This window comes from Thalassophryne amazonica, chromosome 9 (genome assembly GCF_902500255.1).
Source record: "Thalassophryne amazonica chromosome 9, fThaAma1.1, whole genome shotgun sequence".
Taxonomy (NCBI): domain Eukaryota; kingdom Metazoa; phylum Chordata; class Actinopteri; order Batrachoidiformes; family Batrachoididae; genus Thalassophryne; species Thalassophryne amazonica.
The window spans coordinates 55,813,466-56,320,973 of NC_047111.1; the positions used below are offsets into that span (position 1 = coordinate 55,813,466).

Consider the following 507,508-nt stretch of genomic DNA (forward strand, 5'->3'; position numbering starts at 1 on the left):
ATCAAACATTGGCCGAGGGAGTTTTTCCTCACCACTATTGCCAATGTGCTTGCTCAGGGGGATGGGTAAGGTTAGACCTTGCCTTTGTGAAGCACCTTGGGGTGATATGTCGTGATTTGGTGCTATATAAATAAATTGAATTGGATTTACCAGTACTACACACACCCAGACACACTTTTTTTTCTGGATATTGTCTTTGCTGTAGTTTTTAGTATGCAGTTTTTGTTGTGGGGGTGCTTTTCAACATTGCATTGCAGGAAAATATAACCATCAAGCACAGTAGAGGGAAATGCAGCTACAAATCAACAGCATGTCCATCAACACCACTTGAAGCGAGAAACTGCTAAAGGTGGATAGTTCATCCTGATAAATGACAAGACATTTGACATTGCACAGCATGTCAATGTCAAAGGCCAAATCTTTCACAATGTCATTGAAATGTAAGGCCTCAGGCTCATATCATGGTCTCACCATGCAGTGTTAGTTGTTCAGACAGTGAGTGATGCAGTGCAATAACTGCATCCCTTAGAGTCCTCTCAACTATGCACTCTTATTAGTTTATGTGAGCTGCTCCCACGCTTTTGGCACTGTTTTAGACACACTGCAAATACCTCATTAGAAATCCTGAAGTTTTTGAATAGCTCTTTACAAAATGTACATCTTTCTGTCATTTCAGAATTTTTATGAGCTGCGCTTCCTCTTCTGTTGATAAGAGCCAGCATTCTCTGAAGTGTGAGTATGTTTCTGAGTAGGGTTGTCATTTTGGATAGTCTGGCTTCCATGCAGCTACAAGTACCTGGAATCCCATAAACTAATGTGACCCATGATGAACATCAGCCATAGCCAAATACCTCCAGACAGCAAGACAGGTGCTGAGAAGCCAGCTCAATGGTAAGAATAAGATCCGAGCCATCAATACATATGCCCTACCAGTCATCAGATACCAAGCTGGGATAATAAGATGGCCACAGGAAGAGACAGATGCCGCTGATGTCAAGACACAAAGATTCCTCACAATGCACAGAGGTTTCCACCCAAATTCCAGCACCCTGAGGCTCTATGAGCAACGGAGAGAGGGAGGGCGGGGATTAGTGAGTGTCAGAGGCACAATCAGGGATGAGATGAGGAGCATCCTTGAATTCATCAGAAAGATATCCCCCCCAAGATCAGCTGCAACAAGAATGTGTCACACAGCTACAGACGGTGATAAGGAACAGGAGGAGGAGATATCACTGAAGAACAAGCCCCTCCATAGGATGTACCATCAACAAATAAAGGAAGTGGCTGACACCAAGAAGATCTCCCAGTAGCTAGAAAAGGCCGGCCTAAAGGACAGCACAGATGCTCTGATCATGGCGGCACAAGAACCAGCACTAAGCACCAGATCCATAGAGGCAGGAGTCTACCATCACTGACACGATCCAAGTTACAGGCTGTCCAGCACAACGTTGCAAGATGCAAGATGCAAGATGGGACAGCAGAGGCACAACCAAGTGTCGAAACAGTGTGCAGGAACATAAAATAAAATAAATCACTTACCAGTTGGAGCTAGATGTGTTCCCCCTTCACTAGTAAGTCTCTTCGGCTGCCCCTTTGTTTTCTCTCTGGTTGCCATAGCAGATTCAAGGTGTATCTGCATGTTGATTTGGCACAAGTTTTACATTGGATGTCCTTTCTGATGCAGCTCCACATTCCATGGAGAAATGTGGTAGGTGCGGGGTTTGAACCGAGAACCTTCCGCACTAAAACCAAGCGCATCATTTTTCCACCACCCTTCACGGGATGAAAAGTGGAAAGTCCCTCACAAAAAAAAAAAATGCCCATGGGGGGGGGTGAGTCAGGCTGACAGGACTGTTCTTTTATGAGTGGTTAGTATTTGAGTGAATCAGTGTGAGCCTGCCAGACAAATGGTGCACTCCGACTGCAGCTTCTATCAGTAGTGCAGCGGATAACTGAAAAAAAAAAATGCTTCAAATGGTGATGCAAGCACCAAATTTGGCACACATACTCCTTAGACATTACTCTTTTAAAAATGCTGGGTACCCACGTGAACTTTCAATAGACGGCCAAGAAGGGGTCAATTGAAGTATTATATTACACAGGGGTCAAAATTTAAATGTTCCAATCATATTGAAAGGTATTCCATATTATTTGTCTGATCATAAAGATTCCAAAAAGGTATAGTTTGGATTATCTGTGAATGAATGGTCTGGAGTTATGAGGTAAAAACAGCAAGAACACTGAGCAAGGTCATTTTCAGTTTGTACAGTGGTCAAAAGATAAAGTTGCTCCAATTTTGGTAAAAAGTGGTGCAAATTACTGGTTGAGCTAATAGGATTAATAAATGGAACAGTTTTGACTGTGTTGCGTGCTTGGTTTGCAAAGTAAAGGTTAAACAATATCAGCATCCATTGGATTCTATGACATGTGACATATGCTACCCTGTAACATGATAATTAAGCATGATACATGATGCAAACTATTCCTTTTTAAAACCATATTCACCCAACTAATAATTTGCATCACTTTTTACCAAAATTGGAGCAACTTTAACTTTTGACCCCTGTACAAATTGAAATTAACCTTTGTCACCATTCTTGCTGTTTTTACCCCATAACTCCAGAACATTCATTCACAGATAGTCCAAACTATACCTTTTTGGAATCTTTATGATCAGACAAATAATATGGAATACCTTTCAATATGATTGGAGCATTTTTAAATTTTGATCCCTGTGTAATACTTCAATTGACCCCTTCTTGGCCGCCTATTGAAAGTTCACGTGGGTACCCGGCATTTTTAAAAGAGTAATGTCTAAGGAGTATGTGTGCCAAATTTGGTGCTTGCATCACCATTTGAAGGATCCCTCAGTAAATATTCACTTATCTGCTGCACCCATGTGACATTCTCCGGGCTGTAGTATTGTCTGTGAATGAAAGATTGTCAAGAGAAGAGAGTTTACAGGTGAGAGTTTAGAGTTTCAGAAAGTGGTGAAATGAAGCCTCCATGACTTTGTATTACAGATCTATTAATGGAAACATAACAAAAACAGAATTGGATGCTATGGGAAGTCCATCAACTCCAGAGGGTAATGACGGGATGTCTTTGGAACTACATTTGTCTGCAATGCATCACTGGGTATCGCTGGAATGCCTTTGTGTGAAACGAGCATTTTTGGTGGATTGAGATGTTGCTACTTTCAATGTGAGGGAATGTCAGTTAGGACTTTTTAATGTGGTGTACGTCTCTTGGCACGATCCATCATGAAGGTGCCTCATTGCTGAGGACTCCAGCAAATGGAGAAGACCAAGCCTACGTGTCACATGGCCATGACAGATGGAGGAAAGTGAGGATGGATCAGTTGTCTACTTGGGTGGTTGCCATCTAGGTGTCAAGGTGGTTCCACAGTGTGATGGATGAGCCAGCGCATGATCCCACATGTGACCTGATCGTGTCAGAAGCATAGAAATCTATGCTACTTCAAATATTGAACAAGGCACATGGAAAAGTCTAATGTTCAGTAGTGTTGAAAAATATACAAATCAGCTATATCACACTGCTTGCAGCAGATGTGCACATTACAGTTCATATCCATCTACTGAGCCAACCAAAGTCTGCATGGAGGAAAAAATACAAACTATCAACAGAAAGGGGAGAAAATATAGAAAATAAAAATGTGAATTTTCTCATGTTCTGTCAGAATGTTAGTGGATGCTTGTTTGTGCAGCTTCTCCTTGAATGCACTGATCTGACTCTGAATCTGCCAACTCTGTCAGCCTCAGGATGTCAGACAGACACCAGAGTCCTTTGTGTGAATGTGCTATGAGTGAATCACGATGTGCCATGAGAGGTTTGCAGACTTATGTTTACAGCCTTTGAATGCCAAGGTGAGCAAATCTTGACTTTAAGATATGTTCACCTATGAGCAGGGGGTTGTTTTGAGCAAGCGGTGCAAAGGGTAAGGGATTCTCTGGTTTTATGACATTTTCAGTTGAATGAGAAAATACTTATACTTGTGTAAGAAGAAGTGATTCTAAATATATACTTTTAGTTCCTTCTAAGGCCTCTGTGTCCCCAGTCTTGTCACGCTATCAAATGTAATTGCATTGAATAAGATTGAGGCTTTGAAAGCCTATCTAGGGTGAGCCGTTGGAAATGCATCCGTATGTGGTGAAATTGTCAGACTGGTGGAGTAGAGGTGACCAATTATCGGCCTGGTTCTGCATTTTTGCGGATATCGGTATCGGGCATTTTTAGCAGCCAATATGACAGTTTATTTTTTGTAGCGCTGGATGTAGCGACTCACTGGTTGCCAAGTTCCACCTTCATGTGTACATTTTTAAAAGAGAGATAGCCAATCAACAATTTTAGTGTTCAGCGCTGTGAATGGCAGCTAAGAGAGCTTATGTCCGCCGCGGCGCACAGGTAAAAGCAGTGTGTCTCTCTCTCTCTCTCTCAAGGTGCAGGAGTCTGTGTTGAGTTTCAAGTCAGAGTTGCAGATAAAAAAAATTCATCCAAATCCTTCATTAAATAATCCAGAGTTCCTCCTGTGTCCATAGATGCTGTTACATTCAGAAATAAATGGTTTGAACAAATTAACGGTTTATTTTACAGATTAAAGGCTTCATGTTTCCAAAAATATCCAGGATTAGAAAAGAGGAAAGTCACTGATCCTGGCTTTGAGCTAAACAGGGGGAGGGAGAAGGATGAGAGCAGGAGAGGAGGAGGAGGGGAGGCTTCACTCATTTTCACATGAACACCATATATATATATATATATATATACACACACACAATCTTTGATGAAATCAAAAAGTTAATTGTTTTCATAGAACTGTTAAAAAACTGTACAACCTGTTTACAAATGATTGCATGATCATTTATGTGAACGTCAGCCTTTAGCACTAAACATTTGCTAAAGCAGATAACGATCATAAATGATCATCTTCAACACACAGCTTCATGTTTATGAAAAATGAAAGTGCGGAAAAACTATGATTGAGAAACTTTTTCATCACAGGTTTTATCTTTAAAAACAGGTCGGAGAATGAAAATCAGTCCAGGTTCAGCTCTTGTTCCAATAACACAATTATTTAAGGCATTGTTTAGTTTACAAAAAACAACCCACTTAAGAATGTTGAAGGAAAAAACTATTTTGAAGAAGTAGCTCTGAAGAAGAAATGCTATGTGCATCCAATATTAATCTGTTTGTAACCTTTTAAGCATTATTTTTGACCTGCACATAACATAAAATATAACAGAAATATACATCATATTTAAGTTAAATTGCCTGAAGGCTCTTTCAGTCAATTACAAAACATTAAAAATCTTAAATTGCTTAATTTATTCCACTAATGGAACTAATTGGCTCCTGACATCAGACACTGGGGGTGCTGTTAGACCATACCACTCTTAAAATATGAATTGTTGCTTTTTTGTTTGTAACAAAGTCCCGCCCACAGCATTACTTAATTGTTAGACATCACAACTTCAGCCTGTCAGTGGTGAAGGCTGCTGTTCCACAGACTGGCAGAGAAGACAATAGCAGTCAGCAAATTGGAGCTGTGTCAGCTGTATTTAATCAACTTCATAATGTTTGGAGCTCTGTGAGCTTTTTGTGTGAAGGTTATGTTGAAAGGATCTGTGAATTAAACATATGCTGCAAAACATTTAAAGAAAGATTTGTGTTAGGAGTGTGTTATACTAAATTTTAACACCCTTTTGACACATTTTACTGCAGACAAATAGCCTGAAATATTGGTATCGGCCTTCAAACCTGGTCAATAATCTGTATCGGCCCTTAAAAATCCCAATGGGTCGACCCCTCTTGGAGAGACATTCATTTGTCTTGTCTAGGCTTTCTCCCCTAGCTGATGACAGGGGTTCTTTTTCCACTGTATAATTATTACTCTGTCTTTAAGGTAGCAATCTATGTCTGTGACTCATCCTGTTCCAGAACAAATGTTTCTTTTTTGGGTGAACATATTTTATTCACCAAATTCCTTTTGGCATCTCCTTACTACTGAGTTCATCCCTAGTTTCTGCTGCATAAAAACAATTCTTTATTCAACTTGGAGAAACAAAAAAACAACAACAAAAAAAAAAACATTCATGATCCTTTTTATGAAAGTATTGCGACAATGAAAGCAAAATAAAGTATGTCCTATATCAGCCCTAACAATGACATAATGAATAAGTATTAGGAGACTCAGATGAGCTGTACTTAGGTTTGATATACATATATATATATATATATATTCTATTTATCACAGTCAGTTAAATAATGTTAATGGAACATTGCTATGGTAAACAATGACAAGACCTAGGATACGATGCATCTGGAAACTATTCACAGCACTTCACTTTTTCCACATTTTGTTCCATAGGTGTCAACCTGAATCCAGAAAGGGCAAAGAGGGTGCAGATTTCTAACCACCTACTCCACCAGGTGTTTTCATTTCTTAACAGCAGATGGGATGAGAGTTCATCAATGAAATCACCTGGTGGAGTTGGTGGTTACAAAGAAACCTGCACCCTCTTTGCCCTTCCTGGAGTCAGGTTGACAACTATGTTGTGATCTTACAGCCAAATTCCAAAATGGATGAAATTATTATTATTATTTATTATTTATTTATTTATTTTATTTTATTTATTTATTTTTGCCTCAAAACACAATACCCCATAATAACAATATGAAAAAGGTTTTTGGGAATTTTTTGCAAATTTATAAAAATAAATAAATAAATAAATAAAAACTAAGAATTCACATGTATATAAGTATTCACAGCCTTTGCAATGAAGCTCAAAATTGAGCTCAGGTGCATCCTGTTTCCAGTGATAATCTTTGAGATGTTTCTACAGCTTAATTGGAGTCCACTTGGGGTAAATTCAGTTGATTGGACATGATTTGGAAAGACACACACCTGTCTACATATAAGGTCCCACAGTTGACTGCATGTTAGAGCACAAACCAAGCATGAAGTCAAAGGAATTGTCTGTAGACCTCAAGGACAGGATTGTCTCAAGGCACAAATCTGTGGATGGGTCCAGAAACATTTCTGCTGCTTTGAAGGTCCCAGTGAGCACAGTGGTCTCCATCATCCATAAATGGAAGAAGTATTGAGCAAAGAGTGTGAGTACTTATATACATGTGATTTCTTAATTTTTTTTATTTCTAATAAATTTTCAAAAATTAAAAAAAATCTTTTGTCATGTTGTCATTATGGGATGTTGTGAGTAGAAGTTTCAGGGGAAGTTTACTCCATTTAAGAATAAGACTGCAACATTACAAATCGTGGAAAACTGAAGCCCTGTGAATACTTTCTGGGTGCACTGTATGTCAGAGGAAAATTTAATTAAAATATGGTAATTAAACCTATTATGATTCAACAGCACTTCACTGTACTTTTGTTCCTAATTATGAAGTGTTTTTCGCTGTTCCTCTGTGCTCGGTGTAGCGTCGCTAAAGTCTGCAAAAATGCCTAAAATCTAGATTTGATTAATGGGACTGACACAGCTAACCTTGGAGCTCAGCTTGGAAAATTAGTCATTTGCTAGATCAGAGATGTTGCTTCACCACAGTGCTGCTGAGCAAGCTGAAGCATGCCTTTAGTGACACAAACACAATTAAACATCGTCCTGCTTGTCCAGCCTACGCAGGGGTGAAATGAATCACGAGTCACAAAATTAAAAACACTTGTGGCAAGCAAAAAGCAAACATGTTCACAGGAAATGGATCTGGGCTGGTATTTAACATCATCTCTTCCTAATCCACGCTGTAACAGAGCGCATTTCGCTGTCAGCAGCACACTGCATCTTGCCAGCCGTTCCTACCTAAATATGACTGGCATCTGACCGGGAATTAATTCCAGTGCCCCAGTTTCAGTGAGACAGACGAGTGCACAGTGTGGTGTTTGAGCTCTGTGTGTTTGTGCATCGTCTTACAAGAGCAAGCATCTTTACTCGTGAACAAACATGAATCTTTGGAGATGTTTAGGGTCAGCAAACCTCTTTGCTTTTCACTGATGCACAGGTGCATCTCCCAAACAAAGGATTAAATGTTAATTTGATAGCCAGAGGCTTAATTATGCGTGGAACTTCATAAACGAAAACTGAATTTCAGACATATATCATATATGACTCTGGAACAAACAGCAGAAACAGTGTTGTAAAGGACAATAATCAGGGAGTTAAACAGCAAACTTCACTTTTCCCCAGAATGACATGAACAGGAAACAATCACAGTTCGCAGCATAAACATAGTAGACACGGAATATTTGGAATATTAGTTTTAGCAAGTTTTCAGGGTCTCATGCATGCAGTCTCTTATAAATGTTATGAAAGACATACAAATTTACATTTGGTAGTATGTTCATTTGCAATTGTCGTCATGTGGATTCTCCATTTTGTTTTGACTGCAGCAGTTCTCTGGCGCACAAGGGATTATGGGATATCTCAATAGGGCGAATAATATGATTCGATGACTACAACATTATATGTTCAGATGACCATATTATTATTCCTCTGGGATCCTCAGTTAATACCCTATTTATTCAATTATTTATTAAAGAACTGAACAGTGCTAAGTATACTGAATAATAAACACAGCATCATGAAACAATGGTTAAAGGGCATAAAATCTACATCAGTATGGACGTCTGTCCGAACATGTGCCGCTACAGATGAGGACAAAATTAGCCCTCAAAATTACAAGTGCTTTTCTACAAAGCAAGGAATTTTCAACAGCATTTCTTAACATCCCAGTTTTATTTTGGATGCTTACATTATTTTACTTTGCAGAAGCAAAATTATTTAACAAAAACCAAGAACTATGGACCAGAACTGTCCTTTTTGTTGAGCCATAGCACAAACCACTGCTGTGCAATGATGTGCTTTAAATTTGTAATAATGAAAGCTTGTAAATTTCACGGTGACGTTCGTGAAATGTATGGTAAATCCTTCCAGAGGTGTTATCAGGCTACATCAATAACAAACAATATTTACATTTTAACAGCGTCTGCAAGAGGGCATGTTTCTATGTATGCAGCACCGGGGCCCCCCAGGGCACCGTCCTCTCACCTTTCCTCTTCACCCTCTACACCTCGGACTTCACCTACAACACGGACAGCTCCCATCTCCAGAATTTCTCTGATGATTCCGCCATTGTGGGTCGTGTGTCTGAGGGGAACGAGCTGGAGTACCGGTCGCTCATCACGGACTTCGTGGACTGGTGTGAGTGCAACCACTTGTGTCTCAACACCAGTAAGACAAAGGAGATGGTAATCGACTTCAGGAGGAAACCACCACCTCACCCATCGGTGAATATATATATATATATATATATATATATATATATATATATATATATATATATATATGTATATATATATATATATATATATATATATATATATATATATATATATATATACTCAACAAAAATATAAACGCAACACTTTTGGTTTTGCTCCCATTTTGTATGAGATGAACTCAAAGATCTAAAACTTTTTCCACATACACAATATCACCATTTCCCTCAAATATTGTTCACAAACCAGTCTAAATCTGTGATAGTGAGCACTTCTCCTTTGCTGAGATAATCCATCCCACCTCACAGGTGTGCCATATCAAGATGCTGATTAGACACCATGATTAGTGCACAGGTGTGCCTTAGACTGCCCACAATAAAAGGCCACTCTGAAAGGTGCAGTTTTATCACACAGCACAATGCCACAGATGTCGCAAGATTTGAGGGAGCGTGCAATTGGCATGCTGACAGCAGGAATGTCAACCAGAGCTGTTGCTCGTGTATTGAATGTTCATTTCTCTACCATAAGCCGTCTCCAAAGGCGTTTCAGAGAATTTGGCAGTACATCCAACCAGCCTCACAACCGCAGACCACGTGTAACCACACCAGTCCAGGACCTCCACATCCAGCATGTTCACCTCCAAGATCGTCTGAGACCAGCCACTCGGACAGCTGCTGAAACAATCGGTTTGCATAACCAAAGAACTTCTGCACAAACTGTCAGAAACCTTCTCAGGGAAGCTCATCTGCATGCTCGTCGTCCTCATCGGGGTCTCGACCTGACTCCAGTTCGTCGTCGTAACCAACTTGAGTGGGCAAATGCTCACATTCGCTGGCGTTTGGCACATTGGAGAGGTGTTCTCTTCACGGATGAATCCCGGTTCACACTGTTCAGGGCAGATGGCAGACAGCGTGTGTGGCGTCGTGTGGGTGAGCGGTTTTCTGATGTCAATGTTGTGGATCGAGTGGCCCATGGTGGCAGTGGAGTTATGGTATGGGCAGGCGTCTGTTATGGATGAAGAACACAGGTGCATTTTATTGATGGCATTTTGAATGCACAGAGATACCGTGACGAGATCCTGAGGCCCATTGTTGTGCCATACATCCAAGAACATCATCTCATGTTGCAGCAGGATAATGCACGGCCCCATGTTGCAAGGATCTGTACACAATTCTTGGAAGCTGAAAATGTCCCACTTCTTGCATGGCCGGCATACTCACCGGACATGTCACCCATTGAGCATGTTTGGGATGCTCTGGACCGGGTTAGGGTTAGGGTTATACAACAGCGTGTACCAGTTCCTGCCAATATCCAGCAATTTCACACAGCCATTGAAGAGGAGTGGACCAACATTCCATAGGCCACAATTGACAACCTGATCAACTCTATGCGAAGGAGATGTGTTGCACTGCATGAGGCAAATAGTGGTCACACTAGATACTGACTGGTATCCCCCCCCCCCCAATAAAACAAAACTGCACCTTTCAGAGTGGCCTTTTATTGTGGACAGTCTAAGGCACACCTGTGCACTAATCATGGTGTCTAATCAGCATCTTGATATGGCACACCTGTGAGGTGGGATGGATTATCTCAGCAAAGGAGAAGTGCTCACTATCACAGATTTAGACTGGTTTGTGAACAATATTTGAGGGAAATGGTGATATTGTGTATGTGGAAAAAGTTTTAGATCTTTGAGTTCATCTCATACAAAATGGGAGCAAAACCAAAAGTGTTTTTTTTTCAAAAACCATATGGATTTGAATCACGTGTGATTGTGTCAGACAAGCTTGAACCCTCGTGCGCATGCGTGAGTTTTTCCACGCCTGTCGGTTACATCATTCGCCTGTGAGCAGGCTTTGAGTGAGGAGTGGTCCAGCCCCCTCGGCGGATTTTCATTGTCAGGAAATGGCGGAATGATTTGGGCTTTTTTTCCATCGGAATTTTTTCAGAAACTGTTAGAGACTGGCAGCTGGAAACCATTAGAAAAATTTATCTGACTTTTGGTGAAAATTTTACGGGCTTCACAGAGAATAAGGACTGTTACTAGAGCTTTAAGGACGGCTTTAAGGACGCTCGGTGCGCCGCACTCCGTGCCGCCATCGAGAGCCACAAACCAACAGATCATTTCTAAACAGATGGCTCTGTGGATCCGAGACCGTCGTGTGCACTTTCTCTGGTTATCACAAGAGCTGGACAACAGCCATTTTCCGGCAGATTTCACTTTTAACAACAGATTTTGTCATGGAAAGCCGAGCGGAGGCTTCGTGCGTCACGACCGATTTGCTGATGGAGTGAGACAAAGGAACACCTCCGTTTTGGTCTCACAGGACGGCTTTGAGATGGCGTTCAGACAGCTGTCAGTGGTTTTTCCATCGAGTGATTATCTGAGAAATTGTGGATGTGCCTGGACATGCCAGAACATGTCCCGTGAGGCTTCATCACGGCATTGCTTTGCGCCATGCGGCACCGCCGCGACGCGCGGAATTCCTCCGCACGTCTGTCTCAATGTGCCGAAAAAGTGCTGATGTCCACGTCTTTTCACAATTCCTGTGCTAGTCAGACGACGTCCCGGATAAAACACAGCGTCCAGTTTGGAAATGAACGGCACATTCCACTGTTACAGGAGTTTTTTTCATGTAAAGAGGAGCGGAGGCTTCGCGCGTTGCGGCCGTGCCGCATGGCACACAGCAACGCCGTGATGAAGCCTCACGGGACATGTTCTGGCATGTCCAGGCACATCCACAATTTCTCGGATAATCACTCGATGGAAAAACCACTGACAGCTGTCTGAACGCCATCTCAAAGCTGCTTTTTCTAATGGTTTCCAGCTGCCTGTCTCTAACAGTTTCTGAAAAAATTCAGATGGAAAAAAAGCCCAAATCATTCCGCCATTTCCTGACAATGAAAATCCGCCGAGGGGGTGGACCACTCCTCACTCAAAGCCTGCTCACAGGCGAATGACGCAACCGACAGGCGTGGAAAAACTCATGCATGCGCATGAGGGTTCAAGCTTGTCTGACGCAATCACACGTGATTCAAATCCATATAGTTTTTGAAAAAATAAAAAGGTCGGTTTCTTTTCTAATAGACCTCGTGTGTGTATATATATATATATATATATATATATATATATATATATATATATATATATATATATATATATATATATATATATACATCCATCCATCCATTTTCTTCCGCTTTATCCGGAGTCGGGTCACGGGTGCAGCAGCTCAAGCAAAGCCGCCCAGACCTCCCGATCCACACACACCTCCCCCAGCTCCTCCGGGGGAACCCCAAGGCGTTCCCAAGCCAGCCGACAGATGTAGTCCCTCCAGTGTTTCCTGGGTCTTCCCCGGGGCCTGCTCCCAGTGGGACGTGCCCGGAACACCTCTCCAGCGAGGCGTCCAGGGGGCATCCGGAAAAGATGCCCGAGCCACCTCAACTGACTCCTTTCGACATGGAAGAGCAGCGGCTCAATTCCGAGCTCCTCCCGAGTGACCGAGCTCCTCACCCTATCTCTAAGGGAGCGCCCAGCCACCCTGCGGAGGAAACTCATCTCGGCTGCTTGTACTCGCGATCTCGTTTTTTCGGTCATGAGCCAAATCTCATGACCATAGGTGAGGATCGGAACGTAGATCGATTGGTAAATCGAGAGCTTTGCCCCCCTACTCAGCTCTCTCTTCACCACGACAGTCCGATACAGCGACCGCATCACTGCAGATGCTGCACCGATCCGTCTATCGATCTCACGCTCCATCCGTCCCTCACTCGTGAACAAGAACCCGAGATACTTAAACTCCTCCACTTGAGGCAAGGACACTCCACCGACCTGAAGAGGGCAAAGCACCTTTTTCCGGTCGAGAACCATGGCCTCAGATTTGGAGGTGCTGATTTTCATCCCGGACGCTTCACACTCGGCTGCAAACCGCCCCAGTGCACGCTGAAGGTCCTGATTTGACGAAGCCAACAGAACCACATCATCCGCAAACAGCAGAGACGAGATTCTGTGGTTCCCAAACCAGACCCCCTCTACACCCTGGCTGCGCCTAGAAATTCTGTCCATAAAAATAATGAACAGAACTGGTGACAAAGGGCAGCCCTGGCGGAGGCCAATGTGCACGGGAAACAGGTTTGACTTACTACCGGCAATGCGAACCAAGCTCCTGCTGCGGTCATACAGGGACCGGATAGCCCTTAGCAAAGGACCCCGGACCCTGTACTCCCTGAGCACTCCCCACAGGGTGCCCCGAGGGACACGGTCGAATGCCTTCTCCAGATCCACAAAACACATGTGGACTGGTTGGGCAAACTCCCATGAACCCTCAAGCACCCGATGGAGCGTGTAGAGCTGGTCCAGTGTGCCGCGACCAGGACGAAAACCACACTGCTCCTCCTGAATCCGAGGTTCGACCATCGGTTGAATTCTCCTCTCCAGTACTCTGGAATAGACCTTACCAGGGAGGCTGAGGAGTGTGATCCCCCTATAGTTGGAACACACCCTCCGGTCCCCCTTCTTAAACAGAGGGATAACCACACCAGTCTGCCAATCCAGAGGCACTGTCCCCGATCACCACGCGATGTTGCAGAGGCGTGTCAGCCAAGACAGCCCCACAACATCCAGAGACTTAAGGTACTCAGGACGGATTTCATCCACCCCAGGAGCCTTTCCACCGAGGACCTTTCTAACCACCTTGGTGACTTCGGCCTGGGTAATGGATGAGTTTGCCTCCGAGTCCCCAGTCTCTGCTTCCTCTTCGGAAGACGTGACGATGGGATTGAGGAGATCCTCGAAGTACTCCTTCCACCGCCCGGCAACATCCCCAGTCAGGGTCAACAGCTCCCCACCCGCACCGTAAACAGTGCTGGTGGAGAGCTGCTTCCTCCTCCTGAGGCGTCGGACGGTTTGCCAGAATCTCTTCGAGGCTGACCGATAGTCCTCCTCCATAGCCTCCCCAAACTCCTCCCAGACCCGAGTTTTTGCCTCTGCAACCACACGGTCTGCGGCACGCTTGGCCTGCCGGTACCTGTCAGCTGCCTCTGGGGTCCCACCTACCAACAAAGATAAGTAGGACTCCTTCTTCAGCTTGACGGCATCCCTTACTTCCGGTGTCCACCACCGGGTTCGGAGATTGCCGCCACGACAGGCACCAGAGACCTTGCGACCACAGCTACAAGCAGCCGCATCGACAATGGAGGTGGAGAACATGGTCCACTCGGACTCCATGTCTCCAACCTGGGAGAAGCTCTCCCGGAGGTGGGAGTTGAAGACCTCGCTGACAGAGGGTTCCGCCAGTCAGTCCCAGCAGACCCTCACAATACGTTTGGGCCTGCCAGGTCTGACCGGCTTCCTACCCTCCCAGCGGATCCAACTCACCACCAGGTGGTGATCAGTCGACAGCTCTGCCCCTCTCTTCACTCAAGTGTCCAAGACACGTGGCCGAAGGTCAGATGATACGACTACAAAGTCAATCATTGACCTCCGGCTCAGGGTGTCCTGGGTCCACGTGCACTTATGGACACCCTTGTGCTCGAACATGGTGTTCGTGATGGACAAACTGTGAGTAGCACAGAAGTCCAACAACTGAACACTGCTCGGGTTCAGATCGGGGAGGCCGTGCTTCCCGATCACCCCCCCCCCAGGTCTCACTGTCGCCGCCCACGTGGGCGTTGAAATCCCCCAGGAGAACAATGGAGTCCCCAGTCGGAGTGCTATCTAGTACCCCTCCCAGGGACTCCAGGAAGGTCGGGTACTCTGCACTGCTGCTCGGCCCGTAGGCCGAGACAACGGTGAGAGACCTGTCCCCGACCCGAAGGCGTAGGGACGCGACCCTCTCATTCACCGGAGTGGACTCCAACACTTGGCGACTGAGCTGGGGAGCAATAAGCAATGCGACCCCAGCTCTCCGCCTCTCCCCGTGGGCGACACCAGAAAAATGAAGCGTCCAGCCCCTCTCCAGGAGTTGGGTACCAGAGCCCAAGCTGTGCGTGGAGGTGAGCCCGACTATCTCTAGTTGGTATCTCTCAACCTCCCGTACAAGCGAGGTGACATTCCACATCCCAACAGCCAGGGGCTGTGAGCATGGACCAGGCCGCCGGGCCACCTGCCCTCGACTGCCACCCAATCCTCTCTGCACCCGACCCCCATGGCCTCCTCTGCAGGTGGTGAACCTACAGGAGGGCGGGCCCACGTCACTCTTTCGGGCTGAGCCCGGCCGGGCCCCATGGGCTAAGGCCCGACCACCAGGCGCTCGCGCACAAGCCCCAACCCCAGGCCTGGCTCCAAGGTGGGACCCCGGCTCCACCATACCGGGCGACGTCACGGTCCTTGATCTTTTACTGGTCATGGAGGTTCTGAATATATATATTCAGAACCTCCATATATATATGGAGGTTCTATATGGAGTATATATATATATAGATAGATAGATAGATAGATAGATAGATAGATAGATAGATAGATAGATAGATAGATAGATAGATAGATAGATAGATAGATAGATAGATAGATAGATAGATAGATAGATAGATAGATAGATAGATGCATACATATTCTATTTCTACCTCATTTTCTTATTTTATTGTACTGTTACAAGTTTTATTATTATAGCTTGTCCTTGCACCGGCTGTATGATGAACCTTTTCCTCTACTTGCACCCATCTTGTGTGTGTTTTTAAGAGCTGACGTAACATGTGAATTTCTCCTCTATGAGATTAATAAAGTAAAGAAGATGCTCCTATCTCCTTTTCAATCCCAATCATGTTTATATATATGCATATGTACATGTGTAGGTATGTATGTGCGTATGTGTGTATATGTATTATGTATGTATATATATGTATATGTGTATATGCATATATATATATATATACACTCAACAAAAATATAAACGCAACACTTTTGGTTTTGCTTCCATTTTGTATGAGATGAACTCAAAGATCTAAAACTTTTTCCACATACACAATATCACCATTTCCCTCAAATATTGTTCACAAACCAGTCTAAATCTGTGATAGTGAGCACTTCTCCTTTGCTGAGATAATCCATCCCACCTCACAGGTGTGCCATGTCAAGATGCTGATTAGACACCATGATTAGTGCACAGGTGTGCCTTAGACTGCCCACAATAAAAGGCCACTCTGAAAGGTGCAGTTTTGTTTTATTGGGGGGGGGGGATACCAGTCAGTATATGGTGTGACCACCATTTGCCTCATGCAGTGCAACACATCTCGTTCGCATAGAGTTGATCAGGTTGTCAATTGTGGCCTGTGGAATGTTGGTCCACTCCTCTTCAATGGCTGTGCGAAGTTGCTGGATATTGGCAGGAATTGGTACACACTGTCGTATACGCCGGTCCAGAGCATCCCAAACATGCTCAATGGGTGACATGTCCGGTGAGTATGTGTTAAGGATTTTATATATATATATATATATATATATATATATATGTTATCACTGTTAAACATTTGTACCTTTGTCTTCTTTCTTATGAAAGCGGTATTGTGCTGTTTTGCACCTAACCCTGGGAATGTACGTGTTATTCAACCTTGTTTTTAGCATGCTGGGGTCAATCTGAACTGGGAATGAAGAGCTGGATGTACTTATTATTATTATACAACTTGTTTTTGTAGCCGCTAACGACTGGGAGTGAAGCATGACGGGGTCAGGCTGAACTGGGAGTAAAAGAACTGAAGGTTGTTTTGACTGTTGTGATGTGATGCTTAGTGTGAAGACCAGGACACTCCAGGCAGATGCACAACAGCTGATAACTGCAACAGACGAACGAGATGTGCTGACCTCCGACGATAAGAGTAAAAGAAAGAAACTGTTTTTCCTTACAGCTGCACTTATTGACGTATGTGTTTATGTTACGGGAAGAAACTTGTCTCGCGTTGTCCCCCCTTAGGACAAGTTTTATGATGTAATGAGGGCTTCTCTAATAAAAAGAGCGGGAGCACAGGCCAGACTTTAGTGTAGCCTTGGTGTACAGCCTGGCCGCACTCCGCGCGTGATTAATTTGACTTTCTGTCTCACTGGTGTTTCTTGACTCTGTTTGTCTTATCAAAGGTTTTAAGAATGTTTGGAGGAGAAAATACTCAACATTGACTGGGGGCTACGTCCGGGATCTCAACAACACCGGAGGTGTCCGGCGGGGGTCGCCAAATCCAGACGTAAATCCTTGGCCAAGGTCCGATCGATTGATCGTGTCTGCAATTGTCGACCACCGTTGGCATCGTCTGGTTGACGAGATTTTCCCGAAGAAGACAGACAGGAGGTCGAGTCAGTGAGTAGAATTTCTTTGTAACAGTACTGAGTGAGTGGTGATCAGATCACATAAAACAGTTAAACTCCGTAAGCGATGGCGTGGAATCGTCTGTTAATGTAAAGCAGTTAAAATCCGCGAGGAGGGCGGACTCCTCTACGGCTGCGAGGGACGCCCGTAGTTAAATTCCGGAAGGAGGGTACGGACTCCTCTGTTTTAATAAGTAAAGGAAATCCCGGGTAGAAATACGTGCACTGTAAAAAAGCAGTTAAATCTGGCAGGGACGGCGGAGTCCCCTAATGCAGGACATTAGTTAAATTTCACGGGAGGGCGAGCTCCCCTGGCCTAAGAATACGCGTACGGTTATTAAAAAGTGTTTTCATGTGTAAATAGCGTTTTGTGTAAGTGTAAATAGAATAACTGTGTGAAAGTGTAATACTTTGGACAACGTTAGTGACAACCGTGCGTGTGGAAGCGAAGGCAAGTGATTCCGCTTCCTACGGGGAGGTGAAAGGAATCAACCACACGACGGCAAATTAATTGTCACGTCCGAAGAAGTGAAAACTTCAGATTTAGAACACCCTAGGTGTGCCCCCGTCTGAAGTCCAAATTATAACAAGGGATAATAAAAATGGGGGGTAAGACGTCTAAAAATAAGGAAAATTTATCAACTGACGACTGGAAATTTATGGAAGCAAAAAATCCAAAAGCAACAAAGAAATTGGAGACCTGGATAAATAAACATGACTTTGACGGACGACTGAACCTGATCAGCATACAGAAGCTAAAGAAGGAGTTAGAACAGGAACATAAAGGTGATGAGAAAAAGATGTAGAAAGTAGGGGCAGATTTAGTGGCATTTTGGGAGGAGGAAGCAGAGAACAGACGGAAGGGAGCAGAGAAGCGACGATTAGAGAAAGCAAGGAAAAAGAAAGCTGTAGGTAAGGCAGAAGAAGATGTGATAATTCAGCACAGAGAACCTGAACAACCTCAGAAACCACCGACGGCTGGACCGCCGGCAACAACGCATTTGTACCCTCCTCTACCAGAGGATGATGATGTGCCGCCACCACAGTATGATTTGGCAGTAAAACCTAAGGTAAAAAGTGAAAAACCAGAAAAACCACAAACACGCAGTCAAGCGAGAGTGCCTACAGCCCCTCCCATGGTGGAACACAGTGATCAGGGAGGTGCCTATCCTATGATAGAAGTACCAAATCCTCGTGCAGGAACAGCAGGACATCGATCAACCATGCTCGTATATCGAACATGGAATGCTGATGATATCAAAGCAGCAGTCGACATGATACCATCGCCACATGTCGATATTGAGGGATTTATGCAGGATATAGAAAACATTAGAAATTCTTACCACCTTAATGGACCTGAAGTCCAACAGGTGTGGATGAAAGCATGTGGCCCTAAATGGAGTCAGATACGCGGAGACTGGAATCCTGCAGACCAGGATGGCGTACCGTTGCCACATGATGATCCAGTCTTGAAAACAAGAGTGGAAGCTATGATTACACGTGCAAAAGGTGTGTTAGGACCAAAGATAAATTATACTGAAATTACCAGGACAACACAGAAAGAAGGAGAACCATGGACAGAGTTTAGATGCAGATTTGAGAGTGTATTTAAGGTCCACAGTGGCATATTGCCAGGAACACCAGTGTATGAAAAACAAATTGAAAAACGTTCACCTGTGAAGCTGACAATGACCGATTTGATTCATGATGGCAACTCAACAGCTGTCATAACAGTAACAGGTGCCACTGAAGATGTTTTAAAATTGAGATTCACAGGTATGCCATTACATGTGTCACTTTGTAAGCCATATTTGACAGAATGGCAAGAATTGGGACTGACAGTCATAACAGCTTTGTCAGCCACTGATTGGAGCAGAGTTGGACCACGAACGGAGTTCAGTCCATCAACTAAATTGTATAAAGTGCCAGTTAATGTCTCATTGGTGCTGACAGCTGGAACACATATTGATGTGTCCACTTCACAATCCTGAGTGTTTCAGTTGAGTCCTGAAGAGGATGATCTTCTCTCTTCTGTACCATCAGGATTGTGGACAACAGGTCCTTCAGACGTAGGACCGATAAAAAATGCACAACCTGTAGTTATAAGACCAAAAACAGAATACAGACCATGTGTAAGACAGTATCCATTGAAACCTGATGCAGTTGAAGGAATTAGGCCAGTAATAGAGGATTTGTTAACAGCAGGAGTAATAGTGCCATGCCCAGATTCACCATGTAACACACCCATATTTCCTGTAAAAAAGGCTCCGCCCTCAGTGGGGTGGAGAATGATTCAAGATCTGCAGGCAGTAAATGCTGCTGTGATTAAAAGAGCACCATGTGTCCCAGATCCACACACCTTGTTAAATTCGCTGAGACCAAATTCTAATAGTTTCTCAGTAATTGACATAAGTAATGCATTTTTCTCTGTGCCAGTACACCCAGATAGTCAATTCTGGTTTGCTTTTACCTTTAAAGGACAATGATATACATTCACCAGATTACCGCAGGGTTACGCAGAGAGCCCAACTATTTATTCTCAAGTCATGTCAGTATGTTTAGCCAATTTCGTTCCACCGGCAGATAGCCAACTATTGGTGTATGTTGATGACATCTTGATTGCCTCTGACACACGAGAAAACTGCATAACTGACACAGTAGCATTATTATGTTTCTTATTTGATAATGGCCACAAAGTGAGTAAAAACAAAGTTCAGTTGTGTAGGGATAAAGTAAAATATTTAGGACATGAGTTATCAGCCACAGGGCGCACGATCCTGTCTGACAGGAAGGAAGCAATTTTGCACGCTCCAAAACCACAGACCAAAAAGCAGATGATGTCATTTCTTGGACTGACTAATTACTGCAGGGCATGGATTCCCTGCTATGCAGAATTGACTAGTCCACTTTCTGATTTGATGTACAAGGATGATATTTCAATGTCAACCGTGTTGGAATGGAACAAAGAAGCTGAGGAAGCTTTTGTAAAAGTAAAACAAACATTAGTGTCATCCACAGTTTTGGCACTACCAGATTATAGTAAACCATTCATTCAAACAGTCGATTGTAAGAATAAGTTCATGACTAGTGTTTTGGTTCAAGAGTATGGCTCAAAATTGAGGCCAGTTGCCTACTACTCATCTAAATTGGATGCAGTGGCAAGTGTTCTACCACCATGCGTACAAGCTGTTATTGCAGCCTCTATGGCTGTTCAAAGTAGCAGTAATGTTGTTCTATTCCATCAGCTGACATTGAAAGTTCCACATGCAGTTTCTGCACTTCTGTTGCAGACAAACATGAGCCTTTTGTCCCCAGCAAGACATCTTTCGTGCATGTCCTTGCTATTATCACAACCACACCTTACGGTAGAGCGATGTACAACATTGAACCCGTCCACATTGATACCTTTACCTGAGGATGGTGAGCCGTACAATTGTCTTGATGTAGCTACGGTCTGTACGAAAGCACGCCCAGACCTCCAGGACACACCCATCCCAAACAGTACAATTGTGTATGTGGATGGTTCTTCCACTAAAAATGCTTATGGACAACCACAATCTGGATATGCTGTTGTCACAAATTCAGAAGTATTGGATTCTGCTTCATTACCATCGTTATTTTCAGCACAAGCAGCTGAATTGGTTGCTTTAACTGCAGCTTGCTATCTGTTTAAAGGTACGGCTGTAACAATTTATACAGACAGCCAGTACGCTTTCAGCACAGTGCATGTGTTTGCAAAACTGTGGGAAGAGCGTGGAATGGTGACATCATCTGGAAAGCCAGTGACTCATGCCACACTCCTAACTGCACTACTGAAAGCTGTGAAATTGCCTAAACAAATTGCTATATGCAAATGTGCGGCTCACACCAAAGGCTCTGACAGTGTTTCAAAAGGAAATGATTTTGCTGACAGAGCAGCAAAAGAGGCAGCAGCGGCTTCTTCTATTTTTGTTGTACAGGACACCCCTCCGGATTTGCATTTAGGTCATACACTGCTTGCTGACATGCAACAGCAGGCAACTGAAAGAGAAAAACAAATGTGGATAAACGTATGAAAATGATTTGTACGTATGACCACAAAAGAAACCCATATTGCCAAAAAATATGTTTAAATGGGCAGCTATTATGAGCCATGGCGTGACGCATGTCTCATCAGGGGGTATGATATCGCAATTGCAATCTATTTTTTGTCTTTATGGGTTCGATGCATATGCAAAACAGCATTGTAGAGCATGCATGACATGTGCAAAACACAATTCACAAGGCAATTTGAGAACCCAAAGAGGCAGATTTCCAACACCACAATATCCCTTTCAAGTGATTCATATGGATTATATACAGCTGAGTAAACATGAAGGGAAGGAATTTTGTTTAGTCATAATTGATGCGTTCTCAAAATGGGTAGAATTGTTCCCTACAAAACATGCAGATGCACTTACAGTGGCTAAGGCATTGTGCAAAGACATCATTCCACGATTTGGAATACCAGAAACAGTCTATTCAGATAATGGAGCGCATTTTGTTAATACAATAGTGCAATACGTAGGAGAAGCGCTACAGGTTAATCTCAAAAATCATTGTGCTTACCACCCACACAGTGCAGGATTAGTGGAAAGGACAAAGGGCACAATAAAAATAAGATTAAGGAAATGTATAGAAGAGACAAAACGAACCTGGATTGAATGTTTGGACCTAGTAAAATTGTATATGAGAATAACACCAACACCATCAGGGTTAACACCATTTGAGATACTTTATGGACGACCATATCGTCTACCAATTTTGACATGGATACTAAAACAGCAGATGAGGAACAAACATTAGCAAATTTTATGAAAAGACATTAACACAGAAAGAGATAACTTAAACACATTTACTGCCGAATAATTTTGATCTTCCACAGGACGGCCTTCCAGTAGTCTAGCCAGGAGACTGGGTGTTCATCAGAGTGATTAAGAGGAAGAACTGGTCCAGTCCTCGTTGGGAAGGTCTATACCAAGTGCTGCTAACAACACCAACTGCAGTAAAGATAGCGGAGAGATCAACGTGGATACATCACTGTAAGATACAGCGTGGGAGTCTGTTTAAGGGAGTCTATTTAATTAGCAATAGATTGTCTCAATGCCAGTGAAGCAGGGAGATCCTTGCACTATTAGGTGAGGTGGTTAACAACACTGTATCCTAGCAATCATGACTGAACTACAGCAGACCCCGGAGCGGCGTGCTCAGCGCCGCCGCTGCCGGACTGTTGGTAGGGCAGCCGGTTGCGTTGTGATCTTAGTGTGTTTCGTGCTCCTCGGATTCCTGGCCTGGTGGTTGACCCAAGAATTGCAGCTCACTGTGGACCGAGCCAGAGAACAACGCAAGCAACGTCAGAAGAGGTTTATTCATAATGTGAATGAGACAGATGGACACCCTCATATATACCATACTCATTTGTGGTACAGAGATGTTCATTTATTGGCTATGGAATTACGTTACTAATTGTTATGTTTGTTCGCAAATACCTATATCCTCAACACACCCAGCTCTGACGGCTAAACCGTACCCTGCTAGGGTGACAGAATGTCTTATCATACGGATGCATAATCAAACTGTATTTCGGGGGCAGCAGTTCTCAGCAAATCTGATAAGATGTAACACCACTTGCCTCAGTGCAATCACTTATATGATAGGGATTTCAACAGAGGACGTACAAGCGTGCCCAAGTGCTGCTCCATTGACTAGACTGAAGGGAAACGCAAAAATATCATCACGTTAAATTGTCATCACAACGGCCATTCCCAATTTGCTTTTACGGGACAGGGAATAAAACTGTAGGTAAAATTAAGAAACGTCTGTGTACCCAAACGTATGTTTTATCAAATAATTTAAGCCTAACCAAAACATAATATGTGGATGGTACTTATCTTCATCACATTGGACGGGGATGTAATTATACAGGCTCCTGTCCATGGGGAACGGTTGAATCATGTGCTTATGTTAGTAAGTTTTTGCTACCACCTGTAAATGGTACTCCGGTGTATGATGACATCTATTGGCTTTGTGGTTCCAGACTGTACATGAGTCTCCCACCAAATTGGGGTGGTGTGTGTGCACCTACCCAGGTGACTGACCATACATATGTGGTAGTGCCAAGGACCTCCACAGAGAAGAATGGCAGCACCAGACGGAGGAGATTGATATACCCAGATGTGTTACCACATGATCACATGTGGGGCTCGGATGTACCAAAGGACCAAAAATTGTGGTCTGTAGGAGATAAAATAGCACATTCATTGTTCCCCTGGATAGGAGTGGGAAAAAAAAAATTCATTAATGATTGAAACACTGAATTATCGATTGGGTCTGTTCATGAATGTAACTGAAAAAAAAAAAAAATAGTAGCAGCTCAAAACACTGAAATAGATGCTTTACGTACCATGATGAACCTCTTAGTGAAAATCTCAAGAAAGAAGTGCTAAGCTAGGTGATAACTACTACTATATGTTTAACAGGCGATAAACAGGTGGGAAATGTTAAGGATTTTATATATATATATATATATATATATATGTTATCACTGTTAAACATTTGTACCTTTGTCTTCTTTCTTATGAAAGCGGTATTGTGCTGTTTTGCACCTAACCCTGGGAATGTACGTGTTATTCAACCTTGTTTTTAGCATGCTGGGGTCAATCTGAACTGGGAATGAAGAGCTGGATGTACTTATTATTATTGTACAACTTGTTTTTGTAGCCGCTAACGACTGGGAGTGAAGCATGACGGGGTCAGGCTGAACTGGGAGTAAAAGAACTGAAGGTTGTTTTGACTGTTGTGATGTGATGCTTAGTGTGAAGACCAGGACACTCCAGGCAGATGCACAACAGCTGATAACTGCAACAGACGAACGAGATGTGCTGACCTCCGACGATAAGAGTAAAAGAAAGAAACTGTTTTTCCTTACAGCTGCACTTATTGACGTATGTGTTTATGTTACGGGAAGAAACTTGTCTCGCGTTGTCCCCCCCCCCCCCCTTAGGACAAGTTTTATGATGTAATGAGGGCTTCTCTAATAAAAAGAGCGGGAGCACAGGCCAGACTTTAGTGTAGCCTTGGTGTACAGCCTGGCCGCACTCCGTGCGTGATTAATTTGACTTTCTGCCTCACTGGTGTTTCTTGACTCTGTTTGTCTTATCAAAGGTTTTAAGAATGTTTGGAGGAGAAAATACCCAACAGTATGCCAGCCATGCAAGAACTGGGACATTTTCAGCTTCCAAGAATTGTGTACAGATCCTTGCAACATGGGGCCGTGCATTATCCTGCTGCAACATGAGGTGATGTTCTTGGATGTATGGCACAACAATGGGCCTCAGGATCTCGTCACGGTATCTCTGTGCATTCAAAATGCCATCAATAAAATGCACCTGTGTTCTTCGTCCATAACAGACGCCTGCCCATACCATAACCCCACTGCCACCATGGGCCACTCGATCCACAACATTGACATCAGAAAACCGCTCACCCACACAACGCCACACACGCTGTCTGCCATCTGCCCTGAACAGTGTGAACCAGGATTCATCCGTGAAGAGAACACCTCTCCAAAGTGCCAAATGCCAGCGAATGTGAGCATTTGCCCACTCAAGTCAGTTACGACGACGAACTGGAGTCAGGTCAAGACCCCGATGAGGATGACGAGCATGCAGATGAGCTTCCCTGAGACGGTTTCTGACAGTTTGTGCAGAAATTCTTTGGTTATGCAAACCGATTGTTTCAGCAGCTGTCCGAGTGGCTGGTCTCAGACGATCTTGGAGGTGAACATGCTGGATGTGGAGGTCCTGGGCTGGTGTGGTTACACGTGGTCTGTGGTTGTGAGGCTGTACTGCCAAATTCTCTGAAACGCCTTTGGAGACGGCTTATGGTAGAGAAATGAACATTCAATGCACGAGCAACAGCTCTGGTTGACATTCCTGCTGTCAGCATGCCAATTGCACGCTCCCTCAAATCTTGCGACATCTGTGGCATTGTGCTGTGTGATAAAACTGCACCTTTCAGAGTGGCCTTTTATTGTGGGCAGTCTAAGGCACACCTGTGCACTAATCATGGTGTCTAATCAGCATCTTGGTATGGCACACCTGTGAGGTGGGATGGATTATCTCAGCAAAGGAGAAGTGCTCACTATCACAGATTTAGACTGGTTTGTGAACAATATTTGAGGGAAATGGTGATATTGTGTATGTGGAAAAAGTTTTAGATCTTTGAGTTCATCTCATACAAAATGGGAGCAAAACCAAAAGTGTTGCATTTATATTTTTGTTGAGTGTATATATATATATATATATATATATATATATATATATATACATATGTGTGTGTGTGTGTGTGTGTGTGTGTGTGTGTGTGTGTGTGTGTGTGTGTGTATTGATTGATTGATTGATTGATTTCCTTTATTTACCCAGGTAAAAACTCATTGAGATTGACATCTCTTTTCCAAGAGTGACCTGGCCAAGACAACAACCAAAACATTGTTACATCAATGACACAAAACAACAATCAAGCACAAGTTCACACAAGGGTAAAAATTAAAACCCTTAAGACCATTAAAAACCACAATAAAATTCAGCATGTACTAGAAACAGACACAATGTCAAATAGTATTAATTTCACATTCCTTTAAAAGAGATTTAAATTCACCCAAAGTCACAGGATCAGTTAATTTCAGATCCTTTTGGAGTTTATTCCAAGAAGCGGGGGCAGCATGTCTGAAAGCAGTTTTTCCCAGGATATATATATTCTATTTCTACCTCATTTCTTATGTCTCGTACTGTGACAAGTATTATTATTATAGCTTATCCTTGCACACGCTGTTTGATAAACATTCTCCTCTACTTGCACCACCTTGTGTGTATTTTAAGAGCTGACGTAACATGTGAATTTCTCCTCTGTGAGATCAGTAAAGTTTATCTTTATCTTTATTTTATCTTAAGCTTTTGACAAGAGCTGAAGTTAGTTTTGAGTTACAGGAAGTTAGCGTGCACGCTGACCTCTGTGAAATGTCTTGTAAATTCTGCCAGAGGTGTTATCAGGTTACAGTGTTTTCAGTTTAAGAAGTGTTTGTTTCTCGCTAGCTTTTGCATAATATATGACAAAGATGTTATATTTAAAACAATGCAAGGTTAGCGATGTGACGTCAACACGCTAACGGCCACGAAATCATACCATAAAAATAGGAATAGAATGTGACTTTTTAACCTCTTAAATTACCTCTTAAAATATGTCAAGGTTAGCCATCTTTGAACTTGTCCAAGGTCTGTGTCCCAAGAATGTTCCCTGTGAATTTGAAGATGGGCATTAATAGGACTGGACTTATGGTGAGCCAGACAGATGGCCATATTTGATGGTCTCGGATAATAAAAGTGCATGCTGATTTATTAATAGTGCACACTGAGGATAGTGTGTTTTCTAGGCCCAAAATAGTGCATATTGTTGTTGTAACATGTTTGCTTTCATGCATATGGAATTTGGGATGTCTACACAAGTGCAAAAAATTATGGGTGTTGAACATGCTAATAGGTGAGGTTTACACATATTTCTATATTTATCAGGTTCTGGCTACATCTGTCAGAATCTTTACTTGTAAACGTCAGTATATGTTGTGCTTGTTTTGCTGATGTTGCTATGCATAAGGACCCCTTCACACATAACATGAAAGATACAGAAACTGGAAGAAAATCCACGAACACGAAATGGGGAACCACGAAACATTCCATGTGGCTTTGCAACGCAACAGTCGTGAGGGCACTAAGACAAATTTCACATCCAGCTCGAAAGTGGTCGTCTGCTCACTATTTTCGTGCTGACAGCGCGAATGGCACCACAGTTTCTAAGTGTCCAGCGAGCCATGTTGGATGTTTGTTTGTGTCACCCGGAATTTGGCTGACACCTGCCAGGAAAGGGATCAAATGGACGCTGCAGGGCACTCTCTGTCTTTCGGCTGTTGGTGTGCATGAAAAATTGTAGCGACAGATGTACGAGGCATTAGAGGTCACTCCGATTTTTCACGAATGGCATGCAATTCCTCCTTCGGCTTCAATCGTGTTATGTGTGAAGGGGCCCTAACAGGTGGACCACAGTTCTGTGTTTTCTGCTTTGAGCACAAAGTATATTAAGTGCAACTTTAAAGTCACTTTCACGTGAAGGCTACATGAATTTCATGAAAAGTGGTCCAATATTTTTTTTCGCTAATGTGAGTCGCTTTATATTTTTGGTGATTCATGGAATGACACAATATGCAAAATTTTGAAGCCAATTTAGCACTCATAAAGTGGGCTTCATTGATAATTGGCAAAGCTTCTGGGGAAAACCTGGTCTTGTTAGGAGAGACGGCATCCATCCCACTTTAGATGGAGCAGCTCTCATTTCTAGAAATCTGGCCAATTTTCTTGGATCCTCCAAACTGTGACTGTCCAGCGTTGGGACCAGGAGGCAGAGCTGTGGTCTTATACACCTCTCTGCAGCTTCTCTCCCCCTGCCATCCCCTCGTTGCCCCATCCCCGTAGAGACGGTGCCTGCTCCCAGACCACCAATAACCAGCAAAAATCTATTTAAGCATAAAAATTCAAAAAGAAAAAATAATATCAATCAATCAATCAATTTTTTTTTATATCAATCAATTTTTTTTTTATATAGCGCCAAATCACAACAAACAGTTGCCCCAAGGCGCTTTATATTGTAAGGCAAGGCCATACAATAATGATGTAAAACCCCAACGGTCAAAACGACCCCCTGTGAGCAAGCACTTGGCTACAGTGGGAAGGAAAACTCCCTTTTAACAGGAAGAAACCTCCAGCAGAACCAGGCTCAGGGAGGGGCAGTCTTCTGCTGGGACTGGTTGGGGCTGAGGGAGAGAACCAGGAAAAAGACATGCTGTGGAGGGGAGCAGAGATCGATCACTAATGATTAAATGCAGAGTGGTGCATACAGAGCAAAAAGAGAAAGAAACAGTGCATCATGGGAACCCCCCAGCAGTCTACGTCTATAGCAGCATAACTAAGGGATGGTTCAGGGTCACCTGATCCAGCCCTAACTATAAGCTTTAGCAAAAAGGAAAGTTTTAAGCCTAATCTTAAAAGTAGAGAGGGTGTCTGTCTCCCTGATCTGAATTGGGAGCTGGTTCCACAGGAGAGGAGCCTGAAAGCTGAAGGCTCTGCCTCCCATTCTACTCTTACAAACCCTAGGAACTACAAGTAAGCCTGCAGTCTGAGAGCGAAGCGCTCTATTGGGGTGATATGGAACTACGAGGTCCCTAAGATAAGATGGGACCTGATTATTCAAAACCTTATAAGTAAGAAGAAGAATTTTAAATTCTATTCTAGAATTAACAGGAAGCCAATGAAGAGAGGCCAATATGGGTGAGATATGCTCTCTCCTTCTAGTCCCCGTCAGCACTCTAGCTGCAGCATTTTGAATTAACTGAAGGCTTTTTAGGGAACTTTTAGGACAACCTGATAATAATGAATTACAATAGTCCAGCCTAGAGGAAATAAATGCATGAATTAGTTTTTCAGCATCACTCTGAGACAAGACCTTTCTGATTTTAGAGATATTGCGTAAATGCAAAAAAGCAGTCCTACATATTTGTTTAATATGCGCTTTGAATGACATATCCTGATCAAAAATGACTCCAAGATTTCTCACAGTATTACTAGAGGTCAGGGTAATGCCATCCAGAGTAAGGATCTGGTTAGACACCATGTTTCTAAGATTTGTGGGGCCAAGTACAATAACTTCAGTTTTATCTGAGTTTAAAAGCAGGAAATTAGAGGTCATCCATGTCTTTATGTCTGTAAGACAATCCTGCAGTTTAGCTAATTGGTGTGTGTCCTCTGGCTTCATGGATAGATAAAGCTGGGTATCATCTGCGTAACAATGAAAATTTAAGCAATACCGTCTAATAATACTGCCTAAGTGAAGCATATATAAAGTGAATAAAATTGGTCCTAGCACAGAACCTTGTGGAACTCCATAATTAACTTTAGTCTGTGAAGAAGATTCCCCATTTACATGAACAAATTGTAATCTATTAGACAAATATGATTCAAACCACCGCAGCGCAGTGCCTTTAATACCTATGGCATGCTCTAATCTCTGTAATAAAATTTTATGGTCAACAGTATCAAAAGCAGCACTGAGGTCTAACAGAACAAGCACAGAGATGAGTCCACTGTCCGAGGCCATAAGAAGATCATTTGTAACCTTCACTAATGCTGTTCAATTGCACCACAGACTAAAACAGTTAAATGTGGTCTATTAAACATTAGGTCTCTCTCTTCTAAGTCCCTGTTGGTAAATGATATAATAATTGATCAACGTATTGATTTATTCTGCCTAACAGAAACCTGGTTACAGCAGGATGAATATGTTAGTTTAAATGAGTCAACACCCCCGAGTCACACTAACTGTCAGAATGCTCGTAGCACGGGCCGTGGCGGAGGATTAGCAGCAATCTTCCATTCCAGCTTATTAATTAATCAAAAACCTAGACAGAGCTTTAATTCATTTGAAAGCTTGTCTCTTAGTCTTGTCCATCCAAATTGGAAGTCCCAAAAACCAGTTTTATTTGTTATTATCTATCGTCCACCTGGTTGTTACTGTGAGTTTCTCTGTGAATTTTCTGACCTTTTGTCTGACTTAGTGCTTAGCTCAGATAAGATAATTATAGTGGGCGATTTTAATATCCACACAGATGTTGAGAATGACAGCCTCAACACTGCATTTAATCTATTATTAGACTCTATCGGCTTTGCTCAAAAAGTAAATGAGTCCACCCACCACTTTAATCATATCTTAGATCTTGTTCTGACTTATGGTATGGAAATAGAAGACTTAACAGTATTCTCTGAAAACTCCCTTCTGTCTGATCATTTTTTAATAACATTTACATTTACCCTGATGGACTACCCTGCAGTGGGGAATAAGTTTCATTACACTAGAAGTCTTTCAGAAAGCGCTGTAACTAGGTTTAAGGATATGATTCCTTCGTTATGTTCTCTAATGTCATATACCAACACAGAGCAGAGTAGCTATCTAAACTCTGTAAGGGAGTTAGAGTATCTCGTCAATAGTTTTACATCCTCTTTGAAGACAACTTTGGATGCTGTAGCTCCTCTGAAAAAGAGAGCTTTAAATCAGAAGTGTCTGACTCCGTGGTATAACTCACAAACTCGTAGCTTAAAGCAGATAACCTGTAAGTTGGAGAGGAAATGGCGTCTCACTAATTTAGAAGATCTTCACTTAGCCTGGAAAAAGAGTTTGTTGCCCTATAAAAAAGCCCTCCGTAAAGCTAGGACATCTTTCTACTCATCACTAATTGAAGAAAATAAGAATAACCTCAGGTTTCTTTTCAGCACTGTAGCTAGGCTGACAAAGAGTCAGAGCTCTATTGAGCTGAGTATTCCATTAACTTTAACTAGTAATGACTTCATGACTTTCTTTGCTAACAAAATTTTGACTATTAGAGAAAAAATTACTCATAACCATCCCAAAGATGTATCGTTATCTTTGGCTGCTTTCAGTGATGCCGGTATTTGGTTAGACTCTTTCTCTCCGGTTGTTCTGTCTGAGTTATTTTCATTGGTTGCTTCGTCCAAACCATCGGCATGTTTATTGGACCCCATTCCTGCCAGGCTGCTCAAGGAAGTCCTACCATTATTTAATGCTTCAATCTTAAATATGATCAATCTATCTTTGTTAGTTGGTTATGTACCACAGGCCTTTAAGGTGGCAGTAATTAAACCATTACTTAAAAAGCCATCACTTGACCCAGCTATCTTAGCTAATTATAGGCCAATTTCCAACCTTCCTTTTCTCTCAAAGATTCTTGAGAGGGTAGTTGTAAAACAGCTAACTGATCACCTGCAGAGGAATGGTCTATTTGAAGAGTTTCAGTCAGGTTTTAGAATTCATCATAGTACAGAAACAGCATTAGTGAAGGTTACAAATGATCTTCTTATGGCTTCGGACAGTGGACTTATCTCTGTGCTTGTTCTGTTGGACCTCAGTGCTGCTTTTGATACTGTTGACCATAAAATTTTATTACAGAGATTAGAGCATGTCATAGGTATTAAAGGCACTGCGCTGCGGTGGTTTGAATCATATTTGTCTAATAGATTACAGTTTGTTCATGTAAATGGGGAATCTTCTTCACAGACTAAAGTTAATTATGGAGTTCCACAAGGTCCTGTGCTAGGACCAATTTTATTCACTTTATACATGCTTCCCTTAGGCAGTATTATTAGACGGTATTGCTTAAATTTTCATTGTTACGCAGATGATACCCAGCTTTATCTATCCATGAAGCCAGAGGATACACACCAATTAGCTAAACTGCAGGATTGTCTTACAGACATAAAGACATGGATGACCTCTAATTTCCTGCTTTTAAACTCAGATAAAACTGAAGTTATTGTACTTGGCCCCACAAATCTTAGAAGCATGGTGTCTAACCAGATCGTTACTCTGGATGGCATTTCCCTGATCTCTAGTAATACTGTGAGAAATCTTGGAGTCATTTTTGATCAGGATATGTCATTCAAAGCGCATATTAAACAAATATGTAGGACTGCCTTTTTGCATTTACGCAATATCTCTAAAATCAGAAAGGTCTTGTCTCAGAGTGATGCTGAAAAACTAATTCATGCATTTATTTCCTCTAGGCTGGACTATTGTAATTCATTATTATCAGGTTGTCCTAAAAGTTCCCTAAAAAGCCTTCAGTTGGTTCAGAATGCTGCAGCTAGAGTACTGACGGGGACTAGCAGGAGAGAGCATATCTCACCCGTGTTGGCCTCTCTTCATTGGCTTCCTGTTAATTCTAGAATAGAATTTAAAATTCTTCTTCTTACTTATAAGGTTTTGAATAATCAGGTCCCATCTTATCTTAGGGACCTCGTAGTACCATATTACCCCATTAGAGCGCTTCGCTCTCAGACTGCGGGCTTACTTGTAGTTCCTAGGGTTTGTAAGAGTAGAATGGGAGGCAGAGCCTTCAGCTTTCAGGTTCCTCTCCTGTGGAACCAGCTCCCAATTCAGATCAGGGAGACAGATACCCTCTCTACTTTTAAGATTAGGCTTAAAACTTTCCTTTTCGCTAAGGCTTATAGTTATGGCTGGATCGGGTGACCCTGGACCATCCCTTGGTTATGCTGCTTTAGACGTAGATTGTGGGGGGGTTCCCATGATGCACTGTTTCTTTCTCTTTTTGCTCCGTATGCATCACTCTGCATTTAATCATTAGTGATCGATCTCTGCCCCCCTTCACGGCATGTCTGTTGTGTGGGCCGCTGAAGAGGAGGTACTGCTGGCCCACCACCACCAGAGGGCGCCCTGCCTGGAGTGCGGGCTCCAGGCACCAGAGGGCGCTGCCGCCGACGAAGGCTGTCAGGATGACAGCTGTCACCCATTACTGGACACAGCTGACTGCACTCAGGACGGAGTATATCAGCAGGACAGCGTCTCCACCTCAGTGCCGAGATATCGCCTTGAGCCTAAGGTAATCTTCTCTGCTGCTTATTTAAGTAAAATATTATAAATACGTGTTAAACCTTTCAGGACAGCTGACTACCGAAAGCCGAGTGATCGGATAAGTACTCACCTTCCTGCTTATTGTGACAAGAGGTGGAGGCGGCTTGCCCCTCTCATCTACTGGGTGCGGTCGCATCCCAACCTGTGTGTTTGTGTTCTTTCCCGCCAGCAGTACCGGATCCGACGAGCGAAGGCAGTGGCCACCTGGGAATTCGGGACTTGGCGGTTCCAGTACTTCTGGGTTTCGGTGGCAGAGGAAATCTGGGTGGTTCCGGTTCGACTAGGACGGACGTCTCCTACCTTCGGGCCTGCCCACAGGACACCAGCAGATTTCGGCTTACACCTCCAAATTGTGCATTATTGTATCAGTTGTGCTGATTTCACAACAGTAAAACTTGTTATTCACCTTTCTCCATTGTCCGTTCATTGCGCCCCCTGTTGTGGGTCCGTGTACCTACACTTTCACAACAATGTCTTTTTCCTGTTTTTTTCCCTCAGCCCCAACCAGTCTCAGCAGAAGACTGCCCCTCTCTGAGCCTGGTTCTGCTGGAGGTTTCTTCCTGTTAAAAGGGAGTTTTTCCTTCCCACTGTTGCCAAGTGCTTGCTCATAGGGGGTCGTTTTGACCGTTGGGGTTTTTCATAATTATTGTATGGCCTTGCCTTACAATATGGAGCGCCTTGGGGCAACTGTTTGTTGTGATTTGGCGCTATATAAGAAAAAAGTTGATTGATTGATTGATAATTTGTGATCTTAGTAAATCACGTGTATACTGTTTCCAGCATTTCAATAACAGCAAATCATTCTATGAAACACATGGTTATTTATTGTTTCCATCCTTTGAAACAAGCAGCCATGGCCTTGGTGGTCTCCAGACATACTGTAGGCTTTTGAAATGAAAGAATCTGGCCAGTTCATTTCAAGCTGCATGAATTTTCAAAACCACATATACAAGGGGCCTGACCCAGAAAAAGTAGGGCATGGTTGTCTAGCTTTTGCATTCTGAGAAACCAACATTTCTTGAGAATGTGTGAAGTTTTGACTCACTGAGTGCAATGTTGAGAAATGTTGGTTTCTCAGAAAGCAAAAATGGAGAACCATGCCCTACTTTGTCTTAATCAGGCTCAAAACCTCTCACTTGAGGGAAACCGAGAGAGAACGAAGAAGTGTCTGCTTCAGAGACCTTTGTACTCCTTTCACACAGTCTTGTGTTATTTCAGGTTTGAAATAAACTACTGTTAAACTGTTACATTTTCTCTTTTGATAAGTATGTGCATGTCCATACAGAAATGATTTGTCTCTCTTTATCTCTTGTTTTGAAATCTTTAATAGAGGGTTGTGAGAAGATTTGACATGTTATTCAAATTCAGGAATATATCCACAGTGAAACAATCGTAACAGTTTATTTGTCAGATTTACTGCATTTCTTTGTGGTCTGTCTGTCTCACTAACAACCACACCTGCTCCTAATCCATCATCCATTGACATACACCAACCATCCAGCAGGTGGCACACATGTCTATGGAGTGTTATATAAGCACAACAAAGGTGTGGTTTGGATTGACCTGGTGCATCAAAGGTTATTCGATTTTAATGACTCTGTCCTCATTATGTCCTTTAATGTGGAATGCAGGAATTGAACCCAAGTGCAGACACAGACACAAGATTTATCAGACTAAAGGTGATTTCATTTGGCAGAGCAGGATTGATGTCAGCTCTCAACCGGTACAAACAAAACACCTAAGAAGACGGCAGCTGACCTTGTGAGCAGAAGCCAAACAGACTTCACTGGTGGAGTAGGATGAATGGATGAAATGTGCAGGGAAGTTGACTAATGGATGGCTTGCAAGTGCGGGCCAAGCAGATGGATACACATGCTGAACAGACCTGAGGATGGCAGCACTGAGCAGCAATTGATCACTGATTAGCAGGAGTTGGAGCAGACGTGCGATAACTGGAGAAACAGCAAGTAGAGAGACTGACAAGTAGGCAGCTACAACAGCAGGGAGAACTCCAATGTGGGAAAATCAGATGCAGGCCAAGTAAAAACAACAGGCACAAACTTGAACATACAGGAAAAGACTAGTAATCAGCAAGTGTAGGAGGAAGAACTGTGGGTAAATTAAAAGAATAATGCATAGTTGTATAGAAGGAATGGAGGGGGTGACACCGAGTAATACAGACTTGTTTGTTTGATTGGACTGTGGGGTTTTGATCAGGATTTGGGTTGTGGGATTTTTTTTTGCTGTCTTTTTTCTCTTGTCGTGTGTTTGAGTGTTTGGTGTTGGGCGTTTCCCTCCACTCCTCCACAAAAGGGCTCTTGGGCAAAGTCCTTAAAGGAGACCTGCATTGAAAAAAATGCAGTCAGATTTTCTGAACAAAAAATGACTTACATTTACACATGAGATCCTTCTGAATGTAGTAAAGTAAATCTGCAAGCCCAGATCTGTCATTCAACGGAGAAATCTTCATTTGAAAATGACAAATTTACAGCTAACATTTAGCCCTCCGCAAATTGTCCCTCTCATCATGGACGCTGCCGAGACGTCATGGACAAGACCCTCTCCCAGCATGCATTGCACCAATTGTAATTTGTGGATTTACGTCAGTTTGCATCTGCACCTTTTTCTTGTCTTATACGGAAGGATCTACTTTTTTTTAAAACTTCATATTGTCTTGCGGCACGTTTGGTGAGTACACATTTCTTTTATTTGTGCTTGAAAATTATTTTGGGGGACTTTTTCATACGCCCGTTTGATTGAGTGGTGTCGCAATGAAAATCTACTGTCTTTCGCCTCCGGTACCATCGTGGGATATGGAGGCGAGACCCGCAAAGAATCCCAGTCATTAAAAATATATAAACCTCTCTCACCGTCCATGGAGCTCTGGGGCTCCGATTGCCGAGACGTGCGGTGTTGTGGATTTTGCCGCAAGAAGTCTGTCCTTGCAGCAACAGGTGTACCGGCCGCTTCGCATTAAAACAGCGAGCGTAGCGGAGGCAGAGAGCGAGAGAGGAAGAACGGTGCCCGCTGTCGATGTCGTTGCTGATCTGAGCACACAGATCTGTATCTCACATTCATTGCAGCTTACTTTTGGATGTTGAAACCAGGACGTGTATAAGTAACATTACTAACAGATAAAATCAATTTCAATGCGGGATCGGCCTGAAGGCGGGAGCGCATCGTCTTGTCCCTGATGTCATGGAAATGATACGGCTGTACAAACTGTTTTCACAGAGGGCTAAATTTTAGCTGCAAATTTGTCATTTTTAAACGAAGATTTCTCTGCTGAATTACAAATTTGGGCTTACAGATTTACTTTACTGCATTCACAAGGGTCTTATAAATACATATCAGCTATTTCTTTCTGAAATCTGACCACATTTACTTCAATGCAGGTCTACTTTAATCCCCTAGTTGCTCCCGGTGTGTAGTGAGCGCCTTGTATGGCAGCACCCTCACATTGAGGTGAATGTGAGGCATTATTTGTAAAGCGCTTTGAGTGTCTGATGCAGACAGAAAAGCGCTATATAAATGCAGTCCATTTACTCCTCCCTAGTGTTTGCAACACCCCCTGTTCTTGATCTTTCCATCACACCTGTCCTGCATTTCCTGCTTATCACTTCCACTTTATAAGTAGCACCTCTCTGCTCACTTCCTTGCGAGATCGTCATGCCTTGTAGCTTCATTTGAGCGTTTCTTCTCTGAGATTTGTCCTTTACCTGCCTTGCTTGCTTTGTTTTTGATCTGCTTGTTTGTGTTTTGGACCCTGTTTTTGCCACATACTTCCGATACTGTTGCTGGTTACTGCCAGCCTTGTTGTGTACCGAGCCCTACCTGAACACTCATTAGACCCTATCGAATTCACAGCTCCAACATGTGAATCCTACAGTTGTAGCCGAGTCTGACACTAAGGGCACAAACGCTTTGGCAAAGATGCAGCACGACATCAAAGGAAAGTGACAGTAAGTCAGCTACTACATACAAGCTGCATGGTGTTCAATTTAAAGTGCAATTCAAGCTGACAAAGGACGAAACAGAAGCGTCATTCCGTGCCAACTAAATTTCAGGTAGTTCCTCACATCATCCGTTCAGATTCTGTTAGAAAAATTCCTAAATGTAGGTCTATATGATATTACTCACCATGCAAAAAAAATACCTTTCAATTCCTCTTGGTTTAGGTAATAGAAGCCTTTGAAATTTGACCCAAAAATGTTGTGTGTGAAAATTTGCCTTTTTCCCTAACTTCAGGGGTTTATAATTTTATAATGGAACCACCTAGGAAGATCATATTACTCATGGTGTTCGGCTGGAGAGTCATCAGACTCTTTCGAGGATGGTTGTGGAGGACAACTCCTGTTTATTGGTACCCTGTTTGTGGATGTAGGCTATCTGAGAATGTAAATTGACTGGGGAAGAAGCTTGACCAATCTACACAAGAACATTCTTGCCATCTGGGAAGATTTTTGGACAACAACTGGAAATGAAGCATAATCACAGTTTTAGTATTGTTATTATTGTTGTTTTTCCTTACCACTGTCACTTGTGTGCTTGCTCAGAGGGGTTGGTAAGGGTAGACCTTACCCTTGTCAAGCGCCTTGGGGCAACTTCTGTTGTGATTTGGCGCTATATTAATAAACTGATATTTACATAATGGTATCCATATTTTCACCACAAAAGAAGATGTTTAATGTTCAAACTGGTAAACTTTATTGTTTTTGTGCAAATATTGGCTCATTTTGAAATGGATGCCTACAACACGTTTCAAAAAAGCTGGGATAGTGGTATGTTTACCACTGTGTTACATCACCTTTCCTTCTAACAACACTCAATAAGCGTTTGGGAGCTGAGGACACTAATTGTTGTAAATATCAACAGTCCGGGGGCTCCATTGTCGTATTTTGTGCTTCATAATGCGCCACACATTTTCAATGGGCAACAGGTCTGGACTGCAGGCAGGCCAGTTTAGTACCCGCACTCTTTTACTACAAAGCCACACTGTTGTAACACGTGCAGAATGTGGCTTGGCATTGTCTTGCTGAAATAAGCACGGACGTCCCTGAAAAAGACATTTCTTGGATGCCAGCATGAGTTGCAAAACCTGGATGTACCTTTCAGCATTGATGGTGCCATCACAGACGTGTAAGTTGCCCATGCCATGGGCACTAACACACCCCCATACCATCACAGATGCTGGCTTTTGAACTTTGCACTGGTAACAATCTGGATGATCGTTGTCCTTTCTTGTTTTGAGGACACGATGTGCATGATTTCCAAAAACAATTTGAAATGTGGACTCATCAGACCACAGCACACTTTTTCACTTTGTGTCTGTCCATTTCAAATGAGCTCGGGCCCAGAGAAGGTGCTGGCGTTTCTGGATGTTGTTGATGTATGGCTTTTGTTTTGCATGGTAGAGTTTTATCTTGCACTTGTAGATGTAGCGATGAACTGTGTTAACTGACAATGGTTTTCTGACATGTTCCTGAGCCCACGCGGTAAGATCCTTTACACAATGATGTCGGTTTTTAATGCAGTGCCGCCTGAGGTATCAAAGGTCACGGACATTCAATGTTGGTTTTCGTCCTTGCTACTTAAGTGTAGAAAGTTCTCCAGATTCTCTGAATCTTCTGATTATATTATGGACTGTAGATGATGGAATCCCTAAATTCTTGCAACTGAATGTTGATAAACATTGTTCTTAAACTGTTGGACAAAGTGATGATCCTCACCCCATCTTTCCTTGTGAACGGCTGAGCCTTTTGGGAATGCTCCTTTTATACCCAATCATCACACTCACAGTTACTGTCCTCAGTTCCCAAATGCTTATTTAGTGTTGTTAGAAGGAAAGGTGATGTAAAATAGTGGTAAACATACCACTGTCCAGCTTTTTTGAAACATGTTGCAGGTATCCATTTCAAAATGAGCAAATATTTGCACAAAAACAATAAAGTTTATCAGTTTGAACATTAAATATCTTGTCTTTGTGGTGTATTCAATTGTAAGTAGGTTGAAGAGGATTTGCAAATCATTGTATTCTTTTTTTTAATTTACATTTCACATAACGTCCCAACTTCATTGGAATTGGGGTTGTACTAGCATGTCATTAAATTTGGGACCTGTTCCTAAATGTTTTAAATCTGCAGTGATTAAACCAATACTTAAGAAATCTAACCTTGATCCTGGTCCACTGAAAAATTATAGGATACAAAGAAACTTTTAATTTTGGTCTCTTTCTCATCTCTTTGAGCCACAGCAGTCTGCATTTAGAACGTACCATTTTACAGAAACAGCTCATACTATAGTAGTAAATAATCTTCTGCTTGCAATGGATTTGAACACCACCAAGGTTATGTTACTGTTACATCTTAGCGCTGCATTCAGTGTGGTGGATCATCGTATCAATAAACTAGAATTACTGGGAATGTCCTTGCATGGGTCCACAGGGGTCTGTCTTAGGCTCCCTGCTTTACTCCCTTTATAAAGCACCCCTTGGGCAGATGCTGTGATGTTATGGGATTACTTTTCACTGCTACACTGATAACACTCAGTTGTACCTGCCAATAACTGCTGGTAATCTCATAAAGATTTTTGAGGATTGCCTTGTTTCAGTGGAAAACTGGATGTCTAGCAATTTCTTACTTTAAAAGTCAGAGAAGACTGAAATGATGGTTGTCAACATCCGTTTGACCAGTTAACTGTTAATTGAAATTGACAAAACATAGAGGAGGAGGAGGAGGAAGGAGAGAGTGCAAGATCCTGGCCAGCAGAAGCTTCTGGCAACAACCATGTGTGGCCTCTGTCAGGCTCCTCTCCTGTGGAACCAGCTCCCAATTCGGATCAGGGAGACAGACACCCTCTCTACTTTTAAGATTAAGCTTAAAACTTTACTTTTTGCTAAAGCTTATAGTTAGGGCTGGATCATCCCTTAGTTATGCTGCTATAGACTTAGACTGCTGGGGGGTTCCCAACAGTCTGTTTCTTTCTCTTTTTGCTCTGTATGCTCCACTCTGCATTTAATCATTAGTGATTGATCTCTGCTCTCTTCCACAGCATGTGTTTTTCCTGGTTCTCTCCCTCAGCCCCAACCAGTCCCAGCAGAAGACTGCCCCTCCCTGAGCCTGGTTCTGTTGAAGGTTTCTTCCTGTTAAAAGGGAGTTTTTCCTTCCCACTGTCGCCAAATGCTTGCTCACAGGGGTCGTTTTGACCGTTGGGGTTTTTTCCGTAATTATTGTATGGCTTTGCCTTACAATATAAAGCGCCTTGGGGCAACTGTTTGTTGTGATTTGGCGCTATATAAATAAAATTGATTTGAGTTGATTTTGTGTCATGTCTGTGATCTGCTTTTTTCTACAAAATTAAACAACTGAATGAACATCCTCCAAAGCCGGTGATTCCATAATTATTGCCAGGTTGTATTTGTTCTGATGATTGGAGTGGTGCAGACAGCAGATTGACTCATAGTTCATGGCATACCTGACTGACAGTCACACCTACTCACTGAGCAGGACCATGAATATAGCACATACCCTGAGTCAGTGTAAAGGAAAAACGTAATGGATTGTCCTATTAGAAGTTCTGCCAAAGTCAGAGAGCACCAAAAACTAAACATCAGCACTACATCATGTGTGGAGACAGAATCATTCCTCAGTGAGCATTCCGGTGGGGGAAGTGCTGTTTCTTTTCTCCTGAAAGCAACGTCCAGCTCATGTCTCTGTCAGCCGCTCCTTCAGACTTCTACAAATATGACTGTCAAAATAATGGGTTAATTTAGATTAAGTAATTGTAGAGGTGATAACTTAAAAACAATTAACTCCATGGCCAGGAAATTCATAATGATTTCAGCACATTGGATGAAAGGTGACAGGTGAAGAATGCAAGAACATTTTTGTTCTGTTGCTCTACTGTGTACAAAGGCAAACACCTATAATTATTTTTTTAGAGAAGTAACTTGCCTTAATCAGCATGGTGGCTTCATGGTTGGCACTGTTGTCTCACAGCAAGAAGGTCATGGGGTCGATTCCCACTTGTGGCCTTTGTGTGGAGTTTACATGTTCTCCCCATGTCCCCATGAGCTGTTGCTGGTTAAAGTGGCCTTGGAGGAGTGGCGCCACTGGTTGGAGGGGGCACAAACACCTTTTCTGGTTTATACTGATCACAAAAATGTACAGTATTTACGATCCGCCAAACGGCTTAATGTTCAGCAAGCTAGGTGGGCAATCTTCTTTAGCAGATTCAATTTCATACTGTCATACTGGCCAGGGACTAAAAACGGTAAACTGGATGATTTGTCTCATCAGGGGGAACCCATCGATGCCTCAGCCGATCCTGAACCGATCCTGTTTTGTCTCGGTTCTCATGTGGGAAATCGAATCAAAAGTCCGGTCAGCTGTTGATGGGGTTCCGGTGCCTCCTGGCTGTCCCGCCGATAAGCTTTTGTTCCTGTCTCACTCAGGGGGGAGGCAATCAGGTGGGGCCATGACAGCCGCTTCGCTTCGTATTAAAAAAACTCAGTCTGTACTGGTTGAAGATGTGACTGAATAAGTTAATGTTTGTCAAACATGTGCTGTGCATCAGAGGCCCAATCACCCACCTGCTGGACTGTTAATGCCGTTGCCTGATCCCACAAATCCATGGTCACACATCTCTATAGATTTTGTAACTGGTCTTCTGCCCTCTAGGGGACACACTGTGATTCTGTCTGTGGTTGATAGATTATCTAAGATGGCTCATTTCATTCCCCTGCCCAAGTGGCCTTCAGCCAAGGAAACCACCAAGGTGATGCTTACTAACATCTTTAAGATCCATGGTTTTCCCCAGGATATTGTGTCTGATCAGGGCCCTCAGTTTGTGTCACATTTCTGGAGGGAATTCTGCCGTCTCCTCTGGATTTCAGCTAGTCTTACATCGGGTTACTATCGGCAAGGCAACAGTCAAACTGAGCAGGTCAACTAGGATTTGGAAAAGGGTCTCTGAATTTTTGCCCCCCAGCAGCCTGCTACCAGGTCCGTCCAACTGCCCTGGGTAGAACTTGCCCTCTGTATCTACTGGTTACTCACCTTTTCTTGTCATTTTTGGTCATCAACCCTCTCTATTTCCTCCCCTAGATCTCGGTTTCCTCGGCACTCCGCCTCATCCTCCGCTGCTGATAAATCTGGGAGCGGACCAAGAGGGTTTTAGTTCTCAAATCCCAGGCCTATACGTTCGCTGCTGACTGCAAGAAGTCCTCTCCTCCTGCCTATGTGCCCAGCCAAAAAGTGTGGCTTTCCACTTGCCATCTTAAATTGAGAGGACTGTCTCGTTAACTGGCTCCCAGGTTCCTTGGTTCATTTCCTGTGTCCAAAATTATTAACCCTGTTTCTGTTCGTCTTCATCTCCCCAGGTCACTTCGCATTCATCCCTCCTTTCACACCAGTCAGATCAAACCTGTTAGGGCCAGTCCTTTGTTGGGCAACAGCACCAGTGGCGGACGTTGTTAACCCGGGCCTCGACCGATCCGGTATGGAAATTCAATTCATAGTCTGCATGGTTGGGTTTGCTTGTTTTACGCTGGATGCCCTTCCTGACGCAACTCTCCTCATCTATCCGATCTTGGGATTGGCACTCAGAGTGTACTGGCTGCACACCCTGTGTGGCTGAGTTTAATATTAAGATTAGAATAACAATGATTAAAACATGACATGCCACTTTTTTCTTTTTTTGTTCTTTTTTTTGCTCAGATGATCTACATGTTGGTGATTACACCACCTCTCAGTGAAGAACTACATGGCATATATAAGTATTCTACTGAAAAAAATTGTACAAATGTGTATGAATTTTTGTACATTTTTACATCAGTTTTCGGTTTGTTTTTTGTGAAAATTGAATAAGAATATATTCTCACGGCATGTTTTGTATTGTATGATATGAGCGAAGCACCGCACAGCTCACTCATGGTACAGGGAGTCCCAAACAGGAAGTGCCAAATTTTGAGGCCACAGTGAAACAGGAAATGTCAAATGTCAAACACTTCCTGGATCCCACAAGCTGAGATCTCATGGGATTTCACGGGAATCCGGTGGCAAGTTGAAACTGAAACAGGAAGTACCAAATTTTGAGTCCACTGTGAAACAGGAAATGTCAAATATCAAACACTTTCTAGCATGGGTGGAGCTAGAGTAGAGGCCAAGGTTACACTGGACTCCCCTGAAATCTGATTGACAGATGATTGACATGTCACAGCACCACACATCTGGTTGAAAAGAGCTGCATTTTGAAATCAGTGAGACATATTGCCTGATAGATCCCTCCTGCACAGTAGCTAGTGCTGTTTACCGCAAACAGTTCTAATCCACCTAAGTAGAAGAAGAAAGATGCTTGACTCATTTGAAACTGAACACGTCTTCTGAACCAAAGACTCCAAATGACACCAAAGTTATATCATGAGTAAACCACTGCATTTTGTGCCAGAAATGAGGTACAGGGTGTTAAAAGCGGCATTTCTCCTTTAATTCAGGTTAACTTATATATACTTGTTTCTCCAGTGATTTTAAACAAGCAGGCAGCTGTTGATTCATGAGATATAATGTGAAGACACTCAAACTGAAAGAAATACAAGTAATTTATTCCTCCTCTGTTCTGTGTAACCTCTTAATTTTGCTCTCTGAAGGACTTGTTTTAAATAACCTCTTAATTTTGCTGTCTGAGCGACGCACCAGTGACACGTTTAGATAAATAAATCTAATGTTATCTTCCTTAAACTCAAACTGAAAGCAAGTCTCTCCAACTTGATATAAGTTAATTAAAAAATATATAATCCAGCTTCCTGATGAAGTGGTGTAGAGGAGGATTGTCTTAAAAAGAAGACCCAATAGTTCCATCCATCCATCCATCCATTTTCTTCTGCTTTATCCGGAGTCGGGTCGCGGGGGCAGCAGCTCAAGCAAAGCCGCCCAGACCTCCCGATCCACACACACCTCCCCCAGCTCCTCCGGGGGAACCCCAAGGTGTTCCCAAGCCAGCCGAGAGATGTAGTCCCTCCAGCGTGTCCTGGGTCTTCCCCGGGGCCTCCTCCCAATGGGACGTGCCCGGAACACCTCTCCAGCGAGGCGTCCAGGGGGCATCCGGAAGAGATGCCCGAGCCACCTCAACTGACTCCTTTCGATGTGGAGGAGCAGCGGCTTGACTCCGAGCTCCTCCCGAGTGACCCAATAGGTTCAGCTACAATTTGCCAGAAAGCACTTCTGAGAGATGCAAGGCCAGATTTAATGTTTTGGTGAAAGAAACATTTATATTTCTTCATAATTGATGTAAAAAAAAGTCCAAGACATATTCAGTGACTTGGAAATGTTCACGTTTCCATCCCCTGGCTTGTCCGAAGAAAACTGGCAATAAAACTGATTACTATTTTCAGGCATTATCAAGTTTTAGAGATTTGCTTTCATTTTGAGTTTGAGGAAGATAATTTAAAAAAATTATTCTTTATATTTTATGTATTTTTTTGTATTTAAAATGGCATCAACAAATTAAAATGTGTGAAATACCTAGTGTTCCAATACTTTTGGAGGGCACAGTATCCTAACCTTATGATGAGTGCAAAATGAGTGGGGTATTACTGTTTGTTTAAGAATGTTTAATTTTTACTGTTGCTGCACTTTGTGTCAAATCATAGTCATTTTGTATATCATATTGATATGACACTATTGAGATACAATAATTTGGCCATATTGTAAAAGACTGACAACTAGCTGAAAAGTTTGAATATTAAGTTACATTTAGAGTTAGCCATAACAAGGAAAAGATCCTTTTTATTTTTGCTCAGATAATCTGCCATCTTGGTGTTGGTGATGTCATTTAGGGGAAGCTGGGGCACAGTGGATCAGAAATGTTGTTTTGTGGCAGCATAAACACATTATGCATAGGTTTAGGTCATTCTGTTGTGGATTTAATACAGCAAGTTATTGTTTAAAAGGCTGTGTTATTTATGTCTCCCCAAGTGTAATTTACAGGTGTTTAAAATCGATTTAGTAATTCATGGGGCACAGTGAATCAATTTAGAATATAATGAAAAAAAAACATGATTGGAAAGATTTCTTCAAAATTACTAAATATATGCTGATGCCTATACAAACTATAATCCACAAAACCAGTTATGTAATGTGTGAGTGTCTTATATCTATATACATAAATTGCTACTTTTGTCTTTCTGTCTGTTCGGAATAGGCTCTAAAACTACAAAAAGTGAACTCCCCAAAGTTACATATTCTGAACCACCATGACATGGGCTACAACCTGGTACTATTTTCAAACAAAAAAAAATTAATATTAAGACAACAATATTAACAATAATCTGATACATACAGTTGAACCCAAAAGTTACATATTCTGAACCACCATGACATGGGCTACAACCTGGTACTATTTTCAAAAAAAAAAAAAATAATATTAAGACAATATTAAAAATAATCTGATACATACAGCTGAACCATATGTACCTTAGTGGCAGTTGTACTCCAGCACAAATCTCTCAGCTTTAATAGCTGGCAGCTGCCCCTATGCATATATGCAGGAGCTCAGTAGCCTGCCTACTGCTATAAACAGAGCCCAGACTCCTGGGCTATCTGCTGCTGGCTGCTGGCTAGCACACATAGCGTGGGTGTGCATGCCAGCTTGGTTGTATAACCAAGCAAATTCAAATATACCCCCTTGATATGAATGCATCCTTTCTCTGCACATGCTGCACGTGGGTGCTACAAACCTGTATGACTCTCCTTGAAAAGATTTGAACAACTCTACAAACTTTAGTGTTTTCAGACCTGTTTATAGCAAAAACAAATGTGAGTATTTTGTAATTTACTGACTAATCATATACTGAACATTTTGATTGTAAGAATATAAATACGCAATTTCTTCCATGTGCTTTGTTATCCCCATACTCCCCTCTACCAATATTACACCCATGATATTTGACACCATGTGTGAATGAGTAGATATGCCATCCTACTTAAAACTAGTCCTTAAATCTGGTTTAATCATTATGGCAATATGCACCCTCAAATTGAGATTTTTCTGTACCTAATGGCCAATACTGCATTATGTTTATCAACTTCAAAATAAATACAGGGTTAACTCTTCATAATGCTGTCCCCAGGAACAAGGATTTAGACCTGCAGATAAGGTGCCAGCTCAGAGATGTAGATGGGTTCTCCCCATGCCAGGCATTGGTGGCTTAGAGGGGGTGGGGGTGGCGGGGGGTCAATCCACATGAATTTTGATAGTTCTCCCCATACCAGGCATTGGTGGCTGAGAAGGGGTGGGGGTGGGGGGTGGGGTGTCAATCCACATGAATTTTGATAAAACTTATACACAATCACTATGATATAATACTTACCAGAATACAGCCTATTCCTTCTTGGAATGAAGGTTTTCACTCTTAGCAGAGAGCTTTCAACCACAGGCTGTAAATTAAACTTTAAAAGTTTACTGGAAGGCTGTAAATTAAACTTTAAAAGTTTACTGGATAAAATATCAAGCTTTGTCTTTTCTTGCAATTTGTACATGTATTTCTAAACATTTGCACATTTTCTAAAAATAAAAGTGTAGAGTGTACATGATGTGTATCACTTGCCTAGTGTTGATCATAATGTATCAGGCAAACACATGTTTTCTGTATCACAATGGCACTCTGCAGATTATTTGAAAAAGTGATGTAGTTCTAACTGCTGATGGGGCAGCACCCTTTCAATCAGCCAGTAAGCGGGCATAGAGCCTGTGTTCTCCAATGGCGCGTTGTATATAGGCTGCTCATTATGATGTAAATATCATAAATTAAATTTTGTTATTTATCAACTCTTCACAACCTGCTGTCCTATTATAATAGTACACTAGCTTTGGGGTTGATCTAATAGTTTTGGTATGTTGATGTTTCATGGCTCAAACTGTTTTTAGTGGTCAAACCTCTTTTTTACAATTGAAAAGTTTGTTCTCTGAATATACCAATGAATGCATAACTTTAAGAAATATGCAGGGCAACATTTACACCATTTAAAGATGGAATGCCTCAAAGTGCAAAAAGAAACCACTACTTTTGCTGATAATGTGGCTGGCCTGAATATGGCAGAACCTGCGATCTTCCACAGTTAGTCAGATGCTCCAGAGTTGGTAACCCCAATCAGCTGTATATCCACTTTCCTGACAGAAGGACAAGGAACATTGTCTACCAAGAGGCTCTTCAGAACTATTGGTCAGTAAAAGCTACATTTAAATATATATTCAACAGCTCAAATCCAAAATTAACATTTGCTTAAAAGCCATTTTATTTTTGTAGCATTCTTATAAACTAGATTTGCAATGTATCAACAATTATAAAGGTCATAACATCAATTCTGATTAATGATTATGAGCATACTTGATCTGCAATATAAAGTCTGATTAACTTCATTGTTGTTTCTTGCATGCAGCAAAATTCAGTTTTCTCCCTTGGTTTGGGGATTCCACCTATTTTGGGTTTTTAGTTCAAACATTTGCCTATTCGGACTACGTATATACTTATAAGATATCTACAGTTATGACAAAATATAAACTTTGGAATATTTTGTAGATTATATCTTAAACAGGTTAACCTGGGCAATGCCGGGTATCCCAGCTAGTAGTGATATAAGTCCTTTAGAAACTATTATAAATACAACTGTCATCATTTCTGTTCAAATGTGAAAACAGTTGTTTATATACACAAATTATAGAAATAATTCATGGAAAAAATAAATGTATAAGCTTCAACAAGTAATATTTGTCATCCACTTGATACTGGGGCTTAGTAAATCACTTTCTAGACTGATTCACTGTGCCCCGATTCACTGTGCCCCAGGTGCATGTGACAAACATGAGTCATGTTATGAAATAGCTGATAGTCTGGAGAAGACATAACACATGCTCATCAGTTGGACGGGGTAGTCTTCTAACTAATAGCAAATTTTTGGCCCACCTTTCCTCTGTTGTGAGAAATAAACACAAAGACACTGACATCCACAAAATTTACTTTTGGTAGGAAAAAAATGACTTCACTTGTCACTTAGTTTTACCCTTAATGTATCCAACAACAAAACACTAATTTATAAGGGGGGTGTCTTTATGCATGAAAATATGGCATAACTGCTGCAAATACATATGTAGTTTTGCAGATATCGTAGCTACTGATTCACTGTGCCCCGTGATTTACCGTGCCCGTTTCCCCTACACCTCCCAGTGGAAAATGCATGGGATTTTGTCATCTTTCTGATGCCTGATTGATTTTTTCTCTCTGTTTGAGGTGTTGCTCCATCCAGACATGGGTGTGGTGTCTGTTTATGAAACCCTCCTCTCCTGTGCACCGGCAACATTTCCTGTACATTTGTTTTGTGAATTATTTTGTAAATTGTGTTGGTAGCATGGCCCAAGCAGAGGGTCACCACTTTGAGTCTGGTCTACTTGAGGTTTCTTCCTCGGGGGGAGTTTTTCATTACCACTGTCACCTGTATGTTTGCTCTGGGGGTTGGTAAGGTTAGACCTTACTTGTGTGAAGTGCCTTGAGGCAACTTTGTTGTGATTTGGCTCTATATAAATGAAAATAAATTGAAAATATGTACAAAATCCACACAAAAATACAAATATGTGCAGATTTTTGTGCAAAACCTTTTCATATGGTTTGCTACAATTTTTTTTAGAACATATAATTACGTTTGAATAAGCAACAAGGATCACATGATAACTTTAATGAAAAGACAAAAAAAAAACATGAGGAAAAGAATAAGAATCTATATTTCTAATTTATGTAACTGAGACCCAATTAGAAATTAAATGTGAAAATTTTAGTTTTAAAAAAAGATCATCTGTTTTTTGTTTGGCTTTTTTTGCATGCTTTGTATTGAACATCTGATCACAGTTACTGATTATGTGTTATTGTTTGTTATGTCATATTGTAGCTTTGCCCCATTCATCCCAAGGAGCAGAGGAGATTGCTTTTTGTGCCAGGACTGTTGACATTAACTTAAAAGTTTGACTGAGAGTTAATGGATTGGACAGTTGGAATTTCCAAAGTAGTTGAGTGAACAGACTTTGATGTTTTGCAGTCCAAATTAAACTGACACTTGATTGTTTTCCTCTGCGAGCTGTTCCCCGCAGTAGACAGCTGATGGATTCATCACGAAACAAGCCTCTCATTAAAACGGTGGCCATTCACGCGAGTCACTGAACACACTGTTAGTGTTGCACATAAAAATCAGCACTGCGTTTCACAGATGAGTCAGTATCACGTCGGCTTTCTTGCTGTCAGTCACAAGGCGCTCATCATTATTGCGTACAAATCTGCCTTCTGGGGTTGCTGGGAAAATAAAATACGTAGACATTTGCATACATGGAATATGAATTTGAGCAGACTAGTGTATAAATAATATAGAATGCAGTATGAAAAGCTGTCAGTGATTTGCAGAGTGCTGTAGGACTGTGTCAGATGTGTGAGAGCTGAAGAGGAGCAGCATTAAGTGGCAGTGACAGACGCACTCGGCACGAGTCACAGCTTGTTTTATTTTCAAGTGAAAACCAACAGAAGCGGGACAAGGGTGCACGCTGATAAATTACACCAGGCAATGCTACATACCAACTAACAACATCACAATATCTCATCAAAGCAGGTCAAACATCTCAAAAAAAAAAGGAAAGGAGTCAACAGTGGCTGCAGAGGACAAAACCTTCCCGAAACATAATATAACTGAAAATAAGACTTTTGGCAGGAGATTGATATGTGTGGCATTTCCCTTTCCATCATATTGGAATGGTGGGCCCAGTTACCATATTTTCCGGAGTGTAAATCCCCGTTTACACATAGACGGTTATGTCGGCGGGTAGTACGTAGACCGAAGTTCGCGGTAGTTCCGGCTGTTTTCGCGGTGGAAAGGGGCGGAGCATTTCGCCGGCATTTTGACCACCGTACTATCCGCAAATACGCGGATAAAACGCCACTAAATCCGCCGAATAAAGCGGCGTTTTGACGGTGTAGCATCCGGCACACGTCAGGCAACGGGGGTTAATACCCAGTTCTATCCTTTACAATCGCAGGTTAAGACGCGCGTGAGAATGGTGGTGTTCTGCTGCCGCCGATAATGCCCTGTGTACCGAGGTTTTTATCCAGGCAAATCCTGCGTTACTCCAGGATCTTTTGCATATAGGCACCACCCCCAGAGTATAATAGGCTGAAGCAGCAGGAATACATGCCTCTGTCACTGCAGGGGGAGGGAGATCATCCTCAGCCTTTTCTTCTCCTTCCTTTCCCCCTCCTCAACGTGTTGCTCCGTCTCCACCACAGGCCTCCCCTCTGCTTCTGAACCAGACCTCTTGGTAAAGTCCTTGCCGCTGCCAATTTTCTTTTAGGAGGCATACTGGAGCTTCTCTGTAAAAATATCTGGAGCTGGCCATGAGTGAGAGGCCTGCATGCAGCGCGCTAGCGTTTTTATACTGACCGCCGCCTATCAGCCGTTAGGAACGTCGTTTTAACCAGGAGGTGGCGTTTAGAACGGCGTACTGTCCGCTAGCGCCGCCATTCTGTCTGCCTCTGTCGCCGGTTAAAACGGCGTTGAGGACGCCGATGTGGGCTCTATCGCCGTTTTACAAGCAGTTGGTTAGGGATACACTCCGGCTGCCAATTACGGTGGTGTAAACTGTAGCACTACAGGAAGGAGCAGGATGAAACAGCGATTAAAAAGTATCAAACGCCGTTGTTCGCGTTGTCTCTGTCGTAACGCGAATTCTCCGGGAGCGGTCCCGGAATTATTTGACATGTTGAATAATTTTTTCAACGATTCCCGGTAAAGCCGGAACTAAGCCACGCCCCCTAGTGCCGGCGTTAACAACTGCGTTTGATCCTTAAGACGGCCAAAAACTCTTCCGGGACGCTTCCGGGAGCTCTTACCGTCTATGTGTAAACGGGGCTTAAGTCGCAGTATTTAATAATATGGGAGTTCCTGCGACTTGTACTCAGGTGCAACAAATATACCAAAAAATCATGAGTTTGTAATTCATGATAATAATTACAGTAACTGTTTATATAGTACTTTCACAGGAATCAAAGTGCTAAACAAAATAAATTCCAAAACTAAAATAATAAATGCCAATTATAAGAAGTACACTTCATCAATACACAAAAATCGCAGTTTAAAGAGCTGGCAACAGAAAAAGGTAAAACTTATACTCCAGTGTGACATATTCTCAAGGTCGGTCATCCGGGCATTTAATCTCGAAGGGCGGGTTTTGTCGGTGAAAACATCACTGAACTCAATACAAATATATGTAATCTGGTCACTTTTCAAAGGGGTCAGACTCGTCAGTAAAGTCAATTTAATGTACAATGGTTCATTTTAGGTCAGCTTGGTGTATAAATCTCATCATTCCAGGCAATGATAGCTGTCAGATGGCCGTTAGAAGCAAGTTAGAGACAATAAAAAAACAGTTGATTTCAATAGAACAACAAACAGACCGAGCGTGTTTTCATTGAGCGGCCAGTCACGGAAGCACAAATTTTTGCTTTCAGATTGGCCACTTTGCCGAACAGACGTAGCGCCGACCTCGAGAATACGAGGTCTGTCCATAAAGTATCGTACCTTTTTATTTTTTTTTTTAACTATATGGATGTGATTCATGTGTTTTCACGTCAGACAAGCTTGAACCCTCGTGCGCATGCGTGAGTTTTTCCATGCCTGTCGGTGACGTCATTCGCCTGTGAGCACGCCTTGTGGAAGGAGTGGTCCCGCCCCATCGTCGGATTTTCATTGTCTGGAAATGGTGGAATGATTTGGGGTTTTTTCCATCTGAATTTTTTCAGAAGCTGTTAGAGACTGGCACCTGGAAACATTTGAAAAATTTATCTGGCTTTCGGTGAAAATTTTACGGGCTTCACAGAGAATAAGGACTGTAACTACAGTAACTCGACTGTAACTCGGCTTTCAATGCTTACTAGTCGAGTGAGTTATAAGAGAAATTGTGGAGAGCTGGGCATGTCCGAACTTGTCCTCTGACACGCCGAAATGGAGGCGTTCTTTGTCTCGCTCGAACAGCGAATCGGTCATGACGCACAAAGCCTCCGCGCGGCTTTCCACGACAAAATCTCGTTAAAAGTGAAATCTGCCGGAAAATGGTTGATGTCCAGCTCTTGTGATAACCAGAGAAAGTGCACACGACGGTCCCAGCTCCACACAGCCATCCGTTTAGAAATAATCCGGTGGTTCCAGCCTGTCGTCACGGCTCGGAGCGCGGCGCGTCGAGTGCCATTGTGGGCCGTCCTTAAAGCTGTACTTACAGTCCTTATTCTCTGTGAAGCCCGTAAAATTTTCACCGAAAGCCAGATAAATTTTTCAAATGGTTTCCAGGTGCCAGTTTCTAACAGCTTCTGAAAAAATTCTGATTGGAAAAAAACCCCAAATCATTCCGCCATTTCCAGACAATGAAAATCCGACGACGGGGCGGGACCACTCCTTCCACAAGGCGTGCTCACAGGTGAATGACGTCACTGACAGGCGTGCAAAAACTCACGCATGCGCACGAGGGTTCAAGCTTGTCTGACGTGAAAACATATGAATCAAATCCATATAGTTTAAAAAAAAAATAAAAAGGTACGATACTTTATGGACAGACCTCGTATAAGGGATTTTCCTGTTCAAGAGGCCTTTCTTAACAGGTGTGACTTATATTCCAATATGGTGGGCTAAATGTTAGCTTTCATAACCACTAATCTATTAACTACAAAGTTAAATGTGATAATGCTAAAGAGATAACTCAGTAAAACATTTAGCTTAAGCTACCACTAACTTTTATTATATGAATTTAGTTTGGCTTTTTGTTGTTGTTTTTGGCTGTAAAACCCTAAAAAAGCAAACAAACAAACAAAAAACTAAAAAGCTGAAATTTGAATACGTTGAAACATAAACATGGATGCTCCCAAAAAGCTTTAGCATGGAGATGTACATAATTAAATGAATAAATGAAATTAAACAGTAGTTTCCATTCAGGACAGAAAGTATGAAACAAATGCATTATATTAATGAATAAAAATACACACGAAACAAGCCTGTGACACATTTTTATGTACAGGCCCAAATCTCATCTAATGAATGCATTTCCTCAGACTTATCCTCCTGCTCCTCCATCTCCTCAAAGTGATGCTTGTTGCCTTTGCGTGATGTGTCAATTTTCTTATTGGATTTGTGTGTCAGGTCCAACAGGCACAAACGTATGATTTTGTGATTCACAACCATGTTTAACCTTTCAACTTTATTTAAAAAATATATATATATTAGGTGATTTAAAGTTTGTGGGACTAAATTTAGTGGAAGCTAATAATAGGTTTGCTATTGGTTTTCAAAGGTAGCCATAAAGCTAATCCAACAATACCTCCATAGGGATCCTCTCTGTGCTGCCAGACACTTCTAGACATTTTTGCCTGTTCAGTGGGAACAAAAAGCGGTTTATTGCTGAGCATTTTTAGCTTGCCCCAGACAATTATATTGTGTAGCTATTTAGGTCATGACAGTGTTTGCATTCTAAACTGGTACTGGAATGATTAAAATCATTTTGGTACCAAGTGAAAAAGATGGATACAAAAACATCTAAAAATGAAGCCCTGATTGAAAAATGCTGTTGTTCCCCTTTAAGATAAGGATTTAAGGCCCACCCACCCTGGCTATACAACCCCCACAGTAACAGTATGATAAGAAAGTTTCTGTAATAAAGGTAGGCACCCTCTCTCATTTATTATCTCGATCTTGAAGAAATCTAGGTTTCATAGGCTGTCCAGCACTTTGAATCACTTGTGAGGACAAATAAATAAATAAATAAATAACGTATGTCTGGCACCAACAGCAACTCTTTCTTTACTAATGAGCAACAGCCAACGCATGGGCATCAGTAATCAGTTTATACCCCATTTACCAGGGATCATTACATATATATTAAATCAGTTATTAAATGTATGCAAAAAAGTAACATATAAATACCAATTTACTGAATATAAACTCACTACACAGCAAAATCACCACTTTAAAATTAACACTGACAATGTTAAATTAACACTGCCAGTGTCTATATCTTCCTCACCCATATAGACACTATCAGTCTTAATTTAACACTGGTGATTTTGCTGTGTACTTACCCTACGTGGATACATTCTCACACTCATCACATCGTTAGATTAAATAAAATATCAAACTAACCCTTAGCTTTCCTTGTATACACAATCATGAAAATTACTAGTAGCATGTAGCATGAAAATTTTCTCCCACTAAGAACCTTTGTTTTAAACCTCTCAAATATTTCTAAAACAGCAGCCGGTACTTTCACACTCAGCTGGAGGTTTAGTTGATAGTGATGGCTACATAAGGCTTCATGAAGCATTTGCTGTTTCTTTGTGAGCCCACTAGATGGCAATCTCTTTAAAAAATGAGTTGAAAGCACATAACACCGCTTTACTCTACCCTCACGGGCTGTGTGGACAAACTTCACAGAGCAAAGCAACATGTACCACATAACGAACTCAATAAAAGAGGAGACACAGCTTCTGAGTAGTTTGTGTTTTTTTCAAAAATGAAAAGAATAAATTGGAGGGGGACCTACTTTTCTCTTGCCTTTTTCAAAAATTGTAAATGTTTTCATTTACAATTGTTTCAGTTGTTCTCATGTTTTAAGCAACTTATTTTGATGCTAAGCAGTTTGAGATGTATTTCTTGTAAGAATGGTGACAAACACACACAAATCAAATTGCAGGAACAGACCTGAAGGGATATAAACACTTCGTCACTCCAGCTGTACCTTTTGGTACAGAAATGACAACCTGTTTTGTCTGTGTGGTGGAGGACATCACCTAAGGCAGAGTGTTTCTCACTGACAAGCTGGTGGAGTTGACAGAGGTTTTTCTACGCAAACAGATGGTGAAGGTTGTAATAATGACAGTATGGCGTTTAAAAAGCTGCAGCTTTGTGATTGAGACGATCACAGATTACTGATAAATCATCGATCTCTGCCATAACAAAGGCACAGAAGTAGGGAAAAAGAGTTGGTCTATCATTATGTAGACCTGGGTTTGATTCCCAGACAACTACCTGTCTGTGTCCTTGCACAAGACACCTCATCTGAATTGTCCCACTCTACCCAGCTTTAAATGGGTATTGGCCTTAGCTGGGGAAGTGACCTGCATCAGACTGACATCTCATCCAGGGGGAGTTGGAGGCTCTTATCTGCTTTATGTTATGGAATTCGGTACCAGTGGTCTTCAGAGCCTATATAGGACATACTTCTTCTACTCAATAAACATATGACAATTGAAAACAAAACGGGGGAGAAAGGCAGAGGGGGAGTCTATAATGATTGTGTACCGTCTGCAGCAGAGACCTTTTAGGAAAAAATATTTAAACAATTGATGCCGACCACAAATAAAAGTTTGAAAAATGCTGTGCCATGCTGTTGGCGTTGTGCAATAGTTTGTGGTGTTGTGTAACATATGCAATGCGGGTTATATGTGCAAAAGTGTCACTTGTAGAGTGTGTGCTGTTTTATTTGTATATTACTAAAGACAAATAAAAAGCCCTCCGTAAAGCTAGGACATCTTTCTACTCATCACTAATTGAAGAAAATAAGAACAACCCCAGGTTTCTTTTCAGCACTGTAGCCAGGCTGACAAAGAGTCAGAGCTCTATTGAGCTGAGTATTCCATTAACTTTAACTAGTAATGACTTCATGACTTTCTTTGCTAACAAAATTTTGACTATTAGAGAAAAAATTACTCATAACCATCCCAAAGATGTATCGTTATCTTTGGCTGCTTTCAGTGATGCCGGTATTTGGTTAGACTCTTTCTCTCCGATTGTTCTGTCTGAGTTATTTTCATTAGTTACTTCATCCAAACCATCAACATGTTTATTAGACCCCATTCTACCAGGCTGCTCAAGGAAGTCCTACCATTATTTAATGCTTCAATCTTAAATATGATCAATCTATCTTGTTAGTTGGTTATGTACCACAGGCCTTTAAGGTGGCAGTAATTAAACCATTACTTAAAAAGCCATCACTTGACCCAGCTATCTTAGCTAATTATAGGCCAATCTCCAACCTTCCTTTTCTCTCAAAGATTCTTGAGAGGGTAGTTGTAAAACAGCTAACTGATCACCTGCAGAGGAATGGTCTATTTGAAGAGTTTCAGTCAGGTTTTAGAATTCATCATAGTACAGAAACAGCATTAGTGAAGGTTACAAATGATCTTCTTATGGCTTCGGACAGTGGACTTATCTCTGTGCTTGTTCTGTTGGACCTCAGTGCTGCTTTTGATACTGTTGACCATAAACTTTTATTACAGAGATTAGAGCATGTCATAGGTATTAAGGGCACTGCGCTGCGGTGGTTTGAATCATATTTGTCTAATAGATTACAGTTTGTTCATGTAAATGGGGAATCTTCTTCACAGACTAAAGTTAATTATGGAGTTCCACAGGTTCTGTGCTAGGACCAATTTTATTCACTTTATACATGCTTCCCTTAGGCAGTATTATTAGACGGTATTGCTTAAATTTTCATTGTTACGCAGATGATACCCAGCTTTATCTATCCATGAAGCCAGAGGATACACACCAATTAGCTAAACTGCAGGATTGTCTTACAGACATAAAGACATGGATGACCTCTAATTTCATGCTTTTAAACTCAGATAAAACTGAAGTTATTGTACTTGGCCCCACAAATCTTAGAAGCATGGTGTCTAACCAGACCGTTACTCTGGATGGCATTTCCCTGATCTCTAGTAATACTGTGAGAAATCTTGGAGTCATTTTTGATCAGGATATGTCATTCAAAGCGCATATTAAACAAATATGTAGGACTGCCTTTTTGCATTTACGCAATATCTCTAAAATCAGAAAGGTCTTGTCTCAGAGTGATGCTGAAAAAACTAATTCATGCATTTATTTCCTCTAGGCTGGACTATTGTAATTCATTATTATCAGGTTGTCCTAAAAGTTCCCTAAAAAGCCTTCAGTTGGTTCAGAATGCTGCAGCTAGAGTACTGACGGGGACTAGCAGGAGAGAGCATATCTCACCCGTGTTGGCCTCTCTTCATTGGCTTCCTGTTAATTCTAGAATAGAATTTAAAATTCTTCTTCTTACTTATAAGGTTTTGAATAATCAGGTCCCATCTTATCTTAGGGACCTCGTAGTACCATATTACCCCATTAGAGCGCTTCGCTCTCAGACTGCGGGCTTACTTGTGGTTCCTAGGGTTTGTAAGAGTAGAATGGGAGGCAGAGCCTTCAGCTTCAGGCTCCTCTCCTGTGGAACCAGCTCCCAATTCAAATCAGGGAGAAAGATTACCCTCTCTACTTTTAAGATTAAGCTTAAAACTTTCCTTTTCGCTAAGGCTTATAGTTAGGGCTGGATCGGGTGACCCTGGACCATCCCTTGGTTATGTTGCTTTAGACGTAGACTGTGGGGGGGTTCCCATGATGCACTGTTTCTTTCTCTTTTTGCTCCGTATGCATCACTCTGCATTTAATCATTAGTGATCGATCTCTGCCCCCCTTCTCGGCATGTCTTTTTCCTGGTTCTTTCCCTCAGCCCCAACCAGTCTCAGCAGAAGACTGCCCTCCCTGAGCCTGGTTCTGCTGGAGGTTTTCTTCCTGTTAAAAGGGAGTTTTTCCTTCCCACTGTGGCCAAGTGCTTGCTCATAGGGGGTCGTTTTGACCGTTGGGGTTTTTCATAATTATTGTATGGCCTTGCCTTACAATATGGAGCGCCTTGGGACAACTGTTTGTTGTGATTTGGCGCTATATAAGAAAAAGTTGATTGATTGATTGATTGACAGCTATTTGTCTGTAGCATTTCAATCCAAGACAAATCTCCCTATGGGGACAATAAAGTATAGTGTACCATATCATATCGTTACCTTCCTAAAATAATGGCCTCAGTCATGTTTTCATGTTTTTGAGAAAACTCAAAGGAAAACACAAGAGTTTCAGTGGCTGAGTAGAGTTCCATTTTCCTGAAGCAGTCGCCATTGTGAAAAGCTTCTAAAATTGCCTAAGTCACATACTCTTTTGACTTAGGCAAAATAATACAGCCTAAGTCGCACTCTTGAGATAGACCACTATACAAATGGGATGGAATTGCATGATCTCCTCAACTGAAGATTTAAGCAATTTTACTACAGGTGGCCAGTATCATAGAGAGATGATTTAGGAAAAAAAAAATCACTTTTGGAAAAAATGACTTTGGCCATTATTTTAGGAAGATGACAATATTGTGTCATATTGTATGATATCATACCGGATTGTATTGTATTGTATTGTATCATATCATTTCGTATTGTATTGAAACAGTGTAAGCCTGCCTGGCCTTACTCCAGTTCCGGTGCATGACATTTATAGGCCGGAGCGATTATGCAGTTGTTCTGTGTCACAAGCAGCTGTTATTGATCTGGGGTTTGAGATTTTTTCCTAGTGCCCAACTCTCTCGTGCACTATACAGGGGCCAAAGAACATCTTCTGAGTGCATGTAGTGACACCAAGCGGCTGTGAAAAGACTGCTATTTAACATTTTGGCAATGAGAATCTTCTGGCAATAACACTGAAATAAAGCATGGTGTTTGATCAATAGTTAGCAATTGAAAGTCAGAGAAAGAGAGAGACCACACAGAAATATACAGTAACTACAGTATAATGTACACAAAAAAATTACCCAAAGGATCTCACAAACATGGAGGGTGAAATTAAGCGTTGTGCGTTTGTACAAAGAGCTGCCTGATAATCACATACAAAACATCTATATGTTACAGTAAAAAAAAAAAAGAAGATTATGACTCAGTAAATAGACACTGAATATCAACAGGGTCATGAAAGAGCTGACAGCAAAGGATAAGTCACAAATTTCCCCAATAAACAAGATAAACCAGAATATGACCAATCATCTTGTGTAATTTTATGTCTGCATGCATGTTTTCCACTCTAGATTATGTGTACATGGATCTCTTTTGCCAACATTGCTAAATATTTGCCTCGATGTTTGTATTTTTATGTCTAAATCTGCTAACGTCGGTGTGTATCTGTGCGATCACGTCCTGCAGTGCCCTTTATCCACTCTGCAGACTCAGTGGCCATCATTGTTGGGCAGTTTAACATTATGCTGCTGCCCACCAGCTACTCCGGGCAGCCAGGGGGAGACAGAGTGCGAAGTGGTTTGCTTGGCCATACTGTAGTGGCTGATCACTGTGTAGAAACGGCCCCTGGAGTTGGCGTCCTGAGCAGCGTAGTAGGCCTCCAACGAAGCAGGGATACACCGCTTGTGCTGTGAAGACCAAAGAGACACAGAACAGTCAGGGTTAGCACGTTTACTAGAAGGGCACCCACCTAAGCCCAAAATACCTTCACCAATGCTGAAACAAATAACATAAATGGCTTCAGTCCATACTGAAAATCCAGGATTAAATTTCATGGCATCTACTGAAAACTCGACCCAACGTTTTACACAATTATTATTATTATTATATTATTATTATTATTATTATTATTATTATTACATTATATCTGCATCAGAAGTAAATCACTGATGAATGTGAGGAACAGGCCAAACTGAATCAGTACTGGCAAAGATAATGCGCAGAATCAAAGAAAGTGGAAAAAATAGTCCAGGGGTCAAGCAGGTGTTGGTACGACTAAAGGCTCAGTATTTTGTATAAATTTTTTTTACCAAAATGGGCGCAACTTTAACTTTTGACCCTGTACAAAGTTAAATTGGCACCAGGTTTTATGTTTTTACCCTATAACTCCCTAACATTCAGCCAAGTTAGTCCAACTATACCTTTATGGAATCCCTGTGATCAGATAAATAATGCAGTGTATTTCTCAATACAGGGCTTGTCACAACATGATGGATCAAGGAAACATATGAGGAACATGAATTTAGGATATCCCTTTGTGTTTGTTTTTGTCCCACAAAAGTCTGTTTCCCATTTGCAAAATGAGTTCCTTGTCAGCTGATGTCCCCCGAGTTCATCAAAATGCTTTGTGCATGCTCAAAACTTTGAGTGGACATCAGGTGAAGAGCTTTCCTGGTAGCTGCACATTTGTTTACTGTTCTGTTTTTTTGTTTTGTTTTGTTTTTAATGATACTCATGCATTTATATCCTGTGGCTGTATGATGCTTCAGACTGGGCTTCAGATTGGCCAAAGCTCCGACATAGGGTGTGAATTCAGCATCAGGGAAAGAGGACAGTTCTCAATGTAGCAACATGCAGCGGAGCTGTTCATTTACCTAAGGTCAGCCTTAACTGCAGCTGCAAAGTAGGTAGATGCTGTCAGCGCACAAATGTATTGAGGAATTATGACGTCATGATCCCTGAGCGAGCCGGATTCTATCCACATTTGCATTCAGACCTCGGTGAATCCCATTCAAATTCGGCTCTCCCAGTGCACATATGTCGTGCAACCGGGGAAAACAGTTCTGCTGAATGCAGCTCTTTGAGTTGCCAGTGGAAATGTGGCATCAAATTAAATTTTCTGCTTAAATTTTCATTGTTACGCAGATGATACCCAGCTTTATCTATCCATGAAGCCAGAGGACACACACCAATTAGCTAAACTGCAGGATTGTCTTACAGACATAAAGACATGGATGACCTCTAATTTTCTGCTTTTAAACTCAGATAAAACTGAAGTTATTGTACTTGGCCCCACAAATCTTAGAAACATGGTGTCTAACCAGATCCTTACTCTGGATGGCATTACCCTGACCTCTAGTAATACTGTGAGAAATCTTGGAGTCATTTTGATCAGGATATGTCATTCAAAGCGCATATTAAACATATATGTAGGACTGCTTTTTGCATTTACGCAATATCTCTAAAATTAGAAAGGTCTTGTCTCAGAGTGATGCTGAAAAACTAATTCATGCATTTATTCCTCTAGGCTGGACTATTGTAATTCATTATTATCAGGTTGTCCTAAAAGTTCCCTGAAAAGCCTTCAGTTAATTCAAAATGCTACAGCTAGAGTACTGACGGGGACTAGAAGGAGAGAGCATATCTCACCCATATTGGCCTCTCTTCATTGGCTTCCTGTTAATTCTAGAATAGAATTTAAAATTCTTCTTCTTACTTATAAGGTTTTGAATAATCAGGTCCCATCTTATCTTAGGGACCTCACAGTACCATATCACCCCCAATAGAGCACTTCGCTCTCAGACTGCAGGCTTACTTGTAGTTCCTAGGGTTTGTAAGAGTAGAATGGGAGGCAGAGCCTTCAGCTTTCAGGCTCCTCTCCTGTGGAACCAGCTCCCAATTCAGATCAGGGAGACAGACACCCTCTCTACTTTTAAGATTAGGCTTAAAACTCCTTTTTGCTAAAGTTTATAGTTAGGGCTGGATCAGGTTACCCTGAACCATCCCTTAGTTATGCTGCTATAGACGTAGACTGCTGGGGGGTTCCCATGATGCACTGAGTGTTTCTTTCTCTTTTTGCTCTGTATGCACCACTCTGCATTTAATCATTAGTGATTGATCTCTGCTCCCTCCACAGCATGTCTTTTTCTGGTTCTCTCCCTCAGCCCCAAACCAGTCCCAGCAGAAGACTGCCCCTCCCTGAGCCTGGTTCTGCTGGAGGTTTCTTCCTGTTAAAAGGGAGTTTTTCCTTCCCACTGTCGCCAAGTGCTTGCTCACAGGGGGTCGTTTTGACCGTTGGGGTTTTTACGTAATTATTGTATGGCCTTGCCTTACAATATAAAGTGCCTTGGGGCAGCTGTTTGTTGTGATTTGGCGCTATATAAATAAAATTGATTGATTGAAATTGATCATCCAGCTATCAGAGCACCAAATACAAGATACATGCTTTGTTAAAAATTTTCTCCTGGCCACACGAAAGGAAAGGATAAAATCCGTAGTTAGACCCATGTTTTGAAGACCATTCTCAGGCTGTGCTGGGCTTCACGAAACACACTATAAAATAAATCAAGTGGTAGACACAGCTAACCCAAAAGTTAGCTTTGATAACCATTAATCCGCTAACTGAAAAGTTAACCTTTTATAAAGCTAAACGATAAACCCCTGAAAAATTTAGTGGAAGATACAGCTAAAAGCTAAACTGATAACTTTTAGTATTGACTTCAGTACACTGTCAGCTACTGACACAACAACAAGCCAGCGCTTCTGTCTCAGATCAGCCTTCTCTCAGCAAAAGAAACCTGGTGACCACAGAGAAAGGAACGGGAAGAAAAAAAAAATCATTTATTTTCACAGCCATGCAGACATATCACAGGAGTCATGCAAAGCAAGACAGTTTTGACTTATGGTTAAAATTTTAAACAAACTAATTCTGGACAAGTTATTGAAATTAACGTCATCTCTGTCATTTTACAAAGTGAAAATATCAGCTATATGTTTTAGTTTTAAAGTAATATACTAATTTTGAAAGTTTAAGTGTTTACAGACACACATGCCGAAATGCATTATGGGAAAAATTTGTTTCCTGTCATCAGTGGTTGGTCGGTATGTGTAAAAACCAACACACAAATTACTGTAAAGTGTGTGTTGGTATTTACAAATAAATCTGTATTTTTAAATATGTCCTTTTTTATTTGTTAAAAAAAGGCAATTTGAAAACTGAAAATTCTGTGCGTTAAGTGATTCAGCACTTAACACACAGCACCATCTACTGTATGGTCATCTACTGCCATCCAGTAGATGGCGGTGTTCATGGCAGTGTGAATACCAATTCCCATACATTTGCTAAAAGTGCTGAATCAGTTAACAAACAGTGCTGCTGGAGCAGCAATCTGTCAAGTGTAATAAATAAATGCCAAGGTTTCATTCATTATCTGTACCCGCTTACTCCAATTAAGGGTCGCTGGGGGGCTGGAGCTTATCCCAGCAGTAACAAGGTTGGGGCAGGCTATACACTGGCCAGGACACTAGAGAGTCACATAGGCAGACAAACACATTCACACCTGCACACACACCTATGGACAATTTAAAGTTTCCAATTCATCCAGCTTACATATCTTTGGATGTGGGACGAAACCGGAGCACACAGCTCCATGCCCCTTCCCCTGACCCCTTTTTTTATTGCCATCTATCCAACCATTCTCTATACATGCTTACTCCACTTAAGGGTCACGGGAGCCTGGAACCTATCCCAGCAGACAGGGCACGAGACGGGGTACACCCTAGACAAGATGCCAGTCTATCGCAGGGCTTTTTTATTGGCATGTCAACACAAAATGATTTCCAACAAAAAGAAACAGATGAGCTATATTTTAAATTCCTATAAATAATAATAACAATAAAAATAATATGATAATATAACAATAATTATTTATTTGTAATTCTGTACTGGCCAGTAGAATACCACACAAACACAGTTATGAATGATAATGCAATATTAAAATGACTATAAAACAAAATTACTCATACTTTAAGTTGCATTTGTCTTAAAGTACAACCCTAATTCCAATGAAGTTGGGACGTTGTGTAAACTGTAAATAAAAACAGAATACAATGATTTGCAAATCCTCTTCAACCTATATTCAATTGAATACACCACAAAGACAAGATATTTAATGTTCAAAATGACAAACTTTATTGTTTTTGTGCAAATATTTGCTCATTTTGAAATGGATGTCTGCAACACATTTTAAAAAAGCTGGGTATGTTTACGACTGTGTTACATCACCTTTCCTTCTAACAACACACAATAAGCATTTGGGAACTGAGGACACTAATTGTTGAAGCTTTGAAGGTGGAATTCTTTCCCATTCGTTTGACGTACGACTTCAGTTGTTCAACAGTCTTCAAAGGTCACGGGCATTCAGTGTTGGTTTTCGGCTTACATGTAGAAAGTTCTCCAGATTCTCTGAAACCTCTGATTATATTATGAACTGTAGATGATGGAATCCCTAAATTCCTTGCAATTAAACATTGAGAAACATTGTTCTTAAACTACTGGACTATTTTTTTTAACCAAGTGGTTATCCTCACCCCATCTTTGCTTGTGAATGGCTGAGCCTTTTGGGGATGCTCCTTTTATACCCAATCATGACACTCGCCTGTTTCCAATTAACCTGTTCACCTGTGGAATGTTCCAAACAGATGTTCTTTGAGCATTCATCAACTTTCCCATTCTTTTGTTGCCCCGTCACAGGTTTTTTGAATGTGTTGCAGGTATCCATTTCAAAATGAGCAAATATTTGCACAAAAACAAAAAAGTCTATCAGTTTGAACATTAAATATCTTGTCTTTGTGGTGTATTCGATTGAATATAGGTTGAAAAGGATTTGGAAATCATTGTATTCTGTTTTTATTTACATTTCACACAATGTCCCAACTTCATTGGAATTGGGGTTGTAGTTTTTGAGGTCCTGCGACTTATTTACCCCCCCCCCAAAAAAACACACACGTAATTAGAACCCAGTTTTCATACAGATCATATTTAAAGTTGAAATTCATCACACATTTAATTTATTTATGAATATTTATCAGGTTTTCATAATTTTTTAACTTTGTGATATATTAAATGTGCCTAAAACATATGTACAGTACCATATTTGCCAGCGCAATGGTGTGGGCAGATGTTTTTACAAATGCAAACCTTAAAAAAATCAGGCGGTGTTTACTTAAAAATGAAATGTGGTACAAGCAGAGAATTTACATCTCGTCTAAATTTAAATAATTTCTGTGCTTGTCATGATTGAAATTTTGTGTGATATATCTAAAATAGCCTTGGCTTTGGAAGTAACCTGCACTGGCGTCCTGTAAGCAACTGGCATCCTGTCCAGTAGGAGTCACAGACTCTCATACGCTGTACAATATTATATCCTGACGAGCCTCAAGCCTGTACTGAAAATGCTTCACTGTTGTCTTACCTTTTGCAGAATTTGCACATCAAACAATGCAACAAATTTATTAACCAAAAACTTTGGGTTTCTTTGACATTTTTCAGAAGTGGTGAAAATATTTTTCTGCACAACATTTATTCATGTCAAGTGAGCTGCAGGCTTGTTGCATGTTTTAAACATCTCTCAGAATGCTGTTTCTCAGTAATAATTACCCAAAATCCCCTCTGCTTTTGAAAAGGTTTTCTTTTTTGCTCAGCCAATGTGCCTCGTGGTGAAAGGTGACTTTACCCGAGGCTTTCTGCTCATTAAACCATCTGCTATTAAACACTCTATTGTTCATGCAAGTGCAGTGAGCTCTTTATTTGGCACTCCAGATGAATATCAATTAAACACACACCTGATAAAAGTGTTAGGACTTTGATGACTGAAACATTAGACCACTTGAAATGTTATTGTTGGCTGGTGGCAAACTGACTATATTTCAGCTAATATGGAATAACAAAGCATTTCTATCAGTGCAAAGGATACAAATAAAACATTAACAGTAAATTAGTCTATGCACTATCTACAGTGTGTGGTTGTGACTCTGCTAATAATAACTCTGCAGACTGCAGTCAAAGCTCCTGCAGAGGTTGTGAGCCTAAAACTCGATTTAGTCCACCTAAAAGGATGGCCAAGGTGACTTCTCAAAAAGCGCCGTGGAACTTTCTTGAAGAGCAGTGCAGCATGACTGTGGAAATCTATGGGCCCTATCTTGACAATCTGTGGCACATGGCCAACAATGCACAGCACAAGTCAATTTGGGGCTTGTCCAACAATTTTTCCTTTTTAAATAATAGATGTGTTTTTGGGGCTTAACATGAAAAAAAAAACAATTGGAGTGTCATCTGTCATCCCCTTCAAGTGCACCAAGGTACAGGAACTATAAGGAACTAGCACACTGTGTACACTGCTATTTACAAAGTGTACTCAGGTGAGAGGCTTTCTAATGATTTTAATGGATCTGCAGCAACCGGCCTGCAGACAGCACCCACCAATGCTCCCTGAGGTGAAGCACAAAGCTGATTCTGCATTTGTCCATGAGTGTTTACTTTTATTTCATGTGGCTGTTTTTTATTCAATTTCTCTGTGTGTACACGCAGAGTGTGCATCATAAAAGTGCCTGCTAGTGATATGCGGGTCTGGGTTTTTTTAACCCACAGTCACCTGACCTGTTATGAGAGCTAATATGCACTGCCCAACCTGTAAAAAAAAAAGCTTTACGGCATAATATATCGTAAGCTGATTAGTTATATAAAAATTCACTGTGTGCAGTTGTCATGACTGGAGAAACTTGCAATAGACAGCAAAACCATTTTTGTACCAGGCTCTAAACATGTTTCCTTCTTCACTAAAGTTGGAGATTTTAAACACAGGATTCTATGGGGAGTGACACACTTTTGGAACCAGCCCCAAACTATGATTCAAGGAACTGCAAGATTTGGCACTTCTGTGTTGGCTTCATTTCTCAGAGCCCAAGATTGCTGCTTGTTTTTTTTTACTAGTCTGTGTCGCAATCGCTTTCTACTTCTGCAAGATGGCAACAAACCAACACTGCACCTGACCACACCTCACTGTTAGACCAACACACCAATGGGTACACGGATGAGTACAAGTGGCCACACAATTTACACAGCGTGGTTGCAAATCTGGGATCTGAATGCCACACCTGCACCATGTGGACACTCCCAATGGCACTTGCATTGTGCTGTGTGCTGCTTTGCACCAGATGAAAGGTAGGACACTGTGAGCTATCTGCTTCAAAAATTACATCTAATGTCCATCAACTCTTAATATTCAGCAGTAACACACGACATTTGGACATCACACTGAGCTTGAGATGGTGACCTCAGCCACATGAGTGGACGTTAAACATCGTAATGTGGTGATTAGTTTAAAACAGGCAGCAATTCTAATTTTACTCTAATAACAGTTGCGATTATTAGCATATGAGAGCCACCTTCAATCGAGTGTCTTTGTTTTGTGTCTCTGTCAAAGAACAAAGAGAATTATGTGTATAACACAATCATTGATAACAGTGATTGATGATTGCTCATCACATTAGTCTCATTATCTTCTTCCTCCAATTTAATCTCATAAACCAACATAGGGCAGCTTTACTATTCCTTTTATTCTCCTGTATATGCAGTTAGTCGGGCAGTCCGACCCTCCTTTAATTCTTTTAAAAACAGACAGTGAAGTATCTTGTGGCTCTGGTGACACGTGCAGAAGGACACATACGTATGTGTCAGGGCTACAAAGTGACAGTACACACTATTTATAGGTGTCACCTTATATATGAAGCCATCGGGGCATGCGTGGTCGTAGGTGAAGGCTTTATAGACCACCAGGAACACGATGCAGGCAAGGAAGGCCAGGGCCAGGATGATCAGAATGGTCACCTGCAGGGAGGACAAACATCAGTGTTACAGCAATAATATAGACCTGTGTTCATGCACGTGTACACATTGTGTGCTTTATACATGTGGCGAAATATTGGGATTATACAATGAAAACGATGGTGGCTTTCAGCGGTACAATGGCACACCTCCCTCATGCTGCGGTTCAAATCACAGCACATTCTTTTCAGGTTTCTTCATACAGGTACAGAACTAAAGACGGACACAAAATCACTGCTGAAGATAACGGTGCCTCTCGAGTTACATGATTTAAAAAAAGGTACACTGTGTAGGATGGATACATGTAATAAAAACATGGCAGCAGTGAATTATTTCTACATCTGAGTTTCTCTGCAGTGAGTCTCATCTGGACTTGTGTTTCACAATAATTACAAGCCCAAAACAGAAAAAGTATGGAAAATATAAAAAAAATTAAATAAAACCAAATAAACCCCTTGCAGTGATCCTTACATTTACTTTGAGTTCTGTTTCATTGCAGACAGTATGAAACCAAGATATTTCATATTTTGTGAGGTCAACTTCCTTACATTTGTTAATATTCATCCGTTCCTACATTTAAGGCCTGCAACACATTCCAAAGACAGATGGGATGGGGGCAACTGATTTTAAATATATGGATTAAATCATCACATTTGCAGTCACTTTTCCTCAGACAACTCAGGGGATGGAAACATGAACATTTACAAGTCACTGAATATGCCTTTAATCATTAACAAATACAAACAGTATGATACTGTACGCTCAATGTGTGTCAAGCAGACTGTAGCGCATGGCCTGGATTCACCCTAATTAAATAAATACATCAATACTGTCTTAACCAAAAACCTGAGTTTTGAACTGAAGACAGAGAGTGTGTTTTCACTCTCAGTTAAGAAATTCCTAAGCCCATCTGGAGATAAGATGGAGACATCCCCCATGGGCCCACACTGTGGCCCACAGAAAAACAGAACTGTAACTCAAAGTTCTTCAAAGGGAGCACTTGCCTTTTTATCGGTTAAATTTCAGTCACTATGAATTACATGACATTATAATGGCTTCATGTCAGAATCTGAAATTTTCCAGGCCCGAAGAACCCACCTTAATGGCCTCAGCCAAGACCAGAACCCCTCAAGACTGCAGGAAGACCCCTTCCATGATAAGATGGCCATAAACTTTGAGTCTGGACAATCAGCTTTTATCGTTAGGTCTAAGCAAAGGAAAAGACCTTTTGTTTAAAATAAAAATAATTGCATCAGTATTCTTATTCATATATAAAACTTCTAATGTTTGTATTGATTAATCAAACAAAATGCTTTGCATATAATCATTCCATTTTATTGACATGTAACTTGTAACTGATGTGTGTTTAAGTGTGATCTTTCTGCATTATCAATATGTTGATGATGAAGTATTCTGTTTATCCAAAGGATGTGTTCAAGTGACTATTAATAATGTGTATCCATTTGAGTGTCTTAGAACAAATTGCCAAAATAGTTAGTGTTTACATAATTGAATCATTCTTGTCTGCCTCTCTGAAACATGAAGTTTTGTGTGAAATTACACACCCTAAATGGGCGGAGTTTGGTGACGTCAGTCCCCCTTTAAAAAGTTAGAACAGAGTTTCTGCTCTCTCTCTTTTCTCTCTTGCTGCTCTTGCAACTCTTCTGCTCACTCTCTCTCTTCCTTTCTTAAACGCTTAAATAATTTTTGGGTCAACAAGGCCCAATGCTAAACTAAGCTAAGCTACCACGTGGCATCCATTTATTGTTTCATTCACTCATTGTTATTCTTTGATAATTTAACAAATTGACGTTTTTAAGGTTCGTCAAGTCTTTCAGATTTTTAAGAGACCTTCCGAGCTGAACCTTTCAAAATAAGAGCAAATTTACAGAAAAGCGACTTTCCTTTTCTGTCGGCTAATTTTCCAATGCTCTTAAAGTTTTATCTTTTTCCTAAATTCACAAAGACTTTTAATGTGGCTCCAACAGACTTTTTAAAAGCTAGCAGAAACCATTTTCAACAAATACCTTCCACCTCTGGGGGTGCAATAAGCTGACGACAGAGCTGATTTCAAACCTGACTGCAAGCAGCCATCCTGTCGCTAAAGCCAGCCGACACAAGCCTTTGGGATCACCCGGGGACACCACTGAGTTAACCCCTGACCCAAGTGAGCTCACGCTGCAAACAGCATCAAAACATCAACAGACAGAGAACCATCTCTTCAATGGATCAGCTAAGTGACCCAGTTAAAGGTTCCAGAAAAAGGGTTTGTTGTCAATGGATACAAAGTGGCTTCTTCTTCTTTTTAAACATATTCATATGTTTGTTTAATAACTTTCTTAAAATCAATTAGCTTCAAATTTCATCACTAAATTCTAATCAGATTTATTTACTTAAAGTCTTTAAGCTTCATCTCTCTTTCTTCTTATTTTGGTGCCCGCGTGTGAGCCGATCTAGAACTGACTAATTTTGTTACATCTTTATGGTGGTCCCATGTGAGACCTGTAAATTCACTACAAGACAGTTGGAAGGAGACTGGTGAGGGAAGCTACCAAGACACCCACAACAACTCTGAAACAGGCTTCTGTGGATGTGAGTGAACAAACCCGGGATGCTGCAACATTTATAATTTTTAATGGTGTAAAATCATCCAAGAAAATCATCATCATCATCATCATCACCATAATAATAAGGATAAATTGTAAAATGATGCTCCTTAATTTCATAGCAAGAATATAAAATAAAATTGTGAAATATGATCTAAATAAGTTAAAAAATTCTATTCAACAAAAATAAAACCCCAAATAATAGAATTTGCACAGTAATAAGTATGAAATACTAACTGTATCTGACCAACTCAAGCTCTAGTGTTTGTTACTTTTTCTGAAGCTCAACAAACCATAAATGAACCAGATGCCAGTGCTTTGAGGCGAGGAAAGGCCACACGCAACATGGGAAGAACAGGACTTTAGACGTGGTACTAGTATGTCCACCATTGAACTTTGAGTATATAAATATATACTTATGCATAATATAAATTTACAATACACTATTGTTTTAAATATTTTTGTGTGTGTGTGTGTGTATATATATATATATATATATATATATATATATATATATATATATATTTTTTTTTTTTTTCAAGGTTATATTACTAATCCCTTTATTTGATAGTAAAAGAAAGAAAAAGAATGAAAGAAATACAAGGTAAAGTGTACTTTGTACTGACACAGTATACTGAGTACCAAAGAGTTTACCTCTTAATGATTTTAATTAAAATTTAAAAGCTTCCTCAGCTAAAATTTCTTGCTCTGGTAGTCTGACTTCTGTCTTGACTCTTGTAGAGAAGAATAACAAATGACAGCAAAAGCTGGAGTTTTAAACCTAAACAAACCCCTCCTACCGAGAGGCAGACTGCTAATGGCTAGTGACTAACAACTGCTCTAATTAGCACCTATTGTGCTCAAGTTAGCACCCTCCTAATGACAGGGCAGCTGTCCCTCCTAACGATGGGACTGACGCCTCTTCTGATGACTCTCCTGACAACTCTCCTGACGATGTGAATGACTCATTACCAAGAAAAAAAGACTGAAACTGCTTTGACCTGAGTACCCCATTGTAGGAGGGGTACTCAGTGGCAGCAGCGATAGCTGAATGAAGGATACAAAGTCACAAATCTTCAAGAAAAGGTCGATGTAAGATCTTGTACTTTTTCCCAAATGGACTGCATTTATGTAGCGCTGTTCCATCTGCATCAAATGTTCAAAGCGCTTAACAAATAATGCCTCACATTCACCCCAATGTCAAGCTGCTGCCCACTACATACTGGGAGCAACTAGGGAATTAAGGACCTTGCCCAAGGGCCCTTAGTGATTTTCTGGTCAGGCTGGGATTTGAACTGAGGATCTTCTGGTCTCAAGCCCACCGCTTTAACCACTAGACTATCACCTCCCATCACCAAAAAGCCTGTGACTCAAGCAAACTCAAACAGAACTTACAACAAAATTTGTTGACAACATCTGCAAAGATTTCAATGAAGGATTGAACAAATGGAACAAAACAAAACTGAAACTAACGAAAGGAAAAAATGACACAAACGTCGACCTCGACGCTTTAAACTGAATCAAAACAAAACATTTACAATGACAAAGCGGGTATAAACCTAGCGCAGCTAGCCTTGTCCTCATTTCTGCAGTACTTGCATTTGCTAGACAAAATTATCTTTCATTCAGATGTCATTGTGTTTGTCAACCTTCGTTCAATACGTCAGACTTGGGAAGTTGAATGAAGTTGGATGAAAATCAAAAGAAATGCTAACATTACAAAAACTAAGCAAATGATAAGAAACTGCCAAGAATGAAAGCAAAATGAAATATGGACGAATTAAGGTTGTCGCCGGTATTTGTTAAAATTTTTCAACAGTTTAAAAATTCTGATGAAGTGGCAGCTGCAGGAATGAAGCGGGACGAAGTTTAAACGATGCCTCCAAAAATCACTGAAAGTCCAGATTTCTTGTTTCATTTGGGCTTCATTGTCCTTTGTTCGTGCCATGTGACTGGGGCTTTAATTTACAAGGAGCAGATCTGGAAATAAAAATAGTCATGATCAAATAAAATAATAATTAAAGGGGTCATATAGAGCAAGACCAGATTTTTTACTTCACTTTTATGCTTTTATGTGCTTGAAATTTAATGTTCTATATTTCAAAATTCCCACAATTTCATTAGTGTTTTCACAGACTTTCTCCTGCTATGAGCAGTATTTAGGCTTGACACAGCTTGTTTTCCCTCTGTGACGTATGTAACAGAAATACCTAACAAATGCGTTTAATTTGACCTCAAATTAGAAACCCCCTCCCCCTCCCACTGGCCGAGGATTGCCACTCTATTCCAATAATATGGACAACAATTTTTACATGCAAATTGAAATCAGCTGCTTCCCAAAGCAACACCACCAGAATTGAGTTTTGAAAAAAAAAAATAAAGTTAAAATACGCTTTGTAGTACAGAAATGAATCTGGCTAAGTGTGTTCATGATGTGCCATTTTTGCAAAGTTCATAGTTCGTAAAATTTATATTCCTCTAATAGTTTTTGTCCCCCTTTGTTGCTTTTACATTTCTGAGTGCTTCACATTTATCTGCTCTATGTGCCTCACAGACTTCTCGGTGAGAAACGTGTCTGAAAAAAAAATTATTGGGAAAAAACTGAAATGTGTAAAATTTACACTACAATAAGGACAGAGAATGAATAAAACATTTATTCCTGCATGTGAGTAAGGACGCCTACAGTATCTCCTCAGTGCAGTTTAAGGTATGAAATATTCATTTTTTCCAGAAGGTTAGACAACATTCTTGTAAAGTAGATTAACGTTCACGACAAAACAATATGTTTCTTGGTACTTTCTTCTTGAAAGCCTGATTGGGTGCTTCTGAACAAGCATGTAATGAGAATTATGCAAATCAAATGCAAAAAGAACTGTATTATCAGTCGAGACATAAACGCTATTGCAGGCGTGTGCATGGTGCATTTATGTACTTATGTCATCCCAGCATGCTTCAAAACTCTGTGCTTAAATAAAAACTCAAAAGGCACCTTCATAGCCGTGATGCAGTTAAACAAAACACAACCTCCTCTAGTTTAGTATTTCAAGTCAGAGACCAATATTAAAGTCATACCTAATTTACTGCCTTCTACATAATTTGTCACAGCACAAAGTCAGAACATTTGCACACGAGTGTGGTCATTAGTCTCCATCAGGGTTATAGGGGTGGACAGGGACATGCAAGCTAAGTGATTGTTTACTTGCTGTCAGCAGAGGGACATGACTCTCAGCCCCAGTCTCTGCTGACAGTCTTACTAAATTACGTCTTCTACACCCAAAAGTGCAAAACGTTAAAGGATGCATTTAAAGTTCCAAAGACCCAGACATCAAAGCGACAGCAGAAGTGGAATAACTTAGTAAGATCCACATACGCTTCCTGTTTGAATGGCGACACAGATGAAACCTCCGTAGAACCGTAGAAGAGGATTACTGTTAAGCTCTTTATATTACGGAAATATCAATGACTGCTTTGTCCATGTGGAGGCTTGGCTTTCCTTCAATACTTTAACATGAAATGAAGGGTGAAGACATCATTTTCAGTGACTAAAAAGTGAATGGTGTCTTCAAAAGGCTATTTCAGTCATTTTTCAACATGCACCCTTATGGTTTAAGATTATGTCTTGTTAAAACAACACACACACACGCACACTTGCCTCACCGTCCGAATTCCACAAAACCAAAAAAGTATTTCACAAACCGTGTACATGGCAAGTACACAAGTCTAAGGTGAACATCTGTGATTTCCGATCCCCCACACGGCACTGCATCAAGAAATGTAAATTCATCAATAGCTGATATAACCACATGGCCTTTTTTAACCTTACATACACATGGTCATACACTGTTTCAAAACAAAAACATACCACCTACCTGAAAAGTAGTATTTAGGGAAGGGGCTATGATTTTGCACTCCTTTAAACCTATAACCCCTTTGAATTTTCAATGATTTAAGGCATAAAAGTCATTTTCGTTTTCACAATATGATTCTGTTCCACAGTATTCAAATAAAGAATTTCCAATCTATGCCACAAATATGCTCTAAATGAATCTTTTCTTGAATTTTTTACTTTTTTATTAGAATTTTAAAGGACATGGGTAAGACTTGTGATAAGATGCCATGACACACTGGGAACGTCCAGCATGCCATTCAAGAAAGAAGGGACACTGCTACACACCTTAGCTTCTTGCAGCTGAGAAAACCTGGAGCTTTAATTGTGAGTCAAAGGAATGGAAACAGACAGAGACAGACACAGGTAATAAGCATAGGCCACCAGAGGTCCTGTTGCAAATAATTCCTGATAAAATCCTGACTTATTTCACATGAAGGTTTTGCTGGATATCTGTTCAACAGGTGAGGTAACACTACAAATATCCTGCGTCAGTTGTCAATACTAATGTTAATTACAGTTGCAGTGTGTTTACTCGGTTTGGCAAAATGAGTCAATGGCAAGATTGTTTTATCATGGCTTAATTAAAGTTATTTTTCTGAGCTGTGAGTCAGAAATTCTACGTTTTCAGTTTCCATCGAATGCAGATGAACACTGAACTTCCATCCTCCACGTCGTCTGTAAAATCTCTTGGAGAAAATAACTGTATTTGTATTCGACCATGGAATCCCCCAAAATAAATATGTACATCTTCAGCAATAAAATAAGATCTATATGGCTGTGATGCTACACATGCTCTGATTGGCTGATTTCCGGTCTTTTCCCATATCAGACCAGTTACCATGACAATCGGTCCAGAATGCGTATCACATTTGTGACTTTGTTGAAGATGAGAAGTTGAGGATGAAGTTTGAAGCCAGGTGGTAGCCCACAGGGCTGACGAGGTGCAGGATCTCTGGAAGTGAGGACTGAGTTTCTTGCAAATAAGAAAAACAAAGAAAAAAAAGAGTTTCTCGCACAGACGGAAGTGTAGAACCGGGGTAGATATATTGCAGGTGATGATGAGTGACAGCTGTGATGATCAGCTCAGAGGCAGGACCCAGCAGGATCCAAGGCAACACACAATATTTCCCTCATTAAACAAGAAATTTAAAAGCAAAATAAAACAAAAAGTGAACAAAGAAATTATAAGTGACCAAGAGGACCAGTCTCCGAGCGAATTTTATTACACTGACGAGTTTGAACTGGAGGAATTAACAGCAAATGAGTTTGAAGTGGCCATGCAAAATGTGGATACAGCTACAAAAACAGCCATATAATAAACTAATTATTAATCTCGGTTGCTCGGTTAATAATCCTTTAATATTTTCATATACCACAGAAATAAATCTACTTCATAATCATTAGATTTTAACACATAGCAAATTTTGTCAATTTAGTGAGAAATCCAACAAGGAACACACCTTTAAAATTTGATTCTGCCATTGTACAAAGCAGATTCTTGGGATTAAAATGCTTCTGGTGTTGAACAGAGGCGGTATGTTAACAATTAATGAAACTTCAATTGTAAATTCAGCACAGGTGCAACAGTTCTAACAAGAACATAACCTGCCCTTTGTAACAGAAATGAAAGAATCAGTATCAGTCTCAGTGCAGCTGCAACTATGTGATTTATAAATCCATTAAAAATCAATCTTGACCTTTGTCTATTATTCATAATCTAGTTGAACTCTGCAGTTGTAAGGATAACTCAACCGCTCAGACATGAAGACTCCCGTCATGCATGGAGTGGACTAATTCTTTATCTTCCCGTACCTACTGAACTGGGGCCTCATGTACAAAGACTTGCGTTGCCTTTCTACGAAAAGTTGGTGTACGCCAAAACCCTGAATCAGGCGTAAGCACAAATATATTCAAATGTATCAAAGTGTGCATAGGCATGAATTCATGCATGTTCTGTTTGTACGTCCCACTGAACGTGGAATTGAGGATGGAACCAATCTCCTCCCTTGCCACGCCCTATTTATATATGCAATTTAATGTAAATAGGATTCCCCACACCGTCACATCAGACAACATGAACACAGAAAAGAAATTATATTACAGATGACTGGAAATTACATGGAGACACGCAGGAGTAGTTTTTTTATTCGGTATGCTGTTAAACAAATTAATCATGAAACTGGAAAAATGTTGTGAGTGTCTGTGTGTGTGAGGCCGACACGCTGTGAGCTGAAAAAGGTGAGGCGCACCTCTGCTGACCGTGTGACATTGTTTATTGACAAATCCTGAGCACAGGAAGCCTGTTAAGAAGCTCTGCAGCTCACCATCAAGCAAAAAATAAAAAAGACATTAATAATAATAATAAATAACATATTTGAATGTGCACATGCACAAATGTGCTCACGCTGGTTTACATTTGGATTAACTACACGAATACACTATTTACACAGCAAGCAGCCGGCCATAGTGCACCATGCCAGCCACCGGCCTGATGCACATTTGCGCATCACATATGATGTGAACATGTGTGTCAATAGCTCCGATCACATGGAAACCGGCTGTCACTGCAAATGGCGCTTTAATGTTGGAATGTGATGTACCTAATGACATTTGGATGACATCTGTGCTCCACACAGCTGTCAGCTCAAGGTTGACTGGCACACTCCTGACTGATTGGCCAGCTCACGCTGGAATTCCCATTTCCAGGAAGTGTAGCGTGGACAGCACTTGTGTGGGCACAGACAACCTCCTGGCTCCTCACCGGATTGCGCTCTGGGACGGCTGCAGCAACTCCAGTAACACTGACCTTGGTCATCAAAATCAGTTTATAAGGAATTATTGTCATTTGCAAGAAAATCCTCGTGTTCCCTGAATACACGCTCACATCTGATTCCACCATTTGCAAGGTACTCTGACAATGCAGCCACTGTTAGTGCCATTTTACGCGTCACTTTGTGCATGGTTTTATATCCAGCCATATAATTGCAAACGCATGGGTTTGTTAAATGTTCATCAGTGTGTCTCCGATGTGCACATCACTCTGATGACGTCTTGTTTTCACACTATTAATGGTTCCCAGCACCAGCTCCATGTGTCGGAGATGGAACAATAGCTGTAGAAACATGCGTACACCAGCCAGGATTTTTGTGTGATACATCACACATTTCCACGGTCATTTCACTTTTGATACATCTGAACGCTGGTGTGGAGACGGACAGACACCAGGTTTTTGTGCATAAGCACGCTTTGTGCATGAGGCAGCATTTTCTTTATGAAAAATTAATATTCCTATTTATCTGATCAAATAGAAGAGGAAAACTTTGCATTCCATGTATAAGTGGAGATCACAGCCAGTGCTGGGAATCGATTTCTCCCAACCATCCTATATTATGTTAAATTCTGTCATCATGCATGTGAGACACTATTGTTCCAGTGTGTGCCACTATTATCACCACCCACACAACCATCATCCTGTTTGCTATGCGGCACAGATAACAGACACGTCTGTGTTCCTTGGATGCAGGTAGAGCAGCAGCAAGTTGATGTAATTTGGAGTGAGGAGTGAGAACAACATGTTTCTTAACAAGGATTGGCTCCAGTGGAAAATATTAGATTGACTCCCCAGCAGGGGCCCCATGTCCACTGGGATTTAACAGAAAGTCATTTCAGTGAATCTGCCCAGGGCCAAAATAGACACCTTGTTTCAATTCAACTGTATTAAAAAGCATTTGATTGTATTTGTATTGTATCTGTGACTGCCCACTGCTCCTAGTGGTTGGACTGTGTGTAACTCAGGCCTGGCGCCAGAAAAAAATATTAAGGGGGCGATGATTTTATCACAGGGGGCGGGGTCGCTCCCCCCCCCCCCCGAAAAAAAGTGCGCACCGGAGGGTACGTGCCTCTGAGCGTGCGTAATGAATTGGGTGCGCTCCTAGAAAGCTTGTGTATTTAGGCTACACCGTTGTAAGAGACTGCCTGACTAAGAGTAAAGAGTGATGACAGTATTTTTTAATTATTATTTGAACGTATAGACCCTCGGTCAAGTGATCTCCTGCATACCACAAAACCAAACAAACAACTGATCTGAGAAACAACACGAGACAGTAGATTAACCCCACATACAGCCCTCCATCACAAGCGCAAACACAGCGCAATTGGGCATGACAGTCACACAACGGGTTAAAGATAAACCTTTCATGTAGATATACAGTGGTCCCTCGTTTATCGCAGGAGTTACGTTCCAAAAATAGCCCGCAATAGGCGAAATCCATGAAGTAGACAGCGTTATTTTTTACAATTATTATAGACGTTTTAAGGCTGTAAAACCCCTCACTACACACTTTATACACTTTTCTCAAACAGGCATTAACATTTTCTCACTTTTCTCTTGTGTGTAAACACTCTCAAAGTTCAAATCTTAGTAGAAAAATAAGATCAACCTGTTTTCAGGCCCAAACATTTGTTTGAGAAATAAAAATAGAACGTTTTCCTATAAATAATTATGATGGCTTTTAGAACTAACGAATTTAATTTTAACAATCAACCTACGAGGTTGGACACATAAGAAATTATTAATATTGACTGACCAGTATTTCACAGTTCCTCTGATCGTGCCTCTTCGTCCTGGCACCGCACCACTGTCACGCCTTTTTCCACTCACACCTCGCTGCAGATGTCTTTTTCCGAGTGAAGAACACAGTTATGGGTAGTTGTTGGCGCTCTTTTTAATTCTGGGCGAGAAGATTCTTATAAACAGACACGCAGAACACAATGCGCGTACTCTCCCTTCGCGGTGCCACAACAGAACACCGGCCTGCTTGATGAGGATGCAGAGCACAATGCGCTGTAAAAAATAAAAAAAAAAAACATGCAAAATTGGACTAAAAAAATTGGCAAAACTGCGAGGCGCTATATTTTCCAGTATTTCTTTTTCTTTCTTTTTTATTTTTATTTTTGATAACATCCAAGGGGGCGAGGTTGATGACGTGAGGGGCGTCGCCCCCAAACGCCCCCTCGTGGCGCCGGGTCCGGTCTAACTCTAATTAGGATGGGTTAAATGTAGAGGACAAATTTCATTATTTGTATGTATGTACAATGACAATTTCACTTTTTTGTTGTTGTTCCACGCTTCATAGAAAATGCTTCAAAATCTTACTTTTGAAGATTCACACTGCTCCAAATGAGAACTGACAAATCACTTGTGGTGTAACGGCCCATAGGTGATCCGTGATCCAAACGGATTATTGCTCATGGGTCGGCACACATTTGAGCCACTGATTAATTGCAAATTTTTCAACCTGATCTGATCAATCATTAAAAAATCTTTCCCATCCGAACAATGTGTTTTATGATCCCTTGCACTCCAACATGTCAAATGCAAAAGCAAAATGAAAATGAAAGTGTGACTAAGCCTGGTTGCCAACTCTGACTCACCCATTTCAGGGTTTTGTGGTTATAACACACATAAGCCATCACTTGACCCAGCTATCTTAGCTAATTATAGGCCAATCTCCAACCTTCTTTTTCTCTCAAAAATTCTTGAAGGGGTAGTTGTAAAACAGCTAACTGATCATCTGCAGAGGAATGGTCTATTTGAAGAGTTTCAGTCAGGTTTTAGAATTCATCATAGTACAGAAATAGCATTAGTGAAGGTTACAAATGATCTTCTTATGGCCTCAGACAGTGGACTCATCTCTGTGCTTGTTCTGTTAGACCTCAGTGCTGCTTTTGATACTGTTGACCATAAAATTTTATTACAGAGATTACAGCATGCCATAGGTATTAAAGGCACTGCACTGCGGTGGTTTGAATCATATTTATCTAATAGATTACAATTTGTTCATGTAAATGGGGAATCTTCTTCACAGTCTAAGGTTAATTATGGAGTTCCACAAGGTTCTGTGCTAGGACCAATTTTATTCACTTTATACATGTTTCCCTTAGGCAGTATTATAAGACGGCATTGCTTAAATTTTCATTGTTACGCAGATGATACCCAGCTTTATCTATCCATGAAGCCAGAGGACACACACCAATTAGCTAAACTGCAGGATTGTCTTACAGACATAAAGACATGGATGACCTCTAATTTCCTGCTTTTAAACTCAGATAAAACTGAAGTTATTGTACTTGGCCCCACAAATCTTAGAAACATGGTGTCTAACCAGATCCTTACTCTGGATGGCATTACCCTGACCTCTAGTAATACTGTGAGAAATCTTGGAGTCATTTTTGATGAGGATATGTAATTCAATGTGCATATTAAACAAATATGTAGGACTGCTTTTTTGCATTTGCACAATATCTCTAAAATTAGAAAGGTCTTGTCTCAGAGTGATGCTGAAAAACTAATTCATGCATTTATTTCCTCTAGGCTGGACTATTGTAATTCATTATTATCAGGTTGTCCTAAAAGTTCCCTGAAAAGCCTTCAGTTAATTCAAAATGCTGCAGTTAGAGTACTGACAGGGACTAGAAGGAGAGAGCATATCTCACCCATATTGGCCTCTCTTCATTGGCTTCCTGTTAATTCTAGAATAGAATTTAAAATTCTTCTTCTTACTTATAAGGTTTTGAATAATCAGGTCCCATCTTATCTTAGGGACCTCATAGTACCATATCACCCCAATAGAGCGCTTCGCTCTCAGACTGCAGGCTTACTTGTAGTTCCTAGGGTTTGTAAGAGTAGAATGGGAGGCAGAGCCTTCAGCTTTCAGGCTCCTCTCCTGTGGAACCAGCTCCCAATTCAGATCAGGGAGACAGACACCCTCTCTACTTTTAAGATTAGGCTTAAAACTTTCCTTTTTGCTAAAGCTTATAGTTAGGGCTGGATCAGGTGACCCTGAACCATCCCTTAGTTATGCTTCTATAGACTTAGACTGCTGGGGGGTTCCCATGATGCACTGAGTGTTTCTTTCTCTTTTTGCTCTGTATGCACCACTCTGCATTTAATCATTAGTGATTGATCTCTGCTCCCCTCCACAGCATGTCTTTTTCCTGGTTCTCTCCCTCAGCCCCATCCAGTCCCAGCAGAAGACTGCCCCTCCCTGAGCCTGGTTCTGCTGGAGGTTTCTTCCTGTTAAAAGGGAGTTTTTCCTTCCCACTGTTGCCAAGTGCTTGCTAACAGGGGGTCGTTTTGACCTTTGGAGTTTTACATAATTATTGTACGGCCTTGCCTTACAATATAAAGCGCCTTGGGGCAACTGTTTGTTGTGATTGGCGCTATATAAATAAAATTGATTTGATTTGATAACACAATAGCAAGGTGATTGCACACCACTGCGCTAATTTGGGTCCTGCTGTGTTCTCCAACCACTGTTTTTCCTCATGTGAATGAGCACTAAGCCAGCATAAAATAACACACCTACAACTAATTAAGTCACCACATACATCCCCTTCACCCTTCACCCCCCTTTCTGGAAAGGGGACTTTGATACACCCCAAATGCACTTTAAACCATGTACCAAAGTTCTGCAAAATAGTGTCCTTGTCAAAACATCTCTTTGATACAACCCCAATTCCAATGAAGTTGGGACGTTGTGTAAAATGTAAACAAAAATAGAATACAATGATTTGTAAATCCTCTTCAACCTATATTCAATTGAATACACCACAAAGACAAGATATTTAATGTTCAAACTGATAGATTTGATTGTTTTTGTGCAAATATTTGCTCATTTTGAAATGGATGCCTGTAGTATGTTTCAAAAAAGCTGGGACAGTGGGATGTTTACCACTGTGTTACATCACCTTTCCTTCTAACAACACTCAATAAGTGTTTGAGAACTGAGGACACTAATTGTTGAAGCTTTGTAGGTGGAATTCTTTCCTATTCTTGCTTGATGTATGACTTCAGTTGTTCAACAGTCCGGGGTCTCTGTTGTCGTATTTTGTGCTTCATAATGCGCCACACATTTTCAATGGGCGACAGGTTTGGACTGCAGGCAGGCCAGTCTAGTATCCGCACTCTTTTACTACGAAGCCACACTGTTGTAACACGTGCAGAATGTGGCTTGGCATTGTCTTGCTGAAATAAGCAGGGACATCCCTGAAAAAGGCGTTGCTTGGATGGCAGCATGTGTTGCTCCAAAAAAACCTGGATGTACCTTTCAGCATTGATGGTGCCATCACAGATGTGTAAGTTGCCCATGCCATTGGCACTAACACAACCCCATACCATCACAGATGCTGGCTTTTGAACTTTGCACTGGTAACAATCTAGATGGTCTTTTTCCTCTTTTGTCCAGAGGACACAACGTCCATGATTTCCAAAAAAATTTTGAAATGTGGACTCATCAGACCACAGCACACTTTTCCACTTTGTGTCTGTCCAAATGAGTTTGGGCCCAGAGAAGGCAGTATCGTTTCTGGATGTTGTTGATGTATGGCTTTCGCTTTGCATGGTAGAGTTTTAAGTTGCACTTGTAGATGTAGCGACAAACTGTGCCGCTACATCTTTTCTGAAGTGTTCCTGAGCCCATGCGGTAAGATCCTTTTCACAATGATGTCGGTTTTTAATGCAGTGCCGCCTGAGGGATCGAAGGTCACGAGCATTCAATGTTGGTTTTCGGCCTTGCCGGTTACGTCTAGAAAATTCTTCAGATTCTCTGAATTTTCTGATTATATTATGGACTGTAGATGATGGAATCCCTAAATTCCTTGCAAATGAACATTGAGAAACATTGTTCTTAAATTGTTGGACTATTTTTTTCATGCAGTTATTCACAAAGTGGTGATCCTCATCCCATCTTTGCTTGTGAACGGCTGAGACATTTGGGGATGCTCCTTTTATAGCCAATCATGAGTGTCCTCAGTTCCCAGTGGTAAACATACCACTGTCCCAACTTTTTTTGAAACGTGTTGCAAACATCCATTTCAAAATGAGCAAATATTTGCACAAAAACAATAAAGTTTATCAGTTTGAACATTAAATATCTTGTCTTTGTGGTGTATTCAATATAGGTTGAAGAGGATTTGCAAATCATTGTATTTTGTTTTTATTTACATTTTACACAATGTCCCAACTTCATTGGAATTGGGGTTGTATTAAGAGTTGCAACCTTTCAGTGAAAATGTGTCTTAATGCACCAATGTTTACAGCAGAGTCTGAGCGGTCAAACAGGTGTCTGCAACAGTTTTGCAACATGGAAACTGGAGGGGCCTTTCATTCACAATCGAATGAAATTCTAAAATATCCAGTTGATTGTTTCGCTGTTTGTTAGCATTCTCATCACTGACTACCAGTGATGCCGGTAACGCGTTATTTAGTAACGCGTTACTCTAATCTGACCACTTTTTTTAGTAACGAGTAATCTAACGCGTTAATCTTTCCAAATCAGTAATCAGATTAAAGTTACTTCTCCATGTCACTGTGCGTTACTATTATTTTTCATTGTGGGTCGACAGCAGCATTAAACTTGGTCTGTGGGCAGGAGGTCGGGGTTCGACTGAACTGCCCACTTTAAGCGAACTGTGAGCTTTTCATCCGCGTTTTTTTTGCAGCTGCTCGACTCGTCCTCACCTCTTAAAGCGCGGTGATCAGCACACCTGCACTGAGCTTTACAAAGACATTTTTATACTTTTTTCCTCCTTTATTTAGAATTCTGAGCTGAGCCGCTCTGTATCTGGTCATTAAAAACAGCTGATCCTCCGCGACGTGTCAACATCTAACACTATTTTCCACTCAAATGCACCTAAACTCTCTTTCTGAGGACCACATTATGTGAAAACGCAATAAAACTTTCTTACCTGTAAATCTGGTCATGTTTTCTGCATAAATAAATGTAATCCATTCTTTCTGCTCAAACGCCAAAGCAGGGGCGAATCCAGATGGAATGGGGGCGTGGGGCAAGGATGTGCCCCCCTCACAACACCCCTAGATTAAAGGTCCAGTTTTGAAGCCGTTTTTTACTACAACTACTAATATTGCTTAAAATAATAATAATTTTGACAAGTAAAATGTTTAGAGAGAATTTAAATGTTACAAAAATGTTAGAATTTAATAGTTACATTTATAAAAAATGTAGGTTCGAAATTGCAAGTTTTACTGTTACAGTGCTGTCAACAGTTAAATATGAGGTCAAGAAAGAGGTCTTTATTTTACTTTTTATAAAACAAGTATTTATTTTCATTGAAGTCAAGAAAAGGTGACTATAAAGTGAATTTTGGCAAAACAGGTATCATTGTCATGTTGAGGTGGCAGAGGGTTGTTGTCGACAGCTGGGAAAAGTAACTAAAAAAGTAACTAGTAATCTAACTTAGTTACTTTTACAATTGAGTAATCAGTAAAGTAACTAAGTTACTTTTTCAAGGAGTAATCAGTAATCAGTAATTGGATTACTTTTTCAAAGTAACTGTGGCAACACTGCTGACTACAGATGAAACATCCGCTGTCTATTCTGCTTATTTTTCTTACACCATTAACACTTTCTTAAATCCTTTAAAAGGTAATTTGTTTTAAAGACAATCCATTCCATGCATTCAAATGCATTCTGCATAAATGTTAAGCAAACCCACAGTCATTCAACATGTGACTCGACTCCTCTTTTTCCTCTTTGTCGCTGGGCGTCAGAGTGGAGTACATTGCCCACTCTTACTGCTGGAACTACACAGGCCATATAGGGGGAGCAGACACCTCCTCCCATGTATTTGAGGAAAAGAGAGAAGGGGAGGTGGTAGTGGTAGATGGGGGGACAGCTAAGGGATATGAGAGAAAAAAATGATGCTGATAAAAACTGATAAAATTGACAGGATGAGCAAAGTGAGAAATAAAAGACGAGATGACAGAGACAACAAGGCACCGAGGCCAGCAGACCGAGGCTGAACCATAGAGAACCAGGGGCATATGGAGAAGCTCAGACACAGACAGAGAAAATGAAAGAAGCATGAAGAATTATTTTTCATATATCTTCTTATTGCCCCGCTAACACCTTTAGCAGGGGCACGAAGATCTCGTTCCCCCAGCTGTATCTAATGAACACTTCTGCTGCACGCACCATAGGTTGCCCCTCCTACATGCGTTAAGACATCATTGGCATTATCAAATAACAACAATTTCATTATTAAGTAGATTTGATCTTAGCTGTAATAACGTTTCAGGACAGTTTGTTGATTTATGATTTTAATGAAAAGTTGAGCGAATGAGTCTGCATTACAAACCCAATCACTGCCAGTAAAATATGAAATACTGAAAATTATACTGAGCCCTGAGCTGCATAAAGCTTGATTTATACAACTTCGCGGCCACACAATCACATCAACATGGGCGTGATGCTTTTGAGGTTCTCTGTCGCATTGGTGGACGCAGCAATGCAATTTACTGCCGGAAAAGTAGGGAGTACGACGTAAAGAACAGCCAGGGACTTTCTTTCCACCTGCACTACCACTCCGGCTAACTCACTGCAGAGTATCTGAGCTGAGCAAGGGGGTGTCAAGGAGAGACTGCCCACAGAGATGTGGGCTCTGGAGGACAGTCTATCTGCTTGAGTGGTGTGGCAGCAAAGAACAGACACCACACTTTGTTGATGTATTTTTATTGAGAATGGCAACAAAAGCAGAAATTCCAACCTGAGGAAAACACATGATTGATGAGCAATTAAAATATGAATGCAACAGCAACTCTTCCTCATATATTTTACAAGAATGCTTCCAGTCACGTTAACACTTAAAATGTCAAATACGCTCAGTGGTACTTATGCAGTGCACATGCTGCTTTGTATTCAGGTTGTCAAACAATACATTCTTAGATGCAACGTGATACAGACATTTGATGATTTTGAAGTGATTCATGAATGTTAAAAATTTAATTTGGAAATGCTAACTGCAGATGTGGGTAGGAAGGTGGGTGCTGGCTACTGTTAATGAGCACTTTTCATGGTCCTTATGGGAGCCTGTATTTCTACTTTTACTCAAGTCATTTTTTGAGCCAGTAAAGTAACTTTTTACTGAATTATATTTGGCATATGGCTTTGTTATAACCACTGTGTTCCAAACGAAGCAGCTGCCAAGAGCTGCGCTGTGTAATAAAACAGAAAAGTCACCTGCTTTTGGAATACCCTAAATGTGACCCACCACAGAACAACAAGCACTGAACAACAAATTCTGGCAACATCTGAACACAGGTTTTACTTCAAATTTTAAAAAACAAAACAGTTACACAATGGATTGCTTGTTGTCCCTCAAGAAAATGTCCTCTTTTAAAAATGTTCACCTTCCATATGCATGTTGAAGGCTCCATTGAAACAAGACTAATAGTCTGTTTCATAAAGTGCTGACAGAACCCAAACACATTATTTGAAGAGTATCATGTCTGTCCCTGTTCAAGTCACTGAATATGACTTGAACTACATTTACATCAATTATTATGAAATACAAAGTGGATGGTAACTATGTGTGCAGTAGGCAGTTCTCAAGAAATCAGAGTGATATTTCACTGGGCTGCAACAGAGTGTGAATGGCATTCGTAAAGAGAATTCGGGAGATGTCACCAAAGTGTGCTAGGGTTTGCATTCACCTCACGTGAGTCGCAGGGTGTCACTCACGTGTCAGATGAATTTTGAACTGTTCAAAAATTGCAAAGCAGCAAATTTTCTCTCTAAATAGTCACAGAGTCCTCGTAGGTGTCCAAAAACCCTTCTGAATTTAGCTTCTGTGAGTCGGAAAGTGTGCAACATATGAGCCAACTTCTGAGACAATGTGTGAGGGGTTGATGACACACTTTTCTTTTTATAGGATCGGAGTAGAACAGTGCTTCTGGAAGCGGCCAAGCGAGTTCAGCAGTGAAGCAGCAGGCAGGGTCAATGGTCTGCAGGATACTTGTCTGGCAGCAATCCAGACTTATCCTGTTTTTTTTTTTTGTTGTTGCTGTTTTTTGATTTTGTTTTTTATTTTTTTGTTTGTTTTGGTTTTTAGGACCACAGTGGAAATATGTTTTGTGCATCGGCCCAGCCATGCACACAGTGGCAGTGGGCTGGATGACACCTGTCCAGAGGCAGAGGAGCCACACAATTTGGATTTATTCTGGGTTTTTAAAATTTTTATTGAGGACAACGATGTACATAACTTAAGTGACTTATTGTGTTATCCTCACCAATTTTACATACTGTAATATTTACTTTACGTACATGTAGTATGTTATTAGCCAGTCTGCTCTGTGTCAGCCTGATCCCGTCAGTTCTCAGAAGCTAAGCAGAGCAGGATCTGGTTAGCACTTGGAAGGGAGACCTCTTTGGAACACCAGCAGCTGTGTGTTTCACCAGGTAAAACTGGAGGTGCATCAGGAACGGCATCCAGCGTAAAACTTGTGCCAATTACCAATGCGGATCTGGCTGTATCCACTGTGGCAACCCCGACCAAAACTGGGAGCAACCGAATGTACTACAACAACATGTAATATGTTATTGCCAAATGAAAAAAATAAAAAGACACACACCCCCGAAGCGCTGCTGGACTTCATGGCGTGACATGTCATGGAGACGTGACTGTTACAACGCGTCGAAGAGCACTTCAAGCAGATCCCAGGGCCCAAGGAGAGGAGGAAAGGAGAGTGGATCTAGCAGGGACAATAATGATGAGACTCAGTAGCCTTTCCGGCAGGGTCACTCTGCTGGGCATCACAGTGCACTGTGTTACGGAGACATGGCTGTTCCAGCGCATCAAGGAGCACTTTGGGTGTATTCCGGAGCCTGAGGACAGAAGGAGAGGAGAGTGGATCAAGCGGGGACATTAATAAAGAGAAGCAGCTGCCTTTCCTTCAGGGTTACTCTTTTGGACATTGTGGCGTGACATGTCATGGAGACGTGGCCATTCCAGCATGTTGAAGAGCGCTTCCAGGATCCTGGAGCCCAGGCAGCAGAGGATCATATAAATGGAGGATCGTATCCTGGTCACTCCCAGGAGAAGAGGACAGTGGATCCCGCAGGAACAATAATATTTTTGAGATGCAGCTCCTGGACATCATTCTGCAAGTTGGTGAGTATCCACATTCTTCTTCCTGTTCTTTTATAGTCCTCCATGGAGCCACGCTAGGCATTTTATTATTATTATTTATTTATTATTATTTTAATATTTATTTTATTTTATTATTACAACCCCAATTCCAGTTAAGTTGGGACGTTGTGTGAAATGTAAATTAAAACAGAATACAATAATTTGCAAATCCTCTTCAACCTATATTCAATTGAATATGCCACAAAGACAAAATATTTAATGTTCAAACTGATAAACTTTATTGTTTTTGTGCAAATATTTGCTAATTTTGAAATGGATGCCTGCAACACATTTCAAAAAAGCTGGGACAGTGGCATGTTTACCACTGTGTTACATCACCTTTCCTTCTAACAACACTCAATAAGCGTTTGGGAACTGAGGACACTAATTGTGAGTGTCATGATTGGGTATAAAAGGAGCATCCCCAAAAGGCTCAGCCATTCACAAGCAAAGATGGGGTGAGGATCATCACTTTGTAAACAACTGCATGAAAAAATAGTCCAACAGTTTAAGAACAATGTTTCGCAACGTTCAACTGCAAGGAATTTAGGGATTCCATCATATACAGTCCATAATATAATCAGAAGATTCATAGAATCTGGAGGACTTTCTACACGTAAGCGGCAAGGCTGAACACCAACAATGAATGCCCATGACCTTTGATCCCTCAGGCGGCACTGCATTAAAAACCGACATCATTGTGTTAAACCATTGTCAGTTAACACAGTTCATCGCTACGTCTACAACTGCAAGTTAAAACTCTACCATGCAAAGTGTGCCCTTCCTGACGCAACTCCAGTTTTACCTGTAGAAACACACGCAGCCGCTGGTGTTCCAAAGAAGTCTCCCTTGCAAGTGCTAACCAGGTCCCGCACTACTTAACTTCTGAGATCTGACGGGTTCAGGCATACACAGAGCTGATCAGCTGCACCATTTAAATGTGAGTAGCTCTCAATATCCATGAGCATGCCAGGCAGCATTCACGTGCACATCCTTGCCCTTGTAAAGGCCGAACGTGTGCTGCTTGACATTCGCGAGAGTGGCGCACGGCATTCAAGTGGTACTCGCCTGCTATATATGCAGACTACTTGTGATTTTTGGCCCTATTTTCGCAGCCAGCCTGCGCAACATTTGGGGGATATGTGCTAACATGTTGTAAGTACCAATTCAGTAAGATTTCAACTGAAAAACTGTCATTCATTTGTGTGTTTTGTCACAAATTTGTATCTCCAGTTACTCCCAAACCATCGCAGCCCAGTGTGATACCACCCTAAATGTCCAAGAAGGTGAAAAGTGAGGGAAGCTACCAAGACACCCATGAGAACTCTGAAGTAGTTCTAGGCTTCTTAGCCTGTGACTGGACTCATTGTTCACAGTGACTGCTGTGCATAGACTGGGACTGTGGACTGCTGGGGAGTGGGGAGGTGATGGGCTAGTGGTTAAGCATTGGAGTTGAGACCAGAGGATCCTCAGTTCAAACCCCATCCTGACTGGAAAATCACTAAGGGCTGTTGGCCAGGTCCTCATTAATCCCCAAGTTGCTCCTGGTGTGTAGTGAGCGCCTTGCATGGCAGCACCCTAACATCAGTGTATGAATGCGTCTGTGTGAATGGGTGAATGCTAGGCATCATTGTAAATTGCTTTGAGCTTCTGATTCAGTTGGAAAAGCACTATATAAATGCAGTCCATTTACCATTTACCATTTTTCTCTGTTGTACCACCAGTCACAGCTTCATGGTAGAGTGGAACAGAGAAAGAGTCATACAAGCAAATGGAATAGATCTAGGCCATGGGTTAAAGCAATAAATTTTCATCTGACTGAAATTTTTCCTGGCAAAAATCAATGCCAGCAATTCCCTAAAATGTGGCGTAGTGGGGGCACACACTGTTTTTCCAAATAAATACAATAAACACATTATACAGCATACAAATCAATTCTAAATAACCTCTAAGGAGAGACAGACAAAGCATAAAAAGAATGCAAAACCTGAACATAAAGGTACATAAAAGGGTGGTGGCGTGGGGTGTAGTCTTGATTCTGGAGGGTCTGGGGGTACTCCCCCAGAGCATTTTTTTAAAGACCAAGTCAAATTTTGTGTATTCTGGTGAATTTTAATGGGTATGAAGCCGACTGAATCAAATAAAACTCACTTCAATCTGTGAAGTAAAAACACAGTATTGATTATGGGGGGTCTGGGGGTTCTTCCCCACAATGTTTTTAAAAGAGCAAGTTAAATTTTGTATATTCTGTTAAATTTTAATGGGTATGAAGCCCTCTGAAACAAAGAAAACTCACTTCAAACTGTTAAGTAAAAACACAGTATTGATTATGGGGGGTCTGGTGGATCTCCCCCAGAATTTTTTTGAAAAAAGCAAGTGAAATTTTGTATATTCTGGTGAATTCTAATGGGTATGAAGCCCTCTGAAACAAAGAAAACTCACTTCAAACTATGGGGGTCTGGGGGATCTCCCACAGAATTTTTTTAAAAAAGCAAGTCAAAATTTGTACATTCTGGTGAATTTTAATGGCTATGAAGTCTTCTGAAACAAAGAAAACGCACTTCAAACTGTCAAGTAAAAATTCTTTGTCTTCTGTAGAATTTTGATTTGTTCTATCCGGTGAATGCACCAAATGGGTGCTGTGTCGCTGTACAGTCAATAAAATACAAAATTAGGGCCTAAAGCAACTGACAACATTGTTCTGCTGTGCACAAAGTAACACTGTCACCAGTTTTGAAAACGCATGCGCATTGAGAAACTCAAAACTGGCTTATTCACATTTAATCTGTAAAATGCTCTCACTCCTAAAACAAACTGGGGCTGCAACTAACGATTATTTTAGTAATCGATTAAACATTTTTTTTGTTGTTTGTTTGTTTTTTACTTACATGTGAGTTTTGCCATTATTTCTTGAAGTGAGTTATTATTAAAAGGCCTTTATCACGCAACATCAACGTTTGACCTTGTAATAAAGTTATGATGTTATATTCTCGTCAGAAACATACCTAGAATAATGTTTTGTTTTATTTTGAGAGATTTCCATCAGGTTTCATCTGATTATGAGCATTTTTAGATGCCTACAGAAACTATCTCAACCACTGACAACATATTACAGCAAGAGTCCACAAAAGTATTTTAAAGGCCTGACTAAAGTGTAATATGTGATCTTTAATAAGTTATTTTCCTGAAAAAGACACAAATGTGCAATTTACTGCATTTTATTTTTTTGTGTAAAAACACAGATGTGGTTTGACCGAAACAAATTGTCATTAAACTTAACCAGTTGTATATAATTCTTGTTTTACATTACTTAGTCCACATTTCATTTTATTTTATTTTACCTTATGTTTATATTAGTTGTGCATATACTCTGAATAATTTACCGTTAAATTTCATGATCTTTCATTTGGCTAAAAATTACTCGCACCACGGAAAGCACCTTTTTGTAGTTGCACTCAAATCTTGTTGTAATGGAAATTGCAATGACAATAAAGGCGATTCTGATTCTGATTCTTCTGATTATTATTATTATTATTAATATCCATCCATCCATCCATCCATCCATCCATTTTCTTCCGCTTTATCCGGAGTCGGGTCGCGGGGGCAGCAGCTCAAGCAAAGCTGCCCAGACCTCCCGGTGGCGGCCGAGGGCGGGTGGCCCGGCGGCCCGGTCCATGCTCACAGCCCCTGGCTGTTGGGACGTGGAACTATTATTAATATATAAATAAAAATAAATAAATTCATAATACATTTGACTCTTTTACGACAACAAACACTAAGCCATTATTTATTATACAGAAAACATGCACACAAACTGTGCTGAGATGCGAACTGCTTAATGCTAACTTTATCATTGAAAATGCCATAGACATGCTAACGCGTTAGCATCGGTCCCGTTTTTAAGTTATAAAATACATCTATCAACTGTTTTAGAAGACCATAACAGGTCGGTTTAATATAAAAAAGGTAAATATTACTCACAGACATATGCTCTTTAGGGTTTTAGCGGGGGAAAATTAAGATAAAGCGACAAACCATCGAAGCAGAGTCGGATCATTGCTTCATTGGTTCAAAGCAAAGCCACGCCTCGCTCTACTTGTGGAGTGTCTGCCAATGAAGTCTCCCACGAAGACAGAGAGGAGAAGGACCGTGGCTCATAGCAAGCAGTAAATAGAGCGGAGAGGAGTGAAAATTCACACAGTCCCTTCCTCCGCAGTCCACGCTGACATTGCTGCTGCTTTGATTAGCGCAGAATGGGATGTTGCTTTGACAGTGAGACTATCATATTTCGGCCCCAAAACACGCACGACACCACGTGCGCACACGTATGTGTGGTTAAATTTTCCAAATGACGGAAATCCGTCGCGGTGACGGAGAACTTTAACCCATGATCTAGGCTCAACTCATCTATGTATGTTCTGTTGCTGAAATTTCCCATCTTGTTTAAAAAAAATCCGTCTCTGCAGACCTATAGGATAGATAGACAGATAAATAAATAGGTGCCATAGTTGGAAGTTGGAGAAACTAAAACATACAGAAAAATCTAAACAGTTCATAATTTATCAGTGAAAATTCTGCCTGAGATGAAAACTACAATCTTTCTGTCTGCCTCTGTCTCTCGCTGTGCATGTCGTGAGGTCAATTATGAGCACTTTGCACTTGAACGTCCTCTGCAGCGTTATTTCAGCCAGGCCTTTGTGGGAACAAAGTGAGCACTCCCTACCCATACAGATTATGTGGCCACACTCAAATGAAGATGTAACAGCCAGAAATAAGTAAGAAGTCTTTTAAAATCCTAACTGACTGTGAAAAGAGCTTCCAGCAGTTTTAGCTGAGATTTCTCAGTTGTTAATCATCTTAAATTACGGGATAACACTGAGATTAGTCACAAGGCCTCTTTTTCCCAAAAGCATCTTAAGGATAAGATGATCAAAAAATTATTCTTCTTTTACCTAAAATGGCCCTGCCGCGCACCCCGTGACTGCTGGGATAGGCACCAGCTCTCCCCCCTGCCATGACCCCCAACTGGAGTAAGCAGGTATTGAATTGAATTGAATTGAATTGATTAGGCACCAATGCAAAAAACAAACAAACAAACAAACAAACAAACACTCATTTGCAGGCTACAAAATCACTACAAATAAATAAAAATAAAACAAAACAAAAGTTACATGAAAGAAAGCACAAGAAAACATAAACAATAAACATGGTGCCGAAAGGTGTAGGCAGAAGCAATGCTTATCAATGCCTGCACCCACTCGTACAGTCAAATCAACTCAGGCTAGATGCCAGTTCATACACGTTAATTTCCAACAAAGTCTGAAAAGTAGTAGTTCATAACTACCGCTGAGGGAAATGTGTATTTCATAACAGCTCCTATTTCATTCTAGTTACCCCAGTACATTTAATAGTAAGAATTTAAATGAAGCACCTTCATCATACAACATAATTCGTTTACCATCAGGTACATATCAGGCGAATACCATTTTTTTGTATAAATATTTAAACTGATTGATATTTGGACATTGTTGGAGTTTCTCAGGTAGCTTATTCCATTTTTGTGGGCCACAAATAGAGACACAGAAGCATTTCCTGGTCGTCCTTGTGCCAGCAATTTTAAAATGATACAAACCCCTTAAATTATATATTCCTTCTCTTTACATAAAATATCCTTGAATTCTGAGAGGTGCTTGCTTATTTTTCACTTTATACATCAATTGAACAGTCTTAAATTAAATCATGTCATGGAGTTTTAAAATCTTTGTTTTAAATAAACAGTGGATTGGTATGATCCCGATAACCTGCATTATGAGTTATTCTTAATGCTCTTTTTGAACGTTGAATAATGGTTGTACTGTAGTTTTATAGTTATTGCCCCATACTTCAGCACCATAAGTCAAGTAAGGTGCAATCAATGCCATCAAGAATGTGCTTTGCCCTACTTAATACTGCCATACTTTTTGATACTTTCTTTTGAATATGTTGAATATGAGCTTTCCAGTTGATTCTGTCGTCGATGACCACACCTAACAACTTGTTCTCTTTGACAAGTTCTATATTTACTGTATGTTTAACTGTATTTGTTCATCTTTTTTATGGTTTCCAAATAACATTATTTTAGTTTTAGACCAATTTAGTGACAATTTGTTCATATCGAACCATCTCGTCAACTTTATCATTTATGATCCCAGATCATCTAATAATTGTTGCAAATTATCTGCTGAACAAAATAAGTTCGTATCATCTGCAAAGAGGACTGCTTTAAAGGAGACCTGCATTGAAAAAAATGCAGTCAGATTTTTTGAACAAAAAATGACTTACATTTACACATGAGATCCTTCTGAATGTAGTAAAGTAAATCTGCAAGCCCAGATCTGTCATTCGACGGAGAAATTTTCATTTGAAAATGACAAATTTACAGCTAACATTTAGCCCTCCGCAAATTGTCCCTCTCATCATGGACGCTGCCGAGACGTCACGGACAAGACCCTCTCCCAGCATGCATTGCGCCAATTGTAATTTGTGGATTTACGTCAGTTTGCATCTGCACCTTTTTCTTGTCTTATACGGAAGGATCTACTTTTTTTAAAACTTCATATTGTCTTGTGGCACGTTTGGTGAGCACACATTTCTTTTATTTGTGCTTGAAAATTATTTTGGGGGACTTTTTCATACGCCCGTTTGATTGAGTGGTGTCGCAATGAAAATCTACTGTCTTTCGCCTCCGGTACCATTGCGGGATATGAAGGCGAGACCCGCAAAGAATCCCAGTCATTAAAAATATATAAACCTCTCTCAGCGTCCATGGAGCTCTGGGGCTCCGATTGCCGAGACGTGCGGTGCTGTGGATTTTGCCGCAAGAAGTCTGTCCTTGCAGCAACAGGTGTACCGGACGCTTCGCATTAAAACAGCAAGCGTAATCTCAGGACTTGTGCCAAGTGTGCTGCAGCTCCATTCAGTAGACAGAGAGGTGATGCCGGTGTTGTGCGCTGAATCTGGCACAACACCGGCTGCAAAGCAGACACGCGCAGTGTGAGCGGCCCATGTTGGCAGTTAATGAGCTCGTTAACGAGCCTGCAGACTTAATAAGCGCAGCGGAGGCAGAGAGGGGGAGAGGAAGAACGGCGCCCGCTGTCGATGTCGTTGCTGATCTGAGCACACAGATCTGTATCTCACATTCATTGCAGCTTACTTTTGGATGTTGAAACCAGGACGTGTATAAGTAACATTACTAACAGATAAAATCAATTTCAATGCGGGATCGGACTGAAGGTGGGAGCGCGTCGTCTTGTCCCTGATGTCATGGAAATGATACGGCTGTACAAACTGTTTTCACAGAGGGCTAAATTTTAGCTACAAATTTGTCATTTTTAAACGAAGATTTCTCCGCTGAATTACAAATTTGGGCTTACAGATTTACTTTACTGCATTCACAAGGGTCTTAGGGTCTTATAAATACGTATCAGCTATTTCTTTCTGAAATCTGACCACATTTATTTCAATGCAGGTCTACTTTAAACAGATCCGAGACTTTACATAAATCATTGATATACAATATGAATAACTTTGGTGCCAACACAGAACTCTGAGGAACCCCACAAACGATGTCCAGATATGAAGAACAGCAGTCCCCAAGTTTAACAAACTGTTTCCGGTTTTGTAAATAGCTTTTAATCCAATTCAAAGCCACTCCTCTGATCCCATAAAGCTCCATCTTTTGAAATAATATGTTGTGACTGATTGTGTCAAAAGCCTTTTTTAAGTCAACAAATAATCCTATCACTCTTTTCCTTTGGTCCACATGTTTATTAATCTCTTCTATTGCATCTAACAAAGCCAGTGTTGTGGACCTTTTTGCTCTAAACCCATACTGACTATCATTAAGCAAGTTGTGTCATTCAATAAATTTATCCAATCTGTTATTGTAAAGTTTTTCCAATATCTTTGAAAATTGTGATAGCAGAGACACAGGCCTATAGTTAGTAAAAAGATGCTTGTCACCAGATTTGAATAAAGGTTTCATACCATTTGGGACAATTCTAGTTTGAAATGATTTATTAAATATATATGTTAATGGTTTAGCTATTTCTGTAATTATTTGCTTTACTAAAGACATATGTACATCATTACGATCAGTTGACTTTTTGCTCTTACATATATCTATCTATAGGTATATATATGTAATATATTACATATATATACCTATATCTATAGGTATAGAAAATGGATGGATGGATGGATGGATGGATGGATGGATGGATGGATGGATGGATGGATGGATGGATGGATGGATGGATGGATGGATGGATATTTAAAATGTTAAGATATTAACTAAGTGCCTTGTTATTGTGCTGTTCTATGAGACGTCCTGAGGATTTGAAGGATTCCCAATAAGTTGGTGGACATCTGGACCGGCCTTTGCACAGGTACTGTGAGTACTGTGCAAAGTGGAGGCATACTCTCTGACATCTGACATCTTCCCAATGAATTCTGACATTCTGCAAATATGCGTGCTGTCTCCAAATCTGTACTTTGCTTGCATGGACAGGATGTTGTGTAGGGTCATGGAGTCCAGCAGCTTTGTCAATAAGGAAAGATTCACTGGCCTTCAGTTTGTGGATGATGCTGTAATCATGAGGTAATCAAAGGATACCCTGAGTGTGGTAAGTGAGATTTGGTTTAAACTGGGTTCACAATGTTACCATATGTCTAGTTACCATATATACAGCATCAGTTTTTTTTGTGGGGGTGGTGCTCTGATTACAAGAATTCTCTAAATTTTTAAATAACTTACAACATTTTTTTATAGAATTGCTTTTTTACTGTTCGATTACTTATTTTCACATTTTTTCACAGCACTGCTAAACATTTGAATCTTTTGTTTTATATTGTTTAATGTTTAGCCTGTATATTTGTTTTTTTAATGTTCCTCTATTTACCCCTTTTTGATCTGATTTTGTATAAGGAGGAATGTTTTAAGGCTTGATCCTGGAAGAGACATTTCCCATTCAAAGAGAATCTTAAAGCACTGCATGTCACAATCCAGGAAAGTCATTGGGAATGCCTTCGGGATTCTTGCTGCACAGAGTACGATCTTGTTGTGTGGGCCGCTGAAGAGGAGGTACTGCTGGCCCACCACCACCAGATGGCGCCCTGCTTGGAGTGCGGGCTTCAAGCACGAGAGGGCGTCAGAACTACTGGAGTGACAGCTGTCACACATCATCAACACCAGCTGTCACTCATCAACCACATCCTCCATAAAAGCCGGACTGCAACTCCACCTCCCCGCCGAGAAATCAGCTACCACTCAGGTAACTTTCTCTGAGGTAATTACTGAGACTAAATATTGTTCTGTGTGCAGCCGTTTTCCTGTGGATACAGTCTAAAGCTGGATTGGCGGATAGTGTGAGCGCGACGTCTTCGCCTCTCACTCCTTCCAGGGAAGTGACTGACAGGAGCTGCACGGGTGATTCTGTATCTGGAGGTGGAGGTTTTCCCTCCTGGAGGAACCAAGCACTGAATGATTGCTGGGTGTGTATTCACACACCCACCATTAACTGTTTCTGTTTCTGCCAGCAGTACCGGGTCTGACTGCTGAAGACAGTGGCCACCTGGGGTGCTGGACTTGGCGGCTCCGGTGTTCTTCAGATCCGTTGGCGGTGGAAACTGTGTGGGATCCGGCTCTTCTCTGGCCAGACGTCTTCTATCTTCGAGCCTGCCCACACATCACCTTGTGTATGATTGACCATCCTCATCCTCTGTTATTGTCTGTATTTCGTTGTGCGATTCACAACATTAAATTGTTACTTTTTGGCTTATCCATTGTCCGTTCATTAACGCCCCCTGTTGTGGGTCCGTGTCACTACACTTTCACAACAGATCCAGTGTTAATTTTGTCACCTATTTTTAATTTAGTCTTAGTCTTGTGTCAAATGTCCTTTTCAGTTTTAGTTATGTTTAGTCATTCGCATAGCATTTTTTAGTCATGAAAGTTCAGTACGGTATGTATTCTATAATACATTCCAATTCTAAGGTAGAACTCTACTAGCGTATACTAAGCTGTTTCATCTGGATGCTTTTTTTTTCCTCTCTTTCCTGCTCCATGTGGGATGTATTTTGAACAGCTTAAGGTAATTATTTTTAATGTTTTTTAGAGCTTGATAAAACAGTTCCTTGCTGTAAAAGTATGTCTGTATGTTGATGTCTGTTGTATGTAAAAGTATGTTAATTTAATATCTTGTTAATGGATCACATGAGCTCTGCTGTGTGTGCGCACTGATGCAGTGACTCATCATCACGCTTCAAAGGAGCATTTAGGCAGAACGCCAGCTCACAAAAGAGTGATATTTCAGTCAATATTGGACGAACACAAAGTTAAAATTTGTGTGACTGCGTGAAAGTGGATGTGTGTTTAAAGCCATGGAAGATAATAACTCCAGTGGAGCAGCTAAGAGCAGGAGCTGTGCGGCAACACAGGTGGAGAGCGCGCAAAAGACCGATTTTGAAGACATAACACAAAGTTAAAAGTTGTATCATGATAACTTAGAAGCTGCGGAAGAAATAAAGAAATATATATATATATATTTTTTTTTTTTTTTTTTTTTTTTTAATGATCCACAGGTGTATACGAGGTCTATTAGATAATAAACCGACCCTTTTATTTTTGGATTTGAATGACGTGCGATTACACCAATCATGCTTGAACCCTCGTGCGCATGCGTGAGTTTTTTCACGCGTGTCGGTGACGTCATTTCCCTGTGGGCAGGCCTTGAGTGAGATGTGGTCCCGCCCTCTCGGCTGAATTCCTTTGTTTCACACGCTGCTCGAGATGGCACGCGTTGCTTTATCAAAATTTTTTCTGGACCTGTGAGGAATATCCGAGTGGACACTATTCGAGAAATTAAGCTGGTTTTCGGTGAAAAGTTTAACGGCTGATCAATCAATCAATCAATCAATTTTATTTATATAGCACCAAATCACAACAAACAGTTGCCCCAAGGCGCTTTATATTGTAAGGCAAGGCCATACAATAATTATGTAAAAACCCCAACGGTCAAAACGACCCCCTGTGAGCAAGGACTTGGCGACAGTGGGAAGGAAAAACTCCCTTTTAACAGGAAGAAACCTCCAGCAGAACCAGGCTCATGGAAGGGCAGTCTTCTGCTGGGACTGGTTGGGGCAGAGGGAGAGAACCAGGAAAAAGACATGCTGTGGAGGGGAGCAGAGATCAATCACTAATGATTAAATGCAGAGTGGTGCATACAGAGCAAAAAGAGAAAGAAACACTCAGTGCATCATGGGAACCCCCCAGCAGTCTAAGTCTATAGCAGCATAACTAAGGGATGGTTCAGGGTCACCTGATCCAGCCCTAACTATAAGCTTTAGCAAAAAGGAAAGTTTTAAGCCTAATCTTAAAAGTAGAGAGGGTGTCTGTCTCCCTGATCTGAATTGGGAGCTGGTTCCACAGGAGAGGAGCCTGAAAGCTGAAGGCTCTGCCTCCCATTCTACTCTTACAAACCCTAGGAACTACAAGTAAGCCTGCAGTCTGAGAGCGAAGCACTCTATTGGGGTGATATGGTACTATGAGGTCCCTAAGATAAGATGGGACCTGATTATTCAAAACCTTATAAGTAAGAAGAAGAATTTTAAATTCTATTCTAGAATTAACAGGAAGCCAATGAAGAGAGGCCAATATGGGTGAGATATGCTCTCTCCTTCTAGTCCCCGTCAGTACTCTAGCTGCAGCATTTTGATTAACTGAAGGCTTTTCAGGGAACTTTGAGGACAACCTGATAATAATGAATTACAATAGTCCAGCCTAGAGGAAATAAATGCATGAATTAGTTTTTCAGCATCACTCTGAGACAAGACCTTTCTAATTTTAGAGATATTGCGCAAATGCAAAAAAGCAGTCCTACATATTTGTTTAATATGCGCATTGGATGATATATCCTGATCAAAAATTACTCCAAGATTTCTCACAGTATTACTAGAGGTCAGGGTAATGCCATCCAGAGAAAGGATCTGGTTAGACGCCATGTTTCTAAGATTTGTGGGGCCAAGTACAATAATTTCAGTTTTATCTGAGTTTAAAAGCAGGAAATTAGAGGTCATCCATGTCTTTATGTCTGTAAGACAATCCTGCAGTTTAGCTAATTGGTGTGTGTCCTCTGGCTTCATGGATAGATAAAGCTGGGTATCATCTGCGTAACAATGAAAATTTAAGCAATGCTGTCTAATAATACTGCCTAAGTGAAGCATGTATAAAGTGAATAAAATTGGTCCTAACACAGAACCTTGTGGAACTCCATAATTAACCTTAGTCTGTGAAGAAGATTCCCCATTTACATGAACAAATTGTAATCTATTAGATAAATATGATTCAAACCACCGCAGCGCAGTGCCTTTAATACCTATGGCATGCTCTAATCTCTGTAATAAAATTTTATGGTCAACAGTATCAAAAGCAGCACTGAGGTCTAACAGAACAAGCACAGAGATGAGTCCACTGTCTGAGGCCATAAAAAGATAATTTGTAACCTTCACTAATGCTGTTTCTGTACTATGATGAATTCTGAAACCTGACTGAAACTCTTCAAATAGACCATTCCTCTGCAGATGATCAGTTAGCTGTTTTACAACTACCCTTTCAAGAATTTTTGAGAGAAAAGGAAGGTTGGAGATTGGCCTATAATTAGCTAAGATAGCTGGGTCAAGTGATGGCTTTTTAAGTAATGGTTTAATTACTGTCACCTTAAAAGCCTGTGGTACATAGCCAACTAATAAAGATAGATTGATCATATTTAAGATCGAAGCATGAAATAATGGTAGGGCTTCCTTGAGCAGCCTGGTAGGAATGGGGTCTAATAGACATGTTGATGGTTTGGATGAAGTAACTAATGAAAATGAAGGTGCTATATTATTTTTTCTTTTTGAATTTTTATGCTTAAATAGATTTTTGCTGGTTATTGATGGTCTGGGAGCAGGCACCGTCTCTACCGGGATGGGGTAATGAGGGGATGGCAGGGGGAGAGAAGCTGCAGAGAGGTGTGTAAGACTACAACTCTGCTTCCTGGTCCCAACCCTGGATAGTCATGGTTTGGAGGATTTAAGAAAATTGGCCAGATTTCTAGAAATGAAAGCTGCTCCATCCAAAATGGGATGGATGCCATCTCTCCTAACAAGACCAGGTTGTCCCCAGAAGCTTTGCCAATGAGAGATTATGGGGTGTTTCTGTCAGTGTAAGGACTTCCCACGCAGCGGGGAAGTCGTGCAGCGCTTCCAGGCGCCGTTGTCGGCCTGTTTCGACCTGAAAACATCCTAATTTGAGGCTTAATTCACCCAGGACCTCGTGAGAGAACAGAGAAGATTCAGAAGAGGCCGGCATGAGGACTTTATGTGGACATTCCACTGTTTAAGGACATTTTGTAATGAAAGACGTGCGCGCAAATTCGCGAGTCATTTCCGTGATGACTCGGCAAATCTGTGTGCGCCGCGACAGGAAAAACACCTCCGTGTTGAAAACCATTTGTAAAATTGAGGCGACTTTTGATGGCTTTCAACAAGTGAGTAACTGAAAAATTGTTTAACAGCTTGGGCATGTTCCAACTTGCCCGTTAAGCTTTCCAATGGAGGTGTTTTTCCTGTCGCGACCCCCCGCGGTCGGGTCCAGCCCGACATGCGACTCTGCCCGCACGTTCTATTACAAAATGTCCGTTAACAATGGAATGTCCCAATAAACTCCTCATGCCGACTTCTTCTGAAAGTTCTCTGTTCTCTGACGACTTACTGGGTCAACAGAGCCTGAAATGTGGAAGTTTTCAACTTGAAACGGTGAGACGCTGCCGCCTCGAAGTGCAGATCGCCGTCAGGCGCCGTGGGCCGTCCTTACGGCGACACTACCAGACCAAAATCTCTCATCAGCCGTTAAAATTTTTACCGAAAACCAGCTGAATTTATCGAATGGTGTCCACTCAGTTCTGCCTTACAGTTTTGAAAAAAATTTGATCAAACAAAGCAGCAGTCTCTGAGCCATTCCTAAACAATGAAAAAAACGACGAGAGGGTGGGCCACTCCTCACTCAAAGACTGCCCACAGGCGAATGACGTAACCGACAGGCGTGAAAAAACTCTCGCATGCCCACGAGGGTTCAATCATGTCTGATGTAATCACACGTGATTCAAATCCATATGGTTTTTGAAAAAAATAATAAGGTCGGATACTTTTCTAATTGACCTCATATAATAAAACGGCCACCTCATTCTGTATGCAGAACGGCACAGCGCGCAAAAGAGCGCTTTTGCAGAAATAAACGGACAAACACAAAGTTAAAAGTGGATTCACGTTGTAAAAATGATTGTGTTTAAAGCCAAGGAAAAAATAAAGGCAGCAAGCCACGGATGGAAAGGAAGCCACTTAGAAAGAGCACAGAGGCGGCTGTCCACGAAAGGACAACAGCAGCGCGCGTGCAAAAGAGAGATTCTGCAGAAATAAACGGACAAACATAAAGTTTTGTGTGTTTAAAGCGCAGAAGAAAAGCCAGAGAGCCACAGAGCCAGCGAGGAGCACAGAGGCAGCTCTCCAGGAACCCGTGGTTCGGGTCTAGCTGGTCTGGTGCATTACAGGTGGACAGCAGTCTGGCGCACAGCGCACAACTGCAGAACTGTGCTGGAGTGTCTGCATTTAAAAAAAAAGAAGGGACAGCTTTAAATGCTGCTGTGAATCTGTGAATTGAAAACCCACACTTTGAAGGGACCAGGTGTGGGAGGGCTGGAGGTTTGGACCAAACTCATGCCTAAACGTGCGCCAACATGGCGTTATCATGGCGCTATCATGGCACTACGTGGATTAGTGTGGCTGATGCGAGCCATTCGAGGCTGTAATGACAGGTCGGTCGTGGCTCACTAGAGGCTGCTACACGGCACATGCGGGGTACAGAGAGGCACATAGTGGCACCTTCATAGTGGATACGTGATAGATCAAAACGTGGGTCATTCTTCAAATAATCACCCCACACCCATGCGTGGCTCCTTCTTCAGCCTTTATTATTCGGTGAGACCGAGGCTTAAATATCTAAAAAAGAACAGTAGACTAGAAGAGAAGAATAGAGTAGAGCCACTTAGGTGCCTGGTCTTGAGAACCAGGGATGGTCATGTTTTAGTCGACTAAAAGTCTGGTTATTTTAGTATAGTTTTAGTCAAAAGAGAATTGAATATATTTTAGTCTTGTTTCAGTCAAGAGATTTTAGTCTTTGATAAAAAAAAAACACAATTAGATTATTTCTCATTACCATTTCAGTCAATATAGTGTTTCACACACTGGAAATAATGAATGTTATAATGACCTGACAAAATAAGCTTCTCCTGTCAAATACAATTAAACATTTGATTTTTTTGTCAGTCTCATGATATCTAAAATGTGACCAGATAGCATTTTCTTCCACAATTGGCATGCCCAACCAGTCCATCGCGATCAACTGGTTGGGCATGGTCAAGCACGGGCTGAGATCCATTCGACTGCATGAAAAAAAAATCTGTCACTGGACTCGAGAGGATTTAGCACTGCTATAACAGACTGATGCAAAAGGTGGCAGCAATGCACCAATAAGGATGTCAGCTGCCATTAAATGCCATAGAAGAAGAGAAAAAAAATTATAATTTTCATTCCGAGTGGGAAGAGGGGTATTTTTTAATTTATTCGAATGGCAAATACATCTGTCCTATCTGCAATCTAAATGTAGCTTTACTGAAGAAACCGAATTTGGAGCGGCATTTCAAGACAATTCACAACAGCTACGATGCTAACGTCCCGGCTAAATCACCTCTGCAAGCCCGAAAAATCCAGGAATTGAAAAATCGGCTAGCAGAGTCTGAGGCCACATTTATTCTGTGCACAGCTGGAGGAGACAGGTGCAGAACACACATCTGCTGCACTCAAGACGTTAGGTGGCTCAGCAGAGGTACAGTAAATTTCTGGAACAGTTTTCTGAATTGTTGCCTGAAATTAAAGAATTCCTGAAACATTCAAACCATGCTGAATATGCACAGATTTTGGATTTGGTTTTAAAAGCAAGTTCCACCTGCTATCAAGCAGGTTGCAACAGTGTGACCTGCAGAACTTTCCACACATGGGGACAGAACTTAAGCAGCAGGACAAAGACTGGGCGGAGCTTGAGAGTGCACGTTATGATGATCAAGTGCAGAGGATCTTGTCAGAATTTGACAGGAACTTTAGTGACTTTGGATCCATTGAGCATGTTGTCAGTTTTCTTCCATCCATCCATCCATCCATTTTCTTCCGCTTTATCCGGAGTCGGGTCGCGGGGGCAGCAGCTCAAGCAAAGCCGCCCAGACCTCCTGATCCACACACACCTCCCAGCTCCTCCAGGGGAACCCCGAGGTGTTCCCAAGCCAGCCGAGAGACGTAGTCCCTCCAGCATGTCCTGGGTTTTCCCCAGGGCCTCCTCTTGATGGGACGTGCCCGGAACACCTCTCCAGCGAGGTGTCCACGGGGCATCCGGAAAAGATGCCGGAGCCACCTCAACTGGCTCCTTTCGACGTGGAGGAGCAGCGGCTCGACTCTGAGCTCCTACCGAGTGACCGAGCTCCTCACCCTATCTCTAAGGGAGTGCCCATCCACCCTGCAGAGGAAACTCATCTCGGCTGCTTGTACTCGCGATGTTGACCCTCTACACCCTGGCTACGCCTATAAATTCTGTCCATAAAGATAATGAACAGAACTGGTGACAAAGGGCAGCACTGGCGGAGGCCAACATGCACTGGAAACAGGTTTGACTTACTACTGGCAATGTGAACCAAGCTCCTGCTGAGGTCGTACAGGGACCGGATAGCCCTTAGCAAAGGACCCCGGACCCCGTACACCCGGAGCACCCCCCACAGGGTGCCCCGAGGGACACGGTCGAACGCCTTCTCCAGATCCACAAAACACATGTGGACTGGTTGGGTGAACTTCCATTAACCCTCGAGCACCCGATGGCGCGTGTAGAGCTGGTCCAGTGTGCCGCGACCAGGACGAAAACCACACTGCTCCTCCTGAATCTGAGGTTCGACTATCGGTCAAATTCTCCTCTCCAGTACTCTGGAATAAACCCCGGTCTGCCAATCCAGAAGCACTTTCCCCGACCACCACGTGATGTTGCAGAGGCGTGTCAGCCAAGACAGTCCCACAACATCCAGAGACTTAAGGTACTCAGGACGGATTTCATCCACCCCAGGAGCCTTGCCACCGAGGAGCTTTCTAACCACCTCAGTGACTTCGGCCTGGATAATGGATGAGTCTGCCTCTGAGTCCCCAGTCTCTGCTTCCTCTTCAGAAGACGTGATGATGGGATTGAGGAGATCCTCGACGCATTCCTTCCACCACCCAACAACATCCCCAGTCAGGGTCAACAGTGCTGGTGGAGAGCTGCTTCCACCTCCTGAGGCGTCGGATGGTTTGCCAGAATTTCTTTGAGCCCGACCGATAGTCCTCCTCCATGGCCTCCCCGAACTCCTCCCAGACTCGAGTTTTTGCCCCTGCGACTGCACGGGCTGCAGCACGCTTGGCCTGCCAGTACTTGTCAGCTGCCTCCGGGGTCCCACCTGCCAACAAAGACAAGTAGGACTCCTTCTTCAGCTTGACGGCATCCCTCACTTCTGGCGTCCACCACCGGGTTCGGGGATTGCTGCCACGACACGCACCAGAGACCTTGTGACCACAGCTACAAGCGGCCGCATCGACAATGGAGGTGGAGAACATGGTCCACTCGGACTCCATGTCTCCAACCTCCCCCGGGATCTGGGAGAAGCTCTCCCGGAGGTGGGAGTTGAAGACCTCGCTGACAGAGGGTTCCACCAGTCATTCCCAGCAGACCCTCACGATACGTTTGGGCCTGCCAGGTCTGACTGGCGTCCTCCCCTCCCAGCGAATCCAACTCACCACCAGGTGGTGATCGGTCGACAGCTCAGGCCCTCTCTTCACTTGAGTGTCTGAGACACGTGGCCGAAGGTCAGATAATACAACTACAAAGTCGATCCTTGTGCTCGAACATGATATTCGTGATGGACAAACTATGACTAGCACAGAAGTCCAACAACTGAACGCCACTCGGGTTCAGATCGGGGAGGCCGTGCTTCCCGATCACCCCCCTCCAGGTCTCAGTCACCGCCCATGTGAGCGTTGAAATCCCCCAGGAGGACAATGGAGTCCCCAGTTGGAGCACTACCTAGTACCCCTCCCAGGGACTCCAAGAAGGTCGGGTACTCTGCACTGCCGCTCGGCCCATAGGCTGAGACAACAGTGAGAGACTTGTCCCTGACCCGAAGGCGTAGGGATACGACCCTCTCGTTCACCGGAGTGAACTCCAAAACATGGCGACTGAGCTGGGGAGCAATAAGCAATGCGACCCCAGCTCTCCAGCTCTCCACCTCTCCCGTGGGCAACTCCAGAAAAGTGTAGCGTCCAGCCCCTCTCCAGGAGTTGGGTACCAGAGCCCAAGCTGTGCGTGGAGGTGAGCCCGACTATCTCTAGTCGGTATCTCTCAACCTCCCACACAAGCTCAGGCTCCTTCCCCCCCCCAGCGAGGTGACATTCCACGTCCCAACAGCCAGGGGCTGTGAGCGCGGACCGGGACGCCGGGCCACCCGCCCTCAACCACCACCCAATCCTCTCTGCACCCGACCCCCATGGCCCCCTCTGCAGGTGGTGAACTCACAGGAGGGTTGTCAGTTTTCCATTTAGGGAAAATATAGAGGTGGACTGTATATCATCCAAAGTGGCATCAATCTTCAACCTGGATAGCTGTGCTATTGAGAATGAGAGCCTCACATGGAAAAATGACATTGTGCTCAAAACCAGAGCAATACCTGGCATGAATGTCCAATTCTGGAATCCAATGCAGAAAGAAAGTGCCTGAGTGCCTGCTCACGGCTGCACTCAGCTCCTACTGTCTGGTCTATGAGAGACCAGCTTCCTGCATTCAGTGCCAGAAGTCCCACTACGGTAGGGAACAACTTTTCCAACTTGAGACCAGTCCTAGGCTTACTTGTGCTTATTCTTTTCACCATGCACATTTACTTCAATAATGCATTATTACTGTTAAAAATTGATCTTTGTGCCATAAATTGTGTTATTATATTGGTGCACAATAAATTGTGGCTATACTATGGCATTCAAAATGTCTTGGTAGATCTCAATACACTGTCAACTTTAAAAGTAGATCTCGGTTCAAAAAATGCTGGGCACCCCTGTTCCACAAGATCTGTTCGCTCCATGTAATTTTGTGTTGCAGGCACAAGGTGGCAGGAATAGTAAAGGAAATACAGTGGGAAACATTCTGAATGCAAAACATTCTGGAAACATTTTAAGATAAGATCAACTTTATTTATCCCAAAGCAAATTATTTTGCCAGAGTACCAAAACAGTAAACAGCGAATAATGTTTTTAGTTGTTGTTTTTACAATAAGTACAACAAATGTATGCAAAATGACTGGAAGATGTTTGCACAAGATGTTTGACAATATTGCACATAACTCTGAGTAACTGAATAACTGTGGTCATTATGTATTCATCCTGCAGAAGGGGGACGAATTATACAGTCTGAATGCCACAGGTAGGAAAGACCTCCTGTGGTGTTCTGTGGTGCACCTCGGTGGTCTCAGTCTATGGCTGAAGGTACTGTGAAGGCATAAGCACTTGTAGATGAAAATGAGAGATTGAAGTGATGTTTGTTGATGAATATATTTCATCTCACTTCATTTGCCAAAATTAACACTCGAAGGATGTACCACCGGGTGATCAGAGTGAACCCTACAAATGCGGATGCACTCCACATCTTTAAGAGGTGGAGCTGCACAACAGAGCCTCTTATTCCACTGGATGAAGAGAACATCCCTCCTCTTCAAAATGTGAGGAAAGTGGTCTGCAACATCTCCACACAACAGGCTGTAGTCAGAGGGGAGACCTTTGTTTGGTTAAATGTCCTGGGAGCACAGCTCACCTGTCGACTCTGCAAACCTACACCTTGCAGCTGCACTTCTTAATAAACCAATTTGTTTAAAAGCCACTCTTTCATTGTTTGAAAGCGCTGTTTCCTTTTATATTCTAACATTAAATGAATGAATAGTTCAACAAGTACATGAAGTGAAAGTTCAATCGAGAAAGCACTTTTGCTTGCACAGGTAGGTAGAAGAAGCCCTGTCCTTAGAACTTCAAAGCATTCATGATAATTAAAATTGCCAAAGTGAAATTAATAATTGCAACATGAAAAGCAACAACATAGTCAATGAGGATGGCAATTAAATGGTGAGATTATTCATTTAAAAAAGAATCTATTTCATCATCTCATGACTACACTGTGCTGACAAATAACTATAAAGAGCAAATGAAGTGTGACTGCAGCAAATGTACTTTAATCTTTAACTGACACGATGCAGTAATTGCCACATCACTTCCTGTTTGTTTAGAATAAATATTTATCTTTATTAATTCTCTCTCTCTCTCTCTCTGTATGTATGTGTGTGTGTGTGTGTGTGTGTGTGTGTGTGTGTGTGTGTGTGTGTGTGTGTGTGTGTGTGTGTGTGTGTGTGTGTGTGTGTGTGTGTGTGTGTGTGTGTGTGTGTGTGTGTGTGTAAAATGCCATGTTTCAGATGTGTCTAACACTCTTTTGTTATATAATAATTGAAGGTCACAAATCTTCAGTAAGCTTACAGTTCATCCCAAATTCACCAGTGTGAGTATGGTGAGCATCCATCCATCCATTCATGAGATAATGTGTTTGTCATTACATGGATAAACAAACAGCAGGAGGATAGACAAAAACATAACATAATGTCTGTGCTTCTTCAGCTATCAGCTGATGGGTAACTTATCACTTGGAACAACTATTTTTCTTGTTGATTTTTGAAGTATCTCTTTGTAGTACTGAAATAAACTGTTGTTGAATTCATGCCAAATTTTACAGCAACCCTTGGCATCATATTTTCATATTAACAGGTCAGGTTGTGTCTGGCCTGCAAGTATGTATTAGTGCCATGCGTTGCCAACCTTCACACAGACCCACATGAGGTCAGAGCAACCAATCAGGCAGGCAACTCATCCATCCCACCTCGGGAAATTAACCATCTATCTGCTGCAGCAAGGAGAAGCATGGGCATCCCCTTGGCATCTTCAGCCGCTAAGGTCCTCAACACTGGGGCACATGCGTGCTGCATCAATCCCTGAGGAACACGTGACATGTCCAAAATGTCTCAGCTGACAATCCCTTACAATTCAAATAACACTCCTCATCTCAGTCTCCCTAAGTAACTGTTCATTTGACACAGACTTTCCAGTGGTACCCAAGGATCCTCCAAAGAGACGTAGTACCAAACACATACAAGGGCTGATTGAGAAGTTTTGAGCGTAACCAAGAAAACGTAGGGAATGGTTCTCGAACTTTTGCCTTCTGAGAAACAGACATTTCTGAAGAATATGTGAAATTTTCACTCACTCGGTGCAGTGTTGAGAAATGTTGGCTTCTCAGAATGCAAAAGATGGAGAACCATGCCCTACTTTTTATGGGTCAGGCTCAAAGCTTCTCAATCGCTCCTCGTACAGTGATTGCCTTTAGTCACTGGTTAGCATCCAAGGTTAACAACCATACAGTAAGACATGAGGCATCAGGACCCCAAGGATTTGGACGTTTGGTCGCGTGCAAAGGTGACGGTATCCCCGAGAACGCTCTGCCCAGAAACCTCATGAGTCCATAAGCTCTTCCCAAGCGTCTCTCGAGGACCCAGAGACACGAATATCACTCCCAGGATGTGACTGTCTCTACAATTTCAATAATTATAGAGAACTATAAGTTTACCTTGCAATATTTTACAGTGTATGTGCGGGTGTGAATGGGTTTGTCGATATGTGGCCCTACGAGATGATGGCGTCCTGTCCAGGGTGTACCCTGCCTCATGCCCTATGACTGCTAGGCTCCAGCCCCCCGCGGCCCTTAATTGGAGTAAGCGGTTGAAAATGAGTGAGTGTAGATTGATGTTGTTTCAAATAATATTCAACACACACATTCAAAATGCTGCTGTTGAAGGCAGTTGAAAGTGAATGCATCCTAAACAGAGGGAACACATGGCAGCTGCCCAGACATTTATTATGACTCAGTAATAAGTCTCTGAGGAGATGCTAAACATCTGGATTCGATTGTTAATCAGCTCATACTGTGCTGGTTGAAGATGTTTACGAGTGTGAAGATATTAATGACGAAAGCGCACACCCAGGGCTGTGTGAACACATGCAGAAACATCCAAAAATACCCATGAGAGTGCAGAACTGGGGATACATCAGAGTAATGAACCTGTCCGTGATGTAAACAATCGTTTAGACGTGTGCTAAGAACCGTGTATGGGGCATAATGTATCACTTCAACAATTCATCATAAAATCTCATTTCCCTCTATTCAACACGCTCAGATTCAGCGTGATTTTTCAAATCAGTGAGGACAGAAATTCAAAGTAAAGATTTCTGTAGCGGTCACACTCAATGTGACGTTTAATCATGCAGCCTAGCTATATTAGTTAACAACACTGAACAGTGGACGCTGATAATTATATTCTTAATAATTGCATAATTGCACAGCAGGGGGCACTAAATAAGCTACATTAAAGATGAAGTTGTGTCTGTGTGCGTGTATGCATGCATGTGTGTGATTTTATTTTGTAAGTTCAATGTAAGTACATAAAATAATGGTAAATACATACATTAAAATATGTGGATGACACAAGAAAGTGAAAACATTGAGGGCCATTTAAAAATCAAATGACAAATCAGAATTAATAATAAAATAACATAATAATAATAATAATAATAATACTGATAACTAGTGTGTTGCCCGTGGGGATCCATGGGCTCTAGATTGAGTAGTGTTTATAAAATAGGTAGCTGACATTTTTCAAGGGTGGTAATAAATTAAGCAATGAGTTGGAATGGTGTGTGAGTCAAGAATGTTTTTAGAACCTTGGACCTCAACAGTTTTTAGAAGAGGAACTCTACCCTTTTATTTCCTGTTAATTCCTGTAATTTTGTTATGTTAATTTACTGTCTTAATTAGTGCTGGGTTGCAAAGATTGATTCACCGAATTTAAATTGATTCTCATTTCAATTTCCACAGATCGATTCATACATCAAAGATCGATTTTTAATAAAATATATATGCACTTCTCGCCAGCGTTATTACAGCATGCCTGAAAAAAATTATGCTGCACTTGGGCTGTTACGCTGTTTCCAAGGGTGTGAAAATGATCATTTCTTTACACTGACTGTTATTTATTATGACTTTATATGCAGTGGTGGGCACAGTTCCGCTAATCCACTAATTATCAAAGCCAGTGGTGGGCACAATTCCGATAATCCGATAACCGATAATTATCGAAGATAATGTTTTCATTATCGGATTATCTTTTTAGATAACTTTTAAAACCATTATCGGACTAATTATCTTGCGATAAATTTTTGTCTGATAATTTTTAGACCGATAACGTGGTAAATAAAGCTGAACAGCTACAAATATTTATAGAACTTAAAATCAGTTGAGCACCTACCTGTTAAATGTTTCATAGCTGATATGTAGTTCTACCCTCTGCAAAACAGAGAAGAGCTGCTTTAAGAAGAAATCACTCTATCCTCTGCAGGCAAAGGAGACCTGGTCCCCCCCAAAAAAACTAATTTCTTTTAACCCCATACTGATTTGCGGGCAATATCACCCAAGTCATCCAGAGGCATACATTTTTAACTTATGGGTCAACTTTTAACCAAACTAATGTCGGGCAAGTTATTTAAATTAATGGCATGTCTGAAGTTTTATAAAGTGAAAATATCAGATATATGTTTTAGTTTTAAAGTAATGCGCTAATTTTTAAGGTTTTAGTGTGGATATATGCTGTGAAGGGCAGCACGGTGGCTTAGTGGTTAGCACTGTTGCCTCACAGCGAGAAGGTCATGGGTTCAATTCCCGTGACCTTTCTGTGTGGAGTTTGCATGTTCTCCCCTTGTTTGCGTGGGTTTCCTCTGGGTGCTCCGGTTTCCTCCCACATCCAAAGACATGCGGGTTAGGTGGATTGGAATCTTTAAAATTGTCCGTAGGTGTGTGTGTGTGTGTGTGTGTGTGTGTCTGTGTTTGTTTGTCTATTTGTGGCCCTGCGACAGACTGGCGTCCTGTCCTGGGTGTACACCGCCTCGCGCTCTATGACTGCTGGGATAGGCTCCAGCCCCCCGCGACCCTTAACTGGACTAAGCGGTAGAAGATGAATGAATATGCTGTGCCCAGCAGTGCATTATGGGTAGGATAGGGTAATCTCAGTATGTTCACGACATGAGAAATGCACTTGAAACACTCTGATCAGGCTCTACGGACAACAGCATTAAACTCTAGTGCCTAAAACTCTTGTGAATATATTCTCTGGGTTTATAGATGTTGTTATTGTGTCTGCATTTATTAAATTCCACGTATCTAAAATGTAGCAGACACTGATTATCTGGAATTTTGTTTTGGCAAGTTTTCAAGGTCTCTACTGTCATCTACTGGCCAGTAGTGTTCATTCGCCCTATTGACGTATCCCATAATCCCTTGCGTGCCAGAGAGCCACTGCAGTCAACAACATATAGAGAATCAACATGATGACAGTTGTAAATTAATATTATACTACAAAAATGTATTTTTTATGCTTTTCGTCACGTTAATAAGAGACTGCATGCATGATACCCTGAAAACTTGCTAAAACAGTTATAACAAATAATCCGTGTCTGTTACGTTTAATCTGGGTGGAATTTAATAAATGCAAACCGAATTTCAGACATATTATATATATTAGTCTGGAACAAAGAGGACAAACAGTGTTGTAAAGAACAATAATCAAGACGTCAAAGAGCAAACTTCACTTTCCTCCAGAACGACGTGATCAGGAAGAGATTGTAGCTCACTGCAGCTCCCATTGAAAATAACGGAGAGACAGCCTGTGATTCTCGCATGTTTACATAAAATAAACACAATAACAACGTCTATAAACCCAGACAATGTATTCACGAGAGTTTTAGGCACAATATAAAAATAGTTTTATGTTGCGATGTTAATGGTGTTGTCTGTGTGCAGCGGACAGTTAAAGTGCAGCGTGATCAGAGTGTCTCAATGCAGTTCTCAATGTTACTGAGATCTCGCAGCGCACCGACCTTGCCGAGGTTTTGCAGGATCAGAAACGTCAAAAGGGCGGCCAACATTTATGTGTCAAGACAATACTGAGTGCACGTTTTACAATATAATAAAACGTGTGTACAATATAATAAAACGTGCGCACAACATCATAAAACATACACACAATATAATAAAATGAGCGCACATTCTCTCCACATGCAAAACATTTTGCAATGACACTTCCAGGGCTCTGTAAAAATACCTGTTTTTACAAATAAAAAAATGGAATATTTTACAAAAGCTCATTTATCTGTAAACACCAACATATGACACACGTCACATTAACGTGTTGGTTTACATAATGAATGACTGAACCAATCAGTGTTTAGCAGAGGCACATTTTACCCAGAATCCTTTGCGATCTGTCTGTGTTTGTTACAAAACCGCAGAATTAGTGCATTATTCAACATTAAAAGATATATGTTATATTTTAACTTTGTACAAATGACAGAATTGACATTAATGGGGTTATTCTATTGGTATTAATGTTATTTATAAATCAAAACCATAAGTCAGCACTGCTTTATTTTCCAAGACCTCCGCCTGACTGGAGTGTTGTGATTGGGTAGAGAGCTTGGCTTTGTGGCTGTTTGCAGCTTGCCTCTGTGCTGGAAGCCATGTAATAACCAAAAGCTTCTAGCAGGGGGCATGATGTTCAAAGACAGAAGTGTGAGCTCATTGTTTGGGTCTGTTGTCGCTTTTAATGCTACCAGAAGTATCCGTGCTGTTAAAACTCAAATTCACTTTATTAGTAGTTGCAAATGTACCAGAGACAATACTGGAATTTATCAGTTATCTGTAACTTCCGATACATTTTTGGGTGGTTTATCATTTTATCTTTATCAAAGATAACTTTTCAGTTATCTGATTATCTGTTATCGAAGTTAATTTTTTGGTTATCTGTGCCCACCACTGATCAAAGCTAATGTTTTCATTATCAGATTGGCTTATCAAATAACTTTGAAAAGCATCATCGGACCAATTATCTTCCGATAAATTTTGGTCTGATCATTTTTACATTAACATGTTTTTGCAGGTGAAGTGAGTAAAGCATTAACAGCTATAGACCTTTGTTATGTCTGATATCAAAGATTTTAACACTTACCTGGTTAAAATTTTAACCAAACTCATTTTGGAGATGTTATTTAAATAAACATCACTTCGGAAGTTTTAGAAAGCAAAAATATCAGCTTTATATTTTTGGTTTTAAAGTACTGCACTAATTTTGAAGGTTTTAGTGTGGACATGCTGTGTCCAGGTGCATTATGGGTAATCTTAGTACAGTCACGACAGGAGAAATGCATCTGAGACGCTCTGATCAGGCTCCACATGGACAACAGCATTAAACTCTTTGTATATTGTGTCTAAAACTCTCATGAATATATTCTCTGGGTTTATAGACATTGTTACTTTTATTGTGTTTGTTTTAAATGTCAGAAGAAGCTCAGGTTGCTTCTCCAATATTTTCCTGTTTGCTGTATGGTCTCTACTGCCATCTACTGGCCAGTAGTGTTCATGGCAGTATTCACCCTAAGTACTGAGATATCCCATAAATAATTCTTTGTGCGCCTCAGAGTTGTTGCAGCCTCTTGCTGCAGCTAAAGAAATAAAAATATACATTTTGGTTGTATAATGTTCATTTACAATTGTCATCGTGAATTCTGTTGTTTAAACCGCAGAACTCTCTGGCACAAAAAAAAAAAACCCTGGGTAAGGATTATGGGTAAGGGTCTGAGCGTCTGGGTGCCAGTAGATGACAGTGTTCTTCTATGCATTTTGACCCCCGTTACATCAGACGGTTGTCAAATCACAACTTGACAGTTTTGGCTTTTGCAAATGGCTTTTTTTTTACATATAAATACAATGGCATATTTTACAAAAGCACATTTAAATACCAACACACACGTCACGTCACATTAACATGTTGGTTTTTACATAGAATGAATGAGTCAACCAATTAGTGTTAGTGGAAGCTCATTTACCCATAATCCCTTTGCATGATTTGGCAGATATGTGTTATATTTTAACTTTGTACAACTGACAGAATTGACAGTAATGGAGTTATTCTCTCCGTATTAATTTTATTTATAAATCAAAACCATAAGTCAGCACTGCTTTATTTTCCAAGATCTCTGCCTCACGGTGACACTACTATTGAGACTTTGCTGTTCCTTTCAGTTGCCTCACTGTTGCAAGCTATGTAGTAAACAAGAGCTTCCAGTGGTGGGCAGGGCGCTCAAAGATAGAAGTGCTGACTTGTTGTTTAGGTCTGTGGTTGCCTTTAATGCTACCAGAAGCGATCATGGTGTTAAAACTCAAAATCAGCTTGTTAGTAGTTGCAAGTGTACCGGAGACAATACTGAAAGTTATGGGTTAGCTGTAGCTTCTGACAAATTTTTGGGTGGTTTATCGGTTTAGCTTTATAAAAGATAACTTTTCAGTTAGCTGACTATCTGTTATCGAAGTTAACTTTTTGGTTAGCTGTGCCCACCACTGTTTATATGTGAAGAAACTGGCTGTCTGTCTAGTTGGTTGACATCTAGAACCCATCCCTAGTTAGGTGGATGCCATGACGCATGGTCCTGAACAAACTTCATCCTGGCCTTCACACACTTTGACTATTACATGATATTTTCTACTATTTGCAGCACAGTGGCTTAGTGGTTAGCACTGTTGTCTCTCAGCAAGAAGGTCATGGGTTCAATTCCCACCTGTGGCCTTTCTGTGTGGAGTTTGCATGTTCTCCCCGTGTTTGCGTGGCTTTCCTCCGGGTGCTCCGTTTTCCTTCCACATTTAAAGACATGCAGGTTAGGTGAATTGGAAACTTAATAATTGTCCAGGTCTCCCTTGCAAAATAGATCTTGATTTCAATGGGATTAACGTGATTAAATAAAGGTTAAATTAAATACTTGTTTGACTGCATCAAAACAAATCTCTGACCTGTTCAATGGCCTACACCAGAGATTAAGTGATCTATGTGGGAACAATTGTTATTGAAGGTGATATTATCCATCTTTTGAATTGGACTATAGTACAAAAGAATATATTCATTGTGAGCAAATGCCTGTATACAATCACAGTACCATCTGTGTTTTCATAACCCGAGTTATAAGCAAGGTTGGGTAGGATTACTTTGAAAGAATACATGTGGATTACATGTATGTATGTACATACATTTGGATTACTTGTAATCTGATTACTTTTGGATTACATTTCAAAGTAATCCTACCCAACCTTGGTTATAAGTGTAGCAGAAGAGTTCAGATGCTGCTGTTTCACCATCTGCATAAAAAGCACGCACCCTCATGTTCTCTTACAATTCAAACTTTTCACTATATCTGATGTTGTTTTGCAACACTGTTGAAAATTCAGAGCATATTGTTTGTTCTAAAGGTACATCAAGTGTTTTTGAATGCGCATAGCACATCAGAGTGGGTGTTCAACTGAGAGCAGACAATGGCTCTGAACCCTCCTTAATCAATGCGCTGTTATTTATCCTTATGAAAAAGAAAGAAGTCAAACACAGAAGAGAAATCTGTGCAGGTTGTGAACCACAGCAGTAATTACCTACAACCTGACAAATGCCGAGGTCCAGCTGCAGAGGCGGTGGATTGCAGCTGTGCATTTATCAGAAGGCGAAGCGGAGGTAATAATGGGATAATTGTTTTGGACAATGGCTGCCTCTCCCTTCGCTACCTGCACATGGTTGCTAACATCTGCCAAGTGTGCTGCGTTCACGCGGCAGTCAGAGCAGCTCTGTCACCTGGCCACAGACTGTGTTCATGAGGACGATGATGTCTGCGCTGGCGTTCGTCTGATCGTGGATCCTGTCGGAGTGGGAGTGCACACATGGGTTTGAAGCATGCACGGCCAGAGCTGGCGCAATCCACCATGTTTTATATGGTTACAGAGGGAGCCAGAAAGCTAGCAGGGCAACACAAATTAAATGTCACCTCTCATCATTCTCTACACCTTCATCTCTCAATCCCTTGCAGGCTAATTCTTCAGGTCATCTGTCTTCCAAGACTTTATTTTCATGACTGTTTCCTTTTTTTTAAGAAAATATCTGCAGTTGACAGTAATGGTAGAAAATAGAGAGAAAGTGAAGTGTTCTTTAAATTTAATCAAATACAGTGAACACTCAGCAAGCAGCACCTTTGAAGTGATCCATCCTATTCCTCTGTATATCTGTTATCCAATTTGTACATAAGGGATCAGATGAAAAATTTTACACTTGGATATGAAGGTGTGACGCAAAAGTAATGAATTTTGGCATGAATCATTTCAACTCTTTACTGGCTTTATTTTCACTTCACAACATATTTAGCCTGAGATGAGTGTTAGTATGAGTGTCAGTTTTTGCTGGACCCAAAGGATTCACCCTACCCCTTTTCGGACATGTTGGGTACACAGTAGGAACTTTTTTGTTGTTGTCTTTACTGATCTATCTTGTAATTGTTGTTGTATCAAATGTTCGAAATAAACAGTTTTCATTCATTCATTCATTCATTTTCATTCATTCATTCATTCCCTGCAGTGGAGAGCCTCATTTTCATTCTTACCAAAAAAATTCAAGGTTGCTCCTTCTGCTGGGAATGTGACTGGGTCAGGGATTTTGTTGATGGACTGCCTTCCAAAGCACAATACTAATATGTATATGTTGCAGACATACGAGGTCTGTCCAAAAAATAACCGACCTTTTTATTTTTTTCAAAAACTATATGGATTTGAATCACGTGTGATTGCATCAGCCAAGCTTGAACCTTCGTGCGCATGCGTGAGTTTTTCCACGCCTGTCGGTTGCGTCATTCGCCTGTGGCCAGGCTTTGAGTGAGCACTGGTCCACCCCACCCGTCGGATTTCTTTTGTCTGAGAACTTGCTGAGAGACTGCCGCTTTGCTCCATGAAATTTTTTTCAGAAACTGTTAGAGACAGGCAGTTGTAAACCATTCGATAGATTCAGTTGGATATCGGTGAAGATTCTGTCAGCGTCACGCGGATTATGGACTGTTAAAACCTTTTTAAAGACGGCCCACAGCGGCGGAGGGCGCGCGGCGCACCGAGCGGCCATCGACAGGCTGGATCGACCACATCATTTCTAGATTCAGACGGCTTTCGATGGCTTTCAGTCGAGTGAGTATCCGAGAAACTGTGTAACAGCTGGACATGCCCCAACATGTCCTGTGAGACTTCCAAGACGGAGGTGTTTTTTTGCTGCAATAAGGGATTTTTTGCACGAAGGTTCAAGCTTGGCTGATGTAATCACACGTGATTCAAATCCATATAGTTTTTGAAAAAAATAAAAAGGTAAGATACTTTTTGGACAGACCTCGTAAACAAGCGAAGCTCTTAAAGGATATGTGCCGCACTGAAATCATAACAATTTAGATTTATGCTGTTAGTGACCATCCGATGATCCACCGGGATTACTTTGTGCTCTTCCCTGACCGGTTTCAAAGTATACGGCATTCGCAGCAACCAGCTACGGAGACTTCCAAAAACAAAGTACTCGTGAGTATTCAGGTGTTTCCAACAGGTGACGTAGTTACTGGAAGCATCCCAGCGTGCGCTTCAATGAGATGAGGCACAGATTAAATTCAAAGTTTACACAAATGTGATGCTGTGTTATGATGACTAGTTTTTAAGTGATAACTGTTCATTTTGATGCAGTCATGGTAAAAGGAGCAGCTGTGAGAAGGCTTTGTGCACCTAATGTCCGATTGCAGCTCTGCTTTCAACTCAACTTCTGTCAGGATCATGGCACATTAGATAGTCCATTAGCTCCTGAAAATAGCTTCTTCTGAGTTTTTCCAGTACGAGACATACTGCATGTCCAGGCATGTCCGCAGCAGTAAACCAGCAGCTGTGGCACAAACAGCAGTGTCATGACACTTTAAGTTCTAAAATCCGGCAGACTCTGAAAAAGTTATGAGTTTCGGTGGGAAGTGTGTCGACTCCTCTGTACAACACACACAAAATATTTGATATTGCTGGAACAGCCAGCGTTTCAACGTCATCCAATGTAATAATGGGTATTAAGTTTGCAAAGCATAGCCCTGTGTGATTTTTATGGACACGTCTGTGGAAACAGGCCACAGTCTCAACTTGTTGAATTTCCCTCCCTGCCACATAAACTGCACTATCACCATAGTGGATTTTCTGCACTAATTTTTCCCTGCTAAGCTAATGGATTCCACACCCACATTCGTCATAAGCCTTGCAAGGTCTCTAATCACCTGCTCTGTGGTCTGCTGTAAAGTCTTAATGTTACCCTCCCTGTAGAGCTCTATCTATGTTTGCAGACATAGATAGAGTGGGGTGAAGGCCGTCTGGCATCAGCAAGCTACGGTGGCTCCAAAATGAATGCCAGTTATCAATAAAACGAAAGCCTTGCTGTCTACAAAATTGTGCCAGCCACCTATTTAACCGTGTCATCCTGCTAAACACCTCATCATCACCTCGGGAGGGGAGAGGACCAGAGACAATTAATTGATTCTGACACATCTTTCTGGCAAGGTCACAAGTCCTCTCTATGTCCATTTTTGTGACCTCAGAGTGCTTCATCCTGACATCATTGGCGCCAATGCGAATAACTATGTGACTGTATCTAGTGTCATGTTCCTTTGTCTGTCTACCCTTCTGCAGCATCAGCACCCTAAGATGGGAGGCAATGTCGGGAGATCTGGCCCCAAGGAATACATGTAATGTCAGCCAGCATCTGTAACCTCACTTTGTGGGTGATAGAATCCGCTATCACTAAAGCCTGGCCTTTCGGCCTTGAGATAGGAGTGGAAGTCACCCATGGGTTCAAAGAACTCACAACAGGCATATCCAGGGGAGAAAACCAGTTCACAGTTCACAGTGGCAAGTGTGATCGGGGTACCGCAACCGGGCACCATGCCCTATGTGACCTTCTCCGCCAAAGCCGGCTTTCTAGGGTAAGGCTAATGGGTCCAAGCATATCAGCTTGGGACTCCGACAAGGGCGGTCGCATCTTCTCCACTCTCCCTTATCTCTGTTCTCTCTGTTCTCTGCCTTTAACCTTCAAGTCCCGACTTCACCAGACTGTGAATTCCTCAAATTATATTGGATTCTGGATCTATTGGACTACTATTGGATTAACCATGGAATTGATCAGCTGGTCTCTGAACACTATTGACACCATTTTTTTCTACAAGAAGGTCAGGACCAGGGGATCCTACCTGTCCAGATGGAACATATCCTGTAAGCTATGTCCTCGACTCCTGGCGGTCTTGACGTGTTGCATGCTTGGCGCCTTTCTCCGTTGAGGACGTCAAGGATTTATTCATTTTTGGTCTCATGGTAGCAGGGCTGGTACTTTTTGGCTTATGTTAATTCATAATTGGGATTTGGTTGTTCAAGTGGAACTGTTAAAAGTGTTTTTCACTGCTCAACCACAACACTCCAGGCTTATCTAGCCTCAAGGATAAATTGCCCAATGTTTACCTCCAGAGGAATGTCTTCAGGCTCTGGTAAGATTATTCGGCTCCTTCTTATCTCAACCCATAAAGACAATAAACTGACAGACTTACACATGGACAAAGACTGAAGCATGCTCCATTTTTCCCTTTACCTCCCTTCCTGCTCCCCCATCACTCACACCATCCCAGCCACCGCTCACGCCACCCCTTCCCCCTCCGGGGGCTGTGTGGTTTTTAGCTGCGGCAGGTCCCTGTTCCCCCCAAGCTAACGGTGGCACGACCCCAATTGCAGCGGCCTTCACCCACTTTACCTCAATTCGGATGACGGACTGCTTCAAGTTTAGTACACATAAACAATGTCAAATGTATATGTGTTGTCTTTAATTTTGATGTGTGCCATTATTATGGTAAACAAGTAATAATTGTGGATTAATTGCTGTATCTTGTCTGAGGTAATTGGAGTGTAAACGTAATTGCCCTGTTTTTGGATTAATTAACTTGTCTGAAGTCTGAAGTCTGGGCATGATAGCAGACTCAACACTAACCTCGTCTGGAGTTCCCATAACACCTGTGCTGAGCTGAGCTAAGAAGCTGTTCTAGCTTACGGACACGGATCTCTAGAAGATCTATCCTATGTGCCTGCATTGCACAGGCTTTATGTAACGTGTAAAGTAGTGTACTTTGTGCACCAGAAAATCGAAGTTAGCACGAGCTAACCACTAACGAAAATGATAACCACTCCTAAGATTCACACAGGAGTAAAATAATGAGCTATAATTCACAGCAGTTACACTGAAAAACTAACAGAATTAAAAAAAAGAAGAAAAAAAAGAAAATTAATTTATTTTCTTTTTTTAATTGAGACAAACAAAAAGTTACACAAAAACCTTACAGAGGATAAACATACCGGTGGAAAAATAACATAATGAAAAACATGTTAATATCCTCTGCTGTAGCTCCAGGAAGTGTTCAACATTGTGGGCTCAAAATTTGGCACTTCCTGTTTCAGTGTCAACTTTCCACTGAATTCCTGTGAGATCTCCTCTATTGTTGATCCAGGAAGTGTCACTCCAGGAAGTGTTCAACATTCGACATTTCCTGTTTCAATGTGGACACTGTGTCAACTTGCCACTGAATTCCCGTGAGATCCCACAAGATCTCCTCTATTGTCAATCCAGGAAGTGTTCAATATTTGACATTTCCTGTTTCCCTGTACCATGAGTGAGCTTGCGCATCTCTTCGCTTGTAATAATGTCATGTTATCAAGGTGAAAGGCTTGGGAAACTTTAGAAAACCAGAACTGCACCTTCTCCACACAGATCGGCCATTACCATGGTTACTGTGTGTGACTGGCTTTCATCTCGTTCAACACCCTGTTCCCAAACATACTAAAGAAGCACTTGGCTCAAAGTGTAAAGCATATTCATAATGATACTGATGTCATCACTGTGGACTTTTTTTTGACAAGTAGGATGAAGGTTGCTTTGCAGCAGGAATCTGTCTGCTGCAGCACCACTGATATTGAAACCTGTCGCTATGGGCCAGCCTTCTAACACCTCTACCAGTAACTGTGGGTTCATCTTGTTTAACAAGCAGTGAAATGCATAAGCGTGTGTTCTGGTTTTGTTTTACTGAGGTACTGAAGGGGAAAACATGTTTGATCACAGAACAAAACCACTACAGCATATACACTATAGGTTAGTTGTTCAGGGAGCAATCAGAAAGAAGGCGCCATAGAGGGAGGTGTTTAAAGGGAAAGTGGAGCAACAGAAGAGACACCGTATGAGAAGCAATGATACATGACCCTGGTCTCACTGGATAAATTGGTGTAAAATACAGAAGGATCGAGTGAAGATGAAGTGAATAAAAATGGCAGAGAGGACAGGAAATCATATATTGCCTTGAAAATATAAATTGCTCTAAAAAGATAACTGTATATCTTGGGCCGGGTATTATCCAAAAAATTTTGATCTCAGCGTTTGTGCTGATACCTTGACTTCAATACTAGTTCATGAATCATACTGTTGTGGGAACTCTTTGTTTTTTAATCTACTTCAACAAAATAAAAATTGCATCATGTTAAACATTTATTTTTCATTTCTGTGACAGATTAATGACTTAAAAAAAGTTAAATTGTATGTTTCAACCATATACGAGGTCTGTCCAAAAAGTAATGGACCTTTTTATTTTTATCAAAAACTATATGGATTTGAATCACGTGTGATTGCATCAGCCAAGCTTGAACCTTCGTGCGCATGCGTGAGTTTTTTCACGTCTGTCGGTTGCGTCATTGAGTGAGCACGTGTTGGAAGTCTCACAGGGCATGTTGTGGCATGTCCAGCTGTTACACAATTTCTCGGATACTCACTCGACTGAAAAGCCATCGAAAGCCGTCTGAATCTTCCGAATGGTTTCCAACACAGAGGTATTTTTTTTGTTGCGCGCCATGAGGGGCTCCGTGCCGACGCGCGAAATCCTCCGCACGTCTTTCATTACAAAATCTCCTGTAACAGTGGAATGTGCCACAAAAGTGCTATGTCCAGCTCTCTTGCCATTTCTGTGGTAGTCACACAATGTCCCGGATCAACACAGCATTCAGTTTGGAAATGATCTGGTCGTTCCAGCCTGTCGATGGCCGCTCGGTGCGCCGCGCACCCTCCGCCGTTGTGGGCTGTCTTTAAAAAGGTTTTAACACTCCTTAATCCATGTGACGCCGACAGAATCTTCACCGAAAGCCATCTGAATCTTTCGAATGGTTTCCAACTGGCTGTCTCTAACAGTTTCTGAAAAAAATTTCATGGAGCAAAGCGGCAATCGCTCTGCCATTTCCCTGACAATAAAAATCCGACAAGGGGGCTGGACCAGTGCTCACTCAAAGCCTGCCCACAGGTGAATGACGCAACCAACAGACGTGAAAAAACTCACGCATGCAGACGAAGGTTCAAGCTTGGCTGATGCAATCACACATGATTCAAATCCATATAGTTTTTTGAAAAAAAGAAAAAGGTCCGTTACTTTTTGGACAGACCTCGTATTTTAGCACCTTGACAAAAATAGAAGAAATAGCTCTTCAGATTCTGAGAAATATTTTGCTCTTCTACTCCTCCCAGGTCCTTTGGCAGACTCCCAACAAACTTGGCATGTGGATGAATCTGCTATGTCTTTGAAGGCTGACACCAAAATTGCCCTTAAGGAATACAATTTTTCAAAAGTCAAGGTCAAGGAATTTGATTTTCAACCCGATCTGGACCACATGTGACACACAATTATGTGGATTCCAGACCTACCCCAAGAAAGTCAGCTAGTCTCATTATATCGAAATTCTGGGTTTGTTAGTGATGCTAAAGGCTAGCTGTTGGCAACCACATTAGTATCCTCTCTGTTGGTTTACTGAAGAGAATTAGTTTTTGGTGTGCCGTTTGTTCCGGTTGATTAAATCTACTCTCTCTTTCTCTGTCTGAGGTACGGTTGGAGGAGTGATGTCTGATGTTTGATGCTGCCTGCCGGACCCCTGGATGAGGACACAGCTGAGCACTCGCCTGCAACCCTGTCATCTAGGAGGATTACACGGGCAACCAGACTTTAGTTTTTGTTTCATCCTTGTTTTGCATGTTTGAAAATTCTTTATTGTACTTTGTTTATTTGGTCAGGGTTTTTCAAAGTGTGGGAGAGTGAGCTCCCCTCAAAGAACAAATGAATACCTGCCCCCACCCACTGACACACATACACACAATTTCAACATCTTTGTGTTTTTTATTCTTTTACATGTTAATAAGCACGTTAAATATATTTATGTGTTTTTAAGGAACTGCCTATGTATTTACACATTTTACAGCCTTTGTAAACATTTTAAACTTATTTTTAAAGAACTTTCTATTCTTTCACACATTTTACACCCTTTTCATACATTTTAAATGTATTTTTAAAAAATCATATATTTTTAAGGCCCCTTCACATATCATGCGCAGTTTGGTTGTATATGGCAAAACAACGTGAAACAGTTCGAATTAGCACACCACGAAACATTGTGCCGACAGGCAGGCATGCACGATCCCGGTGCGAGGGTTCATGCATGCCAAACGAGTGGTGTTAGATGTTCGTGCATGTCAGCTGGAATATGGCCAACACCTGCCATGAGAGGGATCAATGGGTTCGCGCAGGGCACACGCTGTCTTTCATTGTCTGGTGTGTGCAAACAGTTGCCCCAAAATCCCCCCCCCCCCCCCCCCCCCCCCAAAAAAAAAGTCTTCTGACTGGTACATTTACGCACTAAAATGTATCCATTTTGCTCCTGGCATGTTAGCTAGCAATGTTTTCTTTTTCCTTATTTCCCTCTTCTTCTTTTGTTGGTTAACAGTGTTTACAGTTATTTTTTTTACCCCCCTCCCCCACAAGAACTCTGGAACACCCAGGGGGAGTACACCTCACAGTTAGAAAACCACTGGTCACTCCCCTGAGTTTGGTCTGCTTTAGGTTTCTTCCTCAAAAAAGTGCAAGCGGGAGTTCTTCCTTACCACTGTCACTTACGTGATTGCTCAGAAGGGTTGGTAAGGTTAAACCTTATCCTTGTGAAGCACCTTGGGGTGAATTATGTTGTGATTTTATGCTATAAAAATAAATTGAATTGAAATTGAAGGTCAAGGTCTTTGGGATCAAATGACAGATTGCTGTAGCCTTTGCTGTCTTTATGCCAACATGTACCATTACCTGGTAATATAAAAAAATAACACTGTCAAGGCCCAGATCAAAGTGAGAAGCTGAGAAGTGAAACGCCAGTTTGACCTCCTGATCCACTGCAGTATTAGAGCTGAAAAAACACCAGGCACACATGAGCCAATTTCCTGGGTGTAATGGGTTTTCTTTTTATTCTTCCTCTTTTTGTTCTTCTTTCTGTGCCCATGACATCACTGTGTAATATTAAATTGCTCAACCAATCACTGGCATACACTGATTTTAGTACAAGGATGTATGCATGGTTATACACTGGCTCAGGGATGCTGACATTTATGGCTTGGGTCTTGAAATTTGGTACTGAATGACAATGATAATGTAAAAGCATTTATATCTGTGCCACAAAAGTATCAAAATTTGGTACCCAGCCCTTCCTCTTGCTCATGTTTATTATCAGCAGGTAGATCATACCATGTTCAAAATACACTCACAGCAATGACTGACTGAAAAGTGGTCTTTCCAACTGAAGATGAGTAACATTTCAAAATAAAAAATTGAAATCAAACAGAAAAAGTAATGCGCAAAGCAGACAAAAAACCAATGGCATGAAAGAAAGCAGTCAGAGGGAAGGTGAGAGAAATCTGGCAAAGGAATGAGACCTGGCAAATAGTGGAGAAGGGCAGATTAGAGAACATTTTACACTCTGAGCTCTTCATCCATCAACACAAACTGCAAAGCTTTGAAAAAAGAGATGTGCAAGCTTTTCTTCCAGAAATGTTTGCTCGGCACGGCACCTCACGCTGCGCCCCATGTGTGGAGCGATGCCAGTTTGCCTGCAGAATCAGCCATGTCAGTCAAGCAAAGCGAGTGGTTCATCACATCACATAAACGCACACACCAAAATGCATTTACAACATGAGCTGATGGGGCAGCGAGGCAGAGAACTGCTAAAGCTGCAGCAACATTTTGGGCTAACATGATGTGGCAACGAATACCTCTGCTGAAAAGTTGCTTTTTGTGCTGATAGTGTCCACAAAGGTGCCACAAGGTATGGATTTTTTTAACATGCTCTACCATCTAGACACCTCAAACATTTGTCCAGTGTGTTGTGAAATAACCACAACAGTCCTCTCAGAAATCAGTAATATCTAGACTCGTACTCAGCAGACAAAGAGACTCATCCCTGCATCGCTAATCTCACGTTGGAACATTCAGTGCCTAAAGAAACTGCAGAATAAAGCGCATTCATTTCAAAGTTTTAAAAGAAATGCTTCACATGGTATGTAGTTTGAATAATTCACTGTCAGTTCCAGCTGACAGTGAGTTGTTGGCTGTGTTAAATTAAAACACAGAGATCAGACAGATGCAATACAAATAAATAAATAGAACAATAAATACATAAATAACAACAAATAAATACAACAATAACTACACACACACACACACACATATATATATATATATATATATATATATATATATATATATATATATATATATATATATATATATATATATATATATATATATATATATATATATATATATATATATATATATATATATATATGTATTCATAAGAAATACATAAATAAATAATCACAGAACAAAGGAGCAGAGAGTGAGACTTTTTTTCTGAGTTGTGAGTTGGTTTGCTGAGGTGGGCATGTCGGCTGCAAGCAACAGCTGTTGAGACCTGTGTCCTAGTAAGTCAAAGCTGGGGAACACCTATCATGCCATGAAGAATATTACCTCACAACACTCTAATATGAAGCGTGTACATCGGCATGCTGTCCCCACGTGGAAATAAATTAAAACACATATCGACTCGCAACGCAGGCAGCAGTGAGCGCTGTCAGATCACCAGCCAGGCTGCCCCATTTGAAAATATACATCTGATCATGTGAACAGACAGGTGGCAATTCAAATGCCACGTCCACCACGTGAGTTATGGTCCACATGACGCGGTGTCCTTCGGCGCCGCTCACTGGACAACTGGACATGTTGAGCTGCTGATGTAGACATGATAAGAGCGCATGGCTTCATTCATGTCAGTTCATGACTTTATGTCTATGACCATGGGTCATACGAGGGCTGTCAATAAAGTAACGGTCCTTTTTATTTTTTTCAAAAACTATATGGATTTCATTCATATGTTTTTACGTCAGACATGCTTGAACCCTTGTGCGCATGCGTGAGTTTTTCCACGCCTGTCGGTGACGTCATTCGCCTGTGAGCACTCCTTGTGGGAGGAGTCGTCCAGCCCCTCGTCGGAATTCCTTTGTCTGAGAAGTTGCTGAGAGACTGGCGCGTTGTTTGATCAAAATTTTTTCTAAACCTGTGAGACACATCGAAGTGGACACGGTTCGAAAAATTAAGCTGGTTTTCAGTGAAAATTTTAACGTCTGATGAGAGATTTTGAGGTGAGACTGTCGCTTTAAGGACTTTTCACGGTGCAAGACGTCGCGCAGCGCTCTCAGGCGGCGTCATCAGACTGTTCAAGCTGAAAACCTCCACATTTCAGGCTCTATTGATCCAGGACGTCGTGAGAGAACAGAGAAGTTTCAGAAGAAGTCGGTTTCAGCATTTTATCCGGATATTCCACTGTTAAAGGAGATTTTTTTAATGAAAGACGTGCGGACGGATCCGCGCGTCGGGACGCAGCCGCCGCGACGCTCCGCCACAGGAAAAACACCTCTGTTGAAAGCCTTAAGGACAAGTTGGAACATGTCCTGCCTGTTAAACAATTTCTCATATACTCACTCCACTGAAAGCCATCAAAAGCCGCCTGGATTTTACAAATGGTTATCAACACGGAGGTGTTTTTCCTGTGCCGCCGCACAGTAAGTAAGAAGAAGAATTTTAAATTCTATTCTAGAATTAACAGGAAGCCAATGAAGAAAGGCCAATATGGGTGAAATATGCTCTCTCCTTCTAGTCCCCGTCAGTACTCTAGCTGCAGCATTTGGAATTAACTGAAGGCTTTTCAGGGAACTTTTAGGACAACCTGATAATAATGAATTACAATAGTCCAGCCTAGAGGAAATAAATGCATGAATTAGTTTTTCGGCATCACTCTGAGACAAGACCTTTCTAATTTTAGCGATATTGCGCAAATGTAAAAAAGCAGTCCTACATATTTGCTTAATAAGCGCACTGAAGGACATATCCTGATCAAAAATGACTCCAAGATTTCTCACAGTAACTAGAGGTCAGGGTAATGCCATCCAGAGTTAGGATCTGGTTAGACACCATGTTTCTAAGATTTGTGGGGCCAAGTACAATAACTTCAGTTTTATCTGAATTTAAAAGCAGGAAATTAGAGGTCATCCATGTCTTTATGTCTGTAAGACATTCCTGCAGTTTAACTAATTGGTGTGTGTCCTCTGGCTTCATGGATAGATAAAGCTGGGTATCATCTGCATAACAATGAAAATTTAAGCAATGCTTTCTAATAATACTGCCTAAGGGAAGCATGTATAAAGTGAATAAAATTGGTCCTAGCACAGAACCTTGTGGAACTCCATAATTAACCTTAGTCTGTGAAGAAGACTCCCCATTTACATGAACAAATTGTAATCTATTAGATAAATATGATTCAAACCACAGCAGCGCAGTGCCTTTAATACCTATGGCATGCTCTAATCTCTGTAATAAAATTTTATGGTCAACAGTATCAAAAGCAGCACTGAAGTCTAACAGGACAAGCACAGAGATGAGTCCACTGTCTGAGGCCATAAGAAGATCATTTGTAACCTTTACTAATGCTGTTTCTGTACTATGATGAATTCTGAAACCTGACTGAAACTCTTCAAATAGACCATTCCTCTGCAGATGATCAGTTAGCTGTTTTACAACTACCCTTTCAAGAATTTTTGAGAGAAAAGGAAGGTTGGAGATTGGCCTATAATTAGCTAAGATAGCTGGATCAAGTGATGGCTTTTTAAGTAATGGTTTAATTACTGCCACCTTAAAAGCCTGTGGTACATAGCCAACTAATAAAGATAGATTGATCATATTTAAGATCGAAGCATTAATTAATGGCAGGGCTTCCTTGAGCAGCCTGATAGGAACGGGGTCTAATAGACATGTTGATGGTTTGGATGAAGTGACTAATGAAAATAACTCAGGCAGAACAATCGGAGAGAACGAGTCTAACCAAATACCAGCATTACTGAAAGCAGCCAAAGATAACGATATGTCTTTGGGATGGTTATGAATAATTTTTTCTCTAATAATTAAAATTTTATTAGCAAAGAAAGTCATGAAGTCATTACTAGTTAAAGTTAAAGGAATACTCGGCTCAATAGAGCTCTGACTCTTTGGCAGCCTGGCTACAGTGCTGAAAAGAAACCTGGGGTTGTTCTTATTTTGATGAGTAGTAAGATGTCCTAGCTTTATGGAGGGCTTTTTTTATAGAGCAAAAGACTCTTTTTCCAGGCTAAGTGAAGATCTTCTAAATTAGTGAGACGCCATTTCCTCTCCAACTTACGGGTTATCTGCTTTAAGCTGTGAGTTTGTGAGTTATACCACGGAGTCAGGCACTTCTGATTTAAGACTCTCTTTTTCAGAGGAGCTACAGCATCCAAAGTTGTGCTCAGTGAGGATGTAAAACTATTGACGAGATAATCTATCTCACTCACAGAGTTTAGGTAGCTACTCTGCACTGTGTTGGTATATGGCATTGGAGAACATAACAAAGAAGGAATCATATCCTTAAACCTAGTTACAGTGCTTTCCGAAAGACTTCTACTGTAATGAAACTTATTCCCCACTGCTGGGTAGTCCATTAAAGTAAATGTAAATGTTATTAAGAAATCATCAGACAGAAGGGGGTCTTCAGGGAATACTGTTAAGTCTTCAATTTCCATACCATAAGTCAAAACAAGATCTAAAGTATGATTAAAGTGGTGGGTGGACTCATTTACATTTTGAGCAAAGCCAATTGAGTCTAATAATAGATTAAATGCAGTGTTGAGGCTGTCATTCTCAGCATCTATGTGGATGTTAAAATTGCCCACTATAATGATCTTATCTGAGCTAAGCACTAAGTCAGACAAAAGGTCTGAAAATTCACAGAGAAACTCATAGTAATGACCAGGTGGACGATAGATAACAAATAAAACTGGTTTTTGGGACTTCCAATTTGGATGGACAAGACTAAGAGTCAAGCTTTCAAATGAATTAAAGCTCTGTCTGGGTTTTTGATTAATTAATAAGCTGGAGTGGAAGATTGCTGCTAATCCTCCCCCTTGGCCCATGCTACGAGCATTCTGACAGTTAGTGTGACTCGGGGGTGTTGACTCATTTCAACTAACATATTCATCCTGCTGTAACCAGGTTTCTATAAGGCAGAATAAATCAATATGTTGATCAATTATTATATCATTTACTAACAGGGACTTAGAAGAGAGAGACGTAATGTTTAATAGACCGCATTTAACTGTTTTAGTCTGTGGTGCAGTTGAAGGTGCTATATTATTATTTCTTTTTTAATTTTTATGTTTAAATAGATTTTTACTGGTTGTTGGTGGTCTGGGAGCAGGCACCGTCTCTACGGGGATGGGGTATTGGGGGGATGGCAGGGGGAGAGAAGCTGCAGAGAGGTGTGTAAGACTACAACTCTGCTTCCTGGTCCCAACCCTGGGTAGTCACGGTTTGGAGGGTTTAATAAAATTGGCCAGATTTCTAAAAATGAGAGCTGCTCCATCCAAAGTGGGATGGATGCCATCTCTCCTAACAAGACCAGGTTTTCCCCAGAAGCTTTGCCAATTATCTATGAAGCCCACCTCATTTTTTGGACACCACTCAGACAGCCAGCAATTCAAGGAGAACATGTGGCTAAACATGTCACTCCCGGTCCGACTGGGGAGGGTCCCAGAGAAAACTACAGAGTCCGACATTGTTTTTGCAAAGTTACACACTGATTCAATGTTAATTTTAGTGACCTCCGATTGGTGTAACCGGGTGTCATTACTGCCGACGTGAATTACAATCTTACCAAATTTACGCTTAGCCTTAGCCAGCAGTTTCAAATTTCCTTCAATGTCACCTGCTTTGGCCCCCGGAAGACAATTGACTATGGTTGCTGGTGTCGCTAACTTCACATTTCTCAAAACAGAGTCGCCAATAACCAGAGTTTGTTCCTCGGCGGGTGTGTCGCCGAGTGGGGAAAAACGGTTAGAAATGTGAACGGGTTGGTGGTGTACAGGGGACTTGTGTTTAGGACTACGCTTCCTCCTCACAGTCACCCAGCCTGCCTGCTTTCTCGGCTGCTCGGGATCTGCTGGAGGACAGCTAATGGCGGCTAAGCTACCTTGGTCCGCACCGACTACAGAGGCCTGGCTAGCTGTAGGATTTTCCAAGGTGCGGAGCCGAGTCTCCAATTCGCCCAGCCTGGCCTCCAAAGCTACGAATAAGCTACACTTATTACAAGTACCATTACTGCTAAAGGAGGCCGAGGAATAACTAAACATTTCACACCCAGAGCAGAGAAGTGCGGGAGAGACAGGAGAAGCCGTCATGCTAAACCGGCTAAGAGCTAGTAGCTGTGCTAAGCTAGCGGATTCCTAAAAACACACAAAGTGAATAATGTGTAAATAATTTAGAGGTGATTCAGTAGAGGGAGTGCTTTAGTTAAGGCATGTGAAGATTACACTGTGAAACAAATTGTTATCTAGTTATCTAGATCAATCTAACTACGCAGATTAAACAGCTAACAGATACAGCAAAACACCGCTGTGCTCCGGAACAGGAAGTGATACAATACCGCAGTGAGAGCCAACCACCACATCACAAAGAAGGACTGTGAGAGAGAGAAAAAAAAAGAAAAAAAGATGAGGACATTATTCTTATGTTGGAAAAAATTGATAAAAAAAAAAACAGTGACTCTGCCAAAAAACTAAGATAACCAATCTGATTGAGAAGCACTATGAGAAAGAAATAACAAAGTTCAAACAAAGACTGTCTGATGCCTGAAAAGTATCAATTGGGATTGATCTATTGATCTAAGTTGCTGCTATTTCTGCATGGAACAAAACAAACCAGAACACATACTGCTAGCTCTTTAACAGGTTGCCCATCCACACACTGCTCAGTCCATTAAGGCATGCGTTGATAAGTGCATGCAAGAATGGGGCATTTCAAATGAGAAAATTGTCACAGTAATTACTGACAATGGTAGCAATATGGTGGCTGCCTTTAAACACAGTACTCCAGAGGAAGAAGAGACCAGCTCTGATGACCAAGAAGAGACACCCCATGGTGAAAGTGACACGGAGGAGGAGATTGAAGATCTACAGTAAGTTTTTAAGCACTTTAAGCGTTTATGTTTTTACAGTAAATTAACTGACTAATTTGATGCATATTTCCTCTTTTTTTAGTTACCAAAACATTGACATGGAGATGGAACGAATGCCCTGTGTGGTCCACACACTGCAGCTTGTGGCTCACATGATAAACAAGAAGGCAAGTGTCAAGAGGATCCTGGACGAAGAGCGATCAGTTGTGAAGCTCTTTCGCAAATCATCTGCGGCTACCCAGAAGATTTTAGATGAGTGTGGCCTAATTGTTGTTAATGACTGCCCCACACGTTGGTCAAGCACTTACAACACAATTGCAAGACTTTTAAAGATAAAAGCTTCCCTTTGCCAAGTAGCAAATGAGATGGGGTGGGACAGCTTACTTTCTAGTGAATAGCAAAAGGTCAAGTCATTGCATGAACTTTTGTTGTTTTTTGCTGAACACACACAAACTTTTCAGAGTGACACAATGTCAATGATAGTCCCTACCCTCTTACATCTGCTCAGCCACCTTACTGATTTTAAACAAAATACAAATCATCGTGACTTTTCAGCTCTTGCTCGAAAAATGAAAGGCAATATGAACCAGCATTTTGGCTGGGTATTCAGGGCTGGCATTGAGGCAAAAATTGGGCATAGGTTCCCCTAACATCTGCAGGTTTTGACTACATACTACCATCACTGAACACTAATATTTTTCAGGGCAATTATTTTATAGTTTATTCAACAGACCAGTCCAAGCAAACATCAGTGTGGAAAGAAAAGCAAGGCAGAAAATGAAAAGAGTTGGGTTCACATCCACTCTGAGTTTCAAATAAGTGAAAAATAATTATTATTTCAATAAACGAATGGTTATTAACTTACAACATGAGCTAAGCATTTTGTTTTCGAAATGCCAAAATTCGTAAGCAATTTGAATTTTGAAATTTATCGAACACTCGTCATGGATGCTTAACCCTTTCACTAAGATCTCTTCAAACTACATAGATAAAAAACATAAAATACAACTTACAGCAATCGGCTGCACTGGTCAAAATCATATCCACTAAATAATCTCTTTCTTCAATTTGATTGCTTTGTTTAACAGGCACCTGCAAAATGCTAAGAAAAGATTTTTGTTCTGATGCAGATTAAGCCACATTAAAACACGTTCAATGATTGGTTATCACATTGAGCTAGACCAATGAAAAATTGTGTTATTAAACAAAGAACAGGAAATATTCACGGCTCTTATTAAACAAAGAACCGGTATATTTCAAGGCGCTAAATGTCATTTGCAGACCATCCCCTCAAACTCTGTCATAATTATGTTATAAACCAATCACCATTTGTTTTATTACACATCTGTGTAATTAATAAAATGATCTTCATAGGGTTGTCACGATTAGGAATTTCTTGAGATGATTGTCAGACAAATAATTGCGATTGACGAATATATTGTCTATTTTTTTATTTTTTTTCCCTTTTTTATATTCAACTATCATAGTATAAGGCTACACAACTCTGGAAAAACGTTTGGTTTCTGTGAGTGGAGAAACTGGGAATAGTGCAACATTTTTGTTTTTAGTCCCAACTTTTTCTGATTTGTGATTGTTTCTGTTGCATTTCTGAAATTGTTTCTCCTCATCAGTCACGTTTTGTGCTTAAACACTACATTAAGCTCAAATTGAACAAATAAATACCTTTGGAAAATAACAACTGTTAAAGCTCAGAGTTCTCACCTGCTTTTTGTGATCTGTGCCTCTGGACATCACCACAGCTTCTCCACGTCAGGGTTTTTTTAACCCGTGTATGTGTAATTTTTGCTCAGTTCATTCATATATTCTCATTTTTTAAATACGTTTTTAAAGATATTTGACCGTTTATTTCATCTCATGATCTCAGAAATTCAGTATACGACGTGCACATGCTGTGAACAGGATGGTCACGTCAGAACTGCACTGGTAGAGAAAGTGCAGAGAGAAGTAAAGGCAGCTCCACGTTTTGGTTTTGTTTCTTTATCATGTTCACTTGGGTTAAAATCCTCTTTCTGCTCCGCGCTCACTGTCTTACATGCACTGATGGTTCTCAGCAGACTGTAATGTGTCGTGCCTCAATTCAGGAATCTCCCTCCCCCACCCCACCCCTCGCAGTGTGCAGCCTGTTGACTCCGCGCGCACAGACACAAACACACACACTGACAGCTCCTTCGGTAAACTCCGCATTTTAGATGGCCTTGAAGAAGACGGCCAGTTTTAATCGGCCATCTTATCCAAACGGCAGGACGGGTCGCTCCTCACCCTCCATGTTATTACCCTGCCTTGAGACGAGAGTGAAACAGAGTAAGCGAGGCTGCAGCACAATGACGTCAGATTCTGAGTCATTTTATGCTTTGTGGATAAAATAAATAATTCACGGTAATCGCGAATATGAAAAATAATCGTGATTGGCGAATACTGTAATAACTGTAACTGCCCTAGATCTTCACAGACGATTTGTTCGTGCAGGCACGCGCGTGAAAAAAAAAAAAAAAACACCGGCAGCTGCCGCACTTCCTTGCTTTCTCCCCCTCAAACTCTGCCATAATTGTGTTAAATAAAAGTCAAAGGGACATAAGTCCTGCTGATTGCCAGAGACAGGATATGTCCACGTCAAGTATAAACTCCAGACAGACATCTCCACGTCACTACATATTCACAACGTGTCCTTCCATAGGGATTACATGGCAACCTGTCGCCTCCGCTGCATATATCCAGATCCAAAAGCCGGCTCAGGAAAAATACCAGGCCTGGTATTGGATCCTTCAGATCATAAGTTTTCTCCCTTCGCAGCAGCTGCATACTTTCTCAGCCCCACTGTATGTGAGGCTCTACTTGATATGGCTGATGATGACAATATTCAGGAATTTCTCAAGCAGGCAGAGAGGTATGTGTTCCAGTGCGCTCAAACACAAGAGGGTCAGCCACCTGATGATGATGACAATGATGATGTACAGCAACTGAATGGACCAAATCCTTTACCAGCATGTGACCCAGCCCCATCATCCTCCTCAAAGCACCCAATCTTCAGGTTTCTGTCTAAATGTCATACAAAATCTAAGCCAAAGGTGTCTGTGTAGCATTAGACAGCAGTTAAGAAAGTATAAGGAGGAGCTCTCTCAGAGCATTACTTGTGAAACAGGAACCTCATTTTGGCTACAGAAATGTGACTCTGTGTATCACAGTTTGAAACCAATAGCATTAGATCTATTGTCAATGCCAGATTCCCAAGCTTTTGCTGAGAGAGTGTTCAGTGTCACTGGTGACCTCACAAGGGGTAAACGTAACAGAGCAACAGTCATACTAGCATGAAGTGCTTTCCTCAAAATGAAGTGAAGTAAATAAATAGTACATTCCATACTGCAAGCGTTGTAGTAGCAACAGGGTTAAGTACTATTGATGTCAATGCACTTTTGATTAAAGATTCTTAAATTTATTGTTCAGCTGTAATCTTAAGAATCCTATGGTCGGTGACTTTTTGTAGTATTTGAATGAATCCAGTGCTTGTTGTCATCAGTATTTTTTGAATATTTTGAAGAAGGCCCTTGTAATGCTGTGCATCCAAGTATTATGCACTTTTTTTTTTTTACAGCTGGTGAATTCTATTTGTTACTGTTGTATACATTACAATATATGCATCAGGAAAGTTAAGTTACTTGTTACTTGAACAGGCTGTTTACTCAGGCAATTGTGGCTTTTTACTTTCATTTGCACTATTCATTGAAAGTTAACTGAGAAATAAAATGCAATTATTTTGTTGAAATTAACTGAAATGTGTTTTGCCTATTAAATTACACTTCCAATAGGATTGTTCATTTGCATATTCTGAGGTTGAAAATTATTGCATTAGAAAAAAGAAAAAGCTTGTCTGATTATATTGGTGATTGATTTAGTCGACAAAAATTGCATCCTATTTGAGTCGACTAAAATAGGAAGCAATTTTAGTCTACTAAAATTAGACTAAAATTAATCCAAATTGGATGACTAAAACTAGACTAAAATTAAAAAGAATTTTAGTCAAAAGACTAAGACTAAAACTAAATTAAAATTTCTTGTCAAAATTAACATTGCATTCAACAAGGTCAAAACTATTCCATTCATTAATCCTATTAACCCAAACAATAATTTGCATCACTTTTTACCAAAATTGGAGCAACTTTAACTTTTGACCCCTGTACAAACTGAAATTGATCTTATAACTCCATAACATTCAGTCATAGTCCACTATATATATATATATATATATATATATATATATATATATATATATATTTTTTTTTTTTTTTTTTTGTATCTTTATACCAAAAAGTATAAAGATACCAAAAAATTGGTATAATCAAATTTTTTTGATTATACCAATTCAGTATAACCAGAACTATACTGAATTGGTATTAAATATGATCGGAGAAGTTTTTATTTATTTATTTTTCTATTTTGACCCCTGTGTAATTCTTCATTGACCTGTACCTGGCTACAGCTGCCACCCTGGGATGGGCACCCTACATTTGGTTTAGGCCATGGAGTCTGGATTGTATGTGATGTTTTGCCATGTTAAGTGGTCCTGATTAGGTCAAAATTGTCTCCTTGCTCCTGGACCAATTCTGTGTGTCTTCTGCCGTAGACACTGAACTCTGAATGTTTGCTTTCAGCTCAGGGAAACCACTTTATAAGCATTAATCCCTGTGATGCCTACACAACAGTAAGTCATAAACTTAACTACAGGATTCGGTATACTTCATGGGGAATGCAGATACACAGATCTGTAGTGTGGATTTCTGAGCAGCTGTTTCAAAGGCTACATCTCATCATTTTGGAGCACCACAGAGACACAAGTGATGCAGCTTTAAACATAAAAAGAAAAAACAAACTCCTGCCTCGCTGTAGCTATGTAAACAGTCTCTCTCTCTCTCTCTCTCTCTCTCCCCTCTCCACCCTTTTCCTCTCTCTCTGTATCTGTGGGTTGCCATGGAAGGAGGTTTTCTTTGCTGCCATGACAACATGAGACCTCTTTCGTTGGTCTCCCTAATGACAACAGAAGGATGGAACAGACAGGAGGACTCAGCTGAAAAAGATGGTTGTGGATTGATAACTTTGTTATTCTCACACACACACACACACACACACACACACACACACACACACACACACACACACACACACACACACACACACACACACACACACTGTCTCCTCTCTTAAGCCTCTGCCATGAAAGAACATCAGAGTATGTTGGTCACAACGGCACAATATGGTCACATGATTACTAATCTTCTTCCCTCAGTGTGTCTGTGGCACTGACTGTGTATTTACTGAGCTTTAGGTTGAACATGTGGTTTAAAAACCATCTGCACCAGCAACCAAAGTACATTCAAACAGATGAATCAGATTAGATTTGTGGTATGACAAATTCTCCAGCACAGTTACAGCCACCCACGTCTGCTCCAGTTCAACGTCCTGTCTGTCAGGCAGCAGACACTCATCATGACTCAGGTTCACTTATCAGCAAAGGGAGTAATTACTTCTGCAATAACGTTACTGCATACAAACATTTTGCAACACAGTGCCACCGACAGCTCAGACATTCAACTGAACTTCCGCACATGAAGATACATTTAAGCCACAATTCACATTACTGGTGTGTGACGATGAGCTCTATGATGATACTCACAAATCCCACAAGACATCACCACCAGAATACCCGCCCCGCCCATTTCACACATTCTGCAAGACCAAATTCCAGTTGTCAATCCTTAGTGTGTCCGCACATTTTAACTAGTAACTCCAACCAGTCTTAACATTTTGGCTGCTCATGCGGGAGAACTCCAGCTTGTAAATGATGGTATTGCAAAGAAAAACCCCAAAAACAAGGAAGAAAACTTCTACCAGGCAACCAAGTGTCATCCACAATAATAATAAACTATTCCTGGTTTAGCATTAATGATGAATGTTCTTACCTTAAGTCTTTCAGACACTCCGTCAGTAAAGCTGATGGTGAACTCCTCCACTTTGGGAACCTTGAGCCTCTTCTTCTCTGTCTGATACTCTGTTCGGGTTTTCACCACCACCTGGAGGAGAAGAAAAGCATAGATGATACCCTGAGAAAAACCATTTAGGTCAAAAGAATCAACACATTCAGCCTAAGAGGTAGCCATATTGAAAGTAAGAACAATACGCACTTTTGGCCCGAGTAAACCCCAACAGTACTTTGTACTGTGGCATTCAATAAGACAAATCAGCATTATCAATGCACATACACCACAACCATGTCAAGTCTTCCGGTCAAAGTTCAATGATCCCCACTTTAGTAAACAAAAGCATACAAGCCAGATTTCCAGAGTGTGTGATCTATTTATATCCTGCCCTTAGGGACCCTTCACACATAATACGAATAAGTACAAATTAGGGTGAATCACAGCAAAACAGCTTGTATGAGTGAACCACAAAAATATCAGCCGTCGTCGGGAGGTACACGTGGTCGGGCAGGCTTGAACGATCCCACTGCAACGGTTTTGTGCACGCTCGTGCACAAATCATCGCAGCGGGAACATAGTGTGAGCAGCTGGAGCATGTGTAACCACATCGCACAGCTGCTGTGGAAAAAAGTAAAGAAAAAATAATGCCACCCACAGGATTCAAGCGTGCAATTTACAAAACCTCTGATTGCCAGCCAAAAACTTTACCACTGCACTACCATTGCTGTCCTATAAAAGGTGCGTAAAATGCCTGAAATCAACAAGGAGATGAACGTATTTAAAAAAAAAATAAAGCCACACACCATGAAAAAACACCGCATTTTATTGAATCCCTCTAATCAAGCAAACAATACAAGCGTCAATTATCATCTCCAAATCTGCTGGACCGGTGTGTCCAGCCAGCCCCACGCACATGGCTGGCACGACACGTGTATCTTGTGGACGGTGCACTGCAGAACAGACATCACGTCATGTGGAACAGAGCTCACGTGGGTGACGTAACATTCAGACTGCCCCCTGCGTGTTACGCTCTGACGGTCCATTTCACCTGTTACGAGTGAAGGGGTACTTAAAGTTAATTTAGCAGCTTTAAGCAGTGTTAAAGCAGCATGCCAGGTCCACAATGTTCCGTGGATGATCCGTGTGGGCTGCAAAAGTGGAAAAAACAAATTTGTCCAGCACATCACATTTGCACTGCGACTTTTGCAATGGAATTGTAAGATTCTGAAGAATGTGCTGAGTGGATCAGATGACTAAATTAGAATTATTATTTTCACTTCTATCCCTTATAAATCCAAATCAACCCAATCAAATACTTGATAATGTGTATATTTCAATAAACTACCCCACATATCTGATGATTCATAATGTGTCATAGTGTAAAGTACAGTGGTCTGCTTACTATTATTTATATATAGTTGTATGTAAAAATTTGGGCACCCCTGATGATTTCCATGATTTTCCTTTATAAATCATTAGTCATTTGGATCAACAATTTCAGTTAAATATATGATATAGCAGACAAACAGTGATATGTGAGAAGTGAAATGAAGTTTATAGGATTTACAGAACGTGTGCAATAATTCTTTAAACAAAATTAGGCAGGTACATAAATTTGGGCACCCCAACAGAAAAAAAATCAACCTGGTCTCACGGCAAGTCATGATTCAGCAGCACGAAATATACATTAATCTATTGGTTTGTGATATTGTGACAGAAAGTGCCTCATTTTCATCACAGCAGCACAAACTTCAGACTTCAGACAACTTTACTGATCCCTTAAAGGGCAATTACGTTTACACTCCAATTACCTCAGACAAGATACAGCATCGATCAATTCCATCATTAATCCAAATCTTAATTTGAAGAATTCACATTCTGGTGAAGCTGGGACTTTGAAGGTCGAAGCAAAGATAGAGAGAAAGGAGGAGAGGAGAGGGGAGGAATGCCACCGTCCTTGCCGGAGTCCCAAGCTGTGTCCAGTTTCATTCTAATTCATTCTGTGATGACTGCACGAAATTAAAAGTGAAGCAGACCACATCCAAAGTGAACCACATCCAAATTTTACTGTAGGTAGCAAGTGTTTTTGGACATAACCCCTTGTTATGTCCAAATAACTCAATTTTAATTTCATCAGTCCACAGCACCTTATCCCAAAATGAAGCTGTCTTGTCCAAATGTGCTTTAGCATACCTGAAGTGACTCTGTTTGTGGCGTGTACGCAGAAAAGGCTTCCTCTGCATTACAGCATCTCCTTGTGCAAAGTGCACTGTATAGCTGACCGATGCACAGAGACACTATCTTCAGCAAGATCAAGTTGTAGGTCTTTGGAGCAGATCTGTGGGTTGACTATGACTGTTTTCATCATCCTTCACTTCAGCTTAGCTGAGATTTTTCTTGGCCTGCCACTTCGGGCCTTAACTAGTACTGTGCCTGCGGTCTTCCATTTCTTCACTATGTTCCTCACAGTGGAAACTGACAGCTGGATTCTCTGGCATAGGTTTTTGTATCCTTCCCCTAAACCATGATGTTGAACAATCTTTGTTTTCGGGTCATTTGAAAGTTGTTTAGAGGCTCCCATTTTGGCATTCATTAGAAGAGATGCAAAGAGGGAAAACATTTGCAAAAGACACCTTAAATACCCTTTCTCATGATTGGATTCACCTGTGTAAGGAGGTCAAGGGTCAATGAACTTAGCAAACCAATTTTGTGTTCCGGTAATTAGTGCTAAATGTATTCAAATCAATAAAATGACAAGGGTGCCCAAATTTATGCACCTGCCCATAATTATGGCACACTTTCTGTAAATATTAGAAACTTCATTTCACTTCTCAAATATCAGCGTGTTCGTCTGCTATATGATATATTTAACTGACATAAAGGAAAATCATGAAAATTATCAGGAGTGCCCAAACTTTTGCATACAACTGTATATTCGTACATTATGATTGATTGTTACCGATGTCTCGCTTTCCCAAATTTCTGACAGTTGTAACAGGTCAGGATTTGTCAGTAAAGTAAACCGTCACTCACTCATCTTCAACCGCTTACTCCAATTGAGGGTCACAGGCATGGGGACTGGACCCTATCCCAACAGTCATATGGTGTAAGGCAGCGTACACACTGGACAGGATGCCAGTCTGCCACAGGGCCACATAAAGACAGACAAACACATTCACCCTCCCATGCACATCTACGAGGGCTGTCCATAAAGTATATGTCCTTTTTATTTTTTATCAAAAACTATATGGATTTCATTCATATGTTTTTACATCAGACATGCTTGAACCCTCGTGCGCATGCATGAGTTTTTCCACGCCTGTCGGTGACGTCATTCGCCTGTGAGCACTCCTTGTGGGAGGAGTTGTCCAGCCCCTCGTCGGAATTCCTTTGTCTGAGAAGTTGCTGAGAGACTGGCGCTTTGTTTGATCAAAAATTTTCTAAACCTGTGAGACACATCGAAGTGGACACGGTTCGAAAAATTAAGCTGGTTTTTGGTGAAAATTTTAACGGCTGATGAGATATTTTGAGGTGATACTGTCGCTTTAAGGACTTCCCATGGAGCGAGACGTCGTGCAGCACTCCCAGGTGCCATCGTCAGCCTGTTTCAAGCTGAAAACCTCCACATTTCAGGCTCTATTGATCCAGGACGTCGTGAGAGAACAGAGAAGTTTCAGAAGAAGTCGGTTGTAGCGTCGGCTCGCAGCCGCCGCGACGCTCCGCCACAGGAAAAACACCTCCGTTAGAAGCCTTAAGGACAAGTTGGAACATGTCCAGCTGTTAAACAATTTCTCATATACTCACTCCACTGAAAGCCATCAAAAGCCGCCTGGATTTTACAAATGGTTATCAACACGGAGGTGTTTCGCGCCGGCTGCGTCCCGACCCGTCCGCACGTCTTTCATTAAAAAAATCTCGTTTAACAGTGGAATATCCGGATAAAATGCTGAAACCGACTTCTTCTGAAACTTCTCTGTTCTCTCACGACGTCCTGGATCAATAGAGCCTGAAATGTGGAGGTTTTCAGCTTGAAACAGGCTGACGACGGCACCTGGGAGTGCTGCACGACGTCTCGCTCCATGGGAAGTCCTTAAAGCGACAGTATCACCTCAAAATTTCTCATCAGCCATTAAAATTTTCACCGAAAACAAGCTTAATTTTTCGAACTGTGTCCACTTCGATGTGTCTCACAGGTTTAGAAAAAATTTTGATCAAACAAAGCGCCAGTCTCTCAGCAACTTCTCAGACAAAGGAATTCCAACGAGGGGCTGGACGACTCCTCCCACAAGGAGTGCTCACAGGCGAATGACGTCAGCGACAGGCGTGAAAAAACTCATGCATGCGCACGAGGGTTCAAGCATGTCTGACGTAAAAACATGTGAATGAAATCCATATAGTTTTTGAAAAAAATAAAAAGGACCTATACTTTATGGACAGCCCTCGTACATCTACAATTTAAAGTTTACAATCCACCTAACCTGCATATCTCTGGATGTTTGAGGAAGCCGGTGCACCGGAAGGAACCCACACACACACACACACAGAGAGAGAACATTCAAACTCTACAGAGAAAGGCCACAATTAGGAATCAATCCCATGACCTTCTTGCTGTAAAGCAACAGTGCTAATCACTAATCCACTATGCTGCCCAGTAAACTGTCAGTAAAGACTAATATTCTTTCTTGACGGGCTCCCATTCATCTTCTTTAGTTTGTAGTATGGGGCATTTTGTAGTGTGAGTGCATAAAGTTGGGTCACAAGTTCTTACTTCCACTTCCCAACTTTTTCCAGCACTCAAAATCTTCAATATGTCCATTGCTGTCAGACTTATAATTTGTTATGCAGAGTGGTTGAACTTTGACCCGGCCCAGCATGCACCACATCTTCTAAGATGCTGAATTGGCTTATTGGTTTAATGTTGGCTTGAACAATTTGGTAGATAATTAAGTAGACATTCATGAACACATGTATTTTGTGCTCTGATCCTGTATTTGGAAATAAAAACCAGCTGCATTATTGACCAAACCACACGTGACCATGCAGGAACTTGGGTAAATAAAATTTTGACAGGGGGTACATGCGGTGGGGGGGTGGGGTGGTGCGGTACACTGAGGAAAATGGAATTGTAGCACTTATCCCTACTGCATACAGGAAAAATCAACACAGAATGCGCTGCTTCATCAGTGTCTGTTTGGTTACTGGGTTTTTTCCAGTCATCCGAATTTCCAATCCCATTGTTTACATGCTTGATGTCAATGTTTTCTGTTTTATTTTTACACGTCAGCAAGAAATCTGCGCATGTTTATCTGATTTTGCAAGAGTGTGGCCGTGAAGACTTGGAGAGGAAGCAATGTTGGGTTAGTGATCTCCACGTGACCTTTGTGATGTGGACAGGGGACTTTGAAGCAGTTACCACTGCTAGCTATTAGCAATGTCTGTGCTTACCGGCTCACTGGCTGGCTGGACAAATTAGAGAATCAAGAAACACAAATGTGCTGATTTCTATTGGATGTTTAATAACCGTCATGTCAAGCTCATGGAACCTAAAAATATTGAGGCTTATGAAGCCTTATGAAGCCCGAAGCAGTATAGAACAGCACAACGATATCCTCCATGACTGCTGTGTGCCGCTTCAGGAGATATAAAATCAGAGGGATATGGTTATGTTGAAAGGTATGTATTTATTATTACTTAGTTTGTCCAGTCTGTAGCAGAGTGCCACCAGAAGAATGGCTGACTTTAAACCTCTTCAAACCCTAATCCTTCATATTTTCACTCAGGCTATGGGTGGAAAGCTAAAAAAATAATTATTATTATTGGCTGAAATTTATAATTTGCACATTTGTCTCATTAAATATATTTCTAAAGGTGCTACTGACATGAAATTCTCACCAATGGCAGTAACAACCAAAGAAATCCATACATACAAAGAAATCAAACCATAGAGGTTCGTAAATTATGTGTAATGTGAAATTACACAGGAAAAAGGTACTGAATACCTGAAGAAAGGGAGGTGCAAAAAGACATGTAAATCCAAAACACCACCTGAAATCTACCAGTAATTAGAAAGCAGTCCTGCGTAGGGATGGGTATTGATAAGATTTTATCGATATCGATGCCATTATCAGTTCTGCTTATCAATCCGATTCCTTATCGATTCCCTTATCGATACCACTTGTGAATTTTGTACTAAAAGTAGGCTTTACAGGTTTTCTATGTATTTCATTGAGTCTTAAGTAAATAAATATGAAATTGGTCACTGTATCCTTGATCTCTGGACATAAATAAAAATAAAACGGTGTTTCGCTTTGAAGTTATTAATTCCAACTGGACTCTATCATTCTAACTTGACTCGTCAGAGAGCCGCACAGCGTTTGGAGCTGTGTGAACAGAACAGAGGACGATTCTCGTTTCTTTCTCACAAGACAGGAGGCCCAGTTAGGGACTGTAATCCGCACAAAATGACTCACGATTGACATATTCAGGGATTAAAGTGGTGAAAAACAAAAAAGCTGAAACCCAAAATTACCCCCCAACACCACCTGCACGAAAATGTTTGAATTCTGGAAGCTCTGAAATGCAATCTGGGACTATTCCAGACAATAAACTGCAGTGAGTGCAGCATCCATTTTGGTGAGAAAAAAAAACAACTTTCCTTATTCAAATTCATTCCAGTAGTATTCTGCTCTTACTAGAATGCAGCAGTTTTCTGGCTTGGCAGATAGTTCTGGAGGAAATCACTGAAGAAATTAACACATTGGAAATATGTTTTGACTGAAACAAACTGTCATTAAACTTAAATAAGCCAGGGATGAAGTGGAGGTGCAAGAGTCACTAGGTGTTCACAGAAAACACTTATTTCTGTATGTATGTATGTATTTATTTATTTATGTATGTTCATTGTTAGTTGGTTTTATATTTTCTGTTGTGTTTTTATTCAGGTTCTTTTTGTCTCTTTCTCTAAAATTGTATATAATAACTAATCATTAGATTAGTTATTATTACTATTATTGTTGTGGCTGCTATTATTATTAATATATAATCAAAATAAATTTAAAAAATATTACAATTTGTAATACACTTGACTATTTTACAACAACAAGCGCTATTTATACAGCAAAATGCACCCGAACATGCTGACAGCTGCAACTGCTTAATTCTAACTTTAACACTGAAAATGCCATAGACATGCTAACGTGTTAGCATCGGCCCCGTTTTTAAGTTATAAAATACATCTATCAACTGTTTCAGAAGACCATAACAGGTCGGCTTAACATAAAAAAGGTAAATAATACTCACAGACGTATGCTCTTTAGGGTTTTAGCGGGGGAAAATTAAGATAAAGCAAAAAAAAAAAATCAGATCAAAGCATTGCTTCAATCTGCGAACCACTGCTTCGATTGGATCAAGGTTCAAAGCAAAGCCGCGCTGCAGAAAAGTTGAAAACAGACTAGCAGGGTCTGTAATCAATGTAGAGAAATGATAATTTTCCTGACAAACACCCCCAAAAACAACGGCCACTCTGAAGGACCGATAAGGGAATTGTTAAGGAAAACTATTATTGATGTCGGTGGATCGAATCATTTCTTAACGATACCCGAAAGGAACCAGTTCTCGATACCCATCCCTAGTTCTGCGCCTTGTCAGTGCAAATTAATATCGGCTAGTTCACTCCCGACTGATGGCCTATAAAAAGGTCTCTCATAACCAAGGTGTCACACAAGAAGTATCTCATAATGGGTAAAAGCAAAAGAGGTCGCTCAAGATCTTCACAACCTTGTTGTTGCAAAACATACTGGCATCGGTTACTAAAGGATTTCTAAACTTCTGAATGCTCCAATGACCACTGCAGAGCCATAATCCAGAAGTGGAAAGAACATCATGTCACCACAAACTGGCCATGACCAGGTGCTCCTCACAAGATTTCTGACAGAAGAGTGAAAAGAATTACAACCCCAATTCCAATGAAGTTGGGGCGTTGTGTAAAATGTAAATAAAAATAGAATACAATGATTTGCAAATCCTCTTCAACCTATATTAAATTAAATACACCACAAAGACAAGATATTTAATGTTCAAACTGATAAACATTATTGTTTTTGTACAAATATTTGTTCATTTTGAAATGGGTGCCTGCAACACGTTTCAAAAAAGCTGGGATGTTTACCACTGTGTTATATCACCTTTCCTTCTAACGACACTCAATATGGTATGTATGTCATAATACATACCATAAATGACACTGCACATCACCCCAAAAACACCATACCAACAGTGAAGTTTGGAGGTGGGACATGATGGTGAGTGGCTGCTTTTCCAGCATACAACACTGGCAAACTTCATATAATTGAAGGAAGGATTAATGGAAAATTGTACAAAGACATTCTTGATAGAAATCTACCAGGATGATGAAAATAAAACAAGGCTTTTTTTTTTTTTTGTCCAGAGAAAACGACATCCATGATTTCCAAAAACAATTTGAAATATGGACTCATCAGACCACAGCACACTTTTCCACTTTGCGCCTGTCCATTTCAAATGAGCTCGGGCCCAGAGAAGACGGCGGCGTTTCTGGATGTTGTTGATGTATGGCTTTCACTTTGCATGGTAGAGTTTTAACTTGCAATTTTAGATGTAGCGACAAATGTGTTAACTGACAATGGTTTTCTGAAGTGTCCCTAAGCCCACGCGGTAAGATCCTTTTCACAATGATGTCGGTTTTTAATGCAGTGTCGCCTGAGGGATTGAAGGTCATGGGCTTTCAATGTTGGTTTTCGGCCTTGCCACTTACGTGTAGAAAGTTCTCCAGATTCTATGAATCTTCTGATTATATTATGGACTATAGGTGAAGGAATCCCTAAATTCCTTGCAATTGAACATTGAGAAACATTGTTCTTAAACTGTTAGACTATGTTTTCATGCAATTGTTCACAAAGTGGTGATCCTCACCCCATCTTTTCTTGTGAAAAGTGTCCTCAGTTCCCAAATGCTTACTGAGTGTTGTTAGAAGGAAAGGTGATGTAACACAGTGGTAAACATACCACTGTCCCAACTTTTTTGAAACGTGTTGCAGGCATCCATTTCAAAATGAGCAAATATTTGCACAAAAACAATAAAGTTTATCAGTTTGAACATTAAATATCTTGTCTTTGTAGTGTATTCAATTGAATATAGGTTGAAGAGGATTTGTAAATCATTGTATTCTGTTTTGATTTACATTTTACACAATATCCCAACTTCATTGGAATTGGGGTTGTATGTGTACACTATATATATATATATATATATATATATATATATATATAAGTACCTCTGGGTCTTGTTCCCAAGTGAGGGGATGATGGAGCATGAGATTGGCCGGAGAATCGGCGCAGCAGGGGTGGTATTGCATGTGCTCTACCATACTGTTGTGACGAAAAGGGAGCTGACCGAAAAGGCAAAGCTCTCAATCTACTGGTCAATCTTCGTTCCTACTCTCACTTATGGTCATGAGTGTTGGGTCATGAATGAAAGATCTAGATCGCGGGTACAAGCGGCCGAAATGGGCTTCCTCAGGAGGGTGGCTGGTGTCTCCCTTAGAGATAGGGTGAGAAGTTCGGTCATCCGTGGGGAGGTCGGAGTAGAGTCGCTGCTCCTTTGTATTGAAAGGAGCCAACTGAGGTGGTTCGGGCATCTGGTAAGGATGCCTCCTAGGCGCCTCCCAATGGAGGTGTTCCAGTCACGTCCATCTGGCAGGAGACCCCGGGGAAGACCCAGGACTAGGTGGAGAGATTATATCTCCACACTGGCCTGGGAACCCCTCAGGATCCCCCAGTCAGAGGTGGTCAATGTGGCACGGGAAAGGGAATTCTGGGGTCCCCTGCTGGAGCTGTTGCCCCCGCGACCCGAACCCGGAAAAGCGATTGAAGATGAGTGAGTGCGTATTCAAAAGTTTAAAATGTTCTATCACTTGTTTTCTCAACTTCATTTCTTCTTTCATAGCAATGACTTAAGGAACAGGAGAGTATGTTGTCAACATGATTCACCTTATCACTGCTAACGTATTAAAACAGAGACGCTGTCTGTGCTGTCTTGTACATTCACCAAAAATTAATGCACACCAAGGGAACCAGACAAAGGCATACAAATGAAAAGAGAGAAGTTGACAGAGAGAGAAAAAAACAATGTCTTTGCATCCTTATGATCCTGCTGGTGTTGGTTCTGAGCAATGCATCAGCACTTTGAATCAAAACCAGAAACTGCTGTTCCTACACATCAGGTTTGTTAACTGAATAGTGAAGCCATCACTTGGCTCTTATCTGAGAGTTGAAGGCTGCAGCAGGTGTGCTATTTCTCACAATTTGTTTGGACCCCTAATGTTCTGGAGCCAAATGGCTGACCATACAGCACTAAAAGACATCAAGCTTGTCACTGTCATAACTAAATGTCTCAATTTCCCCTCAATGTCCTTATTCTCTGACTCACAAGAATGCGCTCAGGGCCTCTAGATTCAGTCACCGCTGAGTAATGTCACTTCATTACTCTGCCTCCTTCCCCTACCTCTCAGTGCTTTATTTCACATTACCTAATGAAGTACCATAAATCAGCACCGCCTAATATTTACGGCCTTTAGCTATCAGTGTCTAAAAACTGCTGCAGGCTCTGAACAGACACAGCCGAATGTTATCTGGAAACCATTAATTTACAAAAATAACATTTTCTTCAATGCTCTTTGATGTTAAAAACACAAAATTGTCAGAGTTTGAGTTGTGTTAGTTTTGTATTATCGGGGTTTTGGTTTGTTTATTCTGTTGTTGGGATTTTTCTGCTGGGTCTGCCTGACTCTGTTTCTCTTGTCCCTCTCTTGGTTCTTGGTGATGGGTGTTTCTCTCTCTCTGGCCACACCCTGCTTCTGGTGCTTTCCATGTGCACTTGCTCCTGATTTACTGATTACCACTTGGGGTTTTATAAGTTCACTGGGTGGTTTTGTTCCTCACCACTTTGTCATGCCCTGTGCCTTCATTCCAGCTTTCTACCTGCGTTCTTGTTCCTGCCTGCCTCGTGTGTACCTGACTTCCTGCCTGTTGCCTTGACCATGCCATTTAGCCTGATGATTTCTGTACTGCTGCTTTTGTTGCCTACTCCTGTACTGACCAGTCCTATCCACTTCAGTAAAGTTTACTAAAATCAGAGCTGTCTGCTGGAGCTGTGCATTTGTGTCCTACCATTCCTGAGCACCCCGCCTGTCAGTACAAACTGGCCAACAGTGGACACAGCCGGCTCCAACCCGTTTCAGTCAACGGTACGCCATCACAGTAAGCAGCTCTTACAGCAGCAAGACCACCTCACTGCCCTGACGTTTGGGTTTAGCAATCTCGCTAAAAGTCAAGACTCATTTATGGAGTCAGTAAGCACTCAGACGAGTCAGATACTAGCTAGACTCAATCATCAGGCTTCTCTTGTGATGACCACCGGCAGTGCCAGTCCATTACCACTGGGGCCGTCAGCACCCGCACCAGCTTCCACACCTGCACCTGAGTACTGTAACCTGCTGTCTCCACCAGAACGCTTCTCAGGCGACTCAGGTGATGTAAGACCATTCATAACCCAGTATTAGTTTAACTTAGAGCTCATAGCCTGTAAGTTCACGTCCGACAGGACGAAAATAGCTTACGTCATCACTCACCTGACTGGTCATGCGTTGGCGTGGGCAACAGCTGAGTAGGATCGTCAATCTGCCAGGCTGATTATCAAAAATAATTTATTTTATTTCATAAGTAAGCATTTATTGGTCCACAGTGGGAAATTCACAAGCTACAAATCATTCTGAAATGTAATATATAAAAGACTAGTTAGCACTACAGTGACCAGCTGTAACATTAGTAATGAGGCATCAATAATTAAAATTAAATTATAAACATATTTTCTAAAATGGCATAGTCTGTATACTGAGTACTTTTTCTTTGGAATTTTAAAGGTATGCATTTTGATGCTAATATGTTGGGACTTTTACTTAAGTAACATTGCTATTATTACTTTTGCATAAATAAAATATTTGTGTACTTATTCCATCACTGATTATTATGTTGTATTTATGTGTCCTATTCTTGCTTCTCATTTAGAATGTCCAGAGTTCAAAGTTGACCAATTATACTAGTGACGGTAGCCCTCAAAACACCCGTGACAACTCTAAGGAGTTAAAAGTTTCTGTGGCTTTAATTGGAGAAATCAACGTTTGCCTGCTGTATCACCAACCATGGTGGAGTGGGAACGAAAAGGACTTTATTTATTGTATGAAGTGTTGAACTTTTGCTATGAAGTGGTATCAAAAACTCCAGAAAAAAAAACAGAAGTAATAAATGTTCATTAGTATTTTAATATAAGTATTTGAAATAATGTGGACTGCTGGGATAGGCTCCAGCCCCCGTGACCCTTAACTGGAATAAGTGAGTTCAGAAAATGGTTGAATGAATGAATGATTATTTCTTGCTGGATCTTGTTGTTAACTGTACTAAAGGACCACCAAAGAAGCTGGTGTTCAAGTAAAATTTTAGAATTATTTAATTTATGTGTCGGCACCATTAGCAACAAGTTAGCACTAATTAATAGGTAGCCTGGTGACATTAGGACCACTGTTGGTGCGACGGTTACTAAGGCAAAATTATGGTAATCTGTTTTAATACCCACAAACAACCATTGCCAAAACCACAAAAATCTGCTTTAATTAAGCACCCAAACAGGGTTGTCAACAATGCATAGCATGAGCCGAAGGTTTTTGGTAACCATTACCCTAATTTTAAAAAAAAGTCCTTGTTTATGTATAAAATAATAGAAGGAAAACTCTGCTTAATTATTCTCCTCTCCACATCCATCCTCCATCCTTTTTCCAAAATATTTCAGCAAGCTCATCTACAGGCATGTGAGAGGCAAATAAAGAAAACTGTTTCAATGGCTGGGGGTCAAGAGGGCCCTGGTTGGGGGGGGGGGTCTGAGGTGTTTTAGCCATGCTAATGCTCCCCAGAACCATTTTCTGCAGTAAAATACCAATGATATCAGGATGAAGCACTCAGAGGTCACAAAAATGGACATAGAGAGAGGACTTGTGACCTTGCCAGAAAGATGTGTTGGCATTGATTAATAGTCTCTGGTCCCCTCCCCTCCCGGGGTACTGATGAGGCGTTTAGTCGGCTGATATCGTTAAATAGGTGGCTGGCACAGCTTTGCAGACAGTAAGGCTTTAGCTTTATTGATAACTGGCCTTCGTTCTGGGGCCGCCGTGGCTTGCTGATGCCGGATGGCCTCCACCCTACTGGGAAAGGTGCCGCCATCTTGTCTGCGAACATAGATAGAGCTCTACAGGGAGAATAACATTAGGAATCTACAGCAGGCCACGGAGCAGGTGATTAGAGACCCTGCAAGGCTTATGACAAATGTGGGTGTGGAATCCATTAGCTTAGGAAATTAGTGCAGAAAATCCACTATGGTGATAGTGCAGTTTATTTGCCAGGGAGGGAATTTCAACAAGTTCAGACTGTGGCCTGCTTCTGTAGTCGTGTCCATAAAAATCATAGAGGGATATGCTTTCCAAACTTAATACCCATTACTATATTGGATGATGTTGCAATTGAGGATGGCCCAGTGGTTGTTCCAGCAATAGCAAAGATTTCGTGTCTGCTACCTACAACGTGCGTGGAATGTCTCAAACCTAAACCTACTTCTAGGCATCTTATATGTGCTACTCTGGAACCACCCCTAAACCCAAACAGTTCAACTGTCAACCCCACTGAGGTCTTTAGAGTGGGTCTCATTAACATAAGATCACTGTCCTCAAAATCATTGTTGATCAATGATCTAATTATTGATCATCACTTAGATATGATTGGGCTATGTGAAACCTGGCTTAAACCTACAGCTGTCCTCCCCTTAAATGAGGCCTGCCCACCAGCATACGAGGTCTGTCCAAAATGTATTGGACCTTTTTATTTTTTGCAAAAACCATATGGATTTGAATCATGTGTGATTGCATCAGCCAAGCCTGAACCTTCGTGCGCATGCGTGAGTTTTTTCACGCCTGTCAGTTGCATCATTCGCCTGTGAGCAGGCTTTGTGTGAGCAGTGGTCCACCCCTCTCGTCGGATTTTTATTGCGAATAAATGTCTGAACGATTTGGAGCTTTGCTGCATCAAATTTTTCCAGAAACTGTGAGAGACCTCCAGCTGGACACCATTCGGAAAATTTAGATGATTTTCAGCGACAATTTTATGGGGATTACACAGATTAAGGAGTGCTCCAGCCGGTTTAAAGACCACCCACAGTGGCTGAGAGCGCCGATCGACAGGCTCGAACCCCGCTGAAACAACCAGATCATTTCCAACGAGAAGGCTTTGTTGATCTGGGACGTTGTCTGACTTTCACAAAAAGGCAAGAAGGCGTGGACATCAGCACTTTTTCGGCACTTTTACAGGAGTATTTTCCATGGAAAGAGAAGTGGAGGATTGCACTACCGTGCCGCTCATGGCGCAGGACAAAACCACCTCCGTGTTGGTCTCACAGGATGGCTTTCAGGTGGCTTTCAGACAGCTTCCGGTTGCTTTTCAGTCATGTGAGTATCCGAGAAATTCTGCATGAGCTGCCGCGACGCGCGGAATTCCTCCGCTCCTCTTTCCATGACAAAAACTCCTGTAACAGTGGAATGTGCCGTTCATTTCTAAACTGAATGCTGTCTTGATCCGGTATGTCGTCTGACTAGCACAGGAATTGTGAAAGACGTGGACATCAGCACTTTTTCGGCACACTGAGACAGATGTGCGGCAATGCATTCGGGATTCGATGCACATTAGTGGAAATACCCTGGATCTGATTCTCGCACGTGGTATTGCTGTCACGAATATTGACATCATGCCTCTTACATCAGTGGTGACTGATCACTCACTTATTAAGTTTACAGTTTCGCTGCCATGTTTAGAGGAACAACAACCTTATATATCATTACGGTGATGCATCAACTCTTCAACTAAGACTGAACTCGAAGCTAGACTGCCTGATGTCTTAGCGTCACATTTGACAAATACCCAGTCAGTAGACAGACTTGTGGATAGTTTAAACTCAGTGCTCAAAACTACACTCAACATGATTGCACCACCTGTGTTAAAACCGCGCTCCCCCAAATCACAGTCACCATGGTTCAATGATTATCTGTGTGACCTCAAGCATAAAGCAAGAGGTCTAGAACAGAAATGATGTCATTCAAAACTAGAATCAGAATCAGAATCAGAAGAAGTTTATTGCCATTGCCAGTGAACAGGATTCACAGACTAGGAATTTGCTTCGGTACAATGGTGCAACATTAAGAAGAGAGTGTGTACCTGAAAGCCATCCTGTGAGACCAACACGGAGGTGGTTTTGTCCCGCGCCATGAGCGGAACGGTGGTGCAATCCTCCACTTCTCTTTCCATGGAAAAAACTCCTGTAACAGTGTCTCAGGGTGGCAGGAGAGACACAGTCTTGGCCCGGGGCCTTACATGGATTCAGCCTTTTGAAATGTCTCCTCACGTCCTCCTCCTGGACCGAGAGGGCAACAGGGGCAGTGGGGAGGGCAGCAGTGAGAGGGGGGAGGTCCAGAGTGTTTGAATATCCAGTTGTGTGGGGGGTGGGGAGGTGTGAGTCCATGTATTCAAAATGTGAATAGAAGACGTTCAGGTCATTGGCCAGCTTCAGGTCATCAACAGAACAAGGTGCTTTGGGCTTGTAGTTGGTAATCTCTTTCAACCCCCTCCACACAGAGGCCGAGTCGTTGGCAGAGAACCTTTGCTGCAGACGTGAGCTGTACATGGATTTAGCTTTTGCCACCTTCTTGCTAAATCTGTACTTTGCACCTCTATAGCTGTCTCTGTCTCCTTCTCTGAAAGCCACCTCTTTCTGCTGACGGAGCTGCTGGAGTTTAGGTGTGAACCAGGGCTTGTCATTGTTATATCTCACCCTGGTATGCTGTGGGATGATGCTGTCTTCACAGAAATTAATATATGACTTCACAGTGTCCGTGTAGTCATCTAGACTGTCTGTTGAAGCCTCAAACATATCCCAATCCGTGGTGGCCAAGCACGCACGTAGCTCCTCTACAGCTTCATTGCTCCACACTTTAGACGTCATCACAACAGGTTTAGAGAGTTTAAGTCTCTGTCTGTACGTGGGGATCAAGTGGACCATCACGTGATCTGAGAGTCCCAAAGCTGCACGGGCCACCGTGCGGTAGGCGCCACTCACTGTCGTGTAACAATGATCTAACGTGCTCCCTTCTCTGGTCGGGCATTTAACAAACTGTTTGTATTTTGGTAATTCCTGACTGAGATTCCCTTTGTTAAAATCACAGAGAATTATAACAAGAGAGTCCGGAAAGTCTCTCTCCAGGCTCATAATCTGATCCGCGAGCGCGCGCTCGGCCTCGTGCACGTCCGCGCTCGGTGGAATATACACAGAGCAAAGTATGAAAGAGTTAAACTCATGTGGAGAGTAGAACGGTCTGCAGTTTATGAGGAGATATTCCTGAGAGGGACAGCAGTGTTGGGAGATCACAGTCACATCGGAGCACCAGGCGCTGTTAATATAGAAGCAGAGTCCTCCCCCTCTAGTTTTTCCACCAGAGAGTGCTCGGTCTCTGTCTGTGCGGAGGAGTTGGAATCCCTCTAGTTGGAGCGCGCAGTCCGGTCACAGTACACAAGATGAGGAGAAATCTCTATTCTTCTTCATCAGCAGTGCCAGCTCATCCATCTTGTTGTGGAGTGAGCGGACGTTGGAGAGAAATATCCCAGGTAGGGGCATGTGCATGCCCCTTCGTCTGAGGCGCACAAGAGCTCCAGCACATTTCCCTCTCCGCCGTCATCTCACTTTTTTGGCCAAAAAGTGAACCAGTTCAGCTGCAGGCACTAAAAAAACTGGCATAATGTACGTGGGTGTTGATGATTTGATGTTTAGAAGCTCCTCACGGGTGTAGGGACACAATGACACACGATTCACGCACAAAAACAGACAAAACAGGGAGCACCAGAATACCAGGGCGCCTTCACGTGGCGCCATCTTGGAAGGGAAGTATTAGTATTAGAAGTATTCCACCTTGCGTGGCGTGATGCTATGTTAGACTATAAGCATGCATTATTGGCTACAAAGCGGACCTACTACTCTGATTTGATCAACAAAAACAAGCATAACTCAAAGTTCTTGTTCGACACGGTGGCAACACCTGTAGTTCGCTCTCCTTTTACAGCACAAGATTTCCTGGATTACTTTTGGAAGAAAATAGAAGACATCAGGTTAAACATATCCCGGCATGCCTTAACCCAGCCACTACACCCTGCTATTGAGGTGGGCGCCACTACTGAGGTATTACCTAGATTTACAGAATTTGATAGTATCTCACTAGGCATGCTGACAAAACTGGTAATGTCAACAAAAAGCACAACCTGTTTATTTGATCCTGTTTAAGGACCTGTGGCCCACTCTTGAGCCGACTGTGCTGGAAATTATTAATCTTTCTTTAACTTCTGGGTCTGTTCCTAAATGTTTCAAATCTGCAGTGATTAACCCATTACTTAAGAAACCTAATCTTGACCCTAGTGTATTGAAAAACTATCGGCCGATATCAAATCTATAATTTTTCTCTAAAATTCTGGAAAAAGTGGTGTCACGGCAGCTCATAGACTATCTTACTGAGAATAATCTCTTTGAGCCACTGCAGTCTGCTTTTAGAAAATATCATTCCACAGAGACGGCTCTCACTAAAGTGGTAAATAATCTTCTGCTTACAATGGATTCGGACACCACTACGGTTCTGTTGCTGTTAGATCCCAGTGCTGCATTTGATACAGTGGATCATCATATTCTACTTGATAGGCTGGAAAATCATTTTGGGATTACTGGGAGTGCCCTTGCACGGCTGACGTCATACTTGACCAGTCGTTCTCACTGTGTTTTGTACAGTAACACTACCTCTAACCTTAGTGACATGAAATTTGGGGTTCCACAGGGGTCTGTCTTAGGCCCCCTGCTTTTCTCCCTTTATACCAGGTCTATTAGAAAAGTATCCGACCTTATTATTTTTTTCAAAAACCATATGGATTTGAATCACGTGTGATTGCGTCAGCCAAGCTTGAACATTCGTGCTCATGCATGAGGCTTCATCACGGTGTTGCTTTGCACCATGCGGCACCGCCGCGACGCGCGGAATTCCTCCGCACGTCTGTCTCAATGTGCCAAAAAAGTGCTGATGTCCACGTCTTTTCACAATTCCTGTGCTAGCCAGATGACATCCCGGATAAAACACAGCGTCCAGTTTGGAAATGAACGGCACATTCCACTGTTATAGGAGTTTTTGTCATGGAAAGAGGAGCGGAGGCTTCGCGCATCGCGGCAGTGCCGCATGGCGCAAAGCAACGCCGTGATGAAGCCTCACAGGACATGTTCTGGCATGTCCAGGCACATCCACAATTTCTCGGATAATCACTCGATGGAAAAACCACTGACAGCTGTCTGAACGCCATCTCAAAGCCATCCTGTGTGACCAAAATGGAGGTGGTTTTGTCTCGCTCCAGTAGCGAATCCATCGTGACGCGCAAAGCCTCCGCTCGGCTTTCCATGACAAAATCTCTTGTTAAAAGTGAAATCTGCTGGAAAATAGTTGATGTCCCGCTCTTGTGATAACCAGAGAAATTGCACACGATGGTCACGGATCCATACAGCCATCTGTTTAGAAATGAAATGGTCGCTGAGCCTGTCGACCACCAGTCACTCTGGGCCGTCCTTAAAGCGACAGTAACACTCCGTAATCTCTTTGAAGCCCATAAAATGTTCACCAAAAACCATCTGAATTTCTCGAATGGTGTCCACTTTGATGTCCCTCACAGTTTCTGAAAAAATTTTGATCAAGCAAAGCGGCAGTCTCTGAGCCATTCCTAAACAATTAAAAAAACAATGAGAGGGGTGGACCACTCCTCACTCAAAGCCTGGTCACAGGTGAATGACGCAACCGACAGGCGTGAAAAAACACACGCATGCGCACGAAGGTTCAAGCTTGGCTGACGCAATCACACGTGATTCAAATCCATATGGTTTTTGAAAAAAATAATAAGGTTGGATACTTTTCTAATAGACCTCGTATAGCACCCCTTGGGCACATAGTGCGGCGTTTTGGGATTACCTTTCACTGCTATGCAGATGATACTCAGTTATACATGCCGATAACTGCTGTAATCTCGTTCACATAAAATCCTTAGAAGACTGCCTGCAGCAGTGAGAAGTTGGATGCTAGAAACTTCCTACTTTTAAACTCTGATAAAGACTGAAAATGGTTCTTGGTCCAGTGAGACATCGGCACCAATTTGACCAGTTAACGCTCAGCCTAGGCTCCGTGTGTCATACATCACACTGACAAAGTGAGGAACCTTGGGGTAATTTTTGATCCTTCGTTGTCCTTTGGCCTCCACATTAGAAATATTACTAGGACTGCTTTCTTCCACCTGTGAAATATAGCGAAGATTCGTCCCATCCTGTCTATGGCTGATACTGAGATCCTGATCCATGCATTTATCTCTTCTAGATTCGACTACTGCAATGTTCTATTTTCTGGTTTACCGCAGTCTAGCATTAGGGGTCTCCAATTGGTTCAAAATGCTGCAGCCAGACTTTTGACATGAAGCAGAAAGTACAACCACATTACACCCATTTTGGCATCCCTTCACTGGCTTCCTGTCCCAGTGAGATCAGATTTTAAGGTTCTGCTACTAACCTATAAAATTGTTCATGGACTGGCACCTCCCTACCTAGCTGACCTAATTAAACCTTACGTACTGGCCCGGGCTTTACGTTCTCAGGGTGCAGGACTACTTTGTGTCCCTAAGGTGAATAAGAAGTCTGTGGGTCACACAGCTTTCTCTTATCGTGTCCCTGTTCTGTGGAATGATCTCCCTGTGTCAATAAAACAGTCAGATTCTATGGAGATTTTCAAGTCCAGACTTAAGACGCACTTTCCCTTTCATATGGTTAGCATACTGGTGCAATTTTGTTTTATGTTTTTACTCTTTTAATTAATTTATTAGTAATTGGAGTGGGCCGCGGCCTCAACTTTACCTAAATTCTGGGTCTTTTAGTGAAGTTTAGGGCTAGTGGCCGGCAATCACCTTAGTATTTCTTCTGGTTTTCTTGTTGTTTAATGCTGGCAAATTATACAGTATTTTTTGTCTTTCTGATGCCTGATTCTGTTTTTTCTCTCTGTTTAAGGTGCAGCTCCATCCAGAGATGGGAGTTGTATTGTATTGGCGACCCTCCTGTCCTGTGCGCCAACAGCAATTCTTGTATATTCGTCCGTGAATTGTTCTGTGAATTGTTCTGTAATTTATGTTTGTAGCATGGGCCAAGCAGAGGGTCACCCCTTTGAGTCTTGCCTGCTTGAGGTTTCCTCCTCAGAGGGAGTTTTTCCTTACCACTGTTGGTCTGGGGGTTGGTAAGGTTAGACCTTACCTGTGTGAAGCGCTTTGAGGCAACTCTGTTGTGATTTGGCGCTATATAAATGAAAATAAATAGAAAAATTGAAAATTGAAATTGAATTTGCAAGGAGAGATAGGAAGCATGGAGGTAGCTTTTTATCTAACTCTTTAAAAACTGGACAAAATCTATCTTCATATGCCAGCAACTTCTGTTCCCATGTGAGTCTTCTCCAAAACTGAAGAGAAGAGGAATAGACTCAAACCTAACACCTCTGAAATGATCTTGTTTTTAAATAAAAACCTTTGAAGCCCCCAAATCCCCTTCATTTTGTACAACTATGGTCATAACAGTCTCTAGTTGCACAAACATTTCATAATTTCTATCTCTATTACATACTGTATTTTATAATGAAACAATCATAACACAAGTATATTATTAATGCCTTTAAACAAAAATATAGTCAAAAGTTTCAAGATGCACACAGAATCTTTATTATTTAACATACATAACAGTGCCTGACTGTTTCATTGTTTTCAAGTGTTTCCTAAAAAAAAATGGCCTAAGTCATTTTTTCCAACAGTGAATTTTTTTGCCTAAATCATCTCTCTATGATGCTGCCCACCTGTGGTAAAATCACTTAAATCTTCAGTTGAGAAGATCATGCAATTCCACCCCAGCTGTGTAATGGCCTATCTCAAGAGTATGACTTAGGCCATATTATTTTGCCTAAGTCAAAAATGTGACTTAGGCTATTTTTGAAGCTTTTCACAATGGCAACTGCTTCAGGAAAATGGAACTCTACTCAGCCACTGAAGCTCTTGTGTTTTCTCAAAAACATGAAAACATGACATGACTTAGACCATTATTTTAAGAAGGTGACAATATTAAAGATTGGCCAGCAGATGTCTTCATATTAGATTGTATCAAATCCTTTGAAACAACCATTTCAACACAACTGCTTCATAATGATTCAATGGTTCAAAACGCTTCGGCTTCTCCATCACTAATATTAGCAATAAAATACATCAGCGACCACATGTTTTTAGCACATATGCATGGATAAACTTACAATCATGTATACTTGCTTACCAGGACATGAAATAACGTGCGCCATGTCCTTTAAATTACCTCGTCCCTACATATACTCAACAAAAATATAAACGCAACACTTTTGGTTTTGCTCCCATTTTGTAGCAAGATCTAAAACTCAAAGATCTAAAAATTTTTCCACATACACAATATCACCATTTCCCTCAAATATTGTTCACAAACCAGTCGAAATCTGTAATAGTGAGCACTTCTCCTTTGCTGAGATAATCCATCCCACCTCACAGGTGTGCCATACCAAGATGCTGATTAGACACCATGATTAGTGCACAGGTGTGCCTTAGACTGCCCACAATAAAAGGCAGGGTTTAATTGTGCGCACGCTTCTTCCTCCGCCGGACTGGAGGAGGTGCAGAGATGCCGGGCAGCACATGAGTCTCCTCTCGCTCCTCTGGTTGCTCAGACCCGTTCTCCCGCTCACCGGTTACAACAGCAGGTGGAACACCTGCAGGAGCATCCTGAGGAGCTTCAGCAGGAACTGTGGACCGACATTTGGAGCCAAATTTAATTGTGCGCACGTGACAGAAAACTGATTCGTCGTGGTGCGCAGTGAAATGTGACGCCGCGTTAGAAGTCGTGTCAAAACTTGACAGTTTCTGTGTCACTTCGTAATAACGTGTGACAGTTTGGGCTCCAAGAACCATCACAGGAACCACTACGAACGTTGTCACGTTCTATTAAGGATCAATACTCATCAAGACGGATCAATACGCTCAGTTGCGACCTCCATGACGTGAGGTGAAATGAGGGTGGTGTGTGACATTAGTGGAAGATTTTTTGACAGGCAAAAACATGCTCCACGAATATCAAGAATATCACGCACCAACACGCACTATTAAGAAACCTGTTCAGATGCGTTAAGTCACATTAAGAATGTCAGGAATGTGTCACGAATGACATAAAATGACATTCGTAACGCGTCTTGCTTATGTGTAAATGCACCTTTAGGCTATTTATCAGCTTACCTTGTCATCCAAAACTTTCTATCGCACATCAGTGGCCGAAGCTCTGAACCTACGCTTGAACTCTCTCTGAGCTCTTCACATGCAGCTGATATCTCAGGTGACAGGTTTTCAGCAACTCAACAATCAGAGAAGACTGCAGCGAGAATACGAGGTCTATTAGAAAAGTATCCGACCTTATTATTTTTTTCAAAATCCATATGGATTTGAATCACGTGTGATTACATCAGACATGCTTGAACCCTCGTGGGCATGCGAGAGTTTTTTCACGCCTGTTGGTTACGTCATTTGTCTGTGTGCAGTCTTTGAGTGAGGAGTCGCCCACCCTCTCGTCGATTTTTTTCATTGTTTAGGAATGGCTCAGACTGCTCGTTGTTTGATCAAAATTTTTTCAAAACTGTAAGGCACAACTGAGTGGACACCATTCGATAAATTCAGCTGGTTTTCGGTAAACATTTTAACGGCTGATGAAAGATTTTGGTCTGGTAGTGTCGCTTTAAGGACTGCCCACGGCGCCTGATGGCGATCTGCGCTTTGAGGCGGCAGCGTCTCACCGTTTCAAGTTGAAAACTTCCACATTTCAGGCTCTGTTGATCCAGGACGTCGTCAGAGAACAGAAAACTTTCAGAAGAAGTCGGCATGAGGAGTTTATTCGGACATTCCATTGTTAACGGACATTTTGTAATGAAAGAACGTGTGGGCAGAGTCGCATGTCGGGCCGGACCCAACCGCGGGGGGTCGCGACAGGAAAAACACCTCCGTTGGAAACCTTAACGGGCAAGTTGGAACATGCCCAAGCTGTTAAACAATTTTCTCAGTTACTCACTTGTGAAAGCCACTCAAAAGCCGCATTGAATTGTACAAATGGTTTTCAACTACCGGATGGTGTTTCCTTCATGTCGCGGCGCACACAGATTTCGACGAATCGTCACAGACAAAATGTCCTTAATACCAGTGGAAGGTCCGCAGGAAGTCCTCATGCTGGCCTCTTCTGATATCTCTTCTGTCCCTCTCACAACGTCCCTGGGTGAATAAGCCTTAAATTAGGATGTTTTCAGGTCGAAACTAGGCGACGACGCGCTGGAAGTCGCTATGCACGACGTCCTGCTCTGTGGGAAGTCCTTACCCCGACAGAATAACACCCCATACTCTCTCATCAGCCGTTAAACTTTTCACCGAAAACCATCTTAATTTCTCGAATAGTGTCCACCTCGGATATTCCCTCACAGGTCCAGAAAAAATGTTGATAAAGCAACGCGCGCCGTCTCGAGCAGCGTGTGAAACAAAGGAATTCAGCCGAGAGGGCGGGACCACATCTCACTCAAGGCCTGCCCACAGGGAAATGACGTCACCGACACGCGTGAAAAAACTCACGCATGCGCACGAGGGTTCAAGCATGATTGGTGTAATCGCACGTCATTCAAATCCATATAGTTAAAAAAAAATAAAAGGGTTGGTTTATTATCTAATAGACCTTGTATTCTAAGTAGATGTTAACAGCTGTTTAGGGTTAGGGTTAGATTAAACTCACACAGAGATTAAACTCCTCTCCTTACATTAAGAAACAATATGCTGCGGTCGGGTCTAGTCTAATCTAGTCATCAACAGACAATTAATGGGAGAAATTTATCATTTTGGCATGACATTTCTAACTTATTTTGGTAACTGAGATGTTGTGTGATTGAGCTTCATAAGGTCACACCGGTCCTGACCACGCTCCACGTCTTTGTCCATTTATAGGATGACTGGCAGTTTGGTGCTTAGGTACTGCCCACATTGTGACATTTGGGGACGATACTCATTTGTGCATCAAAACTGCTCTTCAGAAAACTAATGCTACAGTCACAATATAACTACAAATGAGGAGGACAAGCACTTAGTTTTGTCGCATGATGGGCGCTCCCAGGGCATGCACGCTACGTCTCCGTAAGATGTCTTGTAAATCACTTCAGAGGTGTTATGTGGTTACAAAAACAGCATTTTTAGATTTAGAAGTGTTGAGAGCTATATTAGATACGAGGTCTGTTAGAAAAGTATCCAACCTTTTTTTTTTTTTTTTTTTTTTGCAAAAACCTGATGGATTTGAATCAAGCGTGCTTGCATGAGCCAACCTTGAACCTTCGTGCGCATGTGTGAATGCCTGTCGATTGCGTCATTTGCTGGCAAGCAGCCTTTGTGTGAGGAGTATATACAGAAACACAGCTGTTTCTGAGTGTATTTTGCCATCTTGGATTATTTTGTTCAAGCAAACAACCTGCTGAAGTAATGCTGTCTGTTCACTCAGATTGAAAGTTGCCGTGTAACGTCGCTCAGTATTTGCATCAAATAGGCTTCAGGTCTATTTTGGCCCCGCCTACCTAACGGCTGACTGACCATTACCTCTTGCTGCTGGAAAAACACCCACTCTGATTGAAAATGAAAGGCGAGTCATCGCTTTGCCTCTGTAGCATGCTGTCGTTTGGAGTTAATGTGTCCATATCTTTATGAGTGACATCACAGAGAGTTTCTCCAGTAGATATACAGTCTATGCATTTTCTCTGTCTTTAAACAGCTAATCTGTTAATAAATACATTTGTCTGGATGTACTATTCTAACCTACCGATCTAACAATGCACCAAATCAAACATGACATAAATATTCTTCTATAGAGACCCCACAATGAGACTCAAATGTGCAATAGACAAATCAGATCAGATTTGTAATTTTTTCATATTCAATCCTGACTGACCGAAATGATCCAACATAACCACTAATAAATAGAAAATTATATTTCAGAGAAAATGTTGTTTTGCTGTCAGCCTCTCACTCCATCTCTCTCCATCTCCTCTCACAGTGTAATTTTTTTTAATATACAGTTGTATGCAAAAGTTTGGGCACCCCTGATCATTTTCATGATTTTCCTTTATAAATCATTGGTTGTCTGGATCAGAAATTTCAGTTAAATATATCATATAGCAGACGAACACACTGATATTTGAGAAGTGAAATGAAGTTTCTAGTTTTTACAGAAAGTGTGCAATAATTATTTAAACAAAATTAGGCAGGTGCATAAATTTGGGCACCCTTGTCATTTTATTGATTTGAATACATTTAGCACAAATTATTGGAACACAAAAATTGTTTTGATAAGCTCATTGATCCATGACCTCCTTACACAGGTAAATCAAATCACAAGAAAGGGTATTTAAGGTGGCCATTTGCAAATGTTTCCTCTTTTTGCATCTCTTCTAATGAGTGGAAATATGGGAGCATCTAAACAACTCTCAAATGACCAGAAAATAAAGATTGTTCCACCTCATGGTTTAGGGGAAGGATACAAAAAGCTATCTCAGAGATTTCAGCTGTCAGTTTCGACTGTGAGGAACATAGTGAGGAAAAGGAAGACTGCAGGCACAGTACTAGTTAAGGCCTGAAGTGGCAGGCCAAGAAAAATCTCAGCTAAGCTGAAGTGAAGGATGGTGAGAACAGTCATAGTCAACCCACAGACCTGCTCCAAAGACCTACAACATGATCTTGCTGCAGATAGTGTCTCTGTGCATTGTTCAACTGCACAGCACACTTTGCAGAAGGAAATGCTGTATGATGCTGTAATGCAGAGGAAGCCATTTCTGCATACACGCCACAGACAGAGTCGCTTGAAGTATGCTAAAGCACATTTGGACAAGCCAACTTCATTTTGGAATAAGGTGCTGTGGACTGATGAAACTAAAATTGAGTTATTTGGACATAACAAGGGGAGGTATGCATGGCTGGAAAAGAACACAGCATTCCAAGAAAAACACTTGCTACCTACAGTAAAATTTGGAGGTGATTCAATCATGCTGTGTGGCTATGTGGCTATTCCAGGAACTGAGAATCTTCTTAAAGTTGAGGGTCACATGGATTCAATATCAGCAGATTCTTGAAAATAATGTTCATGAATCAGTGACAAAGTTGAAGTTCTTTCAACAAGACAACGACCCTAAACACTGCTCAAAATCTACTAAGGCATTCATGCAGAGGAACAAGTACAACATTCTGGAATGGCCATCTCAGTCCCCAGACCTGAATATTATTGAAAATCTGTAGTGTGATTTTAAGCGGGCTGTCCATGCTCGGAAACCAACAAACCTGAGATGTTTTGTAAAGAAGAATGGTCCAAATTACCTTCAACCAGAATCCAGATTCTCACTGGAAGCTATAGGAAGCGTTTAGAGGCTGTTATTTCTGCAATAAAAGAGGATCTACTAAATATTGATGTATTTTTTCTGTTGGGGTGCCCAAATTTATGCACCTGCCTAGTTTTGTTTAAAGAATTATTGCACACTTTCTGTAAATCCTATAAACTTCATTTCACTTCTCAAATATCACCGTGTTTGTTATATGATACTGTATATTTAACCCCTTAACACCTGAATTTATATAGCTGTATATAAAAAAAAAATTTTGTGTGTGTTTTTGCCTTTAAGTAGATGGTAAATAATGTTGAGATTATTAATTACACTTTTGCACAAAAAATAAATAGTAATTTTGGTAATAATTTATGTTATAATGTTATAATAATAATGGTATGTTGCAAATTTGTGACAACAGGCATACTGGTCAATTTGGTATGTTGCATATTTGAGTCAAATATTGTAGCATATATGCGACAATAGGCGTTAAGGGGTTAACTGAAATTGCTGATTCAAATAACCAATGATTTATGAAGGAAAATCATGGAAATCATCAGGGGTGCCCAAACTTTTACATATAACTGTACATATTAAATTTTCCCTGATGGCACACTGTCAGACGTTGTATTTTCTCCTCATCTTTCCTCCCATGTTATCACTCTGATTGCCATTTCATATCTGATCTCTAAAGACTGAGCTGCAGGAGAGTTTGTCTTTGTTTTGTCTTTATCTCCATGCAGAAGACAGCTGCAGGCATTCTTCAGACATATTTGACTCCAGTCTTTCCTTCTGAATAAACTCTATTTTAAAAGCAGAGGGAATCCGTCCTCACAGCTGCTGTGCTGTTGTGACAGATCAGCTGATAATTAAAAAAAAAAGTGATTAATATTTAATCAGCTGCCCTTTCAGTGCTCAGATATTTAGTGGGTTTAAATCAGACAGCTGTGTAGACAGCACAAATGAAATGGCAAATACATTTTACAACATCAGAAAATCTGGTTTTTAATTCTTCCACAGATCTGGCCAGATAAAGACAATATAACAGCATCTTCCAAGACATTTGCATGCAAATCAGCAACATTTTAAAGGACACAATTATCTGATTTAAAGGGGAAAAAACCTTCTCCTCTTGATTAAAAACACTGCATCAAGAGCAGAGGAATATAAATGGATTTTTTTCATGATTATCTTGTATAACTTACAGATAAGCAGCGTGCTGCTTTTAGTGTTTTCCACAACAAATAAATCACATTGTCAGAATTCAATTGTAAAGCCAATGACGTCTCTCAGACAAGTACTGTTTGTTCTCTTATTTACTAGACTATTTGCATTTACCTGGAGGTACAAATCAATTTTGGACAGATGGCCAGAAAGGAACAATGAAATTCAGAGATCCAACCAAAAGCCCTGCAATGTTGATAGAAATAACCACAGTTTATGTACAATTAAACAATTGGTACCAAATACATCCTAGCTTCACCTGAGATCACAGGCTAACATTCAAATCTCATAAACATACAGTAAAGCAGGAAGCAGCAGGGCCCTAAAGGTATGGACATTCATTCTCCTGCACAGCTATAGGCATCGCCAAACACCACTGTCCAGTGGCGTCGTGTGTCTACATTCTCTCCAGGCACCTCTCAACTTCAAAGGTCATTTACCCAGAGACATGAATGAAACTGCCGAGATATGCAAATGTCTCTACAACACTTTTACTGCACATACATAAACTTCTGATGGCCAAGTCCACGAAGTCACTGAAAACCAGCATCTTAGTCTCAGTCAGTCCAGGGCAATCACAAAATCAGGCACTCCAAGTATCCACTCACCTTCTCAAAGACTACAGTGTATCCATTCATGCAGAGATGCAGATGACAGCATGGTCCACAATGCCATGATCCGTACGCATTTTCTCACTGACAAAGGAACTTAAATGGCTGTTCTCTACCACCATCCCGGTGAACTGAATCAAACACTTTGCTAGAAACAATGGAGGCAACAGCGATGCCCTGCCAATATTCACACTTGCATTCAATGAGTACTCCCAGAGCGAAAACGCGGTCAATGGGTATTGGGTATGAAACCAAACTGCTCATGTCGCAGAGTGGCAAATAACCTGGACTTTCTTAAGCGCTTACTGCATTCTTCTTCATTAAAGAACATTCAATTTCTTTGCCTTGATAAGCTCTTGGGTTGTTGTGGCAGTATGTTTTGGGTCATTATCCATCTGCACTGTGAGGCTTCTTCTGAGTTTGGCACCATCTGGTTGCATCTGAGCAAACAGTAAAGCTCTGTACACTTAAGAATTCATTATGCCACATCCCTCAGCAGTCACATCCTCAGTAAACACCAAGTGATACAGTTCCACTGGCAGCAGTACAAGTCCATGTCATAACTGTGATTGACACATGATGTAGTATACTTTGGATCACAAGCTCTTCCATTACTTCTCCAAATTCTTTTCTTCCCATCACCGTGGTAAAGATTAATCTTGGTTTTGTCTGTCCAAAGAATCTTATTCCAGAAATGGGCAGGACTTTTTGGATGTTTTCTGGCAAAGTCTAATCAGGCCTTCCTTTTTTCTATTTAACCAGTGGTTTTCACCTTGTTCTAAACCCTCTGTATGTACTTATATTCAAAAAGGTGTCTCTTGACAGCAGGCATTGACAATGACACATCTTAGCAGCTCCTGGGTGTTTTTGGACTTAGCTACATGTGAAGGGTTTTTCTTCATCTCGGAAAAAATTCTACAATCAGCCATTTGAGTTACCTTACATACTTTTCTGTGCTGCTTAGGTCATCAGTGGATTCCTTCTTTTTGGGGAATGTACCCAAACGTTTACGTAGGGGTAGTGGCCAAGTGGTTAGTGTGCTTGGTTTCAGTTTGGAAGATTCCCAGTTCAAACCTCACCCCTGCCACATTTCACCATGTAATGTGGAGTTGCATGCCAGGAAGAGCATCTGGGATAAAACTTGTGCCAAATCAACATGCAAATCTGCTGTGGTGAAGACTATAGGGAGCAGCCGAAGGGACTTATTTTTACCAAATAGTTTATTTGATCACTCATAATGTTTCTGGTATCTGTCTGATTGGTTTATTTTGTTTTTCAGCCTCATCATGACCAACTTCACTAGGACCTCATACTGAACATTCCAATGGATAGCTACCAAATGCAAGTTCAGCACTTGGAATAAATTCCAAATCTTTTATCTCCTTAATGTATCACAGAATGAGGGTACAGGCCACACCTGACCAAAAAACTGCCTGTCAGTCAATTGTCCAATTGCTTACGGCTACAATTCCTAAATGGCTAATGTTGACCATTATGTTGAACGGGTTGTAACCACTTCACCCAGCTGTAAATGGGTACTAGCCTTAAATGGAGAAGTAACCTGTGATGTAGGGTCCCTTTATTGAGAGAGTAGCATCAACTGAAAATATGGCACCATTTTGGGGTCAACTGTGCTCAACTACTAAATGAAACTTTTATGATTTCAACTTTTTTTTTTATCATTTAACCACATACAGCAACACATCCAGGTACAGGTACTAACAAAATAAATATAAAAATAGTTAAGCAATCAAATTTACATAAATTTACAATTTATTATGACTTATTTAATTAATTTAAAGCCTGATTTACACTTCTGCAGCTCTGTGACTCAGTGCCAGTTTTAAAGTTCTCTGTCTCTGGATTATGCTTTATTATGGACTAATTTGACCCTCAACAAGCTTTTCTTTCTACAACCCCAATTCCAATGAAGTTAGGACGTTGTGAAAAATGTAAACAAAACCAGAATACAATGATTTGCAAATCCTCTTCAACCTATATTCAATTGAATACACCACAAAGACAAGATATTTAATGTTCAAACTGATAAACTTTATTGTTTTTGTGCAAATATTTGCTCATTTTGAAATGAATGCCTGCAACACGTTTCAAAAAAGCTGGTACAGTGATATGTTTGCCACTGTGTTACATCACCTTTATTTCTAACGTTTGGGAACTGAGGACACTAATTGTTGAAGCTTTGTAGGTGGAATTCTTTCCCATTCTTGCTTGATGTACGAGTTCAGTTGTTCAACAGTCTGGGGTCTCCGTTGTCGTATTTTGCACTTCATAATGTGTCACACATTTTCAATGGGCGACAGGTCTGGACTGCAGGCAGGCCAGTCTATTACCTGCACACTTTTACTACGAAGCCATGCTGTTGTAACACATGCAGAATGTGGCTTGGCATTGTCTTGTAGAGAAGACTTGTAGAGAAGAATGACTTTTCTCTACAAGAGTCAAGACAGAAGTCAGACTACCAGAGCAAGAATTTTAACTGAGGAAGCTTCTGCAATTAGAAGCGAAACATCCTCTCGTCAAGCAACCCAGTCCAGTCGAAGATTCAAGCTTCTCTACTAATCTGGATGGTCTTTTTCCTATTTTGTCTTGAGGACACAACGTCCATGATTTCCAAAGACTATCTGAAATGTGGACTCATCAGACCACAGCACACTTTTCCACTTTGCGTCCATTTCAAATTAGCTTGGGCCCAGTGAAGGCGGCGGCATTTCTGGATGATGTTGATGTATGGCTTTCAATTTGCATGGTAGAGTTTACACTTGTAGATGTAGCGACAAACTGTGTTAACTGACAGTGGTTTTCTGAAGTGTTCCTGAGGCCACGCTGTAAGATACTTTATACAATGATGTTGGTTTTTAATGCAGTGCCGCCTGAGGGATCGAAGGTCACGGGCATTCAATGTTGGCCTTGCCGTTTACGTGTAGAAAGTTCCCCAGATTCTCTGAATCTTCTGATTATATTATGGACTGGAGATGCTGGAATCACTAAATTCCTTGCAACTGAACATTGAGAAACGTTCTAAAACTGTTGGACTATTTTTTTTTTCATGCAGTTGTTCACAAAGTGGTGATCCTCGCCCCATCTTTGCTTGTGAATGGCTGAGACTTTTGGGGAGGCTTCTTTTATACCCAATTATGACACTCACGTGTTTCCAGTTAGGTGTTTTATGAGCATTCATCAACTTTCCCAGTCTTTTCTTGCCTCGTCCCAACTTTTTTGAAATGTGTTACAGGCATCCATTTCAAATATCTGCACAAAAACAAAGTTTATATCTTGTCTTTGTGGTGTATTCAGTTGAATATAGGTTGAAGAGGATTTACAAATCATTGTATTCTGTTTTTATTTACATTTTGCACAACGTCCCAACTTCATTGGAATTGGGGTTGTACAACCACTATGCAAAGCGAAAGCCATACATCAATAACATCCAGAAACGCCACCACCTTCTCTGCGCTTGAGCTCATTTGAAATGGCAGATGCAAAGTGGAAAAGTGTGCTGTGGTCTGATGAGTCCACATTTCATATTGTTTTTGGAAATCATGGACGTCGTGTCCTCCTCCAGAAAAAAGAGGAAAAAGGCCAGCCAGATCCTTACCAGCACAAAGTTCAAAAGCCAGCATCTGTGATGGTATGGGGGTGTGTTAGTGCCCATGGCATGGGCAACTTACACATCTGTGATGGCACCATCAATGCTGAAAGGTACATTCAGGTTTTGGAGCAACTCATGCTGCCATACAAGCAACGTCTTTCTCCAGGACATCCCTGCTTATTTCAGCAAGACAATGCCAAGCCACATTCTGCACGTGTTACAACAGCGTGGCTTCGTAGTAAAAGAGTGCGGGTAATAGACTGGCCTGCCTGCAGCCCAGACCTGTCGCCCATTGAAAATGTGTGGCACATTATGGAGCGCAAAATACGACAACGGAGACCCCAGACTGTTGAACAACTGAAGTCGTACATCAAGCAAGAATAGGAAAGAATTCCACCTAAAAAGCTTCAACAATTTGTGTCCTCTTATTCTTATTCTTATTGTATACTCTTATTGAGTGTTGTTAGACAGAAAGGTGATGTAACACAGTGGTAAATATACCACTGTCCCAGCTTTTTTGAAATGTGTTGCAGGCATCCATTTCAAAATGAGCAAATATTTGCACAAAAACAATAAAGTTTATCAGTTTGAACATTAAATATCTTGTCTTTGTGGTGTATTCAATTGAACATAGCTTGAAGAGGATTTGCAAATCATTGTATTCTGTTTTATTTACATTTTACACAATGTCCTAACTTCATTGGAACCCCAATTCCAATGAAGTTGGGACGTTGTGTAAAATGTAAATAAAAACAGAATACAATGATTTGAATTGGGATTGTACAATCATCACCTCTAATTCAAAGGTAAGCTATAAAATGTCATCTTTTTCCGACTCCGTGTTGTAAAGTTACAGATTTTTCTGCCAAATGTATGTGATCCCGAAATGTAATCAGCGTGCGCACTGCAAAAACTATTATAATATGAGACAAAAGAGTGAAAGCAGAAAAGTGTCAAATCACAGCCTTTTGCTGTTTCCGATTTAACAGGTGCACGCCAGGCTGCGAGTCCAAGTCTGAGCACAGTATGAAAAAAATAAGCAGTCGGAATTTCCATTTAATCATGGAAATGACTCCGGTCCCACATGTGAGAAGTTTTTTTAAAGGAAATACATTGTGATCGGATGGGACATTTTATCCGATGTGAGTGAATCTGTTGTATAAAATCCATTATATACGGTGTTTATTACATCGAAAACAACACAAAAACACTGGGACGTTTTTGTCCAGTGACTGCGACTATCTGGTTTATACGATGACAGCTTAGGTGTGTTTTACTGTACATGGGACTGAGCAATAAATTTACATTGCAAAGCTTTGGTGATGATGACGGCTTCCATCCCACACAGTTGACTTTATTTTCCCAAATTTTTCTTCTGTTTGAATCTGAAGGGAATCTGTCCATCTTGAAGCTCTTGTTGTGTCTATCTGTGCATTCAAACACCCAGCAACCAGCATTTTCTGTTGTATGGCTGGGGGTGCCTGGCTGCCTTTTGTTTCTGTCTTCTGTTCTGTCTTTTGTTTTTCCTTCCAGGTGGCTTGCATTCAGGACTGAGTGGCTGTGTGGCTGAGCTATCAGGACCTCACCCTGATCACCTGAGGCTGGTCATGTGCAGCTCGTCAGGACTCACAGCTGTGGTGCATCTACATGGATTGGGGCATGGTGGCATTTAAGTCTGGAGTACACAGTGTGTATTTGCCAGAGACTCGACCTTGTGACCAGATGGGTGAGATCGTCGTCTTGAGAGCCATCTCATCATCATGGATGCAGAGACCGTCCAGGTTTGATGCCAAGGTCTGTGAAAGAGGAGGGGGTGAGTTCTCACGCTCGTCAGCACACTTCCTGAGGTACGTTAGGTTTTGTGACTAACATGAGTACAGTCAGTAAATGTGGTGTCCCTCACACCTTATTATATTGAGCTGTTATGTTAGTCGTTTATTCAGCTTCCACTGCAGTGAAGAATGTGAACTGGGTGTTCCATGCCTGCAGGGTGGGAAGCTGATTAGTGATTAAGCCAGGAAGTGTTTGCTGTTTATGTACACCTTTGAGTGGTCTCTCCGTGTGTGGAGTGTGGACTCACATGATCAATTTCAATCAATCAATTTTTTTTTTTTTATATAGCGCCAAATCACAACAAACAGTTGCCCCAAGGCACTTTATATTGTAAGGCAAGGCCATACAATAATTATGTAAAACCCCAACGGTCAAAACGACCCCCTGTGAGCAAGCACTTGGCTACAGTGGGAAGGAAAAACTCCCTTTTAACAGGAAGAAACCTCCAGCAGAACCAGGCTCAGGGAGGGGCAGTCTTCTGCTGGGACTGGTTGGGGCTGAGGGAGAGAACCAGGAAAAAGACATGCTGTGGAGGGGAGCAGAGATCGATCACTAATGATTAAAAGCAGAGTGGTGCATACAGAGCAAAAAGAGAAAGAAACAGTGCATCATGGGAACCCCCCAGCAGTCTACGTCTATAGCAGCATAACTATGGGATGGTTCAGGGTCACCCGATCCAGCCCTAACTATAAGCTTTAGCAAAAAGGAAAGTTTTAAGCCTAATCTTAAAAGTAGAGAGGGTGTCTGTCTCCCTGATCTGAATTGGGAGCTGGTTCCACAGGAGAGGAGCCTGAAAGCTGAAGGCTCTGCCTCCCATTCTACTCTTACAAACCCTAGGAACTACAAGTAAGCCTGCAGTCTGAGAGCGAAGCGCTCTATTGGGGTGATATGGTACTATGAGGTCCCTAAGATAAGATGGGACCTGATTATTCAAAACCTTATAAGTAAGAAGAAGAATTTTAAATTCTATTCTAGAATTAACAGGAAGCCAATGAAGAGAGGCCAATATGGGTGAGATATGCTCTCTCCTTCTAGTCCCCGTTAGTACTCTAGCTGCAGTATTTTGAATTAACTGAAGGCTTTTTAGGGAACTTTTAGGACAACCTGATAATAATGAATTACATCACTCTGAGACAAGACCTTTCTAATTTTAGAGATATTGCGTAAATGCAAAAAAGCAGTCCTACATATTTGTTTAATATGCGCTTTGAATGACATATCCTGAATGTGTGTGTCCTCTGGCTTCATGGATAGATAAAGCTGGGTATCATCTGCGTAACAATGAAAATTTAAGCAATACCGTCTAATAATACTGCCTAAGGGAAGCATGTATAAAGTGAATAAAATTGGTCCTAGCACAGAACATTGTGGAACTCCATAATTAACTTTAGTCTGTGAAGAAGATTCCCCATTTACATGAACAAATTGTAATCTATTAGACAAATATGATTCAAACCACCGCAGCGCAGTGCCTTTAATACCTATGGCATGCTCTAATCTCTGTAATAAAATTTTATGGTCAACAGTATCAAAAGCAGCACTGAGGTCTAACAGAACAAGCACAGAGATGAGTCCACTGTCCGAGGCCATAAGAAGATCATTTGTAACCTTCACTAATGCTGTTTCTGTACTATGATGAATTCTAAAACCTGACTGAAACTCTTCAAATAGACCATTCCTCTGCAGATGATCAGTTAGCTGTTTTACAACTACCCTTTCAAGAATTTTTGAGAGAAAAGGAAGGTTGGAGATTGGCCTATAATTAGCTAAGATAGCTGGGTCAAGTGATGGCTTTTTAAGTAATGGTTTAATTACTGCCACCTTAAAAGCCTGTGGTACATAGCCAACTAACAAAGATAGATTGATCATATTTAAGATCGAAGCATTAAATAATGGTAGGGCTTCCTTGAGCAGCCTGGTAGGAATGGGGTCTAATAAACATGTTGATGGTTTGGATGAAGTAACTAATGAAAATAACTCAGACAGGACAATCGGAGAGAAAGAGTCTAACCAAATACCGGCATCACTGAAAGCAGCCAAAGATAACGATACGTCTTTGGGATGGTTATGAGTAATTTTTTCTCTAATAGTTAAAATTTTGTTAGCAAAGAAAGTCATGAAGTCATTACTAGTTAAAGTTAATGGAATACTCAGCTCAATAGAGCTCTGACTCTTTGTCAGCCTGGCTACAGTGCTGAAAAGAAACCTGGGGTTGTTCTTATTTTCTTCAATTAGTGATGAGTAGAAAGATATCCTAGCTTTACGGAGGGCTTTTTTATAGAGTAACAGACTCTTTTTCCAGGCTAAGTGAAGATCTTCTAAATTAGTGAGACGCCATTTCCTCTCCAACTTACGGGTTATCTGCTTTAAGCTACGAGTTTGTGAGTTATACCACGGAGTCAGGCACTTCTGATTTAAAGCTCTCTTTTTCAGAGGAGCTACAGCATCCAAAGTTGTCTTCAATGAGGATGTAAAACTATTGACGAGATACTCTATCTCACTTACAGAGTTTAGGTAGCTACTCTGCACTGTGTTGGTATATGGCATTAGAGAACATAAAGAAGGAATCATATCCTTAAACCTAGTTACAGCGCTTTCTGAAAGACTTCTAGTGTAATGAAACTTATTCCCCACTGCTGGGTAGTCCATCAGAGTAAATGTAAATGTTATTAAGAAATGATCAGACAGAAGGGAGTTTTCAGGGAATACTGTTAAGTCTTCTATTTCCATACCATAAGTCAGAACAAGATCTAAGATATGATTAAAGTGGTGGGTGGACTCATTTACATTTTGAGCAAAGCCAATAGAGTCTAATAATAGATTAAATGCAGTGTTGAGGCTGTCATTCTCAGCATCTGTGTGGATGTTAAAATCGCCCACTATAATTATCTTATCTGAGCTAAGCACTAAGTCAGACAAAAGGTCTGAAAATTCACAGAGAAACTCACAGTAACGAACAGGTGGACGATAGATAATAACAAATAAAACTGGTTTTTGGGACTTCCAATTTGGATGGACAAGACTAAGAGTCAAGCTTTCAAATGAATTAAAGCTCTGTCTGGGTTTTTGATTAATTAATAAGCTGGAATGGAAGATTGCTGCTAATCCTCCTCCCCGGCCCGTGCTACGAGCATTCTGACAGTTAGTGTGACTCGGGGTGTGTTGACTCAATTTAAACTAACATATTCATCCTGCTGTAACCAGGTTTCTGTAGGCAGAATAAATCAATATGTTGATCAATTATTATACCATTTACCACAGGGACTTAGAAGAGAGAGACCTAATTTTAATAGACCACATTTAACTGTTTTAGTCTGTGGTGCAGTTGAAGGGCTATATTATTTTTTCTTTTTGAATTTTTATGCTTAAATAGATTTTTGCTGGTTAATGGTGGTCTGGGAGCAGGCACCGTCTCTACGGGATGGGGTAATGAGGGGATGGCAGGGGAGAGAAGCTGCAGAGAGGTGTGTAGACTACAACTCTGCTTCCTGGTCCCAACCCTGGATAGTCACGGTTTGGAGGATTTAAGAAAATTGGCCAGATTTCTAGAAATGAGAGCTGCTCCATCCAAAGTGGGATGGATGCTGTCTCTCCTAACAAGACCAGGTTTTCCCCAGAAGCTTTGCCAATTATCTATGAAGCCCACCTCATTTTTTGGACACCACTCAGACATGATGGTTTCTTCTTTCACAGACTCGGTTTGTCGCGGCCACCTGGGGGGTGTCGGCGGGGTCCTTGGGTCCGAACTGTTTCTGGCTCCGGACCGTTAGTGCTGCTGGGAGCACACGGGCATTCCACCACGCCAGACCGCGCACTTATTTGTTTGTATTTTGCATGTCACTGTTATGTCATTAAATTTTGTTATCCTTTGTACCGTGCTCTGCTTATTTCATACTGGGTCCTTCAAACGCTGGTCGGTTCTCCGTCCTGTGTCCGACACATAACATTTTCAGCAAACAAATAAATAAAACAGCTTGATTTACATGCAAACAGGTTAACAGCAAACGCCATTTTAGCCCCAAGATGGCACCAGGAGTCACATGACTGGTTTTTTCGACTTGTCATGTCGCTACTCTCTGAATAAAGGGACTCTACTGTGATGGACAGGTGTCTCATCCATTGTGACTCTCTTCTGCTTCATGCTACGGTAACCGGGGATAAGCACGAGCCCGATGGGCTTCATCAAGGCCTGTCTTGGACTTCTTTATTGAATTAAAACTCAAAGTCGGCATTATCACCAAATCTTGACTGCTTCTTTTCAACTCCACTGTTGTGATGTGCAGAGGCAAAAATACAAAACATGTCGTTCTCCAAATACTTATGTATGTAACTGTCCACACACAAAAGGTCCATGGAGATGCTTCCCAGCTCAGAGAGCTGACAGCGTCAGTTTTCTTTTCAAAACCTGCTGCCGTCACTTCAATTATATGCACTATTTTGCATTACATCTTTAGCTTCAGACGTCACAAATCTGGAACGAGGCTGTGCATAATCTGTGACAATTTGTCAAATTAAACTTGAATGCTGCTGTTTGTTCTAGTTATCAGTCATCACATCGTCACACTAAGTAACATTCCCAGGAGTTCCTCCTTAATTTATGAGACAAGGAACATGCAGCTGTGCAGACTGAATGAGACTTGCATAAAAGGAACCAAGGAGAGAAAAAGGAAAGCATGTGTGAAGAGATAATAGACAGGAAAGGAAAAGGTTATTCGGAGTGTTTTAAGCCTCTGTTCCAGTTGTAAAAGCAGGTTTATATGAGACAAGCTTTCATTTCAAAAACAATAGAACAAGAATACCAAAATGATACATATTTGTCTGTTTGTCAGTTATTGTTTCTTCTCAAATCATCAGCAAATCCAGTCAAGTTACCAGAGAATGTGTGGTTGCTGTGATGTGTCGCCCACCAAGATGGAATCAAATATAATATCTCAGCTTCTTCAGTTTATTTCCTGTCTATTATTTTACATAAAATATGTATGTGTGCATTTTATAAAGCTTTCTACTCACACAATCCAGTAAACCATTTGGCATTAAAGTACAGTGACAAACAAAAACACAAAAACAGATCCTGAAAGACTTATAAAACCTTGTAAACATCAGTCTGGGTGTAGCTGTCTGTGGAGATTCTCATTCATCCACATTTTCAAGAGAATAAACAAGTCCAGTTGACCTGACTGGACCTACTTGAATAGTCTTGGAGTACAATGTAGCAAATAAAAAAAAAACAGCCTTAAATTAATTTTATATTATTGATATTTTCTAATACCATAACTTTCTTTGCCGATGTATTTCCAGGAGCATGAAAGTCCAAGGCTTTAGGGTCCTGGGTTTTCCTGCCTCACTGTATTGTTGTGAGACTGATAACCAGGTACCCTGACCTAGATGATCCCTGGATACCACCGGAAAGACTTTGTGTCAGATGAGTGGTTACGACTGTGTTGTACTGACTGCATTGTGCTGGAACTTCTGTTAGCTTTGATCATCTTTTAGACATGTGATACGTTTTATTTGTGCATAATCCAGTGCACAAGTGCCTCAGTGTTGAGGAGGCCAGCAACTGGAAAAGAACAAGGGCTGTGACAGACTTTCATGAGATGGGGATGGACCATTTGTGTGCCTGTATGGTTGCCATCCTGGACACAGAGCCTAAGCCAAAGGTAATGTTGCTAAAAGTTCTTTCAGTAAAGATACACAGCTGAAAGAGTTCATTAAACAAAGCAAGACAAAATTAATAATTAAGTAAATAAAAGCAATCAGAGATTTCTGATGTCCACCAATCCAGATCAGTATCACCTTCTTCAGTGGAGTCTTCTAATATCTATTTGTGGTGCAAATTTGGTCAGAATCCGTGAAGTAGTTTTGACGTAATCCTTCAAAACGTATATAAAGTGAAATCTTGATCCAGAATCTGCATCCGGATCACCTCCAAAATTTAATGGAGTCTTCCATGGCCTAATATCTATGTGTGGTGAAAATTTTTGTCAAAATCCGTGCAGTAGTTTTGACGTAATCGTTAAAAGCCTATAAAGTGAAATCCTGAGCCAGAAACTGGATCAACTCCAGAATGTAAGAGTCTTCCATAGCCTAATATGTATCTGTAATAAAAATTTCATAAAAATCCGTGCAGTAGTTTTGATGTAATCCTGCTAAAAGACAGACGGACAGACAAATACATAAACAAACACTGATGATTTTATTACATCCTTGGTGGATGTAATTAGTAAAACATCAACATAACTGTGAACTGACAGAGAAGACTTTCTGTGATCACTGTCTATGCATTCATCTGAAGAAAAGATTTGTCATAACTTGTGGGAAGATAGTCCATGGATTAGGGAAGACATAAATACTTGAAATCTTAAAGTATCAAATTTGGGACACATTGTACTTTGTGGAGCAGTTTGCTCGCATATTGCAGATGGTACACCTTCAATAACTCTTTTAAGGTTAATCTTAAAACACATTTATTTTCTATTACTTATCAATGGGGTATGAGTTATCTCATATTTATATTTGTTGGTTTGTATTACATATTTTTGTTTTGTCTTTGAATTTGAACTTGTCCTTATAATGTTTTGATTTCTCTTTATGGTAGAGTCTGATATTTTTTACTTTAAAATCTTCTCATTGAAAGTGTTACATAAATAAATGTATTATTATTATTATTAATAATAATAATAATATTATTATTCAAATGACTTTCATGCAGGGGTCGGTGATATGAAGTCAAATTAATATTATAATATTGTAATAGTATTTTTCACTTTATGGGTGGTGAAAGCAATATATTACATAATTACATTTTCAGAGGTTGGGAGGAGTAGCATGTCCTGTTCCATTATGTCATTAAAAAAAGGCCTAAATGATGTTTTTAGCAGAAAAATGTGAAAACACATATAGAATTGTGGAATTTTGGAAATGTATAACATTAAATATAATAAACATTCAAACACACAAAAATGCCAAAGCTGAATAAAAACTGATTTTGTACAATATGACTCCTTTAATAATTATCTTATTACCTCCACCCTTCACTTTTGTTTGTTTATTTGTTTGTCTGTTTGTTTGTGAACAGCCCGTAACCCACAAGTTTCCATATACTGTTCTGAAATTAAGAAATAAGAAATAAGACTGATTCAATTTTCAAAGTCATAGGTCAAAGGTCAAAGACAGGAAAAATCTTGGAAAAGTGGAAAAATCACTATCTTTTAACATTAAACGAATTTTCAAAAATTCAGAACTCAAAGAATTTTGAGTTCTGAATTTTATATAACAAATATGAAAGAAATTCTTTCATATTTGTTATATAAAATTCAATCAATATGAAATGATTTGAATAAGAATTCAGAAACTGAAAAAGTTGGGGAAAAAAAACCTGACAGCACCACAAAAAAAAACTCTGATTCAAGTGCATGAACTAAATACATACTCCTGACATTCAACATGTAATTTATCTTTTGAACAGCCACTTCTAACAGTACTGCGACCTTGAAAGTTTTTTCCAAGATAAAAATTTGTGGAATTGCAAATGAACATTGGTAGAGGTTTGTGCAGTATGAGCGCGGTGCTCTAGTATGAGCAAGATAACCATTTTCAAATTCCTCCTTCAGAATTAAAAGCTGGACACTTTTACATTTAAGAAATCCATGGTGTTTAATTAACCATCATTAAGACTTAAATGACTGTGCAGCACAAAAGCCCGCTGGTTCACACAACACAGTCACAGTATAATCATCTTTACATAACTCTTATGTCTTCATGTAAAAATGACTTCATAGCCAGTTACATCTATAAGGAAAGTATTTAACTGGTGTTTCTGACTTGCGTGTGGCTCAGCACAATGGGGGAAAAAATACTTTTTTCATCATAGCCTCAGTGCTGCAGTGCTAGTGATGGGTATTTTATCGATATCGATACCATTATCAATTCCGCTTACTGATCCGATTCCTTATCGATTCCCTTATCGTTACCTCTTGTGAATTATTTTCTGTGTACTAAAAGTAGGCTTTACAGGTTTTCTATGTCAACATTTTATTGAATCTTAAAGTAAATAAATATGAAATTGGTCACTGGATCCTTAAACTCTGTACATACTAAACTCTACATGGTGGATCATTGATCTCTGGACATAAATACAAATAAACAAAATCTGTAGTTTTTGTCAAAAGCATTTCCTTTCAGACATTATTGGAATGAATGTCTTTCCATACATCTGAGCTGAGCTCTTGCAGCTGGCTATGCTGCACATCAGAATGTAATTCATAAAAAATGCAGGATGTCTCATTTTGGGAGGAAAAAACATTTTAGTCAATTGTAGTTTATTGTCTGTATTATAGCATTTAGAAAGAGGTGTCATTTGATTTAAAGTGGCAATTCGTTTTGAAGTTATTCATTCCGACTGGACTCTGTCTCAGCAGAGAGCAGCGCAGCATTTGGAGCTGTGCCAACGGAACGGAGGATGATTCTCGTTTCTTGACTGCAACAAGACAAGAGTCCCAGTTAGTGACGTTAATCCACACAAAAGTGACTCACAATTGACATATTTTAATGGCTTTGAGAGGGGTTAAGAAGCGGACTTTCCGCTTCTGACGAGCAGCGAATCAACAAGCCAGCGGATCGAAGCATTGCTTCATTGGTTCAGGCTTGAAAGTGGAGTCATGCTGCAGAAGCAGCTGATTACAGACCTGTGCAGGGTTTGTAATCAACGTAGAGGAATGATCATTTTCCTGGCAAACACCCTCAAAAACAACAGCCGCTCCGAAGAACCGATAAGGGAATCGTTAAACCAAAAGACTATTGATATCGGTGGATCAAATCATTTCTTAACGATACCCGAAAACAACCGGTTCTCAATACCCAACCCTATGCAGTACTGATCCAAGCTACAGATGCACCAAAATGATTATCAATTTACAAATTAATGTATATTTGGCATTGTTTTTTGTTTTGGTTTTTTTGTTGTTGTTTTTTTGGTTCCATTATATATTCCAGGCCTGGCACAGGATTGTGATGACTACTACACTGGTGTACTACCCACCTTTAAAAAGACTGTGCACAAAAAAATGGCTCTAATTCTTTCATGGTTAATTTCATATTTTTGTAAAACCCCTTGAAATAAAAAGTCTACACTTGAATCACATCTTGCCCATTTCATTTCAACCCCATTATGGTGATGTACAGCGGCAAAATTGCTAAAACTGTGTCAACATCAAAATATTTATGTAACTGACCGTAACCCTAACACCTACATCACTCAGTGTAACCTGTAACACCTAAACTGTAAATCTAGCCTATTAAAGAGAGAACTTTGTCCTTTGCTAGTCGTGAAAGATATGAGAATTAGCAACTGAAAAATTCTCATTTTATTAACTCTGATCATTTATTTCATAAACTGTCTCGTTACAGACTTAATAATTTCCTCTGGTTTCCCTCATGCATCATTTGCCAGACAAATTCTCACACTTACAGTCTGAGAAAACTTGCAAGATTTGACAGAAAATTGAACTTCACAACTTCCACCACATCCCACAAATAATCAAAATCAACTTGCTTAGTAATAAAACTGATCACTGCACTGCATGTGGCTGATGCTCTTCAATATATACACAGGGCAAATAATACATTAATTATATAATATAATATAATATAATACATGCAGATCATTAGGTGAATCAACAGTTTCGCTCCTCTGAGTGAGTGAGTAAGTACAGAATGTGCATTAGCTGTCAGCATGTTTCAAAAAGCAAAAAAGACTCCTGAGACATAAAAAAAAATCCACTTTGGAGTCAATATAAAAGTCTGCTGTGACCTCTCCACCCTTGAAATGTCAACAAGAACAGCTCACTTCAGCACCAGAGTTCATACACCCAATTTATAATCCCTTTCTCAGATTGCACCCCTGGCAGCGTGATGACACCTTAATCCGAACACACCGATCACAGCGACGGTGTGCGACGATGTTCTGCGGCCAGGTGATTTCATCAGGGAAAAAATGACTGACAGCTCACTGAATGACATGTCCTGAAGTGTTGTCTTCATGCAGGCAAGGCGTGCCACTCATTTTCTGTATGAGTGAGTGAGTGAATGACAGTTCTCCCCAGTTACATTAAATAAAAAAGTGACGGTGGCTCCCTCAGGAGAATGCACGAGAGTCCAGGCAGGAGACTGTGTTTGCATCTGCAGCAGGTTTTTTTTGTTTGTTTGTTTGTATTTTTTTATATGCTCTATGAACCATCAATAATGAAACCGCCACAAGAGCTTCACTGCATGATCCAATCTCTGTATCAATCAACTCTAATATGCTGTGACAGGGGACCCCTTTGGGATGTGCACATGCAAACATATATGAATTTACAGGATTTACATTTTAACATCAAACGGCACACTGCAGGCAATCTCAGCATTTTTCCTCCCTGATATTAAAGGGGTCATATTATGCAACATTATTTTTTAATAATCAGAACTTCAAAACTTCATGTTAATAAAATAAGCACCTGCCTTAAATAAGCACCGGATATTATGTACATTAAAAAGATTACATTTGGTCGAGTCACTCTTTTTTCTAAGTTCGCTGCAGAGTGGTACCATAAAATCCAAAAGCCTGATTTATCCTTCTACAACTCTGTAACTCCGTGGCCATGCAATGATGTCAACGTCTACGTGACCCTTTTAAAGTTCTCCGTTGCACCGTTATGCAATTTACTGCAGAAAAAGTCTTTTTCAGGATTAATTTGTCCCTCAATGAGTTCCATTTCTTTATATACAATCATCAACTGCCAAACCAACAGTATGGTACGTGTAATTTCCCTCCATGAATTACAGGTCATTTGAGCATCTTTTTCTGACTTGTGTTGTAAAGTTAGCCATATTTGTGGAGTTTTCTGCCAAACGTATCTGATCCATGATTGAAATGTAATCAGTATGCAGACAGCAAAAACTTTTAAAATATGACGGGAGAGGAAGGAGTGAAAAGTGACAAATCACAGCTATTTGTGGTCTCCGTCATTTAGCAGTTGCATGGGTTGGCAGCCATGCAGAGGGCTCTGATCTAAAGCGGTTTGGTTCACCACACCAAACCGTGTGTTAAACTTAACAACATATTACAGTGCAGGCAACAAGCAGCATTTTGTTTATAATCGCCGGCCTCATTTAGGTGCCGGTCTGAGCACAGTTTGAAAAAAATAAACGCTGGTCTTTTAATCAAGGAAATACGGTACCCACTGCAACACCAAGCGCAAATGATATTATATCACCGACAGATGGCAGCAGCTCACACAATTGTTCAACAAATTAAAATGCTGTGGAAGATGTCCTACGACACTTCCTGTTTTTGTTCTCATTGTTGACGTGCGTCCGAGGAGGAAGATTAAAATGAAAACCTGGTTTTAACCGTTTTTTTGGACCGTATGGACTAATGTTGCTTAATCACTGGCGTCCACTTCCAGCGGACACTTCACCGAAAACAATGGTTAATTGGCTACGCTTAGCAAAAGCTAGGCTAAAGCTGCATTTGCTAACCATTGTCATACCAAATCTAACTGCTTAATGTATTCTAAGGTTGAAAATGATCAAGCGGACACTTGGTTTCCATCCGAGAGGCTAGCCACTTGATCGATGTGAATTTATATTGTCAGATGTAAAATTTTGTTAGTTTTTTAATACCAGTTAGCCGATTAGCCACTATCGCTTAGCAGCTAATGGCGACCCGTTCGGAACCCACGTTTCACCCTGCTCAGAGTGCCGCTCTCATTGGACCAGCATCTCTGCTATTTTGGAATTGTGGGATAGCTCGCGTCCACAGACTGAGCTCACCAGACTACTTTCACCACACTGCTCAGCCTGCCGCTCTCGTAGGAGCAACAACCAGATAGATCTCTTTCAGTGCAGCTTCTTGTTCTGACTTTAACACGAAGTGAACACTCAAGTCTTCACCAACTGTAAATTGTAATCAAATCATTCCAATCATATCTTTCTGAACGCTTCTGCATCAAGCTCCATTGTGTCAATGTTTACAATGCTCATAAACTTTAAGTTTCTTAAATATTTATTACGGCCACTCTTAAAACTTCAGTTATCTTTATAATTTTATAACTGGTAAATTTTAGAATAAATTATCTGGGAACTACTTTTTGCACAGGAATTCATCATTACTTTGACCACGGGCGCGTACTAACACAGAATACCCAGAAACTGGACAGTTGTTCAGCCATAACGAGAGCGTCCACTTTTAGCTTGACATAAGCTAAGCTAGTGGCGCTCGTGAGAGTGTGCCCATGTTTAGCTATCAGTTAGCAACTAATGGTGGCGCAATTACTCGCAAACTGACACCACCTCCTAACCGAACATCACTTGAACATTTCGTGACGAATGAACCTGCACTCCTCGTCTAATACCGCCGTATCAATTCCTCAAACAAAATATGCGTTGATAAGTATTTATGAATGGATATATAAAAGTGAATTGATCAACTGTTGGTGACTCTGCGTAACACATATAAATAGCATCTACAAATGAATTAGAATGCAAATTTAACCATCACTTTAGTTAAGCTCACACCAAATACTTTACTAACAGCTTGTAAAGGCTTTATAATAGTATTTTTAAATTTACTAACGCATTGATAAGCATTTATAAATGGACATATAAAAGTGAAATGGTCAACTGAGATTGTGATTAAAATATATATTAAGCATATACAAATGAGTTATGAAACAAATTTAACCATCACATTAATTAAGCTCACACCAAATACTTTACTAACAGCTTGTGAAGTCTTTATAATAGTATTTTTAAATTTACTAATGTATTGATAAGCATTTATAAGTGGATATATAAAAGTGAATTAATCAACTGTTTGAGATTGTGCTTAAAATATATATTAAGCATATACAAATGAGTTATAAAACAAATTTAACCATCACTTTAGCTAAGCTCACACCAAATACTTTACTAACAGCTTGTAAAGACTTTATAATAGTATTTTTTATGTTTACTAATGTACTGATAAGCATTTATAAATGGACATATAAAAGTGAATTGTCAACTGTTTGAGATTGTGATTAAAATATATATAAAGCATATACAAATGAGTTATAAAATAAATTTAATCACCACAAGAATATTGCACATGCTTAACTAATGCTCAGTTAAGGCTTATTCATACATTGAAAGAAGAATTCGTACATAGATAAAGTCTTTAAAACGGCATACTTATAGTGATGGGGAAAGAGACTTGAGCTTTGTACATTATTAACATATGATACATAAAGTATTGAGGAATAAGGATAAGTAGTTAATGCAATCTTTACAAATGTTTTAACTAATACACTGAGCATCAATTAATGGTTTATTAATGCGTAGTAAAGGCTTAATAATTTGTGAGGAAAAAATGTAGACAATAAAAATATGATTGTAAAGTATTTTATCACTAATGAATAGTGTCTGATTTTACATTTGTAAATGATGAACTATTAATGATCAACTTTTCTTTAATGGTTTATAGAAAATTAAAGAGAAAATTAAGAATTTGTTATTAATAATTAAGCCATCTATTTATGTTCTTACCGATGAGTAGCTAATAAAAAAGAATGTTTTGTAAATGTTTTACAAGTAGATATTTAAGCATTTACTTACACTTTATACATGCTTTACTAATGCTTTATAGCGTGCAGTTAATATAAAGTGTTACCGGACGCACAAACGTTTTCACATTAGAATTTGACTTTTTGAGCATGTTAAATGTTTATCATATTTATCTCCACGTGAATATTTCACACCCATGTAACAGGACAAACCATAAAATGCAGATTTAGCAGGCTGGAGTTTGCATGGAGACAGTTTGAAGTAAATTTATGTCAAACACAGATTTTGATTTGTGTGAAATAACTTCAATCATGGCAACTGACAACGAAGTCCATCAAAAACATGATATAATAATAAGATCAAATACTTTCGATTATAATGCGTTTCCATTATAAATGATGATTAAAAAAACGTTGGGTCAGCGTTTTGGTCTTTTTTGCTCAAACCAGGCCCATTTGAATTTATTCCTGATGAATTTTAAATCGTCTCCCTGCAGCAGAACGTTTCCATCCGTTTGGCTCGTTGTTTCAAGAAGAAGCGGAGTTCATTGTAAAATCTGTAACAACACCTCTCATTGGCTGCTGTGTAGGCGAGCAGCAGCACGTCTACATTTATCCTTCAGTCTCAGATCAGGACGTGAAAACATGAGAGTTAACATCCATTGTGGCGTTTCATCAGAGACGTTTCAGGCATCCTCACCAGATGTCTGAACCACCTCAGCTGGCTCCTTTCAGTGCAAAGAAGGAGCAGCTCTAACCAGAGTCTCTCCTGGATATTCAAACTTCTCACCCCGTTCAAGAGAGTAAACCCAAATACCCAATGAAGGAATCTTATTTCCACCACACGACTCTGCAGCCATGTTCTGTTGGTGACTACCCAAAGTTCATGACCATAGGTGAGGACAGGAGCACCACTCAACTGGTAAATTGAGAGTCTCACCTTCTGGCTATTCTACGGGCAGTGGACAGGGGCAAATTCCCACATGGTCTGATTTATAGACCAATGCGACTGGCATGTTTTTTTTTTTCCTCTTCATGAAGGATTTTTGAACAGACGTGATTAATACTCCGGTGTGACATATAGTCCAGAAAATGTGGTATCACATCCATTCTTTTTATTTCAAATATAAACACTGTTGATAAATAAAGTGCTGCTATGGCAACTGTGTAAATCCTGTATGGGCCCTTACAAATAATATACGTATATACCATCAAACCATTTTCTTTTTATCTGACTTATAAGGACGTCATTATTAAAAGAAACATCAAGTATTGCATTTCAATTGGTTTGTAAATTGTAACATCAACACAGAAAAGCCTAAAATATATAAATACGTACACCTTTTGTTGTATATCTCAACAAACAAGAAGACTAGACTGATCAAATTTGGTGGGAATATTACTTGGATAGATATCTAGAGGTGAACAGATTTTGGAGTAGTGTGGCCAAGTGATAGTGCACTTGGTTTCAGTGCAGAAGGTTCTCGGTTCAAACCCCACCCCTGCCACATTTCTCCATGTAATGTGGAGCTGTGTCAGGAAGAGCATCCGGTGTAAAACGTGTGCCAATTCAACATGCAAATCCACCTTGGATCTGCTGTGGCGACCCGGAGTGAACATAAGGGAGCAGCCTGGAACAACTGAAAAAAAACACCTTTTTCTTTGTATATCTCAAGAAGCCTAGATGGATGATCTAAAGCATATATTGATCAGAAAAATATTTCTGATTGACTGGGATGACTTCACAATGAAGTCACACAGAAGTCATGTGATGACCTGATACATCGTCAAGAAATACAATTACATATTTGTATTGTGTTGTGTGGAGTGTACATTCATTTTAATTTTATATAAGTCTTCTTTCTCTTCTATAGCTGTATGAGGAAACCTGACAGGAACATACTGTGATCTGAACCATACCGTGAACTTGAAACTGTGATTCGTACCAAACCGTGAGAGCGATGTGCAATTACATCCACAGTATCGATATATGAGATTCACACCCACTGGCATAAACATAAACTCTTACTTGAGTTATTTATTTGTAAATAGATATGATCCTAACAACAGATAAACCAGAGTTATTGAATCTTTCTTTTGCTATTCAGTTTCATTCTGTGCAATCAGTGCCGCTCGGCGTCCTGACCCCGGACAAACACCAATCAGCTCTCCACATTGTGCCGCCACCATGGTAACTGGATTAGCGGCGGAATAGTTACTATGGGATGTCGAAATCATAAATGATAGCCTGTCTGGCTGCAAATCTGTCTGCTAATCTCAGATGGAAAACAAAGTAGGACCACACACACACACACAGACAACCCCCCCCCCTACTCTCTGAGTGTCTGTCTTTCTCACCTTGTCAGGTGCTTGGCTCTGGAGGTTGGCCACATCCAGAGGAGTGATGAGGGGCACATTCTGGAAGCCGTCCTCCACACTTGCAGCTTTGGCCCCTTTGTCTTGAAGATTACTCCCCAGTTTCACCATTTTTCTTCTTCTACCTTTTATATATCCACCTTATTTCCCTGAAGACTGCACCTGAATGGAAGGGAAAAGTACACACACACACACACACACACACACACACACACATATATATATATATATATATATATATATGTACAGGTGATGGAAATGAAATGTGGTAGGCGGAGGTGAAATGATGGATATATTCATAAACGACTAGCTTTAAGTATTTAAAAAAAAAAAACAGTTTTCTGAATCGAGCTGAGCTGGAATAGAACACACGAGAATCCCCTTTTTATATCAGGCTTGAAAAACAAGAAGGTGTGAGAGAGTTTTACTTACCGACCGTCTGTGCGCGCGGTGCTGCTGCAGTGCTGAGGAGGGGGAGCACGAGGAGGAGGAGCGCGAGGAGGAGCACGAGGAGGAGGAGCGCGAGGAAGAGGAGGAGGCGCTGAGGAGGAGCAGGTGCTGCCGGAGGCTGCGTTGCTGATGCTGCCGGGGAACGACGCGCCACTGCCGGAGAGCAGCTGGATGTCAGGCGGCAGGTTTTGCACCAGCAGGCGGCCCGAAGCGTCTGAGCCAATCACAGCCGCCGCCAGGGGGCGCTGCTTCAACACTTTAATCCCCGTGTTGCCTTCAGGTTTTCCCTGCAAAATCCTACACGCGATTTAACTGAGGGTTGAAATGTGTATTTAACAGTTTTTATTATGTTCTTCAGTTTTAGTCTTTTTCTGTGGTGTTTTTTTTTGTGTGTGTTTTCTTTACTTTTTTCACAATATAGATAGATATATGTCGTGTACGTTTTGTGCGTATATCTTCGAAATTTTACCTGTGCCTGTTGAATGTGTGCGCGTTTTATGTACGTTGAATTTCCAAATAAATCAAATTAGGTATAATTGTTAATATTCTTTTATGTATAAATGATTTTTTTTGTACAGTACATTTTGCAGAATAAAACATACTCCCGAAAGTATATTTGGCCCCACTACTGTTCAAAGCTGTAGTGTGTAGGATTTAGTGTCACCTAGTGGTGAGGTTGCAGATTGCATTATACTGTCACCAGTTGCCGGTGTTCTGTCGAGATGAGGTGCCTCGCGTAACTGCACATGCGTGCACTGAAAAATTACTTGATGAAGTAAAAATTCCAGAAGAAGACCGTAGAGCATGTCCATAACTAATGTAAGCGCTAATCAATGTAGCAGGCGATGCTACAAGTTTACAAAGCCACATGCTGAGTAAAATAAAGCCTTTTAAGAGAAAGGGTCTGTGCTGATCGTCTGAAACGGACTTGTGCATTTAAAGTGAAGCAGTGTGTTTCTATATATATTTTTTTAAAACGTCGTTTGCTCCGCTGGCTGTTCACCTCCGCAGATGAAGCGCACTTCACCGTGGTGGGTAGAGGAAAAAAAAATGCGCATGCGCAGTTGCACATTGAGCGAGTTGCATCATCTCCACATGTGCAATTGCGCGACGCACCTCATCTCGACGGGTGACGTCTTCAAATCTGAGGTAGAGCGATGTGCGCATGCTCACGCATGTGCAGTAGCGCGACGCACCTCATCTCGACGTTCACCTCATCTCGACGGGACACCAGCCAGTCTCACGTTTTTTTGTTTTTTCATAATACCGTTACTAATTGTATTAGATTTTTGTGATGTGGTCACCCTTTGATCACTAATTTGAACCCTAACCCATAACCCCAACACCATGTCACCCCAAATTTTTGATACCATCACAAATTTTTTTCAAGACAGTGAGTAAGTCCCTTTGGCTGCTCCCTTGTTTGCACTCAGGGTCACCACAGCAAGTCCAAGGTGGATCTGCTTGTTGAATTGGCACAGGTTTTACGCTGGATGCCCTTCCTGACGCAACTCCACATTACATGGAGAAATGTGGCACGGGTGGGATTTGAACCCGGAACCTTCTGAATTGAAACCAAGCACATTAACCACTTGGCCACCACCCCCTCTCAAATTTTTTTTTTTCAAGACACCATCAAGAAAAATCTACTCCATTTCATGACGGTATCACAAACTAATAAATGTAAACTTTTTGTGATACTGTCACAAACTTGGCGTAACATTGGGTTGCAGCCCAGAGGTTGGGCTAAATTTTACAGAGAAAAATAGATTTTAAGTGGGCTTAATTTGGTTCCACTCCAAAAAAGTTAAAACAACCTCTACAAAATCAGATCTTTCATAGCATGTTATTCAGTTCTGGTAAGACTCATCTGTAAGATGATAGAGTTAATTTAACACCATAATAGAGTTTATTTAACTCTGAAGTGAGACCAAATGTAGTCCTGGCAAGGTCTAATTTTCATTTAATCAATTCCTATACCCACTTACTAAAATGAAGGGTCACGGGGGAGCTGAAGTCTATCCGAGCGGTCATAGGGCGAGAGGCGGGGTACGCACTGTATGGGATGCCAGTCTATCATAGGACAACATAGAAAGTCTATTTTGCTCTGCTTTGTTTACTGTGTATTCCTGACAGCTGCCTAGATGTGTACAGATGTTTTGGAGGGAACACTCAGTAAATTCTGAAGAGTAAAATCAACTCTGCCTGGGGTACATTTGGCAAGAATTTCAAGCAGATTTAAATAGTGTTAAATCAGAATTCCCAGTGTTAAATTAAGTTGCTCAATTCTAAATAGGGAACCGCAATCTCGTTTGAACCCTGCATGATTTTGCAGGGTTTTATTTGACCACTTGCGGGGACCTCCGCTCTGTTGTGCAATATATACACACCATAACTTCACACGGATAAATGGTCTACTGTTTTGTTTTCGGCTGCAGTCACCGAAGCAGTTGCAAAAAGTGGCTTTTTTTTTCAGTTCTCAGTGGAGAAGGAAAGGTGAGGCAGATTGGAGATGGTAAGTGTTAGCCTACACAGCTAAACACAGTAGCTGTGTTGTCTCGCCTGCAAAACTGCCTCGACAGGTTTGTGCTCCCGGTCATAAACAAACCGCAACACATGTCCAGTTTCCACCGCATTGTTACTTTTTCTTTGCAATTTCACTTTGTTTGCATGTAATTTGCCCAAAAACACATTGAAAGTGCCATGTTTTTCCCCCGAAGTAGAGAAATTACGTAATATGCATCATATTTTACCCCTTTAGTGCCCACCCTCAAACGAGACGGCGGTGCCCAATAATTACTCATTTATATGATGATATAATAGCTCCCGGATTTGCTGAGGGAGGTGTGTGTGGATCGGGAGGTCTGGGCAGCTTTGCTTGAGCTGCTGCCCCCGCGACCCGACTCCGGATAAAGCGGAAGAAAATGGATGGATGGATGGATGATGATACAGTTGGCATAAAACTATGATGTAGTTTATTTAACTCTGTTAGGAATGGGACCAAATGTGGGGTTGTTTTTGCACCCTGAATGTACTGTGAATTCTTGTCTGATGCCTGGATATGCTCACTGGCCACTTTATTAGGGCAAGGTATAGTACGGGGTTGGACACCCTTCTGTCTTCAAAACTGTCTTAAATCTTCATGGCATAGGTTCAACAAGGTGTTGGAAACATTCCTCAGAGATGTTGGTCCATATTGACATGATAGTATCACACAGTCACACATTCAACCAGTCTGCCCATTATCCTCTGACATCAACAAAGCATTTTTGTCCACACAACTGCTGCTCACTGGATATCTTCTCTTTTTTTGGACCATTCTCTGTAAACCCTAGAGATGCTTGTGTGTGAAAATCCCAGTAGATCAACAGTTTCTGAAATACTCAGACCAGACCGTCTGGCACCAACAACCATGCCACATTCAAAGTCGCTTAAATCCCCCTTTCTTCCCTGTTCTGATGTTCTGTTTTGAACTTCAGCAAGTCGTCCTCACCACATCTAGAAGTCTAAATGCATTGAGTTGCTGCCATGTGATTGGATGATTAGCTATGTGTGTTAACAAGCAATTGAACAGGTGTACCTAATAAAGTGGCCAGTGAGTGTATGGTTGATTGCATAAGCAAAACAAACTTGCTTTATTGATCTGGTACATCAAAGTTAACCACATGTTAATCAGGTTATCCACATTATATGATCTTTTGATTTTCAGATTTATGAGATGACAGCTTTTATCTTTTTTGAGTAACCATGGTAACAACCTGGAGAGAATGGACTCATTTATTTACCTATTCAGTTACACTGAAGGTTGCAGGCCTTTTCCAAAGCCTATGACAATCCTGAAAGTCTCACCATTTTCTCGTACCAGGTGGTATGAGCAAAATTTAGGCCTTTTGCGGTTCATTTTAAGTTGTGTAGATAGATGTCATTAAAAAAATCCACTTGGGAGGGTGGTGAAGTTGACATTTTGGCATACTTTTTTCTATCACAGCTTTTTTCCAGTCCTTCATGTTGTCTAGTGTGATTTCCCAGACTGGAGCCTTTCACGCTTTCCAGGTCCAGGTCAAGTCCTCTGCTCATGTACTAGACTGGCCCACCATCCCAAACCAGGCCTGTGTCTCCCCAGCTGGATCAGATGCATCTGATTCAGGATGCACCATTGATTTTGTGCGCAGAAAAACAGGCAGGGTTGATCACATACCCCCTCTATCCTAATTAACGTGCTGGAGTGTATACACCGCTTTCTTTTTATTTATTTATTTTTTTAACACAGCACTGGCACTTTTAGTTTCAGTTTAATGACAAATCCTATGAAATTAATAGGGGAGAAGTAGTGAAAAACAATATAACATTCTAAAAGTAGTTGATACAATTAAAAAATAAATAAATAAATAACCAAAACAACTGCTGTTGCGGTCACGGCAGCATATTTCACAATTAAAATTTCCCACAGCACTTGAAAGCACCAACAACAACATAAATAACTGGATAGTGTTACGTTTTGTCCTACACCGCCATCTGGTGGTTCAGTGAGATGTGAGACCAGTCAGTCACACGTTGACTTCACAAATATATATGCACAAATAATATGTATGACTCTTGTTGCCAAACACTTTCAGATGTATTTTTATTAGACATCTTTTTCTCTTTCTCCTCGTCCCATTAAGGTTCGTAACAGCAGATCATCCAGCTCTGTCTCACTCCATCCTCTACACCGTATTCTGTCACACCATCTGTCTGCTTGTCCTCCCTCACCACCTCTATAAACCTCCTCTTCGACCTCCCCGCTCTTCTCCTCTTCGGCCTCCCTGCAGTTTCTTCACCTCTCAACCACAATCTCCACCATCTTGAACAGCTGACCCCAAGTCTGTAAACTCATCAACCTTCTCCACCTCTGCTAGTTGCAACTGCACATAAAACTGCACTCCCTCTCGTGCACTGGCTTTCATTCCCTTTCTCTCCAGTGTGTACCTCCACCTTTCCAGGCTCGTTTCAATCAGCTCTTGCTCTCACTACAGATCATATCGGTTTAAAAAATTCCACTGTCATCTCATCTAAACATCTCCATGCCTCTAATGTCATCCAGACCAATTGCCTGTCCACGCTTCATCTTCTTCACAATTGTCTTTACACAAGACCCAACCTCCTATGCTGAAAACTGAAACCAATGCAGAAGTGGCAAATCTTGCAGTTCCTTGAATGGGTGTTTGTTTGAAAGGTGAGTTACTCCCCTTAGGATCACCATCTTAATGTTCAAGTTCAGAGTATGAATAACATACTTACTGTTGTGAAAGTGTAGGAACACGGACCCACAACAGGGGGCGCAAATGAACGGACAATGGAGGAAGTCAAATAACAACACTTTACTGTTGTGAATGAGCACAACAAACACGGCAGGTCACAATAGTATGCAATGAAGTCAATGTACAGAACGTGTCATGTGGGCAGGCTCGAAGATAAGAGACGTCTGTCCAAAGCAGAACCGGAACCACACGATTTCCTCCGCCACCGAACCCCGGGAATACTGAAGCCGCCAAGTCCCGAACTCCCAGGTGGTCACTGCCTCCGCTTGTCGGATGTGGTACTGCTGGCGAGGAGCAAAAACAGTTAGATGTAGGTGGGTTTACACCCAGCAACACGTATGGTGGGAAAATCCACCTCCACCTCTTATCAAAAAGCTGGTAAATGCAGGAGTATGGTTATTTATCAACAGGTAGGAGAAAAGTCCAACTCGGTCTCCAGCTGCAAGCACTCACTCTGCTGTCAAAAACACAAAGCAATAATATTCTGCTGTCAGAAAGATAATTCAATCGGCTGAGCTCGTTACCTCCTAAGAATAGCGATATCTCGGCAAAGAGGTGGAGATGTCGTCCTGCTGATATACAGATGAAGATCAGATGATTGGTGACAGCTGTCATAGGTGATGAGTGACAGCTGTCACCCCGGCGGCTCCTGTGAGGCGGCAGCGCCCTCTTGTGCCTGGAGCCCGCACTCCAGGCAGGGTGCCCTCTGGTGGTGGTGGGCCAGCAGTACCTCCTCTTCAGCGGCCCACACAACAGGACCCCCCCCTCAACGGGCGCCTCCTGGTGCCCGACCAGGCTTGTCCGGGTGGCGGCGGTAGAAATCGGCCAGGAGGGCCGGGTCCAGGATGAAGCTCCTCTTCACCCAGGAGCGTTCTTCCGGTCCGTATCCCTCCCAGTCCACCAAATACTGGAAGCCCCGGCCCATCCGACGGACATCCAAGAGCCGGCGCACAGTCCAAGCCGGCTCTCCATCGACGATCCGGGCAGGAGGCGGTGCCGGTCCAGGAGCACAGAGGGGTGAGGTGTGATGCGGTTTTACACGGGACACATGGAAAACAGGATGGATCCGCAGTGAGGCCGGAAGCTGAAGCCTCACTGCGGCTGGACTGATGACCTTGAGTATCTTGAAGGGACCGATGTAACGGTCCTGCAGTTTAGGGGAGTCCACTTGGAGGGGAATGTCCTTTGTTGATAACCACACCTCCTGCCCTGGCTGGTAGGCAGGGGCCGGGGACCGCCAGCGGTCTGCATGGGCTTTTGCCCTCGTCCGGGCCTTCAGCAAGGCAGAACGGGCGGCGCGCCACACCCGACGGCACTTCCGCAGGTGGGCCTGGACCGAGGGCACACCGACCTCTCCCTCCACCACTGGAAACAACGGGGGCTGGTACCCCAGACACACCTCAAAAGGGGAGAGGCCGGTGGCAGAAGACACCTGGCTGTTATGGGCGTACTTGATCCAGGCCAAATGGGTACTCCAGGCCGCCGGGTGCGCGGCCATCACGCAGCGCAGGGCCTGTTCCAATTCCTGATTGCCCGTTCTGCCTGCCCGTTGGTCTGAGGGTGGTACCCGGACGAGAGACTCACCGTGGCCCCCAGTTCCCGGCAGAAGCTCCTCCAGACCTGTGAGGAGAACTGGGGGCCGCGATCGGAGACGATGTCTGTTGGAATCCCATGCAGCCGGACGACGTGGTGGACCAGGAGGTCTGCTGTCTCCTGGGCCGTCGGGAGCTTCGGGAGGGCCACGAAGTGGGCCGCCTTGGAGAACCGGTCCACTATCGTGAGGATGGTGGTGTTGCCCTGGGACGGCGGGAGGCCCGTGACAAAATCCAGGCCGATGTGGGACAAGGGGCGATGAGGCACAGGCACGGCTGGAGCAGTCCCGGTGCCCTGCGGTGGTCGGCCTTGCCCCTGGCGCAGGTGATGCAGGCCTGGATATAATCCCGGACGTCGGCCTCCAGGGACGCCCACCAGAAGCGCTGCCGGACAACTGCCACAGTTCTCCGCACCCCCGGATGACAGGAGAGCTTGGAGCCGTGACAGAAGTCCAAGACTGCAGCCCTGGCTTCTGGTGGGACGTAAAGTTTGTTCTTCGGCCCGGTTCCGGGGTCCGGGCTCCATGCCAGGGCCTCCCGGACGGTCTTCTCCACGTCCCAGGTGAGGGTGGCCACGATAGCGGACTCCGGGATGATAGGTTCCGGTGGATCTGACAACCCAGTTTTGACTTCGTCTTCATGCACCCGGAACAAGGCATCTGATCTCTGGATTTTGGTCCCGGGGCGGTAGGTGATCCGGAAGTCAAAACGGCCGAAGAACAGTGACCAGCGGGCTTGCCTGGGGTTCAGCCGCTTGGCGGTCCTGATATACTCCAGGTTCCGGTGGTCAGTGAAAACCGTGAATGGCACGGACGTTCCCTCCAACAGATGTCTCCACTCTTCAAGAGCCTCTTTCACCGCAAGGAGTTCTCGATTGCCGACGTCATAGTTCCGTTCTGCCGGGGTCAACCTGCGGGAAAAGTAGGCACACGGGTGAAGGACCTTATCGGTCTCTCCGCTCTGGGAAAGCACAGCTCCTATCCCAGAGTCCGAGGCGTCCACTTCAACCACAAACTGGCGACTAGGATCGGGCTGCACCAGAATGGGTGCAGACGAGAAGCGCCGTTTCAACTCCTTGAACGCGGCATCGCACCGATCCGACCAGGTGAAGGGGACTTTTGGAGAGGTCAGGGCTGTCAGGGGGCTAACTACCTGACTGTAGCCCTTAATGAACCTCCTGTAAAAATTTGCAAAGCCGAGGAACTGTTGCAGCTTCCTACGGCTTGTTGGTTGGGGCCAGTCTCTCACCGCCGCAACCTTGGCCGGATCAGGAGCGACGGAGTTGGGGGAGATGATAAACCCCAGGAAGGACAAAGAAGTGCGGTGAAACTCACACTTCTCGCCCTTCACAAACAGCCGGTTCTCCAACAACCGCTGCAGGACCTGACATACATGCCGGACATGGGTCTCAGGATCCGGAGAAAAGATGAGTATATCGTCCAGATATACGAAGACGAATCGGTGCAGGAAATCCCGCAAGACATCATTAACTAATGCTTGGAACGTCGCGGGGACGTTTGTAAGGCCGAATGGCATGACCAGGTACTCAAAGTGACCTAACGGGGTGTTGAATGCCGTCTTCCACTCGTCTCCCTTCCGGATCCGAACCAGGTGATACGCATTTCTAAGATCCAGCTTAGTGAATATTTGGGCTCCATGCAGGGGCGTGAACACTGAATCCAACAAGGGCAATGGGTATCGGTTACGAACCGTGATTTCGTTCAGCCCCCTGTAATCAATGCATGGACGGAGCCCGCCATCTTTTTTTCCCACAAAAAAGAAACCTGCACCCATCGGGGAGGTGGAATTCCGGATCAACCCGGCAGCTAAAGAGTCCCGGATGTAGGTCTCCATTGATTCGCGCTCAGGTCGTGAGAGGTTGTACAGCCTGCTGGACAGGAACTCAACACCTGGAACCAAATCAATGGCGCAATCGTACGGACGGTGCGGGGGAAGGGTGAGCGCCAGATCCTTACTGAACACATCCATAAGGTCATGGTACTCCACCGGCACCGTCGCTAGATTGGGCGGGACTCTGACCTCCTCCCTAGCCTGGGAACCGAGAGGAACCGAGGAACCTAAACATACCCGATGGCAGGTTTCGCTCCACTGAACCACTACCCCGGACGGCCAATCGATCCGGGGATTGTGTTTTAACATCCAGGGGAACCCGAAAATCACGCGGGAGGTGGAAGGACTCACAAAAAACTCGATCTCCTCCCGGTGGTTTCCTGACACCACCAGAGTTACTGGTGGTGTCTTGTGTGTGATTAGAGGGAGTAGGGAGCAATCTAGTGCTCACACCTGCACTGGCGAAGTAAGCGCCACTAGAGGGAGCCCTGCCTCCCTGGCCCATCTGCTGTCTAGCAGATTCCCTTCAGAGCCCGTGTCCACCAGTGCTGGGGCCTGAAGGGTTAAATCCCCATAAAGGATCGTAACTGGGAGTCGTGTGGCAATATGGGTATGTCCCACGTGAATGTCTTGGCCCACCCTTAGCCCAGTTTCTAGGGGCGGGTGTTGGTGTTTAACCGCTCGGGGCAGTGTCTCACTTGATCTATCGAGCCACAAACAAAGCACGCTCCGCGGACCAGCCTCCTTTGTCTATCTGGTGGCCTAAATGTGGCCCTGCTCGTGTCCATAGCTTCGTCAGCAGGGGGAGCTGTAACCACACGGAGCGTAGAGGCCGTGGAGCGAGGGGAGGGCGGAACTCGGTCGGAACCGGAAGGAGGAGGGATGGCGCCTGCCCGGCCACGCCCTTCGTTTCGTTCCCGACGGCGTTCTTCTAGCCGATTGTCTAGCCGTATAACGAGATCGATAAGCCCGTCTAAATCCCGCGGTTCATCCTTAGCCACCAGGTGCTCCTTCAGGACCAACGACAGTCCGTTTACGAAGGCGGCACGGAGGGCAGTGCTATTCCAGCCGGACCTCGCAGCCGCGATGCGGAAGTCGACTGCATAAGCAGCTGCGCTCCGGCGCCCCTGTCTCATTGACAGCAGCACGGCTGAAGCGGTCTCTCCTCTATTTGGGTGATCGAACACTGTTCTGAACTCCCTCACAAACACATCGTATGTCAGAAGGAGCCGTGAATTTTGTTCCCAGAGCGCTGTAGCCCAAGCGCGTGCCTCACCGCGAAGCAGATTAATCACATAAGCTATCTTACTAGCATCAGTCGCGTACATGACGGGACGTTGTGCGAAGACGAGCGAACTCTGCATAAGAAAGTCCGCGCACGTCTCCACACAACCCCCGTACGGCTCTGGAGGGCTTATGTATGCTTCAGGGGAAGGTGGGAGGGGTCGTTGAACGACCTGTGGAACGTCACTGTTGCGCACAGGATCGACAGGAGGGGGAGCCGCAGCAGCGCCCTGGGGGCGCGCTTCCACCTGCGCGGCGAGAGCCTCCACCCTGCGGTTAAGGAGGACGTTCTGCTCCGTCATTAGATCCAACTGAGCAGTAAAAGCGGTGAGGATTTGCTGCAACTCACCGATCATGCCTCCTGCAGACGCCTGTGCGCCCTGCTCTTCCATTGGCCGTTCAACAGCCGGGTGACGCCTCTCGGGGTCCATGACGCTGGCCGAGATATCCTGTTGTGAAAGTGTAGGAACACGGACCCACAACAGGGGGCGCAAATGAACGGACAATGGAGGAAGTCAAATAACAACACTTTACTGTTGTGAATGAGCACAACAAACACGGCAGGTCACAATAGTATGCAATGAAGTCAATGTACAGAACGTGTCATGTGGGCAGGCTCGAAGATAAGAGACGTCTGTCCAAAGCAGAACCGGAACCACACGATTTCCTCCGCCACCGAACCCCGGGAATACTGGAGCCGCCAAGTCCCGAACTCCCAGGTGGTCACTGCCTCCGCTTGTCGGATCTGGTACTGCTGGCGAGGAACAAAAACAGTTAGATGTAGGTGGGTTTACACCCAGCAACACGTATGGTGGGAAAATCCACCTCCACCTCTCATCAAAAAGCTGGTAAATGCAGGAGTATGGTTACTTATCAACAGGTAGGAGAAAAGTCCAACTCGGTCTCCAGCTGCAAGCACTCACTCTGCTGTCAAAAACACAAAGCAACAATATTCTGCTGTCAGAAAGATAATTCAATCGGCTGAGCTCGTTACCTCCTAAGAATAGCGATATCTCGGCAAAGAGGTGGAGATGTCGTCCTGCTGATATACAGATGAAGATCCGATGATTGGTGACAGCTGTCATAGGTGATGAGTGACAGCTGTCACCCCAGCGGCTCCTGTGAGGCGGCAGCGCCCTCTTGTGCCTGGAGCCCGCACTCCAGGCAGGGTGCCCTCTGGTGGTGGTGGGCCAGCAGTACCTCCTCTTCAGCGGCCCACACAACACTTACAGCCCAGTCTTACACAATAAATAAATAAATAAATAAACAAATCATTTTGGTCTCCATAGCTAGTTTCCCCCTTCCTAACAACTGTACGGGTTGTTTTTGTTGTTTGTTTGTTTGTTTATGAATTACTCATCAGTTTGAGTTATTTTTAAGTCATAAAGTTCAGAATCATTTGGGGCACGGTTGCTTTGAGTGACAGCTGTGGGCCTTGCTAGCAGTGGTTGCTAGCTGGGTAATTCTGTGGTAATAGAATTACAGTCTGAGTCAATTTTTTCATTGCAAGATAAATTATGGCCAGATTTTGCTGTCATTGTAATTCTGTTACTGTAAAATTGCCAAGTCCAGCTTATGGATTTATGGTGTTTGATTAACAAGGGGAACTCCTACATTTTATACTATTAAATTATTTATAGTTTTTATAGTTTTTCAAATGATATGGGTATAACTTTAAAGTAGAAATAAAGACTTTCTCTGGATTTTCATTAATGGCTTCTGCAGGCGTGGTAGGTGCACTTGTTTCCCATGCAGAAGGTTCCCGGTTCAAGGGGACCCATGCCCATTTGTTATGTAATGTGCAGTTGAGTCAGGAAGGGCATCCGGTGTAAAATCTGTGTCAAATCAACCTGCACATCAATCTCAGATCTGCTGTGGTGACAAGTGAAACAAGGGAGATGCCAAAGGGCTTAGGCATCTATATACGACGTCTATTAGATAAGAAACCGACACTTTTATTTTTTTTTTAACTATATGGATTTGAATGACGTGCGATTACACCAATCATGCTTGAACCCTCGTGCGCATGCGTGAGTTTTTTCACGCGTCAGTGACGTCGTGAGAGAACAGAGAAGATTCAGAAGAGGCCGGCATGAGGACTTTATGCGGACATTCCACTGTTTAAGGACATTTTTTAATGAAAGACGTGCGCGCAAATTCGCCGAGTCGTTTCCATGACGACTCGGCGAATCTGTGTGCGCCGCGACAGGAAAAACACCTCCGTGTTGAAAACCATTTGTAAAATTCAGGCGGCTTTTGATGGCTTTCAACAAGTGAGTAACTGAAAAATTGTTTGACAGCTTGGGCATGTTCCAACTTGTCTGTTAAGGTTTCCAACTGAGGTATTTTTCCTCTCGCAACCCCCCGCGGTCGGGTCCGGCCCGACATGCGACTATGCCCACACGTTCTTTCATTACAAAATGTCCGTTAACAATGGAATGTCCGAATAAACTCCTCATGCCGACTTCTTCTGAAAGTTCTCTGTTCTCTGATGACTTACTGGGTCAACAGAGCCTGAAATGTGAAAGTTTTCAGCTTGAAACGGTGAGACGCTGCCGCCTTGAAGCACAGATCGCCGTCAGGCACCGTGGGCCGTCCTTAAAGCAACACTACTAGACCAAAATCTCTCATCAGCCGTTAAAATTTTTACCGAAAACCAGCTGAATTTATCGAATGGTGTCCACTCAGTTGTGCCTTACAGGTTTTGAAAAAAATTTTATCAAACAAAGCAGCAGTCTCTGAGCCATTCCTAAACAATGAAAAAATCGACGAGAGGGTGGGCGACTCCTCACTCAAAGACTGCCCACAGGCGAATGACGTAACCGACAGGCGTGAAAAAACTCTTGCATGCCCACGAGGGTTCAAGCATGTCTGATGTAATCACACGTGATTCAAATCCATATGGTTTTTGAAAAAATAATAAGGTCGGATACTTTTCTAACAGACCTCGTATATAAAAACCAAGTGGGCTCTGTGTACTGTACGTGTGTGTGTATGGTTTCGATCATGGAGAAACTGGGGAGAGCTGACATTTGGTGTTTGGTTTGCTAATGGATTTTGGGTCAACAATGCTACAGAGTACACCTTCAGAGTTAAATTACACCAGCAGAAAGATAAAGTTTGAGAAATAATTTCAACACTGCTACATCTTACACAGTATTAAAACAACACCATAAGAACTAGAATAAGAGCTTGAAATTTTAACACTCCAATTTCCGATGTATTGGTGGTGTAATGCTAGCTCATGAAATCAGGGGAAAGGTTAAAAATAAAATTGGAAGATGTGACTGCTTGTGTAGCTCAGTTGGTAATGTGAACGGGACATAAACTGGAGAGTTGGTGGGTTTGAACCCAGATGGCTACTGAGTGTCAAAGTATCTGTGACCAAGACACCATAACACAAAAAAATGCTCATTCTTGTGACATATAGCACCTGGAAAAATGTGTGCAAAATTACACTAAGGAAGAAGGTATAACATGTTGAATCTTTTTGAATTCAGAACTGTCTCAGATTTTAAACTATTCTTCCCTGACTCAACCAGCATTTGTCCACCATCTCTGAGTTGTTGTCTACGTTGGTATACAGTAACCTTTGCCCTCTGCCAGCTGGAGGAGGTAACTACAAACTACGTGCAGCTGGGGCCTATCAAAAAATAATATTCATATTGGCAGCTTTTATGTGCTTATAGTAGATACAATTAATATACTCTTACATTAAGATACTATACAATTAAACAATTTGTCTTCCCAGTTTGTCCTATATTGGACCTACTGGAATTGTTTTCATTGAAAAAAAACGGCCAAGGAACACACGTCGTAGACAGGATCAGCAATGTTGCAGGAATTATGTATTTTATATATATGAGTATTCATTGAAATTATATTTTTGTTTTAACCTTTTACATAAAAACTATGATTCTTGATATATGAAGAACACTTGTTTTGAAAAGCAAAAAACCATGACAGTATGAATTCTTATCATTATCTCTGTACAGCTCAAACAAGCATTTAATAGAAGAAGAGAATATGTATGTATTGATTAGTCCATTATGTTTTTAAGAACAAAGCTGTGTCACTTCATAGCAAGTGTTTTCTGAAAAACTGAGTTGAAAATAGTAAATACTACCCCTTCAGTAACCAGAGGTGGGACGAAGTCACTGTCAAGTCATTCTCACGCCATGAATTGACAAGTCTCAAGTCAGCTTGCAAACAATTGGTCATTATGACTTGAGACTTGCCGATTCATGACTTGAGAATGACTTGTTGGTTTCTTCGCCCCACCTCTGTCAATAACTGAGAACCAGAACAAGCTATGTGCTGATGTGATGTTGCTGTCTAACATCTGTACAGAACACCACAAACTGGAGGGAGCAGCAGATGGTGCTAGTGAGCTGAAAATTAGTTTTTTTTTTTACCTCCGCCAAGGAGGTTATGTTTTCGGTCGAATTTGTCTGTCTGTCTGTCTGTCTGTCTGTCTGTCTGTCAGCAGTATAACTCAAAAAGTTTTGAACAGATTTTGATGAAATTGTGTGGAGTGGTTGGAAATGACAAGAGGAACAAGTGATTAAATTTTAGTGGTGATCCGGATCACGATCTGGATCCAGGAATTTTTTAAAGGATTCTTCACCATTGCGGGATAGGGGGAATTTTGACATTCTAGTTTCTAACTCCACAAAAACAAGGCAGAAAGGCTTGAAAAAAATTATGGTGTAACATAGTCAAATGTTCTTTCAAACAAAGTTTGGTGATGATCGGATCCGGATTCCGGATCTGGTGATCCAGAATATGCAAAAATATAAGGAAAATAGAAAATGTGTCAGTGTGAGGTGACAAATGAAGCTAGAGATGCACAACTAACACCAAACTGTAGCTGAATCTGTACTGATTCAGTAAGGTGTCATCAGATTTGATGTAGCTTCAAATGTTATGGAGCTAGATCCAGAAGAAAACCGCCATTACCGAAAAATCGTTTTTATACAATAACGTTTGAACTAATAAAGACATAAAAGTGATTCCAAGTTCTAGTGGTATGTTTTCATGGTCAAGGATGTCAAAAATAAATGAAAGAAAAGTGTATGCATCATAGTTTTGGTTGTAACACTGAATTGTTGAATAGATCACTGTGCCAAGGAGGGAATCTCTTTAGGGTCAGTGACCCTATGGCCTTGTGTAGCATATGCAACACTTAAAAAATAGTTCTATTTCAGAATTTACTGTTATTTATTTAGATAAGTGTTTCATAAATGTTAAAAAAATGAATATATTTGCAGTTTAGTTGAATAATAAATTGAACTTGGTCTCTTATTTGTTTTTGTCTATAAGCACATGCAATATCAATATCAGTGCTCAGATGACAGTAGCTTCTGGGAAAGGTGCAAGTTGCAATAAGCTGTGATGCCAAGCGCTAAGGATACATGCTATCCAGTCACAGCAGATGAAACTTTTTTTTACTACTGCACTGTAAAAAAAAAACAGTTGAGAATACTTCAAATTTGCAGGCAACAGTCTGCACTAAGACTTTTATGTTGTGCCGATGATGAACTATATACACTATAACATATACGAGGTCTGTCAATAAAGTATAGGTCCTTTTTATTTTTTCAAAAACTATATGGATTTCATTCATATGTTTTCACGTCAGACATGCTTGAACCCTCGTGCGCATGCGTGAGTTTTTCCACGCCTGTCGGTGACGTCATTCGCCTGTGAGCACTCCTTGTGGGAGGAGTCGTCCAGCCCCTCGTCGGAATTCCTTTGTCTGAGAAGTTGCTGAGAGACAGGTTTTTTTCTAAACCTGTGAGGCACATCGAAGTGGACACGGTTCGAAAAATTAAGCTGGTTTTCGGTGAAAATCTTAATGACTGATGAGAGATTTTGAGGTGATACTGTCGCTTTAAGGACTTCCCACGCAGCGGGACGTCGTGCAGCGGTCCCAGGCTCCGTCGTCAGCTTGTTTCAAGCTGAAAACCTCCACATTTCAGGCTCTATTGATCCAGGACGTCGTGAGAGAACAGAGAAGTTTCAGAAGAAGTCGGTTTCAGCATTTTATCCGGATATTCCACTGTTAAAGGAGATTTTTTTTAATGAAAGACGTGCGGACGGGTCCGCGCGTCGGGACGCAGCCGGCGCGGTGTGGCGGCACAGGGAAAAACACCTCCGTGTTGATAACCATTTGTAAAATCCAGGCGGCTTTTGATGGCTTTCAGTGGAGTGAGTATATGAGAAATTGTTTAACAGCTGGACATGTTCCAACTTGTCCTTAAGGCTTCCAACGGAGGTGTTTTTCCTGTGGCGGAGCATTGCGGCGGCTGCGAGCCGACGCTGCAATCCGCCCGCACGTCTTTCATTAAAAAAATCTCCTTTAACAGTGGAATATCCGGATAAAATGCTTCTTCTAAAACTTCTCTGTTCTCTCATGACGTCCTGGATCAATAGAGCCTGAAATATGGAGGTTTTCAGCTTGAAACAGGCTGACGGCTTCGATGTGTCTCACAGGTTTAGAAAATTTTTGATCAAACAAAGCGCCAGTCTCTCAGCAACTTCTCAGACAAAGGAATTCCGACGAGGGGCTGGACGACTCCTCCCACAAGGAGTGCTCACAGGCGAATGACGTCACCGACAGGCGTGGAAAAACTCACGCATGCGCACGAGGGTTCAAGCATGTCTGACGTAAAAACATATGAATGAAATCCATATAGTTTTTGAAAAAAATAAAAAGGACCTATACTTTATTGACAGACCTCGTATTTCATCATCGGCACAACATAAAAGTCTTAGTGCAGACTGTTGCCTGCAAATTTGAGTATTCTCAACTTTTTTTTTTTTTACAGTTTGAGCAAACATCATTGTTAGACTTTTTTAGGTTCAATGATTCCACTGCGTGTAGATGTTATGGCATCAGTGACCCCATGGCCTTGGCGGAGGTTTGCACTCTCTGAGTGCTTCTAGTTTTTTGTTTTTTATGAAAAATGCATCTATCCATCTATTTATACTAGTGTGTTTCCCTTGGGGATCCATGGGCTCTAAATAGGGTTTTTTTTTTAAATGGGTAGCTGAGTGGTGGGTGGTAATGGATTATGCAAAGTTTCTATAATGATTTTAACTCAAAGTGCAGGGAATTAAAATGAAAAAGTGTTGTGAGCAATTGTATTTATTATTTGGCACATTTATTTGATGTCATGTTTTACAACTGGCAATGTTGCAATATTTCTTTTGTTCAGAGCTTGTCTGGATACCAGGGACTGATTAATGGTGTTATCATATACCTATAAATGATACGCCAATGATTGGATAAAACACTAAAAAATAAATAGCAATACACCCTTTTTGCGGACGGGTAATATTTTTCATACCACCTGAGTAATCAGCCAATCCGGACAGCGGATAGGCGCCACAATGAAGAGGCGCGGTCAGAGGAACTGAAATACTGGTGAGTCACTATTAATAATTTCTTACGTGTCCAACCTCGTAAGTTGATTGTTAAAATTAAATTTGTTAGTTCTAAAAGCCATCATAATTATTTATAGGAAAACTTTCTATTTTTTTTTTCCACTAAGGTTTGAACTTTGAGTGTTTACACAGGAGAGAAAAGTGAGAAAATGTTAATGCCTGTTTGAGAAAAGTGTATAAAGTGTGTAGTGAGGGGTTTTACAGCCTTAAAACAGCTATAATAATTGTAAAAAAATAACACTGACTACTTTGCGGATTTCGCCTATCGCGGGTTATTTTTAGAACGTAACTCTCGCGATAAACGAGGGACCACTGTATATGATAAAATTATCAAGTTGTATAAAGCCATATTCATTGGTGAACAACTTGATAACTGATATGATCAACATCCACTGGTCACTGTTGTTACAGGATATCTCCAAAAATATTAGTCCTATCAACTGTCCGTTTTCACAGCGTTCATCCTTGATTAAAAATAAGTATACAAAACAGCAAATCATTGGTTGTCTGGATCAGTAATTTCAGTTAAATATATCATATAGCAGATGAACACACTGATATTTGAGAAGTGAAATGAAGTTTCTAGGATTTACAGAAAGTGTGCAATAATTCTTTAAACAAAACTAGGTAGGTGCATAAATTTCGGCACCCCAAGAGCATCAATATTTAGTAGATCTGCCTTTTGCAGAAATAATAGTGATCTAATCGCTGCCTATAGCTTCCAATGAGAGTCTGGATTCTGGTTGAAGATATTTTGGACCATTCTTCTTAACAAAACATCTCAGGTTTGTTGGTTTCTGAGCACAGACAGCCCACTTAAAATCACACCACAGATTTTTAATAATACGAGTATTCAGGTCTGGGGACTGAGATGGTCATTCCAGAACGTTGCACTTGTTCCTCTGCATGAATGCCTTAGTAGATTTTGAGCAGTGTTTAGGGTTGTCTTGTTGAAAGATCCAGCCCACTGTATATGGTTGCCCAACAAGAAGGTTGTGTTCTCACTTCCTGCCTGGTCCTTTCTGTATGCATTTTGCATGTTCTCCCCTTTTTTGCATGGGTTCTTCCCACTTCCAAAGACATGCAGGTTAGGTGAACTGGTGTGTGAAAGTGTGAATGAGTTTTTCTGTCTACATGGACCTGCGATGTACTGGCGCCCTGTCCAGGGTGTACCCTGCCTCTCACTCTGACTGCTGGGATAGGCTCGAACCCTCCCGAAAGGAAATCAATAAAAATGCTGAGTTGCACATGACGTGATGGTCCCTATCTGAAAGTGTCATGTTAAACACTGCAACAAGCTAGTGTAGGTCAGCAGGTCACCATTTAAAAAAGAAAAAAAAAAGATGACAATCAATTGGGTGTTTCTTTGCTACAGTGTGTAAAGTTTAGGAGTGTTTATTGGCAGAAAGAGAATATAGTGTTCATAACCATCTGTTCATTAATACGTTTATGCATTTTCATTAGTTTAGAATGAGCCCTTCATATCTTTATGGTTGCTGGCCCCAATATGACCAGCAACTGTATTATGCAATTTGCAACCTCACCACTAGATGACACTAAACCCTACACTGTAGTTTTAAATGGAAACGAGCTCTTCACTGTCGCCTCAGACAAGGCATCCCAGTTTCTGTCTCACACACACACACACACACACACACACACACACACACACACACACACACACACACACACACACACACACACACACACACACACACACACACACACACCAAAAATGTCAGCGATGTCTACAGAGGAGACTGCATACGACAACAGGCACCAACAGGTGGTGCCTTTATCCAGGCTAACTGGATAAAGCGGAAGAAAATGGATGGATGGATCTTAGAAACTAAGTGCACGTGTTGTGACTTCATTATCACACTGCCAATTAACTGCCACACACCAAGCTGTGCTTAATATTTAGTCTAAACAGCAAACGAAGGGTGTTTTGTTTTTTGCACTTTGGTGGCATATGCGAGAAGCATTACTCTGCAAAGATATCAAAATTAAGTCTAGATAGGGACTTCTGTAACATGCATCAAAGAAACAAAATGCAAGCCAATTCAAATCGAAATTTTGGTTTTACCAACATGTCTACATGAACAATCATAAAACTGAAAAATATGGAATGTTTAACATGAAACCTTAACATTGCCTGACTGTAAAAGAAGGCATACAAGCAGATTTTGCACAGTACGATAGCTTTAAACCTTAGACTAATCCCCCCACCCTGCCAAAAGAAGAAGGTGGCCAAAAGGGATAAAGGTTACTTGGTTACCAATAGTTTTATGAAACCATCCTGCTTCTCCCTTTGACTGCTTGCACATAAGCATTTCTGTATGGGAATTTTTGCATTAGCACAGGAGAGAGGAAAAAAAAAAAGTGGACAGGATACATATTTTCATCACAGTTAAGATTTATTTCATTCAACATTTCACATTACAAATATTTAAAAATTATGCATACTGTTATAAATAGTTGGCTGCAAACAATTAAATAACATTAGATTTTTCTTTTTCATTTCACTAGCACTTCTACAGACCAACTCCTAGAAATATGGACATATCCGTATTACATAACTTAATTAGAAAGGAAAATACAAAAATGTAACTTATAAAGTGAAATGACAAAAATTAAGGTGATATCTTAAGTAAAAAAAAAAACAAAAACAAAACTATTAATAAATACAACAACCTTCCCATACACAGTTAAAAACTATTGAAATCTTGCCATTAAGTAACATCATAAACAGACATATTTAAATATTTATTTTCCTTCAGAAAATGTGAACCATATATTGTGGAGCACAATATAGCAATTAGTAAAAACTAGACACTTTAACATATTAAAAGCTTCACCTCAAAAATATAACAAAAATCTGATCAAAATTATAAAAATCAATTATACATTCCAATTAAAAATATACCAATAAACAGCTAAATACATTGTTGACCTAATAATTACAATGCAATCAATCACAGTAGCTTGAAATAAAATAAGCAAATGAGCACAAAACCTTTAATGTTTTAAAAATAACTTCAATTATTTATATTAGTACAAATAGTTTGATTTCTTTTCTTTTTTACAAACACCAGCATGAAAAGGATTACAATAACAGTAGAAAATGACTGAAAAACATATTAACATCTTCTTTAATTAAATGTCTGCAATTAAAAATGGCATTAAAGAACATTGCAAAGAGTCTTTATCTGGAAAAAGGTTCAAAAGAAGTATTGCACATAACAACTTGAAGTTAACTTGCAACATTTACCACATTCAAGTCTTTAAGCTACCCTTCCTAAAATAGGTAGGTACAAGATCGCCTTGGGGACGACATCAAGTTTGTTTTTTGTTTTTTTTTTGTGTGTGTGTTTTTTTAAACAGTGTTCTGTATGGATGCTCAAAATCCTGCCATGCCAAATTGATTTTAAACTTTGTTTCTTTGTCATGTGCATCCTGCAGAGATCTGCGAATGGGGAAGAGAGGAGATCAACACGTAGGGATGGTAGGGGGGAGGTGAGCGGACTCGGGGTGTCCTTAATGTAATAGTTGAGAAACATTTGGTGCACACCACAACAATTAGTTTTAATAGCTAATTCATGTACTTATTTTCTCTTTTGTCATGCATGCTAAGGATTACAATAGGTACTAGTTGGCAAGTTGAATATATATATCTATATATAGATATATATATAGATATATTTATATATTTTTTTCAAATATTAAAATATCTAAACACTAAACATCCATTCCTGTGATAGAGATTTAGCGTTAAGCGTGAACAACGTTTTGCATTCTCCTTAGAATAAGTTATACTCCAGCTATGGAGAAAGAAACCAAGACAGAAGTTGCCATATCCCAACTAGTAGAGCCATATTTAGAGACGCCGACATCACATTACTACTTATTTTTTCCATTGTCTCTTGCCATGCTGTTGACCAAATTGACTCGTACTAAAAGCAAAGACCAAGAAAAAAAAGAGTGACACTTTTGTCTCTCCTCTGCAGATCTGAAGTCGCATCAACACAAGCGCGCACTTATTGTAAAGATTCCTCAGCACTGAAATGTATAAAAAACATAATTGAAAATGATATATTTGAAATCACTCCACTTTTTTTTTTTCTTAAAATGAACATTTCCATATTTGCAGATCTCTCAGTAACAAAAGTACAAAAGCTACCTTTCACAATGTGAAAAATTGAGGTATTGCAAAAAGGAGTTTCCCCATTTGTGAAAAATGTGCCTAAAATGACTGTTGGAAAAAGAAAAAAGTATTTAGAAAAAGTAGTGCATAATAAATGTTTATATGTGCATGACAAAATAATTTAGCTAGAAAACACTGTACCAAAAATCAGCAGGCCATGTATAAAATTATTTTTTTTTTCATCTCATTTTAACAGCAAATTCTTCACAAAGTGTTTTTAACTTCAAAAATGCTCACCCAACCACCCCCACAAAACCAATGTCCAGGGTGCAAAACTGGTGCCACAACACCACGCCGACATGAGGATAACGTTACTCACTAGTGTGTTTAATCAAGTTTATAGTTCTCAACTAACTCCCTGACATATTTAAATGCTCAGCTAGTAGAATACCACAGAGTTACTTAAAACGTCCAACAAATGTGAAGATTAGTTTCACTTTCGCTGCCTGAACGTGCACCGTGTTACTTTCCCCCCCAAACATGAGCAACACGCAGACCTATTTGCAATAATAACTTTCTGGAAAAAAGTGCCTTTGAGTGTACACCTCCATTTTGGACAGCGTAAGGCCTTCCCGTGTGAGCCCTGTCATACATTTCCACTTGTGTTCTTAATAGTGTTTGTCTGCACTGTTAGATACAAATATGTTAAAGGCCAATCTTTGGTTTGCTGGAGTCCATTCTGGAATTGGAACTTAAGTAAAGTGGGTACAAGTGAGAGATTAAATGTAAAGGGGGGAGGGGAAACATCCTTGAGGGGAAAAACTAAAGGAAAAGTGGTTGACAGAATGACCCACTACTCCACAGCTATCTTTGGTTCCCAAAAAGACACTGGGTACAACACCGTTGGAACTGCAGTCTTATCAATAGCAAACTGCATGCATGTAGTAGTAGAGCACGCTGCGGGGACTATCTTCATTTATGCTTCAAAAACACTGGATGCTGAGTTGGATTAGCTTGGCAGGAGAAAGGGCAGCGGCGGATTTCGTCAAAAAAAAAAAAAAAAAAAAAAGGCAAGACCCCCTCCATTACTCGAACATGTGCTAATGATTTGGCAAAAATCACACAAACTTTAACTGCTTCTTTAGTTAAACATAGCTGAAAACCAAATGCCAAAAAAAAAAGAAAAAAAAAAACAAAAAACAAGTAGACCTTCTAGAACTTCATTTCCAACTTGGGAAAATTGCACAAATACATAAAAAACTCAAAGACAGGCATTTCCCATTTAGTGGCAGCCTCTTACTGCAACAAAAGGCGTCCAGTTGACCAGTCATCTCTCGATGAGATTATTCCGCCTCAGTCCTGAAGGATCTGGATCAAAGCCCCAGTGTTTAACAACACTAAACAAGGGTGATGATCCGTACATGGCACCCCGCCCTCTGCTAGCTCTTAGCATAGCGGAGAAAACCCAGAGGAAGAAGTGAGGAGAGAGAAGTGGAGTTGCACTCATCTCGTCACCAGCCAACCTGTCTAAAATCGCATGTAGCCTCTCTGTCATACATTCCCCTAATATACTGTACGATGCTCTCGTCTGTCGCGAGAACAACCCTGGATTTGATTAGAAAAATGAGGTGATGAAAACTGTGCCAGTTACATCACACTCTGCCTGTTGCATCACTTCCCTCTGATTACGTTGAAAGGGAAGGAGAACACCAGCGGGTGCTACAGTTTTCTTTGTTTCCTTCTTTCTTTCTTCTTTTTTAAATAATCTTTTTTAAAACTGTATTCGGCACATTAGCAGCTGAGTCTGAGGTATTAGTTTGCATGTCAGAATGGAGATCACAACCCAAGTGTGTGTTGCTAAAACTGATGCGATTTTCAAGTAACATCATAGTTAATGGTGTGGGCTTGGAAACCATGCAAAGAGAGGTTCAAGTGTTTTAATATGGAGGGGAACAATCAATTTCGTTATGCAGTGGGTCCATTCTGCTCTTCAAAGTTGACTAAAATTCAGCTTTAGTTAACAACTAAGGGTCTCTGAACTATTCAGATTGGAAATAAGTGCACCCTTCTTTAGCAACACCTTTTTCAAGCCACATTTGCTCTGGAGCCTCTTGCATGAAGAAAAAGAAAAGAAAAGGAAAAAAAAAGAATCACACTAACAGAAATAAATAACCAGTGACTCACTGGTTCAATAACATTTTGCCTTGGTTCAAAATATATATTTTATTCAAAAAAAAAAAGAAAAAAAAAGAAAAAGCAATAGCTCTGCTACAAAACCAGTCAACTTTGTGTGAAAGAAAGTTTTCGTTTTGGGGTTTCCTTTCACATTCAAACTAAATGTATTTTTTTCTTAAATAACTTGCAAACAATATGCCAACTGAATCAGAGTACCATTTCTCACCTCAATCGTTCCTATATGCCACAGAATCTTTTATTTATTTATTTATTTGTGAACTAATAAAAATATTTCAAATCAAATGCAGAAATTATGCCACATCTTTTTTCCTGGCTGGAAATATTTGATATAATCCCAGTTAATTTTTCTATCTTTAATATATATATGTACTACATATATATGTTAATTTAAAAAAAAAAATGAGAAAAAGGTTGGGTGTACTTGGAGCAAAAAGGAACCAGCAACAGAAAAGTGCATTTATTTGTACAATGATTTGCGACTCCTGCACTACCTGCCCTCCTGCTCCCCTGTCGCCTCTCCCTCTCAGTTGTTCCACTCAATTCCAACGGAAGGAGATGTGACGAGGTCGGTCACCTCCCTCCTTCACCAGGGGTTTGTGAAATTCTCGTCCGGCGCGTGAGTGGATGGCCGCCCAGCAGTACTCACAGTAATACTGCAGGCAGGTGACGTTGGCGCAGAAGAATGGTGCAAACTTCCCGCCACACCGAGTTCCCTGGCACTCGTCGCACAGCTGGTCATCCAGCACATATGGCTTCACTTCCACCTGCAGGAAAGGTGGATGAACATTTGATCACACAGTTGATGCCTTTTCACATTTTCTCTTATAATTCCTTGCAGTCTCATTTCCAGCATAACGACAACTGTCTGGAAGGTGGAACTAGTACATAACTGAAAATAAGGTACACCTGACTAGACAAATACAGCAGCAGGATGTGCCAGGAATCATTTTTATTCACGTGTTTTTTTCACATTCCCATGTATTAACTGATGTGGAAAATTAAGCCCAGTTTGAAATCCTTTGCTAAACTACAGTCACCGTTTGTGGCAGAGGTCACCATTTGATTGCCATTTCATAGAAATATTCTCAGTGTTTGAATGGCAAATGGCATTTTCATTCATTTTTATATTGACCATATTTTACAGGAGAAGGAAAATACTTGTGTTTGCACGTCATACCCCTCAGCTCAACAACAAAAGTCTTTTTCCTACGATGACATGGTTTTACAGATTTTCCAGTCATGCCAGGGCTGGAGCTAAAATGGGAAGCGTTCAGAATGTTTTTTATGCAATAATTTGTCAGAAATCTGCAGATATGGGCTTTTTTGGGGAGGGGCTCCAGAATTTTGCCACTTAGCAGTCAGGCAACTGTGACGCCACAAGCCAGATGGTAATACATTTGAGAAACATTTTTGTAAATCACTTTGCAGCCAGGAACATTTCAACACAGCATTTTCTCAGACTTTCAAACACAATGTGTATAAAGATGCAGTAGCAGGTCCATAGACTGCATATATATAGGATAAAGCCTCTGAAGTCACACATTTGTTTTCTGAAGAAAGAATTTGAAGTTCAACTGTGGCTGGCTCTGGCAATCGCCATCTTGGCAGTGGCCAACTCAGCCCAACTCTTGGCCAGCCCACAAATGGATAAATAGTGGAGTGTAGGAAAGATTGGCATGCCCTGGGAAGGGTGAAGGAAGCCCAAACATGTCCACCCATCTCCAAGTTACCAAGTTACCTAAGGTGAACAAGCTAAATAAGTTTGGTTCAAGTTACTGAATGATGCATATTTTTGCAGAATGAGAAATGGCTCCAATGACAGGTGGTTTGAGTGCAGGTATTAAAAACTATGACTGGCATATAGCCTCAACAAAGCTAGCTACTGATCCATGTGCTAACTGAACACAGACTGTGCATCGAGAATGTGGCGCAAAATAACACTGGAATTTTTATGTCCGCCAAGGACGTAATAAAATCATTGGCATTTATTTATTTGTCTGTTCGTCCATCCGTCAGCAGGATTACATCAAAACTACCTGTGCATCATTGAGAATGTGGCGCAAAGTAACACTGGAATTTTTATGTCCGCCAAGGACGTAATAAAATCATTGGCATTTATTTGTCTGTCCGTCCGTCAGCAGGATTACATCAAAACTACAGCACAGATCTTGATTACAGTTTCACCACAGATAGATATTAGCCCATGGAAGATGCCATGAAATTTTGGAGGTGATCTGGATTCTGGATCAAGTTTTTCTTTGTAGGCTTTTAAGGATCAAGTCAAGGATCGGAGGTGATCTGGATTGGTGGACATCAGAAATCTCAGATTGCTCTTGTTCCACATGTGTTTTTCCCACTGATGCAGAAAGCACTTTACAATGATGCCTCATATCTACGCATTGTGACGTGTGTGTGTGTGTGTGGTACAAAGGGTACTCAACTACATACTGACAATGAAGGATGGAAGTCATTAATGATAAATTGACAAACGGTTCAGTTTTCTTTGTTGGTGATCAACTGTAAATGTGTCTAGAATTTGCAACTTATACTCTTGAAAATACGGTAATTACTTTGTCCATGGTGACAGCATTTTCTGCCATGATGTGGAGTGCTCTCTTAAATGTGAACTGTGTCAAATTTCCCTCTGATGCCACCAACTCCAACACTTCCAGAGTTGTAATCTTGAATTGAACCCTGCGTGTTAATTTAGGTCTTCTTCCTCAGTAGTGTGAAGTCCATATGGTCCAAATCTTATGTTTTTATATAACAGCATACAGCAGACATGACTGTGGTACTATGAACCTTTTTTTAGGTAGTTCCTCATGGCAAACATGGCTTGCATATATCCAAAATTGTGTTAAAGAAGCCTTTCCTTAGTTCTTTACAACCCCCCCCCCCACACACACACAAAGTCAACAAGGTACTGGTTCTTCAGTTAGCGGCATTAAATACAGTCAATTCACCCGAAATTATGCCAGTTAATTATTCCGAACCTTTGACAAGTAATTTCATGAATTACTGGAAGCTTCTTTGCTGTTACTTGCATAATTTCAGACAGAAATGAAGTCCAAATAAGTGACTTAACACATATATTAGATATAATGGAATGTGTGTAATTGTGGAAAAATAAGTTTGGAAGTTTTTGGACGAGGTGTATGTACAATTATGTATGCAACTACACAAAAAAAAACAAAGATATAAAATAAGAAATAAATTGTAACTAGAAGGCAACTGGAGAGCACATACCTTCATCTAGGCCTGGAAAATGTTCTGAATGAAATACAACATAAAATCCCTAATTTTGAGATATATGATGCTATGTGTCAAACATTGCTCTGTATATCAGTTCAATAACATATACTCAGCATCACCTACAAAACTGAATCACTTATTTCACAGAACCTTAACTATCTGCTCATCAATACTTTGAGTTATTCCACTGACAGACAAAGACCGGTGAAAATATTACACCCATAGCAGAGATAAAAAGCACAACTTAAATAACTGACCAAATAATTACATATGAAGATACAGTTTTCAGAAACACCTGCACAGATAACATTACATGAAGTATTCCTGTTCTCTTGGCAGAAACACAGGCCCACTGTTACAAAAAGTGAACTGTACACGGGTCAAATTTACTTTTTGGTGTGGAGTGTTATCCTGTTTGGATCTACTCTGATATTAGATGTACTGACACATAACCCAAAATCCCACAGCAACAGAACAGGACGCAGCCCAGATCCTTTTACATGCAATATAATTGGACCCAGCACAGCTTTGATCCTAGGCTTAGCTGTCCAGGAACCAGGAACCAGCGTCTAATGCTAAAAGAACTATTACCACTGAATGTCAATCTCTTCTTGTCAACAAGGACAGTAATAACAGAAACTGCAAAGCGGTATCATACATGCAATATATGTGATGTTAATTCATTTTCTGGGGTAAAATAATGAATATCTGTCAGTCTAACCCCAACATAAAGTGTGGCACAGAGCTGCAGCTATAACTGCAATGCCTTCAAGTTGACAGACATGGATAAGTCATAAAAACCCTCAGTTCAGAAACTGTACGTGTGTACACAAGGGTAAAGTAAGGGGCTGCAGAATGTATTCTCATCAGTTTGCTGAACACAGTCAAATGGAAGGAGTATACAATATTTGTTACTATGTTTTACCAAATGTTGGGGGGGGGGGGGTCCTACGTTATTTTTAAACTGTTAAGAGAAGTGGTGTGAGGACAGAGACAGTGACTGAAGAGGACAGAAAAAAAAAACTTGTTGCTCTTTTTTCTTCCCACTTACCCGTTTATCGATTTCTCCATGCTGCAGCTGCACAAAGCGAGCACTGATAGCAGCAATGTAGCTCTGCTGATTAGAAAAAGCGACCCGCCCAGCTCCCTTGGGGTACTTCAGTTCAGGGTCTGTGTCGATCCCAGCATAGCAAACGCCACCGTACAGGCGGTCCATGATCATGGCTAGCTCCACTACAGAAGGAGTTAAGAACAAACAGAAAAATAAGCAGTGTATGATTAAAAAAAAAAAAAAAAAAAAAGTACAAGGAAGTAGTTTCTTAAAAATTGCCAAAAGGCACAAGGGAGACTCAAGTCTTAAATTTTCTCATAATAAAGCCCTTCTCTGTTCCATTTCAATGTGAAGCTGTAAGCCATGATGCAACAGGCAAAAGTTGAACTATCCCCAGTTTGTCCCAATAACATCCACAGACACCTGTGAGTCTTTCACAGATGTCATGGGCAGCTTCAGTTTTGAAAAACTGTTTATTCTAGCCAGATTTGCCATAGAGTATACGTAGGCAAAAGCTGAAGCCCATGGAACAGTGCATTTATCATTCCCCTTGATCCTTCAACAAGACCATTTATTTCTGACAAAAACTGATATTATTGCACAGGCAGAGGCATTTAGCATTACTGTAATTATTGTTGCTTATATTTTTTATAAAATGTAAAGCATAAAATGCACCAGTATATCTCCAATATATTGGTGCATTTTATGCACCTATATATTGGAAATATTAATAATTACTTTTTTTTTTTTGAAAATGGCACTGTCAATGCAGCAACCTGTTACTTCAGCTCTGCCCCCTCTTTTCCTACTTTTGCTATTTTTTAATACTTTTTAATAGTGCTTTATGGTTTTTATTTGTAGTGGGTGGTACTCTGTGCAAGTGTGCACATGGGAAACCCACTTTTGTAACTCTTGTGCTTAGCTTTCTGCTTCTTACAGCACTTTTTGAGGCAGCGCGGGGAAATCCCTTTGTCTCCGGCTACGGACGTGCCATTGTTCACATCCAGGATCAGCTGTTTGGACTAAGAGACTCTATGTACAGTGGGCCGCGTCCCCACGATGCTGAGCACCTGGACATACCTGCAGACATACGAAGGAGACAGAGAGGCTGCAGGGGTGACCTGATGAAGCGGAGAAGGACTTATATTCCGTCTGTGGTCATGGGGAATGTAAGGTCTCTCCGCAGTAAGACCGAGGAGCTAGCAGCGATAACCCGTTTCCAGAGGCTGTATAAGGGCTGCAGCCTCATGTGCTTCACGGAGACATGGTTGGATGTACCGGACTCTATTATTAACATGGACGGGTTCACACTTATCCGCGCAGACAGGACGTTGGCGGAGAGGGGGGAAAAAAAAAAGAGGAGGGGGGCTCGCCATTTATGTGAGTGAGAGATGGTGTAACGCAGCTCATGTTCACGTGAAGGATCAGATCTGCTGCTCGGACGTGGAGCTACTCGCGGTGAGCATGAGGCCGTACTATCTCCCACGGGAGTTTGGGAGTGTGATTGTGCTCTGCACGTATATCCCTCCCTCTGCAGACACCACCACTGCCTGTGAGTGGATTCAAAGTATAGCGACACAGCTGCAGACGCAACATCCCGGCGCTCTCCTCCTCATCACCGGGGACTTGAACCACGCCTCCCTCTCTGCCACCCTCCCCACATTTACCCAGTACGTCATGTGTAAAACCAGGGACAACAGAATACTGAACCTTTTTTATGCTAATGTGGAGGATGCCTACACCTCCAACACCCCCCCCCCCCCCGCTCTGATCACAATCTCGTCTATCTGCTCCCCCAATACACACCCAGGGTCAGAAGAGAGCCACTGCAGAAAAGGTCAGTGAAACTCTGGACTGAAGAGGCCACTAAGAGGCTGAGGGACTGTTTCAGAACCACAGACTGGAGCATGTTTCAAAACTCTCACGGAGAAGACATCAACGGCCTGACCCAGTGTGTCACCGATTACATGAACTTCTGTGTGGTGAGCACTGTGCCTACCCGGAGGGTACAGTGCTTTCCCAACAACCACCCCTGGGTGACCCCCGAGATGAAGGTCCTGATGAATAAGAAGCGTAGAGTCCAACAGGAACTCCAGTGGAGGATCCGGGCAGCCAAGAAAGAGTATGGAAGGAAGATGGAGGAGCAGCTGGCCCAGAACAATGTCAGGGATGTGTGGAGAGGCCTCAAGACCACCTCTGGATTTGGGCAGGGTGCTGGCAGGACTGCAGAGGGAGATTCTCGGTTTGCAGAGGAGCTAAACAGTTACTTTAACTATTTTGGCTCCTCCATACCTGCCCGCCTGCCTGCTCACGGCTCTCCACGTCTCCAGCAGCCAGCCCTCCAGTCCCTCTGACCCCCGACCTTCTTCCCCCTGGCCACCTCCACTGCACCCCGGACTTTGTCCCTCCTCTCCCCGGACTGTATTCAGCACCAGCCCACCTCAGCTCCCCTCCCTCCCCCTCACTGTGACTCCAACTGAGGTGAGAGGCCAGCTTCTGCGGCTGAAGCAGAGGAAAGCCGCAGGACGTGATGGGATCTCCCCGAGGCTGCTGAGGACCTCGGTCCTCAGCCACATCTTTAACAAGAGCCACAGCCTGGGGGTGGTCCCCACCCTGTGGAACACCACCTGTGTGGTCCCAGTTCCCAAAACACCGCACGCCAAGAAACCAGCCGGTTTTTTGCGCGGCTGTCAGTCTGAGGTGGTAAGGTGCAGCACCGGGGGCCCCCCAGGGCAACGTCCTCTTGCCTTTCCTCTTCACTCTTTACACCTCGGACTTCACCTACAACACGGACAGCTGCCATCTCCAGAAGTTCTCTGATGACTCCGGCATTGTGGGTCGTGTGTCTGAGGGGAACGAGCTGTAGTACCGGTCGGTCATCACAGACTTCGTGGACTGGTGTGAGCGCAACCACTTGTGTCTCAACACCAGTAAGATGAAGGAGATGATCGACTTCAGGAGGAAACCACCACCTCACCCCACCGGTGAACATTCAGGGGGAGGACATAGAGACTGTGGACAGTTTCAAATACCTGGGTGTTCACCTCAACAACACCGCCTGAGGAGACTGAGATCCTTTGGAGTGAGCAGGCCTCTGCTTAAGACCTTCTACGACACTGTTGTAGCCTCTGCTCTCCTCTATGCTGTCGTCTGTTGGGCCCCGGGCAGCACAGAGAGGGAGAGAAAGAGACTGAATAAGCTGGTCAGGAAGTCCAGCTCTGTCCTGGGCTGTTTTATCTTATCTTAGGCAGACAAGAACTCTGCTTAAAATGGAGTGAGTTTTTCCCCCACTGTGTCAATAAATAAATAGAAATGCCCAAACAGTCCTATTCCAATAAAAAAAATCTATTTCATTAAAGAAACTCTGTTATTAAGTTAGAAAAGAAATTTATATTTGTAGGTGTATTGCTCAACACATGACAATAAAAACAGTTGCCAATAATCATTTAAAAATAAAGTTTACAAAAACCTAATTAAAAGCACACATTTTTATCATAATTCAAAAGAAACTCAAAATCTGAAAAGTGGTCAGTGCTTACAGTGACTTAAAATACATATTTAGCAACTTTTCATTGGTTTTGTAAGTCTGAGGCACATTAAATGTGCCAAAAACAGTCGCACCATCTATCCAACTTTCATTTCACCTTAATCTCAGCACATCCCTCCATCTGCAGAAAACATTCAGAATTGTTTGTTGACTCATTTCTCAGAAATGTACCCAACAGTTGATTATTAACTTAACAGCTAGTTGGTTTCATCACATTGTGCAAAACAATACTTTCCTGTGACTTATTCACAGTATTCTAAAATCAGTCTGTTTAATCTTTCAATTAAAAAGAATCACTTTTGCAAGTGGTATTAAGCTTCTCCATGTTCTGTAACTCACACCCATTTTCAAACTGTCAACTAAATCACTCCAAACATGGCATCCCAAGCAAATATGTTTCAGTTGAAATGACATAAGAAAGAAGCATAAAATGCTCTAACTTCAAATTTATGCTTACTTTTATTCAACTCGTGCATTGAAAAATATATTAAAAAAGCAACAGTGGCCTTCATGGACACAAAGCTCCTGCGATGAGCAAAAAAGGTTTCATAAATCTTCATAAAGTTCAGATGTACTTGCCTGAAAGAGCACAGACGTCCCAATGTGGCAACACTCCTATTTAAACTCATATGAAGCAATAACGTCAAAATATTATGTTAAAAGAAACCAATATAGCCCCAAATAGGAGGTTCAGAGGTCCTCACCTGTACCCATCAGAACTTAATATCAGAACTTAAGATGTCAAAGCTGAATATGCAGTAGTTCATTATGATTTTTTTGTTTGTTTTTAACAGATTTCATAAGCAGAAATGTTGCCACCCGCCTCATTGACTGAGTGTCCATTATGTGTATGCTTTCCCAATTACATGGGGGAAGGGGGTTGGGCTTACAGCCCATTATTTCAGACATTGTTCTTGGATTCCATAGTCTTGAGGGTTCAAAGCCTTGGTCATCTAACGAAAATACTTTCAATGTAATTTTAAAATTTTTCCAAGTTCATTTTAACATAGTTTGGTTGTTTTGTGTGATAGCTTTACAGTGCATCTGGAAAGTATTCACAGCACTTCACTTTTTCCACATTTTGTATGTTGCAGCCCTATTCCAAAATGGATGAAATTCATTTTGTTCATCAAAACTCTACATACAATACTCCATTAATGACAATGTGAAAAAAGTTTTTTGGAGACTTCAGCAAATGTATTAAAAATAACGATTTAGGCCTTGGTGCCACACATTACTACATTCACCACACTACAGAACCATGTTAGGTCCTGGATGGCTACCACGCAAGCAGACAACAGATCCATCCCCAGTTCTTGAACATAACCATCCATCTGCCATATCCAAGTGAAACAAAGTCATTCCAACAGTACTTAAGAATGCTCCGAAGGCACTTAACATCGAAGACATCCAGTTTTAGCCTGAGGCCGCTTGTTACATATAAATCTCACAGCTATAGAGTAAGACAGGAAGCACCAATACCTTGGACCATCATTCTCCTGCAAAGAAATCAGCACTGGCAAACACCTCCATCTATGGCTGTATAAAACCTTCCCAGGTGTCTTCAATCTTAAAGGTCAAGGACCCAGAGACATGAATGCCACTGTTGAAATAAGTGGCATAACAAATAAGATGGACACTTTCACCACATACAGATACATTTCTGATGGCCAAATCCAGGAAATCAGTGAAACCCTAGATACAAATCTTAATCCAGGACAATCGTGAACCCATACACTCCGATTCCTCAGCTTCTCAAGTGGGCATCCATTGATTCCACAAAGAAAAAAAAAAAAAAAAAAAAAATCAAATAATCATCATCTTCATGATGATGATGATTATTATTATTATTATTATTACTACTGCTACTACCACCAGCAGCAGCAGCAGAGGTACCAGTCTTCACTCAGGTGAAGAATAGTTACCAAGTTATAAGCATTTTTCATAAAATAAATGAATAAAATGTAAGCAGACCACTGGAAACTGAAGTCTTAGACACTAAATAATCTACAGCACTCAAAATAATCTACAGCACTCATAGTGCTCTTGTTCGGTCTAAAAAGTGGTGTATGGTTCTGCCAGTCGTGTGCTTGGACCCTAAAAACAGAAAGAATACCTGCACGGAGAGGACGAGGAACACCTCCAACAAAAATGGTTTTCCTCGGGTCCAGGGGCTGAGAGCCATCCATCACAAAATCGCTGTCATTCAAGTTCCACGGACGGATCTGGACCTGTCATAAAAATAAAAGAAGCAGGGTTAAGAGGTCAAAAGGGCTGGCTATATCCTGGAATACACTCTGGACCCCATAGAGGTGGTGGATGAGAGGAGGATGTTACCTAAGCTGACATAAATTATGGACAACCCCTCTCACCCCATATATGAGATGGTGGGAGCCTCAAGTAGCTCCTTCAATAATAGACTGCTGCACCCTCGGTGCAAAACAGAACACCTCCGCAGGTCATTCATCCCCACTGCAGTTAGACTGTATAATACCGCAAAATGTTTTTAGCACGATAACCACCTGCTGGTTTTTGCCCTATAAACCACGTCTACTGCACTCTTTTTTGTGCTTTATCACATGCGCATCTGTGCATCTTATCTATGCAATAATTTAACTTTATCTATACATATACTCACTTATCACAACATTTATCTAATCATATCTTCTGTGTGGCTGTTTGTCTCAAGAAACAAGAAACACATGAGCAACTGAAAATAAGTAGTTGCTGTAAAGTCAGGAAAAAGTGATAACTAAAAGCTATCCTGAACTCAATGAGCAAGCAGGTGTGTTTGTGTGCACTCACCGGCTTGTCTTTGATGGTGGGGCTAGACACACACAGATACAGTTTGCCGTCTTCCTCAATGCAAGCATCGATCAAAGCCTGCACGGAGCTCTCATCCTGAAACAGCAGGAAGGCGTAGCCTGCACAAAATTGACCAGGGTTATTCAAGCTGCAGGGGACAATACACTGAGTACTGACTAAGGAACAAGTTGGAAATTTGGGTGCTGATTATTTCAGCTACGTTTCTCATCACAATATCCTGCAGTCACAGTAGGAGCAAAGACATTTTCACACAAAATAATCAGGCCAAATTTTCACCAAACATTTTTTTCCATGCATGTTCCAAAAACTATGTAACTAAATGTTTCAAATACAAAAAAAAAATAATTAAGTTCAATCAATGAAGATCTATTTTCAGAGACACAGCAATAATAATGTAGTCCTGATCAAAGATTACCTCATCAGTTCAATGCAGTAAACAACCAGAAATGGGTATAAAATACGTATAAAAGGCTCTACAAGAGGTTTAATATCAGTAAACAAAGAATACAGCACAGTATGAAATAATCAATTTACAATTTAACAAACCTTTGGGAGGAAAATATGATTTGCTCTCAGCTTTGTGTGGCCAGTCCACAAACAGGTGACCAAAACGCCGGAAACTGGCTGTTATCTCATCTGAAATCAAGCAGACAGAATTTACACCAAACTGCAGGTTTACATGAAAACAATGAAAATCATATCATAGGAGACAAACAAAAACCAAAACATTTTCGCTATATTGATGGCTTTTGTTTAATTCCTTGATCAATTTCACTGGAATTTATTCTTCCATTTTTCCAAATCAGATTTATTTATGCAGCACCAAATCACAAGAGATGTCCCGAGGAGCTTCACAAGGGAAAAGCCCACATCAGTGAACCAGACTCAGTGATTCAACCATCCACCAGGCCACTCCAACAACAATGAAACAATTACAATTAAGATATAACATGTGAAAAGAAATACAAAACCGCAAATTTCTTATAAACCTGACCTTTATCCTTCACCTTGACTCTTAAACCTCAAAACAGTCCTGACCCCCTCTTGCAGTGGTTCAGTCCAGTTTGCCCTGTTATTGCCGCACCTAAATCTCCATCTTCAGGTACCACTGACCTACTCTTCAATAGCTTGAGCAGTAAACCCATATCCAAATCATGATTTTAATTAAACCTCAACTACTACTGCATTTTCGTGTTCATCTTTAAACTTCTTTCTCCCAAAGCCTCTTAGTTCTGATAGCTTACCCTCTACTTCCTCCCTTCCGGTACTACACAATATAACCTCAACGGCACAGCAACCAACCAGAGTCTACTTTATTCACACAGATCATCAACCATGCGTGTCACTCTCACTTTGTTTAATAAGCTCAGTGCCAATGCAGACATGCAGTAATAACAGCCAAGGTCTGTTATTACTCAATGTCACAGTCACTACAGCAGAAGCAAGTTTTAAAAACAGCATGACTGGAAAGTATTCACAGCGCTTTACTTTTCCACATTTTATTTTTTTTTAACCTTATTTCCAAAATGGAGTAAATTCTTTTTTTCACCCTCTAACGTCTACTCACAACACCCAATAATGACAACATGAATTTTTTTTTTTTTTGCAAATTTATTAAAAATAAAAAAAACTTAAGAAATCACACGTATATAAAGTATTCACAACCTCTGCTCAATACTTTGTTCATGTGCCTTTTGGAGCAATGAGCCTCGTGTCTTCTTGAATATGATGCCACAAGCTTGGCGCACCTATCTTTGGGCAGTTTTGCCCATTCCTCTTTACAGCACCTCTCAAGCTCCATCCGGTTGGATGGGGAGCATCAGTGCACAGCCATTTTCAGATCACTCCAGAGATGTTCAATCGGAATCGGTCTGGGCTCTGGCTGGGCCATCACCCCAGTCTGAGTTCAAGAGCGCTCTGGAGGAGGTTCTAATCCAAGATCTCTCTGAATTGTTGCATTCATCTTTCCCTCAATCCTGACTAGTCTCCCAGTTCCTGCTACTGAAAGTCATTCCCACAGCATGATGCTGCCACCACCATGCTTCACTATAAGGATGGTGACTGGTGTCCCGCAAACATGACACCTGGCATTCACACCAAAGAGTTCAATCTCTGTCTCATCAGAGCAAAGAATTCTGTTTCTCATGGTCTGAGAGTCCTTCAGGTGCCTTTTGACAAACTACAGGTGGGCTGCCATGTCCTTTTACTAAGGAGTGGCTTCCATCTGGCCACTCTACCATACAAACCTGATTGGTGGATTTCTGCAGAGATTATTGCCCTTCTGGAATATTCTCTTCTCTCCACAGAGGAATGCTAGAGCTCTGACAGAATGACCATCGGGTTCTTGGTCACCTCCCTGACTAAGGCCCTTCTCCCCCATCACTCAGTTTAGACAGATGGCCAGATCTAGGAAGAGTCCTGGTCAGGGCTGTGAAATCAGAGGAAAATCTGCAGGGGGTCAGGGGGCACAGCCCCATGAGCTGGGGTCTAGGGCCCACAGGGCCCCAGAAACCAAATTCATTTTGTATCTAATGATACATTTTCAACATCTCCTGGAAGAAAAAAATCTCAAAAGAAGTCCATATTTAAATGATCACAGATTCAATCTTTCATTTAAACTGTCAATGAAAATGCTGAAATAACAGAATATGGCATGGAAGTAGGACCTGGAATGATTTTCCTTTTAATTGTAAACCAAATTATGCATGAACAATTAAACTATATAATATTCATGAAGACTGAAAAGACTGTTAAAGCATTTCAAAAACCACAGGTAAAGCTTGTAGAATATTTTGAAAATCATAGCTTCCATAAATTAAAAAAAGGCACATAATATTGTCTGAAACACTGAACAGCAATGTTTATTTTCCAGGGAGAGAAAAATTCTTATCATGTTTCCTGTTGGCACAAGATGCAGTTCGCTTTTCACGTTTCTTTTACCTTTTGGATGTGTTCAAGAAGACGACTTTAAATTCAAGCCAGCGCCAATTCCACTGATTCTTAATTCCTTATCAAACCTTTTCACACCGTCTTTCTCGTCATCTTCTCTCTGTCCGACGTTGCTCCATGAAACAGACATGCCACAAAATTCTTCTTTTAAAAACTTGATAGCATGTCCACATGCTACTTTTAGCTTAAGAACAGCGTCTTGCAGTCGGCACACAGCATCGGCGTAGCAACCAACCAGTCCCACTTTACGACAACTGTTGTAACAGCCACGCTTTGACTTTTGACATTTTACTCCACGGATTTATAAAACTTAGACAATGTTGTAAAAAAACAAAACAAAACAAAAAAAAACAGCGCTTTGTGACTGCCATTTTACAAACTGTAAGATCACAATTACAGAGTACAACGCTAACATCACCCCCCCCATTGACGACACAGCCGTGGTCCTGGTGGATCTGAACTTATTCCTTTTACTGATGATGGAGGTCACTGTGCTCATTGGGACCTTCAAAGCAGCAGAAATGTTTCTGTACCCTTCCCCAGATTTGTGCTTTGAGACAATCCTGTCTCAAAGGTCTACAGACAATTCCTTTGACTTCATGTTGGTTTGTGCTCTGACATGCACTGTCAACTGTGGGACCTTATATGTAGACAGGTGTGTGCCTTTCCAAATCATGTCCAATCAACTGAATTTACCCCAGATGGACTCCAGTTAAGATGTAGAAACATCTCAATGATGATCAGTGGAAAAGGGATGCAATTGAGACAAATTCTGAGCTTTGAATACTTATGTGCATGTGATTTCTTAGTTTTATTTTTAATAAATTTGCAAAGATCATGAAAAACATTTTTCACATCATTATGGGGTATTGTGCGTAGAATTTCAGTGTTCTCAGCTTCAAACACACAGAACACTGTTTCTGATATAATGGCGCATGTGATATCGACATGGGTACCCACAGGGGTGAGAGGACAAAACACCCCCCACCCCCAACACACACCTCTCAATAAGGGCCCAGTTTTGAAAATTTTCACCTACATAATAATAATGCATTTTAACAATTAAAACATTGTTCATTCAACATTACTCTTAGTGTCCTGGTTTTAGCGCTGCAATGGTCATATGACACCCCTTTCTCAAGTTGTAGATAACACCCTCCAGCTGGTAGAAAAGCAATCTACTCCTTTCTGATATGGTCTTGCCCCCCCAGTGTTTTCTTTACAATATTTTGAAATACAATGTACCTTCATCTATATCTGGAGGAAGCCCACCAACAAAAACCTTGCGTGAGTAGCGTTCAACACGCTCTCCATTCTGGTGAGGAAAACAGTGTGGTGATCCCAATCCCGCGAGCCCTTGATCACCACGGTCATCATCAGGGAAACCATCCTCCATGGGGAAGAGAGAGGAATGGCCTGAGACAGAAAGAACAACAGAATGAGAATTATTCACTGAGGTGAGCACTGGCAGAAACAAGGCTCAGTGACATCAGTACATAACTATGTGTTACTAAAGTTGTTGGCAACCTTGTGTGTTTTTCCAAAGACTTTTGCTATGAATACACATTTAATCAAGGTTTGGGAGAAACCCTTTCAATATTTAAAAAGGTGTACATCTGAGAATATGGTGGAATGAAAAGGAGAAAGTAACTCTTTAACGAGAGTTTGTGAGAGAAAAAAAATACATCTTAATTCTAAAATAACCGTTTTCTAAAGACCCTTTTTCACTAGCATATAAAACTGTGTACTCGTATAATATTCTGCTGTAGCATTATGTGGGAATAGAAGATTATATGAGTAATACAGAGATGTGCACATTCATTCCATCATTATATATGGACGTCTTCAAGCATAGATTAAATATGAGGGAGGGGTTCAGAAACACATTAAAACTGGTTAACTTCATTAAAGGTTACACTGCAGTACTGAGATACAGCAATATAATGTTTTAAAGTGATATTAAAACAAATATCCTATTTTGTAGATCACACGCCGTAAAATATGAAATATGGGAAATGTTTGGAGAACCGCCACCCCCATTTAAGACCACTTTGTTATCTCTTGGTTGAGTCACAAAAATCCTCAAGAACCGATCAAAACTGTATTAATCCGTACTGTTTTTTTGTGATTACGACACAAAACATTATAAAATGTGTAAGAAACACAGCAACACTAAGGTTGAGGACTGTACCTTAGGATTTTGAATAGGTTGCCCATTGTACAAAAGATTCCATTTCTGGTACTGTGTACTCTGTCAAAATGTCCTTGAGCAATAAACTGAACCAGCTGCTCATGGAACCTCATTTATCAACCATTCATATGTACAGATATGTGTGTCAACTGCATATTAACATTTCAATACATAGTGTGGACTATACCAACTTGTACTTATACTTAGTAATGTGTGTAAATTTCAGAATAGCTATGACCAGTGGTAGAACAGGAAAACTGAAAGCATTGCTGGTGTTACTGATTTTTTACATACTTTAGTACACAATTAGCAATTATATCTAGTTAGAAACAGACATGAACTGCACCGACAGCCAGCAGGCACCTGCTCCCGGTCGCACTGACGGCCCCCGGGCACCTGGTACTTGACACTTTTTTTTACTTTAACAAGTAGCAATGATGTCTAGCTAGAAAGAGACATGTAGCCTCATTCATGTCAAGATCAACAAAAGACACTTGTTACAGACAGGTATTTGAAAATGTAACTTCACTGGTCTTGCAGTTGGCATCTTCAGAGAACACGCTGATCTGATTCTCCCCCCCCCCCCCCCCCAAAAGAAAAAAAAAATGTGTCTAGATACACAGAAAAGGCTTAAATGTTCAAATAAAGCTTGTAGAAGCCAACATATACAGTAGTGTTCAGAATAATAGTAGTGCTATGTGACTAAAAATAAATCCAGGTTTTGAGTATGGAAACAAGGTACCAGTAGATTTAGTAGATTCTCACAAATCCAACAAGACCAAGCATTCATGATATGCACACTTAAGGCTATGAAATTTGGCTATTAGTTAAAAAAAAAAAAAAAAAAAAAATAGTAGAAAAGGGGGTGTTCACAATAACAGTAGTGTGGCATTCAGTCAGTGAGTTCGTCAATTTTGTGGAACAAACAGGTGTCCCCTATTTAAGGATGAAGCCAGCACCTGTTGAACATGCTTTTCTCTTTGAAAGCCTGAGGAAAATGGGACGTTCAAGACATTGTTCAGAAGAACAGCGTAGTTTGATTAAAAAGTTGATTGGAAAGGGGAAAACCTATATGCAGGTGTAAAAAATTATAGGCTGTTCATCTACAATGATCTCCAATGCTTTCAAATGAACAAAAAAAAAACAGAGACGCGTGGAAGAAAACAGAAAACCACCATCAAAATGGATAGAATAACCAGAATGGCAAAGGCTCACCCACTGATCAGCTCCAGGATGATTAAAGACAGTCTGGAGTTACCTGTAAGTGCTGTGACAGTTAGAAGACGCCTGTGTGAAGCTAATTTATTTGCAAGAATCCCCCGCAAAGTCCCTCTGTTAAATAAAAGATGTGCAGAAGAGGTTACAATTTGCCAAGGAACACATCAACTGGCCTAAAGAGAAATGGAGGAATATTTTTTGGACTGATGAGAGTAAAACTGTTCTTTTTGGGTCCAAGGGCCACAGACAGTTTGTGAGACGACCCCCAAACTCTGAATTCAAGCCACAGTTCACAGTGAAGACAGTGAAGCATGGTGGTGCAAGCATCATGATATGGGCATGTTTCTCCTACTATGGTGTTGGGCCTATATATCACATACCAGGTATCATGGATCAGTTTGGATATGTCAAAATACTTGAAGAGGTCATGTTGCCTTATGCTGAAGAGGACATGCCCTTGAAATGGGTGTTTCAACAAGACAATGACCCCAAGCACACTAGTAAACGAACAAAATCTTGGTTCCAAACCAACAAAATTAATGCCTCGCAGATGTGAAGAAATCATGAAAAACTGTGGTTATACAACTAAATACTAGTTTAGTGATTCACAGAATTGCTAAAAAAGCAGTTTGAACATAATAGTTCTGAGTTTGTAGCATCAACAGCAGATGCTACTATTATTCTGAACACTCTCTCTCGCTACAGACACAGACACACACACACGAGGTCTATTAGAAAACTATCCAGCAGTTTTATATATAAAAAAAAAACTATATGGATTTGAATCACGTGCGATTACACCAGACATGCTTGAACCCTCGTGCGCATGTGTGACTTTTTTCACGTGTGTCGGTGACGTCATGCAGACATTCCACTGTTAAAGGAGATTTTGTAATGAAAGAACGTGCGGGCAAATTCGCCGAGTTGGTTCCGTGACGACGACGCAAATCCGTTCGCGCCGCGACAGGAAAAACACCTCCGTGTTGAAAACCATTTGTAAAATTCAGGCGGCTTTTGATGGCTTTCAACAAGTGAGTATCTGAGAAATTGTTTAACAGCTGGGCATGTTGCAACTTGTCTGTTAAGGTTTCCAATGGAGGTGTTTTTCCTGTCGCGACCCCCCACGGTCGGGTCCATTACAAAATCTCCTTTAACAGTGGAATGTCAGCATAAACTCCTCATGCCGACCTCTTCTGAAACTTCTGTTCTCTGACGACTTACTGGGTCAACAGAGCCTGAAATGTGGAAGTTATCAGCTTGAAACAGCAAGACAATGCCGCCTCGGAGCGCAGATCGCCATCAGGCGCCATGGGCCATCCTTAAAGCGACACTTGCAGACCAAAATCTCTCATCAGCCGTTAAAATTTTTACCGAAAACCAGCTGAATTTATCGAATGGTGTCCACTCAGTTGTGCCTTACAGTTTTTGAAAAAATTTTGATCAAACAAAGCAGCAGTCTCTGAGCCATTCCTAAACAATAAAAAAAAAAAAAAAAAAAAAATCGAGGAGAGGGTGGGCGACTCCTCACAGGCGAATGACGTAACCGAGGCGTGAAAAAACTCTTGCATGCCCACGAGGGTTCAAGCATGTCTGATGTAGTCACAAATGATTCAAATCCATATGGTTTTTGAAAAACAATAATAAGGTCAGATACTTTTCTAACAGACCTCGTGTGTATATATATATATATATAGAATCACCGGCCCCGGAGGATGTTCATTCAGTTGTTTAATTTTGTAGAAAAAAAGCAGATCACAGACATGACACAAAACTAAAGTAATTTCAAATGGCAACTTTCTGGCTTTAAGAAACACTAAGAAATCAGGAAAAAAAAAATTGTGGCAGTCAGTAACGGTTACTTTTTTAGACCAAGCTGAGGGAAACAAATATGGAATCACTCAATTCTGAGGAAAAAATTATGGAATCATGAAAAACAAAAGAACGCTCCAACACATCACTAGTATTTTGTTGCACCACCTCTGGCTTTTATAACAGCTTGCAGTCTCTGAGGCATGGACTTAATGAGTGACAAACAGTACTCTTCATATCTGGCTCCAACTTTCTCTGATTGCTGTTGCCAGATCACCTTTGCAGGTTGGAGCCTTGTCATGGACCATTTTTCTTAAACTTCCAAAGATTTTCAATTGGATTAAGATCCGGACTATTTGCAGGCCATGACATTGACCCTATGTGTCTTTCTGCAAGGAATGTTTACACAGTTTTTGCTCTATGGCAAGATGCATTATCATCTTGAAAAATGATTTCATCATCCCCAAACATCCTTTCAATTGATGGGATAAGAAAAGTGTCCAAAATATCAACGTAAACTTGTGCATTTATTGATGATGTAATAACAGCCATCTCCCCAGTGCCTTTACATGACATGCAGCCCCATATCATCAATGACTGTGGGAATTTACATGTTCTCTTCAGGCAGTCATCTTTATAAATCTCATTGGAATGGCACCAAACAAAAGTTCCAGCATCATCACCTTGCCCAATGCAGATTCGAGATTCATCACTGAATATGACTTTCATCCAGTCATCCACAGTCCACGATTGCTTTTCCTTAGCCCATTATAACCTTATTTTTTTCTGTTTAGGTGTTAATGATGCCTTTCGTTTAGCTTTTCTGTATGTAAATCCCATTTCCTTTAGGTGGTTTCTTACAGTTCGGTCACAGACGTTGACTCCAGTTTCCTCCCCTTCGTTCCTCATTTGTTTTGTTGTGCATTTTCCATTTTTGAGACATACTGCTTTAAGTTTTCTGTCTTGACGCTTTGATGTCTTCCTTGGTCTACCAGTATGTTTGCCTTTAACAACCTTCTCATGTTTGTATTTGGTCCAGAGTTTAGGCACAGCTGACTGAACAACCAACATCTTTTGCAACACTGCGTGATGATTTGCCCTCTTAAGAGTTTGATAACCCTCTCTGTTTCAATTGACATCTCTCGTGTTGGAGCCATGATTCATGTCAGTCCACTTGGTGCAACAGCTCTCCAAGGTGTGATCCCTCCTTTTTAGATGCAGACTAATGAGCAGATCTGATTTGATGCAGGTGTTAGTTTTGGGGATGAAAATTTACACGGTGATTCCATAATTTATTCCTCAGAATTGAGTGAGTCCATATTTTTTTTCCCCTCTGCTTGGTCTAAAAAAGTAACCGTTACTGACTGCCACAATTTTTTTTTTCCTGATTTCTTAGTGTTTCTTAAAGCCAGAAAGTTGCCATTTGAAATGACTTTAGTTTTGTGTCATGTCTGTGATCTGCTTTTTTTCTACAAAATTAAACAACTGAATGAACATCCTCCGAGGCCGGTGAGTCCATAATTTTTGCCAGGGGTTGTATACATATATATATACATACATATACACATGTTGCCCAAAACAACCTCTAATTTTGAAAAGGCCAATTTTTAAAACTCTACGTTGAAGCTCAATTAGACTCAAGATACGACATAAAAACATAATGCAATGCTAAAATATCCTCAGCTGTATGAGCATAATAAAAATAGGAAACAGAATGCAACCTTTTGATCTCTTAAAATTGGTCATGGTTAGCCTGAACTTGTCCAAGGTCTGTGTCCCAAATTCCTTGTGAATTTGAAGACCCTGGCAGTAACAGGACTAGACTGATGCTGAGTACAGACAGACGGACAGAAAGACAAAAGCAAAGTTTTCGCAATACCCGATGGCCATATTGTGGCTTCAGGTAATAATAATTAAAATAAATAAAATTTTAAACATCTGGGATTACACCCTGTCATAATAATTCTGTTAACTGCTACTACTACCAAGAAAGAACGAAAAGAGGAAAGGACACATTAAAAACTGAAAAAATATATTTTCATTCAAATAAAATATTTATTCATTTCATAGTTTTTCAAGGTCCCCATGCATTTTCAATCCAAGAAACCAAGCTGTCATTTATTTTTTGGGTCCTTTTTTGGGATAGCTGTCATTCATCCATCAAGGTGTGGGAAAGCAAAATGATGTAGCATCTTAAATGTCAGGCATACAGCAAAAGGACATTATGCAGCATATCAGCCATTGACTAAAGTTGTAATGTTTGAACCCTGAGAAACTGACTGAATTCTTATCCCTTTAACTCATCTTATTAGCAACAGAACAGGTCTCTCTGCCTCACTTCATCTGAATTCTGGGTCTGTTAGTGAAGCTTCGGGCTAGCTGCCGGCCATCAACTTATTCTCTCTGCTTCTCTGTCGATTTACTGCTGGTGAACTCACACCTTAGGGGTTGTTATTTCCAGCCGACTGATTTTGCTCATTTTCTCTCTATCCGAGGCACAGATGACATCATGCAAGGCTGATGGCTGTGCATCACAGGGTGCTGGACTGACCACGAGATGCCCTGTCTGAAGGTGACACAGCACACTGCAGTCTGCTTTTGGAATGTACTCCTACATGATGACAGCTTGTGCTGTGGCTCACTGACGATGTCATGGATGGACGCTGGCCCTGCACCCTAGGGTGCTGGACTTATCTCACGATGCCCTGCTTGTGGCACCAATGACCAATGGCTCATCTCAATAATACACTGTTTCTGATACTACTCTGCTTTTTCTGTTTCCTGTTTCTTCAGCCTGGTAAAAAAAACTTTGCAAAAACTAAGCGGTCACCCCTCTGATTCTGGTCTGCTTGAGATTTCTTCCTCACCATCAGAGGGAGTTTTTCCTTACCACTGTCGCCTGTGTGCTTTCTCTAGGGGTTTGCAATGTTAAACCTTAATCATGTGACGTGCCTTGAGGCAGCTTTGTTGTGAGTTAGCGCTGTATAAATAAATAAATTGAAATTGAATAAAAATATTTAATGCAACAGTATTTGATTGTGATGAGACTTTGTAGACATAATTTAGTTGCAACAGCCGTTCTATGCAGGGCTGAAAAAAGCACACCCGAATTCCTACTGCATGCAGGCGCGCACGCACACACACACACGTCATCTCAGTGGCCAAATGTAAATCGTGCCACAGTGAGCTGTACACAGGTGTCTGAATGTGTGCACCGTGGAGCTTAAGCCTTCTGTGGCCTCTTCCTGCTCCTGTGCAACCTGCACTGAGCTGCTTTAAAAAGATTTATGCAAGAGAGTTAACCTCATCTTACAGTATGCACTGTGAGCGTGTATGTCCATGGGTTGGTGCCTCTGCTGTAGTGTCTGTAAATTTCACAGTGCACTGTGTATGCCACTGCAGCTCATTAACTTTCAGCTCAAAGTGACACCAACAACTTGTAATTCTGGACTTAATAAACTTGCAAAATGTGGGAGGAAATGCAAAACCAAAGCAAAGTCAAGCATAACAAGAGAAACAGGATGAAGGGTGAAGAATGTACAAGATCACTTTACAAGAATATAACAAGGCACTTAAAACAATCATGCAGACAAACAAGTCACTTCACTACACAGACACAGCGTGCACATTTATTCAATTCTTATGACATTCATTTAAAAGCAGACCAGTGACCCAAAGGCAATACAATAACAACTTAGCATCACATTATCTTTTACACCCACAAAGCTGAATTTAAACTGAATGAACAATGTAACATCCATGATTATAATTTACCTCGTCTCCTGTTATAATTCCTGGCTGCATGTAGGATAAGGACAAATCAAAGAAATTGGTGATTATAAGAGATGCATAACAAACCAATTAAAAGTGCCCAGTGGTTGTGACATTGGAGGGATGTTTTCCTGCCCACTTGCCCTCCAGTTCATGAATCAGCCAAAATTTCATCTTAGGTGCATGTCCACTGTGAGAGACAATCAAAAAAAAAAAAAAAAAAAAAAAAAAAAAATCCGGAAATAGCAATGTATGATTTTTTTAATAATTTATTTCTATGTTACTGCTGCAAATAAGTATTTGAACACCTACAAACCAGCAAGAATTCTGTCTCACACAGACCTGTTAATTTTTCTTTAAGAAGCCCTCTTATTCTGCACTCTTTACCTATATTAACTGCACCTGTTTGAACTTGTTACCTGTATAAAAGACACCTGTTCACACAATCAATCACACTCCAACCTGTCCACCATAGCCAAGACCAAACAGCTGTCTGAGGACACCAGGGACAAAATCGTAGACCTGCACAAGGCTGGGATGGACTACAGGACAACAGGCAAGCAGCTTGTTAGGAGACAGCAACTGTTATTTATTAGAAAGTGGAAGAAATACAAGATGACTGTCAATCTCCCTCGGTCTGGGATTCCATGCAAGATCTCACTTTGTGGGGTAAGGATGATTCTGAGAAAGCTCAGAACTACACAGGAGGACCTGGTCAATGACCTGAAGAGAGCTGGGACCACAGTCACAAAGATTACATTAGTAACACATGATGCTATCATGGTTTAAAATCCTGCAGGGGAGCAAGGACCACCTGCTCAAGCCAGCAAATGTCCAGGACCATTTGAAGTTCACCAGTGACCATCTGGATGATCCAGAGGAGGAATGGGAGAAGGTCATGTGGTCAGATAAGACCAGAATAGAGCTTTTTGGAATCAACTCCACTTACCATGTTTAGGAGGATGAGAACAACCCAAAGAAAACCATCCCAACCGTGAAGCATGGGGGTGGAAATATCATACTCTGGGTGTGCTCTACTGCAAAGGGGACAGGACGACTGCACCATATTGAAGGGAGGATGGATGGGGTCGTGTATTGCGAGATTTTGGCAAACAACCGCCTTCCCTCAGTAAGAGCATTGAAGATGGGTCATGGCTGGGTCTTCCAGCATGACAATGACCCCAAACAAACAGCCAGGGCAACTAAGGAGGGGCACCATAAGAAGCATTTCAAGGTCCTGGAGTGGCCTGGCCAGTCTGAATTCAGAAAATCTTTGGAGGGAGTTGAAACTCCAAACCTGAAAGATCTAGAGAAGATCTGTGTGGAGGAGTGGACCAAAATCCCTGCTGCAGTTTGTGCAATCCTGGTGAAAAACTACAGGAAACGTTGGACCTCTGTAATTGCAAACAAAGGCTACTGTACCAAATATTAACATTGATTTTCACAGGTGTTCAAATACTTATTTGCAGCAGTAACATACAAATAAATTATAAAAAAAAAAAAAAAAAATCATACATTGTGATTTCCGGATTTTTTTTTTTAGATTATGTCTCTCACAGTGGACATGCACCTAAGATGAAAATTTCAGACCCCTCCATGATTTCTAAGTGGGAGAACTTGCAAAACTGCAGGGTGTATACACACACACACACATACACAAGTATAAAGCAGTGCCATGATGCATTAGTACGTGGTCCTTGATGTGATCTTGGGGGGGGGGGGGTTACCGGTTACCATGACAAATGTTCCGTAATGCATGTTTTCATTACAAACCAGGAAGCTAAAAATGCGATTGGCTGGTCTAAAGAGAAGAGAAATTGCAGTGGAAAAAGGCCAACTGGAATGCAGCTATGACAACCATAAACAGAACATCAGGTGGCAAGCAAGCTCATAATTCTTAACAAATTATTCTCTTATTTTTTATACACACACACACAGCTGATAGATAGCTGGAGTGAGCATGGGTGCAATTTGGTGGGGGATAGGGGGGACATGTCCCCCCACCTTTTCAACCAGGGGGGACAGAATGTGGTATGTCCCCCCCTAACCTTCTGACATATATGTGTGTACTTGAAACATGCTATGTCAGTCTTATGTGCAAAACTATGTCAGAATAGTATCTTTGTTTCCGCAAGTTTGTATTTTTAGCAGCATTGACTTGTTTACAACACCTGTTTCTTGTTTGTCGCATTCAGAATTTTCTGGGACTGCATTTGCCCAGATCTGACACCACAAATAGTTGGCTCTAGGGACTAGTGTCTACACATAAGTATCAATGGACCATATGCTAATTTACTAAATTCTGAAAGTTAGAAAATGAAATCAGAAAAGCTATCTGGGACCTCAGAAAGCCCATCTACAATTATTGCTTGATCTCCAAAATCAGTCTATGCAAGCGAAATTATGTTCAGTATGAGTGTTGTCATTAGTGCCACTTCAAAAATTAAATTCATGATAAGTAATTTATCCTAAACTTGTGATCTGTTGATTTTTTTCAAACGTATGCAAAAACAAATCTTGAGAAAAAAATACAGTATGTGATAGTTAATAATTATTAAGATCCTGTTCTTTCATATTTATGAATACATTTTACCACATTGCAGTTTTTTTTTTTAAATGAAAACTCAACCTATCATTCTTTTTGAGTTCTACACATGTGATACCTTATTTACACCAGGATGTTAATAAAATCAATGCTGGCTATTCTCAGAAAAAACTTATATCCACAGTTTCAAATTGCATAAGTCAAATGGTGTCCACTTTATGGTCTTCTCAAAACATTAAAATTACTGTTCTGGATACTCAGAATGCATCTGAGCTTATCGAGAAACCGTTGGCTTCTGGGGGCCTAAAGCCGCCCCCAGACCCCCGGCCTATGGGCTTCAGCCCTGCGGGGCTCGCACTTTGTCCCCCCCAATTTCTAGTTCTAAATTGCGCCCTTGACAGTGAGTGATGTTACATGTGAAAAGCAGTTACACCACACGAAGAATTAAAGTATTTTCAGATGTTTCAGATGTTCAGGAGGCTGTATGTGGATAATTCTTCTTAGGATTATATGATGAATTCCACAAACAGGTTAGACTTTTTATTTACTCTGTGTGTGAATTTACTTCACATGAGGACCATGGCTTCCACCCAATCAATGTACATCACTGATGGACGTATTTTGATTTATGAGCAAATTACATGAAAGCCTGTAAAAATCCATAAATTAGCTGCATCAGTTTAAGCTGCAGTGTTCAAAATGCATGAAAAAAGTAGTGGCTTACAGTCCATGTGCGTGAAAATCCCACATGGAGAGTTTGACATCACGCTGCTGTGAAGGGGTATCGGATCACGTAGTATCGGATAAGTTTTGTGATTACAAGTACGAGTAAATGAGTACGGTATCGGGCCGATACTGGTATCGGGATCGGTGCATCCCTAGTACTTATGTTGGGAAATCATGTTTCACTACACTGAGCTAAAGTGAAATCAAAGTGGTATGAATTAAAATGGACACTGGCCATAGTGAAGCACTGAGACTTGGAAAACAGTGACAACATGGAGAAAATTAAGTGGCCATAACAAGCAAGCAATAATTTTCAACTCCTTCACAAGACTTTCCACTTCCAATGGATATTTATTTTGGGGGAAGTTGCGAGTACGAAGAAAAGAGACATGAGAAGGATAACGAAAATGGAGGAAAATAGACTGAAAGCATGGTGAGTGCTATAAAAACGTGTGTGAGAGAGAATAGACTGGAAAAGGTGAAGAAACAAGCTGATTAAAATTGGTAAGGTGTGAGTGAGAATGAGAAAGAGCAACAAAGATCAAGAAAACGAGTACAATCTGTGTATGTTTGAGACAGAGGGCGAGGAAGAGAGTGTGCGACTGAGGAAAAAGAGTGAACGTGAATGTGCAACCCTGTGAATACAGCCCATCAACTGTTACCATCTGTCTAAGGGATAGATAAGTCACGACCATGTGAGTTCACCATGTGACCCAGCAATCTTGTGAAGAAATTATTGCCAAAGACTTTCTTACATCCCAAGACCAGAAAGATAAAAGCCCCTAAGCTAGCACACAAAGATGAACACTATTTCTGTTGTGATAGTACAGCATGACATATTAATAACGATATCAACAGGACTCTCTCAATAGGAAGGAAATGTTTTGTATTAAAAATGCTAACACCATAGTTGAGATCCTAAATAACAAAAAATAAATAAAAAAGACACTGACTGGGATTGACAGGGATTAGACTGGGATTGACACATCGATCACTAATTGCTGATCACCCAGCAACAGTCAGACACTGAAGCTCTGCAGCAATTCGTGTTGGGTGGCTGGTTGGAATGAGGTATTTAAGGGCAAACTTCTCTCTCCTTCCATCTTTCATCTGAGCCTAATTCTTCCTAAACCTGTCGTCAGCTGTGCCGTCATTGTCAGCCTTTGTGAAACTGCATTGACAAGACTTTGACCAGAGAACCAAATCCAATTGTAAGATGGTAACTCGTGGAGGAGGACGTATCGTTTTCCCGTTTCCAGTGGATTTGGTCTCCTCGTGACTGGGACAGTGCCTTCTTCCTGGTTTGTTCTGTGGATGTTAATCCATGTTTCAATGTTCTGTTCAATGTTCGGTTGGTCCTGCTTTTACGTTTAACTGTAGCATGGCTGCTTCTCACTGGAGTTCCTGTTTAAGTGTGACGTCTTGCACCATCCTTGCTCAGCGCGGGAAAGTGGAAAAGTTTGGTCTAGATTCCAGTGCTGCTGAACTGGATTCTGGATTCTGTGTCTGTCCCTGCATTCAGCTGAAAGTGCACCCGGGTCTCGGTTACCCTAGTGCCTGTCCAACGATGGAGGCAACACTGTAATGGTGGCAGATCACTGCTTTTCTGTCTGTCTTTTTTTTTTGCCATCCTTTGGGGAAGCTGTCACTGGAATAAAAATTCTGGTCCAGCTTTTTCCTCCACGGACACCGCCTATGAAGGAACGAATGCAACTGACAGTGCGCCCGTTATGATACCGACTGGATATAGTAAAATGGTTGGCTCAAGACATGGAGTCACTGTACTCGTACTGTCTACTAGTCATTAAAGATCATTTCATATCTTGCTCTGGTTTTTCAGCTGCACCCTCTCCATCTGCTTGGGCGGCTCATCCTGAAAACAATAACATTATGTGCAAAATTTTTGTTCTGATGCTCTTACTGCTCTCTGGAAACACTGAACCCAACCCTGGCCCAAACACACCTGCACAGTGTTTTACACCTGCTGATTTTAAAGCAAGATCTGGTCTTGAAATAATACATATCAATGCAAGGAGTATGCTCTCCAAGCTGGACATGATAAAAAATATTGATCAACTCAACAAATGCGGACATTGTTGTCTTGTCTGAAACATGACTGAAAAAGTCTGTTTCTGATAAGGATATTTCTGTCAAAGGTTATAATGTGTTCCGTGCAGACCGCCAGAGAAAGGGTGGTGGGGTGGTGATTTATATTAAGTCAAAATTTGGTGTACAACTATTGCTTTCAGAATCTGTGAGTAAAGAGCTTGAGTTACTGGCTCTGATTGTGGAGGTGTCCAAGGATCATCATATTATGCTGGTGGGTTGTTATCGGCCCCCATCTGCCCCCAGCTGTTATCTAAACAACCTTGTTATGTTTCTCTCTAAACTAAAATTTAATCAACTAGTGCTGGTTGGGGATTTAAATTGGGACTAGCTTTCACAGGCTTCTGAGGTTTTAAAAGCCCAATGTAATGATTTAAATCTGACAGTTAATCCTGTCTCCTACAAGGCCAAACTTAAAATGTCCACAGAAATCTACATTGATTTGGTTCTAACAAATAAGCCCTGTAAATATATTTCTTCTTGTGTCTTTCCCAACGATGTCAGTGATCATTGTGTGATAGGTGTTTTTCGAGACACGAGGATACCGAAAAGTATCCCTCATTTTGTTGAAAAATGTTACGAAAAACTTTGTTGAACAGGCTTTTATTTATGATCTTTGTAGTTTTCGTTAGGACAGAGTTGCCATCTTTGAAGACATAGAACTTGCCTGGAATTATTTTTATTCTGCTTTTATTCAAATTGTTAAACATGCATAGAGTTAAGGGTGTGATAATCCATGGTTCTCTAGTGAATTATCAGACCTCTTGCATGAACGTAGCACGGAGGTCAGGTAAAGATTCTGATTGGCTCTATTTTAGACAACTGAGAAACAATTCCACACCTTCAGTTCGTAAGACCAAGGCTGACTGTTACTTGTCTTCTATAACTGAAAATTTAAATAACCCAAAGAAGTTCTGGAGCATTATCAAATCCATCTCCAATAATTGTAAATCTGCTAATCTTCCCATTAATATTATTACAGATGGCCATAGAATGTCAAACAAAACAGACATTCTGAATGCTGAATTTTTATTTAGTTTCTTCAGTTTTTTATTGACAAGGATTCATCAGTCAGAACGCTGATCAGAACTGTAATGTTGAGTTGTCTGCTCCTCGTGCACATTCTGCTGTGCTCGAGCAGTTTGATCCCATTTCTTTTGCATCTCTTGCTGATGTTGTCAAACATAAAATGTACAATTGTCCTTCAGATGTTGTTCCAGCTAAGGTGCTGAAGGAGGTTTTTAATACTGTTGGGGCGGGTCTCCTAACTTTTATCAATGCTTGTCTTAGATCAGGGTCTGTTCCAGCTGCTTTTAAACATGCTGTGGTTCAACCTCTTAAAAAAACCTCACCTGGACTCGTCAGTTTTATCCAATTTTAGATCTGTGTCTCATCTGCCATTTCTGTCTAAAGTTTTAGAAAAGGATGTCTTTTTACAGTTACAATTATTTTAGAAGACAATCTCATCCTTGAAAAATTCCAATTTGGGTTTAGATCGCGACACAGCACTGAGTCAGCACTTTTAAAAGTTCATAATGACATTACTTTGTCAGTGGATGCAGGGAATCCTGCTGTGCTGGTTCTGTTGGACCTCACAGCAGCCTTTGATACTGTGGATCACACAGTACTTGTTTCCCGGTTAGAACATTTTACTGGCATTCAGGGTACTGCACTTAAGTGGTTTAGATCAGAGCTATTTCAACTACCGGCCCGCGGGCCAGAACCGGCCCTTTAATAAGTTTGGACCGGCCCGCGGCCCATTTACCCATAAATATTAATAAATACACGATAAAAAGCCGCTACAAAGCGCATTCGCCAACTTTCTGCATTTTACACCACTTTGTGGCACGCTGAATCCTTTACGGCACGTCAGCACTGTTTCCAAACAGCCCCACCTCACGTGAAGGCATTGCGTGCACTTGAACAGTTGGTGGCGGTAATGTGCTGTACTGGTTTGCAAACAGCCAATAAACTCGAACGAAGAAGAAGACAACAACAGGGCGCATTCAAAGGAGAAGAGAAGTTGATATATTCTTACCTCTTCTTGATTATGGTGATGTTTTATACATGAATGCCTCTGCTCACAGTCTGCAAATGTTGGACAGTGTGTACCATGGAGCTTTCAGATTTATAACAAACTATGGTTTTTTTAACTCACTATTTATACACTAAAGTTAGGTGGACAACTTTAAGTATACGCCATTTTGGACACTAGTATGTGTTCATTTATAAAGCCATTCTTGGGAAAATTCCTGACTACCTCTCCTCCTTATTGATTTGAAAGGAGGGATCACACAACCTGAGATCATCAAGCTTTGTACAGTTTGTTGTCCCCAGAGTTCAAACTGAACTGGGAAAGAAGGCCTTTAGGTCTTCTGCACCCACTACGAGGTCTGTCCATAAAGTATCGTACCTTTTTATTTTTTTCAAAAACTATATGGATTTCATTCATATGTTTTTACGTCAGACATGCTTGAACCCTCGTGCTCATGCGTGAGTTTTTCCATGCCTGTCGGTGACGTCATTCGCCTGTGAGCACGCCTTGTGGAAGGAGTGGTCCCGCCCCCTCATCGGATTTTCATTGTCTGGAAATGGTGGAATGAAAAGGACTTTTTTTCCCATCAGAATTTTTTCAGAATCTGTTAGAGACTGGCACCTGGAAACCATTCGAAAAATGTATCTGGCTTTCAGTGAAAATTTTACGGGCTTCACAGAGAATAAGGACTTTAACTACAGGTTTAAGGACCCCTTTAAAGGAGGGTCGGTGCGCCGCGCTACGAGCTGCGACGATGCGGCACAAACCACTGGATCATTTCTAAGCTGATGGCTCTGTGGATACGAGTCCGTCGTGTGCTCTTTTTCTGGTTATCACAAGACCTGGACATCAGCCATTTTCCGGCAGATTTCACTTTTAACAAGAGATTTTGTCATGGAAAGCCGCGCGGAGGCTTCGCGCGTCACGACCGATTCGCTGATGAAGCGAGACAAAGGAACACCTCCGTTTCGGAGTGTTAGAGGACAAGTTGGGACATGTCCAGCTCTCCACAGGTTCTTTTATACTCACTCGACTGGTAAGCACTGAAAGCCGAGATAGACATGTCCCAACTTGTCCTCTAACACTCCGAAACGGAGGTGTTCCTTTGTCTCGCTTCATCAGTGAATCGGTCGTGACGCGCGAAGCCTCCGCGCGGCTTTCCATGACAAAATCTCTTGTTAAAAGTGAAATCTGCCGGAAAATGGCTGATGTCCAGGTCTTGTGATAACCAGAGAAAGAGCACACGACGGTCTCGTATCCACAGAGCCATCAGCTTAGAAATGATCCAGTGGTTTGTGCCGCATCGTCGCAGCTCGCAGCGCGGCGCACCGACCGTCCTTTAAAGGGGTCCTTAAACCTGTAGTTAAAGTCCTTATTCTCTGTGAAGCCCGTAAAATTTTCACTGAAAGCCAGATAAATTTTTCGAATGGTTTCCAGGTGCCAGTCTCTAACAGCTTCTGAAAAAATTCTGATGGAAAATGTTAAGGATTTTATATATATATATATATATATATATATATATATATATGTTATCACTGTTAAACATTTTTAGCTTTGTCTTCTTTCTCATGAGAACGGAGATGTGCTGTTTTGCACCTGTCTTAATGCAATCCTGAGAATTCAATTTTGTTTTAGCACTCTGGGGTCAATCTGAACTGGGAATGAAGGACTGGATGTACTTATTGTTATAACATAACTTTGTTTTCGTAGCCGCTAACGACTGGGAGTAAAAGAACTGAAGGTTGAATTTTGACTGATTGTGATGCTTAGTGTTCCAGGCAGATGCAAAACAGCTGATAACTGCAACAGACGAACGAGATGTGCTGACCTGAAGTGTTCTTCCTTACAGCTGCACTTGACGTATGCGTTTATGTTATGGGAAGAAACTTGTCTTGCGTCATTACCCCCACCCTTAGGACGTCTCTTAATAAAAAGAGCGGAAAAGCAGGCCAGACTTTAGTGTAGCCTTGGTGTACAGCCTGGCCGCACTCCGCGCGTAATATTTGACTTTCTGTCTCACTGGTGTTTCTTGACTCTGTTTGTCTTGTTAAAGGTTTAAAAATGTTTGGAGGAGAAAATACCCAACAGAAAAAAAGTCCTTTTCATTCCGCCATTTCCAGACAATGAAAATCCGACGAGGGGGCGGGACCACTCCTTCCACAAGGCATGCTCACAGACGAATGACGTCACCGACAGGCGTGGAAAAACTCACGCATGCGCACGAGGGTTCAAGCATGTCTGACGTAAAAACATATGAATGAAATCCATATAGTTTTTGAAAAAAATAAAAAGGTACGATACTTTATGGACAGACCTCGTACGTGGAATAATCTGCAGACTGAATTTAAACTGCAAAACTTAGTGTCATTGACTGTTTTTAAATCTGCAGTTAAAAGGATGGAATTCAGACTTTCTGAATGTCACTGTTTAAACTGATGTTTCCTTATATATTTGTACTGTATTGAGTATGTGTGAGTGTTTGTTGAAACTGTGCAGTGCAACCATTTTTGGTCAGGTCTCACTTGAAAAAGAGATCTTCTGATCTCAATGGGACAAACCTGGTGAAATAGAGGTTACAACAACTGACAGGACAAACAGGTGCTATTAGGTTCCATTTCATTCCTCCTGATCACCAGAGGGCGGTGCTTTAGCACCTGGATAACTACATGTGCGCAGCACAGAGGTCGAGAATATATACCAACAAAGTCACACCATTGAATGTGACCTGGGTGATGTCACTGGATGTCTTTATATACCAGACGCACCCAGCGCTCGCTTCTTTTCTACATTCTCGCATTCTTAGAGGTTGAGAACGCATTTAGCTGCGATTGCCACTCTCGCTTGTAGCCTCGCAACCCACCTTCGGTTGGAGCTACGTGCACTGCACACGTCCTCCAGAGGCTGTGAGACACGCCTTCACCGTTTTTTGGATTCTTTGACGCCTGTTGTGAGTACACCTTCCTAAACGCCGGGTGCGCGCCTTGCCGCTGCCCTGCTGGATATTTTCCTCTGTGCACATTAGCTGTGTTGTTTCGATGAAAGCTGGCTATTTGTTTAGTTGTGTCGCTAACCACGTTAACTACGTGGTAGTGTGTGTATCAGAACCAGTATAGTGTACTGTGTTGGGCTTGCCGTGAGTGTTTTCCACTCCTTGAAGTACTTTGTCTGCACTGCCGCCATTTGCTAAGTTTAACAGCTCCGCTAGCAGCTAGTGTTGTCGTCGTTGCTCTAAGTGACTTAGCACTTGGGCTGTGAGTTTTTTCGGCTGTGTGCATCGTGTTATTACCGTGGCTGTGAGTGCTTCACCCTCCGGGCCTCGTGTCGAGTCTGCGGCTGTGAGTGCTTCACCCTCCGGGCCTCGTGTCGAGTCTGCGGCTGTGAGTGCTTCACCCTCCGTGCCTCGTGTCAAGCCGACGGCTGTGAGTGCTTCACCCTCCGTGCCTCGTGTCAGGCCGACGGCTGTGAGTGCTTCACGCTCCATGCCTCGTGTCAAGCCGACGGCTGTGAGTGCTTCACGCTCCGTGCCTCGTGTCAAGCCGACGGCTGTGAGTGCTTCACGCGCCGTGGCTCGTGTTACTATTTACACTGCGTGTGATTCACGCTTTGTCTTTCCATTTGTAACCATCAGGGCTTGCGTTAGCCATCTGCACGCAGTCCACAATGTTGACAGAGCCTTTGTTGCATGGCTGTAATACCTGTTTGGCTCCCTTGAGCCCAGATGATGGATATATGTTTTGCCCCTCCTGTCTTGGGATCGGACACCTGAGGGAAGCCCTGACTGGCGATGCCTGCCTTAATTGTGCCAGCATGCTACTGGCAGAGAGATCTGCTAGACTTGCGGCATTGGAAAGTGGAATATCTAGTGGGACTTTGGCCTCCAGCCCCAGGAAGGACCCAAAGCGCCGTAAACGCCCACATGCAGGAGCCCCTTCTGCTAAGGTTACTCATGACCATGCTTTGGCTGAAAAGGTCAAAACGTTGACTTCTGAGTTTGCTCTGATTAAGTCCTTGCTTCTGAATCTACAGCCTAAGGATGCAGTGACAGTTCCTGCTGTCCCTAATGAGGCTGATCAGACCTATGTAGTTACTCAGCAGGAGGACGATGTCGTGTCTATTGCTGCAACTGATTCCTTGTACATGACAAGTGATATAAACTGTGTGGAGGATGAGGATGAGAGGAGTCTTTCTCCAAGCCATTCATTAGTGGGCTCTCATACCTCCGAGGCACAGTCCATGCCGCAAACCGAACCTGGACTATCCTTTGTCAAGCAAGCTGTTCAGTTGGCTTTATCCAGGCTTGGGGTCGACAATCCCCCTGCGGAAACCACCGCTTCAAGTGCCTTTTTCAAAGTCACTCAGAAGCCTGAGTTCAACGTTCCAGTTTCACAACCATATATCGAGGAGCTCCACCGATGTTGGGCGGACCCCAAATCATTGACCCATCTATCACAGGACTGCAGAGCCCTTAGCTCTATGTGTGATTCAGCGCAGTATGGTCTGAACCATATGCCCGCCGTTGACAGCATTATTGCGAACCTGGTTGTGGCTCCAGCTGATGCTGCTCGGCCGGATGCCCGCTGCCCACGCCCTCAGTGTAGGGTCACTGATGACCTCCTCACCAAAAGCTATGACATAGCTGCTCGCATCGGTCGCCTAGGCAACTCACTGTCCCATTTAGCACTTGCCCTCTCAAAGTCTTTGAGGGAGGCAGAGGTTGATGATGCTACGCAAAGTCTTAGTGATGCCTCACTCCAAACCTTTTCTTATATGTCCAGAGAGCTTGGCAGACTGATGTCAACCCTTACCATCACTAGACGTCAGGTGTGGCTTGCGCAGTCCCCCCTTTCCGAATCCTGCAGAGGCACACTCCGTTCGCTGCCGGTTCTTCCAGGCCAAGTATTTGGACCTGCGGCCCAACAAACTTTAGAGCGTGCTGTCGAGGCTAGTAAATCTTGGCAACGGTTTGTTGACCTACACCGGTCTTCCAGACCTCAGCCAGTCAGATGTGCTACAGCTTTTCACTCTACATCCAGGCTTCCGCCGACTCCCAGAGCTGCACGTGCTTTTGCAGTTGAGGGCCAGCTCTCCCAGCAGCCTGCCTTTCGTGAGCCTACGGGCAGACCCCCGAGAACTGAACGGTTTCGCAGAGCTTCCAGTAATCGCACCCAGAGGTCCTCAGGGATGCGAGGCAGAGGTGGTCGGGTCTGACTGCCAATGTTTGGCCCCCAGCCGTTTTTCACGAAATCAACTCAGCCATTGGGAGGCACAAGTTCAAGACCCATGGGTCATTTCAACCTTGTTCGAAGGTTACAGAATTCAGTTCGGATGTCATCCTCCAAAGTTCAAGGGGATGAGGATGACTGTTTCCAACTCGGTGCAGTCTGCTGCCCTACAACGGGAGATTTTGGAACTCCTGGAGAAGGGGGCCATAGACCCAGTTCACAGATCAGACCAGCTCAGGGGGTTCTATTCAATTTACTTCCTTGTTCCAAAGAAGGATGGCGGCTTTCGTCCTATCCTCGATCTCCGACGTATGAATCATTATATCAAAGTGCTGCAGTTTCACATGCTCCGCACAGTAGACGTCCTTCAAACTATCACACCAGGAGACTGGTTCACAAGTGTCGACTTAAAAGATGCCTATTTCCATGTGCCAGTGGCGCCTCATCACAGGCAGTTTCTCCGCTTTGCTTTCGAAGGTCAGGCATACCAGTTCAGGGTGCTTCCTTTCGGCCTCTCTCTTGCCCCTCATACATTTACCAGATGTATGGCTGCAGCACTAGCCCCACTGCAAGCTCTTGGATTAAGAATCCTACCCTACTTAGACAATTGGCTTGTCTGTGCCCCGACTCAGGAGCAGGCGCACAACGACACAGCTCTTCTACTGAACCATGTCTCTCATTTAGGACTCACAGTGAACTTTGCAAAGAGTTCTCTTGTTCCCAGTCAACAAACGACCTTCATCGGCATTGCCATCAACTCCCTGACTATGACTGCATCGCCATCCCCGCAGAGAGTGGACGATGTAATTCGTCTGGTCTCACACATTCAACGGGCTGTGACGCTGCCTTTTGGTTTTCTGCTCCAGTTGATGGGCAAATTGACTGCAATGTCGCTAGTGGTACCCTTGGGACTTCTGTTCTTACGTCCCCTACAGATTTGGATCAACAACCTAGGCCTCAACTCGAAGTTGCATCAGCACAGGCTTGTACGACTCTCCAACCAGTGCCTTCTGCACCTCAAACCCTGGGGGAACGTGGACTTCATCTGCAAGGGTGTCCCTCTAGGCTCTGTTCATTCTCGCCGAGAGGTGGTTGTTACAGATGCATCACTCAAAGGTTGGGGGGCCGTGTGGAATCACAGGATGGTGAGGGGTGTCTGGAGTCCCCAGGAGAGACGTGCTGGAGCTTTGCGCTGTGCGACTGGCTCTCAAGCATTTCCTCCCAGCCCTGAGAGGAAGACATGTTCTTGTCCGGTCGGACAATGCGTCAACAGTCTATCACATAAACCATCAGGGGGACACCAGGTCCAATCACTCATTGGCAGAAACTCGGAAGCTTCTCTTATGGGCGTTGCCTCGCCTTCAGAGTGTCAGAGCAGTTCATCTGCCCGGTATACAGAACTCCAGACAGAAACCACCACCGGGAGAGTGGAGACTGAACCCGATTGTGGTCCAAATGATCTGGCAGAAATATGGTGCAGCGGAAGTGGACCTTTTTGCTTCAAGCACCTTGACACATTGCCCACGATGGTACTCCCTCTTGGAACCAGACAGCCCGCTGGGGCAGGATGCATTGGCTCACCCGTGGCCGGATTGCCTCCTTTATGCCTTCCCTCCTCTCCAGCTGCTGATGTTGACACTGCACAGGATAGATCAGAGCAGCCACAGGGTGCTGCTGGTTGCTCCATTCTGGCCTGGGAGGATTTGGTTTCCCATGATTCACAAACTCCTCGAGGGAGAACCTTGGGCTCTCCCGGAGAGGAAGGATTTGTTGTCACAGCTACAGGGGAGGATTTGGCACCCTCACCCAGAATGCCTTCAACTGTATGTGTGGCCGTTGAGGGGCCAGACTCCTTGTTAAGTTCTTGTGACCAGGCTGTTGTTCAGACTATCCTTAATTCATGTGCTGCTTCTACCAGGGCTTTGTATGACAACAGATGGAAGCTGTCTAACAAAAGTTAGACCCGGAGCATTGCCCTGTGCCTATTCTCCTCACATATTTACAAGAACAGCTGGAGAAAGGACTTTGTCGCTACCTTGAAGGTTTATGTTGCTGCAATCTCTGCCCGGCACGTCTACGTTTGCGGCCGGTCAGTGGGTTCACACCTCTTAGTGTGTCGTTTTTTGAAAGGTGCTCTACGTTTGCGGCCTCCAAGGCTTGCACGCGTACCTTCCTCTAGTCCTGGAAGGTTTAAGATAATCCCCTTTCGAACCAGTTGAAAGTGCTGATCTTAAATGGGTGTCAGTGAAGACTGCCTTTCTACTTGCACTGTCTTCGGCTAAGCGGGTGGGAGAGCTCCATGCCCTCAGTCGCTGGGGACTGTTTGCGATGGAATTCTGACGGATCTGGGGTTACGCTGTGGCCTAATCCATCCTTTTTACCCAAGAGAATTTCAACTTTTCATGTTAACCAGCCATTCTGATCCAGGATTATCTGTTTCAGGTTCCCTGTGTCCTGTCCGAATGTTGAAGCAGTACATTAGTGCGACTGCCGGGATCCGGAAAACGGATGCCCTGTTTGTGTGTTACGGTGATCACAAAAGAGGCTGTGCTGTCTCAAAGCAGCGACTCTCGCATTGGGTCGTGGATGCCATTTTACAAGTATACAGGTCCAGAGGTCTTCAGCCTCCTAAGGTTACGTGCCATTCCACCAGAGGGGTGTCCACCTCCTGGGCTGCACTGAGAGGTGTCCCTTTGAGTGATATTTGTGCTGCTGCTACGTGGGCTTCGTCCGCTATTACAGACTGAATGTGGCCGCTCCTCCTGCGGTGACTTCGGCAGTGTTGTCTGCCTCCACTCCCCACTGCTGATGCGAGGTGAGTGTGACTCTTCGTGACCTTGTTGGTATTAAGTCATCCAGGTGCTAAAGCACCGCCCTCTGGCGGTCAGGAGGAATGAAATAGAACGAGAGTTACGAATGTAACTACGGTTCTATGAATTCCGGATGACCGCCAGAGTTGCTTGTCACTCAGAGTCTTGCGAGTTCATTCCGAAAAGAAGCGAGCGCTGGGTGCGTCTGGTATATAAAGACAACCAGTGACGTCACCCAGGTCACATTCAACGGTGTGACTTTGTTGGTATATATTCTCAACCTCTGTGCTGCGCACATGTAGTTATCCAGGTGCTAAAGCACCGCCCTCTGGAGGTCATCCGGAATTCATAGAACCGTAGTTACATTCGTAACTCTCGATCTAAGGTGACACATATATGGCTACTGCCACCTGTACACCTCTTTGATGTTGGTGCTACATCAACAACTATCATTTACCAATAGCTGATAATAACAACATGGGCAAGGGATTACTTTGGGAAACCTTTGTGAAGTACTAAAATACAGTTAAATTCACAAATGCCACTTAAAACTTTCCAGTGTGGGGGGAAAAAAGCCTTATGTTAACCTTGTTGACTCCTCTGAGCCCACAATCATTTGGGTAGCAGAAATGTCAAATCCAGTTTCAGAAAGTTAAAAGCCCTCCCATGTGTTGCTTCTACCTGTGCACCTAAAACAGGTGATCTCAATAATCAGCTCATTCACCTGCCTGAAGAGCTGAACTAATTACAATCAACTGGTTTATTGGGAAGATGGAACAAATATGTGGCTAGACTTTTACTTTCTGAAGCTGGATTTGACACCTCTGTCAGGTTGGACAATTGTATAGCAGAAACATGTACTGTGGTCAGAAGAAGCAGGCTTGCAAAACTTTTGTGAAATAAATGGACACTGTCCTCCAGACCAAGGACAAAAAAGACCATCCAGACTGTTATTAGCAACAAGTTCAAAACCCATCGTCTTTCATGGTATAGGGTTATGTCAGTGCCTTGGTAATTTACACTTCTGTGGTGGTAGCATTAATGAAGAAAAGTACATTGTGATTATAGAGGAGCAAATGCTGCCTTCAAGATGTCATAATTTCCCAAGGATGTCCAAGCATTTTTCGACAAAACAATGCAAAGCCACATTCTGCAAAGGCATTGCTGCAGTAGTATAGAGTATGGGTACTGGACTGACCTGCCTGCAGCCCTGACCTGTTCCCAACAGAGGATAAGTGACACATTTTTAAACAAAAAATGCAAAAACAGCGAGCATGTATTGTCGCACACCTTAAGATGTGTTTGCAGGAAAAGGATAAACCCTAAAATGCTTCATCGCTTGCTATCCTCAACGTCAAAACAGCTTTTAAATGTTGCAAAAAGGAACAGCAATATTGAAATACCTTTGGCATCCTAACTTTTTACGGGAATGTGATGTAGGCCTTAAATGCAAGAATACATGTATATTAACAAATTAAATGAAGTTGACCCACAAAACAAGAATTACCTTGAATTCATACAATCTTCAATGAAATATATATGATTTAAATATACACACAAAGTGGTGGTGATTTAGTGATTATCACTGTTGCCTCACAGCAAGAAGGTCCTGGGATCACTTTCCATCTGGTCCTTTCTGTGAAGAGTCTGCATGTTCTTCCAGCATTCCCTTCTCAATGTTCTGGCTTCCTCCCATCTTCAAGGCCACATGCATATAAGGTGAACTGGAAAATTTAAACCAACTGTGAGTGGGACTGTGAATGTGTTTGTCTAAATGTGACCCTGCCATAGACTGGTATCCTGTCCAAGGGGGTACCCTGTCTCTCACATTATGATTGATGGGATAAGCTCCAGCCCCCCCATCCCCAGTGACCCTTGCTTGGAGTAAGCAAGCACAGAAGATTAATTAATTAGTTCATGCACACACAGTCTATGGCTAATAGAGATACTTGTGTTACTCTGCCAAAGCATACTGGCCAGACACAACCGAAACATGTGTACCTAATGCTGTGACAGTGGCCCACCCTCAAGCAGTGGGATTTATCAGAATAGATGTTCCACTGTTTTGTCTTCTCTGTTATGCATGCACAGTGATAAATCAAAGTAGAACAAGCCATTACTGGCATCAACTTATGACCAAGTGTACCACGGTCACGATCAATTGACAGCCAATATTACATTTTCAAGATAATGAATTGATTCCTGATTTGCTGTGTAAGTGGGCCTTCAGACACCTTAATACATTACTATACATACCATTAAGGGGCAGAGGGCTGTCCCCTCCAGGATGGGGAAACCCCAGACGACCTGCACAAGGACACAGAACAGAATTATTCAACATGATGGGGCCCACATACGTACACCTACGTGTGACACACAGTTTTAGTATTTGACCACTTCAGTGTCATCGAATATGTAGCTTTTTTCAAAACAAAAACATATTTTAAGACAAATAAGGGTACAAATAAAGTAGAAGTATTTTTTTATGATAGCTATGATTTTAGAATAATATGCTTATCAAATTGCTCTGTGAAAACATCAAGACTGGCATTTAATTTCCATTTTGGAAGTTTTAGAAATATTAGACATAGCAGAATCACATTTCAGTGATTGGAAAAAGAATTAATTCATAAAGCAAGACATCACACTGAGCTTTGGCTCCAACCACCTTTTATTTCGAGACTGCAGAGCATGTGCAGGACACCAAACAGCTCTCTCTCTCTTACACACACTGACCTCCATTTCATTATGTGTACCACTATGTGCTGCATATCATACAATTTGAATTAAGCCATTTGCTAGGCCTTTCTCGCCCACACCCACATAAAAACATGTGATGCCAAACAACCTTCAAAGTTATGCAAGTCCTGCTTACTGCAGAGGGATGAAATAGTAGACCCATTGTAGTAGTATGGGTATGGACCGCCCTGTTATTGGTGCATTTGGATGCTGTGGTCACATGGCGGTCTTTTAGCCCCTCCTCCACAGCACTCTGTAGATGTAGTGCTTAACAGAACTGGGAAGGAGATTACAGTAAACAGGACGGTCCACCCTTTGCGTCACTCGTTGCCCCATAAACTCAAAACGCTTATAGAGAATCCCTTCTGTTAGAACACATTCATTACAGGCATCAAGGTACAAAATCAAATGATCATTAAAATACTGAAATAACAAGCAAGGTACCAAGCTATGTTAAACATAAATCTCCATTCTTCAACTGCACTACAGGACTCGAGCTTAACTCTTGCTGTAATTGAGCTTAGTGACGTGATTTTTGGTAGGTGTACCACCCAAAGCAAAGATCAGCTGAACCCATGCTATCATACTAGATTTTCAGAGTTTAGTATGGCGAGATCATGTGTGCGTACATATCAGCACACCATATCATCATGAGTTTGATGTGGATTTGCATGCTGTTTAGAGAGTACATGGGGAGCACAGTAAGGACTGAAGGATATGCAGGCATGCACACAGAGGTGGTGGTGGTGTGTGTGTGTGCTTGTGTGTGTGAAAGCTGAACAGAGGGATCTTTTCTGTCAGTCAAGACAATGCTGGATGCCATTCAAAGCCTCCTTTCCACTATAAACATTCTCTTGCTCTCATTTTGCTCCACAATACCTATTCTGCATAGAAAAATGTGTAATATATGTGTTGCATTTGTGTAAAGTTGTGTGCGTGACAGCAAACAACAGCTGGAGAAGACAGAGTTCCAAAGAAAATGTGCTCATTATAATATTTAGGTTTGCAGTGTGGAAAGAGAGGGGGGTAAAAAGAACTCATTTACATCACCGCCCAAATCTGGACTATAATTATAAAGCAAAGGAATTTAGTTTTACATTCTGTAGCTGTCTGTAGTCCATGAGAAACGAAATGACACAGAACATGAGATGAGATATGGTGTAACACAGACTATCTTGATGGTGGATTAAAAAAAATGAGTAACAAAGATGGAGCAACTCCATTTGGGGTGTGTCTGAGCATACTCTGCTATTTAGGTGTTGGAAGCTTTGATATTTTGGTCATTTGGTGCATTTCTCTGTGCATAATGCAGTGCACAGGTGTGAGTGTTTAAGACCCCAGTAGCTGGTGAATCCCAAGGGGATACCCACATTTCACCTGGCTGCAGCAGATAGATGGTTATTTTAGAGATGTGGGAGTGGACCGGTTGTCTGCCTGGATGGTTGCCATCTAGGACCTAAAGTGGTTTTGTGGTATTGTGGATCCAACGAAGGACATCATCAGCGTATATTGCCAGACTTTAAATACCAGCAGAAATGTGAGTGTGGTGCACTAGAGCATGACACAGGAGTGGATTTTCACTCCCATCCCATCCTGATCCCAGAAAAAAAAAAAAAAATCCCATCCTGTCCCAATCCTGGACTGGAGTAAAAAAAATAAATCCCATCCCATCCCACTCCTGTAAAGATGACTCCCACTCCCATCCCACTCCCGTATGTCTTCGTGACTAGGATGCGGTTTGACATCTCCCAATTGTGGATGTAGTGCTCGGTGACCGTTATGTAATTCGTGTTGGTTCGTTCTTCTAACCTCAGATCTGTGGTAAATGCATGGTCTCTGCTCTAAGCGATTTTGAGCGATTGGCGCGTTTGTGGCGCAGCATTGCGTCGCATCACGTTGCGTTGCCCTCCTCCCCAAGTTGAAAAAAAACAAACTTTTTTGTCTCGTCATACCACGATGACCAATCAGGGACTGAATATGTACAATCCCTGGCAAAAATTATGGAATCACCGGCCTCGGAGGATGTTCATTCAGTTGTTTAATTTTGTAGAAAAAAGCAGATCACAGACATGACAAAACTAAAGTCAAATGGCAACTTTCTGGCTTTAAGAAACACTATAAGAAATAAGGAAAAAAAATTGTGGCAGTCAGTAACGGTTACTTTTTTAGATAAATATGGAATCACTCAATTCTGAGGAAAAAATGATGGAATCACCCTGTAAATTTTCATCCCCAAAACTAACACCTGCATCAAATCAGATCTGCTTGTTAGTCTGCATCTAAAAAGGAGTGATCACACCTTGGAGAGCTGTTGCAGCAAGTGGACTGACATGAATCATGGCTCCAACACAAGAGATGTTAATTGAAACAAAGGAGAGGATTATCAAACTCTTAAAAGAGGGTAAATCATCACGCAATGTTGCAAAAGATGTTGGTTGTTCACAGTCAGCTGTGTCTAAACTCTGGACCAAATACAAACAACATGGGAAGGTTGTTAAAGGCAAACATACTGGAAGACCAAGGAAGACATCAAAGCATCAAGACAGAAAACTTAAAGCAATATGTCTCAAAAATCGAAAATGCACAACAAAACAAATGAGGAACGAATGGGAGGAAACTGGAGTCAACGTCTGTGACCGAACTGTAAGAAACCGCCTAAAGGAAATGGAATTTACATACAGAAAAGCTAAACGAAAGCCATCATTAACACCTAAACAGAAAAAAACTACGTTAGATTTCCACAGTCACTGATGATATGGGGCTGCATGTCAGGTAAAGGCACTGGGGAGATGGCTGTCATTACATCATCAATAAATGCACAAGTTTACGTTGATATTTTGGACACTTTTCTTATCCCATCAATTGAAAGGATGTTTGGGGATGATGAAATCATTTTTCAAGATGATAATGCATCTTGCCATAGAGCAAAAACTGTGAAAACATTCCTTGCAAAAAGACACATAGGGTCAATTTCATGGCTTGCAAATAGTCCGGATCTTAATTCAATTGAAAATCTTTGGTGGAAGTTGAAGAAAATGGTCCATGACAAGGGCCCAACCTGCAAAGCTGATCTGGCAACAGCAATCAGAGAAAGTTGGAGCCAGACTGATGAAGAGTACTGTTTGTCACTCATTAAGTCCATGCCTCAGAGACTGCAAGCTGTTATAAAAGCCAGAGGTGGTGCAACAAAATACTAGTGATGTGTTGGAGCGTTCTTTTGTTTTTCATGATTCCATAATTTTTTCCTCAGAATTGAGTGATTCCACATTTTTTTTCCCTCTGCTTGGTCTAAAAAAGTAACCGTTATTGACTGCCACAATTTTTTTTCCTGATTTCTTATAGTGTTTCTTAAAGCCAGAAAGTTGACATTTGAAATGACTTTAGTTTTATGTCATGTCTATGATCTGCTTTTTTTCTACAAAATTAAACAACTGAATGAACATCCTCCGAGGCCGGTGATTCCATAATTTTTGCCAGGGGTTGTAGTGACGTGGAGATGTCTGGAGTTTGACTGAAGATGTGAACATGTCCTGTCTCTGGTAGCAGCCTGTGAGCAGGACTTATGTCTCTTTTGTCCTTTATTTCACAATTATGACAGAATTTTTGGAGCGAGCAGCAGCACCACAGCAGCAGGAGCAGAGTTTCTTTTTATTTTTATTTTACGCGCACGCGCGAGCGAACCATCCATGGAGATTATTTTACTTATTAACTACACAGATGTATAATAAAACAAATGGTTTCTAAACAATTATGACCGTTTTTTTGGGGAAAGGGCGAGAAGCAGCCCTGGAGCAAGCAGCAGAGTTTCTTTTTATTTTTATTTTACGTGCGTGCACGAGCGAATCATCCATGGAGGTTATTTTACTTATTAACTACACAGATGTATAATAAAACAAATGGTAACTGGTTTCTAAACACAATTATGACAGTTTTTGGGGGAAGAGCAAGCTGCAGTCCCACAGCAGGCAGCAGAGTTTTTTTTTTTTGTTTACATGTGCGCACGTGAACGGGACAGGAGGTCCTCAAACTGGGTCCTGCAGAGGTGGAAGGACCGCCGTCATCCACACTCAGCTCCTGCAGCAAACAATGATACTCCTTGTATTGGGAGCTTTCCACAACAACTCGCTCCGTGTGATCAAGGTCCGTCATGTTGACGGACAACCGGAGCCAGCGAGCGGAATGGAAGCTCCTCTTATTTGATGACGCACCGCGGAGAATTTTCGCAGCAAAAGCAGAGCGACACACCGGGCGAAGGAGGCGCGTCCGTCACCACGCGAACCCCACGAATTTGTAGCATCTGATCGTGCCCGGTGTGAACGCAGCATGGTTGTTTTAAATAGATGAAAATCATATATTTTTGGCATTCGCGCTCCTGCCCGCTCCCGTTCATTTTATTCCCGTCCCATCCCAATCACGGGATTGATAAAATTTTGACTCCCATCCCGCAGGAATACCCACAGGAATTCCTGAAAAATGTCATCCTCTATTGTGCACAAATCGATTGGATTTAATATGTTCATTAGGCACGGCGTTTGGTTTCTCAACAAAGTGGCACTTAAATTCCCTTTAACCCGGTGTCGCCAACCCAACGGTCCCCCCTAAAAATCAGTCCACCCTGCCTTCACTGCGCATGTGTCATTTCGGAGCTCAGCAGTGTAATTTGAGCATCACCAGCAATTCACAGATTATCACCTCGTTTCTGCTTATAGCTGCACTCCAGTCATCATCAATCTCAGCAACAGCTATCTGAAGCTTTTTTACAACAATCATTTCCACATAAATTCAGCATTATTTTATAATAAAAGATGGGGGAAGCGATCAGAGCACTACAGCAGCACGTCAGACTCAGATGTGCTGCTGTGCCTACGTCATTTCGGAGTGTCAGTAGCGAGTCACCGATAATTGCCTCGTTTCTTCTTAAACGGCCTCGTTTCTGCTTAAAACTGACTTTACAATGATTTAAGAGGTTTTACTTTGTCATCTGATGGTTAATAATCACATTATTCCCTTTGACTGCTTTGGGCGTAGAGACTCAGTCTCAGATGTGCATGCACAGTGAAGACAGGGTGGACCAATTTTTTAGGGAGGACCGTTCGGTCAGCCACACTGGATTGGACCAGGTGCACAGTGCTGTTGTACTGGGTAAGCAGATGCAAGTGAAAGACTTTGTATGAGTTAACACATTGATGTCAATCTGTCAGAATGAGGCAGCAAGGTGGGGTTCTGTATTTTGCAAATCTTTACTCTGATTTCACTGAATTGTTTTAAATTCACTTGTACCTCATATTTTAAACTGATAAAGCCCCGTCTCTGAGAGGTAAAGAGACAGAGAGAGCGAGAGAGCGCGCGAGAGAGAGAGACCGCTGACCGGAAAATTAGTTTAAAATTAGTCTTGCACAAACATGATGATATCTGGACGGATCAGTAACTAAAGCTCCGACGAGCTGCACATAACATCCTTGTATCACTGATGACTCGTCCATGTGTAGGATGAAAAGCAACGTTGTCACACAGAAACAATAGCTGTAAGAACGTTTTATCAACTACTTTAACTATTTGTGCATGTTTCAACCATATGTGGCTGGCTTGTGTGTGCACACACACATGATAGTTGTGAAGACAACCATGTCTCACCTGTTAAGACAACCAAATACCACACCTGCAAGTACTGCAGACATAACAGGGCTGGTTGCATTCGATCTCACACCCGCTATCGGTCATGTCATCATGGAATGTTTTGTTTTGTTTTCATTTAAAGTATCGAGGTTGACGTTCGCTTAGTTTTTCTTTGGTTAGTTTCGGTTTTGTTTCATTCCTTTTGACACTCAATTTGCAGGCTTTTTGGTGATGGGAAAGGTGCAGGATCATTCGTCCACCTTTTCTTGATTTGTGACTTTGACTTTTCATCCTTCGTTCAGCTATTGCCGTGTGCCGTGTGACTGGGCCCTGAGAAGTGATGATATGTGCAGTCAGCGTGCAAGTGTGTTGTAAACCTGCTTATATGTATGGTGCATCTTATTGTTGTAATCTTTATATGGGGCTGGACTTTTAGGCCAGCTTTTGTTGTATAAGGCACCTACACTTTCTGATGATGCAAAATATCAACACGAGGTCTGTCCCAACCGCACCTCATTTTTAAAAAAGTTTTTTTTTCCATAATATTATGCAGACAGAGGGCATACACATGACAACTGTGCTGGACGGAAACTATCAATGCGTTTGGGCTGTGTGAGGCATTTTCCCAGGTTTAAGACAGGGCCCATTATATCAAAGCAGTAAAAATTGGCTGCAGGAAAAAATCTGCTGTAAAAACACTGAAGAAAGCAAAATAACAAATGTCTATGTGCATGTGTTATACAAAAGGAAAAAAATGAGATGGTAAAAATGATAAGTCTCTCAGATTAACAATGTAAAACAACCTGTGATTCAACATTCCTTACTGCATCTTAACAAAACTAAAGTTAATATTTCTCTGATAAACCTTTCTGATGCAGTCAATGTAATTTTCACAACTATATAATCTCCAAAATCCACATGAAGTAAAGGTTTTGAGGTTGCAATTTAGAAGAAAACTTGTATTGCCAAGTTCTTGGTTCTAAGAGTCGCAGAAATCTGTGCCAGCATGGCTGGAGCTGGGATACCAACCACAGCTAATGAAGTAACTTTTCATTCACTCTTTATACTGAGAAAAGACTTACAAAGGTTTGACAGGAGAACATTAGAACACAGCTGGATATGGTTGAGCCCAGTGGGAGCCGGGCTGAAATAAATTTGAGGTGATATTGAAGTGTCTGCCGCTCAGAACGTTTCTCAGCGTTAGTAGTTTGCCCGGAAGGTCTGTTTTGTGTGTGTTTTTTTTTTTTTGTTAAACCGATGAGCAGGTGACTCTATGGCATAGGAGTGGGACAATCAACCTATAGGCCAAAGTTCAATTTCAAGTGTGTGTGGTAGGCTACCCCTCTGTGCCCCTGGAGAAGACACTTGATCAGCATTGTACTAGTCCAGGCCAATTAAAGTCAATGGGCACTGGCCTTGGTTGGGGAAGTAACCTGTGATGGACTGGCTTTTCGTTCAGGAGGAGTCATATAATCTAATCCAATTCACATTCCAGTATCTGGGGATAAGCACCTGCCCAGTGGACCTTAGGGCCTGTATAGGACAGTCATTTCTTCTTTGGCAAAGCTTCTGGGGAAAACCTGGTCTTGTTAGGAGAGACGGCATCCATCCCACTTTGGATGGAGCAGCTCTCATTTCTACAAATCTGGCCAATTTTCTTAAATCCTCCAAACCGTGACTATCCAGGGTTGGGACCAGGAAGCAGAGTTGTAGTCTTACACACCTCTCTGCAGCTTCTCTCCCCCTGCCATCCCCTCATTACCCCATCCCCGTAGAGACGGTGCTTCCTCCCAGACCACCAACAACCAGTAAAAATCTATTTAAGCATAAAAATTCAAAAAGAAAAAATAATATAGCACCTTCAACTGCACCACAGACTAAAACAGTTAAATGTGGTCTATTAAACATTAGGTCTCTCTCTTCTAAGTCCCTGTTAGTAAATGATATAATAATTGATCAACATATTGATTTATTCTGCCTTACAGAAACCTGGTTACAGCAGGATGAATATGTTAGTTTAAATGAGTCAACACCCCCGTGTCACACTAACTGCCAGAATGCTCGTAGCACGGGCCGAGGCGGAGGATTAGCAGCAATCTTCCATTCCAGCTTATTAATTAATCAAAAACCCAGACAGAGCTTTAATTCATTTGAAAGCTTGACTCTTAGTCTTGTCCATCCAAATTGGAAGTCCCAAAAACAAGTTTTATTTGTTATTATCTACCGTCCACCTGGTCGTTACTGTGAGTTTCTCTGTGAATTTTCAGACCTTTTGTCTGACTTAGTGCTTAGCTCAGATAAGATAATTATAGTGGGCGATTTTAACATCCACACAGATGAGAATGACAGCCTCAACACTGCATTTAATCTATTATTAGACTCAACTGGCTTTGCTCAAAATGTAAATGAGTCCACCCACCACTTTAATCACATCTTAGATCTTGTTCTGACGAGAACAAGAGGCTTACTTGTAGTTCCTAGGGTTTGTAAGAGTAGAATGGGAGGCAGAGCCTTCAGCTTTCAGGCTCCTCTCCTGTGGAACCAGCTCCCAATTCAGATCAGGGAGACAGACACCCTCTCTACTTTTAAGATTAGGCTTAAAACTTTCCTTTTTGCTAAAGCTTATAGTTAGGGCTGCTGCTATAGACGTAGACTGCTGGGGGGTTCCCATGATGCACTGTTTCTTTCTCTTTTTGCTCTGTATGCACCACTCTGCATTTAATCATTAGTGATTGATCTCTGCTCCCCTCCACAGCATGTCTTTTTTTTGATTCTCTCCCCTCAGCCCCAACCAGTCCCAGCAGAAGACTGCCCCTCCCTGAGCCTGGTTCTGCTGGAGGTTTCTTCCTGTTAAAAGGGAGTTTTTCCCTTCCCACTGTCGCCAAGTGCTTGCTCACAGGGGGTCGTTTTGACCATTGGGGTTTTTCCGTAATTATTGTATGGCCTTGCCCTACAATATAAAGCGCCTTGGGGCAACTGTTTGTTGTGATTTGGCGCTATATAAATAAAATTGATTGATTGATTGATTGTTAGACTGTGATTTTTACCGTACTTTTCCAGAGTATCTCACTTTTTTTTTTAACTAGTGTGGGAGGTCCTGTGAGATATATATATATATATATATATATATATATATATATACCCCTCCTCACAATGCATTTTTGACAGGTGGGACTTATACTATGGTGTTATGTGTAGTCTGGAAAATACAGTAAATAGTTAAAGGCAATGACAACTTGATTAGTTATTTTACATCATAGGCAAAACACATGCATTGCCAATTTAGAGCTAAAATAGTTTTGTATAACCAGGATTCACCCAAAGTACACCTGTGCTATTCAATTTAGACCATCAGATATAGATCATCAAGATCGAGCCCTCAGAGTCAAATGGTAATTTGTGTTCATTTATTTATTTTTTTGTTTGTTTGTTTTTAATAATATACCCATGACACACAGACAGACAGGAGAAAAAAAATAGCTCTTAGAAGCTCTTGCTCTTGAACAGCGTGGTGGACACCAGTGGTCAGGGAAGCCGTCCGACTGAAGAAGGAGTCCTTCCCAGGATATGTTATCTCAGAGGACTCCAGAGGCAGTTGAAAGGAGCCAGCTGAGGTAGTTCAGGCATCTGGTAAGGATGCCTCCTGGGCGCCTCCCAAGGGAGGTGTTCCAGGCACGTCCATCTGGGAGGAGAGCCCGGGGAAGACCCAGGACTAGGTGGAGAGATTATATCTCCACACTAGCCTGGAAATGCCTCAGTCAGAGGTGGTCACTGTGGCACGGGAAAGGGAAGTCTGGGGTCCCCTGCTGGAGCTGTTGCCCCTGCGACCTGAACCCGGAACAGTGGTTTAAGATGAATGAATGAATGAGAAGCTCTTGCCTCACAGCAAGGTCATGGATACAGTTCCACCAAAGCCAAGTTCTTTTCTGAGTTCAGAAATTCAGAAAAGAAAGAAAGAAAATTTCAGAAAGAATTTCAGAGCATGTTCTTTCAGGCAAGTTTCTCCATGGTTTCCCTCAGGGACTTTAGTTTTATCCCACTAGCAAAAAACATGCACGTTATGTTACATCTCTGTCCACTGCCATAGACCAAACAATAGTCTCCAGAAGTGAGGTTGGTCTCCAGGTGCCAGCATGTGGGTATGGACATCTACTGGTGACTGGATTCTTTCTATCTGTAACTAGAATGGCTTAAATAAAGAGGAAAATTTTCACTGTGTATAATACGAGGTCTGTTAGAAAAGTATGACCTTTTTATTTTTTTTAAAAACCTGATGGATTTCAATCACGTGTGCTTGCATGAGCCAACCTTGAACTTTTGTGCGCATGCGCAAATTTTTTCACGCCTGTCAATTGCGTCACTTGCTTGTAAGCAGCCTTTGTGTGAGGAAGGGTGGAGTCTCTCGTCGGATTTTCTTTGCAAGGAAAATTGCGGAACAACTGGAGCAGCGCGACTGCATCAAATTTTGCCAGAAACTGGGTGACAGTTAGGTGGAAACCATTCGGATTATTCAGACAGCTTTCGGTGACGATGCTATGAGCATCACATAGATTAAGGAGTGGTACCACCGGTTTACAGACGTCTGCACAACGGTGGAGAGCGAGCCGCGTTCCGGGCGGCCATCAACATGCTGAAATGACCAGATCATTTCCTAAGTGAACGCTGTGGTGATGTGGGACTGTCATGGGACCGCCGAGAAATTGCGGAAGAGGTGGACATCAGCCCTTTTTCGGCACATTCCACTGTGACAGAAGATTTGGCCATGAAAACAGTTGCAGCGAAATTCATGCCGACGGCTTCGGCATGAAGCTGCTGATGGAGCAAAAGCGCCTCCGTGTTGAATTCTCACAGGACATGCTGGACTCCAAAAAATGATGCCCACCTCTTCCACCATTCGGAAGATTCAGACGGCTTTCGATGGCTTTTCAGTCGTGTGACTATCCAAGAAATTGTGGAAGAGGTGAGCATGTCACAGCATGTCCTGTGAGACTTCAATACGGTGGCGCTTTTGCTCCATCAGCTTTGTGCTGAAGCCATCGGCATGAATTTCGCTGCAACTCTTTTCATGGCTAAATCTTCTGTTATAGTGGAATGTGCCGAAAAAATGCTGATGTCCACCTCTTCCGCAATTTTTCGGATAGTCACATGACGGTCCCACATCACCACAGCGTTCACTTTGGAAATGATCTGGTCATTTCAGCATGTTGATGGCCGACCGGAGCGTGGCTCGATCTCCACCGTTGTGTGGCCATCTTTAAACCGGTTGTACCGCTCCTTAATCTGTGTGATGCCCATAGGATCGTCACCGAAAGCCGTCTGAATAATCCGAATGGTTTCCACCTGGCTGTCACCCAGTTTCTGGCAACATTTGATGCAGTCGCGCTGCTCCAGGCATTCCATCTTTTTCCTTGGAATGAAAAAACACCGAGCGCACGACACACACCTCACACAAAGGCTGCTTACCAGGAAATGACGCTTTCGACAGGCGTGAAAAAATTCCCGCATGCGCACGAAGGTTCAAGGTTGGCTGTTGGCTCATGCAAGCACGTGATTCAAATCCATCAGGTTTTTGAAAAAAATAAAAAGGTTGGATACTTTTTTAACAGACCTCGTATACAATGACAAAAGATCTATACTGCTGAAATACTTGGCTGTGCTGAAAAGCACCCAAACACAACTCAAATAGTTTTCCATGCAAACTGAAAAGAGGAGCTCAAGTTCACCCTATTCACATATTATAAGTTCAAGACTGTTGGAAATAAGAGCAGACAGATTGTTACTCTGTACAGCATTTATTGCAGATGGGTGCTATGGCTTCCTTTTGCAGCTTTTAATTGTGAATGGCAAAAAAGGAAAGAGCAAAGAAGCAACAGAAGGGAATGACTAACATATCTTTGGAAGGATGGCACACCTGTGAGCCAGTGATTAGATTTTGACATGGAGAAATGAGTTGAAATGGTCAGAGTTTGGTCCAGTACCAAGTGGGGCCACAGTTTCATGAGATACTGATTACACAGTCATTACTGTTAAGGAACAGTGGAAATAAATGTTTTTGAAGTACAGCTCACCTCAGGTCAACCAACGTGATAGAAAGAGGTAGTGGGAAAAGTCATTTGTCTTAAAACTGTGCAACTACAAAGTCCCAGGTCAAACCATTTGTTGAGTTCAGTTCATCTGGAACAACTTCACAAGAAAACTGCTTCACTGTCTTGGAGTGGTTATCCTCAAGGAGTAAGTAATGTATTCTCACAAACGCGTCAGCCGAGTCAAGGAGCATGTGCTGGTGCCATGCTTTACTGAATCCACACCACAGAACCACCATGGGTCCTGAGTGGCAACCACCCAAGTAAAAGTTCAACAAAAAATAAAAGACAGGACAGACAGAAAGGCAGACAAACCTAAACTCCAGTATCCAACCACACAAGCCTTATCCATAGCTGTCAAAAGCTCTCTCTCACTCACACACTCACTCAAACAATAACAGATACTCCCTCTCAACCTTCTCGATAAGTGTTGGTTACACCCTCCAAGAACAAACACCGGCAACTCTATACCTTCAATAATCCATCTCCAGCCACTCCTTAACCAATGATCATTGTTGTCGATTAATAACCACTTGCAATTACACTTTCAGACAGAATGAAGTACTTTGTCTTCTACAACATTTCCAAGTCTCAGCTAGACCTCTTTAATCAGCAGTTGGAACCAGTCTTATCAGAATCAGATTATCATTGAATGCGTGCCTACAAATTGCATTTTGTTCATTTTTCAGTAACGTCTCATTGGCACAATCTAGAAACCAGTCTGGGAGTTCTTTGTCAATGCAAGTTAGAGTTTGTTTGTTTTTTTTTTGGGGGGGGGGGGGGGGGGGGGGCATTAAAAAAGATATTTTGTAAAATTTAGCAAACTGCAAATCTTCTGCATACTGTGCATACACTAGGGATACAAAGTTTTTACAACCCTATCGTCCTGTATCATTACTAGTACAAAATGAAAATCAATGTTTTTCTTGTATTTGATCAAAAAAGTACACCTGCGACTAACTTTGAAATTTTTAAACTTGGTTGCATTTGGGTGGATTTCCAAATAACTAGAACCCTGGTTGAATAATAAACAATAAAGGGAAAAAGCATAATGACTCGGCAATACAATCTAATCACCACTGAAGTCTTACAAATGTTAAGAATTTGTTGAAAGCTGAGAGTGCTATGCAACATTGCCGAGAGCACAAACATGGGTTCATGGGTGAACCTTTAGAGATGCCTCAAACTTGAGTACACTTTAGTTATTATGCATAACAACTCATCTAGATATGATACAGGAACTTGTTTTTGAGGAAAACAACTAAAAGGTTGTACACCGAATACTGGCAGTAAAAGTGATGATTTGTCTTAATAACACATTCAGTTTGTCCAATTTACGGGCTCTGAACAGGAAAGGGTATGGTTGGTAACGTTACACATTCCTTGTGTGAAGCGCTTTGATGGCAGCTTTGTTGTGATTTGGTGCTATATAAATGAAATAAACTGAAAATTAAAGGTCTATGTGCTAAAAATGGTGTACCCTAAATGGTTCAAATAAGTGTAGCCATTAAGCTCATGCACCCTTTAAGCCCACTTTCAACTTTGATATCAATTTACAAAAAAAAGAAAAACATATATTTTGCCTTCATTTAATCAAATGGTTTGTTACTTCTATGAAATGTTTTATTGCATACAAATCACATTTTCCATTGTTGAGTTAGCCCCACCTCAAAGTATACAGTCTCAGGACCCCTGATAAGAAGACACCAAAAAACTTTGGTGTTTTGGGACCTGTCAAATTTCATTCATTTTCAGCAAATTTCAGCCACATATTTGGTAAATACATTATGTCAAATAAGAGGTAAATGTGCTAATTTTGATTTATAGATAAATAGTATTTTGCCAAACTATACAATTTGTTTTCAAATGGAAAGATGAGTTTTATGAGCTAGCAAACATAGCTGATCTCATGCTAACACACCTAGCCCTGAGAGAGATAAATAGATAAAGATAGATAGAGATAGAATGTGCATTTTAATATGTAAATATATATTTAATTTTTTTAAAGACATGTTCACTGTTATCGAATAAATATATTGCTGTTTATTTTTAACTGAACTGCCTGAACTGCCTGAATCTATATTAACCGATTCATTGTTCTGTGTTGTCTACTGCACTTTGTCATGTACGAGTGCTATCATTTGTTCGTATGTCATTTGTTCAGATGATGATCTTGTTCAAAAGGGATATAAAAAAAACTTTCACTCTCATTTATAAAATATATTGCATTAAATATATTATATATACCACGGTACCATTTAAGCCCATTTCCAGACTTGACTTTTTCCCTAAAAGTTCTTAATTTAATCTTTTGAACTGTACACCAACTAATTACTAAATATTCAAATGAGAGGTAAATCTTGACCTTTAACAAATGTCACTTACAAATTATGTCAATATATATAGGAAAAATAGCGAAACATAGAATATGGTGGGCTTAATGGGTACACTTACCCTAGTGCAATATTCTAACACCTTGAATTAAAGTTGAAAGTCTACATTAGAAGCACTTGTTGATTGTTTCATATCATCTCCATTGTGGAAATTAAATGTTACTGTTCATCTACCAAACTGTACTTAACATTTAAATATATACAAGCTAGCCAAATATTTAGGAACCTCATTTGTTTAAAAGGCTATGCTCGTAAATTAAAGAATTTCAACTCATGGTTTTAAGATGGCTTCATAATACACTGAACAAAAATATAAATGCAACACTTTTGCTCCCATGTTTCATGAGTTGTACTCAAAGATCTATGACATTTTCTATATACACAAATCTTATTTCTCTCAAATATTGTTCATAAATCTGTCTAAATCTGTGTCAGTAAGCACTTCTTTGCCAAGATCATCCGCCCCACCTCACAGGTGTGGTATATCAAGATGCTGATTAGACAGCATGATTATTGCACAGGTGTGTCTTAGGCTGGCCACAATAAAAGGCCACTCTGAAAGTTGGAGTCTTGCTTTTGGGGGGGGGGGGGTGTCAGAAAACCATTCAGTATAAAATTAAATGTGCTTAATTTTTGTTTTTTGCGTCCATTTCACAGACCCCTTTCTGTCCCTCAGCGCATTGCCACATAGGGCTGCATAAGCACGGCGTAGTCGTTACGCTGCATTACGCAACTCTATGTTGGCCCGGTGTGAAAGGGGCTTTATAGCAGAGAAATGAACATTCAATTCATGGGCAACAGCTCTGGTGGACATTCCTGCAGTCAACATGCCAATTATACGCTCCCTCAAAGCAACATCTGTGGCATTGTGCTGTGTGATAAAACTGAACATTTCAGTTATTGTGTCCAGCCTAAGGCACACCTGTGCAATAATCATGCTGCCTAATCAGCACCTTGATATGCCACACCTGTGAGGTGGGATGGATTATCAAAGGAAAAGTGCTCACTAACACAGCTTTAAACAGGGAAATGCCGGTGCAACATGTCTGCAAAAAATTTATTTAAGATGTAAAACACAAAGGGGACTAACGTTTTGATGTAGAGATTACATCTTCATCTTAATCTTTACATCAAAACATTCTGCCCTTTTGTGTTTTTCACATTAAAGAATTTTTTGCAGACATCTGTGTTGCACTGGCGTTTCCCTTTTTCTTCAAGTTTGGCCTGACCTGGTTGCACCGGATTATTGTGCTTGGCAGAAGTGGGGAGAACTTTTCCTTTTTTGCACAGATTTAAACAGATTTGTGAAAAATATTTGAGAGAAATAGGTCTTTTGTGTATGTAGAAAATATTTTAGATGTTTGAGTTCAGGTCATGAAAAATGGGAGCAAAAACAAAAGTTTTGCATTTATATTTTTGTTCAGTATATATTTGCACGTAAGAAAAAATAAATACATTTTAAAAAATGAATTGAACACCACTTACAACTTGAAACATATACTGTGAGGTAGCCACGTATAGCACATACCTACCAATAAGGAGACGCGCAAGTATGAATATGTACAATGCCATGATAAAATAGCCCTGTAGGTAAATCTGTCCTCATTTACTAATACAACATGGCAACTAACTGTTAATGTTAGCAAAAACATTGGAACAGTTGAAGATAAAAAAGACTCGGTGATACTCACGATGATACCTTCAAATGTAAATCTGATATTGTTCAACTTAGAGTCTGTTTTTTGATGTTTTGAGTTTAATCTTTTCAATCGAGAAAAAAAAGCAGAGTAACAGCCCAGTCACACGGCGATTCCTGAACGAAGGGAAAAAGTAAAAAAAAGTCACAATTCGTTGAGAAAAGGTGGGCAAAAGAGCTTTTATCAGTGAACAGTCTGCGAAGCAAGAGCGCAAAAGGGACGAAAGAGGAACTTAACAAAACCGAAGCTCACAATCTCGACGCTTTAACGAAACGCGCCTGGAGCAGTGTGTGTCTGTATCTCTGAATTCCAGGACTGGCGCTGGGACGGAGCTCATAGCGCCTGAGTCTTGGAGAAACTGCAAACAGAATGTGTGGAGATCTGTGTGCACGTCAGTGGACCACCTGCTCTGGTTCCTCGTCCAGAACAAAAGAGGGATTATCTCCATCATCAGAATCCTCACTGTCTGATGACACGCTGCATGTGCCATCTTCCTCCAATTAAAAATCGCTGTCTTCCTCCAGTTTAAAAATCCTGACGAAGCGCCAGCTGCAGGAATGAAGCTGCGCGAAGGTCAAATGATGCCAGTGACAGTCAACGAAAGTCCAGATTTCTTGTTTCGTCAGGGCTTCGTCACCCTTCGTTAAGTGCCGTGTGACTGAGCCTTAAAATCAGAGATCAAGATTCATTCTTGGATTGTAGACCTCTTAGGAAGACCAGGGACTGTGTAAAACTGGAGTTGCGTCAGGAAGAGCATCTGGCAAAACACTTATGCCAAATCCCAATTTGAATCTGTACTGCTTCAATGTGGCAAACCTGAACAAAATATGGTCAGACGCACAACAATGGCACTGTTTTAGAACACAAGCCCCGTCATGGGCTAACCAGCTACATAATGTTATTGTATGGAACAAGCTAAAAACATTCAAAGTAAACTGCTTCTTGTTACTACTGAACAGGCGAAAATTGATTAGAAGTATCTAGTAGCATGGATATTGTCCTTAGAGAGGTAAACGTGCAACTATTTATGCCATTAGCTGCTTACCTTAGCCTGCAGTGCATTCAACAGTGGCAGTCTTCAATGAATCCTTACAAGTTGACTGCCGATGAAGGGCTCGTTTTGTAAGAGCTCTTCATCTGGTTAGGCCATGATGGTATTTGTATTCTAAATCAATATTGCAAAGACTGTTTTGTATCTAAACTAAAAGAAGAGCCTATGTTAAAAAACATCAGAGTTCCACTTTAAAAATCTGGTTTGATGATAATGGCGGTAGTGTGTGTGTGTGTGTGTGTGTGTGTGTGTGTGTGTGTGTGTGTGTGTGTGTGTGTGTGTGTGTGTGGTGGGGGGGGGGGGGTCGTCTACTCGCTAACTGCCCCTCAAGTAGCTGTGACTCTTTTATTCAAGCTTGTAGAATCGAACATCCCCACAACCCTCATCCCTGCCTCCACAAAGGCAGTGCTACTGTCTGTGCTCTATAGATTTCTTATACCGTAGATACGCCAGGGCTCACACTGCAAACTACTTTCATGGGATCCACGCGGCCTGCTGTTAAACATATGAACACAGGTTGTACTGCAGGTGGACTGGCCTCTGCGTTCAGCAGTTAGTACAATGTAAAATAGCAGTACTGCTAGTTGTCTGCTTAATATTTCATGCTTTTAACTGACAACTGAGATCGTCACCTTTCAGAGTGTCTTGTTCAGCCCTCATGATGTCAATCAGTGAGCTCTCCAGAGTGTTCATGTTGAAGCCATCGAATGACCTGGTACGCTCCTAGCGAGGAGACAAGCAGAAAAGAAATCCCATTTAGTTTTCTATACACACTTCTTAGACATGCACTGACACAAACAGGCTATGACAGAACCAACAGTCTGACAGTTAACGAGTGGCACCAATAGTGCACATAGAACATCAGTGAATTATGCTCTTGGAAAACTGACTGCTTCACACTCTAAACAAAACATGAACTTTCACAAGCAAATTAAGATAATCATTTCCAAACAGAGTCAGTACAAGAAGCAAACATTCTGCTTTGCCAGCTTAATCTTAAATGCTGCCCCCCCCCCCCCCAACACAGACAGACAGACAGACAGACAGACAGACAGACAGACAGACAGACAGACAGACAGAGAGAGAGAGAGAGAGAGAGAGACTAAAGCACGTTTCTAACCTGCTTTGGAATATAGGAAGTGTAAAGCTTACATACAGTATGACCTGCTGAAGTATGTTTTTTTTTTTGGCTAAAGGGCTCTTCACATTGAACGTGTCAGACGCGTCAAAAAAAAAAAAAAAATCAGTCTAAAAAGCATTATTTTCAATGAGACGCATTGCTTTTGGACGCATCAGAAGCGTCGTGTCAAAAGCTGAGCTAAAACGACGTTTCTGATGGGAGTGCGCACTGTCGCTTGTCGGCAGGCTGACGTGGTCAAAGTTCAATCCAATCCAACTTTCCACGCTCTGAGCTGTAATGTACCTTCGCGTTGTCCAATAGGAATGACGCATTGGGCCAAAACACGGAAGACTAATGGCAGAAATCACTGATCTCTACAAAATGGATCGGTGCAAAAACCACTGATCTCTACAAAACGGATTGGTGCAGAAGCCACTGATCTATACAAAACAAACGTGTCACAGGACTACTCATTTATAGAGCAGTTTTCTGAAGAAAAATCCTTGGAAATGTTTTTTGTTGTTGTTTGTTACCTCAGAATTTCTGATTACTGTTAAAAAAAAGTTTAGAACACTTGGAATTAAAATAGCTAAATAATAAATGGTTCTTTAGAAACCTTTCATCTGTAAATTAAAACCACCTGTTATTTCAGATTAGATAATTTCTTGTTTAACATAAGGAACCTTGAACATTTATTTTTAGACAAATAAAATAACATGGAAACTTGTACATTTTTTTAAAGTCTGGTAGATTATTTATATCTCATTTCAATCAGAAAAACACACTGTAAATAAATACAAACGTTTATTTTAAATGCAACAGGAAATAATTTAACAATGACTGCAGTGTGATTGTAAAGTAGGATTTCTGTGACAAACCTCATGATGAATTGTTTTAATGGTCATTTCAACTTGTAATTTCACCAAAATATGTAATTGCCTTTAATATTGTTATCAGGACAGAGTCATTTCTAAAATATGAATTTGAGCACAATAAGTGGAGAGCTTCTACCTGTGCAAATGTCTTTAGACTTTGATTCGTGGACATTTTTAATGATCCGTTCATTTATTGTTAAAATATAAAATGAAACTGCTTTTTAAAAAAATAATAAAATAGTTGCTGTTGAAAGAGCCTTTATTTAGAAGCAAGTGATGTTATGCTGGATTCTCGGGACCAGATAAAGGTCTGTTCTGCAGCTTTGAACTCTGGTGGTGTTGCTGAAGACACTTTTGTCCTATTTTGAAGAGCAGAGATGTTTTCTTTCGACTGGACTTCATGGTGTTCAGCTCATCAATGGAAGTTTGGTTGTCTGCACAGCAAATGTTCCTGATTGGGACAAATAAAAATATTTCTTTAAATATAAAGAAACACTAAACAGTTTATATATTAAAGAAAGAAAAGAAACGGGAAAAACGATAGAAAAAAATGCCCCCCCCCCCCAAAAAAAAGTTATTTAAAGTTGAAATTTGTGGTCTCCGAAAAAAGCTGTAGGTTTATTTGGTAAAAATAAGAAAGTCTGAACCATCTACAAATTAAAGCGTTCACTCAGATCAACTGTGCTAAAAAGCTAAGTTAACATTAGCCAATCAATAAACCTTCACAGCAGTGCAGAAACGTCACGTTTTACTTTTATTTTATCCTCACCTCGATAAAGCTGCAGAACTAAACTCCACTGGGCAAACTGGGACTTCGCATATATCCAAAAAGTGGGAGATTTCGGACTGAGTGGGTCTACTCCATCCCTCCCGCTGCCTGCCTCGGTCTGCCCAGTGATGATGCCTGAAGGCCGGCTTCTCCGTGCGGGTTGACCCGCTGTCATGGTTCGATCGATATCCCACCAAGTCGTCAGTCCTCCCTCTTGGCGTCACTCCGAAAAGTAGCTGAAAAAAAAAAAAAAAAAGCTTCTCCCAGCAGGGTGATGGGAGAATCATTCTACTGCTCCCTTGCCGCTTCCGAAGCGACACGTCTGACGTCACGACATGTTGGAAACGCATCGGCCTGGCGTTACTACACGTTGGGAAGCATTAAAGCGTCGTGCTGAAGTTTGTGGGTCCTTGTTTAAAACATCTAGAAGCATACCTATATGCCCATGTTGTGTAACAGTTCAGTTAATGAAAACTCACATCTTTAGAAGCTAATCTAGTCACATTCTGTTTTTTGTTTTTTTTTTAAATAAGCAACTGCAATGATCATTCATTCTCATTATTTTTTTGTTCACCAACTAATCACTTTGGCACTAGAGTTCACATGGAGCTAGTGATGATGCAGTATAGTGGAAATCAAGAAAACCGAGACTACAATAAACCAGAGAGTAACTGAGGCCATTCTTATTTAAGCGCTTTCTCACCTACAGCAGGACATCCTTGGCATACCGACCACAGCAGAAATGTAAGATATGCATATACGTAAAATGTGCACAAGCATCCGAGCATAGAGCGTGCGCGCGTGTGTGTGCGCGCGGTTGTGCTTGATAAGGGTTCAGTTATGAACTGAAATTTGATGCCTATGAAAACAACTTGATCCTAAACTGAGCAGCTAACCAATTAATGACTGACAAAAAATGTCAAATCAAGTGTCTGACAGACATTCTTTTTGCTACTTTTCCATGTCTTCTCAGATGTGCAAACAGAACAATTTCTGATCAACAATTTTTGATCAAGCGTTGCAGGAGCGTGGTAGGATTTCATAAACATTGAGCTCATCATTTAACTTTAGTTGTTGCATTTCCAAGTGCCTTTTTCCATACAACGTACCTCGTGATTGGAGGGTTGGTTGATTGTTTGGTTTTGTTTTTCAATGTCTACTACCACCTTATTAGACCCCATTCCTGCCAGGCTGCTCAAGGAAGTCCTACCATTATTTAATGCTTCAATCTTAAATATGATCAATCTGTCTTTGTTAGTTGGTTATGTACCACAGGCCTTTAAGGTGGCAGTAATTAAACCATTACTTAAAAAGCCATCACTTGACCCAGCTATCTTAGCTAATTATAGGCCAATCTCCAACCTTCCTTTTCTCTCAAAGATTCTTGAGAGGGTAGTTGTAAAACAGCTAACTGATCACCTGCAGAGGAATGGTCTATTTGAAGAGTTTCAGTCAGGTTTTAGAATTCATCATAGTACAGAAACAGCATTAGTGAAGGTTACAAATGATCTTCTTATGGCTTCGGACAGTGGACTTATCTCTGTGCTTGTTCTGTTGGACCTCAGTGCTGCTTTTGATACTGTTGACCATAAAATTTTATTACAGAGATTAGAGCATGTCATAGGTATTAAAGGCATTGCGCTGCGGTGGTTTGAATCATATTTGTCTAATAGATTACAGTTTGTTCATGTAAATGGGGAATCTTCTTCACAGACTAAAGTTAATTATGGAGTTCCACAAGGTTCTGTGCTAGGACCAATTTTATTCACTTTATACATGCTTCCCTTGGGCAGTATTATTAGACGGTATTGCTTAAATTTTCATTGTTACGCAGATGATACCCAGCTTTATCTATCCATGAAGCCAGAGGATACTCACCAATTAGCTAAACTGCAGGATTGTCTTACAGACATAAAGACATGGATGACCTCTAATTTCCTGCTTTTAAACTCAGATAAAACTGAAGTTATTGTACTTGGCCCCACAAATCTTAGAAGCATGGTGTCTAACCAGATCGTTACTCTGGATGGCATTTCCCTGATCTCTGGTAATACTGTGAGAAATCTTGGAGTTATTTTTGATCAGGATATGTCATTCAAAGCGCATATTAAACAAATATGTAGGACTGCCTTTTTGCATTTACGCAATATCTCTAAAATCAGAAAGGTCTTGTCTCAGAGTGATGCTGAAAAACTAATTCATGCATTTGTTTCCTCTAGGCTGGACTATTGTAATTCATTATTATCAGGTTGTCCTAAAAGTTCCCTAAAAAGCCTTCAGTTGGTTCAGAATGCTGCAGCTAGAGTACTGACGGGGACTAGCAGGAGAGAGCATATCTCTCCCGTGTTGGCCTCCCTTCATTGGCTTCCTGTTAATGCTAGAATAGAATTTAAAATTCTTCTTCTTACTTATAAGGTTTTGAATAATCAGGTCCCATCTTATCTTAGGGACCTCATAGTACCATATTACCCCATTAGAGCGCTTCGCTCTCAGACTGCGGGCTTACTTGTAGTTCCTAGGGTTTGTAAGAGTAGAATGGGAGGCAGAGCCTTCAGCTTTCAGGCTCCTCTCCTGTGGAACCAGCTCCCAATTCAGATCAGGGAGACAGATACCCTCTCTACTTTTAAGATTAGGCTTAAAACTTTCCTTTTCGCTAAGGCTTATAGTTAGGGCTGGATCGGGTGACCCTGGACCATCCCTTGGTTATGTTGCTTTAGACGTAGACTGTGTTTCATAATTATTGTATGGCCTTGCCTTGCAATGTGGAGCGCCTTGGGGCAACTGTTTGTTGTGATTTGGCGCTATACAAGAAAAAAGTTGATTGATTGATTGACCTTACCAGTGTCCAAAGCCATAGAGACATGGTACACAACCAGGAAGCAGTGTCTTACAAACACAGTAAATTTTGCAGAGTAAAATTTACTTTGCTGGGATAACATTTGGTCCCAGTCCAAATAGAGTTAAATATACGCTATCACAGCGCTAAATCAACTATCACAGCGTAATGGTCCATTCATCACAATTCGCTGAGAAAAGGTGGACAAATGAGCTTTATCACCAAACAGCCTGCAAATCAAGAGCGCAAAAGTAATGTAAGAGGAACGAAACTAAACCGAAGCTAATGTTGATCTTGACGCTTTAAACGAAATGCGCCTGGAGCCATTGCTGGAGCAGTGTGCGTCTGCATCTCTGCACTCCAGGACTTGGCGCTGGGACGGAGCTGCAGGTCCTTCACAAAGTGCTCAGAAACCGGCTTTTGTAATGTGTGAAAACATTCAGCTGGTTGAAGGAAGTCAAACAAAAGGCTAACATTACAAAAACTAAGCAAATAATAAGAAACCGTCAAGAACTACAGCAAAACAAAATACGGACAAACTGAGGTTTTCGTTGCCCTTCATTCAAAATTTTTCGACAGTTTAAAAATCCTGACAAAGTGACCACTGCAGGAACGAAGCTGAGTGAAGGTTAAATGATGACAACGAATGTCAACGAAAGTCCAGATTTCTTGTTTCGTGAGGGCTTTTTTGCCCTTCGTTACGTTCCGTGTGAATGGGCCATATAATCGACTCTTATTGTAGTGGAAACACTTGATTTGGCAAGATGGTAGAGCTGATTTCACTCTACAATAGAGTATTTTATTCTATTTAGACTGGGACCAAATGTTATACAACAGTATAACATATAACACCCAGCAAAATTTACTGTGAAGACGCCACATGACCATACATCTGGTGAATAATAAGTCAAAGTTTCCTATGGTTCATTATAAACACACCCTTAAAAAAAAGTTACATAGTTTAGATGAATATAATTAAAACCACTGCTTATATACAAGGAGAGGAAGCTTAAACTCTGAGAACAGTACAGTTGCATTCTGGGTGTCAAACAGCAGACACTAATGATCCGCAAGCACCGTTTTTTTTTAGCGTATACCATATGTATGAGGGTCGCCGATTCAGACCAGTGGCAAGGATGCAATGCGCCCATGTGCTGAACTAACATCTAGTAAGTTGGTCAGGGGAAACGGGGAGTTCTAGCACAGAAATAAGGCCCAGAAGTGTAGTGACTGCACGTGTGCTGAACCAATGACATTTATTTGGACAAATATGAACAAATTACATTTTTTTTGACAAATATCTGTACAGTTACACCTGTAAATAGCACAGTTTGAATATATGTTAAATGGTGATGAAGGATCTGCTCATTTCTGTTGTGCAAGGAGTTTGACATACAACAAAACTAAACCTTTACAAATTAAAAGATGCAACGGATAAGGAAACAACTCTGCAAATGGTTTTGCTTCTAAACTTTATAATAAATTTGTTCATGGGTTTACGAAAATTATTACATTTCCACACCAGCTGCTACAATTTCCCAATCTGAAATTTAGAGTCAGAAATCAACAACAGCTCAGCAAGTCCTGTATATAACCAGTTAGGTGGAGCAAAAGTTAGGATCAAACAGAAATAGAGAACATTCAGTTACAGTTTACAGGCTACTGTTCAACTCGCATGTTAAGCAAATACAAAGCTGAAGTTGTAAAATGACATTAGCAGACCAAAAGTAAACATAACCAATAGAACTGAGTGACATTATTGTAAGAACTGTTAAAAGGTATGGTTGCAAAGTCATTTCACAAAATAATGCAAAAATTAACTGAACTGTGCAACTTCTCTTTTTTACTATGTCAGAACATGACAACACCCTGATAGCACACACTGCATTAGTACCTCTGACCTCAGACCAAATGAAAATAAACAAACATACTTTGCACAGTAGGAATTTATCAAAATCTCTCTCAACCTGCACAAATTGGTCTCAGTCACTGTCAAATAGGCTATCCAACAATATTTTCTTCATTAACTTGCTTAATCAGCAGCCACGTCACACCCTTTCTAACTGCAGGCTGGAATTCTGCAGGACAGAGCTTTAACAAGAAAAAACACTTTGCTTACTATGTTACCCAAGAAATGCAAATGCTATCATATGTTGTAGGGTTCAAAAAAACAGAAGTGCATCACTGAATCATATGATCAAGGGTTGGACAAGCAAGCAGTCTGGCAGCTTATTCATACTGAAGGAGCTCCCAAATTTCAGTATCTGCTTTTAGCGTCTCAACAGCTAGAAGATAGTGCACGGCAAGATGTCTGGCATTGTGGTTGAACAGGCAAGATGCCCAGTTGTAGCCAATATTTACCAACATTTGAATTGCTGCTAATTTCCCATGCTGACGAAAGGACATACTAAAAAAAGAAAGCACAAAGTAGAAAAACATGCCCAGGGAATATGTCCTCCCTCAAAACAAATAACATCACAAGGATATAAGCAAGACTGTGTGCTAGTGTATTAAACCTGTACAACAAGCCGATATGTAAATAGCTTCAGATCAAATAACCCAAGCATTCAAAGACAAGGGAAGTGCAAATAAATCCAGGACTAACTACTCTGTAGATGCAGTTGTCCAGTGAGAAATATACTCATTATTGACAAGTGATAACACACAATGCACATTCTAGTGCACGTAAACCCTCAAGGTTCTCCCCAGAAATTTTTAGTATACCGGTGTTTTTGGCAACAATCACTCGTAGCACCACGCAATGTTTCCACTTGGGGTCCTATTCAATATTGTGTCCTGAAGTCCTAAGACAAACATGAAAATCTTTTAGTACTCTGTCTGGTCTGACTCTAAGCTAAATTGTTGATTAGTGAAACTAATCAAAAATGTTTGTGTTTCATTGGCACATTGTATACATGTTACCAATGTGCAATACAGAAAGACCATTTAAAATGTGGGAAATTCCAGACTTTTTACACATTTCCCCCGCATAAATTTCAATTTGAGAACTTTGAATTCCCAAATCACAATATTAGCAGGCTGGAGGCATTCACTTTAAGGTAGGAAAATGTCACGTTGTCCTTGTGATTCAAATTTTGACATCCCTCTATATTGTCCAAAAATAAAAAAATAAATAGAAAAACAAACTGTCCAGCTTTCCTCATCGAAAAAAATGTAACTGCTAATGATGAACTTGCAATACAAGAAATAACTGCATTTGATACTGAAACCAATTTACACACACACTGAAAAGTACTTGCAAGTACCTGTGCAAAAGTACCTGTGCCAAGTACTTGTCGTCTGGATGTAAACAGGATAAAATAAAGAGCTGAAGTTGTTTACGTGAAACTTACCAGTTAAAAAAAAAAAAAAAAAAAAAGGTTTGCATGCCATCAGATTCCCATCAAGTCTTGTGCTAAAACAATGAGATGACGCCACAATATAGCAGTGCTGGATGGAAGTATAACGCTGCAGTGCCATTATTCCATTGTCTGGGGAGATTCCTGGACCTGCACTGACAGTAAGCTTTATATATGAAATGTATAATATGATACTGATGTACATTCCTGAACCATTCAGCAGGTGGCAGCACAGCACGTCATATGTTCCTGCTCATGTCGATTCCAGAACACAGGCGTTTCAACGGTTTTTGAAACAGTGTTCAGAGACCGGAATAAAAGCTTTGGCATTGTTCCCATTCACAACTTCCACACACAGTTCAATGCCAACTTTTACGTTCCAGTTATGTTGTATAGTTTGTTGCATATAGTGTGAGGTTGTGGGCCTTGTGTTTCACTCTGCAGAAGTTCTTAGGTGTAAGCTCATGTGAAGGTGGGTGCCGCATCTAGCAAGTAGCAGATGTCTATTGGATATTAGCAGCCAAGCATGCAAGTCCCTCCCTGTGAATGTGTCAATCAGAAACAAAACAGCTGATCTGCATTTAATTTAGAATATGTTATAGAACTATGTTCTTCCATTGAAATTAAAATGCCCCCCCCCCCCCCCACCAAACTAAGTGTAATAAGGTTTATATAACAGTAACAATACTGTTTCTAGCCGCTATAATGCAAAGATTAACTAGAAGCTGTGAAAAAGGTGATTACTGTAGGTATTTCAACTGTTGTAATTTAGTGATGACAAATCGCTGAGTCAATATTGTTTTTACGATCATCTACTCTGTTAACTTGACGTTTTGTGTTTTATCCCCCTTAGAAAGTGAAGCAACCACCACCCACTGCTTTTCTCATAAACTGACAATTGTTAATATTGGGGACAATACAATACATGCTGAATCTTCTTTAACAAACCTTACAAACCACATAATATGCCATTTTCTTTCCACAGTTGCACAAGTTACTGTTCAAGACTGTGGAAGTTACAATCTGATAAACAGAGCTTAGACACAAAAATAAATAGAATTCCAGAAGATATTCACAGTCCTGAAAGGGTACCCAAAACCCAGATAGCAATCAATTACATTCAGATTTAGACTGTCATGTAGAGTCGTATGTAAAGGTTTGGGCACCCCTGATGATTTCCATGATTTTCCTTTATAAATAATTGGTTGTTTGGATCAGAAATTTCAGTTAAATATAACATATAGCAGACAGTGATATTTGAGAAGTGAAATGAAGTTTATAGGATTTACAGAAAGTGTGCAATAATTCTTTAAACAAAATTAGGCAGGTACATAAATTTGGGCACCCCAACAGAAAAAAAAAAATACATCAATATTTAGTAGATCCTCCTTTTGCAGAAATAACAGCCTCTAAACGCTTCCTATAGCTTCCAATGAGAGTATGGATTCTGAACCATTCTTCTTTACAAAACATCTCAGGTTTGTTGGTTTCCGAGCATGGACAGCCCGCTTAAAATCACCCCACAGGTTTTCAATAATATTCAGGTTTGGGGACTGAGATGGCCATTCCGGAACATTGTACTTGTTCCTCTGCATGAATGCCTTAATACATTTTGAGCAGTGTTTAGGGTCACTGTCTTGTTGAAAGATCCAGCCCCGGTGCAACTTCAATTTTGTCACTGATTCATGAATATTGTTCTTAAGAATCTGCTGATATTGACTGGAATCCATGTGGCCCTCAGCTTTAACAAGATTCCCAGTACCTGCACTGGCCACACAGCATGATGGAACCACCGCCAAATTTTACTGTAGGTAATAGGCATTTTTCCTGGAATGTTGTGTTCTTTTTCAGTCATGCATACCGCCCCTTTTTATGTCCAAATAACTCAAGTTTAGTTTCATCAGTCCACAGCACCTTATTCCAGAATCAAGATGGCTTGTCCAAATGTGCTTTAGCATACCTCAAGCAACTGTTTGTGGCGCATACGCAGAAAAGGCTTCCTCTGCATTACAGCATCATACAGCATTTCTTTGTGCAAACTGTGCTGTATACTTGAAAGATGCACATAGACACTATCTGTTGTAGGTCTTTGGAGCAGGTCTGTGGGCTGACTATGACTGTTCTCACTAACCTTCACTTCAGCTTATCTGAGATTTTTGTTGGCCTGCCACTTTGGGCCTTAACTAGTACTGTGCCTGCGGTCTTCCATTTCCTTACTATGTTCCTCACAGTGGAAACTGACAGCTGAAATATCTGAGATAGCTTTTTGTATTCCTCCCCTAAACCATGATGTTGAACATTCTTTGTTTTCAGGTCATCTGAGAGTTGTTTGGAGGCTCCCATGTTGCCACTCATTAGAAGAGATGCAGATGATGTATAAAGGAAAATCATGAAAATTATCAGGGGTGCCCAAACTTTTGCATACAACTGTATGTTTGGCATCACCTTTGTTTTTTTTTTTTGTTTTTTTTTTAATCTTTGGCATCAAATGTCTGTCCTGCTGGTACACTGCATGCAATATTTATGTCTGAATAGGTCCTCTTAACCTCGTCTCGGTTATTGCTTCATGAGAGCAGAAATTGAATTTGTGGCTGAAAGGGGTTGACTGCCGTTGCTAAGCATTAGACTAGGGCGATTAATCATCAGAGCTGCCTGTCCTTCTCCCTCAACAACTGGCCAGCTGACCAGCAAAGTACTCATCCCCGACAGATTGCAGATCACACACACACACACATACTCATCACTTCCAAAAATACATGCATGCAAGGACAAATGCAAGCATGACACCACTTAAAGGAAAGTCCACATCGTGTGCATCAAGCAGCCCCCACCCACAACCCCAAAGCTACGAGGTATAAATAAAAGACATGGCAGACATTTATATGCATACAACAATGAAATGTAGCTCAGTGTACTTGAGGAAGAAATAAATCTTAAACAGTTCCTGGGGCCCATTGGTGCCAGTGATCATACTTGGATACTGTGGTACAAAGCAGATGAGAGTTTATGATCTCGCCCCACTCCCTCTCGCAGATGTAAGGCCAGTCCTTTGTAGGTTACTTCCCCAGCCAAGGCCGGGACCCAATTACAGCTGAGTGGACCAAGGACACTGGGCCAGGTTTTATGAAGCAGAAAGGGAGATAGACTTAGACTAAGGCTTAGTACTCAAACTTTAAAGACTAAAAGTAGTAGCATGCTATAGGGGACAGACTTGAGAAGTTAGACCTGTCTGACTCTATTCCAAAAGTCTAAAATTTAGATCACTGAGTTGAGGTGGTTTAAACCTGTCAGTCCTGGTCTAAGGCCAAGCCTGTGGCAATTCTTGTATCCAGACAACCAGAGCAGGGCTGGTGGCCAAGCTGTTAATTGGTTTCAGTGTGGAAGGTTCTTGGTTCAAAGCCCATCCCTGCCAAATTTCTCCATGTAATGTGGAGCTGGGTCAGGAAGGGCATCCAGCATAAAACCTGTGCCATGTTGTTAATCAAAACGCAGATCCACCTTGGATCTGCATATTGATGCTGCTTGGTCCCAAATCAAAATCATTTAACTTTCACTTTTGTTTTTCCTAGTTTTTCACCAATAACTGGCCTCATAGCATCACAAGGATGCATATGCTGCACAATGAGTGATAGAACCCAAATTTAAAGCCCTCCTCTGTCAGTTAATGAAAGAGGTAAATACTGGCCATTAATTATTACCCCAAAAGGTCTGTGTTCTCTGAGTGCATGTTCATTTTGTTACTGTGTAATCTTTTGACACAAAACCATCAAATATTGAAACACACAGGAAGAGAGCAAGAACATACCCACATTGTAAGAGGTTTAAAAAAAAATAAAGGCAATGCTATTGACAATTACTTCATTAATGAACTAGCCTTGTAATGTATGGAGGGAAAAGCTATGAAGAACTAAATAAAATCGTTTGCTATTGAAATAATTCACACCAGTCTCAACTCAAGAAGTGTAAAATCTCAAGCACATTACAAGAAGTAAAGTGACCTCAAGATTTTGATGACATGCAAAGAAGAATAGAATGATTAAATACAGCATGCCATGGCTGATTTGCCCAAACATTAATCTTCCATGTCACCTCTTTGTTAATGAAAAAGGGAAGGATTGAGGAGGGTGGAGTGTAAAAACTGCAGGTCAAGGATCTTTCCTTTACCATGGGCAAAGAAACTGACAGAATTTTTCAGATTGAGATTATAGATTATCTGCCAACATTCACCCCATATTACTGCTTCTCCCACCATCATGCTCACTACTTGTGCTTTTAATCACATCTCCAAGACAACAAGGAGAGAAAGCCTGAAGCAAAGAAGGGAAAAAGAAACCGGCAGATGAAAGAATGAGATGACTGAAAGGGAGGAAGTGAGAAATGAAGTGAAGTGAGGCCAATCAAAAGAGAAGAAAGGAAGGCAGGAACGGGAAGCAGGCTGAGCTTTTGATGCTTGTGATCATGTTCCTTCCTGGTCAAAGTATTTCAAAGTACTGCTGTGACATAAAATACATTCTACTGTCAAAAACAACCCATTATCTTGTGTTGCCTAAATGGTTGGACAGTGGGTGTCGGGTGTAGGCTGATGTTCTAACAGAGTCAGGTCCATGAGTAACAGGACAGCAACTTTTGAGTTGGAATTAAAAACTCTGTTTTTATAGTAGGGATGTAAGGACAGACTCAAACAGCATGATACATGATTTTGAGTCCACAATATGATTTTCTCATGACTTATTTTAAATCAGAATGAGCTGCAGACAAATTATGACTGAAAAAAATATTCCTTGATTTCTATAAACTGTGCAAAGCAGTATGTGCCGTCCACTTAAAAGTGCAAATGAAATTATATTTTATCTTAATAAAAACTAAATTGGATTTTTCAAACAAATCTCATAACAAAAAGTAACTTCAAAAAATGCTGCTACACCGCTAACTTCTAAACTATGAGATTTTACAAATAAAGTTCATCACAATTTCTTAATTTTTACCCGAGGCCATCAAATATGGCCATCGGGTTGTTACGAAGGTTTTACTTTGTCCGTCTGTCTGTGCTCAGCATAAGTCCAGTCCTATTACTGCCAGAGTTTTCAAACTCACTGGGAACATTCTTGGGACATAGACCTTGAACAAGCTCAAAGATGGCTAACCATGACCTACTTTAAGAGGTTAAAATGTCACATTCTGTTTCAATCTAAGCTCAAAGATGGCTAACCATGACCTACTTTAAGAGGTTAAAATGTCACATTCTGTTTCAATCTGTTCGGCTTGTTTTTGAGTGGTGGTGTGACAGCCAATCAAAGTAGAGCTGCATCGTAACGTCAGTGGCTGGTCTCTTCAAAACCTCTGTTTTGTGTTTCTATACATGTTTCTCATATATTATGCAAAAGCTAGCAAGAAAAAAAAATACTTCTAAAACTGAAAACATTGTTTTGGGAAACTAATAACACCTCTGAACTTATTATTTTACAGATGTTAGCATGGTGATGTCACAGGCTGTTAGCTAGCTGCAAAACTCTTTCGTTTGTGTGTAAATATAACCACTTTATCATATATTATGTAAAAGCTAGTGAGAAATAAACACTTCTAAAACTGAAAATGCTGTTTTTGTAACCTGATAACACCTCAGGAGTCATTTACAAGACATTTTGTGGAAGTTAGCATGCATGCTAGTAAGTCCCTTCGGCTGCTCCCTTGTTTTTCCACTCAGGGTCGCCACAGCAGATCAGAGGTGGATCTACATGTTTAATTGGCACGATAGCATCTGCTAATTCAAACCATGCTTCCTATGGAGTTAAGTTTGTCTCATTAATACCTACAAATGCACAGAGGGTCATCTACAATATTCCTTGATTTGAACAACTTCCACTCTTGTTAAATGCTCATGTACACGCAAGGCCTCCAGCAGATGCCATTAACATGTAAATATTGTTTTTGACTGATTGATAGAGGGGCTTTACTGAACATATACAAAATGTACATAAGACAATACAGGATCTTAATAATTAATTAAACAACTGCAAAATATAAAGAACACATTGCTCATATGGCTGAGGATATTTTAGTATTGCATTATATTTCAATTTTTAATGGATCAAACTGCATTACTTTATTCTTAAACATTACCAATAGACTCAAAGGCACACCATATCCAGTTATGACCATCATCCTACTGCTTTAAAAAACTAACATTCATGACCTTGAAATGTTTTTGTTACATAGGTAATTATTTATATTAAAAATTATCTATATACATAAATGGCTACTTTTGTCTGTCTGTCTGGAATAGGTTCTAAAACTACAAAAAGTGAACTCCCCACAGTTACATATTCTGAACCACCATAACATGGGCTACAACCTGGTACTATTTTCAAACAAAAAAATTAATATTAAGACAACAATATTAACAATAATCTGATACATATAGTTTTGTCTGTCTGTCTGTCCGGAATAGACTCTAAAACTACAAAATAACTCTCCAAAGTTACATATTCTGAACCACCATGACATGGGCTACAACCTGGTACTATTTTCAAACAAAAAAAATTAATATTAAGACAATATTAACAATAATCTGATACATACAGTTGAACCATATGTACCTGAGTGGCAGTTGTACTCCAGCACAAATCTCTCAGCTTTAATACAACCCCTGGCAAAAATTATGGAATCACCGGCCTCGGAGGATGTTCATTCAGTTGTTTAATTTTGTAGAAAAAAAAAGCATATCACAGACATGACACAAAACTAAAGTCATTTCAAATGGCAACTTTCTGGCTTTAAGAAACACTATAAGAAATCAAGAAAAACAAATTGTGGCAGTCAGTAACGGTTACTTTTTTAGACCAAGCAGAGGGGAAAAAAAATATGGACTCACTCAATTCTGAGGAATAAATTATGGAATCACCCTGTAAATTTCCATCCCCAAAACTAACACCTGCATCAAATCAGACCTGCTCATTAGTCTGCATCTAAAAAGGAGTGATCACACCTTGGAGAGCTGTTGCACCAAGTGGACTGACATGAATCATGGCTCCAACACGAGAGATGTCAATTGAAACAAAGGAGAGGATTATCAAACTCTTAAAAGAGGGTAAATCATTACGCAATGTTGCAAAAGATGTTGGTTGTTCACAGTCAGCTGTGTCTAAACTCTGGACCAAATACAAACATGGGAAGGTTGTTAAATGCAAACATACTGGTAGACAAAGGAAGACATCAAAGCGTCGAGAGAAAACTTAAAGCAATATGTCTCAAAAATCGAAAATGCACAACAAAACAAATGGAGGAATGAATGGGAGGAAACTGGAGTCAACGTCTGTGACCGAACTGTAAGAAAATGCCTAAAGGAAATGGGATTTACATACAGAAAAGCTAAACAAAAACCATCTTTAACACCTAAACAGAAAAACAAGGTTACAGTGGGCTAAGGAAAAGCAATCGTGGACTGTGGATGACTGGATGAAAGTCATATTCAGTGATGAATCTCGAATCTGCATTGGGCAAGGTGATGATGCTGGAACTTTTGTTTGGTGCCGTTCCAATGAGATTTATAAAGATGACTGCCTGAAGAGAACATGTAAATTTCCACAGTCATTGATGATATGGGGATGCATGTCAGGTAAAGGTACTGGGGAGATGGCTGTCATTACATCAATAAATGCACAAGTTTACGTTGATATTTTGGAAACTTTTCTTATCCCATCAATTGAAAGGATGTTTGGGGATGATGAAATCATTCAAGATGATAATGCATCTTGCCATAGAGCAAAAACTGTGAAAACATTCCTTGCAAAAACGCATACAGGATCAATGTCATGGCCTGCAAATAGTCCGGATCTTAATCCAATTGAAAATCTTTGGTGGAAGTTGAAGAAAATGGTCCATGACAAGGCTCCAACCTGCAAAGCTGATATGGCAACAGCAATCAGAGAAAGTTGGGGCCAGACTGATGAAGAGTACTGTTTGTCACTCATTAAGTCCATGCCTCAGAGACTGCAAGCTGTTATAAAAGCCAGAGGTGGTGCAACAAAATAGTAGTGATGTGTTGGAGTGTTCTTTTGCTTTCATGATTCCATAATTTTTTCTTCAGAATTGAGTGATTCCATAAAAATAAAATAAAATAAAAATGATATCATCCCCAAACATCCTTTCAATTGATGGGATAAGAAAAGTGTCCATGCAGCCCCAAATCATCAATGACTGTGGAAATTTACAAGTTCTCTTCAGGCACCAAACAAAAGTTCCAGCATCATCACCTTGCCCAATGCAGATTCGAGATTCATCACTGAATATGACTTTCATCCAGTCATCCACAGTCCACGATTGCTTTTCCTTAACCCATTGTAACCTTGTTTTTTTTCTGTTTAGGTGTTAATGATGGCTTTCCTTTAGCTTTTCTGTATGTAAATCCCATTTCCTTTAGGCGGTTTCTTACAGTTCGGTCACAGACGTTGACTCCAGTTTCCTCCCATTCGTTCATTTGTTTTGTTGTGCATTTTCGATTTTTGAGACATATTGCTTTAAGTTTTCTGTCTTGACGCTTTGACTTCCTTGGTCTACCAGTATGTTTGCCTTTAACAACCTTCCCATGTTTGTATTTGGTCCAGAGTTTAGACACAGCTGACTGAACAACCAACATCATTTGCAACATTGCTAGAGTACTAACGGGGACCAGAAGGAGAGAGCATATCTCACCCATATTGGCCTCTCTTCATTGGCTTCCTGTTAATTCTAGAATAGAATTTAAAATTCTTCTTCTTACTTATAAGGTTTTGAATGATCAGGTCCCATCTTATCTTAGGGACCTCATAGTACCATATCACCTCAACAGAGTGCTTCGCTCTCAGACTGCAGGCTTACTTGTAGTTCCTAGGGTTTGTAAGAGTAGAATGGGAGGCACAGCCTTCAGCTTTCAGGCTCCTCTCCTGTGGAACCAGCTCCCAATTCAGATCAGGGAGACAGACACCCTCTGTACTTTTAAGATTAGGCTTAAAACTTTCCTTTTTGCTAAAGCTTATAGTTAGGGCTGGATCAGGTGACCCTGAACCATCCCTTAGTTATGCTGCTATAGACTTAGACTGCTGGGGGGTTCCCATGATGCACTGAGAGTTTCTTTCTCTTTTTGCTCTGTATGCACCACTCTGCATTTAATCATTAGTGATTGATCTCTGCTCCCCTCCACAGCATGTCTTTTTCCTGGTTCTCTCCCTCAGCCCCAACCAGTCCCAGCCGAAGACTGCCCCTCCCTGAGCCTGGTTCTGCTGGAGGTTTTCTTCCTGTTAAAAGGGAGTTTTTCCTTCCCACTGTCGCCAAGTGCTTGCTCACAGGGAGTCGTTTTGACCGTTGGGGTTTTTTCCGTAATTATTGTATGGCCTTGCCTTACAATATAAAGCGCCTTGGGGCAACTGTTTGTTGTGATTTGGCACTATATAAATAAAATTGATTGATTGATTGCGTGATGATTTACCCTCTTTTAAGAGTTTGATAATCTCTCCTTTGTTTCAACTGACATCTCTCGTGTTGGAGCCATGATTCATGTCAGTCCACTTGGTGCAACAGCTCTCCAAGGTGTGATCACTCCTTTTTAGATGCAGACTAACGAGCAGATCTGATTTGATGCAGGTGTTAGTTTTGGGGATGAAAATTTACAGGGTGATTCCATAATTTATTCCTCAGAATTGAGTGATTCCATATTTTTTTTTCCCTCTGCTTGGTCTAAAAAAGTAACCGTTACTGACTGCCACAATTTTTTTTCCTGATTTCTTAGTGTTTCTTAAAGCCAGAAAGTTGCCATTTGAAATGACTTTAGTTTTGCGTCATGTCTGTGATCTGCTTTTTTTCTACAAAATTAAGCAACTGAATGAACATCCTCCGAGGCCGGTGATTCCATAATTATTGCCAGGGGTTGTAGCTGGCCGCTGGCCCTATGAATATATGCAGGAGCTCAGTAGCCTGCCTACTGCTATAAACAGAGCCCAGACTCCTGGGCTATCTGCTGCTGGCTAGCACACAGAGTGGGTGTGCATGCCAGCTTGGTTGTATAACCAAGCAGATTCAAATATCCCCCTTGATATGAATGCATCCTTTCTCTACACATGCTGCACGTGGGTGCTACAAACCTGTTTGACTCTCCTTGAAAAGATTTGAACAACTCTACAAACTTTAGTGTTTTCAGACCTGTTTATAGCAAAAACAAGTGTGAGTATTCTGTCATTTACTGACTAATCATATACTGAACATTTTGATAAGTATATAAATACACAATTCAATACAAAGTAACTTTCTTCCATGTGCTTTGTTATCCCCATACTCCCCTCTACCAATATTACACCCATGATATTTGACACCATGTGTGAATGAGTAGATATGCCATGCTACTTAAAAATAGTCCTTAAATATGGTTTAATCATTATGGCAATATGCACCCTCAAACTGAGATTTTTCTGTACCTAATGGCCAATACTGCCTTATGTTTATGTTTGTTTATGCGTTATGTGTGTTTATCAACTTCAAAATAAATACAGGGTAAACTCTTCATAATGCTGTCCCCAGGAACAAGGATTTAGACCTGCAGATAAGGTGCCAGCTCAGAGATGTAGATGGGTTCTCCCCATGCCAGGCATTGGTGGCTGAGAAGGGGTGGGGGTCAATCCACATGAATTTTGATAAAACTTATACACAATCACTATGATATAACACATCAGAATACAGCCTATTCCTTCTTAGAATGAAGGTTTTCACTCTTAGCAGAGAGCTTTCAACCACAGCCTGTAAATTAAACTTTAAAAGTTTACTGGAAGGCTGTAAATTAAACTTTAAAAGTTTACTGGATAAAATATCAAGCTTTGTCTTTTCTTGCAATTTGTACATGTATTTCTAAACATTTGCACATTTTCTAAAAATAAAGGTGTAGAGTGTACATGATGTGTATCACTTGCCTAGTGTTGATCATAATGTATCAGGCAAACATGTTTTCTGTACCACAATGGCACTCTGCAGATCATTTGAAAATGTTATGTAGTTCTAACTGCTGATGGGGCAGCACCGTTTCAATCAGCCAGTAAGCGGGCATAGAGCCTGTGTTCTCCAATGGCGCGTTGTATATAGGCTGCTCATTATGATGTAAATATCATAAATTAAATTTTGTTATTTATCAACTCTTCACAACCTGCTGTCCTATTATAATAGTACACTAGCTTTGGGGTTGATCTAATAGTTTTGGTATGTTGATGTTTCATGGCTCAAACTGTTTTTAGTGGTCAAACCTCTTTTTTTTACAATTGAAAGCATTGTTTGTTCTCTACTGGTGGTTGGCTCTCACTGCGGTATTGTATCACTTCCTGTTCCGGAGCACAGCGGTGTTTTTCTGTATCTGTTACCTGTTTAATCTGCGCAGTTAGATTGATCTAGTTATCTAGACTACGATTTGTTTCCCAGTGTAATCTTTACGTGCCTTAACTAAAGCACTCCTTCTGCTGAATCACCTCTAAATTATTTACACATTATTCACTTTGCGTGTTTTTAGGAATCCGCTAGCTTAGCGTAGCTACTAGCTCTTAGCCGATTTAGCATGGCGGCTTCTCCTGTCTCTCCCACACTTTTCTGCTCTGGGTGTGAAATGTTTAGTTATTCCTCGGCCTCCTTTAGCAGTAATGGTACTTGTAATAAGTGTAGCTTATTCGTAGCTTTGGAGGCCAGGCTGGGCGAATTGGAGACTCAGCTCCGCACCGTGGAAAATTCTACAGCTAGCCAGGCCCCTGTAGTCGGTGCGGACCAAGGTAGCTTAGCCGCCGTTAGTTACCCCCTGGCAGATCCCGAGCAGCCGGGAAAGCAGGCCGACTGGGTGACTGTGAGGAGGAAGCGTAGCCCTAAACAGAAGCCCCGTGTACACCGCCAACCCGTTCACATCTCTAACCGTTTTTCCCCACTCGGCGACACACCCGCCGAGGATCAAACTCTGGTTATTGGCGACTGTTTTGCGAAATGTGAAGTTAGCGACACCAGCAACCATAGTCAATTGTCTTCCGGGGGCCAGAGCAGGCGACATTGAAGGAAATTTGAAACTGCTGGCTAAGGCTAAGCGTAAATTTGGTAAGATTGTAATTCACGTCGGCAGTAATGACACCCGGTTACGCCAATCGGAGGTCACTAAAATTAACATTAAATCGGTGTGTAATTTTGCAAAAACAATGTCGGACTCAGTAGTTTTCTCTGGGCCCCTCCCCAATCAGACCGGGAGTGACATGTTTGGCCGCATGTTCTCCTTGAATTGCTGGCTGTCTGAGTGGTGTCCAAAAAATGAGGTGGGCTTCATAGATAATTGGCAAAGCTTCTGGAGAAAACCTGGTCTTGTTAGGAGAGACGGCATCCATCCCACTTTGGATGGAGCAGCTCTCATTTCTAGAAATCTGGCCAATTTTCTTAAATCCTCCAAACTGTGACTATCCAGGGTTGGGACCAGGAAGCAGAGTTGTAGTCTTACACACCTCTCTGCAGCTTCTCTCCCCCTGCCATCCCCTCATTACCCCATCCCCGTAGAGACGGTGCCTGCTCCCAGACTACCAATAACCAGCAAAAATCTATTTAAGCATAAAAATTCAAAAAGAAAAAATATAGCACCTTCAACTGCACCACAGACTAAAACAGTTAAATGTGATCTATTAAACATTAGGTCTCTCTCTTCTAAGTCCCTGTTGGTAAATGATATAATAATTGATCAACATATTGATTTATTCTGCCTTACAGAAACCTGGTTACAGCAGGATGAATATGTTAGTTTAAATGAGTCAACACCCCCGAGTCACACTAACTGTCAGAATGCTCGTAGCACGGGCCGGGGCGGAGGATTAGCAGCAATGTTCCATTCCAGCTTATTAATTAATCAAAAACCCAGACAGAGCTTTAATTCATTTGAAAGCTTGACTCTTAGTCTTGTCCATACAAATTGGAAGTCCCAAAAAACAGTTTTATTTGTTATTATCTATCGTCCACCTGGTCGTTACTGTGAGTTTCTCTGAATTTTCAGACCTTTTGTCTGACTTAGTGTTTAGCTCAGATAAGATAATTATAGTGGGCGATTTTAACATCCACACAGATGCTGAGAATGACAGCCTCAACACTGCATTTAATCTAATATTAGACTCTATTGGCTTTGCTCAAAAGTAAATGAGTCCACCCACCACTTTAATCATATCTTAGATCTTGTTCTGACTTATGGTATGGAAATAGAAGACTTAACAGTATTCCCTGAAAACTCCCTTCTGTCTGATCATTTCTTAACATTTACATTTACTCTGATGGACTACCCAGCAGTGGGGAATAAGTTTCATTACACTAGAAGTCTTTCAGAAAGCGCTGTAACTAGGTTTAAGGATATGATTCCTTCTTTATGTTCTCTAATGCCATATACCAACACAGTGCAGAGTAGCTACCTAAACTCTGTAAGTGAGATAGAGTATCTCGTCAATAGTTTTACATCCTCACTGAAGACAACTTTGGATGCTGTAGCTCCTCTAAAAAAGAGAGCTTTAAATCAGAAGTGCCTGACTCTGTGGTATAACTCAAACTCGTAGCTTAAAGCAGATAACCCGTAAGTTGGAGAGGAAATGGCGTCTCACTAATTTAGAAGATCTTCACTTAGCCTGGAAAAAGAGTCTGTTGCTCTATAAAAAAAGCCCTCCGTAAAGCTAGGACATCTTTCTACTCATCACTAATTGAAGAAAATAAGAACAACCCCAGGTTTCTTTTCAGCACTGTAGCCAGGCTGACAAAGAGTCAGAGCTCTATTGAGCTGAGTATTCCATTAACTTTAACTAGTAATGACTTCATGACTTTCTTTGCTAACAAAATTTTAACTATTAGAGAAAAAATTACTCATAACCATCCCAAAGACGTATCGTTATCTTTGGCTGCTTTCAGTGATGCCGGTATTTGGTTAGACTCTTTCTCTCCGATTGATCTGTCTGAGTTATTTTCATTAGTTACTTCATCCAAACCATCAACATGTTTATTAGACCCCATTCCTACCAGGCTGCTCAAGGAAGCTCTACCATTATTTAATGCTTCGATCTTAAATATGATCAATCTATCTTTGTTAGTTGGCTATGTACCACAGGCTTTTAAGGTGGCAGTAATTAAACCATTACTTAAAAAGCCATCACTTGACCCGCTATCTTAGCTAATTATAGGCCAATCTCCAACCTTCCTTTTCTCTCAAAAATTCTTGAAAGGGTAGTTGTAAAACAGCTAACTGATCATCTGCAGAGGAATGGTCTATTTGAAGAGTTTCAGTCAGGTTTTAGAATTCATCATAGTACAGAAACAGCATTAGTGAAGGTTACAAATGATCTTATGGCCTCGGACAGTGGACTCATCTCTGTGCTTGTTCTGTTAGACCTCAGTGCTGCTTTTGATACTGTTGACCATAAAATTTTATTACAGAGATTAGAGCATGCCATAGGTATTAAAGGCACTGCGCTGCGGTGGTTTGAATCATATTTGTCTAATAGATTACAATTTGTTCATGTAAATGGGGACTCTTCTTCACAGACTAAAGTTAATTACGGAGTTCCACAAGGTTCTGTGCTAGGACCAATTTTATTCACTTTATACATGCTTCCCTTAGGCAGTATTATTAGACGGTATTGCTTAAATTTCATTGTTACGCAGATGATACCCAGCTTTATCTATCCATGAAGCCAGAGGACACACACCAATTAGCTAAACTGCAGGATTGTCTTACAGACAAAGACATGGATGACCTCTAATTTCCTGCTTTTAAACTCAGATAAAACTGAAGTTATTGTACTTGGCCCCACAAATCTTAGAAACATGGTGTCTAACCAGATCCTTACTCTGGATGGCATTACCCTGACCTCTAGTAATACTGTGAGAAATCTTGGAGTCATTTTGATCAGGATATGTCATTCAAAGCGCATATTAAACAAATATGTAGGACTGCTTTTTTGCATTTACGCAATACCTCTAAAATCAGAAAGGTCTTGTCTCAGAGTGATGCTGAAAAACTAATTCATGCATTTATTTCCTCTAGGCTGGACTATTGTAATTCATTATTATCAGGTTGTCCTAAAAGTTCCCTAAAAAGCCTTCAGTTAATTCAAAATGCTGCAGCTAGAGTACTGACGGGGACTAGAAGGAGAGAGCATATCTCACCCATATTGGCCTCTCTTCATTGGCTTCCTGTTAATTCTAGAATAGAATTTAAAATTCTTCTTCTTACTTATAAGGTTTTGAATAATCAGGTCCCATCTTATCTTAGGGACCTCGTAGTACCATATCACCCCAATAGAGTGCTTCGCTCTCAGACTGCAGGCTTACTTGTAGTTCCTAGGGTTTGTAAGAGTAGAATGGGAGGCAGAGCCTTCAGCTTTCAAGCTCCTCTCCTGTGGAACCAGCTCCCAATTCAGATCAGGGAGACAGACACCCTCTCTACTTTTAAGATTAGGCTTAAAACTTTCCTTTTTGCTAAAGCTTACAGTTAGGGCTGGATCAGGTGACCCTGAACCATCCCTTAGTTATGCTGCTATAGACGTAGACTGCTGGGGGGTTCCCATGATGCACTGTTTCTTTCTCTTTTTGCTCTGTATGCACCACTCTGCATTTAATCATTAGTGATCGATCTCTGCTCCCCTCCACAGCATGTCTTTTCCTGGTTCTCTCCCTCAGCCCCAACCAGTCCCAGCAGAAGACTGCCCCTCCCTGAGCCTGGTTCTGCTGGAGGTTTCTTCCTGTTAAAAGGGAGTTTTTCCTTCCCACTGTAGCCAAGTGCTTGCTCACAGGGGGTCGTTTTGACCGTTGGGGTTTTACATAATTATTGTATGGCCTTGCCTTACAATATAAAGCGCCTTGGCGCAACTGTTTGTTGTGATTTGGCGCTATATAAAAAAACTGATTGATTGATTGATTAAATATACCAATGAATGCATAACTTTAAGAAATATGCAAGGCAACATTTACACCATTTAAAGATGGAATGCCTCAAAGTGTGCAAAAAGAAACCACTACTTTTTCTGATAATGTGGCTGGCCTGAATATGGCAGAAGCTGCGATCTTCCACAGTTAGTCAGATGCTCCAGAGTTGGTAACCCCAATCAGCTGTATATCCACTTTCCTGACAGAAGGACAAGGAACATACTTGATCTGCAATATAAAGTCTGAAGAACTTCATTGTTTCTTGCATGCAGCAAAATTCAGTTTTCTCTCTTGGTTTGGGGATTCCACCTATTTTGGGTTTTTAGTTCAAACCTTTGCCTATTCGGACTACATATATACTTATAAGATATCTACAATTATGACAAAATATAAACTTTGGAATATTTTGTAGATTATATCTTAAACAGGTTACCTGGGCAACGCCGGGTACCCCAGCTAGTATAAACATAAATGCTATTTTTATGTTTATTTTCTATTTTTATGTATTTTTATCATCAAATAAGTACCTTCAGCGTGCACTGGGGCGGTTTGCAGCCAAGTGTGAGGCGTCCGGGATGAAAATCAGCACCTCCAAATCTGAGGCCATGGTTCTCGACCGGAAAAAGGTGCTTTGCCCTCTTCAGGTCGGTGGAGTGTCCTTGCCTCAAGTGGAGGAGTTTAAGTATCTCAGGGTCTTGTTCACAAGTGAGGGACGGACGGAGCGTGAGATCGATAGACGGATCGGTGCAGCATCTGCAGTGATGCGGTCGCTGTATCGGACCGTCGTGGTTAAGAGAGAGCCGAGTAGGGGGGCAAAGCTCTCGATTTACCGATCGATCTACGTTCCGATCCTCACCTATGGTCATGAGATTTGGCTCATGACCGAAAGAACGAGATTGCGGGTACAAGCGGCCGAGATGAGTTTCCTCCACAGGGTGGCTGGGTGCTCCCTTAGAGATAGGGTGAGGAGCTCGGTCACTCAGGAGGAGCTCGGAGTCGAGCCGCTGCTCCTCCATGTCGAAAGGAGTCAGTTGAGGTGGTTCGGGCATCTTTTCCGGATGCCCCCTGGACACCTCGCTGGAGAGGTGTTCCGGGCACGTCCCATTGGGAGGAGGCCCCGGGGAAGACCCAGGACACGCTGGAAGGAGTACATCTCTCGGCTGGCTTGGGAACACCTTGGGCTTCCCCCGGATGAGCTGGGGGAGGTGTGTGTGGATCGGGAGGTCTGGGTGGCTTTGCTTGAGCTGCTGCCCCCGCGACCCGACTCCGGATAAAACGGAAGAAAATGGATGGATGGATGGATGCTATTTTTACTCTTCTCTTCATCCATTGCTTCAAAAGCTTCACATGATAAAAAGGTGCACTCTGGCTGGTTGTCAACTCAGCTCAGCTCCAGTCACGAGAAAATACAGGGTTCAATTGCGTTATATGTTTGGATTACATTTTGGAATCTGTCTGTGTCAATAACCATGTTGTGTGGGCCGCTGAAGAGGAGGTACTGCTGGCCCACCACCACCAGATGGCGCCCTGCTTGAAGTGCGGGCTTCAAGCACGAGAGGGCGTCATAGCAACCGGAAGTGACAGCTGTCACTTGTCATCAGCACCAGCTGTCACTCATCCAGATCACATCACCACCACCATAAAGGCCGGACTGCAACTCCACCTCCCCGCCGAGAAATCAGCTACCAGAAGAGATAATTTTCTCTGCTGAAGTAAAACATTGAGTAATAGTCTGAACTTCTTTGCAGCCGTTTTCCTGTGGTGTTGCCTTATCTGTGGGATTGGCGTTTGGTGTGATCAGCGACGGCTTCGCTTTACACCCCAACCAGATAAGTGTTTAGACAGGAGCTGCACGAGTGTGTGATTGGAGGTGGAGGTGCTGCCTCCCAAAAGAACAGACTGTAGGATTACTGAGTGTGCGAACTCACACTCATCTGAACTGTTTCTGTTCTCTGCCAGCAGTACCAGGTCTGACAGCTGGAGACGGTGGCCACCTGGGGATCCAGGACTTGGCGGCTCCGGTGTTCTTCAGATCCGTTGGCGGTGAGGGCCGTGTGGGATCCGGCTTGGTTCTGGATGGACGTCTCCTATCCTCAAGCCTGCTCACACGTCACTCAACATATAATTGTTTCTAGTACCAAAACTGTATTTGTCTGTATTCCGTTGTGCACTTCACAACATTAAATTGTTACTGTTTGACTTATCCATTGCCCGTTCATTTAACGCCCCCTGTTGTGGGTCCGTGTTCCTACATCTTCACAACAATCCAACCAGAAACTAACTTCACCTCAGTCTGTGGTGTGATTGTGTTGTATGTGAATGAAAGTGAGAGTGAAAGAGCATTACGATTCATTTTTTACCTCAACTGATTTTTATCTTCACCTTTAACTGATTTGCAATGCATTATTATCTCCTTAGTTTGTGGTGTAGTGTTTCAGCTTTAATGTAAAGAAGGATAGATGAACTGGAAACTTTATAAATGCCCAGGTCTCCCTTGCAAAAGAGATCTCGATCTCAATGGGACTAACCTGGTTAAATAAGGGTTAAATTAAAGTTAAAAGTAGGCCGTGTGATATACAAAAGGTCCTGAGGCTTACTGGTGCAGACATTTATGAATTCAATTTATTTATGTAGCACCAAATCACAACATACGAGGTCTGTTAGAAAACTATCCTTATCCTGTTAGAAAACTCCTGTAACAGTGGAATGTGCCGAAAAAGTGCTGATGTCCATGTCTTCTGCTATTTCTGTGGAAGTCAGACGACGTCCCGGATCAACAAAGCCTTCACTTTGGAAATGATCTGGTTGTTTCAGTGGGGTTTCAGCCTGTCGATCGGCGCTCGGAGTGCGCCGCGCTCTCAGCCGCTGTGGGTGGTCTTTAAACCGGCTGGAGCGCTCAATCTGTGTAATCCCCATAAAATCGTCCCTGAAAGCCATCTGAATTTTCCAAATGGTGTCCACCTGGAGGTCTCTCTCAGTTTCTGGAAAAATCCAAATCGTTCAGACATTTTATTCGCAATAAAAATCCGTCGAGAGGGGTGGACCACTGCTCACACAAAGCCTGCTCACAGGCGAACGACGCAACCGACAGGCGTGAAAAAACTCACGCATGCGCACGAAGGTTCAAGCTTGGCTGATGCAATCACACGTGATTCGAATCCATATGGTTTTACAAAAAATAAAAAGGTCGGATAGTTTTCTAACAGACCTCGTAAGTCGACAAGGGGATTCACAAAAGTAAGATCAAACCATACCCACCTACCCTCCATCCAAGATGGCTGCAAGCACATGTCCATGTTTGAGTTATACTCAGTCTTGGTTATTTTAACTGGGTTTTAAGGGTTTAGCTGGGTTTTAAGGGATTTTGTATGACCAGACTGATTTATCAACACGTTTTTATTGGACTTTTTTTGTATCTTTTTAGCATTTTATGAACCACAAGTTAGCTAGCCGCGGTGTTACTACGGATTCTACGCTGGAGCCTCCTGGGCTTGTGTCAAGCTGCCAGATCATCCTCTGTCCATTGATCCCGTGGTGCTGTTTGAGTTTCTGTCTGTGGACCCACTGGAAATTTTGGCTGCTGGTGTCTGAGGGCCGCTGCCAGAAGAGGCCCACACTGCCATAGCTGCTGGCCGCTGAAGCTTTCTAACAATCAAAGTCCACCAACTCCATTGTTGCTGGAGCCTGCTAGCTCACTTGCTGCCCGCTGATTCCAGCTGCGGGAGCCTACTAGCTGCTGGTGTTTATTAACCATTCAGTAGTGGGACTGTCAACCACTTAATATCTATTTTACAGACAGTAACATGAATCTAATTTTTATATTACCTATGGTATTCTCATGTGTTTTGCGTGGGTCTGTACCATTGAACTGTGGTGGTGGGGTGCATAGGCACGTCCCCCCATCCACCTCTGGATTTTTCCCAGGTCAGGGACTTGTACCTGGTCACTATCGGCTGTTGATGAAGTGGCTTCACATCCACTTTTGGCCCGCTATCTGCTGGGATTAAATCGAATGATTCTTCTTTCTTTGATTGTATATCTGCCTTGCAGGGCAGTTTTATACACACAGAAAACTCACTCATTAAACTGGAAGTCTCTGGTATCATTGAGAAGGACTCTATATTTAATCTAAAGAGAAAATATTTTATTATTATTCTTCTATTGTCTGGCAGTGTTCAGCCGTATCCTGGTCCCTTGCCCTCTCTGAAAGATACCAATACCCCTGACAGTTTCAGAGCCAGATCAGGCCTTGGCATTTTACATTTAAATGTCAGGAGCCTGCTTCCTAAAATTGATTTAGTATGAATTTGGGTGCAAACAACAAAACCTGATATCCTTCTGTTGTCCGAGACTTGGTTGAGAAAATCAGTCTCGGATTATGGTATTAATGTTGTAATAGTTTTCCGCTGTGATCATCCCAAGAAAAGCTGAGGTGTAGCCATTTATATAAAAAAAAAGTTTAATGTAACACTCCTTCACTCTGTATTAGCAAACAGTTTGAGTTTCTAGCATTGAAACTTAAATTTCAGAGACAGACCCTCAGTCGTGGGCTGTTACAGGGCTCCTCGGCCTGCTGCGAGGCACTACGTTCTCTAAATAATTGTATCTCAAGACTAAACCATGGTGAGCTAGTGTTAGTGGGGAACCTAAACCGTGATTGGTTGTCTTCAGATTCAGATAGCCTAAAATCTATCTGTGAATCTAAGTCAGTCAGTTAATAGGCAGCCAACTCGGCCCAATATCAAACATCCCTCTAGGTCATTGCTCCTTGATTTAGTAATAACAAATGTCCCCCACAAGTATTCTGATGTCAGATTTTTGAGCACGATTTGAGTGATTGCAGTAGTCAGGAATGCCATCTCCCCAAAACTAAACCACACATTTTTATTTAAAAGTGATTTTACACATTTTTTGTGACCAGGCTTCTTGTATGTCTGCATTTTCAAGTTGAACCAAATATCTCTGTTGATATTGAATTGGCCTGGCAATTTTTTTATGGTGAACTCTGAAGCTAATTAATAACATGCTCCATTACGTAAATTTAGAATAAAGGGGTGGAATGATCCTTGGTTTTCTACTGAAATTGGATACCTTTTAAAAAGAAAGGAACCATGCCTGGTCCAAGGACAAAAAACTAAAATAGAGGCTGATTGGATAACTTTGCGTCAGCTCTGCAACAATTAATTAAATTAAGAAGGCTAAATCTGAATTTTATCTATCAAAAAAAAAAAAAAAAAAAAATCACTGAAAATCTTAAACTTTAAAATTTTAAAGTTTTGAAATTTGGGAAGGTTGTGAGATCTGCTTCTGTTGCTATGCCCACTTGTTTTACTATGATGTGTGCTGCTGCCTTTCTTGGCCAGGTCCACCTTTGTGAGGTTTCAATCTCACTGGGCTTTTTATCCAGTTAAATAAAGCTTATATATTATCCCTGGATTCTGTAGTGCAATATGGATTAGAGGCCTATGACTCCCCCTTGACTGGACACAAGTACAGAGTACAAAAAATTTTAAAAAGTAAATTGTGTTGATGTCCAATTACGTATGGACCTGACTGTATGTGCACTGCTTGAGGAATGGATTAAGCTGGCTGCTTTGCTGAACTCTATAAGCAAAATATAACTCTTCCCACAGACTCTGCTTTGTCGCCTTCTTTTGTTCGGATACATATGCAGAAGACAGAGGCCAGGGACTAATTAGGGCTGAAGCACACATGGGCAAGCACGCATGCTGACGCACACAAATGTATGCGGTCTTTCTTCCCATTTCAGAGCGTCTGTCAAGGGTGTGAGAAGGGTACAATGAGGCTGGAGCCACAGCAGAGTTATGTGCTTGCCAACTCTGCTCAAGCCACTCAGTCTAAGAAACATTTCTCACATTTAACACCAATGTCACAAAGACCAGAGGTAATACAGCTTAATAGTCCAGACTACACACGTGTGTGCGAGAGCATATCCATTTAAATTAATTTTCAAGCACACACCAAGAATAAGGCAACGTAAGGTTAATGAAATAAATGAATCCACTTCTTTCAGGTTAAACCTCACAGTCACAACTTAATGTTGTTGTTATGTACAGTAAATCTAATGCCAAACAGGAAAATGTACAGATGACTGGTTCACCTGTTGGACAAACTCATAGATGGAAAGAAAAACTTACTTTAAATGCAATTTCAGGAACTCAACAAACATTTTAAGGAAATGCTAGCTGAGCATTGAAAGATGTCCTCAGGGTTTCCCCTACATTATATTAACGTCTGGCAGGCTGTCTACACACAGCAATGGCAGCCAAGCCACAAATGTTCAGTTAAAAGTACACCATTAATTACAAGAGTCAAGTGAGAGCTGCTGTGATCATGTCTGCCCATCTACACTGCTGCATTACTAAGTAGCAAAGTTCAATTTTATCTCACAACCAAGCTTCCTGAATGTACTTCACAATTAAAGCATTTCAACATAAAAGCACCACCAATGGCACAGCAAAGACTTTTACTGTGAAAGACATTACATCATTAGCTGGATCTCCATTAGAGATGTGCGCAAAATTTTAGCAATATTTTCAAAGCGTTGACAAAGCAGAACAGTAAAATGACAGTAACTCCATTAGCTGATGGAATGTGATTGCTGGTTCTGTGTTCTGTTCAACTCTCATTCTAACAAGGTTCTCATGAAAACTAAACCCAATAGCCATTTCGATGGAACACTAAGTCTACTAAATATTGGCATTTCGTTATTTCTAATCTAATACTGGCAAAACATCTTTTATACTGTTTAACAAGCTCCCTCTCAGTCACATCTGTAGCGTCTTTATTCTTTTATGTTCACTTCACCGCAATCTGCATGCACAGTGGCTGTGCTAATGCACTTTGTACTTGTGACAGAATAATTAAAACAAGGACACTGTGATAATGGTGAAAGTTTGTGGCACTTGATTTCCTGACACTATACTGCCGAAAACATGAGACGTGGTATCTGTTCTCATCTTGTCCACACATATTTCTTTTTACTTGCAATTAAGGTTTAAAAGAACAAACCGTGCGCTTCACCACAATGCACCAGCCAGTGCATACTAAAATGAAAACAGTGGTGGTGACAATTTTATGTCATCAGCCATGATACTGGACAACCTATTTGGATTCTTTCTTAGCACTTTATTCGCTGTTTCACAGTTGTGAATCTCGCGCCATCGAGGTCCATGACTCACGCCAGAGGTCAGCTGCAGCAGAGTTCCGGTTCAGGGGACAATGTAAACAAACCTCGTGAAGTATGTACAACAAGACGACATCGGAGCACGGAAAAAGTCCATCACAGGTGCTACACTTCCTCTAGATAACCCTCTCAACTTGGAAGAACATGTCATCACAATCGCTTGTGAACTTGCAGGGTAAAAGCCATCCACATCCTCGCTAACCATTGTTTACATGCACTGAGACGCCAGAACTCTGCTGGCACCGCGGTGCATTCTATGAAGTGCAGGGGGCCGCTAGGGGGATTATGGGAAACGTTAAAAGTACTGAATGAGACAACAGAATGAGTTCTTCAGTGGAAGCTTCAGCTGTGCCTTTAACATACTGAAGGAGAGTGAAGATAAAAGTAGAGACTTACTTCTGCAGTGCAAACAAGCACTCCATCAAATAATTTTATTTTTAGATTTTGAAGTTAAAAACTGTGTTCAGGTGTAGCCAGAAAGTGTTAGATTCTTCTTCAGGTATAGACATTAAGCATTTTCAGGGACTTCCCCTACATATAGGACAAGTAGAATGAGAGACCCACTTGTCCGACTGCTATCATGACTTGCCTCAAGTTAGCGGGTTTGGTGACAAGGCGCAGTCGAGTTGAACGCGTGTCAGCTGTGTGAAAAGACCCATTTCAGTACAATTTCCCCTTTACATGTATCTTTAATTAATACAGCCATTTTAAAAATAAAAAGATTTAAGATTTGTGCCATTTGAAGATCCTCGGTTTTAGGCAAAATTACATACAAAGTATTAGAATCTGGTTTATATTAGTAATATGATGTGCAAAAAAATGTCTTTGAAATGCCTACAAATGTGGACCTTTAAGGGGGTATTTTTTGGCGGCTTTCCCATCCCTCATGTCTGTGGGTCCACCCCTGCACTCAAGGCCTGTACAGTGCATCGGGAAAGTATTCACAGTAGTTCACTTTTTCCACATTTTGCTATGTTACAGCCTTATTCCAAAATGGAGCAAATTCATTTTTCCCCTCAAAATTCTACTCATAACACCGCATAATGACAACATGAAAAAATGTTTTGTTTTTTGGAAATTTTTGCAAATTTATTCAAAATTATTTAAAAAAGGATTCATGAGTATTCACACCCTTTGCTCAATACTTTATTGATGCACCTTTGGCAGCAATTTCAGCCTCAAGTCTTCTTGAATATGATACCACAAGCTTAGTGCACTTATCGTTGGGCAGTTTTGCCCATTCCTCTGCAATACCTCTCAAGCTCCATCAGGTTGGATGGGGAGCGTTGGTGCACAGCCATTTTCAGATCTCTCCAGAGATGATCTAGGCTCTGGCTGGGTCACTCAAGGACATTTACAGAGTTGTCCTGAAGCCACTCCTTTGATATCTTGGCTGTGTGCTTAGGGTCATTGTCCTGCTGAAAGAATAACTGTCGCCCCAGTCTGAGGTCAAGAGCACTCTGGTGCAGGTTTTCATGCAGGATATGTCTATATGTTGTTGTATTCATCTTTCCCACAATCCTGACTGGTCTCCCAATTCCTGCCACTGAAAAACATCCCCACAGCAGGGGAAATGATGGTCTAGTGGTTAAAGTGTTGGGCTTGAGACCAAAGGATCCGCAGTCCAAACCCCAGCCTTACTAGAAAAATCACAAAAGAGCCGTTGGGCAAGATCCTTAATCCCCACGTTGCTCTCATTGTGTAGTGAGCGCCTTGCACGGCAGCACCCTGAAATCAGTATGTGAGTGGTTTTGGGTGAATGGGTGAATGTGAGGCATAATTGTAAACCGCTTTGAATGTCTGGTGCAGATGGAAAGCGCTATATAAATGCAGCCCATTGACCACTTACAGCACAATGCTGCCACCACCATGTTTCACTGTAGGGATGATCCCTGGTTTCCTCCAAACATAACACCTGGCATTCATGCCAAAGAGTTCAATCTTTGTCTCATCAGACCAGAGAACTTTGTTTCTCATGGTCAGAGTCCTTTGGTTGCCTTTTGGCAAACTCCAGGGGGCCTGCCATGTGCTTTTTATTAAGCAGTGGCTTCCATCTGGCCACTCTATCATACAGCCTGATTGGTGGATTGCTACAGAAATGGTTGTCCTTCTGGAAGGTTTTCCTCTCTCCAGAGGACTGCTGGAGCTCTAGCAGAGTGACCACCTCTTGGTCACCTCTAAGGCCCTAGGACTAAGGTCCTTTTCCCTCAATCGCTCAGTTTAGACAGGTGGCCAGCTCTAGGAAGAAGAGTCCTGGTGGATCCCAACTTCTTCCATTTATGGATGATGGATGTCACTGTGCTCATTGGGACCTTCAAAGCAGCAGAAATATTTCTGTACCCTTCATAAGATTTGTGCCTGGAGACAATCCTGTCTCGGAGGTCTACAGATAATTCGTCTGACTTCATGCTTGGTTTGTGCTCTGACATGCACCGTCAACTGTGGGACCTTAAATGTAGACAGGTGTGTGCCTTCTCAAATCATGTCCAATCAACAGAATTCACCCCAGATGGACCCCAATTAAGCTGTAAACACATCTCAAGGATGATCAGTGGAAACAGGATACACCTGAGCTCAATGTTGCGCTTCATGGCAAAGGCTGTGAATGCTTATGTACATGTGATTTTAGTTTTTTGTTTTGTTTTTAATGAATTTGCAAAAATTTCAAAAAACTTTGACATTATCATTCTGGGGTATTATATGTAGAATTTTGAGGAAACTAATTTAATTTGTTTTTGAAAAAGGTTCTAACATAAAATGTGGAAGAAGTGAAGGGCTGTGAATACTTTTTGGATGGACCGTATACAGCTGCAGACAGACAGGATTTCGCTTTCTGTTCTTAACGGCTAGGGCTGTCACGATTAGGAATTTCTGGAGATGATTGTCAGGCAAATAATTGCAACTGACGATTATATTGTCTATTTTTTTTTTCTTTTCTTCCCCTTTATATTCTACTATCGTAGTATAATTACACAACTCTGGAAGAACGTTTGGCTTCTGTGAGTGGAGAAACTGGGAATAGTGCAACATTTTAATTTTTATCTTCATTTTACTTACAGTCCCAACTTTTTCTGATTTATGGTTGTTTCTGTTGAATTTCTGAAATTACAGAACTGCTATAAAGAAGAGTGTGAACATTTTATTGTGTTTTAAAACTTTGTGGAGAAAACACTAAACTCTTATAAAGAAGGAAAAACACCTGGACATGTGCAGGAAAACTGATATAAACTTAACAGGACAATGCAGGCCGATTAGACTCCATGTTTTTTTGTATAAATAAATCATAATACAATAAGAGGCAACTCACTTTGAAATAATTAAAACATTTAGCTGTAGCTTATAATAACTGAAAAATAACAGAAATCAGCAGCTTGTATTTTTATTTTGACTCCAGTTCATTTTAGTGTGATGAAGTCCTCCTTTGTTTCCTCAGTCACGTTTTGTGCTTGAACACTACATTAAGCTCAAGATTGAACAAATACATACCTTTGGAAAACAACAGCTGTTAAAGTTTAGCTTTTTGTGATCTGTGCCTCTGTACAGCTTCTCCACAGCAGGGTTTTTTTTTTTTAAACCCGTGTGTGTGTGTGTAATTTTTACTCAGTTAATTTATATATTCTCATTTTTTTAAGGATGTTATAAGGATATTTGACCGTTTATTTCATCTTGTGATCTCATGAATTCAGTATACGACGCGCACATGGTGTGAACAGGACAGTGCCATCAGAACCATATGTGTAGAGAAAGTACAGTGAGTAAAGGCAGCCCCAAGGTTTGTTTTTTTTTTTTGGTCTTTTTTTTTTTTTACATGTTCACTCGGGTTAAAATCCTCTCTACTCCGTGCTCGCTGTCTTAAGTGCACTGATGGTTCACAGCAGAATGTAACGTCTCGTGCCTCCGTTCAGGAATCTTCCTCCCTCGCAGTCTGAAGCGAGTTGACTCCGCGCGCGAGCGCACACACATACACGCAGCTCCTTCAGTAAACTACCCAATTTAATCAGCTTTGAATAAGATGGCCACTGTTTTAATCGGCTGTCATACAAAATTTGAATGTCCAAATGACGGCAGGACGGCTGCCTAAAACTATGAATTGAGAGGAAAAACAAAGACTTAAATAAAATAAATGACTCAACTACTAAATTAGTTGTTAACGATTTCAATCATCAACGTAGTCGTGACTAGTCGACTAGTCGTGGCAGTCCTACTTAAAACCGAAATGCATCCACAGCGGTGCCGTGGTGCGTGGCTTTGGAACCAGAACCTCCTCGCGCTCTGTTATTTCCAGGCCTCGCTAACCATCCGACCAAGACGAGAGGAAACAGAGGCAGAGAGGCTGCGTGCGGCTGCTGCTGCAGCACGATGACGTCAGATTCTGAGTCATTTTATGCAACTTTGTGGATAAAATAAGTAATTCACGGTAACTGCGATTATGAAAAATAATCACGACTGGCGAATATTGTAATAATTGTGACTGCCCTATTAATGGCCACTACTGATCATCTAAAAGAGACTTTATTGTATACTTAAAGTAAAGCAGGATCTTTGTGCATTTAAAAAATAAACAATGCCGTGTGTTGATCTCCTGACTGCTCACCAACTTTCGCAGATGTAAGAGGACACAAGCACTTTTTTTAGTAAATCAAGTTCAAGTGATTCATCAAAAAATGCCTTAATCAGACTCATTTTTATTGAATTTAATCAGTTTTTATCTGACCATCAAAAGGTGCACAGCGCACATCAATGCAGCTTTCATGGAAAAGTTGCATTTCACAGACGCACACAAGGCTGTTTTTCACAGGCTACATTCACAATGTGCACATGCTGCCCCTCCACTGACAAATTCTACCTTGAATGCATCAAAATAAACAGTTATCACTTTAAAAACAAGTCACCGTTTAACAAAAATCACACTTCCATAAACTTTGTAAACAATCCACTGTTCATCTGCATGCTGTCCACACAGATCACGCATCAGACATGATCAGTCACTAGTGCGGCTGTTTTAGAGTAGGCAGCATCTGCCCTTATTGTGAGCGATTTCACAGACCTCCATCGCCTACAATCCATGAAAGCTCTGAAACTAGTAACAACATGAAAAAAAATGAAGGACTTGACCACTTTAGAATGTGGATGTGTCAATGTTACATGGGATCTGTGTTGTCAGATCACTTTTTTTTTTTTACCTGTCCTGAACAATCAGGCAACCACCGATGTTGAGGGCCTTCCACACACAGCACGTCATTGCCAGTTTTAATGAAGAGTGGCTGTAACAAAGCTGCATGGCAAATGTACTTTAAAAAAAAAAAAAAAAAGGGGCATAACCTATCCAAAAAAAGACTTAAGTAAAAGTAGAATCACAGGTTTACATAAGGAATGTGAAAACTGCTTATTGGTGTGGCCAGCAGCCGCACACCCATCCACCCACCCCCACCCATTCACGTTTATAAAAATGGATTGGGATTTTTGAATCGATTCAGAATTGTCCACATCTACATCATGCATTGTTTTAAGAATTGATTTTTCCGAAGACCAAGTCCAGCAACTGGACTTGGTCTTCGGAGTGAGATTGCATCAGAATTTTGGCTCTCTGTTGGGACTGTTTACACACAGACTGCTACCTGCTGCTTTGGACTTGAATTAACAGTCTTTTTCAAGACTTTTTTACCTTTTTACTTTTTTTTTTTTTACTGTGCTCCAACACCTAAGGAAGACCTCTAACGGTCGAAACATCGCGACGGAGCACTTTTATGAGCTAACTTTCATCAGCGTTGGCAAGCTAACTAGCTTGCTAACGCTTTCGTTTTTATTTATTTATTTTTTTTTTTAGCACTGTTGTCGTGCGTTATCTGTGCTGCTCCACAGCGTGTTTAGTCGATTTTTATTTTATTTTAGCACCGTTGTCGTGCGTTCGCTGTTGTCGTGCGTTGCCTGTGCTGCTTCATGGCCTGTTTGGTGCCTTGATTGGGGCACTCCTTCTGCTGAATCACCTCTAAATTATTTACACATTATTCACTGTGTGTTTTTAGGAATCCGCTAGGTTGCGTAGCTACTAGCTCTTAGCCGATTTAGCATGGCGGCTTCTCCTGTCTCTCCCGTACTTTTCTGCTCTGGGTGTGAAATGTTTAGTTATTCCTCGGCCTCCTTTAGCAGTAACGGTACTTGTAATAAGTGCAGCTTATTCGTAGCTTTGGAGGCCAGGCTGGGCGAATTGGAGACTCGGCTCCGCACCGTGGAAAATTCTACAGCTAGCCAGGCCCCTGTAGTCGGTGCGGACCAAGGTAGCTTAGCCGCCGTTAGTTCCCCCCTGGCAGATCCCGGGCAGTCGGGAAAGCAGGTTGACTGGGTGACTGTGAGGAGGAAGCGTAGCCCTAAACAGACGCCCCATGTACACCGTCAACCCGTTCACATCTCTAACCGTTTTTCCCCACTCGACGATACACCCGCCGAGGATCAAACTCTGGTTATTGGCGACTCTGTTTTGAGAAATGTGAAGTTAGCGACACCAGCAACCATTGTCAATTGTCTTCCGGGGGTCAGAGCAGGCGACATCGAAGGACATTTGAAATTGCTGGCTAAGGCTAAGCGTAAATTTGGTAAGATTGTAATTCACGTCGGCAGTAATGACACCCGGTTACGCCAATCGGAGGTCACTAAAATTAACATTAAATCGGTGTGTAACTTTGCAAAAACAATGTCGGACTCCGTTGTTTTCTCTGGGCCCCTCTCCAATCAGACCGGGAGTGACATGTTTAGCCGCATGTTCTCCTTGAATTGCTGGCTGTCTGAGTGGTGTCCAAAAAATGAGGTGGGCTTCACTGATAATTGGCAAAGCTTCTGGGGAAAACCTGGTCTTGTTAGGAGAGACGGCAATCCATCCCACTTTAGATGGAGCAGCTCTCATTTCTAGAAATCTGGCCAATTTCTTGGATCCTCCAAACTGTGACTGTCCAGCGTTGGGACCAGGAGGCAGAGCTGTGGTCTTATACACCTCTCTGCAGCTTCTCTCCCCCTGCCATCCCCTCATTACCCCATCCCCGTAGAGACGGTGCCTGCTCCCAGACCACCAATAACCAGCAAAAATCTATTAAGCATAAAAATTCAAAAAGAAAAAATAATATAGCACCTTCAATTGCACCACAGACTAAAACAGTTAAATGTGGTCTATTAAACATAGGTCTCTCTCTTCTAAGTCCCTGTTGGTAAATGATATAATAATTGATCAAGTATTGATTTATTCTGCCTAACAGAAACCTGGTTACAGCAGGATGAATATGTTAGTTTAAATGAGTCAACACCCCCGAGTCACACTAACTGTCAGAATGCTCGTAGCACGGGCCATGGCGGAGGATTAGCAGCAATCTTCCATTCCAGCTTATTAATTAATCAAAAACCTAGACAGAGCTTAATCATTTGAAAGCTTGTCTCTTAGTCTTGTCCATCCAAATTGGAAGTCCCAAAAACCAGTTTTATTTGTTATTATCTATCGTCCACCTGGTCGTTACTGTGAGTTTCTCTGTGAATTTTCAGACCTTTTGTCTGACTTAGTGCTTAGCTCAGATAAGATAATTATAGTGGGCGATTTTAATATCCACACAGATGCTGAGAATGACAGCCTCAACACTGCATTTAATCTATTATTAGACTCTATCGGCTTTGCTCAAAAGTAAATGAGTCCACCCACCACTTTAATCATATCTTAGATCTTGTTCTGACTTATGGTATGGAAATAGAAGACTTAACAGTATTCCCTGAAAACTCCCTTCTGTCTGATCATTTTTTAATAACATTTACATTTACCCTGATGGACTACCCTGCAGTGGGGAATAAGTTTCATTACACTAGAAGTCTTTCAGAAAGCGCTGTAACTAGGTTTAAGGATATGATTCCTTCTTTATGTTCTCTAATGTCATATACCAACACAGAGCAGAGTAGCTACCTAAACTCTGTAAGGGAGCTAGAGTATCTCGTCAATAGTTTTACATCCTCTTTGAAGACGACTTTGGATGCTGTAGCTCCTCTGAAAAAGAGAGCTTTAAATCAGAAGTGTCTGACTCCGTGGTATAACTCACAAACTCGTAGCTTAAAGCAGATAACCCGTAAGTTGGAGAGGAAATGGCGTCTCACTAATTTAGAAGATCTTCACTTAGCCTGGAAAAAGAGTTTGTTGCTCTATAAAAAAGCCCTCCGTAAAGCTAGGACATCTTTCTACTCATCACTAATTGAAGAAAATAAGAATAACCTCAGGTTTCTTTTCAGCACTGTAGCCAGGCTGACAAAGAGTCAGAGCTCTATTGAGCTGAGTATTCCATTAACTTTAACTAGTAATGACTTCATGACTTTCTTTGCTAACAAAATTTTTGACTATTAGAGAAAAAATTACTCATAACCATCCCAAAGATGTATCGTTATCTTTGGCTGCTTTCAGTGATGCCGGTATTTGGTTAGACTCTTTCTCTCCGATTGTTCTGTCTGAGTTATTTTCATTAGTTACTTCATCCAAACCATCAACATGTTTATTAGACCCCATTCCTGCCAGGCTGCTCAAGGAAGTCCTACCATTATTTAATGCTTCAATCTTAAATATGATCAATCTATCTTTGTTAGTTGGTTATGTACCACAGGCCTTTAAGGTGGCAGTAATTAAACCATTACTTAAAAAGCCATCACTTGACCCAGCTATCTTAGCTAATTATAGGCCAATCTCCAACCTTCCTTTTCTCTCAAAGATTCTTGAGAGGGTAGTTGTAAAACAGCTAACTGATCACCTGCAGAGGAATGGTCTATTTGAAGAGTTTCAGTCAGGTTTTAGAATTCATCATAGTACAGAAACAGCATTAGTGAAGGTTACAAATGATCTTATGGCTTCGGACAGTGGACTTATCTCTGTGCTTGTTCTGTTGGACCTCAGTGCTGCTTTTGATACTGTTGACCATAAAATTTTATTACAGAGATTAGAGCATGTCATAGGTATTAAAGGCACTGCGCTGCAGTGGTTTGAATCATATTTGTCTAATAGATTACAGTTTGTTCATGTAAATGGGGAATCTTCTTCACAGACTAAAGTTAATTATGGAGTTCCACAAGGTTCTGTGCTAGGACCAATTTTATTCACTTTATACATGCTTCCCTTAGGCAGTATTATTAGACGGTATTGCTTAAATTTTCATTGTTACGCAGATGATACCCAGCTTTATCTATCCATGAAGCCAGAGGATACACACCAATTAGCTAAACTGCAGGATTGTCTTACAGACATAAAGACATGGATGACCTCTAATTTCCTGCTTTTAAACTCAGATAAAACTGAAGTTATTGTACTTGGCCCCACAAATCTTAGAAGCATGGTGTCTAACCAGATCGTTACTCTGGATGGCATTTCCCTGATCTCTAGTAATACTGTGAGAAATCTTGGAGTCATTTTTGATCAGGATATGTCATTCAAAGCGCATATTAAACAAATATGTAGGACTGCTTTTTTGCATTTACGCAATATCTCTAAAATCAGAAAGGTCTTGTCTCAGAGTGATGCTGAAAAAACTAATTCATGCATTTATTTCCTCTAGGCTGGACTATTGTAATTCATTATTATCAGGTTGTCCTAAAAGTTCCCTAAAAAGCCTTCAGTTGGTTCAGAATGCTGCAGCTAGAGTACTGACGGGGACTAGCAGGAGAGAGCATATCTCACCTGTGTTGGCCTCTCTTCATTGGCTTCCTGTTAATTCTAGAATAGAATTTAAAATTCTTCTTCTTACTTATAAGGTTTTGAATAATCAGGTCCCATCTTATCTTAGGGACCTCGTAGTACCATATTACCCCATTAGAGCGCTTCGCTCTCAGACTGCGGGCTTACTTGTAGTTCCTAGGGTTTGTAAGAGTAGAATGGGAGGCAGAGCCTTCAGCTTTCAGGCTCCTCTCCTGTGGAACCAGCTCCCAATTCAGATCAGGGAGACAGATACCCTCTCTACTTTTAAGATTAGGCTTAAAACTTTCCTTTTCGCTAAGGCTTATAGTTAGGGCTGGATCGGGTGACCCTGGACCATCCCTTGGTTATGCTGCTTTAGACGTAGATTGTGGGGGGGTTCCCATGATGCACTGTTTCTTTCTCTTTTTGCTCCGTATGCATCACTCTGCATTTAATCATTAGTGATCGATCTCTGCCCCCCTTCACGGCATGTCTTTTTCCTGTTTTTTTCCCTCAGCCCCAACCAGTCTCAGCAGAAGACTGCCCCTCCCTGAGCCTGGTTCTGCTGGAGGTTTCTTCCTGTTAAAAGGGAGTTTTTCCTTCCCACTGTGGCCAAGTGCTTGCTCATAGGGGGTCGTTTTGACCGTTGGGGTTTTTTCATAATTATTGTATGGCCTTGCCTTACAATATGGAGCGCCTTGGGGCAACTGTTTGTTGTGATTTGGCGCTATATAAGAAAAAAGTTGATTGATTGATTGATTGATTTTTCCACCCCCACCGTGTACATGGCCATAGTGGGGGAAAGTGCACTTGTACTAGTGTTAAGTGTTTAACAAAACTCATGTTTTTAATATTCTCAAACTACTGTGTAATTACACTTTAACACTTATATGAATCCCTTTTGTTTTCTGTAATTCATAAGGAAATATTTATTATTAACAGCAATAATTAGTACTATAATAAAAAAATGATCAACCCTAAAACCTTTCCACCATACAAAAATGGGTGGAGGGCTTACTATCTTATCCATAGCACATATCAGAGCCTCTGTGCCTACCAGCCAAAAGCAACCCTCTTAAATTGCAGTTTGTCAAATTTTCAGCTACATTTTGATGTTCACATTCATGGTTGCTTTCATAAATGTGAAAAAGTCACACACCAGTACTGATAAGGCTCTGACGACAGAAAAATAATGCAAACCAAAGTAGTTGCAAAGAACATACAACCTTAATGCAGGAAATTATTCTGTGTAGGCTCTCAGTTGTCCAGATGGTTTCCATAGTAGAGAAGCTTGAATCTTCGACTGGACTGGGTTGCTTGACGTGAGGATGTTTCGCTTCAAATCAGACGCTTCCTCAGCTAAAATTCTTGCTCTGGTGGTCTGACTTCTGTCTTGACTCTTGTAGAGAAGAATAAACCAAAGAATGCTTCCTTGACACCTCTCTGAGAGAGGTGTCAAGGAAGCATTCTTTGTAAAACAGTTGAAACCCAGCCTTAACCGCGGAGCGGGTCTCAGACACGCTTTGTCCCCTGTTTACAATGTGGTACTCAGGTCAAAGCAGTTTCAGTCTTTTGTTCATGGTAATGAGTCATTCACGTCATCAGGAGGGAGTCGTCAAAGGAGACATCAGGGGAGGCTTCCGTCCTGTCATTAGGAGAGTGCTAACTAGAGCACAATAGGTGCTAATCAGAGCTATTGTTTAGTCACTAGCCTATAGCAGTCAGCCTCTCGGTAGGTGGGGTCTGGTTAAGTTAAAAAAAACTCCAGCTTTTGTTGGCTTGTGGTTTATTCTTCTCTACAAGAGTCAAGACAGCAGTCAGACCACCAGAGCAAGAATTTTAGCTGAGGAAGCTGTGATTTGAAGTGAAACGTCCTCACGTCAAGCAACCCAGTCCAGTCGAAGATTCAAGCTTCTCTACGCAGGAAATTATGTTTAATGTGCTTGTGACTTTTCATTAAACATAATCTCCTGCATCGAGGCTGTGAGTTTTGTGAGACTATTTTGGTTTGCATTAGAGTTGCTTTCATAACCGTAGCTGGTTCCAGTCCCTCCCACCCTACCCCCAATAGCTCTGTAAGTACAATAATATTAAAGCACTTAATATGTGCAACTCTTAAATTCAATTAACCCTATGATGTTGTAGTTTGTATGGCCTCAATTCACTGGTAAGGGGTAAGATAGTTATGGTCCAAGTCCCCATCCCCAAGCAGGAATGTAATGCCACGGCACCGAGAAGCGCTTCACCCCAACATTTTTATGAAAGAAGGTTTTAAAAAAAATGGAATATTTTTCTATAACAAAAAACAGCCAAAAAGCTTATCATGTGTACAATGATAGAAACACTCAAAGTGTCTAGTAACGCATAGAATGTAATACGAGGTCTGTTAGAAAAGTATCGGACCTTTTTATTTTTTGCAAAAACCTGATGGATTTGAATCACGTGCGCTTGCATGAGCAAACCTTGAACCTTCGTGCACATGCGTGACCTTTTTCACGCCTGTTGATTGCATAATTTTCTGGTAAGCAACCTTTGTGTGAGGACGTGTAGTGCGCTCGGCGGATTTTCATTGCAAGGAAAAAGACGGAATGACTGGAGCAGCGCCGCATCAAAGTTTGCCAGAAACTGGGCGACAGCCAGGTGGAAACCATTCTACACATGTCCTCACACAAAGGCTGCTTACCAGAAAATGATGCAATCAACAGGCGTGAAAAAGTTCACGCATGTGCACGAAGGTTCAAGGTTTGCTCATGCAAGCACACGTGATTCAAATCCATCAGATTTTAGCAAAAAATAAAAACGTCCGATACTTTTCTAACAGACCTCGTATTCTACCAACTATTCATCTACCATCAAAACCAACTTATTCCAGTTAAGCGTCAAGGGGAGCCAAGAGCTTATTTATGCTACCATAGATAAGCCTTTTTTGTCTGTTATTTTGTGTGGCATATCAGCTGATGGTAGACAAAGATGGCAAGAACAGGCTTCTTCACTTTTCTTGGTCATCACTGTCGACTTTAGCCCGATCTCAGTGGTTATCTAAAAAAAGTCCTGCAGCGAGAAATGCCATACAAATGGCTTTCTAAAAAGTTCACAGATTTTCAACCACTCAGCACACCATCACAAAGAAGGTGGAGCGCTCTGACAAATATGTTGGGTGCAGTACCGTTTCTCTATGCAGTAGCATGTGGCCACATACTCTACATTCTCATTGGGAGCAATAATAAAAAACAGGCCCATAAGCCTATTCAAAAATAACTTAATTTTTCTACTGAACATTCACATGACATTGATTCATCATTTGCAATTTTTTCCAGAAGGTTACAGTGTGGTTATAAAAATGAAAAGATGCTTTCATGAATGTGTTTTATCAAAGTAATGCTGAGCTCTTATCCAAAGATATGATACATGTGAACACAGGTGCTGTCAAACCTGTCTTTCACCTCCCCCTTCAACAACAACCATGAACACATGAAAACTACAACATACCATCAGATCCTTACGTTTTTGGACAATGGTGCAGTTTTTTGTTTTTTATTTATTTATTTATTTTTTTTTGCTTCTGTACCCTACCCCACAATGCAGTTGAAAAAAAATTACTTGTTTTTAGTGTAGGTGTAGTGTAGCTTTAATTCAAGGGGTTTGACAAAAACATCAACAATTTTAGACTTATAGCTATTTGTACACTTAGCGCCTCCATATTTAGCGACGATAAATAATTGGACAATACAACTCTTAGCATTAGTTTTTAATACAGCCAGTTTTCTTTACACTGGTCAAGGAATGGATACATGAACATTTCCAAGTCACTGAATACAGTGTGAACTCATTTACATCTGCCTTTAAGAAATATAGACAGTACACAGCCCTCAATATTAACGCTTCTCTAATTGCCTGGGACAAGTAAAAAATGTGATAAGACAACACAGATCCCCTATGACACTGCCTGAATCATACAAATCCAAATTTTCTTTCTAAATTGGAGCCGGTGTCGTAGACATGCTGCTGTGTTCCAAAATGACACATGCGCAGATGCAAAAGGTGGACCGATTTTTAGGGGAGGACCGTTCAGTCTCACATCGGGAGTGACATGCATTATCGAAAGCACAGGAACGTCCTGCGCATTCAGAAAGTTCAAATAGGTTTTAAAATAATGTCTCCATTTTGTTTGTTTCTCCTCACTGGCGTAAACACAGTCACCAACATCTCAGCGAGTCAATGCAGACCCTCTCAATTGCTGTGGGGTCAGCCTTCTCTGGGTGTGTGTGTGTGTTCTTAAACCTACATGCAATGTGATCTGTCCTACAGGGACAGACCACAGTGAATGCATATTTAAAAAAACACCACCAACTTACTACATTAATCTGATGTTTTATATGAATTGGTGTAAGAGTTCACAGATGGGGTGTTGCCAAATAGAGACGGTGCCTATGATGATTTTTAATTTGCACAGAAAGATGCTTTATGGCATGCTGTAATAGCCACAAAAAAAAATTAAAATTAATCCAATCCAAAAGTAGACATACTACACTTTGTCTCCCAGTGCTCAAGTGCCTGATGCAGGTCTCTGCTGTTCACAAATTAAAGCTACTTATGTAAATTTTTGAAAACAGCAAATGCTATATCCATCCAAAATGACTGTTTTTAACGTAAACATTATTCATGATCGATGCATAATGCTAAATGACATGAAATAATTCAATATGAAGTTTGCATGTTTATCTTTAAATTAAATTGGCTCAAGTTCCGACTCTTAAAGTGATAAACATTACAAATCTTGAATTATTTATTTTATTCTGCTTCACTTAAATTTTAAGCCACTTCTGAATGTGCTAGATAACTAGATCCAACACTTGTTTCATTTGAAAAGACCTGCGTGCCTACAGCATTCTGGAAAACGAATACAAATCTATGAACACATAGTCATAGCCCTTTAGTCATAGATTTGCTTTTGTTTACATTGTCTTTTTCAAATATAACATTGCCAATACCTAATGTGTCCTGACGTCTCCGACCGAACAGCCCCCCTAAAAATCGGTCCACCCTGCCTTCAAATGTGCAATGAAGGCAGGGCAGACCAATTTTTAGGGGAGACCATTCGGTCTGCAACACCGGGGCTCAGTAGCCAAAAATTCTAATGCAAACCCTGCTCTGACAAAATGAAAATCCACCACATATGTATGTCAAGAAGAGGTAAAAAGACTGACGTGAATAACAGAAAGAGAAAGTTTGTGGGAAGCTGGAGGTGTTTTCTTGGGCTACACATGATGAAGAATACTCAATGCATTGTAATGCCGTTCCTTTCCATTCATTACTGACGAGTAAGTCATCTTTAATTTTAAAATGATTATTAATTAAATCAATCAATTCAATCAATCAATTTTTTTATATAGCGCCAAATCACAACAAACAGTTGCCCCAAGGCGCTTTATATTGTAAGGCAAGGCCATACAATAATTATGTAAAACCCCAACGATCAAAACGACCCCCTGTGAGCAAGCACTTGGCTAAAGTGGGAAGGAAAAACTCCCTTTTAACAGGAAGAAACCTCCAGCAGAACCAGGCTCAGGGAGGGGCAGTCTTCTGCTGGGACTGGTTGGGGCTGAGGGAGAGAACCAGGAAAAAGACATGCTGTGGAGGGGAGCAGAGATCGATCACTAATGATTAAATGCAGAGTGGTGCATACAGAGCAAAAAGAGAAAGAAACAGTGCATCATGGGAACCCCCCAGCAGTCTACGTCTATAGCAGCATAACTAAGGGATGGTTCAGGGTCACCTGATCCAGCCCTAACTATAAGCTTTAGCAAAAAGGAAAGTTTTAAGCCTAATCTTAAAAGTAGAGAGGGTGTTTGGAACAAGTAAGATTAGACCTTACTTGTGTGAAGCGCCTTGGGGCAACTGTTTGTTGTGATTTGGCGCTATATAAAAAAATTGATTGATTGATTGATTGATTTGGCACTATATAAATGAAAAGAAATTGAAATTAATTTGAATTGAAATTTGGAACCTCTTGACCTGTACCAGTGACGCACACTAAACTCAGTCCCTTTTCTCTTGTTTATTTAACAAAATGTCAAATGACAAGGATCTATTTTAGGTGTTATATGTAAAACAAATAATGAATGTTTTTTCATTCATGCAATGGCAAGAATATTTCATGAGGTGAAAGATTAAATTATCTATTCAACGAGGCACAGTTGAGTTAAATGGAAATATTCTTACCATTGCACTCAAACATTCATTATTTTGTATACTAAGAGAGAACTGAGTACTTGTTGCTAAATAAAAAGTCCAGTGTTGAGGTTAAGTGATTAAGCAAACAAAGCACAAATACAAAAATGGACCAACAAATTTTCATTAAGGAAAGAGATTGATTTGGGTCATCTTGTTCTTACACTGGTAAAAACTGAAGTACAGTTGGATTGCAGAATACCTAAAACTAAAATATAGACTTGTTTAATATACTAAAATTTCTTTAGAATCCTGAATGAGACCTTCCAAATATTTCTCTCTTTTTTGCTTACGTAATTTAGAATGAAATTACTTTCATCCACTTTGTGGGACAACAAATTCTTTAATGCTATACTTCATGGTTATTTTAACAATAATTACTGCTGACACCTGTGTAGTAAATCTTCATATTGATGAGATATGCCTGCAGTTTTAATAATATGCCTCCTCACAAAAGCACCCCATGAACCTACAGTTCTAAACTATAGGGATGTGAATCGCTCAACAACTCACGATTCAATTCGATTCCGATTCTTGGGGTGACAATTCGATTCAGAATCGATTTTCGATTCAAAGAGCTCTGAGAAATAGTTATATTACTTAAAAAATGTTTATGTTTAAGAAAATGCAGCTTTACAAGGTTAATCAAGTGATTCTAGATGTAAATTTACTTATCTGCTTTGCTCGTTCAGAGTTGGCTGGCAGTTTAGCAAAGCGCTGGTCAGTAGTCAGCAGATAACGCTGCTCCCCTCTTTTAGCTCCGGGTGATGACGTAGCATGTGGGCTTGCGGATTTGAAGTGTTTCCGAAGTACTTGACTTTCATTTTGCAGATTTTGCACACTGTATAAGTCATGTCAAGCTCCTTACGCAGCAAATAATAAAATCTAAAATGCGCCCAAATATTTGCCTTCAGCAAAGACGGTGCTAGCTGAATTAGCTCTTCGTCTGCCATGCTAAGCTACAGCCCCTGAACTCTGCAGCTCACGAGTGTTTGAAGCACACCGAATCCCCCCCCCCTTCGCGGGGACACTGCAGTATGGAAGCCGTTGCCTGACAAACAGTACACGCAGCGATTAAGCAAGAAAATGTTAAAAAAAATGCTTTTTAAAAATCGATTCTTGGACATTTTGGATCAATTCAGAATCATAATAAATACGAATCACGATTCGGACGTGAATCGATTTTTTCCGACACCCCTACTAAACTACATAAATCTTTATCTGTAACTAAAAGTTACTCAGGTAGCTTACTGAGACAATATCCTGTCCTGGCTTTCAAACTTTTGGGTCCTGCTGGTCTTGACTTGGTCAATGGGTAAACTCACCAGTCCAGATCAGCCCAGGACACCTTACACAACAACAGAAACTAAACTCGAATTTCACAGGTGGGGAATGGGAGAAACAAATAAGGCAGAAGGCAAAGAAAAGGATGGAAAGTAGGCTTTTCTGGCCTTTAGAAAAAGAAAAATTCTGGTCTGTGACTAGTTACAAGCTGACCAGTGTATTAGCAGTTAGCAGCAGTGTGTCTGGCGAGGAGCCCGACCCAAATGCTAAAGCTGCTCTAATAAAGACAGCAGTGACCCTGCTGCTGCAAGACCAGCCAAACAAGAGGCCTGGTTTCTCATTCTGTGTCACAAAAAAAAAGCTACACAGGCTTTTATTAATATATATGTATGTAGCTTTGTCATCAAGTTACATATACACATGTACCAAGATACGTTGTTAGCTACGGCAGAAGAAAATCTTAAGGTACTGCTAAAACCTAATGATTGATATTTTTGCTTTCCTATCTAGTCTATTTAAAATATTTAAGTGCTGTAATAACATCTTACATGTGTGTCATCTACTGACAGCCATTGCAAATTATTATGAACAAGTTCTTTGTCTCGACAACCACAGCTAATCCTAGTGTGCACAAAGTCTATGATGTGCTCACTTTTGTCTGTATTATAGAAGAACAAAGAATTCTGAGGCAAAAGATACAAATCCTTTATATGTCACATCGATACGTCAACGAGAACTATGTGATATACCTGGATAAGCCTTGCACTGCAACAATGTAACAACAGTCCCTTATGCAGGCATAGACAATGTGCATTTTCAAGGAATTGTCCTGTAGGACAAGTGGAATAAGAGATCCACTTGTTCTATTGCTATTGTGACTTGTGCGATGTCAGTTGGTTTAGCATAGAGGCACAGTAGAGTCAGAGTTCCAACGACGGGAAAACAATTTAAGTAGGATGTCCTCTTTAGATGCATCTTTAATTTATACTGTAATTTTTAAAAATACATTACTTATGGTATTTAGTGTATGAAGCTCCTGGGTTTTAGACAAAATTACGAGGTCTGGTAGAAAAGTATCCGACCTTTTTATTTTTTTCAAAACCCTGATGGATTTGAATCATGTGTGCTTGCATGAGCCAACGTTGAACCTTCGTGCGCATGCGTGATTTTTTTCACGCCTGTCGGTTGCGTCATTTGCTTGTAAGCAGCCTTTGTGTGAGGATGGGTGGAGTCTCGTTTTTTTCTTTGCAAGGAAATGGCAGAACGACAGGAGCAGCACGACTGCATCAATTTTTTTCCGTGACGATGCTATGGGCATCACACAGATTAAGGAGCGGTACAACCGGTTTAAAGACGTCTGCACAACGGTGGAGAGCGAGCCATGCTCCGGGCAGCCATCAACATGCAGAAATGACCAGATCATTTCTAAAGTGAATGCTGTGGTGATGTGGGACCGTCGTGTGACTATCCGAGAAATTGTGGAAGAGGTGGACAGCAGCACTTTGACACATTCCACTGTGACAGAAGATTTTGCCATGAAAAGAGTTGCAGCGAAATTCATCGGCACGAAGCTGATGGTGCAGCAAAAGCGCCTCCGTGTTGAAGCCTCACAGGACATGCCCAGCTCTTCCACCATTCGGAAGATTCAGACAGCTTTCGGTGGCTTTTCAGTCATGTAACTATCCAAGAAATTGTGGACGAGGTGAGCATGTCACAACATGTCCTGTCCTACTTTATTCTTATTACAAATAGTAAGTCAATGATGAGGATAGTAATAATAACAACAATCTTTTTCAAAGTATTAGAATCTTATTACTACTATTTGCTTAAAATGTCCTTAAAACAGCTACAAAAGCAGACCTTTAAGGGCTTTGGGGGGGGAGTTTGCCGGCTGTTCTCATTAACTCTATGCTATCAAACAGATGGTGACAGATCTTAAAAGGGAAGCAGTGTGTATTTTTATTTATATTTCATAAACAGCACTACATGTCAATCCCATGAAGAGAAAGGACGCACACTTTTTTTTTTTTTTTTTTTTTAAGTGAACCAACTGACTATTCAAAAAACACCTTTATCAGACTGGTTCCTATCAGATTTGATCAGAGCTTTCATCTGTTTGTCAACAGGGTGCACAGTGTATTTATCAATGCAGCTTTTGCAGAAAAGCTGCATTTCAACACACGATGCTGTTTTTCACAGGCTGTGGTCACAACGTGCTCGCGCTGTGGGGAAAGCTCTGAAACTCATAACGCAAAATAGATACTTTGACCACTTTTGAAAGAAAAATTGGAGTTGCCTGATTTGGGCAAGGTAACACAGGATCTGTGTTGTCCGATCACCAGGGTTCGATTTTAGCGGTTACCCGGGAACCCGTGGCACCCTACTTTGGGGGCGGGCACACAACTCTTTAGACTTGCATTCCCGACTGGAATCCACCTTTTTTATTTCATAACTGTACAGAAATCTATCAAATTTGGACAAAATTTGCACAGAATTTGACTTTCTGAGACCGACACATACACAAAACGTCATCAAAAAATGTTCTTCTCCTCTGTTTGTAATGCTGCGTTTTATTATACACAGATCAAATGGAGCGTTTTTGAGGGAAGCGCGAACAGCAGCCAGCGGAGAGTTTTTTATATTTCTCTACGTGCGCGCGCGAGCAAATCATCCGTGAAGATTATTTTATTTATTAACTACACAGATGTACAATAAAAGCAAATGGTGACTGGTTTATAAACACAATTATGACAGTTTTTGAGTGAAGAGCGAACAGCAGCCACCGGAGAGTTTTTTTTTTTTTATTTCTCTACGTGCGCGCGCGAGCAAATCATCCGTAAAGATTTTATTTAACTACACAGATGTATAATAAATGCAAATGGTGACTGGTTTATAAACACAATTATGACAGAGTTTTTGAGGGAAGAGCTGCCTTAGATTCTGAGCTTAATTCTGATTCTGAGGAAGAACACCTTGAAGTGCTGCAGAGAATGGCAGATGACCATGATGACTGCTAATAGATTTTCTGTAATCACAAGTGTAATCAACACTCATGGCAGCCATGATTGTTAATGGGCTGGATGTTTAATAAAAACATTGGCAGCTGAGATGACCCCATGCCAATCTGCCTGTGCATATTGGCATGGGGTCATCTCAGCTTCTGACAAGGTTAGAAAATTTCGAAATTTCAGAAAATATTACCCCAAAAACACAAAAATTCCCTTCCATAATTTCATCCTGTCTGATGAAGGGCGAGGCCCGAAACGTCACCTTTGCTGTGTTATTAAAGGTTTGTTTGGGAGCTAACTGGCTGTGCGGATCTCTTTCGTTTTTTCTTCCATAATTTCACCCCAAATCTGCCCCAGATATCACCAGAATGCACAATTTGCATCCTTTTATATCAAAATTTTGTGGGGGGCATGCCCCCAGACCCCCCTAGTTGCTTTGCCGCTACGCTGTGTAGCGGTAGGTTTGGTACTGAACTTTTCTGAGGGGCACCAAACTTTTCAGATTTTGGTGCCCTTAAGGCACACAACTATTTATTCTAAAAGGCAAACCCTGCCGATCACTTTCTTTTTTTCTTTATACTTGACCCGGACAATCAGACAAGTGTTAATGTCAATGGCTGCTTATGGGGACAACCTGTACTACATCTGCTGTATTTCCATTATCAAGCTCAAAAGTGCAGAGAGAAAAGCAGTGTAGCCCTACAGCAAATCCCCCTTCAAGAAGAAGTGAAGGTGCACCCTCTTAAATATTTGGGAGCTTAGGAGGTCCTGTGCGACTTCTATGTTGAAAAATCATGAATTTATCATTATTATTACTGTTATTATTATTATTATTATTATTATTAAGTATTTACATAAGGTTTTCCAAGGAATCAAAGCACTAAAAATAAACCTTCTGCACTGTAAGGAAGCACACTTAACCACTTAGCCACCCAATATTTCAGAAAAAATATGCAACGTATACTTCAGTGCGGCTTCTATACTTTTTCCCCCCTTACTCAGGCATTTTTGATATATACTATGTAAAATATGGTCTCCAAAGTAATGAATCAGGCTTCATTTTCTATCCAACAGTTGCCTCAATTATATACCAAAAACAAAAATCACATTTCTTTGTGTTATTAATAATAATAATAATAATAATATAATATGAAGTGATAAACAATAAAACTTGCATACACCAAGGAGGACTTTGACCTGAATGATACTTGGCTGCTTATGTAGTAACTCAGTCATTTCTACAGCATCAGCCTCACCACTGCAACATGATCTATAACCACACACCAAAATGACAGTTTCCAGTTCAGTTACTCAGGGTGGAGTTCACCAGTCAGCTAGTGCAGTGCACAAGAACTACAGCTCAGAACCCAGTATTTTTACAGCATAATAATGTTACAAAAATATTATGAGTGTAGGTGATTATTTCATCTTCCTTAGGCATAAAACATGCCACATTTTTTCTATAGATATCTGTGGGGAAGGAAAAAAAAAAAAAAAAATTGTTTTACAAACAGATCCAAACCAAAATTAATACAAACAATACCTGAAACCTAAACTCTGAAGTCTAAAAGAGTCCGAGTGAGTGCAAACACAGTCAGTGCTTGTTATAATATCTGTATTATCAGCTGAAAAATAAATACATCCATCGGTCTTTAAAACGGTGTCCTACTTTATTATCACTGCATTCTACAAAAATCAGTCAATTAAAATCAGGCAAAGTATCAATGCAAAACTTCTTTACCACACACTAAATTTTTTTGGATGTATACTATCAATTGTAAACACGGGGGAGGTTGAGCTGTTTTTAGATTGTTTGTTTTTTTTTTAGTGTGGAGCTTTTTAAGTCCAGCCTGAACGTGTGTCTGAATAAACTTTAGAGGACACAGCCTTATGGTTTTGAGCCTTATTTAGATGGTAATGAGGGAAACTAAACCTTGGAGGAAAACATTCAGTCTGACAAAACTGACAATATTGGCAGAGCACAGAACACAATGTTGATTATAAAATAAATACTGCAGGCGATTTCAGCATACGGGTGGAGATGATACCTTTTTTGTCAGCTCTTTGGTCTAATTAACTGATTAAAAAAAAATACTTTTAATATCTGTGACAGAAAAAATGATGGTGTGGATTTATTTTATTTGTTTTTTCTGAGAAACAGGTACATTCAAATCTGAAAAATGAGGGACTGTAAATATTAGTCATTTTTAAAATAAATATTGTTTCCTTCTTGAATACAGTTAGTATACTGTACGTCAGTAGTGTAACATGTTATTAAATATTAAAACCATTCACACGGGATGGTCTTAAATGTCCGTTTCAGTGAGATCATCTTCAGTCTGATGAAAACATCTGAAAATAATTTAATTCATTGTCCTGGCTGAAGAAAAGTCCATGATGGTTCAAGTCTCTGCTGTACTGATCCACAACCGACACGGTCAGCTACAAGTGTAAATGGTAAATAGACTGCATTTATATAGCGCTTTTCCATCTGCATCAGATGCTCAAAGCGCTTTACAATCATGCCTCACATTCACCCCGATGTCAGGGTGCTGCCATACAAGGCGCTCACTACACACCGGGAGCAATAGGGGATTAAAGGCCTTGCCCAAGGGCCCTTAGTGATTTTCCAGTCAGGCGGGGATTTGAGCCCATGATCTTCTGGACTCAAGCCCAAGTGTAATCTGTTCATTGCGTCTGATGGATAGAGTCTCTCCTATTTGTGCTGCAAGTTTAAAGACTGTGGAGAAGCCATCGACACTGTGTGAGCATGCTCGTCAATAAAAGTGCTCCACCTGCTAATCAAAAGGATTAAGTTGGCGAGAATTAACACTTCTGACACTGTTTACCACAGTGAAGCACAGTGGTAAACATACCACTGTCCCAGCTTTTTTGACACGTGTTGCAGGTATCCATTTCAAAATGCGCAAATATTTGCACAAAAACAGTAAAGTTTCAGTTTGAACATTAAATATCTCGTCTTTGTGGTGTATTCAATTGAATATAGGTTGAAGATGATTTGCAAGTCATTGTATTCTGTTTTTATTTACATTTTACACAACGTCCCAACTTCATTGGAATTGGGGTTGTATAAGAAATGTGCATCACCGACCCAAACCACTCAGTGGAAACAGGGCTGTCAGTAGCCTGTAAAAACCCATAAATTAATGGGACTATTAAGATAATAGTTCCGGTGCTGTGATCACTTCCATCTTCTTCTCCAATGTCGGGACACGCCGGGAAGTTCCTGATTTTTGGTGCCACGCATTTCAAAATCCAAATATTTCTCTCTTCAATAACTGCACACCAGGAAAGGATTAATTTCAAATTGTTTAATTTTAGTCTTAAATCCTCACAAAAAAAAAAAAAAAAAAAAAAAAAAAAAAAAAAAAAAAAAAAAAAAACACACACACACACACTACATCGTGTCACCTACACTTTAACATGACATTTCAGAATCAGCACAGAAACTGGCTGCCAGCAAACAACCTCGTCAACTACTAGATCGAATAAATAATCATTTTTACTGTATGGAAAGTTGAATAAAGTCTTATTGTCAAATGTTTTACACACGATTAAATTTAATGTGTTTCGGGTCATCTGGTGATTAAGTAGTCACTTATGAGCATGTGGGGAATTTAATTCAACTTATTTATTTCATTTATATAGCGCCAAGTCACAACAAAGTTGCCTCAAGGTGCTTCACAGAAGTAAGGTCTAACTTTACCAACTTTCCTTATATATTATTTATTGCACATTAATATTACCATATATTAGCTATGGCATTGAGGTATGGGGTAATACATATAAAGGTAATGTAGACACACTTTTTAAGTTACAGAAAAGGGCAATAAGAATCATCCATAATGTAGGCTTCAGAGATCATACGAGTACACTGTTTTTACAATCCAAAATACTAAAATTTAGAGATCTTGCAGAATTTAAAAGTTTACAAATTATTTTTAAAGTGAAACAAAACCTACTATCAGATAACCTCCAAAAATTGTTTAGTGAAAGAGAGGGAGATTACAATCTAAGAAGGAAATATAATTTAAAAAAACAGTATGCTCGTACAACAATGAAACAAATGTGCCTTACGAGACATGGGGTGGATTTATGGAATAATCTAACTGAGGACATCAAAGTATGTACTACAGTACATCAATTCAAAAGAAATTTAAAACTCAAAATATTAAAAAAATATGAAACTGAATAACATAATTCTTAGTATACATACAGGTGTGCATGTTTGTGGATCTAAACTGTTATATTATTTGGGCATGACGAACGTATGGGAAATATGAATGCACACGAGTTGCCCATGATACATGTGTGTGTGAAAAAAAAAAATTTATATATCATCAAGTTTAATCGAATATAGGTAAATGTGCGTGCATGCATGCATGGGCTGGGTGCCCATGGGTGCATGTATGTGGGTTAAAAGTGTTATACTGTCAAATCTCTTTGAATCTAGTGTGTGTATTGGTGTATGCAAGGGTATTTGTGTATAGAGGTAGTGTATTTATGTAAATACATGTTGATATGTATAATGCAAGGTGTGTGTTTATATAGGTATATATGATCTCAAAATTTTATTTATTCTTGTCTGCGTAGTCGAAAATAAAACATGTGAAAGGGGGTAGAAAATATAAGTTTTACTTCATTCTACTCCCTTTGAGTAATGTACGGATTTTCAAAGATGTGCGCAATGTATAAATGTTTTTAACTTGCTCAATAAAGTATTCATCATCACCAGGGGAGATTGTTAAGCTCAGGTATTTTGAAATTTTGTGGAGGAAAAGGTAAGCGTAATATCTAAAAGCAATCCATCCACTGGAGAGTCCAATGAGGACGATCACTTGCATCGCAAGGGAATATCAGCTGCATTTTGGCCATGTGAAGCATTTCTCTGGTCACAGTCCAACGCAGAGGTGTCTCAGGGCCTCCCCTGTGGCTGGAGAAGACCATGTGGATGCCCATGTTTCACCTTGCTGCTGCAGATAGGAGGCCACTTTCAAGAGGTGGGGATGGATCGGCTGACTGCCACCCAGGACCCAATGTAGTTCCATAGTGTGGTGGATGTGGCTACATGCAGCACCAGTGGATGTTCCCTGACCTAATTTGAATTCATCCCACTGTGGTATTAATTATGGATACCAGTTGCCAATCTTGTACTGCTAATAACCATCACTTTAGCAGAATAGCATAATTAATGGATAATAGAAAATATAGCATCAGCCAAATTGACTGCAAAGGGTTGATATAAAAAAAATAATTGAAAAACATATTTCCCTCTTCGCAACCAGGATCCAATCATTATGCTACTGCTGTATCCCCTAAAAATGGTAAACAACTGATGTCATGGCACTTGACAGTTTCACCTCATGAAACCAGCTCCCACAATACATGCCTAGCAATGATTAACCCATTTACACTGTTCATTAAAATTTGTTATTGGTGATCGGGCTATAATTGGATCACATAAAGAGACAGGTGTAAATGCATGCAAACTATATTAAGGATGGACTGATCAGCTCAACCAAACAAACAACTTTTGCAGGTGGCCAGAGGCACATTGACAGCACTGAACATTAGTGTAAATGGAAATGTCAACTAGCATTACCAAATGGTCACTGCAAAGCCCCCCCACCCCTTCCCACTGTGACCCTCTTCTCTGACTGTATATCTAAGCACGTCTGTCGTTTCTAGAACAACAATCTTCCACAAATTTAAAAAGTTTGACACAGTGTATTCATGGGTTTGTGAAACTCTCCGTCTCCCAAAAGTCTTGTGTTCTGGCAAACCAGATCATCATGTGGACCACAGCTGAAGCAGCTGCATCAATTGGCATTCTCCTCTGCCTTCATCTCCAGCTTTCTTTTGAAGATGGCTACCACCAATGCTTTAAAAAACAAATAAGAGCAGTTCCTACCATCTATTGCTTAATTTTGTTGTTTTGACCAACATGAATCAACAGGTGTGGCGTAAGTTGGAAATCAGATTTTATTCAGATTTAAATGTAGCCAGCGGAAATATCTATATACACTGTAGATATGAGGCACATTTTAACAAATGGTTTAAACTGAACCATTTTGAGATCATTATCCAAGTACAGAACTGTCAATCGCGACTTTAAGAATAGGCGGTTCCTGGTTACATCTGTGTCACTGGGTTATAGTTGCATAATCAGTCACACACACGTGACCAACTGTACACACATTTTTCCTGTCCTCGTGCTCTAACAGAGAACAGAAGAACAATGCTGCTTTGCTGATCTAATACAAAAAACAACAAAAAAGGAAGGGCACCATACTGCAGCTACAGCAGCTTAAATCTATTACTACAAATCATGTGCAATAACTTGTTTATAAATACCAGCACTTGTGTCACCTTATCACATCTAAACCTTACTTCACATATTGTAAATAAGATGCTCCTATTTTTAATTCCAGTTATATATATATATATATATATATATATATATATATATATATATATATATATATATATATATATATATATATATATATATATATATATATATATATATATATATATATATATATATATATATATATATATATATATATATATATATTGTTCCTACTTCATTTTCTTATTTTATTGTATCGTTACAGGTAGTATTATTATTATTGGTTTATCTTGCACACGCTGTTTGATGCACATTTTCTTCTACTCACACTCATCTTGTGTTTATTAAGAGCTGACGTAACATGTGAATTTCTCCATTGTGAGATCAATAAAGTCTTATTTTATCTTATGGGGACAGAAAAGAAAGGACACTCAACACCACTGCCTTAAATAGAAACAGATTCAGAATTCTAATGAAAGTGCAACTACTGTAGGCGCGGGCTGAACCTCCTATAGTTCTTTAATAGAACACCTGCAACGTCAGTTTTGTTCAGTACGTTGTAGATCGGAGCTGAAATGCATTAAACTCATCAGAGTATATATGATCAGAATATAACTCCAAACAAGGCAATGGTCAAAATGAATTGGTACATGTGAGTCAGATGTGACAACTGGACCCAAACAATTAGGTTATCATCTAATGACAAATAGCAATTTAAAGTAAACATACTGGTAGACCAAGGAAGACATCAAAGCGTCAAGACAGAAAACTTAAAGCAATATGTCTCAAAAATCGAAAATGCACAACAAAACAAAGAGGAACGAATGGGAGGAAAGTGGAGTCAACGTCTGTGACCGAACTGTAAGAAACAGCCTAAAGGAAATGGGATTTACATACAGAAAAGCTAAATGAAAGCCATCATTAACACCTAAACAGAAAAAAAAACAAGGTTACAATGGGCTAAGGAAAAGCAATCGTGGACTGTGGATGACTGGATGAAAGTCATATTCAGTGATGAATCTCGAATCTGCATTGGGCAAGGTGATGATGCTTTAACTTTTGTTTGGTGCCGTTCCAATGAGATTTATAAAGATGACTGCCTGACGAGAACGTAAATTTCCACAGTCACTGATGATATGGGGCTGCATGTCAGGTAAAGGCACTGGGGAGATGGCTGTCATTACATCATCAATAAATGCACAAGTTTATGTTGATATTTTGGACACTTTTCTTATCCATCAATTGAAAGGATGTTTGGGGATGATGAAATCATTTTTCAAGATGATAATGCATCTTGCCATAGAGCAAAAACTGTGAAAACATTCCTTGCAAAAAGACACATAGGGTCAATGTCATGGCCTGCAAATCTTAATCCAATTGAAAATCTTTGGTGGAAGTTGAAGAAAATGGTCCATGACAAGGCTCCAACCTGCAAAGCTGATCTGGCAACAGCAATCAGAGAAAGTTGGAGCCAGATTGATGAAGAGTACCATTTGTCACTCATTAAGTCCATGCCTCAGAGACTGCAAGCTGTTATAAAAGCCAGAGGTGGTGCAACAAAATACTAGTGATGTGTTGGAGTGTTCTTTTGTTTTTCATGGTTCCATAATTTTTGCCTCAGAATTGAGTGATTCCATATTTTTTCCCTCTGCTTGGTCTAAAAAAAGTAACCGTTACTGACTGCCACAACTTTTTTTCCTGATTTCTTATAGTGTTTCTTAAAGCCAGAAAGTTGCCATTTGAAATGACTTTAGATTTGTGTCATGTCTGATCTGCTTTTTTCTACAAAATTAAACAACTGAATGAACATCCTCCGAGGCCGGTGATTCCATAATTTTTGCCAGGGGTTGTATAATCAGAAGATTCAGAGAATCTGGAGAACTTTCTACATGTAAGAAGCAAGGCTGAAAACCAACATTGAATGCCTGTGACCTTTGATTCCTCAGGAGCCACTGCATTAAAAACCGACATCATTGTGTAAAGGATCTTACCGCGTGGGCTCAGGAACACTTCAGAAAACCACTGTCAGTTAACACAGTTCATCTCTACATCTACAAGTGCAAGTTAAAACTCTACCAAGCAAAGCGAAAGCCACACATCAACAACATCCAGAAACGCTGCCTTCTCTGGGCCCGAGTTCATCTGAAATGGACAGATGCAAAGTGTAAAAGTGTGCTGTGGTCTGATGAGTCCACATTTAAAATTGTTTTTGGAAATCATGGACGTCATGTCCTCTGGACAAAACAGGACAAGACCATCCAGACTGTTACCAGCGCAAAGTTCACAAGACAGCATCTGTGATGGTATGGGGTGTGTTAGTGCCCACGGCATGAGCAACTTACACATCTGTGATGGCACCATCAATGTTGAAAGGTACATCCAGGTTTTGGAGCAACACATGCTGCCATCCAAGCAATGTCTTTTTCAGGGACGTCCCTGCTTATGTCAGCAAGACAATGCCAAGCCACATTCTGCACGTGTTACAACAGCATGGCTTCATCGTAAAAGAGTGCAGGTACTAGACCGGCCTGCCTGCAGTCTAGATCTGTTGCCCACTGAAAATGTGTGGCGCATTATGACGCGCAAAATACGATAATGGACCCGGACTGTTGAACAACTGATGTCGCACATCAAGCAAGAATGGGAAAGAATTCCACCTACAAAACTTCAACACTTAATGTCCTCAGTTCCCAAAGGCTTATTGAGTGTTGTTAGAAGGAAAGGTGATGTAACACAGTGGTAAACATACCACTGTCCCAGCTTTTTTGAAATGTGTTGCAGGCATCCATTTCAAAATGAGCAAATATTTGCACAAAAACAATAAAGTTTATCAGTTTGAACATTAAATATCTTGTCTTTGTGGTGTATTCAATTGAATATAGGTTGAAGAGGATCTGCAAATCATTGTATTCTGTTTTTATTTACATTTTACACAACGTCCCAACTTCATTGGAATTGGGGTTGTACCAACACTGCCTGAGGAGCACCCTCCACATGGTTCATTTGGTAAAAGTTTGTTTCTGAAGAAAACAATATGAGTAAACAGGACAACTGTCCATGCAGTCACAAAAATCCAGTGTAAACTCACAATAATACGAGCAACCTACTTGTAATTGTTGGCATGCTGGTGGTACACGGTACACCTTCTGAAGAAATACAGTGTAAAAATATGTATATTTTTCTCAAACATAGAAGTTCATGTTAACCCTACACCAGGCTTAGAATTTAGTGCAGTGAGTTTATCACCATTGCCCTGCATAGATCTTACATTTTTGTTACATTTTTTTTTCCCGTCTGTCTTGCCTGCTCTCTGTATGCTCCAAAAGTAGAAGTTGAATTATCATCTGAAGTTTACAGAATGAGTAGCACCAGTGGATAAATAGTCCCTACAGCAAATTAATGACCAGCAACCTACGCTGTAAATACAGTTGTTGCCGTTGTTACAAATGTGTTAAACACTACACAATTTGAATTTAAAAGAAACAGTTTGTGTTGATGTGGAGCTCTAACACAGCTGCCATGTTCATTCAAGTTATTCTTCAACATTTGTGGAACTCAAGAATTTTCTATGTACAATGCAACTGTGAAAGGTGAGTGGAGAAATAAGAAGCTTGATTGGTAAAAATGTTAATATGTCTGGGGTTGTGAAAAAAATTAATTTGCTCTTTAACAATATGTAACGTAAAGCATTTACTATCATATTTGGGGACAGGTGGCAATCAACTGTCTACAACTGATTTAAAATTATTTCAGCCAACTATGGAATCAATTAGGCTAACAGTACAGATGAAGGCACACTATGCAACTCATTGGGACCTCCTGAGCTGACAGAAAACCTTCATCATTCCATCCTCAACTCCTTGTAATGACTGGCACAATCACTCTTGAGCTGGATCAGTAAAATTCATCATTCATGTTTCCTTTACTTCTTTCCATCAATCTGATTGTCAGCGTCCCAGACTTTATAATACCAGTGTTCAAGCCATCACTGAAACATCGAAACTGCATCATAAATAGACTGGCATTTTAAAAACAATTTCAAAAGGTGTGGTGGCCATGTCTTAAGTGATTAACGCAATAACCCTGAAAATCATTAGGCTCCACTTAAAAAAATACAGAAACTGTCAGAGTACATTATGACTTCATCAATGAACTGCACTACTTGTGTGGTACTGATGTCTTCAATGAAATCAAAGATAAAATCTTCATGTCCTGCCACATTACTCTATCCCTTCTGTTCTTTTCCTCAGCCATTTCTAACCTCACCCACTACTACCCCCCCCCCCCCCCCATCGTTTTCTTCACTCTCCTTCTCCACCTTACTCCAACTCCCCACCTTGTACTGTATATGTGGCGCACACCACTGCAGTCGCAGAGCCACATTAGTCAGCCCAGAGACTGATCTGAAGCCAACATAATAATGCATGTATCATGTAAATCCATGTCCTTCCCATATGCCTAAAAATAGCAGCCTTACTGCACAATGTAATAAAATTAACAACCGATATGAAGTGCTGTACGACACCTTTATGCAGTATCTTTCACACAGTGAGCTGACACTGCTGAAAGCATGAATGCATACTGTGCACGAACATGCTCTGGTACATAATCACAGAAAAACCCAGCATGAAGCAGACATATACAAACAAGAACATGCAAATGAATCAAAACGTGAGATCAAATGATGTGAATGACATTCATTTCATAAAACTGCCACAAATATTGCAAAGACATATGAAAAGCAAACTTACCTGGAAGGGGAAGATGTTGTCACTGCGACCAACACCATCATCCATCCAGGACTTGGGATTAAAGCCTGCAGGACTGTTTCGGGGGTACTTCTGGGATGCAACGTGGTTATTGGGGAAGGTCTTCTTCAGTGGAGAGATTGAGTTTATGGGGGTCATACCACCATTCAGCCCTCGGCGATATTCTCTGCCCTGAGACCCACTCCATCCACCGCCACCACTGCCATAGCCTCCTGGGCTCCAGGAGGTAGAGGAGCCAGGGGAAGGAGAGGGGCTCTGGTAGCTGGCTGGACCCCAGGGGGAAGGTGGCTTATTTAAGGTATTGGACAAGTGTGGCAACTGGCTGAAGGCTGCATTCCTGTGTGAAAAGGGTGGTGGAGGGTGAGGAGAGGCTGGGGACCGCCGATGCTGCTGGTGTTGGTTGTGGGGGTGCTGGAAGTGTGGGTGTGGTGGGGGAGGTGGATGGTGCTGGGACAAGGCAGCCGCTGGACCAATCTGGGGTGAGAAGTTCCCCCCGAACCCTGGGCTAACATGGTGTGAGAAGTTCTGGAACAGCAGAGGGCCATTGTTGGCAGAGGCTGGATTAAAGAAGCTAACGTCCTCATTGATTATCGTGGATGGGGCCGGTGGAATGGCTGCAGACCAGTTAAAACCAGTAAGGGATGACGAGGTCGTACTAGACTGAACTGCAGTCCCCCCAAGACCAGAGGTCTCCTGGTAATCAAAGCCTGTCAGGACTGGAGACTCAAGACGTAGCTGTTTCTCTTTACCATTAGTTCCTTCAGATGTGCCATTGTCTGTTTTGACTTCCTCTGATCGGGATTTTTCCAGTTCTGAAATGATCCCAACACCACTCCCACTCTCCTGATGACTCCCAGGGGACAATTGCTGTTGCTTTTCTTGAGTTTCTTGCATTTCCTGTTGCTGCTGTGCTTTGGGCTTGTCTGAACCCCCCAGGATTTCGTCTTGGACACTGTTGTGGGTGGCAGAGGCAGAAAACAGCCAAGGAGAGCCTCCTGTGGTGCCATTCCCTGCGACTGTAGTGTTATTTATAAAAGCAGGAGGGCTCTGCGACACATTCTGGTGGTGGTGCGGGGGCTGCAGATGCGGGTGGATTCGGACCGGGAAAGCAGACTTGTTGCCAGTATTGTTTTGAACTAGGACTCCAAACCCGTAATCCCCCATTTGTTTTCTCACCCACACTCACAAATGCTATCCCGTGATCGGTTGCTCCTATTGAAAAAGGAGAACACAGCATGACATGCACCGAGTTAGCATTCGAACTATCTCCCCGCAATTTAAATTAAGAGGCGTCAAAACAACTAGAGTAAGAGTCTGAATCTACAGGGTCATGTGCTACATGTGTTAACCACATATGCATAGATGGACAAACAGAGATTGAGCAACCAGTCAAGCGATCACATGACAAAATTACTCTTACGTTTGTATGTACCAACTACTGTCAGTATGACTTGCACAAATTTAATGAGAGCTGAGGTGATATATGCAACTTTCCCTTATGTTTGAGACCTTAGTTGAAATCAGTAATTATGGGGTATACTATTCAAAAGTAAGGCTCCTATTTTGGGCCATGTTGGCATCTTTTAACATAATGATGTAGCTGTAGGACTTTTGATTGTATTGTAAGTGTGCCATAGCACTGCAAAACTAATCATCCTTTGGGGACCAAATAAAGTTGAAGTTACTAATTTGCAGTTATTCTTTTATACAAGCATAAAAAAAAGAATGTTGGCACATTGGGACATGTTTGGGCTTGTTGTTAATTGCAGGATCCTGATGGCCAGTAAGGTCATAGTTGCTTGTCTGAGTAATATTCAACATTACATCTTAAAAGATGACATACTTGGCATTAACTCGCAATTTGCCAACACAGCCAAAAGATCCCATTTATAAATCTGTCACAGAAACTGAGCAAACAGTATAATTCTAACAATGGCTGTCAGTCTCTCCACAGCAATATCTTCAAAACAAAATTGGTGGATAGACTCAGTGGCTCATCCTCTCACAACACAGGTCATGTCAAGATGATAGATTTTAGGTCAAGGTCAAATCAGACAACCGTTTACTGTCCACGGCAACATCTTCAAAACACAAACAGCAATTTCAATCAGAATTGGTGGAAAAATTCACTGGCCAGTTCTCACACAATAAAGGTTATATCCAGGTCATAGGTCTAAGGTCAAAGTCAAATCAGAGGTCATGTCTAAACAGAATGCTAATATCACATAAAATAGATGAGTAACGTGGTTAATTACAATGCCCTCTGCTCTCTTGGGGGCTAAAAATAAATGTGTCAGACCTCTGATGTCAATGACATCCGATGATTACATCAAGCGAAAAGTCAAAAAACAGGCTGGCAATGACGAAGCAATGCAATCATGTGGATGCTTTTTCATTACTAGGAAATGGGTCTCAAAGCTGTATTCTCAAAGCCAAAAAATATGTCTTAAAATAAAATAAAAAATAAATGTAATCATGCCAGTAGCTCCCAGGTTGGTGAAACCTGAAAGTGGGTGTAGTCCTGCCTTGCATTCCACATTAGAATACACAGCACGAGTGAGCCTTTACTTCCACTGAACCTTCTAGGCTTTCCACGCAAACGAAACAAAGCAGCTGAGATTGCTTCTGCAGCTAATTATAACCCCGTGACGTTGCAAACTAGTAAATCTACAGTACAGCTGAGCTGCTGGCAGCTTGCACCTAGCATTAATGAACCATTTCTCCCATTAAGAGACGTTTTGCCAGAGCGAACCAACTGGCAGGCGATTAAATAACCGGAATGCAACCTGAATGACACGACAAAAACGTCAACGACAGCAAAAAAATAAATAAAAAAAACTGTAAAAGGAAACGAAAAAAGGACTGGAATCTTGTTTGACAGCTGTCAGGACTCCAGAGTCACACCTCAAAGATACACAGTTTTAAGACTAACAGTTGTTATATTCGAGTAAAATACAGACAGTAACGTCACGCTTTAATACTGAGTATTATATGGCCTGGTATGCTTTGACGTGAAAGCTGACAGCTATAGTTCATATCTATCCAAAGCTAACCATGGCTAGCTAGCTGTTAGCACGAATGCTAGCTAGCCGGACAGACTGTATCCAGGCGAATAAAAACGTCTCCTCACCTTCTGATTACCACTTTCGACCTCGGCGAGTTTTTATAGTTGTTTCGTCCCCTCAGGTGGAAATCTTACGATGATGGAAAGCTTGTAGCAGACAGGAGTTTTTCAGAGGTGGTTTGATAGCTGACTCGTGCAGTCGGTCAGCTTTTTCTCTCTAGACTCTTGACGTGTCCTGCCTGCTCAATGACACAGCGCTCTGTCTACTGCCGCTAATCTGCACTCTTATCATCAAACACTTCTCGGAGCAGCTCACATATGTTCGACAGCTGTTCTCTGCCAAGCTTTATTCAGTCGGTTTCATCGTTCGCCTGACTTGTGCGTCTTTTCTTGCTGTCTCTGCTCCTGTGTGGCTCTTCTTGGTTACTACCACTCTCTCCGGGAACCGACTGCGGCCGAATGACAGCGAGAAATCAGCGGAGACACACTTCCGCCTCTAGCACCGCCCTTCCGCGCTAAACCCTCCCACAGTGAGCCACACCTCGATGTGTAATTAGTGGGAAAAGTAGCAGCCACGCCCATATCTTCAACATGCAGCACCCATGCGCCAATAATACACCTATGACTCCACTAGGAAACGCCCACTGCCTTCAGAAAACTCCGCCTGTCTTCCAGCCGGTGTCAGATCTTCAAATGAAGCTACCGCCTCCACACGAGACCAGGAGAAAAGCCCCACGAGAGCCTTTTTGGTCTCTTATTGTGGATGTAAAATCAAATATACGTTGGTAACATTGTAGAGTTTGGACAGCAAAATTGTTAATAAGTGGGTGAGAGGGTGAAAAGTCCATCCAACCCATCTTGACTAGATCATAAACTAAAAAAAAAACAATACATGCTGCGCTATAATACTTTGAATCTCACACACACAGGCAAAAATTGCAGGTGCGAAAGCTTATCCTCAGCTAAACCTAGGCTACTTTATGGATGGCACACAAGCTGCTCATGTGTCATACATCACACTGACAAAGTGAGGAACCTTGGAGTATTTTTTGATCCTATAGATCCTATTTGATCCTATGACCTATATTAGAAATATTACGAGGACTGCTTTCTTCCATCTGTGAAAAATAGCGAAGATTCATCCCATCCTGTCTATGGCATATGCTGGGACCCTGATTCATGAGTTCATCTCTTCTAGATTGGACTACTGCAATGTTCTATTTTCTGGTTTACCGCAGTCCAGCATTAGGGCTCTCCAATTGGTTCAAAATGCTGCTGCCAGACTTTTGACACGAAGCAGCAAGTTCAACCACATTACACCCATTTTGGCATCTCTTCACTGGCTTCCTGTCCCTGAGTTCAGATTTTAAGGTTCTGCAACTAGCCTATAAAATTGTTCATGGACTGGCACCTCTCTACTTAGCTGACCTAATTAAACCCTATGTACCGGCCCGGGCTTTGTGTTCTCAAGGTGCAGGATTACTTTGTGTCCCTAGGGTGAATAAAAAGTCTGTGGGTCACAGAACTTTCTCTTATCATGCCCCTGTTCTGATCTCCCTGCATCAATAAAAAAGTCAGATTCTATAGAGACTTTCAAGTCCAGACTTAAGACGCACTTATTTTCCGTTTCGTATGGCTAGCATACTAGCATAGTATGTTACTATGCTTTTTACTCTTTTAATTCATTTTTTTAGTAATCGAGCGAGCCGCAGCCTCAACTTTATCTAACTTCTGGGTCTTTTAGTGAAGCTTTGGGCTAGTGGCCGGTGATCACCTTAGTATTTCCTTTGTTTTTCTTGTTGCTTAATGCTGACAAATTATACTGTATTTGCTGTCTTTCTGATGCCCGATTCTGTTTTCTCTCTCTCTCTCTCTCTCTCTCTCTCTCTCTCTCTCTCTCTCTCTCTCTCTCTCTCTCTCTGTTTAAGGTGCGGCTCCATCCAGAGATGGGTGTGATGTCTGTTTTCTGTTTCTGTGCCTTCCTGTCCTGTGCACCGGCAACATTTCCTGCATTTTTGTTTGGTGAGTTGTTCTGTAAATTGTAGCATGTCCCAAGCAGAGGGTCACCTCTTTGAGTCTGGTCTGCTTGAGGTTTCTTCCTCAAATCATCAGAAGGAGTTTTTCCTTACCACTGTCACCCGTGTGGTTGCTCTGGGGGTTGGTAAGGTTAGACCTTACTTGTGTGAAGTGCTTTGAGGCAACTTTGTTGTGATTTGGCGCTATATATTTTCCAAATCTTTTTTATTGATTTTCATTTTTTCAGAAAACAAAAAAAAGACAAGAAACAAAATCAAGATTCTAATATTGAAAATGTTAATATATATTATAATATTGACAATGATAATGACACATTTGCATGGAAACATTAGTGAGGGCATTAACAAATTAAGTCAATGTCAATGTAATGCATAACACGTGCAGTAAGAACAATAACAAAAAAAGATTTAGCGCTATATAAATGAAAATAAATTGAAATTGAAAGGGGGACAAGACACCCTTCCCAAGTGAGGGTTGGCCTGCGTAATACATTACTGTCAAACAAATTTAATGAAGTCTTGAAGAAGAAGAGGATCATCTTTAATATGGGTAGCCAACGAAAGCACAAAGCTTGTTTCCATAAGGGCCCACGCACGTGTCTCTCACTCCTCCCCAGCACTGTTGTTGAGACTGTCAGTTGGGAGCGTGGCTGCAATCGGGAAGCGAACCAATGTGCAAACCATTACGCCACCACCTCCTTAAAGTCTTCCGCTTTTAGAATAACTTATTTTGACCTTTCCATAAAGCTACTCACAGTCAGACATTAGGATGGTTGAACATGTTATGACGCTCCCTTGTTTTCACTCGGGGCCACCACAGCAGATCACAGGTGGATGTGCATGTTGATTTAGAAGTAGAAATAGAAGTAATAACGAAATATAATAATAATAATAACAATACTGCTACTACTAATAATAATAATGTTGATAACAATAGTGTGTAGATGATAACAAGTATTTGGTCAAAAACAAAAGTTTGACTCAATACTTTGTAACATAATCTTTGTTGGTAATGACAGAGGTCAAACATTTCCTTTAAGTCTTCACCAGGCTTGCACACACTGTAGCTGGTATTTTGGCCCATTCCTCCATGCATGCCTTTAGAGCAGTGATGTTTTGGGGCTGTCGCTGGGCAACATGGACTTTCAACTCCCTCAACAAATTTTCTATGGGGTTGAGGTCTGGAGACTGGCTAGGCCACTCCAGGACCTTGAAATGCTTTTTACGGAGCCACTCCTTCGTTGCCCAAGCAGTGTGTTTGGGATCACTGTCATGCTGGAAGACCCAGCCACGTTGCATCTTCAATGCTCTCACTGATGGAAGGAGGTTTTGGCTTAAAATCTCACGATACATGACCCCGTTCTTTCTTCCCTTAACACGAATCAGTCATCCTGTCCCCTTTGCAGAAAAACAGCCCCAAAGCATGATGTTTCCACCTCCATGTTTCACAGTAGATATGGTGTTCTTGGAATGCAACGCAGCATTCTTCTTCCTCCAAACACAACGAGTTGAGTTTTTACCAAAATGTTCTATTTTGGTTTCATCTGACCACATGATATTCTCCCAGTCCTCTACTGGATCATCCATATGCTCTCTGGCAAACTTCAGACGGGCCTGGGCATGTACTGGCACTGCAGGATTTCAGTCCCTCTCTGCATAGTGTGTAGCCTTTGTTACTTTGGTCCCAGCTCTCTGCAGGTCCTTCATCAGGTCCCTCCGTGTAGTTCTGGGATTTTTGTTCACCGTTCTCATGATCATTTTGACCCTATATGATGACATCTTGCATGGAGCCCCAGATCGAGGGAGATTATCAGTGGTCTTTTATGTCTTCCATTTTCTTACAATTGCTCCCACAGTTGATTTATTCACACCAACCTGCTTGACTATTGTAGATTCACTCTTCCCAGCCTGGTGCACAGCTACAATTTTCTTCCTGGTGTCCTTTGACAGCTCTTTGGTCTTGGCCATGGTTGAGTTTGGAGTCTAATTGTTTGAGGCTGTGGATAGGTGTCTTTTATAGAGATAAGGAGTTCCAACAGGTGCCATTAATACAGGTAACAGGTGGAGGACAGAAGAGTTTTTTAAAGAAGAAGTTACAGGTCTGTGAGAGCCAGAAATCTTGCTTGTTTGTGGGTGACCAAATATTTATTTTCCACCATGGCTTACAATTAAATTCTACAATGTGATTTTCTGGATTTTTTTTTTCTCATTTTGTCTCTCATAGTTGAAGTGTACCTATGTTGAAAATTACAGACCTCTCTCATCTTTCTAAGTAGGAGAACTTGCACAATCAGGGACTGACTAAATACTTTTTTACCCCACTGTATATCCATGCACATAATACAGGAATGTACTCATTTTAATTCTTTTTATCTCTATTTAACACAGTCTCACAGAATTATTATGGCTCTAACCTTCCTTTCGTCTATTATTAAGCATTATTTACCCTATGTTATTCTAAACAAATCTTGCAAACTAAGCGGTCCCTCTCATTTTTGACACCTGAACTATACCTAATAGATTACTATTTGTGATTTGTAAGAATAAGAAAGATACATTTTGACATTCTTCAGCCATTTGAATGTCTTCTGTCATTTTATTGGCTGGTAGTCAAGAGGACAGATATTATGTGTGTGTTCGGCTCTTTTTCCTTCATCCTCCACCCACACTATTTCCTACATCTCTTTATCTCTCTGTCCCCCTCTCTGTCCTTCTCTCCTATATAGTCATTATCACCTTCAGGTCATCAGACAGCTTTGACTCTATCAGTGTCACAGCCGTCAACTGGCGGCACTACAAGCAGCCACAAATGGCGATCTAATAAATCTGTCAGTTTGAGTCCAGCTGGAAGCAAGTGATAAATTAGAGAATGTACAGAAGGGATGAGCAGGAAGGGGAAGATATATAGACATTGACAGGTATTGGCAGGGTTGGGGAGTGACCGTGCTAAACTAATCCAATTAAAACATTACACGACACACTTAGAATGACTTGCTTTTGGCGGGCGGGGTAGGAAGCATTGGGGCAGTGGGGGTGCTGTGCAAACGGTGACGTGTGGTAGATTATAGAGATAAATGGCCTTAAATAATCATTTCATTCATATTTTTGCACTGTGTTGCAGTGCGGGCCAGTGTTATAAATGTTTCAGATTGTTGAAATTGTTAATTTTACAATCACACCTTATCAGTTAATTCATCCACCTGACAATTTCAACTTGAAAATATACATCTTACCATCTTCCCCTCTCCCTGTGGATGTAATGCCATATCTCACCAACCACCAGTTGAGCAGTTTATTTGCAAGATACAAGTTTCTGAAAAATCTGATGGAACACTACTAGAAACTCAAGGATTGGTAACTTTCCAAAACTACAAAATTCTGAAGTGAAAGAGCTTGTCTCTAAATTTTTTTAAAATCTTTATTTAACCAGGTTAGTCCCTTTGAGATTGAGATCTCTTTTGCAAGGGAGACCTGGACAATTCTAAAGTTTCCAATCCACCTAACCTGCATGTCTTTAAATGTGGGACGGAACCGGAGCACCTGGAGGAAACTCACGCAAACACGGGAAGAACATTCAAACTCCACACAGAAAGAGTGAGAATCGAACCATTGGCCTTCTTGCTGTGAGGCAACAGTACTAACCACTAAGCCATCATGCTGCCCAAAATTACTCAGTGACTACAATGTCTGCGTTGACCTTTCGGGCTGAGTGAAGTGTGAGAGCATATTCCGGTGCTGCTATTCACCACATCTACCACACTACAGAACTGCCTTAGGTACTGGATGGCAATCACCCAGGCAGACAACAAGTCCATCCCCACCTCTGAAGACCACCAGTTATTGCCTTAGGTGACTGGCTGACGTCCAGATCCCACAACCACACAGTAAAAATGGAAAGATAACTTCTCAAGTATGTATCGATTCCACACAAACCACCGCATCATCCACAAAGTCAAGATCAGTAAACCTGTCCTTAATGACTAAAGAGCACAATCCTTACCAACAGATATTTCATGCCAGCACTGAAAATTGTAGGAGCCACCAGAAGGCATAATGGACAACAAACAGGGAAGAACTTAGAGACTTTGCCTCCACGCTGACAATAATCCCTTTGTCTGTGTATGGGCCAGTTTATTGGGGATCCTGTGAATTCAGAGTATATGTCCCACAAAGCAGCCTGATCAACTGAATCAAATGCTTTGTGACAATCAACATAGGCTGCAGAGAAGCACTGCCGATATATACGTTTGTGTTCAATAAGTACTTGCAGGGCCAGAGTGTGATCGATGGTTGACTTCTTGGAATTGAAACCAGATTGCTGTGACTCATGGGGGGACTGATTCCTGTTGAGAATGACCCTTGCAAGTGCCTTACCAGTACTGTAAAGTCAATTTTAACCCTTGTCCCCAAGGAAATCACCCATTATATCTGCTGCATCTCAATCACTTTTGACTGTTTGTTAGCAAGCCCTGAGGCTCGAGAGTGCATTGTAGGTTTAAATTTCTCTGTTTCTATTTGCTTTAATCAAATCTTTTTGGTGAAAACCACCAGAGTTGCTCATTTTGACTTTTAACCCTTTGACACAGTCCTTCCTTATACTTCAGTAACCAGGCTACAGAGAAAAGTTGGGCTGAAAGAAGCTATCACACTGTGATGGATTGAGGAAATGATAGATACTATATTGTGATATCCCTTCGCATCTGTTTTTGTCAATTTCAATTTATTTTCCTTTATATAGTGCCAAATCACAACAGAGTTGCCTCAAAGCGCTTCACACAGGTAAGGTCTAACCTTACCAACCCCCAGAGCAACAGTGGTAAGGAAAAACTCTCTCTGAGGAAGAAACCTCAAGCAGACCAGAGTCAAAGGGGTGACCCTCTGCTTGGGCCATGCTACAAACATAAATTACAGAAACAATTCACAGAACAATTCACGGACAAATATACAAGAATCGCTGTTGATGCACAGGACAGGAGGGTCGCCAACACAAATACAGCTCCCATCTCTGGATGGAGCTGCACCTAAAACAGAGAAAAAACAGAATCAGGCATCAGAAAGACAAAAAATACTGTATAATTTGCCAGCATTAATCAACAAGAAAAACAGAAGAAATACTAAGGTGATTGCTGGCTGCTAGCCCTAAGCTTCACTAAAAGACCCAGAATTTAGGTAAAGTTGAGGTCGTGGCCCACTGCAATTACTAATAACATGAATTAAAAGAGTATAGAGTGTAAAACAAAACTGTACCAGTATGCTAGCATATGAAAGGGAAAATAAGTGCATCTTAAGTCTGGACTTGAAAGTCTCCACAGAATCTGATTGTTTTATTGACACAGGGAGACCATTCCACAGAACAGGGGCACGATAAGAGAAAGCTCTATGACCTGCAGACTTCTTATTCACCCTAGGGACACAAAGTAGTCCTGCACCCTGAGAACGTAAAGCCCGGGCCGGTACGTAAGATTTAATTAGGTCAGCTAGGTAGGGAGGTGCCAGTCCATGAATACTTTTATAGGTTAGTAGCAGAACCTTAAAATCTGATCTCACTGGGACAGGAAGCCAGTGAAGAGACGCCAAAATGGATGTAATGTGGTTGAACTTTCTGCTTCGTGTCAAAAGTCTGGCTGCAGCATTTTGAACCAATTGGAGACCCCTAATGCTAGACTGCGGTAAATCAGAAAATGCAGTAGTCGAATCTGGAAGAGATGATTGTTGTTGTGACGCTGTTTTTGTGCTATACAAATTGTTTTCTCATTCTTTAAATGCATTCTTTGTTGGACGGGGAGCTCCCCTGGTGCTCGTACATCTGTTTAACTTTTTGTCCTGTACTTGTTCAGTTGTTGGCCAGTGGATGTCCGGTAGATGTTAGTTTTATCCAGGTGCTATCTGTTCATCTTGTGTTTGTATCCAGAAGAGCTGCGCACCCACACTTAGTGGCTGTCTAGCGTCCACTCATTCCATCAGAGCCCCAAATCCACTGGCGACCGACGAATTAGATGGCTTTTGCTGCATCATAAATTATTCTCAATCCGTCACACTTTTAAATTGCTCATCAAATGGTAAATGGACTGCATTTATGTAGCGCTTTCCATCTGCATCAGATGCTCAAAGCGCTTTACACATCAATGCCTCACATTCACCCGATGTCAGGCTGCTGTCATGCAAGGCGCCCACTACACACCGGGAGCAACTAGAGGATTAAGGACCTTGCCCAAGGGCCCTTAGTAATTTTCAAGTCAGGCTGGGATTTGAACCGAGGATCCTCTGGTGTCAAGCCCAACGCTTAACAACTAGACCATCACCTCCACCTCATCAACCTCAATGTTCTTCTCTCAATTTTGTCCTGGTTTTGACCCCAGTGAAATCACTCTTGACAAAAGCCACTTTGGATGGAGAGATTTTAGTCTTGAATTGCTCAGGGACCCCACGTTTGTATTTGTTTCAGCTGGACATTTTTGTGAAAATAACCAAAAATACCAATTTTGACATTTGCCTCAATGTGGGCCCTCGTTTGTCAACACCACTGAGCCTAGAGAATAGAATTAAACTGCTCATGGAACAAAATAACCAAAACCAAAAATCTTTTTGACTGTAATGAAATGCCACCTCACTCTAAAAAGTAAAAAACAAACAAAAAACATAACACTCAGGGGGTAACTTGACAGAATGTAAAAATAAATCAGTAAACCAGTTGAATACCTATCTTTCCGCTAGATAGTTATGTTACATCAACCCAGTCTTGCATTTTTTTCATGATACCAACACAAAATGTGTCATATTTTCATGATGCAGTCAAGCTTAGTTCACTATTTTCAACCCTACCCTTAGCCATAACCCTAATCATACCATCATGAAATTGTACATAATTTAATGATATGTCACAAAATGTGTCACATTTTCATGACGCGGTCAAATTTACTTCATTATATTTAACCCTACCCCTACTCCTAACCATACCATTATAAAAATGTAAATACTTTTGTGGTACTGTTGCAAAATGTGTCACATTTTGTGACGCGGTCATGTTAACCCCTACTCCTAACCATAATTCTAACCATAGCATTATGAAATTGTAAATAATTTCATGATACCATCACAAAATGTGTCACATTTTTGTGACGCAGTAAAGTTTACTTCATTATTTTTAACCCTACTCCTACCCCTAACCATACCATCATGAAACTGTAAATACTTTTGTTTTACTGTCGCAAAATGTGTCACAGTTTGTGACACAGTCATGTTAACCCTACCCCTCACCATAACCCTAACCATATCATCATGAAATTGTAAATAATTTCATGATACCGTCACAAAATGTGTCATATTTTTGTAATGTGGTCAAGCTTAGTTCACTTTTTTAACCCTACCTCTAAACATAACCATAACCATACCATCATGCAATTGTAAATTTTGTGATACCATCACAACATGTCACATTTTCGTGACGCGGTCATGTTAACCCTGCCCCTAACCATAACCCTAACCATATCATCATGAAATTGTAAATAATTTCATGATACTATCACAAAATGTGTCATATTTTTGTGATGCGCTCAAGCTTAGTTCACTATTTTTAACCCTACCCCTCACCATAACCCTAACCATACCATCATGAAATTGTAAATAATTTCATGATACCGTCACAAAATGTGTCACATTTTTGTAACGCGGTCAAGCTTAGTTCACTATTTTTAACCCTACCTCTAACCATAACCCTAACCATACCATCATGCTATTGTAAATTTCGTGATACCATCACAAAATGGGTCACATTTTCGTGATGCAGCCATTTTAACCCCAACCCTAACCATAACCTAACCATACCATTGTGAAATTTCGGATACCGTGACAAAATGCATTTTGTGACTGTATCACAAACTAATAGATTAAATCACTTTTTGTGATGCAGCCAAAGGTAATGTAGAGAACATTGGGCTTCTGTTACTTTTCCTCACTTCTTTCTTTTCAGCAAACAAAAACGTTCAAGCAAAACCTTAATCATATCCCAACAGGTTTGAATAAGCAGGAGGAAGCCGTAAGTGTGCTTTTGCTTGACAGTATCTTTGCACAAGGTAGAGTTTTCCTCCCAGAGCGGGACAGATGATGAGGCAGAGTGCTCAGCTCAGTAAATGGATTTCTAGGACAGAATAACCGGTCTTACTGGCCTTACAGAAGAGACAACACCCTCTCCTCTTTCTGCACCTCAGCCTGTCTCACTCTCCCTTTTGCACACTTTATTTCATTCCCCATCCCAAAGCAATCCAACACAAACACACAAAGCAAAATGGGAAATAATATGCACAATTATAATCCTAGAGTGCATATATTTGTTATAGAATGTTTTCATTTCTTCCTGTGTTTTAAGATACCGCAGGGGGTTATTTTGCCAAAACATGTCAAGGTTTTACTAAGGGTTGTGATCCCTGCAGTGGTTTGTATGTGTTCCCCCACACTGAAGACTAGATAGGTGCTATGAATAAAACATTCAATCCATTAAAAAATTAATCGGCATAATTATGGAACAATTCCTCCTAGAGTGCGTGTGTGTGCTAGTGTGTTTGTTGAAGCAAGTGTGCATTTATGTGTGCAGATGCTCACCTCTCCAGAAGTGAAGTACGAGGTCTGTCAATAAAGTATAGGTCCTTTTTATTTTTTTCAAAAACTATATGGATTTCATTCATATGTTTTTACGTCAGACATGTTTGAACCCTCGTGCGCATGCGTGAGTATTTCCACGCCTGTCGGTGACGTCATTCGCCTGTGAGCACTCCTTGTGGGAGGAGTTGTCCAGCCCCTCGTCGGAATTCCTTTGTCTGAGAAGTTTCTGAGAGACTGGCGCTTTGTTTGATCAAAATTTTTTCTAAACCTGTGAGGCACATCGAAGTGGACATGGTTCGAAAAATTAAGCTGGTTTTCGGTGAAAATTTTAATGGCTGATGAGAGATTTTGAGGTGATACTGTCGCTTTCAGGACTTCCATATAACAGTACATATAACATTTTATATCTTAGAGTGAAGAAGCAGAAAAGCTGGAACTTATTTTATGTCTGATCAACACAATACACACTGTAGGTCAGGTCTGGATATGTTCTTGCTTCATATCGCTGGATCCACCTCACTACAGAACCTTCCTGTGTCCGGGTTGCCAGTGGCCCAGACAGACCAAGGGTCCATCCCCACCTCTTGAAAGTATCCATCGTTCTGCAGCAGCCAAGTGAAATATGGGTGTCCTATTGGCCTTCTCCACTAGAGTCCTCAACAGTGAGGTGCCTATGTGCTGGATCAGGTTCAGAGAAGTGTGCCACATGGCCATTGTCATACCTGACATTCTCTCAATGTAGGACTATACAGAACAGTGACTTAAATATTTCACAAAACACAAATAAATCACACTATGTCACATGATAAAAAAATTATGCTGTTGTGGTCTGTCCCCTCTCTGTGTCTCTGGTCCATATCAGTGGTCTGTCTTTTGTCTGTGTGCTTATTGTCGTTGTGTTCTCTCTGTGCCCTTGTGTTAGAATGCTCTGTGTTTTGTTGTTGCCCATCCTTGTAATCTATCCTCTGTCCATGTCTCTAGGTTTTTGTTATTGCGTTCCAGTCCGTCTTGTGTTCATCTGTTAATCGTGTTGTGTTCCCCTGTTTGCCCTTTGTACACTTTTGAGTTCCATGTTTGTTTGTTTGTTTGCCTTGGTTTTCTTGGTTTTATATTTGGTTATTTTGTAGTTCTATTTTTTGGTTGTGCATTTTTATCTTGTTTTTTGTTTTTTTTTGGCTCCACCCAAACCCAGTGCCGCCGACCAAATGGGCCCCTCTAAAAATTTGTCTGCCTTGCCTTCACTGCGCATGCGTCAGCGACTGAATCTGAGTCTGACTCTCTACACCTAAAGCGATTAAAGGGAATAATGTGATTATTAACCATCAGATGACAAAGTAAAACCTCTTAAATCATTCTAAAGTCAGTTTTAAGCAGAAACAAGGCCGTTTTAAGCAGAAACGAGGCACTAATTGGTGAATCGCTATTGATGAGGTAGGTAGGCGCAGCAGCACGTCAGACTCAGACGCGCTGCTGTGGTGCTGTGATCAGTCCCCCGTCTTTTATGTTGAAATAATGCTTGAAATAATGATTTTTTTTTTTTTTTGCCTCCTTGCTCTCGGCCGAGATGGTCGCATTTTTCTCTTCTCCCCCCCTCCTTATCGTTCCTGCTTCTGTGGCATGTTGTCTGTAAGGCTGCCAGCTTTGCTCTTCTGGAAACAGCAAAAATGGATCTGTTAAAGTGGTCTCTGAACGCAATTGACACTATTTTTTCTACAAGACACTCGGGAGCGGAGGACCCGACCTGTCCTGCCGGGACACATGTGATGGGTTACGTGATGGACAGTTGGAGGAAATGGCAGGTCATGTGCCTTTACACGCTGTCTGTGGAGGACGTCGAAGATGTGTATATATTTGGCATGGTGGTGACCGGGTTCCTGCGGTGTGGAGCAGGCATAGCGCTGGTTTACTGGAATATTAAGAAAATGGAAGCGACAATAATTGGCCCATCCAGGCTGCCCCACATGATTGATTTGATTGGAAGGGCAGTGTCAGCTCAGTCGGCGGGTGTTAAACGCGCGTTGGAAACCATCTCTGGAAGGATGGCTGCACTGGAAAACCGCATTGATCGTCAGTAATGACCACATCTCCTCTCCTAATTCAGATGTATTGGAAGCCACTCTGTCTCAGACTGTGGAATCTTTCAGGCGTCTGCTAATCTGGATTTTCATTCGGCTTCCCAAAACACAGTTGCAGTTCAAGGCCGCTGTGATAAAAACCTCCTGGAGAAGAACAACGCTCATGCCTCACTTCCCCTGGTCTTCCCCCGCCCTCAGCTTCTCCAGCTCTGACGTTGACTGTGGACAGTGGACTGTTCAGGGCTGGGCCCTTTCTCCCTCCAGAATGGACGAACAAGGCTGTTGATGGCGTCTAAAGGCGGCCTCCGGGTGTTCTGTCTGATAACTGGACTCTTACAAATCTCGGTCGTCGTCTCTCGTCCTGTTGTTGTGTGTGATCATTGTTCATTGTGCTGATGGGTTTTTTCCTGCATTGCTGCTGCACATTGCTGCTGCATGATTCAATGCAGCAGCAATGAAGGTTTTTCTTTCCCAAGTTTTACCTTGTGTGTGCTTTTTATATGTGTTCATGTACCGGGCCGGCTTATGTGTGTTGTTTGTGTGTGTGTCGTCTGTCGTCATGAGGCCGGTCATGGTTTGCTCAGCCCTGCTGTTGACCTAAGGCAGGACATACATCTGGAGCTGGTCCCTGGGCGCCTAAAGGCAAATTCTGCTCCTAACTGGCAATTAGGATGGGTTGAATGCAGTAAACACATTTCATTGTGCAGGGAACATGTTCCTTTGTGCATATGACAATAAAATTCTTTTGAATCCTTGAATCCTTGAAGTGTGGCAGAGCTACGCACTCTGTAGCTGAGAGCCGTGGTGCAGATAGTGTGGAGCCAGGAGCATTTGTGACATGGAAGACGCATAGAAGAGTGTCTGGAAACACCAGAGAAAACAGTGAGCTCTAATACAGGAATTAGAGTTGGCCAGGTTACCTTGAAACGAGCTGCGGAAAGCTCCGACGTCAGAGCGCATGGAAGCGGCAGAAAAGATGAAGTCACGGTCACGGAATCTCATGCAAGATGCAATCCAAGAATCTGGCTTCATGGCATGGAAAACCAAGAATCCAGCAAAGACTGAGCTTAAAACAGGGGTTTAAGTAGCCCGCTCTTGATGAGCCTCTCATAAGCTTCAGGTGCGAGGAGATGATGAGTTACAGGTGTTCCTCGGCTCTGCAGCATGCCACCTGGGGGAAAACTGACAAACTAAAAGGGCAAAGGACCGGGGCAGACCATGGCAGTATTTTTGTTACCTCCCATATTTTGCTGTGCCTACTGTGTAGCTGTGTTCCTGTTAGTTATTGGTGATTATTTCCTTGTCGCCTCCTTTATTTTTTGCCATTGTATCACATCCCTGTTGTCTTTTCCTGCTGTTGAATCCAGTATGTTTGTTGCCTCCCTCTCCTTGTGTCTTACGGATTTGTGTTTGGTTATGGACTCCCGTGAAACCTGTTTGAAGTCTCACACTTTGCTGGACTTTACTCACGAGTGCTTTGTAAATAAATCACCTTTGTTTTGCATCCACATCCTGTGGTAGTACTGACTGTGGTTTTGAGTTCACCTTTGCTACTGCAAACCTGACAGATTATTTCCATTCAGCTTTTTAAAAATTCACAAAGTAATACACAATTTTAATTCTAGCATGCCAAAATTTTGCTGGTAACACTGAAACATTTCTTTATTACACTGCTGCTGTGCAATGGTGCATGTGGGGGTATTGTTTTTGGCCTTAGTGTCTGTCCATCCATCTGTCCATCTGTCCATGGGAGTAAAATAACACAAAGAAAACAGATGTAAGAGTTATAATCTGATTTGGACCCAAATTGGTGGAATGACTGAGGGTAAACAAGGATAAAGTGATTTGATTTGGAGAAAAATCAGTTAAAAGTCATAGTCAAAGGCCAAGTCCAAAATATTGTCTGAATGCAATATGGGGACATTTAGAATAGCTATTTTATGGAATTTGCAATATGAAAACGTACAGTAAACACAAATATGAAGTCATATGTCAACTTTCTGTCTGTTAAATGATTACTGTTCTGTCCAGATTGTCCTGGATAAAGATAAAGATCCAGGATTTTAGTGACTTACTGGATTTGGCCATCAAAAATGTTGAAAATGTTAAAAATGTTGAACTTGTAGAGCGACTCCCTTATCTCTGCAGTGAAACTCATGTCTCTGGGTCTTCAGCCTTTGAGACTAGGAGACGCCTGGAAAGATCTCATTGAGTCATGAAGTCCCTGGACAGAGGTGTTTCGTAATAATGATACCTTTGCTGGATAATGAAGGTCCAGGTCTTTAATGTCCTGGTGCTTCCTGTCTTACTGTAGGGTTGTGATACTTGGATAACCAGAGACCTAAGGTGATAACTGGATGGCTTTTGTACTCTTTAGAGGATCCTTGGGTACTGCCAGAATGACTTTGTGTCAAACGAGAGATTACATAGGAAGACTTAGCTGAGCGGTATCACTTGCATGGTGGGGGGCATGAACATTGACATTCAAATGTCATTGTTGAAGAAGGGAAAGGCCAATGGGATGCCCACGCTTCGCCTGGCTCCAGCAGATTGCTGCTTATTTTAGACAGGTGAGGTGGACATGTTGTCTGCTTTGTTGGGAAAGTGTAGGAACACGGACCCACAACAGGGGGCGCAAATGAACGGACAATGGAGTAAGTCAAATAACAACGCTTTACTGTTGTGAATGTGCACAACGAATACAACCAATCACAGAAATGGACAACAGTCAATTTACAAAAGTGTTGTGTGGGCAGGCTCGAAGATAGGAGACGCCTCTCCAAGGTAAGACCGGTACCACACGGCTTCCTCCGCCACAGGACCCCGGGTATACTGGAGCCGCCAAGTCCCGAACTCCCAGGTGGCCACTGCCTCCGCGTGTCGGACCTGGTACTGCTGGCGAGGAACAAAAACACAATTAAAGGTGGGCGCGTTTGCACCCAGTAATCCACACGGCAGGAAAGCTACCTCCACCTCTCGTTGGAAAAAAAGGTCTGTTATCACTCACAAAAGTCACAAAAGGTTACTGTCAAGCAGTCAGCTGAGAATATTACCTTCCAGGTAGAACGATATCTCGGCAATGAGGTGGAGATGCCGTCCTGCTGATATACCCCACTGATGATTGCCGTCAGCTGTCTCAGGTGATGGGTGACAGCTGTCACCGAGGCTGCTCCCGTGAGGCGGCGGCGCCCTCTGGTGCCTGGAGCCCGCACTCCAGGCAGGGCGCCCTCTGGTGGTGGTGGGCCAGCAGTACCTCCTCTTCAGCGGCCCACACAACATGCTTGGGTGGTTGCCATGCAGGACCCAAGGTGGTTCCATGGTGTGGTGCACTGAAAAAAGAACCAACTTTAAAAAGCATTACAATTGATAAAGCCTGAATTAATTAAGTTGTTTGAACTTAAGGTTGTAAGTTAGAGTTGATCTCGAGTTGATCTAACTTACAAACATAAGTTCAAACACCTTAATTCATATAGGCTTTACCAATTGTAACGCTTTTTTAAGTTGGTTCAACTATTCTCTTTTTCAGTGTGGATGCGGTGACGAGCTGCACTAACACATGCTCCCAGACATCCCTTGACTTGCAAATATCAATGTGATTAACCAGATTACATTTGCATTCTATATATTACACTGGTCAACACGATTTTTCTTGCATGGAGTTTTTCATTGGATTTTGTGTAATCTGAATCTGAATCTGGTGTTAGTTTTTGCCAATCACATCACGTTTTTGAGATATGAAAACATATTTCTCGTATCAAGCATTGAAGCAAAAGCTGCAGTCTTAACCACCTCTTCAGTGCCATAAACAATATTACCGCTCTTGCTCACATTTTGCAAACTTGGTTTAAAACTATGCTTTTCAAGCTGCTTTCATGCATGATTAGTGGCGTTAAACTCGTGAGTTTGTGCAAATTTTGCGTAATCCATCAATATGGAATATGCAGATTGCAAAAAAAAAAAAGAAAAAAAAAAACGTGATGTGATAGAGGAAATCTGAGCTCACATTCATATTCAGCACCTCAAATTTACCCCAAATCAGTTCTGAAAGTCCATGTAAGAGGAAAAAAAAAAAACATTTTTTTGTTGTTGTTGACCAGTGTCATCACTGTATCATATACTGCACCATATTTTCACGACTATAAGTTGCACTGCAGTATTAACTGGATCACTCAGTCCGGTTGTTAAGTGTGATGTAACGCATCATGTGATTTTCAACTTCTGGGGCCAAACAAAAAAGGCGCGCTGTCATTAACATTGACAACTGCACTGAGACGCTCTCATCAGGCTGCTCTTAAACCATTGCACAAGGATAACAGCATTAACATTGCAACATAAAACTTTGTATATTGAGCCTAAAACTCTCCTGGATATATTTACTGGGTTTTTAGACGTTGTTATTGCATTTGTTTTATGTAAAAATGCCAGAAGCTCAGGTTGTTTCTCCGTTATTTTCAATGAGAGTTGCTGTGAGCTGTAATCACTTCCTGTTCATGTCGTTCGGGGGAAAAGTGAAATTTCCATTTTAACGTCCTGTTTATTGTCCTTTACAACACTGTTTGTCCTCTTTGTTCCAGAGTAATATATATGTCTGAAATTTGGTTTGCGTTCATTAAATTCCACACAGGTTAAACGTAGAAGACATTTGTTTTAGCAAGTTTTCCGACAAAAATATGTTTCCAAACAAAGATATGGACCGAGTGACGGTTGGTATTTCAAAAACTCGTATGTTGAGCTTCCACTATAATAGTCGACATTGTTTTGTTTGGACCTGGAAACAGATTTATCACGTGATGCATTACGTCAGAGCTTAAGAACAGGATAGATATAAGTCATAGGACCTCCCAAACTAATAAAACAACCATAACCTGTAGCCCGGAAAATACGGTAAAAAAAAAAACAAAGCAAAAATTTGTGCTCAGCAGTATAATTAGTCACATTTTAATTTAGTGTCACAGCAGAAAGTATTTTAGTATTTAAAAAAATTAACAACACAAATTTGCATACAGGCTGCAATACAAAGTTTGCCATGTCCATCAAATATAAAATATTGCTTTGTGTTTCATATACACTTTTTAATACATTTACTCATAATACTGACCTTTGCAGAGTATTGTATTAAAGGGTTCTACTGAAATGTTCCACTAGTAAAGTATCACTAAAGAAACATCACAGTGGTGCTTGTTTTTAATTATGGCTATTTTGTTTATATTATTAATGCATGAGACTTGACAGATGCTTTCCAATATTGATTTTTAAGGTGACATTCATAGTTATTGAAAACATAAATTAAAATGGAAATCCACTCTGTGCACCCCTTCACTTACAGTAATGTTATTTTTTTTTTACATTAGAGCACAGCCCCTCTCCTCATTGTTTCAGTGCTTTACTAACAACCTTAAAGACCTTTCACATCCTTCATCTGTCCAGTGTGTTTTGCTGTCTCCGGGGACTTGACACCAATTAAGCCAGAGAGGTCTCTGCCAGGCGGCGGGCTGAAAAAGACACTGCATGTCACAAAGGAGAGGCTGATTTCATGACTCCGCTGGGTAAAAAGAGATCATAAATTACAAAAACGCACCAGCTGGGGGTCTGTGATGTGATGTTAGCCAGTGTGTGTGTGTGTGTGTGGGTGTGGGTGTGTGCATGTGGCACCCCCTTGCAATAATGGTGAGCAAAGATGTGGTTAGACGTGTTAATACATATTTCATAATTCATCATTTTGCATGTAAGCAAAACCAGAAAATCTGCTCATGATGGCGTAATTTAAAACCAAGATCGCTTTTTTAGTTTTCACAAAAGTGTACATAGCAAGCGTGTTATTTATTTCAGTATGACATAAAAGCCAAATATATATTTTTAAAATAACTGGAATCTGGATTTGGGTGCTGTCAAAGGAGGATTGAGCCACAGTTACGTCTTACCTTGCAACATCACAGAAAGAACTGCACAAACAGACACGCTGTCAACTGCATGCATGTGTATTACAGTAACCGTTTCACAAAGAATTGAAAGTTCCTTGGCGACAAAGGGGATTTTCCACTCAAACAGTGGCTAAGGGAAAAAAAAACAAAAAGCATTTGCTTTGTCTTATTGTACTTCTATATTTTCATTCAGCTCCAAAACATTCTTGATGTGGCAAAGTTTACTTGCTCATTCACAGATGGTGATAAATAAATTATGTTACCTGTTCATATTTGTGGATTTGCATCAATTTTTTTCTTAAGATTTGTCAAACACGTGGATTCTTAGAAATATTTCCCTGGGTGTGGACGTGAAATCCTTTGAGGACCTGTTCCTGTAAAGCAGGAGTGGTTTTGTTTTTAACCGGTTACTGTCATGTTTCCCCATCAACCACTCACTAGTTTTACTTGCTGTTACTCTCTCTTGTCGGTAGTGCCTGGATATATCCAGATACATATACTAGCATAGAATATGGAAGGCAAAAAGTAGGTATTTAGTAGTAGTCGAACGGTACCTGGATGATCTACTACCTCCATAGTGCAAAAGGACGACACTACACTATCCCATGAGGCAGCAGGAGCCTGGTAACCACAGAACAAGAAATTCCCAGGAAAATTCAAGGACGATAGTGGGCATAAATGAAAATGGTAGCAGCCCCAAATGTGTCATGGGTAATAATTTGGCATTTGTTTCTAATCTTTGCATTATTCTAATCTGAGTATTACTCTCCATATATTATTATGACTGTTATTACAATTCTCAGTGCTCTCTGCTTAATTCTCTTTTACATTACTTTGTCTCTGGTGCTTTTACTTCTTCTTACTTCGTCTTCTGCAGTGCCTCCATGTAGCATCATTTCCTGTTTCTGGCCTTTCAGGTTCATGTGTATCCCTACTATCATGTGTAATTGCTTGGGCACCTTTATAGCCACAGTTGCAGTGTTCCCTCATTGCCAGATTGTCTAGGTTTATACATACTGTCTCATGCTATTTTCTCAGTGTTTTATAATATTTGCTGATACGTATTTGCTATAGGCATGCTGTCATCCTGAGTTTCCTGAGTACTGCCTCTGCCAATTTTTGGAATTCTTGGCCTGGTATGCTCAATCACACTGTGCACTGATGTACTGCTTGTATTCTGGATAACCTGATTGCTATTCCCCTTTGAAAGACTGTTGCCTTTTGGACTGATGACCCATGTGCCAGACCTCAGCTTGTGTCAAGACCAAGCTTGTTGTCTGCTGATTATAAACTGTTGCAAATATTAAAACAACCTGCTTTTACCTTCCATCATTGTGGTTCTGTGCACTGGGGTTTGCTGTGTAAGCCATTACAAACGGAACATGGCATTCTAAAAATACGAGGTCTGTTAGAAAAGTATCGGACCTTTTTATTTTTTTTCAAAAACCATATGGATTTGAATCACGTGTGATTGCATCAGACAAGCTTGAACCTTCGTGCGCATGTGTGAGTTTTTTCACGCCTGTCAGTTTGTGACTTAAAACTGTTGAAATTGCTGAGTTACATCAAAATCCACCCCATAATAGGTCATTGTAATCAATAGGAAAACTACTTCTACATATCAAAACTTTTTTTCTTTCTGTTGCTGAAAAATTACACATTTTAACATGGGGTTCTATGAGGATTAACTTGCTTTTGGAGGAAGCCTTAAGTGCCCATCCAAGGAACTGCAGTTTTTGGCACTTATACCTTGGCTTCATTTTGTAGCACTGGATGTTGCTTTACGTCCAGAATACAAACAACATATGTTTCCTCTAAATTTGACCCATCACTGAGGTAGTAGGTGTATCTTTGGGACAACTTAACTACTTGGTAATATGTTCTCAGTTGTAAACAAAGTATTCAGTTTAAAACAGTATTTACTGAGAAATACTAAGATAGCATAACTGTAACTTTTACTCACATAATAAGTAAAAATATGAAGCTACTAATGAAGACATCAATCATGAGAAAGTACAGTTACAACTGTGCAACTCTGTCCGATCTAAATATGACAAGATCTCTAGAAATGATTGTAAACACACATCACTTTCACTATTTTACAAAAAAACCTAATGAATGGCAATGATTGTTTTTTTTTGGGGGGGGGGGGGGGGGGGCGTGGCGCAATAATATAGTTGGTGGGAAAATTATTATTCATCCCTCACACGTCCTTTGGTTCCAAGGATCTGACAGCACAACCTGACGTTTACTGTTAATATTTTAAATCGCAGAAAACTCCATGCTCTGAAAATCACATACAACCCCTGGCAAAAATTATGGAATCACCGGCCTCAGAGGATGTTCATTCAGTTGTTTAATTTTGTAGAAAAAAAGCAGATCACAGACATGACACAAAACTAAAGTCATTTCAAATGGCAACTTTCTGGCTTTAAGAAACACTATAAGAAATCAAGAAAAAAAGATTGTGGCAGTCAGTAACGGTTACTTTTTTAGACCAAGCAGAGGAAAAAAATATGGAATCACTCAATTCTGAGGAGGAGGCTGGTGATTCCATAATTTTTGCCAGGGGTTGTAAAAGAGAAACACAGAACCTGACTGCGACCTGCTGACCCAGGCTGTGAATCATGTTAACTCTGCCTGCGTGCAGTTTATTGTCTATATTTCTCTTGTTTTCTATTTCGTGTGCGTCTGTACAGATCTCATACGCCCGCAGTGCTGACAGAAGCTAAAAGAAAGAGCAATGGACAGAAGGAATGCTGAGTCAAGCAGCACTGAGCCTCCGCCTCACTAAAGGCCCTGAGCACGTGGCCTCATCAATAACGAAAAGCCCTTTAAAGCCCCGAAAGTCAGTGATATACACTCATCTGTCAGTAAAGCGGAAAGCGAAGAAAAGCAGTGTGTTCCCCTTAAGAGACTTTGCTTGTTAAGACATTGCGCTATTCTACTTGAGGTCTTCAGTTGGGTCCATACGGTTTTGAACAGCAATAAAAAAATTGTAATTTTTGTCTCTTTACACCACCACAATGGATTTGATGTTAAACCATCAAGGCTTTGGGGTTTAGCAAAAATATTTAAATTCCCCATTAATTCAAATGAATTGACGCATGAAAATATAAATATTATTTTTAATTCAAATGATCAGTTTTGCAGTCTTACTCAGTCAGTGATTGCACGGACTGGGTGTTGGGCAGGGCTGTGGAATCCAGTGGCTTAGGGCTGGCAAGGAAATTTTAATTTCAATTCAGTTTCAATTTAATTTCATTTATATAGCACCAAATCACAACAGCATTGCCTCAAGGTGCTTCACACAAGTAAGGTCTAACCTTACTAACCCTCAGAGTAGCAGTGGTAAGGAAAAACTCCCTCTGATGAAGAAACGTCAAGCAGACCAGACTCAAAGTGGTGGCCCTCTGCTTGGGCCATGCTACAGACACAAATTACAGAACAACTCAGTGGCTCAAACCAGTTTTTATCATCTGAGGCTTTTATCTGTCATATCTTTTAATGATTTTGAGTGTTTGATTCATGCTTTTATCTCGACCCGTTTGGACTACTGTAATGCACTGTACGAGGTCTGTCCAAAAAGTAACGGACCTTTTTATTTTTTTAAAAAACTATATGGATTTGAATCACGTGTGATTACATCAGCCAAGCTTGAACCTTCGTGCGCATGCGTGAGTTTTTCCACGCCTGTCGGTTGCGTCATTCGCCTGTGGGCAGGCTTTGAGTGAGCACTGGTCCACCCCTCCCATCGGATTTCTTTTGTCTGAGAACTTGCTGAGAGACTGCCGCTTTGCTCCATGAAATTTTTTTCAGAAACTGTTAGAGACAGGCAGTTGGAAACCATTCGATAGATTCAGTTGGATATCGGTGAAGATTCTGTTGGCGTCACGCAGATTATGGACTGTTAAAACCTTTTTAAAGATGGCCCACAGAGGCGGAGGGCGCGCGGCGCACCGAGCGGCCTTTCGACAGGCTGGATCGACCAGATCATTTCTAAACTGAACGCTGTGTTGATCCGGGACATCATGTGACTACCACAGAAATGGCAACAGAGCTGGACATAGCACTTTTGCGGCACATTCCACTGTTACAGGAGATTTTGTAATGAAAGACGTGCGGAGGATTTAGCGCGTCGGCATGAAGCAGCTCAGGACGCGCAGCAAAAAAAAAAAAAACACCTCCGTGTTGGAAACCATTCAGAAGATTCAGACGGCTTTCAAAGGCTTTCAGTCGACTGAGTATCCGAGAAATTGTGTAACAGCTGGACATGCCACAACATGTCCTGTGAGACTTCCAAGACGGAGGTGTTTTTTTTGCTGCACGTCCTGAGCTGCTTCGTGCCAACGCGCGAAATCCGTCTTTCATTACAAAATCTCCTGTAAGAAGAAGAATTTTAAATTCTATTCTAGAATTAACAGGAAGCCAATGAAGAGAGGCCAATACGGGTGAGATATGCTCTCTTCTTCTAGTCCCTGTCAGCACTCTAGCTGCAGCATTTTGAATTAACTGAAGGCTTTTCAGGGAACTTTTAGGACAACCTTATAATAATGAATTACAATAGTCCAGCCTAGAGGAAATAAATGCATGAATTAGTTTTTCAGCATCACTCTGAGACAAGACCTTTCTAATTTTAGAGATATTGCGCAAATGCAAAAAAGTAGTCCTACATATTTGTTTAATATGCGCATTGAATGACATATCCTGAGTCAGGCACTTCTGATTTAAGGCTCTCTTTTTCAGAGGAGCTACAGCATCCAAAGTTGTCCTCAATGAGGATATAAAACTATTGACGAGATAATCTATCTCACTCACAGAGTTTAGGTAGCTACTCTGCCCTGTGTTGGTATATGGCATTGGAGAACATAAAGAAGGAATCATATCCTTAAACCTAGTTACAGCGCTTTCTGAAAGACTTCTACTGTAATGAAACTTATTCCCCACTGGTGGGTAGTCCATCAAAGTAAATGTAAATGTTATTAAGAAATGATCAGACAGAAGGGGGTTTTCAGGGAATACTGTTAAGTCTTCAATTTCCATACCATAAGTCAGAACAAGATCTAAGGTATGATTAAAGTGGTGGGTGGACTCATTTACATTTTGAGCAAAGCCAATCGAGTCTAACAATAGATTAAATGCAGCGTTGAGGCTGTCATTCTCAGCATCTGTGTGGATGTTAAAATCACCCACTATAATTATCTGAGCTAAGCACTAAGTCAGACAAAAGGTCCGAAAATTCACAGAGAAACTCACAGTAACGACCAGGTGGACGATAGATAACAACAAATAAAACTGGTTTTTGGGACTTCCAATTTGGATGGACAAGACTAAGAGTCAAGCTTTCAAATGAATTAAAGCTCTGTCTGGGTTTTTGATTAATTAATAAGCTAGAGTGGAAGATTGCTGCTAATCCTCTGCCTCGGCCCGTGCTACGAGCATTCTGGCAGTTAGTGTGACTCGGGGGTGTTGACTCATTTAAACTAACATATTCATCCTGCTGTAACCAGGTTTCTGTAAGGCAGAATAAATGTTGTGTGTTGGGGGGTTTGGCTGGATGTTTTTGTGTTGTTTTTTTTTTTTTCCTTTGCTCTCCAGGTGGTATGCAAACTGGTTTTGGTCTGTGGAGACGGTGCTGGCAGAAGAATCCTTCGCCCTCATCAACATTATTGGCTGCACTTGTGGAGGATGTCCACGTGCAGGCCTAATGACTCGCAGCACCTGTGGATGATGCTCACGTGCAGACTTAAGGACTTTCAGCTGAAGCAGATAATTAGATGGCATTCTGCATTTAAGCCATGAGTGGTTCAAGCAGAATTGCTGGGAACTCGACCTTGTGACGTTCGTTTGTGAGACGCTGAGGACCACGCCTGGGTTTGACACATCGTGCCTGTGAAGGAGGACGGGTGAGGGACACATGCTGTCAGCACACATCAGAGGTGATTGATTGTCTGAATAAGTGTTAATAGTAATTTGGTATTTTGTTACGCAGTATATTTGAACATTGATGAGAATTGTGCAGCTCGCTTCTCACGGCCGTGGCGTGCGGACTGATGATCCTCCACCTGTTGTGAGAAGCTGCTCATTTACATAAAGCTTAAAGTCAGACCTGAATGTGTTGCTGATAGCGTGTGCCTTTGAAGGATATTAGTTGTAGCTGTTGACTTACCTCGCCTCTTCTATCCTTCACAGAGTCAGTTTGTCGTGTCCACCTGGGGGGTGTTTGGCGGTGAATTTGAGTCCAGAAGCGCCGGGCTTCGATCCCGTTGGGCGCTGGAGAGCGCGCCATCCTTCACTCCGCCAGACAAGCTATATATTATGTTGTACACAATTATTGCACGGAAAGGGAAATAAATGTTTTGTTTTTGGAACCGCTTTCTGGTTATTAAGCGCTGTGTTCAGTCAGACGCAGGTCCGCTCCTCAACCCACGTCGGCACATAACAGTAGTTCCCGGCCATTCTAAAATGGACCCAGCGGCAGAAGCGGTTCCATTTGCCGAAAGAGTTCAAGAACACTTGGAGAAAGTATGGGAGCAATTACAGCATCTCGCAAACCAAATTAAACAAACAGATGCCTGCGTTACACAGCTTGCAGCGCAAGCCGTTCCGCTTCCTGCTGCTCCAGCTGCGGCACCATCGATACCGGTGCAGATAACTCCGTCACCCAGAGATTCGGCTTCCGAACCAATTATTTGTCATCCGGAGCCTTATGCGGGAAACGTTGAAGCTTGTGCTCCGTTTTTGATGCAATGTTCTCTGGGTTTTGCTCAGCAACCAGCTTCTCTTCTGATGGTAGCCGTGTCTCCTATGTGACAAATTTGCTCCGAGATGACGCCTTAGCTTGGGTCACTGCGTTGTCGAGTAATAATTCTCCATTGTTAGGATCCTTTAAGGATTTCTCCCGGGAGTTCCGATTGGTTTTTGACCATCCGGTGAAAACAAATACCGTTGCCCAACGGTTGCTGAATCTCAGGCAGGGGAGGCGGAGTGCGGCGGATTATTCTGTGGATTTCCAAATTTTTTCTGCTCAGTCCGGTTGGAATACTGCAGCTTTAAGAGGAGTGTTTGTGGATGGTTTGAACGATTCATTAAAAGACAAGCTAGCAGTCCGTGACGAACCAAATGATTTAGATGAGCTAATATCTTTGGTTATTAGTCTAGATGATCGGATAAAGGAGCGTGGACGCGAGAGAGGGCGGACATCAGAGCAGGTCTTTTCGTCTCCGGGCTTTCCCCGACACAGATCTGGGCTGCCTCTTCTTCGCCCCACTGAGACTCCTCCGACGGGACCTCTGGCTCCTCTTGCGGATGAGCCCATGCAGCTCGGACGAGCTGAAGCCGCCATATTGCCCTGTCACATAAGCGTCAAGAAAGATAGTGATGACGTATCTCCAGGTGTTCTGGGACAGGCACAATAATGGACACACACACACAAAAAAAACATAATTAGTTATGTGGGCTGTGTTTGTTTTTTTTGTGAAGGGTTATAAATTGTTTGGGTGTTTAGAGGCGGTTCTGGTGGAGTGAACGACTGGCGGGTCGGAGCTCGGCTGGACTCAGCCAATTGTCGGTTTTTATCATTTGAACTTAGGTATTTTCTGTTTGGGATTGGGTCGTTTTGTTTTGTTGTTTTTTATTTCCCTGCTTCCCTAACCCCAACCTCACTTGCCCTAAGACCGTTCGTCTTGTGGGTTGTGGGGTGGTGCAGGTTGGTCACGCTGAGTGTTTCTCAGAAGACCTCTGCACCTAGGGGGGGGGGGGGGGGGGGGGTTGTCAGGGGCGTTTTTTTGGGTTTGGTTAGGGCTCGGTTCCACTCCAGCCTCGGTGGGCCTTTGACCGTTCGTCATTGGTGTTACCGGGGTGTGGTGCAGTGGGAACATACCTCAGCCGGAGGGGTGGGCCGATCTGTTGCCGTTCGACATTTCGGTAGTTCCGCCCCTCCGATAGGCTGGTGGTATGGTGGGGTAGGGGCACCGGACGTATTTCCGGTTTTCCGCTGTGCTTCGGGGTTGGGACCGGGTTAGTTTTTCCTGTTTCCTTCCCCGGCTTAGTAATTTTGTGCCGTTCGCCAAAATGGAGCTAACAACTGGCTCTGGGAGTGATCTGGGGTCTTTCGGGGTGCTGGGGGAGGTAACAGGGTTTTCCAGTTGTTTTATTTGCCCCCAGGGTGTTTTAATGAAGTCCGCCGGGGGTTGGATTTTTTGTGTTTTTATGCTTCCTTCCAGGTTCCACCTCCAGGGTTGATGGGACGGTCCTCTGGGGGGGAGAATTGATTGTGGGGCCGACTCACCAAGTGTGGCCGGGCCTGGGGTTCCTGGGTTGTGGGGAGGGGGCCTCCTGGGGTTGATGGTACGGTCCTCTGCGGGGCGCTGCTCCTCCATGTAAACCTGGGGACCTCTGTGGGATTCCGGTTTTGGTTGTCTCTCCTGGAACTGGCGGTAAAGGTCTTCTGGGGGGGGGGGGGTTGGGCTGCATATCGTTCTGGTGGTTGTTATTTTTCTTTGTGATTTTGTGTTTGTATTGTGTTGTTGGGGCTGTGTTGGGTTTTTGCATTTGGGAGTTTTTCTTTTCTTCCCGGGGTTGGATGGGACGGTCCCCTGGGGAGGTTTTGGGTGGGTTTTGTGTTTTTCTTGTATGTTGGGTTGTATATGGGACTTTTTTGGGGTTTTGTTGATGCTAGCCGGCCTTCCAGCCGCGGTGCCCTGTCCTGCTGTCTGCTGTGGACCTTGGGAGCGTTACGCCGTCTGCTTGCTGTCAAGGACCCCGGAGGGAGGTGCTGTTCTCGGGCCTGGTCTGTTCGGTCGCCGGGAGGCTTCCCGTTGATGGGGGGGTACTGTTGTGTGTTGGGGGGTTTGGCTGGATGTTTTTGTGTTGTTTTTTTTTTTTCTTTGCTCTACAGGTGGTATGCAAAGTGGTTTTGGTCTGTGGAGACGGTGCTGGCAGAAGAATCCTTCACCCTCATCAACATTATTGGCTGCACTTGTGGAGGATGTCCACGTGCAGGCCTAATGACTCGCAGCACCTGTGGATGATGCTCACGTGCAGACTTAAGGACTTTCAGCTGAAGCAGATAATTAGATGGCGTTCTGCATTTAAGCCATGAGTGGTTCAAGCAGAATTGCCGGGAACTCGACCTTGTGACGTTCGTTTGTGAGACGCTGAGGACCGCGCCTGGGTTTGACACATCGTGCCTGTGAAGGAGGACGGGTGAGGGACACATGCTGTCAGCACACATCAGAGGTGACTGATTGTCTGAATAAGTGTTAATAGTAATTTGGTATTTTGTTACGCAGTATATTTGAACATTGATGAGAATTGTGCAGCTCGCTTCTCACGGCCGTGGCGTGCGGACTGATGATCCTCCACCTGTTGTGAGAAGCTGCTCATTTACATAAAGCTTAAAGTCAGACATGAATGTGTTGCTGATAGCGTGTGCCTTTGAAGGATATTAGTTGTAGCTGTTGACTTACCTCGCCTCTTCTATCCTTCAGAGAGTCAGTTTGTCGTGTCCACCTGGGGGGTGTTTGGCGGTGAATTTGAGGCCAGAAGCGTCGGGCTTCGATCCCTTTGGGCGCTGGAGAGCGCGCCGTCCTTCACTCCACCAGACAAGCTATATATTATGTTGTACACAATTATTGCACGGAAAGGGAAATAAATGTTTTGTTTTTGGAACCGCTTTCTGGTTATTTAGCGCTGGGTTCAGTCAGACGCAGGTCCGCTCCTCAACCCGCGTCGGCACATAACAATAAATCAATATGTTGATCAATTATTATATCATTTACTAAAAGGGACTTAGAAGAGAGAGATCTAATGTGGTCTATAGAAGAGAGAGATCTAATGTTTAATAGACCACATTTAACTGTTTTAGTCTGTGGTGCAGTTGAAGGTGCTATATTATTTTTTCTTTTTGAATTTTTATGCTTAAATAGATTTTTGCTGGTTATTGGTGGTCTGGGAGCAGGCACCGTCTCTACGGGGATGGGGTAATGAGGGGATGGCAGGGGGAGAGAAGCTGTAGAGAGGTCTGTAAGACTACAACTCTGCTTCCTGGTCCCAACCCTGGATAGTCACGGATTGGAGGATTTAAGAAAATTGGCCAGATTTCTAGAAATGAGAGCTGCTCCATCCAAAGTGGGATGGATGCCATCTCTCCTAACAAGACCAGGTTTTCCCCAGAAGCTTTGCCAATTATCTATGAAGCCCACCTCATTTTTTGGACACCACTCAGACAGCCAGCAATGCAAGGAGAACATGCGGCTAAACATGTCACTCCCGGTCCGATTGGGGAGGGGCCCAGAGAAAACTACAGAGTCCGACATTCTTTTTGCAAAGTTACACACCGATTCAATATTAATTTTAGTGACCTCCAATTAGCGTAACCGGGTGTCATTACTGCTGACGTGAATTACAATCTTACCAAATTTACACTTAGCCTTAGCCAGCAGTTTCAAATTTCCTTCAATGTCGCCTGCTCTGGCCCCAGGAAGACATTTGACTATGGTTGCTGGTGTCGCTAACTTCACATTTCTCAAAACAGAGTCGCCAATAACCAGAGTTTGTTCCTCTGCGGGTGTATCGCCGAGTGGGGAAAAACGGTTAGAAATGTGAACGGGTTGGCGGTGTACACGGGGCTTCTGTTTAGGACTACACTTCCTCCTCACAGTCACCCAGTCGGCCTGCTTTCCCGGCTGCTCGGGATCTGCTGGAGGGGAACTAAGCTAACTAAGCTACCTTGGTCCGCACCGACTACAGGGGCCTGGCTAGCTGTAGGATTTTTCAAGGTGCGGAGCCGAGTCTCCAATTCGCCCAGCCTGGCCTCCAAAGCTACGAATAAGCTACACTTATTACAAGTACCATTACTGCTAAAGGAGACCGAGGAATAACTAAACATTTCACACCCAGAGCAGAAAAGTGCGGGAGAGACAGAAGAAGCCGCCATGCTAAACCGGCTAAGAGCTAGTAGCTGCGCTAAGCTAGCGGATTCCTAAAAACACACAAAGTGAATAATGTGTAAATAATTTAGAGGTGATTCAGCCGAGGGAGTGCTTTAGTTAAGGCACGTGAAGATTACACTGTGAAACAAATCGTTATCTAGTTAACTAGATCAATCTAACTGCGCAGATTAAACAGCTAACAGATACAGCAAAACACTGCTGTGCTCCGGAACAGGAAGTGATACAATACCGCAGTGAGAGCCAACCACCAGTAGAGGCAGTGAGCAGTCCTAGTAATATTTCTAATGTGGAGCCCAAAGGACAACGAAGGATCAAAAATTACCCCAAGGTTGCTCACTTTGTCAGTGTGATGTATGACACACGAGCCAAGGCTGAGCGTTAACTGGTCAAATTGATGCCGACGTCTCACTGGACCAAGAACCATCATTTCAGTTTTATTAGAGTTTAAAAGTAGGAAGTTTCTAGACATCCAACTTCTCACTGCTGCAAGGCAATCTTCTAAGGATTTTATGTGAACGAGATTACCAGCATGTATCGGCATGTATAACTGAGTATCATTTGCATAGCAGTAAAAGACGCAATATGTGCCCAAGGGGTGCTATATAAAGGGAGAAATGCAGGGGGCCTAAGACAGACCCCTGTGGACCCCCAAATTTCATGTCACTAAGGTTAGAGATAGTGTTACTGTACAAAACACCGTGAGAACGACTGGTCAGGTATGACGTCAGCCATGCAAGGGCACTCCCAGTAATCCCAAAGTGATTTTCCTGCCAAGTAGAATATGATGATCCACTGTATCAAATGCAGCACTGAGATCTAACAATAACAGAACCGTAGTGGTGTCCGAATCCATTGTAAGCAGAAGATCATTCACCACTTTAGTGAGAGCCGTCTCTGTTGAATGATATTTCCTAAAAGCAGACTGCAGTGGCTCAAAGAGATTATTCTCAGTAAGACAGTCTACAAGCTGCCGTGACACCACTTTTTCCAGAATTTTAGAGAAAAATGATAGATTTGATATCGGCCGATAGTTTGTCAATGCACTAGGGTCAAGATTAGGTTTCTTAAGTAATGGGTTAATCACTGCAGATTTGAAACATTTAGGAACAGATCCAGAAGTTAAAGAAAAATTAATAATTTCCAGCACAGTCAGCCCAAGAGTGGGCCACATGTCCTTAAACAGTTTTGTTGGTATAGGATCAAATAAACAGGTTGTGCTTTTTGTTGACATTATGAGTTTTGTCAGCATGCCTAGTGAGATACTGTCAAATTCTGTAAATCTAGGTAATACCTCAGTAGTGGTGCCCACATCAATAGTAGGGTGTAGTGGCTGGATTAAGGCATGCCGGGATATGTTTAACCTGATGCCTTCTATTTTCTTCCCAAAGTAATCCAGGAAATCTTGTGCTGTAAAAGGAGAATGAACTACAGGTGGTTGTCCATGCAAAAGTGTTGCCACCGTGTTGAACAAGAACTTTGAGTTATGCTTGTTTTTGTTGATCAAATCAGAGAAGTAAGTCCGCTTTGTAGCCAATAATGCATGCTTATAGTCTAATATAGCATCACGCCACGCAAGGTGAAATACTTGTAATTTTGAACGACGCCATTTCCGTTCTAGACCTCTTGCTTTATGCTTGAGGTCACGCAGATGATCATTGAACCAAGGTGACTGTGATTTGGGGGAGCGCGGTTTTAACACAGGTGGTGCAATCATGTCGAGTGTAGTTTTGAGCACAGAGTTTAAACTATCCACAAGTCTGTCTACTGACTGGGTATTTGTCAAATGTGAAGCTAAGACATCAGGCAGTCTAGCTTCAAGTTCAGTCTTAGTTGAGGAGTTGATGCATCGCTGTAATGATATATAAGGTTGTTGTTCCACTAAACACGGCAGCGAAACTGTAAACTTAATAAGTGAGTGATCAGACACCACTGATGTAAGAGGCATGATGTCAATATTCGTGACAGCAATACCACGTGCGAGAACCAGATCCAGGGTATTTCCACTAATGTGCGTCAAATCCCGAATGCATTGCCGAAATCCTAATGCATCCACAATTTCCATAAATGATTTGCACAGGGGATCAGAAGGCTTATTTATATGAATGTTAAAGTCACCAATGATCAGAATGTTATCTACACTAGTTGACAAGTTAGAGATGAATGCACCAAATTCATCTAAGAATTCAGAATATGGGCCAGGAGGCCTATATACAGTGACAAAGTAATACGACTGATTTTTATTCTTCTGACCTTGGCAATGTGCAATATCCTAAGCAGAGCGGAGAATCAGATGCTCAAACGAATGATATTTGTAACCCCCAACAGCTAATAAGCTAAACCTAGATTTATAAATAAGAGCAACACCCCCGCCTTGCTTCGCATCATGAGGGACGTGACTAAATGTATATGCTGGTGGGCAGGCCTCATTTAAGGGGAGAACAGCTGTAGGTTTAAGCCAGGTTTCACATAGCCCAATCATATCTAAGTGATGATCAATAATTAGATCATTGATCAACAATGATTTTGAGAACAGTGATCTTATGTTAATGAGACCCAGTCTAAGGACCTCAGTGGGGCTGACAGTTGAACTGTTTGGGTTTAGGGGTGGTTCCAGAGTAGCATATATAAGATGCCTAGAAGTAGGTGTAGGTTTAAGACATTCCACGCGCGTTGTTGGTAGCAGACACAAAATCTTTGCTATTGCTGGAACAACCACTGGGCCATCTTCAATTTCAACATCATCCAATGTAGTAATGGGTATTAAGTTTGCAAAGCATATCCCTCTATGATTTTTATGGACATGACTACGGAAGCAGGCCACAGTCTCAACTTGTTGAAATTCCCTCTCTGGCAAATAAACTGCACTATCACCATAGTGGATTTTCTGCACTAAATTCCCCGCTAAACTAATGGATTCCACACCCACATTTGTCATAAGCCTTGCAGGGTCTCTAATCACCTGCTCTGTGGCCTGCTGTAGATTGCTAATGTTACCCTCCCTGTAGAGCTCTATCTATGTTCACAGACAAGATGGCGGCGCCTTCCCCAGCAGGGTGGAGGCCGTCCAGCATCAGCAAGCCACAGTGGCCCCAGAACGAAGGCCAGTTATCAATAAAGCTAAAGCCTTGCTGTCTACAAAACTGTGCCAGTCACCTATTTAACGATGTCAGCCTGCTAAATGCCTCATCAGTACCCCGGGAGGGGAGGGGACCAGAGACTATTAATCGATGCCGACACATCTTTCTGGCAAGGTCACAAGTCCTCTCTATGTCCATTTTTGTGACCTCTGAGTGCTTCATCCTGATATCATTGGTGCCAACGTGAATAACTATGTGACTATATCTCATGTCATGTTCCTTCATCTGTCTTCCCTTCTGCAGCGTCAGCACCCTAAGATGAGATGCAATGTCAGGAGCTCTGGCCCCAGAAATACATTTAACATCAGCCGGCGTCTGTAACCTGACTTTGCAGGTGATAGAATCCCCTATCACTAAAGTCCGGTGTTTCGGCCTGGAGACAGGAGTGGAAGTCACTTGTGGGCTCAGAGAATTCACATCTGGCAAATCCAAGGGGGAGAACCGATTCACAGTTCGCACTGGCGAGTGTGATCGGGGTGCCACAACTGGGCACCAAGCCCTATGGGGCTTCCTCTGCCTAGCCACAGCCGTCGTTTCTAAGCTGATGCTAATGGGCTCACTAGCCAGCCCAACACTAACCTCATCTGGAGTGCCCGTAACATCTAACTCCACTGCGCTAAGAAGCTGCTCTAACTTACGGACACGGCTCTCTAAGAGAGCCACCCTATCTTCCAACATCACGCAGGATTTACAGAGGGTGTAATGTAGAATTAGTAGTGTACTTTGTGCACTTAGAAATTCAAGAATGTAGCCAAGCAAACACAAGCTAACCAATAATGGATAAGCTAACCACTCCTAACGCTCACACAGATGCAAATAAATTTATTAAAATTCACAGCAGTTACACTGAAAAACTAAGAGGTATTAAACAGGTAAATACGCAGCAGCTATAAAATACACTAAACAGTTAATTAACTAACAGGAGTGTAAAAAAATGAAATGAAAAAATGATGACGGGGGTCTAAAATAGCTAATGCAAGCTAACTGCTAGCAAAAAATGCTAGCTGCTCCTAAGATTTTACACAGGAGTAAAATAATTACTTAAAATTTACAGCAGTTCAACTGAAAAATGAACAGAAGTATTAAACGGGTAGAAAAGAAACAGCTATAAAAAGTAACAAGAGAGGGGAGGGGTCGACCTAGCTAGCGAATGCTAAACGCTAGTGAATGCTAACTGCTAGCGATTCACAACAGGACTGTTGTTAAATAACGTTCAGAGTAGATACAATTAATAACCAGAAGAGTGCTAAATAGAAATAAAAGAAGCGTGTACAACCGTGTGAAGTTCAGAGTGGTGTCACAGCAACAAGCAATCCGTCAGAAGCAAGTTGCTTCTGCTTCTGCTTGTTGTTTTTAAAATGTACTATACAAATAAAGGTGGATTGAATTGGATTGGAACAATTCACAAAAAGGTTTACTGACCCTGATGACCTGGATGAGGCTGTGATGATGATAATAATAATAATAATAATAATAATAATAATAATAATAATAATAATAATAATAATAATAATAATAATAATAATAATAATAATAATAATAATATAGCCTTTATTGTCATTGTACATATGTATACAGGGACCATACATACGTGGACCAGTTTTCTGGCTGGGACCCAGACCTTACCCAACCTGCAACCTTCTTTAAATGAGTACACTAGTCATTTTGATGTTACAGAATATGTCCTTGACTTCTTTTATGTCAATCATTTCGAATTATATATTGGCTGAGTGGATCCTTGTCATTTATTAGACCCCATTCCTGCCAGGCTGCTCAAGGAAGTCCTACCATTATTTAATGCTTCAATCTTAAATATGATCAATCTATCTTTGTTAGTTGGTTATGTACCACAGGCCTTTAAGGTGGCAGTAATTAAACCATTACTTAAAAAGCCATCACTTGACCCAGCTATCTTAGCTAATTATAGGCCAATCTCCAACCTTCCTTTTCTCTCAAAGATTCTTGAGAGGGTAGTTGTAAAACAGCTAACTGATCACCTGCAGAGGAATGGTCTATTTGAAGAGTTTCAGTCAGGTTTTAGAATTCATCATAGTACAGAAACAGCATTAGTGAAGGTTACAAATGATCTTCTTATGGCTTCGGACAGTGGACTTATCTCTGTGCTTGTTCTGTTGGACCTCAGTGCTGCTTTTGATACTGTTGACCATAAAATTTTATTACAGAGATTAGAGCATGTCATAGGTATTAAAGGCATTGCGCTGCGGTGGTTTGAATCATATTTGTCTAATAGATTACAGTTTGTTCATGTAAATGGGGAATCTTCTTCACAGACTAAAGTTAATTATGGAGTTCCACAAGGTTCTGTGCTAGGACCAATTTTATTCACTTTATACATGCTTCCCTTGGGCAGTATTATTAGACGGTATTGCTTAAATTTTCATTGTTACGCAGATGATACCCAGCTTTATCTATCCATGAAGCCAGAGGATACGCACCAATTAGCTAAACTGCAGGATTGTCTTACAGACATAAAGACATGGATGACCTCTAATTTCCTGCTTTTAAACTCAGATAAAACTGAAGTTATTGTACTTGGCCCCACAAATCTTAGAAGCATGGTGTCTAACCAGATCGTTACTCTGGATGGCATTTCCCTGATCTCTAGTAATACTGTGAGAAATCTTGGAGTTATTTTTGATCAGGATATGTCATTCAAAGCGCATATTAAACAAATATGTAGGACTGCCTTTTTGCATTTACGCAATATCTCTAAAATCAGAAAGGTCTTGTCTCAGAGTGATGCTGAAAAACTAATTCATGCATTTGTTTCCTCTAGGCTGGACTATTGTAATTCATTATTATCAGGTTGTCCTAAAAGTTCCCTAAAAAGCCTTCAGTTGGTTCAGAATGCTGCAGCTAGAGTACTGACGGGGACTAGCAGGAGAGAGCATATCTCACCCGTGTTGGCCTCCCTTCATTGGCTTCCTGTTAATGCTAGAATAGAATTTAAAATTCTTCTTCTTACTTATAAGGTTTTGAATAATCAGGTCCCATCTTATCTTAGGGACCTCGTAGTACCATATTACCCCATTAGAGCGCTTCGCTCTCAGACTGCGGGCTTACTTGTAGTTCCTAGGGTTTGTAAGAGTAGAATGGGAGGCAGAGCCTTCAGCTTTCAGGCTCCTCTCCTGTGGAACCAGCTCCCAATTCAGATCAGGGAGACAGATACCCTCTCTACTTTTAAGATTAGGCTTAAAACTTTCCTTTTCGCTAAGGCTTATAGTTAGGGCTGGATCGGGTGACCCTGGACCATCCCTTGGTTATGTTGCTTTAGACGTAGACTGTGTTTCATAATTATTGTATGGCCTTGCCTTGCAATGTGGAGCGCCTTGGGGCAACTGTTTGTTGTGATTTGGCGCTATACAAGAAAAAAGTTGATTGATTGATTGATTGATTTGATTGGTGCTTTGTATGTCACATGACATGGATTAATTCATCCCATTGTGTTGCATTGCATTTAGAGTGCAGTTTGGTTCCATTTAGAGTGCAAATTTAGTTCCATAAGTTTGGTACCATTGCACTCTGCACACGTGTGCACGCACACACACACACACACATACATGTGCACAGACGTGCTTGTGCGCGCACACATACAAAACAAATCCACTGTGCTGTCTGGAGGCTGTTAGCAGGAAGAAATAATGAAAAGCTGGAATAATTTCTGATGTGATTTTTTTTTTTCGCTGCACTGAGGATGTACACAGTCTTTGTTGGCAGCACATGCACGCACGAGCGCCGACCTGGTTGCGTGTGTGTGCGCGCGTGGGGGACAATGGCACGATGATTTGATTGAGCTAACTGACGCTGCTAATTCTTGTGACACACACGCATACACACACACACACACACACACAAAATCCACTCCGCTGTAAACCGTCTGGATGCATGAATAGCTGTTCAGATGTAAAGCTGACGTGATTTTTGGATGCACTGAGGAACTACACAAAGTCTTTTTTTTCTTTTTTTATGTAAGTCCAAAGTCAGTGCACAGCATCACTGGACTACATGTCACAATTTGGACTTTAGCAGCAGTGGAACACCAAAATGTAAGTCCCTTAGATCCTTGTCAAATGACAAGAATCTATTTTAGCCGTTATATAAAACAAATAATGAATGTTTTTACATTCTTTCAATGGAACTGTTGGGAAAGTGAAGTACACGGACCCACGCCAGGGGGCGTAAATGAACAGCCAATAGGAAGTCTGAATAAATAACAATTTATTCTGCAAATGTGCACAACAACCAAATATGCTTTTAGTCTGTCAATCAATCTACACAAAAGATGACGCGTGGGCAGGCCCGAGGGTAGGAGACGCCTATCCAGAGAAGAGCCGGGACCCACGAGGTTCCACCGCCAACGGAGACCTGCAACACACCGGAGCCGCCAAGTCCTGAGTACCCAGGTGGCCACTACTTCCAGCTGTCAGATCCGGTACTACTGGCAGGAACAGACACAGGTTAAAGATGGGTGTGTGTATACACCCAGCAAACAGTCAGCAATAATACAGTTCCTTTCTGAGGGAAAAATCCACCACTCCCAGAAAACAGGAATACTGAAAACGTGCAGTACCAACAGTAACACTCTGAGATAAGGAAAGTGAGGAGTGGAAACGCCAGCTCCTCCAAACGTCCACAAACCCAGCTCCAAGCTGCAAGTCTACCAGAGGTTACGACTGCATCCAGGCTTTCATGGGTTGTGATGATGATGGGATGATTGTAGACAGCTGTCAGCTCCTGGCTCCTGGTGGACTCCTGCGGCAACTGTGCCCTCTGGTGCCTGAAACCCGACAACAGGCAGGGCGCCCTCTGGTGTTGGCCAGCAGTACCTCCTCTTTGGGTGGCCCACACAACAGGACCCCCCCCCCAATGGGCGCCTCCTGGTGCCCGACCAGGCTTGTCGGGATGTAGCTGGTAAAAAATCAGCCAGGAGGGCCCGATCCAGGATAAAACTCCTCTTCACCCAGGAGCGCTCTTCGGGTCCGTACCCCTCCCAATCCACCAGATACTGGAAACCCCGACCCCTCCGGCGAACATCAAGAAGCCTGCGTACCGTCCACGCAGGCTCACCGTCGATGATGCGGGCAGGAGGCGGCACTGGTCCAGGGGTGCAAAGGTCCGAGGTGTGATATGGCTTGATTTTGGACACATGGAAAACGGGGTGGATCCGCAGTGAAGCTGGGAGTTTTAGCTTCACTGCGGCTGGACTGATGACTTTGGTGATGGGAAATGGTCCAATGTATCTGTCCGTCAGTTTTGGTGAGTCCATGTGCAGAGGGATGTTTTTAGTTGATAGCCAAACCTCCTGCCCGGGCTGGTAAGCGGGGGCCAGGGAGCGTCGGCGATCTGCATGGCTCTTCACCCTCGTCCAGGCTTTCAGAAGGGCAGAGCGGGCTATCCACCACACCCAACTGCACCTTTTGAGATGGGCCTGGACCGAGAGAACCTCGACCTCTCCCTCGACTGCTGGGAATAACGGGGGCTGGTACCCCAAACACACCTCAAACGGGGAGAGGCCGGTCACCGATGATGTCTGGCTATTGTGGGCGTACTCGATCCAGGCCAGATGTTGACTCCAGGCCGTCGGGTGCGCGGAGGTTACACAACGTAAGGCCTGTTCCAGATCTTGATTAGCACGCTCTGCTTGTCCGTTGGTCTGTGGGTGGTACCCGGATGACAGGCTCGCGGTGGCCCCCAGTTCCTTGCAGAAACTCCTCCAGACTTGTGACGAGAACTGGGGACCACGATCCGATACGATGTTCGTCGGGATATCATGCAGATGCACGATGTGGTGGACCAGGAGGTCTGCAGTCTCCTGGGCCGCTGGGAGCTTCGGGAGGGCCACGAAGTGGGCCGCCTTGGAGAACTGGTCCACTATCGTCAAGATGGTAATCATTCCCTGGGACGCAGGGAGACCCATGACGAAGTCCAGGCCTATGTGTGACCAGGGGCGTCGAGGCACTGGCAACAGCTGGAGGAGTCCATTCTCAGCTTGGTGCACAGCCTTGCCCCTGGCGCAGGTGGTACAGGCCCGGACATACTCCCGGACATCGGTCTCCATCGACGCCCACCAGAATCGCTGCCAGACCACTGCCACAGTTCTTCGCACCCCCGGATGGCAGGAGAGCTTGGAACCGTGACAGAAGTCCAAGATTGCAGCTCTTGCGTCTGGTGGGACGTACAGACTGTTTGCTGGTCCACCGCCGGCATCCGGGTGACGCGTCAGGGCCTCCCTGACGATGTTCTCCACGTCCCACGTGAGGGTGGCGACGATAGCGGACTCCGGTAAGATGGTGTCTGGTGGATCCGACAGCTCTGTTTTGACCTCCTCTTCATGTACCCAGGACAGCGCGTCAGACCTCTGGTTTTTGGTCCCGGGGCGGTAGGTGATCTGGAAGTCAAAACGTCCGAAAAACAGTGACCAACGGGCTTGCCTGGGGTTCAGACGCTTAGCGGTCCGAATGTACTCCAGGTTCCGATGGTCAGTGAAGACCGTGAATGGAACCGCAGCTCCCTCCAACAGATGTCTCCATTCCTCCAGGGCCTCTTTCACCGCCAGGAGCTCCCGATTGCCGACGTCATAGTTCCACTCTGCCGGGGTCAACCTGTGGGAGAAATAGGCACAAGGGTGGAGAACCTTGTCAGACTACCTGCTCTGGGACAGCAAGGCTCCTATCCCTGAGTCAGAGGCATCCACTTCAACAACAAACTGGCGGTGAGGATCGGGCTGCACCAGAACTGGTGCAGTCGAGAACTGGCGTTTCAACTCCCTAAAAGCGGCTTTGCACGGGTCTGACCAGGTGAAGGGGACTTTTGGGGAGGTCAGGGCTGTAAGGGGACCAACAACCTGACTATAGCCCTTAATGAACCTCCTATAGAAATTTGCAAAGCCGAGGAACTGTTCAATTCAATTCAATTTTATTTATATAGCGCCAAATCACAACAAACAGTTGCCCCAAGGCGCTTTATATTGTAAGGCAAGGCCATACAATAATTACGTAAAAACCCCAAAGGTCAAAACGACCCCCTGTGAGCAAGCACTTGGCGACAGTGGGAAGGAAAAACTCCCTTTTAACAGGAAGAAACCTCCAGCAGAACCAGGCTCAGGGAGGGGCAGTCTTCTGCTGGGACTGGTTGGGGCTGAGGGAGAGAACCAGGAAAAAGACATGCTGTGGAGGGGAGCAGAGATCAATCACTAATGATTAAATGCAGAGTGGTGCATACAGAGCAAAAAGAGAAAGAAACACTCAGTGCATTATGGGAACCCCCCAGCAGTCCAAGTCTATAGCAGCATAACTAAGGGATGGTTCAGGGTCACCTGATCCAGCCCTAACTATAAGCTTTAGCAAAAAGGAAAGTTTTAAGCCTAATCTTAAAAGTAGAGAGGGTGTCTGTCTCCCTGATCCGAATTGGGAGCTGGTTCCACAGGAGAGGAGCCTGAAAGCTGAAGGCTCTGCCTCCCATTCTACTCTTACAAACCCTAGGAACTACAAGTAAGCCTGCAGTCTGAGAGCGAAGCGCTCTATTGGAAGCTGCAACAGCTCAACTGTTGCAGCTTCCTACGGCTTACCGGTTGGGGCCAATCTCTCACCGCTGCTACCTTGGCCGGATCGGGTGCGACGGAGTTCGAGGAGATGATGAACCCCAGGAAGGACAAAGAAGTACGGTGGAACTCGCACTTCTCGCCCTTCACAAACAGCCGGTTCTCCAACAACCGCTGCAGGACCTGAAGTACATGCTTAACATGGGTCTCAGGATCCGGGGAGAAGATGAGGATATCGTCCAGGTACACAAAGATGAATCGATGCAGGAAGTCCCGCAAGACGTCCTTTACCAACGCTTGGAATGTCGCAGGGGCGTTAGTGAGGCCGAACGGCCTGACCAGGTACTCAAAATGACCTAACGGGGTGTTAAATGCCGTCTTCCATTCATCTCCCTTCCGGATCTGAACCAGGTGATAAGCATTCCTAAGATCCAGTTTAGTGAATATATTGGCTCCATGCAAGGGGGTGAACACTGAATCCAATAGAGGCAACGGGTATCGGCTGCGAACTGTAATCTTGTTCAGCCCTCTATAATCAATGCATGGACGGAGTCTGCCGTCCTTCTTGCCCACAAAAAAGAAACCAGCACCTAACGGGGAGGAAGAGTTCCGGATTAGCTCAGCAGCTAAAGAGTCCCGGATGTAGGTCTCCATTGATTCTCGCTCAGGACGTGAGAGGTTGTACAGCCTGCTGGACGGATACTCAGCACCCGGGATCAAATCAATGGCACAATCATACGGTCGGTGCGGGGGAAGCGTGAGTGCCAGATCTTTGCTGAAAACATCAGCAAGATCGTGGTACTCAGCCGGCACCGCCTTGAGATTTGGGGAACTCGGACCTCCTCTTTAGCAGTCGCACCGGGTGGGACCGAGGATCTTAAACACTCCTGGTGGCAGGTTTCGCTCCATTGAGCCACAACCCCAGTCAGCCAATCGTTCCAGGGATTGTGCTTAATCATCCATGGATAACCCAAAATAATTCTGGAGGTAGAAGGTGTTACAAAAAACACAATCTCCTCCCATTAAAAGGGTGCCATCTAGTGCCCGTACCTTCAATGGTGAAGGAAGGGCCACTAGAGGGAGCCCTACTTCCTTAGCCCATCTACTGTCAAGTAGATTCCCCTCTGACCCCGTGTCGATAAGTGCTGGGGCATGAAGGGTTAAATCCCCACTGAGGATCCTGACCGGAACTCGTGCGGATTTTCGTGGTTTTCCCTCGTGAGTATTATGGCTCACCCTTAGCCCAGTCTCTAAGGGCGAGCGTTGTCGTTTTGACCGCTTGGGGCAGTTTTTCTGCATGTGCTCACTCGAGCCGCAGTAAAAACACTCTCCACGTGCCAGCCTCCTTTGTCTGTCATTCAATCTCAATTCAGCCCTGCTCGTGTCCCCAACATCGTCAACAGGGGGAGCTGTTGTCATGCGGAACGCTCTAGCTTTGGAGCGGGGGGAGGACGGCGCTGCTTCAGACCCGGAAGGGAGAGGGGCGGCGCGTGCCCGGCCACGCCCCTCGTCTCACTCCCGTCGACGTTCTTCTAATCGGTTGTCTAACCGTATAACTAGGTCGATAAGCCCGTCTAAATTCTGCGGCTGATCCTTCGCCACCAGGTGCTCCTTTAGGGCCGGAGACAGCCCCCTTATAAAGGCGGCGCGGAGCGCTACCGAATTCCAGCCGGCTCTCGCTACCGCAATGCGGAAGTCGACTGAATACTCAGCGGCGCTCCGGCGCCCCTGTCGGATTGACAGTAGCACATTAGAAGCGGATTCGCCTCTGTAAGGATGATCAAACACCTGTCGAAACTCCCTGATAAACTCAGTGTACATCGACAGGAGCCATGAATCCTCCTCCCAGAGCGCTGTAGCCCAGGTGCGTGCCTTGCCCCGAAGCAAATTAATCACAAAAGCCACCCGGCTGTGGTCTGACGCGTACATCACGTGGCGTTGTGAAAAAACGAGTGCCCACTGCATCAGAAAGTCCGCGCACGTTTCGACACAACCCCCATACAGTTCTGCGGGGTTAATGTAAGCTTCGGGAGAAGGGGGGAGAGACCTTTGAACTATCACTGGATCATCATTATTAAGCAACAGGCCCGCAGGAGGGGTGGCTGCAGCCGCGTCTGACGCGCGCGCCTCTACCTGAGCAGTGAGAGCATCCATCCTGCGGGTGACGTGAATCTCCTGCTCGGTTAATAGATCCAACCGAGCCATTAAGTTGGTGAGAATGTGCTGCAGCTCACCCAACTCACCTCCTGGTGGAGCCTGAGCACCTTGCATTTCCATTGGTGGTTCAAACGGTGGTAAACGCCCTTCGGAGTCCATGACGTGGCCGAGTTATCCTGTTGGGAAAGTGAAGTACACGGACCCACGCCAGGGGGCGTAAATGAATGGCCAATAGGAAGTCCGAATAAATAATTTATTCTGCAAATGTGCACAACAACCAAATATGCATTTAGTCTGTCAATCAATCTACACAAAAGATGACGCGTGGGCAGGCCCGAGGGTAGGAGACTCCTATCCAGAGAAGAGCTGGGACCCATGAGGTTCCACCGCCAACGGAGACCTACAACACACCGGAGCCGCCAAGTCCTGAGTACCCAGGTGGCCACTGCTTCCAGCTGTCAGATCCGGTACTGCTGGCAGGAACAGACACAGGTTAAAGATGGGTGTGTGTACACCCAGCAAACAGTCAGCAATAATACAGTTCCTTCCTGAGGGAAAAATCCACCACTCCCAGAAAACAGGAATACTGAAAACGTGCAGTACCAACAGTAACACTCTGAGATAAGGAAAGTGAGGAGTGGAAACGCCAGCTCCTCCAAACTTCCACAAACCCAGCTCCAAGCTTCAAGTATACCAGAGGTTACGACTGCAAAGGTCAGTAGCAATAAATGTGCGAACGGCACAAAGCGGCTGAGTAGGTTTACCTGACGGGTAAGCTGATAACTCGGCAGAGTTGTGGTGTCTCTTCCAGGCTTTTATGGGTTGTGATGATGATGGGATGATTGTAGACAGCTGTCAGCTCCTGGCTCCTGGTGGACTCCTGCGCCAACTGCGCCCTCTGGTGCCTGAAACCCGACAACAGGCAGGGCGCCCTCTGGTGTTGGCCAGCAGTACCTCCTCTTCGGGCGGCCCACACAACAGGAACAAATATTTAATTTGGTGAAAACTGGAACAAACCATTCCATTCGGCTTTGCCTCATAGAATGGTTTGTTCCAGCTTTCACCTCATGAAATATTTGTACCTTGAGCTCATAAACATTCATTATTTGTATAATATTAATAGTATGGTACATAGAGTAAATCTATCTGGTGTCGGCAATTCTCAAAAAAGTGGGTGATTATGTAAGAAGGAGACTGGTGAGGGAAGCCACCTAGACACCATGATAACGCTAAAGTACGCTTCTGTGGCTGTTATTGAAGAAGCTGTACTTTTGCCTGATGCATTACTTGTCACAGTTCCGTGGTAGAGTAGACCAGAGAAGGATTTTCACTCAAAAACACAGATCGTGTATGCCATGTGCCTTCTGGCAAACTCCACCATGAAGCTGTATAATTGATAATGCAACACAGAACATTTGCCAATATGCACAGTTTCTTCAGCCACAGAAGCTACCCTCATTCATCTCCTTGCACAATCACTCAGTTTTTGAGAACTGTCCCCTCCAGACCGATTTACCATAAAGTACTATACTGTTTGAAATTCTTTATGACTGATGAAGATGATGTCCAAGGCATAATCCTTGACTTGGAGGAAATGTTCATGCCTCCATGAACAAACAGGGCAGTGGTGTAGTCTACATTTTTGAAGTGGGTAGACTATGTTTGTTGCCCGTCATCAACCTCGTGCATTGCACCCCGGTTATTAACATTTTTAACACCATAACAACAAACAGATCTATACTTTCCATCTGATCATTTATATTCTATATTTGCCACTATAAATGTGTCAGAATGTAAGTAAGTAATTTGCACCAATTGCAAAATACAGTATACAACAGTAAATCTAAAAGAGTGATTAAAAAATACAAAGATCAAATACATTTATTTTTTGGCATCTGAAAACCTAATTTAACAAAGAAATTTAATCACGTCATAAACCAGAAATAAACAATGTTTAAATCCAGCCAAAAGTATCATATGCAAGCTACTGTGCATTATTTAACAGTAAATAAGACAACTTTAAGTCACAGTCACTCAAAAAAAAAAGTGACTGTGACTCTTTGTTATTAAGAAAGAAAAGTTCTCTTAACAATAATAAGGAGCAGATTATTGCCTCCCAACTAAGTATATTGCAAGAGTTCACTTTTGTTCCCTTTATTTAGTATTGGATATGAGCCTGTACTGTCAAATTCAGCAGCTGTAAGATTCACCCTTCATATAATCCGCATGGCCCCACGTTGTTTGTGGACAGTTTAGATGCATAAACAAAAACAAAACAGAACACACCGGTCTACATAAGCATGCACTGGCTGCAGAGCCTCACACCTCCTACCACAATCTCTGTTGAAGTTGACAGTCCATCATCAGGTCCAGACGGGGGACTGGAACCTGTAGGCTTTGTGGTCCATAAGGAAACCTACCCAGTATAAACAAGCTAGTATTAGTATACGTTAAGTTCCATTAAAAGAGCAGCTAGGCTGAAGGACAGAAGCCGGGACAGAAGCTAACTCCCAGAAAATTCACATACAACAATGAAAATATGGTAGATGCTTTACTTTGCAGAAACCTACAACCCATGACAAAAACATTGTAGGCCAAATCAGTGACACAAAAGTATAGTATGAAGACAACCAACTAACTAAGAGAACGATGCAACTACTGAGAGTATGCCACTTACCAATTCCAGTCATTTTAAAACTACACTATCCAACAGCCAACGGGACTCAAGCTCAAGAGACATCTGTAGATTACCGGCAAAACTCTATTATTTTTAAAAAGCTGTTTCATTTTATATTTTAACAATAAATGAACAGATCATTAAAAATGTCCATGAATCAAAGTCAAAAGACATTTGCACAGGTTGAAGCTCTCCACTTATTGTGCTCAAATTCATATTTCAGAAATTACTCTGTCCTGATAACAACATTAAAAGGCAATTACATATTTTGTCAAAATTACAAGGTGAAATGACCTTTAAAAAAATTCATCAAGAGGTTTATGTCACAGAAATCCTACTTTACAATCACTGCAGTCATTGTTAAATTATTTCCTGTTGCATTTATAATAAACATTTGTATTTATTTACAGTGTCTGTTTTTCTGGTTGAAATGAGATATAAATAATCTACCAGACTTAAAAAAAAAAGTACAAATTTCCATGTTATTTTGTCTAAAAATAAATGTCCGAGGTTCCTTATGTTAAACAAGAAATTATCTAATCTGAAATAACAGGTGGTTTTAATTTACAGATGAAAGGTTTCTAAAGAACCATTTATTGATTTATTTAGCTATTTTAATTACAAGTGTTCTAAACTTTTTTAACAGTAATCAGAAATTCTGAGGTAACAAACAACAAAAAAAAAACATTTCCCAGGATTTTTCTTCAGAAAACTGCTCCATAAATGAGCAGTCCTGTGACACGTTTGTTTTGTACAGATCAGTGGTTTATTTCTACACCGATCCATTTTGTACAGATCAGTGGTTTCTGCCACTAGTCTTCCGTGTTTTGGCCTGACGCGTCGTTCCTATTGGACAACGCAAAAGTACGTCACAGCTCAGAAAGTTGGATTGGCTTGAACTTTGTCCACGTCAGCCTGCCGACAAGCGGCAATTCGCGCTCCCGTCAGCATCTAAAAAGCAACACGTCTCATTGAAAATAATGCTTTTTAGACCGTTTTTTGACGCATCTGACGTAGTCAGTGTGAAAGGCCCATTAGCTTAGTGAACAAATAAAAAAACTAGCTGTCATAGGCTAGCCCACTTACCAGCAATGCAGACAGCGCCAGGTTTATCTCCTCCACTCAGGGTGCAAGCTTCATCAATCGGCCCTGAAGCAGCAGGTGGACGTTTTCGAAAAAAAAAATCTAAAACCGAGGCCTGTTTTCTTTTCATTTTTTCAGGTAATAATCACCATCGATACTTTCTCCAGCGTTCTTCTTGTTTGTGTGCGGCTTTTGCGCTGATTAGCTGGTAGCCCCGCCCCCATCTGTCTATGAGCCAATTAAAACTCTTATCTAGCAGAGCGAGCGGGGGTGGGAAATACGGTGCACTCTGCAGTGATGGACGCCTGATGGCTGTCTTTTAAAGGGAGAAAATAAAATTACAGTCAATAAGCGCATATTTTATTTACACTGTCACGTTCCCCGGGGCAATTTGAAGTGGGTAGACGGAAATTCCCGGTCATTTTAGGTGAGTAGACGGCGTCTACCTGCGTTCCACGTACACCACTGAAACAGGGGTCCAGCAAGCATCACTAAACTTGAGATGTCCATCACAAAAGCAACACCTCAAACACAAAAGAAAGCAGAATCAATCGACTGGAATTAACAGCACATATACAGCAGTAATTCCCAGCAGTAAACCACCAGCAGGTAGTCCTTCGCATCACTAACACACCCAGAATTTAGATTTAATTTAGAAATAATGAGGCTCAGACCTGCTCCATTGTTAATGACACAATTAAGGAGAGGCAAAAACAGTTTCATACAACACTAACATGTTAGTCATACGAAAGGGAAAATAAATGAGGCTTTAATCTTTCATGACTCCAGAGAATCTGACTGTTTTATCTCAGCAGGCAGGTTGTTGCATGGAACAGGTGCACGGTAAGCAAAAGCTCTTTGACCTATTGACTTCTCTTAACCTTAGGGACACACAGCTTCACACCTGCCTCCTGAGAACAGACAGCATGGGCTGTTATGCAGCGTTTAATAAGGCTGGCCAAATAGGGAGGTGGTAATCCATGAAGGATTTTGAATGTTAATAATAAAATCTTGAAATCAGGTATAGCAGGGACAGGAAGCCAAAATTGGGGTAATATGGTCAAGCTCTCTGCTTCTAGTCAGAATCCTAGCAACTGCATTTTGAACCAGTTAGAGACCTCTAATGCTGGACTGCAGTAAGCCACAGAACAGGACACTACAGTAATCCAATCTAGAAGAGACGAAGGCATGGATGAGAGTCTCTGCATCAGCCATAGAAACAACAGGACAAATCTTTGCAATAATACAGAGGTGGTAGAAAACAATCCTAGTGATTTCTGTAATTCACAGGTCAAAGGACACTGTGGGATCGAAGATCACCCCAAGGGTTTTCACTTTACCACTGTGATCGATACATGAGTTGACGATTGGTGTTAGCTGGACAAACTGATGTCTGTGTCTCACAGGACCAATAACCATCATCTCCATCTTGTCAGAATTTAAAAGTGAGATGTTGTTGGACATCCAGATTTTCACTGATGCCAGGCAGTCCTCTAAAGTCTTAGTATGTGTGAGATTATCTGCACTTATCCGCATGTACAATTGAGTGTCATCAGCATTACAATAAAAAGTAATTCAATATGTTTCAATATTTGCCCAAAGGGTGCTATATATAGAGAGAGGGAAAACAGTAGGGGACTGAAAACAGACCCATATGGAACCCCATATTTCATAGGAACAAGATTTGAAGTGACGTTGCTGAGGACCAGTGTTGTGAAAAGTAACTTTGACAAGTTACTTTTTTAGTTACTTTTTTAGTTGCTTTATACAGTTGCTTTATGCTTAATGCTTCATTAGCAGCATTATGCAATTACTTTATTAGAATCTGCCGAAAACCTGCAACTAATAAGGAATGTAACTAATAAGGTAACGAGTAATGTAACTTGGTTACTCGTAAGATTGAGCAATCAGCAAAGTAACTCATCAGCAAAGTAACTAATAGCTACTTTTCTGAGTACTAAATCTTAAAAATAACCAAATTACATTATGAGTAACTTTATTAATTACATTCAGCAGCTGCCGACAAGGTGTCCGCAGCTGCTAATGAACTAACTGTATGAAGTAACTGTCAAATATAACTGTATAAATTAACTAATGAAGTAACTTTCCAAAGTTACTTTCCCCAACACTGCTGAGGACACACTGAGAGTGACTCGATAAGTAACTGTCAGGGACACAAAGAATTACCAGCAATCCTAAAATAGTTCTCAAGCCTATCCAGTAATATACAATGATTTACCGTGTTAAATGCAATACTGAGATCTAGCAATAACAGCACTGTAATGGTGTCAGAGTACATTACAAGCAGAAGATCATTCACCACTTTAGTAAGTACTGTCTTTGTGGAGTGGTGCATTCTAAATGTAGACTGCAGTTGCTCAAAGAGATTGTTTTCAGTAAGATGGTGCACAAGCTACAGTGAAACCACTTTTTCAAGGATTTTGGAGGAAAAGGATAGATTCAATATCGGTCTATAATTTTCCAATGAAACTGAATCCAAAGTAGGTTTCTTAAGAATTGGTTTGATCACTGCAGATTTAAAATGTTTAGGAGCAGAATCTGAAGTTAATGATAGGTTATTAATTTTCAGTGGAGTGGACCCATATGTGGCCCACAGATCCTTAAACACTTTAGTCAATATGGAGCCAAAAAGTTGTAAGTTTCGTCACCATACCGAGCAGAACAATATCAAAATTGTTAATTCTCAGCATCCAATCCTGGATGGCAGCCACATCACGAGTAGGATCTAATGCTGGGACTAGAGTAGGATAAGTATTTAGTCACGATTTAGGATAAGTATTTAGTCAGCTCCTGATTGTGCAAGTTCTCCTACTTAGAAAGGATGAGAGAGGTCTGTAATTTTCAACATAGGTACACTTCAACTATGAGAGACAAAATGAGATAAGAAAAAATCCAGGAAATCCCATTGTAGGATTTTTAAAGAGTTTATTTGTAAATTATGGTGGAAAATAAGTATTTGTTCACCTACAAACAAGCAAGATTTCTGGCTCTCACAGACCTGTAACGTCTTCTTTATGAAGCTCTTCTGTCCTGCACCTGTTACCTGTATTAATGGCATCTGATGGAACTTATCTGTATAAAAGAAACCTGTCTACAGCCTCAAACAGTCAGACTCCAAACTCAACCATGGCCAAGACCAAAGAGCTGTCGAAGGACACCAGGAAGACAATTGTAGACCTGCACCAGGCTGGGAAGAGTGATACTATAATAGTCAAGCAAGTTAGTGTGAATAAATAAACTGTGGGAGCAACTGTAAGAAAATGGAAGACATACAAAACCATTGATAATCTCCCTCAATCTGGGGCTCCACGCAAGATGTCATCCCGTAGGGTCAAAATGATCATGAGAGCAGTGAACAAAAATCCCAGAACTACATGGAGGGACCTGATGAATGACGTGCAGAGAGCTGGGACAAAAGCAACAAAGGCTACACACTACGCAGAGAGCGACTCAAATCCTGCAGTGCCAGGTGTGTCCCCCTGCTTAAGCCAGTACATGTCCAGGCTTGTCTGAAGTTTGCCAGAGAGCATATGGATGATACAGAAGAGGATTGGGAGAATATCATGTGGTCCGATGAAACCAAAATGGAACTTTTTGGTAAAAACTCAACTCGTGTTTGGAGGAAGACGAATGCTGAGTTGTATCCTAAGAACACCATACCTACTGTGAAGCATGGGGGTGGAAACATCATGCTTTGGGGCTGTTTTTCTGCAAAGGGGACAGGACGACTGATTTGTGTTAAGGGAAGAATGAAAGTGGCCATGTATCATGAGATTTTAAGCCAAAACCTCCTTTCATCAGTGAGAGCATTGAAGAGAGAGCATTGCAATGTGGCTGGGTCTTCCAGCATAACAATGATCCCAAACACACTGCTCAGGCAACAAAGGAGTGGCTCCGTAAAAAGCATTTCAAGGTCCTGGAGTGGCCAAGCCAGTCTCCAGACCTCAACCCCATAGAAAATTTGTTGAGGAAGTTGAAAGTCCGTGTTCCCCAGCGACAGCCCCAAAACATCACTGCTCTAGAGGAGATCTGCATGGAGGAATGGGTCAAAATACCACCTACAATGTGTGCAAACCTGGTGAAGACTTACAGGAAACGTTTGACCTCTGTCATTGCCAACAAAGATTGTTACAAAGTACTGAGTTGAACTGTTGTTATTGACCAAATACTTATTTTCCACCATAATTTACAAATAAATTCTTTAAAAATCCTACAATTTGATTTCCTGGATTTTTTTTTTTTTTCTCATTTTGTCTTTCATAGTTGAAGTGTACCTATGATGAAAATTACAGACCTCTCTCATCTTTCTAAGTAGGAGAACTTGCACAATCAGGAGCTGATTAAATACTTTTTTACCCCACTGTATAACTGACCTAGAATCCTCTGTTTTCTCTTCAAAGTAATTGAAGAATCCCTGAGCAGTAAATGGGGTGTGGCTTACAGGCGGCTGCTCTTGAATAAGTGTAGCCATAGTGTCAAACAAGAACTTTAAATTACGCTTGTTTTTGTTAATCAAGTCAGAGTAGTAGGTTTGCTTTGTAGCCAATAGTGTATGTTTATAGTCCAGAATAGCATCACACCATGCAAAATGGAAGACTTCTAATTTTGAACTATGCCATTTGTATGCTACACTTCTAGAATTATGCTTGAGGCTACGTAGATGATCACTGAACCAAGGCATTGGCATTTTGGCAGCATAATTTTATAATATATGGACAAAACTGTGTCTAGTGGACTCGTGAGTGGCGGTCTTAAGTTATCCACAAGGGCTATCTCCTGAATGATCATGTACAGAAAGCAACACTAAGATATCGGGTAGTTTGACTCCAAGTTCATTTATGTTTGAGGAGCTGAAGTGATGAATTAAAGCTAACATTCAGTCAATCAATCAATCAATCAATCACTCAATCAATTAAACTTCATATAAAGAAAATGCAACACAAAGTGCTTTAACAATAAAATTATACAATAAACCCCATCTAGCAATCCTGCCTACCACCAGAAAACAGACTAAAACCCATAAATGATGAATGGAGAAGGAAAATTTAATTAAAATAGTATCCAAATACCTATGGGCCTACCTCTGTGTTTGTGTGTGTGCATTTATGAAGGACATGCAAGATTAAGATTGTTGTTATAATTCTGATCACATGAGTTTAGAAACTGTCAGGAGACACCATGTTGCACTGAGGTTAAAGTGTGTGATGTGCATGTCAGAAAATGTAGGAAAAGTGAGGCTGAATGATCTGCAGACTATAACAGTCGTCCTGGAGTTTTTGAACATGACTTTACGTGTCTCCCTCCAGCAGCTCAGCAATCCTACAGACACAGAAAACCCTGGAAATTGTGGTGAACAGTTTGAAGCTTGAGCCTCACACTGAATGTGTGCAGCACTTTGATCTGTCACGCTGTCACTCGAAGGCACGTCACATGTATTTTGTTCGTATGATGCAGTTTCACGAGAATGTATTTTAAGACAAATTTAGAATTATTGGAAGAAAATGACTGGTGTACTTTTGTTACGACTAAAAATAGCCAGAGGAATGTGAGTCAGCTGCAATACAACTACAGAGGACAATGCAGCTGTTGATGCCACAATTGCAATTAAATGTAACTCAGCTGTTTTACAAGAAATTTAGTCTTGATTACTCCAAATACACACACACATATATATATATATATATATATATATATATATATATATATATATATATATATATATATATATATACACACAGTTGTATGTAAACGTTTAGGCACCCCTGATAATTTTCATGATTTTCCTTTATAAATCATTGGTTGTCTGGATCAGAAATTTCAGTTAAATATATCATATAGCAGATGAACACACTGATATTTGAGAAGTGAAATGAAGTTCATAGGATATACAGAAAGTGTCCAATAATTATTTAAACAAAATTGGGCAGGTGCATAAATTTGGGCACCCTTGTCATTTTACTGATTTAAGTACATTTAGCACTAATTATTGGAACACAAAATTGGTTTGGTAAGCTCATTGACCCTTGACCTCCTTACACAGGTGAATCCAGGTGCTTCCATCATGCTGTGTGGCTGTGTGGCCAGTGCAGGTACTGGGAATCTTGTTAAAGTTGAGGGTCACATGGATTCCAGTCAATATCAGCAGATTCTTGAGAACAATGTTCATGAATCAGTGACAACGTTGAAGTTGCACCGGGGCTGGATCTTTCAACAAGACAACGACTCAAAACACTGCTCAAAATCTACTAAGGCATTCATACAGAGGAACAAGTACAATGTTCTGGAATGGCCATCTCAGTCCCCAGACCTGAATATTGTTGAAAATCTGTGGTGTGATTTTTAGCTGTTATTTCTGCAAAAGGAGGATCTACTAAATATTGATGTATTTTTTCTGTTGGGTGCCCAAATTTATGCATCTTCCTAATTTTGTTTAAAGAATTGTTGCACACTTTCTGTAAATCCTAGAAACTTCATTTCACTTCTCAAATATCACTGTGTTTGTCTGCTATATGATATATTTAACTGAAACTTCTGGTCCAAACAACCAATGATTTATAAAGGAAAAATCTCGGAAATCATCAGGGGTGCCCAAACTTTTACATACAACTGTATTTTATATATATATATATATATATATATATATATATATATATATATATATATATATATATATATATATATATATACATACGAGGTCTGTGAGAAAAGTATCGTACCTTTTTATTTTTTTCAAAAACTATACGGATTTGATTCATATGTTTTTACGTCAGCCAAGCTTGAACCTTCGTGCGCATGCGTGAGTTTTTCCACACCTGTCGGTTGCATCATTCGCTTGTGAGCACGCTTTGTGGGAGGAGTGGTCCAGCCCCCTCGTCATTGTCAGGAAATGGTGGAATGATTTGGGCTTTTTTTCCATCAGAATGTTTTCAGAAACTGTTAGAGACAAGCAGCTGGAAACATTCGAAAAATTTATCTGGCTTTCGGTGAAAATTTTACAGGCTTCACAGAGAATAAGGTCTGTTACTACAGCTTTAAGGACACCCCACAATGGTGCACGGCGCGCTGCGCTCCGAGCCACCATTGAGAGGCAGAAAACACCACATCATTTCTAAACGTATGGCTGTGCAATTGTCGTGTGCAATTTCTCTGGTTATCACAAGAGCTGGACATCAGCCATTTTCCAGCAGATTTCACTTTTAACAAGAGATTTTGTCATGGAAAGCCACGCGGAGGCTTCGCGTGTCACAACCGATTCGCTGATGGAGCGAGACAAAGGAACACCTCCGTTTCGGAGTGTTAAAGGACAAGTTGGGACATGCCTGTCTCGGCTTTCAGTGCTTACCAGTCGAGTGAGTATAAGAGAAATTGTGGAGAGCTGGCTGACGTAAAAACATATGAATCAAATCCATATAGTTTTTGAAAAAAATAAAAAGGTACGATACTTTTCTCACAGACCTCGTATAGTACATCCAGAAGGTATTCACTGTGCTTCACTTTTTACACATTTTATGTTACAGCCTTATTCCAAAATGGATGAAATTATATTTTTCCTTAAAAACTCTACACACAACACCCCATAACAACAATGCAAATTCATTAAAAATAATAATAAAAAAAAAACCCTAAGAAATCAAATGTACAAAAGTATTCTCAGCCTTTGCCATGAAGCTCAAAATTGATCTCAGGTGCATCCTGTTTCCATTGATCATCCTTGAGATGTTTCTGCAGCTTAAATGGAGTCCACCTGGGGTACATTCAGTTGATTGGTCATGATTTAAAAAGGCACATGCCTGTCTACATATAAGGTCCCACAGTTGACAGTGCATGTCAGAACACAAACCAAACATGAAGTCAAAGGAATTGTCTGTAGACCTCCGAAACAGGATTGTCTCAAGCAAGGGCGTAGGTTTGGTCTCAGCTTTGGTAGGGACAATACCACCCCCCTGCCCACCACCACCACCACCCCCTAACCCACTCATACCATTAGACGCACAAGTACAGCATAATACATAACATATGACGACATAATGCTGAATAATTTAACACTTTATTTACATTATTAAGTGTGTAGGCAGACAAAGAAATAGCTTAAATAACAAACCCAAAATCACGAATCTATTCTATAGACCTACACCTGAGAGAACAAGACAACAAAAAAAATACTTGTGGAGCTAACAAAAAAAAAAGTTTTTGCAACCAAGATGTATAATCTATTCTCTTCATCAATAATGCAGTTGTAGGTATCTGGCAACCTAATTTGCCAACAAAAAAAGGGCTTTACAATGATATATATGGTGTATTACGGTAAACGTAAGCCTGTGATGTCATAACGCAGAGGAAAAACACGGAAGTTTCACACTAGTGCGCCGCTGATTCTCATTACCGTAAGTTCTCATGTAAGCCCTCACGCTGAAAAATTTCAACACTGACAGCAAGCCAAGAACCCGTGCTTTCCAACAGTGTGCTATATGTTGCATATATTACGGTAAAGTGCGTTCAGTGACTTTTGAAACGAGGGAAAAGTATGAAAAAGCGCAAAAGTGACAGAAAAGTACAGACAGCAAACATAAATGTAGTAATTTTTGAGGAAAAGGCAGGGTGTTAGTGTCATTTGTGAAGGTGTGCGTGCATGTTTGTGTGGGTGTGCAGTTTATTTTAAGTGTGGCGCACAGCATTGTTCGCAACCCCTCCCCCCCCGCCCTTCTTGTTTTTATGCACCGGAGCAGTGTTGCCAGATATGAAATATGAAAGTATCGTACCAAAACCTCAAAATTATCGTATTTTGGGAGAAATTATCGTACACAAACAAAACGCATACAACGTAGCTATTTTAGCGTTTTTTTTATTTACAAAGAATTTTATGTCACATTTTTAAACAGTAATTATAGTAATGGGGAAACTATGGCACAAAAAGAACGCAAATGCACAAGCAAATGCACTACCAGACTAGAAAGATTTTTTTTTTTTCTGTGAAGGGACACAAACGTGTTAATTACCAGACTAGAAAGAGTCGAATTCAACCTCGAGGTCGCTGTCGTCATCCGATGCCATGGCCACTTGTGCAGATTTTGTTGAACACAGAAAAAAATGTTGACACCTCCATAAGGAACTTGAACTTTTTTTTATTCTTCTTGTATATCTCTTTGCTCTTGTGTTTTGTTCGTTTGTTATTGCATTTGTTGAAATAAAGTTTCGGGAAAAAAAAAGATGTTGGTTGGGGAATCTTCCTGTCACTGCAGAGATTGGATGGGAACTCATTACTTTGTATGGAGAGGGGGCGGGCTTTCAAATGACTGTCCCGGTCGCCCAAAGCCAGCATTTGATGCCGCCTGAGTGCATCACCTGCAAAATGATTCTTGGGTGTCAGAGAGAGATGCGTGTTTGGGCAACCAACTGAAATTATCGTACATATTGGATTTTTTCCCATTATTGATCGTACATTTATTGATCGTACATTTATTGATCGTACATCGTACAGAGGGCAAAACTATCGTACAAATACGATAATTATCGTACATCTGGCAACACTGCACCGGAGCCACCCATCCTCTGCGCTCTGGGACCTCCCACTTTACAAATTAAGCACTGCCTGCCACGAGACGCGCTTTGTTTACGGCCATGTGAGAAGAACGTGAGCCAATGAAATTGCAACATGGGTAACCCTGTCACTCTGGCACATCGAAAACACAAAACGTGACGACTAAAATTATAGTATCGAGTTCGCAAAAAAATAGTGAATGATTTTGTTATATAAAAAAAATTCTAAATATTGGTAGGGACTATTTTGCCATCCCAAAATATTGGTTGTGACTTGTCCCTATGGTCCATATGCAAACCTACGCCCCTGGTCTCAAGGCATAAATCTGGGGAAGGGTACAAAAACATTTCTGCTGCTTTGAAGGTCCCAATAAGCACAGTGGCCTCCATCATCTGCAAATGGAAGAAATTCAGATCCACCACAACTCTTCCTAGAGCTGGCTCCCTGTCTAAAATGAGCGACCAGGGGAGAAGGGCCTTAGTCACGGAGGTGACCAAGAACCCGATGGTCACTCTGTCAGAGCTCCAGCATTCTTCTATGGAAAGAGAAGAACCTTCCAGAAGGACAACCATCTCTGCAGCAATCCACCAAATCCACCATTTAAAAAAAAACTTTGTGTTGTTATTATGGGGTGCTGTAAGTAGAATTTTGAGGGGAAAACCAATAGATTAATGTATATTTCGTGTTGCTGAATCACGACTTGCCATGAGACCAGGTTGTCTGCAACCCCTTGTAGCCTGTGAGTATATTGGTAAAATATCACATTATAAATTAATATCATATTTTTACTGAAAAGTGTTTGTCAAAAGGATTCTTAAGAAGGATTCCAATGTCAAACAGATAGTAATATACTGTTAGAGCAGTAAGCAGACCTGTCATTTTTGGACATTTGATGAATTAGGTGGTTGTTTATCTTATTTTTCATGAAATTTTAAGAGGAATATTGTGCAAAACTATTTTACATCTATACCATAATAGCCTTACGGACTGTGTGTGTGTTTGTGTGTGTGTCTCCATCAGTCCAGAGCATGATGCAAAAACTGAAGACAGCTGATCTTGCCCTTTTGTATGCTTATGTATCTCAATCAAGGACAAACGTCATGAAAACACCAAGGACCAATATTTTCTGAGATATCAGTGATTTGTCCACAAATGGGTGACAGTAACTTTGGTGTGTGTAGTTACTTTACTAGTAACATTTCAAACAATGGGGCAATGTTGTTATGCAGTCACCTCTACAGAGCGAACAATTTGCTGTTTTGCAGTTGTGAATTTTGTACCATTTCGCGTTCCGCAGCGTACGCGAGAGGTCAGTTTCATCAGAGTTCCGGTTCAGGACACAATGTAAGCAAACCTCGTGAAGCATGGACAACAAGACAACATCGGAGCATGGCAGAAGTCCATCACAGGGCCACAGAGTTCCGTGCGCTTCACTACAATGCACCAGCCAGTGCATACTAAAATGGAAACAGTGGTGGAGACAATTTTAGGTCATCAGCCATGATACTGGACAACCTATTTGGATTCATTCTTAGCACTTTATTCGCTGTTTCACAGTTGTGAATCCTGCGCCATCTCGAGGTCGTGACTCATGCCAGAGGTCAGTTGTAGCAGAGTTATGGTTCAGGGCACAATATAAACAAACCTCATGAAGCATGGACAACAAGACATCGGAGCACGGGAGAAGTCCATCACAGGAGCTACACCTCCTCTAGATAACCTTCTCAACTTGGGAGAACGTGTCATCATCATAATCACCCATGAACTCACTGGATCAACGCCATCCACATCCTTGTTAGCCACTGTTTACATGCGCTGTGAGACACCGAAACTCTGCTGGTGCCACGGTGCATTCTGGAAAGTGGAGGGGGCCACCAGGGGCATTATGGGAAATGTGAAAGTATTGAATGGCCATAGAAGTCATTTGTCACATTCTCAAAGTGAACAATGCCACATCTACTATTATAAGCAACAGGTTCATTGTCATGTCTCACAGTTCTTGAAATGGAATAACATCACCACCTGTTGGACATTTTCCTTTATGTATGTACAATATATTTTGGCCAAGAGCTCTAATGCTGCATTTACACATAACGACGACAAGTCACGAATGCCACGAAGTACACATTCTTGGCCGCTGATCATGAATGTGATTATTCGAGGCAGAGGCATCAGGTGTCCTCAGGAACTACTGTAACCTGTTACCACACGTTACGATTAATGGCACGTGTTGCTGGAGAATTATCAGGAACCATTACGCACGGTCAAGAATAGTGTTCCGCGTTGTTGCGCGCTATTACGTGTTCAGCGCATCGTTAAGTCCAGTCCAGTCGAAGATTCAAGCTTCTCTACTATGACTGCATGCGTAGTTGGGCTCTGTGTCATGGAGTGGCGCAGAGAGGAGGAGGAGGACAAAGCCAGATGTGTGGCTTCATGTGGCTCTCGTCTCGTGCATTTTCCCAAACATCAGGCACATGCAGCAGGTGGAACACCTGCAGGAGCGCGCTGAAGAGCACTGAAATTAGACTTTTAGCCGACTTGGTGTCAGCAATCAAACTGAATGCGGTGCAGCAGGTTTTAATTGTGCGCACGCTTCTTCCTCCACCGGACTGGAGGAGGTGCAGAGATGTCTGGCTGCACGTGAGTCTCCTCTCGCTCCTCTGGTTCAGACTCATTCTCCCGCTCATCGGTTACAACAGCAGGTGGAACACCTGCAGGAGCGTCCTGAAGAGCTTCAGCAGGAACTGTGGAACAACATTTGTAGCCGAGTTTAACTGTGTGCACCTGACAGAAAACTGATTTGTCGTGGCGTGCAGTGAAATGTGACGCCGCGTTACAAGTCGTGTCAAAATTTGACAGTTTCCGTGTCACTTCGTAAGAACGCGTGACAGTTTGGGCTCCAAGAACCATCACAGGAACCACTACGAACGTTGTCACGTTCTATTAAGGATCAATACTCATCAAGACGGATCAGTACGCTCAATTGCAACCTCCACGACGTGAGACGAAATGAGGGTGGTGTGTGAGATTAGTGGAAGATTTTTTGACAGGCAAAAACATGCTCCACGAATATCAAGAATATCACGCACCAACACGCACTATTAAGAAACCTATTCCGATGCGTTAAGTCACATTAAGAATGTCAGGAATGTGTCACGAAAGACAGAAAAATGACATTCGTAACGCATCTTGGTTATGTGTAAACACACCTTAACAATGACAAAGGATAACCAAAAGGAAACTCCATTTGACAGAATGAGAGAAATGCTATTTAATTAATGGCCATAAGACCATAATTAGGGTTAGGGTTAGCATTTCCTCACACATGCTGTGATGTGAAGAGGCTACCAAACTCAACATATATTGACATTCAGTGATGTGTTGGGAGAGAGAATGCATTGGAAACACTACTAGGGGATGGGGAGTGGCAAACTGTAGATCTTTTGCATTTAAAGTGACAGGCACAGAAGCAAGTTATTTCTTATGGAGGCCTGAAAATGGTTTCGTTTATTATATATATATATGACACATTATAAATATCCACTTTGAAGATATCTGGTGAGCTGTACTAGCTTGCTAAAAAGGTTTGTACATAACATCATTCATTTAAGGAAATAAAATTAAGTTATTTAAACCACTTCTCAAGCTTTGACCTGGTTAGAGTCAGTTGTCAAATGGAAAGGTCACTTACTTTCCCTTGTGGTTGCTGCAAGTAAACCAAGTCTTTTGTAATATTTTTTTTAAAAATGTAATATCCCACAAGGAGGCTTTCAAAGTGATATCTGACAAAAACTAGAGTAAATGCAAGGTCACAAACGCAACACAAAAGGTCAAGCGTTCACATGACTTAATTTGTCCAGTTGGATGTCTGGTATATTCTCTTTAATATGCACAAGACAGACTTTATGGCCTTCCAGTGAAAAACAATGAAAGGTGGATTGGTTTCATTAAAAAAAAAAAAAAAAAAAAGATTGGTCCCCCTCCTGTCCTCTCTGCCTTTTCATACCTCACCCCCTCCTCCTGGACCTGCTGTGTTTACTGACCTCAGTTTGCCGAGTTCACAATCTGGCCCACTGGCAGCTGAGCCATTGATTGGAGTATATCACACAGATGATCAATTTGTTAAATTTGCTCCTGGTTGAAGCTTAGCGTGTGGGTCGAGCTGCACAGAACATGACAGAATATCACGTTGAACTATAAGGGGTGGTACAAAAAACCCATTTTGTACACGTGTGCATCATGCATGTAGCATGTGTGCATGACGTAATCCTACATTAAGAAGAAACATAATGTATGTTCTGTCTCCATACCACACCCACCATTCAATACTGTATGTCACAAAATCCATAACAAACTGTTTAGCATACCTTTAATGACCGACACTACCTTCAGAACAATTAAAAAAAAAAAAAAAGAATTTCACTTTCCTCTTTCGTTGTCTTCTTTCTGCTTCCATTTATCAACACAAGACAAAACTAGTTTTTGTAGTGACCAATCATTTTCGATCAGCCTTAGCTTTATAGAGTGATTATTCTTTGTGGACTGGAGGTGTTGTGACAAATGGTGATTCCGCACCAGGATGAAAAGGAGTGTTCAGTTTTGAGACATTGCAAATATCAAGGCAAAGGATGGGTTTCACACAACGTGCAACATTAACATGATGGGTGCAAAAATTTCTTAGTCTTGGACATCGAGATGACAACTGAATACTTAGTGAAGCTACAACAAGGCTTTAGGGCTTTGTCACACCTTGCCGATTTAGCCAGCTTATGCTGACAGTCTCGCTTCCACCGAGTTGTTCAGGTCGGTACTGCACGGTGTAGTGCAAGTCAGAAGCTTTGTTTACATTTCCACCATGGCAGAACCCTTTTGTTTGGCAGGTGGAACACTTAAATATTGACGAGCACATCATCCAGCGTGCGTATGCTGTTGCGCAGCGTCTCCGCTCCACACAGAGGCAAAACAGAGTCATTTAACATTATTTTATTTTATTTTAGTCGTGGTGGATCAGGGGATTTATTTCATTGTGTGCAGACTGCTGATGAGTTGACCGATGATGGTGGTAAACGCTGCCGTAAAAAATAAATGACGCGCTGTGACTCTTTCAACTTTTAAGTGCCGGTTGTGGTCTGATCGGTTCCCTCGTGTGGTCTGATCCCCCCCCACACACACACACACACCGATCGGTCCCTCTGTCTGATCAGACCGTGACACCGGCATCCTCAGGCTGAGAAACACAACTTGAGCAGAAAACCACCAAGGGACTTGCTTTAAAACACTACATTTCTTCAACAATGACAAGGAACTAAAGTATTTCCAGATGTCATTTTCCAAGATCAGGACAGTTTATGTGGATAAGTTTTCGTCAGGCTGTGATGATGAATCCGACTGAAATGAACAGGTAAGATTAAGACTTTATATTTACTCAGTGTGTGAATGGTTTTAATATTTGAAACAGTCTGTTTGTATGAGGACTGCAGCTTTCAGCCAATCAATGGACAACATATGGATGTATTTCAACTTATGAGTAAAGCACAAGAAACATGTGTCAGCAATCACATAACTTGCCTACAACTTATGTCCCACATGTGTGGGACATATGAGTCATATGCTGGCATATGTCAACAATATTGTGCATGCTCAAAATCTTTGGAGGTACTCTATGTATTATAACGTATATTGGCATGGTTCAGTGTGTTTCAACATGCTCTTAACTTATAAATATCTGACCCATAACTTATTAGACATACAGCTGTGTATGCCCAGCTTTTTTAAATGGTCAGCATACGCTGGCTGAATCGTCAAGGTGTGACAGGGGTGTTGGGTAGAGTTTACAAACTTGGCAGTTCTATAGACACTACAGTTCCACTGTATTCTCCGCAGTTTCTCACTTGAACATGATTAATCTCCATAACTGCACTGTCAGCAGGAGAAGATCATGTCCAACGGTGCGGCTGGGATATTGCAAATGGGATCCAGCAATTCATATCCCCCTACTTTTTGCAAAGACAAGGAGCACTGAGCCCCACATTGGTCCCGAGGCCCTGTGCCAGTGTGTGTCCCCATATTTCACAATGTGAAGCAGATGAATGACTACCCTGCACGGGATGCCAGCCCAACACATTTTACTTCCTCAGCCAAGCCAGAACACATTTACATTTAATGTAGATGAAGTACCTTCTTTTCCAAGGACAGAGACTGGTAATGTGACCAAGAATTGAACCCATGTCTACATTTTCATATAGCCAAACTCTTTATCCCAATGAGCCACCTGCTCTACAGTACCAGTGGTCACACTGAAATTACTGTTACCGATGGAGTGTCACCTCTGGGACAGTCATCAATCACCAAGTGAAGATGCAAGTCAAAACTATCACTCACTACAGTCAGAACATAGACCGAGGCAACAGACGAGTGATATCTGACACTTAGTAGGATCAGAATGAGCTTGTTGGGAAAGTGTAGGTACACGGACCCACAACAGGGGGCGCAAATGAACGGACAATGGAGGAGGTCAAATAACAACACTTTACTGTTGTGAATGGGCACAACAAATACAACAGATTACAACAATAGACAAAAGCCAAATCACAAAAGGTGTCGTGTGGGCAGGCTCGAAGATAGGAGACGTCTGTCCAAAGCAGAACCAGAACCACATGATTTCCTCCGCCACCAGAACCCGGGAATACTGGAGCCGCCAAGTCCCGAACTCCCAGGTGGCCACTGCCTCCGCGTGTCGGACCTGGTACTGCTGGCGAGGAACAAAAAACAATTAAATGTGGGCGCGTTTGCACCCAGTAATCCGCATGGCAGGAAAACTACCTCCACTTCTCGTTGGAAAAGGAGTCGCACAAAAGTCACAAAAGATCACTGTCAAACAGTCAGCTGAGTACGTTACCTTCCAGGTAGAACGATATCTCAGCAAAGAGGTGGAGACGTCGTCCTGCTGATGTACCCCTGCCGATCAGATGATTGGTAACAGCTGTTGCAGGTGATGCGTGACAGCTGTCACCCTGGCTGCTCCTGTGAGGCGGCTGCGCCCTCTGGTGCCTGGAGCCCGCACTCCAGACAGGGCGCCCTCTGGTGGTGGGCCAGCAGTACCTCCTCTTCTGGCGGCCCACACAACAGGACCCCCCCCCTCAACGGGCGCCTCCTGGCGCCCGACCAGGCTTGTCCGGGTGGCGGCGGTAGAAATCGGCCAGGAGGGCCGGGTCCAGGATGAAGCTCCTCTTCACTCAGGAGCGTTCTTCGGGACCGTACCCCTCCCAGTCCACCAAATACTGGAAGCCCCGGCCCATCCTACGGACATCCAAGATCCGGTGTACCGTCCAAGCCGGCTCGCCATCGATGATCCGGGCAGGAGGCGGCGCCGGACCCGGAGTACAGAGGGGTGAGGTGTGATGTGGTTTGATTCGGGACACATGAAACACAGGATGGATCCGCAGTGAGGTCGGAAGCTGAAGCCTCACTGCGGCTGGACTGATGACCTTAAGGATCTGGAAAGGGCCGATGTAACGGTCCTGTAGCTTGGGGGAGTCCACTTTGAGGGGAATGTCCTTTGTGGATAACCACACCTCCTGCCCTGGCCGATACGCAGGGGCCGGGGGCCGCCGACGGTCTGCATGGGCTTTTGCCCTCGTCCGGGCCTTTAGCAAAGCAGAACGGGCGGCACGCCACACCCGACGGCACTTCCGTAGGTGGGCCTGGACCGAGGGCACACCGACCTCTCCCTCAACCACCGGAAACAACGGGGGCTGATACCCCAGACACACCTCAAAAGGGGAGAGGCCGGTGACTGAAGACACCTGGCTGTTATGGGCATACTCGATCCAGGCCAAATGGGTACTCCAGGCCGCCGGGTACGCGGCAGTCACGCAGTGCAAGGCCTGTTCCACCTCCTGGTTTACCCGTTCTGCTTGCCCGTTGGTCTGAGGGTGGTACCCGGACGAGAGACTCACCGTCGCCCCCAGTTCCCGGCAGAAGCTCCTCCAGACTTGCGAGGAGAACTGGGGATCGCGATCGGAGACGATGTCTGTTGGAATCCCATGCAGCCGGACGACGTGGTGGACCAGGAGGTCCGCTGTCTCCTGGGCTGTTGGGAGCTTCGGGAGGGCCACGAAGTGGGCCGCCTTGGAGAATCGGTCCACTATCGTGAGGATGGTGGTGTTACCCTGGGACGGCGGGAGGCCCGTGACAAAATCCAGGCCGATGTGGGACCAGGGGCGATGAGGCACAGGCAGCGGCTGGAGTAGTCCTGATGCCCTGCGATGGTCAGCCTTGCCCCTGGCGCAGGTGGTGCAGGCCTGGATATAATCCCGGATGTCAGCCTCTAGGGACGCCCACCAGAAGCGCTGCCGGACAACTGCCACGGTTCTTCGCACCCCCGGATGACAGGAGAGCTTGGAGCCGTGACAGAAGTCCAGGACTGCAGCCCTAGCTTCTGGTGGGACGTATAGTTTGTTCTTCGGCCCAGTTCCGGGGTCCGGGCTTCGTGCCAGGGCCTCCCGGACGGTTCTCTCTACGTCCCAGGTGAGGGTGGCCACGATAGTGGACTCCGGGATGATGGGTTCCGGTGGATCCGACAACTCCGCTTTGACTTCATCTTCATGTACCCGGGACAAGGCATCCGATCTCTGGTTTTTGGTCCCGGGACGGTAGGTGATCCGGAAGTCAAAACGGCCGAAGAACAGTGACCAGCGGGCTTGCCTGGGGTTCAGCCGCTTGGCGGTCCTGATATACTCCAGGTTCCGGTGGTCAGTGAAAACCGTGAATGGCACGGACGTTCCCTCCAACAGATGTCTCCACTCTTCAAGAGCCTCTTTCACCGCAAGGAGTTCTCGATTGCCGACGTCATAGTTCCGTTCGGCCGGGGTCAACCTGCGGGAAAAATAGGCACACGGGTGAAGGACCTTATCGGTCTTCCCGCTCTGGGAAAGCACAGCTCCTATCCCTGAGTCCGAGGCATCCACTTCAACCACTAACTGGCGACTAGGATCGGGCTGCACCAAAACGGGTGCAGACGAGAAGCGTCGTTTCAACTCCTTGAACGCATCGCAACGATCCGACCAGGTGAAGGGGACTTTTGGTGAGGTCAGGGCTGTCAGGGGGCTAACTACCTGACTGTAGCCCTTAATAAACCTCCTGTAGAAATTTGCAAAGCCGAGGAACTGTTGCAGCTTCCTACGGCTAGTGGGTTGGGGCCAGTCTCTCACCGCCGCAACCTTGGCCGGATCAGGAGCGACGGAGTTGGGGGAGATGATAAACCCCAGGAAGGACAAAGAAGTGTGGTGAAACTCGCACTTCTCGCCCTTCACAAACAGCTGGTTCTCCAACAACCGCTGCAGGACCTGACGTACATGCCGGACATGAGTCTCAGGATCCAGAGAAAAGATGAGTATATCGTCTAGATATACGAAGACGAATCAGTGCAGGAAATCCCGCAAGACATCATTAACCAATGCTTGGAACGTCGCGGGGGCGTTTGTGAGGCCGAACGGCATGACCAGGTACTCAAAGTGACCTAAGGGGGTGTTAAATGCCGTCTTCCACTCGTCTCCCTTCCGGATCCGAACCAGGTGATACGCATTTCTAAGATCTAGCTTCGTGAATATTTGGGCTCCATGCAGGGGCGTGAACACTGAATCCAACAAGGGCAACAGGTATCGATTATGAACCGTGATTTCGTTCAGTCCCCTATAATCAATGCATGGACGAAGTCCGCCGTCTTTTTTACCCACAAAAAAGAAACCTGCACCCATCGGGGAGGTGGAATTCCGGATCAACCCGGCGGCTAAAGAGTTCCGGATGTAGGTCTCCATTGATTCGCGCTCAGGTCGTGAGAGGTTGTACAGCCTGCTGGACGGGAACTCAACGCCTGGAACCAAATCAATGGCACAATCGTACGGACGGTGGGGGGGAAGGGTGAGCGCCAGATCCTTACTGAACACATCCACAAGGTCATGGTACTCCACCGGCACCGTCGCCAGATTGGGCGGGACTCTGACCTCCTCCTTAGCCTGGGAACCGGGAGGAACCGAGGAACCTAAACATACCCGATGGCAGGTCTCGCTCCACTGAACCACTACCCCGGATGGCCAATCGATCTGGGGATTGTGTTTTAACATCCAGGGGAACCCTAGAATCACGCGGGAGGTGGCAGGAGTCACAAAAAACTCGACCTCCTCCCGGTGATTTCCTGACACCACCAGAGTTACTGGTGGTGTCTTATGTGTGATTAGAGGGAGTAGGGAGCCATCTAGTGCCCGCACCTGCACAGGCGAGGTAAGCGCCACCAGAGGGAGCCCTACCTCCCTGGCCCATCTGCTGTCTAACAGATTCCCTTCAGAGCCCGTGTCCACCAGTGCTGGGGCCTTCAGGGTTAAATCCTCATAAAGGATTGTCACTGGGAGTCATGTGGCAATATGGGTATGTCCCACGTGAATGTTTTGGCCCACCCCTAACCCAGTGTCTAGGGGCGGGCGTTGGTGTTTAACCGCTCGGGGCAGTCCCTTACTTGATGCTCTATTGAGCCACAAACAAAGCACGCTCCGCGGGCCAGCCTCCTCTGTCTATCTGGTGCCCTAAATGTGGCCCTGCTCGTGTCCATAGCTTCGTCAGCAGGGGGAGCTGTCACCACACGGAGCGTAGAGGCCGTGGAGCGTGGGGAGGGCGGAACTCGGTCGGAACCGGAAGGGAGAGGGACGGCGCATGCCCGGCCACGCCCTTCGTCTCGTTCCCGACGGCGTTCTTCTAACCGATTGTCTAATCGTATAACGAGATCAATAAGCCCGTCTAAATCCCGCGGTTCGTCCTTGGCCACCAGGTGCTCCTTCAGGACCAACGACAGTCCGTTTACGAAGGCGGCGCGGAGGGCAGTGCTATTCCAGCCGGACCTCGCAGCCGCGATGCGGAAGTCGACTGCATAAGCAGCTGCGCTCCGGCGCCCCTGTCTCATTGACAGCAGCACGGCTGAAGCGGTCTCTCCTCTATTTGGGTGATCGAACACTGTTCTGAACTCCCTCACAAACCCATCATATGTCAGAAGGAGCCGTGAATTTTGCTCCCAGACCAAGAATTGAACCCATGTCTACATTTTCATATAGCCAAACTCTTTATCCCAATGAGCCACCTGCTCTACAGTACCAGTGGTCACACTGAAATTACTGTTACCGATGGAGTGTCACCTCTGGGACAGTCATCAATCACCAAGTGAAGATGCAAGTCAAAACTATCACTCACTACAGTCAGAACATAGACCGAGGCAACAGACGAGTGATATCTGACACTTAGTAGGATCAGAATGAGCTTGTTGGGAAAGTGTAGGTACACAGACCCACAACAGGGGGCGCAAATGAACGGACAATGGAGGAGGTCAAATAACAACACTTTACTGTTGTGAATGGGCACAACAAATACAACAGATTACAACAATAGACAAAAGCCAAATCACAAAAGGTGTCGTGTGGGCAGGCTCGAAGATAGGAGACGTCTGTCCAAAGCAGAACCGGAACCACACGATTTCCTCCGCCACCAGAACCCGGGAATACTGGAGCCGCCAAGTCCCGAACTCCCAGGTGGCCACTGCCTCCGCGTGTCGGACCTGGTACTGCTGGCGAGGAACAAAAAACAATTAAATGTGGGCGCGTTTGCACCCAGTAATCCGCACGGCAGGAAAACTACCTCCACCTCTCGTTGGAAAAGGAGTCGCACAAAAGTCACAAAAGATCACTGTCAAACAGTCAGCTGAGTACGTTACCTTCCAGGTAGAACGATATCTCGGCAAAGAGGTGGAGATGTCGTCCTGCTGATGTACGCCTGCCGATCAGATGATTGGTAACAGCTGTTGCAGGTGATGCGTGACAGCTGTCACCCTGGCTGCTCCTGTGAGGCCCAGACAGGGCGCCCTCTGGTGGGCCAGCAGTACCTCCTCTTCCGGCGGCCCACACAACAGAGCTGGTCTGCTTTGCCACTCCTTTGCTACACTGACTACAGGAGTAACCAGACCAAAAACTGGTGTATTATATGCACCCACTGAGATCTGGCTGCTTCCAGGTCTGCAACTGCAATGCAGATCTTTCAAACTTCCCTCAATAGTAGGGGAAGAGCATTATGTGTGCTGAGAGCAATTAGGACAAATTAAATTGAGAGGTTCTGCTTTGAGAAAGTCAAAATTTCAAATTGTTCTCCTGAAAAGGCCTTAATTCAGCAGTGAATGAAGCTAGAGCCAAGAAATTTGACCCAAAGATTGACCACAGGTGGTACACCTGTGGTAACACTTTCAATGTCAAAAGTCAAAGTTCACAGTTTACACATAGCCTTTTACAAGCTACAGCTGCTTAAATGGGCCTGAGATTTGATCCAGCGAAGTTTCAGTCTCAATTTCAAATTCAAGCAATTGCAAACCTTTGATGGTCTAATCTATAATTCCTGTTTATGTATTTGAATCCTGTGTTCAATAACAAATAAATTGCAGGAAAAAAAAATTAAGGTCAAGAAATTTCAGTTCTCATCCCAAGCTATGACATAGAAACTAGGGCATGTCCCCACCGAAGCCCGTCTCTGTCATCAGGGCTACTGACGTGCATCTGCATCTCTTTCTGCTCCTTCTGACTCTCTCACTCTCTCTCAGTACGTAGTCACGGACAGATGGTTGGATCAAACCCCATCAAACATTTACAACCTCACTCACATAGCCTCATCATACTCACTGCTGTAGATCAGAAAGAGCTCCGCCTGCACACGTGCGCACACACACACCTGTCCGAGCTGCAAACGCAGTCATTTTTCAAAGTGTGACTCAATGAAGCTTTCCTAAAAAAAAAGTGCAATCATCCATACAGACAGTGTTTGTTTCTAAGCAGCAAAGACCCCACCGCACCTCAATGGGCTGGTCTCTTTATGTTACTACTGAAATTTTTGGTCAAGGACTTTCATCAGGACATATTGAATCTATCTTGTTTTACTGCAGCCTTGAGTCCCCGGGGTCCTGTATCTGGAGTAAAAGGAGAAGGACACCGAGGGCAAGCATGATGAGTCAAGAGAGAAGAACAGCAGGAGGATGACGGAGTTGAGCAGGAGGAAAACAAAACAGATGATTAGCAAGCAGAGGACAAAGAGGCGGAGGAGGGAGGAGGAAGCTCGGTAACAAAAATGAATTTATCTGCATTGCTGTCATGCTACAGCGTCCTTCAGGCTGTGATTGAAGCAACGGCCACAGTTATGCACCCACTGAATGATGACCACAATATGTAGCAACTCTGCTACGACGGGGAAGCAAAGGAAGAAAAAAAAAATCAATCCAGCATGACTTGCACAACTAGTGCAACAACCAGTATGTTGATTATAGGTGTTGCTATTTCTGATTGGCTCAGAAATGTTTATACCTTACATACAGGAGGACGTGAACAGAAATATGTTTATTTGCATGCATCACAAAACGCTTAATAGAGATCAGTTATCCTGTTTCTATACCAACAGCCGCACAGAGATCTGGTTGTCAAGTCAACCACCACCACAGTCACAGGCTTCTCACCACTTCTATTGTATATGAAAGCAGATCACTAGCCTCTTGTCACATCATTCAGTTTTGTTTTGTTTTTTGGGGGTTTTTTTGTACAGTGCTAAATACAAACAGAAGTCACCTCAAAGCTCTATACAGGATTATGGTCTAGACCTTACACATCCCATGAGCAGTGTTAACGAATAACTCAGTCTGCATTTTTTGTTGTTTTACAGGAAGAAATTTCAAGCAGGCCAGACTCAGTGGGATGACCATCTGCTGTGGCCGTTCTATCAATAACGGATAGAATGATAGCGGTGAAAGAGTTTGCCAATAAGAATCGGAAATGTATTATGAAGCAAATGATATGACTTTATCAAATTGTGGACCCATGGATCAATCAAAATGTAAATGAATCTGCTAATAGTCCAGATTTAATGTTATGAATCAGATGATTGAAGCTCTTGTGCTGCAGCTTCCGCATCTTCAACCTCTCTTAAATGTCTGAAGGTCAGCATGAGACTCTCAGAATGGGAAACTCTAAGTGCTTTTGAAATGTCTGTTTTTACTCCAACACTATGTCACTTTGGCTTGCCACACCATTGCCTCATCACTGCTGCAAAACTGGCTTGAATCAGATTGGAGCAGGCTCTCGCTTCTGGTATCAAGCGCCTGACCCGCTCCGGGGACAGTGACAGTTGGGGAGTTTGACTGGGGCAGTACACCTGTAAAATGGTAATGTAGGTGTCAAACTCAGGGAGGACAGAAACCTCCCTTGGAGACTCCAGTAAAGTTACAAAGATATTCACAGATTCGAAGTTCACGGCTCAATAATCTTGGCAGGTCATAAATCACTGTAGATTGAATCCTCATCAATCTGGACTTTAACTTGCTGATTTTCACGTGAGAGAAAGCAGACCCACACAATTGAGTTCATCCAAAAAGTCTTGTAAAGTTCAAGGTTGAGATATTTTTCCAGGAGCAGGTTCCAGGACTCTCCATTCTTAAGAAAGGGGAATTAACAAGACCTTCAATGGATGCTGACCCTGCACCCCAGGGCGCCAGACTGACCTCAGGATGCCCTATCTGTTGCACCAAGGACTGCGTACATTTTATTTTAATAACGGACTCTGTTTTTGTTGCTGTTCTGTTTTTTTTTCTGTCTGTTTTCCGTTTCTTCTGTTTGTAAAAATTGGTAAAATCCTGTAAAAACCTAGGAACTATTAGAATGGTCTAAGCAGTGGGTCACCCCTCTGAGTCTGGTCTGCTTGAGGTTTCTTCCTCAGTATAATCAGAGGGAATTTTTCCTTACACTGTCACCTGTGTGTTTGCTCAGGGTGGTGGTTCGAACTGACCTGTGTGAAGCGCCTTGTGGTAGCATTGTTGTGATTTGGTGCTATATAAATAAAATAAATTGAATTCATGACAGAATGAATACTTTACATCATTTGTTATGTTTAGGTACCACATTATGTGGAAAAATAAAAGAAATCCTATGTAAACCCTGAGACACATTAGTCCCTGAATTCCCTTCAAATCTTAAAATAAGGGTCACAAGACAAAAATTGTCAATGTGTTATGACACACAGTTTGCTATCACTGCTGCAAATGAAGATGGATGGTCACAATAAAACAAATGCGCAGTCATGTAGCCTGCAGTGTTCAGACAGCCATCTTAATAATAACTTTTCAAAAACAAAGTTATTACCAATTACCTAAGCTGTGTTATTGCTGACAGCAATCAATCTAACTGGTGAATAATTAACTCATGTGAATGTATTGATTCTGCAATTCCATTTCATTACTGGTGGCAATATACAGTTAAAAATGAATTTTCATGGTTATGAAATGGAATAGCAGAATCAATACATTTAAATAAATTCACTATTAAAAATTGTAGTAGGTCTTATAGCATTTTTCAGCATTGCAGTTTCTTCAGGTTTTTAGTCATTAACAGCAGAATACAAGTGCAGTCCCCATACAAAGTATGTATTCCTATTCACGGTTTTAGAGTATCCCAGAATCCTTTGCGCGGTGGGGAGGGAGGCTTGATAATGGCTCAGTTTAATGCTAAATATAACATTAAAAACGCCATAGACATGCTAACGTGTTAGCATCAGTCCCGTTTTAAGTTATAAAATACATCTATCAACTGTTTCAGAAGATCATAACAGGTCAGTTTAACATAAAAAAGGTAACTATTACTCAAAGGCATATGCTCTTTAGGGTTTTAGTGGGGAAAATTAAGATAAAGCGAAATAAAACAAAGAACCAACGAAGCAGAAGATCGAAGCACTGCTTCATTGGTTCAAGGTTCAAAGCAAAGCCACGCTGTAGAAATGGTTGATTATACCGACCCACTGCAGGGTCTGTAATCAATGTAGAGAAATGATAATTTCCTGACAAACACCCCCAAAAACAACAGCCACTCTGACGGATCGATAAGGGAATCGTTAAGCAAAAAGGTTATTGATGTTGATGGATTGAATTATTTCTTAAGGATACCTGAAAAGAACAGGTTCCCAACCCTAACAGCAACACGCTTTTTTTTTTTTAAATGAAACTCATATTAAAGACTCATGATTATCTTAGTTAAACACCTACATACATATTTTGGTTGAACTCGCCTCCATAATGACAAACAAGTTGCACAACTTTCCACCTTGTGATAATAAAGCAAGAGCATCTGTGTGTCTGAGTATGTATTATTTATTTCTTTAATTTATTTCTTCTGTCTCTCCCCTGTGAATGTGTTAGAGATAGGCATCTCTTTAAGGTACTCATCTTTGTTGACAATCTTTGTCAAAGCTGGTGCGTGAGAAGTTTCACCTTGTTCCAACAATGATGACTTCAAAATAAAGGTTTTGAAAATTAATCCCACATTTTTTCATAATAAAGGATGCACATCATTGTGCCATCCGCAAGCCGTATCTGAAAGCTGAGGCTGATCCAACAAACAGTCAGAGAGATATGTGAGCCACACACACATACAAACAGATGCACCTTGCTTTATAGATAGATAGGTGATTCAAACTGGTAACATTATTAAATTATTCATTCATTCATTTTCTATACCTGCTATAGCTCCAATTAAGGGTCATGACTAGGGACTGGAGCCTATCCCAGCAGTCACAGGGCATGAGGCAGGATACACCCTGGACAGGATGTCAGTCTATCGCAGGGTTAAATTATATATTGTGATAAATCTAAATATTGATTAATATGGAAAAAATATTGGGATGATAATTTTTGCTTTATCAGCCAGCCCGAGTCAGGAGGAATTGCATGCCATTCGTGGAAAATCAGAGCTGCCTCCAACGCCTCGTACACCTGTCGCTACAACTATTCACGCACACCAGTGGCCAAAAGACAGAGTGTGCCCTGTGATAGCCAATTCGATCCCTCTCGCGGCAGGTGTTGGCCAAATTCCAGGTGACACACACGAACACACGAACACCCAACACCGCTTGCTGGACACTTAGAAAAGGTGTGGCCATTCACGCTGTCAGCACGAAAATAGTGAGCAGACAATCACTTTTGAGCTGGATGTGAAACTTGTCTAAGTGCCCCTACGACTGTGGCGTTTACACTGCGTTTACTCCCACACTATGTCACTTTGGGTTGGCACACCTTTGCCTCATCGCTGCTGCAAAAGTGGCTCGAATCAGATTGGATACATACGAGTACATACACATGTAAGGATTAAACAACGAGAAGCCGTGCATTATACGGTTTGAATGCACGACGCGGAGTCTAAAACACCACGATGCGAAGCGGCGTGGTGTTACCTCCTCCAACATTGGAGTCCTGGAAGCTTGATTTTGATTAACTACAATATTGCACTTTTTGTTTGTTCGTTTGTTTGTTTGTTTCCAACAACACATTAAAGGTAAAGGGCCAATAAGGTTTTTAAGATTTAAAGCATAAAAAAATTGCACTGGGAACATAATAATTTTATTTATTAGTTTTTAAGTGGGGGATTTATAATATGACATTACCAATATGATCAAAATTTGCATTATCTAGAAAAAAATGCCAAAAAGTTCCTCTGAAGGGAAAAATTTCAAAAGAACAGACGGCCTTGAACTACTTACGATAGTGACGGTTGACACCATGGTTGAGACCGACAGTGATGTCATAGGTCACGTGGGGGCTACCCCAGACTTTTGCAAAGCATTATGGGAAGGACATGGTGGGAGTCATACAGAGCAGAGAGGTACAGTGAAGTCACCGGCTGGTCTCCGGCTCCTAATCCAACATGGTGGAAAAAGCTCAGAAACTGTGGTGTTTCTGTGTAGATCTAAGCTGTTTCTCATATATTATGTAAAAGCTAGTGAGAAACACTTCTAAAATGAAAAACGCTGCTTTTGTCACCTGATAACACCTCTGGAGTGATTTACAAGACATTTCACAGACATCACGCATGACATCAAGGTAACTTCCAGTCTTTTCATAAGCTCTTGCACACACACACGCATGCCCTCCTGCAGACGGCATTACAAAGAAAAGAAAATATTTGTTATGAAACTCCCCCAGATAAATATGTTCTCTTCATTAAAATGAGCTGTAATTATACAAAATGTTTAAAAAATAAACCAACATTATAAAGCTTGGATTTCAGGAGAAACTAAATTTTGTTAGTGTGGGTGGCCCTCAAGCTTTAAGTTATCATCAGCCTTGTACATGAAAATTCTGTAAGGTATATCTTATATATTATATTCCAATTCTAAGGTGGAACTATGCCAGTATACAAAGGTATATCCAAATATCTAAAAACGAGGAGTAAAGTAGGAGAGTAGAAAAGAGTAGAGTAGAGCCACTTAGGTGCCTGGTCTTGAGAACCAGGGATGGTAGGTTAAAAAGCTTTTTTATCCCATGGGAACTCTCCCTACCCACTCAAGCAGCTCAAGAAAATTTATATATAATATAATAAGTAATAAGACATAAGAAGGATAAGACATCACAGGAGAAGATTGTTATCAAACACAACGGAACCAACTATTTTTCAAAACCTGGATTAATCTTTTTAGTCACATAGCACTACTATTATTCTGAACACTACTGTAGATAGATAGATAGATAGATAGATAGACAGATAGATAGATAGATAGATAGATAGATAGATAGATAGATAGATAGATAGATAGATAGATAGATAGATAGATAGATAGATAGATAGATAGATAGATAGATAGATAGATAGATAGATAGATAGATAGATAGATAGATAGATAGATAGATAGATAGATAGATAGATAGATAGATAGATAGATAGATAGATAGATAGATAGATAGATAGATAGATAGATAGATTTCAACATAAACCATGTGGATGTGACAGACATCAACAACAAAGCAGACACCATTTTCACTTTTGGGCTTCAAAAGAAGAAAAAAAAGAGAAACAACACAGGAAATCAAATATAAGAGGAGAGGTGGAGGAAAAGTCAAGGATCCCGTTGTCTGATAGGTTACACTGGGGTATGTTCTTTGATTCTCTATCCTTAACCAAAATTTTCCTGTTGTATGCCACTGATTTGACTTGACTTTTTTCTTTTGGAAAATGCAAAGTCCATTTTTATTGGAAAACTTAGACCAATGGCATGGTACTTCACTTCAGCAAGAGACAAACAAAAATAAACAAAAGTAATGTTCATATATATATATATATATATATATATATATATATATACGAGGTCTGTTAGAAAAGTATCCGACCTTTTTATTTTTTGCAAAAACCATATGGATTCGAATCACGTGTGATTGCATCAGCCAAGCTTGAACCTTCGTGCGCATGCGTGAGTTTTTTCACGCCTGTCGGTTGCGTCATTGGCCTGTGAGCAGGCTTTGTGTGAGCAGTGGTCCACCCATCTCGTCGGATTTTTATTGCGAATAAATGTCTGAACGATTTGGAGCTTTGCTGCATCAAATTTTTCCAGAAACTGTGAGAGACCTCCAGGTGGACACCATTCGGAAAATTCAGATGGCTTTCAGGGACGATTTTATGGGGATTACACAGATTAAGGAGTGCTCCAGCCAGTTTAAAGACCGCCCACAGCGGCTGAGAGCGTGGTGCACTCCGAGCGCCGGAGGTTCAAGCTTGGCTGATGCAATCACACGTGATTCAAATCCATATGGTTTTTGCAAAAAATAAAAAGGTCGGATACTTTTCTAACATACCTTATATATATATATATATATATATATATATATATATATATATATATATATATATATATATATATATATATATATATGGATAGGGTTAAGTCTTCATATGAATGAGAAAGTGTGTCCAAATATATACACACACACACAAACACACACACACACATATCTTTGGACACACTTTCTCATTCATATGAAGACTTAACCTCATCCAACCAACCAACGGACCAAATGAACCTGAACCAAAATACAAAATACAACAATGGATTTACGCAGTCTGCTGGGCTTACAATAACAGGCCCTTGCCTACCTATCTACAATATTTCTGCAAGCTGATTTACTTGATTTACTGGTTATCAAGGAATGATTCACTGTAGATTACATTTTCTCATGCCCTATCTTTTTCATTTGCTGAAAAAATACAAGGCAGCCAACTGATCTGACAATGTCTGTATGACACCTGCTGGGTGTCATGCATGGATGTGACAGCAAAATGACTTCAAAATGAATGAACTCCAAAATGACTTCATATCATAAAATCATGATTTTACATCAATTTGTGACATTTTAGTGACATTTATATGATGTCACTACATGACATGACTAAATCATGACCAAAGCCTGACATCATGCGTTTTCTGGGTTATTCTTTAGACTTACAGACTTTAAGCAACACAGGACCTTCACAAGGACAAATTCTGATGACTGCTGCCCAACACCTTCTTCATTCGTGCACCACTTCACACTGCTCTCTTCCTGTTGTAACACTCACCTCCGGCTCTCTCACACTTGTCCTGTCCTATTTACTTTACCATTATGTTCCCTCCTTCATCACCATCACCATCATCATCACCTTTGCCCTCATCCTCTACGTAGGCTTTATCTTTTCGTTCTCTGCAGTGGTTTTCTGAATCCAGTCCTCCATGTTTGCATCCACAGCCTCGCCATAGCAACAGAAGTGACTACGTGACAGCCTACCCATCAAGGTGGTGGTGGTGGTGGTGGGTGGTGGGGGGGGGGGCGAAGGAGGGATGAGAGAGGAGAACAGAGACACTGGACCAACAACATGAGGAACACCACATCTCTCTGTGGGAGGAAGAAGAGCTGAGGCAAAAATGGGGGATGAAATGGAATGTAAGAGGGGAGGAATGAGATGGAGGGAGGAGTCACATAAACAGTCATCTGAAAGATAGCGAGGGGAAACGAAAAGATAAGTAGGTCAACCCTAATCTGGGTTTGAGTTTAGCATATAAATAAAAAATAAATAAATAAATAAATTTCAGCTATTTTGGAATAAGACTGTAACATAAAATGTGGTAAAAGTGAAGTGCTGTGAATACTTTCAAGATACATGGTACATGGGTATTTGTGTTGGCAATTTCTCTCAGATTGTACAACTGGAAGATTCTCTGACTGCAGTGAAAAAATTGGGTGCCTTGTAATGTTCTGCTTTGGAACTTGAATAAGAGTGAGATGATTGTTGTTGGTCTTGCTGGATACAGACATCTCTGTCATGAATTTATCTGTGTGATTCCTCATCAAGAAAATGTTATCAAAAAAAATCTTGATGTGATTTTTAACCAGTCATTGAGAATGCAACATTTTTGTCAGTCTTGGACTATGTAGACATATTGTACATGCATTCGACTGCTCAGTGTCTCAATGCGTTGGACACAGTGTTCAGTGGAGACCTGCCCTTCATCACCAACCTGAAGACTCTCACTCATCACTGCATTCTTTATTCTCGGGTTGGTTGGTTTTCTCTTTTCTTGTGCCGCTGGATCCACTGGAACATTTTTATTTATAAGGCCGTGTTAGGTCTCCTTCCGTCATACTTGTGCACCAACCTGAGATGGAAAACTCAATCAATCAATCAATCAATTTTATTTATGTAGCGCCAAATCACAACAAACAGTTGCCCCAAGGCGCTTTATATTGTAAGGCAAGGCCATACAATAATTACATAAAAACCCCAACGGTCAAAACGACCCCCTGTGAGCAAGCACGTGGCGACAGTGGGAAGGAAAAACTCCCTTTTAACAGGAAGAAACCTCCAGCAGAACCAGGCTCAGGGAGGGGCAGTCTTCTGCTGGGACTGGTTGAGGCTGAGGGAGAGAACCAGGAAAAAGACATGCTGTGGAGGGGAGCAGAGATCGATCACTAATGATTAAATGCAGAGTGGTGCATACAGAGCAAAAGGAGAAAGAAACACTCAGTGCATCATGGGAACCCCCCAGCAGTCTAAGTCTATAGCAGCATAACTAAGGGATGGTTCAGGGTCACCTGATCCAGCCCTAACTATAAGCTTTAGCAAAAAGGAAAGTTTTAAGCCTAATGGTAAAAGTAGAGAGGGTGTCTGTCTCCCTGATCTGAATTGGGAGCTGGTTCCACAGGAGAGGAGCCTGAAAGCTGAAGGCTCTGCCTCCCATTCTACTCTTACAAACCCTAGGAACTACAAGTAAGCCTGCAGTCTGAGAGCGAAGCGCTGTATTGCGGTGATATGGTACTACGAGGTCCCTAAGATAAGATGGGACCTGATTATTCAAAACCTTATAAGTAAGAAGAAGAATTTTAAATTCTATTCTAGAATTAACAGGAAGCCAATGAAGAGAGGCCAACATGGGTGAGATATGCTCTCTCCTTCTAGTCCCTGTTAGTACTCTACCTGCAGCATTTTGAATTAACTGAAGGCTTTTCAGGGAACTTTTAGGACAACCTGATAATAATGAATTACAATAGTCCAGCCTAGAGGAAATAAATGCATGAATTAGTTTTTCAGCATCACTCTGAGACAAGACCTTTCTAATTTTAGAGATATTGTGTAAATGCAAAAAAGCAGTCCTACATATTTGTTTAATATGCGCATTGAATGACATATCCTGATCAAAAATGACTCCAAGATTTCTCACAGTATTACTAGAGGTCAGGGTAATGCCATCCAGAGTAACGATCTGGTTAGACACCATGTTTCTAAGATTTGTGGGGCTAAGTACAATAACTTCAGTTTTATCTGAGTTTAAAAGCAGGAAATTAGAGGTCATCCATGTCTTTATGTCTGTAAGACAATCTTGCAGTTTAGCTAATTGGTGTGTGTCCTCTGGCTTCATGGATAGATAAAGCTGGGTATCATCTGCGTAACAATGAAAATTTAAGCAATACCGTCTAATAATACTGCCTAAGGGAAGCATGTATAAAGTGAATAAAATTGGTCCTAGCACAGAACATTGTGGAACTCCATAATTAACTTTAGTCTGTGAAGAAGATTCCCCATTTACATGAACAAATTGTAATCTATTAGACAAATATGATTCAAACCACCGCAGCGCAGTGCCTTTAATACCTATGGCATGCTCTAATCTCTGTAATAAAATTTTATGGTCAACAGTATCAAAAGCAGCACTGAGGTCTAACAGAACAAGCACAGAGATGAGTCCACTGTCCGAAGCCATAAGAAGATCATTTGTAACCTTCACTAATGCTGTTTCTGTACTATGATGAATTCTAAAACCTGACAGAAACTCTTCAAATAGACCATTCCTCTGCAGATGATCAGTTAGCTGTTTTACAACTACCCTTTCAAGAATTTTTGAGAGAAAAGGAAGGTTGGAGATTGGCCTATAATTAGCTAAGATAGCTGGGTCAAGTGATGGCTTTTTAAGTAATGGTTTAATTACTGCCACCTTAAAAGCCTGTGGTACATAGCCAACTAATAAAGATAGATTGATCATATTTAAGATCGAATCATTAAATAATGGTAGGGCTTCCTTGAGCAGCCTGGTAAGAATGGGGTCTAATAGACATGTTGATGGTTTGGATGAAGTAACTAATGAAAATAACTCAGACAGAACAATCAGAGAGAAAGAGTCTAACCAAATACCAGCATCACTGAAAGCAGCCAAAGATAACGATACGTCTTTGGGATGGTTATGAGTAATTTTTTCTCTAATAGTTAAAATTTTATTAGCAAAGAAAGTCATGAAGTCATTACTAGTTAAAGTTAAAGGAATACTCGGCTCAATAGAGCTCTGACTCTTTGTCAGCCTGGCTACAGTGCTGAAAAGAAACCTGGGGTTGTTCCTCATAAACTATGAGGACATACAATTTACGTTCACATGACCTGTATTTAATCTCTTTGCCTAAAGTCTGCACTGACTGGGGCAAAAAGGCTTTTAACTTTTCTGCTCCATTTGCTTGAAATCAACTTCAGGATGAGCTGCAACTTAAGGACTTGGTCTCTTTTAGTTGTAGTTAAACATCTTTTAAACGAACTGATGAATCAATGGTCCATTTGTCAATGTTTTTGTTATGTGTCGGACGCAGCTCGGAGAACCGACCAGCGTTTGAAGGACCCAGTATGAAATAAGCAGAGCACGGTACAAAGGCTAACTGAATTTAATACATAACAGTGATGTGATACAAAACAACAAAAGAGTGTGCGGTCTGGCGTGGTGGTGATACGGTGCGCTCCCAGCAGCGCTAACGGTCCGGAGCCAGAAGCCGTTCGGACCCAAGGACCCCGCCGACACCCCCCAGGTGGCCGCAACAAACCGAGTCTGTGAAAGAAGGAACCATTATGTGAGTCCACACTCTACACACAGAGAGACCACTCAAAGGTGTACATAAACAGCAAACACTTCCTGGCTTAATTACTAATCAGCTTCCCAACCTGCAGGCATGAAACATCCAGTTCACAAAACTCCACTGCAGTGGAAGCCGATACATGACTAACGTACAGCTCAATATAATAAGGTGTGAGGGACACCACATTTACTGACTGTATAAACGTTAGTCACAAAATCTAACGTACCTCAGGAAGTGTGCTGACGAGCGTGAGACCTCACCCCCTCCTCTTTCACAGACCGTGCATCAAACCCTGGACGTTCTCTGCATCCACTGATGATGAGATGGCTCCCGAGACGACGATCTCACCCGTCTGGTCACAAGGTCGAGTCTCTGGCAAATACACACTGTACACTCCAGTCTTAAATGCCACCATGTTCCAATCCATATAGATGCACCACAGCTGTGAGTCCTGACGAGCCGCAGGTGATCAGGGTGAGGTCCTGATAACCTCAGCAACACAACCACTCAGTCCCAAATGCAAGCCATCTGGAAGGAAAACCAAAAGACAGAAACAAAAAGGCAGCCAGGCCCCCCCAGCCATACAACAGTACCCCACCCTCACGGGAAGCCTCCCGGCGACCACACAAACCTGGCCACAAACCTGGGACCATGGCTGGAAATCGCATCTGCATTCGTCTTCCAACAGAATGGTTGATGTCCTCTCCTCTGGCTGCATCCTTGCCTTTGTTTCAGTCAGTCACTTAGCACAGGTGTGGCCAGGAGTTCTTAAACCTGTGCGGTCAGCCTTTATCCAACCATGTTCGGTCTTTAGTCATAAAACAAAAAAGACAAACACAAACAACCAAAACACCCCCCCTCCCCAGGGGACCATCCCATCAAACCCCGGGAAGAGGAGAAAAGAAAAACCCCAAACTTAAGCTTACAAATAAAAGTGCTAAAACACCCCCCCCCCCCCCCCCCAAACGACATGTAGGGACCAACACCCCCCAGAGGACTTCCCGCCAGCTCCAGGAGTAATAACCACAGCCGAGGTCCCTCTGGGATCCAACGTCACCCACGGGGACTCCCAGCGCCTCCCAGAGGACCACTCGTCAACCCCAGGAGACGCCTCCCCTCATGACCAACGGACCCAGCCCCGGCCGTCTATGGCTAGATGGACCCACAGCCCTTTCCCCCCCAGAGGACACCACAGTCAAACCCTGAGGGCGGAAACTGGGGGGAAAAACAAGAAGAGAGAAAAAAAAACATACAAACAAAACAACCCCAACCCCACCCCCTTGGCGCAGTGGAAACTGGAAGCACGTCCAGTGTCACCAACCGTGACTATACCCCAGAAGCCAACCGGGAGGAGTGGAACAGCGGTTATGGCAAACGGCACCACTCCTCCGACTTCTACACCAGCCACTAGATGCGGGTATATCCCACTGCCCCAAACCTCAGCCACGCCGATGGCAGACGTCCAAAGGCGTGCTGAAGCCGGAGGTGGAACAGGGAATCAAAAAACACCCCCCCCCCCCCCAGGTGCAGAGGTTACCCGGGAAACGCCCAGTATAACCAAACTGCACCACTCCAGCAACGCCGACACTACGGCTCACCCGGCTGGAGCCAGAGGAGAAGAGAGGGAAGAAAAAGAAAATACCCCAAACCCCCCCTCCCCCTCCCGGGTGCAGAGGCTACCTGGGAAATGCCCAGCACAACCAAACTGCACCCCTCCAGCAACGCCGACACTACGGCTCACCCGGCTGGAGTCAGAGGAGAAGAGAGGGCATAACAAAAACAAACAAAAAAAAAAGAAAAAAAAACCCAAGTACCACCCCATCACCCCCCAGGGGACCGTCCCATCAAACCCTGGGGAGGTGAAACAAAAGAAAGACCAACATACAGTTGTTTGGGTCCTTTTTTTTTTTTTTTTTTTCTTCTTAGACAGAACTGCAGGGTCACGACCCAGACACTAAATAGTGTAAAACAAAAAATAAAATCCCACACAAAAACCAACTCAAAAAACACCCACACAAAATGAACTAACACAAAACAAATCAGTGACGTATACCGTTAAGCTCAAACAAATCGAACACACCTGTTCTAATTTAAGAGCTTAACGGTAATGTGACTAAGTCACCAAAAGAGGGAGCCAAAGTGCTAAAAATGAAAAAAACCCCTTTGGTGACAGAAAACAAACGAGCTGCATCTCCGTGCGCAGCTGTGTGCAACACACAACCAAAACGTGCTCAACTAAATAACGCCGGAGCTGAAACAACAGACGCAGTAGTTATCTTTATCCGGGGAAACGGGGCTACAACTGTAACACAGGAAGCTCAGCGACCCGTGCCACAGAGCTCCGCCGTGCGCGTGCACCCATACAGACACACTCTTGCAGCTCCCGTTTAAACCTCTTATCCGGTCGGAGCGTGACGCGAAGCCGTCGCCAGTCACACTCCACCACGACCCACGGATAAGGCACAAACACAGGAACACGGCTGCAAGAGAGTACAAATCAGTATTCAGTAATGGGTCTCAAACACGCACCATCCGGGCGGAGAGCACCCGCAACTGATCCGGATAACTACTGAACGCCTGCTGCCGCCTTCCCGGCGCGTTACCGTCTCTGCTACCGCTGGGTCCGTGATGTTTGGCCAGAGACTACTGTTATGTGTCGGACGCAGCTCGGAGAACCGACCAGCGTTTGAAGGACCCAGTATGAAATAAGCAGAGCATGGTACAAAGGCTAACTGAATTTAATACATAACAGTGATGTGATACAAAACAACAAAAGAGTGTGCGGTCTGGCGTGGTGGTGATACGGTGCGCTCCCAGCAGCGCTAACGGTCTGGAGCCAGAAGCCGTTCGGACCCAAGGACCCCGCCGACACCCCCCAGGTGGCCGCAACAAACCGAGTCTGTGAAAGAAGGAACCATTATGTGAGTCCACACTCTACACACAGAGAGACCACTCAAAGGTGTACATAAACAGCAAACACTTCCTGGCTTAATTACTAATCAGCTTCCCAACCTGCAGGCATGGAACATCCAGTTCACAAAACTCCACTGCAGTGGAAGCCGATACATGACTAACGTACAGCTCAATATAATAAGGTGTGAGGGACACCACATTTACTGACTGTATAAACGTTAGTCACAAAATCTAACGTACCTCAGGAAGTGTGCTGACGAGCGTGAGACCTCACCCCCTCCTCTTTCACAGACCGTGCATCAAACCCTGGACGTTCTCTGCATCCACTGATGATGAGATGGCTCCCGAGACGACGATCTCACCCGTCTGGTCACAAGGTCGAGTCTCTGGCAAATACACACTGTACACTCCAGTCTTAAATGCCACCATGTTCCAATCCATATAGATGCACCACAGCTGTGAGTCCTGACGAGCCGCAGGTGATCAGGGTGAGGTCCTGATAACCTCAGCAACACAGCCACTCAGTCCCAAATGCAAGCCACCTGGAAGGAAAAACAAAAGACAGAAACAAAAAGGCAGCCAGGCCCCCCCAGCCATACAACAGTTTTTAGATGTTGATTATTTTAAAATTATGTATGTAATATGTATTTATGTATGTATGTGTTTTTGTGTGTTGCCTCGTGGTCAGGACACTCTTGTAAAAGAGATTTTTAATCTCAATGAGATTTTTAAAATCCTGGTTCAATAAAGGTTTGAATGAATGAATGAAAAATTGTCCTTTGACCTGCGTATTAGAGAGTTAGCAAAGACGGCCCATTTCAGTGTTTGGCACATTGCTATGAAATATCTTGTCTATGGGAGTTGGTGAGACACTCATTCATGTTTTCTCGAGGACCAACTATTGGAATGCGCTACATTTTGGTTTGTCACAAATAACCATAAAATTCCTTCAGATGATTTAGAACAGTTAAATTATGAAAGGGATGTACATCCTCTTTTCTTGTTGAAGTTATTAAGTTCCGTTTCATGCCCTGGGTTCTCAAGATACAACTTGCTCTGTGTTGCTAAGGAGTCAGCCAGATGTACAGCCTCCCCCCCGTCTGCATATATAGTAATGATAAATGACACACTGGCAGAACCATTTATGAACATTAATACCCATATATGCAGTTTATTCTTGCAAGACAGAAGGTATGTAGTGCATAAGTGAATGTGGTGTGTGTGTGTGTGTGTGTGACCCCCATCCGCCCTTCCCGATCAGCCTACAACATCCTACTCAAAGCCAACCGACAACTTCTATCAGGAAGGGCCGACCACCAAAACAACACAAAGACAGACAAGAACGAGAGACAAGTGGTGAAGACAATAACTGTGACGTGAGACACCGAGGAGACGGGGCCCTAACCATACAACATACCATGACAAACAACCACACATGACCAAACAGTGACAGTAATAGTATGTTGTCTAATTAGTGAGCATCCATATCATAATCTAGAACACCATAGTATTAATCCCCTTGAGAACACACAAAAACCGAATTGTGGTGACGGCCACAAACACACAACCATCCACACACAGAGACCCAGATCACAGCTAAATATCCAATCACTACTGTGGCTGGTGTGTTGGCCCAAGACAAGAGTACAGAACCTTACCATATGACATGGACCACTCCGGCACGTCAGAAGCCACACAGCCGGCCGCGAGCACCGACGGAAGTGGATCCAGGACAGCCTTTTCTTATTGTGATCTAATCTTTTGGAATATCATCTGCAGGTGGAAGTGAAAAGGCCAGGTTGTGTTGTAATCCAATTATAAAATCTTCTTTTCTGTCATTTATTATTAAGGTTTATTTTAATTTGTTTTATAAAAAAAAAAAAATTACGTTTTTGTTGTGTGTATAATCAATCAATCAATCAATCAATTTATTTTACTTTGTATGTGAATGTATATATCCTGAAAGTGCTATACAGATAAAGTTATTATTATTATTATTACTCGTATAACAATACACTAGCCCCAAGATATGGTACATATACAATACACCTATCACAATTCTATAGAAAATCACATCACGGTTCACACCAATTATGCAGAAAATAATCTGTGGTGAATGTTTTAATTTTAAAGAAACTTTAAAGAAAAAAATTCTTCTGAAGTGGCAAAAACTCGAGTCTGGGAGGAGTTCGGGGAGGCTATGGAGGAGGACTATCGGTTGGCCTCAAAGAGATTCTGGCAAACCGTCCGACGCCTCAGGAGGTGGAAGCAGCTCTCCACCCGCACTGTTTACAGTGCGGGTGGAGAGCTGACTGGGGATGTTGTCGGGCGGTGGAAGGAGTACTTCGAGGATCTCCTCAATCCCATCGTCACGTCTTCCGAAGAGGAAGCAGAGACTGGGGACTCGGAGGTAGACTCATCCATTACCCAGGCCGAAGTCACCGAGGTGGTTAGAAAGCTCCTCGGTGGCAAGGCTCCTGGGGTGGATGAAATCCGACCTGAGTACCTTAAGTCTCTGGATGTTGTCGGGCTGTTGGCTGACACGCCTCTGCAACATCGCGTGGCGATCGGGGACAGTGCCTCTGGATTGGCAGACTGGGGTGGTGGTCCCTCTGTTTAAGAAGGGGGACCGGAGGGTGTGTTCCAACTATAGGGGGATCACACTCCTCAGCCTCCCCGGTAAAGTCTATTCCAGAGTACTGGAGAGGAGAATTCGACCGATGGTTGAACCTCGGATTCAGGAGGAGCAGTGTGGTTTTCGTCCTGGTCGCGGCACACTGGACCAGCTCTACATGCTCCATCGGGTGCTCGAGGGTTCATGGGAGTTTGCCCAACCAGTCCACATGTGTTTTGTTGATCTGGAGAAGGCATTTGACCGTGTCCCTCGGCGCACCCTGTGGGGAGTGCTCCGGGAGCACGGGGTCCGGGGTCCTTTGCTAAGGGCTATCCGGTCCCTGTACAACCGCAGCAGGAGCTTGGTTCGCATTGCCGGTAGTAAGTCAAATCTTTTTCCAGTGCACGTTGGCCTCCGCCAGGGCTGCCCTTTGTCACCGGTTCTGTTCATTATTTTTATGGACAGAATTTCTAGGCGCAGCCAGGGTGTAGAGGGGGTCTGGTTTGGGAACCACAGAATCTCGTCTCTGCTGTTTGTGGACGATGTGGTTCTGTTGGCTTCATCAAATCAGGACCTTCAGCGTGCACTGGGGCGGTTTGCAGCCGAGTGTGAAGCGTCCAGGATGAAAATCAGCACCTCCAAATCCAAGGCCATGGTTCTCGACCGGAAAAAGGTGCTTTGCCCTCTTCAGGTCGGTGGAGTGTCCTTGCCTCAAGTGGAGGAGTTTAAGTATCTCGGGGTCTTGTTCACGAGTGGGGGATGGATGGAGGGTGAGATCGATAGACGGATCGGTGCAGCATCTGCAGTGATGCGGTCGCTGTATCAGACCGTCGTGGTGAAGAGAGAGCTGAGTAGGGGGGCAAAGCTCTCGATTTACCGATCGATCTACGTTCCAATCGTCACCTATGGTCATGAGATTTGGCTCATGACCGAAAGAACGAGATCGCGAGTACAAGCGGCCGAGATGAGTTTCCTCCGCAGGGTGGCTGGGCGCTCCCTTAGAGATAGGGTGAAGAGCTTGGTCACTCGGGAGGAGCTCGGAGTCGAGCCGCTGCTCCTCCACGTCGAAAGGAGTCAGTTGAGGTGGCTCGGGCATCTTTTCCGGATGCCCCCTGGACGCCTCGCTGGAGAGGTGTTCCGGGCACGTCCCACTGGGAGGAGGCCCCGGGGAAGACCCAGGACACGCTGGAGGGACTACATCTCTCAGCTGGCTTGGGAATGCCTTGGGGTTCCCCCGGAGGAGCTGGAGGAGGTGTGTGTGGATCGGGAGGTCTGGGCGGCTTTGCTTGAGCTGCTGCCCCCGCGACCCGACTCCGGATAAAGCGGAAGAAAATGGATGGATGGATTCTTCTGAAGTATAAATTGAAGGTCTTTTCTCACACAGAAGGTATGTATGTGGCATTTAGTGGTGCGTGTGGCACTTGCCACTCAAACTCGCCACTATCCTCCAAAAACACATCACTACTCACAACAAACACATCACACAATGGTTCACAGTTGTAGATAGTCAGCAGGGTGTGGGGAATGTTTTGAACATGTTCAAAACAGTCACCCCTCAGCTCTATTCATCTTACATGCCACTAACCTTCGACATGCACTCCATGCATAGGCCATCTGCATGACAGGTTGGAAGGCACCAGCATGTTAAGAAATTCAAAATCAGCTGTAGAATGGAAGAAAACAGAGACAAAGTTGATAAAACAGCAGACAACACGTTATGTTAAACACCTTTGAACAGCACTAGGCGCAGCGGTCACATGCTGTTCACACTCCAACAGTCGCTGGTATTTGTGGCAAGTGCAGGCGAGTATAGCATGTTAATGTTTGTTATTAACATGCCACGCACCCGCCTTCTGTGCAAGAGTAGCTAAATCCTTGATGTTACCTGTTTACTATAATCTGTGATTCTTCTATAGTTTTTTTTTTTCTTATATGCAGTAGTTAAGTTTTCATGCTATCACTATACACATTTAAAAAACAATTAAATTCATGATATGATTATCACAATTCACAATACATTGTTACACCCATTATTATTATTATTATTATTATTATTATTATTATTATTATTATTATTATTATTATTACTATTATTAACAATAACGTTTTGGCAAAGCAACCAATTCTGCACCCCCCCCCCCCCCCCCCCCCCCCCCCCCCCACTGTACCTGCACAGGGATCTGCTCCATGTCTCCAGACACGTCTAATGACATTGTAGTCTTTAACTTGCCACGTGTACTTAAACTATTAGCCATTAAGCCAATGAGAGCTTTAACAATCAAACCACTTGGACAGCTGGACTGATTAAAATTGTTTAATTGTGCATGAAAAGTTGAACTAAAAAGAATGTCTAAATTCTCCTTTAACCTCATGCTGACATCTAGGACCCTGCTGCTTGTCTGACACGTGTCCTTTACATCAGTCCTTACAGCTGAATATATTTAGCTATTTTGCTGCACTGTCATGGAGTATTATATAAAGCTCTGTGTCACTTTCATTTTTCATTTTTCTTAGAGAAGAAAGGGACGGAGTGAACAAAGAGTATTGTGACCCCGCCAACACCTTTCCTGTTGGCACAAAATTATAGTTCCCAAATTTCACCTTGCAGTTGCTCAGTGACTTGGTTAACCCTGTTCACACCAGGATCAAACTTTCAGAAGACACAAATGTTGGTAACTGAATATAGATGCACACACACATACACACACACACACACACACACACACACACACACACATTGTAGGATGTTTTCTAGAACTAACACAAGTTGTCTGCTTCAGAGTTAAAATGTGCTATTTATTCTAGATTGTGGTGCATTGAAGTTTGTAAGATCATTAAGCTTTTAGACTGTAAGCCGTGTGTATTGTGTAGATACACTGAATAAGCCTTAAACTATGAATTAAGATGTTTCATTTTATAGAAAATAATATTTTATGGTATAACAGTATAATAAATATATACGAGGTCTGTTAGAAAACTATCAGACCTTTTTTTTTTTCAAAAACCTGATGGATTTGAATCACGTGTGCTTGCATGAGCAAACATTGAACCTTCGTGCGCATGCGTGAATTTTTTCACGCCTGTCGATTGTGTCATTTGCTGGTAAGCAGCCTTTGTGTGAGGACGTGTGTTGTGCTCTCGGCGGATTTTCATTGCAAGGAAAATGACGGAACGACTGGAGCAGTGCTGCATCAAATTTTGCCAGAAAATGGGCGACAGCCAGGTGGAAACCATTCGGATTATTCAGACGGCTTTCGGTGACGATGCTATGGGCATCACACAGATTAAGGAGCGGTACAACCGGTTTAAAGACGTCCACACAATGGTGGAGAGCGAGCCACGCTCCGGTCGGCCATCAACATGCTGAAATGACCAGATCATTTCCAAAGTGAACGCTGTGGTGATGTGGGGCCGTCATGTGACTATCCAAAAAATTGAGAGAAAAGAGGTGGACATCAGCACTTTTTCGGCACATTCCACTGTGACAGAAGATTTGGCCATGAAAAGAGTGGCGGTGAAATTCGTGCTGCTGCTGACGGCGGAGCAAAAGCACCTCCGTGTTGAAGTCTCACAGGACATGCTGTGACATGCCCACCTCTTCCACAATTTCTCAGATAGTCACATGACTGAAAAGTCACCAAAAGCCGTCTGAATCTTCGAATGGTTTCCACCTGGCTGTCGCCCAGTTTCTGGCAAAATTTGATGCGGCGCTGCTCCAGTCGTTCCGTCATTTTCCTTGCAATGAAAATCCACCGAGAGCACAACACACGTCCCACACAAAGGCTGTTTACCAGCAAATGATCCAATCGACAGGCGTGAAAAAATTCACGCATGCGCACGAAGGTTCAAGGTTTGCTCATGCGAGCACACGTGATTCAAATCCATCAGGTTTTTGCAAAAAATAAAAAGGTCCGATACTTTTCTAACAGACCTTGTATATAATACAGTATATGGTATAACAGTATAATAAATAAAATATTATTTTATTTATTATACTGTTCACCCTATTGAGATATCCCATAATCCTTTGCACGCCAGAGTTGCTGCGGTCTAAACAGCATAGAGAATCCACATGACGACAATTGCAAATGAACATTATACTACCAAAATATACATTTTTCCGCTTTTCATCACATTAATAAGAGGCTGCATGCATGAGACCCTGAAAACTTGCTAAAACAAATATTCCAAATAATCCGTGTCAGCTACGTTTAATCTGCATGGAATTTAATAAACGCAAACTGAATTTCAGACGTCTTATATGTATTACTCTGTAACAAACAGGACAAACAGTGTTCTAAAGGACAATAAGCAGGACATTAAAGAGCAAACTTCACTTTCCCCCAGAACAGCATGAACAGGAAGCGATCGCAGCTCACAGCAGCTCCCATTGAAAATAATGGAGAGACAGCCTGAGCTTCTCGCATGTTTACATAAAACAAACACAATAACAACATCATGTTGAGGCAAGAGTTTATTGTTAACTTTATACATGGTCATGTATCATAATATAATCAACCAAGTCCCAAATTTCTAAATGTGTAAACAAGCAAACATGTTGGGAAGGTGTCGTGACACGGACCCTCCTGGCGCCCGACCTGCCTTGTCCGGGTGACGATTGTAGAAATCGGCCAGGAGGGCCGGGTCCAGGATGAAGCTCCTCTTCACCCAGGAGCGTTCTTCGGGTCCATACCCCTCCCAGTCCACCAGATACTGGAACCCCCGACCCTTACGACGGACGTCCAGGTGCCGACGCACGGTCCATGCCGGCTCCCCGTCGATGATCCGGGCAGGAGGCGGTGCAGGTCCAGTGGTGAGGTGTGATGGGGTTTGAGACGTGACACGTGGAAAACCGGGTGGATCCGCAGTGAAGCTAAAGCTGCCAGCTTCACTAAGGCCGGACTGAGGACCTTGAGGATGGGAAATGGTCCGATAAACCGGTCCTTGAGTTTCTGTGACGCCACTTGCAGCGGGATGTCCTTGGTCGATAACCACACCTCCTGCCCGGGCTGGTATGCAGGGGCCGGGGAACGCCAGCGGTCTGCATGGGCCTTGGCCCTCGTCTGGGCCTTCAACAGGGCAGAACGGGCGGTCCGCCACACATGGCGGCACCTCCTGAGGTGGGCCTGGACCGAGGGCACACCGACCTCTCCCTCCACAAGCGGGAACAATGGGGGCTGGTACCCCAAACACACCTCAAACGGGGAGAGGCCGGTGGCAGACGACACTTGGCGGTTGTGGGCGTACTCGATCCAGGCCAGATGGGCGCTCCAGGCCGTTGGGTGCGTGGAGGTTACGCAGCGGAGGGCCTGCTCCAGCTCCTGGTTAGCCCGCTCTGCCTGTCCGTTTGTCTGAGGGTGATACCCGGACGAGAGACTCACGGTGGCCCCCAGGTCCCTGCAGAAGCTCCTCCAAACCTGGGAGGAGAACTGAGGACCACGATCCGAGACGATGTCCGCTGGTATCCCATGCAGACACACGACGTGGTGGACCAGGAGGTCTGCTGTCTCCTGGGCCGTAGGGAGCTTCGGGAGGGCCACGAAGTGGGCCGCCTTGGCGAACCGGTCCACTATCGTGAGGATGGTGGTGTTGCCCTGGGACGGCGGGAGGCCCGTGACAAAGTCCAGGCCAATGTGGGACCAGGGGCGGTGAGGCACCGGTAGGGGCTGGAGGAGTCCCGAAGTCCTCTTGTGGTCGGCCTTGCCCCTGGCACAGGTGGTACAGGCCTGGACGTAGTCCCGGACATCGGCCTCCATAGACGCCCACCAGAAGCGCTGCTGGACCACTGCCATGGTTCTGTGCACCCCAGGATGACAGGAGAGCTTGGAACCATGACAGAAGTCCAAAACCGCAGCTCTGGCCTCTGGTGGGACGTACAGTTTGTTCCTCGGGCCGGTACCCGGGTCCGGGTTCCGTGTCAGGGCCTCCCGGACGGTCTTCTCCACGTCCCAGGTGAGGGTGGCCACGACAGTGGACTCGGGGATGATGGTCTCTGTTGGGTCCGACAACCCGGCCTTGGCTTCCTCTTCGTGCACCCGGGACAGGGCATCCGATCGTTGGTTCTTGGTCCCGGGGCGGTATGTAATCTGGAAGTCAAAGCGTCCGGAGAACAGTGACCAGCGGGCTTGCCTGGGGTTCAGCCGCTAGGCTGTCCGGATGTACTCCAGGTTCCGATGGTCCATGAAAACCGTGAAGGGCACGGTCGCTCCCTCCAACAGGTGTCTCCACTCTTCAAGAGCCTCCTTCACCGCCAGGAGTTCTCGATTGCTGACGTCATAATTCCTCTCAGCCAGGGTCAACCTGCGGGAAAAATAGGCACAAGGGTGGAGAACCTTATCAGACTCCCTGCTCTGGGACAGCACGGCTCCTATCCCTGAGTCAGAGGCATCCACTTCCACTGTGATCTGGCGATTAGGATCAGGCTGCACCAGAACTGGTGCAGACGAGAACCGGCGTTTCAACTCCCTAAACGCGGCTTCGCACCGATCCGACCAGGTGAAGGGGACCTTAGTGGAGGTCAGGGCTGTCAGGGGGCTAACAACCTGACTGTAGCCCTTAATGAACCTCCTGTAGAAATTTGCAAAGCTGAGGAACTGTTGCAGCTTCCTACGGCTTGTTGGTTGGGGCCAATCTCTCACCGCCGCAACCTTGGCCGGATCAGGGGCGACGGAGTTGGAGGAGATGATGAACCCCAGGAAGGACAAAGAAGTGCGGTGGAACTCACACTTCTCGCCCTTCACAAACAGCCGGTTCTCCAACAACCGCTGCAGGACCTGACGTACATGCTGGACATGAGTCTCAGGGTCCGGAGAAAAGATGAGTATGTCGTCTAGATATACGAAGACAAACCGATGCAGGAAGTCCCGCAAGACGTCATTAACCAACGCTTGGAACGTCGCGGGGGCGTTTGTGAGGCATGACCAGGTACTCAAAGTGACCTAAGGGGGTGTTAAATGCCATCTTCCACTCGTCTCCCTTCCGGATCTGAACCAGGTGGTACGCATTCCTAAGATCGAGTTTGGTGAATATTTGGGCTCCATGCAGGGGCATGAACACCGAATCCAACAGAGGTAATGGGTATCGATTGCGAACCGTAATCTCGTTCAGCCCTCTGTAATCGATGCATGGACGGAGTCCACCGTCCTTCTTACCCACAAAAAAGAAACCCGCGCCCATCGGGGAGGTGGAGTTCCGGATCAACCCCGCAGCTAAGGAGTCCCGGATGTAGGTCTCCATTGATTCACGTTCCGGACGTGAGAGGTTGTACAGCCTGCTGGACGGATACTCAGCGCCCGGGATCAAATCGATGGCGTAATCGTATGGTCGGTGCGGGGGAAGGGCGAGTGCCAGATCTTTGCTGAAGACGTCAGCAAGATCGTGGTACTCCTCCGGTACCGCCGTCAGATAGGGGGGGACTTTGACCTCCTCTTTAGCTGTCACACCGGGTGGAACCGAGGACCCTAAACATTCCCGGTGGCAGGTTTCGCTCCACTGCGTCACAACCCCAGACGGGCAATCAATCCGGGGATTGTGTTTTAACACCCATGGAAAACCCAAAATCACTCGGGAGGTAGAAGGTGTTACATAAAACACAATCTCCTCCCTGTGATTCCCAGACACAACCAATGTCACGGGCTGTGTCTGGTGTGTGAATAATGGAAGAAGGGTGCCATCTAGTGCCCGTACCTTCAAAGGTGAAGGCAGAGCCACCAGAGGGAGCCCTACTTCCTTTGCCCATCTGCTGTCCAGCAGATTCCATTCTGACCCCGTGTCTACAAGTGCTGGGGCGTGAAGGGTTAACTCCTCACTAAGGATCGTGACTGGGATTCGTGCGGATCTACGGGGCTTCCCCGCGTGCGTGATATGGCCCACGCTTAGCCCAGTTTCTAAGGACGGGCGTTGTAGTTTGACCGTTTGGGGCAGTTCCTCTGTATATGACCGCTAGAGCCACAGAAAAAACACTCCCCGCGGGCCAGCCTCCTTTGTCTGTCATTTGGTTTCACTTTGGCCCTGCTCGTGTCCATAGCTTCATCTGCAGGGGGAGCTGTTGCCACACGGGGCCCGCTGGCTGTGGAGCGTGGGGACGACGGCACCCTTTCGGACCCGGAAGGAAGAGGGACGGCTCGTGCCTGGTCACGCCCCCGCTCCAGACGGTGTTCCTCTAAGCGGTTGTCTAAGCGTATAACCAGGTCGACAAGCCCGTCAAAATCCCGCGGTTCCTCCTTAGCCAGCAGATGCTCCTTCAGGACCGGAGACAGTCCGTTTATGAAGGCGGCGCGGGGTGCAACGGTATTCCAGCCGGACCTCGCAGCCGCGATGCGGAAGTCGACTGCATACTCGGCTGCACTCTGGCGCCCCTGTCTCATTGACAGTAGCACGCTCGAAGCGGTCTTGCCTCTGTTGGGATGATCAAAAACCTGTTTGAACTCCCTTACAAACCCAGCGTATGACGTTAGGAGCCGTGAGTTCTGCTCCCAGAGCGCCGTAGCCCAGGCGCGTGCCTCTCCTCGAAGACTAATGACATAAGCCACCCGGCTAGCGTCTGATGCGTACATGACGGGACGCTGTGCAAAGACGAGCGAACACTGCATTAGGAAGTCCGCGCACGTCTCGACACAACCTCCGTATGGCTCCGGAGGGCTTATGTATGCTTCAGGGGACGGTGGGGGGGGGTCGTTGAACGACCAGTGGAACGTCTGTGTCTGACATGGGACCAGCAGGAGGAGGTGCTGCAGCAGCGCTTTGATCGCGCGCCTCCACCCTGGTGGTGAGAGCCTCCATCCTCCGATTGAGAATAACGTTCTGCTCGGTTACCAAATCCAACTGAGCAGTGAAAGCGGTTAGAATTTGCTGCAGCTCACCTAACACGCCTCCTGCTGGCGCCTGTGCACCTCGCTCTTCCATTGGCTGTTCAAGCTCTGTTTGACGCCCCTCGGGATCCATGACATTGGCTGAGAAATCCTGTTGGGAAGGTGTCGTGACACAGACCCACAACAGGGGGCGTTAATGAACGGACAATGGATAAGCCAAAAGTAACAATTTAATGTGAATCGCACAATGGAATACAGACAATAACAATATTGTGGATTGTCAATTATACACAAGGTGACGTGTGGGCAGGCTCGAAGATAGAAGACGTCTGGCGAGAGAAGAGCCGGATCCCACACAGCTTCCACCACCAACGGATCTGAAGAACACCGGAGCCGCCAAGCCCTGCGCCCCAGGTGGCCACTGTCTTCAGCAGTCAGACCCGGTACTGCTGGCAGAAACAGAAACAGTTAGTGGTGGGTGTGTGAATACACACCCAGCAATCTTACGGTGTTTGATTCCTCCAGGAGGGAAAACCTCCACCTCCAGATACAGAATCACCCGTGCAGCTCCTGTCAATCTCTTCCCTGGAAGGAGTGAGAGGCGAAGACGTCGCGCTCACACAATCCACCAATCCAGCTTCAGACTGTATCCACAGGAAAAATGGCTGCACACAGAACAATGTTCAGAAATTTCAGCAGAGAACGATTACCTGAATGGTAGCTGATTTCTCGGCGGGGAGGTGGAGTTGCAGTCCGGCTTTTATGGAGGATGAAGTTGATGAGTGACAGCTGGTGTTGATGATGTGTGACAGCTGTCACTCCAGTAGTTCCGACCCCCTCTCGTGCTTGAAGCCTGCACTCTAAGCAGGGCGCCATCTGGTGGTGGTGGGCCAGCAGTACCTCCTCTTCAGTGGCCCACACAACAAAACAGTTGGTTTGTTGGCTCACGATATGGTTTTTTACTTATAACTCTTATAATTTTCTTTTGTAACAGACATATTGGGTTTGTATTTGTTATATATGCGTTTACCTAAACCTCAATGCAGTATGTCATGTATGGGACAAGCAATGAATGATACAGCGTAACCAAAGAATGCTGGGAGAGGAAATATTGTGCTTTATGTTGTGTGGGCCAACCGAAGAGGAGGTACTGCTGGCTCACCACCAGAGGGCGCCCTGCCTGTTGTCGGGTTTCAGGCACCAGAGGGCGCTGTTGCCGTGTGAGTCCCCCAGGAGCCCAGAGCTGACAGCTGTCATTCATCTCATCATCATTACCACCACCCATAAAAGCCTGGGAGAGACATCAGAACTCTGCCGAGTTATCAGTATACCCTGAAGGTAAACTCACTCAGCCGTTCTGTGCCGTACGCACACGTTTTTGCATCAGAGCTTTTTGCAGTCGTTAACCTTTTTGTACACTTGCAGCTTGTAGCCGAGTTTGTGGAAGTTGGAGGAGTTGGCGTCTCCGCTCCTCACTTCAGACTTGATTAAGTGATACATAAGGCACTGTCTGTGTTCCTGTGTTTGGAGGTGGAGGTTTTCCCCCAGAAAGGAACTGTATTTTTCTGCTGACTTGTTTGCTGGGTGTGCACACACCCACCCCGTAACCTGTTTCTTTTCCTGCCAGCAGTACCGGATCTGACACCTGGAAGCGGTGGCCACCTGGAGACTCAGGACTTGGCGGCTCCGGTGTATTGCAGGTCTCCGCTGGTGGTGGAACATCGTGGGTCCCGGCTCTTCTCTGGATAGGCATCTCCTACCCTCGGGCCTGCCCACGCGTCACTGAGTTTTGTGATTAACAGACTAAAAAACATATTTGGTTGTTTGTGCACATTTGTAGAATAAATTATTTATTCGGACTTCCTATTGGCCGTTCATTCACGCCCCCTGCCGTGGGTCCGTGTACTTCACTTTCCCAACACTTTATACAGAATTACGATAACTTTTGACATTTTGGATTTAACATCATTTATATGAGTTTTCTAACTTAATTTACCATCGATAAACTCTCCAAGAAACCTGGTATCGGTTACTATTTCAGTTTCAGCATCATTCAATAATAAGTTTCTACTTAAGTTCCTGGGCTTATTTCCAAATATAATACATTTTGATTTACCCAAATTAAATGATAATTTATTTGAATCAAACCAGTATTTAAATTTTTGTAGTTCCCTCTCCATCATGTCCAAGATCTGTCCCCAAATGATCCTTACTACCAAACACAGTCGTATCATCAGCAAACAAAATACATAATAAATAATTGTGTTTACACATGGGTATTATATATTTCATGGAAAAATGGCATTTTTACTTTTCTTATAGGATTATTTCATTATTTATTTATTTAAACATAAAGTAAAGTCCAGTGTGGGATCAGAGTTATTCCTGATGAGTGTTGAACTGGTTTTGGGTGTCCAGTTTGACGTATAAATGCAGTGGGTCAGACAGGGCGCACTGCATCAGCTGATCTGATTAACCAGGACAATGAGTGACCTCACCATGTGATTGAACACCAACGCTGGTATCTCTGGTTACTGTTGTCGTAGTAACGACAGATAATGCTGCATGTCCTGATCTCTGCTGATGATGGTGGCCTGATTGGTACAGTTAATCTTATCACCAGACTTTTTTTTTTTCCTTTTGTGTCTTACAGTTTCTAACATCCTTCACTCCCCTCTGTCTCCTCTGTCTTTGGAACAATTAGGATGCATGAAACTCATACTGATTAATCTATGAAAGATAAGCACAGCAAATACTGAATGCATTTTCCTGCTGGTGCCAGTGTTTCTACTGCCGATATCCTCTGGGTAATGATTATTTATCATTTCAATTCAGTTTTTAAAGAAATAATGTGTAAAACGTAACAGCACAACCTTTCTAAATTCTGTAAAACTGCAAAGGGTGAAGTTAGTCTTGCCTATTGCTGAAAATCTGCACTTAAATGTATATATTTGGTACTGCTGTAACCCATGGACTTCATGTGATTTATGATTCATGCCACAGAAAATGTGAGTAACACACAGCAGTTTGTTAGCAGTGTGAATATGCTTGCTAATATTTTTGTATAGTAGTGCTACATGTGAAATGTGAGTGTAAAACAGCATGGAGGCAGTTTTAATGCAGAGCAGGTCTACGCCTATGGTTTTTATCATTTCCTGTCTTTTCCTGCACTTTCTGAGTGGTTTCCTAAGATCATGTTGGCTTTGACTGCGGCCCAGCTGTTGTTTAGCATCTCCCGTTGTTACGCCTGCCCCTTCAGCACACCGCAGGGCAGCTGAGGGAAACAGGTCAGTGAACCTTTGGCTCCACCACCTTACCAAAAACATTCAATCCATGCAAGCCTTAAGCAGAGCAGGAGCTAGAACACGTCCCTGATGGATGCCAGAATCCACAAAGAAGTCAGAGGCACTGTTTCCACTCCATGCAGTATGGCGATACTTCTCGTCATGTCATGAATCTGGTCACGTGGTTTTGTTAATGGATCTGGAAGCCTACAAAGACCTTCGTTGTAGGTTAGTGTAGAGAAGAAATACCTTGCTTTTGTGGTACTTTCTCGCTTTCGAACGTATTTAGAGACCGCTGAGTCGGTTCCTGAAATCAAAGAAGCCATACTTTCTCTCTTTCATGGTATCAATTTACACGCATTCTTGCCAACTACGTCAATGCGCATGGTTGTAACATCAATGTTTCTATATAAGAACTATCGCTTTTCTTAGGATGTCCTAGAAACGGGGTGATCTGGAGACATTTTCACAAGGAGAGACTTTAAGTGATATCAGTATGTATACAGTCAGGTACATTAGGAGGTGGATTGTGATAGTTTTTGTAGTTTTTCACAAAGTAGCTGAAATCTGTGACCTTTCTAGAATGACTGTAGTACTTGAGAAACTGAGTGAAGAACATTTCTGTGTTTTCTGCTGTTCTGCATCAAGACATTCTTGTAGTGTGGAATTTCAGCTCAAATTCAAGGGGTTAACAAAAAATATCACATTAACTGTTTAGGGATTACAGACATTTGCATATAGAATCCCTCTGTTTTAAGAGTCCATAAATAATTGGACAAACCAAATATTGTAAAAACTCAGTTCAAACATCCAGACACAGAAAAGACACAGATTAAGTGCAAAGTTCTTTTACTCAAAGCCAGTGACAGTCCAAGGACATACAAAGGTATCAATCCATGTATACATGCATCAGACATATATGTGAGGGGTCAGGCAGAGACAGTTCCAGTAAACAGGCCAAAGGTTGGAGTTCATGAGCGCAATCAATAGCTGGGATTCCATGAGAGATTTGTGCAAAAGTTAAGCAATATTTTCAGCAATATTTTATTGGCAAAGCAGAATAACAAAATGATGGTATTTCCATTAACTGATGGATTTTGTCTTTTTGTCATAACTGTCATTCTAGTGAGGCTCTCACGAGAACTGCAATTCCAATAGTCACTGTGATGGATTGGTATGTCCCCCTAAATTTGCGATTTTGTTGTGTTTTTCATCCAATCTTGCCATAACATGATCTCTTATAACATTTAATAAGTTCTTCACTCCTACCCTGTCAAGTATTTTAGAATGTGGCATTTTCTGTAAATCATGTGACTTGTAATAGGGTAAGAGTGTTTCCATTCCACTTTTTTGAAATAAGGCTTTTTCAAATCGCCTAAAAAAAAAATAATACTCAGTCACATGCTGGTGTAAAAACATTTTTGCAATATTTGAGAGTTTTTCAAAATAAAAAATATATTTTCAATTCTTTATTTCAATTTGTGCAATTTGGAGGTCAATGGAAGCCACCTAGTGTGGCTTAAGTTATTTAGGGAGCAGGCAGAGAAGATGTCCAAGAACAAATACAACATTCACTCAAGGTAAGGCAATACCCTCTGGGTAATGATTTTTCTGGCAGACAGGATCCAAAATGGTAGGTACGCAGTAGAGGTCAGAACTGGATAAAGTATATCATTAATGAGGAATCCTGAAGAGAATTAATCAAATGCTGGTAGTATTGAAAATGGTTTAAAAACACTAGGATATAATTAGAAATAATAATAATAAACCAGTGTGTGATTAAAAGGAAAGTAAAGCGAGAGAAAAAACATGGAGATGAACCAAATTAACCAGCAATAATAAATCAAGACTATGGAAGCAATTTGAATCAATCTTGATGGATGAACTCAGCGCACTATCCTTTTACAGCACAGTTCACGTCAAGGTCATAAGGCTGCGGTCAAGGTCAAATCAGAGGTCATCATCGAAATACATTTACGGTCATATCTGTGGAAATACATGGGATCTTGAAACATAGTTTTCTGCATAGACATTTGCTGTTCTGGTGCTAGAAAATGTATCAGACCTCTGATACCAATAGTGTCACATGATCAGCTCAAGTGAGGGACAAACATTAGTTGGCGGCGGTGAGGCAATGCAAACATCTGGAAGCCTTATTTGATTGAGGATTGGGAATTTATGCTGGGTTGTCCTTCAGTGACCATCTCAGTACAGGAAGAACACGCATATGCTCTCACATGTTTTGGCCAACTGGCTGCATGTGGATTAACACTTTACCAGAGGGGTTGCATCTGGGTCATAGCCAGGAATTCATCTGTACTGTTTTTAGAACAATGACGTCATTCTGAAGCACCTGTTTAGTGTTTTGAGCAGCATAAATCAATGAATATTTTTCTGAGACAACTGATTCATTCACTGTTTTGAAACCATGACAATTTCTGAAGCAGTTTTTGCCTTGTGAGCCTGATGAAACAATGATTCATTTTTTGAAGTGTCTCATTTTTTAGGTGTTTCAGCTGTGATTTATTGAAGCAGATGTTTAATTTAGTGTTTTGAAACAGCACAATTTTATGGATTTTTCAGTGTTGAGAATTTTTGAAACAATAAATCTGTAAATTGTTTTAGTTTGTGTTCTGAGTGGTTCAAAATCGAATTCCTGAATCGCGCCTTTAATTCATGTGTTGAAACAGCTAATATTTTCAGGAGAAACTATTTTGTATTCAAACTATTTTATGAAGAAACATTTCTGGGGTTTTATAAATAAGTAAGTAAGTAAAGTTTACTTAGCACTTTTCCAGATAATAATCACAAAGTACTTCACATAAGAATGCAGAAATTAAAAACAACAGAAACATAAAACTAGATAAAACAAGGATGAAGCAAGTCTATACAAATGAGTCTTGAGCTTCATTTTAAAAGTTTCAACAGAGCTACCTACGCAGACCTATGCCTTTGGAAGACCTCAGAGACCTGCTTGTAACATACGGTGTAAAGATTCAGTGATGTAAGGTGGCATTTGACTGTGCAGCGCTCTAAACATCAGCACCACAAATTTAAATTGCAGGCTGAAATGGATGGGGAGCCAGTGGAAGGTGGCTCCCCATCCATAACAAAGTATCATGACCTGAAGTGATTGTTTTGGGCATTTTGGAACAGTTAGTATTTTCTGATTCATTTGTTGTGTGCTGAAATGCTGAATTTTTAAGGCAGCTGTTTGATTTAGTGTTTCAAAACATGAATAATTAATGATGGAAAGTTTTGAGGGTTTGTCTGAAGCAAATGTTGAATTCAGTGTTTTTGAAACCTTTAACCGTTTTCTTATGGAATTTAAGGGTTTAGAAACAGAGCATCATTGTCTAAAAGCTACTGGTTCATTTAGTTCAAAGATAGAAAACAGCATTTCTGCCATTACTGTGTCACTGTAGGTGAATGCGTCAGGAGGGGTTTAAACCTGGAAACTCTCTGGTGACAGCAGCGACGTCAGAGGAGACCAGACTAAATGAAAGATGACACATTGAGAGGAGAGGCGGTGGAAGCAGGCAGAGAGCTTTAGCAATGTGTCCTGGACAGCGGGATCTAATTGACTGAGACAGCTAACTTTCAGTAAATCAGCTGATGAAGCGCTTCACTGTCAGGACTGCTGGCTGGACACAAACAAACTCACCAACAGGGCAGCAGAAGAGAGGTCGAGCGGACACAGGAGCAGAGAGATGTACCGTGTTTTGTCAATGTGTTGCCCCAGTAGTGCAGACAAAGTGCTGATGATGCCATTCCCGGGCTGGCCATAGCTGTGAGGATAATGTGGCACGCTCCCATGTAGAGAGGCCTACCGGTGTGGTGCAGAGGAATGTTGTTGACCCTTTTTAGGGCCAAGCCCCAACCTCCGCTCCTGATAAATGAAGCCACTGCAAAACTGGCAAATCTTGCAGTTCTTTGAATGGCCAGTTGAAGTTGCCTCCAAGTTACTTTCCATAGAGCCTCATGTTAAAATCTCCAACTTTAGGCCCTGTGTCCATATAGCTTTTTTCAGTAACAGCAATTTTCAGTTTCTCTAAATGAGGAGATGTGTATCTCAGTGGATAAGTAGTTTCCCTGCTCACATGCAAACCTGGGTTCAAATCTCACACCCCCTTTTCTACTTTTTTACTAATAGCCCAATTTCATAGCCTTAAGAATGTGCATATCGTGAATGCTTGGTCTTGTTAGATTTGTGAGAATCTACTGAATCTACTGGTACCTTGTTTCCCATGTAACAATACGAAATATACTCAAAACCTGGATTAATCTTTTTAGTCACATAGCACTACTATTATTCTGAACACTACTGTATTTAGCCAATGCGGCACACACCCTGAGCACTTTTCAGATGATCTGATCACATGTGTAGCCCAATCTGCTATTAAGTTCAAACCTTCACGTGCAGACTGAGCAGTGCTTGCCAAAGAAGGTAACCCTGTGATGTTCATTCCTCCTTTGTTCTGATCACATCTTTCACGATCCCAGCCTGATTCTCAGCCATGCTGTTCTGTGTGTGTGTGTGCGCGCCTATAAATAGCACAAGAGAAGAAACAAAGGCAGATCTGCATGAGACATGACCCCAAGATTACGCTTGCTGCTGGGTTTTCCAAACCGCATCCTGCTCTGGTGTTCTGGATTATACCGAAAAAGTAAGGAAAGAAGGTATAATGTAGGGTGGACGTGCTCCATCATATCTGACTGGGACAAGTGTTCTCCTGAGCTTCTCGGATGAAATTACACCGATATTTCATCACTGTGCATTAGATTTCTGTTCTTAAAGGCTTTTCCTGCTTCAGAAATGTCTCCGGTGTTAGATGGAAAGTAATAATCCTCCTTTGGGAGGTGATATCAGTCTGATATATAGTGTAAAAGTAGAACAAAATTACAACAAGTGTATGAATAGGTACATTAAAATCACTTCTAGTAGTAAGAGTTGTGACAAAAAAATTCACATCATAGTATATTTTAAAGATCAGGTATTGGACTATTACATCAGAATATAAAATTTAACATGGTCTGCTTGATGTGTTGTCCCGGCTGTGCCTCTGTTCCATGCTTGCATGGATTCGGTGTTGGGTAGGATTGTAGAGTCCAGCAGCTTTGGTGACTTTCTGAGTAAGGTAAGGTTTACTGGTCTTGATCTCCTTGGACATTGTTGTGATCTTTCTAGAAAGACTGTAGCATTTGGAAAGCTGAGTGAAGAAAAGGAGTATTTCACCTTGCTACAAAATGTTTAAGAATAATAATAAGAAAGAACTTTATTAATCCTGAAGGAAATGGTTTTGTCAGAGTGCCGAAACAATAAACAGTGCTTTTTTTACCCTCTTTATAGTGAGAACAATGAGTACAACATGTTAATGCAAAATGACTGAGACACTTGCACAAGATATCTGACAGTATTGCATATAGCTCTGAGTAACTGAGAAACTCTGATTGTTATGTATTCATCCTGCAGAAGAGGGAGGAGTTATACAGTCTTGATTGCCACAGGTAGGAAGGACCTCCTGTGGCAATCTCTGGTGCACCTCGGTGGTGTCAGTGTATGACTGAAGGTGCTCTAACAGGATGTCACTGTGGCATGCAGGGGGTGGGAGGTGTTGTCCAGGATGCCGAGCAGTTTCCTCAGCATCTTCCTCTCCGACACCTCCATCACAGACTCCAGCTCCACCCCCAGGACAGAGCCAGCCCTCTTGATGAGCTTGTTGAGTTTGTTCATGTCAGCTGCCTTCAGCCTGCTGCCCCAGCACACTACAGTGTAGGAGGTGATGCTGGAGACCACTGAGTAGTAAAACATCTGCAACATATTTCTGCAGACATTGAAACATCTGAGTCTCCTGAGGAAGTACAGTCGGCTCTGACCTTTCTTATATACAGCATCTATGTTTACAGTCAAGTCCAGTTTGTTGTCTATCTGGACACCCAGGTACTTGTCGTAGTCCACAATGTCCACCTCAGTTCCATTAATGGTAACTGGGTTCGGACGGGTATTTCGTCTTCTGAAATCCACCACCAGCTCCTTCATCTTAGATACGTTGAGCTGTAGGTGGTTGAGTCCACACCACTCCACAAACCTGTCCACCACACTCCGGTGCTGAGTACAGTGAAAAACAGTGTTCCTCAAAGATTGATAGGGATTTGCATATTTCTCAACATGCAGCAGACAATATTAATTTACTCCATGAATCTAGAGGAGTTTGAGTACTTAAAGAGTAAGGGCACAAGCCTAATATGAACACCTGCAATCTCTCAGTCCCTCACATGGCACAGCATCAAAAAATGTCATTCATCAATAGCTGATATAACCACATGGGCAAGAGATTATTTTGGGAAACCCTTTTCATTATACATTACAATACATAGTCACATTCTCAAATGCCACTGAAAACTTTACTGTGCAAAAAAGAAGCCTTATGTCAACCTTGTCCAGAAGTGGTGTCACCTTCTCTGGGCTTAGAGGCATCTGGATTGGACCATCACTCATGTTCTGTGATCAGACAAATCAGTATTCATATCTGTTTTAGAAGAAATGGATGCTGTGGGCTCTGGACCAAAGATGAAAAGGACCATCCAGACTGTCATCAGTAACAAGTCCAAAAGCCAGAGTCTGTCATAGCACGGGGTTGTTTCAGTGCCTTTGGTAAAGGAGATGACATGGCAGCATTAATGAAGAAAAGTACACTGAAATTTTCAAGCAACATATGCTGCCTTCAAGATGACATATTTTCCAAGAATGTCAATGTATTTTTCAGGAAGACAATGCAAACCCACATTCTGCACACATTACAGAGGCACGGCTGCAGAAGAAGAGGCTCTCAGTTGCAGTTTCAATAATTTTCTCATGCATTTGTTGACAGACTCTGCCCATCTTTGCTCCTCAAGGACTCAGCTTTTTGTGGATACTGTTTTTGTACCAAATCATGATTACAACCGCCTGTTGCCATCACATGCTTGAAATAACATCATTATTTATTTATTTTTACATCATTACTATCTGTAAATTTCCCCTCAGCCCAGCACTTTTTTTTAAATATGTTCCAAGCCTTAAATTTTCAGGAATGGGTGTATATTAACAAATTAAATTAAGTTGACCACACAAAACATGAAATATCTTCATACAGTCTGCACGGGCATACCAATGTTTTTAATGTTGTCTAAGTGAATGTAGCAATCGCTGTAGTAGTTTGTTTTTTTGTTTGTTTGTTTGCTAATTTTTTGCTGTTTTGTTTGTTTGGGGTTTTTTTTTTGGGGGGGGGGGGGTGGCATTTCCAATACTGTCCCAACCTTTTCTGATTTGGAGTTGTACTCAGAGGGGCCACTGACCACATGTATGATATAACAGCTTCAAATATTGACATTAAAACATGTAATGTGGCTGTCTGACTTGCACATCATGTTAAATCATCAGATGCAGCAGATGGTAACTGATTGAGCTCCCTTGGTCTTCTCCAGCCACTGGGGTCCTCACACTTAATCATCTATGTCCTGGATCATGCACAAAAACATGCCTCACATGATTAACATACCAAAGTTGACATTCCCTCACAATGCAAGTGATATTCCTCATCTTATTCCAGCTATACCCAAGGATCCTTCAAAGACACCTGATACCAATGACATCCAGTCGTTGCCCTCGGCCACTGGTTAGTGTCCAAGTCTAAGAACTATTCAGTAAGACAGGCAGGACCAGGACCCTAAAAACTTGGCCTTCATTCCCAGCAAACACATAACATTTTGGTAACGTTATATATTGGTTATATTTATGGTTATCGGAAACCTTTCTAGAACATTTTCATAATGTTATTACTTCCTTTTATATGTTGACATGTCATGTTTATAGCTGAGGGAAATTTGACAAATATATTTCTATTCTCACTGTCTTTCTTACTCCACATTTCTTTCAATGACTAGAGTATGACTTTAGGTAACATTACCAGAATGCTCTGGGAACCAAAATGAAACTTTCCTTAAAAATGTTCCCAGAACGTTAAGTCTAACGTTCTCAAAACATTTGTGGCAACGTTATTATTAAACGTTCTGGGAATAAAAAAAAAACAAAAAAAACTTTCTTCTGAAACATTCAGATAATTTCACAGCTAATGTTCTAATAATAAGACAAACACTCTTATAACGTTTTGTTAACTTGGTAATCTTCAATTTCAATTTATTTTCATTTATATAGCGCCAAATCACAACAGAGTTGCCTCAAGGCGCTTCACACAGGTAAGGTCTAACCTTACCAACCCCCAGAGCAACAGTGGTAAGGAAAAACTCCCTCTGAGGAAGAAACCTCAAGCAGACCAGACTCAAAGGGGTGACCCTCTGCTTGGGCCATGCTACAAACATAAATTACAGAACAATTCACAAAACAATTCACGGATATACAAGAAATGCTGTTGTTGCACAGGACAGGAGGGCCACCAACACAAACACAACTCCCATCTCTGGATGGAGCTGCACCTTAAACAGAGAGAAAAAACAGAATCAGACATCAGAAAGAAAAAAAAATACTGTATAATTTGCCAGCATTAATCAACAAGAAAAACAGAAGAAATACTAAGGTGATCGCCAGCCACTAGGTGAAGTTGAGGCCGTGGCTCGCTCCAATTACTAATAAAATGAATTAAAAGATATATATGTGTGTGTATGTGTGTGTGTGTGTGTGTGTGTGGGGTGGCCAAGTGGTTAGTTCATCAGGAAGGTCATCCAGTGTAAAACTTGTGCTTTAATGTCAAAGCAGTGCGGAGAGTTGACACATTAAGTGGTCGTATTGAACACCACAGACGTCATTCTACATTAAAACATCTCAGTATCTTAGAGTGTAATCGTAAATACTACAGAGAGAGAATTCCTGATCCCAAAAAAGGAAGAGGTAAGAAAAATGACACATGCTTCAGCACTTGGAAACTTCTTATGTCCCAATATACAAAGTCAGAACACAAAGTCACAAGCTGAGGAACTACAATCACATTCATTCATTTTCAATAATATTTGATAGCTCATTGTTAGCTTTATGGGAGTTATGGTTAGTTTGTGCAGATATTTCATCTGTTGTCTGCAAAGTTTGTCCTTCAGAATTTAAAGAGACAAATTGTTTTCCCTTCAGATACAGATATGTTTTAGGTTTTGGAATGATTTTTGGTTTGTTTTTTGTTGTTATTGTTTGTATCACAAATTAGAGTCAAGTTCATTAAAACAAATGTGCATATGGTGAGACCGTTTTAGGTTCTACAACCAGACGTGGTTTTGTGAGATATTTTAAATTAATTTGAAAATCTTTGTTCCTCACGACTCAACAGCACATGTGGTATTATACAAAGAAGCCTTTCACAAACAATAAAACTCACAACTGAGTGAAGGATCAACATCATTTCATGACTTTTGAGCACACTGGTTCCTGCCGTGACTGGAATATATTTTCTGGGTGCAAAATTTAAGAATTAACCTATGTTATGTATGGACTTTTGTTTTTGAACACTGGGCATATTTTAACATGGAATTCCTCATTATGCAAATCCTTTTTGTCAAACTTTGTGTTACATTTTTCATATCACATGCAACCTTTTGATTTTGGATAATAGTCTTGATTTTAGTGTTAAATTATTCTCAACACACAACACCATTGCCCTTCTGCATCATGTCAATTTTGTTTAAAGGTTCCTCTGTATTTATTTATTTATTTCTAATTCTGTTAAATTGATCTCCTATTCTGTGCATGCAAAAATAAAGATATAGGGCATAATTTACTAAAGTTTGCATGTGCAATCACCATATCTCCCACCCCAAAAATGTGCTTATTGCTCACTGGGGTACACCCTGGACAGGTTACCAGTCTATCACAGGGCCACATATAAACAGACAAACACATTCACACTTGAGGTCAATTTAAAGTTTCCATTTCACCTAACCCATATGTTTTTGGAAGTGGGAGGAAGCCGGCACGTGGAGGGAACCCAAGCAAACACGGGGAGAACATGCAAGCTCTACACAGAAAGATCAAGGTGGGACCTTCTTGCTGTGAGGCAACAGTGCTAACCACTAAACCACCATGCTGCCCCTCAATAAAGAACACTTTCAAGTAAAATTTGTGTTTGTCTTATTGTGCACATACATGGAAGTGACTGGTTAAATTTCATTTTGCACTTAGGCCAGGTGCCTTTGTCATTAAAGCTGGAGGTTATGTTTTCGCCCCTGTTTGTTTGTGAGCCCACACTTTTTCATATATCACTATGGAATTTTTACAGAGGATTCATACCCTGACAGGCAAGAAGTGATTAAATTTTCAAGATCATAGGTCAAAGGTCAAAGTCACTCTTGAGTATTGAAATTTTTGGCTATTGTTGTCTACCCAAGAAATCTTGTGCTGTAAAAGTGTTTCCACCGTGTCAAACAAGAACTTTGAGTTATGCTTGTTTTTGTTGATCAAATCAGAGTAATATGTCCACTTTGTAACCAGTAATGCATGCTTATAGTCTAAGGTAGTGTCATGCCACGCGAGGTGGAATACTTCTAATTTTGAACTACGCCATTTCCGTTCTAGACCTGTGGCCTTATGCTTGAGGTCACGCAAGTAGTCATTGAACCAAGGTGACCGTGTCTTCGGGGGCATGGTTTTAATATAGGTGGCGCAATCATCGGTCATATGTATTAATGCCTTCATCCCAGCCACCAGTTATGAAAACCACAAATCAGTCCACAAAAATATGTGTTAATTAAACACCTCAGTCACAGTTAGCATCTTAGTTTTAGGGTGCTTGGTAACAACAAAATTTTGGAGGGTGTTCAGGCTTTATTTTTCTCACCCAGGTCATGCTGGCTTTACCAACACTTCATCTCTTTACCCATTTATGAGTTGACTGGGATTTAGGTGAAGTCAAACACTGTAACGAGTGCAACATTTGGAACCACCCCATTTGAGCTTCAAACCAATGCTTCAGACAACCTATTGGTGACGTCACAGAGGGTTTGTCTCTTTAACACCAATATCTGCTGTCTTGTCTCAGTGATGACTGCCATTGGAGTGGAGGGTGAATTTTGTTGACATTGTTTCATTACAGCATATAAAAGCTTAATCTTGTAAATAACTGGCCATTAAAATTAAGCCAGCACAGCAACCTTTCCTAGTGATATAGCTTAATGTTGACAAAAACACATGCACATTATTATAGTGCACACTTTATATTGACTGATTGGTTGATTTTGAAATCTTGAATGCTTCCTTCAGTAAAATTTGTTGGTACCCCAGTCAGGCAGTACACTAATTAATCCAATGCATGTCCATTATAAGACATTTAAACTATGAAGTGGAAAACTGTGAATGCAACACATGAATATTCTGTACTATGCCTTAGATGGGCTCCATTGCAAAAAGATTAGACTTAAGTGATGAGAAGGTTTCAGAGAAATGTCAAAGAGAAGTGAATCGCATTAGAAGGAGACACGTAAGTGCGCACGGTGGGACTTTTACAGGTCCTTGGAGGCATGGAACAAAAGGAAAAAAGGGATCCCTTCACTCAAGGAGGTAAAAAAGAAAGCAGATACAGGAAGGCAGGCAACATACTGGCCTTGACTCATTACTTTGTCATCATGAATGCCCAATCTGGAACTAGCCGGCACTAATACAGTGTCATTCCACACTGCGCATGTGTGTGTGTGTGTGTGTGTGTGTGTGTGTGTGTGTGTGTGTGTGTGTGTGTGTGTGTGTGTGTGTGTGTGTGTGTGTGTGTGTGTGTGTGTGTGTGTGTGTGTGTGTGGTCTAAAGGACTTTGTCTCAGTCCAACCAGGCCATGGCAGCATCTCATCGGGCAAAGAGGCAAAGCTATATTAAACCACGGATTACAGAGGGCTGCTTGAGTGCACCCATATGTCCGCAGAGTATTTGTGTCACTCTGTGTGTCCGTGACGCTGTGACTCACACACATGGATGACTACTCATATGTGCCTTTGTCCATAAATATGTGTAGGCATGATGTGCCCTCAGTACTGCATGTGGCTGAGGTGGCTCCCAGCCGTGTGATAGGGCTGCATCCCACCTCACTCATGAATGTGTGTGTGTGTGTGTGTGTGTGTGTGTGTGTGTGTGTGTGTGTGTGTGTGTGTGTGTGTGTGTGTGTGTGTGTGTGTGTGTGTGTGTGTGTGTGTGTGTGTGTGTGCGTGTGTGTGTGTGTCAGAACGGCTGCTGAGGAAGGCTGCCATTTGTTTGCACTTGGCCCACGGAGGACAACCTGCTGCCAAAAGACCGGCTGAACAGAATGGGAGGGGGCGAGCGGAGGAGCCAAGGGGATCGAACAGTGGATAACAGAAATGGGATATGTTTGTGTCACGAGGATTTTCTGTTATCCATTCAAACCAGTTTTAATTTTTAGGACTATTAGATAATATTTGGTAGGGACATGATTATTTAGAGATGGTACATTTTAGAGATGCCTGTGACATAGAGATTTGTTGTTACACATAAAAAACAAAACAAGCAGCAGTGGCTTTAGTGGCCACCAGACATACACTTTGGAATTTCAAAGAAAATAACAAACAAGCTCATATGTAACTTTAAAACCACACATACGTACTATGGTGAGTGAGACAGAGAGAATGAAGAAGTGTCTGCTTCGGCTACATTCATAAAGATTCCTTCCTGAGTGGGAGTTGTGACTGTGATCCAGTTATTTGAGTTGTGAAAGATAACTGATGTGAAACAATAATGAAATAATGGTGTATTTCTCTGATTTTGTACATTTTTGCATTGAATCTCTCTCTCTCTCTCTCTCTCTCTCATTTTCACTTTCATAACCTCAAAAAATTGTTAATTCACAAATACACAATATATGACACTAACAATCTCTTAGCCCACAAGTGACTTCCACTCCTGTCTCCAGGCTGAAACAGCGTGCTTTAGTGATAGGGGATTCTATCACCCGCAAAGTCAGGTTACAGAGGCCAGCTGACGTTAAATGTTTTCCTGGGGCCAGAGCTCCCGACATTGCATCTCATCTTAGGGTGCTGACACTGCAGAACGGAAGACGGACGGACGGCCTCCACCCTACTGGGGAAGGCGCCACCATCTTGTCTGCGAACATGGATAGAGCTCTACAGGGAGGGTAACATTAGAAATTTACAGCAGGCCACGGAGCAGGTGATTAGAGACCCTGCAAGGCTTATGACAAATGTGGGTGTGGAATCCATTAGTTTAGCGGGGAAATTAGTGCAGAAAATCCACTATGGTGATAGTGCAGTTTATGTTATGTGTCGGACGCAGCTCGGAGAACCGACCAGCGTTTGAAGGACCCAGTATGAAATAAGCAGAGCACGGTACAAAGGCTAACTGAATTTAATACATAACAGTGATACAAAAATAACAGAAAGTGCGGTCTGGCGTGGTGCGCTCCCAGCAGCGCTAACGGTCCGGGGGACCCCGCCGACACCCCCCAGGTGGCCGCAACAAACCGAGTCTGTGAAAGAAGGAACCATTTATGTGAGTCCACACTCTACACACAGAGAGAACACTTAAAGGTGTACAAACAGCAAACACTTCCTGGCTTGATTACTAATCAGCTTCCCAACCTGCAGGCATGGAACATCCAGTTCACAAAACTCCACTGCAGTGGAAACCGATACATGACTAACATACAGCTCAATATAATAAAGGTGTGAGGGACACCACATTTACTGACTGTATAAATGTTAGTCACAAAATCTAACGTACCTCAGGAAGTGTGCTGACGAGTGTGAGACCTCACCCCCTCCTCTTTCACAGACCGTGCATCAAACCCTGGACGTTCTCTGCATCCACTGATGATGAGATGGCTCCCGAGATGACGATCTCACCCGTCTGGTCACAAGGTCGAGTCTCTGGCAAATACACACTGTATACTCCAGTCTTACATGCCACCATGTTCCAATCCATATAGATGCACCTCAGCTGTGAGTCCTGACGAGCCGCAGGTGACCAGGGTGAGGTCCTGATAACCTCAGCAACACAGCCACTCAGTCCCAAATGCAAGCCACCTGGAAGGAAAAACAAAAGACAGAAACAAAAAGGCAGCCAGGCCCCCCAGCCATACAACAGTTTATCTGCCATGGAGGGAAAGTCAAAACGTTGAGACTGTGGCCTGCTTCCGTAGACGTGTCCATAAATATCATAGAGGGATATGCTTTGCAAACTTAATACCCATTACTACATTGGATGATGTTGAAACTGAGGATGGCCCAGTGGTTGTTCCAGCAATAGCAAAGATTTCGTGTCTGCTACCTACAACTCACGTGGAATGTCTCAAACCTAAACCTACTTCCAGGCATCTTATATATGCTACTCTGGAACCACCCCTAAATCCAAACATTTCAACTCTCAACCGCACTGAGGTCCCTGGTCTGGGTCTCATTAACATAAGATCACTGTCGTCAAAATCATTTGTCGCGGCTCGTCTTTAGTCTTCTCAGGATGTCGTCTTTTAGATAACACAAACTAATTGCAAGTGATATGCTAGAAAATGACACAACACTTTAGAATAATTCAGCCTTAAGCAAGATAAAATGCACAGAGTTTTTAAGTTTATTTAAGCCTTCGACACAAAGCTTAGACAAACTGAGTCCTCTAGAGAGACTGAATATGACAACCGCGCTCGTCTATTTATTGGAGACCCGCGGGCATCGCTCCTCCTTCAACTTTTTTATTTATTTCATTCCCAAGACATGGTTTTCTATTGGAAGCGTCCTCTAGTGAACCCTAAGCAGGTGTTAGGCCATTATTTCAATGTGACAAATGCTCCCATTAAAACATGAAGGATTCACAACTGATTTTTTTTAAAAGACCTTCAGCCACAGGTGCAGCTGGCCTGAGGCCCCCTCCGCACGTGGCCTCAGCCACACGTGCAGCTGGCCTGAGGCCCCTGCACGTGGCCTGCGGGAAAGCACCTAAAAGGCCTTGGAAAGCCCCTGACAGACTGAATGACTAATAGAGCCCTTTTTTTGGGTTGAACACCTGCTAGTTCAACCAGAGGACATACAGTTCGGATCAGGACACTTGATAGTTCATCACAGTTCAAATATGGACCTAAAAATTCTTCTACACATTGTTGATTCATGATCTAATTATTGATCATCACTTAGATATGATTGGGTTATGTGAAACCTGGCTTAAACCTACAGCTGTCCTCCCCTTAAATGAAGCCTGCCCACCAGCGTATACATTTAGTCATGTCCCTCGTGATGCGAAGCAAGGCGGGGGTGTTGCTCTTATTTATAAATCTAGGTTTAGCTTATTAGCTGTCGGGGGTCACAAATATAACTCATTTGAGCATCTGATTGTCCACTCTGCTCAGGATATTATGCATTGCCAAGGTCAGAAGAATAAAAATCAGCCGTATTACTTTGTCACTGTATATAGGCCTCCTGGCCCATATTCTGAATTCTTAGATGAATTTGGTGCGTTCATCTCTAACTTGTCAGCTAGTGCAGATAACATTCTGATCATTGGTGACTTTAACGTTCATATAAATAAGCCTTCTGATCCCCTCTGCAAATCATTTATGGAAATTGTGGATGCATTAGGATTTCGGCAATGCATTCGGGACTCGACACACATTAGTGGAAATACCCTGGATCAGGTTCTCGCACGTGGTATTGCTGTCACGAATACTGACATCATGCCTCTTACATCAGTGGTCTCTGATCACTCACTTATTAAGTTCACAGTTTCGTTGCCATGTTTAGTGGAACAACAACCTTATATATCACTACGGCGATGCATCAACTCCTCAATTAAGACTGAACTCGAAGCCAGACTGCCTGATGTCTTAGCTTCACATCTGGCAAATACTCAATAAGTAGACAGTCTTGCGTATAGTTTAAACTCAGTGCTCAAAACTACACTCGACATGATTGTGCCACCTGTCTTAAAACCATGCCCCCCCCAAATCACAGTCACCTTGGTTCAATGATTACCTGCGTGACCTCAAGCATAAAGCAAGAGGTCTACAACGGAAATGGCGTTGTTCAAAATTAGAAGTATTCCACTTTGTGTGGCGTGATGCTATCTTAGACTATAAGCATGCATTATTGGCTACAAAGCAGACCTATTGCTCTGATTTGATCAACAAAAACAAGCATAACTCAAAGTTCTTGTTTGACACGGTGGCAACACTTATTCATGGACAACCACCTGTAGTTCTCTCTCCTTTTACTGCACAAGATTTCCTGGATTACTTTGAGAAGAAAATAGAAGACATTAGTTTAAATATATCCCAGCATGCCTTAACCCAGCCACTACATCCTACTATTGAGGTGGGTGCTATTACTGAGGTATTACCTAAATTTACAGAATTTGAGAGTATCTCTCTAGGCATGCTGACAAAACTCATAATGTCAACAAAAAGCACAACCTGTTGATTTGATCCCATACCAACAAAACTGTTTAAGGACCTGTGGCCCACTCTTGGGCCGACTGTGCTGGAAATTATTAATCTTTCTAAACTTGTGGATCTGTTCTGAAATGTTTCAAATCTGCAGTGATTAAACCATTACTTAAGAACCCTAATCTTGACCCCAGTGTACCCTACATTGTTGTTTGGCCTCCACATTGGAAATATTATGAGGACTGCTTTTGTCCACCTGCGAAATGTAGTGACGATTCATCCCATCCTGTCTATGGCTGATGCTGAGACACTGATCTGTTGGGAAAGTGTAAGTACACGGACCCACAACAGGGGGCGCAAATGAACGGACAATGGAATAGGTCAAATAACAACACTTTACTGTTGCGAACGTGCACAACAAACACAACAGATTACACAATAGATCAGCGGTCAAATTACAAGGTGTCGTGTGGGCAGGCTCGAAGATAGGAGACGTCTGTCCAAAGCAGAACCGGAACCACACGATTTCCTCCGCCACCAGACCCCGGGAATACTGGAGCCGCCAAGTCCCGAACTCCCAGGTGGCCACTGCCTCCGCGTGTCGGACCTGGTACTGCTGGCGAGGAACAAAAACACAATTAAACGTGGGTGCGTCTGCACCCAGCAATCTGCACGGCAGGGAAGCTACCTCCACCTCTCGTTGGAGAAAAAGTCTGTTATCACTCACAAAAAGCACAAAAAAAAGGGCTTTCTATCAAGCAGTCAGGCTGAGGATATTACCTTTCAGGTAGAACGATATCTCGGCAAAGAGGTGGAGATGACGTCTTGCTGATATACCGATGCAGATCAGATGAGTGGTGACAGCTGTCACAGGTGATGAGTGTCAGCTGTCACCCCGGCTGCTCTTGTGAGGCGGCAGCGCCCTCTTGTGCCTGGAGCCCGCACTCCAGGCAGGGTGCCCTCTGGTGGTGGTGGGCCAGCAGTACCTCCTCTTCAGCGGCCCACACAACACTGATCCATGTGTTAGGGCTCTCCAATTGGTTCAAAATGCTACAGCCAGACTTTTCTAGAAATTTCAACCACATTACATCCACTTTGACATCTCTTCACTGGCTTCCTGTTCCAGTGAGATCAGATTTTAAGGTTCTGCTACTAGTCTATAAAATTGTTCACGGACTGGCACCTCCCTACCTAGCTGACCTAATTAAATCTTACGTACCGGCCCAGGCTTTGCGTTCTCAGGGTGCAGGACTACTTTGTGTCCCTAGGGTGAATAAGAAGTCAGCGGGTCACAGAGCTTTCTCTTATCGTGCCCCTGTTCTGTGGAATGATCTCCCTGCGTCAATAAAACAGTCAGATTCTGTGGAGACTTTCAAGTCCAGACTTAAGACGCACTTATTTTCCCTTTCATATGGCTAGCATACTGGTATAGTTTTGTTTTATGCTTTTTACTCTTTTAATTAATTTTATTAGGAAATGGAGAGTGCTGCGGCCTCAACTTGACCTAAATTCTGGGTCTTTTAGTGAAGCTTAGGGCTAGTGGCCAGTGATCACCTTAGTATTTCTTCTGTTTTTTTTTGTTGTTAAATGCTGGCAAATGTCTTGTCTTTCTGATGCCTGATTCTGTTATTTTCTCTCTAAGGTGCAGCTCCATCCAGAGATGGGAGTTGTATTTGTGCTGGCGACCCTCCTGTCCTGTGCACCAACAGCATTTTCTGTATATTAGTTTTGTGAATTGTTCTGTAATTTATGTCTGTAGCATGGCTCAAGCAGGGAGTCACCCCTTTGATTCTGGTCTGCTTGAGGTTAGCAGAACCTAGCTAATATAACTGACAGGTTATTTTCTCAAATACTGAAGATACAGACTCACAAAGCTCAATGACTAGAAACAGACAGAAAAACAAAAATGAAGACCCACGTTAATGAATACCTGGCACAGGAGTTAAAAATACCTGTTCTTCTTGTTTTTCCATTTCTGGGCAAGTTTTCACATCTTTGCAGTATAGTGTTACACCAATAGTTTTGGCACTAAAGTCCAGTCTTTGTGCATGATGGCCATGAAAAATGATGAACTGTGGAATTGCAGCCACACAGCCGATTTGTCAGAGAGCAACACAAATCCATATCTGTTTGAGGCGAAAGTCAAGTTTTAGGTGGAACGATTCTTCCCTCAGTCTCTCTCAGTGTTGGAGTGTTGTACGCACCTTCCGCATTTTCCTGCACTTCTGATTCCTGGATGAGGTTCACACCGTCCTTCCAAAGCAAACTGAACTACAAGAACAAGTGCATAAAAATAAATACAACTTGCATTATATGTAGTGCACACACAATATCACATGAGGGTTGTGGAAAATTGGAGGCGCCAGATCAGAATACAGTCAACTAGTGGAACAGCACCACCCCATCCTTATTTAGATTAGATTAGAGATTAGATAGAACTTTACTGATCCCTTGGGAAGTCTCCCTCAGGGAAATTGAGGTTCCAGCAGCACTGGACAGTAGCACATAGGGAAAGAGCACACACAGTATCAAAAGTAGAAGTAAGAAACAATTTGCAAAAAGTAAATACAAATATAAATACCAGAACTACTGTCCTCTGTCTTCCTGTTACTCCTCCTCCCCCTGAGTGAGGAGTTGTACAGTCTGATGGTCTGAGGAACAAAGGAGTTTTTCAGTCTGTTGGTCCTGCACTTAGGGAGGAGCAGTCTGTGACTGAATAGGCTCCTCTAGTTGCTGATGATGACAGTGTGTGGAGATATCATTGTATAGTACTTTGTGCATCTGCTGCAAATGGAAAAGGGCTATATACAGTAATTGCAGTCTATTTACTGTTTAAAAATACTTGACTTTATGTCTATGTCTGTGGTGCAGTTGCTTTCTACTGGTACCAGTGCATGAGCATTGCAAATGACCATAGCTCAGTTTTAGGGCAACACGCCCATGAGTGCACAATTCTAACTGTACTTTACAAAACACGGTTGTTGAAAAGCCACAGCTGTCTCAGGTGAAAACTGTAAGTGTTGACGTTTGTGTTGCCCTGTGCACTCCTTTACACCGAGTGGAATATGGAACCCTTCATTTGTATTGTCCTAGTCCACCCAACTCTGAATAGGTACCAGACCAGACTGGCCTACCTACTGATCCAAACTTCCATCCACTTTATGGTAAGAAACAGGAGTCAAGCATTGGCCCGATGGACCACTGTTGGCCCAGAAAGAATTAATTCTCTCTGTATTGTAAACTGTAGGTGGGGCTACACCCCCATCAAGGCCCACGATGCAGCCGCCTGTGTATGGACAACACAAAGACAGGAAGGAAAGAGCAGGGTAGAAGGATAAACAGGTAGGAAGAAGAGATGGAGCACAAACATGCACATACGTAAATGCACATTTAGTGGTCTGTGAGCCTCCATTACTTATTCATACATGCAGTCTCAAGCAGAGAGTTGGTAGGATCAGGTTGCCTTATGATGAAAACAGAGAGAGAGAGATAGCCCATCTTGCCTGCAAGCGCTGAATCCCACAGGCCAGGATGAGCCAGCTCAATTGAATTACTGTTATCGTACATGTACGACTGAGAGGGAACCCACCTGCCCTCCACCAACCACGCCCTGTCTGTTTGACCTGCAGTGGAGGACTCGTTCTCTCTCTCTCTCTCTCCCACTCTCAAGATCAAATGCCAGCACTATACCACCCTCCATACACACACCAAGGCTCCATCCACATCACTGCTGCGTTGCCCCATCAGAGGCACGGTACCATTATAGCCATCATTTACAGTCACTATTGATTACCCTGTGGCTGTGGCTCACTGGTTGAGGCTGCACACACTGACATATTTGCATTACCATGTTTAGAAGGCTTGCTGTTACTCACACACATTGTCAAGGTGTTACATCTCAGTCTATTGATTTCTATTAGGGAACGGAGTCACTTCCCCACAATGTATTGTTCTATTAGGTCTGATTCTCCTCTCTTTGCTGTGACACATTTATCTGTTTGCACTGAATGGGAAGGAAAGGATGGGTAGATACGGCATCTTGGAGACACCGGCAAAACACTAATAAGTGAATTACGGTGAATGTTAGAATAAAGCAGATGTAGCCAGCGTGCAAACTGTGTGAAATGGCAAAATGTAACTGAAGGTTTGATGTTAGAACATGATAGTGGGTAAATTAAAGAGTACGGTTGTAAAATCACCCATAAGTGCAAGTTTGCAGCTGCCCATGCAAATACACAAAAATCATGCAGAATAAGTTACATGGAATTAAAACAGCCAGATTGCCAACATTCTTACACAGCACAAGCATGTCAGTGTTTTTACAAGGGGTCATATTATGCATATTTGCTGTCGTCAAGAAGCATGGGGCAACTGTCAAGAAGGGAGTCAAGAGGGCTGAGAAGGCCAGAAACACCCAGTTTTCTGACAAGAGAGCTAAGAGGAAAGCAAGGGCAGCCACTTCTAGACCACCATCCTGCTTTGATGACCATGCAGATGACTGATGTGTCATTGGAGTCCATGTTAAACATCCACCAAAGTCCCATAATGGTATGACGGTATGCGTAGAAATGATCCTACTATAAGAAAAATGTAAGTGTGAAACACCTTGTTTTAGAATTCTGTGACATATGTCACACAACTCAGTATCTATGAGACACTTCTACTGAGCTCGTTTGTATTCTATTTGACAATAAAAAGCATCACCGACACTGTCTATGGGGGTGACATCCTTGCACACTGTAGGGGGAGGTGCATCAAATGTCAAAATTTTAAACAGGATGTCAGTGTCTTCAACTCTAGGCAAAAACTGAGTGTCCTATCAGTGCAAGAGGGTGCCACAGGCAGTTAGTACTTTTGCCTTCCAACTAGAAGGTCCATGGTTTTAGACTACTCGTGTCCCATTCTTGTTGAACATCTGGAATTGCATCATGAAGGTCAACTTGTTCCAAATCAATATGCACATCTAGACTGGATCATATGTGGTGACCCAGAGCAAAAAAAAAAAAAAAAAAAGAGAAGCCGGAGCAGGTGCATCTGTGGGACAGAAGTTGGACAGTAGTCCAGTATATTTGATTCAGTTCTGTAACTATGTTTACATGCAGCCAATAACCCTTTCATAACCGGAATATTAGCAATAACCGGTTGCGCACGGCCATGTAAACACCCACAAAACCCCAATATGCTCATATTCCAGTTTTTAAAAACCCGAATATGACCCCTGGGTTACTCCTTTTCTAACCCGAATATCAGGTCATATAAACGCACATCGGAATATCCCCAGAGAAAGGAACATTATTTTGTGTTCTGTGCATGTCCTGTCCGCAAGGAATCTTGGTCTTTTGAGTACGGCAATTACTTGTATGCTGTGCGCGCAACCCACCGGACACCACAAGCAGAGGTAAACAAGCATGGGGAAATCCAGACATGGCAGCACAGCACCACACTTTTGGAGCAAGGAGGAAACTGAGTTCTTCATTAGTATCGTGAAAGACATGAATATAATGTCTTTTATTGACGGTAGAAAGTACAGAGATAGCGACATTTACAAGAAGGAGGCCGAAAAGTTACGCAAAGCAGGATTTGCACAAATACCAGACCAAATCAAGCACCGGTTCAGTTCAGTTCAGTTCAGTTTATTGGCCATTTGCAGTTACAGAAACAACATCGGAAAAAAGTGCAAGAAGCTCAAGTGCGCTGTTGACATTAAAAACTATACCACATTAACCACCAATTTAACAGACACACATGGTAACAAATGCCATGTAAATTCTAAAAGAAAAAACTATATCACGAACAAGAAAACAACCAAACGCCTGAGGAAAACATATATGTACAAATCTAAAATTAAGGAGTTCATAAAAAAGCAAATTAAAAACAAATTAAACAATGGAAATATCAAGTGCATTGTTAACGTGCAATAAATAAATAAATAAATAAATAAAATGCACTATATAAAGTGCATCGTGCAAATCCAAAATTCAAAGTGTGCCGTTCAGAATCCTCACAGCTTGTGGAAAAAAACTCCTCGAGTGTTGGACAGTAGAGCATTTAACACAACGGAATCTTTTTCCAGAGGGAAGAAATAAAAGTGGAAGACGTGCATCGCTGTTTAGATGGGGATATTCCAACTGATACCAATGACCATGTATACAGGAGTAACTCTGTCTGCTTAAGCATATAAACGGGTTAGAAACCGGAATATTGACCTTATCCCGAATATTAACAGCATGTAAACGTAGCCTGTGTCTCATGCAACCCAATCTCACGCCAGTTTGTGATAGCATCCGAAAAGTAATTTAAAGTATTATGGCCATGATACCATTGAGAAAATGTGACACATTTTGTGACGGTATCACAAAATGAATTAATGATGGCTTTTATATAATGTAGTGCAAAATGCTGAAACGCTGATGCATCTGTCAACTAAACATACTCATGGAGTCTTACCATCTGCCGCTGCAGATACAGTCATTCTGCGCTAAAGACACGACTGTTTGTTGTGAAAAGTGTAATGACACAGACCCACAACAGGGGGCGTAAATGAATGGTCAATGGAAATAAGAAGTAACACTTTTAATGTTGTGAAATGTGCACAACGGATACAGATACAATTCAATACTAAGGTCAATTATAAAGTTGGTGTCGTGTGGGCAGGCTCAAGGATGAGACGCCGTCCAGAGAAGAGTCGGGACCCACACGATTTCCACCGCCAACGGATCTGGAACACTCCAGAGCCGCCAAGTCCTGAGTCCCCAGGTGGCCACCGTCTCCAGCTGTCAGATCGGGTACTGCTGGCAGGAAACAGAAACAGTCAAGAGTGGGTGTGTGTGCACACACCCAGTAAACAGTCAGCTGAGTATTCCTGATAAAGGGAGAAAACACCACCTCCCAATCCCACTACTTCCTCTGGTTATCCGTGCAGACTCCACTACACAAGTATAAGAGTGAAGAGTGGAGAACGCCACCTCTTACCACTCCCTTCAACTCGGCAGACAGTGGAGAAGCTGCAAACTCAGAAGGTAAATTAGCTACTAATACAGATGTGAAGGACGTCACAACTTAATATTACGGCTGAGTGTCTACCTGAACGATTCAGATGATTTCTCGGCAGAGGTGTGGTGTCTTCTCCAGGCTTTTATGGGTGGCATGATGAGTTGATGAATGACAGCTGTCAGAGTTCCTGGTGCTCCTGGCGGCGACTGCGCCCTCTGGTGCCTGAAGCCCGTGTACAGGCAGGGCGCCCTCTGGCGTTGGGCCAGCAGTACCTCCTCTTCGGACGGCCCACACAACACTGTTGTTTCTTTGTGATGTGAATGCAGCATTAAAGATTTGATAGTATACAAATAATGAATGTTTATGAGTTCAATGGTACGAATATTTCATGAGGTGAAAGCTGGAACAAACCATTCAATGAAGCTTTGAATGTATGAATCGAGCATGAATCCCTATCCCAAAAGAAAAGAAAAGGTGAAAAAGAAACAACATTATGACTGCTGATAGCATAATGCAATCTGCAACTTCACCACGAGATGACACATAATCCTACACATTTGAACTTTTTTTGTTTCTAGCTGCAGCATCACAATCTATTGCTGCAATATGTTAGACTGGAGTAAAGGTGTATTATACAACTCCTTTAATGGAAGCAAATTTCTCTTCCTGTTTCATCTCCTTGAATGGAAGAATGCGAGAATGAAGAAAAAGATATGTGCACCATTTCCATAGTCTGCACATATCTCCATACTAGAGTCAAAAAAGGAGTGGACGAGGAGCAACTGTGCCATAAACAATGGCGGGCAGGTGGCTGGTTTACTGTGGCATGCAAAAGAGGAAAGAGGGGGGGGGGGCAGCAGAGGGTGAGAGAAAGAAAGAGGGAGGAAAAGGGGAGAGAGAGAGTGGATGAAAGATGACAGAAGGGAACGCAAAAGACAGAGGGAGGAAGCGAGGGAGATACGGGGCTGATGTTGTTGCCATGGAAACCAGCATCACCTTGGAGAGGAACCGAACAGAACTGCTCTGGGGAAAAACCCAGTGCATGCACATACACAAACCTCACAATTACATATTCATTTATGTAGAATTGACGTAGCCCTGTTTTGGGTTTTGTTTGAATTTCGCTGGAATGCATCTGAGTGCACTTGCTGCTTTGCGCCGATGTGTGACCGGGCCTCGCTGTGTGCTCACACCCGTCTGCATCTTACTGTTGCTTTTATTTGATTGGACATGAGAATGTTCTGACCTTGATGTACACTTTAGCTGAAAAGGCTCCACCTGCGTACAGTATGTCATAAAGTATCCTGGATGTACACATGCACCGCATCATCAGTGGAAACTATCCCACCTCCACATTCACCCACTCCGTAAGGTATAGTTTGTCCATATTCTGCAATGCAACCTTCCATTCGATTCATTTTTTTTCTTTTTGAGCACATATTTGTTGCAAGATGACATGTAAAAGTGTTGAAAATCTTTTATAGTGAGCATCACATCATCATAACCTGTCGTGTGATATAGTGTGAGGTATGTGTTAAATGCAGACGCTGATGTTCTGCAGCCTTGGAAGCAGCCCTTCTCAAATAGCGGTCAATCATTGAGGACCCCTAGTGGTGTGTGAGCATATTGGTAAAAAATCTCTCATTTTAAATTCATATCATATTCTAACTGAAAACTGTTTCTCAGGCAGTTTAAAAATGGTTCCATACTCTTATAGACAGAAACGTAAGCATTATTTTCATGAACTCAATATGTAACTTATTGTTTTCAGCAATTTGGGATGTTGGTTGGGCTGCAAGATTTTTTTTTTCCTCAAATGGTTAAGTGGTCCTTGGTCTGAAAAATACTGCTTCAAAGAGTTAACCTAAATATGGATAGAAATTGATTTTTAAAAAATTCCTAAATATTGATACGATTATCAATTTTTCTGTGTCAAAGCAGCTGTTTTCCTAGTTGAGCTTTCACCACAGAACGGTGAGTAATACAGTGAGGAAAATAAGTATTTGAACACCCTGCAGTTTTGCAAGTTCTCCCACTTAGAAATCATGGAGGGGTCTCAAATTTTCATCTTAGGTGCATGTCCACTGTGAGAGACGTAATCTAAAAAAAAATCCAGAAATCACATTGTATGATTTTTAAAAATAATTATTTGTATGTTACTGCTGCAAATAAGTATTTGAACACCTACCAACCAGCAAGAATTCTGGCTCACACAGACCTGTTAATTTTTCTTTAAGAAGCCCTCTTAATCTACACTTTTTACTTGTATTAATTGCACCTGTTTGAACTTGTTACCTGTATAAAAGACACCTGTTCACACGTTCAATCAATCACACTCCAACCTGTCCACCATAGCCAAGACAAAAGAGCTGTCTAAGGACACCAGGGACAAAACTGTAGACCTGCACAAGGCTGGGATGGACTACAGGACAACAGGCAAGCAGCTTGGTAGAAGACAACTGTTATGATTATTTATTAGAAAGTGGAAGAAACACAAGATGACTGTCAATCTTCCTCGGTCTGGGATACCATGCAAGATCTCACTTTGTGGGGTAAGGATGATTCTGAGAAAGCTCAGAACTACACAGGAGGACCTGGTCAATGACCTGAAGAGAGCTGGAACCACAGTCACAAAAATTACATTAGTAACACATGATGCTGTCATGCTTTAAAATCCTGCTCAAACCAGCACATGTCCAGGCCCATTTGAAGTTCACCAGTGACCATCGAGATGATCCAGAGGAGGAATGGGAGAAGGTCATGTGGTCAGATGAGACCAGAATAGAGCTTATTGGAATCAACTCCACTTACCATTTTTAGAGGATGAGAACAACCCCAAGAAAACTATCCCAACCGTGAAGCATGGGGGTGGAAACATCATACTCTGAGGGTGCTCTTCTGCAAAGGGGACAGGATGACTGCACCGTATTGAAGGGAGGATGGATGGGGTCATGTATTGCGAGATTTTGGCAAACAACCTCCTTCCCTCAGTAAGAGCACTGAAGATGGGTCATGGCTGGGTCTTCCAGCATGACAATGACCCCAAACACACAGCCAGGGCAACTAAGGATGGGCTCCGTAAGAAGCATTTCAAGGATGGAGGTGTGGACCAAAATCCCTGCTGCAGTGTGTGCAAACCTGGTGAAAAACTACAGGAAACATTTGACCTCTGTAATTGCAAACAAAGGCTACTGTACCAAATATTGACATTGATTTCCACAGGTGTTCAAATACTTATTTGCAGCAGTAACATACAAATAAATTATTAAAAAATCATACATTGTGATTTCTGGATTTTCTTTTTTAGATTATGTCTCTCACAGTGGACATGCACCTAAGATGAAAATTTCAGACCCCTCCATGATTTCTAAGTGGGAGAACTTGCAAAATCGCAGGGTGTTCAAATACTTATTTTCCTCACTGTATGTGCATTCCAATCCCTAAACCCAGGAACTCTGATTTTAACATGATTTGTATTCATGATGTAAATATTGTAGAAATGTTTATGTATATTTACAATATACATAAAGATTTCTTGACTCAAATGACAATCAAGAGAGGATTCACTGTAGGTGGCATTTGCAGTACAGCATAGACTATATGCCAAAAAAAAGAAAGATGCCAACAGATGCCGGTAGATGTGCGACAAGTTTAGGTAGGTGAAGATGGATTGAAACTGAAAGTGTTATGTGGTTTTAATGAAACACTTAGAGACACTGGGGAGATACACATTTCCATCCATCCATCTGTCCATGTGTGAACAAAATATCTCAGGAGTTTTTATCTAATTTGGACAAAATTTGGTGAAACAATAGAGCATTAGGCAAGTAAAAAGTGATTTGTTTTTGAAAACAAAGGTAAAGTTTTGGTTGAATGCATACAGTAAAAAGTTATTTAGACTGGCCATTTCTCAGAAAATACACTTACAGTATGTCACTATTAAATTACTATTAAACACTAAGATGAAGTCATATATAGAATAGAGTAGAATAGAATAAATGGACTGCATTTATATCGTGCTTTTCCATCTGCATCAGACTCTCAAAGCGCTTTACAAATAATGCCTCACATTCACCCCGATGTCAAGGTGCTGCCATACAAGGCGCTCACTACACACCAGGAGCAACTAGGAGATTAAAGACCTTGCCCAAGGGCCCTTAGTGATTTTCCAGTCTGGCTGGGATTTGAACCAAGGATCTTCTGGTCTCAAGCCCAATGCCTTAACCACAAGACCGTCACCGCCCCGAGAATAGTATAGAACAGTCTTTATTGTCATTGCACGGGGGGGTACAATGGAATTGGGGGTGCTCCCACAGAGCTACTGTACACCACAAAAAAGGCATCTTATACAACAGAAAAAAACTGTTTAAACACCGGGGGGGGGTGTTTATGGGAGTAGGTCTGTGTGTGTGTGTGTGTGTGTGTGTGTGTGTGTGTGTGTGTGTGTGTGTGTGTGTGTGTGTGTGTGTGTGTGTGTGTGTGTGTGTGTGTGTGTGTGTGTGTGTGTGTGTGTGTGTGTGTGTGCGCAGTACGTATAGCCCAGGAAAAGAAGTTGTTTGTCAGCCTGCTGGTGTAGGACTTTTTTGACATGTTGTGTCTCCTACAGGGCAACAGGTCACATAGGGGGTAAGGAGGGTGGGTGGGGTCTCCTGTGATGACCTTGACCTTGGTTTTCCTAAGGCAGCAGGATGCGGTGATGTTTTCCAGGCTGGGCAGAGGGTAGCCAATGATCTTTTGGGCAGTGTTTATGACCCTCTGCACTGCCTTTCTGTCCTCAGCTGTGGAGCCTGCGTACCACACACCAAGACAGTATGTCAGCACAGTCTCCACCAAGGAATGATAGAAGGCCAGCAGCAGCTCGGTGACCAGGTTGTTCTTCCTGAGGACATGCAAGACGTGTAGCCACAGCTGAGCCTTCTGACCTTAAGTAGTAGACCTATAGACCTTCAGTAGCTGAACAATGAAATGTTGAGAATCTTGCTGCTATACAGCACCAAAGTGGTCCTGAAATGGAACAATCAATATGTAACTTCTTTGGGTACAGTAGAAAACCCTTTTCACTCCAACGATTTGCTACATCACTGTCTCAGCTGGTCAATCAGACATCCTGTCTGGTTGACACCCCCCAGTTTGCCTAGGAGGTGTTTTATTTGGTCAATACTTGGGTACAAGGGCACCTCTGGGGCTCTAGCCTGCTCCAAGGTCCACAGCAGGTTCACCTGGGGGCACAATGTACCCAGTTACCATAGTGTATCATGAGGATGCAGTGCAGTTTTTCTTATCTTTTGATAGACTATATGTACCACCATGAAGAACCGACACATACCAGTGCAAATGAGTACACTACTAATGGCACACAATTACCAAATTATCTTGAAAGTTGTTGCTTCTTATAAGACATGTAGACAAATCCGCTATTTCAATTAATGTTAGAGTGGTTTCTGAGTCTGGCCTGTAGGAGTACATGAGGGTTTCATGAGTGGAAATCACTATGAGGGTGTATTACAGCCATTAATTTGATTCAAGGATTCCTGGCAGCGCTGCTGGTAATGTGTTGGCCCTACCTCAACAGACGCATCTTAAATGAGATAATGCAAAGTCAGCTTCTACTGATGCGTTGTAGAAAGTACTGTGATCTATTGTGAAGCATCTGTTCCCATCTGTGTTCCAGTAAATGTCACTGTATTATATGTACAGTATATAGGGTGTCTCAAAAAATGTACCCAAAAGTACTCTGAAATATGAATACCAGGAAATGGCTTTATTGGGAAATAATGGTATTTTTCTCATTTCAGGAACCCTAAAATTTTTTCTGCAAGACATTAAAGTCCAGGAAAAATGCCGCAGTTGACCCTAATTCAGAGAACAAAAATTGTCGAGCAACTCATCCTCAGGGCTGACTTGCATCTCTTTCCATACAAAATTCAGGCTCAGAGCGAACTAACTCCCCAGCAACTGGCAAGGAGACTTGAATTTGCTCGGTGGTGTTCTGGAAAAACTGGAGACGGATTATTTGCTTCTTATTTGCTTCAGATGAGGAGGTTACATTGATCATGTGGTGTAAAAGATAAAGGGTTAAAACATCAAAAAGGAAAGACTGGACTAAAAACTGTGCATTGGGGAGAAAAATGACATGCTTCGGCCACATGGTCATGCAGAAAATGTCTGATAATATTAATTGGTTTTTCTGTGCTGTCAAAATACTTTTGGGCACATCTTTTGAGACACCCTATATATATGTGTATATATACAGGGTGGGCCAATAAAATGTTACCACTTGTTTAGTCGTACAATTTAAACATGTCATTAATTATTGAACTGTGCAGAAAACAAGACAGTGGGAAACCTTTGGTATCAAATATTAATTTGATGCTTCTGTTACAAGTCTGTAAATAAAATTTTCGAATAAGTTCTCATTTTAAAAACATTTGTATGATCAAAAAGTGGTAACATTTTATTGGCCCATCCTGTATATATATATATATATATATATATATATATATATATATATATATATATATGTTTTTGTTTTGTTTTTTTCATAATTTTGTGACTCTGTCACTCTCTATTGGAGTATTTCCAGCCACTTTTAAGTTGACAGTTATAAAACCTCTTCTTAAGAAACTGGGCTTAGACCCCAGAGAGTTTGACATTTGATACTGTCGATCACAGTGTCCTAATTATTTTGTTTTTTCTGGTATAGTGATCTCCTAGCTGAGTTCATATTTGTTGGGTCGATCCCAGTGTGTTGTTTTCAGCAATGTGGCATCTGATTATACCACTGCTCAGCATGGTGTCCCTCAGGGTTCAGTTCTGGGCCCATTATTTTCTCTGTATGCAGCCCTGTTGGGAAAGATAAATCATGGCTTTGAACTGAAGTTTCAGTGTTATGCTGATGATTTTCAGTTGTATTTGCCTATGTTTGCTGGAGATGGGGGAATGGTGCTAACATGCGCAAAATTGAGACCTGTTTCATTGCTGTGAAGAGTTGTTTGTCAACTAATTTGCTTCTTCTCAATTCAAACAAAATTGAGATGATGGTTATTGGGCTATCAAAATTGAAAAACACATTTGAGCAATTTACTTTCATGCAGTGTAGTGAGACTGTCGGGAATCTTGGTGTCATTTTTGATGAGTCTCTCTCATTTGATGGACATATCAAAGAGATGACAAGAGTGGCACTTTATCATTTGCGAAATAGTGCAAAGATCAGACCAATTTTGTCCTTAGCTGATGGGGAGGTATTGATCCATGCTTTTGTGTCAGCCAGAATTGATTCTTGTAATGTGTTGTATTCAGATATATATATATATATATATATATATATATATATATATATATATATATATATATATATATATATATATATATATATATATATATATATATATATATATATATATATATATATATATATATATATATATGAAATATGACCTATCAGGGCTCAGATTAGTTTGGTTCCCAATACAGCTGAAGATGTGAGGAGAGAGCTATATTGTTAGCATCCTTTGCTGGCCACAGCTGGCAATGTATCATTATTATTGCTAATTGGAGGTTTTTTGTTGGCTACCTGATTCTGTTTTCTTCCTGTAAGTAGGTGCAATATTGTTGTGGGGAAAAAAGTCAGGTTCCTGAACTGCTCAGTCACGTCCATGCATTTATCTGTGCATGCATCCGGAACTAGAGGTGGGCGATAACGGGAATTTTGGTATTGATCCAATACCAAGTAAATACAGGCCCAGTATCGCCGATATTGATACCGATACTGATACCGATACTGATACTTTTTCATATTTAAGCTTCATAGATCCAAGGGATCCAAAAGACCAAGGATAGACTTTCGCCAAACTTTGTACGTGACAACAAAATACTTTATTATCGCAATCAACATTTTTGTTTAAAAAAATATCACTCAACACAACTTAAAACAAAATTTTCTGAGGTAGAGGGCTGACAAACCACAATACAAGGGTGCGCTGCTCCGTGTTGTGTGACACAGCGCAGGTACAGACAGAGAGTAGACTTTGATGAATCTGCGTGTGCAGCAGTCAGTGCGTGCGGCAGAGAAAAAAGCTTGAGTATCGATCTTTTTACACAAGGATCGTCCAATATCAATACCAGCGTTGGTATCGATATTATTCATATTAGGATCGATCCGCCCACCTCTATCCGTAACTCACGTTACGGATGCAGGAGTGGGATGCAGAGTGGGTGTTTATAAGCTTTTGCTTCTGCCTACACCGTTTCAGCCGCACAAAACAGGGAAATTGTTTACGAGTTTTTTATTTTTGTTTTACAAGATTTTTTGTTAAGTATGTGTGTGTGCCGAATAAATTCATTCATTCATTCAAAGTAACGATGAGGTTAAGGTTGCAGCACGTTAGTCGTGAATCAATAGGAGAAATGTTCTGGTTGACAAAGACAGGCTGGGTGAATAAGCAAAGGTGGACGAGAAGGACACAGGTGGTGAAGACGGGGTGAGAAAAGACAAGGAGCCAAAGTTGTGTGTGGAAACAGAGGAGAGGCGGATGGAAACAAAATATGAGAGCGGAGGTAAGGGTAGGTCAACAGACGGAGAGGCAGATGCTCCTGCCTTGGATGCCTGTGCGCGAATAATTATACTGATGAGATTCATTGCAGAGGAGGGGGAGGCAAGTGTTGGGGAATACCTCACGACACAGAAGAAAGCAAACCAAAAGCGTGATGGTGTTTTATAGAAGAAAAGTATGGTGTGTGTGTGTGTGCGTGCAGTCAGTGTGTGGGTTAGACAGGCGGTTTCAGCTTCATCCGTCCATGGTTTGCATCATCTTCGTCATAGATGGCGTGAGAAAGTGGATCCTCCCACTCACCTTTTAAAGATGCATGAGGCAGCAGCCAGAGATGGAGTCATGGAGGGGTGCAGGGTGGGGGTGGGGGGCTAAATCGCATCTGGTCTTCAGCAGTTTCTGTGGATACGAATGCATCTCCATTGTCCGTTTAGAGACTCTCTTCATCGCCCTGATCTCTTTGTCACACTGCATGATTCGATCCCACAGCAATGAGAGAAATACGCTTCAACATAAATTTAAAATAGATTGAAAATCTATGTATCATATTCAGCTGACACTAGCCAGGTTCAGATCTTAATGACACTGAATCCTTCCCCGTGGGTAATCTGACAAATCAAAGTGGCAGGCAAGCCAGTGATGCACTCGGCTGCCTAGAAGTTAGAGAAAACAAACTGAAGTACAGTACTCATCTATAGCTGGGTGGACTGAGACCATGCATAGGACGTATCTTGTCCAAAGGACCAACCCACTATGGACATGCAGGTTAGGTGAAATGGAAACTTTAAATTGATTACATGGGTTTATCTGTCTCTATGTGGTCTTGCAATTGGCTGGCATCCTGTCCATGGCGTTCCCCAGCTCTGGCCCAGCGACCACTGGGATAGGCTTCAGCTCCCTCATTACCAAAAATTGGTATAGAAGAATGACTGAATTCTTGATTAAACAAAAGCTTGAATCATTGTCTCTGCGTCAGTCGTGAAGCCAGACTTTGCTATATTATGCAAATGGAAAAAGCCATTCTTTGCAATCCATCTAATGGTTAAAAGGCAGTGACACCGGTAATGCATTACTTAGTAATGCATTACTTAGTAATGCGTTACTCTAATCTGACCGCTTTCTTTCAGTAACGAGTAATCTAACACGTTAATCTTTCCAAATCAGTAATCACATTAAAGTTACTTCTCCAAGTCACTATGCATTACTATTATTTTTGTATTGTGGGTCAGTCGATTGCAGCATTAAATCTGGCCCATGAGCAAGGGGAGGTTGGCGTTCAGTTGAACTGCCCACTTCACCCACTTTCAGTACGCTGCGAGCACAAACCTGTATATCCACTGTGCAGCAGCTCCCAGTTGAAAAAGAGTTGTCTCTCAAAGCACGGTGACGCTCAGAGCTATGGTTTTACTAAGACATTTCTTAACGCTTTTTTTTCTGTAAAACTCTGTGCCGCTCTGTTGAGTGTCCTAGTTAAAAACAGTTGATCCGCGCCACGCAAATACTAACGTTTTTTTCCATCCAAATGCATCTAAGTCTCTTTCTGAGGATGACCTGACATAAAAAAAAAACATTGATAAAACTTTATTACCTGTCACTCTGGTTGTGTTTTCTGCATAAATAAACGTTATCCATTCTTCTGCTCAAACAGCAAGTCAGGGGCGAATCCATGCGGGATGGGAATGTGGGTGGGGGAGGGGGGGAGACTTGGCTCCCCACAACAGCCCTAGAGGTCCACTTTTGAGACACTTTTTCATACTATTAATACTACTAATACTACTTATAATAATAATAATTTCAAAGAATTTAAATGTTAGAAAAATACTAGAATTAATTTAATAGTTAAGGTACATTTAATTAGAAAAAAAACCGGCTTAACCTGTTCCATATCAGCTCTGGCTAGCTGATGTTTTTGATTTAGTTTATTGTTTTTAGAGTTATGCCACTATGTATTGTTAATATGCTATGCAGATGAGTCCACAATAAAGTATCTTGACTGATTGATTGATTGATTTATAAACAATGTAAGTTAGAAATTGTAAGTTTTACTGTTACAGTGCTGTCAACAGTTACATATGAGGTCAAAAAGATGTCTTTTTTTTTTTATAAAACAAGTATTTCTGTTCATTTAAAGTGTAGGTGACACCAACAAATGTGCACAAATAATCACTAAAAATGATGAAATGTTGATATTTAAAAAAAAATCCTGACCAATAAAAGTCGACGATAAGTGCGCAGGTGAAGGTTAAACAACAGCTATCTGAAGCCTGCATTCTATTTCAGCCCTCGTGGCCATATTGTTGCTACGTCGTCACTGGAATGCAGGGGCGGAGCTAGACTTTTATCCTTGTGGTGGCCAGGGGATGACCAAGGCTGTTTCAGGGGGTCCACAGATTATGACAATTAATTTGTTTCTTAAGCAATCAATTGCACGCAGTCTCTAAATGTTTAAATATATTAAACTCACTAAATATTAAGCACATCAGAGATTAGATTTTTGTATGTAATTTGCAGTTTATTAACAATCTACAAAATGTAAAAATCAATTTTTGTACAACAACAAAACACCATTTTGACATAAATGAAAATGCACACACACACACACACGTTAGTACGCGGATTTTGCACTGCTCAGCAAGCTCCCCAACCTCTTTCCATAGTTCACCAAAATAATTCTCATTTCTGTAGTCCTCAAAAGTGCCTGTAAGGGAACCTACTAGATCAACAGCCCTTGCTAGATCAAGAGTGTTGGACTGGAGCATTAGAGAAAGACATCTGGCATCACCAAGCACTTTACAGAAAATAACCAAAAGCCCTATAAACTGTAAATCTATCTGTGAAAGAAGATCCATCGCCTCCACTGATCTTTCAGCATACCTTTCTGCAGGCCTACCTTGTCTCTGAAAGTGCCTGTAGCTCCCTGGCTTGCTGCAGTGGACACAGCTTTCTGAACAGCAAGCCACTTCAGATGCACATAAGAGCCAGATACAAATTTGTACAGCTGCCACAGAAGTGCAAAAAAGTCAACAACCACAGACACTGTGTTTGTACCATCAACAAGAACCAAGCATGTGAATGTGAACCAATGTGAATTACAGTGAACATAAAATACAAATCTGGCTTTAATTTGAATTCTTGCAGATATATCAGAATGTTTCCCACTCATGAAAGATGCACCGTTGTACCCTTGTCCCACAAAATTATTTCTATAGTCCAGACCAGGTCTCTCTTGACACCTGATAGTCATTTTACTGAGACAAAATTAATGCCTCGCAGATGTGAAGAAATCATGAAAAACTGTGGTTACACAACTAAATACTAGTTTAGTGATTCACAGGATTGCTAAAAAAGCAATTTGAACATAATAGTTTTGAGTTTGTAGCGTCAAGAGCAGATGCTACTATTATTGTGAACACCCACCTACACTTTAAGTCAAAAAAAGGGTGACTATAAAGTGAGTATTGGCAAAACAGGTTATCATTTTTATGTTGAGGTGGTGGGGGGATTGTTGTTGGCAGCTGCTGAAAGTAACTAATAAAGTAACTAGTAATCTATCTTAGTTACTTTTAAAATTGAGTAATCAGTAAAGTAACTAAGTTACGTTTTCAAGGAGTAGGGGAAACCGGGGCACGGTGAATGACAGGGCACAGTGAATCAGTAGCTACATCTGCAAAATTACAAACTACATGCTTTGGGAGGTGATGGTCTAGTGGTTAAAGCGTTGGGCTTGAGACCAGAGGATCCTCGGTTCAAATCACAGCCTGACCGGAAAATCACTAAGAGCCCTTGGGCAAGGTCCTTAATCCCCTAGTTGCTCCCGGTGTGTAGTGGGTGCCTTGCATGGCAGCAGCCTCACATCGGGGTGAATGTGAGGCATTGATGTGTATAGCGCTTTGAGCATCTGATGCAAATGGAAAAGCGCTACATACTGTAAATGCAGTCCATTATATATATTTGCAGCAGTTATGCCATATTTTTATGCATAAAGACACCCCCCTTATAAATTTGTGTTTTGTTGTTGAAACATAGTGAGAATCTGCAGAGATTTGCATGAGTTACAGTATACTGCTGCTTTTTGTGATCTTCATCTATCTCTCACAAGTGCAAAACGGAATTCTAAACAAGGTTTCATTGTACTCCATATGTGCAATAACAAAGCATCTATCTATCTATCTCATTTAATTTTCCTGTGTTGTTGTGTGTTCCTAAAGATATGATACGTCTTACAAAAAGAAATTTGTTCTTTTACTGTGATCATTTAGGAAAAGCTGCCCTGGATTGAACAAACACAGTTCTCTCTCTCTCTCTCTCTCTCTCTCTCTCTCTCTCTCTCTCTCTCTCTCTCTCTCTCTCTCTCTCTCTATCTGTATTCCATGCTCCCTTCTGCCTGATGCTGCTGATTTGCAGGTCATCTAACCAAAATAAACCCAGACTGAGTGAGACAGGACTATTTACCCTCTAGTGGTGAGCCTTGGGAAAGCACAGTTAAAATCACTGGGGGGGGGGGGGATGAACGTCCAATTATCTTTGTTCAGTTGTGCATGGACACAGTGACCCAGATGGAAATCAGGCCCAGATTTCACTTTTCCCAATTTCATATTTTGTTGAATAATAAGTCCAGGACACTCAAGTGTGAATGAGACAAGCCCTTCAAGAGGATCAAGTAGTTTTCTTTGTGTAGTCACTCAGTCTGATGTCAGTCATTGCCTTCAAATAAATTTTCAATTTAATTTCATTTATATATCACAACAGAATTGCCTCAAGGCGCTTCACACAAGTAAGGTCTAACCTTACCAACCCCCAGAGCAACAGTGGTAAGGAAAAACTCCCTCTGAGGAAGAAACCTCAAGCAGACCAGACTCAAAGGGGTGGCCCTCTGCTTAGGCCATGCTATAGACATAAATTACAGAACAATTCACAAAAAGAATACGAGGTCTCAGCCCTTTTTATTTTTTGCAAAAACCTGATGGATTTGAATCACGTGTGCTTGCATGAGCCAACCTTGAACCTTTGTGCGCATGCGTGAATTTTTTCACGCCTGTCGATTGCATCATTTGCTGGTAAGCAGCCTTTGTGTGAGGACGTGAGTAGTGCTCTCTTCAGATTTTCATTGCAAGGAAAATGGCGGAACGACTGGAGCAGCGCTACTGAATCAAATTTTGCCAGAAACTGGGACAGCCAGGTGGAAACCATTCAGATTATTCAGATGGCTTTTGGTGACGATTCTATGGGCATCACACAGATTAAGGAGCGGTACAACAGGTTTAAAGACATCCGCAATGGTGGAGAGCGAACGACGCTCCGGTCGGCCATCAACACGCTGAAATGACCAGATCATTTCCAAAGGGAACGCTGTGGTGATGCGGGACTGTCGTGTGACTGTCCGAGAAATTGCTGAAGAGGTGGACATCTGCACTTTTTCAGTACATTCCACTGTGACAGAAGATTTGGCCATGAAAAGAGTGGCTGTGAAATTCATGCCGAAGCTGACGGCGGAGCAAAAGCACCTTCGTGCTGAAGTCTCGCAGGACATGCTGTGACATGTCCACCTCTTCCACAATTTCTCGGATAGTCACACGACTGAAAAGCCACCAAAAGCCGTCTGAATCATCTGAATGGTTTCCACCTGGCTGTCGCCCAGTTTCTGGCAAAATTTGATGCGGCACTGCTCCAGTCGTTCCGTCTTTTCCTTGCAATGAAAATCCACTGAGCGCACTACACACGTCTCACACAAAGGCTGCTTACCAGCAAATGATGCAATCGACAGACGTGAAAAAATTCACACATGCGCACGAAGGTTCAAGGTTGGCTCATGCAAGCACACGTGATTCAAATTCATCAGGTTTTTGCAAAAAATAAAAAGGGCTGATACTTTTCTAACAGACCTCGTATACAGGAAATGCTGTTGGTGCACAGGACAGGAGGGTCGCCAACACAAATACAACTCCCATCATCAACTCCCATCATCATTACATTCTGGCTTGCTGCAGAATGTAAAAGAGGCCAAACTTTAAATCTACAGCGTGCAGGATTTAGGGGTATTTATTACAAGCGAAGCGCCACGCAGCGGAGCGAAACTCGCTCTATGGTAGACGGAGGCACAAACCGGAAATGGCACAAAAATTCAGCCCCAGTGGAGAAAAAGCCACAAACCGCACAACACTGTCGTGAAAAGCCACAAACCGACGGTAGACGAACATAGACATTATAAAGAGGAGTAGATGCCGCACTGGTTGCTGAGGCGCAAGAAATACGGTCGACATCTTGGAGCAATTCTATCACAAGGCACAGTGAAGGTTTGATTTTATAATCTTATTTTCTTTTTTAATCTTTCTAACATAATACGTGTGAAATTCCAAGTGTTCCAATACTTTTGGAGGGCACTGTATCCTAACCTTATGATGAGTGCAAAATGAGTGTGGTATTATTACTGTTTTGTTTAAGAATGTTTAATTTTCATTGTTGCTGCACTTTGTGTGAAATCATAGTCATATTGTATATCATATTCATATGACAAGATTACAATATGATAATTTGGCCATATTGTAGGCAAAAAAAAGGAAAAATGCTTAAAAAGGCGGGGAGTCTGAGGGGCCGAGCCCCCCGAAGCTGAAAGGTAGTAGCCATGCTCATGCTCCACCAAAGCATTTACTCAAAAAAAGTCTGGAGGACCTAAATGACATAGTGAAAAGCTGAAGAGCTTCGCTCGCCATGTCCGCGACATATGCATATCAGCAGAAATGGAATATAGCATTAATAAACATCTGCAACAATGAACTGGTGTGTTTTCATCAGCTTTGAACAAGCCTTTTTGGCCCCTCATGGTGGCCACCATGTTGCAACACCATGTAGATACAGTTGCTCACAACAAATGTATTTATTGTGCATTCCAGCTGTACTCAGAGGGCATAATTTCCCAGTTAGGACAAGGAAGCTTCAATTGGAACTCCCCCTGAAGTCATGATTCCAACTCATCAACTTGTTCAAACACCACAAACCACCATACCACATTCACAATCCAAGATGGCTATTTAGAGTGTCAACAGTAGAGACGGTTGTAGTGTTTGCTGTTTTGTTTTTCTAGGACTATTGTCTTTTGTTGTGTCCAATTAGGCAACATGGTGGCTCACTGTTGCCACAGCAAAAAGGCCATGGGATTGCCTTTCTGTGTGGCATTTGCGTGTTCTCCCCGTGTTTGCATGGTTTCACTCTGGGTGCTCTGGCTTCTTCCCACATCCAAAGACATGCAGGCTAAATTGAAGTAGATGGGTATAGAAAATGGATGGAGGGATGTGTCCAATTAAGTAAGCTGTACACACTGCTGTCTGTGGACAAGTTGTTATAAACAGTACTTCTATTCACGGTTTTAGAGTATCCCAGAATCCTTTGTGTGCTGGAGAGGGAGGCTTCATAATGGCTCAGCTTAATGCTAACTTTAACATTGAAAATACCATAGACATGCTAACGCGTTAGCATCAGTCCCATTTTTAAGTTATAAAATACATCTATCAGCTGTTGGGGGAGGTGATGGTCTAGTGGTTAAGGTGTTGGGCTTGAGTCCACAAGATCATGGGTTGAAATCCCCGCCTGACTGGAAAATCACTCAGGGCCCTTGGGCAAGGCCTTTAATCCCCTATTGCTCCCGGTGTGTAGCGAGCGCCTTGTATGGCAGCACCCTAACATCGGGGTGAATGTGAGGCATAATTGTAAAGTGCTTTGAGCGTCTGATGCAGATGGAAAAGCGCTATATAAATGCAGTCCATTTACCATTTACCATAACTGTTTCAGAAGACCATAACAGGTCAGTTTAACATAACAAAAGGTAAATATTACTCAGAGACTCTTTAGGGTTTTAGTGGGGGAAAATTAAGATAAAGCGAAATAAAACAAAGAACCAACAATGCATCAGATCGAAGGTTCAAAGCAAAGTCGCGCTGCAGAAACAGATGATTATACAGACCCACTGCAGGGTCTGTAATCAATGTAGAGAAATTATCATTTTCCTGACAAACACCCCCAAAAACAACGGCCACTCTGAAGGACCAATGAGGGAATCGCTAAGCAAAAACACTGTTGATGTCGATGGATTGAATCATTTCTTAACGATACTCAAAAAGAACCGGTTTATTACACGCAACTCCAACAACAACACGCCTGTTTGTTTGTTTTTTTATAAAACTCACATTAAAGACTCACGATTATCTTAGTTAAACACCTAAATACATATTTTGGTCGAACTCACCTCCATAATGATGCAATGTTGCAAACAAGTTACCGCAAACACTTGTTTACATCCATCCATCCATCCATTTTCTTCCGCTTTATCCAGAGTCGGGTCGCGGGGGCAGCAGCTCAAGCAAAGCCGCCCAGAGCTCCCGATCCACACACACCTCCCCCAGCTCCTCCGGGGGAACCCCAAGGCGTTCCCAAGCCAGCCAAGAGATGTAATCCTTCCAGTGTTTCCTGGGTCTTCCCCGGGGCCTCCTCCCAATGGGACGTGCCTGGAACACCTCTCCAGCGAGGCGTCCAGGGGGCATCCGGAAAAGATGCCAGAGCCACCTCAACTGACTCCTTTCGACGTGGAGGAGCAGCGGCTCGACTCCGAGCTCCTCCCGAGTGACCGAGCTCCTCACCCTATCTCTAAGGGAGCGCCCAGCCACCCTGCGGAGGAAACTCATCTCGGCCGCTTGTACCCGCGATCTCGTTCTTTCGGTCATGAGCCAAATCTCGTGACCATAGGTGAGGATCGGAACGTAGATCGATCGGTAAATCGAGAGCTTTACCCCCCTACTCAGCTCTCTCTTCACCACGACGGTCCGATACAGCGACCGCATCACTGCAGACACTGCACCGATCCGTCTATCGATCTCACACTCCATCCGTCCCTCACTCGTGAATAAGACCCCGAGATACTTAAACTCCTCCACTTGAGGCAAGGACACTCCACCGACCTGAAGAGGGCAAAGCACCTTTTTCTGGTCGAGAACCATGGCCTCGGATTTGGAGGTGCTGATTTTCATCCCGGACGCCTCACACTCGGCTGCAAACTGCCCCAGTGCACGCTGAAGGTCCTGATTTGACGAAGCCAACAGAACCACATCGTCCGCAAACAGCAGAGACGAGATTCTGTGGTTCCCAAACCAGACCCCCTCTACACCCTGGCTGCACCTAGAAATTCTGTCCATAAAAATAATGAACAGAACTGGTGACATTGGGCAGCTCTGGCGGAGGCCAACGTGCACGGGAAACACGTTTGACTTACTACCGGCAATGCGAACCAAGCTCCTGCTGCGGTCATACAGGGACCGGATAGCCTTTAGCAAAGGACCCCGGACCCCGTACTCCCGAAGCACTCCCCACAGGGTGCCCGAGGGACACGGTTGAACGCCTTCTCCAGATCCACAAAACACATGTGGACTGATTGGGCGAACTCCCATGAACCCTCGAGCACCCGATGGAGCGTGTAGAGCTGGTCCAGTGTGCTGTGACCAGGACGAAAACCACACTGCTCCTCCTGAATCCGAGGTTCGACCATTGGTCGAATTCTCCTCTCCAGTACTCTGGAATAGACCTTACCGGGGAGGCTGAGGAGTGTGATCCCCCTATAGTTGGAACACACCCTCCGGTCCCCCTTCTTAAACAGAGGGACCACCACCCCGGTCTGCCAATCCAGAGGCACTGTCCCCGATCGCCACGCGATGTTGCAGAGGCGTGTCAGCCAAGACAGTCCCACAACATCCAGAGACTTAAGGTACTCAGGACGGATTTCATCCACCCCAGGAGCCTTGCCACAGAGGAGCTTTCCAACCACCTTGGTGACTTGTGCCTGGGTAATGGATGAGTCCGCCTCTGGTTCCCCAGTCTCTGCCTCCTCTTTGGAAGACGTGATGATGGGATTGAGGAGATCCTCGAAGTACTCCTTCCACCGCCCAACAACATCCCCAGTCAGAGTCAACAGCTCCCCACCCGCACCATAAACAGTGCCGGTGGAGAACTGCTTCCGCCTCCTGAGGCGTCGGACGGTTTGCCAGAATCTCTTCGAGGCCGACCGATAGTCCTCCTCCATAGCCTCCCCGAACTCCTCCCAGACCAGAGTTTTTGCCTCTGCGACCGCACGGGCTGCGGCACGCTTGGCCTGCCGGTACCTGTCAGCTGCCTCTGGGGTCCCACCTACCACCAAAGATAAGTAGGACTCCTTCTTCAGCTTGACGGCATCCCTTACCTCCGGGTGTCCACCACCGGGTTTGGGGATTGCCACCGCGACAGGCACCAGAGACCTTGCCACCACAGCTACGAGCGGCCGCATCAGCAATGGAGGTGGAGAACATGGTCCACTCGGACTCCATGTCTCCAACCTCCCCCGGGATCTGGGAGAAGCTCACCCGGAGGTGGGAGTTGAAGACCTCCCTGACAGAGAGTTCCGCCAGTCGTTCCCAGGAGACCCTCACGATATGTTTGGGCCTGCCAGGTCTGACCGGCTTCCTCCCCTCCCAGCGGATCCAACTCACCACCAGGTGGTGATTGGTCGACAGCTCTGCCCCTCTCTTTACTCGAGTGTCCGAGACACGTGGCCGAACGTCAGATGATACGACTACAAAGTCGATCATCGACCTCCGGCTCAGGGTGTCCTGGTGCCACGTGCACTTATGGACACCCATGTGCTCGAACATGGTGTTCGTGATGGACAAACTGTGACTAGCACAGAAGTCCAACAACTGAACACCACTTGGGTTCAGATCGGGGAGGCCGTGCTTCCCGATCACCCCCCTCCAGGTCTCACTGTCGCCGCCCACGTGGGCATTGAAATCCCCCAGGAGAACAATGGAGTCCCCAGTCGGAGCGCTATCTAGTACCCCTCCCAGGGACTCCAGGAAGGTCAGGTACTCTGCACTGCTGCTCGGCCCGTAGGCCGAGACAACGGTTGAAAGACCTGTCCCCGACCCAAAGGCGTAGGAATGCGACCCTCTCGTTCACCAGAGTGAACTCCAACACATGGCGACTGAGCTGGGGATCAATAAGAAATGCAACCCCAGCTCTCCGCCTCTCCCCGTGGGCAACGCCAGAAAAATGAAGCGTCCAGCCCCTCTCCAGGAGTTGGGTACGAGAGCCCATGCTGTGCGTGGAGGTGAGCCCGACTATCTCTAGTCGGTATCTCTCAACCTCCCGCACAAGCTCAGGCTCCTTGCCCCCCAGCGAGGTGACATTCCATGTCCCACAGCCAGGGGCTGTGAGCATGGACTGGGCCGCCGGGCCACCCGCCCTTGACCGCCACCCAATCCTCTCTGCACCCGACCCCCATGGCCCCCTCTGCATGTGGTGAACCCACAGGAGGGTGGGCCCACGTTGCTCCTTCGGGCTGAGCCCGGCCGGGCCCCATGGGCTAAGGCCCGACCACCAGGCGCTCGCGTGCGAGCCCCAACCCCAGGCCTGGCTCCAGGATGGGACCCCGGCTCCGCCATACCGGGCGACGTCTCGGTCCTTGATCTTTCACTGGTCATGGAGGTTCTTGTTTACACTGACAATGAAATCTCAGCATCCCCAACGAGAACGTGATTACTCGTGAGATTTGATGCCGTAAAGGTGTCAATGCATGACATATGGCATACTGTGTTTATTAACTTGTGCCAGTAGTATTGGCTAGATGTTACTAATAACAATGACTGGCTACACCATGATACAGATGGAGCAGAAACCAGAGTAGTCAGTTCAAACACTGATGTAATTTCTGTGCTATCTGTCCTCTTTCATGGGGTCTCTTTGGTGGACCACATATTTTTGTAGCTTTTGTAGGCTCCAAAACCTCAGAGGCATCCACCTTATTTTCTAACTTGCTGTGTTGTGTAAAAAATGGGATGCTATTTACCTCAGGTATGACAACATTACCATTAGGGATGAACGACTTCAGAGGTAACCAGAATGCGGAATCCACCTTTCGCCATTTACAGCTCAGCAGGAACACTGAAAAAAGAGAAGAGGAATCAACGGCTGCTCCCCAGTACACTGTGTACTGGTTACTGATGCAGGCTAGCAAGTTTAAGAACCCTCATTTTTGTGAAATTGAGGATCATACTTACTGCTTATCACAAGAGAAAGTAAGGCTGCATGAATACCCATCACAAACAAAGCAAAAAATTTGAAGGAAGGCAAAACTGTGACCAGTGACACCATGATGTAATCTGCAACCTCGCCACTAGATGGCACTAAATCCTAAACACTGTAACTTTAAGGAAAAGTTTTAAGTTTTGATAAACATTGTCTTCTGCTTCAACTCTCAAGGGAATTGGGCAGCGCAGTCTCGTTTGAGGGCAGGTGCTAAAGGGGTAAAATATAATGCATATGACGTAACGTCTCTACTTCCGGGGACAGAAACACGGCACTTTCTCTGAGTTTTTGAGCAAATTACACAGCAAACAAAGTCAAAATGCAAATAAAAAGTGATGATGTGGTGGAAAGTGGACATGTGTTGCGGTTTGTTTATCACCCGGGGGACAAACATGTCGAGGCAGTTGTGTAGGCGAGAGAACAGAGCTACTCTGGTTAGCTGTGCAGGCTAACTAATATCGACATGACCTCTCCCACTTGTCGTGTCTTCCCTTCTCCACTGGGAACTGAAAAAAATGCACTTTTCGTGATTGCTTTGGTGACTGCAGCCGAAAACACAACAGTACACCATTTTCCCGTTAGAAGTGACGCTGTTTGTAGGAAGAAACTAATCCCCAGGTGGAATGGGGGCGTGTCAGCACAAACCAGTCGGAGGATGGGGGTTTCAGCGGAAACCATTTTAAACCGGCACATCTTAATTTGGCAGGTCTGCTATGTGACAACGAGTACGCGTTTAAGCTTACTGAGCCGGGCTGAATGGTTTGTGCTGAAACTCCCACACTCCGCCTGGAGATTCTCTGCTGTGTTTGTGCCAGGTGTCCGCATATGTGGTCAAATCCTGTAATATCACGTAGGGCGAAACTCAAACAAGACTACGCTGCCCTATTGAGGGCAGAAAATCTAGTTGATTATAAAACAGTTCCTTTGTTTAATGTAAATAATGCAGTAACACATTTATTTACAGTGTCCCTGCTGACTGTCAACAGCAATTATGAGGAGAGTATATGGCTTCTATTTTTATTTTTTCACAGATACACACAATCATGTTTACAAAACTGTCAGCATGGCCCATATTTCACAGTTTTGCTTGCCTATATTCCAACAATATTTATGGGAAAACAGTTTCCCTGGAAAGGGAGAAAAAAATGGATGGGTGCCCTATGATGGTCTGTATGCCTACACGACTTCATTTTAATTCTCATTAAAAAATAATAATAATAAAATAAATAAATAAGCAGGAAAATCTGACTGTGTTTGTGTGTGGGTGTGAAAATCTGAAAAAAGAGTGAGAATGAAACAGGGAATAGAAAGAGACTAAAGAGGGGAGTGAGGGAGGTGGTATTTAAAATGAAGATGACACATGGGAGAGCTTCCATTACGCCTCAGCAGGGTCTCTGGAGACGCCAATGACTTAACAGTTCACACAGTCTCATATGAAACAGACACATTCAGCTTAGCACACAATGACAGACGTGAGCAGTTCTCTTCAGCTCAAAGGGGAGAAAGAGAGTTCAGCGGAGAGTCTGGTCATCACAAGGATGTTTCCCGAATGCAAATAATGCCACGTACTGGAAAAAGCTTGGAGGTCTGTGTGCCTCTCTGTGGCTTTTTATATTTAAAATTCATGGAAATAATGCAGCCATTTCTTTACCTTTGCTTATTCATGGTGATGGTCTAGTGGTTAAGGTGTTGGGCTTGAGTCCAGAAGATCATGGGTTCAAATCCCCGCCTGACTGGAAAATCACTAAGGGCCCTTGGGCAAGGCCTTTAATCCCTCTATTGCTCCCGGTGTGTAGTGAGCGCCTTGTATGGCAGCACCCTGACATCGGGGTGAATGTGAGGCATAATTGTAAAGCGCTTTGAGTGTCTGATGCAGATGGAAAAGCGCTATATAAATGCAGTCAATTTAGCAGCAGCACGAAAAACTCATTAATGCATAAAGGGGCGGAGCATGGGCGGCTCAGTGTGTGATAAAACAAGCCAAACACCCCCACACCCTTCAAAATCCAAGACATCAAAGCTAACAAGCTAACCTCAGTTCGGGTGTTTATTAAATTGTATTTTTGGGGACTGCGCAGTGGCTCTCTTAACGATTTGCTTTGGTGTGAACATTCGCCCTACTGACGTATCCCATAATCCCTTGCGCGCCAGAGAGTTGCCGCAGTCAAACAACATAGAGAATCCACATGATGACAATTGTAAATGAATATTATACTACAAAAAATTTAATTTTTTTATGCTTTTCGTCACGTTAATAAGAGACTGCATGCATGATACCCTGAAAACCTGCTAAAACAATTATAACAACTAATCCGTGTCTGCTACGTTTAATCCGTGTGGAATTTAATGAACGCAAACCGAATTTCAGACATCTCCCATTAAAAATAATTGAGAAACAGCCTGTGATTCTCGCATGTTTACATAAAACAAACGCAGTAACAACGTCTATAAACCCAGAGAATATATTCATGAGAGTTTTAGGCACAAAATAAAAATAGTTTTATGTTGCGATGTTAATGCTGTTGTCCGTGTGCAGCAGTTAAAGTGCAGCGTGATCACAGCGTCTCAATGCAGTTCTCAATGTTACTGAGATGTCGCAGCGCGGCGACCTCTTCGAAGTTTTGTGGGATTTGAAACATTAAAAGTTCTGAGCCGCTTATTTTCTCAGCAATGGATCAAGCTACAGACAGCTGCTAATGCTAATGATAAAGTGCTAATGCTGTGAGCCTACAACATTATATATGACAAGAGTTTCACTCAGCGTGAATATTGCAGCAGGGAAGTCTTAGAACAGGGGTGGCCAAGTTCGGTCCTCGGGAGCCACATTCCTGACACTGTTAGTTGTCTCCCTGCTCCAACACACCTGAATCCAATGAAAGGCTCATTAAAAGTCTGCTAACGAGTCTTTCATTGGATTCAAGTGTGTTGGAGCAGGGAGACAACTAAGAGTCTCAGGAATGTGGCTCTCGAGGACCGAACTTGGCCACTCCTGTCTTAGAAGATTGTTTAAGACATTTCACCACACAACAAGCTGTATTATTCTAGCTTTTTGAAATAAAATACTCCAAACAAAACAGACACAGGCCTCTACAACAGACAAACCCCTGAGGACTTATGGATGCTAAGAGAGGTCAAGACCTTTGGCTCAGTCACTGTCACTCAGTGACCACTCCCAAAATTACACAGAAGTTTATGGCTGAAAACGTCTTAACATAAGACATTAGAAAAATTCACCTACCATACAGGTGTCATGGAGGAAGCTATCTATAGAGACCAAAACTGTTTTCTACCAGGCTGTTAACATGTTTATTTCCGTTCTAAAGTTGGACATTTTAACATGGACTCCTATGGGAATGTGCTCTGTTTTGCAGTCAGCCTCAAGTGGCCAATCAAAGAACTGCAGCTTCTTCTTCTCCTGAGAGGGCTTCATCGGAGGCCATCAAAGTGTACCACTTGGTTACGATATGTGCAAACACCATAGCACTTGTAAAAAACACCCATGCTGATATACTGAAAGTGTTCATTTATCATGTTTGTCTTTATGAATATGTAATTTGGGGTTTGTCTACCCAAGTGTGCAAATTGTGGGAGGAAACATGCAAATAAGTGAGGTCTACGTGAAGACTTTTCCTCTGTCCGTCCATCTGTCTGTCTGGCTGTGCTCAGCATAAGTCCAGTCCTATCGCTGCCTTGGTCTTCAAATTCACAGGGAATGTTCTTGGGACTCAGACCTTGGACAGGTTCAAAGGTGGCTAAGAGGTCAAAAGGTCACATTCTTTCTACACACTCTTTCATTGATTACATGCTCACACGGGTGAGGATATTTTAGGATATTATATTTGCATTATATTTTTAACATTGAAAGCCCTTTTTCTATATAGTTTGTATTATATTTGTGGAATTGGAAACTAATATTGTCAGATGTTTGTGATCTATGAGTGCAGTGCTTTAGTTATGTCCGCCAAGGATGTATTAAAAACATCGGTGTTTATTTATGTATTTGTCTGTCCCTCTGCCTGACTTTTAGCAGGATTACGTCAAAACTACTGCACAGATTTTGACGAACTTTTCACCACAGATAGCTGTCGCAGACCAAACAGTCCCCCCTAAAAATTGGTCCACCCTGCCTTCACTGTACATGCATTATTTGGGACCACAGCAGCTCGTCTGAGACTGAGTCTCTACACCCAAAGTATAAAAGGGATTGATGTATTAACCATCAGATGACAAGGTAAAACCTCTTAAATCATTCTAAAGTCAGTTTTAAGCATAAACTAGGCCATTTTAAGCAGAAACGAGGCGATAATCGGTGAGTTGTTACTGACGCTCTGAAGTGACATAGGTGCAGCTGCTATGCGCTCTGATCCGTCCTCTGCCTTTTATTATGAAATAATGCCGAATTTATGTGGAAATGATTGTTGTACAAAAGCTTCAGCTTTCTGTCGCTGATATAGATGATGACTGGAGTGCAGTTTTAAGCAGTGATGGGCACAGTTCCACTAATCCGCTAACCACTAATTAGCGCAGTTAACTCTTTTGTTAGCGCATTAGCTTTTCAGCTAACTTCGAAAACCATCAATGGACCAGTTAGCTTCCACTAAATTTAGTTTCGTTAAGTTTTAGTTCGCTAATGTTTTTTTTTTTTGCTGGCATAGTTAGTAAACCCAAACAGTCAAAACGTTTGTAAACCCTAAAATCATACATGTTAGTTCCTGTCTGTTACATGTTTTGCAGCAGTCAGACAGCTGTGAGGAGCTGAACTCAACCGTACCCCAGCAGAAGGGGCCTGGCTGTCAGGCTGCTACAAAAACGTCACATTCAACATACAGTGCCCCAGATGTGTGGCAGAAGGCATAAAAAGCAAAACAGGTTTGACTTATACGAGGTCTGTGATGAAAAACGCGGTCCTTTTTATTTTTTTCAAAAAATAAAGGGATTTGATTCATATGTTTTACTTCAGACAAGCTTGAACCCTCGTGCGCTTGCGTGAGTTTTTTCACGCGTGTCGGTGACGTCATTCGCCTGTGGGCACGCCTTGAGTGAGGAGTGGTCCACCCCGCCCGTCGGAATCTCTTTGTCTGAATAGCCGCTGCGGATGGCGCGCGTTGCTTTATCAACATTTTTTCTGGACTTGTGAGGGATATCCGAGTGGACACTATTGGAGAAATTAAGCTGGTTTTCGGTGAAAAGTTTAACGGCTGATGAGAGATTATGGGGTGTTTCTGTCGCTGTAAGGACTTTCCACGGAGCGGGACGTCGCGCAGCGTTTCCAGGCATCGTCGTCGGCCTGTTTCGACCTGAAAACATTCTAATTTAAGGCTTAATTCACCCAGGAACGTCATGAGAGAACAGAGAAGATTCAGAACAGGCCGGCATGAGGACTTATGCGGACATTCCACTGTTTAAGGACATTTTGTAATGAAAGACGTGCACGCAAATTCGCCGAGTCATTTCCGTGACGACTCGGCGAATCTGTGTGCGCCGCGACAGGAAAAACACCTCCGTGTTGAAAACCATTTGTAAAATTCAGGCGGCTTTTGATGGCTTTCAACAAGGTGAGTAACTGAGAAATTGTTTAACAGCTTGGGCATGTTCCAACTTGCCCGTTAAGGTTTCCAACGGAGGTGTTTTTCCTGTCGCGACTCCCCGCAATCGGGTCCGGCCCGACATGCGACTCTGCCCGCACGTTCTTTCATTACAAAATGTCCGTTAACAATGGAATGTCCGAATAAACTCCTCATGCCGACTTCTTCTAAAAGTTCTCTGTTCTCTGATGACTTACTGGGTCAACTTGAAACGGCGAGACACTGCCGCCTCAAAGCTCAGATCGCCGTCAGGCGCCATGGGCCGTCCTTAAAGCGACACTACCAGACCAAAATCTCTCATCAGCCGTTAAAATTTTTACCGAAAACCAGCTGAATTTATCGAATGGTGTCCACTCAGTTGTGCCTTACAGGTTTTGAAAAAATTTTGATCAAACAAAGCAGCAGTCTCTGAGCCATTCCTAAACAATGAAAAAAATCGACGAGAGGGTGGGCGACTCCTCACTCAAAGACTGACCACAGGTGAATGACGTAACCGACAGGTGTGAAAAAACTCTTGCATGCCCACGAGGGTTCAAGCATGTCTGATGTAATCACACGTGATTCAAATCCATATGGTTTTTGAAAAAAATAATAAGGTCCGTTACTTTTATCACAGACCTCGTAGTTTAAAAACCAAACTAATTCTGGACAGTTTATTGATATTAATGTCAACTTTTACAAAGTGAAAATATCACAAATATGTTTTAGTTTTAAAGTAATGCACTAATTTGGAAAATTTGAGCATTAAAACTTACAGATGCCAAAAGGCATTATGGGAAAATAAGCCTCCTCAACAATGGTTTATTTATTTGTAAAAACCAACACACACGTTACAGTAACTTGTGTGTTGGTTTTGTAAATATGTCATTTTTTTTCATTTGTAAAAAAAGGCATTTGCAAAACTGAAAATTCTGTTTGTTAAGTGTAATTCAGCGCAAAGAACAGTGACCGTGTGACAGTTGGATGCTATTCACACTCCCATCCAATCAATTCACAGGGAACGTTCTTGGTACTGGCACTGTTCCATGGATTCTGACCCAAAGTGCATAACTGGACTCCTCATTTGCTAATGCCTTCAAGAACCAGTGCTTCTGTGGAATGGCCTGTTTACATTTACTGTTCATTATCAGAACTCTGAATAAAGACAGTGAATTTTACCCACTGGTTTTATTCTCTGCACTGCACTCTCTGCACTCCAGTCATCCTATAGTCTATGAGCCTATCAATTTTGACGTAATCAGTACCACTTCAGGTGAATAAACGACACTTAGAATCCAGCCGCAGCATACCACAGCCTACACAAAAAATATCGACAGTCATCCAAGGGTGGTAGCTGTTGGCAGCTAGGGGTCAATGAAGAATTACTCAGAGGTCAAAATTGAAAAATGCTCCAATCAAACTAAAAACTACACCACATTACTTATGTGATCATAAGATTCCAAAAAGGTGTGATTTGTACTATCTATGACTGAATGTTCTGGAGTTATGGCATAAAAACAGCAAGAATGGGGACAAAGGTCAGTTTAAATTTGTACAAGGGTCAAAAGTTAAAGCTACTCCAATTTCAGTAAAAAACAAAATTAATTAAGCAAATTATTGGTTGAAATAAAAGGATTAATAAATGGAATAGTTTTGACTGTGTTGAATGTTTGGTCTCCAAAGTAAAGGTCCAACAAAGTCGCCGTCCATTGGATTCTATGAAATGTGACATATAACATTGATAACTAAGCATGACAGATGTTGCAAATTATTCCTTTCTTCAACCTTGTTAACCCAAACAATTAGTTGCATCATTTCCTTTACTGAAATTGGAACAACTTTAACTTTTGACCTCTGTACAAACTGAAACTGTCCTTTGTCACCATTTCTGTTGTTTTACCCCATAACTCCAGAACATTCAGTCACAGATAGTCCAAACTATACCTTGTAGAGAAGATTTCTTCTATACAAGAGTCAAGACAGAAGTCAGACTACCAGAGCAAGAAATTTAGCTGAGCAAGCTTCTGCTATTAGAAGCGAAATGTCCTCGTGTCAAGCAACCCAGTCCAGTCAAGGATTCAAGCTTCTCTGCTATCACACAATTTGTATCTCATATTTAAGATTTAGCATCTCATAATTGTGAGTATTGTTTTGTGGTGTAGCATGTCATTATTGTACTTAGTATTGTAGAATCATCACTTAGCAGCTGTATATATGAATATTTATTCACAATATCCACAAATCTACAATTACACCTTAGTATCTTGTAATCATGATTTTTTTCACGTATCAGAAATGCGCAAAAATCAGATTTGAACAAAGTCCATGAAATGCTAGAACATATATGACTGTCAATTATGAAGTGCTTAGTCATAATTATGAGATGTTGTGAAATTATGAAATACTAAATCAAAAATAATGAGATATGAGATACTAACATAGATAGGGAAGAAAGGTGTCAGATTATACAAACTATGATGATGAGATGGAAAGTCTTAAAAAATAAATTATAAATCAAAATTACAAGATGATATGTCACATTTATGAAATGTAAAGTCATATTTGTGATACATTGCTTTAATTACAGAAAGAAAGTCACGTGAGATGATGAGATAATTAAGAGAAGTTAAATTTATTTTAGAATTTTAGTCTTTTATTTTATATAGTCACTTTATAGAAAGGTGTGATTATTTTTATTTATTTATGAAGATTTTAAAATAAATTAAATGCAATGACAGGACTCCTCTCTTTGTATGTTTCTATCTTCTTTCGTATTGCGCCTGTGATTATTATTTTTTTTTACATGCATATCTGGGAAGTAATGATTTGTAACTGAATTTGGCAGGAAATTGCGAGTCTAATCTGGCAACATTGCTGTTTAATTCTTTGACACAAGAAGAAATAAAGTGTTCTGTTTTCTTGCTTCAGGTGAGCACACTATTCAAGACTATGCATGGTGGTTTTAAATAGTATATGACTGAAAATAAATACAGCATGAAATGAGTTTATTATAGCATTTCTGGAGAGAGGCCATGTGGTGTTGAGCTAATGCTATAAACTAGCGCTAGCTGGCTAGTATTTGCTAAATTGGTACGGCTATCTTGCTGCTTTAAAACAACTAAAAACTACGTTTGACTCTTTGGACAGCTATTTTGCAAAGCAGCCAATATGCGTTTTACCGCTGGAAGTGTTGTTAGTGTACAATATCAAATGATGTTGGCTTTGGTTTTGGCTAACTGCGGAAGTAGAGTTTGTCGATAGGGTCGAGCTGTACGAACCGCCTGCGCCGAGCGGATCGCGGCTCCGCCATCTTGGAAGGTTGAACCGCTGCTGCAGGTCTCGCGCTGTCAGTGGAAAAATGCACGTTTTGCGCATGTAATCACTGTCGATTCTTTGGCCGACGTCTCCGCCGTTATTTACATTTAAGACATGAAAACTTGTGTTTGGGTCAGTTCAGGTACTTAGATTCGATCTCTGAAGTCAGATTCATCATAACTGTCGATCGTTTCTCCCTATAAGGCTGCAAATGGAGCGTAAAGTGGAGTCCTGTCAATAGAACACTCATATCAGTCAACTCAGATTGTCAAATTTAGTGTATCCCTTCTCTTTTGGGAAATTATTATTTTTCACATCTTTACAAGTGTTGGATCTTTCCCGGTGTCAGGAGCTCAGCACTCCCTGACACCGAACCATAAACGCGGGCAGTCGGTTGTAATCCTCAGTCAGTCAGGCTGCACGTGAACGTGAGCACAGCCTGCGAAATACGGGCTCTGGAGGGATGCACCGATTTACCAAACTGACCCAAACTGTCTCCAACATTTTCCCAAATTGGCTACAGCAATTACCCCAAGTGACAGTCTCACCCAAACTGACTCCAACAATTTACCAAAACTGACTCAGACTCACCCAAACTGACTACAACAATTTACCCAAAGGGACAGTCTCATCCAAACTGACTCCAACAATTTACCCAAAGTGACAGTCTCACCCAAACTGACTCCAACAGTTTACCAAAACGACTTAGCTCACCCAAACTGACTACAACAATTTACCCAAAGTGACCAGTCTCACCCAACTGACGCCAACAATTTACCAAAACTGACTCAGACTCACCCCAAACTGACTACAACAATTTACCCAAACTGATCGACTCAGACTCACCCAAACTGACTCCAACAATTTACCAAAACTCTATCTATCTCATTTAATTTTCCTGTGTTGTTGTGTGTTCCTAAGATATGATACTCTTACAAAAAGAATTTGTTCTTTTACTGTGATCATTTAGGAAAAGCTGCCCTGGATTGAACAAACACAGTTCTCTCTCTCTCTCTCTCTCTCTCTCTCTCTCCTCTCTCTCTCTCTCTCTCTCTCTCTCTCTATCTGTATTCCATGCTCCCTTCTGCCTGATGCTGCTGATTTGCAGGTCATCTAACCAAAATAAACCCAGACTGAGTGAGACAGGACTATTTACCCTCTAGTGGTGAGCCTTGGGAAAGCACAGTTAAAATCACTGGGGGGGGGGGGATGAACGTCCAATTATCTTTGTTCAGTTGTGCATGGACACAGTGACCCAGATGGAAATCAGGCCCAGATTTCACTTTTCCCAATTTCATATTTTGTTGAATAATAAGTCCAGGACACTCAAGTGTGAATGAGACAAGCCCTTCAAGAGGATCAAGTAGTTTTCTTTGTGTAGTCACTCAGTCTGATGTCAGTCATTGCCTTCAATAAATTTTCAATTAATTTCATTTATATATCACAACAGAATTGCCTCAAGGCGCTTCACACAAGTAAGGTCTAACCTACCAAACCCCAGAGCAACAGTGGTAAGGAAAAACTCCCTCTGAGGAAGAAAACCTCAAGCAGACCAGGACTCAAAGGGGTGGCCCTCTGCTTAGGCCATGCTATAGACATAAATTACAGAACAATTCACAAAAAGAATCGCGAGGTCTCAGCCCTTTTTATTTTTTTGCAAAACACCTGATGGATTTGAATCACGTGTGCTTGCATGAGCCAACCTTGAACCTTTGTGCGCATGCGTGAATTTTTCACGCCTGTCGATTGCATCATTTGCTGGTAAGCAGCCTTTGTGTGAGGACGTGAGTAGTGCTCTCTTCAGATTTTCATTGCAAGGAAAATGCGGAACGACTGGAGCAGCCGCTACTGAATCAAATTTTGCCAGAAACTGGGACAGCCAGGTGGAAACCATTCAGATTATTCAGATGGCTTTTGGTGACGATTCTATGGGCATCACACAGATTAAGGAGCGGTACAACAGGTTTAAAGACATCCGCAATGGTGGAGAGCGAACGACGCTCCGGTCGGCCATCAACACGCTGAAATGACCAGATCATTTCCAAAGGGAACGCTGTGGTGATGCGGGACTGTCGTGTGACTGTCCGAGAAATTGCTGAAGAGGTGGACATCTGCACTTTTTCAGTACATTCCACTGTGACAGAAGATTTGGCCATGAAAAGAGTGGCTGTGAAATTCATGCCGAAGCTGACGGCGGAGCAAAAGCACCTTCGTGCTGAAGTCTCGCAGGACATGCTGTGACATGTCCACCTCTTCCACAATTTCTCGGATAGTCACGACTGAAAAGCCACCAAAAGCCGTCTGAATCATCTGAATGGTTTCCACCTGGCTGTCGCCCAGTTTCTGGCAAAATTTGATGCGGCACTGCTCCAGTCGTTCCGTCTTTTCCTTGCAATGAAAATCCACTGAGCGCACTACACACGTCTCACACAAAGGCTGCTTACCAGCAAATGATGCAATCGACAGACGTGAAAAAATTCACACATGCGCACGAAGGTTCAAGGTTGGCTCATGCAAGCACACGTGATTCAAATTCATCAGGTTTTTGCAAAAAATAAAAAGGGCTGATACTTTTCTAACAGACCTCGTATACAGGAAATGCTGTTGGTGCACAGGACAGGAGGGTCGCCAACACAAATACAACTCCCATCATCAACTCCCATCATCATTACATTCTGGCTTGCTGCAGAATGTAAAAGAGGCCAAACTTTAAATCTACAGCGTGCAGGATTTAGGGGTATTATTACAAGCGAAGCGCCACGCAGCGGAGCGAAACTCGCTCTATGGTAGACGGAGGCACAAACCGGAAATGGCACAAAATTCAAGCCCCAGTGGAGAAAAAGCCACAACCGCACAACACTGTCGTGAAAAGCCACAAACCGACGGTAGACGACATAGACATTATAACGAGGAGTAGATGCCAGCACTGGTTGCTGAGGCGCAAGAATACGGTCGACATCTTGGAGCCATTCTATCACAAGGCACAGTGAAGGTTGATTTTTCTAATCTTATTTTCTTTTTTAAATTTCTTAACATAATACGTGTGAAATTCCAAGTGTTCGCAATACTTTTGGAGGGCACTGTATCCTAACCTTATGATGAGTGCAAAATGAGTGTGGTATTATTACTGTTTTGTTTAAGACTGTTTACTTTTCATTGTTGCTGCACTTTGTGTGAAATCATAGTCATATTGTATATCATATTCATATGACCAGATTACAATATGATAATTTGGCCATATTGTAGGCAAAAAAAGGAAAAACTGCTTAAAAAGGCGGGGAGTCTGAGGGGTCGAGCCCCCAGAACTGAAGGTAGTAGCCCTGCTCATGCTCCACCAAAGCATTTACTCAACAAAAGTCTGGAGGACCCTAAATGACATAGTGAAAAAGCTGAAGAGCTTCGCTCGCCATGTCCGCGACATATGCATAGTCAGCAGAAATGGAATATAGCATTAATAACATCTGCAACAATGAACTGGTGTGTTTTCATCAGCTTTGAACAAGCCTTTTTGGCCCCTCATGGTGGCCACCATGTTGCAACACCATGTAGATCAGTTGCTCACAACAAATGTATTTATTGTGCATTCCAGCTGTACTCAGAGGGCCATAATTTCCCAGTTAGGACAAGGGAAGCTTCAATTGGAACTCCCCTGAAGTCCATGATTCCAACTCATCAACTTGTTCAAACACCACAAACCACCTACCACATTCACAATCCAAGATGGCTATTTAGAGTGTCAACAGTAGAGACGGTTGTAGTGTTTGCTGTTTTGTTTTTTCTAGGGACTATTGTCTTTTGTTGTGTCCAATTAGGCAACATGGTGGCTCACTGTTGCCACAGCAAAAAGGCCATGGGATTGCCTTTCTGTGTGGCATTTGCGTGTTCTCCCCGTGTTTGCATGGTTTCACTCTGGGTGCTCTGGCTTCTTCCACATCCAAAGACATGCAGGCTAAATTGAAGTAGATGGGTATAGAAAATGGATGGAGGGAATGTGTCCAATTAAGTAAGCGTACACACTGCTGTCTGTGGACAAGTGTTATAAACAGTACTTCTATTCACGGTTTTAGAGTATCCCAGAATCCTTTGTGTGCTGGAAGAGGGAGGCTTCATAATGGCTCAGCTTAATGCTAACTTTAACATTGAAAATACCATAGACATGCTAACAGCGTTAGCATCAGTCCCATTTTAAGTTATAAAATACATCTATCAGCTGTTGGGGGAGGTGATGGTCTAGTGGTTAAGGGTTGGGCTTGAGTCCACAAGATCATGGGTTGAAATCCCCGCCTGACTGGAAATCACTCAGGGCCCTTGGCAAGGCCTTTAATCCCCTATTGCTCCCGGTGTGTAGCGAGCGCCTTGTATGGCAGCACCCTAACATCGGGGTGAATGTGAGGCATAATTGTAAAGTGCTTTGAGCGTCTGATGCAGATGGAAAAGCGCTATATAAATGCAGTCCATTTACCATTTACCATAACTGTTTCAGAAGACCATAACAGGTCAGTTTAACATAACAAAAAGGTAAATATTACTCAGAGACTCTTTAGGGTTTTAGTGGGGGAAAATTAAGATAAAGCGAAATAAAACAAAGAACCAACAATGCATCAGATCGAAGGTTCAAAGCAAAGTCGCGCTGCAGAAACAGATGATTATACAGACCCACTGCAGGGTCTGTAATCAATGTAGAGAAATTATCATTTTCCTGACAAACACCCCCAAAAACAACGGCCACTCTGAAGGACCAATGAGGGAATCGCTAAGCAAAAACACTGTTGATGTCGATGGATTGAATCATTTCTTAACGATACTCAAAAAGAACCGGTTTATTACACGCAACTCCAACAACAACACGCCTGTTTGTTTGTTTTTTTATAAAACTCACATTAAAGACTCACGATTATCTTAGTTAAACACCTAAATACATATTTTGGTCGAACTCACCTCCATAATGATGCAATGTTGCAAACAAGTTACCGCAAACACTTGTTTACATCCATCCATCCATCCATTTTCTTCCGCTTTATCCAGAGTCGGGTCGCGGGGGGCAGCAGCTCAAGCAAAGCCGCCCAGAGCTCCCGATCCACACACACCTCCCCCAGCTCCTCCGGGGGAACCCCAAGGCGTTCCCAAGCCAGCCAAGAGATGTAATCCTTCCAGTGTTTCCTGGGTCTTCCCCGGGGCCTCCTCCCAATGGGACGTGCCTGGAACACCTCTCCAGCGAGGCGTCCAGGGGGCATCCGGAAAAGATGCCAGAGCCACCTCAACTGACTCCTTTCGACGTGGAGGAGCAGCGGCTCGACTCCGAGCTCCTCCCGAGTGACCGAGCTCCTCACCCTATCTCTAAGGGAGCGCCCAGCCACCCTGCGGAGGAAACTCATCTCGGCCGCTTGTACCCGCGATCTCGTTCTTTCGGTCATGAGCCAAATCTCGTGACCATAGGTGAGGATCGGAACGTAGATCGATCGGTAAATCGAGAGCTTTACCCCCCTACTCAGCTCTCTCTTCACCACGACGGTCCGATACAGCGACCGCATCACTGCAGACACTGCACCGATCCGTCTATCGATCTCACACTCCATCCGTCCCTCACTCGTGAATAAGACCCCGAGATACTTAAACTCCTCCACTTGAGGCAAGGACACTCCACCGACCTGAAGAGGGCAAAGCACCTTTTTCTGGTCGAGAACCATGGCCTCGGATTTGGAGGTGCTGATTTTCATCCCGGACGCCTCACACTCGGCTGCAAACTGCCCCAGTGCACGCTGAAGGTCCTGATTTGACGAAGCCAACAGAACCACATCGTCCGCAAACAGCAGAGACGAGATTCTGTGGTTCCCAAACCAGACCCCCTCTACACCCTGGCTGCACCTAGAAATTCTGTCCATAAAAATAATGAACAGAACTGGTGACATTGGGCAGCTCTGGCGGAGGCCAACGTGCACGGGAAACACGTTTGACTTACTACCGGCAATGCGAACCAAGCTCCTGCTGCGGTCATACAGGGACCGGATAGCCTTTAGCAAAGGACCCCGGACCCCGTACTCCCGAAGCACTCCCCACAGGGTGCCCCGAGGGACACGGTTGAACGCCTTCTCCAGATCCACAAAACACATGTGGACTGATTGGGCGAACTCCCATGAACCCTCGAGCACCCGATGGAGCGTGTAGAGCTGGTCCAGTGTGCTGTGACCAGGACGAAAACCACACTGCTCCTCCTGAATCCGAGGTTCGACCATTGGTCGAATTCTCCTCTCCAGTACTCTGGAATAGACCTTACCGGGGAGGCTGAGGAGTGTGATCCCCCTATAGTTGGAACACACCCTCCGGTCCCCCTTCTTAAACAGAGGGACCACCACCCCGGTCTGCCAATCCAGAGGCACTGTCCCCGATCGCCACGCGATGTTGCAGAGGCGTGTCAGCCAAGACAGTCCCACAACATCCAGAGACTTAAGGTACTCAGGACGGATTTCATCCACCCCAGGAGCCTTGCCACAGAGGAGCTTTCCAACCACCTTGGTGACTTGTGCCTGGGTAATGGATGAGTCCGCCTCTGGTTCCCCAGTCTCTGCCTCCTCTTTGGAAGACGTGATGATGGGATTGAGGAGATCCTCGAAGTACTCCTTCCACCGCCCAACAACATCCCCAGTCAGAGTCAACAGCTCCCCACCCGCACCATAAACAGTGCCGGTGGAGAACTGCTTCCGCCTCCTGAGGCGTCGGACGGTTTGCCAGAATCTCTTCGAGGCCGACCGATAGTCCTCCTCCATAGCCTCCCCGAACTCCTCCCAGACCAGAGTTTTTGCCTCTGCGACCGCACGGGCTGCGGCACGCTTGGCCTGCCGGTACCTGTCAGCTGCCTCTGGGGTCCCACCTACCACCAAAGATAAGTAGGACTCCTTCTTCAGCTTGACGGCATCCCTTACCTCCGGGTGTCCACCACCGGGTTTGGGGATTGCCACCGCGACAGGCACCAGAGACCTTGCCACCACAGCTACGAGCGGCCGCATCAGCAATGGAGGTGGAGAACATGGTCCACTCGGACTCCATGTCTCCAACCTCCCCCGGGATCTGGGAGAAGCTCACCCGGAGGTGGGAGTTGAAGACCTCCCTGACAGAGAGTTCCGCCAGTCGTTCCCAGGAGACCCTCACGATATGTTTGGGCCTGCCAGGTCTGACCGGCTTCCTCCCCTCCCAGCGGATCCAACTCACCACCAGGTGGTGATTGGTCGACAGCTCTGCCCCTCTCTTTACTCGAGTGTCCGAGACACGTGGCCGAACGTCAGATGATACGACTACAAAGTCGATCATCGACCTCCGGCTCAGGGTGTCCTGGTGCCACGTGCACTTATGGACACCCATGTGCTCGAACATGGTGTTCGTGATGGACAAACTGTGACTAGCACAGAAGTCCAACAACTGAACACCACTTGGGTTCAGATCGGGGAGGCCGTGCTTCCCGATCACCCCCCTCCAGGTCTCACTGTCGCCGCCCACGTGGGCATTGAAATCCCCCAGGAGAACAATGGAGTCCCCAGTCGGAGCGCTATCTAGTACCCCTCCCAGGGACTCCAGGAAGGTCAGGTACTCTGCACTGCTGCTCGGCCCGTAGGCCGAGACAACGGTGAAAGACCTGTCCCCGACCCAAAGGCGTAGGAATGCGACCCTCTCGTTCACCAGAGTGAACTCCAACACATGGCGACTGAGCTGGGGATCAATAAGAAATGCAACCCCAGCTCTCCGCCTCTCCCCGTGGGCAACGCCAGAAAAATGAAGCGTCCAGCCCCTCTCCAGGAGTTGGGTACGAGAGCCCATGCTGTGCGTGGAGGTGAGCCCGACTATCTCTAGTCGGTATCTCTCAACCTCCCGCACAAGCTCAGGCTCCTTGCCCCCCAGCGAGGTGACATTCCATGTCCCAACAGCCAGGGGCTGTGAGCATGGACTGGGCCGCCGGGCCACCCGCCCTTGACCGCCACCCAATCCTCTCTGCACCCGACCCCCATGGCCCCCTCTGCATGTGGTGAACCCACAGGAGGGTGGGCCCACGTTGCTCCTTCGGGCTGAGCCCGGCCGGGCCCCATGGGCTAAGGCCCGACCACCAGGCGCTCGCGTGCGAGCCCCAACCCCAGGCCTGGCTCCAGGATGGGACCCCGGCTCCGCCATACCGGGCGACGTCTCGGTCCTTGATCTTTCACTGGTCATGGAGGTTCTTGTTTACACTGACAATGAAATCTCAGCATCCCCAACGAGAACGTGATTACTCGTGAGATTTGATGCCGTAAAGGTGTCAATGCATGACATATGGCATACTGTGTTTATTAACTTGTGCCAGTAGTATTGGCTAGATGTTACTAATAACAATGACTGGCTACACCATGATACAGATGGAGCAGAAACCAGAGTAGTCAGTTCAAACACTGATGTAATTTCTGTGCTATCTGTCCTCTTTCATGGGGTCTCTTTGGTGGACCACATATTTTTGTAGCTTTTGTAGGCTCCAAAACCTCAGAGGCATCCACCTTATTTTCTAACTTGCTGTGTTGTGTAAAAAATGGGATGCTATTTACCTCAGGTATGACAACATTACCATTAGGGATGAACGACTTCAGAGGTAACCAGAATGCGGAATCCACCTTTCGCCATTTACAGCTCAGCAGGAACACTGAAAAAAAGAGAAGAGGAATCAACGGCTGCTCCCCAGTACACTGTGTACTGGTTACTGATGCAGGCTAGCAAGTTTAAGAACCCTCATTTTTGTGAAATTGAGGATCATACTTACTGCTTATCACAAGAGAAAGTAAGGCTGCATGAATACCCATCACAAACAAAGCAAAAAATTTGAAGGAAGGCAAAACTGTGACCAGTGACACCATGATGTAATCTGCAACCTCGCCACTAGATGGCACTAAATCCTAAACACTGTAACTTTAAGGAAAAGTTTTAAGTTTTGATAAACATTGTCTTCTGCTTCAACTCTCAAGGGAATTGGGCAGCGCAGTCTCGTTTGAGGGCAGGTGCTAAAGGGGTAAAATATAATGCATATGACGTAACGTCTCTACTTCCGGGGACAGAAACACGGCACTTTCTCTGAGTTTTTGAGCAAATTACACAGCAAACAAAGTCAAAATGCAAATAAAAAGTGATGATGTGGTGGAAAGTGGACATGTGTTGCGGTTTGTTTATCACCCGGGGGACAAACATGTCGAGGCAGTTGTGTAGGCGAGAGAACAGAGCTACTCTGGTTAGCTGTGCAGGCTAACTAATATCGACATGACCTCTCCCACTTGTCGTGTCTTCCCTTCTCCACTGGGAACTGAAAAAAATGCACTTTTCGTGATTGCTTTGGTGACTGCAGCCGAAAACACAACAGTACACCATTTTCCCGTTAGAAGTGACGCTGTTTGTAGGAAGAAACTAATCCCCAGGTGGAATGGGGGCGTGTCAGCACAAACCAGTCGGAGGATGGGGGTTTCAGCGGAAACCATTTTAAACCGGCACATCTTAATTTGGCAGGTCTGCTATGTGACAACGAGTACGCGTTTAAGCTTACTGAGCCGGGCTGAATGGTTTGTGCTGAAACTCCCACACTCCGCCTGGAGATTCTCTGCTGTGTTTGTGCCAGGTGTCCGCATATGTGGTCAAATCCTGTAATATCACGTAGGGCGAAACTCAAACAAGACTACGCTGCCCTATTGAGGGCAGAAAATCTAGTTGATTATAAAACAGTTCCTTTGTTTAATGTAAATAATGCAGTAACACATTTATTTACAGTGTCCCTGCTGACTGTCAACAGCAATTATGAGGAGAGTATATGGCTTCTATTTTTATTTTTTCACAGATACACACAATCATGTTTACAAAACTGTCAGCATGGCCCATATTTCACAGTTTTGCTTGCCTATATTCCAACAATATTTATGGGAAAACAGTTTCCCTGGAAAGGGAGAAAAAAATGGATGGGTGCCCTATGATGGTCTGTATGCCTACACGACTTCATTTTAATTCTCATTAAAAAATAATAATAATAAAATAAAATAAATAAGCAGGAAAATCTGACTGTGTTTGTGTGTGGGTGTGAAAATCTGAAAAAAGAGTGAGAATGAAACAGGGAATAGAAAGAGACTAAAGAGGGGAGTGAGGGAGGTGGTATTTAAAATGAAGATGACACATGGGAGAGCTTCCATTACGCCTCAGCAGGGTCTCTGGAGACGCCAATGACTTAACAGTTCACACAGTCTCATATGAAACAGACACATTCAGCTTAGCACACAATGACAGACGTGAGCAGTTCTCTTCAGCTCAAAGGGGAGAAAGAGAGTTCAGCGGAGAGTCTGGTCATCACAAGGATGTTTCCCGAATGCAAATAATGCCACGTACTGGAAAAAGCTTGGAGGTCTGTGTGCCTCTCTGTGGCTTTTTATATTTAAAATTCATGGAAATAATGCAGCCATTTCTTTACCTTTGCTTATTCATGGTGATGGTCTAGTGGTTAAGGTGTTGGGCTTGAGTCCAGAAGATCATGGGTTCAAATCCCCGCCTGACTGGAAAATCACTAAGGGCCCTTGGGCAAGGCCTTTAATCCTCTATTGCTCCCGGTGTGTAGTGAGCGCCTTGTATGGCAGCACCCTGACATCGGGGTGAATGTGAGGCATAATTGTAAAGCGCTTTGAGTGTCTGATGCAGATGGAAAAGCGCTATATAAATGCAGTCAATTTAGCAGCAGCACGAAAAACTCATTAATGCATAAAGGGGCGGAGCATGGGCGGCTCAGTGTGTGATAAAACAAGCCAAACACCCCCACACCCTTCAAAATCCAAGACATCAAAGCTAACAAGCTAACCTCAGTTCGGGTGTTTATTAAATTGTATTTTTGGGGACTGCGCAGTGGCTCTCTTAACGATTTGCTTTGGTGTGAACATTCGCCCTACTGACGTATCCCATAATCCCTTGCGCGCCAGAGAGTTGCCGCAGTCAAACAACATAGAGAATCCACATGATGACAATTGTAAATGAATATTATACTACAAAAAATTTAATTTTTTTATGCTTTTCGTCACGTTAATAAGAGACTGCATGCATGATACCCTGAAAACCTGCTAAAACAATTATAACAACTAATCCGTGTCTGCTACGTTTAATCCGCGTGGAATTTAATGAACGCAAACCGAATTTCAGACATCTCCCATTAAAAATAATTGAGAAACAGCCTGTGATTCTCGCATGTTTACATAAAACAAACGCAGTAACAACGTCTATAAACCCAGAGAATATATTCATGAGAGTTTTAGGCACAAATAAAAATAGTTTTATGTTGCGATGTTAATGCTGTTGTCCGTGTGCAGCAGTTAAAGTGCAGCGTGATCACAGCGTCTCAATGCAGTTCTCAATGTTACTGAGATGTCGCAGCGCGGCGACCTCTTCGAAGTTTTGTGGGATTTGAAACATTAAAAGTTCTGAGCCGCTTATTTTCTCAGCAATGGATCAAGCTACAGACAGCTGCTAATGCTAATGATAAAGTGCTAATGCTGTGAGCCTACAACATTATATATGACAAGAGTTTCACTCAGCGTGAATATTGCAGCAGGGAAGTCTTAGAACAGGGGTGGCCAAGTTCGGTCCTCGGGAGCCACATTCCTGACACTGTTAGTTGTCTCCCTGCTCCAACACACCTGAATCCAATGAAAGGCTCATTAAAAGTCTGCTAACGAGTCTTTCATTGGATTCAAGTGTGTTGGAGCAGGGAGACAACTAAGAGTCTCAGGAATGTGGCTCTCGAGGACCGAACTTGGCCACTCCTGTCTTAGAAGATTGTTTAAGACATTTCACCACACAACAAGCTGTATTATTCTAGCTTTTTGAAATAAAATACTCCAAACAAAACAGACACAGGCCTCTACAACAGACAAACCCCTGAGGACTTATGGATGCTAAGAGAGGTCAAGACCTTTGGCTCAGTCACTGTCACTCAGTGACCACTCCCAAAATTACACAGAAGTTTATGGCTGAAAACGTCTTAACATAAGACATTAGAAAAATTCACCTACCATACAGGTGTCATGGAGGAAGCTATCTATAGAGACCAAAACTGTTTTCTACCAGGCTGTTAACATGTTTATTTCCGTTCTAAAGTTGGACATTTTAACATGGACTCCTATGGGAATGTGCTCTGTTTTGCAGTCAGCCTCAAGTGGCCAATCAAAGAACTGCAGCTTCTTCTTCTCCTGAGAGGGCTTCATCGGAGGCCATCAAAGTGTACCACTTGGTTACGATATGTGCAAACACCATAGCACTTGTAAAAAACACCCATGCTGATATACTGAAAGTGTTCATTTATCATGTTTGTCTTTATGAATATGTAATTTGGGGTTTGTCTACCCAAGTGTGCAAATTGTGGGAGGAAACATGCAAATAAGTGAGGTCTACGTGAAGACTTTTCCTCTGTCCGTCCATCTGTCTGTCTGGCTGTGCTCAGCATAAGTCCAGTCCTATCGCTGCCTTGGTCTTCAAATTCACAGGGAATGTTCTTGGGACTCAGACCTTGGACAGGTTCAAAGGTGGCTAAGAGGTCAAAAGGTCACATTCTTTCTACACACTCTTTCATTGATTACATGCTCACACGGGTGAGGATATTTTAGGATATTATATTTGCATTATATTTTTAACATTGAAAGCCCTTTTTCTATATAGTTTGTATTATATTTTGTGGAATTGGAAACTAATATTGTCAGATGTTTGTGATCTATGAGTGCAGTGCTTTAGTTATGTCCGCCAAGGATGTATTAAAAACATCGGTGTTTATTTATGTATTTGTCTGTCCCTCTGCCTGACTTTTAGCAGGATTACGTCAAAACTACTGCACAGATTTTGACGAACTTTTCACCACAGATAGCTGTCGCAGACCAAACAGTCCCCCCTAAAAATTGGTCCACCCTGCCTTCACTGTACATGCATTATTTGGGACCACAGCAGCTCGTCTGAGACTGAGTCTCTACACCCAAAGTATAAAAGGGATTGATGTATTAACCATCAGATGACAAGGTAAAACCTCTTAAATCATTCTAAAGTCAGTTTTAAGCATAAACTAGGCCATTTTAAGCAGAAACGAGGCGATAATCGGTGAGTTGTTACTGACGCTCTGAAGTGACATAGGTGCAGCTGCTATGCGCTCTGATCCGTCCTCTGCCTTTTATTATGAAATAATGCCGAATTTATGTGGAAATGATTGTTGTACAAAAGCTTCAGCTTTCTGTCGCTGATATAGATGATGACTGGAGTGCAGTTTTAAGCAGTGATGGGCACAGTTCCACTAATCCGCTAACCACTAATTAGCGCAGTTAACTCTTTTGTTAGCGCATTAGCTTTTCAGCTAACTTCGAAAACCATCAATGGACCAGTTAGCTTCCACTAAATTTAGTTTCGTTAAGTTTTAGTTCGCTAATGTTTTTTTTTTGCTGGCATAGTTAGTAAACCCAAACAGTCAAAAACGTTTGTAAACCCTAAAATCATACATGTTAGTTCCTGTCTGTTACATGTTTTGCAGCAGTCAGACAGCTGTGAGGAGCTGAACTCAACCGTACCCCAGCAGAAGGGGCCTGGCTGTCAGGCTGCTACAAAAACGTCACATTCAACATACAGTGCCCCAGATGTGTGGCAGAAGGCATAAAAAGCAAAACAGGTTTGACTTATACGAGGTCTGTGATGAAAAACGCGGTCCTTTTTATTTTTTTCAAAAAATAAAGGGATTTGATTCATATGTTTTTACTTCAGACAAGCTTGAACCCTCGTGCGCATGCGTGAGTTTTTTCACGCGTGTCGGGGACGTCATTCGCCTGTGGGCAGGCCTTGAGTGAGGAGTGCTCCACCCCGCCCGTCGGAATCTCTTTGTCTGAATAGCCGCTGCGGATGGCGCGCGTTGCTTTATCAACATTTTTTCTGGACCTGTGAGGGATATCCGAGTGGACACTATTCGAGAAATTAAGCTGGTTTTCGGTGAAAAGTTTAACGGCTGATGAGAGATTATGGGGTGTTTCTGTCGCTGTAAGGACTTCCCACGGAGCGGGACGTCGCGCAGCGCTTCCAGGCACCGTCGACGGCCTGTTTCGACCTGAAAACATTCTAATTTAAGGCTTAATTCACCCAGGACGTCATGAGAGAACAGAGAAGATTCAGAACAGGCCGGCATGAGGACTTTATGCGGACATTCCACTGTTTAAGGACATTTTGTAATGAAAGACGTGCGCACAAATTCGCCGAGTCATTTCCGTGACGACTCGGCGAATCTGTGTGCGCCGCGACAGGAAAAACACCTCCGTGTTGAAAACCATTTGTAAAATTCAGGCGGCTTTTGCTGGCTTTCAACAAGTGAGTAACTGAGAAATTGTTTAACAGCTTGGGCATGTTCCAACTTGCCCGTTAAGGTTTCCAACGGAGGTGTTTTTCCTGTCGCGACTCCCCGCAATCGGGTCCGGCCCGACATGCGACTCTGCCCGCACGTTCTTTCATTACAAAATGTCCGTTAACAATGGAATGTCCGAATAAACTCCTCATGCCGACTTCTTCTAAAAGTTCTCTGTTCTCTGATGACTTACTGGGTCAACTTGAAACGGCGAGACACTGCCGCCTCAAAGCTCAGATCGCCGTCAGGCGCCATGGGCCGTCCTTAAAGCGACACTACCAGACCAAAATCTCTCATCAGCCGTTAAAATTTTTACCGAAAACCAGCTGAATTTATCGAATGGTGTCCACTCAGTTGTGCCTTACAGGTTTTGAAAAAATTTTGATCAAACAAAGCAGCAGTCTCTGAGCCATTCCTAAACAATGAAAAAAAATCGACGAGAGGGTGGGCGACTCCTCACTCAAAGACTGACCACAGGCGAATGACGTAACCGACAGGTGTGAAAAAACTCTTGCATGCCCACGAGGGTTCAAGCATGTCTGATGTAATCACACGTGATTCAAATCCATATGGTTTTTGAAAAAAAATAATAAGGTCCGTTACTTTTATCACAGACCTCGTAGTTTAAAAACCAAACTAATTCTGGACAGTTTATTGATATTAATGTCAACTTTTACAAAGTGAAAATATCACAAATATGTTTTAGTTTTAAAGTAATGCACTAATTTGGAAAATTTGAGCATTAAAACTTACAGATGCCAAAAGGCATTATGGGAAAATAAGCCTCCTCAACAATGGTTGGTTGGTTTATTTATTTGTAAAAACCAACACACACACGTTACAGTAACTTGTGTGTTGGTTTTGTAAATATGTCATTTTTTTTCATTTGTAAAAAAAGGCATTTGCAAAACTGAAAATTCTGTTTGTTAAGTGTAATTCAGCGCAAAGAACAGTGACCGTGTGACAGTTGGATGCTATTCACACTCCCATCCAATCAAATTCACAGGGAACGTTCTTGGTACTGGCACTGTTCCATGGATTCTGACCCAAAGTGCATAACTGGACTCCTCATTTGCTAATGCCTTCAAGAACCCAGTGCTTCTGTGGACTGGCCTGTTTACATTTACTGTTCATTATCAGAACTCTGAATAAAGACAGTGAATTTTACCCACTGGTTTTATTCTCTGCACTGCACTTCTCTGCACTCCAGTCATCCTATAGTCTATGAGCCTATCAATTTTGACGTAATCAGTACCACTTCAGGTGAATAAACGACACTTAGAATCCAGCCGCAGCATACCACAGCCTACACAAAAAATATATGACAGTCATCCAAGGGTGGTAGCTGTTGGCAGCTAGGGGTCAATGAAGAATTACTCAGAGGTCAAAATTGAAAAATGCTCCAATCAAACTAAAAACTACACCACATTACTTATGTGATCATAAAGATTCCAAAAAGGTGTGATTTGTACTATCTATGACTGAATGTTCTGGAGTTATGGCATAAAAACAGCAAGAATGGGGACAAAGGTCAGTTTAAATTTGTACAAGGGTCAAAAGTTAAAGCTACTCCAATTTCAGTAAAAAACAAAATTAATTAAGCAAATTATTGGTTGAAATAAAAGGATTAATAAATGGAATAGTTTTGACTGTGTTGAATGTTTGGTCTCCAAAGTAAAGGTCCAACAAAGTCGCCGTCCATTGGATTCTATGAAATGTGACATATAACATTGATAACTAAGCATGACAGATGTTGCAAATTATTCCTTTCTTCAACCTTGTTAACCCAAACAATTAGTTGCATCATTTCCTTTACTGAAATTGGAACAACTTTAACTTTTGACCCCTGTACAAACTGAAACTGTCCTTTGTCACCATTTCTGTTGTTTTTACCCCATAACTCCAGAACATTCAGTCACAGATAGTCCAAACTATACCTTGTAGAGAAGATTTCTTCTATACAAGAGTCAAGACAGAAGTCAGACTACCAGAGCAAGAAATTTAGCTGAGGAAGCTTCTGCTATTAGAAGCGAAATGTCCTCGTGTCAAGCAACCCAGTCCAGTCAAGGATTCAAGCTTCTCTGCTATCACACAATTTGTATCTCATATTAAGATTTAGCATCTCATAATTGTGAGTATTGTTTTGTGGTGTAGCATGTCATTATTGTACTTAGTATTGTAGAATCATCACTTAGCAGCTGTATATATGAATATTTATTCACAATATCCACAAATCTACAATTACACCTTAGTATCTTGTAATCATGATTTTTTTCACGTATCAGAAATGCGCAAAAATCAGATTTGAACAAAGTCCATGAAATGCTAGAACATATATGACTGTCAATTATGAAGTGCTTAGTCATAATTATGAGATGTTGTGAAATTATGAAATACTAAATCAAAAATAATGAGATATGAGATACTAACATAGATAGGGAAGAAAGGTGTCAGATTATACAAAATATGATGATGAGATGGAAAGTCTTAAAAAATAAATTATAAATCAAAATTACAAGATGATATGTCACATTTATGAAATGTAAAGTCATATTTGTGATACATTGCTTTAATTACAGAAAGAAAGTCACGTGAGATGATGAGATAATTAAGAGAAGTTAAATTTATTTTAGAATTTTAGTCTTTTATTTTATATAGTCACTTTATAGAAAGGTGTGATTATTTTTATTTATTTATGAAGATTTTAAAATAAATTAAATGCAATGACAGGACTCCTCTCTTTGTATGTTTCTATCTTCTTTCGTATTGCGCCTGTGATTATTATTTTTTTTTACATGCATATCTGGGAAGTAATGATTTGTAACTGAATTTGGCAGGAAATTGCGAGTCTAATCTGGCAACATTGCTGTTTAATTCTTTGACACAAGAAGAAATAAAGTGTTCTGTTTTTCTTGCTTCAGGTGAGCACACTATTCAAGACTATGCATGGTGGTTTTAAATAGTATATGACTGAAAATAAATACAGCATGAAATGAGTTTATTAATAGCATTTCTGGAGAGAGGCCATGTGGTGTTGAGCTAATGCTATAAACTAGCGCTAGCTGGCTAGTTATTTGCTAAATTGGTACCGGCTATCTTTGCTGCTTTAAAACAACTAAAAACTACGTTTGACTCTTTGGACAGATATTTTGCAAAGCAGCCAATATGCGTTTTACCGCTGGAAGTGTTGTTAGTGTACAATATCAAATGATGTTGGCTTTGGTTTTGGCTAACTGCGGAGTAGAGTTTGTCGATAGGGTCGAGCTGTACGAACCGCCTGCGCCGAGCGGATCGCGGCTCCGCCATCTTGGAAGGTTGAACCGCTGCTGCAGTCTCGCGCTGTCAGTGGAAAAATGCACGTTTTGCGCATGTAATCACTGTCGATTCTTTGGCCGACGTCTCCGCCGTTATTTACATTTAAGACATGAAAACTTGTGTTTGGGTCAGTTCAGGTACTTAGATTCGATCTCTGAAGTCAGATTCATCATAACTGTCGATCGTTTCTCCCTATAAGGCTGCAAATGGAGCGTAAAGTGGAGCTCCTGTCAATAGAACACTCATATCAGTCAACTCAGATTGTCAAATTTAGTGTATCCCTTTCTCTTTTGGGAAATTATTTATTTTTTCACATCTTTACAAGTTTTGGATCTTTCCCGGTGTCAGGAGCTCAGCACTCCCCTGACACCGAACCATAAACGCGGGCAGTCGGTGTAATCCTCAGTCAGTCAGGCTGCACGTGAACGTGAGCACAGCCTGCGAAATACTGGGCTCTGGAGGGATGCACCGATTTACCCAAACTGACCCAAACTGTCTCCAACAATTTTCCCAAATTGGCTACAGCAATTTACCCAAAGTGACAGTCTCACCCAAACTGACTCCAACAATTTACCAAAACTGACTCAGACTCACCCAAACTGACTACAACAATTTACCCAAAGTGACAGTCTCATCCAAACTGACTCCAACAATTTACCCAAAGTGACAGTCTCACCCAAACTGACTCCAACAGTTTACCAAAACTGACTTAGACTCACCCAAACTGACTACAACAATTTACCCAAAGTGACAGTCTCACCCAAACTGACGCCAACAATTTACCAAAACTGACTCAGACTCACCCAAACTGACTACAACAATTTACCCAAACTGATCGACTCAGACTCACCCAAACTGACTCCAACAATTTACCAAAACTGACTCAGACTCACCCAAACTGACTACAACAATTTACCCAAAGTGACAGTCTCACCCAAACTGACGCCAACAATTTACCAAAACTGACTCAGACTCACCCAAACTGACTACAACAATTTACCCAAACTGACTACAACAATTTACCCAAAGTGACTCAGACTCACCCAGCAATTTACCAAAACTGACTCAGACTCACCCAAACTGACTCCAACAATTTACCCAAACTGACTCCACATGATTAATTGAAGTACTTTTTTTTTATTTTTGGAAATGTGCTCTGTTCTCTAATCAGTACATGAAGCGCTCTCTCTCCCGCCCTATGTCTCTTTAGAATCCCAAAACTTTGAACAAGGGATGTTTAAGTACGTATGTGAGTACTGGCAATTTTTGGGGGGGAGGGGGGCATACAACGGACTCTGAACTTTAAGATGTGATGTTACGAGCTCTGACGAGGCAGCAGTGCGTCCCGCTGTACGTTGGCAAAGGCAAGTGCCATTTGCTTTCATGTACCGTTTTGAGAATGTAGCGCATTTCCGAAAATAAAGTACTTCATTTTCTCATATTTGGAGTCCGTTTGGGTCAGATTGGGTAAATCATCACACCCCTCTGAAGTGCAGCTTTTCCACTAAAGCCACACGGAAATCCGCTCTGCACCCTGTCGGTGAAAACCTGACTTAAAGTGCATTTAGAGCGGAGTGCAGCCACTGGAGCAACCCGTGTGTTTTTCTAAAAATAGACAAACACATTGCTTCGCTTTAAATGCACAGTAAGCTATTTCAGATGATCAGCGTGGACCCTGTTTCTCTTAAAAGGCTTTATTATACTCTGTGTCACGTTGGAAAGCTGTAGCTTTTGGTGCTACATTGATTAGCTCTTACACGGCTTATGCATATGCTCTAGTCTTCTCCTGTTTTTTTTTTGTTTTGTTTTGTTTTTCTGGAGCCGTTACAGCGCCACACACAGGTCTGGCATATGTACTACACCATTAAATGGAGCTTCGAAGCACAGAATTTGCCTCGAACATTTTTAATCATACTATTTGAGTTACTTGACTAATCGTTTCAGCCCTAAACATTTTCTTCATTCATCATGATGTTAAATATTCTCAAAGTATTTCTTCTCCTGTTTTTGAAAATGTTTCATTTGAAATATTTTCCTGCATATACTCCTGTTTGAAATGGCATGAAGTCAACAGCATACAATTGGTGGGGGTTTGCCAAGCCAGTAAAAATCCTACCAGGCCAAATATTTATTTTTATGTGTGTATGGATGTAGATCTCAGAAGCTAAGTAGTGCGGGACCTGGTTAGTACTTGGATAGGAGACTGCTTTGGAACACCAGCGGCTGTGTGTGTTTCTCCAGATTACCCTGGTGTTGCGACAGGAAGGGCATATGGCATAAAACTTGTGCCAAATACCAATGCGGGTCTGGCTGTATCCACTGTGGCGACCCAGAACAAAACGGGAGCAGCTGAACTGACAACATGCATGTATATGTGCGTATATTAGGCATGTGGAAATTAATCGAT

The 507,508-nt window shown here is 42.1% G+C and overlaps 2 protein-coding genes and 3 long non-coding RNA genes across 6 annotated transcripts; 2 read left to right on the forward strand and 3 right to left on the reverse strand.

Annotated features, from left to right (window-relative positions):
* The first annotated feature begins 49,687 nt into the window (after positions 1-49,687).
* LOC117517147 lies at positions 49,688-64,800 on the forward strand. The gene is made up of 3 exons (XR_004562665.1): positions 49,688-49,979; positions 64,110-64,116; positions 64,789-64,800. It is a non-coding gene; the product is annotated as an uncharacterized LOC117517147 (long non-coding RNA).
* Positions 58,736-189,080, reverse strand: nsg2 (neuronal vesicle trafficking associated 2). Its single transcript, XM_034178063.1, has 5 exons — positions 188,915-189,080; positions 188,465-188,644; positions 138,554-138,664; positions 67,352-67,462; positions 58,736-59,483 (listed from the first exon to the last, which is right to left on the reverse strand). Exons 2-5 carry the CDS (start codon positions 188,591-188,593, stop codon positions 59,286-59,288), a joined length of 549 nt encoding a protein of 182 aa, XP_034033954.1. The 5' UTR covers positions 188,594-188,644; positions 188,915-189,080; the 3' UTR covers positions 58,736-59,285.
* Positions 189,081-208,806: 19,726 nt separating this feature from the next.
* cpeb4b (cytoplasmic polyadenylation element binding protein 4b) lies at positions 208,807-337,362 on the reverse strand. 2 transcript variants are annotated; one of them, XM_034178065.1, is made up of 11 exons: positions 336,956-337,362; positions 333,808-335,037; positions 271,018-271,108; positions 253,063-253,113; positions 235,366-235,389; positions 227,619-227,789; positions 223,971-224,060; positions 223,404-223,522; positions 222,715-222,829; positions 217,052-217,233; positions 208,807-213,512 (listed from the first exon to the last, which is right to left on the reverse strand). In XM_034178065.1, the coding sequence occupies exons 2-11, from the start codon at positions 334,987-334,989 to the stop codon at positions 213,285-213,287; spliced, it is 2,253 nt and encodes a 750-aa protein (XP_034033956.1). In that variant the 5' UTR covers positions 334,990-335,037; positions 336,956-337,362; the 3' UTR covers positions 208,807-213,284. The 2 variants fall into 2 exon arrangements, with proteins under 2 accessions (XP_034033956.1, XP_034033957.1); XM_034178066.1 differs by lacking the exon at positions 235,366-235,389.
* On the reverse strand, positions 214,068-214,829 carry LOC117517150. Its single transcript, XR_004562667.1, has 2 exons — positions 214,785-214,829; positions 214,068-214,657 (listed from the first exon to the last, which is right to left on the reverse strand). It is a non-coding gene; the product is annotated as an uncharacterized LOC117517150 (long non-coding RNA).
* On the forward strand, positions 285,771-304,726 carry LOC117517149. Its single transcript, XR_004562666.1, has 3 exons — positions 285,771-285,781; positions 301,602-301,607; positions 304,553-304,726. It is a non-coding gene; the product is annotated as an uncharacterized LOC117517149 (long non-coding RNA).
* Positions 337,363-507,508: the final 170,146 nt, after the last annotated feature.

What these genes read in the sequence shown, in the direction of transcription:
- cpeb4b (XM_034178065.1), bottom strand. Translation starts at nt 334,989, where the DNA reads ATGGGGGATTACGGGTTTGGAGTCCTAGTTCAAAACAATACTGGCAAC. An exon ending in TGAACAAGACACTCTGAAAG is followed by an intron (nt 253,114 to 271,017) that starts GTGACGATCTCA and finishes GTCCTTGTGCAG; the next exon opens with GTCGTCTGGGGTTTCCCCAT. An exon ending in GAATTATAACAGGAGACGAG is followed by an intron (nt 227,790 to 235,365) that starts GTAAATTATAAT and finishes TTTCTGTCTCAG; the next exon opens with GCCATTCCTCTCTCTTCCCC.
- nsg2 (XM_034178063.1), bottom strand. Translation starts at nt 188,593, where the DNA reads ATGGTGAAACTGGGGAGTAATCTTCAAGACAAAGGGGCCAAAGCTGCA. An exon ending in AGAGCCAAGCACCTGACAAG is followed by an intron (nt 138,665 to 188,464) that starts GTGAGAAAGACA and finishes CTTCTCCTCCAG; the next exon opens with GTGGTGGTGAAAACCCGAAC. An exon ending in CCGATGGCTTCATATATAAG is followed by an intron (nt 59,484 to 67,351) that starts GTGACACCTATA and finishes TGGTCTTCACAG; the next exon opens with CACAAGCGGTGTATCCCTGC.